General features: G+C 49.5%; 7 protein-coding genes, 1 long non-coding RNA gene and 1 pseudogene across 18 annotated transcripts; 5 read left to right on the top strand and 4 right to left on the bottom strand.

Moving 5' to 3' along the window:
* Nucleotides 1-53,183: 53,183 nt before the first annotated feature.
* Nucleotides 53,184-92,996, top strand: USP22 (ubiquitin specific peptidase 22). Its single transcript, XM_045778154.2, has 13 exons — nucleotides 53,184-53,587; nucleotides 68,442-68,574; nucleotides 73,963-74,076; nucleotides 75,693-75,794; nucleotides 76,074-76,243; nucleotides 77,162-77,309; nucleotides 79,027-79,132; nucleotides 80,864-81,022; nucleotides 86,104-86,230; nucleotides 87,095-87,186; nucleotides 87,823-87,885; nucleotides 88,510-88,659; nucleotides 89,863-92,996. Exons 1-13 carry the CDS (start codon nucleotides 53,417-53,419, stop codon nucleotides 89,903-89,905), a joined length of 1,578 nt encoding a protein of 525 aa, XP_045634110.1. The 5' UTR covers nucleotides 53,184-53,416; the 3' UTR covers nucleotides 89,906-92,996.
* An 11,970-nt stretch (nucleotides 92,997-104,966) lies between these two features.
* On the bottom strand, nucleotides 104,967-138,581 carry TNFRSF13B (TNF receptor superfamily member 13B). Its single transcript, XM_045778266.2, has 6 exons — nucleotides 138,491-138,581; nucleotides 119,608-119,745; nucleotides 117,060-117,305; nucleotides 106,102-106,278; nucleotides 105,323-105,589; nucleotides 104,967-105,065 (listed from the first exon to the last, which is right to left on the bottom strand). Exons 2-5 carry the CDS (start codon nucleotides 119,726-119,728, stop codon nucleotides 105,339-105,341), a joined length of 795 nt encoding a protein of 264 aa, XP_045634222.2. The 5' UTR covers nucleotides 119,729-119,745; nucleotides 138,491-138,581; the 3' UTR covers nucleotides 104,967-105,065; nucleotides 105,323-105,338.
* Nucleotides 138,582-213,538: 74,957 nt separating this feature from the next.
* MPRIP (myosin phosphatase Rho interacting protein) lies at nucleotides 213,539-362,425 on the top strand. 7 transcript variants are annotated; one of them, XM_045778158.2, is made up of 25 exons: nucleotides 213,540-213,799; nucleotides 242,344-242,421; nucleotides 244,423-244,488; nucleotides 293,433-293,584; nucleotides 298,739-298,823; nucleotides 304,596-304,806; nucleotides 305,945-306,458; nucleotides 318,917-319,058; nucleotides 319,931-320,044; nucleotides 321,607-321,663; nucleotides 322,921-322,989; nucleotides 325,322-325,411; nucleotides 329,359-329,468; nucleotides 332,545-333,109; nucleotides 334,923-335,039; nucleotides 337,616-341,473; nucleotides 344,952-345,099; nucleotides 345,856-345,973; nucleotides 346,615-346,774; nucleotides 347,829-347,948; nucleotides 348,714-348,800; nucleotides 349,632-349,794; nucleotides 351,077-351,162; nucleotides 351,694-351,755; nucleotides 355,578-362,425. In XM_045778158.2, the coding sequence occupies exons 1-24, from the start codon at nucleotides 213,677-213,679 to the stop codon at nucleotides 351,724-351,726; spliced, it is 7,266 nt and encodes a 2,421-aa protein (XP_045634114.2). In that variant the 5' UTR covers nucleotides 213,540-213,676; the 3' UTR covers nucleotides 351,727-351,755; nucleotides 355,578-362,425. The 7 variants fall into 7 exon arrangements, with proteins under 7 accessions (XP_087723831.1, XP_087723832.1, XP_045634114.2 ...); XM_045778157.2 differs by having other exon boundaries at nucleotides 351,694-351,759; XM_045778160.2 differs by lacking the exon at nucleotides 351,694-351,755 and having other exon boundaries at nucleotides 305,945-306,104.
* Nucleotides 244,495-280,117, top strand: LOC148109036 (uncharacterized). Its single transcript, XR_015726801.1, has 2 exons — nucleotides 244,495-264,346; nucleotides 266,775-280,117. It is a non-coding gene; the product is annotated as an uncharacterized LOC148109036 (long non-coding RNA).
* Nucleotides 362,426-364,565: 2,140 nt separating the features above from the next.
* Nucleotides 364,566-366,508, top strand: LOC123779743 (S-formylglutathione hydrolase pseudogene; annotated as a pseudogene).
* Nucleotides 366,509-367,583: 1,075 nt separating this feature from the next.
* Nucleotides 367,584-371,973, bottom strand: PLD6 (phospholipase D family member 6). The gene is made up of 2 exons (XM_045778268.2): nucleotides 371,522-371,973; nucleotides 367,584-369,244 (listed from the first exon to the last, which is right to left on the bottom strand). The coding sequence occupies exons 1-2, from the start codon at nucleotides 371,961-371,963 to the stop codon at nucleotides 368,997-368,999; spliced, it is 690 nt and encodes a 229-aa protein (XP_045634224.1). The 5' UTR covers nucleotides 371,964-371,973; the 3' UTR covers nucleotides 367,584-368,996.
* An 18,019-nt stretch (nucleotides 371,974-389,992) lies between these two features.
* Nucleotides 389,993-408,895, bottom strand: FLCN (folliculin). Of its 3 annotated transcripts, none has more exons than XM_045778173.2 (13): nucleotides 408,755-408,895; nucleotides 406,241-406,361; nucleotides 403,815-404,132; nucleotides 402,338-402,484; nucleotides 400,848-401,069; nucleotides 399,485-399,645; nucleotides 397,884-397,975; nucleotides 396,135-396,325; nucleotides 394,476-394,589; nucleotides 393,556-393,679; nucleotides 392,345-392,476; nucleotides 392,135-392,240; nucleotides 389,993-391,286 (listed from the first exon to the last, which is right to left on the bottom strand). In XM_045778173.2, the coding sequence occupies exons 3-13, from the start codon at nucleotides 404,106-404,108 to the stop codon at nucleotides 391,085-391,087; spliced, it is 1,785 nt and encodes a 594-aa protein (XP_045634129.1). In that variant the 5' UTR covers nucleotides 404,109-404,132; nucleotides 406,241-406,361; nucleotides 408,755-408,895; the 3' UTR covers nucleotides 389,993-391,084. The 3 variants fall into 3 exon arrangements, with proteins under 3 accessions (XP_045634129.1, XP_045634130.1, XP_087723830.1); XM_045778174.2 differs by having other exon boundaries at nucleotides 408,704-408,762; XM_087867704.1 differs by having other exon boundaries at nucleotides 403,860-404,132; nucleotides 408,704-408,762.
* Nucleotides 408,896-414,769: 5,874 nt separating this feature from the next.
* On the bottom strand, nucleotides 414,770-439,641 carry COPS3 (COP9 signalosome subunit 3). The gene is made up of 12 exons (XM_045778180.2): nucleotides 439,475-439,641; nucleotides 435,554-435,683; nucleotides 433,382-433,494; nucleotides 433,243-433,292; nucleotides 431,619-431,711; nucleotides 430,126-430,305; nucleotides 426,864-427,004; nucleotides 425,122-425,295; nucleotides 423,129-423,215; nucleotides 416,681-416,794; nucleotides 415,412-415,492; nucleotides 414,770-415,095 (listed from the first exon to the last, which is right to left on the bottom strand). The coding sequence occupies exons 1-12, from the start codon at nucleotides 439,527-439,529 to the stop codon at nucleotides 415,042-415,044; spliced, it is 1,272 nt and encodes a 423-aa protein (XP_045634136.1). The 5' UTR covers nucleotides 439,530-439,641; the 3' UTR covers nucleotides 414,770-415,041.
* Nucleotides 439,642-459,685: 20,044 nt separating this feature from the next.
* NT5M (5',3'-nucleotidase, mitochondrial) lies at nucleotides 459,686-496,240 on the top strand. Of its 3 annotated transcripts, none has more exons than XM_045778285.2 (5): nucleotides 459,686-460,123; nucleotides 463,578-463,678; nucleotides 474,897-474,957; nucleotides 493,903-494,035; nucleotides 495,416-496,240. In XM_045778285.2, exons 1-5 carry the CDS (start codon nucleotides 459,854-459,856, stop codon nucleotides 495,556-495,558), a joined length of 708 nt encoding a protein of 235 aa, XP_045634241.1. In that variant the 5' UTR covers nucleotides 459,686-459,853; the 3' UTR covers nucleotides 495,559-496,240. The 3 variants fall into 3 exon arrangements, with proteins under 3 accessions (XP_045634241.1, XP_087723829.1, XP_045634243.1); XM_087867703.1 differs by having other exon boundaries at nucleotides 459,719-460,123; nucleotides 493,903-494,017; XM_045778287.2 differs by having other exon boundaries at nucleotides 459,719-460,123; nucleotides 495,323-495,556.
* The last annotated feature ends 31,922 nt before the right edge of the window (nucleotides 496,241-528,162 follow it).

The following is a 528,162-nucleotide window of genomic DNA, read 5'->3' as shown; positions in this document are numbered from 1 at the left end:
TTTTCTCTCTCCCGTCAGCGTGTCTCTGTGACTCCGTGGCCTCACAGGGCAATAAAGTCAGAAGTCACAAGGACCTTGTTGAATGCGAAGCCCGGGGACAAATGCCCAGCCCACTGGCAGCCAGCGGGTATCCAGCCTCCCAGGCGGGGGGAAAGCAGTGCTCGCAGAAGGGTGTGTTCCGAACTCGTCCAGCAGGTGGCGACCGCGACCGGCGCGCGGGCGCCCGAGGAGACATCTTGAGGCCGCTCTTGCAGCTTCCATTTTCTCCCCTCACCTGGAGCCATCTGTGTTGGTATCCCCGGGAGGAGTGACTTGTGTGTGCCTTTCTTACCTTCTTGCCAGCTACACTACCTCTTAAGCTCCTCTTTGTGGAACTGTGTATAAATAACTGGTGAAGGGAGTGGGTGTCTTCCATTCCTTGTCTTCCCTTAGGGACAGGCTTCACAAAGCAATTCCACGTCCCCTTCACTCTTCACCGGGCACATTTCAGGCAGCAAAGAACAGGTAGCTTAGCTGGTCGGTTCCATAGTCCTCTATTACTCTAGCACAGAGATTTAGCCAAAACAAAGACCATGGGTTTCTGACTGTGTTTGCTTATTTGAGGTGGTCACGTCCCTCTTTGAGGCAGACACGTTAGCTTTGATCTCAAGGTGTCCCCCTCCCTCACCTGCAAGGGACTGAATCCTTGGGACCCAAAAGCTGCAGCATCTGCCATTTACCAACTTTGATACTTTCTGCCATCACGAAGGTATTTTTGATTTTTGAAAGCACATGCGATTCTCAAAAATTCTGTTTAAGGACCTATGAAAAGCTATTTGTATGCTTACTGCCCACATGCAGCCCTGTCAGCCATGAGATCACACCGTCTGTGACATTTCTGGGTTAACTTAAACCGTCTGATCTGGAAGATGAAATGGGAAGTGAGAGCTCCCACCATCGCCTACCCAGAATTGGGTGGAAAATCATACAACGAGAGCTCAGGAGTCTGTGGGTTCAGCTACTGGAGCCCAGGACTTCAGGCCTGGGCTTAATATATTGTAAGTGCTCAGAAGAGTACTGACAGGGCAGCCTCCTGGATCAGGGTATCTTTTGTGGAGAACCACACCTCATTTTCTTCCTATTTCCCATGTATTTGTTCAACAAATGCTTAAGGAGTACTTACTACACATAGGGTACTGTTGGGTACAAGGATACAGCAGGCTCGGCTCTAGCCCACAAGACACTCACGATCTGAGGGAGAGAGCAGACATGAACAATGAACACACTTAGCCGTAACAAGAGAAAACGGCATGCAGTATAGAGAGTTTCAGTCACACTGCTGTGGAAATTTAGGAGATGAGTAGGGATGGGCACCCAGGAAGGCTTCATGGAAGAGTGGATGTTTGTATGGGTCTGTGCAGGAGACAGAGGACTGGACATGTCCATTTCACCCTCAGTGACATTACCAAGGGCACGGGGATGGTTAGTTGTTGGGTTTGGCTACTGTGCAGGACAGGCGAAGGTGAGAATTTGGAGAGCAGACGGGGTGAGACTGGCCTGTGTTCAGCTGGAGTGGGGACACATGACTGGCTCTGTAGCAGGGAATTGAGTGGTTTTGTATCCTGTGTCAGGAATATCCCCACAGCTTCTCTCTGAAACATGACAGAAGACGGTTGAGAGTAGAGACAGATAGTCTGGTTAGGAAACAGGAGTAACACTGTTCACAGGTAAGCTCGTAACTTAATGCAAGTTCACGGAAAACACATTAAGGAATTATGGAAGGTTAATTCATCATTTAATAAATATTTCTTGCATACCTACCATGTGCCAGGTGGTTTAGGAATAACGAAGGGAACGAATTTCAAAACTAGGGTCCTGAGGGCAGAAATGGAGTTGAGAGAGGCTAGAATCCAGAGATGGGGCAAGTGTAGACTCAGTGTGACTTGGCAATGGGCTGGATGGAAGAGGAGGGAGCAGGAGAGGCAAACATGACTTGAGCAGGATCCAGGGTGATGTAGGTATAAGAGAAGAAGCAGGTTTGGCTGGGGGGGGGGGATGAAATGAACTCAACTTCAGATGGGTTGGGGTTGAGGTTCTGCCAAGGGAGCCCTCTAGAGCAGCCCTGCAAGCATAGGATTTGTCAGTTTGTCGGGCCGGGAGACAGAGCAGAGACCATGGGAGCCTGTGGGAAAAGGACTCCCTTTTAGGGAAGGGGAAAGGGCCCGAGCCCCAGGTCCCCACTGCAAGCTAAACAGAGACTACGGCTATGGTAGATTGAATTATTACTCACTCCCATGTGGTATCCCGCCCTGCAGAAGGATTAAACATCTCTGCTCTGTAGAACTCCGGAGTGGCCATTAGATTTCCATAACCAATGAAATGTGGGCGGAAGTGACATGTATGACTTCTGAGCAAAAACTGTAGAAATCAGTGTGTGGTTTATCGTGCCTCTTTTCTTTCTGCCTTAAGATCAGCAATGTCCCATACAGAGGCTTCTCCAGTAGCCTGGAATGAAGAAAGTGAGGGGTGGGACCTTAGAAGACTAGTGTAAATCTTGACAGTAGCTGGTCTTCTCTCTCTCTCTCTTTCTCTCTCCCAATACAAGTGCCTGACTTAATCCCGTCCAGTTTTAATTTGATGATTGATGTCATTGTTCTTGATAAACTCCTAAGTAGGGCAATTGAGCAATATCTTTCAAATTTCTTATTCCCTCCATCCCAGAAATTCCAAGATTTTTTTTTTAAGATTTTATTTTTATTTATTTGTCACAGAGGGAGAGAGAAAGAGAGCACAAGCGGGGAAAATGTCAGGCAGAGAGAGAAGCAGGCTCCCTGCTGAGCAAGGAGCCTGATGCGGGGCTCGATCCCAGGACCCTGGGATTATGACCTGAGCTGAAGGCAGACGCTTAACTGACTGAGCCGCCCAGGCGTCCCAGAAATTACAAGATTCTAAAGATACCTTTGCACATATGTAAAATGAGGTATGTACAAGACTATTCAGCACATCTTTGTGATAACGAAAGGTTACAACGTAGGCAGGCTGGGTCTGAGGACCCAGAGGGGGCCCCACAGGACCAGCCAGGAGGGTCCTCGGCTTTGCCCAGGATAGAAACCAAATGCAAAGCAGGAGGAAGTGAAAGCAGAGTTCGCTAAATGGCATTAAGAGTTAGGTTATAGCAGACTGAGTGTCTAGGGGACTCGGAAAGGAAAGGAGAGTGAGTCTCATCATCACTCAGGGTTAGGGCTTTATACGGTGAAGGGGTCAAGGGTTTGTATTCCTTCAGGACTCCGGGGTAGGGCTCGACCAAAGGTGAGTGACAGGTGAACAATAGGTGTTATTTCATCAATTGTTGAAGGCAGGGCGTATTGGCCACGGTTTGTTCAGAGCTACTGCAGAGAGCATGTTTGGGATCTGGTTTTTCTTAGGGATCATCAGGTGTATGGGAGCTGAGGATGAAACTCAGAGAATGATTCACTTTCTTGCTTCCCTCCCTTGGAGTGGGAACATAGCTTCCGTGGTTTATTCCGATGCAAGTAGAGATGGAGCCTTTCTGAAACAGAGTCCTTTCAGTGTCCCCATCTCGGGTGGACCAAGCCAAGCACTCATTAATGGAAGTTGCTTAAATATATGGGGGCCCAGCTCTCCACTGGAATATCATGAAACTCAAAGAAGCAAATCTGTGCTCCAATATGGGAAGTCACTATCTAGCTCAGTGACTTATATATAAAGGCAAAAAGGCAAAATGAAACTAGATTTTGCTGCAGTAATACCACCTAACAAATATGCCCCCCGCCTCCCAAATTCTAACTGGTTTACAACAACAATATTTTCTTTTCTTTTTTTTAAAAGATTTTATTTATTTATTTGACAGAGATAGAGACAGCCAGCGAGAGAGGGAACACAAGCAGGGGGAGTGGGAGAGGAAGAAGCAGGCTCCCAGCGGAGGAGCCTGATGTGGGGCTCGATCCCGGTACGCCGGGATCACGCCCTGAGCCGAAGGCAGACGCTTAACCGCTGTGCCACCCAGGCGCCCCAACAACAACAACATTTTCTTGCTCACAGATCTGAGGGTCTGACTGCTTCGGGCTGCCAGGCATGTTCAGGTGTGTTCCACGTGTCTCTCATTCTGGGGCCCACTCTGCACACGCAAGCTCTTGTCCTGGCAGATGGCAGGAATGCAAGAGTTCTGGAGGTGACTTGCCACATCTCCCAAAGCCTCAGCTTGGAGACGATGCACTGTCCCTTCTGCCCACCGCTGTTACCTAGAGGAATGTCAAGTCTGAGGTCAGCAGGAGAGAAGTAAATTCTACCTCAATGGAGGGAGGTGAGAAGAGTGACTACTAACTGAGCAAAAGTCCAATCAAAACACAGATGCATATGAAGCCAAGCTCGGAGGGAATCCAAGGAGGGGAATGCAGACACCAGGGCAGGCAGGGACAAGGATGACGCAACCATGTCAGTGAAATGACTTTTTATACTTTCTTTTTTTTTTTAAGATTTTATTTATTTATTTGACAGAGAGAGAGACAGCCAGCAAGAGAGGGAACACAGGCAGGGGGAGTGGGAGAGGAAGAAGCAGGCTCCCAGCGGAGGAGCCTGATGTGGGGCTCAATCCCAGGACTCTGGGATCACGCCCTGAGCTGAAGGCGGACACTTAACGACTGAGCCACCCAGGCGCCCTGTCTTTTTATACTTTCTATTTGTTGAGCCCTATTCATGTATTAAGTTCATGTTTTTGAGCCATGTGAATAAAATTTAAATAACTCAGAAAAAAAATCTACATTGTGCCATAGACCTTGATTGTGAATTCCTAGAGGGCAAGATCTATCTCCTCTTTGTTTCCGCAGCACTATGTGCTTTTCAGACATTGAATGAATGCATTAGATAAATGCTGATGATGTCATGATGTTTTCTTATTTGCCACCTCCCCCATAAAGCCTTCCCCAAGTTGCGTTGTCCCCAACGTGACAACTCTGCGTCCTTTCCCAGGTTGAAAAAAATTTTCCCATTCAAGAACCTTTTGGTATCCTCATAGCTCCAATCACATGGAGACTTGGGGAACAAACTGCCCATACAGTTGTGTTAATTATCCAAACTACCTTTGGACTTGCCTCTGCCTCAACCGGTAGATTCTCGAGGACAGGAATTGTATTTGTCTATCTCACCCTTTTTGGTATATATTAAGCATTAATAACCTTTTAAAAAGACCATTTTTCAAAGAGCAGTTTAGGTTTACAACAACATTGAGAGGAAGGTACAGAGATTTACCACATACCTCCTGTCCCCACACATACACATACTCCCCTATTATCAATATGACTCACCGGAATGATACTTTTTTTTTTAAAACCAAGAATGAATCTACATTGACACATCATAACCACCCAAGTCCACAGTTTACAATAAGGTTCACTCTTGGTGTTGTAAGTTCTATGGGGTTGGACAAAACTATAATGACATATATCTATCACTATAATACTATACAAAGTATTTTCACTGCCCTAAAATCCTCTGTGCTCTCTTATTTATCCCTCCTTCTCCCACCCCTATTAATCTTTTGTTGAGGGAAGTTTAAGATATGAAACTTTAAAGCATCTTACCTTTAATCGCATTTAAATTAAAAAAATAAATTATCTTACTTTAATTTGAGCTTATGAATACTTAATTTCCCCCTTGTAATTTAGGTACTGATGTTTGAAGTCATGGGGCACTTATCTATAAAGTGAAATTGGATAATACTTGGAATTATTTTGAGGTTGTAAAGTGCTATGGGGTCCAAATGGCACCTAGTGTATTATTGAACACGGACAGACAGATGGTGGCAAGCCTCTTCACTGAGGGATAAGAAAATGCTTGTTGCCTGGAATTCATTTAAATTCTTTCTCTTCTCTAAGTTTCTGGCTCTGTGTGAAATGAATACCGTCCTCCTGGAAATTGTTGGGGAATCACAGGTCACATTTTGATTCCGACGAGATACTCGCTTTTCTCCTCTTCGCCTTAAATTAAAAGAGGAGAGATGCAAATTCTGACCCCATCATGGGAGGCAGCTCCTGCCAGCCAGCTCGGTAGCTGGTCGGGTTATCAGCGACTCTAAAATGGCCTCGGAGAGCTTCAGGGAGCGTGTTGCGGGAGACAAATGCGTGGTTTTGATTTGGGTAGTGTTTTCCTCCCGGATCCACTCGCAAGGAATTGCCGTCTCCTTCCCTTTCCCGACCGTGTGCGGGTGAGTGAGCCAGTCCACCCACCTGTGAGCTGCCCACCAGGCTAGAGATCGTAGGACTTCCAATTAAGAGGTCTTCGTCAAAGACTGGGCTTGCGTCCCGTCTGGACCAATCAGGCTCTGTCTCTGGGGCTTTGGTGAGAAGCGACTTCAAGTCCGCAAAGTAAGAAAGGGTGGACCCAGATTGGCTGATACTTTCTGGCATCCCGTTCTGCGAAGCTGCCCTTTAATTTCTGTTCTCGGAACCCCTGCTCTTTCCTACCTATAAAATCCCTTTTTTGTGATTATAACGGGAATAAATATGGATCCCCTCGATCGATATTGGCATAAAAGTCTCCCTGATTTTTAGCAGGTGAACGCTGTCTTCGACAAAAGACTACATTTCCCAGCATGCTTTGCAGACCAGAGGGCCAATGAGACGTCAGTACGAGCCCCGCGTCTCCAGGAGGGGGCGCCGAGCGCTGCGTCCACCTCGCTCCTTCCCGAGGTGCTGATGCTGAGGGGTTCTCGCGTTCGGAAAGTAACCCATTGTGTCGGGGTGTTGGGCCAGGGATGGCTTGCGAGGAAGGCAGCCGAATTGAGTCGTGAAGGTGTAGCCCACCCTGTCGCCTAGTGATTCCACTGGGAGGTGTATTGGCAAGAGAAATGTACCAGAATGGGCACAGCTGCTTTATTCGTAATCACCAAAACGCTGAAACGACCCCAAACGTTCATCAACAAATTGTGATGTGATCATAAAATGCATTGTTAACAAATTAGCGGAAAAGAATTAGCTGCAGCTGGGGCAATACGGATGAATATCACAGACACGGTGATAAATGATCTTTCATAAAGACACAAATTTGAGTACCATTTCGTGACGTCTAGGAACAGGCGATGGAGGTGGCAGGAGCCAAAACCGTGGCTCCCTGGGGCGGGGGATTGTGACGGGGCAAAGGGTATGAGAAAGCCTTGCGGTACAGGAATTATTCTACATGTTGATTTGGGAATAATTGTACAGGTGTATGCATATGTAAAAATTCTTCAAGCTGTGCACTTAAGATTAGTGCACTTCATTATATATTTACCAACTGTGTGTATATTACACCGCAGAAAAGTGAAGGATGTCCAAAATAACAAAAATTCAACCGAGTAAATTTTAAAGACCTAATTGGCTTTATTATTGACTCATGAATCAGGCAGCATCCCATCTAGCAAGTAGAGGGGAACGCCAAAGGGCTACAGAAGAGAAAGGGTTTTCATAGGGAGAGAGGGAGCAGAAAACAGGAAATCATTAGCAGAGAATTCATTATGTTAGGCAAGGCCACCCTCCTAAAGGGAACGGAAGGTGTCTATCAGTAAACTTTCTAGTGCTGACCAGGAAACTCCCATGCTGAGTGGTTAAAGGTTACATTCCTGGGGGATCGAAACTGCATTTAGGTTAGGTATTAAGTCTTGGTTTACTGACTTGGGGCCTTAACCTAAGCAATGCCATTTGGGGCCTGTGCTTTTCTTCTTCACAGATGTACCATTTCATTCTTGTGTCGGTATTCCCATAGCATCCAAACTCAGCTCAGAAGGTTTTAATGGGAATTCTCTACATTTATTTTATTTTTTATTTTATTTTATTTTATTTTATTTTTTAAAGATTTTATTTATTTATTTAACAGAGACAGATAGCCAGCGAGAGAGGGAACACAAGCAGGAGGAGTGGGCGAGGAAGAAGCAGGCTTCCAGCGGAGGAGCCTGATGTGGGGCTCGATCCCGGAACGCCGGGATCCCGCCCTGAGCCGAAGGCAGACGCCCAACGACTGCGCCACCCAGGCGCCCCCAACATTCATTTTAATCAAATTTCATTTTCCAGTAAATCACTCCCTATCATCTTTGGGCTGAACTACAAACTCCTTTGATTAGTGACATAATAATTGTGGTTAAAGGAAGGGGTTTTGGGGCCCAGACTTCCTGGGCCTTAAATCATATCTCTGCCTCCCGCTAGCCCCGTGAACCTGAAGAAAGTGTTTAACCAGTTTTCCTCATTTGTAAAGTGAAGTAATCCTATTACCGACTTCACAGGATTGTTGAATAATTAAATGAGTTAATATATGAAAAGTGCCTAGAATACTAAGAACAAAAGAATGCAAGCATTTGTTATTGGTGCTCAAGACCATTCATCCTTTGTCCCCCAGCAACCTTCCAGCAAGATGTCTCCCCATTCACCTTCCAGTATCTTCTCACTCAAGTATACTTAATCATACTGTTTTACTTCTTCTTCTCTTCATACGCTGCTCCTTCTGCCTGGAACACCCTTCCACCAGGCTGGGGCACCTAACACACAGTTTGAGCACATGCATAGAGCACAGCAAAACGGGGACACCCCTCAAAAAACCCCCCTCCAAAAAAAAATCCCAAATGCACAGAAGTAGTTATTATGGGGAAGTCTGTAGTTTACTGAGCTGTGTTGCACCTTTTCATGGTCTAGTGTTCTTTGTGTATGAATTGCATCTGTGTGGTGGGAAGAGAGGTGACTTTGATGACCCTCCCATTGAGAGGTAGAACGTCTCTCCTTGAATCTGGGAGGGTTTGTAACAATGGAGACATGAGGCCACGCCCCTTTCAAGTCAAGGTGAGACCTGTTCCTTCTGGCTCCTTTGGGATGCCTGCCCTTGGAGTCCAGCTGAGGAAGCCGAGGCCAAATGAAGGCAACTTAGGGGGTTTCCACAGCCACACTGGAGCTCTAGTCAACAACCAGGGTCAACTCTCAGACATTGCACTGAGGAAGCTTCAAGACGAATCTAGCACCAGCCATCTCCCTGCAACTGTCTGAGATCCTGACACAGAACCATACCACTCAACTCCCATAACCATGAGAGAATGGAATGATTCTTGTTGTTTTAAGCCACCAAGTTTTGGAGTGATTCGTTATATAGCGATAGAGAACTAGAGCAGTTTTAATGGAACACTCCTTCCCTCCCTCTCTTTCCCCATCTGGATAATCCTTCCTCTTCTTCAAGACTTGGCTCCAATATTCCACCTCTGGGAAGTGTTCTCTGACCTCTAAGTCTGAGTGAGGTGCCCCACATCTGGAACCCCACAGACCTCTGGGCATCCCCCCGCCCAAGCTCTATAATCATTGTTTAATTGTCTGATGCCCCCATTTAAAACTTTAAACTCACGTGGGCAGTGACTGTGTTTTCCATCCTCTATATTCCCAGGGGCGAGGGCAGAGCTAGAAAAGAAGTAGTGGGTAGTAAATCATGTGAAATCAACAACTTTTTCAGCAAAGCAGGGACTCACGAGTCAAGTGATGGCCAGAACATGGCAGGAGAGTCAAAGCAGGCTTAGGGAACAGACTGCTGGGTTCCCCATCCTAGCTGGGTAACCAGGCAAGTTACCAAATTTTCTGTGTCCCAGTTTCTGTAATACGGGAATGGTAAAGAAGATATTGAAGATAAAGTCTCATAGCTTAGTTTTGAGCACTGAATGAACATTTTTTCTTTCCACGTAAAACATACGACGGAGTCTGGCTTTCAGAACAACTGGCTAGCAGATGAAAAGAGGTGGTGCTAATAGTAAAGATGATTATATGCAAATTGTCAGTCCTGATTGGATAATGTATTTCTGTTGATGAAAACTGGAAATTCCTGTCTTGTATTAATAAAAAAACCACGACGCAGTTTATCTAAAGATGACAAGCTATTGTCATTTGTACTTCGAGGCTTTCTGGAAACTCCTATATCCATGTCCTATCTCAGAACCCAAGGTTTTTAGAAATGTAAACCTTCTCTTATACTTTTTGAAGTATAAACATTTTCTGGGCTGAAGAAATGGATGCGTCTATGTGGGATAGAATTAGTCTCAGTAACTCCTTAATTGGACTTTTATGAGGACTAATTATACACAGTATATCACAGAACAGCGCTGGTACATAATAAGTATTCAATAACTATCAGTTGTTATTACTATTGATGTCACCACCATCATCAAAGCCTGGTAAAGCCAAGCTTCCCATCCTCTCTGCCACTAAAGCTGTGTGAGTTTGTGCCTCTGAGCCTCAGGTCTCTTGTGGGCAAAATGGAAATTACTGCTTACTTCGCACAGCTGTTGTGACAATTACACGAAAGTATAGATGAGAAAGTGGCTTTTTCAACAAGTGTAGATTATTAATATCTTGAATATTTTCTCATTGAAAGCTAATTCACTCGAGAGAAGAAAAATTCCATACACTCTTCATTTTCATTTCACCGTTATTAAGTAAAATCTGTTATCAATCTTTTCCCCATTTCTGACAGCAAAAAGGCAGTTTGCAGCCTGTTCTTTGTGTATGAGGCTGAATAGCATCATTTCAGAGCTTGGCCTTAAAAACGGCAAGGCTGAAGAATTAACAAAGGGAATCTCAGAGAGAACCAAAGATGTAACGGGTAGAGAAAATGTCCTGCATCTCAAACTATTAAAAATAATAGTTTAAACCATTTAAAACAATCGATTTCAAATAACCTATTGAAAATTTATTATTTAAAAATCTACCATAAACATAAACAATTTAAAATAATCTGATTTGATAAGATAGTAAGTTGAGAGTGGAGGCAAGTTATATGCTCTGTTGCAAAACCGAGAGTGATGTGAATATTTAGAACAGTGACCAAATTGTGTTTGCGATTAGAATAAATGTTTCATTACAAGTGTTATTTGAACAAAGAAGCTTTAGAAATTGTTGCCATGTTCTGCAAAAAAGGAACGAACCAAACCTGCAAAAAGGACATTATTCCTACATGGTTATTTTAGTTGATAGTTTGTTGCTGAGGGGAGATAGTCTTATAATTGATGTCTCTGTATTCCTAATAGATACTTTTAAGATTTATCTGTTAAATCTGAAGAAGATCATTGACCCCTTGTCTTTTCCCACATGCACAATGGAGAATGTCCAACTTTTCTGGATTTATTATGTAACAATGAGTTTGAGAGTTTAAATTAAGAGTTTGAATTATGCTAGGGGTGCCTGGGTGGCACAGCGGTTAAGCGTCTGCCTTCGGCTCAGGGCATGATCCCGGCGTTGTGGGATTGAGCCCCACGTCAGGCTCCTCCGCTAGGAGTCTGCTTCTTCCTCTCCCACTCCCCCTGCTTGTGTTCCCTCTCTCGCGGGCTGTCTCTATCTCTGTCTAATAAATAAATAAATTCTTTAAAAAAAAAAGAGTTTGAATTATGCTGACTAAGAAATTGTGATCATTCAATCTGCTCAGGGTAGAAGTTGACTTGTTTCATCTAGAAAACTTCTTAAAGACATCACATGTTTACTGCTTGAGTGTGGTAGGCATTACTAATTTCAAAATGATACAAAATATTGCATCTGGACTTACTTTGTTAGCACTTAATTCTGGTGGGAAAGTCGTAACAGGATTTGGTGAAATTTTCACATTTCAGGATTTTCTAAATTTAAGCAGAACTTTCCCCTATTGGAAGGACCAGTGGATCCTGCTGTGGGCTTTTCTAAGAGACAAAGAGAGGGAGAGAGAGAGAGGCAGGAGAGAGGAAAGAAGAATGAGGGGAAGGAGATAAGAAATATGAGATGTTTCATTGAGCATCATGAGTGCTTAAATTCATCAGGAAATTGGCTTAGCAGCTTTTAGTGAGTGTCTTTATTTAACTTTCCAACGAACAATAACAGCATCATGCATCCTTCAAGGAAGTTCTCATCCTCTTCCCTGAAAGAGGAGACAAGAATCCCACCAGTCATTGTGCAGAATTTTGTGCCGTGTTAATTTCTCTTCCGTTTCAGTCACAGCCCTAGACAGTCTAGTCTGTACCTAAAGGCTATGAGATTAATCACCACCACTTCCCTTATCGAAAATAGCTGGAGGAAAGCACAACAGAAAAACAGAAAGTGATTAATATACACAAATACAAGCAAAAACAGAAGTATGCATATTTCCTAGAGTGTTTAACTGGTCAGATGCCATATTGGTGTTTATAACTCCTTCCTTCACAGCATGATTCATGTTACCTCTACCCTCCACTGGCATCTCAGCTGATTAGGGCTCTGTACCTCCAGAAGGATCTGAGCCCTGAGTGTTGTCATTTATAGTATGTTGCTGTAATCTTCCATTAACTTTTGCTACTGGATCTGGAAGTCCTGGGTCCCCCCTGAAAGGGAGCCTCACCCCACTCTGAAATCCCCTAGGATCCGGATATGGCCTTCTCTGCCCACATTTTGCATCAACAACCCTATCTGGTAATCAGGATCAATCATCTAAGACAGCATAATAATTCCCTTAATTGCCTATTGGTTCAATGGAAGAGCTAAAAATAGCTAGAGACATCTCAACGTCCAGTTAAATGGAGTAATTGCTGTATCCCCTGTGGAAACTTTCTTCCATTAGAAACTAAGACCTCTACCCAGGTTGAGCCCAATGTAATGGCGATGAAAAATGAAAATGTTTGCATGTGAATCTATGTGTAAGAACAAAACGTCACCTCCCATCCATTAGGATGGCTACCATAAAAAAATAATAATGTTTGCAAAGATGTGGAGAAATTGGAACACTTGTACACTGTTGGTGGGAATGTAAAATGGCACAGCTACTATGGAAAATAATATGATGGTTCCTCAAAAAAATGAAAAATAGAATTACCGTATGATCCAGCAATTCCACTTATGGGCATACACTGAAAAGAATTGAAAGCAAGGTCTGAAAGACATATTTGTACCCCATGCTCATAGCCGCATTATTCACAAAAGCTAAAACATGGAAGCAACCCAAGTGTCCACAAATGAATGAACGAATAAACAAAAGGTGGTATATCCATACAGTGAAGTATTATTCTGCCTTTAAAAGGAGGACATTCTGACACATGCTACAATATGGATGAACCTTAAGGACATTATGCTAAGTTTATAAGCCAGTCATGAAAGGACAAATACTGTCTGGTTCTGCTTATAGGAGGTACCTATGGTAGTTGAAATCACAAAGATGGTTTGTAGAAGGGTGATTGCCAGGGATTTTGGGGGAGGGGGGATGGGAGTTATTGTTTAATGGGGGCAGAGTTTCAGTTTTACAAGATGAAAAGGGTTCTGGAGATGGATGGTTACACAACAATGTAAATACACTTAATGCCACTGGACTATACACTTAAAAATAATTAGGATGGTAAATTTTATGTTATGTGTATTTTACCTTAATAAAGGGAAGAGAGAATGAAAGGAGCCCCTTCCAATTCCACGTCTGATATCCAGCCCCAGGGTTCTGGCTATCAACAGCCCTACGTGTTGATCATTGGCTCTAAGTGTGTGCTGTGTCCTACTGGACAGCCTCCCAACCTTGCAGGCATTACGGCATTATCTCACAGCTGGCACAAAGAGTAAGTCTCCCATAGGCCCTGCCAACATTCTAAAAGCCCCATAGCTTTTCAGAGATGCTAAGGCTCCCACACCACGGTGTTTCTCAATTCCCAAGGCGCATTCTCTGCACACTCTCAGGGTACGGGGGTTTCAGGAGAATCACACGTGAGAAATTTCCTCCACCATGTCTACCTCGCTCAGCCTGGACTCTGTCCTTTATATCAGTGATTCTGCAAACACATGCCCAGACCATGAAGAAACTTGTTAGAAATGGAAATTGTTGGCTCCTGTCACAAACCTACTGCATTAGAAATTTCAAGAGTGAAGACCACCAGCTTGCTAAGCACATGCAAGTGTGAGGACAGCTGTTCAGTGCTGAACTAGGAATGCTCTGCCTCTCAGCTTCATTGAAGGTAGGCTGAGATGATTTCAGGTTGTAACCAGCCAATCAGACAATCCATTAAAGCCACTTCCAGCTACTCAAGCTACTCAAATCCTGAAGTCCTAGTAAGTATATCATATTCCTAAATTCTGTCTAATCAGACAAAGTATTCTCTTCTCCTTGATCTGGTGCCCTTAAAATCCATTTCCATGCATTTCCCCAGATTTTGGCAGATAAGTTAGTAAAATCTTATGATTCTTTTATCATCTTGTAGTTCTTTTGATGTGTAGACATCATAGTAGTTGTCTTCTTGGGGCAAGCTGGGATCTGACTCTAGTTAGGGTCTAAAGGCAATGAGGAGACATGAGTGGTGTGAGTCCCTGGAAAAAGTACACAAACTCCTTACAAAGCAACTGCCTCAAATGAGGTCTTTATGTTGTCTTCAAGCAAGGAAGGCTTGGGTTACATATGAGTTCAAAGTTCTCAGATATATCCAAATTCACCCAAACGTCCTCCCCAATTCCTTCCTAGTCATTGCAAGGGCTCAGTTAAAGTAGTTGAAAAGCCTGGAGGAGCAAAAGTGGGAAGAGGGTGTTACTGATGGATAAGCTACGCCAGCCCCTGTAATAGAGCCCATGAGCCTGCATTTAACACTGCTGTTGGTAAAGGAGTTGTTGGCAGCAGAAAATCTTCATCTTCCCTCACACCTGCAAATCTCACCTGCTGGCTTCCTGGTGGTGGAAACTAATTGGGCTGCATCTGACAAAGGAGCCTGGGAAATGTAGTTTTGGGGCTTCCATTTCTGAAAGCACAGAGAAGAAACAGCGCAGTAGGTGTGAGGCGGAGTGCCCCCAGACAAGAGCTGGCTGTATTTATATATTTAAAAATTATTTTTGAAGAGAGTAATACAGGCCCATGGTAAAAATTCAAACTCTGTAAAATAGGCACATATTAAGCCTCTGTCCTATCGCTCTTCCTCCTCAGAGGAAAAGATGGTTACCTGTTATTTATATCTTGCTCTAGAGATATCTAACATATATACAAGTTATATGTTTTTAGAGGGCTTAGGGGTGCACTGTGATGGTCTTTTTCTTTTTCTTTTTTCTTTTTTTTTTTTTTAAGATTTTATTTATTTATGTGACAGAGAGACAGCCAGAGAGAGAGGGAACACAGCAGGGGGAGTGGGAGAGGAAGAAGCAGGCTCACAGCAGAGGAGCCCGATGTGGGACTCGATCCCGGTACGCCAGGATCACGCCCTGAGCCGAAGGCAGACGCTTTAACGACTGCGCTACCCAGGCGCCCCTGGTCTTTTTCTTTTTCTTTTAAAAAATTTTATTTTTTTATTTTATTTTATTTTATTTTATTTTTTTAAGATTTTATTTATTTATTTAACAGAGAGAGAGACAGCCAGTGAGCGAGGGAACACAGGCAGGGGGAGTGGGAGAGGAAGAAGCAGACTCACAGCAGAGGAGCCCGATGTGGGGCTCGATCCCATGACTCTGGGATCACACCCTGAGCCAAAGGCAGACGCTTAACGACTGAGCCACCCAGGCACCCCATCTTTTAAAAAATTTTAAAAATATGTTCAAAGTTTCAATAGCAGCTAAAGAAATCAGGAATATGAGTTCAATAAAAAATACTTTTCTTGTGATGATCTTTTTCATGAGTCTACTTGGTTAGACTCAATTCCTAGATATTCAAACATCAGTCTTGATGTTGCCATGAAGGCATTTTGTAGATGTGATTAAACCTAGAATAATCTGGTAACAAATTAGAATAATCTTGGTGGACCTGATTCAATTCATTGAAAGGCCTTAAAACCAGGGCTGAGGGTTCCCTGAGAGAAGAAGCTTTAGCCTACACCCATGACTTCAGGTCTTCTCTTCCCAACAGCCTGCACCCCTGGACCTCAGGCTTGTCCAGCCAGTCCCCACGACAGTGTAAGCCAATTATTTGCAATACATCTCTTAGTATATATCTCTTATGTGTTATGCTTCTCTAGTTGAACTTTGAATGATGTATTTGTTTCATCACATATTTGTCATCTCTCTAGCCATTCAGTAAGCCAGTATATTTTGTTATGTATTTAAAAATAAATTTCAGCCATCATATACTTCCTTCTAAATACTTTACCATGCATATAACTAACTAGAATCCATTTTTTTTGCATTCAGAGGATTATTTTTATTTTTTAAATTGTTTTAATTTTTATTTAAATTCAATTAACTAACATATAATGTATTATTAGTTTCAGAGGTAGCGTTCAGTGATTCATCAGTCTTACAGAACACCCAGTGCTCATTACATCACATGCCCTCCTTAATGCGCATCACCCAGTTACCCCATCCCTCCACCCCACCCCCAGCAACCCTCAGTTTGTTTCCTATGATTAAGAGTCTCTTATGGTTTGTCTCCCTCTCTGATTTCATCTTGTTTTATTTTTCCCTCTCTTTCCCATGCTCCTGTTTTTTTTTCTCTTAAATTCCACATATCAGTGAGATCACATGATAATTGTCTTTCTCTGATTGACTTATTTCACTTAGCATAATACCCTCTAGTTCCATCCACATCGTTGCAGATGGCAAAATTTCATTTTTTTGATGGCTGAGTAATATTCCATTGCGTGTGTGTGTGTGTGTGTGTGTGTGTGTGTGTGTGTATACATCTTCTTTATCCATTCACTTGTCAATGAACATCTAGGCTCTTTCCATAGTTTGGCTATTGTGGGCATTGGTGCTATAAACATTGGGGTGCAGGTACCCTTTCGGATCACTACATTTGTATCTTTGGGGTAAATACCCAGTACCGCAATTGCTGAGTCATAGGGTAGCTCTAGTTTCAACTTTTTGAGGAACCTCCATACTGTTTTCCAGAGTGGCTGCACCAGCCTGCATTCCCACCAACAGTGTAAGAGAGTTTCCCTTTTCCCACATCCTCACCAACATCTGTCCTTTCTTGACTTGTTAATTGTAGCCATTCTGACTGGTGTGTGGTGGTATCTCATTGTGGTTTTAATTTGTTAAAATCCTTTTTTTTTTTTACATTTTTATTTTCATGTAGAATTTACACAAAGTCTTAGAAAATGGTGGATAGGAAGCTCCAGACCTTGGTACCTTCACTGAAATAACCATTAAGCTGGAAAAAATAATTAGAATCAATAATTTCAGAACTCTGGAATGGGATCAGACATTTACAGCAACCAGGGGAGTGGCTGATGAATGAAGTCTGCTCAGCATCAGCTGCAGTGGCTTCCCTGGTGGCATTTATTCGAAGATATAAAGAAAAATAACATTTATTTTATCTTATTTTCTTTTTTGATTCAGACATTTATGGAAATCTCCATCAGGTTACAAGCTGATCATAGAGATAATTGAACATAACCTTCAGTGACCACACACAATAAGGAATACAAAATTTGAAAAGTATTTTGGAAGTCACTTTGCAAAAGGACAAGTGCAGCCCTCCACAAGAAACAAAAACAATCTCTGAGGAGGGAAAAAAAATGTAATTCTAGGGATACCACATTATAATACTCAAATATACAATTATAAATAAAAACTTATGAAGCATAAAAGTAAAAGTTAACTATTGCTCATTCACAGAGGGGGAAAAAAGAATTTGACTGAACTTATCTCTGGGGAAGCCCAGACATTGGGATTACTACTTGAGGACATTCAATCAACTGTCTTTAACATGCTCAATGAGAAAAAAAAAAAAAGAACTATGGGCAAAGACTGAAGGAAATCAGGTGAATAATGTATGAACAAATAGGAAATGTAAATGAGAGAAAAATTATAAAAAGGAACTAAATCAAAACTCTAAAGTTCAAAAGTACAACTGAAGTGAAAATTCTCTAGAAGTGTTCAACAGCAAATTTGAGTAGTCGAAAGAAAGCATCAGCAAACTTGAAAATAAGGCAGTTGAAATTATTCAGTCTGAGGAGCAGAAAGAAAAAAGAATGAGCAAAAATGAACAGAATCTGAGGAGCCTACAGGACACCAGCAAAGGTAACAACATATGCATCAAGGGGGCCTGAGAAAGAGAGAAAGAGAAAAAAGGGCACCAAAAAAAATTTGAAGAAATAATGACCAAAAACCATTCCAAATTTGAAGAAACACATAAATCTACACATCCGAAAAGCACAATGAACTCTAATGAGATAAACTCAAAGAGTTCCCCACTGAGATATAGTATAATAAATCTTCAAAGCCAAAGATAAAGAATCTTGAAAACAGCCAGAAGCAACTCATCACTTCCAAGCGATCTTCAGTAAGATTAACAGCTATTTTTCATCAGAAACCATGGAGACCAGAAAGCAGTGTGATAGCATATCTAAAGTACTGAAGAATAAAAACCACCAACTAAGAATTGTACATCTGGCAAAACTATGCTTCAAAAATCAAGTGGAAATTCAAAAATCCCCAGATAAACAAAAGCTAAGGGAGTTTTTTCATTAGTAGGTCTGCCCTATGAGAATTGCTAAAGAGAGCCCTCCAGGCTGAGATGAAAGGTGACCTGGCAGTACCCCGAAGCTATACAAAGAAAGAAAAGAACAAGGTAACCACACAGGTAAATATACAGACTAGTAATATTGTACTTTTGGTTTGTAACTGTTTTGTTTCCCCATATAATTAAAAGACAAATGCATAGAGAAATGACTATAAATCTATGTAAATGGGCACACAATGTATAAAAATGTAACAAAAATATAAAGAGGGAGGAAGAGAGAAGTATGTGAGCAGAGAGTGTACTATTTAAACTATTTAAACTGAAGCGGGTATTATTCAGACTAGGTTGCTATAAGTTTAAGATGCTAATTGTAATTCAAATGACAACCACCAAGAAAAGAACTAGAAAACATACAGAAAAGGGTAGAAGAGAGGAACAAAAATAAGGTCACTACAATAAATTAACTAAATACAAAAAGAGTAGTATTGGAGGAACTGAGGGAAAAAACATATGTGAGACATACAGAAAACAAGTAGATAATTGGCAGAAGAAAATCCTTCTTCTGGAAACCACAAAACACTGCTGAAAGAAATTACAGAAGGCTAAATAAATGGGAAGACATTCTGTGTTCGTGGAACAGAAGACTTAATATTGTTAGTATTGTCAATGCTACCCAAAGCAATCTACAAGATCAATGAAATCCCTATTAAAATCCCAATGGCGTTTTTTGCAGGAATAGAAAACACAACCTAAAATTCATCTGCAATCTCAAGGGACCCCAAATAGCCAAAACACTCTTTGGGGGGGGGTAAAGATTTTATTTATTTATTTATTTATTTGAGAGATGGGGGGGAGGAGCAGAGGGAGAGGGACAAGCAGACTCCACAATGAGCGTGGAGCCCAACACAGGGCTTGATCCCACGACCCCGAGACCATGACCTGAGCCGAAATCAAGAGTCAGAGGCTTAATTGACTGAGCCACCCAAGTGCCCCCAAACCAATCTCAAAAAACAAAAAGCAATTGGAGGACTCACATTCCTCCATTTCAAAACTTACTACAAAGCTACAATAATTGAACAGTGGGGCACTGGCATTGGGATAAATAACAGACTAATGGAGTAGAATAGACAGCCTAGGCATTAACTGTATTATCTATGGCCGTGGATTTTCAACAAGGGTGCCAATACCAGTCAATGGAGAAATAATCCTCTATGACAAATAGTGCCGGCGAAGCTAGGTAGCCATGTGCAGAATGAAACTTTAACTTCACTCCCTGTGCAAAAGTTTACTCAAAATGGATCAAAGACTTAAATTTAAGGGCTAAAATGCTTTGGAGAAAACATAAGGAGAAATCTTTATGAACTTTCATTTGGTAGCAGGTTCTTAAATATGACAACAAAAGCCAAGGTAACAAAATAACAGATAGATAAATTGGACTTTTTCAAAACGTGAAACTTTTGCACATCAGAGGACACTATAAAATAAGTGAAAAGACAACTTGAAGAGTGGGAGAAAGTATTTGCAAATCATGTATCTCAGGAGGGTTTAACACCCAGAATATATAGAGAACTCCTACAACTTAGCATCAAAAAGACAACCCCATTTTATTTTATTTTTTTTAAAGATTTTATTTACTTATGTGACAGAGAGACAGCCAGAGAGAAAGGGAACACAGCAGGGGAGTGGGAGAGGAAGAAGCAGGCTCCCAGCGGAGGAGCCCGATGTGGGGCTCGATCCCAGAATGCCGGGATCACGCCCTGAGCTGAAGGCAGATGCTTAACGACTGCGCTACCCAGGCGCCCCGACAACCCCATTTTAAAAACGGGCAAAGGACCTAAGTAGACACGCAAATAACCAGTTAGCACACAAGATAATGCACAACATCGTTCGTCATTAGGGAAATGCAAATCAAAACCACAATGAGATACCATCTTACATCCATTAGGATGGCTGTAATTTTTTTAAAAAGGAAAATAACACGTTGGTAAGGATGTGGAGAAACTGGAACGCTCAACGCATTGCTGTGGGAATGTAAAATGGTTCGGCTGCTATGAAAAAGCTTGTCAGTTCCTCACAAAGTTAAACAGAATTTGCACATGACCCAGTAGTTCCACGGCTTGGTATATACTCGAAAGAATCGAAAACAACAAATCAAACAGATAATTCTACGCCGGTATTCACAGCAGCATTATTCACAATACCCAACAGGTAGAAACAACCACGTGTCCGTCCACAGAAGAATGGGTAACAAAATGTGTACACCTACGATGGAATACTGTGTAGCCACAGAAAGGAATGAAGCTTTGATCCATGCTACAGGGTGAATGAACCATGAAAACATTATGCTGAGTGAAAAAAGCCAGACACAAAGGACAGATGGTATAAGATGGCACTTACTTGAAACACCTAGGGAGGAGTCCAGCTCCTGCTTAGAAACCTTTGTGTGACTTTTCAGGCCTGACCACAGGCCATCACAAAGGCTTTCCCTGTCGGACCTCACGGGCGTGGGTGGGAGTGGGCTGGTGGGTCAAAGCTTCTCCCCCACACCGGGCTCAGGCTCAGGCTTGGCAGGTGCACATTAGTCTCCAAGGAGAGTTGCACTCAGGGACTCGGGCCCCTGGCTGGCCACTCTCCTTGCCTTGGTGCATTCCTGGCCCAGGCACCTTCATTGTCGCCTGGGGGAAGAGATCTGCAGGTGCTTTGCGAGGCCTCTATATGGGGGGGGGGGGGGTTGGGGGAACCTCCAGGGCACTTTCTGCACTCTGACTCAGTACTCAGCACTTTTCTACTTCGAGCCCTCTCCCTCGCCTTTCCTCTGACCTCAGTGTTCATAAACCTGCCTTTTTTTGGGATTCCCTCCACAGTACGAAGACCCCACACCTGTACGGCTCCACCTGACCCTGGGATTCCCTCCACAGTACGATGACCCCACACCTGTACTGCTCCACCTGACCCTGGGATTCCCTCCACAGTACAATGACCCCACACCTGTACGGCTACACCTGACCCTGGGATTCCCTCCACAGTACGATGACCCCACACCTGTACGGCCCACCTGACCCTCAGCAGGTGCACCGTTTCCCAGGGGAAATGGAACATGGGAAGTCAGTGCCTTCTCCAGTATTAGATTCTTGCTTGTATCATCTCAGTAAATGATTAAAGCTTAACTCTTTCATTCTGGGCTTGTTGCTTTAATCATCTGCTCCAACACCTGGCAGCTCAGTGCTCTCCACCCCCCCCCCCGCCCTAGCTGGGCTGAGCTCCTAACATCTAGAAGAGGCAAATTCACAGACATAGAGAAGATTAGAATTTAGCAGGAGGTGGGGGACAGGAGGTGGGGAGTTATAGGTTAATGGCTACAGAATTTCCATTTGGGGTGATGAAATTTTGGGGTATAGACAGTGGTGTGGCTGAACCTTGTGAATGTACCTAATGACATTGAATTGTACATTTAAAAATGGTTCAAATGGTAAAATTTGTTACATATCTTTTACTATGATAAAAATATTATAAAAAATGAAATGCACAAATATTAGGTTGCATCTTCTGTGTTTTGACAAAAACACGTATAAATAACTCAAAATACATCAAGATTTACCGTAAACCCATAAAGTGTCCTCATGCCCCTTTCTGTTTCATGTCCATCTACAATCGCCCAGAGGCACTCGCTATTCTGAGTTTTTTTCAACATAGATTTATTCTGCTTCTTTTAGAACTTCATATAAATGGAATCATATACTATGCTTCCTTTTTTGTAAGGCTTTTTTCACTTGGGAAAATGTTTTAGAGATTCATCTTTCTTGTGGGTAGATGTGATTCACCCCTTTTATTGATGAATAGTCTTCCAATGAATGAATGCACCATAGTTTAACCTTGATGGCTCCTAGCGCTGTTTCCAACCTGGGGCTATTACGAATAAAGTGGCTCCATTACTTTGCAAGTCTTTTCATGAAAATATATTTTCATTTCTCTTGGTACGTATCAGAGAGTGGAACTCTGCATCACAGGGTAAATACGTGTTTAGTTCTACAGGAAACTTCCAGACCTTTTTCCAAATTGGTCTTCACATTTCAAGTTCCCACCAATAGTGCGAGGGTTCCAGGAGCTCCACGTCATCACAAATATTTAATGTTGTTGCTCATTTTAAGTTTAGCCATTCTGACAAACGTGTAATGATATGGAATGGATGTATACCACGGTTTTCATTTACATTTCCCTGATGAATAACAATGTTCCCTGTTTCATGTGCTGATTGGCTATTCATACATCCCCTTTGGTGCAATACTTGTTCCAATCTTCTGTCTATTTTAAAATTTAGTTGTTGGTCTTTGCATTATTGATTGTAGGATTTGTAATAATATATTCTAGGTACTAGTTCTTTTTCAGATATATATTTTGTAAACATTTTCTCCTAGCGTGACTTGCCTATTTGTTTTCTTTTCTTTCTTTTTTTTTTAAGATTTTATTTATTTATTTGACAGAGAGAGAGACAGCCAGCGAGAGAGGGAACACAAGCAGGGGGAGTGGGAGAGGAAGAAGCAGGCTCATAGCGGAGGAGCCTGATGTGGGGCTCCATCCCAGAACGCTGGGATCATGCCCTGAGCTGAAGGCAGACGTTTAAGGACTGCGCCACCCAGGCGCCCCTGGGGGAACACTATTATAAATAGAAATGCTTTAAGATTTTATTTCCAATTCTTTGCTCTTAGTATATAAAATACAATTAAATTTTGTATGGTAATTTTGTCTCTTGTGGAATTGCTAAATTCACTTTCAGGTTCTAGTAGTTGTAAATTCCACAGCATTTTCTAGCTAAATGATCTTACCATCAGATCAGTTTTAATTCTTCCTTTCAGATTTTTGTGCCTTTTATTTCTTTTTTTCTTGCTTTATTGTAGTGGCTAGGACCTCTAGTACAATATTGAATAGAGCTGGTATTACTTTCTTCGCGATCTTATGGAACACCATTAAATAGGATATTAAGGGTAGGGCTTCTTTTTTATAGATATATTTTATCAGATTGACAGATTTCCTTATTATTCTTAGTTTACTGAGAATTTTTATGATGAATGAGTGTTGAGCATTTTGCCAAACACTTTTCCTGAATTTATTGAAATATGGTTGTCCTGGGGTGCCTGGGTGGCTCAGTCGTTAAGTGTTTGCCTTTGACTCAGGTCTCGATTCCAGGGTCCTGGGATTGAGCCGCGCATTGGGCTCCCTGCTCAGTGGGAAGCCTGTTTCTCCCTCTCCCACTCCCCCTACTTGTGTTCCCTCTCCCCCTGCCTCTCTCTCTGTCAAATAAATAAATAAAATCCTAAAAAAAAAAAAAAGGAAAAAGAAATATGGTTGTCCTTTATAATCCTAATATAGTGAATGACATTTGATTTTCTAATGCTAAACCCATTTTGCCTTACTGGGATAAATGTTACTTGGTCATGATGTATTGTCTTTTTTATCTACTGTTGGATTAAATTTTCTATTCTATTCTTTTCTTTTTTTTTTTTTAAGATTTTATTTATTTATTTGACAGAGATGGAGACAGACAGCGAGAGAGGGAACTCAAGCAGGGGGAGTGGGAGAGGAAGAAGCAGGCTCCCAGCGGAGGAGCCTGATGTGGGGCTCGATCCCAGAACGCCGGGATCACGCCCTGAGCCGAAGGCAGACGCTTAACCGCTGTGCCATAAGTTTTCTATTATTTTCTTACAAACTTTTCCATTCATGTTAATAGACTCTATTGGCCTATAACTTTTAAATGTATTTTTCATTAGAAAAAATGTATTTGGCATTAGAGTTCTACTGACTTCTTAAATTATTGGGAAAGTATTCCAGCCTCCTGGTTTTTTTTAAAGAATTTATATAAGATTGGTGTTATTTATCTCTTAAATATTTGGTAGAACTTACTAGTAAAATCAACTGGGCCTAGTTTCTTTGCGGAAGATTTTTAAAAAATGAATTCCATTTCTTTAATAGAAACAATTCTGTTTCTATTTTGTCATCTTGTGTCAGTTTTGGCGAATTGCATTTTTCAAGGAATATATTCCTTTCTTCTAAGTTCATGAATTTGTTGGCATGACATCGTTCATAATATTCTCTTACTATTTATTATAGTTGGATTCTGTTGCAAAGCCCCCCTTTCATCCCTAATATTGCTAACTGGCCTTATTTCTGTATTTTTTTAAATTCCTCTAGCTACAGCATATCAATTTTGTTGATCTTGCCAAAGAAGCACTGTTTGGCCTTGCTAGTTTAAAAATTATTTTCCATTTTGTTGATTTCTGGGCTTAATTTATAATTTCCTTTCTTCTACTTACTCTGAACCTCTAAACTTCTCCCTAAGCTCAGCTGTAGCCCAGAAATTTTGATTTTCATCATTATTCAATTCAAAATCTTATCTAATTGTTTTGCGATTAGTTCTTTGATTCATGAATTACTTGGCTCATTGGCCATCTGTATGTCTTCTTTGGCGAGGTGTCTATTTAGGTCTTTTGTCCATTTTTTTCCTCAGGGCAGTGTTAACACAGTCTCCTACTAGCCTGTGGGAAATTGCAGGGGTCAGCAATGGATGAGCCTTGCTCTAGGAAAACCACCTTTTTAACCATGGTATCTCCTCTGCCGGGTAAGGGCTGTTTGTGTGTGTGGGGGGGGGTGGTTGCCCGTTCTAAAATCTGAGTTGTTTGTTTTTTTTCTTGTTGAGTTCTCAGCTATTAATTCTCCAATTCATTCTCTCTCTCTCTGGTCCTTCTGGAACATGAACTGCGTTTATGTTTTCCCTTTTGATCATATCCCATTGGTCCCTGGGCTACTATTTGGTTTTTATTTTCCCTATTCTTAAAATTGAATGATTTCTATTGATCTGTCCTCAAATTCCCTTACTATTTCATTGTCATCCACATTCCACTGCTAAGCCCAATCCAGTGAATTTTTTTGTGATAGGCATCATGTTTTTCGGTTAGTTGTAGAGTTTCCCATTGGTCCTTCCTGTAGTTTCTATTTCTCTGCTGAGATTTCCTACCTTTTCATTCACTGTGACGATATTTTCCTTTATGTCAGGGGTCAGCAAGTGACAGTCCGTGGGCCTAATTTGGCTATTTTTGTTAACAAAATTTTACTGCCAAACAGCCTCTCCCTTTTACAGTACAATTGCAGAGCTGAACAGTTACAACAGCGATCCTACGTGGGCCACAAAACCAGAAAATACTTGCTCTCTGACCTTTTGCTGCAAAAGTTTGGTGACTTCTGCTTTACATCATTGAGCGTACGACTGATGTAAAATTCTCGTCTGCTCTACAGTATCTGAGTCATTTTAGGATTAGTCTTTAAAGATAGTCTCCTTTCCTGAGAATTGGTCACTCCTTCCTGGTTTTTCATAGTGCAGTAATTTTTTATTTTAACATAGATACTGTGAATGTCATGTCGTGGAGATTCTGAACTGTTCCGGTCCTCTGAAGAGTGTTTTGTTTTTTTTTTAATCGTCTTAACTTTAAATGCTGTCTTTTTGGATGGCAGCTCAAATCTCAGTTCAGTTCTTATTTTCTGCTGAGCTACTTTAGGGATAAGCCAGAGACTGGGATTGGTTACCATACAGAATTTGGGGCTCCTTTTCTCTGGCTCCTCTTTCTTCCAGAAATCCTCTGTCACTTGCTAGCAGCTATGGTTTGTCCGGACTCTGGATCTTCGGGTCGGAACCACTGTCGGTTTACTGTTGAAATTTTAGCCACCCCATGCAATATAGACGATTGCTTACCCTTAAGTTAAAAGATGTAGAAACAGGAAATTCATTGCAAGTTGGTCCTTCTTCCAGGTGTTGACTGCCCTCTAGAAACTACCTGCTTTTGTTTCTGTCTCTGATACCTTGTGGTCATTGCTTTGGCTTTGTTTTGTTTCTTTTGTTACTGTTGTGCAGAGTTCCTGGTTCTCTGCAAACAGGTCAGTTCCATTAGGAGCTTGTTCTGCAACACCAGAAACAGAGCCCATTTAAATCTCGTTTCGGTTATAAATCTCATTTCTGGTGGGCCTTCAGAAATGGAATGGTTTGTCCTGTGAATGTTCCCCCCATTGTATATTTTGCTATTGCATCACCATCGTGTAATTTTATTCTAAAAAAAAATTTCATCGTATTTCCTCAGGTTTCTCTTACTGTTTTTGAAGAAATAAAATGTTCCTGACACTGGCGTATTCTTTTGGTGAGATATTGCATTGAAAGGATGTTCCATAATGTATCCATCCAGGCTCCTGATGATTGTTTCAAACAATGTGGCAATTTATTGTCCTGGATCATCCTCGTTTGTGCTAACATGTAACCATATATGATGTAGTTTTGCTTAGTCAGATGGCACATCTACTTATATTTTTACAGATATTGCCCTCTAAAAGCTTATTCCAGTTTACCTTCCTAGAATACCTGCCTCCCCAAAGGTTTGTGTTATGTAATTACTTTTTAAAGTGTGTGCATTAGGGATGCTGGTGGCTCCGTTGGTTAAGCATCTGCCTTCAGCTTAGGTCATGATCCCGGGGTCCTGGGATCGAGCCCCACATTGGGCTCCCTGCTCAGCGGGGACCTGCTTCTCTCTCTACCTGCCTCTCCCCCTACTTGTCCTCTCTGTCTCTCTCTCTCTGATAAATAAATAAATAAATAAATAAATAAATAAATAAAGTATGTACATTAGTTTCCTAGGGTTATCATAACAAATTAACACAAACTGGGAGGTTTAATACAACGAAAATCCTTTCTCTCACACTTCTAGAGCTAGAAGTCTGAAATCAAGGTGTTGACAGGGTTGGTTCCTACTGGAGGCTCTCAGGGAGAAACTGTTTCATGCTTCTCTCGTAGCTTCTGGAAGTTGTCGGAAATCCTTGGCATTCCTTGGCTTGCACATGCTTCGATCCAATCTGTTTCTCCATCTTCACGGAGCTATCTCCCCCACGTCTGTGTGTCTCGACATCTTTGCTTTTCTGGCAGTCCCAGCCGGCAGTACTTCTGTGAAGATAAATTTTATCAGATCCACAACTCACACACGTAATCTCTCCAGCAAAGGACTGTCCAGGCATACCCTGGTATTCTCTCACACTTTCTCATCTGTTAGATACGTTGAGAATTCTCCAAATCTTTGAGTGCTGGGTCGTTTTTCTTGCTTAACAATTCCTTCTTCCATTTATCTCTTTCCTCCTGCATTTTCCTATTAGCAGGAAGAAGAAACCAGGCTGCACCTTCCGTATTTTGACGGACATTTCCTCACCCAAATAGCCAAGTTCATCCCTTGCAAGTTCTACTTTCCACTTGACAGCAGAACACAATTCAGCCAAATTTCTACCAGTTTGTAACAGGCATCATTTTTTCTCCAGTGTCAATGACCTGCTCATTTCCTTTGAAGCCTTAGCAGGAACGTTTAACATTCATACCCCAGGTTACCATGCCAATATTCTGCCCATGCTGACATGTGTATTCTCTAAGAATGGAAGCTTTCTCTCCAGCTGTCCTCACTTCTTCCAGGATCTTTCAGCAGAATTACCTTTCACATGTATATTTCTTTCAGCAGTCTCTTCATGGCAACTTAGCCTTTTTCTATCAAGGGTCTCAGAATTCTTCTAGCCTTTACCCATAACCCAATTCCAAAGCCCCTTCTATGTTTTTGAGTATTTGTTACAGCAAAACCCCACTTACAGGTACCAAAATCTGTATTACTTTCCTAGGGCTGCCATAACCAATTACCATTTAACAACAGAAATGTATTCTCCCACAGTCCTGGAGGCCAGAAGTCTGAAATTAAGGTGTTGGCAGGGCTGTGCTCTCTCTGAAGGTTCCAGGGGGAAATCCTTCCCTGCTTCTTCCTGCGTTCTGGTAGTTGCCAGCCACCCTTGGCATTCCTTGGCTTACAGCTACACCACTCCAGCCTTTGCTTCTGTTTGCATATGGTGTTCTTCCTGTGTGTCTGTGTGTCTCCAACCTCCCTCTGTCCTTATAGGGACACTGGCCATTAGATTTAGGGCTCACCTTAATTAATTAATTAATTAATTTATTTATTTATTTTTAAGACTTTATTTATTTATTTGAGAGAGAGAGAAACAGCCAGCAAGAGAGGAAACACAGGCAGGGGAAGTGGGAGAGGAAGAAGCAGGCTCCCAGCCGAGGAGCCCGATGCGGGGCTCAATCCCAGAACGCCAGGATCAGGCCCTGAGCCGAAGGCAGACGCTTAACGACTGAGCCACCCAGGTGCCCCTCATCTTAATTTAATATGACCTCATCTTAACTTGATCATATCTGTAAAGACCTTATTTCTAAATAAGGTCATACGCACAGGTCCTGGTGGTTAGGACTCTAAAACATCTTTGTGGTGGGGCGGGTGGAGGAAGAACATAAGTCAACACACAATAAACTCTTTAGATCTTTGACATGTTTTGTCTTTATCCTGCAGCTCATTTCTGATGGTGTGATTTCCTGATGCCAACAGGGGGCTGGACACAAACCTGGATATCACATTGCTTATTGGAAACTCTTTTCAGGACTCCAGGCTTTTCCTGCTAGCCTGGGCTCCCCTCTCCATCTGGTGCCAAATTAGCTATTTGTCCTGAACAGCATGCTGACTCTCCCCACCCCCTTTTTTTTTGTACCAGCAATTTTGGGAATCTTACTTCTCACTCAGTGCAACCTTATTGGGATTATATGTCAAGGTGCCCTGCACTTCCCTAGCCATGGGGGGTCAGGTGAGTCAAGTTAAGCCAATCAGAATCTTCCTGCTGGGCCTTTGACATCCCCCCGCCCCCCACCCCTGGAGATGGAAAAATGGATGGAATACAGTCAACTTTGTGTCAGGGGTCTCCCATACACTCTCAGGTTTGGTGATTCGTTAGAAGTACTCACAGAACTCAGAAAAGCTGTAATACTCGTGGTTATAGTTTATCATCACGAGAAGATACAGATTAAAGCTAACAAAGGAAAAGGTACAATAGGGCAGAGTCCAGGAGAAACCAGGGGTGAGCTTCCAGCAGTCCTCTCCCGGGGGAGTTCTATGGATTGTGCTTAATTCTCCCACCACGACGTGTGACAACCCACACAAAGTATTGTCAACCAGGAGAGCTCAGATGAATCGGGTTTTTTATTGGCTGTCAGTCACATAGGCATGGAGGGTCCACACACTGAACTTAGGTCCTCATACTCTAGCCCCAACTCATTCGGAGGTCAAACTGATATGTGTGGCCCAGGGCTTCCCGCAAATGAAAACAGGCATTTGCCATAAATCACATTGTCAACAGAAACTACGGGCATGGCCAAGCTTTTAGCTACACAATGACACTCTAATCAAGCAGGATATTTCAAGGACTCCGGAGCTCCTGGAGCTGTCTCCCCAGAGCTCTTAAGAGCCAGTCCTCCCTTTGGAATGTGCGGAATCTGAGTAACACAAGCCTGCTAAATTAATCCTTTATTTTGCCCACACTTGTTCCTTGACACTCAAGGTTTTCTGAAAAGAGGAAATTTCAGCTGTACTTCTGAGAAGGGACATTGGTGGAAAAGATACATACCTTTGTTAAAGGATTTTTTTTCTCAGTCAGTTCCCACGTTCTTGGTGAAGCCACTTCGAAGAAAGAAGAGGTAGACCAGACAGAGGGGTGGACAGCAAAGCAAGATGTATTGAGCGATAACAAAGTGATAGTACAAAGCTCCCAAGGAGGGAGGGGACCCTAGAAGGTTGCCACCAAAGTTTCTAAATCTAGGGATTTTTATGGGCTTGTCGGCGGGCTGTTTTATTCTGACTAACCCTCCCTGAGCCTGTCATCCAATCAGGTTTTTGTCACCTATCTATCATATGGGAAAGGGTGGAGGGCTCCTTTCAGGGTGGTGTAAAATCCTTTTGAGAGTGGTTTCCCCTTGGGCTGGGGGCCTCTCGTCCCTGCCTGCCTGACTTCCAACTATCCTTCATTACCTTAAGGGAGGTAGACCGTCTTGTCTGCTTGGTGAGTTTGAGAAACAAAATTCCTCTTATTCATACCCCTTGGATTCACTCTTGCAGCTCTGCTGCTTGCTCTTTGCCATGTTATCTCTCAAACACGCCAGACCTATTTCAGCTTGAGGGCCTCCGTCCTTGCTGTTTCTGTGCCAGAAATGCTCCTCTCCCACATATCTCCATGGCTTCCTCTCTTCCCTTCGTTTGGGCCTTTCTAAACTTGGCAGGGGCTACTGTACATTTCCATGATTATTCATAGCAGCCGTTGTTTGAGTTGGGATGAAGTTGAGAGGATAATTTGATGACCAAGTCTGGGATGTAGTCCCCAGCTGTTCATTTCTAAGAGAAAAACTGAGCTCAGCGACCTCACGGAAGGGCATTTAGAAGCCTTGAGTCAGAAGGAAAGCAATTTCTCCCCACAACCTGGCTTTCACAGGCTGTTTAGAGAGCCACTATTTCCCGGCCCAGTTGCAGCCTCTTCTGTTGGTTGTATCCCTAAAACTGATATGTATAAGTCTTAATCCCTGATATCTGTGAGTATGACCTTATGTGGAAATAGGGTCTTTGCAGATGTAATAAAGTTAAGATGAAGTTATACTGGGTTAGAGTGGGCCCTAATGCAGCGACTAGTGTCCTTATAAGAAAAGAAAACAAAGACACAGGTGCACAGAGGGGAGAAGGCCATCTGAAGATGGAGGGAGAGATTGGAGTTTTGCATCTATAAGCTGAGGGACACCAAGGATCATGGCAATCACCAGAGCTAGGAAGGACCATGGAAGAGATTCTCCTTCAGAGCCTTCACTGGGAATCAACACTACTGCCACCTTAATTTCAGACTTCTACCTGCAGAACTGAGAAAACGCGTTTGTGTTGTAATTTTGAGATGCATGGTAGAAAAAGGCTAGATTGCCCTGAAGAGATTGATGATAGAAATATGCACGTTAGAGATTCTAGTGAAAGCTCAAAGAAAGTGAGGAGAGCTGTAGAGAAAGTTTCCATCATCCTAGAGAATATATGTGTCATTGTGAACAGACCATTGGTACAGCAGCCTGGTGTGTGAATGTCAAAGTTGCATGTGGTTAAAGCCTTAGAAGGAAAGGATGAGCATGTTATTGGACATGGTGGGAAAGATGAGCCTGGAGAGAAGTGGCAGGAAGTTGATTGAATTGTGCTCTGCTGTTGGGTGGAACTTGGGTATTTAGGTGAAGAGATTTCCAAGCAAAGTGTGGAAGGTGCAGCCTGGTTTCTCTTTCCTGCTTATAGTAAAATGTGAGAGAGAGATAAATGGAGGAATGAATCATTAAGCAGAAAGGAACCAGAACTTGATGATTGGAGAGATTCTCAGTGTATCATATCACAAAAGTTGATAAAGCATGCTCTGGAGAGAATACCAAGGGTGTGGCTGGACAACCTGCTTGTCAGATTAAGCACGTGACTCATGGATCCCAGCAAGCATCTCAGCAGAACCAGAAGTAGAGATGGGATTATCCAGGAACAATCTATGGTGAATCCTCATGTTTAATAATGTGGATCCCCTTGACATACATGGGGACCCACAATAATTTTGAGACTAATAGAGCACCAAAACCACTGCCAGCTTTGAGTGAAGAGGACAGTGACAGGATGACCTGAAGGAAGGCTGTCAGACTTCTGGAATCCCATAGGTAGGGAACGGTCTGATAGAACTACTCAGCTGTAAATATTCCTTATCTTTCAAGAAAAGGGAAGAATAAGTCCAGTGGTGGCTCGGACCTTAGGGAGGCTGATAGGGCATCTGCCTCCGTGAGCCCAGAGGTGGGAGTCAGTGGGACTACTGCAGGTCCAGAGAGTGAAGCATCAGGCCCTGGAAGATTATTCTCAGGCCTTGAAAACGAATTGATTTTGCCCTGCTGGGTTTTGGCTTGCTTGGGACCCATGGTCCTTTATCCCTTCTAATTTGTCCCTTTGGGAGTGGGAATGTTGATCCTGTGCCTGTCCTACCTTTGTATTCTAGAAGCAGACGACCTATTTTCACAGACCTGTGGATGGAGAGGAATTTGCTCCAGGATGGACCATACCCAGAGATTTATCCATACCTGGTTTAGATGATTTAGAAGATGAGATTTTGGACTTTTTGTGTTGATGATATTTAAATGATATTTTGTAATTAGAGTTGATACTGGAATGTGTTAAGGCTTTGGGGGATGTTAGGATGGGGTAAATATACTTTGCAATGAGAAGGGCATGAATTTTGGGGAGTTAGAGGGCAGACTGTCATGGGTAGAAGTGTGTCCCCCACCCCCAAAAAGATATGTTGAAGTCCTGCTGCTTTAAGCCACCTAGTGTGTGGTAATTTGTTATGGCAGACCCAGGAAACCACTGCAGGTGTCAACGTGAGAAGGGTTGTCAGCAGGCCGGTCTCCAGATAGGACCCAGCACAAAGCATGGGACACTGGTCCCTTAGATGAGAACTACTAAGAGCAAGACGAAATTCTTAGTCCTAAAGAGGCTTGGTCCTGGGGTGCCAGAAGCATTACCCATTGGGCTACCTGCACCCAAGGATGAAAATGGACTGCGGAAATGGAGAGATTATGACTTGCCTCCAATAGCCATCCACCCCCACTTCTGTAGCAATAGAACCCTCCATCTTTAGCTTGGCACATGAGCACTCAGAGAACAGATTACATCCTAGTCTCTCTTATGAGTAGATGTTGCCATGTGACTAAGTTCTGGCAAGTGGGACTGGAGTACAGATAACATGTATTAGTGTCCTTTAAGGGGGAAGGCTATGCTTTTTCCTCCCCTCTGCCCCTTTCTTCTTCCCAATGGCTGTAGTGGAGATGGCAGTCTGCCATCTTGTACTGTGCAGAGCTGGGAACGCCCAAGGGATGATCAAACAACAGAATGGGAGGAACTTGGATTTCTGGCCGTTGGAGCAGTCATACCAACCTTACAGTTCTTATACCCAGACTATTTTGAAATTAACTTAATTTTGTTCAAGCTTCTATTGTTTCTGTTACATGAGCCAAAAGTACACCCTAACGAATATTATCTATATATCTAACATAGACCCACATTCGGGGGATGAAACAAAGGCCAGATAGCAGTGACAGGGGTGGGGAGAAGGGGGACAGCTCAGCCTGAAGCCGGAAGCAGGTAGGGGTGGAATTAGAGCACATGACTTCAGTCATAGGGAAGGACAGCTGCAGGAGCTGGGAAAGCTGGCAGGTCCTAGCTACAGACCTAAAAATATAAGTAACAGGCTAAAGTGTGCGAAATGCATTAAACAAGTGAAGCTGGGCTGGGTTTAGGCAGATTTATACGTCTCTCCAGCCACCCCATGTTATGTCCTAGAACTTCACGGGTCACGTGGTCCTGTGTTTTCAAACTGTGATGTCAGGACCAAATAATAGATAGGAAATGGATTTACAGGCAAATCTTTTTTTTTTTTTTAAAGATTTTATTTATTTATGTGACAGAGATAGAGACAGCCAGCGAGAGAGGGAACACAAGCAGGGGGAGTGGGAGAGGAAGAAGCAGGCTCATAGCGGAGGAGCCTGATGTGGGGCTCGATCCCAGAACGCCGGGATCACGCCCTGAGCCGAAGGCAGACGCTTAACTGCTGTGCCACCCAGGTGCCCCCACAGACAAATCTTAATAAAACAGGGGAGAATAGACCAAAGAGTAGGATGAAGTGCTGTTCTGTGAAATAGTTATTTTGGTTATTATATCCGTGTGTGTATGTGTGTTGTGCTGCCAAGAAAACATGTTCTTTACTGTCGATCTGATATGCAAATGCCTGACTTCCCCAGAAGTGGTGCAGCCCTTATGAAAGAGTCAATGCACTTACGTGTGTAAGAACATGTGTTCCTGTGTTCAGATCTCAACTCTGCACTTACTGGTTTTTGAATATCGGAACGCTCTGGGCCTCAATTTCCTCATCTGTGTTTTGGGATCATCAGAGTACCTGCTTCATAGTAACATTCACAGTAACATTAGTTACTGTGAGGATTAAATGAGAGAACATCTGTAAAGCGTCTAGCATAGTACTTGGCATATGGTAAGCTTATCTTCCACTTCCTCCTCATTATTGTCATTAGTCAAAGTGGTCATTAATTATTATTACTATCAATTGGACCTTAAACTGATAAGGAATAAGCATTTTCCTCCTAGAGATTGAGAATGTAAAATACATGTAATAGAAACCATAAACTTGGGTTTGGGATTGGAAGGCTTATATTACCTTTTGCTGCAAACTTTTGAGTCAGTGAGTGCTTGACCTAGAGCCTTGGGGAGCTCGCTGGCCAGTCCCCTCACCTTATAGGAGGCCTAGACAGGGGAAGAGATTTTCCCCACCCATGAGCTAAGGCTTACCACAATCGAGAATAGATTTGTGTCCTGAGGTCCTCCTCACCACTCTCCCGAGGGACCCCTCCCCATCTCAGCCCTAAGCAGTGTCTCCTGACCCTGATCAGCTACTGTCCATATCATCTGTATCCCTGGACATTTGCTGTCCTCGTGGCCCCACACAGCTGCCTTGCCACCTCCTGTCTCGGTCCTGGGACCAGGCCACGGGCTCTTTATGCCCTTAGGATGTATTCCAGGGCCCTGCCCAAAAACATGGTCCACTCATAGCCTCACAAATTGATCCAATGTGTTTCACCTGGTCACTTGCAGTTCAACATTTGTGAGAGAATACAAAGATGAAGAGCTTATCAGCAGCTATAGAGCCTCTTTTTTTTCTCTTATATTCAGTATGTGTTCCCCAGGATGCTCTGGCAGCTTACTTCTGGGGACAGTAGCACTCGACATCCCCATCAGTTGGCTGGTCTGGAAGGAGAGTATATGAGTTTTCTGTGGGCTGTAACAAAGTACACAGATTTAGTGACTTAAAACACAAAGTAATCCCCTAGAGAATATTTCTGGAGGCCAGAAGTCTGAAATGGGTTTCACTGGGCCAAAGTCGTGGTGTTGGCAGGGCTGGCTCCTTCTAGAGGCTCTAGGGGAGGATCTGTGTCCTTGTTTTTTGGCTTCTAGTGGCCAACTGCATCCCTTGTCCCGTGGCCCATTCTCAGCATCACAATTTCTTCCATTATACCATCTCCTACTACCAATGGACTCTCCCGCTTCCCCCTTATACAGACTCTTGTGATTACATTGGGCCCACCTGGATAACCCAGAATCCTCTGCCATCTCAAGGCCCTGCAGATTAGAATGTGAATATCTTTGGAGGTCATTATTCAGCTCACCACTTTGGTGCACATTGGAGTTCCAGGAACTAGCTTAGAATTCTTTTTTTTTTTTTTTTAAGATTTTATTTATTTACTTGACAGAGAGAGACAGCCAGTGAGAGAGGGAACACAAGCAGGGGGAGTGGGAGAGGAAGAAGCAGGCTCCCAGCGGAGGAGCCCGATGTGGGGCTCGATCCCAGAACGCTGGGATCACGCCCTGAGCCGAAGGCAGACGCTTAACGACTGTGCCACCCAGGCGCCCCGGAACTAGCTTAGAATTCTTGCCCTTTCCCTACTACCTCTGTTCTCTGAGCTCTTTCTTTGAAAGGGAAACAAATAATACCTACAATTTCATTAAGTAAAATTAAGTGAGATGATGTCTATAAACACCCAGTCCGGTGTCTGGCACGCATCAGGCCCTGACACATATCAGGGCTCCCTCATCTCCACACCCTTTTGTTGGCTTCCAACCTGACCACTTCGCCAAGCCTGCAGCCTGTTTCCCAGGTGGTTTGATGATGCCATTAGTTCTGGCCTCACCTGGCGATCCCTGGTGCCTTAGCAGGGATCTGCCCGCAGGAAGACACTATAATTGTTTGAGTCAAACTTCATGCAGAGAGGCTGGGGAGATGGCAGAGTAGGAGGACCCTAAGCTTGCCTCATCCCATGGACACAAGTAGATAACCCTCACTGCGTAAATAACCCAGAAAATGACCCGAAGACTGGCAGAACAAATTCTACAACTAAAGGTAGAAAAGAGACCTCATTGAAGAAGGTAGGAGGGGTGAAGATGTGCTTTGGGAGTTAAAGGGACCTTGGCTGTCCATGGTCAGGAGAGAGCAAGGGTCATGAAGAAAGGCAAGAAGCAGACTATCATATCACACCAGGGAGCCTGCAAAGGGAAAATGAATCCCCATAATATTTGGATTTGAAAGTAAGAGAGGCCAAATCTTGTGAGGGGGCTTAAAGCCTGGGATTTAAAAAATCAGCGGGCTTGGCTGTGGGAGAGCTCTGAGGGCGTTAGAAAACTGAGTCCCTCCCCTTAAAGGAACAGCACAACAAACAGCCTGTGGAGATACAGTGTGGAAGCAGCAGTTTGAAAAATGCCTGTAGCCCATGGGAGGGAAAATGATTTACTCATCTCAGAGTGTGGACTGGAGAGGCAGGAATCATGGGGAGAACTTCCAGGAACAAAGGAGCTGGCAGGCACCATTTCCCTCCCCAGCCACTCAGCATAAACACACAGCTACCTGCAGAAACCAGCAGTGCCAACACTTGCTACCTAACTCATTTATATCACCCCCCCCCCCCACGGATGGACAGATCTGCCCTTTCTACTCAAGTTTGCCTAAGGCCTGATGTTGCAGGATCCTCCCCCCCCCCCCCAAGAAGATCTGCAAACTCCACCAACAACTTGTCTCCTGATCCATGTCTTTTGTGGGGCCTCCCTTCTGGCAGTGATGGTGCCAGGTCTTATTTTGAAAGAGGACCAGTGCATATCTTGTTAAAATGCCCCCCACCTGGGCAGGGACCAAACACTGCCTACAACAGGCAAAGAGAGACCCTACAGACAACTGGATTGAAGGAAAAAGCAGCCAGGACTCAACAGCAGGGCACATACACACACATAGGAGACACTCCCAGAAGTGCCAGGTCCTGGGGAACAGGGGACACTGCACCGTATGGCCCTACAGGCCCTCTTCTTCATAACATCCTTACCTTCAACAGCAGATGTACCTGACTTTCCTAACACCGAGAAACAGACACAGAGAATTAGACAGAGGAATATGTTCCAAATGAAAGAACAGGACAAAACCACAGGAAAAGACCTAACTGAACTAAATTTAAGTAATATGCTGGATAGAGAATTTAAAGTAACGATCATACTCACTGGACTTGAGAAAAGAATGGAGGACATCAGTGAGAGCCTTAACAAAGAGATAAAGAAGAACCAATCAGAGATGAAGAACACAATAAATGAAATTAAAAATACACTTGATGGAATAAATATCAGGCTAGAGGAAGCAGAGGAATAAATTAGTGACCCGGAACACAGAGTAATGGAAAATAATTAAGCTGAGCAAATGAAAGAAAAAAGAATTATGCAAAATACAATAGACTTAGGGAATTCAACAACATCATCAAGCATAATAACATTTGTATTATAGAGAACCCAGAAGAAGAAAAAGAAAGAGAAAAGGGGGTAGATATTTCATTTGAAGAAATAAGAAGTGAAAATTTTCTTAATATGGGGAAGGAAACAGATATCCAGATCCAGGAGGCACAATTATCCTCCCAACAAAATTAACCAAAGGAGGTCCACACCAAGATACATGGTAATTAAAAGAACAAAAAATGATTTGAAAAAAAAATTTTTTTAAGCAGAGAGAGAAGGAGACAGTTACATATAAGAGAAACCCCATAAGGCTATCAGTGGATTTTTCAGCAGAAACTTTGCAGGCCAGAAATGGGTGGCACAATATATTCAAAGTGCTGAATGGGAAAAATCTACAGCCCAGAATACTCTATCCAGCAAGGCTATTATTCAGAATAGAAGAAGAGATAGAGAGTTTTCCAAACAAAAACTAAAGGAATTCACGACAACTAAACCAGCCTTGCAAGAAATGTTAAAGGAGACCCTTTGAGTGGAAAGGAAAGATCATAAGAGAGAGTATAAAAAGTTGGAAGCACAAAAGCAGTAAAAATAAGTATATCTGTAAAATTCAGCCAAGGGATTCATAAAATAAAAGGATGTAATGTAAAATATGACACCATATACCTAAAAAGTAGAGGGGAGGGGCGCCTGGGTGGCTCAGTCATTAAGCGTCTGCCTTCGGCTCAGGGCGTGATCCCAGGGATCTGGGATCGAGCCCCACATCAGGCCCCCTCTCAGCGGGAAGCCTGCTTCTTCCCCTCCCACTCCCCCTGCTTGTGTTCCCTATCTCGTTGGCTGTCTCTCTCTCTGTTAAATAAATAAATAAAATCTTTAAAAAAAAATAAAAGAAATAAAAAGTAGAGGGGAAAGGAATAAAGAATGGGTTCAAACCTAAGGAACCATCAACTTAATATATACTGCTATATGCAGAAGATGTTATATACAGATGTAATGGTAACCACAAATCAAAACCCAGTTATAGATATGCAAAGAATAAATAGAAAGGAATCCAAGTATAGAGAGGCTAACAAACCACGGAAGAGAACAAAAGAAGAAAGGATCAGAGAAAATCTATAGAAACTATCACAAAACAAGTAATACAATGGCAATAAATACACATCTATCAATACTTACTTTGAATATAAGTGGACTAAACAATCAAAAGACTTAGGTGACAGAGTGGATAAAAAAACAAGACCCATCTATATGCTGCCTATAAGAGACTCATCTCAGACCTAAAGACACTTGCAGATTGAAAGTGGGGGAATGGAGCCGCATTTATTATGCAAGTAGATGTCAAAAGAAAGCAGAGTAGCAACACTTACACCAGACAAAATAGACTTCAAAACAAAGACTGTTACAAAAGACAAGGAAGGACACTATATAATAGTAAAGGGGACAATCTAACAAGAAGATACAACAATCGTAAATATTTATGTACCTAACATGGGAGCACCCAATACCTAAAACAGTTAATAACAAACATAAAGGAACTAATCAGTAGTAGTACAATAATAGTAGGGGGCTTTAATACCCCAAATTACATCAATGGACAGATCGTTGGAACAGAAAGTCAATAAGGAAATAGGGGCTTTAGATGACACTCTGGACCAGATGGACTTAACAAGCACATTCAGAACATTCCATCCTAAAACAGCAGAAAGGACATTTTTTTCAACTGCACACGGAACATTCTTCAGAACAAATCACATATCGGCCATGAAACGAGTTTCAACAAATTAAAAAGATGCATCTTTTCTGACCACAATGCTATGAAATTAGAAATCAACCACAGGAAAAAGCCTGGAAAGAACACAAATACGTGGAGGTTAAATAACATGCTACCAATAATGAACGCATCAATGAAGAAATCAAAAATTACATGGAAACAAGTGAAATGAAAATATAACAATCCAAAATCTTTGGGATGCAGCAAAAGCAGTTCCAACAGGAAAGTTTATAGCAATAAATGGCTACCTCAAGAAGTAAGAAAAAAATATCAAGTAAGTAACCTAACCTTACACCTAAAGGAGCTAGGAAAGGGAGAACAAACAAAACCCAAAACCAGTAGAAGGAAGGAAATAATAAAGATTAGAGCAGAAATAAATGATATAGAAACTAAAAAAGCAATAGAACAGATCAATGAAATGAGGAGCTGGTTCTTTGAAAAGATCAACAAAATTGATAAACCTGTAGTCAGACTTATTAAAAAAAAAAGCAGAGAGGTCTCAAATACATAAAATCACAAATAAAAGAGGAGAAGTAACAGCCAACACCACAGAAACACAAAAAAATTGTAAGAGAATATAATGAAAAATTATATGCCAACAAATTAGACAACCTAGGAGGAATGGATAAGTTCCTAGAAACAGATAACCTCCCAAACTAAATCAGGAAGAAATAGAAAATTTGAACAGACTGATTATCAGTGATGAATAAGTTGAATCAGTCATCAAAAAACTCTTAACAAAAAGAAGTCCAGGACAAGACAGCTTCACAGGTGAATTCTAGCAAACATTTAAAAAAGAGGTAATACCTATTCTTCTTAAACCATTCCAAAGGTAGAAGAGGAAGGAAAACTTCCACATTCATTCTATGAGGCTAGCATTACCCTGATACCAAAACTAGATAAAGACACCACAAAAAAAAAGAGAACTACAGGCCAATATTTTGGTGAACACAGATGTAAAAATCCTCAACAAAATACTAACAAACTGAATCCAACAATACATTAAAGAAATCATTCACCATGATCAAGTGGGATTTATTCCTGGGATACAAGTTCAATATTTGCGAATCAATCAACATGATACATCACATCAATAAGAGAAAGGATAAAAAACCATATGATCATTTCAGCAGACGCAGAAAAAGCACTTGACAAAGTACAACATCCATGATAAAAACCCTCAACAATGTAGGTCTAGATGGAACATGCCTTGACATAATAAAAGCCTTATATGAAAAGCCCACAACCAACATCATACTCAGTGATGAAAAGCTTGAGAGCTTTTCCCCTAAGGTCAGGAACAAGACAAGGATGTCCATTCTCAACACTTTTATTCAACATGGTACTGGAAGTCCTAGCCACAGCAATCAGACAAGAAAAAGGAATAAAAGGGATCCAAATTGGTAAGGAAGAGGTAAAACCTTCACTATTTGCAGATGACATGATACTATATATAGAAAACCCTAAAGACTCCACCAAAAAACTACTGGAACTGATAAATGAATTCAGTAAAGTCTCAAGTTACAAAATCAAAGTACAGAAATCTGTTGCATTTCTATATACCAATAATGAAGCAGCAGAAAGAGAAATTAAGAAAACAATCCCATCTATAATTGCATCAGAAATAATAAGATACCTAGGAATAAACCAAAAATAATAAGATACCCAGGAATAAACCTAACCAAAGGGGCGAAAACCCATACTCTGAAAACTATAAAACACTGATGAAAGAAATTGAAGATGACACAAAGAAATGGAAAGACATTCCATGCTGGTGGACTGGAAGAACAACATTGCAAAAATGTCTATATCACCAAAAGCAATCTACACATTTAATGCAATCCCTATCAAAATACCAACAGCATTTTTCACAGAACTAGAACAGACAATCCTAAAATTCATATGGAACCACAAAAGACCCCGAATAGCCAAAGCAATCTTGAAAAAGAAAAACAAAACTGGATGCATCACAATTCTAGACTTCAAGTTATTTTAAAAAGCTGCAGTAATCAATATAGTATGTAGTACTGGCCCAAAAACAGACACATAGATCAATAGAACAGAATAGAAAACCCAGAAATAAGCCCACAATTATATGGTTAAACTTTGACAAAGGAGGAAAGACTATCCAAGGGGAAAAAGACAGTCTCTTCAACAAATGGTGTTGGAAAAACTAGACAGCAACATGCAGAAGAATGAAACTGAACCACTTTCCTATAGCATACACAAAAATAAACTCAAAATTTAAGGACCTAAATGTGAGACCTGAAACCATAAAAACGCTAGAAGAGAGCACAGGTAATAATTTCTCTGATATTGGCAGTAGTAACGTTTTTCTAGATACGTCTCCTAAGGCAAGGAAAATAAAAGCAAAAATAAACTATTGGGACTACATCAAAATAAAAAACTTCTGCACAGTGAAGGAAACAATCAACAAAACAAAAGATAACCTACTGAATGGAAGAAGATACTTGCAAAGGACGTACACAATAAGGGGCTGGCATCCAAAATATAGAAAGACTTATACAACTCAACACCAAAAACCCCCAAATAATCCAATTAAAATGGGCAGAAGACATGAACAGACATTTTTCCAAAGAAAACATCCAGACGGCCAACAGACACGTGAAAAGATGCTCAACATCACTCATCATCAGGGAAATGGAAATCCAAACGGCAATGAGATATCATCCCACACCTGTCAGAATGGCTAAAATAAACACAAGAAGTAACGGGAATTGGCGAGGATGTGGAGAAAAAGGAGCTCTCTTGCTTTGTTGGTGGGAATGCAAACTGGTGCAGCCACAGTGGAAAACAGTACAGATGTTCCTCAAAAAGTTGAAAATAGAACTACCTCATGATCCAGTAATCACACTACTGGGTATTTACCCAAAAAATGAAAAACACTAGGGATGCCTGAATGGCTCAGTCGGTTAAGCGTCTGCCTTCAGCTCAGGTCATGATCCCAGGGTTGTGGAATCAAGTCCTGCATCAGTCTCCTTGCTCAGCAGGGAGTCTTCTTCTCCCTCTGCCTGATGCTCCCCCTGCTTGTGCTCTCTCTCTCTCTCTGATGAAAAGAACCTTAAAAAAAAATAAAAAACACTAATTCAAAGGGATATATGCACCCCTACATTTATTACATTATTTACCATAGCCAAAATATGGAAGCAGCCCCAGATGAATGGATAAAGAAGATGTGGTGTGTATATATATATATATATATATATATATATATATATATATATATATTCAATGGAATATTATTCAGCCATAAAAAAGAATGAAATCTTGCCATTTGCAAAAACATGGATGGAGCTAGAGAGTAGAATCCTAAGTGAAATGTCAGAGAAAGACAAATACCATATGAGTTCACTCATATGTGGAATTTAAGAAACAAAACAAATGAGCAAAGGAAAAAAGAGAGAGAGAGAGAGAACCAAGAAACGGACTCTTAACTCTAGAGAACAAACAGATGGTGACCAGACAGGAGGCGCGTGGGGGGATGGGTGAAATAGGTGATGGGGATTAAGGGTACACTTAGCGTGGTGAGCACTGAGTAATGTATAGAATTGCTAAATCACTACATTGTACACATGAAACTCATATAATACGGTATGTTAACTATACCAGAAGTAAAATAAAAAACTTAATAAAAAAATAAACAGTGTACCTTCAAAAAAATAAAAATAATCAAAAAGTTTTCAAAAGTTTTAGAAAGAATGAAAAAAACTCATGCATTCATTCAACAAACATTATCCAATGACTGTGAAATAGCAGGAATAGATGCTTTTGAATGACCCACAGTGACACATTACAATGATTTGGGGAGCTTAAAAAGTATATTGATGCCTCTCTGTTGTTCCAGATTCGTTAAAAGGAGTTTGAAGGGCACGGGGTATGGACGTGAGTCTTTCATTCAAAAGTTCCCTGGTGATCTTGAAGAGCAGCGGGCCGGTCTGCATCAGGATCCCCACTCCGGCTCTCCTATCCCCATAGGAGGACACAGACCATGAGAGAAGATTTGGTGCTAGGAACGAAACGAAGCAGGGTGCCTGCTGGGTGCAGGGAGGCTTCCGAGGGAGGTCAAGGAGAGCCTGACTGCCGAGTGCACATCTGAGCAAAAGTAGAAATCAGGGGGAGAGAGGAGAGCTAGTGCCGCTCCCTTGAGGCAGGAGTGAGGCAGGCAGGGGTCGCCGAGGACCCCAAAGGGCATGGCGAGGAGTTTGGATTTTATTCCAAGGGCAACGGAAACTAATGAAGGGATGTCATCTGATCTGTACTTATCCAAGATCGCTCTGGGGTCATGGGACCAAGAAACGAGGCTGGGTCACTGGCAGGGAGGACTCAGGACTGGGTCATGGATATGGAAGGGAAGAAAGTAGATTTTCTTTGAGGGAAGAGTGAGAAGGGCTTAGTGATTGACAAAAAGGAAGAAGGCCCTGAAGGCACAGGGTGGGCGCCTCAGGCAGAAAGAAGAGCGGGGGGGGGGGGGGGGGGGGGCCGTGAGGGGGAGGGGCCACAGGACTGGGAAAGGGGTTGGAGAGGGGAGGGGTGGGCAGGCGGGCCGCTGGGCGAGTGTACTGATCCAGACACAAGTATTTACTGAGTGTTGGGCATGGGTTAGGTCCTGGGTACACATCAATTTAAAAGAAAAATCTTACCTGCAAGGAGCTTGTGTTCCAGTACAGGGAGTGAGAAAATCAACATGATAAAAAAATAATGTGATACGCAAAAATATAGAACAGACTAACAGGCATCTGAAATGCTGAGTGAGGAGATGTTCGTAATTTTAAGTAGAATGGTCAGGAACTGCTCACTGACCAAGAGTTGGTGACGGAGCAAGCCGTATCTGGGGAAGAGCTGTCCAGGCTTTAAACAGCAGGTGCAAAGGTCCTGAGGCAGAAGTATTCTTGTGTGTTAGAGGGCTGGAAGGAGTTGAGGGTGGCTGCAGTGGAAGAGCAAGAAGACAGCAGGAGGAAAGAGCTGTGGAGGAATGATGCATGGAAAAGACCCAACTTGTTTTCTTGCGTGTGTGGTACAATACACAAAACCTGACATCTATCACTTTAGCTACTTTTATTATTTTAACGTAATACTTGAAAAATATTTTTCTATTGAGATGAAATTCATGTAACATAAAATCAACCATGTGAAAGCGTACAATTCAGCAACATGAAGTGCATTCACACTGTCGTGCAACCACCATCTCTGTCTAGTTCCAGAACGTTCTCATGCCAAATGGAAGTCCCATTCCCCAAACCCCAGTACGCAGTCCCTCCCTGTTCTTCCCTCCTTATAGCCTGGCAGGGGCTGATCTACTTTCTATCCGTGTGGGTTTTCCTATTCTGGACATTTCACAGAAATGGAATCATACGATATGTGGTCTTTGCGTCTGGTCTTTCTCCCTTAGCATAAAAATTCAGACTTCGTGAATATCTTAGCATGGGTCAGAACTTCAGGACTTTTTATAGCTGAGCAATAAGCACTTGGATAGATGGACCACAATTTCTGGACCACAATTTTCTTCTGTTGATGGACTTCCAGTTGTTTCAAGGACTAAGCTTTGATTCTGAGGGAGGTGTTGGCCATTGCTCTGAGCGGAGCACCGGACCTGGTGCCTGTTCTGACAGGATTGCCCTGACTGCTGCAGGAGAGCAGATGGGGAGGGACACCTGTCGGCGTTTAGAGCACTCATCCAGGGAAGAGATGGTGGTAGTTTGGCCCAGAGTGCTAGCAGCGGAGGTGCTGGCCCTCCCTCAGCCTTCTGGAAGCCACCAATGGCAGGAGGATGGAGGGCAGGTGGGCACCCTGCAGACAAGCCCTCTCACACTTCTGGGAGTCCTCCTTCGGTGGCTGGCATTGCTCGCTGCCTTACCAGGTCTCTAACACGCCGCAATGCCGCCTGGGTGTGGAGGAGAGGTCTTCTTCAGTAGGAGCAGTAGGAGCAGCGGAGGACAAATGGAAAACAGAGCCCTTTATCATCCAGGCAAGAAAACTCTGTGAACCGAAAAGCACCTCTGGAGGATAGAAATAAGAGCCCTGGGCTCCTGCCCCCGCGCCAGGGCCAGCTGAATCACTGACCTGAGTGGGAAGGGGTGGCCATGGGGCGTCCCTCCTCCTCCCGGGCACTGCAAAGACTCAGCGGCTCCCCAGCTGCCACCTGGACTTAGATAATCCTGGAAGCATCCATCTCAAGCACCACAGGACTCGCATTTGCTGCCCATTCAGCTCAGCTCTCATCATCCTTGGGCCTCAGGCATCCTGAAGCCAGAAGAGCAGGTGCCCCATGTAGGGCTCCACCTTTACGGCTGCCAGCAGAAATGAGTAGAGAGCTGTCTTCCCATCTTGTTGGCACATCCTAGGTCACTGGTCCCTCGGAAAACCTTACGAGCCCAGCACACGAAGAAGTCACAGGATGACGGGGTCCTACTTCTTGCGGAGCACGATTTCTCTATGTCCCACTATCCAAGTGTCAAGGACACACTGAGAAGGACTGCAGGGTGGACCTGGAAGTTTCCAGGGGACTGATTTCCTGCTCAGTTGCCACTAATGGTGCTAGAGCCCAGGAAAGTGTGAGGTTTGCTGAATTTGGCCTTGATAGACACATCCTTCCTCTATTCTTAGCCCTCCCCACTCCTGGGTTGGGGAGGCAGCCACTCCTTCCTCCACCCCTGTCCTGCCAGAAGCTGATGGGGTTAGCTTGCTTAAGGCAATCTATATGTGTTTTATTGTGGGACAATAATAGAATTAACAGGAAGTATGAAAATCAGAGGGAAACTCAACTTCTGGTCCATTACAGGGACAGAGCGGCAGGGCACAATGGGAAGAATTTCGCCTTGGGGATGGCATGTGACCTTGGGCAGGGCATCCGACTTGTCTAGTCCCCGTCCCCTCATCTCTAAAGGGGGGTTAATAGCACCTCCCTGCAGGATGCTGGCTGTCACCGGACCGGCATGATGCCGGGCACACAGTAGAAACGTAATCCATGCGTTAGTAGTGATGATGTCGTTTACTTCTGCGTGATCCCATCCAGTCTGTGTCTCTACTTCCAAATCGTGCGCTATGTATACGGTTGAGGCAAACGTGTGACTGGAGTTTACCATGTGCTGGGCGTGGTCCTCAAGTCTTCACTCGGTGTAACCCATTTATTGAATCCTCACGACAGGCCTTTGAGGTGGACGCTATTGTCACCCACGTGCTACAAATGAGGAAACTGAGGCACGATTAATTTGCTGGAAGTCACACACCCATAAGTACTGGAGACAGGGTGAACCCAGGTGGTCCAGCCCCAGACCTACGCTCTTACCCTCTATGCTCCGCCGGCTCTGCTCAGGATAGAATGGGAAGTGGGGACAGAAAAAGGGTTAGGTGAAAGCCTGGAGGGTAGGCAGCAACGTGACAGGGACAGCAGAAGGAGACAAGGACTTTCTGGCTCAAGCATTCATATGCCCCCCCCCCATATCTCCTTTCTTGGAAGGGGGCAGGGGAGCCTGAGGCACTTAGGGAAGAAGACATGGCCAGCCCAGTGCTGAGCTGTCCCTTCCCTCCCTGACCGCAATGCTTCATCAGTTTTCAAAATGCCAGCTCTTCCCTGCGAGCCAGAGACAGGAAGGAGAGACTTGTGAAGGACCACAGAGATGACGTGGAGGCAGGGGTACAAAATAGAAGAGAGAGAGGCAGAGAGGAGAGAGAGAGAGAGAGGAGGGGTTGGTGGCCTTGTAAAGGAAGAGCCATTGTCCCTCTGCCATCCCTTGGCAATGGACAAGGACACTGTTGCTAGGCTACGTGGCGTCCAACCCAGCGTGCTGCGTGTTCGGACTGCTAAAGGGGTCACGGTCCTGGGCAGAGGCAGGTCATGACACAGCATGGGGTGGTCCCGTCCGTCACCAGAGCCTGGAGACCAGCCAGGGGCTACAATTTGCTTTTTGGAAACCTTAGCAGGCTGGTGAGTGACAGAACACAGTGGTCAAAAAGTACTTCTCACTAAGGAGATACCATTCATCAAGTTCTGAATAGGCTGTGGCAATGTCTGACACAGACTGTCATATTTTGCCCCTTTTAGAGATGTACAGCTATTTTTTAAAAAAGATTTTATTATTTATTTATTTGAGAGAGAGCACATGAGCAGGGGGGAGGGGCAGAAGGAGAAGCAGACTCCCTGCCGAGCAGAGAGCCCAATAGGGGGACAGGGGACTTGATCCTAGAACCCTGGGATCATGACCTGAGCCGAAGGCAGAGGCTTAACCAACTGAGCCACCCAGGCGCCCCTACTCCCAGCTGTTCTAGAAAAAAACTTTCTTCTGCCTTTTCTTCTATACAGAGGAGATTTTAATAGCCAAGGTATTTCAGGAAGTCCCAGTTTGCGGAGCAAATGAGCAAGATTTTCATTTTGTGAAACTGAATTAGCAACAAAACAACGAAAAAGACAAGGGGCAATGAGGCTGCAAGGCTGTGACCGGAGCCACATTCTCACTGACTTCAGGACTCCATTCAAATTTCATTCCATGCAAATGACACACTCCACATGCACTGTGACCTTGGGCAAGTGACTTCAGTTCCCTGAGGCTCAGGTTACTCAATTGTAAAAATGAGATAAAACCACTTTCCTCATAGGCTTATGACAAGGTCAAATGAGATAATATGTGTAAAAGCCCTTGGAACCTATAAAGGATAACACAGAAGGATGGTAATATTTGTCTTCTTTGGTTTTTTTCCTGTTACTAGAAACTGTATCCCAAGTAATACAGACCACTCTTGAATTTGGCAATTTGGATGACTCAACGCAAAATAAATGACCTAATGATACATTTGTGTAATCAGAAATATTCTTCAAAGCTTAGAAACAAAGTAAAAGGGGGCACCTGGGTGGCTCAGTTGGTTAAGTGTCCGGCTCTTGATTTCGGCTCAGGTCATGATCTCAGGGTTGTGACATTGAGCCCTGCCTAAGATTCTCTCTCTCCCTCTCCTTCTGTCCCTAAACACCCCTACCCTGGTCTCGAGTGCATACATGCACTCTCTTTCTCTCTCTCTGGAAAAAGAAAGAAAAAAGAAACAAAGTGAAAAATGACCACTTGACTTGTAATGCGCTAGACACCTGTTCTCTAAGGAAATGTAGCTATGCTTATCCTACTATTGATTCAATTAGGAACCAGACATTTTACAATTCTCTAAGCTTAAAGATTAATAATAGAGAGTAGTAAAGTATGATGGTTTTCTTTTATGACCAGCAGAAAAGACGACCCCAAAGCGTACAGTTGCATTTCCTTGGAGAACAGTGGTTCTCAAAGTGTGCCCCCCACCCCCCTCCGACCAGCAGCAGCATTATCTGGGAATGTGTGAGAAACAAAGTTTCTCAGACTTCACTCCGGACCTATGAAATCACAACCTCCAGGAGTGAAGCCAAGCATCCCAAGGTTCCTCTGTTGTAGGCTGCAGTTTGAGAATCACGGACCTAGGACATTAACGGAGTTTTAAAGTCATAAATAGAAAACCTTATCTCATCATGCCCTTTCTTCCCACTGACCAAAACAATCCCATTTTCCCATATGATATTTTGACTTGTGTATATCTTCCTATTGTCCCTTGTTAATAAAGTTAAATAAAACTTTGCTGTGTGCTATTTTGTTGTTGTTAAATTGAGATATAATTGGCATATAACATTAGTTTTCAGTGCACAATAAAATGATTTGACATAAGTATATGTTGCAGAGTGATTATTATCTGTGTTTCAGTAATATCTATCACCATACAAATTTGCCTATCCTTCTATCCCCGTCTCTGGTAACTACCAATCTAATCTCTGCATCTGTGAGTTTGTTTGTTGGTTGGTTGGTTTTCTGTTTTTTTTTTTTTTTAAATTCCACATATAATGTCTTTTCTGACTTATTTCACTTAGCATGATGCCCTCGGGGTCCATCCATGTTATGGAGAATGGCAGGATTTCCTTTTTAAGGGCCGAATAATATTCCATTGAACACGGTAGAGAAAATGTGGTGTAGCTATATAAATACACTGGAATATTATTCAGCCATAAAAAAGATATCCTGGGGCAGCTGGGTGGCTCAGTCAGTTAAGCATCTGACTCTTGGTTTCAGCTCAGGTCAAGATCTCATGGGTCGTGGGATTCAGCCCTAAATTGGGCTCTGCACTCAGCAGGGAGTCTGTTTGAGGGTCTCCCCCTCTGCCCCTCCCCCTACTTGGGCACATGCTCTCTCTCTAAAATAAATAAATAAATAAATCTTTTTTAAAAATTAGAAAAAGAAATCCCGACATTTGCAATACTTAAGTGTCTTTCAGTACTTTCAATGTTGTTCCACTGTCTTCTGGCTTCCAAGATTTCTGATTTTAAAAACCTATCATTGCTCTCCTGCATATAATGTCTTTTTTTTTCTCTAGCTGCTACCAAGATTTGCTCTTTACTATTTGTTTTTAATAAACTGTGTTGTGACTCAGCATGTTTTCTTCACATTTATTTATTTATTTTTATTTTATTACGATTTTATTTATTTATTTGAGAGAGAGAGAGAGACAGAGAGTGCAAGCACAAGTCGGGGGTGAGGGAGAAGCCGACTCCCCTCTGAGCAGGGAGCCTGATGCAGGGCTCGATCCCAGGACCCTGGAATCATGACCTGAGCTGAAGGCAGACGCTTCACTGACTGACCACCCAGGCGCCCCTTCACATTTATTTTCCTTGGGATTCAATGGCAGTTTTGAATCTAAACATTTTTATCCTTCACCAAACTGAGGGAAATTTCTACCATGATTTCTTCAAATATATTTTCAGTCTCATATTCTCCCACCTCTCCTTGAGATGGGGACTGGAATCACACTTACGTTAGGCCTTTCGGTATTGTCTCATGGGTCTGTGAGGCTCTGCTCAATTTTTCCATGTTTTTTCTTTGTTCCGATTGGATCATTTCAACTGACCTATTTTCAAGTTTACTTACTGTCCTATGTCATTTCTGTTCTGGTCTTAAGGTGACCTTTTTATTGGAGATACCGTGTACTTGAGTTCCAGTTCTTATATATAGTTCATGCTTCACTGCTATTTCCTATCTTTTCATTGATTTGAAGGATATTGTCCTTTACTTCACCAAGCGCAGTTAGCATAGCCACTTTGAAGTCCTCACGTGCTAATTTTAATACCTCATGCTTCTAGGGTTGTTCATTTCTGTCTTATCCCTTGAAAATGAATCCTAGCTGCAAATGTCAAGTAATTTTGGATTGTATCCTGAATGTTATAAATGTTATACTGTTTTCAGCATGGATTTTGTTGTATACCTCCAAAGAGAGTTGATATTTTTGTTTTTAAAAGGCACTAATTTAGAACTTAACTATTTCTTGGGCTGCAGCTTTAATCTCTGCTCACTTCTTTTTGTTCTACTTGGGCTCGGTGGACTTATCCATGAGTGGCTAAGTGGTCAGCTAGATACTTAGAACCAGTTTGTGCATAGACTCTGGGCTCCCCTTTCTTCTCTCCTCACTTTTCAGTGGTTTGTTCTGTACTCTTCTCCTGCTTCCTCAGTCCAGAAAGGGGTGGGGAGGGGACGGTCTTTGGTCAGAGTTTCAGCCTCCCTGTCTGGGTACCTCCAAGAGTAGCCTGTCCTCAATCTACAAGCCATAAAAAACAGGTGACTTCCTTGGGCAAGTCCCGTCTTCCAAGGGTCTGCTCCCTCCTGAATCTGCTTGCTTTGGTTCACTCTCCAATACTTTCAGGTGTTTGTTTTTGTATTCTGTCCAGAGATCACAGCTGTTATCTGGCCAAGGACTAGTGTAGGATATTACCTGACCATCTTGGAAGCACAATTCCATGAGTGTTTTAAGTTTCTCTAAATTGGAAAACAACAATTTAAAAAAATATCGAGAGAATAACATTTTAGACCATGTTAGTCTCATGGATGGTGGGAAATACTGTTTAAGGCAAATCTCTCACCATGTCACTTATTTTTAAAAACTGACCAACTCCTACTCATCCTTCTGTGCTTATGTAAAGCATACTAAACTTGTCTGGGTCCCCTCCACTATGACTGCAGGGCAGGGTTAGGGTAAAATGTTCTTGAAATGTTTTCACGTTACCTGCACTTTCCTTTATCTCTGCAATTTCTTATTACTGGAATTGCTTGCTAATGTCGCTATTTATCCCACTACATTGTGGGATTCTTTTTTTTTTTTTAATTCAAGTATAGTTGACACACATGTTATATTTGGTTCAGGTGTACCGCATAGCGATTCCCCAACTCTATACATTTTGCTTTGCTCACCGCCAATGTAGCTCCCATCTGTCGCTATACATTACCGTATACAGATTCTCAAAGTAGGACATGGTCTTAATCATTTCAATGCCCAGCAATGAATGTAGCTCCCATCTGTCCCTGTTACATTACCATTAACTAGTCCCTCTGCTGTACCTTTCATCCCCATGACTTACTCATTCCATAACTTCAAGTCTGTACCTCCCACTCCCTTTCACCCCTTTTTGCGCATCCCCTCCCATCTCCCACTCCCTTCTGGTGACCACCAGATTGTTCTCTGTATTTATGGGTCTGTTTCTGTTTTTTTTGTTGTTTATTTGGTTTTTCAGAGTCCACATAGAAGTGAAATCATACAGTATTTGTCTTTCTGTGTCTGACTCACTTCACCTAGCATAATACCTTCTCCGTCCGTCCATGCTGTCACAAATGGCATGCTCTTATTCTTTTTTATGGCCATAATATTTCATTGTGTATATACACCACATCTTTATCCATTCACATATTGATTGACACTGAGGTTGCTTCCATATCTTGTCTATTATAAATAATGCTACAATAAGCAGAGGGATGCATATATCCTGGAGTTACTGTTCTTTTCTTCGGGTCCCTAACCAGCAGTGGAATTACTGGCTCATGGGGTAGTTCTATTTTTAATGTTTGAGGACCCTCCCTACTGTTTTCCACAGTGGCTGCAACAATTGACATTCCAATCTGTGGTTTTTTTCTCATTGAAGTATAAATAACGTAAATGTTATATTAGTTTCACGTGTACAATATAATTACTCAACCATTCTATACATTTCTCAGTGCTCATCAATTTAAGTGTATTCTTAATCCCCTTTATTTCTTCCATGCCCCCACCCACCTTCCCTCGGGCAGCCACCAGTTCGTTCTGTTTTTTTAAGCATCCGGATAGTATTGTTTGTTTTTTTCCTTTGTTCGTTTTGCTTCCTCACTTCTGAGTGAGTGAAATCGTACGGCACCCATCCTGGGATTCTCAAAGTAGGTCATGGTCTTAATCATTTCAATGCCCAGCCACTACCAGACAGGCCACAAAGACGGGAGAGGCCTGCAGAGCCCCAGACGAGGGACTCCCGTCGCCAACAAAACTGACAGCGAACCAGGAAAGCACTGCCCGGGGTGGGCAAGCCCAGGCTGGGGCTCCGCACCTATCTGCGAGGCCCAGCCCGCTGCTCCGCCTCTTTGCGGCAGAGCTCAGGCCGGTGCAAACCGGTTCCGTGCCCCGACGGACGTCCCGCGTCACCCGCTCCTCGGCTGGCCCCCACCTCCGCAGTGCTCCGTGGGCGATCGGGAGCGGCAAGCGGCCGGCCCGCAGGGAGGGAGCTCGGAACCGCGCACCCTGCGCCGACAGCTAACGACCACGACCGCAGGCGTCAGCGCGGGGGCGGGCCCTGGTCGGCGCGGATCGCCCCGGAGCCTGCGAGCGCGGGGGGCGGCGGGGCGGGCCCGGGAGCGGCCGGAGCCTGCGCACTGCGGCGCCCGCGGCCGGCCGGGGATGACGTAACCTCCGCCTGCGGCCTCCGCGCCCCGCCCCGCGCCGCGCTCCGCGAACCCGGCGAGCGCAGCGCGGGCGGCGCCTGGCTGGCCGCCGCCTCCTCCTTGGCGTCCGCGCAGCCGGGTCTTTGTCCGCCGGCCCCGCGGCCGCCCGCGCTTTGTTCCCGGCGCCGTTCCCCGGCCGGCCGGGGCGCGCCGCCGAGCAGCTCCCCCGCGCCGCGCTGGCGTCGTCCTCGTCCCCCTCGCCGCCCCCCGCGCGCGGCCGGGCCCTGCCGCCCATGGTCTCCCGGCCCGAGCCGGAGAGCGAGGCCATGGACGCGGAGCTGGTGGTGACGCCGCCGGGCTGCTCGCACCTGAGCAGCTTCAAGGTGGACAACTGGAAGCAGAACCTGCGGGCCATCTACCAGTGCTTCGTGTGGAGCGGCACGGCGGAGGCCCGCAAGCGCAAGGTGCGACCCCTCTGGCCCGGAAAGCCGCGGGCTGGGCTGGCAGCCAGCGGAGACCCTCTGTTTGCGGCGTTGCTCAGCAAGGGGGCGGTGGGGGGCCTTGCTGGGGGCGAGGAGAGGGAAGGGAGGGCCTGTTAGCCTCCCGCGGGCCCCTCCCGGGTTGCGCTCGCCGGCGGGGCGGGGCGGGGCGGGGGGGCCGAGAGGGCTCTTCTCCTTTCTTATTCCCTGCCCCCTCCCCTCCCCCTGCTCCCTCTGCTCTCCCTCCCCTTTTTTCCTCCTCCCCTCACCCCTCCTTCCTCTCCCCTCCACCCTCCCCTCTCTCATCCTCCCTCCCCCTTCTCCTCCTCCCTCCTCCCGTTCTCCTCCGCCTCGGTCCTCCCGCGCCCTCTTCCCTTCCCCCATCGTCCTCCCCCCTCCGCTGCGGGGGTGGGGACGGAGCAGGGGCGGGGTTTGGGGCGTGTCCAGTTCCGGGGGGTGGGCGAGCGCAGTTCTGGGAAGGGGCGGTTTTCTTCTCCGGGCTGGCTGTGGGAGCCTGGTACGGAGGAGCCAGGGGTCCGAGGTGCCAGCGCTAGGCCTCACCAAGGAGCTCGCCAGGGCGGGGGAGGGTTTGGGGGCGGGGAGGGGGGCAATGAGAAAACCCGGGTCAGAAAACTGTAAAGGGACAGAGACTCCGGGGCCTCTTGGGTGGTGCGCTGTGGGTCAGTCCCCTGCCACCATACTGAGCACCCGTTAATGTGTGTGCATTAAGGCTTACCTGGCTAGGGAAACGGAACCGTGTGTCGCGGTCGGGAGTTGTTAGGGTGAAGCTACAACTGTGCGGTGCTCGGGCAGAAGGCCGCACCGGCTCCAGGGTCTGCAGGAACGAATGCAGGGAGATGGCACGCGCCGCCTCATTTCAGATTTGAGCGTGGGTGGAGGGGGTAAGCGCGAGTGAGCAGTCGGAAGTGGAGCGAGTCAGGCCACTGTGTACACCTGTATCTGGGAAAGCCATTTCGTTACCATCACGGTGTGTTTTGGAGAATCGCTTGTAGCTACGGAGGAGTGGATTTAAACGGAAAGATGGATTTGGTGGGAAGGTGGGACAGTGGCATGCCTTCTGCGTTAAGAGCCTGTAGTAAGAAACTGATCACCTCCCTGAGACGTTGAGGAAATTACATTTGGTGTTACATTTTTCAGATACGTCTCGTTAGGCTTATTAATGTGGAAATGAGAAAATAACGGTATTATCTGAGTAAATCTTGTTACGGTGTAACGCGATTTTGCAGTTTAGTGAGATCGGGAGGTCTGTGAGGCTCTTTCCACCTTGAGTAGCTTTTTTTCTTTTTCTTTTTTTTTTTGAAAACAAACATCCACTGAGATTGTAGGGAATGTCAAGTACCAGTTTTCTTTCTTTTTATTAGTGATGGTGTCGGGAAACATCACCTCTTAAAATGATCTAAAATCAGCGATGATTTCTATTAGGATCAGAATGAGATTCTTGCTAATGGAATTATGTGCTCCTAAAAACAATCCTGGTTGAAATTGATGATCTTCAGGTGATAATCTTGGACTGCTCCATGTCGTTGGTTCATTGGTTGAGATTTATGTGGTGTGTGTAAATGCCTCTCAACGCTGGATTCCTTACTTAAGGAATCCCCTTTTTTTCTTCTTTCTCTTCTCCCCTTCCCCTGTAAATTTTTAACAGAGCTGAAGGAGTCAAGTTTAACCCATCATTAACTTTGTCTCCTTTCCTAAAGGAAGGAATCACTTTTTCTTTTGCCATATATATATATATATATATATATATATATATATATATATATATATATATGTCGGATTAATCCTTTAATGTCAGTTACTGAGTTTGGAAGCTGTTGAAGTAACGTCTCTGTTATTCACTTGTAAGCACTTGAGCTATTGACAGACAGGAGGTGGTGATAAACACCTCAAACTTCAGATCTGTCAGTGTTGCAATACCTTTTGGTACTAAACCAGCCAGGAATCCTAATGTCCTTCATCTTTTCTGCTCCGGATTTTGTGGGGGGGAGGGTCATTGCTGTATCACTCGGGTCTTGTCTAACTGCACGTCTAGCACTCTCTAGTGGCCCAGCCAAGGAAGAGTTGATTTGACAAAGGGTTTAACCCTGATGGTTAACAATGAACAGTACATGTTTCGCAGTGTGGATTCTCAGATCTGTAGGCGTAGCATATTTTTGGTTTTAATAATATTAAGTTTCCTATAAAAATATTTCAATTTAAGTTACAATCTTAGTAAACAAAGATGCCTTTCGAGGTCGAGGTCTCCGCTGCAGTGTAACCGTAGAAAGCAAGCCCTGGATAAACAGGAGAGCTTTCTCTAAGTAGAAAAGGGTTATGGTTTTTGTATCCACCGTTGATTCTTCTTTTGGTAGGCACAGAGTAAGAGGAACGTGATCAGATTTGGTAACTTTCTGTCCAATTTAGGCTTGACTTGCAGTAAAACGTGTGTACTGCTGGATGTAAAAATGTTCCCGTGGTTTAGGACTCGGTGCGGCCACAGTGGACTCTGCTTTTCTGGCACGTGTTGAATATAGCAAGTATCTTACCGTTTTAGGGTTTGTGTGTGAAAAAGAAACCGACAGTGAAAACATCAAGATTTTGCAGCGCTGCCGGTTATTATGACATAAAGTCTACGTGGTATTTTGGATATATAGATTTTTGGGAGGACAGGGAATATTTTTTTAAATAATCACCTCTCTCTCTCGTAATGTTTCTGTGACTCTAAAATTTTGCAGCAGCTTGTCCTCAAAATACAGCCGTCTTTTTTTAAATTTTTATGTAATTTTTAATTTTTTAAAGAAGATTTTATTTATTTATTTGACAGAGAGAGACAGCCAGCGAGAGGGGGAACACAAGCAGGGGGAGTGGGAGAGGAAGAAGCAGGCTCCCAGCGGAGGAGCCTGATGTGGGGCTCGATCCCAGGACCCTGGGATCAGGCCCTGAGCCGAAGGCAGATGCTTAATGACTGAGCCACCCAGGCGCCCCTCAAAATACAGCCCTCTTGGGACACCTGGGTGGCTCAGTGGGTCGAGCGTCTGCCTTCGGCTCAGGTCCTGGGATGGAGCCCCACATGGGACTCCTCGCTCAGCGGGGAACCTGCTTTTCCCTCTGCCTCTGCTGTTCCCCGTGCTTGTGCGCGCATGCGTGCTCTCTCTGACAAATAAATAAATTTAACCCCCCCCCCCACAACACAGTCCTCTGTAGCTGTAGTACGCACTTTTACCAAATATACTTTGGTACAAGAGAAGAAGAGTTGTCAGACGTACTGTAATTTGGATTATTATGGATTCTGGTTTAGTTTGGCCAGTAATCTGGAGGACAGTAAACTGCTTTTGAGGTTTCTATCTGAGGCACAACATTTGGGGCCTGAAGCAAGCGTTTGGGTAGAAATCCTTAGGGCAGTATCTCATTTGAGGAAGGGGCTCGAGAGAAGGAATTACCTGGGAAATGATGGGTGAAAGGGGGGAGGGCTCTAAGATCGGCAGTCATACCTTCCTTTAATACTTCGTTCTGTCTGATGTTTGTGGTCTTTACACCACCATTGAAATGTGGAATGGGTACCCTTTGATGGAAAGTGGAACGAATCCCTGTTTTTTCAGAACTCTCATTCTCTCTTCCGTCCAGAGTCAACTCTGAACCCTGGGTTCTGTCTTGAGGAATTGAAATCCTAATTGTCAAAAGGCCGTTCATTGACTAGTAGGTGTCATGCAGCCAGCTAATGAGTATCTGCCTTAAAATTTAGAGTATTTGTAGATGCCCAATGGTGATTCTTACACGTAGGGTAATTAGAGCCTGAACATACATAAAGGAATGTATAAATAATTCTAGATGCTTAATCGTTGGTCAGTTTTACTGAGGAAGATTAAAATGCATGAATCTGTGTATTAAAAAAAACAATTATGGAATGACAATATGAACATAGTCTTAGTGTGTAAAAATAAAACACCTTATAGGCTTATAGACTGTATGTGGTGAGTGTTTTCTGGCCCCACACAACCACTGTCAAGATATGTTTGCTGTCTGGGCCTGCTAGATTTTAAAAAAATTATAGGGGTGCCCGGGTGGCTCAGTCGCTTAAGCGTCTGCCTTCGGTTCAGGTCATGATTCCAGGGTCCTGGGATCGAGCCCCCGCAGCGGGCTCCTTGCTCAGCGGGGAGCCTGCTTCTCCCTCTCTCTTTGCTTCCCACTCTGCTTGTGCGCAGGTACTCTCTCTCGGTCAAATAAATAAATAAATAAAATCTTTCAAAAATTACAACTACGTCTCCATATAAAACAGTTACGTGTTTTATTTATGTAAACACACATGCCGTGTATCTTGTTTCCATTCTCACTCATTGCCCACGCGTGTCGATCTGTTGAGCTGTGCGGTTAATATTCCACTGGATGCAAACTGCATTGTGTATTTCCCCCTTTTTTTCAAGCTTTCAATTTGGAGGATTTACTAAGAATTTGTAAACCTCAAGCCTGCTAATCAGTTTGCAGAAGGAATAATCTTAGGCAAGTCGTTTATATATGTGTTTTTGTTTACTGAGGGATTGAAGTGGGACTACTTGACATCAAACCTGAGATGCCTTGAAAAAGTACAGTTTTATTTATGGAAAAACATGGGGAGGGAGGTAGCCAAAAGGAGACAAATATAAAAACTAAATAAGAAACATAAAAGTTTAAGGTGGTATGATTTCATGGAGTATACGTGTCATGCCCTTTCATTTTGAATCTTTACAAAGCGACAAATACAGGTCGTTACTCTGTGCACCCTTGCCTCAGATGAGAGTAGCTCTGACACTCAGGGTTGTGGAAGTGTGGATTGTCATGGGGAAAGGGAAGTCATTGTGGAGGAAAATGGTCTTAATTCTCTTGAGTCAGTGGCACTTTGCCACGTCTTTTAGAAAAAGCTGTCTGGTCTAGGGCTATGCACTGGTCATCTTGTCATAGGTGCTGTTTGGTTCTGGAGTCTGAGATCTGTCCCTTGAGAGCTGAATGAATCTCTTTGATTCGTTTGAACTTTTTAGTAGACGTCATCATTGGGGGGGAAACCGTTCTGCCGTTCCTGGCTTAGACGGACTGCCTGCAGCCGCCGGACAGACTGATAGATGGTAAACGGAGAGCCATGAGTTGTCCGTGTGTTGCAGGCTTCACCGCTGAGACAGGCTAATCCTCATTGACTTAGCCCGGCACTTCCCCAGGACGTTGAGAACGCTGCTGAGCCCACTCTGTGTTTTGTGTTTTTAAGTTCAGTTCATTTTTTGGATATGTCTTTTTTTTTTTTAAAGTAAACTTTTTTCTTTTCAAACTTTATTCCCTTGAGGAATTAACTCTTGATTTATCAATGCCTTGAATCTCTCAAATCCTTAACAGCAAAACGTCATACAGCTTATACGAAGCAGGGGACAGGTTATTCCAAGTAAAAGGTCCAGAATGGAAAAAATTTTTCTTTTGAGATAATCATAGATTCACTTGCTGTTGTAAGAAACAATACATGGAGATCCCTGTACCCTCCACGCAGTTTCCCCCAATGGTAACATCTTGCAAACTGTGATAAAATACTAACAACCAGGATGTCAGCATTGATACAGTCCGTCTTTGATACAATCCACCCGTTTTATTCCGACCACCCCCCTCCAGTCTCCCTGATAGTTAACCTCTTACTGTTACCATGGTACCTTCTGTTACAACTAACGAGAGAGCCTGATACATTGTTACTAACTGAAAGTCATGCTTCATTCAGATCCCAGTAGTTTTTCCCTAATCTGTTTCATTCTCAGAATCCCATCTGGGATTCCACGTTACATTTAGTCGTCATGTCTCCGTAGGCTCCTCTGGATTGTGACATTTTCTCAGACTCTCCTTGTTTTTGATGACCACGGCAGTTTTGAGGCATAGGGCTCCGGTATTTTGTAGAACGGTCCTCAGTTTGGGCTAGTCTGTTGTTTTTCTCATGGTTCATAGCTGTGGTTATGGGTTTTGGGAAGACCAGAGAAGCGAAGCGCTCTTATCAGGTCCTGTCAAGGGTGATGCAGTCAACAGGACTTGCCACTGTTGGTGGTAAGCTTGACCCTGGTTCTCAGGCTGCCCTCCAGTAAAGTGAGTCTCTTTTCCCTCCTTTCCGAACTGTCCTCTTTGGAGTGGAGTCTCTCTGCACAGGTCACACTTAAGGAGTGGGCAGTTACGCTCTACCTCCTTGAGGCCAGAGCATCTGTAGAAATTATTTGGCATTTTTCTATAGGAAAAATTTGTCCTTTCTCACGCATTTAGTATTTATTCAGTCTTTGGTATCAGTATGGATTTGCAGATACTGTATACTGTAGGTTATAATCCCCTATTCTGCTTTGTTGATCAGACTTCCAGCTTCAGCGGGGGGGGGGGGGGGGGGGCTCTTCCAGTTGTCTTCCCTGTCACTTTGACATACCGTTACCAATTTTTGTTTGGTTTATTGTTGTTTTTGAGGATTTCCTTACTTCCTTATTTTCCAGTACTGTGTTTCTAGGCTTATATTGTATATTTTCTGCCCCGGTCTTAGAATCTGCCGTTTCTCCAAGGGGCCCTAGTTCCTTTTATTAGAGAATAGAGTTAGAAAATACGGATTGGCCAGTGGCTTGCTTGTTGATACCAGTGATGTGGCTTCTCAGCCCTCAGGGGACAGAGCTGGGAAACAGAAGTGTGTGTACACAAAGTCTGTGGTTGTTCATCTCCACCCTTATTACACTATCCCTGAGTTCACAGTGATGTCTCTAACTCGAATCCAACATTACATGGATCATTCTAGCCTTCGCCTCTTGCTTATCTGTAACTTCTCTGTCTAGCAGACAGAAACTTATCCACCATCCACGTACTTACCTGTTTAATTTCGGTTTACTTGTATAGTGCTATAGGGGCCAAGAGTAGTCTGCCCTTAAATGTGACCATTTGGCATATTGTCTTTTCTGAATTAAAAGTTCCTTAGAAACGGGCCATGCAAGAACAGTCTGATCCTCCTTTGTGTCCAGAAAGCAGGAAATAAATCTTCCATGTCAAATGTACCCTCCTTGTACCAGGAGGCAAAGAGACATCTTTATCATCAGAGATAGGGAATTTAGAACCGAGAAAGCTGTATAACCTCTGTTATTTTTTACCACTTTACAGCCCAGCCCAAAATCTGTGTAGAATTCCTTATTAATTGAAGCTCCTGAACATAAGCTTTTGTCTGGTCAGTTCCTCTCAGATTTATTGTCTCTTTGCCAGCTTTTGTCATTTCTTTGGGTCTTAACATCAGTATTGGTCTTCCTGTGCACATGATTAAACTTTGGTTTTTTTCTTTTGTTAATCTGTCTGATGTCAGTTTGAATCTTAGACCAGCTGGAAGAATCTTGAAGCGTGGAGGAAAATTTTTCCCTTCCAACAGCGGTTTCAGAATTGTTACTCTGCCTCTCCTTGGGAAGCAGCGGTATCACCTGGCTGACACATGGCTCCTTGTGCCTTTCGTTTTACACCCTCTACTCATTTCCGAGTTACTTAGGCATGTTGTCCCATACCCTCTACGTACGTGGGCCTTACCGTATTCATTTATTGTAATACAGTTCTGTGAGGGCCTGCGCTGCATCCTGACATCCTCTGACTGCCTAACCAATTATTTACAGATTTGCATATATTATGGTTTGCCCTTTGTGCTGTGAAAGTTAAGAAGATTAAGTAGGAAGTATGTAAACTCGTTTTGGGGGACTGAAATGACCTACCTTAACAGATATTTGAGGTTTGTTTCTTGTCTCCTCTTATGTTGACTGGTACCTGGAGCGGAGAGTGAAATTAAACCCGAACCAGTAGCTTTTATTACTACTTATTAGCCACTCTGGTAAAAGACTGGGGAATAAAGGGGAAAGGGCAGGTTAAAATGAGGGTTTAGGAGAATCTGATCCCTCCTATACACACTGACAACTGACAGTTGGGAGGCGATGTAGAATTTAAATTGAGAATAGCCCAAGGGGGAAAAAAAAAGTAGCCCAAGCTAGTCAGTACCCTGGGGATTTTGCCTGTGCTTCCGCCCAGAAGTGTGACCTGCGCAGGTCCCCATATCTCTCTCGAGTGTCATTCATTTCTCATTTATGATGATAGTACCTATGTTACATAGCATTTTATATCTTAGAAAGGACTTTTCATACTTAATTTCACTGGATTTTGGCACTCGGGCTACACGTTTTTGGTGGGCGTGGCAGGTAAGTCTCCTAACCTATCCAGGGACACTGATCCTGAACACCAGGTCTGGGCCTTGAAATTAGGTTCCTTTGAGTCTGAAGTCTGTGCTCCCCGTTAAAGTATTCTGGGATGTTTTACAACATCACGAGGTCACTCGCGAATCTCGGCAGGCAGCGACCATACGTGGTACAAATGAGACTCAATCGGGGCACTTCCTGGAAACAGTGTGAGATTGTAGAGGTTAAGGGTTCAGTCCCAGAGCACCGCTCCTCCTTTAGACACGAGTCACAAGTCCCGATTGGCACCTGTGTTTGCAACTGATTAGGACCCCTTCTTCAATAACATGTTCAAATGGTTCACAAAACTGAGGGAAGCATTTAGTTAAACATTTACCACTTTATTATAAGAGATACTGTAAAGCGTACAGATGAACAGCCAGGTGAAGAGCTACATAGGATGCGGTCTGGAAGGGCCCCGGGCACAGCAGCCTTGCCCCAGTGGGGTCGGGCTGCACCACGCCCCCAGTGCATGTGATGTATGAAAGATGTTAGCGTTTGAAGCCGACGGCCAACAAGGAATTCTTGAGATGTCTTTGTGCAGAAAGGTGATTTTATTGAAGGACAGGGACAGGCCCCGTGGGCAGAAAGAGCTGCACCTGGTCATGAGGAGTGGCCCATTATATACTTTCAAGGTGGGAGAGGGTTAAGGACAGCGTAAGTCTCTAAGGAGTTTTGGGAGCAAGGTTTCCAGGACCTTGAGGGTGCTGGCTGTTGTTGGGAAAGGTTATTTATTACTGTCTAACAAAGCCTTAGTCATGAGACCCTTCAGATGTATATCTGTGGGTCCTATGCTTGGGGATGATTGCCAATATATATTTTGGGGGGTAGAGATAAAGGAAGTTTCCGTAGGAATTTTTTTTTTTAAGATTTGTTTATTTATTTATTTATTAGAGAGAGCGCACATGTCCTCGCATGAGGGGAGGGAGAGGGAGAAGAAGCAGGCTCCCCGCTGAGCAGGGAGCACGGCAGGGGTTCGATCCCAGGACCCTGAAATGATGACCCGAGCTGAAGACATCTGCTTAACCAACGAGCCACGCAGGTGCCCCCAAAGGAGTTTTTATATGTTAAAGTAGAGTTACAGGAACCCCGGGGGTCGCGCGCTAAGATTGCCTTTTGCCCTTAGCCAGGTATTACTATCGCGGCACCTGAGTTCCTAGAGGAATGTCACTCTGTTTCAAGGACTTGTCAGGGCTGTAACTAGTAAGGAAATGTAGTAATTTTTCTTCTGCCTTTGTTTCCCACATTACATGGATGCATTAACCAACCCAGAAGCCATTACTTAGTTCTCATTGATTAAGCAGACGCTGATTAGACCATTACGTAGGCACGATTGATTAAATCATTGGCGATTGGTGGAGGTTGGGGTGGGGCTGGGAGTTCCAACCCCCTAATGACATGGTTGGTTCCCTGGCACCCAGACCCTATCCTGAGGCTCTCCAGAAGCTTTTCAAAAATCATCTCATTAACACAAATTTAGACGTGGTCGAAAGGGACTTGTTGAATAACAAAAGACACCTTTATCAATCAGGTCACTTAAATTCCAAGGGTTTTAAGAGCTTTGTGCTTGGAACTTTGAAGGAAGACCAAACTGAGTTTCTTCTGTCACAGTTATGTCACTGCCACTTTCGTACGTCGAGGGAGTTGGACGAAATAGGTCTAGTTGAGTTGAGATTCAAAAACCTGAGGTTGGGAAGTTTGAGAAGATTGTTTCATTTCAAAATCTTTGCCTTTTAGTGCCTCAGTTCATGTGGAAAATGGAGTGTTTATTCCTGTCCCTTCGCTTATACTGGAGTCCATGACGGGAGAAAAGTATTTTGAGCCCTTGAAAAAGTCATTGAAGAGAATGAAGAACAGTTAAACTTACCTTCTTGGAGTTGTCAGGTGTTACTAGACCAGTGGCGGTGGGAAGTCGCGCATTCCCTCTCAGGGCGCGGGCTCGCGGTTGTCGCTTTCTTTCAGCTGGACTGAGACGTCACCGTACAGCTGAGTCATCCCCGACTTCGTGTGCGCCTTCTATCCCCACCCCATCCTTCTTGGGTGGGGAGGAGGGTGTGAGAAATAAGATCAGAGAGATTAGGGTATTCAAGGAAATGCTGTTAGTAATGGGGCCTCGAGTGGATGGACTTTCTGTGCCTTCTTGTACCGTGTAAGCTCAGAGCTGTTTAAGTTTTTATTTAAATTCCAGTTAGTTAACATAGAGCACAGTACTGGTTCGAGGTGTATAATGGTAGTGAGGCCACACTTGCATACGACGCCTGTGCTCATCACAAGTGCCCTCCTTCACCCCCCCCATCTCTCTGCTGACCACCAGTGTGTTTCTCTGCACTTGCCAGTCTGTTTCTCGGTTTGCCTCTCTTAGCAGAATCCTCTCTAGCTTCATCCACGTGGATGCAAACAGAACTGTTAATTACTGACCCCTGTCTGCTCTTGCTGTCAATAAAAATCCTAGTTGTGTTTCAGGATTTACTTGCAGGCTGCTGAATTTACCTGAATTAATTTATGGGAGAAAGGGATTTAATACAGAAATCATTGCAAGGCGTCCAGGAGCAGTAGACTCTGGGTCGAGTTTCCTGGAGCCCCCGCCAGCCCCCAGAATTCCGCTGCCTCTGTCGATCCAGGGAGCTTGCTGGGGCTACTTCCCCGGCAGGATGAGCCCAGGGAGGAACGTTGCCCTCCCCGCCGCAGCCAGCCGCTCCAGAAAGCAGCCAGCCCTGGCCTCTGCTGGCCCACGCAGACCAGTGGTGTGTGGTGCAAGGGTGTCCGGACCTTTTCAGGGCCAGCAGGAGCGGTTAGAATAGTCGTAGCTAACGTGAGCTCTGTATTCTTTCCTGCGGCTCCTTTAACAAGTGACCACAAACTGGGGGGCTTAGAACGAGTTCTGGAGGCTAAAAGCCCAGTCTGGTGTTGGCAGGAGCACACCCTCCAGAGACTGGAAGGGAGGAACAATTCTGGCCTGTTCCAGCTCCAGCCCCACCCCCTCCAGTGCCTGCCTCCTTCACTGGCCTTCATTCCCAGGTCCAGGGTCTTTGTGACCCTCCCAAGGACGCTCAGGATGGCATTTAGGGCCCACCCAGATCATCAAGTGTAATCTCATCTCGATGGACACCCGTAACTTAATAACACAAGCAAAATTTTCCACCTAAGGTAACATTCAGCGTTCTGGAGATTTAGACAAGGTCCCTTTTGGGGAGCGGCACTGTCCCCAGTACATTAAAAAGCGTCCAATCATTTAATCCTTGTGGTAGCCTGTATGAGGTAGACACGTGTCCACATTTTTAAAAGTCAGGAAACGGAGGCAGAGAACGGTGTAAGTTGTTTGGACTCACAGTGAGAGTGGTGGGAACCGGGATGGGACCCCTCGGTGCCCTGTAACAGATGTTGGGTGGGTCCCGGGGTTAGCTGCAGCCGGAAGCACGATCTTGAAGAATTAACTGGAAGTCAGCGGCCGGCTTTGAATAGGAATTGACGTCTATCTGTTTTCACCAGTACTGGGCAGTACTCATCACTTGCTTTTGTCCTAACTTCCTGAGATTTGGTGTCAAACCTACAGATGTCGGTGTTACGTCTCCTTCTCAGGGCATCCAGGGTTATTCCGAGCTGCTCTAGTCTCTGGGCTTCGGCTTCAGGGGGCCACTGAACTCAGGACACAGATATCACGACGTCCTCGTGTAAGTCCGTCATGGCTCATTTTAGGATCTAGAACTGTGCTGTCCAGCACGGCAGTCAACAAGCCACGCGGGCTGTTACGATTACTGTGAAACAGAGTGAGAAACCCAGTTTCTCGGTTGCGTGAGTCACTTCTCGGTGAAGACTGCTGTAGTGCACAGGGCAGACCCGACACTTGGAGCGTCGTTGAACCTTCTGTGGGCCGGGGCTGATACAGATTACGGCAGACGGCATCAGAGACGGATCCCTGCTTTCTGTAGCTGCTGTCTCTGGCCTGTCGGCTGGCCGCTCGATGACTGTCGGGGGACTGGTCTCCTAGCTGTTGAATCCATCAACTCCGTCTCGGCCTTCAGGGCTGAGTGCTGCACCGCCTGCCGTTGCGTGGCCTCGCTGTTAACGCACGTGAACGAGGTCTCCCCAGGAGGAAGTCACGTAAGCAGCGTTTATTCTGTAGAATTCTGTAGAATTGGAGCAGAAATTGTATACAGACTTTTCCTGATTTCCCCAGTCCTCCTCAGTCAGATGTGCTGGTTCTCCTTTTAAATTTCTTAGCATTCGGTTTATGTCGCTCAGTGTAACCGCGTCTGTTATCGGTGTGTCTGTTATTTCGTATTACGGCTTTTAATCCCTCCTGTTAAAGCGCACTCCTTGATGAATTTTCGTAAAGTGAACCCGCTCCTGTCCTTGTGGACTGCACCCAGCCCTCCAGGTCATGTCCCCTGGGAGCCCTTTCCTGGTGCCCCCTCGTCCCTCAGGAGGGTCTGCCATCCGCCCTTCCGTCCAGCAGGGGACCTCTGGCTGCCTCAGTGCTTTGTGTGACGGTAGCAGGCAGTATGTACCTCTTCGTGGCCCGCGTCCTCTGTGAGATTTGCTTATAAGATTCATCCTACCGTGACTTCCTTTCCATTGCTCTGGTCATTCCATTCACCGTCTATTCTTTTTGCTTCTGACGAATATTTTTATTTTCAGGTTTGGGGTGTTACAGTGATGACATTCTTCTTTGCGTCTTCTGGTGCCCTTGATATATATGCGTTTCTGTCATGTGTAAGTTCCTGTTTCTGTTATATATAAACTTAGGAAGGGAATTGCCGAGTTACAGGGTATGTATTATTTAATAGTTTTCCTTTATTTTTAACAAGTACAAAATCTGGGGCGCCTGGGTAGCACAGCGGTTAAGTGTCTGCCTTCGGCTCAGGGCGTGATCCCAGTGCGCTGGGATCGAGCCCCACATCAGGCTCCTCCGCTGGGAGCCTGCTTCTTCCTCTCCCGCTCCCCCTGCTTGTGTTCCCTCTCTCGCTGGCTGTCTCTCTCTGTCAAATAAATAAATAAATAAAAGTAAAAAAAGAAAATGAAGATTCTGCATTTGTATTTTTGTCTTTCCTACTACATTGATTAGATGGAATTCTCCTGGGAAAAAGACTGTAATTTAAAAATATCCCCTGAATTCCTGAAAGCAGTTATGGTTACTTAATTTCTTTATCACTGGAAGAATAAATAGATGATGTAACTACTATTTATACTACTATGGCATTTTATTTACTTATTTTTTAATTTTTGTTTTGAAGATTTATTAGAGAGAGCACGAGAGTGCACAAGGGGAGTGGGCCAGGAGAGGAGCGTGTCTAATTTGTCTTCTGGCTTCGGACTTTGGCCCCAGGGCTCTGCCGTCTTTGAGGAGCACACGTCCGTGCACCCTCCCCGCCCAGCTCGCCTGCTCCAGTTCCGCCGCCTCTGGAGGCTGGAAGTTCTCAGCGTCCGCACACGGCTTCCCCACAGGCGCTCCCATTAGGTGCACGGGATGATTCGTGTTTTATGTAAATATGGTTTGAGCCCAGTCGCCAGAGCTTCTCCCTGCGTGCCCTTCGCTCTAGGGGAATGCACAGCCTGTGACCCCCCCGGGCTCGGTGCCGGACTTGATCTTGTGTGCGCAGAGTGGAGCTTGGGGGGCCGCCTCCAGGCCGAGGGGGCTCCTGGGGTCAGGCACGTGCTAGTCCACGTTCTCGCTGCGTCACACACACCCCCTCGCAGTGGTCAGCAGCATATCCACTGACTTTGTTCAGCTGTCAGCGAGCCCACAGCCTTCCCCAGCGGGTGCCTGTGAGCCTGGAGTGAGGCGCATCATCGGGAAGCCCGCGGCACCAGCGTCGGGGGCGCGTTCAGCCGGCGGTGTGTGATGTTTGTGTGGCAGCCCTTTCCGTTGTGACCTTCCCTTCCCCGTACCCTCCTGGCCTCCAGCTCCCTGCTTCCGGCCGGCCCATCGTGGCAGCAGAAAATCTGACACCTGGTGTCGTCTTGGAGGCCGGAAGTTCTGTTGGAGGATCCGTGGGGAGTTGATCGTTACCCTGACGGTGTAGAGGTCGTATTGTGCTGGGAAACAGTGGTGGTCTGGGGTGGTTTGGGTGTGTAAGAATTACCAGTGCTCCCAGTGGCTGAGATTAAAGTTTCAGGTTTCTGTGGTCAGAAACACTCTTGGCAACAAACTTTCTTTTTCTTGTTGTTCTGTATCACTTTGACTCATGTCCCTCTCTTCGGTTGACGGATGGCTTCTGAATTGGCTGTGGTCTTCGACCTGGAGTAGCAAACGTACAGTGATGTCCAGGAAAGGGTGGCTGGGCCGTGAGCGGCTGGTCTGAAATGGGGACAGGAGCTGAGACGGTGGCGGCACGCTGTCCGGACTCGGACAACACTGGTGGCTCCTGCAGCTTCACGTAACCGTCGGAGCCGTTTGTGAGATCGTGGGCGGAGCTTTGTTACCTGGAGCTAGTTCTGAGCTGCATGGGCGAGGGTACCTTTTGGAGCCATTGAAAGGATTCAGAAAGCCAGCTCTTGTCCAGCGGGACTGCGGAGACCCTGTGATTTCCGCTCTTGTCGGTGGTGGGTCAGTGGGCTTGACCACTCTTGTCTCCGACAACGCCCGGTTTCTAACACTGTGCTCTCGATTGCAGGCGAAGTCGTGCGTGTGCCACGTGTGTGGCATCCACCTGAACAGACTCCACTCCTGCCTGCACTGTGTCTTCTTTGGCTGCTTCACAAAGAAACATATCCACGAACATGCGAAGTCCAAGCGACACAACCTGGGTGAGCCCCCCGCCCCTGCCCTTCTGTTCCCCGAGCTGTGGCTCGCAGCCGCCCTCTTCCCGGGGATGGGCTGAAATCCTTGTGCAGTCAGGGGCCGTGAAACACACGAACTCCGAGGGATTGTGCACCCGGCTTGCCTTGAGGCACTGGAGTTGAAGTTAATATTTTCTGTAACTGGAAATGATGAATTGCGAAGGCTCACCGTTCCAGCTCTTTCTCAGCTTTCCCTCTGAAAAGCGTGGTTACTTATTCGATGAGGCAGAAATTCGCAAAGAAAGATCTTTGGTGCCGTGTTGGGTTATTGATGCGAGCACGGATGAGAGCCCCACTGGGTGGTTTTTATTGCTTTCTAAAGTGGATTTTCACTCTTCTCGGTCACACCGCGTCGTGAAAAGGCGAATGGCACTGTGGCATCAAGATAAATTTATGTTTCTTATACTTACCGGTTCAAACTGTCACACATTGTGGAAGTTACATGAAGCAGAGTTTTGTCCTTGGCTTTATTTCTGTGCTCCTTCACTGTTCTCTCCTTCAGAATGATGCTTTAGGTGACGGGGGGGGGGTTCTCAGGCTACCCTTAAGAAAATCACTTTCGAAAGGTCCAAGCCAAAGAAACTTTGTGGGGGCTCAGCGATTCCAGCTAAAGATCTTTTTAGGCCTTTTTAAGTAGTAGAAATGGAATGTCCTAACTGAGTCATCCGTCTCGGAGTGGCACACTTGTAACTAAGAACTCACAGCGAGCGCTGGTAAAAAGGCTGCTTGGCTCACGTCGTGACGATGAGTAAATTGGCCTTTTCGGAAAGAGAGCTAATGGTGCCAGTGGTGCTCTTGTGAATTCTGTCCCACGGAGGAGTGAGGTCGTCAGTGACCTCTTCACGTTGGCCAGCCAGACGGAAAAGACACCGCTTAGGACAGTGTGGATGGGATCAAACTGTGTAGTATTTACTTAATGTACGTATGTGCTTTACAATAGAAAAGAAAGTATTCCTGCCATGTCTGATTCTCAGACCAGACCCGTTAGGCCGCTCTGCTGTTACGCCTGGGCTGTGATTTCATGGGGTTAAAGGGTTACAGACAGTTGGAAATACAGTTGCATTACCCAGAGTCGTCTGTAAAAATCACTTCAGAAATTTATTCATTTCATCCAGCTGATTGATAAACTCTGCCTCTGCTTTTGCTAGAATGAATAAGCTTTAGAAAGTTTGCTCTCAGATACAAAACCTTGAGATGGGAGAAAGATCCAGGTCTTTGCTGCGTTCGAGTCCATGAAGTTCCTGAAGGTCGCACGTGTATGTGTTTGACCGTCCGGCTGGGGAGGAGGGCGGCGGGCACAGGAGAGGGACGCCGAAGCGTGAAAGTGATGTGGGGCAGCCTGACTCCCCGCTTGTCCTTTGGTCTCCGTCGTTCCCGACTTGCTGAGACTGTGCGTCTCCCTGCCGCCCCTCCTGTCATCTCCCAGCAGCTTCTAGGCTGTGGGCACGTTGGTTTTTACACAGGGTGATTTGCAGGATGTCCAAGGGCCAAGTAACAGAGCAGTGGTATGGGGACTGAGGAGCCTCGATTTCCTTGTGGTCAAGTTCTTCCACCTCCCAGGGGGTGTTCGGCAGTACAATGTTGGGACCGCAAGTGGATTATTAGGAAAATTGTCAGCAGGCACCCAGTGTTTAGTTGGAGTAGCGTAAGAGGCCCACACTGAGTCTTGCCTGAATGTCGTGGATGATGCACTTAAAAATAGGAGTGTCAGTAGCAGCAAGGTCATTGTCCAAGGTCTCGTGGAGGGACAGACAGGAAGGCATGGGACGAGGAGGGCCTGACGGCGGTCTGATGGGGGTTCTAGGTCTTATCCATCCTGCCCTATAAAGTTGTCTTCATGCGATGCGGTAAGTACACAGTTCGGGAAGAAGAGCGTCCTCTCGTTCGGGGAGTCCCTCCGATAGGCTGGCGTGTGTACTTCCGGCTGACTGTGGGGCCAGCTGCCGGGAGGGTAGGTGATGAACTTGCAGCTGTTGGATTTCATACCTGCTCGTTCCGTACAGGTTTTTTTTATGGTAAGTCACAAGGTACTTAGATTTTGCCACCATGAGCCACTAAGGTGTAAAAGTAATGGCTTTAGCTTTCCTGTGTGTCTTCGAAGAGGTACTTTAGGTGTCCCCGAAAGAGCCCGTGCTGGTGGGTGCGGGGTACCAGCTCACTGAGCACCCGGTAGTGTTCTCCCTCCATTCTCTAGGTCACCCTGTGACCGAAGGGAAAAGGACCTCGCGTGGTGTCTGCAGGCACAGGGCCTATGTCGGCTGTGGCTTCGGGAATCCCCAAGGAGGCCGGTGTACCCCCATCGTGACTGTGAAACAATTTTCCAAGGGATCCACCTTGATTGTTGGTGTTGCTTTGGGTTTTTACATTTTATATTGAGGTGAAATTCACATAACGTACAATTAAACAGTTTTAAGCGTACGATTCAATGGCATTCACTCCCCACATTGTGCACCCACCATCTCTCTACTTCAGAGCCTTTTCATCTTCTCAGGAGAACACCCCACCTCCAGGAACGAGTTCTCCCCCCACCCCCAGTCCCTGGCAGTCACTAATCTGCTTTTGTCTCTGGATTTGCCTATTCTGAATATTTATAAAGGGGGTGATACAGCAGATGACCCTATGTGTCTAGCTGCTTTCTGTAGCGTGTTTTCGGGGTTCATCCATGCCATAGCATGCATCAGGAGTCATTCCTTTGTATGTGTGAGGACTCTCGCCTGGTGTGGGTCTTCCATATTTTGTTCATCTTTTTGTCCATTAGCGGATATTTGGGTTGTTTCCACCTTTTGGCTCTTGTGAGTGATGCTGTGTAAACACTCATGTGTGAGTTCGTGTCCACATACGTTTTCGTTTCTTTCAGATCTGTGCTTAGGAGTGAGACAGCAGGGTCAGATGCTGAGTCTGTGTTGAATTTTTTGTGGGGCCACCAGACTTGCCCACAGTATCTGCACTGCTTTCTCTTCCCGCCAGCCGTGTGTGGGCATTCCAGTTTCTCCACATACTGGCCAGCACTTATTTTCTTTCTTTTTTAGTAACTCTGGCCATTAGGATGGGTGTGAAGTGGTATCTTATTGTGGCTTTGATTGCCATTTTTGCTCAGTGACCGTTGATGTTAAATGTTTTTTTCATGTGCTTCTTGGTCCTTTGTATTTTTTCTTTGGAGAAATGTCTGTTCGAGTCACCGGTTCATGTTTTTAATTACGTTGGGTTGTCTTTTTGTTGTACTTATGAGAATACATATTTATTTTGGAAATATAGATATATATTCACACACACGTGCACACACCTTTGATGTATCTGTCTGTCTCCTGGATACATGTTTTGCAGATGTTTTCTCCCATTCTCTGGGTTGTCTTTTCACTTTCTTAATAATGCCTTTTGAGGCACAAAGTCCAGTTTTGCTTTGTGCCCAGTTTACCAATTTTTTTCCTTTAGTTGCTCGGGTTTTTGGTGTCAGATCTGAGTCCATTGCCAAATCTGACGTCATGAAGACTTAACCCCCCTAGGTTTTCTTCTAATAGTTTATACTTTCAGCGCTTTATGGAGATTGCTGATCCATTCTGAGTTCAGTTTTATGTATGATGGGAGGGTGAGGATTGAGCTTCATTCTCTAGTTTGTGGATTTCTGGTCCCCCCACCACTGTTGGTTGAGAAGGGGGTTCTTCCCCCACTGCGTGGTCTTGGCACCACGGTTGGCATCATTAGTTTGACACCGCGAGTGAAGGGTCGGGTGTGGAAACGTGCCTTGAAGAAGAGCTTGATTAGAAGGACCTGAGTGCACATTGAAATAGTTATATGCCTTCCGCGGGCTGGTAGTTGTGCTGTTGGCTGTATGCTTGGTGTGTGTGTGTCTGTGTGTGTATATATATTAATTTTTTTTAGATTTATTTACTTATTTGAGAGAGAGAAGGGGGAGGGGCAGACAGAGAGGGAAGGAGAGAGAACCTCAAGCAGACTGCCCGCTGAGTGCTGGCTTCGGGCTAGGTACCTTGCTTGAACATAGTTTTTATTGAATGCCACTGCTTTCCTGAAAATGCCTGTCATCCTCACTGTAGTCTGTCTTGGGCTTTGGTATCCCCATGCGGGGAACTGACCCGCTCAAGGAATCCGCAGTGCCAAGGGGCAGCCAAGCTCTGCAACAGCTTCGATGGGGACTTTGAGAGGCTTTGTAGGAATTTTGTCCGTTTTGGGTAAGAGGCAGGGGTGGGTGTGGGATTCTTACATTGAGCTTTAATACATCTGCTTTAGAGGACTTGAAAGATCCACCACCATATACTGATCTGTGGCCTGGCGACTGAAGACACAGCATACGATAAAAGCTGTGCTTTATGAAGACATTACTGTGCACTGGGTGTAACTGTTAAGTTATAAAGTCACCACGCAGACCGATGAGGTGCTGGTGCTGCTACCATCACCATGACGCCCAAGGGGAAGCTGAGGCTCAGAGAAGTGGAGTAGTTTATCAGAGGTGCGTAACCAGTCCTCCGCGGAGCTAGGATTAATCCCAGTAATTCTCAGTCTGTGCTCTTCCTGCTCCATTGCCTCTCAGACACCTTCTGTTGCTTGGTGAATCTGAGCCAGAAGAAAGTTCTTTTGAATTGTTGAATTGAGACACCTTCCTTCCAGGTGCTTAAATCAAAAGACTTCTCTTTCTTTACAATGAAGTGACCAAGAGCCAGTTTCTATAGGTGATGCAGTTGAGAAAATGCATAAGACCCAATCACAGGTGGGCAGGAGTCAGCTCTGTGGGTCAAGAAGTGAAGATTATCTGGGTAGAGGGTATTTTACCGCTGTCCTTAAAGGAAGAGTAGGCGAATAGCTGTTACCTTCCCTTTTGTAATCATATCAGGAATTCTAGATGTAGTAAAAAGCAGTTCTGTGTGTCAGGTGGCTAAGAATCCTTAGGAGCTGATCATACTCAATGAAGGTTCCCCCCCTTTTTTTTATTTGAAAGAGAGGACGAGCACAAGTGGGGTGGGGGGTGAGCCCAAGGCAGACACTTAACTGGCTGAGCCATCCAGGCACCCCTTCCCTTGTTTTAAATACCAGTCTTTGAGAGGCTAGACAGAGGGTCCCGATACTCGAGGTCCTTTGTAAAATACGGATGTGACGCCTCTCATTCTCAGATTCCTCGGCCTCCGAAGTGCTGGGCTTCAGGGAAAACACACATCCCTCACCTGCTTAGAATAAGGGTCTGAAGTGGGAGGGATAAGTCCTTTTATAAAAAGAGGTTTCTGTGGTTTCAGAGTAGGGACATGGTGGAAACGGTAAAACGTCTAAAACAGATGTTTCGTTTGTGACCTTAAGCGTCAAGTTTCTCACTGAGTTTGATCCCTCGTCCCTCCTTTCTCTTTTCAGCCATAGAGCTTATGTACGGCGGCATCTACTGCTTTTTGTGTCAGGACTACATATATGACAAAGACATGGAAATCATTGCCAAAGAGGAGCAACGGAAAGCTTGGAAAATGCAAGGTTTGGTTTCGCCTTGATTTATGTGCCTGATGCGTCTCCTGGTGGTGCCTTCCCTCGAGGGCAGAGCTTATCAAGAGAAAGATTGGTATCTAGGGAGACAGGGTAGGGAGGATAGCCGCTGGGTGTTTGCCCGTTGGGTCTCGATATGGTGAGAAGAACCCCCCCCACACACCTGCTCGCTTCCTCCTGTGGGCGCCAGCTGGGGCTCCAGGAGCAGCAGGTGAGGTGACTGGCCAGACAGGTGCGCAGGCTCCCCCTGCAGGGGCGGGGGGAGGAGGGCTGGAAATGCCAAGCATCTCCTCTCATCAAGGCGCCCTCTCTCTGGCAGCCAGCCCCCTGCCGGGAGCCCGGCGGGAGTCCAGCGGGAGTCCAGATGCTCCTAGCGCTCTGATCACCTAGGAACTTGCAAGGGTTTGAGGAGCTCTGTGCCGGGAGCCAGGGGCGATGTTTCCTCCTAGCTCTGGGACCAGTGTGGGCTTCTCAGGTGCCGCGGCTCCCCTGTCCTTCCTCACACGTGCTTGCTTCACCCGATGCGTAGTGGGGATACACACAACAGTATGCACCGTTTTCCCTAGCGTGCATTTCTTTCTTTCCTGTTTCCTTGCATTTGTTAGTTTTCATTTCCAGCAGACGTTTATTCACCACACAACAGTGAGAGGTACAGTTCACCCCACTTGACGAGTGAGCATCTCTCGGTGAGCAGAACTGTCACTGTTTACAGAGAGAACATAGAAACCCAGTGTCTGCTTTACAGTTTTTGGCTGTAATTGCTCTGCTTTTGAAACAACCCCATTTTTTGAGAATGGAACAGTAGAAACAGGCGTTCTCAGTGATTAGAAGTGTTTGAATGTAACAGATCTTTTCTGCAGAACAGTCTGTTTCACCAGCTTCCTATTCTTTCCTCCCTCAAAAATTTAGTAACATTGCAATGAAGTCTGAATGTATGATTTCTTTGGGAAGAACATTTCACCCACGGGAGCTAAGAAATGCATGGCCCAGAATAAAATAGATCATCTAAAATCTTTCCACAATTCCATGTGTCCGTGAGATAGGTCTTTTAAAGTTCATTGAATTTTGCAGAAATTTTAGGTCACGTGGAACAAGTAGGTATTAAGATGAAGTGTGGCAGTCAGCATCCGCACCACTGTCCGTGGTAGGAATCTTTTTTGGGTACCGCTGTTCAACGCGATGTATTTTCAAACAGTGTTTCAGCGAGTGCGTTTTCTCCGTGTTGCTTTCACTCTTTCACGGGAGACCCCACATCTCAGTGCCAAGCGTAGCACTTCCCGCTGGGGCTGGTGCAGTCTCTGTGCTCAAGGATTAAAGGCTTTGCAGAAAACCCGCATCTTGGCATTAGCATTAAGGTAGCGTTAATTAGAGGCGTTGCCTTTCTCACGGGAAACTGCTTATTTGCCACACGTTTTCTAAAAGAAACTCCCTCTAAGTGTTCTTTTTAGCCCGTCGCCATGTAATACGTTTGTAGAGAGACCTCGTGTTGTGGCCGCCCCTCCCTGAAGTGCAAGCTGATCCGTATTCTAGCCCCATCGCGTTTGTTTGTAAACGCATTTGATGAAAATTGAGCTCATGGCACCTGCAACTGTCTTCCGTCTGCTTAGGCGTTGGGGAGAAGTTTTCAACTTGGGAACCCACCAAACGGGAGCTTGAACTGCTGAAACACAACCCGAAAAGGCGAAAGATCACCTCCAACTGCACCATCGGTAGGTGGGGGACCCCTTGGGGCAGCCGTGTGTTCTGACTGCGTTTAAAAGTAGATGTAAGCAGGTGGATTCCACAGCATAGTTCTCTTTAAGCCCCTGTAGACGTCGTTCATCTATTGCTGCCTGTCCCCCCCAACGATGTCTGGAATACCTGTTTTCACCGGGGGGGGGGGGGGCTGCGGTAGGCTTAGTGGGCCTCGTGGTGATGGACGGAAGCGGTCCCTGCCCCGGGGCCCTGACGGTCTGTCCTGTAGGAAGACTCAAGTTTATTCTGCCCAGGGCTGCGGGGGCTGATCAACCTGGGAAACACCTGCTTCATGAACTGCATCGTCCAGGCCCTCACCCACACGCCGCTTCTGCGAGACTTCTTCCTCTCCGACCGGCACAGGTGTGAGATGCAGAGCCCCAGCTCGTGTCTGGTCTGTGAGATGTCCTCGCTGTTTCAGGAGGTGAGCGCTGGTGACGTGGGCAGCGCACCATTTCTGGAACCGCTTGTACTTTTCCTTTAAAAAAAAAAAAAATCCGGTTGACATAGTAAAGGCATGTTCCTGAAACCGTGCACAGTGAATTTCTCATGGGACAGTTTTGCCAAAGATCGCTAGGGGCTGTCGGAGTCACTTAGAGGCACAGGGCTGACTTGGAGGGTGAGAAAGAGCCCTTCGGAAGGGGCACAAGCGGTGGAAGACATTAGTCTGTAAATGCTGTGGTCGCGTCACCCTCCTGCATTGTCTGCCGTCCTCTGTTCTCAAGGACAGTGGCCCTTCTCTTGCCAGGCCTGGGTGGGCTTCAGCAGAACACCTGTGTTTGTGGCCCTCAGCCCCGAGCATCAGGTTCTGTTCTGCGAGGACCCTCGCTGCTCTCGGGCCATGCCTGTCCTCGCCTCCCCGCCCCGCACTCACAGTGCGACAGAGCTCGGGCCTGGGCTCGGCGTCCCCAGGCGGGATCCCCCGCACCTAGTGACCCAGAGGCTGTCCCGGCTACCGAACCAGCGCCTGCCCCGTGGCTGCCGAGAGCACCCGGATGTGCTTCAGGGGCCCCGCGGAGGAGCTGGCAGATTCGGCCGCGTCTGCTTTCGTCGGTACCTCGGGTCGCAGCCTTTGCGCGCACTCAGCGGCCGCCCACCGTGTTCCGCACCGGGCGCTCCCGGTTCAGCATTTTGGCTTCTCTGTAGAAAACCGACAGTGGGAGGGGACAAAATGATAGATTCAGAAAGTCCAGTGAGTCCGCATAAAAATACGTTTTGAAAAAAAAGAAGGGGGAATAAAAGAGCCGCGAGAACTTCTAGGTTTAACGTATTCTTCACCGTGCGTGCTCTGTGTTCAGTGTAGTACTTACTCCTGACGCGTGTCCCTTTACTCTGTGAGCAGTTCTACTCGGGGCACCGCTCCCCGCACATCCCGTACAAGTTGCTGCACCTGGTGTGGACTCACGCGCGGCACCTGGCGGGGTACGAGCAGCAGGACGCGCACGAGTTCCTCATCGCCGCCCTGGACGTCCTGCACCGGCACTGCAAAGGTGCGGCGCGCTCCCGCCCTCCACCGTGGGGCTCTGCTTTGGCAGATTGTATTGTTTATCCCCATTCATACCCCGGAGAGGCTCTCACGGCTTAAGAGAGGAGGGAACGGTTTGGGGTGTTGTGCTCCGACCTTGCTGGGAGGGAGGGGAACAGCATGGCGGGTGGCCCTGTAAAACCCGTAACAGTGAACAGAGCTCTCGGTCCTTGACGGGCCTTTGCCTCGAGTCCTCTGCTGCCGCTTCCTCTCGGCCTGATGTGAGGGAGCCAGTCTGCAGTTCCTCTGGGATATCGTGGCCCCCGGCAGGCCAGAAACTTCCACATATGCTCCACAAACGCAGCTGAACTATCAACACTGGCTCCTTCCCCTCGTGGGGTCTCCAGAAGGACTGACCGTGGCTCTAAGAGAGCTGAGAATACGAAATTGGACCCACACACTCCCCAGTGCTTCCCCGACCCCAAGTCACGCTCATGTTGGGGTCCGGCCAAGGGCTTTTTAAAGTCTCTCTCAGGATCTCACGGGATCTTGGCTTCTGTCCCACAGCCCGGCCCCCAAAAGGGGGCAGTCTCCCCAGGGGTCTCAGACGTGGGTGGGTTTGGACAGTCTGGGGAAGGGGACAGGGGGCAGCAGCTTTTTGGGCTCGGGGCAGGAGATTAGGACTCAATAAGCCACCGCGGCTTCCTCGTCCTGCCCTCGCCGTGCCGGGCTCCCAGTCGGACGGCCCTCCGCCGAAGTGTGCTGACACAGCGATCAGCCGAGGGGGGATTCAGTGGGTTGTAGGTGATTCTGTTAGACCACAGCTCTGTTTTCCAGGCTTCCTCCTGTCCCCGCTCAGCCTCTCTCCAGTCACCGGGCTGCTCGCCCACATGCCCCGTGTTGTCTGACATTACAACTTAGAGGCGAGCGAAACTCCAGATAAGATACCTGGCTTGTTCTCATCAGCTGCCCTGGCTTTGGGTTCTGGCTTTTGTGTGTACTTAAATGTTTTTCTCCTGAAAAACACACATCCTTTCAGTGCTCACCCGCAGAACCCAATAAACAGTGCTTAATGGCTTAGGTGAGGTTGGTTTCTAGGACGAAGTGTAGCACACACAGAAAAGAGCCGCGGTGTAGGACTAATCAGTTATTATTCCAAGCACTTGAGGGTCATCAGGAGACTTCTGTAACCAGCCTTAGTCTGTCCTAAAAATGAGCGGCTTCAGATGCCTTGCTGTGAAAGCGTTCATCTGACGGAGGCATGATGTGGTGACGGTGCTCCACTTCTCTGACGTAGTTCCGTTTCACACGTCACAGGAAGCCTGTGGCTCTTCTCGTCAGAAGCAGGGTGTTCTAGTCCTCCTCCGGCTTTGCTGGTTCACGGCCCGCAGTCAGGCCCTCCGTGCCACTGCAGGACTGTTCAGTTGTGTGCGGGAAGGGGGACTCGCTAGCTCTCCCCAGTGACTGGGTGTTAGCTACGTCCTGGTACCTAGCTAGAAGCCAAGCCGATCTTAGGGATGAGAAAAAGAAGAAAATTGAAAATAAGCCAGCTGGGTTGTTTCCTCTTTCCCCGCCAATCTCCCTGTTTGAATAAGGGTTCTCCTGTGCTCTTAGGAAAGTACCGGCATTTCGGCTTCATCGGCCTCTGCAGGTGAATGGCCTCGTGCTCTGGGCCCATGGCTCTTGCAAACTTGCGGACTCGGGGCACAGGTGCCAGTCACACAGCTGCGATCTTTCCCCAGGTGACGATAACGGGAAGAAGGCCAACAACCCCAACCACTGCAACTGCATCATAGACCAGATCTTCACGGGCGGTCTGCAGTCGGACGTCACCTGCCAAGTCTGCCAGTAAGTGCGAGGCTCCCGTGCGACGCCCGGTGTTCTGGAACGCGAGAGGCCGCCTGGGCGGTGCTGGCCAGACCGTGATGGGGGACCCCCAGGGCCTGCCTGTGAGACCGACTTGATTCTAGGTGCTGCTTTTTGAACCTGGTGGGACATGTTCAGCTAATAAAACTGCTGTGTTCTGAGCAGGTTTTAAAAGTTGCACACTTAGAGCCAAAAGTTTAGTGGGCATCTCCGTGCCTGTGCCTCTTTGGCGATGTGTAGATAAGTAGGTGGTGATTGTGGGTAAACACGGGAGCCTCTGCAGCGGCAAGCAGACGTGAAGCAGGACAAGTGGAGGTCAGACAGCCGTGGTAGAGAAGTAGAGAAGACCCACAGGGGAGCCGGTCACCCTGGGCGCTGCAGGTTGTGCGGAGCGGGGTCCCCGGGGCTGTCTTTGTTCCCGTGCACACCGCGGGGTGTGCCCTGAACCTTCCCCCCACCTCTCCTGCTCTACCAGGAGCTACATAAGCGAGCCCTGCCTTCCAGAGGGACTGGCGCACCCCACGTGTGTTGCTTTTCACGTCACGGTTTCCTTCCCCGTGTTCTCCAGTGGTGTCCCTGACGGTTCACAGCCGTGGTCTTGGCTCAGCGTGCAGAGCTTTGATTTCCAGGAGGGGGACGCATTGATCGGCGAGGTTGCAAGAACCCTCCCTTTCGACTCCATGCACACTCCTGTTTTTTTCTTCCATTTCAGGGTTTTAAAAAACCCTGGTCACGGGGCGCCTGGGTGGCACAGCGGTTAAGCGTCTGCCTTCGGCTCAGGGCGTGATCCCGGCGTTCCGGGATCGAGCCCCACATCAGGCTCCTCCACTATGAGCCTGCTTCTTCCTCTCCCACTCCCCCTGCTTGTGTTCCCTCTCTCGCTGGCTGTCTCTATCTCTGTCGAATAAATAAATAAAATCTTTAAAAAAAACAAAACAAAACAAAAAAAAAACCCTGGTCACGATCCACTCAAGTGATTTCGGATCCTCTGCTGGACTCCCACGTGCAGCTGGTAGAGGGTAGAGCAGATAGCAGAACGGGAGCGGTGTTGCCTGGGTCGTGCACGCGGGTTTCTGTGACATAGACGCCATCGTGGGCACTGCCCCAATGTTTAGACTCTCGGTTTTACGGAACCTCCTTGTGGGCTCTGTGCTACTGAATTCCGCCAGCAGGAGGTTGTCTCGGGTTTATGTCCTGTTGCAATTTCTGGAGTGAAGTTCCAGCCCGTCCTTCACATCCGTCGCTAGGAGGGACCCGGCCGCGTTACGTAGAGCGTCCCGGGGCCCCGCTCAGCCTGCGGTGCCTGCTCGGCGTGTGCTGTCGACGGGCAGCGTGCTTGGGGCTCTGAGGTACCGCCTGCACTCACGGTCTGCAGCTGGAGGCTGGTGACGCAGACCCATCAATTCAGAACTGGACGTGGGGCCCACGGGTTTCTGTTTTCAAGAAACCCCAAAGTGATTGTGACGACCCTCTGGGTTCGGAAACCGTTGCTTTGGAGCAGCCTGTGCCTGGAGTGGTTTACCTGCTGTCCCTCCGTAGGGCCCGCTTGGGAGCCCAGGGCGCGTCGGCTGGGAGCTGCCCTGCGTTTCCTGACCTTCCCTGTCATTTGGGTGGAAGGACAGCTGTGAGAGGATGCGGTGCTGTCGGCCAGGGGCTACCTCAGGCGGCTGGCCATCCGTTCTCACCTGTGTGTGTGTCTCCTCTTGCTTCTAGTGGCGTCTCTACCACCATAGACCCCTTCTGGGACATCAGTTTGGATCTGCCTGGCTCTTCCACCCCATTCTGGCCCCTGAGCCCCGGGAGCGAGGGCAGCGTGGTGAACGGGGAAAGCCACGTAGCAGGAACCACGACGCTTACGGACTGCTTGCGAAGGTAAGAAAGCCGCCGGCACCTGTCTCTCCCGCCTTGAGGCTCTTTGGGGTAGTGGATAGTCGGAAATTCTGAAGAAATTCAGGGCCACCCACAGCCCCGGTAGAATTTTCTTTCATGTGTCCGGTGTAGATAACGAGACAAGACAGGACAGGCGGCAGGTGGCTGCGGTTGGTGCCCAGCAGCTTGTAGCATCTGTCACGTGTTTGCAAGATGACTGTCGTGTTCACCCAGCTTTGCGTGGAGCGTGTGTGGGTCACGGCCGCCTTCCACCCCACGCATGGGGTAAGGTACCCGAGAGCCGGAGACTGTCCCCTCTGGCTGATAACCTGCACCAGCGTCTGGCGGGGCCTTTCCTGCAGGCGAGTGGCATGTGTGCGTGGCGCACGTCCGTTCACCGCATTTCCACCTGAGACAAGCACTGGGGTTTAGGGGATACTCTTGTCAGTGTGTTCAGGTAGGTCTCACACATTGCGGCAGAGAGACTAGAGACCCCTTTCTTTTTTTTTTTTTTTTTTAAGATTTTATTTATTTATTTGACAGAGATAGAGACAGCCAGCGAGAGAGGGAACACAAGCAGGGGGAGTGGGAGAGGAAGAAGCAGGCTCATAGTGGAGGAGCCTGACGTGGGGCTCGATCCCAGAACGCCGGGATCACACCCTGAGCCGAAGGCAGACGCTTAACCGCTGTGCCACCCAGGTGCCCCTAGAGACCCCTTTCTAAACTATTCTCATTGACTTTACTGTTTTACACTCTTTTCTTTTTCTTTCCTTTCCTTTCCTTTCTTTCTTTTCTTTCTCCCTTCCTTTCCTTCCTTTCTCTTCTTTCCCTCTCTCTCTTTCTTTCTTTTTGAAGATTTTATTTATTTGTTTGATAGAGAGAGAGACAGCCAGTGAGAGAGGGAACACAGGCAGGGGGAGTGGGAGAGGAAGAAGCAGGGTCCCAGTGGAGGAGCCTGATGTGGGGCTCGATCCCAGAACGCCGGGATCACGCCCTGAGCCGAAGGCAGACACTTAACGACTGAGCCACCCAGGCGCCCCTACACTCTTTATTTTCTTTTGCTCACATTAAAGGTCACCGCAGGGGCGTCCTTGAGCAGAGGTGTTCTTGTGAAGAGGGACAGGCTTCTTGGTTTCTCTGTTGCCGTGTAGTCAGCAGGCTTAGTGGTGTATGTTGAGAATTTTTAAACACGTCAGCTCCTCACCCTGATAGGTCCAGATGTAAATGGGGCATCAGACTTGGAATTTGTAAACCGAGCAAAACATCCGAACTGAAAAGCCCACCATTTTTGAAGGGAGTGTTTACGACTCCGTTAAACGTAGTTGTACGTTTCAGTAAACCTTGGCCCAGCAAGCGGGCACGGAGGGGGCAGCCCCCCTGGCCCCACTGAGATGCACCCGGAGCTGTCGGTGGGGGGCCAGCGGGGCTGGGTCAGCGGCCGAGTGGCCGAGGAGGGACGGAGCACGTTCACGTCGAGTTCGTGTGAACAGCAGAGGGGCCCTTTCCAAGTTACGTTGAGAGCAGATTGCGAAGCCGGTGGGAGGAAGTTGAGGCAGATGGAGTCCCGCAGCTGCAGACCTTCCAAGTCCTCAAGTACTTCACGAGGGCAGGCGGTGCGGGGGCAGCTAGGTGGCCGTCGCGCCTCGGGGGCTGCCTGAGGGCATGCGCACCCCGTACTCCTCGCACCCTTCGGGGAGGCGGTAGACTCGGCGGGAGCACAGACGCGGCCCCGGTGATGGGGGAGCCCTCGGCACGGCGAGTTGCTTCCCTGGGTGTCCGTGCCCCTCCTGGGATGGCCTCAGGCTGTGCCCTTGGCTCTCGTCGCTATATTGCTGGCTCCGCTCTTGACTCTCGGCGCTGTGTTTCCTCAGTCCGGATTGACATGCAGCCAGTTCGGGGAGGAGACTGCCTCGTGCTGCCTTCCTGTCCCCGTGTCCCCGTCCCCCCTGCCTCACCTCACCTGGGGATGCTTTTCTGCCGGACGCATGCTGAGGGCGCACGTGCATCTGCCAGGTCGGAGTGCTTGCAGGCGGGCGGGCGGCAGAAGTGGGCTCTGCCGAGCTCAGGCGGGTGGAGGTACCGGGAAGGCTGAAGACCCAGCCGAGCAAGCAGGTGGTCACCGTGCGAGGCTTGGGGACCGGTCTCCGGAACCGGGCAGCCCGCTGCCGGCCCGCTGCTCTCACGTGCGGTGCAGCTGCTGCCTCTGGCGAGACCGGGCTTCCTACGGACGCTGCTTGAGAGTGACCTTTCCAGAGACAGCGGCCTCAGGACGGGGATTCGACTGGGCGAGCCTAGGTCGCGTACCCAAACTTTTGTGGTAGCACTCATGAAGGAAGATGGGCCGTGCCCCCCACGGCGGTTTGGAAATCCCCAAGCGCAGGTGGAGCGGGGGCGCGGAGAGATCAGTGGGAAGAGACGGGGGTTGAGCGCCGTGGTCCTCCATTCTTGACTCACGGTTATGTCAATTCAAGCCAGATCCTCTTCGTACGTGACGCTGTGGGACATTCTCCTAGTGTTGAAGCAGGTTTGGTTGACCTACCTGGTGTCAGAAAGGTAGCGTAGTTTGGCAGAGAGGACAAGGATTTGGGGGTACGTGGATTTCAGCTTTTAGGGGCATTGCATACGGAAGGAAAAATGACAAAATACCAGGACCTTCCAGAAGAGTAAAAAATGAGAAAAACCTCGAGCGAGGACTTCGGACTCAGCATTTTATGCTGCCCTGGCGTGCTGCAGTCTTTAACGTACACGCTCTCGGGACGCCGTGGCCTTATTGCTCCGTTGATTAATGGGTACCAGGTAGCAGAGTGGTGGTAACTGGCTGACGCACGAGTTTCCAGATTCCAGGGCAGGTGAAGTGTCCGCAGCCCCAGTCTGACTTGACAGGCTGCGGACCCGTCGCAGACGAGCGTTCCTGCAGCGCGAGCCTCAGGGGGCTTCCTTCCTTCACGAGGGAGGGGGCTGGGGGGGGAGGGCCGTCAAGGAGCTGTTCTTGCAGCCTGGCTGGGTAGGTTTGTTGCCTCGGGCACTTTGCTTTCCCCCTTGGGACACCGGCTTCCTGAATGCTCGCAGGACGGCACAGTCCCGTGCCTCATTTCTGCTGGGGGCTGACATGGGGCTTCCCGCTCTGCGGGTCCGCGCTTTTCCTCAGTGCGCCCGGTAGGGACACAGGGTCCGAGTGCTTGTCGCTGCCGTCGCCAGCGCGGACCGGAGAAGCTCGTCCAGACGGCAGGGTAGCGCTCGTGGCCCCCGGTGTGTTCCTGAGCAGTTCGGCTGGGCTGGGGCCAGGCAGGTTTGAGGTGGAAAACTGGGGTATGGGGTAGTGTGCAGCGAGTCATGCGTCTCTAGAGCCTTCGCTATAAACGTGGGCACGCGCTTCTCTCTTCCAGTCAGGTTCCCGCTGCTCAAGCTGCCCTGATTGTTTTTGTGATAAACTGTTCCGTACAATTTGTCCAACTCAGGATCCAGACGAGGTGTGCACGTTCCATTGGGTTGACTGGTTTCACAATCCCTTGCAAATCCATAGGCTTCAGCCCCCCTTTGGTTTCCTTGCTGTTTCTGTGTTGCAAAGACAAGATCGTTTTTCAAGAGTGACGCACACTGCGGCCTTTGCCGCGTGCATTTGTGGGCTAGTTCTTGCAGGTTGTGGCAGACACACTCAGACGCCTTGTCCCGTGTTCCTCCCTACGAGCTCTGACTGCTGTCCTCGGCTTCCCTCGGCTTCCCGCTTCTGGGGCACCTCCCGGGGCAGGCGGGGTCAGCTGTGGTCAGGAGGGGGCATCGACTTGCCCTGAGATGACGGAATTTCTGAAAGGAGAAACAAATATTTCGAGACATGGTTGGGAAAAGATGAACTTTGTTTTCAGCTTGCTTTTTTTTTTTTTTTTTTAAGATTTTTAAAATTTATTTATTTGACAGAGAGAGGCAGCCAGCGAGAGAGGGAACACGGGAACACAAGCAGGGGGAGTGGGAGAGGAAGAAGCAGGCTCCCAGTGGAGGACCCTGATGTGGGGCTCGATCCCATAACGCCGGGATCACGCCCTGAGCCGAAGGCAGATGCTTAACAACTGAGCCACCCAGGCACCCCACGTTTTCAGCTTTCAACTTAAAAAATTTGGCATAAATCATATTGAAACATCTGTTTTATGGGTTTCTGTCTTAGTAGCCACCACTGGTGCCGGAAATGCTTGCTGACTTCCTTCGCACAACCTTGCTATGTCATGGTCTGTCTTCATCATTCAATAATGATCATTTCCCCGTTTTTAGAATTTAACTTTTATTTTGAGATACAGATGCACGTGCATTTAAAAGGAATAACTGAGTACCCTCTACTGAGTTTCCCCCAGTGGTAACGTCTTGTAAAATTATAGTAAAAGGTCACGATTGGGATATTCACATCCATGCAGTCAAGATACAAGGCATTTCCATCCTTCCAGGTCCCTCCCGCCGCCACTGCCTCGTGACCCCCGGCGGCCGCGGATCTGTCCTCCATTTGTGTAAATTCAGCATTCCGAGAATGTTACGTAAATGGAATCATAGAACATGGAACCTCTTGGATCGCCTCCCCCGGGCTCCCCGCCATAAGTCTCTGGAGATTCATCCAGGTTGTGTGTCCGTAGTTTGTCCCCGTCTGTGGCCGACGAGTATTCCACGGGGGTCACGTCGCCGTTCTTTAACCTTCTGCACACTGGAGAGCTCCTGACTGCTGCCAGGTTCTTTTGGCCGTTAGAGACACAGCTGCTAAAAACATTTGCATTCAGTCGTTTGCATGAACACAAGTTCAAGTTTTCCTGAAATTCGAATTACTGGGTCTTACGGTCATTAGAAAATTACTATTTCACCAGACTTTTAAATTAAAAAAAAAAAAAAATTAAGATCGTGTTTAAAGTGATGAGGGGAACAGATGAAGGAAGAAATCGTTTGTTCTTTTTTCCATTGTGAAATTATAAACGCCCCTAACTGGATGTGTGTTTTTAGTCGGGAGATTAACCCACTGAAAGTGATTTAATAATTATTTTCGGCTTTTTTCCTCTCTTACCTCTCCCACCTTCTTTTCCCTAAAACTGTATCGTTGGAATGTCTTGCAGATTTACCAGGCCCGAGCACTTAGGAAGCGGTGCGAAGATCAAGTGCAGTGGCTGCCACAGCTACCAGGAGTCCACGAAGCAGCTCACCATGAAGAAGCTGCCCATCGTAGCCTGTTTCCACCTCAAAGTAAGCTTTCCAGAGAGCAGGCTGCAGTGGGACACCTACCGTGTGATCCCCAGTACATGCGCTTGGAGCCTGTGGGTTTGCTGCACAGAAGGACGTTTCGTAAGTGCAGTGACCGCATAAAGAGCGCGGAAGGCACGAGAAGGTAGTAAGTCGTGACTGCCCCCCGCCCCCCACGTCTTCTGCGCAGAGAGGTTTATGGTGAACCGGAGTAATTACTTCATAACGAAAGTAGGGTGTGAGTTATTCTCCCCGGGGGCGGGGGTTAAGAATTTACTCCTCCTCCTCCCGAGATTCCCCACCCTCCCCCCAACACCGAAGTTTTCTGGTTTTCTTTTACTTAAAAGCAAACAGGACCCTAAGCGTTGCGATCTAGTCTAGGGGTCAGTCAGCTTTTTCTGTAAAGGGTCAGATAATAAATGCTTTAGGCTTCGTGTTCTCATAGAATCTTCGTTTTATGGTCTGTGTTTTATTCTGTGAGCCTTTCAACACAAAACCCAAACTGTTCCTGGCTTGCTGGCCCCGGTCTAGTCAAAGGAATGTCTTTGCTGAAAGGAACAGTATGTCCGTTTTCGCTCCTGGAGCTTACGGACGTTCTGTTTCCTTCCACCGTGCGCTTTGCTGGCTTTGTTGTAAGATGACTTTTTTGCACACTTGGCGTCAATCACTTTCAACAACCCCATCCTTTCAACACTCCATTTGTGAACCCCATAAATTAGATTTGTATGGCTCAGTGCCGTGTTACTGAGTCTGTAAGCTGTAGATGTGGCCGGAAAACGAAAAGCCCGCTTTCGGGAGTGTCCAGAGAAGCCCCATTGGAGGAGACCCTACAGCTTCACCCTTGCCTTGTCTCCCCAATTCCTGTAGCGATTCGAACACTCGGCCAAACTGAGGCGGAAGATCACCACGTACGTGTCCTTTCCCCTGGAACTGGACATGACCCCCTTCATGGCGTCCAGGTATGAAAGGGTTGGGGACACGGTGTGACCGGGAGGGCCGTGGTTCCGTAGGGTCCGTGATCGGCACCGGTTCCCTGTGAGCCTGCGTGGAGGCTGATAGAAGCATATCTGCTAAAATGGAACCTTGACCCTGATCTTAACCCAGGTCACTGTTGAGTTTCCTCAGCTGTGTGCTTTGGCTTCGGGTTTTCGCCGGCAGTCCTTCGTGCGCTGTCAGACGAGCACGTGGGGGGGGCGGTCACGGAGGGCGGCGCTGCCGCTGACGGAACTGAGTTTGGATACAGCTTGATGGCGCAGTTGTCGATTCCGCTTCTCTTGTTTTCAAATCTCGACATCCCAGACCACATAAAATGTCCCCTGCAAATCACCGCGACGCTCGCTCGTGTGTCTCCTGTGGCCACTGTAGCAGATCACCACGAACTTGGCTGGAAGCCTGGCCTCCACTTCCCCACCTTCACACCGGGAAAGTCTTCCCCTAGAAAGCAGAGTTGCTGGAAGAATTAGAAAGCATGTCTAAAGTGCACTGAGTGCCCCGACTGGCAGAGGAGGCCCCCAGGGTAGTGGTACCGTCGTTCGAGCCACGCGTCTGCTGATTAATTATTTTACATGATACTGACGAACTGTTCTTTGTTCCAGCAAAGAGAGCAGGATGAATGGACAGTACCAGCAGCCAATGGACAGTCTCAACAATGACAATAAGTAAGTGGCACCTCGTGGGTTGGCGCTGGGCGTCTCCAGTGTGAGTGGGGAGTGTGGGACCACCGGTGGGCCGCACGGGCGGGGGGGGGGGGCCCTGATGGCACAGCCCTTCTTTCCTTTGGCCACGGGCCTGCTGCCCCTCCACGCCTGTTGAAAATGCTGCAGCCCTGTGGGGAAAGGACTTTCCACGCCTGCACCGTAAAGCTCCCCGATGTAGGAGCCTGACCCCTCGGTCCCAGCCCCTGTGTGGGAGCGCGGTCCCGCCGGCCACGGTGGTGCTAGCGAGAGCTTGGTGTCTGGATTCGGGGCTCCCTGGCCCCTGCGTCCGCTGGCGCTGCAGTGAGGCCTCTGTTCTGTCCTTCACCACCCGCTTACTGTTGCTGTGGGAGGAAGAAGGGCCAGTGTGCTTCCAGCATCCCCAGCGCGGCTTGCTGTCCCCACTTCCGCTAAATGTGGTTCCCGCAAAGCAGCTCGAGAGCTGCGTGGGCTGCGTGCCCGCCGGGCGATGGCGTGTTCCGTTTGGGGTCTGTGGGCAGCGCACCGTGCAGGCTTCTGACTGCTTCCGATGGTGAGAAGACTAACTTGACTGCTCCTTCTCTCCCCGCTCGCGCGCTCCCGTACCAGGTACTCCTTGTTTGCCGTAGTTAACCACCAAGGGACCCTGGAGAGTGGCCACTACACCAGCTTCATCCGGCAGCACAAGGACCAGTGGTTCAAGTGTGACGATGCCATCATCACCAAGGCCAGCATCGAGGACGTGCTGGACAGTGAGGGGTACGTCCGGGGTGGCAGCTGACTGTGTACATCCGTTCAGGACGTTCACCTCGAGTCCTGACGTCATGAGGCTTGTTCTGGACAGGATGCCCGCTTCGCTCGGTCGTTGGATGGGCCGGGTCGCTCTTGATGAGCACGTTATCGCCCCGAACGTGGGGTGGTCGTTCCTGTTCTCACGGCAGGAGCGGCCACGTCCGTTCTTGGGGAGCTCCTTTCTTGTTGACCCGCCTCATTCCTCCCTGGCCCGTCGTCGTCCACCCTTTGCTTTGTGAAGTCTTTATTGGTCTTGAGACTGTGCGTAGGATCCCCCCGCAGGGTGGGCCGGGCTGAGCCGTCGGGAACGGCCTTGCGGCGGCTGCACTTGGCGTTTTCTCCAAGCGGCGGGGCGCCCCTGGAGCGAGTCTGTGTAGAAGAATCCGTGTGTGAGAGGACAGTGTTGTGGGTAGCGAGGAGGCCAGAGGAGGCCCCCCAAAGGGGCGGATTTGGACTAGAAGCCGTTGCAGGAGTCTCCCCCAGAGGAGGCGCGGCCCCAAGGCAGTTGGGGTGGACGGCGGGAGAGGCGGACTTAGGGGCGGGGGGGGGCGGACAGGTGGGAGGACGGGCTGGGGGGGGCGGACAGGTGGGAGGACGGGCTGGGGGGGGCGGACAGGTGGGAGGACGGGCTGGGGGGGGGCGGGCGGACAGGTGGGAGGACGGGCTGGGGGGGGCGGACGGGTGGGAGGACGGGCTGGGGGGGGCGGACGGGTGGGAGGACGGGCTGGGGGGGAGGACGGGCTGGGGGGGGCGGACGGGTGGGAGGACGGGCTGGGGGGGCGGACGGGTGGGAGGACGGGCTGGGGGGGCGGACGGGTGGGAGGACGGGCTGGGGGGGGCGGACAGGTGGGAGGACGGGCTGGGGGGGGCGGACAGGTGGGAGGACGGGCTGGGGGGGGCGGACAGGTGGGAGGACGGGCTGGGGGGGGCGGGCGGACAGGTGGGAGGACGGGCTGGTGGGGGCGGACAGGTGGGAGGACGGGCGGTCGCCGTGGGCGCCGCTGCTGCCTAGCCAGGGCCCCTCCTCCTCGGGGACTACGAACCAAAGCGCAGCCAGGCAAGCAGTGGGCCGCCAGTGGGCGCCGGGACCCCCGCGAGCGTTCTGGGGGCGGCTTGCCTTGAGCGCCGTGACTCAGCACGTCAGCGCGCTCCCTGCCTCTGCGCCCGCAGGTACCTGCTCTTCTACCACAAGCAGTTCCTGGAATACGAGTAGCCTTCCCTGCGGCTGCTCCACCAGGACAAGGCGAGCAGCTGGCCAGCCCCCCAGAATCCTCCCCGCCCTCCCTGACGTCATGAAGCCGCCCCCCACACAGAAGTGCCCAGAGAGCATCGGATTGCATCGGATTCCTCCGCAGCCCGGCCGCAGCGGCTTCCGGGGCCGCGGCGTCCGCGTGGACGAGCGCTGCGCTCGGAACGAGGCCCCAGGAGCCGTGCGGCGGAAGCAGCGACGTGGCCGCTGGGCCCTGCGTGGGGAGGGGCGCCGCCGTGCGTCCGTCCGTGACGCGTCTCCTGAGCTGCTGGAGACCACGTGCGGGGGGGGGGGGGGGGGCGCAGGGCGGAGCGGTTTCTAAGGGCGCCCGCCTGGTGCCCCATCACGGTCCGCTGAGGCCGCGGAGCGCAGGAGCCAGAGACGGGCGAGGACGGGGACTTCGCAGGCCCCCTCCTCTCCGTGGGTTCCGTGTCGAGCGTAGGTCGCTGCAGCCCCGAGCGTCGGTCCGTCAGCCGCCAGCAGCAGCCCCCCCGCCCCCACGTGGAACCGAGCACACCCGCCGGGGTCGCCGAGCACGGCTGTTCGCGCGCCACGTGGCATCCGACTGCATGTGGACGCGTCCGCCCAGGTGTTCTCGCTTGGTTTTTCTAGAAATAGGCACTTTCTTAGTCCCCGCCCCTTCCCTCTCCTTTCTCACAATGGTGACCCGCATAAACGTGATGGTGGTAACGTGAACGAATTATTGGATCGATACAGACATGTAGATCGTTTCCTTCATTCCCGAGAGTGAAGCTGGCTTTTTCATTGGTGCTGGTTTTGTTGCCTCCCCTCCCCCTTCCCTCTGGAAGCGCCCGCGTCCTGGTCGAAGGCTGCGGGGGGCGGCGGACGAGGGTCGGGCTGAGGCTCGGAAGCCTCTGTGTCCTGTTAACGTTTGAGTGGATGAAGCGTTCCCGGTGGCTTCCTCGTTCCCTGCCTCCCATTCGCTGCCCGGCCGCCCGGCCCGCTCGCTGTCCGCGTGGCTGCGTGGCGGCCCGTGGGTCGGCTGGACGCCGGCGGGGCTTCCACGGAGCTGGCGTTCCGTGGCTGATGCCTCCGCTGTGCCCTTGGTGTCGTTCCCGCTGCAGCGGGGGGCGGATGGCTTTGCCGCTGAGCTGCCAGGGGCGGGAGGAGCCGCTGGAGCAGAGGGAACGGTGTGCACGGCTCCTTGTAAGATATCCTGCATGCGTCCGTCTGTGCAACCCCAACTTGGATTGTCCGTTTCTGAGAACTTAACAACCCAGACGTGGGGGAGGAACGGCTGCTTTCACGTCGTTCGTGGAACAAGCAGCGCTTGTCCTGGGCGCCGGTCTGCATCTGAGCTGTGGGAGGTTCGTTCCTGGACGAGAGAACCGTCTGTTTCAGGTTCAGTGCACGCACTTCTTTCTTCTTTTGTCAAGAGCCAGACGGTGAATATTTGAGGCTTTGTGGGCCGTGCGGTGCCTGCCGTGACTAGTACAGAAACAGACGAGCATGGCCGTGTTCCAGTGAAACCTCTTACGGACGCTGACATTTGACAGTTTTCATCTGTCGTGGGTTTTTTTTTCTGTCCCTATTTAACCATGTGCAGACTGTTCTGAGCTGCTAGGCCGTGCAGACGGTCGGTGGGCCAGAGCCGGCTCGCGAGCTCGTCGGGTTAGGAAGTGGGTCGGAACAGTTGACTAGGTACTGCTCAGTGTGGAATGTGCTGGAATACAGGAAACCACAGTTGTCTGCTGCAGTGGCCTCCACGACAATGTCCTTAGCGGTGCAGCTTGTAAAGCCCTTGCTCGGTTCATGCTCAGTGTATTTCTGCCTTTCGGGAATACGTGTTCTAAGAGAGCAGGCGTCCTCAGAAATACGGGCGGGTGCAGATTTTCAGAAACGGCCCCACGTGCTTGAGTTTGTATGTGTGTGTGTGTGTGTAAGACAGAGAGAGAGACCGACCATGCTTTGGAGATTTTTTTTGAGAGAGCCGTTGCCTTTTCATAAGGAGCAGATCAAACGAGGAGCTGGCCGACGCTGGCCTGCACAGTTCTGAGCCATGAGCTTTGCTGCCTTGTGACCCGGCTTTACTGGATTGTCCTGGGTTTTCTGGCAGGTTCCCTGTGGTCTGGCGAGCCCCGCTTCCCACGTCTGTGTCTGCTCATGTTCAGGGGAGCTCAGCTGGTCCAAGAGCATGAGGTCTGGGGATAGACGATGAGGCCACGTTTCTCTTCTGTAGACGTGACTTTAAATTTTTGTATCCAAATTAATTGTCGTGACTCCCTGTGGGCACTGGCGTTGCAAGTTGTCACCTGTGTCTGTGCCGCTGGGAAGCTCCTGTGACCGCAAACCGTGGGCAGTGTTGGCAACAGGACGTCCTGCCACCAGCGTGTTCAGTGGGATTCACCCTGTTACCCACAGAATACTCCATGCCCGGCCTGGGAATGTTTCTCTTCGCGCCCAAGCCAGCTGTTAAATTCAGGAAAGTGGCTTTCTTGTTTCCTTGTAACGACCCCTTGTCTATGTGTTCAGGTCATTACCAAGTGCGTCTGACACGAAAGGGATCATCAGGTGACCCCACCCGCCCCTGCACTCCCACCCGTGGTTTTAAAATAACCTGTATTTCTGAGACGTTGGCCGTCCTTTCAGCACGTCACAGGGAAACCGGGCTTTCCGTCTGCAGGCGTGTGAAGCGAGTTCCGAGCAGCGTCCGTGCTGGGCAGGGGTGGGTCCGGCGGGCAGCCCGCGTGGCCGGGCCTCCTCTCCAGGGCACAGGATCGATCGTCTGAGGCCTCCTTCCTGCGGCAGCGCCCCCGACCCCACAACATAGCCCCGTGCTCTTGTCCTTTGGCTTGGTGTGTACGCTTTCCCTGGGTAAATGGCCCTTCTTCTGACAATTCAAGTGACTGTTTCGTTTACTATAACCTTGAAAACAAAAATTGTAAGAAAAATATTCCAATGATTGTGCTGTGGATTTTATTACCAAGATGTTTACACCTCCCTTTTACCTGTCATTTTGAGAAACTGTCGACTCTTCTCCCTTAATGGCTTGTAGTCTTTCCTATGTCATAATAAAGCTACATTTTCTTCTGAACACTGGCCGGCTCTCCTCTTACTACTGACAGCAGCCGAGAGGGCGCAGCGGAGGGGAGGGGGCACTGCACGGCTGCCAGGGCTGGGGCTGCCAGGGCAGGGCTCGGCGCCACAAAAGCCCCGCTGAGCTCAGCGGCCGGAGCTCATACCTGGTTTGGGCCAGTCCAGTGCCGGCTCTGGGTGTCGGGACGTCCGTGCACCCCGCATTCTCCTCCTCTTCCCTCCTCTTGGCATCCGGGAGTCAGGACAACCATGCATTGTCAGTGTGTCACCGTCACAGTCCCCGGAGGAGCTTTTTAAATGCAGGGATCGTTGCCAGCATCTGATGACGAGACCCAGGGTGTGGTATGACGATACGTGTTTGTAGTAAGCTCCCCAGACGAGGAAAGAGCATATATGAATCCGTAAGGAGAAAATGTGCAATTAGTCCTGCCCTTGATCCTGTAATTGGTCACACCACTGTACTTGGCGTTTGTGACATCCTCCCGCCTCCCTCCACACTTCGTTGTCCTCAGAACCTCCCTTAACTGGTTTTTACTTGGTTGACCCAAAGCTTCATTGCTGAGCTGTCCCATTTTAGAAACTTCTGTTGCAAGTTCCTTTACTTCCCTCACATGGAAGCACCAAGAGACACCAGCGACTTCTGGGTCCCAGGCTTAGTCCTCTGTCCCCACGGAGTAGCAGTCAGTTCAGATCACCCAGAACCAGTGTTGTGTCCCTCAGGGGAAGACCATCAAGCCAACAAAGCCCAGATTTTCCAGGCCTGGAATAAAAAGACTCTGTGATTGGGTTATTAAGTATAATACCGGGAAGTGCCAACCCCACCCCCGCAGCTGGCTCCTCAGACCCATATGTCCTGGCTGGGGGCGGGGGGAGTCTGCCCCAGATAACGGTCTCTGGCTAAAGGCATACAAGTCATCCTGGAAGACAGAACCCCATTCCTTCACCATAGCTGAGTCCTCAGTATGCCCACCTGCGTCCCGGTGGGGGGTGATGCAGTGTGAACAGTTCTTCGGACACAAGCCCGTTGCTCATGAACGTCCGTTGCTATGATTTGGGTTCTGTGATCTGGGTTCTGTGATCAACAGCTATTTGCGGAGTGTGACCATGGATGGTGGTGCTGATGGGTGGGGTGGGCGTGTCCGTCATCAGAATATGAGTTTATTCCAAGAAGACCAACCTTCCATGATGCAAGAGGCCCAGTGTAGTCAACCTGCCGCCGGGTGGCCGGCCGGTCCTCTTAGGAAATGCCAGCCGAGGGACTCGGTGTTAGTGTTCGTAGTTCGCTGGTTAGGCACTCAGCGGTAGTTAGGTTGGTGAGCCTTGGGCAGGGCAGATCTAAGACCTTGAACCTAGTTCAGCCCCCACCCTGTCTTGATGGCCCCTTGGTTCATGGGTCCACCAAGCAAGCATGGTGTCTGGGGAAGGAAGCTCACTGTATCCACAGGCATGCCGTTTTGCCTCCCTGATCATAAGAGCGTCCCCTGTAGGGATTCTCCAGCAGGCACACATGGATACAGGTCTCTTCACGGTCTGTGCCCATTTTGAGACCTCTGTCCCCATCCAGACCTCGTCACTAATCCTGGAATCCTCTTCCAGATGTTTGACCGTCCAAGCAAGCTGTTAGCTCAGCACAGATCAACGTCGCCCCGTCCTGTCTCGTTCCAGACAAGTGGGTAACCAGACGTACAGCTCAAAGCTCCACTCAGGGTTTTCCTCCATCACTGTCCGTAGGCGACCTCAGTCATCTGGCCACAAAAAAGCACCCGATGCCATGCAGCAGGTGTCCGTTGAAAGTCCAAGCCACCTGTTCGTGCAGTTCACCTGGGCAGGCCTGCGCTCACTCTTCCACGTGCCGTTTCTGCTGCACGATCCGTGGCTGCTGCCCAGCCTTAAGGCCAGGCGGGTCAGACCACTCGTTCTGCTGTGGGATGCCCGGGCTGCACGGGCAGCTCATGACCCGTGAGTACACGTTTAGCGTGCGAAGTCCGAGAGACGAGCAGGAGCTGTTTCTAGAAAGGGTACGTATCTGCGGAAGACGTAGATTGGAGTTGCTCTGAAATCCTGGAGGTCTGTGCTGTTCCTCGCCTGCTGGCCCCCGCTAGCGTCTCCCTAAAGCGTCCTTATCTGCCCACTTGGAGTATCGCTGGATCTTCTGGATCCTACGATTTGAGTGTAGTGCGGCGTGTATGACAGCCTGAACTTAGGTCCTCCTCGCAGCTGGGAGCCGTGTGATGCCTCTGGAGGTGGGTCGGATTGACACGCTAGGATGTGTGTGCAACCTCGCAAACCCAGCAAGACCCGTCAGGCATTGTGGCTCTTTTTACATAGTAGGTGGTGCGACTTGCAGCCATTTGTCCTTCACCTTGAAGAGGATATCCTGACAGGCTTCAGACCCCTGAGCCCCCAGAAACTTCACGGAGTTGGGGGCTTGAGTTTCGGGGAGTTTATTCCTCATGCTTTGGCTCACTTGTCTCGTTAAAGCCTCTGTAGAATTTACTGCTCCGTGCTTCTCAGAGCCAGTCAGCATAATGCCAGCAGCAGAGTGGACCAGAGCCGTGAGTGATGGAGTATCAGGGCAGTCCGTGTGCATACAGACTTCCTATAGCAGAGTGACGTAGCCCCGAGTCTGTACCGGGAAGGTATGCTGCGGGCCCCGTCAAGTAGAAGCAAGGCCCCTCGGTGGGCCTTTCAAATTGGTATGGGAATAAAAATGCTTTAGTCAGGTCACCGGCTGCATACTTCATGCCAGGAGCCATGTTGACTTGCTCCAGTAACGGCGCTGCCTCTGACAGCAGCTGCGATCGGACGGCCCCTGATCAGGTTTCTAGAAGTCGGCCGTCATTCCCGCGATCTGCACACGGTGTACAGGTGAACTGCGAGGGCCTGTGATACGTAATATCACTGCTGTGCCTTTGGGGTGTTACTCTTTGAAATCCCCCCAGGAGGGGCACCTGGGTGGCTCAGTTGGTTGGGCGTCTGCCTTTGGCTCAGGTCATGATCCTGGGGCCCTGGGATCGAGTGCTGCGTTGGGCTCCCTGCTCAGCGGGGAGCCGGCTTCTCTCTCTCCCTCTGCCTTTCCTCCCTGCTCGTGCTCTTGTGCTCGCTGGCTCTCAAATAATAAAATCGTAAAGGAAAAGAGAGATAAGAAAGAGAAAAAGGAAAGAAAAGAGGGAGGAAGGAAGGGGGAGAGAGAAAAGAAAAGGAAAGAAAGAAGAAAGGAAGGAAGGAAGAAAGAGAAAGAAAGAAAGAGAAAGAGAAAGGAAGGAAGGAAGGAAGAAAGAAAGGAGAAAGAAAAAGAAAAAGAAAAATTCTACATAGTCCTTCCAACCACATCAGCCCTCACCTAGTGGGTAAAAAGTCACCGTAGGGATCCTGCCAATGCCAGGTATGCCCACTATACACTTAGGAACTGGGGGAATAACCACAGAATGGATAAAACATACTTCCATTTAAAAAAAAAAAAACACGTATATACACTTTCTGGGCAGACTCAGAGCCGGTGCATGTTGCCCCATGCTCGCTGTCCCCTCAGCCACGACTGGCCACGTTCAGTTAGTCTCCATTGGCCAGCATGTCCCAGGTAATGGGTCACGCGGAGGAGAACTTATAGGTGACCGGACACTCGTGTGAGCAAGAAATACATATTTTTTTAAAGAAACACTACTGTCTTGGGCTGCATTTAGGATGATACCTAAAACTGGGGATGGGCCAGGTCGAGTCTTCGCATATCCCCAGCACTTAACATAGCTCCCACTCCACAATATTCATTAATAAGTGACTCTCGTACTCAGCGTGTGACTTCAGTAAGAAAAGATCTCCAGTGGAATGTGATGGGGAGCAGAAAGGGGCCAGGTCCTGTCCCCAAGGAACATGCAGGAAGGGAAATAGTGTTGACATAGTATCTGAGAACCGTGGACAAACTCGGTACAGAGTTCTCTGGCAATCTTACAGGGCCGTTCGGGGACTGAGGAAGTGACATTTAGCAGGACGGGGACATCGGTGGTGTGGGTGAGGTGGCCCTGTTGATGAAAGGACAGTCCTCCTCCAGAGGGAGAACCGGGCACTTCAGTCCGGCGGTGCCTGGGGCGTGCACCACAGCATCCCCTGCACTCAGTGACATGTCTGCGTCCTGAAACTCTCACGTTCACGCATTAGTACCGGCTCTTGCAACGGACACGATGACCAGTGTCATTCAGAGCAAACCAGAAGCCCCAACCTGGACCGCACTCCCAGGCTTGCCCGGGTCCCCGGCTCCCTGTCTGCACACACAACTCCGCCAGTGAGGAGGGCATGCGCCACCTTTTTCATGGGAAGAAATGTAACCACCTGAAATCTTAACGCATTTTATCCCAACGTGGGAGCTCATGTACGTTTGAGGCAAACACTCTGCACGCCACAAATTCGTGAAGACTAATGGGCTAATCAGAGCTCCACGTGCCCCCTCCGTTCTGTCTCGGTCAGTGGATGGGCCTGCTCCGGCGAAAAGCAGTTTCATGGAGCAGGAAAGGCTCTTTCCCGGGAACTAGAGATGAGCATTCTAGTTGGGGCTCCGTGCTCCCTGGAGGTGCTCCTAGGGCTGGCTATTCTCTTGAGCCCCCTGGCCCCTTGGCTGTAAGATGAAAAGAGGCAGAGCTTAAAATGGGTGGTCGGGAAACTCCATTCCAACCCTGCTGTTTGATGAGTCTTAAGATTTTTTTCTGCTTGCCTCTCCTGATGGTGATACCAGTCTGTCGAGAATGGATGTCAATGCCAGTAGCTAGGAGAGGAAGGCGAAATGTAAATACATTGCATTTTTGTAGAATGTTCAAAGTAGAAAAGACTTTAACAAGGATTCCATTGGGCTCCTGAATCTATTCATTTCACAACTATTTTTTTAAAAGATTTTATTTATTTATTCGACAGAGAGAGAGACAGCCAGCGAGAGAGGGAACACAAGCAGGGGGAGTGGGAGAGGGAGAAGCAGGCTCCCAGCAGAGGAGCCTGATGTGGGGCTCGATCCCAGAACGCCGGGATCATGCCCTGAGCCGAAGGCAGACACTTAACGACTGTGCCACCCAGGCGCCCCTCATTTCACAACTATTTGACCCTCTGTATCGTGCAGGACTTGTACTGTTCTGGACACGCGGGAGCAAGAGACCACAGTCCTGTTCTCACGGAGCGGACGCGTCTATGTCAGAATGTGGTAAGCACTGTGTAGACGAGACAGGCTGGGGGCCAGAGCCCGACAGCAGGGACCGTGCTGTTTACACAGGTGGTCAAATGGCTCTCCAATAAGACAACCTCAGAGCAGGGACCTGAATGAAGTAAGAGACTGAGCACAGGCTATCAGAGAGAGAACATTCCAGGTAAAAGGAACAGCGTGTCCTTGAAGACGGGAAACTGAGGCTCAGAGGGTCACCTTAGCGAGCCCCCTTCGGTCTGCTCTCGGATCCAGCCCACGCTGGTTTTTTCCCATTGATTCTAAGAGCCGAGTCTCGAAGGATTGAAGGAGGGACATTGTGTGACCACTGTGTCTCTGACCTGTGAAGTGGCCTGGTTCTCCCGAGGAGCCAGTGGAAAAATTCCCCCTGGTCTCCAGCCAGGACTTTTCGTGCTTTCCGCGCCAGTGGGTTCATGTGGTGTCTCTGCCTTGTCGGGCATGTCACTGCATGCTGAATGGCTGTTCCAGCTTCTCTGACATTTTACATTGTAATTTTAACCTTCTCTGTGGTATAGTCCAGTGATTAAGAGACAGGGTAGGGAGCCAGATTGCCCGAGCGTGAACCCTGGTTCTGGGTAAGTTCCTTCAACTCTTCAAGCCTCATCTATAACGTGGGGACACTAATAGTATATCCTCGCATAGGATGATTGCATGGGGAAAAAAATTGAGTTAATATATGGAAAGTGCTTAGGAAAATGCTTGGCTTGGAGTAAGAATTATATAAATATTTTTTTAAAACCCCAAACCTGAGAGCCAAGCTTGGGGCTCTCTGGGTGTGTGGTGTGTCTTCTGACTCACAGGGGAACAGGCATACCAAGCCCATATGTGCATTTCTGAGGATACGTTTTGGGGTTTTCCTTTGATTAGTCTATAAATGAGAGTGTGTCAACAAAAGGTAGGAAGGCAAAACCAGGCGTTTAGCTAAGCAGATGGGGGACCTGTCCCTGTTCAGTTGGAACGAGACCGCATGTGTCTGCACCACAGTCCAGCCTGGGTGAAGATGCGGGAAAGAGCATTCCTGGTAGAGGGAACGGCAAAGGCAAAAGCCTCGGGAAAGGAGGATGCGGGTGCGAGGGGCTGCGGGGTGGTGGGTGCCCTGGAGTGTGATCTGAGCTGACTCTGAGAGGAGGCCAGGGGCCAGGGCACATGGGCTCAGAGGCCCTTGTAGGAGGTTGAGGTTTTATTCGGTGTTGAGAACCCGCTGGAGGGTTTTAAGCCGTGAAAAGACATGATGTAATCGATATTTTATAAGGTCACTCTGGCTTCCAGGGCCACCTGGGAAGGAAAAAGCCAGAGAGAGAAGCACTCCTTCCCAAGTGGTAATAAAGCCAGATAATCCACAAAGCCGTATCTTCCCTGAGCCCACCTGTGAGGCAAAGCCGCAGGGCAGCCAGGTAGCCTGGAGTCTAAGGGAGGCAGGTGCTCCCGAGGAGAGAGGGGACGAGAGCAGGGAAGAAGGCAGAGCCGCCTTGCAAATGGGCAAGAGGAGGTCCTCCAATGCTTTAAGGGATTGCTGAAGGCTGAGTGCGGGTTAGCACGAGAGCACAGAACTTTCAGGAACGTTGAACAAGGGGAGTTGACACGACTTGCAGGTTCTTCTCCATACACTTCCACTGGACCTTATAAAAAACATCAGGCACAGAGCGGAGACCACAGGAAGCATCCCTCAAAGGTGCAGGTGTGGGGCCTTGGCTGCTGGAAGTATTCACAGGCCCACCCACACTCTTCTTCCCTAACAAACCAAAGCTGGGAAAAGGGCAGCAAACTCAGGATACAGGTGCTAAACACACTGCAGGCAAGAGGAAGGAAAGTACCCTCTAGTCCATCTGGGGGCAGGACACTGTCCCGGGCCTGATCCGTGAGAGAGATTCCATTCCTAGGTGGAGGGGAGGACCACTGGATAAGGCTTATTCCCTCAGCTCCGGAACGTGGGCTGCCTGAGACTGAGTCGGAACAGGATGGGAGACCGCTCCCCCCGTCTGCCAGCCCCCAGGTTGGCAAGCACCAAATAACGTCGTCCGCCACGGACGGAGGGCAAAGAATGGAGAATGACCCCCTTCGGCAGAGGCATGCAGGGAAGGCATAGAGCTGAGGGCGTAGCAGGAATATCACAAACCCAGCCACCCCCTGCCACCAAGAACGTGGTAACACCAGGGGCATTTGAAGCCAGCAAGGCACAAAAGGTGAGCATACAGCAACAAAACCCAAACCCAGCTCAGCTCATAACTTGCTCGACTCAACCCCTCACACTGTGCAGGTGAGCAGGCGTGCCCGTTTCCCGCATACGCACTTCGTCCTTCTGCCTACCGTCCCGTGCAGATCTGGCGTTTGTTAGAAAGATCACAAGACACACAAGCGGGGGGCTTCAGCCTGAATAGAGGGGGGGCTTCAGCGGAGAGCTGGAAATGGTAAGAGTCAAATGGAAACTCTGGAAGGAAAACCCATGTAATTGAGACGAAGGCCCACCAGTCAGCTCAACACAGCTGAGGAATGAAGCAGTGAACTTGAAGGCCAGTAGAATTTACCCAGACTGAACCACAAAAAGGAAAAGGAATGGGGGGGAAAAACCAATAAAATAACAGGGCACCAGAGCTGTGGGATGATATCAAACAGTTGGAAGAGATAATGAATGGCCAATAAATATAGTTTTTAATAATGAAAGACATCAAGCTACAGATCAAAAAATCTCAGAGAACCCCAAGCAGGATAAACAAAAACCAAACCTAATCCAGGGCACTTGGGTGGCTCAGTTGGTTACGCATCTAACTCTCGTTTTTGGCTCACATCGTCATCTCAAGGTTGTGAGATCGAGCCCCGTGACGGGCTCTGAGCCGGGTGTGGAGCCTGCCTAGGATGCTGTCTCTCCCTCTCCTGTGCCCCTCCTCCCCCGCTCTCACATGCTCTCTCTCTCTTAAAAAAGAAACCCAACAAAACAAAAACAAAAAAACAAAAACCAAAAAGGACCTAACCCAAAACCTCCTAGACACAACATATTCCAACTGCTAAAAAGGTAAGAAGGGCGTCTGGGTGACTCAGTCGGTTAAGCGACTGCCTTCGGCTCAGGTCATGATCCCAGGGTCCTGGGATCAAGCCCCGCATTGGGCTCCCTGCTCAGCGGGGAGTCTGCTTCTCCCTCTGCCTCTGCCTGCCCCTCCCCCTTGCTGTGCTCTCTTTCTCTGTCAAATAAATAAATAAAATCTTTAAAAATAAAAAGGTAAGAGAAGGAGAAGAAATTGAGGGCACAGAGTACAAAGGAACAAAGAGAGGAATCAGAGGAGATGTCTTCTCAGAAACTATGCAAACCACAGATAACGGAGTAATGTCTTTAAAATTCTGAAAGGAAAGAACTGGCAACCCCAGTCTATACCCAGGCACAAAAACATCTTTCAAAAACCCAAGAGAAATAAAGACTTTTCCAAACAAACAAAAATGGAAAGAATTCACATCCTGCAGACTTGCAGGACAAGGAATAAAGGAAGTTCTTCAGACAGAAGGGACATGTTACCAGACACTTGGCTTTACACCAGTGAGGATCCAGAAATTAAGGTAAACATAAAAGGCATTGTTTTTCTTATTTTTAATTGCTCTGAAATACTGAACTTCTAAAGCAAAAATAGTAGTGATGTTTAAAGGGTTGATAGAGGGGCGCCTGGGTCGCACAGCGGTTAAGCGTCTGCCTTCGGCTCAGGGCGTGATCCCGGCGTTATGGGATTGAGCCCCACATCAGGCTCCTCCGCTATGAGTCTGCTTCTTCCTCTCCCACTCCCCCTGCTTGTGTTCCCTCTCTCGCTGGCTGTCTCTATCTCTGTCGAATGAATAAATAAATAAAACCTTTAAAAAAAATAAAATAAAAGGTTGATAGAACATGTAAGGAAAATGCGTGCGGGCGGCAACACAGAAGCTGGGGGGCGTTGGGAGGGTACTGCTGTAAGGTTCTTACGCTCTGTGTGCAGTGGTATATTATTATTTGAGGGTTGACTGTGATGAACGAAAGACATACCATCAAGACAAATTTAAGAGGCATAGGGCGCCTGGGTGGCTCAGTCGGTTGAGCGTCTGCCTTCAGCTCAGGTCATGATCCCAGGGTCCTGGGATCGAGTCCCGCGTGGGGCTCCCTGCACTTCTCCCTCTCCCTCTGCCCCTCCGCCCCTCCTCCCACTCATTCTCTCAATCTCTCTCTCTCTCTCTCAAATAAATAAATGTGATCTTTAAAAAAATTTCAGAAGCATAAATGAAAAGATCAGGGTTCAGAGAAACAGCAAGTAGAATGGTGGTTAGGGGGGTTGGGGTGGGGGTGGGGGTGAGATGCTGGTCAAAGGGCGCAAACTTCCTTTTACAAGATGAACAAGTTCGGAGGAGCTAATGTACCCCATGGAGGCCACGGCAATAATACTGTATCATCTCCTTGAAAGTGGCTAAGAGAGTAGATCTTAGGTGTTCTGACCACCGGAAAGGAACGGTAATTGTGTGATGGGATGGAACGGTTCCTTAATGCTACGGCGGTCATCGTCTTGCAATATGTAAATGTGTCAGATCGTCACATTTGACATCATAAATGTACACAACGTTACAGGTCAACTCTATCTTAATAAAGCTGAAAAGGAAAAAAAAGATCAGGGCTGCCATGAATGGGGAAAGGGCCGGGTTCCAAGGTCTGGCCCGCGGATCAAATCTGACCCGCCACCTGCTTCTAGAAGTCCCGTTAGGGAGCACAGCCTTCCCTGCTTGCCACTGTGGCTGGGGTCGCGTACCTGTCCGGCCACTGTCGCAGGAACCCAACAGGCTACAAAGCCCAGGATAGTCACTCTCTGACCCTTTCCAGCAAAGCTGGCTGTGTCCCAGGCTAGGGGACAGGGTGGTGACAGAGCGGCCAGGGGGCGCTGGTGCACTCCCGCGGGGAAGCTGTGGCAGGAGCCTGGCTCCGAGGCTGGGACAAGTGGCAGGAATCAAAATATATGTTGCAGATAGAACCAAGAGAACTTTATCCAGAGCGTGCGTAACACAGACAGTATTTAGTTTCCGATTTACTATCTATCACAGGGATCCCTGTCTTAAAACACACACACACACACACACACACACACACACACACACACACTTACAACAAAGAGCAACTGAAAACCTGAAAACCACTATTATTCTTGTCTGATGGGGGCCAGGGTCGGGCACTCAGCGCCTGGCGTTTTCTGCAGCCCTGACTTCCCCAGCACTACCAGAAACATCCCCCAGAGTCCCTGGGTTCGGACGCAGAGCTGGAATGCTGGAGAAGAAACAGAAACCCGCACACCTTCCAGGTGAGCCTTCCCGTCTCAGTGGTACCTGGATGTCTCCCAAACATGCCGTTACCTTGTCAGCGTGCGGGGACATCTACACCGGTTACAGGGCTTTAGTGTCAATCCCGTCATCGGATAAGCTGCTTGCATGGGCTTGGTGGCAGGAAACACCAGGGGGTCACTGTTTGCCATGTGGGGCTGACTGTGCGACGGGTCAGACACGTGTCTCGGGCAGAAACGCTTTAGAAGCCCCCGGTTCACATGTTAAGCCCTAACCCTCAGCTCCCTGGGATGTGACCTTATTTGAACATGGAGTCTTTACAGAGGTGATGGAGTTAAACGAGGCACCCGGGCGGGCCCCGAACCAGTACGACTGGCGTCCTTAATAAAGGACATGATTAAGCCCCAGACACAGAGGGCGAGACGACGCAGGCCAAGCCGAGTGGCCCGGAGCAGACCGGTCCCTTGCAGAAGGAGGCAGCTCCTTTAGCACCTCGAGAAGTAGGGGACAGTGACTTTCTGTCCCTTAAACCTCCCCGTGTGTACTAGTTTGTTCCAGAAGCCCCAGGAAGCCGAGACAGCCTGTTAGCCCGAGGAGGGTGGACAGGTGGCGCATCGGGCATCCCGTCTACACCACCCAACGTGTGTTACGTGAACGTCTGGTGCGTGTCGCTGTGCAAGGGAATCTTGGTGGCACAGGATGAATCATTTTCATTCCCATAATCATGGCTTTATCTTACGTGTAAGTGCTTCTAAGACTCATGCATGTTAAGTGTGACTAAAATGTCGATTTCAATGCCACTAAAAATAGAAATACAAAACACAGGTCACATCTACAATGTGTGACTGTTCAAATATCAGTGCTTAGTGTTATCACGCGTAGAATTTAGCGTGAGGCTCAAGTAGGGCTAGAAGAAAAGGGTGAATAGAAAGAAGAATCTGAAGCCGCTAACAGTACAGGCTGGTGGCTAGAAAGGGCCGAAGGTGTGTGCGAAGGAGAGCGCACCCCCGGGGGCCAGGCAAGGAGGCTTGGGCTTTCAGAGCGGCTGGGCGCCCTGGGCTCAGCCTGCCGCTTCCTGTCCACCCCATGCCGCACTACACAGACACACACACACTCACACACGTGCGCGTGCACACACACACACACACACACACACGTTGCACCGTGCTCGCCGCGCTGCCTACGGACGCAGGGTGGAGAACTTGGTTTGCAAAAGGAAAGCAGGTGAGCCCAGCCCTCCTGCAGGAGGCCCACCGGCTTCCCTCCATTCTTTGACTTTCCCTCTTACATGAAAGCGTGCCTCAGAGTCCCGGGGTGTACCCCCTGCTTCCCACCCTGCACAGGTCAGCAAGCTCCTGGTGGGGCGGTCCACTTGCAGGTCCTTGGAAACCAGGCGTCTGCGGGAGGAGCCTTGCGCACAGGGAGGCGGCGGGAGAGGTGGGGCGTCCAGAGGCATCCCAGGGAGACACGACCAAAACCAGGGAGAGGGCGGAGTGGGCAGCCGGGGAAGGTTTTATTTCTAAAGAAGGGTTCTTGGGGGCTGTGTCCAGCAGGCACGGATGGCTTCACTGCAGGTGTGTAGGTGACGGTGACCTGCGTTGGAGACGTGGGAGAAAGACGTGACCGGCCTCCTTCCCTGACACCTCTCTCCCCCCTCCCCATCTCTCTCCCTCTCCCCATCTCGCTCCATCTCCCCATCTCTTTTCCTCTCCCCATCTCCCTCCCTCTCCCCACCTCTCTCCCCCCTCCCCATCTCTCTCCCTCTCCCCATCTCCCTCCCTCTCCCCACCTCTCTCCCCGCTCCCCATCTCTCTCTCCGCCTCCTACTCCTACCCCTCTCCCCGTCTCACCCTTCCACGTCACTCGTCACTCGGCGGGGCCTCCCTCCTCCGCGGGGGCGCACAGGACCTCAAGGCCGCCGTCTGCGGCGCGCACGCAGGGCTGTGCGGTCGCGGTCCGGCCTAGGCGCCCCCACCTCCCCGAGGGCGCGGCGTCAGGGGTCCCGGGCGCGCCCGCGCTCTCCTGGGTGGGCTGCCTGCGCTCCGGGAAGCAGAAGCTGCACGTCTCCACCGGCTCTGGCAGCGTGCCCGGGGCGATTCCAGCTTCCAGACAGTGATCTGCGGGAAGGGGAGAGGGCGACGGCGTTGGCCTTGGCCCCATGCCTCCTCAACCGCCCTGCACCGAGGGGATCCTCGGCCAGGGTGTCAGGTTCCCGAAGAAGGTAAACTGCCCTGTCCGCCCGCGCCCCGGGCAGCGCCCCCTCTCGTCGCCAGCGCCCCCTTCCGCTGGGGAGCCTGCATAGGAGCAGGCCTTCACACCTTGGCTGACCTCACCCCCAAGCCCCCAGGGGGACCGCCTCCTCCAGGTTTCAGCCCTGCGCCCCTGCCAACCCAACCCCCTGGCCATCGCCCTACACCCACCCTTCCTCAGGTGCCCCATCTCTTGTCTTGATGTTGAACCTGATTTCACCAAGACAGAAAAAAGTCCTGCAGGTGCGTGGCCTGGGCCTTTCTCAGGAAGAGCTGGCAACATGCTGTCCCTTTGGAAGCAGGGCCAGTGCCGGGACAGAGGGATGGCCCGCGGCTTGTCCCACAGGCGGTGGGAGTATGCGGGCCCGTTTCTCGCTCACCCTGGGAGGACTTGGCCTGGGTCCGACATGGCGCCGCGGAGGGCTGGCAGGAGAATGGGTCCCCTCTCCTCTTGAGGAAGCAGGCCACGGCCAGGAGGAAGCAGCAGATGATGGCACAGAGGCAGAGGCCCAGCGTGCTGTAGACCAGAGCCAACTGGTCGGCGCTCAGCTTCAGCCCTGGGGGCACCCCAAAACAGATGTGAGGCCCTGAGATCTGGAGGGGCCCTTCACTGCCCAGGGCCCTTCTCTGGAGTGTCCCCTCCTCTTTCTTTTCCCTCATATGCCCCCCGGGAGGGCGGAGCCCCCAGCCCCAGAGTGTTGTCCGTCTGTCTGGCTCCTGGAGAGGCTCGTTCCCTTCCTCACCCTGAAGTTTGGCTGGTGGGGACCCTTCTCTGGACTTGGGAGGAAATCAGCCCCCTCTATCCCAGGCTGGTAGCAATGTCTTCTGAGAGCTCAGAGCAGCACTTCTAGAGCTGGCCCTTTCTGCCGTCCGCTCTTGCCATAGGACGTAGGTTGGGACAGTACCAGAAGCGGAGAGCTACATGGACAGACAATAATCCCGGGAATTGTCCTGACCTGGGCTTTCCTCCAAGAGGGGGCCTTCCTGGGGAAGCATACTTGGAGAGTGAGACAGGTCCAGGTGCTAATGAGTCTGGGATAGCAAGGCAAGAGGGCCCTGGGGACCTGGGGTGCTGGGCACTCCACTTCTCAGGGCCTTGATCCTCTGGTTTGGACACCAGAGGAAGATGACCCTGAACCAAAGCCCTCCCCTTGAAATTTTTCCTGCCCCTGGAATCGGGGCACGCCTAGGCCCCAGGTAGAAAGACAGAGGGGCCAGAGGTAATCCGTGTGCGTAATGAAGTGGGCCACCCAGGGAGCCCTTACACGTGCAGGCGCTCGGGGGAGGGTCTCCCATAATTCCCCTGCTCCCGTAAAGGTGGGTTGATTACCCTGCCTTTAGATCCTGAGATAGGGCCAATCTGGCAGCACAGTCCTCATCCTCGAGTGTGCAACTCAGTGGGTTTGAGTGTAGTCACAAGGTTGTGCGAGCATCACCGCCGTCTGATGGGAAGACATTTCCATCACCCGTGTCCTCACTCACTAGCCGTCACTCCACATGTCCCCTGTCCCAGCCCCTGGCACCACCGATCTCCCCTCTGTCTCTGTGGTTGTGTCTATTCTGGACCTTTCCTATGAAGGGAATTAATCGCACAATATGGGGCCTTTTGTGTCTGGCTTCTCTCACTGAGCCTGATTTCAAGGCTGCTGCGGACTGTCCTGTGTGTCAGGACTTCACTCCTGTGTGTGGCCGGATACTGTTCCGCTGTAGGGTCATAACCCTCTTTCTCCGTTCATCTGCCCGCGGACGCTTGGGCTGTTGCCTTGTTTTGCTGTTGTCAATAGGGCTGCTGTGAACATTTGCGTGCAAGTTTTCTTGTGGACGCATGTTTTCCGTTTTCTGCCGTAAACCCATGAGTGCAGGAATCTCTGGGTCAGATGGTAATTCTCTGTGTCTCTTTTTGAGGAAACTCCAGACTGTTTTCCACAGGGGCTGCACCAGTTGACGCTCCATTTTGCAGGTGACAAAACAGATTCAAAGTCACCCCGTTCCCAGTCGCCGCTGTCCCTGGGAGCAGGTGTGATGGACTCTGGGCCAGTGCTCAGGGCTGGCCACACGGACACGATGAAGAGGAAACCGCCCCCGACACGCTCCTCAGAGTCACGAGTTTTGTAAAGTCACAGAGCTGGCAGGTGCCACCCTGACATTTATGGAGGGAGACCGGGTGCTCTGGGCGGTGCTGTCCTTCGTGTCCCTTGCCCGGAGCTCAGGGAGGCCCAGGGGAGGGGGAAGCAAAGAGCCCCCAGTGGGCACCATACTTTGATATTACAGATCTGGAGACTGAGGCCCTCAGAGGGAAGAGGAGCCAGGGAAGGGTCACAGGGCATAGAGCAGAGAAGGGCAACGCTTCGCATTTCCCAGCTCCCAGGTCTTTCCATCCGCCTGCCTGCTCCTACTCGGCTGTGGAATAAAATGACATCCTATGGCTGGATCCACAGCGGAGAGGCCGGCGGCCTTCATTCACATCAGGGACGGATGCCCGGCCGCCAGACTGCTAAATACAAATGAACTGCCGTGTCGATTCAAGAGCAAGTCTGACCATCTGCGTATTTCAGACGTTCTCAGCGTGAATTCTACCACCCAGACCTGGCAGCAAGTGTTCACGGACGGTCCCCAAAGAACTGCCTGCCCACAGCCTGCCCTTCACGTCAGGACCGGGCCAGCCTCCCTGACACCAGTAGAAGGTGGCGGAGCCATCGGCGCCTCTGAAGGCCTGGCAGCCCTTGCTTCTGCTCCCCTGGGAGCCCCGAGCCACCGCGTGAGAAGGACCGTGGAAAGGCCACGCGGAGAGACAACTCAGAGAGGCCACGTGGAGAGGCCACACGGAGAGAGTACGCGGAAAGGCCACACAGAGAGGCCACGTGGAGAGGCCGTGCAGAGAGGTCACTTGGAGAGGGGTGGGCCCTGAGACTGAGGGAGGGGCGAGGCCCGGCCATCCCGGCATCAGAGCCAAGCTCCAGGTGACCCCATCCCCCCACGCCCCCAGCACCATCTGCCTGCGGCTGCACAGACACCCCAAGCAGACAGCAGGCCTGCCCAGCTGAGCCCGGTAACCCACAGAACCATGCGAGATAATAACGGGGTTATTTGTAGGCCACTAAGTTTTCGGTGGCTTTTGGAGCCTTCGGTAAACAAGCAGACTGTGCTCCTGAGGGGGTGAGGGGCTCGTCCCAGCTGCTCTCTGCCCCTCTGTCCAGACCAGCCGTCTGAGGTTTCCTGCGGGCCATGGGACTAGCTCCTGCTGGTGACCTGCCCCGAGTACCTGCTTTCAGAGCCCCCGAACCAGGAAGGGACATGCAGATTCAAAGTGCAGCTGTCCCTTCCCACCCGTCTCACAAGAGCACCTCGTTTGGGGGGCGGGAGAGCGGAGAGAAGTTTGGGGGGCACTTGGAACCAGCAACCAACAAAAACAGCACACTTTCCTGATCCCCGTGGATTCGGCGACTTCACTTCCAGCCCACGTCCCGCCCACACAGACACAGGCGTTCACCGGAGCCTTTCTGAAGCAGCTGGGTCACCTCAGACGGACCGAACCCCACGAAGTGTGCAGCGAAAGCGGGAGGCAGGCACTTTGGGTGCCAGCAGTGGTGTGAACCCCGCGAGGAGCTGTAGGTGTGCCTCAGATAAGGGAGAGTAGTTTCCGCGCCCAGCGTAGAGCTCAGTGTGGGGCTCGATCTCAGGACCTGATATCAAGACCTGAGCTGAAGTCAAGAGTCAAACGCTCAGCCGACGGAGCCACCCAGGCGCCCCTCTTCTTTTTCTTTTTTTAATCATTTGTGTGTGACATCTATTCAAAACAGAAGAACAGCTTGAAGCTGTTCTGGTTGCCCACGTGTCCAAAGAGCTGCATAAAAGGGCCACCAGAAGGACGGCGGTGGGGGGGTGCCGGTCAGAGTCCCAGCAGCTGGTGGACCCACGAAGGGGATGGCTGTCCCCCGCTGCTCTCTGTACCACCCGAATGGGCCCTGCCACTGGCTCTGGCAGCGGTGAGCACCAAGACCGTCCTGGAGGGTGTGGGTGCCCTTCTGTGCTCTCCTTTGGTCAATCACGAAGGTCTCTTGGGTCACGACATCAGAGGTCGCCTTCTGTTGGCCCTCGGTGACCTGGCCCCTGCAGGACAGAGAGGCCTTGCCCTGTCTTCTCTGTCTGCTGACCCCGGGAGCAGAGGGGCACAGTCAAAAGGTTTTGTGAGAAGAACACATGCATTCTCTGTCCTTGTCGGAAAATCAAGTCCAGGGCAGACAGCCTGTGCAGGTGCAGTTCCCAAGAACCACCACCAGAGGGCACACACGGCTGCAGGCTGCTGGGGAGCGAGGCTGGCCTCAGCCCAGGGACAGTTTATCTCCAGGCTGGTTTTTATTTTTGTTTTGTTTTGTTTTACTGTCTTCAAAGCAATCTCACATCTAAAAATAGAATTTCCCCAGACTGCTGCGGTCCCCGGCTCAGGCTAGGCTGGCCAGGTGGTCGGGGTTACGACCCGTCACTTAGGGGCCGGATAAAGGGGCCTCTGCGGGCCGGGAATCCAGATGGCCCCACTGAGCCGGACGCAGCCGAGGGCCCCGCAGCCACAACTGCTGGAGTTGAAGGTGGCTTTGGACACTGTACTCAGCTTGCTCAGCCCTCAGTTTCCTCATCTGTGAAATGGGGCACGAGATTCCGCTCAGCATTGTTTGGCATCCACGAGCTAGTGCGAGTCAATGGATATGAGGCTGCGAGGCCCTGGGGTGGGAGGGGGGACACGGGTGCCGCAAGTCCCCAAATGTCCCCACGCCTCCACGGCTCAGCCAGTGGGAGTCTGTCTGGAGGAAGGAGGGAGGCTGGGGTGGCAGCTGTAGGACACCAGACTCAGGAGGATTTCAGCCCCTCTTCCCTCTCGGAAGACTGGTGCTCGGCTGCTGGGCCGCGTCCACGGGGACCTGCGTTGTCCCGTCCTTCCCTCTGCACGTGCTGGCGACACTGGGCCCGATGTCCACCTTGCCGTGACTGTGAGCCTCACTCTCCGGTCGCTGGGGGGCCTTTCCGCAGACAGCCCCCCACGGGCTCCGTGTGAGCTTGTGTGTGCGACACGTGGCTGCCGTTCCGGGAGACGAGCTCGGGAAAGGATGCGGGGCATCCCCCACTCCACCTGCCACCCCCATCAGGGCCTGGGATCCCAGAGTCCCCGTGCTTTCTGGTACCACCTCCTCTGGGAGCGAACCCGCATCCTGCTGGGGGAAGGGCGGGGGGGGTGACTCCTTCACAGCCTCACCCCTGCCCCCTTTGGCCCCTCTCCTGGCCCCGGATCAGGCCCACTGGCCTTTCCCTTTGCTCAAGCCGCTCCAGTGAGTGAAGGAAGCCCCCTTCGGCCCCCGGGCCCACTCCAGCCACAGCCTGTTCCTCCCCTCCCTTCTCAGCCGGGTTTTTTAAGAGCAACCCCAGGCCACCCTGTCTGGCTTTGGGTCCCACACACGAGGAAACCTTGAGCAACTCCTGAGACAAAGGCGGTGTCCTCCCTGACCCCGAAGGGCTGACCGCTGGCTTTTACAGACGTGACCCCGGTGAGAAGACGCAGTTTCCCACCCTGCCCTCGTGACCCGCAGACAGACTCACATCGGCCGCTGTGTTTCTCTTCCTGAAATGCCTGTGGTGCTTTCTGTTTGCTGAGCCGGTGCCCCAGCTGTGATCTCCTTGTGCCTTTTTTCCCTGGGGTGCGTGCACCCCACAGCCCAGTGCTCCCCACCACGCTGGACGCTGCTGCCCGCCCGCTCCTCCACACCCTCCCCTCCTCTGGCTTCAGGCCCCCCCGCCTGCGATCTTCACGGGGGGCTCTGCGCCCCCGGCATGGCATCCCAAGCTGCTCCGGGAACACGGGGGCCCTGGAGGGCGGTCTGTGCGCGTTCCCATCTGGTGGAATTGGGTTAAACTGGACTAGGGGATGCTAACGGCCTGATAAGGACGAGGCTAAGCGTGAGAGGGAGAGGCCTGGCCTCTTGGCCTCGGGCACAGTGAGAGAGGGGCTCCCTGCCGTGCCCCCCGCCATTTCCTCAGGTCAGGACTGCCTCCACCACGGACACCTGAAAATGGCCCTTCAGGGGGTCCTCTGGCCTCTTTGTGGCCAGAACTGCTGGACATCTGCGACTTCCTCTGTGCTGTGACCTAATCCTTCCAGAACTTTCCTCCTCTGTGCCTTTATGGACATTAAGCCCTCTGGGTTCTGCTCTGACCTCCCTGACTCTCCTTTGCAGTGTGTCTAGGGGACCCTCTATGACCTCGCAGACTCCCTCCCCCCCCAGCACCCATAGAGTTTCCCTCTCAGTCCCTTTCTGTGCACACAAGGTCCCTGGGGTATCTTTTCCACTCTTGGAAACACAACTGGCACTCCGTAGGCCCACGAAATCCAAGGTCTCCAGTGAGATACTCCCCAGAGCTCTGGACCTTTGTGGGGGTCCTGGCTGCCCCCAGGGCTGGTATCACCCTCCCATGGGGAGACCCACCTCGGAGCTCTTGGTCCCGCTGGTTCCCTCCCCCCGACTGGGCTTCCTTCCCTCCCCCCAGAGAGATGCCCCTTCGTAACCTGCAACTGTGACCTTATTTGGAAACAAGAAACTTTGTGTAATTAAGGATCTCAAGTCGAGACCATCTAGATTAGGGAGACCCTAAATTCAGTGACAAGTGCCCTTAGAAGAGAAGAAGACGGACACACGGTGAAGCCACATGACGACAGGCGCAGAAACTGGAGGGAGGCGACACACGCTAAGGCCCCCCTGGGGCCACCAGAACCGGGGTGGGGCAAGGAAAGGGCCTCCCCTAGAGCCTTTGGAGGGAGCACCGCCCTGCCGACACCTGGATATCGGGCTTCCGGCCTCCAGAACGGCGAGAGAGGACATGCGTGTGGTTTGAAGCTCCCAGTCTGTGGCGTGGCCTAACAGCAGCCGCAGGAAGCGGACATGGCCCGCCTAGGGAAGGACCCACCTTCGGCTCTTCCCACGCAATGAGGCCCCCTGCCCCCAAATCCCAGAGCCCTTTAGGCCCAAGAGAGCCCTGTGAGGTCGGTGCTGTTATGACGGTTACAGGTGGGGACAGTTAGGCACAAGTGGTCCAGAAACTTCCCCGGGGCACCCAGGCAGGTGGGCTGGCATCCAGGTGCCAGCAGGCTGGTGGAGGGCCCTGTTCCGAACATATCCGGAGCACTTTACCTGCGACCCAGGGGGCCCGTGGATAAATCTGGGGGCTCCGTGGACTTGGATAAGAAAGGCACGTCTTTAACTTCCCTGATGGCCAACTGAGACTCCGCCTTTGCTCCTCTGTGCGCGGAGGCCTCAGCCCCGAGCGGTAGGAGCAGGCGTGTGGCTTTGTCCGTAGCGGAACCCGGGGACTCTCGGCACCCCGCGCTGTCGTCTGTGCTTCTCCGTAGTTCGAAACCCACTGTCCTCATCCAGCCCACCGCCCCATCTTGCTCTCTGATGCACTCATAGAAAAGCTCGAAGATTCATCCTGGGGTTGCCACGTGTGCAATGCTTTGGTACTCTTTTGATTTAATATTTACTTTGATTTACTATTTGGAGATACAGTTGTGACCAGCATCTCAACATCACTGGTTTCTCTGTGACCCTACGTGCCTTGTTGCATGTGTTTTAGAATTACTCGCAGAAGGGCCCCCGCGGTGCCGAGTCATCCCGGAGCCCGAGCGGCCCCGCTGTGCTCGACGCGTCCACAGCTGTCCAGAGCCGAGGGCCTCTGCTGCCCACCCACCCTGTGCACGGGCACCACCCCTCGAGGACCATCCAGGTCCTCGTCATCTGTGGCCTCTTTGTTGCCAGAATCAGGCTCTCCGGGTCCCTGCTGCCTTCTCCAATGGCCACCCTTCAGGGGCCCTGGGGGATCTCCCTGCAGCCCAGTCCCCTCCCTCTGGTCTGTGGCTGCCCGGGCCTCCAGGAGCACATCAGTCTCCCCATCCTCGCACAGAGGCTCTCTGTCATCGGCCTCTGATCCTCTCCCAGGGCCCTCGGTTGCTCCGCTGTTCCGTCCGCCCCCGACCCCGGCACCCACCTCCCCTTCCCCAGAAGCCGGGCAGCCCCTCACCGTGCAGTCTGTCCAGGGAGAGGCAGACGTTCCATCCACCTAGCCCACCCCTGGGCGTCTCCCTGGAGCCAACAGCCACACTCCGTAGGTTCATTCGGGCTCCCCACTCTGCCCCACGTCGTGGCAAGCTGACGGGAAAGACTAGGGGCCTGCGCTTCTGGTGCTAGTGGAAAACTCCAACCATGCGTGGCCCCTCGCGCAGGGGATCTCTCACCTGCCCACCCCCGTCCACAATGAGACCCCAGGCAGCCTCCTTCCCCGCCCTCTCGGGCCCTTTCCAGAGCAGCTGTCCTGCTGTCTCCCTTGAGAGCCTCACGGTGTCGGTCACAAGATTTCTGCACGCTCTTGGCCAGTGTGTGGTATCATCGTCGCAACCTCCAAAGCACCAGCACTTTCGGGTGGGGGTCCCTCCTGCCTCCGTGGAGTGGCCACCTCCCCCCCAGGCTGGGAGCCCCTGAGCAGAGACTCCGGGTCGTTCTCCTCCGATTTGCCCTCTAGTGTGAAGCCCCTGTCAGCCCTTCATGACACAGGAACTTTACTCCTCACAGCATCTGTACGTGCTGTTCCCTCTGCCTGGAATACTGTTCCTCCACCTTCTCTTACACATGGTTTCTTTTTAAATGAGCACTTACTGTATGCTTGGTGGGCACTCAGGTTTTAAAATCTTCACAACAACTCCATGCAGGTGTATTATCTCATTCTCACAGAACCAAGGCTCAGAGGGGTTGAGTAACTTGCTCAGGGTCACACAGTTAGTGAGGGATGGAACCAGGCTCTGTCTCCACAGCTTCCACTTTACTCCCATCTGCCTCAAAGGCCCCTCCTCCGAGAAGCCTGCCTTGCCCCCCGTCGCACCCCTGGCTGGGTTACGTTGCCACCACGCACTGAGATTAATTTATCATTTGCCCGAGTCTCGTGCATCGCCTGTCTCTCCCATTAGACTGTGCCTCCTCTGGGGTCAGGGACAGGAGTTGCCTGTCTTGTCACCTCGCCCATGCACAGCAAACCCTCACAGTTATGTGTCAGATGAAGGAATGACAATCTGGAAGGACCGCACGAGAGAGCTGGAGTAGGGTTGAGGTGGGGCCTGGCAGGGATGCGGACTTAGTAGGGGGGTGGCAGGATCTGGGGAGCCCACAAGGGGGACGGGAACACGTCAGCGCCACCAGTATCTCCAGTGAGATACTCCCCAGAGCTCTGGACCTATGTGGGGGCCCCCAGGGCTGTGGCCAGAGGCAGCCTGGTCCCGTGGCGTCCTGCAGTCCATGCCCCAAACAGGTCCACACCTGGTGCTCCCGCCGTGTGGTCCTGGTACTGCTGTTCATGATCCACACCAAGCCCAGCTCCCGCTCCAGTAGCACACGCAGGTGTCAGAGGAGAGAGCAGAACGGACCGAAACCCCAGCCTCTGGGAGACTCAGGCCATAGCAAGACAGTCATTAAGCCACCAAGTCCCTGGGAGGGCATGTGGTGTCCCCAGCTGCGCTGTGGTAGGAGAGCGACAGCTAATGCCGCAGGATCAGGCATGACCTGTCATGTAGACCCCACTGGCTCCCCACCGTGTCCTTACACACTCCCATCCACACGTCCTGGGGGATCTAGCCCTGGAGCCAACATGAGGCCCCCAGATTCCACCCGCTGCCCTGCAGGGGTGAGGCTTGGCTGAGAGTCACAAGCAGGAATAGCTCATCTTGCCCCCACGGGCAGCAGGTTACCCTCAGGGAGTGACAATCCATCCCAGGACTGCCGCTCTGGGATTTTTGCTCTTGCGGAGGGGATAAACTTCGGAACCCACAGACTTGGCCTGAATCCCAGCTCAGCATTGCTCATGCGCTCATTGCACAACTCTCAGCAAGTCACTCTAAATGTTGAGACTCAGTTTCTCGATCTGTAAAATGGGTAGGATGGATCTCAAGGGGACCCTATGGCATCAAAGGTGAGAAAGTGCTGGCTTTGGCTGGAAGAATCCAAATACATCGCCAACTGCGGGTTGGACATATGGGTCACTAGACACTGGAGGAACAGGTGTGCCCCGCCCATCCACCCTTCCTGTTCCACGCATCGCTCCCTCTGTGTCCATGCCCCCCTGCACGTGAATCTGCAGTTCTCATGAGAGAGAGGCTGTGCTGGATTAAAGTCCAGCTACGAATTCTTTGTCTCTCCTCCCGCATCTGTCTCCCCATCCTTGAATCTGACTGCCTTTTCAACTTGAGTAACAGAATGCAGCAGCGTGTCCCCAGCCTGGCAACACAAGCCTTGTGTATTTCTACCTCTTATGCTCCTGCCATCGTCATGAGAGGGACATGCCCGGCCAGCCTGGTGCTCCCGGGAAGAGGATAAGGGACACCTGGAGTGGAGCCACCTCTGGCTGAGCCAGCGGAACACAGCTGAGCCCAGTCCAAACCCAGATACACGAGAATAATAAGCCCCTGAGTTTTGGGACTGTTTGTTACACAGCAACAGCTCACTGACAAGGGAACAGAAAAGAGTAAATGCCAACAGTCTAACCAAGTAGAACTTGGGGCTGGGCAACCTCCATTCTCAGGGCACACAATACCTGCCCTTTGGTATCTTGGCCCTAGGGTCTGGTGCCATGGAAATGATGTCATTGTGAGGAGAGTCACAACAGAGGAAAGAAACCAGTCAGGCCACCGGGAGCTTCAGGCCTATTGTCTCTCCCGTGACAGACCAAGAGCAGTGTAACTAGCTCAAGTGTTTACGGACCCACATGGCATTCACCTCCCATCCTTTCTGACACCACAGAGCAGGGTAGGTAAGCCAAGAGGTGTTTTCTGGGAGAATACTTAGACACTTTCAATGCTTGGCCCTTAGTAGATGTTGAAGGGACCCTTCTCACCATGTCCCAGGTGGCCACACCCCCACCACAGTTGTTTTGTAATACTTTTTTCCTTCTCATTCTTTGGAAGTCACTATTGTCTCTAAATGGAATCAAAGATCTTGCTCACAAGGTTATCTCTGCTGGTTACCTACTGCCCTGTGTTTTAAAAACTCATTTAGCCTCCACTATAAGGCTCTCAATGGTCAGGTCTTCTTTTTTTTTTTCCCCTTCTTTTCCTCCTGTGTCCTTCTGGCCCACAGACTTCTAGATATTTTGCTTAATTTTTATTTCTATCCTGTGACGACCCTCCCCTGCCTTCTGGCCGTTTGCCTGGACTCTGGACTTCCTGCTTTGCAGACCCTCCTTATTTAGGCCTGGCAGCTGGCCTTCCTCCCACTGTGACCCTCAGATACCATCAGGCCAACCTCAGAGGGCTTACCTGGACCTGCCTCTGAGCCTCTGTGCTCTGTTCCCTGGTACCTTCCCAAGTCGTCTGACCTGGTTTCAGCTTCTCCAGCCCGCTGTCTCTTGAGCTCTGGTGGGAGGTTCATGTGGCTCCTGAGCTTGTTCTCGCAGAAGTATGTGCACTGCTTGGGGTGACGTCCGCAGATGGATGCACAGCTGATGCAATCCCTCAGGAGCTGGTCATAGTACCTGCCTTGCTCCTTGCGGCAACTGAGGGACTCTGGGAGACGGAAATGAGTGATGTTACTGGGTGACAGAGACGTGCAGGCCCTGAAGCTGGCCTTCAAGGGTATCACAGTTAAAAAAAAAATCACAATTCAATTCCCCAAAAGCAATTCCAGAGTAAAGCAAGTCCTTTCTCAATATGTAAATGGAAGGCTATACATTGTCCTCTAAGTACTGTTTTAGCTGCAGTATATACTTTGGTATGTAGTATTTTTCCTATATCTCCTTTACAATGTTTTTATGTTTCATTATTACTTCTTCCTTGGCCTATTGATTATTTGAAAGTGAATTTCTTAGTTTCTAAACATATAAGAATTTTCTAGTTATCTTTTAAAATTTAAATCTAGTTTATTACATTATCACATATGTTCTTTACTTGCATTTTTCAAACTTCATAAAGGAAAAACATACTTCATATTAACATAAGGATTGGAGGAGGAAGCTAACTAATAATGTTTCTTCTGTCTTAATGACTGAGAATTATAAGAGCTTAAACAGGCATCAGTGCCAAGGAGCAGAAGGCAAGCAAACTAAAGCCCACACTTGCTTTAAGAGAACAATTTTGAGTGCATAACAGAAATCTATACTTTCACAGGGCAAGACTCCCTTGTCTTTGAAATAAGATTCTATTTATATGAAAATGTGACACACAGAGGGGATTTTAAGGGCACATTTCAGAGGCAGGGCAAGATAGGGGGTAAGAACACAGACTTCAAGGCCAAACAGATTTGAGAGCATCCCTAGTCTTCCACTTGCAGGTTGTGGGGTCTTAACCTGTCCAGGCCTCAGTTCCCACATTTCCAAGACTAAGGTTAATGTCGACTTCTTAAACTTGCTATGGGGACTTGAAGTTCCTGGCACAGTGTCTGACACATAATAAATAAATGGTGGGTTAATGGAAGGTTTAAGTAGAATATTCATTTGTGTCTCTTTGCAACACAAACACACCAACTCTTATGTCCGTGAAAGAGTAAAGGAAAAGACCAGGAAGATGGTGGAACTGGGACCTCAGGGAAAACTCAGATGAGATCAGTGACCTCTTCTTGCCCTGGCTCTGCCCAGGGGCTCCACTAAGCCACATAGGGCCACTGTCACTGCCACTTATGAGATGGAGTTGACGAGATGACCATGGTGTTCCCAGGGTTTTATGTGCGACCTCCTCCCCTCCTCAGGCCCCCCGTGTTGTTGCTGCAGGTGGTGTCTGTGCTCCCCAGACCACCAATCCTCACTGCCCAACCTCATAGACTTCCCTTCCGATGATATTTCCTGTTGTGTTTTCCACCTCCGTGCCCTTGTCCACACTGGTCTTTCTTCCAGGAGTGTCCGTCCCCCCACATCTGACTGCCACACCTACAAGCTCTTAACAATATATCTCAGGTGGTATTTACTCCAGGAACACCCCCCTGCTCCCCAACCCATCAGCCAGGATGGTGTCTCCCAACTGTAGCATTTTATGGTACTTTATCTTTCACCCTTGAAATGTAGTTATTTCTTCCATTAAGTGATAACCCCCTTGAAGGATCACGTCAGTTTCCTATTTTCAAGGGGCTAGAGAGTTCCATGAATATTTGTGGAGTGATACAATGAATACTCTACTCCATTAATGGATAGTGCAGAGACTCTCAGTCAGCGAAGTGTCTGCCTTCGGCTCAGGTCATGATCCTGGGGTCCTGGGATCAAGTTCCTCATCAGGCTCTCTGCTCAGCTGGGAATCTGCTTCTCCCTCTCCTGCCCCCTCTGTACTCTCTCATCCTCTCTCAAAGAAATACAATCTTTAAAATAAAGTAAAATAAAATAAAATACACGAGCAAACAAAAAAAATGGCCGGGGAATAAAAAGGCAGAATTTTTAACACTAATGATGGGTTGATAGGGATTTATTATCCTATCGTCTCTGTGATAATTTCTATAATAAAAAGTTTCAAAAGAAAGTCAGAACACAGAACGACGAAGGAGGTCCTCATTTCTATTGGGCAGTCAGATAAGACCTTTGACATTTGGCCTCAGACCTGAAGGTCGAGTAGGAGAGAGCTGAGGGAAATATAACAGGGAAATACATTCCAAGCATAAGGTACAGCATGTGTAAAGACCCTAAGGCAGGAAAAAAGCAGCATGCTCAAGAAACTGCAAGGAGGCCAGTGTGGCCAGAGCAGAAAGACTGAGGGGAAAAGGGGTGCCACATTGTACATCTCCTTTCACCACCTCCTTCTCAGCCACCCAAGTGCAATGGGGCCTGATGGACCTCTGAGGGGAAAGAAGGGGTGATCCAGCCCACAGGGCTCGGGCCCCAGAACTCACTGCAGAATGCTGCACAGGTGCGTGGAATCTGATGGCTGCAAATGGGTTTGCAGGAGAGGCAGACGTTCAGCAGGGGGTCCCAGTACTGTTCTTCAGGGCAGGGCTCCATGGCCATCCCCATTCACAGGCCCTGTGGAGCTGAGAGGCAGGGAGCATGAGGGCAGCTGGCACCCTGCTGCAGGTCAGAACCCAGAAAGCCACTCCCACTCACATTCCTACTCTCTGTCTCAGAGAGCAGACGGGGAGCCAGACGCAGCTAGCTTCCAACCCAACTGCACCTGAGGGTGAGCTGGGGCAGCCATCTCACTTCCTTGAACCTCAGTTTCCCCATTTGTGAAATGGCTGTTCTGAGGCTCCCTCTCTCACAACATCTGAGCCCTTCTCTGAGCCCTGTTCTTTGCCCTCTTTAATGTGCCTCTTTCTACAACAGTACCTTTGCACAAAATGCTGTTCCCTTTGCATAAATGCTCTTCTTCCCCGCTCCTCTGCTGGTTATTTTCTCCTGGTCCCTTAGAGCACTGTTTCAATTTCATTTCCTCAGAAAATCCCGATTCTTTTCTCAGATTACGACATGCCCCTTTTTCTGAGCAGTGATGTGCCCTTTACTTGTCACTGTTTTCACTTCACTGTTGTGACTATTGGATACTGTCTCCCCCATTAACTGTGAGCACCATTCAGGCAAGAGCTCTAATTGTTTTTTTCACTCTGGGTCCTCAGAACCTAGATGGTGCCCAGGACAGAGCTGGTACTCAGTAAGTGAATCAAAAGAAAACCAGATCTAGCCAGTGCCTAGCATACAGCAGGCATTCAATAAATGTCTATTTCCTTCCCTTTTTCTTTTTCACTGAGGTATGAAACACACACAATGATGTGTGTAGAGTGCAAAGATCTGAAGCATACAGCTTGATGAATTTTTCCATATGTATATACCTGTGTCACTACAACCCACAGCAAGGTACGAGGTGTAGATATTTCTTGCACCCTGAAGACTCCCTTGGCTCTCCTCCCATATGATACTTACTTCCAGAGGGAACTTCTACTCTGATTTTTATCACCATAGGCTGTTAACATTGCCCATTCTTGAACTTGTGTGCCTGCTTTTGTTGGTTCCACAAGGTACCTGAGACACATCTCTGTTGAGGCTCCATCAGTCATTTGTTTTGTATTGCTGAGTCTTCCATTATATGAATGCATCACCTTTTCTACAATTTTCTGCCTGATTTCATGATATTAGCTTCACCAGAAACATCTCCTTTTAAACATTTTGTAAGGCCGTTTGTTTACTTTTTAATGAAAGTAAGCCGAGAAAAGACCAGTGGCTTCTGGTTCAGTGTGGCAGCTTAAACACACGGGCTTATCTTCCTTCCCTCTTAAAACCCTACTAAAAGGACAAGAAAAATATGCTTGTCCTCAAGGAGAAAGAGAATGTAAAAAAGTTACTGTAGCAGGGGACAGATGTGAGCAACATTTTGGGATAAGGAAGGCATGTGAACTGGGGCTGATTTCAGTTCAAGTTCTCTCTCCTCTGATGCCCTCAGGGAGAAGGAAACTGATTTGAGCCACAGAACCCTAGGAAGTCTCTGGAATTGGGCGCACCAGGTGTCTCTGACAGTGGGGGATGGGAAAGCAAAACGACGAAAAAAGACTGGTTGGAAATTTATATAAAGAGGGCTTGACCCCAGCCAAATCCCATCCGCAGATAGGTAACGGCTTCTTGACAACCCAAGCAAAAGACATAGCTGAAGGTAGCCATAAGGTCCACTCTCTCCAAAACACAACCTAAGGAGTGCTGTAGCCAGGTTATAAAAAATGTCTCCTTCCCCATCCTGCAACTGGCAGGAAATCAAGCAGACTCTGGGAAAACTGATTGAAAGGAAAGGACCCAAAAGCACTGACTGGGAGATTCTCTCAAGAAAATGACCAAAACAACCCCATTTGTTAACCCAGAACTTCCCATCAGCTGTTTCTGCCTCAATCTAAGCTGTGAACCAAGAACCATGGGTCACCTGATATTGGAGCACCCCTCTACATGAAAGAGAATTCAAGCAAAGCAAGCAGAAAGAACATGCTGGGAGCCAAGAGAGACAATGCAGAGAATAGACGAAAAGTAAAAGGTGACAAGAGCAACAATTGATATCTCAGAAAGATAGGAGAATTTTTACATTCATGAAAAGGAATGGTGTGCTGTCTTTAAAAAAGAATATGCATAGAATAAACAAGAATTATTAGAAATTAAAAATATAATAGCCAGAATAAAAACATCAGGAAGAGGGTTGCAAGATGTAATTGAAGATATTTCCCAGAAAATAAGGAAAACTATGGAATTATTTCCAGAGGTCCAAAGGTTGACTAATGGGAGTTCTAGAGAAAACAGATTTCCAGGATATAGCTTCCAGATTCAAAGAGCCAGTCAGTAGTCTGGCACAATAAATTCTCACGAGCCATGACGGTCATCATAAAATTTAGGGGGACCAGAGATTAACAGCAGATTCTACAATCTTCTTGAGAATGAGCAGGTTGCCCACAGAGTTTTGTAGGGAAATCAGTAGACATCTCAAATCAAACCTGGGATGTGAGAACAATGTCTGGGAAGATGGCAGAGTAGAAGCCCCTGTAATCTGCCTTTCCACCTAACAGCTGCTAGTGTTAGCAACCATCTGAAGTACCGGTTTTGGAACTCTGGACTTATCCAGGGGAAAGCTGGATGAAGAGACTGGTAAATTTTTGGAATTTTGGTGCATTTCAGCCAATTTCATGGTGGTGGCTACCATTCCTCAGTCTCCAGCCCCACGGATGCAGCAGTGGGAGCAGCTGCTTTTATTGCTGGTGCAACTTCCTGGAACCTAGATGGGCAATAAGGACCTTGTCCTCCAAATATTGGGATTGTAGGTTCTGACTGCTGTTTGCTGTTTTGGATCAATGAGATGCTAGCACATAGGTTGGTGACCATTGTTTCAACCTCCATCAGCTGAAGTGGCTTCCATGGGGATTTATTTATTTTTTAAAATATTATTTCTTTATTTATTTGAGAGAAAGAGAGAGAGGGAGGGCACGAGTGGGTGGAAGGGAGCAGAGGGAGAGGGAGAAGCAGACTCCCCGCTGAGCAGGGAACCTGATGCAGGCCTCGATCCCAGGACTCCAAGATCATGACCTGAACCAAGGGCAGACGTGTAACTGACTGAGCCACCCAGGCACCCCAAGCATTCCATGGAGATTTAAAGAGACAATACTCTCCCCCACTCTTGGGAGCCAGACTTTTAAGGAAATCTTTGTCAGGTCACTGGCTGACTGTGGAGATAAACGGACAGAAACTTCAGTGGCCACACACAATAAATATAAACTTTCAAAAACAGTCTGGAAAAGCCACAAATGGACTCCAGCCATCAACAAGCAAGGTACAGCAATCCCTGAGGAATGAGAGAGTTAGAATTACCACAACATAATACTCAAAATGCTCAGTTCTCAAAAAACTTACAAAACATACAAAGAAAGAGGAAAATATGACACATTCACAGAAAAAAAGAATTTGACAGAAATTATCCATGAAGCAGTTTAGACATTGGAGATATTAGTCGAAGATGTTAAATCAATTGTCTTAAATATGTTCAATGAGCTAAAGAAAACCATGGACAGAGAACTAAAGGAAATCAGAAAAACAATGCATGCATGACGTATGAGAATATGAATAAAGAGAAGTTGTAAAAGAAGGAACCAAAACTTGGAAGCAAGCAAGGTTTCCTTCAGTACGTGTGTGGGTAAATAAACTATGATCCGCCCAAACAATGGAGTTTATTCAACACTAGAACGAAATCTGTAATCAGCCATGAAAACACATGGAGGAATCTTAAATGCATATTAGTAACTGAAAGAGACCAAGCTGAAAAGGCTACTGTGTGATTCTAGCTGTATGACTTTCTAGAAAAGGTGGAACAGTAGAAAGATGAGTGGTTGTCAGGGTCTTGGGGAGGGAGAGATAAAGGTGGAGCCCAGGGGATTTTATGGGGCACTGAAACTATTCTGTTTGATACTATCATGGTGGGTACACGTCCTTATACATATTTGTGAAATCCCATAGAAGGTACGACACCAAAAGTGAATGTTAGTGTAAACGTATGGACTTTGGGTGATAATGATGTATTAATGTAGATTCATCAATTGTAACAAATGTACCGCTTTATTGCAGGATGCTGATAGTATAGGAGGCTGTGCATGTTTGGGTCCATGAGGTATAGGGGAACTCTCTCTACTTTCCACTCAATTTTTCTGTGAACCCAAAACTGCTCTAAAAATAATCTCTTAAACAATAGAAACAAACAGAAATTCTGGAATTGAAAAGACCAATAACTGAAATGAAAATAAACTCACTAAAGGGGTTCAACAACAGATTTGAAAAGGCAAAAGAAAGGATCAGTGAACCTGAAGATAAAACAATTAAATTGTTTAGTCTGAGAAGCAGACATTTTTAAAAATGAGGACACATGCACAAAATCTGAGGAACTTGTGGGCCTCATCAAACATACCACCATAAATTTATAGGAGTTCCAGAAGGAGAGAGAGAGAGGGACATAAACAATATTTGAAGAAATAATGGCTGAAAATTTCTCAAATCTTAAGAGAGACATGAATATACATTTTCAAAAATCTCAATGAACTCTTAATAAGATAAATTCAAAGCGCCCACACTGAGACACATTTAATCAAAGGTAGAAACCCAAAGACAAAGAGAAAACTGTAAAACCTGCAGCAGAGAAACAACTTGTCACATACAGGTGATCTTCAGGCCAGGAGTCAGTGGGATGATCTGTGTAAAGTCCTGAAAGGAAAACTTTGCCAACCAATAATTATATAGCCAGCAAAACTATCTTTCAAGAATGAAGGGGAAATTAAGACACTTCCAGATAAACAGAATCCAAGGGAGTTCATTACCAGTTCATTAGACCTGCCCTACAAGGAATGCTAAAGGGAGTCCTTTTTGCTGAAATGAAAGTATCCTAGACACAGACACAGTCATAGGAACAGATAAGGGACATTGGTAAAGGTAACTGCATAGGTAAATATAAAAGCCAGTATTATTGTACTTTTTGTGTGGTTTGTAACTCCTCTTTTTTTTTCTGTATGATTTAATGAACCAATGCATGAAACAATGACTATAAACCTTTATTAATGGGCATAAAACGTATAAAGAGGTAATCTGTGACAATAACAATATAAATGGGAAGGGATAGTGATATAGGAAGAGAATGTATATTATTGAAACTAAGTTAATCTTCAAATTAAGTTGTTATAAGTTTAAGATGTTAATCATAATCTCCAAGATAACCACTAAGAAAATAACTTTTAAAAATGCAAGAAAGGAAAGAAAAAGCTAATCAAATGTTACACGCAAGTAACCAACTAGGTACGTAAAAGGGTAGTAATGGAGGAATTGAGGAACAAAAAACATATAAGACATACAGATATGGTGACTAACATAATAAAAATTATTATAAAAAAAGACATGCAGAAAACAGATAAATGACAGAATTAAGTCCTTTTTTTTAATCAGTAATCACATCAAAGTACATGGGCTAAATTCCCCTATTAAAGGGCAGAAATTGGCAGATTGCATTAAAAAAGAAAACAGTATCCATCTATATGCATCTATACAAGAGACTTCCTTTAGATAAAAAGGACACAAAGAGATTGTAAGTAAAAACAATGAATAAATATATTTCATACAAATAATAGCCCAAGGAGAGCTGAGGTGGTTATATTATTGTCAGATAAAATATGCCTTTAAGCAAAAGAGGTTATAAGAGAAAAGAAGGACAAAATATATAGATAAAAAGTTTGATACAGTGAGAAGGTTATAAACATCCATGCACTTAACTACAAAGCCCCAAAATATATGAAACAGAAATTGACAGAATTGACGGGAGGAAAAGATAGTTCTACAATAATATTTGGGTATGTCAATATCCCACTTTCAGTAATGGATAGAAGAACCAGGCAAAAGATCAATAAGGAAATGGAGAACTTGAGCAAGACTGTAAACCAATTATAAATAACAACGCTATAAACCAATAATGTATAATGAACATACACAGGGCATTACACTCAACAGCAGCAGAGTGCACTTTCTCTTCAAGTGTACATGGGATATTCTCTATGATAGACCATATATTAAATCATAGAGGCACCTGGGTGGCTCAGTCAGTTGTGTCCAGCTCTTGATTTTGGCTCAGGTCATGATCTCGGGGTCGTGGGATCAAGCCCCACGTCGGGCTCCACACCAGGTGGGAGCCTGCGTAAGAGTCTCTCTCTGCCTCTGCCTCTTGCCCCCTCACTTTCTCTAAAACAAAACAAAAACAAACCCAGACCATATAATAGGTCACAGAACAAATTTTAACAGGTTTTAAAAAATTGAAATCATTCAAAATATCTTTTCTGATCAAAATGGAATGAAACTAAAAATCAGTAACAGAAGAAAAACTGGGAAGTTCACCGATATGTGGAAATTGAACAACCTGTTCTTAAACAACTGCTCTATCAAAGCAGAAATCACAAGGAAAATTAGAAAAATATTGAGATAAATGAAAGTGAAAAAACAACTTAAAGTTATGGGATACAGCAGAAGTAATGCTAAAAGGGACATTTTTAGCTATAAATGCATATGCTGAAAAAGAAGAAATTCTCAAATCATAACCTAACTGTACACCGTGAGGAACTAGAAAAAGAGGAGTGACCGAAACCCAAAGATGGTAGAGGGAAAGAAATAATAAAGATTAGAGTGGAGATAAATAAAGAGAACAGAAAAACTGTACTAGAGAAAATCAACAACCCAAAAGTTGATTCTTTGACTAGATTAACAAAATCGACAGACCTTTAGCCAGATTGACTAAGAAAAACAGAAGACTCAAATTACTAAAGTCAGAAATGAAAGTGGGACACGAAAAGACGCTCCGCATGACCCATCGTCGGGGAAATGCAAATCAAAACTACAACGAAGTATCACCTTACACCTGTCAGAATGGCTAAAATAAAAAAATACAAGAAACAGCAACTGTTGGTGAGGATGTGGGGGAAAGGAACCCTCTTGCATTGTTGGTGGGAAGGAATATTGGTGCAGCCACTGTGGAAAACAATATGGAGGTTCCTCAAAAAATTAAAAATAGAACTACCTAATGATCCAGGAATTGCACTACTGGGTATTTACTACTACTACTAATACAAAAACACTAATGCAAAGGGATACATGCACCCCTATGTTTGCTGCAGCATTATTTACAATAGCCAAACTATGAAAGCAGCCCAAGTCTCCATGAATAGACAAATGGATATGTGGTATATATCTACAATGCAATATGACTCAGATATAAAAAAGAATGAAATCTTGCCATTTGTGAAGACATGGATGGAGCTAGGGAGTATTATGCTAAGCAAAATAAGTCAGTCAAAGAAAGACAAATATGAGTTCGCTCATATGTGGAATTTAAGAAACAAAACAAATGAGCAAAGGGGCAAAATAAGAGAGAGAGGCAAACCAAGAAACAGACTTAACTATGGAGAACAACTGATGGTTACCAGAGGGGAAGTGGGTGGGGGGAAGGGTGAAATGGTGATGGGGATTAAAGAGTACATTTACCATGATGAAAATAAAGTGAAATGGAAGAGAAAGATTTAAAAAAATGGAAGTGGGGACATTACTACAGATTCTACAGATTATGAGAATGCTATGAACAATTACACATCAAACAAATCAGGTAACCTAGATATATAGACAAATTCCTAGAAATGTACCAATCTACAAAAACTGACCCATGAAGGAGGAATATCTGAACAAACCTACATATAACAAGTAAGGAGATTAAATCAGTAATCAGAAACCTCTCAGTGAAAAGCCCATGACCAGATGGTGTCACTGGTGAGTTCAACCAAACATTTAAAGAATTAACACTTCTCAGACTCTTCTAAAAAATTGAAGGGGAGCGAATACCTCCTAACTCATTCTATGAGATCAGCATTACACTGATACCAACGCCTAATAAAGACAACATAGGAAAAGAGAATTACAGACCAATATGCCTTATGAATATAGATGTAAAAATTCTCAACAAGATATAAGCAAATAAATTCCAAAGGGTTTATTAAAAGGATTTTACACCACAACAAAGTAGGATTTTTTTCCTGGAATGCAACAATGATTCATTACATGAAAATCAATCAGTGTAATACACCACATTAAAAGAATGAAAAGAAAAACTGTATGTTCATCTCAATGGATGCAGAAAAAGCATTTAACAAAATTCAACACCTTTCCATGATTAAAAAAATAAAACAGTAAAGTTGGAGTAGAAGAAAAATTCCTCAATATGATAAAACCCATATATGAAAAACTCACAGCTGACATTCTACTCAATGGTGAAAGACTGAAAGCTTCTCTCCTAAGATAAGCAACAAGACAAGAATACCCACTTTTACTGCATCGACTGAACATAGTACTGAAAGTTCTAACTAGAGCAATTAGACAAGAAAAAGAAATAAGACATACAAATTGGAAAGAAGAAAGTAAAATGATCTCTGTTCACAGATGACATGATCTTATATGTGAAGTCCTTTAAAATCACACACACACACACACACACACACACACACACACACACCTATTGGAGTGAATGTTAAGTTGTAGGATACAAAATCAAAACAAATATATGTATTTGTAACAAACAATTCTAAAAGGAAATTAAGAAAACATTTCCATTTACAAAGGCATAAATGAAGAATAAAATAGTTAGGACGAAATTTAACCAAGGTGGCAAAAAAGTATACCCTGAAAAACTATAAAACATTGCTGAAATTAAAGACCTAAATAAAGGAGATCCTATGTTCATGGACTGGAAGATTTAATATTAAGATGGCTATACTACCCAAAGTGATCTACAGATTCAATGTAATCCTTAACAAAATCCCAATAATTTTTTTACACAAATACAAAAATTCATCCTAAAATTTCATATGGAATTGTAAGGGCCCCTGAATAAGCCAAAACAACTTTGAAGAATAAGAACAGTTAGAGAATCAACACTTCCTGATTTCAAAACTTATTGCAAAGCTAAAGAAAACAGTTGTGCTATACTGGAATAAAGACAGACACACAGATCAGTGGAATGGTCCAGAAATGGACCAGAAATAAACTCTCACCTAGTGAACTGATTTTCAACAGGGGTCCAAAATATTTCAATGGAGAAAGGACAATCTTCAATCAACGGTGCTGAGAAAACTGGATACCCACATGTGAAAGAATGAAGTTGAACCCTTACCTTACAATATATACAAAAATTAACTTAAAATGCATCAAAGGCCTAAACTTAAGGCTAAAACTATAAAAATTTTATTTTATTTTATTTTTTTAAAAGATTATTTATTTATTTATTTGACAGAGAGAGACAGCCAGCGAGAGAGGGAACACAAGCAGGGGGAGTGGGAGAGGAAGAAACAGGCTCGTAGTGGAGAAGCCTGATGTGGGGCTCGATCCCAGAACACTGGGATCACGCCCTGAGCCGAAGGCAGATGCTTAACCACTGCACTACCCAGGCGCCCCTAAAACTATAAAAATTTTAGAAGAAAACAGGGGGAAGTCTTCATGCATTGAATCTGGCAATGACACCTTTGATACAACACCTAGATAAATTGGATTTCATCAAAATTTAAAACTGTGCATCAAGAGTGAAAAATGGGAGCTCATAGAGCTCTGCTTTCACAGAGTGGGAGCAAATATCTCTGATAAAGGACTAATATGCAGAACATATAAGGAACTACTGAGACTCAACAACCATTAATGGAACAAGTCAAGTCAAAACTGGACAAAAGACTTGAATTGACATTTCCTCCAAAGAAGACATCCAAATGGCCTATAAGCATATAAAAATAGTCAACATCATTAGTCATTAGAGAAATTCAAATCAAAACTACAATGAGATACCACCTCATGCTCATTAAAATGGCTACTTTTAGGGGAAAAATAACAAGTGTTGGCAAGAACGTGGAGAAACTGAAGCCCTCATGTATTGATCATGGGAATCCTAAAGGCTGCAACCACTATAGAAAACAATTTGGCAGCTCCTCAAAAAGTTAAATATAGAGCTACCATTTGGCCCAGCAATTCCACTCCTAGGAATATACCCAGAGGAACCGAAAGCAGCAGTTCAAACAGATAGTTGTACACAACGTTCACAGCAGCATTATTCACAATAGCCAAAAGGTGGAAAGTCCAAGTGTTCATCACTAGATGAAAGGAGAAATAAAAAGTGCCATTTACACTGGAATATTATCCAGTTATTAAAATGAGTGAAGTCCTAACACGTGCGGCAACATGGAAGAACTTCCTAGACCTTATGCTAAGTGAAATAAGCCAGTCACAAAAAGACAAACGTTGTACGATTCCATTTGCATGAGAATAGGCAAGTTCATAGAGGCAGAAAGCAGACTAGAGGTTACCAGGCACTAAGGGGAGGGGAAACTGGGAGGATGAAAAGTTTTGGGGTATAGATAGTGGTGATGGTTGCAAAACATTGTGCATGTATTTAATGCCGCTGAATTGTACACTTAAAAGTGACTAAAATGGTAAATTATATTCTGTGTATTTTACCATAAAAAAGCAAACCAGAGGGAAGAAGATAGTGGCACAATGCTCCAAATTTATGACAGGAGTGTTTTGAGTCTAGAACGCCACATGTTATTAAGCAAGTGTGGGGTCAAATAAAGATGTTACGAGACGTACAAAGTCTCAAAACTTTTTATCTTCCATCCACGCACCACTTTTAGTAAGCTACTGGGAGATACGCTCCATGAAACGTAGGGAGTAAACAAAACAATGGGAAGTGGGGGAGAAACACTGGGTCCATCTCAGCAAAGAGGTGAAGGTAGAATCCTCAGAATGATGATGAAAGAAGTCTCTGGGAACAGCTGCCTACAGGCCTAGAGGGAATCCTATCCCAGCTAAACGAAGAGAAAAGATGGAAGGAAGGTGTCCAGTGAAAACATTGAAACAATAAACAAGTGAATATGTTTGGCCAACTGACATGCTAAGTTTGTCACAGGCCTGAGGATAAATTACTGATACGTGCAGAGAAAATTGAGGCGCTATCAAGCCCAGGGAAATCATAGTACACGTACGGCTCAGCTGAGAACAAAACCCACGTCATCATAAACGTGAGCAACTGTCCATGAATAACTCAGAGACTTTGAATTATGTCTGCTATACAATAGTTTACTCATCTGTGTGAGTGGCGGCAGCCATTAGACCACTGTCAATGGACAAAGGCAATACCAGGACTTACAAGAGAGGACGAAGAAAGGGAAGAACAGAACTATGGAGGGTTTTCCATCTGGGGGCAAACTAATTAGCTGGCCGAAAAGAGGGCAGTCTATCCTTGAACACCTGGGTCGGTAAAGGGATCCAAAGGAATTTCTGTTGTTGACGGATTCTCTGGAAGCCCTGAGGGCATCAGAGAGGCCAGATGCGCCAGGCTGTGTGGGTACACTGCTGGTCCTGCCTCATCCACAATGGGGTCAGCCCCATTGTCTGCATCAGACTTGCTCACAGTCTCCCCGGGTCTAACTAAACACAGCGCTATGGGAGACTGGGTGGAGGGGAGGCTGTGTGTACGTGGAGGGTGACGTAAGAGTTGAGCTCTTGTCTTAGAAAGTAGGAAGTTAATACATAATGTATAAAATGGAAAAGTCAAGAACTAGCAGTGTATGCCTATTATACTCTGAGACTCTTTGAGAGTGAGCCCAGTGAAGCCATCAGGTAGCAATGTCTGGGAACCACTGGACTGTACATCCCGGGCCCAGCACTTCCTAGCTGTGTGACCTTGGGCAGAGCTTCGCCTCCTGGAAACCCAGTGTCCTCATCTGTAAAATAGGAACGTTAACGCTTACCTCATAAGGCCATTGTGAGCATTACATGCATGGCAAGTGCTTTGCCTGGCATGGTACTGTGCAATTAGTAAAAGGTTAACCCACTAAGCTATTGCCCTTATTAATACTGCCCTTCCTTGCAATATGGAGCACTGTGCTGGCCACTAGGTCAAGGGAAGAATAAAAAGGCCGATTCCTGCCACAAGGGCCTAAGCCAACTCCGTATCTCTCTCCAAGGTGGGCAGAGGGTCCCATCCCCATGAGAAAGGAGCAGGATGGGTGAAAATCTCAGCTCCTCCTTCTTACTCTTTACAATTTTGCCAATAAAATCTATCCATGGGACTTGAAAAGAAAGGACAATAAAAGCTTCAAGACAGGAAGCTTCTTGTCCAATCTTTGAGTAAATACAACGTGAACTGGGGGCTTTGAGCTAGGCTGTCAGTGGTGGGGTGGGGTCAGGAGGGGATTCCAACGTAAAGAGACAGGGTGTGTGTCCTGGAGGAGGTCACAGCCTGACACCTGGGGCACCCGCAAGAGAACTGGCAATGACCACTTACGACCTTGCTTTTACTCTCACGAAGAAGAAGGAGGAGGAGGTAGAGGGGTTGGGGTGGTGGGAGAAGTAAGAGGACAAGGGGAGGGGAGGAGACAAAGAAGGGAATGAGAAGGTGGCTCTTCATTTCAGTTATTTGTAGTGTGATTTCCTACCAGACTCTTCTGAAATATTGAACATATCTCGGAGACTGACCCTTGCCAGCCCCCACCTCTGCCCCAAACTACCTTTCAGAGATTCTCAGGGTGGTGAGCCCACCATCCCCATCCTGGATCTGAGTCAGAACTAAACTAGGTCCTGGGAGTTCTAGTCAAGTCACTTTCTCAGTTCTGGTTTATAAGAAGGGGACAACCATTTCTACCCATTGTAATTTTTGCCTTCTGTTAGCTCATTTTGAAAGTTGATTTGCCACAGTTCAGGGACAGAACAAGTGTGAGAGAACAAAAATGGCCTGTGTGGGGAAAGCGCAGCTCTGGGTTACCACTGAATCTCCTTGGGAAAGGGCACAAAACCTCGGCTTTCCTTATCTGCAAAATGGGGGGTATAGGCTTTCCTCTGCAGAGAAAGTTCTCTCAAGGACATGTATGGGACATGCATGTAACTGCCCCGAGGCACGGCTGCCAGGTGGTAGTTACTTGCCTGATAGAAGTGGTATAAAATATAATGGATTAATTATAGTCACAATTAGAATCATTTGATGATAATATAAAACCTATGGAATCATTTATAATGGTAGAGTATTATTATTAATAATAACGATAGTATCGTTGGATTAGCCCTCCAGGTCTGGGAACTGCTCCCACAATCTCAACTTGTGGCTTAAGCATCATAATTTTCTAAAAACACTTTTGCCCCCATAGCTGCCTTGTCCCCTTGCTTCTCCTCTGAGCTGTCGTACATGTGTCTTTCTGGATGACCATGCGGCCTGAGCATGTCTAGTGATGATATTTCTTGTTTTGTAATTTACATTTGAGGGTGTAGCCTTTCTGCCTCCTTACACTGTCTCATTCATCTCTGAATCTGATGCCTCCCATAATACCAGGACATAGCAGGTCCTTGATAAATGCTCATAAATGACCTTGCGCATCGTTGTCCTCAGTAAAGACTTGTGGAATGAAAAGCAATCTCCATTTTTGCACTGTGTTACAGACAGCCGGGCTGGGACAATATTTAAGTTTTACTCTGCCCCCTCTCCTGCCTGCATTTCCTGCGTTCAAGTAAGACTCAGGGCAGAGATGTCCTGGTGTGGAGAGAGGGGAAAGCAAAAATCTTGGCTTTTGATTTTAATACTTAGGGGAGAAGATTCTTGGCAAAGGGGAAGTAACTAGGCCAGAAACCAGCACAGGAAATAATTTCCCCTATATATATATATATATATTTTTAAACCCACAAAAAACAAAAAACAAAACAACAACAACAAAAATCCAGAAGTCCCATCAAAGATTTAAGTGTGAAAAAGAGTAAAATTACAAAAAGTTCTAGCGAAAAAAATGATCCGATATTTCTTTGTAACCGTGGAGTATGAAAGGCCTTTCTATGACCCCATATCCAAAATCTGTAAAAGGAAAGACTGATAAAATAGGCTACACAGAACAAGCAAACAAACATGACCAAAAACGCCTTTAAGAAAGTCTAAAGGCAAATGAAAAATGGGAACAAAACATGGAAATTCATGTCTATAAACAGAAGGGGAAAGGCCAGCTACCCAATAGAAAATTGGGCAAACACAGTGAACAGACAGTTCACACACAGGGAAAACATCATAAAGACGTCTGGTCTCATTCCTAAGAGATAGGTGAGTTCAAACTATGCTGATACTCTCTTCCCTCTAGTAGACTTAAAAATCCAGGAGCTTAATAACACCTTCTATTGGCAGAATCATGAGGAAATTGGCCCTCTTATTCACTACGGAAGGGGGGAAAATAGGGATAACCCTTGTGGAGGGCGATTTGGCAACATTTGTCAAAATTACTGATGCATTTACCAGTCACATAGTGATTAGACTCTGGGATTTATCCCAGAGTATGAAATAATAAAGTCATTGGAGCAATGTTTGTAATAGCAGAAGATTGGTAAAAACCCAAATGCCATCAATAGAGGACTGAATGAGTAAATTATAGTATGCTTATATACAGGACTATTGTGCTTTTCTGAAAAAAGAATTAGGAAGTTCTTTATATGTTGCTAGGGAAAGAACTCCAAGATATATTATGTGAAAAACAAAAATAAAAATAAACAGGGTAACAACAGCATAGCTCATAAAGCTCCTTTCTTCCTTCCTTCCTTCCTTCCTTCCTTCCTTCCTTCCTTCCTTCCTTCCTTTTTTCAAAAAGGAGGAAAGTTCAAATCTATAAGCATTGGCATATACACAAAAAGCACTATAAAGAAACTGTAAAAACAAAAAAAATGGTGTTTTAAGTAAAATTCTTGGGAATAAATTTAACAAAAAAGTACAAAACTTTTACATTGAAAACTACAAAGCTTGTTGACAGAAATCTTAAAAGACCTAAATAAATGGAGAGACATACCATGTTCAAGGATTGAAAGACTTAATATTGTTAAGATGGCAATATTCCCCCAAATTATTCTACAGATCCAATGCAATCCTAATAAAAAATCCAGCTGGCTCTTCTGCAGAATTTGACAAGCTGATCCTAAAATTGTATGGAAATACAAGACACCCAGGAGAGCAAAAACAATCTCAAAAAAGAAAAACAGTTGCAAGACACACTTTTCAGTTTCAAAACTTACTACAAAGCAGTAGTAAATAAGATAGTGTGGTACGGGCATAAAGATAAGCATAGACCAATGGAATAGAATTGAGAGTTCATAAATAAAGCCTGACATTTATGGTCAATTGATGTTCCATAAGGGTCCCAAGACAGCTCAATGGGAGAAAGGATAGTCTTTTCACCAAATAGTGCTAAGACAACAGGCTAGCCATGTAAAAGGACAAATTTGGACTCCTACCTCACACCGTACACAAAAATTAACTCACAGTGACCATAGATCTACAAGTAAAGCTAAAATGACAGATTTTGAAGAAAACGAGAGTGAATCTTCATGACTTGGGGTTAGGCAATGACCAAATGCACAAATGACTACAGAGATTGAGAGACTGGATTTCATCAAAATCACACACATTCATGTTTCTGTAGAATACCATCAAGAAAATAAAAGGACGATCCACAGACAGGGAGGAAATATTTGCAAACCATATATATGTTAAGGGATCCAGAATATATAAAGAATGCTTATAACTGAATAGTGAAAAATAACCCAATTTAAAAACAGATTGAAGAGTCAGACATTTTTCCAAAAAGATATGTGAATGGCTAATAAAGACAGGAAAAGGTGCTCAATATCATTTCTCATTAGGGAAATGCAACTCAAAACCATACTGACGTACCTACTAAGAGCTACAATGAAAAAGAGGGATAATGACAAGAGTCCATGAGGATGTGGAGAAATTGGAGCCCTCCTGCATGTAGCAAGATTATCAGATGGTACAGCTACTGCGGAAAACAGTTCGGTAGTTCCTTAAAATGTTAAGGGCAGAATTACCGTAAGATCCAGCAATTCCACTCCCAAGAGAAATGAAACCACGTGCACCCAAATACGTGAACACGAATGTTCGTGGCAAAATTACTCGTAATAGCCAAAAAGTAGAAACAATCCAAATGGCCATCAGCCGATGAAATGGAGAAATAAAATGCGGAATACCCATTAAATGGAATATTACTGGGCTATAAAAAGGAACAGGGTGCTGATACACACTACGACCCGAATGAGCCTTAAAAACACCGTGCCAAGAGGAAGAAGGCAGTTTGCCAAACACCACATTCGATTTTTATAAAATTGTCCAACACAGGCACCTAGGGGCACCTGGGTGGCTCAGTCGGTTGAGCGGCCAACTTTTGATTTTGGTTCCGGTGGTGATCTCAGGGTCTTGGGATCGAGCCCTGACTCTGTGCTTAGTGGGGAGTCTGCTTGAGATTCTCTCCCTCTCCCTCTGCCCCTTCCTCCTCAAATAAATAAATACATCTTAAAAAAAAAAAACAGGCAAATCTGTAGAGATAGAAAGCAAATTAGTTGTAAGCTAAGGCCGGGGATGGGGAGGAACGGAGAGTGTGGGGTGATGAAAATGTTCTAAAAATAGATTATTGTGATGATTGAGCCACTCCGCAAATACACTAAATAACATTGACTCGTGTAAACTTTATGACATGTAAATGGTATGTCAGTAAAGCTGTTTCTTCCAGGGGAGGCAGGAACTGGGCAGGTGAAGGACAGAGAGGGAAGGAAGACTTCATATTGTATATCTTTTTATACTTTCTGGGCTTCCAATGGGTGACCACTGTCTACTCAAAGAACAAATTGAAAATACAGAAGGATCAAACACAATTAGAGGGAACTCTGACCCTTCCATCATTTGGGGAGAGGACAGAGAGGGTGCTGCCACCCACCCCTGCCCACTGTGAAGTGATGGCTGGGGGGGCCAGTGGGTTAGATTGGACAGGGCAGCCCTAGAGAGCTTCCAAGACATATTCATGGTCTGGAGGCCACCAAGCTGTGGGACCTGACGGAGACATAGGACCCAGTGGGCCAGATGGCGGGCACCCCCCCAACTGACCAGAGGGCGCCGGGCCTGCTCCCCACTCCTCCACCACCACCTGGACCTACATAAAAACCCCGAACCATCATCCAGCCCCAAAGAGGGGCAGGGAAACCCCAAGCTTGACACCGGCCAGGCAGAATAGAAGCTTGAGAAAGTTCTATTGACATAGAGGGAAGAAAGGAAGAACTCCTCTTGCATGCCTGGTTTTGCAGACCAGGCTCACACCCCTGGCCTTCTGCACCCTGAGACCTGAGAGCAGCCAGAAGGAGTGATGGTTGGAGCCCTCTTCCTGTGATTCCTCGTGTGCTTGGCTTGAAAGTTTCCGTACCAAGAAAGACCTCTGTGGTCGAAGTGGTTTGAAAAATGCCAGATTAAAGAGAGCCAAAGCTTTTTTAACTATAGCCCTTCTCCGAGCCTCTACTTGGGACTCAAGAGGGGTTCTGGCAGGTTCAAAGCCCTTTGGAGGTTTTGAGGGACTTCTGGTGGGACAGAGGCTCTTCTTCATGGTACAGCTGAGGAAACAGAGCCTGGGGAGGTCACACAGCGAGTCCGTGAACACCGGGACCTGAAACCCCGGATTCTGCTGCACCCGGCACCCGTGCTCAGAGCTCCGTCACAGTTCTAACCAAGTCCCGGCCCGTGGTCCTGGGGGCCTGGGCACTTTCACCCTGAGTCAAGGTGGCCTCTGGTCCTTGCCTGGTCTGAGTCTCTCAGAAATTTTATACGTTTGAGCCCTCAGCTGGGGACATGTCTGGGGACACGGTCACTGGGTGAAAAAAGGAATCAGAGAAAAGGTATGCTTCCTGCCTGACGTGAGCGGGACAGAGAAGCAGCCAGCCGTGTGTGAACCCAGACCGGGCCACCGAGGGGCCCGACAGCCCCTCAAATCCAACCTTGGGGCCCCTCTGCACAGCACAGACTTGAATCGATCTGCTCCAGCAACCTATGCTTCCTGGTTTGTGCCTTCAAACAAACCTTTAAAACCCTGATAAAAATTCTGCAGGGTAAGCAATCTAGCGTCTTCAATAAATAAATTGCACGGGGAGAAAAGGAGACCAGATGGGAACTGTTCTGGATTAAAACATGTAATCAAAGGCACGGCGTGGGCCGTAGTCAGATCCTGATTTGAACAAATCAGTTGGAAAAGACATTGATAAGACAGTTGGAAAATCTCAACATTGACTGGCTGTTTGGTAATGCTAGCGGGGTCATTCTTTTTCAAACTGGTCAGGGCATGATGGTTAATTTTTTGGTTTTTGTTTTTTAAAGAGCCTTTTAGAGATCGATGCTGAGGTACCCACAAATCGAACAACACAAATGTTTGCTATTAGCTTCAAAATGAGCCGGTGGGGCTGGAGGGGGAACATGGCGGGCACAGAGGGTGTAACATTGGCCGTAGGTCGATAATTGTCGAGGCTGGGGGATGGATGCGGAAGCCGCATTAAACTCTCCTCTTCCCTTTGGCATAAACGTCACTTCAAAATAAAATACTTTTTAAACGTCCCGGCCAACCTGGCTCAGGTGCCCCGGCCAGCTTGGGGGTGGGGGTGTCTCAGCTGGTATTCCTGCCTACGTGCTGACCCTCCAGCCTCCCGGCTCCTCTCCAGGAATGCAAGGTGCAGACCCCCAAAGCCCCCAGACGTGAGGTCCTCCACGTGCAGGGGCATGGGGTGACCCCCAGACTGCCCGAGATTGCCGGTCTGCTGTGGGTGCTGTGCCCACCAAACCCCATCGAACCCATGCGGGGTGCCCCTGGCCAAGTCGTCCTCACCCCCACTACCCCCTACCCCGCCGCTTCCCCGGCTACTCACTCCACTCTTAGTGGCCCGCCCGGCTCCGGCCAACTCTCTTGCTCCGGCCCAAGCTGCTCATTACTCAGGACGTTTATTATTAGCCTTAGATTTGATTAGTGCCTGAGCTGCACTTCCTGGGTTTTCCCCCCAACCTGTAGGATGTAAATCAGCGGTACCCCCTCCCGCCCTGCACCTGCGTGTTAGGAGCTGAGGTGGGTGGCCTGGGATGACTCCGGAGTCCCCAGCAGTGCTGTCTGCGGAGCCCCCACTGCACACTGCCCACCAGCGCCCGCCGAGCAGGGGAGGACAGGATGGCCTGGCGTAGGGATGAGGTATAAACTGGTAGGACCCCAATCTGGCTCTGACCCACCGTGTGGACCTGGTTTCCTGCCCCATGGCACACATTCCCAGCTGCAGGCGGGGTGAGCCCTCTCTCCAGCCTCCAAACATTGCTCAGGCCCTTCCCTCTTCCTTGACACCCATTTCCTGTTCCATCGCTTGGTCATCTCTTCTTGTTCGGCCTTCAGGCTCAACTGAGGGGCCAATTCCTCCGGGAAGCCATCCCTGACTGTCCCAGGCTGGGCTACATGCCCATTCTCTGTGCTTCCTAAGCCCGATCAAAGCCCTCGAGAGGCTGAGGCTAGCGCAGGGCAGCCTGGGTTTGAATCTCGGCCACTTACCAGCAGGAAGACTTTGGGGCAATTTACGTAACTTCTCTGTGCCTCCATGTTCTCTTCCTGTGAGTGGGTATCACCGTACCCGGCTCACAGGTTGTTAGGAGAATGAAAGGAGTTGCCACAGTCTTAGAGCAAGTTCTTGGCACCTAGTAAGTGCTCAATAAACAATCTGGAGGGTTAGCGCCGTAGCCCCCATCACACTATTGTAAGTCGTTCTCTACACCTTCCCGACTCCCCTGAAACCCCCATGGGATTAAGACCGGATTGAGACAGATGTGGAAGCCCATGGCGTTTAGGAAGGAAACTTTGAGGGATGGGAAGGAATCGGGTAGGTGGAGGCGGAGCGGGACGGCATCAGGGGGCAGTTAGGGCAGGAGCGAGGGCAGAACAAAAGCCTGAGTTGGGTGATAGTACAGCAGGGAGGAAATTGGGTTGGTAACCCTAAAAACTGCTCCATCTCAGTGATCAGAGACACACCACGTCAGCAATGAAAAACGAGTTTTCATCCACCAGGGGGGCAGAATCTTGGAGTCTGATGCTCCAGAGGGCTGGAGGCGAGCCAGGCAAACGCGATCTCGCGTCCTGCTGGAGGGAAGGAGTTGGTCCCGCCAGTTTGGAGGGCACCCGGCCAGCGTCCATTAATCTGTACAACGTATGCCTCACTCACGACCGGCACATCCTTCTCCCCGGAGCATCTGGAAACAATGTACATGTCCATCCGAGGGAGGATGGCTGATGGAGGTACACAGGTCATAACCAGGAATGTTACACAAAGGTTACAAAGAAGGAGTTGGATGATTGTCAAGACCAATCATGATACCTACAGTAAGACACCTTGTAGTAAAAATCCCAGATGGCCTTCTCCGTGGCCCCATACACGTGAATGTGGGACGATGGTTGCCTCTGGGTAGGACGAGAGGGACCAGGTTTGGGGGTGATGGTCAAGGGAGACTTTAGCCCTATTGGTAACGTTTTAATTTTTACACAGAGAAGATACTTCTGTATTACTCATGCCACATATAGGCCGGTGGGGGTGTGTTTGGGAGCCAGGAGCTCCCTGCCTGCTGCATCGGGCCAAGCCCAGAGTCACTGTTGGATGCCCTCAGCACGTCTCCTCCTTACCTTCTACCCAGGGCTGGGGCTCTCAGCACCTCACAGAGCAGCTGGCTCCCAGGGGTTAGTTCTGACCGTTAGAAAGCTGTCTCTGTCTACTGAGCGGACTGTGCCTTCCAGAAACAGACCCACCGGACGGACCGCCGCTCTCTGAAGCCACACACGTCCTCTTGCTCAATGAGATCGCACTTTCGAGTTTTAAAGCCCGCACAGGTTAGACGTGAAACAAAAGTCAAACAAAATCCAATTTGACTTTTGGGGTGGCCGAGACTGGGATGGTAGGGTTTCCTCATGTCTCATTGCTGATCACAGCTTGTTAATGCTTTTGCTCAAACACCCTTTACAGATCGTGGATTTTATTCACTTTCTATTTTCTTCAATTACAAGTGTAATTTATATGCAGTGAAATGCGTGAATTTTAAGTGTGCAAATCAATGAATAGGTTACATATGTGCACGCCCAGGTAACGCTACCCAGATTCAAGACTTAGAACGTTTGGAGTCCCCCAGAAGTCTCCCTCCCTGCCCCTTCCAGGCAGCCTCACCACCACCCCAGAATCGCCACCCTTCTGACGTCTATACCCATAGATTTTCATTTTCCTGACTGTATAAACAGGAACCTTCTTTCTTCTGGTTTCTTTCGGTTGATATTAGATTTTATTAAACCAGACAGACCAAAGCACGTGTGACCCGCCCCCGCCAGGGCCACACGATTACAAGGAATTTTATTATTACCGTTACTGAACTCGAATTTCACGACCCATGCAAATAGAATCCCTTCCTCCCCGGCTCCCTCAGAACAGGTGCTGAAGGTTTCTGAACCTCATTCTGAAACCAGCCCTCTCTCAGAGCTGTCTCCCCGGGGGGATGAGGGATTCTAATTTTAAGCCCCACACTTAAAGGGGACAGAAGAGTCTGGAACCTAGAGTAAAGATACCTTATACACCTCCAGGCTTTGGAGCTGATGCCTTCAAATACACGTACCTAAACAGTTAAAACAAGCACATGGTAAAGAAAAATTCAAACAGTGTGAAAGGGAATATAGCAAAAAAGAAGTTTCCCTCCTGTCTAGATACTCTCGACAGCCCCTTTCCCTGCTCGAAGCCGGCAACTGTGACCAGATCTGGTTCACACAGGCTTCCAAGCAAAGCCCTGGCATTTACATGCCTCTGTACGCATCACAGATGATAGATTTTTGCCTCCATCCCCCCACCCCCACCCCATGCACGTTTTTTTTTTTTACACAATTGCTTGTTTATGCAGATTTAACACACTGTGAACATACAGCCTTTCTTCACTCAATATATCCTATCAGTCAAGCCTTATCTTTTTAAAGGAGCTCTTTAAATGCTCATTAGAGAGGCGCCTGGGTGGCACAGCGGTTAAGCGCCTGCCTTCGGCTCAGGGCGTGATCCCGGCGTTATGGGATCGAGCCCCACATCAGGCTCCTCCGCTATGAGCCTGCTTCTTCCTCTCCCACTCCCCCTGCTGTGCTCCCTCTCTTGCTGGCTGTCTCTCTCTGTCAAATTAATAAATAAAATTAAAAAAAATAAATGCTCATTAGAAATAGTAACAATAGTGAGCATTTATGCAGCATTTACCACGTTCCAGGCACTATTCTAAACCCCTTACATATGTTCATTTCATATATATTTTATCTCTGTGTCTCATCGAAGGCTTGAATTCCCTAAGTGGATTACTTGGTCAGAGGAAACATTGTCCCGTTGATCAATATTTTCCAATGAGACTGTTCCACTCTACACAGCGCAGTGGTGATATATCGGCCCTGAGAACCTCTAGCCAAGCTCGGTGTCGTGGTCTCTCTGAGGCCGTGGGCATTTGTCTCATCCACGCCCTGGCGTCTGCCAGCCCCCACCCACCCGGTCCCTTTGAGGCCGTGCTGTTGAACCTTCTCTGAGAGTCCTAGAGGTAAGCCAAAAGCAAGAGTATCCAAAAAAGGACATTTCTTAGAAATGCAGTGAAAGCCCTGATTTTCATGATTGCAATTTACATATGCGACTCAGATGTGAATTTCCTATGCTGCTAATGTACCCGGCCCCTCGATTTGTGTTAATTTTTCAGAAACACTAAATACTTTTAGCAGAACCAGCTTCAAAGAAGCAAACGGCAGTTTCTAGAACAAGAGCCGCCAACTTTTGTGGGAAAACCTAGTTTCTCTTTCCATTTAAAAATTTCTTTCCCGGGGCGCCTGGGTAGTGCAGTCGTTAAGCATCTGCCTTCGGCTCAGGGCGTGATCCCAGCGTTCTAGGATCGAGCCCCACATCAGGCTCCTCCGCTGGGAGCCTGCTTCTTCCTCTCCCACTCCCCCTGCTGTGTTCCCTTTCTCGTTGGCTGTCTCTCTGTCACATAAATAAATAAAATCTTTAAAAAAAAATGTCTTTCCCCTCAAACCTTTTTATTACGAAAAATTCAAAATTCAGTGAAAGGTTAAAAGTAGCATAGAATGAACACCCATGGACCCCCCAGCGAGGTTGAACGTGTGTTCACGTTGGTGTCTGTCTACCATCCACTCTTCCCGCTGAGACGCCTGAAAGGGTTGGCAGACAGTGTGACATTCACTCCTCAGCCCTGCAGCAGGCATCTCCTAAGACACGGATGTTCTCTTCCATAGATTTAGCATTTCCACACCTAAGAAAATCAATAATAATTCGAAACACCATCTACTAGCTAGTCCATATTTAGATTTCCCCAGCTGTCGTCTGAAGCTTTTCTTGGCTGCCTCTTCTGAATCAGAACCCAGCCAAGGGGGGCACCTGCATGGCTCAGTCAGTGAAGCGTCTGCCCTCGGGTCGTGATCCTGGGGTCCTGGGATCGAGCCCATGTTCAATGGGGAGCCTGCTTCTCCCCGTCCCTCTGCTGCTCCCCCTGCTTATGCTCTCTCACTCTCTCTGTCAAGTAAATAAATACCTTAAAAAAAAAAAAAAACAGAACCCAGCGGATGGTCACATGTGGCATGTGGTTGTTGTGTCTCTTTAGTCATTTTTTTGGGTCTAGAATTGTCCCCTCCCTTTCTCGCTCTTTTCTCTCTCTTTGTCTTAATTTAAATTCAGCTAGCCAGCATATAGTACATCATTAGTTTTTGATGTGGCGTTCATTGATTCATTAGTTGTGTATAACACCCAGTGCTCATCACATCACGTGCCCTCCTTAATGGTCGACACCCAGTTACCCCATCCCCCATCCCCCTCCCCTCCAGCAGCCCTCAGTTTGTTTCCCAGAGTCAAGAGTATCTCACGGTTTGTCTCCCCCTCTGATTTCTTCCCATTCAGCTTTCCCTCCCTTCCCCTATGGCCCTCCGTGCTATTTCTTATATTCCCCATATGAGTGAAACCATATGATAATTGTCTTTCTCTGATTGACTTATTTCACTTAGCATAATCCCCTCGAGTTCCATCCACGTCAATGCAAATGGTAGGTATTCATTTTTCTCTTTTCTTTTATCTTCTTTTCCTTTCTTTGGTTTGTCTGACGTGGACGCAGCCTCTGTCTTATAGAATTTCCCACACCCACACCTCTGAAGATTTCCTCCCCTGGCCTTCAGCCGGTCCTTCTATCCCCCGTGAGTTCCTGGAAGCGGAACGGTACGTCTGCACACTTGCTTGGAGTTGGGCTCCCCGTCTTGGGGGAGAAGACATCCCAGGTGATGGGACGTACTTCCTATTGATTCCCTTCAAGTGGTGCCTTTGTCAACTATCCCCCACGTGGTGCTGTCCAGTTGGACTGCCTGTTAAGGCAGTGACGCCAGATGTCTCCATGGAAAGGCGCCCTGCCCCCTCTGCGAGTGTCACCTGCGGGGGCCGCTTGGCGCCTTGCCTATCTTGCTCCCCAACCACTACTCGCTGGTGGTCCCTGTCTGACACAACTGTAACACTTGGAAAATGGTGACTTTCTAAACCTACCATTCCTTCTAACTTCTTAGCCAGTGTTTTCTCTTCTTATTTCCCTTGTTAAAAAAAATATACAGAATATAGCCGTGCACGAGATCACAAAACCCATATTTTCAGCACCTAGAGTCACCGGGGAACAGGATAGCATATTCACCTTCCAATTTTTCTTTTAGGAAAGAAAGCATTACAGCTCTGAAATCACCTCCCCCCCGCCGCCGCCCCTACGTCTCCCCTCCCCAGGAGGAACCACCAACATGAATACGGCTCCATTTTCCAGGCTTATCTTCATACCTTTGCAAGGATGCGTGTATCTATGAACAATGCAGTATCCATCACTATTTTGCGTGAGTGATTTAAAATTGTTTTCTTTTTTTTTTAGATTTTTTTAATTTATTTATTTGACATGACAGAGACAGCCAGCGAGAGAGAGAACAGAAGCAGGGGGAGTGGGAGAGAAGAAGCAGGCTCCCAGCGGAGAAGCCTGACATGGGGCTCAATCCCAGAACGCCGGGATCACGCCCTGAGCTGAAGGCTGACGCTTAACGACTGCGCCACCCAGGCGCCCCTAAAATTGTTTTCTAAACATGGTATTCTGTATCTATCGTTATGCATTTTCCCACTTTCACCCAACGTTGTGGAGATCGACTCCCATTAATTCGTACGTAGCTAGTTCAACCCTTTTAACAGCTGTCTGGTATTCTACACTCCGCTTCTGCCCCTCCTCTGCCGAGGAACGTTTAGGTCGTTTCTGACTCCTTGCTGTTAGGAGCAGTGCCCTCCGGGGCAGACCTGTGCATCCTTCTTTGTGTAAACATGAAAGTCTCTCTAGGGGGATGTTCTCAAGCAGGGCCCCTGAATTGTGGGGTGTGCCCTTTCCCCACTCTAGCAGCTATTGCCGAACTGGCCACACTAAGATTCGTTCCCACGGGCAGCGGATGGCTATGCCCAGGCCCCATCTCTTTATCCACACAGGGGAGTATCAGACTGTTTCATCCAGTATCAGATACTTTGGCAATGTAATAGGCGAGAGTTGGTGACTTGCTGCTTTCATTTGCATTTGCTGATTACTCATGGGGCTGTGCACAGATGCTCACTGGCCTCTGGGAGAAGGAGCTGCTATGTACCTGGAGGCTTGCAGTCACTCACTGGAAAGGAGGGAGCGTGACCACGAGAGGCGTGGGGGGCGGGGAGCACTGCTGTGAGCATCTGAGCTGCTAATGAGTACTCACTTCCTAGAGATGTCTTGCACCCCCGAAGCCCACCCTAAACCTGTATTAGCTAATAACCAGGTGGATATCATGGAAGGAATTAAGGCATGTATTATTATCCATTTATAATGTTCCTATATTTGTATTAATAATCCTTGTCACCAATTACTGGCATGTGTGAGGCACCTTACAGATTTTATTTAATCCTCTCAGAAATACATTTATTATTATTATTCCTATTGTACTGAAGATGAGACTGAGGGTCAGAGACGTGAGTGATTTGCCTAAGGTCATAGAGCTGGTAAGTGAATTGCTTGAAGGGTCCAAACCCTTCCCTCCCCATACTCCTCCCACATGCCCAGATAGTTCCCAGGCAGAATAAAAGATGACTTCTTATTGAAAGAAGAAAGGTTCTGGTTGTCCTGCCCCTCCCCTTGGCTACGAGCAGGGAAATTTTTTGTTAACCAAAGAGTGCAGCCTTGCAAATAGCTCCCAGCCCACTGACCCGGGTTCTGGATCAGGAGAGAGAGAAGGCAGTTTAAAGTACTTCTTTCCTCACTGCGGCTTAGGAAGGCGAGGTGAGCCGGAGATCTCTTCATCTTTTATAGTTTTTTGATCTGTTGGAGTCAGGGTGGGTGGGGAATGGAGCTGCGAGGCTCAACAATGGGGGAACTTTTATATCTTCAGTTTGGGAGCAGAAGGACTCTCTCCGTCTCTCTCTCCACGGCCTCTGTTGTACTTGTGGGCAGAGATATTTACAGACTTCTCCACTGTCATCCGGACTCCAGAAGAGAAGTCTCTCACAGACATCCGTTCCAGCTACCCATTTTATACATGGGAAAGCTGAGGCATAGAAATCTCTAGGCTCCGGTCTGCTTGAGTTCACCAAGGTATGTGACTTGTCCTCAGAGCCCAGCAAAGTGTTCGGCACACAATATACCTTCACAAATATTTGTTGAGTGAATACGTGAATGAACGAGAAGGTTGGAAATTGAAAACGAACAAGATTTTGGTTCCTTTGGGTTCTGCTGGGCGGTGACCAATTTAAGGAAGGAAAATCGGTGAACCAGGTCCTTCGTGAGAAGACGAGGCCGGGCCCCGCAGGGAGGCGGTGGTGACTCAGCTCACACTCACGTTCACAGCCCACTGATTCACAGACCTGGGGCTGAGGCCACCAGTACAAGGCCAGGAACAGAACCCGCACAAGGCCCCATGCTGCCTAGTTCCACTGCCTCCCTGCTCTGCTTTCCCACCTCTCTCCCCCGCTCCCTCCAAGAGCCCCGCCAGACCCATTCCCACCTCGGGGGACCTTTGCCCCTGCCGTTCTCCCTGCTGGAATGCTCAGCCGTGGCTCTTCGTGAGACAGTCTCTGCTCCTCGGAGAGGCACTCCTGACCCCCCGAGCCAGAGTTCTCAACCCCACCACTTGGACCTGGTTTATTTCCTTCTGAGCGCTGACCTCTGCTTAGAACGAGCTAGCTGGTTGGTGGGCTTGCTGGCAGCTCGTCTGCTCCCCTGCTAGAACGTAAGTGCCAGCAGGCCACAGCTCCATCTCCACATCAGCGTGTCCTTGGTCCCCAGAGCTGTGCCTGGCACGTGAAAGGCACCCAAGAGACAGGTGCTGCATGAATGAGAAAGAGAAGCTGCTGACTTCTGGGCGGAAGTCTCTGGCAACCTTACCTGTAAACAGTAGGAGACATGCTGGAAAAGGGGCTTGGGCCCCACAGTGAAGGTGATGGTGTGTGATGGGCGGGGGTTGGGGGTGGGGGTGGGGCATTAGGAGAATAATAAGTGACCGCACTTAGTTGAACTGCTACTGCTAAGTGCCCCACACAAGCTTTATATTAAATTGCTTCATTCTCAGAATAAGGCCGGTGCCACCAAGCCCCCCATTTTTGCAGGTAAGGGAGTTGTTGAGACTGAGAGAGAGCATTTTTCCTATAGCCAAGGATGTGGTAGAGCCAAGATTTTCTCCCACCGGTATCTGACCCTGGGGCCCACGATCTCCCCAGTGGGTGCTGGAACAGCGGGGGTTGTTACAAATTTTCATCAAGCTCCAAATAAGAGCTTGAGCTCCTGCCCGACCCTGACGTTCTTCTGCCCTGGGACCCCTGACCCTCTCAGGGAGGACACAAGGGATCAGAAGCAGAGTGGTTCACTCACTCAGTCCACAAGCATTAATAGAGCACCTACTGCGTGTAGGGGTGCTGCGGACAGGGCAGCGTGTAAGTCAAAGTTCCTGCAGTCATGGAGCTCGGGTGATGGAGGGGGAGGGATGCCAGCGTAAGGAGATGACAGGAAGTCAGACGCTGGTCTGTGCTGGGGTAAAGGCAAGTGACAGGATCTGGAGCGCCCAGGGTGTGTGCATGTCGGCAGAGGGAGGGGTGACAGGATGGGGCTGCCCACAAAAGTGGATAGGCAGCTTGCAAAGGTCTAGGTGAAGGGCAGTTCAGACAATTGGTAGTTATGAGTGAGTGAACTTGGCGTATGAGTGTAATAGAGAACAAGGCCTGTGTGGGGGAGGGTGTGAGAAGGAAGAGAGAGAGAGATTTACCTAACGAAGGAAAGATGGAAATAACGTGTTGAGCTCCCACAGAACCCGGCATGGGGAAGGTCCTCCAGAAATGTCTGAACTGAATTGAATTGAATTGAATTGAATTGAATTGAATCAGATCAATCCTTGGAAAAATCAAGAAACCACAGTTTCTGATGCCGCCTGCCACACAGGAAAATTCCCCCCGAAAAGAATGAGGGTGAGTGTTAACCTCCCAGTGGCTGGCAGACCAAAACGATACATGCTGATGGTAGACGGCAGATTAGCAAGCATCAGGTTGCCGACGCAGAATTGAAAAGTTTTGGGTAAAGGAAGGGAAAAAAAACTTAAGACCTTTTGTCTTGCAGGATTTGAGTTTAATCTCCTGCTACTATTGAAGGCTCCTCGATTTTTCTCCTTTTTCCTGCTAAGATGGCTCTGGTCCAGGTGGCTACACCAGCTCTGGGGGCCCTAAACCACATGGCTGGGCTGGCCTCGTTGTTGCAGCTCTGGGTCTGAAGTGGCTAAGGACACAGGGAGCCCAGGGTAAAAATGGTGAGATCCTGCTTCCATCCGCCTGCCCTGAACTGTCACCCTGACATTACCCACTAAACAGAACATATCCAAAGCATTCCCTCTGCCACTCTTGCCCATCCCAGTACGTGATACCACTGTGTACTGAATGACTCAAGCCAGAGACCAGGGATGGCCCTTGATCTTTTCCGTTCCTCACTCCCATGTCTTATCCATCACCAAGTGGCCTATTCCGTCTCCACAATACAGAACATCCTCAACGTGGCCATTTCCCTCCCCTCCGCACCACCACTCTCGTATCCACATCACCTTTCTGCTGAGCCACTAACTGATATCCTACCACCCGGTCACCTCCAGCAGTCGCAAACGCACTTTTCAAAACATAAATCAGGAGCACCTGGCTGGGTCAGTCAGTAGAGCACACAACTCTTGATCTCAGGGTTGTGAGTTCAAGCCCCACCTGGGGTGTAGAGTTTACTAAACAAACAAACAAAAATAAAAGCTTAAACCAGATATCATATTAGTCCCTCACTGAAAACTCTCTATTTTCTTTTCTTCTGTCTACTCCTAAGATTCTTCTTGTCTTAGATTCCTGGTAACATTATTGTGCTGTACTTAAGTGTGGTTTTCTTTGTATTTGTCCTCCAAAGGGTTCATTAGTCCTTTTCAAATCCATGGCTCAATGTCTTTTCATTCATCTAAAAATATTCTTATCATTTTCTCTTAAACTACTACCACTGTCCAGTACGTCACCTCTCCTTTATTTATTTATTTATTTACGATTGATTCATTTAGAGCACAAGCAGGGTGGAGGGGCAGAGGGAGAGGGAGAGAGAGATTCCCAAGCAGACTCCGTGCTGAGTATGGAGTCCAACACAGGGCTCGATCTCACAACCCTGAGATCATGACCTGAGACGAAATCAAGAGTCGGTTACTTAACCAACTGAGCCACCCGGGCACCCCTCTCTCCTCTTCCTCTGGAACCCCAATTACACATATGTTAGGTCTTTTATACCATGTCCCATATTTCTCTTAGGCTCTTTTGTCTCTTCAATCTGGATATTTTCCTGTGACCTACCTTCAGTTCCTTACATTTCTCTTCAGCTGTAGATGCGTTTAGATAATCAGCTATTAGACTTATCTTTTTTTTTTTTTATTTGACAGAGATAGAGACAGCCAGCGAGAGAGGGAACACAAGCAGGGGGAGTGGGAGAGGAAGAAGCAGGCTCCTAGCGGAGGAGCCTGATGTGGGGCTCGATCCCATAACGCCGGGATCACGCCCTGAGCCGAAGGCAGACGCTTAACTGCTGTGCCACCCAGGCGCCCCTAGACTTATCTTTTGAGTTCTTAATTTCAGTGACTGAATTTTTCAGGTCTGCAATTTCCCTTTGATTTCCTTCTCTTTCCTTCTTTCCTTCCTTCCTTCCTTCCTTCCTTCCTTCCTTCCTTCCTTCCTTCCCCTTTAGTTGATCTTCTTCCAGTCTTTTACAAATAATATTTCATGTTTTAGAGCCACATTTAGGTTCACAACAAAATTGAGCAGAGAGTACAGAAAGCTCACATATGCCCTTACTCCACACACACAGTCTTCCCCACCATCAAGATCCCACATTGAAATGGGACATTTGTTACAATCACGAACTTACATTGAAACATCATCATCACCCAAAGTCCATAGTTTACATTAGAGTTCACTCTTGATGATGTGTATTCTATGGGATTTGAAAAATGTATAATGGCATGTATCCTCTATAGTATCGTACAGAGTAGTTTCGGTGCCCTGAAAATCTTCTGTGCTCTGCCTATTCATACCTCTCCCCACCCAAACTTCTGGCAACCACTGATCTTTGTACTGTCTCCATGGTTTTGCCTTTCCCAGAACGTCATATAGTTATATCAGACAGTACATAGCCTTTTCAGATTGGCGTCCCCCAGTTATAAATATGCATTTAAGCTTCCTCCATATCTTTTCATGGCAAAATAACTCATTTCTTTTTACTGCAGAATAGTATTCCACTGTCTGGATGTACTATTTATGTACCCATTCACCTCTGAAGGTTGCTTCCACGTTTTGGCAATTATGAATAAAGTTGCCATAAACATCCATGCGGGGTTTTTTAATGTTCATATAGGTTTCCAGTTCATCTGTGTAAATACCAAGGATTGTGATGGCTGGATCATATGGTAAGAGTATGTTTCATTTTATGATCCCCTTTTATAGTGTCCCACTCATTGCCAAAATTCTTATCTTGTCTTGTAATTCACTGAATATTTAATCATAGTTATTTCAAAGTCCATGTTGTAACTCCAATATCTGGCTCTTCTTGGGTCTCTTTTTATTATTTGTGTGTGTGTGTGTGTGTGTGTGTGTGTGTGTGTTTTCCTCTATCTGGGGGCAAGGCTTATATTCTCGTAGGCCTGGACATTGAGTATGAAAAATTATAGAAATAATTTGATGTCATCTTCCTCCTTACTTTTGCTTTGGGCAGGAAGCTAAGCTGGGATCACCTTAGCTGGCCAGCCCCAGATCACCTTAGTCAAGAGAGAAATTGGTATGCCTTAAAGCTGGGATACAATTCCTGTGAGGACTTGTCTATTTTTTTTTTTCACCTTTATTCTCAACATGCAGCCCTTAAGGATACCAACCCAAAGCTTTGGGTGTTTCATAAATGCCGCCTCCTAGACAAGTTCTAAAGTCAAACTTCATGAGTCTGTAAAAAGCTCTGCTCAGCTTCTCAGCCTCTCAGATATTGCTTTCAAGTCAGTAATCCCCTTGAGAGGAAAAGTGGTAACCCCTGCCGGTCTCACTCTCTGGGCATCCATGCTGTCCCAGATCTTGGCCCCGTAATTCCCGTAATTTCTCACCACCTTGATAGTTATCTGGTACCTTCAAGTAGACGCGTTTTCCTTTTTAATTTTGTCCAGATTTTCTAGTATTCTCAGCATGGGGAATGGTCTGAAATAATCTGGTTTAACATTGATGGAAGCTCCCCCATTACCTTGGGAGAAAAGTAAAAACTTCTTGCTCTGCCCACCAGACAATATATGATTTAGATAGCCTAGACCTCCAATTTCCTGTCATACTACTCTCTCCCTTGATCATTACACTCTAGTGAGATGTTGGGCTTTTCCCTGTAACTCAGCTATGCCAAGCTCCTTGGTGCCGCAGGAACTTTGCACATGCTCTCCTCTGTCTAGAATGCTGTTTCCTTTACCCGATCCTCCAGGTCTCTGTTTAAATGTCCCTTCCTCTGAGAAGCCTGTCCTGACCTTGCATTCTAACACATTCAAGCTATACCTTCACACTCCTCACTACCTAACCTCTCATTTATACCCTGTTCTTCCCTCTACACCCCTTATCATAATTTCAATCATATATTGATTTGTTATTATTTTTTTATTCTCTATCTTCCCACTAGCTGGAAGTCCTGTGAGGGCCGGAGCTGTCTTAATTTGCACTCCTCATGAGCAGACCCTGAGAAGATGATTAAGTACAAGTTGTTCAGGAAGTTGTACAAGGAAGGAAAAGCAGCCAAGAAAGGATGTTATGATGCCAGCTGCCATGGTGGGTACCTGGAGCTCAATCCCACAAGGCAACTCTGAGAAAGGGTGTAAAACTTATGCCTGGGGTATGGGGGAGGGGGAAGGGTATTCAGACACCAGTTCCTACCAGTCTTATTGGTTGAAGGCTGCTCCTGGGGTATCTTAATTCCCTGGTGCCTCCAGGGAATTATTTGGCAACAAGCATAGCAGCCTCCTGGAATTAGAGCTATGGACCCTGGTGTGCAGTGAAACAGGGAGGCCCGAGGGGGGTTCACCGGGCCCCTGATAGGATCATGTTTGTTTGGGGCACCATCTTATTCCCAGCCCCTATCATGGGACCTGGCACATAGTAGGAAATCAATCAATGTGTATTTAATAAGTGAACGTTCAGAACTCGGTGCTAGGATTAGGACGTTGCTCTTTGAATGGGATCACTATGGTATTAAAGACAACTTTGGAGAGTCTGCAGTTGGCCAGGCCTCGTGGAGGGTGGGAAGGGGCTTTCCAGAACAGGAACAAAATCAGAGGAGGGCACCCAGCAGCCTGGAGCCTGTCCCTCGTGGGGAGCAAGACCGTGCATCCCGTGAAGACAAGACTCGGTGACAGTCCTCACACACCCTGCTGCCCTCCTGGGGGTCATCCCGTGTAGACTCCACGGGGTGAGAAGGACCTGGGAAGACAGCGCTCAGTGCGACTTTGAGGAGAGCTCCTTCCATTCAAAGGCTCCCTCAGCTGAGTAGTGAGCTCCCTGTTGCTGCTACTTTAGAGGAAATCGTGCTCTCTGTCCTCAAAGGGTCCAGTGTCTGCTGGAGAGGACAAGACATCACTCTGCATAGAGTTGTATAAAGGTTTAAGTACAACAACTCAAGGGCAAAGCACTAAACTCAGCTCCCGGTTGGGGGAGCTCACACTGGGGTGTCTGAGGCAGGAGGGGGTAATCCCATTTGATTTTTCTGTGTAATCAATCTTACAGTGCTGTGTTTCCGAGGGCTCTGCTTGGTCCAGTTCGGGGCCTTGTATGAGAGGCCCTTGTTGGGTTTCGGGGCACCTGAACCCCCTATTGAGATCCTGACAAGCCCGGGAAGAAACCAAAAGGAAGATGGGGCTGTTCCTAAGAATCATACCTGGATCTCCGACATCTCTGCCCCACCATCCCCTCACTGTGGTGGTTAATTTTATGTGTCAACTCAGCTGAGCCACAGTGCCTGGATATTTGGTGAAATACTAGATATCACTGTGAAGGTATTTCTTGCTGAGACTAACAGTGAAATCTGTGGACTTTGAGTAAAGCAGATGACCTGCCACAGTGTGGGTGGGCCTCATCCAATCAGTTGAAGGCCTCAAGAGCGAATGACTGAGTGTCCCTGAAGACGGAATTCTGCCTCCAGTCTGCCTTCAGAGTGGAAACTGCAGCATCTAGCTTCACTAGGTCTCCAGCCTGCAGATCCGAGACTTGCCAGTCCCCACAAGTGCATGAGCTAAGTCCTTAAAATAAATCTATGTATCTGTCTCCTGCGTCTTCTCTTCTCCTGGGGACCTCTGATGAATACACTTGGCCTGTGCTCGGTGTGTAGTAGTAGTGACAGTGCACAAATCCTCATCTGCATCCAGGCCTCCCCTCCGGACTCCAGACTCCGCTCCCTGTTGGCCTCCTCCCAGCTTCCGAAGAGGCATCTCAGACTCACGGCCGCCACAGCGAGCCCCGCCCTTACCTCTGTGGCCTGTCCCACCGTGTCCTCTCTGTCCTGGTAGCTGGTAGTTCCAACCTTCTTTCTCTTTCTCTGGATCCCACTCCCTCCAACAACCCAGCGGCAAACTCTGTTGGCTTTGCCTTCAAACTATCTCATCTCGCCAGCTCATGCCTGCCTCAAGCCACGCCTCGCTCCCCTAGATGGTGCCCATTGAATTCTTACCCAGGTCCTGGTTTCCCTGCTCGCTGCTCCCTACCCCCACCCCGTAGCGGCTCCCAGCCTCGAAGCTGGGAGGGAGGTGTCCTGGGAACACTGTCGGACGGCGTCCCTCTGCTACTGGAACCTCCGGGGAGGCCAGGGCAGCTCCGGGCCGAGGCTCACGGCTGGGTCAGCCTCCGAGGCCCCATAGCCCAAACAACTACCCCTGCTCTGGAGTTTTCGTTAGGTAAAAGTTTGAAAATCCAATACAGTATGATATAGACGTTGTAAGTGGGCAGCTCGAAAGGCTTTCACAGCCCCCCAGCATCCAGATCAAGGACCAGACCGCGCCCAGCCCCTCCCGGGCTCCGCCTTCCCCCAGGATAACCTGGGCTCTGACATCCAAACCTAGGGCCTGTCTGGGGCTTGACTGAACAGAAATGGAGAAAGAAGTGCCTTGGTTTCAGATGATTTTAGAAGTACAGAAAACTTGAAAACATGCCACGGGATTCCTGAATATTCTCCATCCAGCCTTCCCTAATATTAACACTTCACAGAACCCTGACCTCTGATCAGGACTAAGACATCAACCCTGGTGCGGTGCTATTGGCTAAATAATCCAGTTAGCTATTAACCGGTGTTATTCACAGAACAATAACGGTAATACAAACCGTCACCTGGATTCGATTTCTCCCGTGGATCCCTCCCGCCCTGTTTGTGTTCCAGGGTCCCGGCCGGCTCCCCACACTCCGGCACTGCCTCCTCCATCCCCTCCAGCCCATGACAGCTGCTGTCTTCCCTTATTTTTCACCACCCGCACAGCTTTGGGGAGCACCGTGGATGGTACGGACAGGAAAGGTCTCAGAGCCGGGGTGGGCACGCGCCGACAAAAGGTATGGCTCCACGGCCCCACACCTGGCCCCCGAGCTAGGTGACCCCCCCCACCAGCCTCCCAACACCTGCGGTGTCCCCGGAGACCTCTGTCCGGTCCCCATCACAGTGGAGGAGCCCAGAGAGCTGCTGGTTGTGGGCACACCTATAAACAGTGACGGTGTTGAAAATTGAAACTGAGAACTTAAAGACTATTGATTTATTTTATTTTTTAATTCTTTTTTTAATTTAAGTTTTAAATTCCAGTACACTGGGGCACCTGGGTGGCGCAGTCATTAAGCATCTGCCTTCGGCTCAGGGCGTGTTCCCGGCGTTGTGGGATCGAGCCCCACGTCAGGCTCCTCGGCTATGAGCCTGCTTCTTCCTCTCCCACTCCCCCTGCTTGTGTTCCCTCTCTCGCTGGCTGTCTCTCTCTCTGTCAAATAAATAAATAAAATCTTTAAAAATAAATAAATAAATCCCAGTACACTGTTCTCTTAGTTTCAGGTGTACGATATAGCGACTCGGCACTCCATACATCTCCGTGTCCTCCTCACAATACACGCCTTAATCCCCACCCCCACTTGTCCCATCCCCCAACCTCTCCCCTCTGGTCACCGTCAGATTGTTCTCTATGATTTACAGTCTGTTTCTTGGGTTGTCCCTCTCTCTCCCTGTTATTTTTTCCCCTTTGCTTTTTTTTTTTTTAAGATTTTATTTATTTATTTGACAGAGATAGAGACAGCCAGCGAGAGAGGGAACACAAGCAGGGGGAGTGGGAGAGGAAGAAGCAGACTCCCAGCAGAGGAGCCTGATGTGGGGCTCGATCCCATAACGCCATGATCACGCCCTGAGCTGAAGGCAGACGCTTAACCGCTGTGCCACCCAGGCGCCCCCCCCCTTTGCTTTTCTGTTTTGTTTCTTAGATTCTACATATGAGTGAAATCATATGGTGTTTGTCTTCGACTTATTTCGCTGAACATTATACTGTCTAGCTCCATCCGTGACCTGTTCAGATAAATGGCGTCGTGTTATGAGAAAGTCCCTACGTATTTCACGAAAATGAGTGACAGGAGCAGCACTGTTGTACATTTTCACAAATCTCTTCAAAGTCACGCCTGAGACAGTGCAGCTCGGCTCTGGCACCTGCCCGCAGCCGGTCTGTGGCTACGAGCTGCTTGACCCAAGAAGTGAAGGAAATCCGCCTCGGGCGTCTGTCACTGGCAAGGTGGGACCTGGCAGGTCTCCCGGAAAGGTCTCGGGGTCCCGCTGGGGTCCCGAGAGCACGAGTCCTGGTTTTCCCCTCTGTCAAATGGGATCCCTGCCAGCACCGACTCCGCGGGCTGCTGTGAAGGTCGCTGGGGGTGATGCTCAGGAAACACTCCACGGGCCCCTGGCTCACTGTGGGCTCCCGAAAGGGGCAGGGCTTCCTGGCGCCCTTCCCTCCAGGTCTGCGGGGTGTATGAACACGTCTGCGTAAGCAGCACCCCGAGGAAAGTGTGCAGATGCTGTCCCACGGACAGCCGGGCCTGCCCCCCCACGGGCTGACCCGTCACCAGCTTCCCCCCCCACGGGCTGACCCGTCACCGGTTTCCCCCCCCACGGGCTGACCCGTCACCGGCTGCCCCCCCCACGGGCTGACCCGTCACCGGCTGCCCCCCCCCACGGGCTGACCCGTCACCGGCTGCCCCCCCAAGGGCTGACCCGTCACTAGAGATCAGCTGTGCCTGCTCCTAGGCTTCGGATACACGGAGTCCCGCAGCGCCTGTCCTCGCGGGGCTGGCTCCGCGCAACGCTGTGTCGGAGAGTCATTCGTGTTGTGCGAGGCTGTAATTTACCCACTGCCATGGCCGTGTGGTATTGCATCCATTCTCTGTCTCTTCCCACAGTTCTTAGGAACTCGGGAAGTTTCTAGGTTGCCGTGATCACCGCCGGCACTGCTGTGAACTTTCTTTCACCCGTCTCTCGGTACCAGGACTGACCCGTTGGCCGACGGCATACCCCTGGGAGTGCGATGCCTGGGACGCCGACCTGTCACTTTAGCGAATTCTGCCAAGTTGTGTCGCTACTTTCTGACATGCTGGGCCCCCTTGGCCTCCCACCAGCTGTGCGTGAGAGTTCCAGCAGCAGATCAGGCTGTGTCACACGCCCGGGTCAAGTCCCACTCTGCCAGCCAGTAGCTGTGACACTGTGGGCAAAGCACACAGCTTCTCCAAGCCTCAGTATTCTCATCCATGAAATGGAATGATAGTGGGCCTTACCGCACAGGACTGTGGTGAGGATTGTGTGCGATGAAGCTTGTTAGGCTCTTCCCCCAGCGTGCATGACCTTGAGGGACACAATTCTCCCTCCTCAGAATTAACAGGAAGACGCCTTCCTGGCCCAACAGGAAGGCCTTGAGGGGGACATGAGGTGCCAGTTCTTATCTGTCCTGGAGGATAAGCCCCAGATCTTTGCTTCCAGAAACAACCCTCCTAGGGATCAGGATGGCTCTAAATTCCCCCGAGCTTAAGCTCCTCCCCCACCATGAGGGTTTCCCCAGAAGCAGCGACAACTGTGTCACCACCACCACCACACCTGTGTCACAATCGACTCCCAGACCTGTCTCACCACCACCTCCCACACCTATGTCACCACCACCACTCATACCTGTGTCACCACCAGCACCACACCTGTGTCACCACCACCTCCCACACCTGTGTCACAATCACCTCCCACACCTGTGTCACCACCACCACCACCACCACACAGGTGTTACAATCACCTCCCACACCTGTATCACCACCACTCACCTGTGTCACACTCCCACACTTGTGTCACCACCACCTCCCACACCTGTCACCACCACGTTCCACACCTGTGTCACCACCACGTCTCATACCTGTGTCACCACCACCTCCCACACCTGTGTCACCACCACGTCTCATACCTGTGTCACCACCACCTCCCACAAGTGTGTCACCACCACCACACCTGTGTCACACCCACCAGGCCCTCCCACCCAGGCAGCACCTCTCTGCCTACACACTCCTTTGGGTGCCTTCGTCCAATAGTAACAAACCCTCCCTTTCAGTTCCTCAGACATGCCACACCTTGTCCCTGCTCAGAGTCCTTGCACATGCTGTTCCTTCTGCTGGAGAGACACTTCCCTCCCACCCTCCACCTGCCTGATGCTCTCTCTGCCCTTAAGCCTCTGTTCTAACATCCCCCCTGGTGGAGGCCTCCCCGGGCCACCGTCAGGAAAGTGCACCGTGCTCACCCCCGTCTCCCAGGCCTTGCTCATCTTCCTCGCAGCTGACTGTGACTTCACGTGTCAGCCTCTAAGGTGCAGTAGTCCGTCTCCTCAGGCGAATGCAGCACGAGGGCAGGGACGCGGTCAGTTCACCGATGCGTCCCAGGTAGAGGGGAGTAGGAACTCAACAGATACCCGTCCAGTGGCTGCATGCACTTCGCAAAGAGGGCAGGTGCGAGATGAGGGGACACGCGGGTGAGGTCGCAGCACGTGGCGCCTCCTGGGACCGCCATTGTCAGAGCTGGTGCTTCCTGACTATGTCAGAGAGCCGGTGGCTGAGCGGACACCGACATGGGTGGTCTGGAGCCCGGGGGATGCAGATGGGGGGCGGAAATCAAGGTGGGAGGCCCGGCCAGGGCAGTCACACAGCCAGCTGCCGGCAGAGCCCACACCGAAGCCTGCTCAGCCTGGTCCCTGCACTGCCCAGCGTCATGGGCTTGGACTCCACGTTGCTGTCCACACCGCATTCCCATCCAGCCCGCCAGCTCGTCATGCAGGTGGCGCCCTCAGAATGATTCTTAGCCCACCAGTTGTCAGCGCCTCCCTGAGCCCTACCTAGTCTGAGCCACCCTAGTCACTCACCCGGACTGGGCAGGTAGCCTCTTCACTGGCCTCCCTCCTCCTGCCCACGCCCCTCCTCAGCGTGATCCCCATCCAGGCCCCGTGACACCTGTTAAGCCCAAGAGGAGCTTAGCTCTCCTGTCTCAGAGCCCTCTGCTGACTCCCAGCTTACTCTGAGTGACAGCGGAATCTTTACAGGAGACTCAGGGCACTGACCCTGGGCCTTTCTCGCTCTCTCTCTCTGAGCGGTCTGCCGCTCTCCCGCTACTACACCAACTCATACAGGAGACTCTCCTCTGGGCTTCAAGCATGCCAATTATGGTCCTGACTCAGGGCCTTTGCACTTGCTGGTCCCTCTGCCTGGAACACTCTTTGCCCCGATAGCTGCTCGGAGAACCCATCACTTCCTACTAATCTATGCTCAAATCTTGCCTGGTCAATGAGGACGGCCCTGACCATGTCAGGAATGGTATCCAGGACATAGTACTTCCTCAACAAGTACAGGAAAGGAGAGAAGGAGAGAGGGAGAGAGGGAAGCAGAGAAGGAAGGGAGGGAGAAAGAATGAGCGAAGGAATACGACACAGCCATTGTCATTCCCGTGAAACCGGGTTACGGCAAATGCAGAAGAGCAACCCAATGGTGCAGAAAGAAAGATGATAAAGGGCCAACATGAGTCATGAATGGGGGTAGGAGAGGGAGGGATGCAGCTTGGGAGACCCCGGGGCATAGACGATTCTCTCTGCCTTCTCTCCCCCACCTCTCAGCCTCGCCCAGCCACCCCGGACTCTGGACAATACTAGGAGGCCCAGGACCCCGGGAGGGGCTGGTGGGGGGCAAGGCGCTCTGTGGGCCTCAAATCTCATCTCATTTCTGCTCCAAATAGGCAATCTTGCCGCCTCTGGAGGAGGGAGTCCAGACACTGGGTTCTAGTCCTGCTGATGTCCCAAGCTCATTGGGTGACCTCAGACTCAGCACTCAACGTCCTGGGCCTCAGTTTCCCCTTCTGTCAAAAGCAGGGAGAGAGGACGCCATCCTCCACCAACAAGCCCCCTCTCTTCTGAGCTTCTATAAATAGCGCGGGCACAGTGCTTATCTGCTAGGAAACCCGTCACGCCAAAACCACGCCGAGCTCCCGGGGCAGGTTTTACTGGAGACTGTAACCGCCGCACCTGGGCCCACCGCACCGCAGACCAAGGGCAAGGTCACCTGGCACCCCCTCCTTCCTCCACTCTTTCCTCTCGGGAGGGACTGGGGTTTCACACAGAGCAGCCAAGGGCCATAAATAGCCGCTGGCCACTCACAGGCCAACCCTCCCAGGCCCCAAAAAGGAAGTGAGAGAAAGGCGGGCCCTTTTGTTCTTTGTGCAGAAGAGAACTGCCAGCCACTCCCCAGGGCCCAGAGCCGACCCGCCCCCCCGCCCCCGGATGCTCTCTGTGGGCTTGGCCAAGTGGGGCTCCAACGGATCCGCCACTGACCCTGACAGATGAAGAGACAAGCACAAAATCACAGCTGACGAGGAAGGGGCTGAGGCTGGACCGGGATTCCCTGCCCTACAGCTTTCTGTGAATGGCAGTTTGTTCAACAGGGACGTGCAGACAAAACCCTAGGGGACATCGCCGTGTAAAGAAAACCCACGGGCAGTCCTCTGGGGTGACTCCGGGAGGAGGCCACTCGAGGGGCAAATTCCTTTGTGGGGGGCACACACTCACAGATCGAAAGAGTCGGCCCCCACCTCCTTCCCTAACACTAGATTCCAGGGCGCCGAGTGGCTGAGAACAACCTGGCCCCGCCAGCCCCCTCTCAGGCCCGTAGGCACGAGGACGAAGTGGTTTGCTGTGGCGGCATTTGAAACAGCAGCTAGAGGAAAGATGGCGAAGGGTGTTGTTTTCCCTCGGCCTGCCAGATCTTTCTAAAGAGCCCCTTCACTGAGTTCCTTCTTGCTTTGAGCGCTTTGTCGGTTTCCTGCCCAGACCCTGCCTGAAACGTCAGCAGGGAAATGAGTGAATGAAACGCGACGTGTTGGGACAGTGGAGCCTGAGACAGCAGGAAGACAAAGGAAGCCAGGCCTATGTGTGTCTCCGCCAGGGGCCTCTCAGAAACACAGGGATGAGGGAGGAGACGCCGGGCTCCCTCTGCGTGGACCCTGCGAGCACGGGCCCCGATGAGCTCGAGGTATAGCTCACGGCCACTCACGTATGGACGTCAGATAGAAAAATGGCCTGCGAACCCACGCACCAAGCTCACAAGAATGCGTCCTTCTGGGGAGGGGACACCTCTGGCGGTCCAGGTCCAAGGGGCCTGTGACCACACGCGCAGTGCTTCGTATCTTAAAAAAGAGAAACGTGGGGGCGCCTGGGTGGCACAGCGGTTAAGCGTCTGCCTTTGGCTCAGGGCGTGATCCTGGCGTTATGGGATCGAGTCCCACATCAGGCTCCTCCGCTATGAGCCTGCTTCTTCCTCTCCCACTCTCCCTGCTTGTGTTCCCTCTCTCACTGGCTGTCTCTATCTCTGTCAAATAAATAAATAAAATCTTAAAAAAAAAAAAAAAGAGAAACGTGGAGTGGACCCAACCGGTTGTCCAGAAGGCGCACGTGGGTGCTGTTCGGTTATTCCTCGTGGTGTTCTGAGTGTTGAAATCTTGGATATACTTGTGTACCTGCCGGATTTCAACTCCGTCTGCTGAGCCTTCCTCTACGCCCACGCGGGTGATGAATACGGGTGATAAAACGGGTGAAATACCCTGCCTTTTGGGGGTTCGTGGCCACTTGGGAGACACACAATCCATGACGTAGGTAAGTAGAACGCATGGCCTGTCAGCTGCTGCCAAGGCCATCGGGGGAGGAAGCAGGGGAGGAGCTCTGGGCGCGGGGACTGCAAGGTGGAGTCAGGCCGTGGCCTACTTTCCTACGGCGGCCGTGGTCAAGAAAGTACCACTAACATGGTGACGTGAACAACACACATTTATTCATTCCCCCAACTATAATCTTGAAGCTCAGAAGTCCCAAGTCAGCCTCACGGGGCGAACGTCAAGGCGTGGGCAGGCTGACTCCTTCTGGAGCCTTCAGGGGAGAATCAGCTTCCAGAGCTGCGCCCCTCGCATCCCTCGGCTCGTGGCCCCTTCCTCTGTCTTCAAAGCAGGGAGCCCAGCACCGTGCTTTGGTCACATTCCTGCGGCTTCTCTGTCAGATCTCCCTCGGTCTCCCTCTCAGGGGACACTTGAGGTCACACTGAGGGCGCCCCCAGACAATCCAGGATCCTCTCCGCATCTCAGGATCCTTACCTCGGCCACAGCGGCCAAGTCCCTTTGTCAGACGAGGGAACATTCCCAGGGTCCAGGGAGGAGGCCCTGGGTGTCTTGGGGTCAGTGTTGAAGCTCTCACGGGTAGGAAAGGAGACCTCATAACAAAGTGGCCTGCGGGAGGAGGGAGCCAAGTTCTCTGTGGACGAGTGTTCCAGGCACAGGGAAGCGGCCTGGCAAGTCTGAGGAACAGCGGGGAAGCCAGCGCGGCTGGAGCTCAGTGAGGAACGGAGAGTGCGGGGGGCGGTGAGGCAGCCGAGCCAACGGCTTCGGGGCCCAGAGGGCCTGGCCAGTGGGCGGAAGTCGGTTTTCCCTGAGTGACAAGGAAGCCACGGGCCCTTCCCACAAGGGGCCTGATTGCTCCATCTCTAAAGCCCTGGCCCCCGGGTTCTAGAGGATGCAGCCTTCCGGGACACACGCGTTCCTTTTATTGCTGAGTCATACTCCCTTGTACGGCTACATCCACTCGCCAGGGATGGCCATTGCGTTGTTTCCAGTGCTTGGCAATTCGCGGACGAAGCCGGTAGAAAGCATAAACGTTCCGCAGACATGTTTGTATGAACACGTGTCATTTCCCTTGGGTCAACGTCTAGGGGTAGAACGGCAGGATCGTACCATAGGTATATGTTTAAAATGTCAAAAACCTACCAAATTACTATCAACAACGGTCCTACAGACTACATTCTGACCAGCGGGGCGTGAGGGACTCAGTAGCTCTCTACCCTCGTCAGCACTTGGTGTTGGTCAGTCTTTTTAATTTTAGCCATCCTAACAGGTGCACGGCAGGATCTTGTTATGGTTTTAATTTTTATTCCTCTAATGACTAATGAATGATGCTGAGTATCTTCTCATGGGCTTACTGGCCGTCCATATACCTTCCTCGATGACGCATCTGTTCAAATCTTTGGCCCATTTTTATTTCTTGTTTTTATTATTTATTTATTTATTTGAGAGAGAGAGAGAGAGTGCGAATGGGGGTGGGGGTGGGGGTGGGGAGAGAATCCCACCGCAGACACTGAGGCAGGGCCTGATCACATGACCCTGAGATCATGACCTGAGCTGAAATCAAGAGTCATATGTTTAACCAACTGAGCCACCCAGGTGCCCTGGCCCATTTTAAAAAATTGAGTTGTTTGTTTTCTTACTATTGGGTTTTTGGGAGTTCTTCGTATATTCCGATACTAGTCTGTAATCACTCCATGACTTACAAATATTTTCTCTCAGTCTGTGGCTTGTATTTCCATCCCCTTAACCAGCATCTATTGAAGAGCAGAAGAGTTTAATTTAAATGAAGTCAATTGATCCATTTGGTCTTGTATGGATTGTGCTTTTGGTTTTGTGTCCAAGAAATTGTTGCCTCACCCAGGTTTTCTTGTACGTTTTCTTCTAGAGGTTTTATACTTTTAGGTTTTACACTTAGGTCTATGATCCATTTTGGGTGAATTTTTATATATGGTGTATGAACTCTCTATCCTGTTCCACTGATCTCTGTTCCACTGTCAGCCAACCCATGTAGCTACGTATGGTATTAGCATACTATGCTCCCCAGGTTTACTGCACGACCAGCTAGTGTCAGCTCCCCGGCTTCGTTCTTCTTCAAAGTTACTCTGGATATTCTAGTTTCCTTGCATTTCTATATATTTCATATAGCTCTTCGGACTTCTCCAGAGAAACAGAAATATATATATATATATATATATATATATATATATATATATATATATATATATAATTTGTTTGTTTATTTATTTATTACAGGCATATATATGCCTGTAATTTTTTTTTAAAGATTTTATTTATTTATTTGACAGAGATAGAGACAGCCAGCGAGAGAGGGAACACAAGCAGGGGGAGTGGGAGAGGAAGAAGCAGGCTCATAGCAGAGGAGCCTGATGTGGGACTCGATCCCAGAACGCCGGGATCACGCCCTGAGCCGAAGGCAGACGCTTAACCGCTGTGCCACCCAGGCGCCCCATATATGCCTGTAATTGTTTCAGGCCAGAGCTAGCCAGGCTAGGAGAGGCTAACTGCTGAGACCAGCTGAAGGACTCAAGTGGAAGGACTCAAAATGAAAGGCAGAGTGAACTGTAAATATTGCATGCTGTATGGTAAACATGACATGGTATTACATAGAGTATATATAAATACAGATCTATTTTTTCTTTTATAGAAATATATATTATTCTGTTTCTCTGAAGTACTCTAATACGTCAAGTGCCTAGACCAATGCCTGGCCCACTCTAGGCAATAAATATTTGTTGAATGAATGAATAAGTCTATCTGTGTGTTCACTACCACATCCCCAGTGCCTGACACTCAGACACAGTGAATGACGAATGTGAGCATGAGTCTCTCCCAGGATGGACTCTTCCTGTTTATGGCTTAGCTTAACACCGTCTGATGAAATGCTCACCTGCTGGCGGTCCAGAGTCTTTACACTTTCATCCCCAAGGAGTGGGGGTGACTTCACAGGTCTTAGACATCCCTCTCCTCATTCGGGTTTTATCTAACCCAGTGGTTCTCAACTCAGGCAGTTCTGTCTCCCAGAGGACATGCAGCAATGTTTGCAGACGTTTCTGGTGGTCTCAATGGTGGCATGGGGCTCAGGGGAGGGCATCCACTGGCGTCCACAGAGTAGAGGCCAGAGATGTTGCCCGGCATCCTACAATGCACAGAAAAGCCCCCCAACAAAGAATTACCTGGTCCACAATGTCAGTGGGGCTGATATTGAAAAGCCCTGGTTTATACGGGTCACTGATCAAAAACGCTCCGTATCTACGGGGCGCCTGGGTGGCGCAGTCGTTAAGCGTCTGCCTTCGGCTCAGGGCGTGATCCTGGCGTTATGGGATCGAGCCCCACATCAGGCTCCTCCGCTAGGAGCCTGCTTCTTCCTCTCCCACTCCCCCTGCTTGTGTTCCCTCTCTCGCTGGCTGTCTCTATCTCTGTCAAATAAATAAATAAAATTTTTTAAAAATGCTCCATATCTGATCCCTTTCACGTACAGCTTCGCACCAGCCTTCCTTCAGAACGGCACGACTCCTACATGGGATGATTATGAAACTCCAAAACCACAAACAAAATGCATTCGTTTTACAAGGAACACACTGGAGACCACAACCGTTCTAAGAACTTTGCATACGGAAGGGTTTTGTTTTTGAAAACTGAAATTACAGAATAAGAACCCAAAGAGGAGAGAGGGAGAGAACTTCACTATTTGGGTTCAAATTAGCAACCTGAGTATTCTTGGCTCCTGGCAGGAAAGGTCCGTGCCAATGTCAGACCAGGCCACCTGCTGCGGCCATGGGGTTTTGTTTTGACCCGCTCCTTCCCGCTCCTGTTACAAGAGGAGCAGATGTTTGGGAGACCAGATGACGAACCAGACAGCCAAAGAACAAGGTTTATATGCAAACAGAAAACGATCTTTTGAGTAGAATGGAAAGATCTGCCGACTGCTAACTCAGAATGAGATGTGGTAATGAGCTGACCTTGACCAGTGTGGCTCAGACCACACAGCCGGGCGGACATGGGGAGGAGGTCAGCAAGGCAGGGCCTGCTTGCTTCAGCACCGGTGTGTTCTATTCCGTAAGGCAGTGGGGGCCGGGGGGGGGGGGACATCAGGTGGAATCCGTCTATGCCGTTCGTGTAAGCATCCAGAGTCTAGACCTATCACTCTTCAGCGTGGCGACTGCTAGTCTCTTGTGCAATTGAAATCTAAACATAAATTTCATTTAAAAATTCAGTCTTTCAGTCTCACTAGGCACCTTCCAATGCTCGATAGGCATGGTGGCTGGTGGCTACTGTACTGGACGGTGCAGACACAGACCATCTCCAGACATCACAGAAAGTTCTATCACAAGGGACTGATCCGCATCTCCTCTCCCTGATGCAGGCCTGCCAAGGACAGGGCAGGGCTTCAGGGAACGTCTGCGCTCACGGGGAAGGTGGGGGAGGCCATGCCTGTGCCTCGCCACACGCTGTCTTCCCTCCTCCTGGCTCATCCGCACTCTTTCTCCAATCTCTTGCTCCTCTCAGCCCCACCCAAACCAGAGGCAACGTTTCCTTCTTCCAAACTCCCGTAATCCCTTACGCGTACTTGTGAATTTATTATTTTGAATTGCATACGTATGACTCAGAACAAAAGCTACTCAAGGCCCCTACGTCATCTCTGCGCACATCTCCTACCTCCCTGCTTGCGTTCTCCGCAGCTCCCGCCCCCAGCTACTTGTGGTTCCGAGAACGCATCGGGCAGGTCCTGCTTTGGGGCCTCTTCAGCGGCTGTTCCCTCTGCTCAGAATGCGCTTCCACCCAATACCTACGTCGTCATTGCCTCTCTTCTTTCAGGTCTCTGCTCAAATGTCATTTTATCAGAAAGATCCTCCCGGACCATCCTATCCCGCATAGCGTGGGCACGAGCGCGCGCGCACGGAGGCAACAACTTCTCCACGCGTCTTCTCCTGTGGCCTTTCCCCAAGTTCTGGGCATGGCGCCCCCCTGTGGACAGCTTCCCGCAGCGCTCCAGAGGGTGGATTTCCAGCAAGGCCTGCAGGCGCCCCGTTCCTCCACATCCATGCGCTCCCCAACGAGGTCTGGGGCTCAGCCCTGGCTCTGGGAGGGACGCCGGGGCGGGGCTCTCCCTCGTGTGCTCCATCTCGGCCCTGGTGGGGCGGCTGCTCGTTCTTGGGCTGAGTTGTAACTTCTTCTTAGTGAATGCCTTGTTACACCATGGCTTTGTTAATAGTCCTTGCTGATAAACGTTCTCCATTCCAATGATGCTGTGGCTTCTGTCTCCCAATTGGACTCTGGTAAAGGCACCGCGACACTGTTCCAGCTCTTCCCCGCCCACAGAGCCTCGTATGTACTGCGCGTTTGATGCATGTTGGGTGAACACATGAATGAATGACAGTTCTCTTTTGGGTTCACCCCATATGCTGGTTACTGGCTGTTGTCCCTCCGTGGGGGAGGGGGGACAATGAGAAGATCTAAGTCATGGAAATGAGCAAAGCTATATTGGGCACCTACAGTGCAAAGCATTTCCTAGCCGCTGTGGAAGATACAAAGATACTTATTTGCAAAGAGAATAGAGAAGCTGTTCGCACTTATTCAAAGCACGAGCCCGGTGGTGGGTCCTACTCCACAGAGTGCTGGAGAAAGATGGCCCCGTGGTGAAGGTAACTGACATCAGCTCACAGAGGCCTGAGCAGTCCTGCGTCTCACCCGGCTGGGCGACTCGTCCCAGCTGAGAGCTTCAGACGGAACTACCATCGCCGCTAGCTAGTCCCAGAACATTTCCATCACCTCAAAAGGAAACCCTGTCCCCGTTCGCAGCCACTCCCCATTCCGCCCTCCACTCCCGCCCTGGCAACCACTCAACAGCTTTCTGTCTCTACCACTCTTCTGAATATGTCATTAAAATAGAATCATACAATACACGATCTTTTGTGTCTGGCTTTTTCCCTTAACAGAATGTTTTTCAGATTTATCCACGGGGGGGAATGTATCACCAGTCCGTTCCTTTTTAGGGCTGAATAATATTCCAGCGTCCGGCCGGACCACATTTTATGTGTCCCTTCGTCAGCTGATGGGCACATAGGTTGTTTCCACCTTTTGGCCATTGTGAATACTGCTGAAAATTTGTGCACAAGTGTTTGTTTTCAGTTCTTTTGGGGGTACACCTAAGAGTGGGAATGTGGGGTCATACGGTAATTTTATGTTTACCTTTTTGGGAAGCTGTCCAACTGTTTTCCGTGGCAGCTGCACCATCTCCGCTCCCGCCAGCAATGTAGGAGGGTTCAAATTTCTCCACGTCCACACCAATGGTTTCATTTCTTTTTTTCTTTTTTTTCGTCATTCCCCTAGTGGGTATGAAGGGGTATCTCATTGTGGTTTTGATTTACATTTTCCTAATGACATTACCCATCTTTTCCTGGCCTTGTTGGCCATTTGTATGTCTGCTTTGGACGACTGTCTATTCAAGTCCTTCACCCATTTAAAAATTGGATTGTTTGGGGCTCTTGGGTGGCTCAGTCGTTAAGCGTCTGCCTTCAGCTCAGGGCGTGATCCCAGCGTTCTGGGATCGAGCCCCACATCGGGTTCCTCTTCTGGGAGCCTGCTTCTCCTTCTTCCACTCCCCCTGCTTGTGTTCCCTCTCTCACTGGCTGTCTCTCTCTCTGCCAAATAAATAAAATCTTTAAAAAAAAATTGGATTGTTTGCCTTTTTGTGGTTGAGTTGTAAGAGTTCTTTATTTTTTCTGGATACTAGACCTGTATTAGCTAGATGCTTTTAAATATTTTCTCCCATTCTATCGTTAGCCTGTCTCTCAATAATGTTTTCTCCTGCCCATTTTTAATTTTAATCAAGTCCAAGTTGTCTATGTATTCTTTTGTTGCCTGTGCTTTGGTGTCATATCCAAGAAGTCTTTACCAAATCCAATGTATGACACTTTTCCCTTTGGTCTTCTTCAAAGAGCTTTACAATTTTTACTCTTACATTTAGGTCCTCGATCCATTTTAAATTGGTTATCATATATGGTGTGAGGTTGGGGTCCAACTTCACTTTTTTGTGTGAAAATTCAGTTGACCCAGCACTATCTATTGAAGGGACTATTTTTTCCACATTGAATGGTCATGCCACCCTTGTCAAAAAATCAACTGACCGTATATGTGTTAATCCATACAGCAGTACCATACTGTTTGGATTACTGTAGCTCTGTGGTAAGTTTTTTTTTAAGATTTTATTTATTTATTTGAAAGAGAGAGAGAGAGCATGAGCAGGTGGGGCAGAGGAAGAGGGAGAGAGAGAATCTCAAGCAGACTCTGTGCTGAGCACGGAGCCTTAAGTGGGGCTTGATCCCACGACCCTGAGATCACGACCTGAGCTGGAATCAAGAGTCGGACGCTTAACTGGCTGAGACACACAGGCGCCCCTGTAGTAAGTTGTAAAACCGGGAAGTGTGATTCTTCCGACTTTGTTTTTTTTCCCCTCGAGATCATTTAAGCTATTCAGGGTCCCTAAAATATGAATTTTAGGATCAGCTTTTCCATTTCTACCAAAAAAAAAAAAAGAGCCATTAGGATCTGGGTGGGGATTGCACCGAATCTGTAAATTGCTTTGGGCAGTATTGCTTCTCAGCAATGTTAAGTCTTCCGGTCCATAAACATGGGATTTCTTTCCATGCATTTAGATTTTCTTTAATTTCTTACAGCAATATTTTGTAATTTTCAGTATACGCATCTTTAACCTCTTTACTTAAATGTATTCCTAAGTATTTTATTCTTTCAGATGCCATTATAAGTGGATTTATTTTCCTAGCTTCCTTTTGGGATTGTTCATTGCTAGTGTAGAAACACAACTAATTTTTGTGTGTTGATCCTTTACCTGGCAACTTTGCCGGATTCGTTTATTAGCATTAATAGTTATTCAGTGGATTCCTTGAATTTTCTACATATAAGATCATGTCATCTGTGCATACAGATAGTTTTACTTCTTCCTTTCCAATTTGGATGTCTTTTGTTTCTTTTTCTTGCCTAATTGCTCTGGCTGGAATTTCAGCACTCTGTTGAATAGCAGTGGTGAAAGCAGAGTCTTTGTCCTGTTTCTGTCTCGGGGGAAAAGCTCTCATCTTTCACCACTGAGTATGATGTCAGCTGCGGGCTTTTCATAACATCCTTTATCACACTGAAGAAGTTTCCTCTATTCCCAGTTTGGCGTTTTATCATATGGGGTGTCGGCTTTTGTCAAATGCCTTCTCTGTATTAATTGGGATGTTTATGTGGCTTTTTTCCCTTTATTCTATTAATGTGGCATATTACGTTGATTGATTGGGCAGCTCTGATTTTCCAAGATTAGTGGAAATCTGAATTCTGGTGGGAAATAGTCTTACTTTTAAACACTGACATACCTTAAAAAAAATTTGCATGGGCCAAGTTCAACTCAGCTCAGAGCCAAGTTGGCTCTATGGCCAACAGTTGGAAATCTCTGATAAAGAAACTTAAAAATCATTCTTCCCTTCGTTGACTTAGGAATTCCACTTCCAGGGATCCATCCAGAAGAAATAATACACTTAATTATCATTTTTATTTTATTTTATTTTATTTAAAGATTTTATTTATTTATTCGACAGAGATAGAGACAGCCAGCGAGAGAGGGAACACAAGCAGGGGGAGTGGGAGAGGAAGAAGCAGGCTCATAGCGGAGGAGCCTGATGTGGGGCTCGATCCCAGAACGCCGGGATCACGCCCTGAGCTGAAGGCAGACGCTCAACCGCTGTGCCACGCAGGCTCCCTTTAATTATCATTTTTAAAGCCTAAAGCTGGGAAGCTCCTGCATATTGAATAAGAGAGGTTGGTTAAGGGCCATGTTCACCCCAGTGGAAAGAGTGTTTTACGGCCACTTACAATGGTCGTAATGAAAACTGTGGAATGCCATCAATGGATATAGGTGATATAATGATTGCCATTCAATATAATCATAATTGTTATCTACTATGAAGATATGTGTTTTTTTCCCCTTATGACAAGAAGCAGACAGGATCCCGAAGGCTGCCCTGCTGGCTGGGTTAGGTTGGCTCAACAACAGATCATTTGACCACCTCCCTCCCAATACCCCCCCCCACCCCTTTCTTCTAGTTTCCAGATTTGGCATAATGTGCTAATGTGATTTTCTTTTTCCTTTTTGGCATTCTCCACATTCGATTCACATTTTCAAGCATTTCAATCTCAAAGGCGCATTTCCACATACCAACTTCCCTTCTGCTGCTTCCATGGGCCACACTGGTTTGCCCCGACTGTCATACATAGGAACTGCTGCGGGCGGAAAGCCACTCCCTTACCCAAAGCATCCCTATTCTTTATAAGCCCTTGAATCAAAACAATCTTGAACATGGCTTTTGGCACTGCTGGCTGGCAGGGACCCACACCTCTTCCAGAATTAAGCACCATGGACAACAGTACTCACTGCACTGCTGCTTTAACCCACGCCAACTGGAGCCCTTCCACCAAGCAGCTCTGGTACAAGCAGGCTGTCTGAAGATTCATTTTACGAAGCAGATGCTGCTCCATGGAAATCTGAGAGCTCTTTCCATGGGTTCGTCTTATGAAAGCTGACTTCCATTTTGAGCACTCCGAGTCTAGACGTCAGTGATGATGACTGGAGGAGAGGAAAACAGGAATCCTGCTGCAGTTTGAGCACTGGCCTGGTGACTGTCCCACTCATACCACCTAAGCCCAGGACAGGGGAGCGGTTGGGGGCACAGACCGGGCTTCCCAGAGGAGGGGATGCCTTGGCTGGGTGCTGAGAGGCAGACGTAGGGAGAAACCGCTACAAAATCTACGTGTCCAGTGCAATGTGGTGCAGACCCTTTCCAGAGGCCCCACATGCTTGCTGGGGCTCAGGACAGGACGTGGTCCCGGAGGATGGGGAAGGGCTGCCTGGAGGAGGCAGCATTTGAGTCGGGCCTCTGTGGGAGGTCGATAGTGTGCCTCTGAGATTCATAACCACCTGGACCTGGGAATGGGACCATATTTGGAAAGAGGGTCTTTGCAGATGTGATCAAGTGAAGATAAGGTCATACTGGATTAGGGTGGGCCCTGATCCAATGACCCATGTCCTTAGAGGAAGCAGGAAATCTGGATGAGGATACCCAGGGAAGGAGGCCACCTCAAGACAAAGGCAAAGATTGGAGGGGGGCGTTTGCAGCGGAGGAATGACAAGACACGCTGGCCGCCACCAGAAGCTGGGGAAGAGGCAAGGAAGGACTCTCCCATAGACCTTTTGGAGGGCTAGTGGCCTGGCTGACACCTTGATTTCAGAGGCTGGACTCCAGAACTAGGAGAATACAGTTCTGTTGCTTTAGGCCTCCATTTGGGGTACTCGCTTACAGCAACCCCAGCAAGCCACTGCGCCTTGAGGGGGGGAAGCCTTGTCGGGAAAGCACCTCTGTCCCTTCCTTGTGGGTGGGCCCTCTCCGAAGGGTTCTCCCGATTGTCACCAGTAGGTGGCAGCCCTGGTTTAGGCTCCAGCACTTCTCCCTGGGCCTGGGTCTGACTAAGAGGAGCCCTGGTGGCCTGACTGGGCTTGCTGCCTCCTGGTGAGAGGTGGGGACAGCAGGTGGCTGAATGCCACTGCACCCAACGCATTGCCTTCCTGACAAGGCCTGAGGCCGGGGCTGGGCTGCCCTCGCTCTGCAAGGCACTGGTCCCCGGGGCCAGATGAGAAGCACGAGTTCTGTCTTCCTTTCCAAGGTCGTGTACGGGCTTCAAAGAGTTCATGCTGTTCCATGCAATGATATAACGGAGCTGGCAGTGGAGGACACTTCCCAGGGATGCGGGACTCTTGGCCAGGGCACAGGAGGGTAATGGGTCCCCCATGCTCCAGGTCAATGTCCTGCTTAGAAATCCCTGGTGTGTGTCAGAATGTGTGACCTTACAGAAAATGTCCACAGGAGCGTCGGGCGTCCTGAATAATCGGGATGGCCTGGCTGGAGCTGTTTGGAGGCTCAGCCTCAAGCCACCTGGAGCCAATCCTCTGTCTCTGAGGCCTGCTCCAGGGGCCCACCCCGTTCCCCCGGCCCCCATCCCCAACTCCACCTGATCCACGAACACTGAGAATGAGGGGGGGGGGGTTGCCCCCAGGGAGGTCAGGAGGGCAGATGCCCGGCAGGCAAAGGCAGCCACCCTCCTCTGACGGATTCACTGGGCTGTGGTCTTCCTCTTCCCCTTCCCTCTGGGCCGGCCCCGGAGAGGTGGGAATGCTGGCTCCCCAAAGGCCTCATCCCGTTCTCTGTGGAGGCAGTGGGTGGCCTGAGGAGGCAAGAAAGGCTAACGTCTTGCAGTAGAAAGAGCACAGAACCTGGAGTCAGAGCTGAAACCCGTCCCGGCTGTACCGTGCACCAGCCACGTGGTCACTTCGGTTTCTTGGGTGTAAAATGGGCCCAAAGTCGTGCACCTGTCTTTCACGGAGGTTGTGTCAACCCTTAGAGACATCACGCGGAAAGGCTCTGACCGCAGGGCGAAACTTGTAGCACAGAAACTTCTCCAGGTGTTTTGGAGATTTTCTGGTGGTGCTGGTGGTGGGTGCTCGTGGTGAAATACACATAAAATAAAGTTTACCATTGGAATGAAAAGAACTCTTTTCATCTTGTAAAACTGAACCGCTGTCCGCATTCAACGCTAATTGCCCACTCCCCTCCCCCCAGCCCCGGGCGACCGCCATCCTACTTTCTGTGTCTGTGAATCTGACGGCTCTAGAAACCTCGTATAAATGGGATTGTACAGCATTTGTCTTTTGGGGACTGGCTTATTTCACTTGGCACAGTGTCCTCAAGGCTCATCTCTGTCGTAGCCTGTGACAGGACTTCCTTGCTTTGAAAGGCGGAATAATATTTTATTCTGTGCACAGATCACATTCGGTTCATGCATTCACCTGTCGATGGATGCTTGGCCTGCTTCCCCCAAGCTGCGACGGGCAGGGGAGTACAAATATCTCTTAGAGAACCCGCTCTCAATTCTTTAGATCTATACCCAGAAGTGGGATTGCTGGATCATATGGTGATTCTATTTTTAATTTTTGAGGAACTGCCAACGGCTTTCCACAGCAGCTGCTCCATTTTACGTTCCCACCAGCCGTGCACAAGGCTTCCAATGTCTCCACGTCCTCGCCAACATTCACTGCTTTCTGGCTCGGTGATCGCGGCCGTGCCCCTGGGGGTGACATGGTACCTCCAGGTGTTTGGAGCACACCACGCCTGACACAGGGATGGGTGCTTCCGAAATCAATGAGAAGCCTGGGCCTCTGGGGGCGCCTCCCAGGTCCCTGCAGAACCCGCCTACCAGATAAGGGGGTGCTGCCCCCCTCCACCAAGGCCAGGTGGACAGTGGGGGGCATCACTCAAGCAATCTCCCCTGGGTGCAGGGAGCTGGGATCGGGGCCCTGTCCCACAGCTCAGCAGCCCAAGATCAGATGCTGGGTCAGCACAGCACCGCCAAAGCCGCAGGCAGATGGCCCCTCCTCCCTCTGCCTCCCTCACCTCCCTCCGCAGCCCTCGCTCACATCCAGAGCCTAGCCGCAAGGGAGCCTGGCAGATGCCGTCTTTTCGCTTTCCAGCCTCCACAGGCCAGGAAGGCACCTAAAGAGCGGGACAGACCCAGAGGGCCACATACCGTGCGGGTTCAGCAGGGGCTCGGGGCCCCGCCACTGTTGTGTTAGTGTCTCCTGCAAGTGTGAGTCCTGGAAGCGGCTTCCCGTCAGCCACACCTGCCTGCAGGACCCCTCCTGCCAAGAGCCTTTGCAAGGGCCATTCCCTCCTTCTCGACTGTTCCTACCCCCTACCTCCATATATTCAGGTTAACTTCTACTCCGCTGAAAATGCCACTTTCTCATAGCATCTTTATTCTTAGTAGGTGAAAATTGGAACAACCTGAATTTCCATCAACAGGGGAACAGATCAACTGATGGTGTCCTCGTGCAATGGGGTGTCTACCGCAATGAAAAAGCAGGGCGTGCTACCACGTGCCACGACGAGCCGGCGTCTCATGGTCGGGGGAAGAAGCCAGACACGGAAGAGCACATGCACACGCTTCCATTCATACAGAGCTCAAAAAGAAGCAGCATTTATCTATGGCCAAACAACCTTTGGGGAGTAGGTACCAGCTGGGAGGGGCTGCAGGGAGTCTTTGAGGGGCTGGAAGTGTTCTCTCACGGTCACCATGGTGTTTGCATGGTTGGCACACCCTGGTAACAGTTCACCAAGCTGTCTGATTGAAAATGCATCGTCTGTGCAATAACAAAAATAAAAATAAAACCAGTTCTTCTCTCTGGAAAGCTTTTGCTCCGACTAGAACAAACGTCCCCTCTGTGAACCGTCAGAGTCCTGGGCAGCCCTCCCCCGGGGCTCTGGCCACTGCTGGGACAGGTGATGCTGGCCGCCGGCTCCCCTGCTGGACCAGAAGCGCCCCATGGGAGGTCACTCTGTCTTGCCAGCGCCCGTTTCTTCAGGCCCCTCTCTGGGCGTGGGTAGCCATCCTCGTAACATAAGCCCACTCTCTGACATCAGGAATGTGGGCTTGTGGCTGCAACGTGAGATCTGCACCCAGAGCGGGGAGAGAATAATCAGATTTGCAACTGATTAATCCTGCAGCCGTCCAGCTGAGCCGAGAAGCCAGGGAAGGCAGGCTTCAGAAACAGAACCACCTACGCCTGTCACTCTTCTGAAAATGTCCCACGTTCAAAGATCGTTTCCAAAAAAAAAAAAAGAGAGAGAGAGAGAAGAGAGAGACAAAGAATCTTTTCACCTTGAAACCTCCGTACTTATGATCCTTAAGATCGTGCACAAGTAATATTTATGTAAGTGTATCCGTGTGACGGGTGAATACTTCACAGCTGCCTAGCGCATTCAGGGGCAGAGACTGTGTTCGTGTTGAGGAGGAGGAGGAAGTGAAGACTTGCCAGGCTGGGTCCGTGTGCAGCTCGGCGGTCCCAGAAGAGCCGAAGGGACTCGCCCTGCCCGGACCTCGGCTCCTCCATGCCAACAGGACGTTCGTTGCCATCTGGCAACGGCAGGCCAGTGGAGAGGCAGCCTCAGAAGAGAAACAAGCTCTGAAATGATTCGAGATAGGTGATGAGCCCCCTGTCCCTGAAGGTATGCAAATAGAAACTAAAAATCTCTCATCAGCGAGGAAGACTATGAGACAGGCAGAGGGTGAGGGGCTAGAAGGAAGGCCTCTCTGGGGATCTCGGAGGCTCAGGAATCTTGTATCTACATCCTCTCGAAACGTTTCATTCTCATTGAGGGAATACCACTCATCAGATTGCCTACAACTATATAAAGAGTCTCGGAAGGCAGGAGCCAGGAGGGACCTTCCAAAGTCTTGCTTCCTATCCCCAGACGACAGCACACAGGGAGCTCGAGCTTTTGCCAGGTGTCACGCTGCTCCTGGAGGCTCGGTGCACAGGGGAGGCTGGATGGGTCACACGCGCCCAACAGGCGGAATCACAGTTGTGCTGAAGAGTGTGGGTTGTGGAGCCCGACTGTGGGGCCCCCCCCTCCTGACCTGGGGGTGAGAGTCTCAGAGTCAGATCCTGGAACAAGGATTCAAGGGCAAGGACTTGACTTGGGAGGCGCTGTCAGGAGAGCGGACGCACGGGGCAGGGCAGGGAAGGAAGCACAAAGTGTGTGTTATCAGGGCTGTCACCGCCGGGTCCCTGGGGCTGAGGCCTGCTGTGGAGCCCTGGGAGAGAGTGCGCAGGATGTCCCCCAAGCAAAGGGCAGCAGCCGGTCTTGCTCTCCACCGCCCCCCCCGCCCCATCCAGCAGGGACCCTCATCACTGACTGCAGCACCAACCTGCCTCCTTGCCCTTCCCGAGGGCTTCCAGAAGGCCTTGAAGCACCCCCCTGTGGCATGAGTGTTGGGCTGGGCTCCCAGCAATGGCCCATGGGGCGCTGCTAGCTGTGGGCAGGAAGAGGAAGAGACCTGGGGGGGGGCTGAGAACCTGAGGAGCACCCCTCCCACGCAGTCCACCCCCACGCTCCGGAGTGCAGGCTACAGAGCCCTCGTGCCCCCGCCCCCCCAGGCCAGCCGGGCTGCTGTGAGTGTCCTCTCTGCTAGACGTGGCTCAGAACACTTGGAAGCGAACCCCCAAGAACAGCTTGTCACTGGGCGCAGAGAAGGCCGAGGACTCCTGCAGAACAGAGTGCTCCCTCGCGCGGTCCTTCATTCCTTCCTGCCTTTGCTCGGCCACCGCACGCAGCCCTTCCTGTGTGCTGGGCCCACGGCTTGGCATCGTGCCTCTCCCGTGCCCCCCACCAGCACACAGCCTGGGGCACGTAGGCAGGACAGACAGCAGGGCCCGAAAGCCCCCTGAGCCGCCGGCCCCGGGGGGTGAATGAGCAACGTGGGAGATGAGAAATCGGTAGAAAATGCTTCTCCGGCACGGCATCCGGGCCGTCCTCGGCACTGGGGGACTGTGAGCTACCAGAATGATCACCCTTAGTAACGCGCACACAGGCATCACCATCCACCCTGTGGAGCGTTTCCTAGGCGCCAGGCACCGCTTCAATAACTCAGGGTGCCCCCTCTTCCATGATGCCTTCTTGCATCTTACAGGAAGGAAGTGGAGGCCCAGAGAGGATCGTTACCTCGTGCGAGGTCGCCCAGGCAGCAAGCAGTACAACCCCAGGGAACCTGGCGTGCGTGTGGGCTCGCAGCCCCGGGGCCCGAGCACCCGCCAGCCGGCCCTGAGCGCCCACCTTGCCGGGACGGAACCCACGGCTCCCAGAGGCCTCTGCCAAAGGCTCCTTCTTGAGCTGCACGCCGTGTCAGTCGATGAGTCACCTACTTCGCTCCAAGGAGAAGCCGCTCCCGGCCTGGCGAACGCCGGGGTCAAACCACAGACCTCTTCCGCGCGTCTCTGCCTGGACCTCCCCGGGCGGAACCTCAACCATCCGCCTTGCGAGAGCCCACTCCTCAGGAGGCCCGCAGTTTACACACCAGCCACCTTGATTACATTGCAGATGACCTGTTTCCTGGTGACATCACAGAGGAAAATGACCAGAGGCTTAGCCTGGGAGATGTTGACACGCAGGAACACTGGAGGCAGGCAGCCTCTCACCCGGAGGCCCGAGGCCTAGGCCTTGCATACAGGAGGCATTCAGCCAATGCCTGTCGACTTGCTGAATAAGCAAGGGAGGAGTGTAAGTTTTCGCAGCAACCTGGGTCTTTGGTGGCACTCAGGTCTGGGTTAGAGCCCCAGCTCTGACCCTGGAACAGGTCACTTTCCTTCCTTGAGTCTCAGGTTCCCCATCTGACCTCTCAGGGGTGTTGTGAACGTAAATAAGGCAGACAGTGCAGCTGTGTCCCCCCCCCCAGCTTCCCTGCGGCCACCAACTTTTGCACCCTTCCCCGGAGGACACCCTGGGGCTCCAGGAGCCATTCCTCCCTACAGGCAGAGCTGGGCGTGCCTGGCAGCTAATGTCCTCCAGCCCTGCCCCAGTGACCCTCGCCTAACGACTGATTGGTGCACAAGTCTGAAAACCCAGCTGCCCCGCCTTGAGGGGACTTTCTCTCAGGCTGGGGCTTCTGAAGAAACCGCTTGCACACAAATATTTTTCTCTGGGCCTCACTTCCAGAATCAGCCTAAGATTCATGCAGAAATCTGCCCCCCCGTCCCACCCCACAGAGCGTGGGACCACCTGACCTTACCATGTAATAGAACCTTTCCTTATCTCAGCAAGCACCTGCAGTTAATAGGCTCTCATGTTCCTAAGGAAAGGCCTGTGCCCCCTTCCCAAGGGTACACTGCATCTCTATGATGAAGGAGGCGATCCAGAAACACTAGCAAACCCCTGTTTTTAAAGCATTTTGTTTCAGAAATCAAGCCTGACTTGCTTTTACCAATTGCAAACATCAGAGAGGTCCTTATGCCTCAGTAACCCAAATAAGGTAAAAGAAAACTAGGACTGGATGTTGAGCAAGAGCCTGCTCAAAGTGACCAGGTGAGCAGCCAAAAGACTTCATTACCCATTTCCAAGCAAGTAAAGGTGGCTGATGAGATAGAAGCAGAAATTACTGGGCAGGTCTTCCAGGAAAGCTCCCAAAAAGCCAGTGTGCGCCCTTTTTGTTTTCTTCCTCCTTCTTCCTGCCTGGAATATATATGCGATGGCTGGCACTCCAGTGGCCATTTTGTGAGCTTGAGGATGGAGTCAAACTCTATAATAGAACAGAAAGACAGAAGGATTGTGGATTCCTGATGAGGCTCTAGAACTACCCTACCTGTCAGGAAGTGCCTGACTTCCATGACCTGTGAAAATAAACCTATTTCATCGAAGCCACTATTTTTCGGGTCTCTGCTACTGGCAGCTGGGTACCATTTCTAACTGATATAGATGTAACCCACGTCTACAAGGTTTTGGTCCTAACGGATGCAACAGGATTTTCTCTTCTCAACCTCTCTCTCAACAGGACCATCTGGTCCTGCTCACAGGGATTTGACTGCCAAGGGCAGGTGACCCTTTCACATCACTGAGAAAACCACACTAGCTCTGGGGCCCAGATCTTCTTAGGACCAGAGTGGGGACAGGTAACACCTGGTTACTTCATGGTATTGCAGAGAATAAGGACTCTTGGATCAGAGGGAAAGCCATATATGACAATTCCATAACTTGGTAGATAATTGCCAAATTGCCCACCAAAAACATCGCACTAATTTATATCTCGCCCATAGGGCTCTTTCCCCACATCCGTGGTGATACTGGGTATTCACTCTTAAACAGGCATTTTGCTTCCTGCCTCTTTGACGGAGGATTAGGTGTTTGACATTATGTCGGATGGCTGTTGGCGCTTCCGCACGTGGCCTTTGTGTCCTTTCTTCTTGCTGATTTGTAAGGTCTTTTTGCATAATGGATTTTAACCCTTCGTCATGGTCGATAGGTTGCAAATATTTTCTCAGCTGATCATTTTACTTTTGGCCCTGTGGAGGGGGATTTGTGTGTTTGTTTTGTTTGGTGTTGGTATTTGGGAGGTTTTCGTGTTCGTGTAATCAGATCTGTCATTCTTTTTCCTTTGTCATTTCTGGTTTCTATGTTAGGAATTCCCTCTCTTAAGCTCCATTCCTTGGCCTCCCTCTTCAGACTGACCTGCCATTCTCTCTAGATTTGGCTCTCCTTCTGTCCTGGTCTCTCTGGTCCTTCGTGTAAACCCAGGTGGCTACTCTCATACCACTGACCCCATAAGAGCAAACCCGAAGTACCCCTTTGCCTTGCTCACGACCCTATCCAGGACCCCCAACTCCACGGTCCCTATCCACTTCCCTGACCTGCCTTGAGGTCCCCCCTCACTTTCCTCCTTTCTTAAACCTCAGGAATGTGGCCCGATTATACCTCTCTGATCTGACAGCAACACCTTTCTTTTCTTTTTTTTTTTTTAAAGATTTTATTTATTTATGTGACAGAGAGACAGCCAGCGAGAGAGGGAACACAGCAGGGGAGTGAGAGAGGAAGAAGCAGGCTCCCAGTGGAGGAGCCTGATGTGGGGCTCGATCCCGGAACGCCGGGAGCACGCCCTGAGCCGAAGGCAGACGCTTTAACGACTGCACTACCCAGGCGCCCCAGCAACACCTTTCTTAAGCACAATCAACACAGCTGCTTATCACCATCCTTGACAAGTGGAGCACACTCTCAGCTCAGCCCCCTGGGTCAGCATACAAGGTCATCATTTCTACCAGAAGGGAATCAGCCAGTCCTCCTGATGATTCTGGAATCATCCTGATGATTCTGGAATGATCTAGAATCATCTGTGGCTTCCCCCAGCTCTGCTCCTACTGGTGCCTCCTTCTTGCCTTCTCAGACCAAACGCCCTCATGTCTAACCCCGTGACCTGAAACACTTGCAGCCTCTCACTGGTCCATCCACTGCCCACCATCGAGCCTCACGCAGCATATCACCCACAGACCGTTTGTCACATGCTATCACAGCCCTCACAGACCAGGAGTCCAGAGAAGGACACCACGCAAGCTCCTACAGCAGACCGTGTGGTTCTGTTATAAACGAACGGGCCGTTAGGAGGCTGCTGTCCTTGCCTCCTGGCCAGCAGCAGGAAGAGTAGGGGACGTGAACAGCTTTGACAATATCTCCACAGATGGAGCTGCTGTAGGGGAAAAGAGTCACTGTCGACAAACTCCATTCAGCCCAGTGGGCTTCAAGGGGGCCACACTCTGTCCCGGGCCCACATCCTGGGTCTCCAGCCCTAACAGCCTTGCTATTCCTGGCTCCCAGGACAGGGACTCGCAGGATGTCCATGCCAGGGAGGCCTGTGTGGCCGGGAGCAGCTGTGTCCCTCTGTGCCCTCCATGGGCTCAGGAAGACCCCACCCTGCAGGTGGCAGGAAGGGGGCCCCTGCGGCTGGGGCAGGTCTGCTTCTAACTTTCCATTCTTGTTTTCATTGGCAAAGGGCTCCAGCTAATGTGATGGGGGAACTCCGATCTCAGGTGACCCGGCAGGCGGCTGGTTCCTAGCTGCTTTGCAGTCTGCTCAGGTCAACACACGTTTACTGAATGCCTACTGTATCTTCCTGGACGCCTGGGAGATTTCTCTCTGTGCCTCCTTTGTGTGAGGACTCTTCTGTGTGCTGGGGATGCAGCCTTGCACGAAGGTGTCAGTTCGGGTCCTCCGAGAAGCCAGCAGCAAGACAGAGTTAGAGATGCAAGAAACATGTTGGAGGAATGCCTGGAATAAGTGGAGAGGGAGTGTGCACAAGAATGGAGAGGCTCCAGCCTGCAAAGGAAGTGGGCGGGAGGATCAGCGGGGAGCCTTGGCCAGCCTGCCGGGCACTCCAGATCAAGGCCCACCGTGGAGGAGGTTCCTAAAAGTGCCCAGGCTGGAGGCCGCGAGCTGACCGCACTTTTTGTGGCCGCTTCTCTCTGGAGGGGTGATCGGAGCGGCACGCCCCGACGGCTGCCACAGCAAGGTGGGACGCTGCTGACACCCTGTCAGGGGACACAGGGGACAGCCGAGCCGCTGAGCAGCAATCGCACGCCCTTTCCCGGACAGAGACCCAGTGACAGTGTCTTAAAGGAAGGAACTGTGCCCCTTCTTCTCGGCTCTCTTCCCCCTGTGGCCAAGCAATTGGACATGGTGGTAAGCCATCTTGAGCCACAGGCAAGCGAGACGCCCCAGGGATGGGCAAAGAGGAGCCTGGGTTCCTGAATGACGGCACGGAGCAGAGCCACCACCACGCCAGCCCCACATAGCAGACTGTAAGTGGGAGGCACGGGCTCCCTTCTGCTCAAGTCACTGCTGCTACATGCAACTGAAATCATATCCTCAATGCCAGGTTCCATTCTTTCTGTCCACAATAGGGCTCTGCCAGACAAACAGTGCCTGGAAAAAGATTTAATCAGCCCGCAAGCCCCAGCCCTCTGCACAGAGCTTAGTTGGTGCGGAGTGGGGTGGGGAAACAAGGCAGAGGGAGGAATTCCTTTGGGGCATACAATGACTTTTCCACTGGTAACATATACACAGCACAAAATTTACCGTTTTAACCATTTTAAGTGTATAGCTCTGTGGTATTCAGTACGATAGCATTCTTGAGCAAGCGTCTCCACCATCCATACCCAGAAAATTTTCATCTTCCAAAATGGAAGCTCTGTATCTATTCAACCCTAACTGCCTCCCCCCGCCCCCCAGCTCCAGCCCAACTCTCTGCCTCTAGGAGTTCGATGACTCTGGTTACCTCAGGTAAGTGGAATCATGCAGTATTTGCTCTTCTGTGTCTGCCTTATTTCACTCGGCAGAATGTCCTCAAGGTTCACCCATGTTGTAACATGCATCACAATTTCCTTCCTCTTTTTAAAAAAAACTTTTATAGAGATTTTATTTTTAAGTAACCTCCACCCCCGACGTGGGGCTCAAACCTACAACCCTGAGATCAAGGGTCACAGGCTCCACAGACCGAGCCAGCCAGGAGCCCCAGAATTTCCTTCCTTTTTAAGGCTGAATATATTTCATTGCATGGACAGACCACATTTTGTCTATCCGTTCGTCTGTCTACGACACTCGGCGGCTTCTGTCTTTGGCTATGGTGAATAATGCTGCAATGAACTTGGGCGTACAGATATCTATTCAAGTCCCTGTTTTTAATTCTTTTCCGTATATGCACACCTGGAAGTGGAATTACTGGAGAGCAGGTTAATTGTACACGTGACTTCTTCACAATTTTTTGACATGACATCCCAGCATGATAGCTCTGAGAGTAAATTGAAAAGACGGGGTGCCTGGGTGGCTCAGTTGGTTGAACATCTGACCCTTGATCTCGGCTCAGGTCATGATCTCACAGTTGTGAGTTCGAGCCCTGCCTTAGGCTCTGCACTGGGTGTGAAGCCTACTTAATAATAATAATAATAATAATAATAATAATAATAATAATAAATTGAAAAGACAACAGTACTGGGGAAGCGCTGGGAGCAAGGCAGTTAGACCTGTAGAGAAGACGGTCAGGGGCAGCTCCTTTATCACGCACTCACCCTCATCTACCAACAGGGACAGACCCTCCCCCGATAGCCCCAGCAGCCCTGGGCCTTGGCCCACCTCCCCAACCCCCACAGGTTACAGGACAGCGCTGGGTCTTCTTCACCCAGTTTGTCAGCCAGCATGACCACTCGGTGCACGCGGCTGATGTCATCGGTGGCCCAAAAGGGAAACGACACGTGCTGCTACTGAGACCAGCTCCGCTCTGCCCTCCATGGGGCATTTACGGGGTTGTCACAGGTGAATGACCGTAGGTGACTTGCTTCACCCCCTGACTTTGGAACATAAACCCACGGTGGGGGTCCATTGGGGGGGGTGTTTTCCAGAAGAGTTGTGCCCTTCCTCCTATCTTCAATCTTTATCACTCAAAAAAAAAAAAAAAAAAGAACCCCAAGCAGAAGCTAAATGTCCCCTCCACCCAGCCTGCACCCCCAGGGAAGGGAACGCTGTGCTCCCACCGATTTCCCCCAGCTCCTGCTTGTGTAGCCTTTGCAGATCTTCTGTACCCTCCAAGGGCACCTCCCCCTGAGCGTGCGTGGAACCCTCCCAGCAGACCAGCTCTTCGCAGGAGCCTGTGGATGGGCAGACGGAAGGGTCCGAAATGCAAATTCCTGGGCCCCACCCCAGGCCTGCTGACGCAGGAATTCTGGGAGGGAACCAGCCATCTCTCGCCCTGGCCTCCATCGTCCTAGCTCTGAGCTCACCCGGCTACCGGAAGGCTGAGTGGGGTTGGCGCTCAAGGATGGGCCACGCTGGGCTCCAGCCGGTCCCACATTCTCTCTCTTCCTGTTGAAATTGAGGCATAACTTACAGCAAAGTGCACAAGCGTAGCTGGACCGCTCACTAGCCACACCCCCGATGGAGACACAGACTGTTTCCAGCCAAGAGCCAGGAAGGTTCCCTTGTGCCTCCTCCCAGTCAGCCCCCCTCCCCCCCAGGGAAACCACCGCCCTGATCCCTCGTGCTGATCAGTTTTGTCTGCCCTCGTGAACCCCATGTAAGGAGAACCATGCGGTTTGCGCTCGCTCTGGATTTTCTCTTCCCACTTTGCGAGATTTGCCTAAGTAGCTGCATGCAAGAGGGGTTCGGTCTTGTTCTTCGCGGCACACATCTCCCGTGGTATGAACCCAGCGCACTATCACACCGGCTGTCGGAGAACATTCCTTTCCAGTTTTTAGAGAACGCAATAGCTCCTTGGCTGGACGTAAGCACTTGTTTCTCCTGAGTGCCTGACCCCTTCCCGAGCTTTCTGACGCCAGCTAAGCTAAGGGCGAGGCGTTTTCGACTGTCCATCACTGGGACCTGCTGTGCAGCCCTTACCTGGAGCCCAAGTCCCAGCAGGGCTGGGGCCGGCCCAGCTGAGGGAGCTGTTCTTCCGGCTCAGGTGGGAGTCGGTTAGTCCTATGCAATGGGGCCAAGCCAGGCCAGAGCTCTGGGTGCTGTGACGCCAAAGGCTTCAGGCATGTGGTTTTACAGGGCTGAGGCTGATGGCATTCTGTGGTTGTCATCTCCTGGGGGCTGGGAGCCTTGTCATGGGGACCCCTGCTCTGCACATAGCAGTGTAAGAAATGCTCTCTCCCGTGACAGCGCGGGAGCCTCCCCAGCATGGATTTCAAACATGGGAAAAGTTTCTAGAACATTGCACAGCTGGCTGATTTTCAAGCGGGGGTAGGCAGAGGTTTGTTAGAAGCAGTGGGTGGAGTTGTCCTCATGCCAACAGGAGGTCGTCCTGGAGATCAGGTGATGGGGGACAGAGGCAGGGCCAGGATGCAACTTCAAGTTCCAGGCCACATTCCAGAGGCCAGGAGGTGAAAGACTCCGACCGGGCAGTCAGAGCGGGTGTGGCCTCTTCAAGCCACCCCAACTTGGATGTCTGCTTCTGGCTCATGTCCCAGCTCCTCCACACAGACCAGAGAGATCCCCAGGAATCCAGGAATGAGGGGCAGGTGGAGAAGACAGATTCGGTGGCACCAGGGCCCCGCCCCTATTGAGTCACAGGAAGGGAATGGAAACAGGGCGTGGGCTGAAGCTGACAGGGCCCAGTCTCGCCCTCTTCGGGCCTCACCTGGCTCTGAGGTGAGTCCCACCTACCAAACCCTGGGAGGGCTCTCTCTCTGGGGGTAAAAGTCCCTGCTGCCTCCACCCAAGGAGGGTGGAGAGGAGCTGGGAGAGCAGGAAGAAATTGAGTTAGCCATCAAGCAGGACTCTCCCGGCCCAAGGCCGGGATGCTGGGAGGCATCTCTCAAAGGAAGTTGCGAAATCTCCTTGGGACTAATTTGGGTTTTGGTTTGGGGCCAACCAGCCTATCTTTATGGCTCTGAGAATGTTTTCAAGTAGTAGACATTCCTTCCAAGACATTGCTCAGCGAACACTAAACTCCTCGGCCCCTCACCCCCCCTTCCCTCGGGGGAGACTGCTTAGCCACGCTGACAAGCTTTCAGATTTGAAAAGGAAGTGATTGGCAACAAAGAGGACAAAGGGCTGATTTCTTAGTATAATAAGGGTGGCATTTTTTGAGTGCTCAGTACACGAGGGAAAAGGTTCCGAGCCCTTGATGTGCACTAGCCCCTGCGATCCTCATGGTAACCCCTTTCACAGAGGATGAAACTGAGGCACGCTGAGGGTAAGTGGCCCAGCCGGCAAGCGTCGGCACCAGACCTGGACCCAGGCTGTGGGGTGGCGCCCTCGCCAGCACGGCGGAATGCTTTCTCCGTGCTCTTCCAGCTCCTCGCAGGCATCAACGCACGTTAATCCTCACAACCACCCAAGACGGACAAGAAAAAATTCCGTGACAGAGAAAGGACAAGGACAGACAGAGACAGGGCAAAGGCTGCAAACAGACGATGCAAAGAAGGAAAAAACCAAACACATATTATATTCACAACCAAAGAAATCAACGCTGTCCATTGGGGATGTCTTCAATTGGTAAAGGTTTTAATGATTTATAAGAATTCCGAGCTTGCCAGAACGCCGTTGGGCTGGTGCCCTGCTGCTGGTGGGCGTGTCCATTGGTACAACCTTTCTAGAATGCTGGAAGGCTGCTTGGCAGGACCTACCAAATGCCTTTAAAAGCCAGCAGTCCTCTCCTCTGTTCTCCCGCCTGTGACTCTTCCTAAAGACCGATCAGAGGCACAGCAGAGATGAACATATAAAGCTCTTCAGGGGCACCTGGCTGGCCAATCATGAGAGCATGCCACTCTTGATTTCCGGGTCCCGAGTTCGAGCCCCACGTGGGGTGTAGCGATGACTTAACTAAATTAAAACTTAGAGCTGTTCGGGGCAGTATTATTTACACCGGTGAAAAGGCAAACTCCAGCAAAGGAGAACAGCTAAAGAAATTAGGGACAGATTTACTAGGGAGCGATATTTTTAAAAAGTGACATTTGGGAGGGAATTTTTGTAACACAGGAAAATGCTCGTGATGTAATGTTACGCAAAAAGGGCAGGATCTGAAACTGTGTTTTGAGAGAGGGTGACACGTTTGCTGGTGAGCTGGTTAAGGAGTCTTGAACAACAGTAGATTTTATTATCCATTTGAGACAGAGAGGGAGAGCACGGAGGGAGAGGGAGAGAGAGAAGCAGACTCCCCACCGAGCAAACAGCCCAACATGGGGCTCGATCCCAGGACCCTGAGATCATGACCTGAAGGCAGATGCTTAACTGACTGAGCCACCCAGGTGCCCCCTTATAATTTTCTTAATAACGTTTTCTTTTCTCTGCCTTAGTTTAGTGTGAGAATATAATACATAATACATATAACATACACAATACGTGTTAATCACCTATTTGTAGTATCCGTAAGGCTCTGGTCGACAGAAGGCTATTAGCACTTAAGATTGGGAGGATTCAAAAGTTATACGTGGGTTTTCAACTGCCTAGGGGGTCAGCACCCCAAACCCCGGCGGGTTAGGGCCAAATGTAACAGGTAATTTCTGAGTGATATTTCTATGTGAGTATCCTGTTTCCCACCAAGGTTTTCCTCATACTGGGGCGTCTGTCCAATGCCTGAATCAATTACTATTATGATGGATACAAGTATGTATCCACTTTTATACTTTAAGGCAAACCTTACTTTTAGAAAATTCATGATTTTTCATTTAAAAAAAAAAAGGTTGTACCAATGTTGCTGAGGCTGGGTGATCGGTGCTCTGGGATAATCACACAATTCTCTCCGCTTTTGTACATTTGAAAATTTCCATAATATAACTTTTTTTTAAAGTGATTTCACTGTAATAATATTCATGCTGAAGGGCTTCGGGAGTGCACACTGTTGTCTTCAACTTAATTTGAAACGCATCACAAACTAAGATAAATGGCTGGATAGATAGAGGCTGCGTGAGGGATGGAGACGTGAGCCCAGGACCAGAGGAAACGCGAGCCACAGACTCGAGGTGGTCGTGTGCACGTGGGAGTTCCCTGCACGATTCCCACAGCCGTGCTGCATGTTTGTAACGGGCCATCGTAAAATGTTGGGGAAAGTGGTTATTTCTCAGTGGCGGGTTATTTTATCTTTCTGTTGTATGTGTCTGTGTCTTTAAAACCAAGAACCAAGATAAAGAACACAAGTTACTTTGTTTTTTGTGTTTATATTCAATGCTCAGGAATTCAGAGCTCTAAGAGGTGGCGGCCCTGGGGACCTGCCCCCAAGCAAAGGAGGAACAGTCTGTCCTCGCAGGAGGGCGCAGGGCTCGGGCAAGCTTAGGACTGGCCCCCGCAGGCAGAAGCACTGAGGGCTCCTTGGGAGAAGAGGGCAGGCACCCCTTTGAGGAGGAATGGCTCCTTCCTTTCTCCCTCAGTCCCTTCTCCAGATGCACGTGTCACTTCTCAGTAGCTGACACTCAACTTGCCAGGCACTGATCTGGGGTCTTCTGTGCTCCCCGTTCCTGCTTCTGCTCCCTGCCCTGCACTCCCAGGAAGGAGTCTGGTCAGGGAGAGTGGGACTTGTAGAGAACAAAAGAGCAGAAAGGGAGAAGAGGATCGTGTGAACTTTTCGGGGTAGGAGAGCGAGGGAGACGCAGCCCCTGGCCGGAGCTCTGGCCCTCTCTGCCGCAGGGTTCCCGAAGCTGGAACCAGGCCCCTCCCTCTTCCTGTCTACGTCAAGGCAGAACTGAGGCCCACAGGCCAGGCGGGGTCAAATCCCAGTCTCACCACTCCCTTGTGACCCTGGACATGCATTTTCTCCTTTCTGAGCCTTCATTGACCCATCTGGAAAATGGGGCTAGCTTGGGAAGTGAAGGAGATAATCCACAACAGGGGTGTGCCCGTGGCTTCCGCAGAGGCCTCAACAATCAATCACTGTCCTTCACTCATCCGAAGCCTCTTCTGTGGCAGCAAGTCTTCCAGGCAGAGAAACAGCGGGAAACAACACACCGTCCTCTCTTTCTCGGTCTGCGACCTGGTGACATTTATTATCGGTCAATGTGGTCAAAAGCCCTTGACTTGGGGCGCCTGGGTGGCACAGCGGTTAAGCGTCTGCCTTCGGCTCAGGGCGTGATCCTGGCGTTGTGGGATCGAGCCCCGCATCAGGCTCCTCCGCTATGAGCCTGCTTCTTCCTCTCCCACTCCCCCTGCTTCTGTTCCCTCTCTCGCTGGCTGTCTCTATCTCTGTCAAATAAATAAAAATAAAATCTTTAAAAAAAAAAAAGCCCTTGACTTACTCAGAGGGTCTGCGGTTGAATATGAGGCCCTGGATGTAGAAAAGCAGTGAAATCAGTGGAAAGTTCCAGGAGCATCTATTCAGATCAGGTGCAGGTGCCGGGGCCGCTCAGGGGAGCCCAGGTGCCTTATCACAGGGAGGCTCAGGACAAGAGAGACCCAGACTCCTTCCAGGAGCCACACAACAGAACTGCCAGGAGAATGAGAGGGTCAAGTGCAGGACAACTCTATCCCCTCCTCCCCTGAGGAGTTAGTGTCCCTTCAGGGCCCCCTGCCAAACACAGCTACATATTTCTGGATTTCTCAGCATCTCCCCGGGCCCTCGGCTTCCTCTGGGGTGGCCTTGGTTTTTCCGGCCCGGCAGAGAGAAGGGCATGGAGTGCTCATCCATCCAATGTGAAGGGTTCTCTTGGGCGGAGCTCTCAGGCCAGGGTGCCTATAGATCGCTGGTGGCCTCTGGCTGGTCGGTCATATGGTCCCCACCCCCGGCCTGGGTATGTGCTGCGTAAAACTTTGCACAAGGAAGATATTCAACCACAGTCTCCAGGCACTCTGTCTTCCCTTTCACTCCTCCCCTGGCACAGGGGGGTGTTAGAGCGGCCACAGGCATTTGAGAACTACGGACACTACAGGGAGGCAAGCTGGAGCTAGGTTTTCTTTGGGCTGCACGGGCTATACTGACACAGTTCACACGCGCTTCCTTGTGTAGGTAAGTTGTTTCTAGCCATCTCAGCACGCAATTGGCTTCCAGGAATCCTCCTTCCACCCAGGGCAGACTCACCTGTCTGGTGTCAGTACCAGGAGGCTCAGGACCGAGGATGGAATGCTGTGGTTCCAGGTGGCACGTGGGTCAGGGTTGAGAAAGCAGGGTTGAAATGCAAGAAGTCTCACTAGCAAAGTATGCAAATGTACCCATAGTCCGTCTGCCCTGTCCCACACCCTGCCCACGGTCCCTGGGAAATCAGCAGGCCAGAGCTCGCTGCAGTGGGGCTGGGGGCACCTGTCCCAGGGGCGGGCTCCCTTCCCACCTTTGCAAACATGGCTGATCCCAGAGGCTCGGCCCACCTTGAATGTTCTACTTCTAATCCTCAGATGCGCTCCTGAGGGTGGGATGTGTGTTTTTGAAGGAAACACTGCAAAGTAGGGAATCCTTTGGAAAAGCAAGTGATCTTTCCCTATTTGCCCACTTTGAAAATGCAGATTTTCCTTGCACATGCAACTTTCATACTCACCACATCATGCTATTTTCAATTTAAAAAGAGATGAGTTTGGCAGTGGAGACAGACTTCAAACCAAAGGCTTCAAAACCACTTGCACTTCCAATACAGAACCTGGGGACAGTTGCTGAGCTCTGGGAGCCTCAGTTCCCCCACCTGTAAAATGGGAATAATCCTAATACCTACGTCATAAGGGTTGTTGTGGGGATTAGACAGGGTAACACATACATGGTGTTCAAATCCAGGCCTGGTCCATAAACACTGCTCAATACTGTTAGCTGTTTTTGCTAATATTATTTTTTAGTAATTTTGTTACTCTTATTTCCAACACCACTGTAAGGAGAGAGCTAACACATTATAAGCCCTCGGTGCGTGAAGGAAGGCAGGGAAGAAGTAAGAGCAGGTGAAGAGAGGAGCTGTCTTTTTTTTTTTTTAAAGATTTTATTTATTTATTTGACAGAGAGAGAGACAGCCAGTGAGAGAGGGAACACAAGCAGGGGCAGTGGGAGAGGAAGAAGCAGGCTCACAGCGGAGGAGCCTGATGTGGGGCTCGATCCCACAACGCCAGGATCACGCCCTGAGCCGAAGGCAGACGCCTAACCGCTGTGCCACCCAGGCGCCCTGAGAGGAGCTGTCTTGATCACAGTTCCCAGAAGCAGATCCTGATTTATGTGGCAGCAATGAACAAAGGAGGCGCACACTGGTGAGACTGGGAAAGGAAAGGGGGAAGCAGACACAGGAGAAACCAGGTAAGGCTGTGAGTCAGGGCAGAGATCTCCCAAGGGCAGCTCCCCCTGACCCCGCAGGGGACTAAGCCACCCATCCCAGCATCTCCTCAACCTGAGCTAGGATCCTAGCCTTTCACGCTCCCCAACCTATTAGTCACCAGTGACGGGCCATCCTGGGGGGACATTTGCAGCTCTCTGAAAGAAGGGACAAATAGTGCCAGTAGTTTGAAAACAGGGCCTTCCGAAGAATTTCAGGCAGGGACAGTTAGAAGCCAAAGCACGCTCAGGCCAGGGAGAGATGCATGCAAATAGCCTTGGGATAGGACCTGCGAAGAGCCCAAAACCAGGAGCTGCTCCAGGACAAAAGTGTGCATCCGGGATTAAGAGAAGTAAACAGGCTTAAACAGACAGGTGTGCATACACAGTACTCTGTCCTTGAATCCTGCTCTTTTCACCGAATAGTTTGTCCAGGAGTTCATCCCAGAGTGTAGACCGCTGCCCTGTTCTCTTTTTAATAGCTGCAGTGTTCACTGAGTGCATCTATTATCATGGAGCTCATTGTCCTCTATTGACGGGTATTTAAGTTGTTTCCAGTCTCTTGCTACTACAAACAAAACAAAACAAAACACAAAAAAACTACAGTAAATATCCTTGTGCTAGTATCATCGGTACATATGCAAGTGTCCTTGCAGGATAAGTTCCTAGGAGGGAGTTTTCAGGGCCAAAGGCCTGTGCATTTTAAAATTTCTGATAGTGGCTGTGCCAGTTTACACTCCCACCAGTAATGTATGAGAGTACTCGTCTCCCACACCCACACCAACACCGTATTATTGAGGGTTTGGATCATTGCCAATCTGATATGTGAAAAATGGCATTGGGCTGTAGTTTCAATTTGCATTACTATTTTGAATAAGCCTAAACATCTTTTCATAAGTTTAAGAGTCATTTGTGTTTCCTGTTCTGTGGACTGTCTGTTCGTAGTCTTGCTCATTTTCCTATTGAAGTTTTCTCTGTCTTATTGACTTACCGGAACTCTTTACATATTCAGGAAATTTGAGTCTTGAGCAACACGACTCAAGAATGGAAGCAGAAGTACATTCATTCCAAAGGCTGCCCATGAATTCTGTTACCTAAATCTCATGGCCTTTCCAATGTCCTTTCCAATGTCCGGTTCTTCCTTACTCTTCTGCTTCTGTGAGGTAATTCCTATTCTCCCAATACACTCCTTGCTTGTTTTGTTTTGGCTTAACTTACCAGAGTGGATTTCCGTGGTTTAAGGGGCCTTGATGTATATGCCCTCGGTGACCCGATCAAGGGTCCAGGGTAAAGAGTGTGAGTTGGGGTCTCCCTCCTCCACCCAGGACTCTCTGTCTTCTATGCAGAATGTCTCACTTCCTGGTCCAAGGCTACGAGGGACCCTAGCAAGCGTTTGCAGGCTCCTTTGCCCTGTCCTTACGTCTAGGCCACGGGGCCTGCTCTCTTCACTTGGAAGATGATGACACTGAATGATCGAAAGAGAGTTGGCCTGTGCTGCCGGCTCTGGGACTATACACAGATCTCCCTTGACAATTACGTCTGGGGACTGTCACCTCCGTGGACAGAAACGTGGTGCAGAGCAGATGGTCGCCTGGCTGTGCTCTGAGTTAGGGGCACCCACAGGCCTGGAACTCCCGTTCTGTTGAGTGTTTGTTCATTCTCTGGGCAAACATTCCTGAACGGCTGGATACTGTAGCACGCAGACAGGGCCACTCAACGGGTGAACACCTAAGCCCATCTGAAACACAGGGGACGAGGAGGCCACGGGGAGACTGTGCCAGTGTAAAGGGGTGTTGGTCAGGAGACTGCTCCCTGAGCCGGAGCAGGGAAGAACAGAAACAACGGGGCAACGGAAACGGCCCGCAACAGGTCTTGAAGCTGCAGGGGGCCGCCGAGGTGCAGGGAACTGCGGGGAAGCAGCCTGGCTGGAACCGAGAGCGGGTGGGGAGTCAGGCTACAGATCCGAGTCTCCTCCGGCTCAGGCCAGGGCTGGCTGCGTGCACCGTGGAGACGAGCTTTTATTCTGAGCGTTCTTGGGGATAACTGGGTGACCCTTCAAAGTTTTACCTCCATGTGTTGTCATGACGAGGGTAGAGGGGAAGAGGTGGGAACTGTAGGAACTGCCATTCCTCAGATGGCCTCAGAAGGGGACTTGAAAATTGTAGCAGAAGCTGTCCTTGAACCCGTCCCTGGCTATACCCAGGAAATGCCTTCTCAGTGACACACTGCAGCCCCGGGGAGCCTCAGAATGAACCCTATCATCCCCATCCCCGGAGCAGCCACTGCCTGAGTGGGAGTGGGTGGGTCAGTGCCCCGGCTGGCTAGCTGTGCGACTGCGCTGACTCTGGGGGAGTTCTGCAGGGGAGGGAGCCCCAAGTGCCCACAGTGGAGGCCTGCCCACCAAGGCCGCCCATCTGGGCTTCTCCCCTTCCCTGTCTCACCTCACCATGCACCTATGGGGGTTTTCTGGATCGCCTCCACACAAGCCACCTGCACTCAGAATCTTGTCTTGGTGGGGCAGCGGGGGGACCTAAGTCAGAGCTCTTGCAAGAGACCTAATGCTCCCCTACTCCATTGGGTCTACTTTGGGATTCCTGCCTTGTAAATTCCACAAAAGCCTGGAGTCCCATCCTTGCCCCTCAACTCATTGCTGAACCCAAGCAGAGTGCCTACAAGTGACAGGCTCCTGCAGAGAAGGCCAGGGAGCCAGAGGGACTGAGGTCAGGAAGAGACTCGGCCAGCTGTCCTGGGCCCAGCGTCCAAAACCTTTTACCAGGTAACCGGGCCAAAGGTGTCAGCATGGGCTGGTTTGCAGGGCTCCATGCTGTCCGCAGCAATCCTGGCAAACTGGCTGGGGAACCTGTCTGGCTGGGTGCAAGGCCCCCGGGACCCTGGTCCACCCATTCATGGGCAGGTGGCTCAGACACGGCCATGGAGGCATTCTCGGTCCCAGGCCCCTCCCTGGACAGGGCCCACTCCGGATCTGCCCTAGTGCCACACCCTGGTTCAGTCCTTAGTTCTTCTAAAAACCTAGAAGGGACTCCAGAATCTGATTTTCATCAGTGAACACTTCCAGTGTTCCACGTCCAGCCAGACCAGAGCTGAGGATACAGCGACAGGCAGTGGGAATCTCCTGCCCGATCTGATGGGGCTTCTGGCCGAGTGGGGGAGCCAGGCATGGAGCAGGTGTTCCCATCCTCAAAGCCTTGAGTGCTGGGCAGGGAACAAGCAGACAGCTCCGAGGGCCAAGGGCAGAGAGGCACGTTTAGGGAGCAGATGGGGAAGGTGGCTCAGAGAAGGTGACCTGCCGACACTAGTTTGGGCAAGGGACAGCAAGTGCAAAGGCCCCGAGGCAGGAAAGAGCAGACATTTTGAAACTCCAAAGGTAGACTGGTGGGGGAGGGGCAGGTGAGGGAAGCAGGGTCAAGTCATAGGGCCAGGAAGCGATGGGGGCCCACCACGTGTCCTTTCGGGCGTGCGGCAAGGCCATCTGTGGAAGTGTTGAGCAGGGAGATGGCCGGAGCTGGACTTGTGTTTCTAACAGCCTTCTATGCAGGCAGGACTTGGGAGCCGAGCCAGAGGAAGGTAGACTGGTACCGGGCTGTACCCCTTTTCACCACCCACTGCTACCCTCTTCACACTTTACACTGGAGGGAAAGGGGTCTCAGAGAGGGGAAGGGGATGGCCCGAGGCTCCCCCAAACAGCGTGCTCCCCACCACCCCACATACCTCAAAGTGGCTTCTGGGGCACCCTTCTTGTCAGTGAGAATGTTTGGTCCCTCTGGGAAGGAAGATTGGGAGAGAAAGTGGGGGGACAATGGAAGGAAGGGAGAAGATGTACCCCAACCTGTCTGGCGGTCCCGCATTCGGGGCACAAGACCTGGGGCGCTGGCCTCACCCCCTGTGTTGTCATAGGTTTGGGTTTGCTTAACGTGCCCATCTCCTTGGCCAGGGAGCAAGGACGGGGAACCACGGACCAGAATTAAGAGTCAAGTGAAGGAGTAAAGTCGGATCTCGCCTCCTCTGCTTATCGGCTTCTCACGGTCCCATCTCCGCCCAGGAGGCCCAGCTGATCTGACCTTGGATCTGACACCCTCTGTGCAGACCTCACCTCCTCCTTCTTAACCCTCTGGTCTTCAGGCTCCTGAGCTGGAAGGAGAATTTCCTTAGAGAGCCTTCCAGCAAGTCTGGGTAAGCAGGGCCTAAAGCCCAGCCTGCTGGCTCCTCGCCCAGTCCTCTGTCGACTCCAGCTGGTGCTTCCCACTGAAACCCCATCACCACCGGCCTCCAAGGCTGTGACGGGGGCTTCTGAGGGGCCATGCTCCCCAACGTGGCCCCAAGTGGTGTTGTTCTCACTCTTCCCTAGGGAGAAGGCTGAGAAACCAAGGTCCCTTGTGCTAAAAAAATTGCTCATGACCTCAAGCAAGCCCCTGTCCCTTCTGGGCCTCAGTTTCCCCTTCAGTGAGGAGGGAGATGAGGGTCCTGTCTAGCTTTGAGAGCTGGCGATTTGGGAGGCAAAGACACATTCCCAGAATCCCCTGGAGTCCTGAGAACGCCCACGCCCCTTGTCCCAGCAATCCTGAGAAAGGCCAAGCTGATAAGGCTGTGGGTGGCCAGATGACAACATTCTTGGGACTCAGATGAAGTGGGAGGGGCCCACCCATTCAGCTGCGCATAATTCAGGGCAATGGGGGCAGCAGCCGTGCGGGCCACAGGCAGCCAGCGTGCCTGCCCTTCCCGGCATCCCGGCATTTCAGGGAGGCCACGGAACCCCAGGCCACAGTTGGGAGCCACACAGTCCTCTTGCAAGGTTTCGTGGAGGAAAGAATTCCAATCCTGTGGGAGGGGAGACTGGGTCTGCCCTCCCTCCCACCCCCATCTTGGCTCCCTCCGAGGCTCGTTCCTGAGAAACCCTCTTGTACCTTCTCCCAGGCGGCATCGGGGGGGGGGGTGGCGCAGTGCAGCCCTTTCTTTAGCCGGGGATGAGCAAGACTGCTCCCCTCCTCACCACCCCCAGCCCACAGGAGAATCGGAAACAGCCTCTCCTCTAGGCCCAGGGCTGCATTTCAGCCACCACACCCGAAATTCCACCATCCCGGCTCGGTTCTTGACAGTTAAGGCATCACCTTGGGCGGAAAATGTCAATTTCTCTGCTGTGAAATAAAAGCGAGAGGAAGCACAGACGGTTCGTTCAACACGTGGTCACAAATGCCCAGAAAAAGCTTCTATAAACGAGAGGAACTGGGAGATGGCCCTGCAGGCTGCCCCCCTGGATAAGGGGAGTGGGGACCCCACTGCCAGCTAAGGTGGGGAGTCCCGGGCTTCGGTCTGCTGCTGGTGCTGTGAGTTCACAAGGAGGGTACGGGGCATAGAATAAACCTGAGCACTGACCGTGCCCCTCACCAGCAGTGGGACCTTGGCCAGTGCTCTCCCCTCCGAGCACTGTTTTTCAGATAAGGGTGGTCATGGTCCTTCTCTCTGTTGGGAGGAAGGAATGAACGTAATGCCCAGAGCCAGCGCCTGGCATACAGTCAGTGCTCGATAAACAACAGTGATGCATCAAATCATACCAGGAGCCCCAAGCACATGCAGCCTTCAAGCCCTTTTACCTTAGGGCCCGCCACCAGACTCTCTCTCCAATGGGAGGAGATCCTGGGGTGCCCATTCCTGGTGGTTGGCCGTGGGGTGACCACCTCATGAGGGAGTGAGCTCCCCATCAGTGCGGATGGCAGGTTACCAAAGTCTGGCTGGAATGAGCCTTAGGGTGGAGAGAGAGGAAGGCTGTGGTGACTGGGGATCTAGGCAGACCACGGCAGCCCAGCCTGCCCTCCTCAGGGGGTAGTCCACACTTTCTCTGAGCACTGATCCTGGGCCGGACCCTGCCAGGAACACAGCAGACGTGGTCCCCATCCCTGGGACATCGGGGTCAGCAGGGAAGCGGGAATTTGGGCGAGAAGGCCCAGGTACACTTTTTCTTTTTCCTTAATATTCAATCCATCTTTTCCTTTCCAATGTCAGCAACTGTTATCTCCCTGCAGACTCATTCTCTGTTCTTTCCAGTATACGTTTTTAAACTATATTGATTAGCATTAAAAAATGATGAAACTTTTCAAATATTCAGAAAAGTATAAAGAAACATAACAGGGGGCACCTGGGTGGCTCAGCCAGTTAAGCGTCTACCTTCGGCTCAGGGCACGATCCCAGGGTCCTGGGCTTGAGCCCCGCGTCAGGCTCCCTGCTCAGCGGGGCGTCTGCTTCTCCCTCTTGCTCTGCCCCCACCCCCCCCCCCGCAGCTCGTGCTCTCTCTCTCTCCATCTCTCTGAAATAAATAAATAAAATCTTTAAAAAAAAAAAAAGAAACATAACAGATATTCATGTTTTCAGCACTCGGAGTTAACAATGTAAACATTTTGCCATGCTTCAAATCCTCTTTGTAAAATAAAATTAGGGGCACCTGCCTGGCTTGGTCGGTAACGCATGCAGCTCTTGATCTCGGGGCCCTGAGTTCAAGCCCAACGTTGGGTGTAGAGTTGACGTCAACAAATAAATTTTTAAAAATAAAATAAAATTGGACGACACGTGAACAGGTGAATGGGTAAATATAATGTGGTGTTCCCATACAATGAACATCATTCGACAGTACAAAGTAATAAACTAGTGATACAGGCCACAACGGGGATGAATGGGGGACGCACTGTGCTCAGTGAAGCAAGCCAGTCACAAAAGACCACATGGTGTAGGATTCCACGCGTACGAAATGTCCAGAAGAGGCAGAGAGTAGATTTAGGAGTTGTCAGGGCGGTGGGGGGCGGGTGCAGAAAGGATGAGCTGTGGCTGCTTCATGGGTACAGGGTGTCCTTTTGGGGTGAAGGAAATGCTCTAAATTGAGACCATGGTGAGAGAGACCATGGCACAAGTCTAGGTGACAGAATAAAATCACTGAATTGTACACTTTATTTTTTAAAAGATTTTATTTAATTATTTGAGAGAGAGAGAGAGAGCACGAGTGGGGAGTGGGGACAGAGGGAGAAGCAGGCTCCCCCTGAGCAGGGAGCCTGACACGGGGCTCGATCCCAGGAACCCAGGATCACGATCTGAGCCGAAAGTAGATGCCTAACCGACTGAGTCACCCAGGCGCCCCTGAGTTGTACAATTAAAACTGGTGAATTTGGGGATATGTGAATTATATCTTATTAAAGATGTATATTAGTTTGCGAGAGCTACTGTAAGAAAGCACTGGAGATGGGGCTTTAGTAGAAATTCACTGTGTCACTGTCCTGGAGGCCAAAAGTCCAGTGACAGTGTCACCAGGGCTGTGAGGGAAGGATCTGTCCCAGGCCTCTCTCCTGGGCTTGCAGGTGGCTCTCTGGTCCCTGTGTATGCCCGTCTCTGGGTCCACATTTCCCCTTGATGTACGCACTCCAGTGATGTTGGAGTTGGCTCGCCCAAATGACCTCATTTTGACTCGATCACCTCTGTGAAGACCCCATCTCCAAATAAGGAGACATTATTATTGTTCCCGTTGCCATGGCTATTGATGCAGAGTTCGGGAAGCTTCCCAGCAAGAAGGTTGGACTTGAGGATCCCTGACCCTGGAATGCAGGCCAGCAGCATCTCCCTGGCCCTCCACCCACACCACAGACACCTGACTGGAAACCACGCTGTGTCCTGTGGTCTCAACACCAACCTCTGGAAGGGCCTGTCCAGTCCTGCAAAGGTCACAAAGCCCTGGAGGCCACAGAAACAGAACACAGGTAGGAAGCATGGGGGCAGGGGAGGAAAATAAAAACCTAGCCTCAGAGACCAGCAGGGAAGGCCACTTGCCCTCAGAGCTTGGCAGCTGGCCGAGAGCAGGGGCCAGAGCTCTATGGGGCCAGAGCTGGGTATCTCAGGTGTTCGGGGCAGGGGAGGGCAGCAGGGGCCCCTAAGCCACCTTCTTCTCTAAGAGTCACTCTAGGTGGGTGGTCCTGATGAAAGCTAGCCCTGTCCCCTATGTGACTGAGGCCACCGACAAACTCCGGATTCGGGAGGGCAGCCAGGTCGTGGCCGAGGCTACAGCAAACCTTCCTGCTCTCTGTAGAACCTTCCTGAAGGAGGGGAGGCTTCACGGCTAGCTGTCCTGGAGGGAAGCTGGACCCAACCCTCCCAGCCAGGGGTCATCCTCGTTCCCTCTGGTTCTGCACCATGTGGCCAACGGCCAGCTCTCTCAGGTGGGGTTCCTGAAAAGCAGACTCTGAAACCAGGATTTGAGGACAAGTCGTTTTGTGGGGTGATGGTCCCAGAAAGTACCAGTAGGAGAGTGAGGAAGTAGACTGGGGAGGGAGAGAGGCCAATACCATGTGCGGTAGTGAGTAGGTTGCCGCTCATTCCCTTGGGTCCCTGAAGAGGTGGGGCGGACCTCAGTCCTCCCCTCGTGAGGTACGGAAGTTGGGGACGGACTCACTCACTCACATACCTCATTGCTATGAAGTCCCGGAACTTCCATCCGTCCTCTCATGGTGACAGGCACGCAGGGCCAGGGGCTGGGCAGGGACCTCTGGAACAGCCCGAGCTGCTGAACGTGTGTCCTGGCCGAAGCGTTTATCAGCTGCGCAAAGTTGAGCAAGTCACGATCCACGTGTGTTGACTGGGCGAAGGAACCGGAAGGTCAACTCATGACAGAAAGGGCTAAAGCTACTGTTCTCGGCTCTATCTGCCCAGCCCGGCCCAGTATCTGGCACGTGGAGCACTTGGTAAATATTTGTGGAATCAGTGTCTCAAGACTTGAGGTGTAAATCCCTCATTATTGATAATAGCCACCAATGATTGAAGACTTCCTCGGGGCCAGGCACGGCGTTCAGTGCTTTACGCCCCACTCTGCCCCCCGAGAACGCCGTTGTTACAGTAGTGGTGGTCTGCTCGTACTGAGTCATGATGGCCCAGCGAGGCAGGAAAGGGGCCTAACCCAGGCCACCCAGCTCAGAAGGAACAGCAAGATTTAAGCTGGGCTCCAAAGCCCATATTGCTTTTTTCAGTTTTTCATCTTTTAGAGCGATTATGTCCTATAACTTCCGTGCCACCAAGTGCGTAAGTCACAAGCGTACAGCTCAGTGAACACACGCGTGCCCTTGTGTGACCACAGTCTGCACCAACCCACGGAGCACGTCGAGCAGCCCGGGAGGCCCCCTGTCCGCGCAACGCCCTCGTCCACCCTAGGCAGCTGCTGGACCTCTCGTTTGTCCCTTCTGGAAATTCCTGCCGATGCATCCCTAGAGGATGTTCTCTTCTGTGTCCGGCTCCTTGCGCACAACATCGCCTCTGAGTTTCTCGTTACACTCATCAGTCGTTGATTTTTTTAACGTTGACTGTGGATAGGTGTGTGGATATGCTGTGGTGTGAATTACCCCATTCCCGTCTCCAGTTCTTGGCTATCAGAAATAAAGCCACGGTGAACACTTTGGTACGTCTCTCTTGGTGGACATAAGGGCCCATTTCTGTTGGGTTGATGGGCAGGAGTGGAATGACTCAGTCGCTGGGGGCACCTCTGCTTAGTTGTAAGTGGTTTTTCAAAGTGCTTGCACCAGTCGGAGCCTGCACTCCTAGCCAGCATGGGCCACTGTGTCCTGGGGTCATTCCAGACCAGGGCCTGCAGAAGGATAGGTGATGTTGATGTGGTCTCTTACGTGCAAGGAGCTTAGAATCAAGGAGAAGAGATGAGGGTCCCGCACTGATGACCACTATGCAAATTAGACTCTAAGGGCCAAAGGTGCTCTTCACTAGTACATAATACTTCATAGTTTGCTTCTAGAACTTCATTTCCCTCTCATAACAAACAGCCTGCTGGGGCTGGGGGGTAGGTATCACGACCCGCCTCCCTTTGCAGATGAAGAAATGAGACCTGCCCAAGGTCACAGGCAAGAGCGGACAATCTCAGGTTCTCTGAGCCCTACATGTGGTTCCAGAGTGAGATCTGGGGCCCCTCACAATTCTGACAGGTGTTTGGGGTCCTGCAGAAGAGCAAGGAGGGTCTCGGGGTGCCTGGGTGGTTCAGTCGGTGGGGCATCTGATTCTTGATTTCAGCTCAGGTCATGATCTCAGGGTGTAAGATGGAGCCTTGCGTCAGGCTCTGCACTCAGCATGGAGTCTGCTTGCATTCTCTCTCTCCCTCTGCCCCTCCCCCTGCTCATGCTCGCTCTCTCTCTCAATAAAATAAAATAAATGAAAAAATAAAAAAGAGCGAGGAGAGTCTGGGACCACACTGGGTGTGAGTCCTGGCTCCCCATGCACTCCCACATGCAAGTTACCCAGGCCTCAGTTTTCCCATCTGCAAAATGGGGGTGATGACAACTTGCTCCTCAGAGAGTCCAGTGAGGATTAAATGAGTTAGTGCTCCAACAACACTGGCATTGGGTGTTCTAGATGTTATTTTTATAACATGTATTGCTTTTTCACTCTCTCATAAAAGTCATGCTTGTGTGTGCAGTTGAAAAGTCAGATGGTGATGGGGACTCTGGTCCTCATTCCTGGAGCTGCTCAGGCGTCGCTGGGAGGAAGGATCCAGCTTTCTTTCAACACTTTCCCCAGCCTCCCTCTCATCCTGGACAGGAAGGAATCCTGGTGGATCGCTCACAGTCGGCCCCATGCTTCAGAGGGGCTGCCCAAATCCACCCAGCTGCCGTCAGCCCAGGGCACAGCCAAGTGCACGCAGCAGGCCAGTTCTGCCTGCCCTGTGACTGTGGAGCCAGGAGCATGCCCGGGGCCCGCGGCCCCTAGCCTTGGCTGTGTGACTCTGGCCTGCAGCACTGAGCACCACAGCAAGTGCCCTTGAGCAGTGGTCTTTGCCCAGGACTTGGGGCAGGTGGGGGAGCCCGGGTAGGGCTCGGCAGGAAGCGGAGGCCTGAGGATGAATGTGGACAAGGCAGTGTGCCTGCAGCCTCACCCAGCCTCGGCCCCTCCTGCGTCCTTACCGGGCCTCGGAGCACTGGACCGCTGACTGTGCAGGTGACGTTCCCTTTGCCAGCTTCGGTTTCTGGATCCCGGGACAGGAGCTCAGACTCCAGCCTCCCTCCAGCGGGCGCGGGGAGACCACGCGGTGAGGCGTGTGTCACCCAGCAAGCTCTGTATGACCGGTGGCCACTCTGTATAACCAGGTGATGGTCACTCAGGCCTCCCATTCATTCTGGAAGCCTTACAGGACCCTCCACCACGCGCTAGGCATGGTTTCCGACTCAGGCTCCAGAAGGAGACGAGACAAACGAGAGATCTGCCCTTGCGGAGTGGAAAATCTCGCACAGGAGACAGAACAACACCACTCCAAGGGACAATGCCCATTAGTGGAGACAGGGTCCTGGGGGAAGAACATTCCAGCAGAGAGAAGGACAAGTGCAAATTCCTGAGGAAGGATGAACTTCGGGCATTAGAGGAGCAGACCACTCTAGGGAGTGGGTTCCCCGGGTCATTCTTAGGGTCCTTGGGGGTCCCCTCCGCCAGTAATGCACAGCTATGCCATCAGCTTTTTGTAGAAAGGAAGTTCTTCCTAACATCAACCCAAAGTCCTACCCAGCACAGCGAAAGCCCAAGCTGTCTCTTTTAGGGCTCCCTGGAACCAGAGCAAGCTGGTTCCTCCTGCCTCCTCCTCAGCAGCTCCAAGATAACCATCACGGTGGGGAAAGGTAATGAAACACCAATGACCTAAAGCATCTTCCCACGAACCCAAGGCAACAGATGGGCCTATCTTATCAGCCCCAGGATGCAATGAGAGGGGCAAAATCCTGGAAAAGAGAGTGGGCCTGGGGCACTGAGTGAAGCCTGAGGAACCGGTCTGAGAGCTCCATATGGGGACCTGAGCCTGTGGGGGAGGGGAAACAGGTGGGTGGTACTAATGGAGGTGTTTAAAGCAGTGCCCTGTAACCAAACGGAGAGAACAAAAGGGGGCTTGGGAATCAAGCAAATCTTAGCTTCAGGTATGGCTTGGTCCAGCACTCTAAGTTTTGGGTAATGGCTGGTGGCTCTCCTCCTCTCCCCTTATCACTCAAATTGCAGTGACATGATGGCATTCTCCCTAGGTCTCCCTCTTTCCATTCTTGCCACCCCCACCCCCACCCCCATGAATCCATTTTTTTAAAAAAAATTTTATTTATTTATTTGACAGAGATAGAGACAGCCAGCGAGAGAGGGAACACAAGCAGGGGGTGCGGGAGAGGAAGAAGCAGGCTCATAGCGGAAGAGCCTGATGTGGGGCTCGATCCCATAATGCCGGGATCACGCCCTGAGCCGAAGGCAGGCGCTTAACCGCTGTGCCACCCAGGCGCCCCCCATGAATCCATTTTCTATACATTTTAAAAACCGTGTCACTCCTCTGCTTAAACCTGTCCCCCATGGCATCCGGACGCCCTTAAAATAAGACAGAGACCCCTTATCAAGACCCCAAAGGCCCCTGTTAACCTCCCAACCCCATCTCGCTGTCCTCTCTCCTCACTGTTCTTCTGTCCCTTGAACACACCGTGGTCATTCCTACGTCGCAGACTTTGCACCTGCTGTGCCCTCCTGGCACATTGTCGTGTGGCCGGCTCCTTCTCAACAGGACAGTTCGGATGTCCCTGTCCTCGCCCTCCAACCCTGCAGCCCCTCTATTCACTCTCTAGATCAGCACCGTCTGGTAGGGTTGTCGTCAATGATGAAAATGTCCTCTCTCTGTGGCCCAGCACTGTACCCTCCAACCCCACGTGTCTGATGAGCACGTGAAATTGATGAATTTTTGACTTCATTGAAACTTAAATGTGGCTGGTGGCTACTGTGCCAGACAGAGAGACTGTAATCACAAAGCATTCTTTTATTTCCTCTCCTTTAGCATGAGCTGACATTATCTTCTTTGTTTATTGTCTGCCTCTAGAGTATAAGCTCCGTAAGGGTAAGGACTATGTTTGTCTTGTCCACTGTTGTATCCCCAGGGCTCAGAACTGGGCCTGGCTATAGCAGGTGCTCAATATATACTTGCTGAATGAATGAATGAATGAATGAATGAATGAATGAATGAATGAAAGAATCCCATGGGCTGTGAATCTGCAACTACCCAGTTCTCTGAAGGTGATGCTTCCCAGTTCTGCCTGGGACTTGCTGTGTGACCTCAGGTCAGCCTCTTGCCTTCTCTGGGCTCAGTGTCTTCATCTATAAAACAGGAGATTGGACTAGAGGATCTCCAAGGGCCCCTCTGGACTTAAGGCTCTGAGGCTTCTGGCTTCTTTTATGCTGTCCAAGCTGCCTCCTTGGCTCCGCACCCCTCCCCCTAACCCCCCAAGCTACCTCATAGGAAGGAAGACCAGACAGACTTCCTGTACCAGGAGCCTATGTTTGGGGAGTGATCAAATCAGGCTGGGCTGCACTCATCTCCTACAAACAAATGGCCGTCAGGCAGCACCAGTGGGAGATGATGAAGTGGTAGCAGGCTGTGGGGGCTGCGCCCTGGATCAAAGACTCTGGCAGGCCAAGGGCAAGGGAGGAGCCAGGCCAAGGCAGGCTGGCGGCTGCCTTGTGTGTGCACACCAGGAGCAGACCCTGGGGTCCTGCACGCCTGGCCCCTGCGGCTGGTCCAGCCTTGCCCCTCTCACCCTGTGGTTGGGACTCAGGGGCTGGCAGGGGGTGCTTGGACCCCGTGTGCTTCTTACGGCAACTTTGAAGAACGAGGCACAGGGAACTGAGAAGCTGGTCCTGATTATGAGTGACTCACACCCTGACCCCCAGCCCCCAGCATCCCGTACACACACACACACACACACACACACGCATTTATATCCTCAGCCAAACACAATGCGCGGCTAGGGATGCTGAGATACGCTCACGCAGAGGCGTGGACACAACCGAGACTCCCGTGCGTACAGCACACATGCAAGCAAACCCGATTCAACTGAACAGAGCAGACACCCCCGCCCCCCGCTCTGGTAAACACACAGGCAATCCCACAGAAACACAGGCAGGTGGGCATCGGGGCCGGCCAGATAGTCCAGCTGCTCACAAACACACATGAACACAGGGCATCATCTCACACGCTCGTGACAGGTGCAAAGATGGGTGCACACGTGCAGTCATGGGCCTGCAGATGAGCGTGGCCATACCATGGCCATGCCTGTATACACCCCCAGAGATAGTCGGCCTCACTTCGGCATGCACGGACACGGACACCCGGGGAAGTGCTATATCCGTAACACATGTGTGCACACGCACGCCCACGGAGCGGCTGCCCGCGCGGTGACCTGGTGACCCCGAGGGTCAGAACCCAGGCATGCAGGCCCTGAGCAAAGCTCCACCCCTCGGCCTGGCCGCACGCAGGCCTGCAGGCCGGAAGAGCGGCAGCCTCTCCCGGCCCTGGCCGGCTGGCTGGCCTCCAGGCCCTGGTGCAGATGGTGAGGCCAAGGCGGGGGCAGGCCAGCCGGTAGCCTGTGTTGCCTGCCTCTTCTCCTTGGCCGTGTGACCCTGGAGGACTCTTTCCCACAGCTGAGTGGGCCCTGGACATTCGTGTAACAACCTGGTTTCTTTTGGAAAATGAGAGGATCCGTCAAGCCCGGTTCCAAATCCTGTAGGACGGCAACTGGCTGGGGCCATGAAACCACTGTCCAGTTTAGAAGGACCGTGAACATTCCGGCTCGCCCAGATCACTGTGGTCTTACTTGCCTGGCCCCTGGAGGCTGCAGCTTTGGAAGTGTATGCCTCCAGACTTTTGTTTTCCTGCCTGTGTGCATATCTGCTTGCAGAGCGACTCATGCATAGACAGGAGTCAGCAAAATTTTTTTTCAAAAATGGGCTCATTCGGCAGAAACTGAATGAGACCGTACACAGACTTCCCTTTAACATATCATAAAAACATTTCAACGCTAATAAGTATTTATGTCTTGGTTTTTTTGAGAAAATAATATTTTTTTAAAAGATTTTATTTATTTATTTGACAGAGAGAGACAGCCAGCGAGAGAGGGAACACAAGCAGGGGGAGTGGAGAGGAAGAAGCAGCCTCCCAGCGGAGGAGCCTGACGTGGGGCTCGATCCCAGAACACCGGGATCATGCTCTGAGCCGAAGACAGATGCTTAACGACTGCGCCACCCAGGCGCCCCTTGAGAAAATAATATTAAATATTTTAATGATTTTAGGTTTACAGCAAAGAGAGCAACAGAGTTCCCACATACCCTTCATCTAGCTTCCCCTCACGTTAACATCTTACTCATATATAATCACAGCCCATTTGCCCAAACGGAGAAATTAACACGAGTAAAATTTATCACCTACACTACAGACGTTGTTTGGATATTGCCAACTCTTCCACAAAGGTCCTTTTCCTGTTCCAGGACCCCATTCGGGTCCCAGATGACATTCGGTCTAAGTCACTTCCTTCAGCCCCTCTGGTCCGTGACAGTGAGTCTTGCCTTGTTTCTCATGACCTCGACAGTTTTGAAGAGCACTGGTTGGGTATTTTGTAGAATGCCCCTCGATTTGGGTTTGTCTGACGTTTTTCTTATGATGAGACCAGGGTTAGTTTTTGTGAGAGAAGAGCCCAGAGGTGAGGTGCCTTTGTATCAGACCGGGGAATACCTGATAGCCATGTAATTCATCACTGCTGATGTCAAGGAGCCGGATCGTTCCCGTGTAAAGCACTGTTCTCTCCCTTCTGCACTCCATTCCGCAGACGTCAATCGTGAACTTCTCGCCACACTCAGGGGGAGGGGGACAAAGTTCCACCCATTGAAGGGGGAGTAGCTACATTATTACAACCTGATTGTCAATGACAGAGCAACGTTTCATTTTATCATTTACCCGGCCGGTACACTAATGTCATATATTTCTATTGCTTTCGGTTTTTCCTTCCACCAGCAAAGCTGCAAAGGACACCACTGTAGCTGAACCTCTGATGCAACAAATATTTTTCAAGCAACCTCTCTGCACTGCACACTCGGGGGACCGGCATCTGGGCACCTCTTTCCTTTTGTTTTCTTGGAAGAAACTCATGGGTTGGCATTGCTGGGTCAAAAGATAAGCACATTTTTAAGGCTTTTGGTAAGTATCCTTAAACAAAGTTCCAGGAAAAGTTACCAGTCTACTGTCTGGATTGACATATTTTTCTTTTTCAAAGTTTTTTTTTTTCCTTCTTATTACAAAGAGAAGTTATGTTTTTCGGAGATAACTGGAAATTACTCACTGGACATTTGGTGATTAAAGAATTACTGGTTTAGGTTTGTTTGTTTGTTTGTTTTAGGTGTGATAATGGTAACGTGGCTAATTTTTAGAAATAGTCCTTATCTTTAGAGGCACGTGTTGAAGTGTTTATGGAAGAAATGACACGAGTTGGGGATTTGCTTCAGTATAACATGGGAGGCGAGGAGGGCACGGGGTTTACTGGAAATGGGACTTGTCTTAAGTTGATTGTTGCAGCTGTGTAATTGGCCGGCTGACCTTCAACATACGACCTCTCTATATTAGCAAAAAGCCAAAAGTTTGTTTAAAAAGTTTTTACAGACTATATAAAGTGATAGCTCAGGTGAGAGTCTCCATTCTTTTATCTCCTGTGGTAAATTTCAACAGTTTGGTGTGTGCACCTCTAGATTTTTTTTTTTAAGATTTTATTTATTTATTTGACAGAGAGAGACAGCCAGAGAAAGAGGGAACACAAGCAGGGGGGGTGGGACAGGAAGAAGCAGGCTCCCAGCAGAGCAGGGAGCCTGACGCGGGGCTTGATCCCAGGACCCTAAGATCACACCCTGAGCCGAAGGCAGATACTTAACAACTAAGCCCCCCAGGCGCCCCATGCCTCTAGATTTTTCTATGCCAATACTAACTATGTATATAGCACATACATATATCCTTCAAACAGGAATGAGCTACCACCGTACACACCATTTTCCCCCTAGCATTTAAACGTCACCATATTTTGCAGACGGTCGGCAACTTCAAAACTTTCTCATTCCTTAATAGCTTGGTGGCACTCCCCTGTATCAAAGAACCATAATTTATTTATCTGATCCTTTAATGGTGGAGAGCTGGCACACCTCCAGACTTCTGCTCTTAAGAACAATGATGCAGTGAACATCCTTGCACAGAATATATCTTTGTGTATCTACGTGAGTAATTCTGCAAGCTATCTTTCTAGAAGTGGAATCATTAGGTCAAAGGGTGTGCATATTTAAAATTTTAATAGAATGACTAAATTGCCCTTGTGGGGGACTTTGCAGGTCCCATGTCTGACAGTCTCTCCTTTTTTTTTTTTTAAAGATTTTATTTATTTATTCAACAGAGATAGAGACAGCCAGCGAGAGAGGGAACACAAGCAGGGGGAGTGGGAGAGGAAGAAGCAGGCTCATAGCGGAAGAGCCTGATGTGGGGCTCGATCCCACAACGCCAGGATCACGCCCTGAGCCGAAGGCAGACGCTCAACCGCTGTGCCACCCAGGCACCCCCTGACAGTCTCTCCTAGTACATATCTGAGGACTGTTGTCACTGGGTGCTGAAAAGCAGTAGAAAAGCAACATGGAGTCACAGCCGGAAGGGGTCTCCAAGATCTTCTGATCTTGCTTTCAAGGTCACCCCCTGAGCCTCCTCATCTGTGAACTAGGAGTCATACGAATGCCACGTGGCAATCAGGAAGATGGACGCTTCTGAAAGCCTGGCCAGGACAGGGATGCTCGAGCAACAGGACAGGAGGGAGCCAAGAGAGACGTGGCCACATCTGCTCTGCCGTCACGTATTGTACATACAGCTTTCTTGGAACAGAGCTATCCTCCTCCATTTAAGTTTTGTCTGCGAATGCCTCCATGTGACAATGGTAGAGTTGAGCAGTCCCAGTAGAGACCATGCAGCCTGCAAAGCCTAAAACTATCTGGCTCTTGACAGAAAAAATTCGCCAGCCCCAGATAGGGGTTATAGGTGTAATATTACATGCTGATCATTTTCAAGAACTTAGTGTGTCTCCATTCTGAACACGTCACGGATATTACTTTTCTCAGTCCTCATAGTAACCCTATGAAGTAGACACTATTTGTGGTAGCTAGTCTCAAGGATGGCCCCAGTGAACCACATCTCCTGGGATTCACGCCCTTGTGTGGTTTCCTCCCACAGGTCTGGGGCAGTCTTGTGCTGACTAATAGGACATGGACATGACCGTGTGCCGAGTCTTTAAGATGACTGGGAGCGTCTACTTCTTCCCTCTTGGATCCCTTTGGGGGACCCAGAGATGGCCCTGAAGAGATGGGAAGAAAGGCCATGGGGAAGAGAGGAGGCTCGGAGACGGGAAGAGTAGGGAGTGGCCCAGTTGGCCTTGGGGGTTACATTCAAGCCTCCAGAGGACCCAACCTGGTCACCATCTGACTGCACTTGCATGAAACATCCCCCAGGCAAGACCAGCAGAACTGCTCGCTGAGCCCACGGAGCCCACAGAACTGTGAGAGGCAATAAAAGAGTTAAGCCACCAGTTCTGTAGGGGTGGGGTGGTTTCATGCAGCAACGCGCACCTGAGACAGGACCTCTACTGCGCCTAGCCCAGGTGTGTCTGAGCTCAAAGCCTTTTCCTCTCTCCTGTGCCCCTGCATGGACACTGGGCTTCCCCCACAGAGCTCGTCCAGATGCCAACTAAATCAGAATATCTGGGAATGAAGGCTCAGAGTAGGTATTTTTTAAATCCTGCAGGATTTGAGAAACATGGTACCATCCACTGTTTCCAAAACTTGCCTAGAGACAAGAAAGGCCTGGCACACTTATTTAAAAAACAGAGTCCTGAGCTCCCACAGATACGCTGATTCAGAATTTCCACGGGAAGGCCCTGCTACGCTGCAGAGTTAACGTGTTCCCCCAGGTAAATCCTATTATCAACTTAAGGAGAAAAAGGGAGAAAGGAGAGCCAGCCCCCAGGTTGGAAGGACTGTTTGACAGATGCCTGCCGAGTTCAATGTGACACCAAAACAGCTATCCCCCCTTGGGTGTCCCCAGCAGAAATGAGTACTTACGTCTGCCAAAAGGCAAGCACGAGGATGTCCCTAAAAGCTTTCTTCATAATGTCTCAAACTGGAAACATCCCCAGTGGCCGTCCAGGGGAGCATGGCTAGATGGACCATAGCTGAGCGGCACAAGGGACTACGGGGTGGCGGCAAGAAAGCATGGAGTGCTGACAAACACCACAACACCATGACAGCGCAACAGGGGTGCGTCTTCCAGACGTCCTGCTGAGTGTGAGAAGCCAGCCAGACAGTGCGTATTCTACCTGCATTCAGGTCAGGGACAGAAGAGACTGACCTGTGCTGATAGGGATCCAATAGTGAGTACTTCTGCGTTTGTGTCTGTGTGTGGGAGGGAGGTTCTAGACCTTGATGGGGGAGAAGATGTGTGTGTGTGTGTGTGTTCTGCTCCCTCCTAGGATGCCACGCACACAGCAGGACTTACCTGCCTCTGGGGCCCACTTGAGAGGCCTCTGCTGGCTTGCTCCTTTAGTTATTGCTTATTTGAGATATCCATTATACGTTGAGATGCGTGCCATAAAGTGAGCAGATCTTAAGTGTACAGCCCAATGAACGTTCACACATTTACACTGAGTCTTTGGCCTTGTGCAAAGTGCTCTTCTAGGCTCCTGGAAATGGAAGCCAAGGCTATTTAAGACACAGATCCTGTTTGTGTGAGTTTTATAATCCGGGATGGGATATACGACAATATAAGACAGCAGAGTAAGTTTTCATTCATTCACTCAGCAAGTGCTTTCTGAGCACGACTACGTGCCAGGCACTGAAGTCAGCCCAGGAAATGCAGCAGAGACCAAGATCCCGCCTTGCCCTCATCGTGCTCAGAGTCTAGTCATCGAGTCTTGGAGCGCAGCACAAGGAACAGTTAAATGTACTTATTCCAACTCTTAAATATTTCCCAAATTCATTCTGATCTTCTCCCACAGAGCCTGGCCTAGTTCAGCCCCTACTGTCTCTACTCTCTAGGCTTATAGTAGTTTCCTGGCCTGCAGTGTTTCCAGTCTTCCATCTCTGACTCATTCTCCAGGCCAACAGCCCCTATTTAAGTGCTCAATCTAAAAAATTCAGTTAATGGTTCCCTGTGTTAATGGTGTCATCCTGTGTGGTCTTGAATCCTCATTGAGAGGGTCTATAGTGTGACCGCAGGCACATTCTTTAAATGCCCTGAGCCTCATGTGTGCTTTCTGTAAAATGGAGATAAAATAGTAATAACGATAAATAGAACACCACCACGCCGCCTATCTCCCTGAGGAGGTCAAGCTTTCATCTATCATAATAGGTATTCATAGAGCAGGTGCTAAACCTTCGCTCTCACTGCTTGCTACTCCTGCTTCGCTGCATGACCCACTAATGTCGAGGTGCTTCTATGCATGGACACACCCTTTGCTTTCAAGGCCCTGAGCTCATGGTGCTTCTTCTGTCTGGAATGCCTTCCCTCTACCTTCTCCTGGCTGGATCTTACTCAGCTCGGGACTCAGGCTAGGCATTGCCTCCTCCGAGTAGCCCTCCGGAAGCTGCATATGGAGCCGAGTGCCCTTGTCTGGATGATAAGCCCATGACAGCCCATGACACCCTGGATTGAATTTGTCTGTTTGCCTCCTGTTTCTATTTGTCTCCACTTGCTCAAGTGTGAGCTCCTTCCGGGCAGGCATGAATCAAAGGCTTCTTTATACCCCCAGCTGCGGACCCTTCCTGTTCAAGGCAGGTGCTAGATGCGTCCACTGACTTGAGCAGAACATGCCAAGCGTTTTCTTAAGGCTAGTGGCCTTTGAGTTGGCCTTGAGGCATGGATAGGACTTTAAAAACTTATGTTAAAACAAATTGTATGTGCACACAGTACCAAATCCAAGAGGAACAAAAAGGCTTACAGTGAAAATTAAAAGTAGGTCACCTCTCAACCACCCAGCACCCCTCCCCAGAGGCCGTCTTTGGTATCAGTTTCTGAGTATTCTGTGCAGGCAAGAATGGTCTGTCTCCTCCCCTACACACACACTTTTGTATTTTGCAAAAGTTTAAACCAATAGAAAAGTTACAAGAATAGTGTGATAAACACTCTCTGCCTAGATTCACCAATTAACATTTGGCTACATCATGCAAAATATTTCACAAGCATTATATCATGTAATGCTCACCACAACCATATAATCATGCCAATTGTGTAGATGAGGTAACTGAGGCAGCAGGCAGGTGAAGGGACTTGCCCAAGGCCACAGAGCTGGCAGGGGTGGGGCTGGGCTTCCCCCGTAGGCTGCCACAGGACTTTGACCCACCTTTCCTCAGCTTGCTTTGGAGGAAAGCATTTTCTCACACTAGGTTGAAATCCACCTCCCTGGGATATTCACCAGATGATCAGTGGAAAAGTACACAGCTCTGGAAGCATTTGCTCCTTCTCCTAAAACCTCCCCATTCCCTAAGCAACAGCTGCTGTCGCTGCTGTTAACACATGCTTCAATGTCACCTCCTCTGTGAGGGCTGAGTTAGCTCACTCCACTGTTTAAAAACTCCCGTGGTCTACTCCTGGCTGCCAGGAGAATGACATTTACGCTCCTGAGCTTGGAATCCAAGGCCCTGAGTGATCTGGCCTCATGAATCGCTTTAGCCTCAACCGTCATGCTCCTTCTTGCTCTAACCTCCACCTCCAGCCGCTCTCAACCTCTCACCATCTGCTTAAGTTTCCCCTCCTCCTTGAAGCTACCCCTAATTTCCCAAAAGAGTGCATTTCCTCCTTTTTGGGCTCCTGAATCTTCTGCCTGCATCTCCCTTACGGTTTTCTCCAGGCGGTTTTCTGGCCATGAGACTGGATGATGGAGGATTGCAGTGACAGTCCGGCCCCTCCTGAACAAATTACTTCAGGAGTCTGAACCTTAATTTCCTCAAACACATAATGGGGGAAAGAATGCCTAGCTCAGTACCTGGCGTAGAGTCAGTCTTCACTAATCTCCCGGAATAGAAGTGACAGCTCTTCAAGGCTGACATCTCTTAGTCATCCCTTGAAACTCTACCTCTTATTTCTTAACTTCTCTGAGCCTCAGTTTCCTCATATGTAAAATGGGGATGATGATGGAAAGGCTGTGAAACTTTAATGAGCTAATGAATATCAAGCACTCGGAACGGTATCTAGTCCCTATTAATAATGCCATGACCACTACCTCGCGGGGGGCGGGGGCGGGACTGGCACACAGTAGGTGCTAAATGAATCCGCTCAGGGCTGGGCTCGGGTGTCGGGAAAGGGCGCGGGAAGGCGAGGTTGGAAGTGAGTGGTTTGTAGAGCCAGCCGGGAGGTCGGCTCCGCCCCTTCCCCCACGGGCCCCCGCCCCAGCCCCTGCAGCTGTCAGGACGCAGCCAGCTTCGGCGCCAGTCCACCAAACCTGAACGTCCCATCCCGGCGCCCCCACCTTCCTTCGCCTACACAAGTTACCTTGCGCCCGGCTGCCCTTTGTCCCCGCCCCCGATTTCCATTGGTCAAAGGTTTTCTTTGTTAGCCTGAGCGCGCCCCTCCCATTGGTCGGCAGGGCTGCCGATCGTGTGGAGGGCGCGGCCCCGCCCCGCGCGCTGCCCCTATCGCTCCCTCCTCCCCCGCCCGCCCGCCCGCGCGCCCGCCCGCCCGCCCCGCCCCGGGAGTGCGCGAGGCGCTCCGCTACCATTTGCTGCGGCCGCTGGGCGCCGAGGGCAGCGGTGGCGGCGGGGACCGACTCCGGGGACCGGCAACGACCCGGCGCCTGAGAAGCGGGCCGGAGCGCGGGGAGGCAGCGGGCCCGGGAGGCCGCGTCCATGGGCCCGCGGCGGCCGGGCGTCGGCTGTGCGGGCGGGCGGCGGGGACCGCGCGCTCTGTGAGGGCCCGGGCGCCCGGCTCGGCGCCGAGGTGCCCCGGCGCGCCGTGCAGCGCCGCGCCGTCGCGCGAGGAGAGGCCCGGCCCGCATCCCGGCGCCCGCGAGGCCGCCCTGACCGCCGGGGGCGCGCTCCGGCCGCGGCCGGGCCTGCGTCCGCGGCCCGGCTGTGAGGCGGCCGGCCGGCGGGGGCATGCCGCGGCGCCCGCGCTGAGCCCGGCTTGAGTCCGCCCCGAGCCCGCCGTGCATGGTGCCGCCGCCCGCCAGCCGCCGTCCGCCGTCCGCCGCGGAGCGCGCGCCGGGCCGGGCCGCCGGGCCTGTGCCGCCGCCGCGCCGACCATGTCGGCGGCCAAGGAGAACCCGTGCAGGAAATTCCAGGCCAACATCTTCAACAAGAGCAAGTGTCAGAACTGCTTTAAGCCCCGCGAGTCGCATCTCCTCAACGACGAGGACCTGACGCAGGTGAGCGGGCGGGGGTCCCGGAGCCGACCCGGAGGTGGAGACCCGGGTCCCCCGCCGGGCGGCCCCCGACCCCCGGCGGCCCCCTCGGGCTGGAAGTTTCCCGGCGCGCAGCCGCCCCGCTAGGTGTTGCAAGCCGTCGTCGGAGGCCGGCGAGAATGCCTCGCCGGGGGCGCTGGCCGCCTCCCCCCAGTTCTGACGCCCGTGAGACCACCATCCTGCTGTGGACAGGAGACGGACGTTACCCAGTTCCCGAGGCGGGCGGGGGTGGGGGTGCCTCTGAAGGCTCCCGGGGAAAATAAAAACGGAGCAGAAAAAAATGTACGTTAGTCCTGGGGAGGGTAGTGAGGATGGAGATGGGGGGGGGAGGGAGGGAGCGGGAAGTGTATTGATAGAGCGGGGACAAAGGGAAAATCCTCAAGTATGCCGAAAAAATAACATCCTTTCCCGTTCCCATAGCCCTGCCGTGTGATTCATGCTTTTTGGGTGACTCAAAAATGCCTGGTTTTTCTTAGGAGGAACAAAGCGCTTGGGGATTGCTTGCCGCTTCGCAGTACCCCCCATAGAGTCCGTTTTAGGACCCGACTTAGACTTGTCCACCCGGAGTGGCCAAGGGAGTAGGGCTGTCTGGGTGGACTGTGGGCTTCCCTCTTGTCAGACCCAGTTTGCCCGTTTTCTAAATCATTGTCACTGTCAATGATGGGAGAGGGGTGGTGAAGGGTCCTGAAGTGGGGGGGGGGGTCTTGCTCTTGAACTTAAACTGGAGGGCTTTTCGTTGATGGGAGAGCTGGGGGCTCCTCTCCCCACCCTTTCTCCTATCTCTCTGGTCGCTTGGCAAGGAATAAAGAGACCTGCGGGCCTTCGGGAAAGTCCGTTCACTTCTCCTGGCCTTATCTGTCATTTGAGTGCTTTGGACTAGTTCGGTAGCTCCCCAACCGGCATCAGAGTCACAGTCTAAAAATACAGAGTCCTGGGGCCCCATTCCTGGAGTGATACAGGAGATGAAGGAATTTGTATTGTAACAGTTCCCTAAGAAGTTGGGCTGAAGTCCCCACTGCCCTTTGGGAACCCCTGTACTGGTTACTCTCTGAGCCCCCAGTGTTCCCGAGAATCCTCAGGATCCCGGGGATTCTCTGGAAACACTTGGAGGTCCTTGGGCTATGCAGATTCCTTGGATTTCCTGACCTAGCCTGTCTACAACCCCTTGGGATGTGTCTGTGGCCCCTCCTTGCCTCTCCCCCAGTCCCAGTGTTCTTCAGAGCTTTCTCTCGTTCCCCCCCTCCCCCAGTGAGGCCAGGGGAGCTCCCTTCACATTCCAGTCCAGTGTGACCTAGTTGTAGCCGCTCCTTTTGCAGAAGAACCCCTTAGATGGAAAACATTGCTTTGAAGTGTACAGCCTGGCTGTTTTTAATGCTACTTAAGTACTCACAGGGTTTGAATTGTTTACATGGCAGACCAGAGTAGGGTGGCAGGGCAGGGGTTATGGCCTAAGACATGGTGTCTTCCTCTGAGATCAGAATCCCAGCAGCCAGGAAAAGACTCCTTTCATCTAAAACCAAAAAAAGCTTAACCGAACACTCAGGGCTACAGTCATAGATTTTTGGGTTGGACGGCCAGGTCAGTTTGGGAAGAGTAGAACTTCGCTTCCTGGTAAGGTATTCTGGGTTGGGCTTTACAGGGACACACTCTCTTCTCAACCGAATGCCTTTTTGGGGGGAAGCAGTTATGTGGTGATGAGGGCCTTGGCCCAGGAGTCAGGAGACCTTTTTTCTGTCTTCACTGTCACTTTCAGCTGTGTGACCTTGAGTAAGTCCCTTTGCCTTTGTATAGTTTCTTTTCCTTTTCTATAAATTGGGAGTAGGGATCCCTAGCTTACCTCTCTCACCCTGTGAAAGCAAGGCATGGTAGCTTATTAAACTCTTTTCTCTTACAATTTAACAAACAAACAAAAATCACCCACAGAATAGTAAACTTGGATTTAGGAAGTTTATGGGCTTGGCAAGGGTTGTTTTGAGAGAGTTTCCTGGTTATCCCAGGCAACTGCCAAAATTGGTAGATTGGATCGTAAGGACTGTTTTCTTATTCTTAGGCTTAGATAAACTGGAATGGGCTCTGCCTATTTGAGTCGAATCTGTTAAATTTTCTTTAAAAAATCTGTTGATTATTAATTGGATCAAGAGAGAGTGTTGCAGATTTAAAGTACTGTACTCTTCAACTTTATTCACAGTCGAATGGTGGATTTTAAACAGGCTTGAGTCCTCCAGGGCACAACTGGGATGGTAGTTTCTGAAATAATGAGTGGGGTTATTTGTGCCGGTAGAGATTAGGCCAGCCTTCTACCTCCTGGGATCTTTCAGGAAGAAACTGCTCTTGAAAAGAGAAGGAGGGAGACTAAGGGCTGTTGCCAACAGCTTTAGCTGCTACTCTCTGCATCCGGCCTCCCCCAGCCTTACTCTCATCCTCTTGGCTCCATTAGAAAACCTCAGCCAATTGGTTCCCATCACTCTCCCCCAAGGCCCTGCTTCCTGCTGCCCCTCCCTGCCCTGAGCTTATTTTAGACCTTCAAGGCTGGAGGATAGATCAGCAATCTTTGAGGCGCCTCTTTAAGGCGTTTATCCTTCAGTCCTGTGCGTTTCTCTACATGCATATGGACTCGAATACACGGTTGAAACCCTTACTTAACCCAAACTATATATGTATTTGCTCTGCAACGTATTTTTTTTTTTTTTGTGCTTAGTACATGTCTTACAGCTCTCTTCATGGTCCGACATATAAATATCCCAAAATGGTTTTGCAGATTTTGCCAACAGGGAAGGATCATATTTTAACCATTCCCTTATTGATGGACAGCAAGGTTACTTCTGGATTTTGCTGTTACAAACGGTGAATGCTTTGGCGAACAGTTTTCTAAATGCTTTTGGGTGAGTGTGTGCGTGCACGAATGCAAGTATTTCTCTGGGGGCAGATAGCTAAAAATAGAATGGCTGGGTTGACATCAAGCACATTGAATTTTTTTTTTTTTTTTTTTTATAGATCACTAAGTTGTCTTCCAAAAAAGGCTGTGTCATAGCATTGCCAGAATTGGGTATTATCAGATGATTTAATTCTTTAATAATTTCCCTAATTACCAGTGAGGTTAAGCCTCTTTTTTACCATATTTATGGTGTATGTTTTGTTTCTTGTGTGGACTGCCCATTCATACTGTTTGCCTGATTTTCTGTTGGGTTGATCCCCTCCCCCCTCCCCCCACCACCACCCCAGTAGGTTTGTAGGAGCTTTCCATCTGTACTCTAGGTCAGGGGTCCACTGATTTTCTCTCTACAAGGCCAGATAGTAAATATTTTAGCCATGTGGGCCATATGATCTTTGTGGCAACTATATAACTTTGCCATTGTAGTGTAAAAGTCATAGTGCAAAGCCACTTTAGACAATACATAAACGTATGAGTATAGCTGTTTCTGATAAAACTGTATTTACAGAGTTACAGAGACAGGCAGCTGATAGGGTTTGGCCTGTAAGCTCTAGCTTGCTGACCCCTGCTCTAGATCTTAATCTGAACCTGTCCTGTATTGCACGTATTTTCTCCCACGGTGTCCGTTCTAATGTTATATATATAGTCGTTTCTCTTTTTCATATAGTAGTTTTAAATAAGTATGCAGTTAGATTTCCATTTTTTCTAGTTTATAGTTTTATTTTAGTGCTTATGACGGTCTTTTTTTTTTTCAAAATTATAAACTATTCTCATGTGTGTAGTTCCCTTATAGTTATTTTTATGCCTAACTTTCTAATCCATTGGAGTTTTGTCTTAGGAAAATAATTTCGGCATAAAAGTAGGAGCTCTAAAAGATTGTCTTGAATAGTCCAGATAAATTATAGTAAAGGTCTGTGTTGGCCAGGATGGAAGGAGTCATCAGACACTAGGGACAGAATATTGGTGGTTGATTGGAAGTGGGGATTGAGGAGACCTAAGTACCTTCAACAAAGACTGAGAATAACAGATAGGGAGTAGGTTTGTGGGGTGGGGAGGAGACAAAATTAATACAGTGAATTTGAGCCCATGGAGGTGGAGGTCTAGTTTGGTCCTTAGGTGGAGACACCCGCTCAGGCAAGCAGGTGGTTAGAGGTAGATGAGGGCTGTGGGACTGGTAGGAATTCTGAAATCGTGGGAGTGAGTGTAGTCAGTCACTCAGGAGGCCATGTAGAGTGAAACGAGGGGGAGCAGGTGGAGAGGTGAATCAGGGGTTTGCAGTCAGTGGGAGTAGAAGGTCTGGAGCCCAGGGTTCTTGGCTCCCAGGTCCTCGTCCCAGCCATAGTGTGCGTTTCTGGGGTTCGTCGTGGGTATTCATTTGCCGTGATGTTTCATCCTTCTGCCAACTTGTACGACTTCAGGCATGCCTTTTGTGGAAGGAGTCATTGCATCTGAACTTAAGTTCTAGTTCCTTCTACTACTGTTTTTGTTGTGGGATCTTGGCTGGGTTGTTTTCTCTCCTCAGGCCTCAGTTTTCCCATCTGGAGAATGAAGAGCTTGGTCTTGATCTCTGCCAGGGCTCTTCCAGTCCTCCTGCATCTCCTCTCAGACTTCTCCGTCTAATTGTGCCCTCGCTGTGTGGCATTCCAATGCCAGGGCTGCTTGGGGTCTTGGGGTGAGAGGCCTATACACAGAGGTGGGTGGGTTAGGACTTGAATCATTTCATTGACTTTCCCTTTATCCCTGTGACATTCTTAGAAATTCTAGGGCATGGAACTTCTTTATTTCACTGAACATTTATCTTGTAAGCAATGGGGAGATTTCATGCCCACCCTTTTGAGAACATTTATAATTTATGTGCACATTGGTAGATGGTTTGGCAGGGGCTATGTCAGAAATCCCAGACCTTACAAATGGCCAACAAGCACAGGAAAAGGTGGTCAGTATCATTAGTCATTAGGGAAATGCAGATCAAAACTATAGTGAAATATTACTTTACACCCACCAGGAGGGCTGTATTAAAAAAGGGAAGGTAGTAAGTGTTGGTGTGGAGAAATTAGAACCCTCATGCATTGCTCATGGGAATGGAAAATGGTGCAGCCACTGTGGAAAATAGTTTGACATTTCTTCAAAAGAATTACCATATGACCCAGTAATTCCACTCCTAATGTGTATCCAAAATAACAGGGAACAAGTATTCAAACAAATACATCCATGCATGTTTGTAATAGTACAGTTCATAATAGCCAAAAGGTAGCAGCAACCCCAGTAGCCGTCAGTGGATGAATGGGTAAACGTGGTGGTATATCCCTATCATGGACTCTTCAGTTATAAAAAGGGAATGAAGGACTGACCAGCCTGCAATGTGATGGACCTCAGACACGTGTTAACTGAAAGAATCAGGCACAAAGATGACATACTGCACGGTTCCATTTACATGAAATGTCCAGAATAGGTAGAGCCATGGAAATGGAAGGCAGATTAGTGGTTACCAGGGTTCTTGAGGAGAGAGGAGTGCCTGCTAATGGGGTCGGGGTTCTCTTTGAGGGAGTGACTAGATGTCTTAGAACATGGTAGAGAAGCTGGTTGCAAAGCATTGTGAATGTATGAAACGTCTCTGACTTGTTCACTTTAAAATGGTTAATTTTACAGTAGGGGACTTTTACCTCAATTTTTAAAAATGAGCACGCAAGAATTGCTCACACGCATGCATCGCAAACCTGTCCTCTGCTCCTGGTGTCATTGGAGTGAATATCTGATTGTTTTAGAGTCTAGACCAGGGGATTGACCAATTTTTTCTTAAAGGGCCGGATACTAAAAGATTTAGGGTTTGTAGGCCAAAATTGAAGAGTTTATGAAGGTACTTACATAATCACGTAGAAATGTAAAAGCTGTTCTTGGTTTTGGGACCTTAAAAGAAAAGAAAAAAAAAAAAAAAAACACCCCAGGGGCTAGATTTGACCTATGGGTTAGACTAGCCCTGTGCTGTAGGGCTGTTACGTGAGCCACATTTGTAATTAAAAATTTCCTACTTGCTACATTAGAAGAGTAAAAACAAGTAGATGAAATTAATTTTAATTATATCTTATTTAACCTCACATATCCAAAATACCATTTCAACATGTGAAGAAGTTATTATTTTACCTTTTCGGCACTTTTTGGTTCAGGCTGGCCACTTTCTGGGAGCTCAGGAACCACATGTGGCTGGTGCCCACCCTGGGGCCCTTGAGACCCTCAGGGGAAGTACTGAGTGGAAGGGCTGTGCTTGTGGGTTTTTCCTCTCTCTTGGGGGTGTCTTGCAGACAGCCTGTGTCAGGGGATTCCTGGAACGGTTCTCTCCTGCTGTTACTCCTGTTTGTGTCCTCTGCTTGGTGTCTCTTGCCAACTTTTGGGGCTGCTTTCTTTGAACGGCACATCTTCTTACGGACTCCTTTTAGCGGTGTTTGAGGGCTCTTTGGCTCTGATCCCCACTACCCCTCTGGAAGCAAGAGAAAGGAGGGTGCCGGTAGGGCCTGTCCTGGAGGGAGCTGGTGAGAGCCTGGGGGGCAGGCTGGCATGCCCCCTCCAGGCATGCTGCTGGCTGCGGTCACTGCATTCTGACACAGCCCTTTGTGTTTGGGAGTGTTTTGCAGCTGTATTCTAGCTGCTTTTTTCCCTGTGTTCTAGCCTGCTACTTGACCTTTCTCTCTGAGTTCTTTTTCCTTTGCCACACAGAAGGACTACAATCAAAGACCTATGTTCCATTCTTGGCACAGACATGCAGGGTGACCCAGGAAGGTCACTTAGGTTCTCGGAGTCTCGTTTTCCCACCTATAAAGCTGGTGCCCCCATTCTGTTTCCAGGGAGTGGTCTGCTAATGGAATGGATGGAAGGTGCTGGCCAGGCCTGTGGAGGTTGCTGAACCCCCTTTGTGGTAATTAATATTCCAGGAAGCACGCTGACAGCCTGTTGTGTGGGGAGTAGCTTTTGTTTGGGCTGTTTCCTGATTACTAGAACCCTGATGCTGTTTAGCTGAAATAAAGAAATTTGACTGGGAATGTTTATCTTTAAATTGTTCCCAAGCTGCCATTTAGTCTTGAAAGAGAAGAGACCTTGCAACCAGAGAAAAGAGACGAGAGAGGTTACATCCTCCGGCCAACATCCTAAACGGGGGGGGGGGGGGGGGGGGGGGCAGCACAAGAGACGGTGAAGAGCACTGGATGCTAATTGAGAAGCATTTAACCTGAGAAAACAGGCTTTTCCTTTAGGCTTGGCAACTCACTCTCCGAGTCTCCCTTTCCCATCTGAAATGACACAGTTGGACCAGGTCAGTAGTTTTCAGACTTGCACTAAATCACACGGCCTTCACTCAGAGGAATCTCCTATGGAAATGCCATGTGTGAAACAGAAAAAGTGACATGGTTCTGGGTGACATGAGGTTGGAGCCTGGAACTTGGCCGCTCAGCCACCTCTGCTTCCTGCCTGTGGGGCCCCCGGTCATCTCTGGAGGCTGGGCGGGGGGCAGGTTTGAAACCTGCCCCAGACTTTGTGGTTCCTCCAGTTTTAGCAGCTTAGGCTTCTGTGAGATGATCTGTAGACGATCTCACAGCTGCCCTGGCATGGAAACTCTGAATGCCCAGCCTCACCACTCCCTTTATATTATCACTTCCTTTGGGGGCAAGAGAGCTAGTGGGTTGATTTGCTGGCATTTTATCTCTGGAGACTGGAACTGGAATCTTCCAAACCACTTGCTGGTTTTCCATCAGGGTCATCCTAGTTCACATGAAACCACAGCCTGGTTTTTGCCTGGAGCCTGTAATCCTTCCAGCTCCCTTCTCCCCTCATGCTCAGCTTGGCGCCTGCACCCTTTGCTGGGTGGTGGCCTGCCTGGTCTTTGGGGGGAGCTTGCAGCGGGAGTGAGCAGATGGGCGCATCGAATCCTCCGGAGCCTTCATTGTGCTGCGTCACGTGCCATGTACTGTGATCGTCCCGTTCCACTCTCAGCAGCTGGGGAGGGCCGGTAGCAGCATGGGCGCCGTAGAGGGGGGACGTGGAGTCTCAGGGAGGTGGAACTGCCTGTCCGAGGTCACCGAGCTGCCTAGTGGTGGGGCTGGGACGTAGAACCTAGTTCCACACCGTTCCCGTGCCAGCCTTTGTGAGACTGGGAACCTGTCTTCCCTCCTCTTGGGAAAGCTGCTTGAACTTATTCCCCTGGTACTATTGCTGTAGGAGGCTGGGCTATTGCAAACAAAATCAAAGCTGCGCAATGGACTTCTACTTCCTAGCCCTGGGAGGAGGGGCCTGCAGGGGCCGGGCGATACCCACCCCCCATAATTAAGCAGGTGAGGGGTTGTCCCCAATTAACGGATGGGGCTGCTGAGACCCAGTTCAGTGACCTGCCTAGGTTACAGGAAGGCCAGTGTGGGTTTTTCCAAAGTTCTCTTTGACCTCCCTGTGTCTGATAAAAAGTGTTAACCTTTGCTATCAGAAACAGGGCCTTGCCCTGACATGGATTTCTTAGTAGCTGGGGTACATGTGGGGAGGGTAGTGGTACAGGACATTTCACAGGTCATCACGTAGGCCAAAATCTTCTCAGCCTTAGGGTAGCCCCATGTCCCCCAGCGGGCTGCCGGCCTGTGGCAGTGACCACACCTTTGGCACAGCCCTGAACAGGAAGCACTACTTTTCCCCTAAGGAATTCAGAATCAGGAAATATTGTGTCCTTGATCTCTGTAGGTCCTAAAGCACTGGTTTTATCAGACAGACCAGGGAGGCTGTGTGGCACCCTTCAGACACGGTGTCTTACCTCCAAATGGTCCTGGCCAGTAGCTAAAGGGGCCGGAGGAAGGGGGAGCAACTTCCAGGAGTCCCAGTTGAACCAGAGAAAGAGTCCACGTCTCCTGGGTCTCCAGGTGCCACAGCCAGAGCTTCTGGAGCTGGTGAGTGACCTGGGGTGTGGGGAGCCTCAGGGCTCAGTGGGATTGGGGCGTTCGTTTGTCTTCCGCTTGGAGACCTGCTCTGACCTAGAAATCTGACACAGTCCCACTTTTCATTTAATGTGCTCACGTAAGGGAACGGAAGGGTCGACATTAGGGGCTTTCAGCTCAGACTTGGGTTCACATCCTGGCTCTGTTTTTATACTGATGGAGCAGGTCACTCAGAGTTTCAGTGTCTCTGTCCTTCCTCTGAAAACTGGGGACTGTATAATGTCCTGGGTGCCTGTGATGGTGGCGAAGATGATGCAAGAAGTGGCAAGCGCCGGATTTGTAAATGCTCGGGTACCTGGGGGGCGCTCAGGAAGTGGGGTTCGTTTTCTCCAACACAGGCCCGGAGAGGGGACCTGCCTCCATGGTTTTGTGGGACAGCTGACCCTCTAGCTCCATTTCTTGTCTACCTCCACACCCACAGATCAAAAGCCCAAGCTGCCTCCTCTCCTGCTGAGCTGCTTGGCACACCCTAGCAACTTCCTCACAGTAGCCCCTCGGGATCAGAAAGGCCATAGTCAGTTTGCTTCTGTGGGTTTGATTTTCAGAACATGTTCAAGTATAAAGATTGAACTGTTTTTTTGTGTTTTTTTTTTTGTTTTTGTTTTTAATAAGATGGAGCTGGTTTTAAGAATTTGTAGAGGATAGGAAGTGAAGAGGCCAGGTGCCGTTAGCCTAAGACCTACCATTAGAGGGCATGGGCTGCTCCAGAGGGTAGTGGTCAGCACAACAGTCACCTCCGAGCCCCTGCCAAGCTCCGAGAAGTACATAGTGCAGGTCCCATGGATGGCGGTGGCGGATCCTGATTTCAGAAGTCACTTTGCACGAAGTGTCTGAGTTGTCATCAACAAGGTAGGAGAGGATTAAGAGAAGCCACTATACTGCTGGTGTCCTTGGGACAGTTGTCTGGGAATCAAAGTCCTTGTGCCCCTGGGCCTGGTGAAACAGCTGGAAGGTAGAGGGCAGCGCAGTTCTTGCCCCAAATTGATGGGCAGGTGGGTGGGAGATGTGGGCAGGGCATGTCCTGGCCCTTTGGTCCCCAGCATTGATTCACTCACCTCAGCCAGCAGGTCCGTCCTTCCTGTCTCTCTGCTGCTCCCCAGGCTTTACAAATCCCGCATGCTTCCAGGGAGGGGGTTCTCTAGGGTCTAAACAGGTAGAAGTGGTTCCTCGTGAGAGCCTGCGGACAACTCTTCTAACAGGCAGATGCCATCTCAGCAAGCAGCCTGCTGACTCCATTTCCACATCTCCCTTCCTGCTTTGAAACTCTGTGAGCTTAGGGGTCCTCTTTGGGGGAGTTGGACCAGCTAGGGTGGTCATGCAGCCGCCTGTGGTGTGGAGGTTTTCCTGTACTTCAATCGAAGGAGCAGTTCACGTGCTCTGGGATTATTTATTGTGGAGGTGGTGGCATTTGTAGCTAACAGTAATTGTTGTGTACCAGGCCACTGTTAACTCATTTATATTCACAGTGGCCTTATGAAGTAGAGAGATAAGAAACTTGAGCTGGAAAGAAGTCGTGTGACTTGCCCAAGGGCAATACTGTAAGTGGTAGAGCTGGGATGCAAACCCGGACAGTCTGACGCAGGGTCTCCTCCTTCTACTCTTTCCTGCACTGTCCTGAATGGGGTCAGGTGGGCCTTCTGGACATTAGATTTCTAGTCGTGTGTGGCCTTCCTGTCCAGGAGCCAGGGGCTGTCCTGCTGGCAGGGTGAGTACGTGTGCTAGGAAGGGGAGGATGGCGAGAGGATGAGGCCTAGGCTGAACTTATTTATGTTTCCTGTCTTTTTTCCTTCTCATGGCACTTTCCCGTCCTACCTGTTTCTTAATGGGAAGCACTGCTTTTTGAGGGAGAGGGTGAGACTCTTGACTGCAGAGCTTTCCTGCAAAGCCCCAGAAATGTGTCCCCACGCATTCTGTAGCATTCCTCCCTTTGCCACGAATGGCGTCATGTTCCAAAAATCCCAAGGCCATGGGCTCCTTGTCAAGACCGAACAGGGAAGAGGCTTTTTAAAATGTCACTTTCTCCCTCTTCCTCCAGCTGTTGCAGTCCAGGGAGGAGCCCTGAGCATGGGTTGGACTTGCAGGGCATGTGTGTGGGCAGAGGGGTGAGCGGGCAGCTGAGCTGGGAAGTGTGGGAGGGGATGACGGAGAGTGGGCCATCAGCTGTGTGCCCGCACCCTCTGTGTGTCTGGGATCTAGGGAGCTCCGTGTGTGGGTTTTGTTTGGGGTTTTTTGTTTTTTGTGTTTTGTGTGGTTTTTTTTTTTTTTTTGAGGTGAAATTCACATAATGTGAAATTAACCATTTTAGAGTGTGCAATTCCGTTGCATTCAACACATTCATAGTATTGTGCAAACACTACCAGTCTATAGTTTAAGCCGTCTCATCACCCCAAAAGAACACCCATAACTATTAGGCTGTTACTCCCCACTCCTGGTCCTCAGCAACCACCAGTCTCCTTTCTGTCCTTACAGCTTTACCTATGCTGGAAGTGTCATTAAAGTGGATATAGAATATGCAGCGTTTAGTCTGGCCTCTTGTACTTAGTATGTTTCAGAGTTCATCCATTGGTAGCATGAATCAGTACCTCGTTGGGTTTTTTAATGGCTGAATAATAGTCCAGTATATGGGCATAACACATTTAGATTACCTGTTCACCTACAGATGGATGCTTGGGCTGTTGCCACATTTTGGCTGTTGTGGTTAGTCCTGCTGTGAACATCTACTTTCAGTTCTTCTGGGTAGAGACCTAGGAGTGGAATATCCAGGTCCGGTGGTAATCTGTCAGTGAGCTGTGTTTCGAATCAGCACATCAAGCCAGATGACAGCATTGCAGACTGCCGGGTGGGAGGACAGAGCATATGGTGCTGCCCAGACCCCGGTGTTCCTCATTTGTAGGAGTCTAGGATGGAGAACTGGGGGTACGGGGCAGCCCTCAGGGTTACAAGCATGGTGTGCAGCATCGAGGAGGCCGTAGAGGTGCTGTGCCCATGCACCCGGGTGGCTGAGCTGCTTTGAGTGTCAGTCCATCCTTTCCTTTTTATCTAACCTGAAGATGAGTGGAGCTGCCAGGAAGGAGCTAAGTGGGGGCTTCAATATTGGTGGGAGGGAGCTGAGGGAGCATAGGAGTGGAAAGCCAGACAATGTAGGGAGCCGCTGGAGCGCTCTAGTGGTGAGATTCATGGGGAACTGCTGCTATTGGGCTTCCAAAAGATATTGGGGTCACTTAGAGGGAAGAGATGATCTGGCCTGTTCACTACTCTGTTATCAGTTTTCAAACTTTATGTCTTTAGGATTAGAGCACAGAGCCCCTTGAAACAACATGGAACTCACATATGTGAGGGACGGGAGGAGAGGACGATGCCACCTGTGAGCCCACCCCCACCCCGAGCCCCGCCCCACCCCACGCTCTGCAGTGGCTCCTGAAGCACCACCTCCCATTGTCTCCGCTGTTTGAAACTCACTGTTTTACCCTGACCCCCGCATTAATACTTTTTAATAGAGTGAAATATTCGATGCATACAAAAGAACGTAAGTCGCATCTACGTACAGTATACGTACAGGATTCCTAAGGAACACTCAAGATGCTTGGTTGTTCCAGTGTTTCAGCCTCCCTCAGTGGCTGGCCTCCAGCGGAGGGACCCATACTGGGTGTTGCCTGTGTGGATGGAGCCCAGTGCCCTCTCCAGGCCTCCCCTCCTCAGCAGAGCCTTGCCTCGCCCAGAGGAAGGGTTCCCTGTCTGGTGTGTGGGGGAGTCCCGTTTCATTTCCAGATGCACTATATGTAGTACAGCTGCCGTGGTCAGTCTGGTGGGAAATAAGCAGCCTTTTAAGGTAGTGCTGTGGAGGAGGAAGGAGTCGGAGTAGAAACTTAGAGATGGACCTGAAAGCTCATTTGTGTTGTGACAGCATGAGCAGAGTGCTGAGGGAAGCAGGGGTGTGGGGGCAGAACGGGCCAGCCACTGACCTGAGGATTTGCAGGGGTGGGGGTGGGATGATGGTCAAGGCCAGTGGTTCTCAAACTTTTTGTTTTGGGGACTCCTTTATGCTCTTGATTGTTGAGGCCCTCAATGGGCTTTTGTTTATGTGGGTTACATCTGTAGTATTTGTTGTGCTAGAAATTAAAACTGAGAAATGTTTAGAAATTTATTAATTTATTTAAAAATAAAATAAACCTGTTACATGTTCACATAAATAACGGGTATATTTTGAAAAATTACTTTTCCAAAACAACAAATAAATCTGCTAAGAAGAGCCACACCATTTTACCTTTTTTGCAAATCTCCATAACGTCTGTCATCATGAAAGACAGCTGGATTCTCCTGTCTTCTGCACTTCGTCTATTGTGATGTCATGTCACATAGCCTCTGGCAAACTCTGCTCTACACCGGGGAGAGAATGAAAGTGAGGAACGGAGATGAGGACTTCATAAAATAGTTTTGGCTCGTGGACCCCCCAAAGGGTCCTAAGGACTGTGGTACTTTGAAAATCACTAGTCTAGCTCAAGTAGGAGCATTTGCTGGAAGGCCATGATGGGAGTGGCAAGGAGGACTCCTGTCATGATGGAGCTGACGCAGGTGCAGAATCCGGGCGAGGGCCCAAGGCAGCCCCCTCAGAGTGATGTGTCACACGTGCAGAGGGCAGAAAGTGATAAGGGGGCCACTGGGGACAGTGCCCGCTCTCTCCAACGGCAGGCGCGCTCCAGGACTGGCTCACCCTTACTTCCTGCCGCCAAGGGCTGGCTCTCTGAAGAGTAAATGAAATGCAGGTACACGGCATGTGGTAGGGACTCAAGGTGAAGAGTATGGGGTAGGTTATATTCTCCTGAGTGCACAGACAGGCGTCTGAGGCTCAGAGAAGGAGGTTGCTTTGCGGTTACATTCCACCAGTGCACTCTGCAGCTCCTGGAGGGGAGGGGTCAGAGGTGCCTGGAATGTTTTAGGATGGAGATTAGACTAGTGACGGGGCTGGGTTCTGTTGTGGGGAGCGAGGGGCAGCCAAGGACTAACAGACGGGGGCAGGCAGCTCTCCTTGGGGCTCTGTCACTGATTAGCTTTGTGGCCAGAAGGCGAGATGACCCCGATCTTTTCATCTGTTCATTTAGCGGTGCTTGGTAATTTCTAGGACCCCAGCCCAGTTCCTGACCTGGAGCTCTGGACATGTGAGTTGGAAGGAAGCATGGCAGTGGCCAGGTGGCACTTCTCCTTTCCCTGGAGATGCAGGGTTGGGGCTTGGGTCAGAAGTCAGGGCTGCGAGGGAGATTCAGGTTCCTTGGTCTCAGAGTGATGGTTGGACCCTGAGCCCTCTAAGCATGTGCGTGGGAAGGGGATTCAAGGGTATCTTGGAGGCCGGAGAGGTCTGTGTGATACAGTTTGGGATTATTTATTTATTTATTTGAGAGACAGCATGAGCGGGGGAGGGGCAGAGGGAGAGGGAGAAGCAGACTCCCCACTGAGTGGGGAGCCCAATATGGGGCTCCATCCCAGGACCCAAAGGTAATGAATGACCTGGGCCAAAGTCAGATGCTAGCCAACTGAGCCATCCAGGCTCCCCTCCCCAAATTTTAGGAAGAAGTTTGGATCAACCCTCAGAATTTTCATCAGGAAAATTACCTCTTCTTTTTGAGACTACAGTGCTCCTCAACCAGGTCCTGCCCCTTGAATTCAGTGGCTGTACAGGAATTTCGATGTCTATAGTGTTAAGTAAGGGAGTTTTCCCCATGGACTCAGATCTTTCAGCTATACCGCAATCTTTGTTATGACTATATTTTTTATGGCCTCTGTTAAAGAAAATATTTTCTCTGCCCCTTTCTTCTCTCCATCAACGTGGAAAGGCTTTATGGAAAGGCCTATGTCTGTTTCCTTTGAGATGTTTTCAGCTTGAGATCTGGTCTGTGTGGCTAGTACCGCGTGCTGCAGAGTCTGCTTACGGGGAGCCTCTTGGGAACCCCCTTCCAGTATCTCCTTCAACCAGTTTTCCTTTTTTTTTTTTTTTTTGGCTCTTGAAGAGTTCATTTTCCACACTTTACATTGATAAGGGGTGTTTACCTCTTCGACCTTGAAAAGCCATCACCAAACTTATATATCAACGTTCACAGCCACCAAAAGGTGGAAATGACTCCAGCGTCCAGCAGCAGATGAATAGATAAACAAATTGTGGTATGTTCATAAACGGAATATTATTTGGCCATAAAAGGGAGTAAAACACACACACATACCACAGCGTGGATGAACCTTGAAAACATCATGCTATAAGAAAAGGGAACAGTCACAAAAGATCGCTCGTCATCTGATTGCATTCATACGCAAGGTCCAGAATAGGCAAATGTATACATACAGAAAGTAGATTAGTGGTTTAGGGTGTGGGGTGGGGGTGGGGAATCGAGGGTTTAGGGAATGACTGCTAAAGATTACAGGGTTTCGGGGCGCCTGGGTGGCACAGCGGTTAAGTGTCTGCCTTTGGCTCAGGGCGTGATCCCGGCGTTATGGGATCGAGCCCCACATCAGGCTCCTCCGCTATGAGCCTGCTTCTTCCTCTCCCACTCCCCCTGCTTGTGTTACCTTTCTCGCTGGCTGTCTCTATTTCTGTCGAGTAAATAAATAAAAAAATCTTTAAAAAAAAAATTACAGGGTTTCTTCTGGGGGTGGCAAGAGTTTGGGGTTCTAAAATTGTGCTGATAGATGTCCTGCAAACCATTGAATTGTACTCACTTTTAAATGGGGGAGTTGTATGGTATGTGTATCATACCTCAGTAAAGCTATTACGGAAATACCCCCAAACAGTTACTACCCCACCTCATTCTTGGTTTGTGCTCATAATTCACATCTTACCAAACCATTATCTGACGTCTTCATTTCCCATCTTCTTGTCGTTTTCTGCTTGACATTTGCTGTCCACACGTAGATAATAGCACAGGTTCCACCTCCATTCTACCCTGTCCTGGTTACCCCAGGTCCCACTGGGCACACTGTATGGACATGGTGTTGGCCTCACCCTCTCAGACTTGCGGTCTGGTCAAGTATGTGTCAGCAGCACGAAAGCACTCTCTGCGGAAACCAAGGGGCCATCCGATAACACTTTGTAGAGCTCAGGTCATTGTTTCACCAAATATTTATTTATTGTCTTTGCCTCCGCCCTGTGCTGCTTCTGATTTGCCGAAGGGTGGGACCGTCTGCAGATTGTCTAGAGGTTTGGGGCCTCCGAGCTAGCTCTGGAGGTGTGGGCCCTGATCATACTGAGCCTTGTGGAGTTCCTGGGATGTGCCCTCTCCTCGAACCGTGCTTCCATGACACTGCCAGGCAGGGTGACACTGTGTGTGAGGCCCTGTTGCCTCCTCTGGAGGGAAGCTGGAGCCTCTGCCCGTGCCAGCTGGCCTGACGCTGGCTCAGCTCTGCCTACTTTCCCCAAGCTCACGTCTCTGACTTCAGTTTCTGAAGTTGGTCCTTTGCTTGCCTCTCACAGGAAGTCTCTCCCGGGCCTCCCGTCTCTGCCCCTGGTGCCAAGTTCCTTTCCCTTCGTTCCACTTTTGTGCCTTTGTTTCATTGTGGGTATTTCCGGTGGCTTTCTTATCTTTGCATCGATGGGTTTGCGTCGTGGCCTTTGGCACCAAAGTCGATAAGCTGCATTTCTCCTGGGTTCCAGGGTCACATGTCTTGGTGTAATTAATAGGGTCCCAACTCTTTCCCCAAAGTATCCCTGTTTGAATGGTAAATTATAGGGTTACTCTACTTTCTCTGGGGTGGGGAGGAGTGGGAGCCTGTGCTCTCCCTTACTGTTTGCACAAGTACGAAAGACTCCTCCTTCCAGGGAAGAGCCCCACAATTTCCGTCAGCTCCTAGAACACCTCAACAATCCATGGTGCCCAGCCAAGCTGTGTGGGCGGCTCTGTGGACGGTGGTTTGTGGTTGGTTCATCCCACAGTGATGAACTCGTCATGGGTGCTGCGCACGCCCAGGCCCTGGACCTCGGCTGCAAGGGTGTCTGGGGAGATGCTGTGTGATGTGTGGGTCAGGACTAGACCCTCCGGGAGACCATGCTTCCTGTTCAGATGGCTCTAGCCTTTACTTTTGGAAGTGGCTCACTGACGTGGAGCAGTGCGGGGTGGTTACAGGCCAGCTAGGGGCCAGGTGGTGGCGGTTCAGAGCCTGCTTAGACAGGTCACTTCAGTGTCCTTGCATGTCAAATGGAGGTGCTGATGGCATATACCTCATAGGTTTGTTGTGAAGATCGGAGAGTACATGAAGGGTGTGCAGCAGTGACCAGCCTCGTACGCTTTGGCTGTTAGCTCTGAGGACAGTGGGAAGCAGGACAGGTGTGACGAAGGGAGGAAACCGATGGGCATTTTTACCTGACTCCCCAGTATGCTTACTTAGATGGAGTGTGTGTCCTCCAGGCCACGTACCGGCTGCTGTCCTGCCGGCCAGGGGACAGCAGCCTTTCTCACTCGGAAGGCCAGGCTTTCGCCCTGGTCACGGCCCTGGGTTCTGCTCACGTTGAATCACCTAGAGTGGCTGTAGTACGATTGTGAGTCTCTTGGTGATGGCCGGTTGTTCTCTGCTGAGGCAGACGACAGGCCCTGGAAGCTCATGCTGACATAGGGTGGCCGTAATGAGGAATGTAGTTTGGGTCCAGAACTGAATGTAAAGCAACATCACAGTATTCTCCAGGCCTTGAGACCCCTTGACCAAGTTTAGGAGTCCTAGCGCAGTGTAGTCCACATAGCCTTGTGGGGAACAAGTGTGTGTGTGGCCTCTCAGGGGGTCAACAGTGATGGCCAACACCCTCACTGATGATGACTGGCCCTGGCAGGCTTGTTCTGGAAGAGATGCCCCGCTTGCCTGAGGGCTTTGGCCCTGGTAGGCATGGTCAGAGTTGTGTGCTAACCCCCGGTGTGAGCTAGGCAGGTGCGCACCTAGGACACAGGAAGGTTAAGTCCTGAGACTGACTTTCACATGTGCTCCCTTCTTTTACTAACTTACTCTAAATGTCTCGGAGAAGACAGGTGACCCTGAATTCTTCCATGATTTACAAGCTTATAAAGATGGCCAGACAGCTGCTGCCCAGGCGTCATTTCTCCTTTTAGAACCAAAATACAAAAAATATTAACAGCCTGTTTGCTATGAACATTGGAAGTGTTGCCACAGAAACACTTTTGGGGAAAAAAACAAGGGCAAGGAAACAGCCTCAAAACTACAGGTGTAATAGCTGCAGTTTACACACATTTTGCCCATAGATCCTTTAATGAATCCTCTACCAAGGGCCGTTTGCCCCCCCCCCCCCCCAGCTCATGCTTGAATGCAGGTCCCTATACCCCACCTTTAGCCCAGAGGAATCTTTGCCCCAGGAATTTCCCCAAAGCTGGGATACTGGCCCCCACATGTATGGATCCTTCAGGACTGTGGGACTTTTCCTCTTGAAGAACTTTTATGGGGATGGTCACTGTGCTTGGAATTCAGGCCTTTAGCCTGGTATGAGGGAGCCTTTGTGGACTTTGCATGCTCTGCCCCTACGCTCAGAGTCGGGAGCCCTGAGGTCCTTCTGGACTGGCCTCAAATACTCTGCAGTCCTGCCCATCACACTCTTTGGGGACCTCCACTCATTACCTCCACTGTGGGGCTCACTCCCCTGAGCACTGCTGGTCCCCAAGTGCTACCCTAGTTTGGTCTGAGTACCGGCTGTGTGCACAGCCCCGTGTAGGTGCTGGGATGTATATCCCTGACTCTGGGCTGTTGATTATTCAGTGACCCAGTACGTGTTTGTGTCTGATGCAGTTTTGTAAAAAATGGTATGGAAAAGTTATGTGTTTTTCTATTATTGTAGATAAAGAAACTGAGATTCACAGAGGTAATGTCTTGCCCTGGGCCACACAGCAACTAAGTCATGGAACTGGGACTTGAACTTGGGCCTTCTGGTTCCCAGGCCACGGTCTTTAACTAATGACCCAGAGCTGTTAGGTCATGCCATTGGTGAAGAGTGGAGTACAGGGATTCCCTGACCTCATCTACTTCTTGTTCTTCCAGGAACAATCAAGCCCCTGCCTCCCACCCCCTGCCATCTTTTGGAAGATACTCTGTTAGCACTATATCAGAAGTCATGCATGCACAGTCAGGCAGACATCTTCCCTGCCCTTTAGAAAGTAGTGTCTGGTAAGTACTATACAATAGCATGACTTTACAAAAAATGGTAAAACCAAAAAAAAAACCCCCCAAGACTTGCTCATGATCCCAGCAGTCAATACAATAACTGTTTTCTTGTTGACTCCCAATCTTTCTCTGTCTCTGTCCTTATGATGCATTTTATAATAGGCCACATTTTTACATCCTACCTTGGATGCTTGTTCCCATGCCTGGTCTCCTTCACTAAACCAAGAGCCCCTTGGGGAGGGACTGTGTGCACGTCACGTTTTTATCTCCAGTCCCTAAATGGTTCCAGCTTCACAGCAGCAGCTGGGGAAATTCCACTGAACACCTCCAGAGGGTGCCGGTCACCCAGGAGACAGAGCGAATGGAGCCACCTGGCTCTGTGCAGGAAGCACTGGCTTGATGGAATCCTGTGGGCGCGTACTCCCAAGGGTTTCTTGAATTCCTCTTAGGTATTTATAAGTAATGGCTGTGTAGTATTTTCGTGAGTTGATAACCAGCATTCATTTAGCCATCTGCTTGTTGGACATTGAGTTCCTCTTCAATCATGAGGGGAGCTTTTTGCTTCTCAGTGTTATTTCTTTCAGCTTAATTTCTGGCTGTGGGGTTCCTGGGGCAGGAGCATGGAAATGCCATAGTTGTCGCCACATAGGGCCACATTGCGGCTTTTGGAGAGTGCCAGGTTTCCCACAGCACTTCTGCCTTGTGTCTTTGCCAGCGTGGCACACATGGCGTGACTGGGGGTCAGATTCAGAGAAAGGAGAAATACACTCGAAGTTCAGCCCGTCTGCCTGCTCCTCAGCCTTCTGGTTGTCCCATGGTGTTAGGTGCCGACCAGAACCCACTAGCAACCTGGGAGCTCCGTGTGGGGAGGCTGCAAGTGTGGTCTGGGCTCACCTCGGTCTCGGCTGGGAAGGCCTTCCCGGCCATACTCAGAGAATAGTTTGGAGCAGTCTCGGCTGCGTGGTGGTGACTAGTAGGTATGTCACCTGACTCACATGGATGTGTGTTTCAGTCACCACAGCCCGACTGGGTACAGGGCGCTGTGCTAGATGGAGGCAAGATTCCTGTCCGCAGTGAGCCGAGGTGTTGTAAGAGGAAAGGAACGTGGATGGCTTGGGATTGGGAGATATGGAACTTGGGAGGGTGAGCAGGATGGGGCAAAGAGCCCTCCACACAGAGAATTGCTTGTGCATTAGCCCAGAGGCCTGGACTATTTTTCTTTCCCCTGGGAGGTGTAAGTCTAACAGAGCGGTTCAGAGAAGGGGGAGGTGGCAGTGTCCTGGATTCATGGCGGCGGCAGCCACAGTAAGTTCTCAGTAAGCGGTTGGCTTTGGGTCAGTTCCTGTACTTGAAGGGGGTGCAGGATTTTGAGGGGGCCTGTGTAGGGGACAGTAAGGGGGCACCAGACCATAGAGGGCCTTTAGGATGACGGGATGTTATCAAGGGCTAGGAAGGGTGGGGCCCACATTTTGCATCAGTAATTTTGGGTACTCACTCTTCAGTGCCATAGCGTGCAACGTATCTGACTGCCTTTCTCCACACCACGTACAGTCAGGGTGGGTGAATCTGAGGACAGGAAAAGCGAGGTTAACCACCTGTTAGAAATCCGTCACTGACTTCCCTGCTCTTTGAGCCTCTGACAGGCCACATGTTGCTGAGAGCCGAGCATGTAATGTTCCAGATGCCTTGGAGCTGATGGTGATTGGGCGGCTGTGTCCAGAGGCTTGTATGTTTCTGGGAAGCATCAGTGTGGCAGTTTGACAATGCTGTGTAAAGCAGGCCAGGACGTTTGCATCTTCCCCTGCCTGTGGCCTGCCCACTTGGCCTGAGTTGAGGCAGTTGGACTCTCCCTGATGCAGCCCAGATCTGCCTGGAGGATGGCGAGAGGGAAAGGAGCAGAAGGACCTCGCCTTGGTCAAGTCGACAGGCCCAAGAGGGTGTACATGTGTGGGTGTGTGTGGTCTCCAGTAGAAGCTGTTGGAAAGGCCAGTAGAGCTCATTCAGCATAGCTGAGGGCCACGGAGGGCCAGCCTGGCCTGGGGAAGACCCTTGTGGACCACAAAGGTCTTCATGGCTGGAGCTTCTGTGGTCTGGGGCTATGGAGGGTCCCTTTCCAGTGCTAAATGCCTGTATGTGGGTGGAGGCAGTATTCAGCAAGTAATAGGTTTGGGTTTTTTTTTTTTATTAAATTTTTTATTTTGAGATAATTGTAGTTTTCTGTGCAGTTGTAAGAAAATACAGAGCTATCCTACGTACACTTTACCCAGTTTCCCCAGTGGTAACACCTTGTGAAATTATAGTGCAGTGTCAGAATCAGGACATTGACATTGATGCAGTCAAGGTGCAGCTCATTTCCATCCTTCCAGGTCCCCTCACGCCGCGCCTCCTGCCCTCCCACCACTACTGCCTCTTAACCCCTGGCAGCCACGAATCTGTTCTCCATTTCTATAAATTACACATTTCAAGAATTTTATGTAAATGGAATCATACAACATGTAGTCTTTCAGATTTGGCTTTTTCACTCATAATTCTCTGGAGATTCACCCAGATTATGTGTATCAAGTTTGTTTCTTTTTATTGCTGACTAGTATTCCATGGGGGGTCACGTACCAATTTCTTTAACCACTTACCCACTGAAGGACATCTGGGTTTCCTGTTTTTGGCTATTACAAATAAAGCTGCTATAACCATTCAGAAATGTACAGTTTTTGTGTGAATGCCAGCTTTTGTTTTTCTGGAATAAATACCCAGGTGTGCAGTTCCTGGATCGTATGGTAATTGCGTGCTTAGTTTCTAAAGAAACCGCTAAGCTTTTTTAGAGTGGCTGTACCATTTCATGTTCTCTCCAGCAATGTGTGAGTGATAGACTTCACATTCTTGCCAGCATTTGGTGTTGTCACCATTTTTAATTTTGGCCATTCTGATAGGTTTATATTGCTCATGGTTCTAAACAGATTGTTCTTTTTTTACTATTGCGTTTCCAGAGGGCTTAGTACACTCTACTGGATACTAGTCCTTTGTTGGGCATGTGGTTTGCAAATATTTTTATCCCACTCTGTCACTTATCTTTTCACCCTCCTGGTAGGGCCTTTGCACAACAAAAGGTTTTAATTTTATGAAGTTCGATTTGTCAGTTTGTGTTTCATCTTTAGTTAATTTTTGTTTAAGATGGAGCTGTACTTATTTTTTGCCTGTGGATGTCCAGTGGCTTCAGCAACGTCTGTCAAAAGGCTGTCTCTCCTCCACTGAATTGCTTTAGCAGCTTTCTCCAAAATTAAGTTGGACAGATTTGTGTGGGTCTGTTTCTCAGTTCTCTATTCTGGTTTTTTTTTTTTTTTTTTTTTTTTTTTAAGAGAGGGAGAGAGGTGGGGGAAAAGGGGCAGAGGAAGAGGGAGAGAAAGAATCTCAAGCAGGCCGCATGCCCAGCCCAGAGCCCAACGTGGGGCTCTATCTCACAACCCTGAGATCATGACCTGAGCTGAAATCAAGAGTCGGGCGCTTAACTGACTGAGCCACCCAGGATCCCTCCATTCTGTTCTGTTGATCTATGTATCTCACGTTCCACTAATATCACAGTCTTGGATACTGTGGGTATGTAATAAATCTTGTAATCCAGTAGATGAATTCCTCCCTCCTTATTCTTTTTTAATTTTTAAAAAATTATTCTAGTTCCTTTGACTTTCCATTTAGAGTAATCTTGTCTATATCTATAGGTCTTACTGAGCTTTTCATTATTAATTGCATTAATTTTGTATATTAATTTGGGGAGAATTGGCATCTTAGAATCTTCCAGTCTATGAACATAATATGTCTTTCCCTTTTTTTTTTTTTAGATTTTCTTTGTTTTATATCATCAGTGTAGTGTAGGTTTTTTTAGCGTGCAAGTCTTGTACATGCCTTGTTCAATTTACAACTAAATATTTCTTTTTTAAAAAAAGTTTTTATTTATTTGAGAGAGAGAGAGAGAGCAAGCATGAGCAGGAGAGGGGCAGAGGGAGAGGAAGAAGCAGACTCCCTGCTGAGCAAGGAGCCTGACTCAGGACTCCATCCCAGGACCTTGGGATCATGGACTGAGCCAAACACAGATACTCAACCAATTGAGCCACCCAGGTGCCCCGGTATTTCATTTTTTTAAGCGATGGTAAATGGTATTATATTTTTAATTTCGATGTCCACATATTCACTGCTAGCATATAGAAATACCGTTGATTTTTGTATACTGATCTTACATCCTGCATCCTTACTGAACTCACTAGTTCTAGGAGTTTTTAAAAATAGATTCTTTATTTTTCTACATAGAAAATTATGTCATCTGTAAACATTTTATTTTTTCTTTGTGATCTACACGCTTTTTATATCCTTTTCTGCCTTCCTGCACTGGCTAGAAATTCTAGCACTATAGTTGTGAGAGTAGACATCATTGTCTAGTTCCTGCTCTTAGAAGAAAAGCATTTCATCTTTCCTCGTTTCTTAAATTTCACATATGGGTGAGATCATGTGGTATTTGTGTTTCTCTGACTGACTTATTTCACTTAGCATTATACTCTTTAGCTCTCTCCATATTGTTACAAATGGCAAGATTTCATTCTTTTTTATGGCTGAGTAATATTCCATTGTACATATCTACATCTATAGATACAGATAACGTTTCTTGATCCATTTGTCTGTCAGTGGAAACTTGGGCTGCTTCCATAGTTTGGCTGTCGCAAATAAGGCTGCAGTAAACATAGGGGTTCATGTGTCCCTTTGAATTAGGGGTTTTCTAATTTTGGGGTGAAATTCCTAGATTGTTGGATAGTTCTGTTTTTAATTTTTTGAGGAACTCATCTGAGATTTCACTTAGTTTCTGAAGGGTATTTTCTCTGGGTATAGGATTCTGGATTGATGGTTTCTTTCAGTGCCTGAAAAGTATTGTACCACTTGCCTCTGGCCTCCAAGCTTCCTGATGAGAAGTCCACTGTTAACATGTCTGGTTTTCTCCTGTCCATAAGGTGTTACTTTTCTTTGGCTGCTTTCAAGAGTTTGTATTTGTCTTTAGTTTTCAGAAATTTAATTTTGATGTGTCTTGGTGTGGATTTCTTTGTATTTATCCTTTAGAGTTTACTCAGCTTCTTAAATTTATAGCTTTCCTTTCTTGCCAAATTTGGGAAGTTTTCAACCATTGTTTCTTTGAGTGCTTTTTTCACCTTACTCCCCTTTTCTCCTTCTGGGAGTCTGATGACACAGATGATAGATCTTTTTCATTGTTCCACAGGTCTTTAAGACTCTATTCTTCTCTTATTTCTTTTAGTCTGTTTTCTTTCTGTTGCCTGATTGGGTAATTTTTTTCTTCTTTTTATTTTAAGATTTTATTTATTTGACAGAGAGAGAGAGATTGAGCACATGAGCAGGGGGAGTGGGAGAGGGAGAAGCAGGCTCTCCACTGAGCAGGGAGCCCGATGCGGGGCTCGATCCCAGGACCCTGGGATCATGACCTGAGCTGAAGGCAGACGCTTCACTGGCTGAGCCCCCCGGGTGCCCTTGATTGGGTAATTTCTATTATTTTTCTTCCAGTTCACTGATTCTTCCCTTGGTTCTCATCATTCTACTGTTGGGCCCATCCATTCAGCTTTTTATTTCATTTATTGTATTTTTCAGTTTCAAAATTTCCATTTGGTTTTTATATTTCCTGGTTGTTTTTTTATTGTTGTTTGTTTTGTTTTGTTTTGTTTTTGCTGGGGTTTTCTGTGTTTCCATTTATTCCAAGCACGTTTATAATTTCTTGTTGAAACATTTCAGCGTGGCTGCTTTAAAACCTTCATCAGGTAATTCTGACGTGTCTGTCACTGTGGTGTTGGCATCTGTTGATTGTCTTTGTTTATTCAGTTTGCAACCTTTCTGGTTCTTACTATGCTGGTGATTTTTTTGATTCAAACTTGGATATATTTGTGTTATTTTAGGGAACTGTGGATTGTTCTAGTCGGCTTTTTCTGACACTACTCCAGTGGGGATAGGGGTTGGGGGGGCCACCATCTTTCACTTTGAGGTGGAAGTAGAAGTCCAGGCTGCCCACTAGATGTCCACTGACACCTGACGGGGGACATTCCTTGTTACTGCAGACCAACGGTGAGAGTTCAGCTCCCCACGTCTTCCTCTGACTCTATCCCAGCAGGGAGAGGAAGGGGGGCCTTGTTACTTCTGGGTGGGGGCAAAAATCCCACCTCCCTGCCTGGCCTCCCAACACCTTCCTGATAGGGGTGCTGGCATGCCTCTTAGCTGCCAAGGGCAGGTAGGAAGACTTTGCTGGCAGGGGTGGGGCTGGGGCTGAGTCTTCCCTGTCATGTCTGGCTGGAATAGAGCAGTTATCGTCTAAGAATATTCTGTCTTACCAGGTTGTTCCTTCCCTGGTTCTTCAGCTAGAGAGAGCAGTTTTTATTGGGGCTTTTATTTGTTTGTACCCGTTGGCACTTCCCGGTTGCTCATTCTTCCAGTACCTGGTCTGGGACAGTGAGACAAAAAGAGAAGCCAGGGTGCACATCTCCATATTGTTTTTGGGTCTCAGGGTCCCCAGCCCTCTTCTCTGCCATCTTCTTTCCACCTTGCAGAGCCTCCTTAGGTTTTTCTTATATACAGTGTCCAAGGTTTGATTTGTATTTAGTAGGAGGAATAGGGAAAATTACGTCTACCCGTCTTCCAGGAAGCAGAAGTTTCAAGTAAACATTTTTGGAAGGCCTTTGAATTGAGGAAGACACCCAGACCACCAGCAGCCTCTTCCCAGAGACCAGCCAGAAGTGCAGCCTCTGGTTTATTGGGCTTATGAGGGAAGGCTGAGGTGCTTGTTTAAAGATTTTATTTATTTATTTGACAGAGAGCGAGCAAACACAAGCAGGGGGATCTGCAGGCAGAGGGAGAGGGAGCCCAATGCGAGGCTCAATCCTAGGACCCTGGGATCAAGACCTGAGCTAAAGGCAGACACCTAACCGACTGAGCTGCCCAGGCGCCCCTAGAGCACTTGTTTCTTGCCCTGTGCCCTCCATTAGCCCAGCCTTCCCACTTTTCAGGACAACCTGCCCACCTGGAAGGGTCCCCTTTGGGGTGGTGTGTCCAAGAAGGACCTGGCAAAGTGAGGCGGATGCTGGCAGCCCCCCTGGTGTGCGGCACACAGGACCAGCACACACGAGGCCTGAGTAGATGTTGAGTCAGTAACAGTGCTGGTGATGGGTAGTGGTGAGACTGTGGCCAGGTCCTCTGTGTTAGTCCCTCACATCTCCAACTGCTCCTTTTGGGGAAAGGTCAGGTAGATGTAGCTGCTAATATGAAGTCTCCCCAAAGCCCTATGGTCAGAGACCAGGAGAGTAGCATACAGTCACGGTGAGGCAGAAATGGAGGAGACACGGCCTTGTTGTCCAGCCTCCTGATTTCACACCTCAGGGAACCGCAAGCTAAGAGGTGAAGTGGGGAAGTCACCTGGCCCAGGATCACCCCCTGGCCCTGACCTGTCCATCTTGTGTATGTGTGTCACTGCGTGGTGTGTGAGAGATGCTGAGTGAGTGTGCCTGCCTGCTTGGGGAATGGCTGGGCGCCGCTGGTCTGGTATTTGCTAAGAAAACAGACCTTACTCTCTTTACTTCTGTTTTCTGAGACAATTTCATTTTACATCCCGCATGGCTCTCCTGGGTCATGTCCCTCTAACCCTAAGTTCCGTGCCAGCACCCACTGCCCATGTTTCATCAAAACCAGTCCCTCACTTCCTTCCCTCAGCCCTCTCCATACCCCTTGCCCGAAGCTCCTACTACTCTCTTCACTTTCATGGGGAAAAGCCAGAACTTCCCCTGGGGGCCTAAAGGACCCTGCAGAAGCCAAGAAAAAGGAGTGTTCTTGGCCTACCCAGAATGCTGTGTGACCTCTGGCAAGTGACCTTCCCTCTCTGAGTCACAAATTCCACAGCTTTATAAAATGAGGTGGTGTGACAGGGCTCCAGTTTGGAAAGTGTTGAAAAAAAATATGTTAAGAGGACCCCTAAAGCTTTCCCAGAGATGAGTCATGTGTGTAAACAGCAGGCAGAGGGTTTGGGTTTTAATTTGTATTAGTGCCCTCCAAAGGGTAGTGGACAAATTGGTTTATTGTGCCTTTTCCAGCTGTTTGTCACCAGCCGGGTATGGCTGAAAAGGGAGGTGGAGGCTGAGTGTCTGTCTGGTGCCTCAACTCATGTTGAGCTCCTACTGTCAGGGTGTTGGGGGATGGGGGACTTTTCATTAAAAAAAAAATTAATAGCTTACATTTGTTATGCACTTAGAGACCAAACACTGTGCTTAATGTTTTTTCCTCTATAATTTTTTGAGATATAATTTACATACTATAAAATTCAGCCTTTTAAAGTGTACAATTTAGTGGCTTTTAGCATGTTCACAAGGTCGTTCAACCATCTCCACTTTCTAATTCCAGAACATTTCCATCATCCCACAAAGAAACCCCATACCTGTTAGCAGTCATTTCCCGTTTCCCATTCCCTCCACGTCCTGGCAACCACTATCTGCTTTCTGGTTCTGTGGATTTACCTATTATGGATTTTTTCGTGGAAGCCGAAGCAAACAGTATATGGTCTTTGGTGTCTGTGTTCTCTCACTCAGCGTAATGTCTTCAGGGTTCGTCCGTGTCACCGTGGCTGATAATATTCTGTTGTATGGGTGTGCCCCATTTTCTTACCCTCTCATCTGTTGGTGTACATGGGGATTGTTTCTGCCTTTTGGCAGTTGTGAGTGGTGCTGCTGTGAACATTCAGGTCCAGGTTTTTATTTGAGCCACCTGCTTTCAGTCTTCTCGGGTGTATATACCTAGGAGTAGAGTTCTGGGTTGAGTGGAATTCTGTTTAACTCTTTGAGGAAGTGCCAGACTTTCCCACAGCGGCTGCACTATTTTATATTCCTGTGCTGTGTTTTACTTGCATTACCTCATCAGTCCTCACCTAAGTCTCACAAGGTGTAGCTCCGATTACCGTCACCCCCACCTTTCAGATGGGACGGTTGAAACCCACACAGGAAGTTGACGATTCTTTGGCTCGTGCTAGCTGTGCTCACTAAAGCAGTGTCTCTTCTCCCAGGCCCTGTTTTATACGATCAGAATGAGGGCTTTCGACTGTGTTTGCGTGCAGCACACAGTGGTGGGTACTCACGTGGTGATTGCAAATGCCTTTGTTTCTTGGTCGGGAACTTGAAGGAGGCGTCTGTGTCGTAGGAGTTCCTGTACTTGGTGGTTTTTCAGGGTCCCGCTGGGTTCTGTGTCCCATTTTCCACACCAGATGCTGCAGACCGCTCAGGAGCCTCTTACTCCCAAACATTTTTCTTGGGAGACTCGGCCTGTGGCTGGGGAATGAGATGCCTGGTGTGTGCTAAGCAGAGGTGACTTCTGTTTCCAGGGAGCACTGATCTTTAACTTGACCATCGATCCTGTTCTCTCTCTGATCCAAGGCCACCGATGACCTGTTTTTTCTCCTCCAGGCAAAACCTATTTATGGTGGCTGGCTGCTCCTGGCTCCAGATGGGACTGACTTTGACAACCCAGTGCATCGGTCTCGGGTAAGGTCCTCAGAGTGCATTCTTGCGGTGGGAGGGACTGGAGAGGAGCCCATCTAAGGGCATGTCGACAGAGTGGAAGAGGGGGATGGGGAGTTGAACAATGGATCCTGGGATGGCAGGATCAGCAGGGAACCCCCATTTGGGAAACTTGTCGGTCCTACAGGAAAAGTCTCTGACGCTAGTTGTGCCAGGTCCGCTCTTCAAAAGAAGATGGTCTTACGTTGTGTCTCCTGTTCATGGGTCAGCTTGACGGCAGAAACAGTTAAATGTAAAAGGCAGAAGAGCAGTTCAGCAGACATTTGCGTTCTGCTAATTAGGCTTCCAGTTCCCTCATTCCATCCCTTCCTCATCCCATCTCTCTTCCCTCCAGTCCTCCCTGGCTAAGGGCTCAGCAAATGAGCACTTGTGAAGGGATGACAGACCGGAGAGCCAACTCTGTTTTTGCCCCATCTCTCCGGGGCGCCCCAGCCCAGGGTGGGTCCCTGTGGTGCACAGGTTGCTGGGAGCAGCCCAGTCTCAGCTGGAGCATCGAGATGATTAAACCGACATTGTCCCTAACCAGTGGTCTGTTCCTCTACCAGGGAGCCCCTTTGGATGACTCCAGTTAAAACACCCATCTTTTCTTTTCCACATGTTTTTTTCCAGGTGCTGCCGCCCATACCCTGTAAATTGCTCCAGCTCCTCTCCCCTCCCGTCCTCTGCTCCCTGAGAGCCTCCACTCTGCCTCTTGATCTCTTCTGCCCCTGGCCTGAATGCTGCAGTCTAGGGTGGGGGTCATGGTGCCCCACAGACCTTGTATTATGTCCGGGATCTTTAGGATTACTTCTGGTATGGGTTTTGACTTTGGAGATATTACTGTCTTTAAAGGAGCCTTGAAATGTTTCTCAGGAAGACTTCAGGTGGCCTCTGCCTGGACATCCAGTGTGGAACCAGCCATCTACAGGTCCTCTTTCCTTGGCTATCTGAGCGTCCTGTTCCTGCCATCCAGACAGGAGGACAGCAGGGGTGACGGTATTACAATGCCTGCAGTACCCAGGGAGCAGCCCGCTTTCCTGTTTTATATTTGGGTCATACAGAATTGCCATTTCCAGCTTCTGATGGTAAAAACATTATTCTGAATGATATAATTCTGGCCCAAAGCAAAGAGGTGTGATAGTTCTTGTGGCCTTATTCCCAGTGAAAGTATGAATTTTGTTGAGCTTTTTGAAATGTTGAAAACAGGTCATGGATCCTCCTGGTGATCTTTGGGATTCGGGGACCAAGAGTCTCTTGTTCTGGACATGTTTTCCACCACAAAAAGGAAAGTGCATACTCTCGTGGTCCTTCTGTTCTGTTTGTCAGTGCATGTGGGCCCCCGCTGGCCCACAGTGGCCTGTCCTTTGGGTGCAGAGTAGAGGGGCACCCTTTGCCAGTCGATCACTCCTGGGACATGAGAATTATTCCCACAGGTCTCCCTCCTTCTCACTTTTGATTTTTCTTAGCTTGTTCATTCTCAGTGAACACTGAAGCCTGACTGTCTTTTTCCCTATCTCCTATTGCCTGTGGGTCATGAGAACAGCCCTTTTTTAGCAGTTTCCTCAATTTCGTCAGAAACGGGGAATCCGTGCCTGCCATTCTCTGGTTATTCCATATTGTACCGTACAATTTATCAAATAAATATCAACACATGTTTGTGATCATCTCCGTGCTGGGTACATAGAGAATCCAAGAAGGTGACCAGGATGCCACCTCTGCTCTTCAGGAGCCTGCCAATTAAAATAAACCAGGCATCTCATGAAATCTCCTGTGGAAAAACACTGGGTGGTTCGGGTCTCTCCCCTGGCCCAGTGCCATCTAACAAATTACTGTTCTCTTGCCCTGGGTCGCTCTTTTCTTGCCATCTGCCCCAGAAATGGAAGCTGTGGAGCCCGCTTTCCTTTGACAGGTTGTGAGACCCGGGGACGCAGCAAGCGGAGGTCAGGGCCAGAGCCCTCTAACCACCCACTCTGTGCTCCATTGCAGAAATGGCAGCGGCGCTTCTTTATCCTCTACGAGCACGGCCTCTTGCGCTACGCCCTGGACGAGATGGTGAGTGTCCTGCTGCGCCCACTCTCTGACTCGAGCCTCCCGCAGGCCCCCTTCTTCTTGTCTACGTGTGTGTTGTCTGTGAGCACAGCGTGTGTGCTCTCGCTTGGGCTTCTTCTGGGAGCCGGAATTGAAGAACTTGTGGCGTCTGGTAGAGTTGGCCCTGAAAACCCAGACATTTGGTTTGAGGCATCGTTAGTGGTGACAGGTGAGAGTGAGTAGTGAGGAAGGAAGACACTTCCGTTCTGGGCTGACAGGCATCAGATTGGCCAGAGCACTGCTGGTTAGAGAAGCAGAACAGGCTGTGGGCCTGCAGCGGCAGGTGGGGTAGCCTCAGGACTGCGCTCCGTTCCATTGCTGCGGGTGCTCGCGCTCATCCCGTTGGACCTGTAGAGGTCTCCTGGTCACTAAGCCAGGGCATAGGGCTTCCTGCCCTGCCACCCACCTGGTTTGCTTTCTGCTTCCTGGGCTGGATGCATGTGTACTGTTCTTGGTCCAGAGGTGAAGCTGAAAACCAACCGGGGGGAATGTTCTGGCCTTTCTTTTTCTATCCATTTTGCCTCCTGAGTTTTTCTCTCAAGGAGATTGGTCTCTCCTAACTAATCTAAAGTATGACCAAATTCCAGGCTTTTGTAAGGATCACAAATGGAAGCTTTCAGCACCTTTTCCTGTTCCATTTGCGTTTGCGAGTGTATGTGCATTTATGTGGGCAGCCTTTTTAAGTGGGGCTGACATACCCTGTAAAATAGGTTGGCCCCTTCCCATCCAGAGTTCGTTGTTTTGCTGCAGGAGTGAGAGCAGGGTTCTGGAACTGTGTGCAGAGATAACTGTCCTCTCCGAGGACCCTGTAGACTCTTGGGACACTTGGATTTTAGGGCGATCATTACAGCTGTGTGAACAGGCCACAAGTGAGTCCGTTCTCACAAGGGAGTCCTAATCTTGGTGATGAGATGCTTCCTGTGTTTCGTTTCTCACGTGAATTAATGGATATGACATTTAGGTATGGCATTAATAGATGTGATACTTTCTTCTGTCTCAACTATCATCTCATTGGTTCCTTCTTAAAAATAATTTTCTACCTTCTCATTCTTCTTGGTAAGTATATTTATACAGTGTAGTAGGCCACAGAGGGTGTTTGCCCTGGAAGCATCTGTGGTTCAGAGTAGATTCAGGTGAGCACCAGTAGGCTGGTAGAATTCACTAGAAATAGGCGCAGGGGGCTGAGTCCCCAGGACACCCATTCCTTCAGGGAAAGGAAGCAGGCCTGGAGGCAGACCCAGCACTGCCCTCCATGTTCTCCCAACTTGGCCATCAGACGAGCAGTAGCCCTGTGTGGGAGTTGGGCTCCTCCAAGCCTTGAAGTTTACTTTGTCCTGTGCCTGCCTGATTTGTTCTTAAGTCCTGCAGAGACTAATGGTAGAGAAGGAGCCTCGGAGGTCCCTGGATTACATCCAGGCTGGGCTGGACCATGAACCTTCCCGAAAAATAGAGTTCCCTGGACTTTCCTTGGAGACCGATTGAATCTGGTCAGGAAATCTTTCTTTCCGTCTAACTGGAGTCTGGTATGGTCTTTTGCTCCCTTCAGCTCTGTTGCACAAGCACAAAGAGAGGGTGGTGACCACGGACGCCGTTGTGTCTGCACAAACGCACGGCACAGGCTGCATCCCGAGAGCTGCTCCTGAATAATTGAGGCTGTTGGGCCATGAGTACTGACACCTTGCAGTACATTTTGGTCTCCCAGCAACCTGAATGTTGGTTGGGTATTATTTCGTGGGGTGCTGGGGCAGAGGTGGGACTGTGCCAGCGATGTGGGAAAGGAAGCCCCAGGAAAAACTTGGACTGCAGAGAGGGCATTGTGGGGGACGACCAGAGTTGAGAGTTTTGGGCCATGGGCCGCTTTCTGGCGGATGACCTTGGAGCTGAAGAGACTGACCTGGTGTGCCAGTTAGCGTTGAAACGCCCAGACTGTGGGCGGTTCAGATACTCTGTACCTCCAGGGAAGGTACATTATTTCTGGGAGTGAAGAAAGACCGTGGCAGTTGCATTGAAATACCTTTAAAGCAACATTTCAGGCCTGTGAAAGTTTTCCCTGTTGTGTTAGGAAAGTCCTGTGGGGAAAGTTGCAAGGCAGCATCTGGGCTGCAGTTGAGAAGGGGCTGGGTGATGGGGGCCGTCCAATGCTACAAGCTGCCTGGGTCAGCGTTGGCAGCCACTGCCCTGGGCCTTGCAGGTAGTCTCTGGAGGGGCCGCTCCCACCCCAGGGGTCTGTATCGGGCCTTGTTCTTCCTCGCCACTCCCCAGATGAGCACAGTCCAGAATCCTGGAGCTCCAACTCAGAGGTCAGCTTTCCTGGTGCCTAGACTCCTGCCGCTCCCTGGCCAGCAGGGTCCTGAGACCTGGTGCGGGAGACCTTTTCAGGCAGGCTCGTGTGTGAACTGAATGCAGCCATGCTGAGAGTGTTCCCTGAGAAAACCCAGACGTAGAGCCACGGTCCTCGGCTGGGCACCACTGTGCTTCCCAGGGCCACCTGACAATATCTGGAGCCTTCTTTGACTCTCACAGCCATGCAGGGGTGACGAAGGTTGCTATGGACATGTACGGGTGGAGGCCAGGAGTGCCGTGATGCATAGGACAGCAGGCCTCACAACAGGGAATGCTCTGGCCCCAAGTGTCAGCAGTGCCGAGACTGAGAAAACCTTCATGATCCGTTCAGTGGCTTAATTTTTTTTCTAATTTTTAAAAATTAAAATATAAGTTTGACTTGCGTTCTTTTCACCCCAATTCTTAAGGTGTGGAAGGACTCAGCCGTCTGATTTCCTGGGCATGAGGGAGGTGAAGGGGCAGGGTTAGCCAGCCGGCTGGTGTGGTAAGTGCCAGGCGTGGAATAGAGGTGGGTTTGTTGCTGGTGTGGAGGGGTTTCTGTGGGGTGTCCCTGCATATCAGGTGAGCGCAGGGCTAGCAAAATTGCTTATGTGTGTGGCTCTTACCTAGGGAGCTCAGAGCGCCATGCTATGTAACGGCCCCGTCCTGGTGCTGGGCTCCAAGAGCAGCTGCTCTGGGCCGCCTGTAGCCACTGCTGACCCTCCCACTGCTGCGAGTGCCCAGGCCTTCTCCCCGCCCCTCCTGCCCGCAGGTGCTCCACGGCTCATCGACTGCATGTAATACATTATAGCATTTTATGGCTGGGCTGCTCCTTTAACACTTAGTCACAATCTGTTTCAAATTGTTACTTGACTTTTATACAATATTGCTATTTGTTTTCATTGGTTTAAATGTTATCTTACCAACAACTAAAATGTAACTTTTTTTTTTCATTGTTGAGCCCCCTGATAATTCTTGGTGTCTCCCTGCATTGTCTGGCCTGGGGCTTGGGTGGCACAGACCTAGTAATAGTAAGTATTTGTTGAGTTGAACTAACCAACTTCGTAAATGCGTTGCTGTAGAGTTTCTGCTCTCAGTGTGGGGAGAAGGTGAGACCTGGGGTGTTTCCTGGAGAGGGTTTAGGTATGTTGTGTGTTGTCCCCCTTACTGGTCCCTCCAGAAGGCTCCAGAGAGCAGATTGGGGAAGGTTGTCCCGGGCCCCCTTGGCTGGGACCAACATGGGCACGGCGGTTGTCAGGAGTTCCCGGGAGGAGGAGGGGGGCTGCAATCCCTGGGTCAGTGCCCGCCTTGAGGGCTACTTCGAGAGGCTTTTAGGCTGAGAGACTTCTGCTATTTCTGGAGCCTTCAGGCCTAGTCTGGCTCCAAGGGCTGACTATTGCCTTTCTCTTCCAGGCAGCTCTGAGATGGGGCTAACCTCTGGGAATCAGTTTTCCTTTTTTGGGAAATTTCTTTCTCGATACACCCACGTACCCTGTAACTGGTGGGTGTGGAGGAGAGGCAAATTTCCCAAAAAAGGAAAAGAAATTTCCCAAACACAGGCTGAGGTGAGGTGGGCTCAGGGCAGCCTCGCAAAGTGGGAGCCTGAGCAGTTTGGCCGGGCCCCTGGTTTTCAGGATTGGACGGAGTAAAGAATCTAGAAGCCCAAACAGCTCCCTCTCTCCTCTGCTGTTGTTTCTTCCTCTGTAATCTGCCCATTGTACCAAATTCTCTCTTTGAGCTTTTGGGGACCGATGTAAGGCTGAGGTACTGGTTTCATCAGAGCCCAAAGTCATTAGAAGGCTTTCTCAGAGAAGAGCAAGTCCAGAAGGGACACGGGGCCAAGTTGTAGGCGGAGCACGCTGGGCCCTGAGGCTTTGGGGCTCTGCGTTGGGACTGGACCTGGTGAGTTGTTCAGCCGTGTTCTCTTCCTTCCCTCCCAGAAGCCAGGCAAAAAGATGGTCTCAGGTTTTTGTGTTTTGTTTTTAAATTACAAGCTATATATAACACAGTGTACCGTTTCAGCCATTTGTAAGGGTGTGGCTCTGTGGCATCAAGCACATTGCCACTGCCGTGCAGCCATCACCCCCCTCGGTCTGCAGAGCTCCTCATCTCGCACAGCTGAAGCGGTGCCCGCTGAGCGCTGGCTCCCCAGCCTCACTCCCCCCCACCCTGTGGCTGGCGACCCCTTTCTACTTCCTGTCGCCACGATTCTGACGACTCTAGGTATCCAGATAAGTGGAGTCACGCAGTATTTGATCTCCGTGTCTGGCTTATTTCACTTAGCGTAATGTCTTTAAGGTTGATCCATGTTGGAGCACATGTCAGATCTCCTTTTTTTTTTTTTTTTTTTTTTTTTTTAATATGGTGGTCTAATGGTGCTGAACGCTGTCTGCTCTGAAACAAACTGACCCTGGGTTTCTCCTGCCTGGAAACCACGGAGGGATTGTACCTCTACTTCCATGGCAAGTGTGTGGTATTAAGGGTCACCTTTCCCCGTGTGGGGCTTCTCTCCATTCTTTGCCTTGAGTGTCAGGCCAGACCAGAGCTGTGTGACTCTGTAGGGACTGTGTTGCCAGGGACCCTTAGCTGAGTTCACATCCTCAGACATAATCGGGAAAACACTTCTAGTCCATGTGTGCAGGCCTTTTTCAGGGGCAGCCGTGGGTCTGTCCATCCCCCAGAATGCCAGGGTCCGGCCGGCACAGTTACTCTGGGGTATCTGTGCTCGGAGCATCTGTCTTTGTGCTGAGAGGTGAGCTTGGTGGGGACATTCTTCAGAGGGTGCCAAGTGCTGGCAGGTTAGGCTGTGGCTCCTTTGTAGGGTTTGCTTCCTGTAAGACAGAGTCCTGGACGTTGCTTTGGTCTCAGGACCTTCGCCCACTTCATTCTTGTCAAGTTTCAGCTACTTTGGGGCTGTGTCAAAGTCCTGCATAGTGCCCAAGGCCATAGGAGGGGTGGCACAGCTCGGCCCTACTCTCTTTAGGAACGGTCTCGAAGGTGCTTTTGCCGTGTCCCCCGTCCCATCTGTTTGCAGACATTCCCCTGTCTAAGAACCTCCTGAGGGCAACGTTTCCACAGTTTAAGTCACCACTCCTTGGGGTTTTTAGGCAGCACTAATGTTTGAGAACCTCTTCTGTAAGCTCTGGCTTTGCTGCTTCCTCACTGGGCGCTTTTCTAGGCAGAGGCAGACTGATGTGTCTGATTCGTTGGCAACCAGTGTGGCTGTTGTGTCCATAGCAAAGAGCTGCGGGGCAGAAACGCGGGGCCACAAGGAGGTGCCTCTCGTGGGGAAGCTCACAGTCCGTTGGGACCCACATGAACGAAACCGCAATGTGCGTACTGTTCAAGACAGTGGGTCATTTGGGGGGTCAGAGAAGCCTTCTGAAAGGAGAGAGGGAACATTGGCCACCTTCCTGCTTGTCACAGAGATTGTGGAGGGGCAGCGTGCTTGGCCCAGCGCTGTGTTGGCTCTTCAGGCACGATCTCTAAGGTGGTCCTCTTGATATTGTTGTATCCATTTCATAGATGAAAAAACTGAGGCCCAGAGATACGGTGGGGGTCACTCAACTTCTGAGCGACAGACTGCGCTTTGTAAACAGGCAAGACGCCTTCTGGGAGAAGGATAGTGTCTTTTCCCACGTGGTCCCGTCCTTCACTGTGTCTAGCACTGGCCCACTCCGCCAGCATCTGCTACCCACACGCGGGAAGGGCATGGTGCTGGCCAAGGGCCAGGTGGGGCTCTCGGCAGCCTGCCCACCCCTCGAGTTTGTCTGTAGCCATAGACTGGCCGCGAGAGTAGTTTCCCTTGTGTGTTCAAGCCGGCCAAACTAAACCGACTTCAGACCTGCAGTCCGGGTAGACAGACATGCACTGGACAGGTGTAGACTCAAACAGCCTTCCTCTGTCCCGAGAGGCAGAGACGCTTCCTCAGATGCGGGGAACCTTCCTGTGTGAACGGGAGGGGTGAGATGGCAAACCTGAGAAGATATTTTATGGATTAGTCTCATGTTTTTAGATTTATTTTTAAATCTGTCATGTGTTCAGCCTTGCTTTGGCCTTCATTCTTTTCCACACGGTCTCGGCTTCCAGGAAACAGAGGCAGGCCTGCTGTGTCAAGGTGCCAGGAGCCGGAAGGGTGTAGGGAGAGTGTTGGTTTGGGAGTACAGTAAATGTGGGTTTTGATCCACTTCCTCTGTTCTGGTGGGGTGGCCTTGAGCAGGGCCCTCCTCGCTGCCTGCTTTCCCGCCTTCCCCTCCTCTGCTCCGCTGCTCTTCACTAGTCTTGCGCTTGTTGTGGTAATACTGGTAGTTTCAAAAATGAACTCTGAACTTGGAAGTGTTTCCTTACCCAGCCTCTTGAGGAAGATAGGGAGCCCTCGGAGAGGGGAAGCCGGCCCTGAGGTGCTGCGGATGTACCGCCTTGCGCTGGGGTCTGTGGATGCTGTCACACAGGGTTGGGAGACCTCTGACTTTAAGTGGAGATCTGCACAGAACCTTCCTACAAGGTTTAAAATGGATCCAGTCTGGTGCTACTTGAGTTAAGGTAGTGAAATAATCCCAACCCCTCCTTCACCAGTCCCCCAGCTGTGCTGATGGATATGCCTTGACTGGAGGGACCTCCTTCTGTGGCAGAATTATCCAGGTGTCTGGAGGCCGAGGCCACGTGTCGGCACGGACAAGTGATCTCTTCTTGTGTCGACTGTGTAATTAACTTATTTTTCCAAAATAATGGACTACTTTTTTAAACATCTGCAGAAGTCGTGTTTTGCTAACGTGGGCTGATGTGTGGACAGTACTCCTCTTTCAGGGTTAACTTGGAGGCCCACGTAGGGGCTGGTGTTTGCAAGGGGAAGTGGCAAGCAGCAGGGAGGCAGGAAGTGGGCCACTGGCAACTCTGGGGTGTGTAGAAGGTGATTCCAGGGTGTTGAGGTGCTTTGCCCCCACCTGCCTTAACTTTCTGGACTTGGGGGCCTTTGATGAGTCTCTTATCCCATCTTTGCTTAATCACGACAACTAAGAATAGTTGTCATCTCTTTGGGAGTGACATTTGAACAATCCCTTGGCTGGAGGGTGAGGCACTAGTGCAGTCCTGGTGGAGTCTGTGTGGTTGTTCCTTGGCGGCAGGGAGTGGATGACACGATCAGGGACGGGCTTGGCCTCTGGGTGTCCTGCTAGCCATTTTGCCTTAGAGTACCTTTGGGCCAACCTTAAGTTATTTTGAAATGTTGACATGATTGAGCAGGGTATGGCATAGATGAACCCAGATGGCATTGGGAACTCTTCCCAGCTGACAGTGGAATCCTCTTGTCAAAAGGTCGGGGGTCAGTGGTGAAGTTTACAAGTGCTGCACACCGTTTTCCCCTAAGTTTGATTCACCGTGATGCACGAGACTTCACCCATTAGAAAGAAGAACGTAGACTCAGGGACATTTTCTTTGTGTCTCTCTGGGACCCTCAATACAGGCATTGTTCTCTGGAAGCAGGACCAGACTTTAAGATCCTCCCCTCCTCTCTTTTAAAGTAAATCAGGGGGGAGCTTAGATCTTGTTAAGACGTTTGAACCTGGCATTATTACAAAGCACAGCATCCTGCCTCTGGTAGCTTTTCCTTGTCATTTTTTGTCATTTACAACTCTGTATGCTGGCCCGGGTGACATATCTCACACATGAAACAGCTGCGGCGTGGAAGCCACCAGTGGTGAACCATGGGGCTGTTTGGATGAAAAACAGAGCAGACTCTGTTGTGGCAGAGGGGTTTCCAGAGATGACCCGGTCCAGACCTCTGTTTTATGGGTGGGGAAACCCAATGCAGGGGTCAGTGGTCTGACTGTGGGGGCTCAACCAGCAGGTGTGAGCTAAGCAGCCAGGTTCTCCAGTTGCCTGGTCCTGACCTGCAGCCTATGGGCTGCCCTGCAGGGAGTGGAGTAGGTGGGGAGGGAAGGGCTACTTTATATACAGGGGCCTGAGAGGGGTGTGGTTGTGAATGTTTTATGCTCCCAGAGTTAGAATCTGAGCGCCGTAGAGGAAAGAATTAGAGGACATGCAGGAATGGGTGGGTAGAGGGAGTAAGGTAGACAGGAACAAATAAATACTTGTCAAGTGCGGTAGGAAGTTTCTGCAGGTAACCCTGAGTCATTCACAAGAACCAAGAGAATTCACAGGTACCATTCCCACATGGGGCCAGGTCAGTTGGGGACCCCCCCCCCCCGTCCCTTCTCTCTAGGACACTTAGGCCATGTGGGTCTCCCTCTGTATGACAGTGAGCAGCTCAGGACGGGGCCTGGTATTTGCCTGCACACATGGGACATTAGGTAACATACCCAGGTGTGGGCAAAGCTGACTGGGTGGGGAGTGGGTCTACTGTCCCCTTGGCTCTGGTGCTTGACTCTCTGCTGTAAACATTTTAAGAAGTCCTCCCACTGAGAACCCACGTTCTTTGCCTTTCATTCAGCACGGAGGAATTGGCAACCTTGTGTTGCCCAGCAAGTGCCTTTCCGTCTTCACTGGGACCATCCGGTGTGCTTACCTTCCTTCCCAGTTACATAAGTGGTGAGTCAGGGACAGCAAAATAGTCGTTAGCTGCCTGCCTGTATCCAGTGTCTGTGAGCCATAATGAGGTACCCATGTTCTTCTCTCTGCCTCCCCCGGCGTGCCTGCAGGTATGAGTGGGGAAGCTTCTCGATGCCCATGATTAATTAACAGGGGAGGCTGAAGACGGTTTTATGGCCTCTTGTCCACTTGGGTATCATCTGCCCAGCCCTTTGCGTGTGCACGGCTCTGTAGTGACAGGAGGAGGTGATGGGGGCGGTTGGTGCAGCAGTTCTGTGGAGTTTTGGAGTGATCTGTGGCCCTCACTCTGTGCTGGGATCGCAGCCAAGGATGGGCTGTGATTGGCACCCTTGTTGGAGATCTTCAGGGCTGTGGGTGGACTTCTCTGCAGCTGCTGCGGCCGGCCTGCAGGGTGAGTCTGTGATAATGGGCGGGGTGGCTCCCTCCTGCAGAGACAGAAATGACTTCGGGTATTAGGAAAGTGAACAGCTTGGAATAATTGGTTAGGAAACTAATTAAGTAGCAGCAGGGAAAGAACTGTCGAAAAAGAGTCATTTTATGGGAGTTAGCAACAAAAAACATTTGGGGTTGAAAAAACAAAGCCAAGCAAGTGGTATTAGTATGTTTACATGTGCACATGCAATGTTCAAACACACACGCACAGGCGGGCCTGGGTAGCTCAGAGCCAGGCCCAGAATCCTCCAGGGGCACAGTCCCAGTACCCTTACCTCCTGGGCCCTCACGCACCCCCCCCCCCCACCACTGCTGCTATGCTCTCCCTGCCTGAGTCTTTTGCTTTGGACTTCCCTGGGAAATGGGCACTGCTAACCATCAGATAAGCCAAGCCACTGGGGGTATTTATTGTGGGTAGGCAGCTTATTATGTTCATGGCCTAATATCTCCTGCTCTCCCTTCTCTCCACAGAACACTTTTTCAGGAGCATCTTTTCTTCAGCAGGGAAGGCCAGGGCATGTTCTTTTCGGCGAGAGAGCTCTGAAACCAGGGAGTGGTTCCACTGGTGAAATGGCAGGAATGATAGTAGGCAGGTGGGGATTCTTAAGGAAGGGGAATCCTTCACAGGGGCTGGCTCAGCCCATGTGCATGTGTGTTGAAGAGTCACTCACTCACAAGCATCTCTTGGGTGCCTGGAGTATGTCAGAAGTGAAGTCCGAGGTGACTTCATTCTGGGGAGAGGGTACTGATAGTAATGCACAACATGGTAGGTGTTACTGGTTGCCTGTGGCTGCCCTAACCAGTCACCACTGCCTGGTGGCTGAAAACGACACAGATTTGTTCTCTGACTGTCCTGGAGGTCAGGAGTCCCGAATCAGTAAGTCCAGGCAGAACAGGTTCCTTCTGGAGGCTCCAGGAGGGAGCCCGTGTCCTTGCCCTTCCGCATTCCGGGGGCTGCCTGCACTCCTCAGCTTGTGGCCCCTTCCTCATGTGACTGCGTCCTCTTGCTTCTGTGTCACCTCTCCTGCCTCTTTGTCACCTCCCCATGCTTCGTTTTTTTTTTTTTTTTTAAAAGATTTTATTTATTTATTTTGACAGAGAGAGATAGCCAGCGAGAGAGGGAACACAAGTAGGGGGAATGGGAGAGGAAGAAGCAGGCTCCCAGCGGAGGAGCCCGATGTGGGACTCGATCCTGGAACGCCAGGATCACGCCCTGAGCCGAAGGCAGCCGCCTAACGACTGCGCTACCCAGGCGCCCCCCTCCCCATGCTTCTGTCTTCTGTGACACTTGTGATGCCCTGGGGCCCACCAGATAAGCGATTCCTCTCCCATCTCAAGATCCTTGCCTTCATCACACCTACAGAGTCCCTTTTGCCATCTAAGGTCACAGGCACAGGTTCCAGGGATTGGGACCTAAATATCTGTGGGGGCCATTATTTAGCCCACACAGAGGGTATAATAAAGGGAGCTGAGGCAAAGTGTTCTGGAAACAGAGGAGGTTGTGCTGACTCTGCCTGGAAGGTTTCAGGGGAGAAATGAGCTGGGCCAGGTCTGCACAGCAGAGTGGCATTGTCTAGCCTAGGTGGGGGGGAGGGGGCGGCTGCCTACCTTCCTGGCAGAAGTATGACTTCCGAGTTACCCGGGGTGTGGCTGCCTCCCCTTCACATTGTTTTCCCGCCCATTCTCTCCCCGGCTCCAGTGTGGGGCAGGCTGAGCAGTGCTCACAGGTGCCCCTGGCAGGCAGGTGTGACACAGAGGCCCAGGGAATGGAAGAGGAGAAAGGCGGGACATGGAGGAGGAAAGCAAAAGATGAGGCCACCAGAGATTGTCCCTGATGGCATGGACTCCACCTAATGTTGCATGTCTGTGTTTTCAGAGTGAGTCAGTCATGGAATGTCAGTGTAGGGAAGGGCCTGAAAGGACCAGCCCTTGTACAGAGGCTGATAGAGAAGTGATTTTGCCCAGGTCATGGCAGCATGGGGACTGGCATTGCCGAGCTCTGACGGCTGCTCTGACTCGAGTCAGCTCCTTGAGCTCCTCAGAGTGGAAGGTGCTGCAAAATGCACAGCCTGCTGTCCTTCTCATCGAGCCAGCCTGCAGGGAGGGGCGAGGGAGGGAGGAATCTCCACTCTGTCCTAGAGGAGTCTGTCTTCCTGTTGGCGAGCCTGGTTTTGTTTACGTCCAGTGAGCGCAGGGCTGCTTGCCAAGCCCGTAGGACACCACGGTGCGGGACGGTGCAGGTGGAAGAGGACTGAAACTCCCCAAAGGCCGTGGAGGCTTTGAAGGGCTTTGTACAGTCCCACTCGTGACCCTGACCCACTTCCAGCCACATGGGAGCCCCCTGGTCTTAGAGCAGAGGAGAAGGGTCTTGTGCCTTTGCCTGGATGGGAGGGGGGTGGATGGGCTGCCCTTCAAAGTCTAAAATGAATGATTCACTTTTCTTCCTCTGACCCCGCTGGTGGGGGTTGTACCTGTCTTCCCCTCAACCAGTGAGGTTATGGTGGGCTGACCGTGCTCTGCGGTGCCCAGACCCTGCTGGAAATTGGTGTATGACGGTGCTTATCAGTGGCGTCAGGCTGCCGATCCATGACCATGGCGGCTGTCACGGGGGCAGGAGCCTGAGGCTCACTTCCTTCAGGTAGCCATGTACATTTTTTTTTTTTTGAACCAGCTAGCCTCTGTGATACATGCAGAGGTGGAAGGTCACCTACCACAGTGCTAGCTGTTCTCACTGAGTTCACATTGAATCCTTAGCATGGTCCGTGAAGAGAGCAGTAAGTTGCCCCAGGGTAAGCTTTTCCCCCTGCAGAGCTGGGCTTCTTGTATCCAGTCATGGGTCGAAGGCCTGGTCGGGGGAGCTGCTCTGGCTCAGTTCCCATGGCTGAGCTGGGGCCCAGGCACCCTTACTGACTCCGGGATTCCAGAGCTTTGCCTGGTTAATGTTTGGAGAGTTCTGGTATGGCAGGATAAATGACAGCAGAAGTCTTTACACCTTTGTGATGTGACTGGTGCTAACGCTGTTGGATTGCCTGTTGACACACAGCGCTCACACGCACGCAGCTGGGGCAGAGAAGTCACAAGAGGCTGTAAAGGGCTAGGCCACCTCTTTTCCTCGTTCCCCTAAGGCAGCTAATGGCTGAAGAATCCACTGGGGTGGGGTGAGGTTTACTTATGCCTGGGTGTGGAGGGCGTGCCTGGCCCTGACTTCTATTCTAGTGTGTTCTCAGGAGACCTAACCGCATGGCCACATATTCTGGTCCCAGAGATGCAGAGGGCTGCCCTGGCTGCATCTGAAGGGACCAGGGGAACAGTGGGTGTAGTGTGGTGTTGGGAGGATCCTTGGAGAAGTCCTTGAGTTTAGCCCTCACCTTTGACAGATGAGGAAAATGGAAGCCAGAGGGGAGAAGGGGTCTGTACGGTCACCCCCCATAGGTTTCAGGGACACATCTCGGCCTCTGTGCAGTGATTCTCACGGCCTGGAGTTGGGACTGTGTGTCCTTAATGAGCTGTGAACTACTGAGAAACAGACACACTTCCTTATTCTCTATACCGGCAGAGCCTCGTATCGTAGGAAGCGCTCACTTTTTGTGGGAGGAATTGAAGTGCCTCTTCCAGGGTCACGCAGCTGGTTGGCACAGCACCGTGCTGAACCACCCACCCTCATCCAGGGCCCTCTTCACCGGGCCGTGGTGCTCACAGTTCTCCTCCCTGTGCCACCTGGCCTCGGAAGGTGGAAGCCACTGGGCCTTCCCGCTTTGAGAAGCTGAGGATATATATAAAGATGGGGAACCGAGAGGCTGGTGGTGTGATGGACCCGGGCTTTGGGTTAGAAGAATGGCAGCATGTGTGCGAGAATGTATCAGGTTTCTTATATTTTCGGGACCTTCGTTCTGAGACAGAGGAGAGAACACAATCCGTGTTCTAATGAGGCAAGGTTAGGAAAATAGCCCCAGCCCAAGTGTGACTGGGCCTGCTTTCTACATCAACATTGACACTGGGGAGAGCCAAGTTCAGTCACAGTATTGTAAATGGAATTTGACTGTCTTACGGTGCCGTAGGGCGGCCTGTGCTGGGAGACGGCAGTGCTGGGCTTCAGACCAGAGCTGTTCGCAAGAAATAACCCGAACATCTCACCTGGTCCTGCCTGACCTACACTTCCCTCTCAGTCTCTCTTGCTCTCCCTCCCTCGCTCTCTCACGCTCTCTCGGGTTGCCCATAGTAATACCTCATTGCCTCCTCCCAACACGTCCTCCGAGGTGTCCTCTGTCCCTCCTCTGAGGGTAGGCAGTGTTACAGCGCGAAGTGTGGCACACAGGCACAGACACCGCTCCCAGCCAAACCTACGTTGTTGTGTAGCCAGACTCGACTTCCTCTGCTTCATATGCTGAGACTTGTTATAATCGTGTGGAAAGCTCATGGTAGATGATCAGGAAAAGGCTAAGTGCTATGAATCCATGTCAGATACACACCAGTCGTCACATATTTGACACAAACAGCAGCCTGGCCTCAAGCACGGGGTTTGGAAAGGGGCACGTTTCTAACCCTGTTTTCTCTCTCTCCTTACCAGAGTGAGAGTTGGGGATGGAGAGGCCAGAACATGACTGGTGGGAATTCTTGAACATTCCCCTGATGTTCCCGTCTTTTTCTTCATTTGCTTGCCTTGGCCCACTGGATCAGATCACTGTACCCAGCTTCTTAGCTGCATTTCTGTTACAGAAATAAACACAAGTCTCGCCTTTCCAAAGTAGGAAAAGAGGAGTGAACTTTTCCTCATAGGGCCACTCAGCCATTTTTATCTTTCTTTCTTCATAGGCCCTGTAGGGAAAGATAAAAGCTCAAGTAGGTGTTGATGACCGTCAGGATGTCTTCTCTGGATGGGACCCCTCGTCCTACTGCTCTGGGCCTCTGCGAAGGCGAGGGGGAGCAGTGCCCACCAGGCCCGGGGGCTGGGGGGAGGGTATGGTGATGGCTGCTACCACTGCCCATAGGGAAGAGAAGGCCCAGTTATCTGTGGAAAGGAATGGACGTGGAAGCACGTATCTCTTGCATTTGTTCGCTCATCCATTCACTCACCATTGCAGAGGTCACAGGTGTTTGTTCGGAAGGGATGCTGTGAGGGGGCCGGTGCAGTGATCGACGGAAGAGGGGAGAGGTCTTCTGTGTTGAACTTCAGTTTTTTAGATTAACAGCATATGTGAACTTCTGATAGCTTGGTACCAATTTTGGCCATGCTGTTTCCCCCCATGTGTTGTTAGCCCTTTCCCATCTGGGAGAAAAGCATTAGCCTAGAACACATTCAGTTATTTGGCTTAAACTTTATATGAAACCCCCAAATCAAGTGTTGAAACTGTTAACAGCCTGAGAAATGACCTCTCCCTAACTCCTGTGGGCAACACATGAAGTCCGCTCCAGTGAATGCCCTGTTCGAGGTCTTCGACTTAGGAGGAACGGTCTTTTATTTCCAACGGCCTTGCCCAGTGAGAAAATAATATATGAACGGATCCTAAAGAGAAGGTGCATCCAGAGCAGACAGCGTGCGCAGAGGGCCCCGGGGGGTCAGTCTCCCAGACCCGTGGATGGTATCTTCTCGTCGGTGTGAGAACAAGGCAGCATTTCGGAAGATCCCGTACCCATTTCCTGGAGCTCGGTATTTACCTTGGGACCTTACTGTGCTCTCTGATACACCTGCAAGCTGGAAATGGGCCAGGTGGGAGTTCTGTAGGTATCATGGGAGCTTTAATTTTTTTTCTTTTTTTCAAAATAATGTAAGTATCTAGTTTAAAAAGCCAAATACGTAGCCAGAATACAGGAGCGCAGTGCTCTCTTCCATTCCTCCTTACCCCTGAGCCTGTTCGCAGAGGAGGCCAGTTCCAGTTCTTAGAGCTGGAGAATTCTAGTGCTTACCTCTGTGTTTGTGAATAACATATTTATACTGCTATTTCTTGAGTTCTTAAAGGTGTTATCTATTACTTGTGTATACCATAAGATAGGATTTAGTTCTCGCACCTGCATGGCTTTGCCACACGCACATGCCCACGCGTCTGCGTGTGTGCAGGCCCATGTACACTCTCCTGTCTTCTCTCATCCTTCCTCCATCCTACCATGTAGTTACATTAAATATTAGGATTAAATTAGTAGTGTATTAAATATTCTGGAGTGTAAAAAGTGTGCACATTCAAGCCATGTAGTAAACTATGATTAGATTTATTTTCTTAACATTTGCCTTCTCCCCTCTTCATTTCATTGTCTATATAACCTTAGTTGAACCCTAAACATTCTGACAAAACTATAAAACTCCTCTTGATGTGGGCAGGTACCTGGTGCAGTGATTTCTTTTCTTTTCTTTTCTTTTCTTTTCTTTTCTTTTCTTTTCTCTTCTCTTCTTTTCTTTTCTTTTCTTTTCTTTTCTTTTCTTTTCTTTTCTTTTCTTTTCTTTTCTTTTCTTTTCCTTTTCTCCCTGGTAACACCCCACATGGAGCTGGCTATACTCTTGTTCCAGTTTGGACTGGCTCTTCTCCAGGCCTACAACGTAGCTCTTGACCTGCGACTTGCCTTCCACCATCCTGAGAATTCCCTTCCTCCTCCTGAGTTTCTTAGTTCTTTCTCTTTTGTTTAATTCTGCTTGGTGAAGCCTTTTGAGTTTTGAGACCTTGCATGTCTGAAGATGCCTTTCCGACCCACACTGTTGATTGGTAGCTGGACGGGCTAGAGACTGACCGTTAGGCTGGATTTAATCTTCCCTTGGAATTGTGAAGGCACTGTTTTTTGTCTTTAACTTCCAGCATTGCTGTTGAGAAGCTCATGTACAAAGGATCTGGTTCCTGATCTTTTGTAAACAGAGGAATTTTCTCCCTGAAGACCTTGAGGAGTTTCTTGTTATCTCTGGAGTTCTAAAATTTCATGAAGATATACCTTGGTGTGGATCTGTTTTCTTTCATTGAGCTGGAAGCCTGTGTACCTTTCAACACGGAAAATTCTGTCTTTCTGGTCCAGAAAGTTGTTTTGTATTTTTTTCCTCTGGCGATTTCTTCTGCTTCATTTTCCTTGGTCTTGGCCTCTAGAACTCCTAATATGTGGCTGTCGGCGCTTTTGGACAGAGTCTCCAGTTTTGCTGTCTTCTTGGATTGATTCGTCATGCCTGAGATTCCATTGACCTTGCCTTACACTCTTTTAGTTTCCTATTCCAGCTATCCCATTTTCTTATTTTCATTCTGATTCGTAGGCAGCTATCATATTTTTGGTTTCTTAGGGCTCATTTTTTGTTCTTTGTCCCTTTTTATAGCACCTTATTCATGTTTCATGGATGCAGTGCCTTCTTTTATAACTTCAGTTATTTTGAAGTGCTATTCTGTATATGGTCTGACTCCCTTTCTTCTTAGTTCCCTTTCTGCCCCTGTTTTGGTCTTGGGCCCTCTCAAATGAGTAGTCACCCCTGGCTGTACAGTTGTATTTAAGAGTAACAGTGTGCATGTGTGGATGTATGTGGGGGTGACTCGCTGGCTTTGCCTTAGATGGACAGTCAGGCAGGAAACTGGCAACTTCAGGGGGACCCTCAAATGTCCGCAGATAGAAATTCTCTCATCTCAGTCGATGCCAGTTTTAGGAGGTCTTTCTCTTGGCCTTGTCAGTTTCCCCAGGTACAGTCCTCATCTCCAGTCTAGGGAGACATGTGGGCAGTGGGAGGACTTTGAGTTGGGGGATCCTGACTTTGCAGGAATCTTCCACCCCTCCTTCCCCCCAGTGGTGTCTGCTACCCCAGGTCCAGAACCCTTCCAGAGAGTACCCTCTGGTTACTGCTGATGGGACCCAGCCCTGGTCTGGCCGCCGGCCCAGGTCTGGCTGCTGCTTGCACAGGCGCTGACCAGTCCTGCTGTTAACCTCACCTCCTTGGTCACAGATGCCTGGGGCCTCCAGGCCCTGAGCTTGCTGGTGTTCGGGGCAGTGTTGGCCAGAAGCTTCCTCCACTCGACCTAGTCACTCCGTGTATGCAGCCACTTCCTGTGTTCCAACGCTTAATTAATATCCCACAGCTGCTGCTGTCTCTTCTCTAGTGTTTCGTCCTTGAGAGTTTATACCTTTTACAGATTCCTTTGTGGTCATTTTATTAGGGTTTTAGTAGGACCTTGAACACACTGCTGTGTTCAGTTGGCCATGTTTAACTGGAGGCCCCCCTCGTGCATTTCAGGAAGACCGAGGGCGTGTGCTGGTTTCCCCTGTTGGCAAGTCACTGCTGCTTTCCCCACCCCTCTGTTTCTGAGCTACTGTTCCCTGGTGTTCTCTGTCCTTGTTTTGTCCTGTGTGTGTCAGATTGTTGCTCTAGGTCTGTATGGCTCTTTCCATGTAGTTGGCGGGGGTGTGTGTGTGCGCTTGTGTTTGAGGGTGAATGCACACACGCCTGCCAGGGGGTGTACGTGCCTCTGCCTCTTGAATTGAATGTACTGTCTGTGATTTGCCTCAACACCTTCTATGACGAAGAAATACTTTCATAAATCGTTGAAATTCCAGATTCTTTTGGTTGGAAAGCCAAGGGTTAATGATGACTGCTCTTGCAGAGGGGTTGGAGGGAGACGTTTATCTAATCTCCCTCTCTGAATAAGGCCCTTTACTGATCAGGACCGGTCACCTACTTGCACCAACAATAAGACCCTTGTCACAGAGGAGGCAGGTTCTGCAACTGATACTCTGCCTGCCTTGAGAAATGCCATCAGGGAGACCTGGGGCTTGGGCCCGTCCTTATCCCAAGGCCACATAGCACCGTCGAATTTTCCTTTCCCTTAAACCAAATGTTTTCCCAGTGACTCTCTTCCTGGGACCTCTGAAACCAGGAGACAGGTTGAATTCATTCATTGACTCATTGCTTGTTTGTTGCACACCCTGGACAGGCTGGGAGTTGGAAAAATAAAGGTGAAGAAGAATCCCTGCCCTCCAGGATCCTATAGTCTGTAGTCAGGAAGAGGGAAGTGTCAGCCATCGTGATGGGGAGCGTCTGGGCTGAGAGAGACATGCACACCCTGGCCCGGCACAGGAGCCAGTCCGACAAGCTCTGGGACTCCTTGGAAAAGAACACTTTAGGAATAATCTGGAGGTGGAGGTGAGAAGGTGCCTCTAGGGAGAGGGAGTGATCGTTACAGAAAGCAGGATTGGTCAAAGCACACAGACAGCGATAGAAGATGGGGCTAAAAAACCCAGTGACATCCCCCCTGCCCCCCACTCCCTGCCAGAAATGAAATATGTTCATGGTGGAAAATGTCGGAAACAAAAAAAAGCATGCAAAAACCAAATTGCCCTTTAAATCTTATTACCCAGAGATAAAAATCTGTTGATATGACGGTTTGGGCATCTTCTTAGGGTGTGTAGTTGTATATGTGTATTTTGAAGCACAGTCTTTAATTCATACTGTTCCATCAGTTGGCTGTATTTGCTTCATTTATTCTATCCTGTCGGACATTCACGTTGTTTTCAGATCTTTTTCCTTTTCTTTGTTTAATACGGTGCTTCAGGAAACATTCCCAGAGGTCGACTTACCGGTACAGGCTGCATCACACTCCAGATACCTTGAATTTCCTCAGCACGTGGCCAGTCCTCGTTGCTTACCTTCTTCTTCATTTCTCTGTTCAACGTGTCTTACACCCAGATTTTGTGTGGCTGTTCCGGAGGTTGCAGGGTGATGCTTTCTGAGTAAGGCACCCCATAGACAGTTCAGACCGAATTTGTGGTCTTAAACAGAGTTAGCCTGACTCACTGGAAGCCTGCAGGTCATTGAAGAATCTTATCTCAGATCCCATTTTATTCTTCCACTGTCAGACCAGAACTAAGGGAGCTGGGGGGCTGACAGCTCAGCATGCTTCCCCTCACCCCCGCCCCATACTTCTGAGAGCTAGGGGGCTGGGAGCAGGCAGGTGAGGGGTGGCCCTGCTCGGCCTGGCACCGCCCCCCTTCCCCGCCCCAGTGCTGCCAGCACTGCTGTGAAGTGGCCACATTGGCCCAGCTGTTACAAATGCGGAAACCGGCTAGGCAGTAGCACAGAGAGTGAAGGGGCCTGCAGGGGTCTTAGCCCTCAGCTGATTTCTCCTTTTCCCTGGAGTCCAGTGTTGCCCCTGCCACGCTCTGCCTCCTCCGGGCCCCTTATTCTCCATCACCCATTTGCCTTTCAGAATTGGGATTGAAACAAAATTGTTTCCGGCCCCAGAAGGGGCTTGCTTAATTCCCATGTCTCTAAAAATATCTGTGAGACTCTCCCCGCCCACTCTCCTCCCTACAGAATCTGCTTCTCTCTCCCCACCCCTCAACTCGGGGAAAGAAATAAGATCTCCCTCTCATTGCTCTTTCCAGGCTCAGAATGGAATAAATAAGAAATGCTGAGTTTCCACAGTTAAAAGGGGAAAACTGTCTTTGTTCGGTCTGGAGAGCTGCCACCGTTCCTGGGTCCAGGTCCGCACTCAGAGGGTCCTGCCTCCTGCTCCGGGAAGGGAATCAAGGAGGAAGTGAGGAGGGGACACGAGTAAGGACCCCTCCCTCCCTTCTGTGTGTGGGGTGGCAGAAGGAAGCCAGGCCCTCCTGCGGTAGGCGGGCAGTTAAGAAGTGAGGCTTGGTGTGGGAATGAAGCCGGGCTCCCAGGCCCCGGGCCCCGCCTGGTCAGCGCAGGCCCAAAAGGAGTCTGTGGGAAGCCTCCAACCCCAGAGGCTGCCTGAGGCTCCCAGAGCTTTCTCAGGCATTCCTGGATTGGGACAGAGCCTCAGGCCCCTCCCCCGCCCCACCCCCCCCAAACCTTGGATGCCTGCCTAATTGAGGCTTTATTTATTTCCACATTTTCCCAGCTCTGTATAAAGAGACAAGCAAGTGGGTGAGGCCTACAGAAACTCTAAGAGCGTGGGGCAGGGGGTAAGAGGGTGGCTGGGGGCAGAGGAATACTCAAGGGTCTGCTTCCTTCATCCTGGAGGCGCTGTGGAGGGGGAAGGAGCAGGGAGGGGGAACTAGGGCAAAGGAGTTGCCAAGCGAGGCCGTTGTGGGAAGAATTTCTTTTTCCCCCCACTCAGAAACCCAAAAATAGCCATGTCAAAGGCACAAGCCTTGTAAACGGGGAGCCAGCTGAAAGCCATTTGCTTCTCAGTCCTCCTCCCTCTTCCTCTGCTCTTCCTTGCCAGGCCCCTTCGTTCTGAGCTCTTGCCCAGTCGTAGAAGAACGGGGCCACCCAGTCCTGCACCCTCACTCCCAGCAGGGAACTCCCAAGTGTAACCGAGTCACAGCTAGGTGCACTCACAGGTGACCATATCCTAATCTGAAAAGTCGTCCCCGCGTTTGCTTTTATAACTGAACTTTCCCATTCAGATTTCTTAAAGTGAAGCAGATCTATAGCTAAAATGTCGACAAAAAAAAAAATAAATACGTAAAGACTGGATTTGGATCTTGAAGCAGTGGGGATTGGTCAGATGTAAGAGAGCAAACGCCACAAAACCCATGTGCGGTCACAACTGGTTTTCCCAATTTCAAAATTAACATGTTGATTGTACAAAGTTTGTAAAAACAGGAAAGCACAAAGATGAAAAGATAAATCAACTGTCCAGAAAAATCATCTGCTGTGAACATTTTGGGGTTTAAATGATGAGAGGCCCTTTTGGTTTCCTCACTTAGAGTTATTCCCGAGGAGAAATCCTTCCAGGCATTACCTCGTGGATGTCGGCTTGTCACGCGGGGCAGTCAGCAGAGGGTGGTGGGGCCTGTCCTTCTGTAGGGGCGGCACCCCTCCTCAGGGGTGCTGGGTGGGGGTGGACGCTTGGAGGCTGCCCTAGTCTCTTTGGGCCGCTGTAACAAGTACTACAGACCGGAAGGCTCAGAAAACAATGCAGTTGACTTCTTACCGTTCCCGAGGCTGCCAGCATGAGCAGGTTCTGGCGAGGGCCTCTTTCAGACTGCAGATGGCTGACTTCTGGTTGTGTCCTCACATGGCAGAGAGCAGAGAGAGGACATGGGCTCTCGTGACTCTAGAAGCCATTAATCCCATTCCTAAGGGCTCCACCCTCATGACCTCATGTAATCCTAATCACTTCTGGAAGGCTCCACCTCCTAATACCATCCTACTGGGCAGTAGGATTTCAGGGGGGACAAACCTTCAGTCCAGCTCAGAAGCCCTTCAGTGACTCTGGCCAGGCTCTGCGTCTGCACTGTAGCCATCCTGGGCAGAGGGTCAGATGGACACAGGTTTAGGGTGGTGACAAGTTAACCTGAAACCTAGAGCTCTCCATCGCAAAGGGACTCTGACTGGAGATGCAGGTTATCTAGAGCGCCTCGCTGCCCCTCCCGAACGCCCTAGGAAAGTCTGGCCTGGGGGGAGCCCAGCGTGTACAACATACAGGGGAAGACAACACAGCCAACCCGCAAGGTCCAGGCTCACTGGTTGATTCAAGCACGGCTTTTCATCCCCTGTGGAACCCATCAAAACAAAACTAAATTGAACTAATTGAGCGGTTTGTCAGAAAATAATAGGGTTTGATGTGTGTGGGTTTAAATTCCAGCTCTCCCACCTGCTAGCTGACCGTGACCACTTTTTGTAACCTTGCTGAATCGAGATTTTCTCATCTGTGCAATGGGGAGAATAATAACAGCCTCTTGGGCTTGTGAACATTAAACGAGAACTCGGGGGAGCTGCATTTCCTTGTCTTCCCTGCCCTCCTCCTGTTTCGTGGGGAATTCATCTCAGGCGCTAAGGGGAGGAAAGGGGGACCGGCAGCCACGTCCTGTTCTACTCATCTCAGGCATGCTTCGCCCTGAACGCAGGCCCTTCCTGCGCTCAGACCCAGCAATGCCTGCCAGCTGCTTACGAAGCTGAGTTTAACGTTTTGGTAATATTATACCCAGGTTTTTAAATATATATTTTTTATTAAATATTAAATTTGAAATGTTAAATATGTATTTTTTCCATGTTCTCTTAGAAAAAGAACAAAAACTTCAGAAACATTTTGAGAAGAGCATTGACAACAGTGAGGACTTTATGCATATTATTTCCTATTTTTTGGAGTTATCTGGTGCCCTGGCGACAGTCCCCAACTTAGAGTGTTGAGGAGTCAACGAGATGAGTGTCGAGTGGCCAGTGTGCTGAGCGTGCACACGTCTGTGGCCCAGGCGGTGCCTGCTGCCGGCACCCCCGCCCTCCCAAGCTTCTCCACGGTTGTTTGGAGCCTGCTGGGCAGCAGAGAGGCAGACGTCCCGCACCCTTTGTTCTGGACTCACCTCTGGAAAAACAGTTGGCTGCTCTTCTTCCTGCCTTTATCCGACCAAACCCTGTGCCCTTCTATGGCTCGACCTCATTATTTATTCCTTTGGTAACCACTCTGTCTACCGTGTGCCCCTAGAATTGACAGTACGTTGGGAACTCACGCGCTTGAAGCAGCATGTGTCCATAACGTGTGCACAGATGCCCCCAGGTTGGAAAACCCTTGGGTGCCTGTCTGGGTGCAGCCTGTCCTGTCGAGTTCTTCCTGCAAGGCTCTCCCTCTCCTCTGTACTACCCACAGATGTGCATTCTGTTCCCTCTGCGCCCTGAGATCTTGTCTCCCTCAAGGCAGGGTGAGGTGGTAAAGCGAATGCTGGCCTGGGCGTCAGAAGGTGTGGCCACTCCACGCAGCCGCGGACTCACTCACTTCCTGGCTTGGGTCAGATACACTCTGGTCAAAGTCTAGAGTAAAGACATACTGGTGAAGTATAGAGCTACAGAGCCTTCGCTGGTCCATTCAGCTTCCACCACAGAGGAACCAGTCACCATCCCTTGCCTACCCTGTCCTCAGCCCCGCGGGCTCTGGAGCCCTGTGTTCACCATCCGCAGGGGGAAGCTCGGACTGTACGTGCATCTGACCCCGGGACGGCAGTGGCTTCCCTGGGATCCAGCCGCCTGGGCTGTTTTGGAAGCGGTGGCCTCTATTTTTAGTAAACTGCCTAATTGGCGGCCTTGTGGAGCTTAACCAGCTCACCTTGTGCTTTGATCTCTCTGTCTGGCTTCTCTCTTTACATGGAAAAAGTTGAAGTTCATGCCCCGACCAAAGCAAATCTGTTTTTGCTGGAGACAGAGGCTCTCGCTGTGGAAACCCTGCCCCTCCCACGGCCCCTGTTGTCTCTTAAGTAATTTCCAGTAGGCTGTCAGCACTGATGCGGGTTCCTTCCTGATAGGGTCCCTCGTGATGAACGAGTGTCTCCCTCTCTTATCTGTTGTATCAGGACATCACGGGAGTGAAAAGAGTAATGAAAAAGATGGTAGCATAATTCTCTGCAGGAAAACAGATTGGTTTCAAATATGCTCTCCGTACATCCTGCCTCAGACAATGGCCCTTTGCACATGATTTCCCTGACTTCTGATGCCCTCATTTTATTTTAAGCTGGAATAATCAAATCTTTGAGTAAAGCTGCTTTGTTCCTTTTTAGCAACAGGACATCTCCTAGAACATGAGGTAGGGTGTTTTCTTGGGAACAGTCATCATTTAACTTGTCCCCAAAGAGAAGGAACGTTTTATGACTTTAGCAGCTGCGGGGTTAGTGTGTGGAGTACATTCAAAACCTGAGGGAGGGGTCTCATCCTGCTACCCCCCGCGCCTTCTGCAGTTGAGGGCTGACATTTCAGAGACAATTGAGGTCATCTAGTGAATGACCCCGGCATCTCGGCTCAACTCAAATTTAGAAATCCTGGGACTAAAATTAACTCAAGACGTTTAATTAGCTTCACAGGAGAGGTGGGTGAAGCCTGTGTGGTGCTGAGGAGGGTTACTGGACCTGTGGGGTTGGGAGGACCGTTTAGGGCAAGGAGGACTTTACTGGCAGCGAGATGGCAGCCCTCTGGACACTCCTAGCCATGTGACCCGTCCTGATTGCTCACCAGACAGCCTTGTTGGCCAGCCGGTGCTGTGTGGGCGTGGAGTTCTCAAGCAAGACCAGGGCCCCACGCCTGGTTCGACTCTTTCCTAACTTGCACCGCTCTCTCAGCTTCTCGGGGGATGTGAACCGCCACCTCTTCACACTGATGCTGGGATCCTTCCTACCTTGTATGGTTTTTGTGAGGAGTAAATTCGAAAAGAATTCCGTGACCCAAGCCCAGCTTCCTTGCTGGGGCATGCTGCGGTGCCTGCTCCGTCATGGAGACAAGGACCTGCCACTTCTTGTGCCAGAGTGTTCTGGAAGGTTGAGGCAACAGAAATAAATGTCAGCTGATGCCTGTGGGCTAGTAGACCTAGCACCCTGAGTGGGGCGTCTTTGTTCTCTGACTCTGTTCTAAGGGGCACTTTCTAGAAAGTGACTCTCTCTGGCCATCCCATTTGGTACATTGCGTTTTGATGACTGCCCTGACCAGAGACCCATGAGCTGGACACTCAGGGCTTTAACTTTTCTGGCAGAAAGGAGGCACCTTGCTATTTCCTTGCTTGTTCATTCATTTGGTGATCTCTAAGCATCTACTGTGTTTCTGCTAGTGAGCTAGGAAATTGGAGGAGCTCTTCATCCTGATGAGGGAGCTCTAGGTCTTGCTGGGGGGCGGACACATGGACACCTAAGGAGGGGAATAGCGCGCCTGCACGCAGGTACCAGGAGAGGGGCAGGGCGGGAGGAGAACTGGAGGCAGCTGGTGGGATTCCCACCAGGGGCGGGGTGTGAATCAGACCTGGAGGGAGGTGTATGTGGGAGCATGACCGGTCCTCCAAAGACGTGGAAGCTCTCAGATCCATGGAGCACAGGGAACACACTGGCCTGCCGGGAGGAGCCTCGGGGTCACGCAGTCTGTGTGGGGGGAGGACAAGGTGGAAACTCCTTTCTGCCCCTGCTGTCCACATCCTGGACGTTCTGGGTTTAGCCAGCTGGGGAGTGTGTGAGCGTGTGTAAGTACATGGGCTTTTCACACCTTCTCTTCCCCGGACCACCTTGTCCTGGAAGAGAACCTGGTTATACTTCTGCAGAGAGGACCCTGTCCAAAGCCTCACATCTGGGGAGTGGTCTACTGAAACCCTCAGGAATAGGAATGAGGTTAGACACATGAATTGAGGTCAAGATGGCAGGTTTGGTTGTAAAATCTCTCTGTGGCAAACATAACATTTTTTTACTTTCTCTTTGGCACGGGCTGCGTGAGTTCTCATAAATTCTGATACTTGGAGATACGGGCGTAGCAGAGGCCAGCACGCCCAGACACCCAGGAATGAGGCCTATGAGAGGCCACAGAGGGATGGGTGAGCAGAGACTTTCGCCTCCAGGCCCTGACGCAGCAACCTGCTAATTGTGTAACTCAAGTAAAAACAGTTCCTTTTTGGTTAACTGTTTTATTGAGATAATAATTCACATGCCATATGATTCATGCATCGAAGGCAACCAGTTCAGTGGTGTTTAGTGTATGTGACAGAATTGTGCAGCCATCAACACAGCCAATTCTAGAACATTTTCATCATTCACAGAGAAACCCTGTACCCATAGCCATCATTCCCCACTTGCCTCCCACACCCCCGGCTCCGGGCAACTTTCGGCTCTACGGAGTTGCCTGCTGGACGTCTCCTATAAATGGAATCCTACAATATATGGCCCTTGGTGTCCGCTGCTTTCACTCAGCACGATGTTTTCAAGGTTAACCTACGTTGTACCAAGAGTCAGACTGTCGTTCCCTTTTACGGCTGAATAATATTCTGTCGTGGGTGTACCACAGTTTGTGTGTCCGTTCATCCGCTGGTGCACATCTGCGTTTCCGCTTTTTGGCCGTTATGAGTAATGCTGCTGTCAACACCCATGTGCAGTTTTAGTCGAGGGCACAGTTTTCTTGGGTTGTTGGGCCAGATGGCAACTCCACGTATAAGCTTTTGAGGAACCGCCAGACTGTTTTCCACAGTGGCTGCGCCGTTTCACATTCTGACCAGCAGCGTAGGAAGGGTCTAATTTCTCCACGCCTTCCCCACACATTGTCCATCTTTTCATTATACCCATCCCAGTAGGGGTGAAGTGGTATTTCGGGGTTTTGATTTGCATTTCCTTGATGGCTGAGCCAATTTTTTAACCTCTCTGAATGTGTTTTCTTGTGAGTAAATCTACGACGATGATGAAGAATGTATCTTTTATTTGTCAGATATTCTTACAAGCACCTACTGTGTGGAGCACGTTGTTCTTAAGGGCTCTGTACGTGTTGGCTCGTCTAACCCTTGTGACAGCCTTTATGAATTAGGCACTGTTTTTACCTCCGTGTTGTAGGTGAGAAGAACTAAGGTCTAGAGAGCTTGAGTCACCTGCCTGAGGTCGCACTACTGTGCACCCATGTGAAAACCGATGTCACCCATGCCCAGCATTTCTTGGCATGCTAGCAGTGGTTTCCTGGACGCACGTGATGGAATACGCCAGGTTGATCCTGCTGGGGCCTCACGTTGGCTGTACGAGCTAGTCGATGGTGAATTACCAGAACTTATTTTCCTTTCCTGATAGTTCTTTCTGTGTCCCCAGTAGAGGAGATGTACCATGAAGGATGGGCACAAGTTGTTCTCTGCCCATTGGGCGGCTGTGTCTTTCATCCTTCCTTCCTGCTGAACAGTCCAAGGCTGCAGTCAGGTCTGGGTGGGAAGCCACGAAGACAGAACTACTTCTCCATCCTTCCTTTGTCCCCGTCACCTTCCTCCCCTGGCTGCTGGCAGAGTATCACAGGGACAGAGGCCCAATTGTTTTCTTTCAGCTGTGTCTTCTCTGAGCCTCTCCCCCCCCGAGGTCACCCCCTAGGGCTCAGTGAGCAGGCCTTTGCAGGGCCAGGCAGCTTGCTCCAGGGAGCCGCCCCCTCCATTCAGAACAGAGGCCAGCCCGTCCAATCTTGCTTTCCATCTGTCCCCCAAAAGAGAACTTGATGCCCAGCGGCCTTGGCCACCAGCTCTGTTCTTAAGCCCCTATTTTGTTATTTCCCTGAGACAGTCTGTTCTAGGGCACTTAGTAAGGTTTTCTGTCTTGTTAGGAGCTTGCTCTCTTGGGGTTCGTACTGGTTTGGGGAGTGGTTGGCAGATGCTGGAGCCGAGAGGGGCCTTGTTGCTTTCAAGTCCATCTGTGGAACAGTCCCAAATTCCCACCGTGTGTGTTTTGTTTTTTCCTATATTTCCTCTTGTATCGTGGTTTCCCCACTTGAGGTTACATAAGCCTCACACAAGAGCCTAGAAATAGACTTCTGTTGTTCATCCTCAAGTGGACACTAATCTCATTCAGCGTAACCTGAGACGGGCCTCACTTTCCCTCAGTGTCAGGGAGCGCTGTCTTCCGCCCACGGTGCCGGTTTGCCTGCCCTCGTGGTCGGAGGGAGCAGAGCGAGGGCCGGATGGTGCTGTTAGACCGTTTCACCTGCAGGCTCTGCAGTGGCCTCTGCCACCATTCCCTGGCCAGCCATCTCCCAAGTCCCAGGGCTGCCTGTCAGTATCTGCGGCACATGTATTTTGGCAGGTTGCTCTAAAAACTGTGTGGGAACCCCCTCCCCAGTGCTGCTCTTACCGGGGCAGGATGAGAAAATACGCAACTCCAGGGCCAGATGGTAGATTTTGTCTCCAAGTCACATCCAGTGAGGCAGAGGGGGGAGGGCCGGTTACTTGGCGGGGGCAGTTCTCTTGGAGGCCCTGGCACAAAAGGCGCTGTCTCAGACCATCTGAAGTCCTGTAAGGAGGAGATGCTTTCAAGCCAGGCCTTGTTCCTCTGGAAACCACGCAGCTCTTCAGAAGGGGCAGTGCTCTGTGACCTGGGCAAGGCCTTTTAACACACTTCAGGTTTTCTGGTTTTGGTTTTGGTCTTGGTTTTTTTTACACTTTAATTTTTTAAATGGCAGTTCCTATACCGTATAGGACATAGGACATCTTCCACCCAAAGGGAGACTTTTAAAAAACCTCTTATTGGAGTAACCCGTACATACAGAAAAGCTTACACATCACAAGGTACAGCCGGATGAATTCTCGCAAACCAGGCATACCTGTGTCGCCAGCACCTAAATCAGGAAGTGCAGCATCTCCAGGTGGGTTGGGGGAGCTCCTCCAGGGTAAGTGTCTATGGGGTGCTGTCCTGGGCCATTGTGTCCCTTTAACCCTGAGGGTACAGCAGAGGTACTCAGTATTTATTAGTCCATCGAATGGTTGATGAGTGAAAGGAAATTTGATTCCCATGCTGTGGGTCCTTCCCAGCAAGCCTGCGGTCATTTCTGGACGTTTCTGCCTCTTGGCCCTTTGTGTTCAGCTTGCAGAAGTGCCTCTGCCCGGAGAACTTGAGGGTGGCAGGCAGCGATGAGAAGCACAGAGCCTGGTGTGGGAAAGCCTGTGGTCTCAAAAGACTTGATATGTGCCTGTTCCTGACAGAGGGGCTGTTTCTCCAAGAACACTTCTGGAGACCACTCTCCCAGATAACCCTCCCCCAGACAGGGCCCACCGTGGATTACTGTTGGTCTAGGATGCATCTTCCTGAGTTTCTCAGTGCCTCTGTCCAGTTGAAGGCTCTGGCCAGGCCAGTTGGACAGACTCAGGGTGGAGAGCTGGTTCATGGGGAGACACGTCAGACCCTGTCAATAAGCAAGACCTTTGTTTATCTCACAGGCTGGGTTTTCATTAGGGCTGATGAGCATTGTGAAAAAAGACCCCGTGCATGCATAAAAATTGCTGCTAAGCCTCTTTAACTGACCAATCTGTAAGTTTTCTCAGCCTTGGAAGAACAGGTTGGGAATGGCACATTTTCAAGATGGGTCTTAAAGCATTACTGTGTCAGTGCAGAGCCCCAGGAAATGGGGATTTCTGAGAATGGTTGGGAATTGCCAGTAGGAAAGAGACAGGAGAGCATCCAGGATAAGGACTTCTTTGTCAATGGGAGGCTTCGTATAGTGCTTGCAGAGGATCTCAGCTCCTCATAAATCCCTTCACTGGGGTGGTGCCATCTTTGAAAGCGGAGAATAAGCTGAAGAGAAACTCGACGTCGAGCCCCCTCCTCTCTGAAGGCTTTCCATCTTGCACACATCTACTTACTTCTTTGCTCCCACTTCTGCGATTTGGAAGTTTAACCAGAAGCCTGTCAGGTTTTGATATCCTCCAGGCTCCCTACCCCAGGAGGGAGAGTGTTGGTGCTTGTGGGTTTTTTCTGTGAATTGAGGAGAAGCATGTGGGTCTGGGAAGAAGAAGGTGCTTCTTCCAGGTGGCCCCACCTCCTCCCATTGACGGGGGATCCCGGACAGGACTGGGCCCTGTTCAGGTTGCTCCTGACTCCATGGCATTTGGGCACAGAGCCTGTCCTTAGAGGGATTTCTGGGCTCTCGGTGCCAGGCCGCTTTCCTTCTCCAGGTGTGTAGCAGGTGCACCCTGAGTCCCATGCTGCTGTTGCTGGTGGATGCTTGGGTCTGACCAAAGAGTAAGCTTCCTCTGCAATTTGTCCTGGGCACCCTGTGGGGGCAAGGAATCCGGTGTCCCTTGGGGGGGAAGGGAAGCGATGGAGGGCCGTGGCTCTGGCCTGACCTGTATTCTGGTGGACTTGATGCATAGGCCCCAGGCCCAGGTCATCCCTGAGGGTCTCCTGCCAGACCCCTCTTGTGAGCAACCCCCTTTCTCCCTGGTGTTCCCAAACCTGGACAGCTAGGGAAGCCCAGTGATTCCTGATATTTTGCAAGCTTGAGTTTCTCTGTCTCTAGCACATTTGGATTCTTGAAATAAATCTGGGAGTTTCTCCCCAAAGGAAAATTCAAAGTCCTTTGGGCTTCCAGTTGGTGTGGGTCTTGTTAAGCTGAGCCCTGTGGTATCCCCAGGCCTGTTTGCTGCTGAGGCTCGGCAGCATGGTTGTGTATGTGTGTGTGTACACGCCTTCTGTGTGCTCTGCGGTTCAGCACATCGCCGGTGTGGGCAGCGAGCTCTCCTGCCTGCACGCACTGTGCTCCAGCCGACACTTGCACTGAGCAGAGGCCAAGGAGCTGGGCCCAGAGCTCAGGGCAGGGGCTGTGGAGGCAGGAGTCTGCTTCCCGAATTGCTGGGTCTTCAGGGCACCTCCTCCCGGGGCTGGGGCTCTTCGGGGCTTTGCCCCCTGTCATCAGACAGAAATGCTGTGGCCTTGGTTGCTTCCGCCCTCCCCTCTCTCACATCCTCCCAGGTGGCATTGTCGCCTGGCATGGCCTCCATTTTCCCAGGGGACTTACTGGAGGGGAAACTGCCGTTCTCCCCACCCACCCTTTCCCCTCAGGATGCCTGAGGTTTGCATTTTCTTGCCTCATTGTGGCTGGCAGGTTTTTGGGTGCTGTCCCCAGCACACGGTGTTGGGCACCTTGTAAAATCACATCTCTGGTGGCATCTTCTCTCCCTCTGTACCCCGTCCGTCCCCACCTCCCCCCCTCTACCAGCAAGCTCTTCCCAGCTGTGTTTTGTCTCTGCTCTCCCTCCCTGTCTTTGCTTTCATCGGGTCCTCTTTGGCCCAGCCAAAAACTGTGAGTGACTTAATCCAGCTGGATGGCCGCCCTGGGCCAGCGAGCCAGCGGCAGAGTGAGCCTGCTGCGGCGTCACACAGAGATCAGGGTCTCCCCTTGAGGCCGTTGTTCCCAGCTCTGCGTGGACATTAGAAGCATTAGGGGACTTCTTAATAATTCTGATGCCCCAGCCCCACCCCAGAAAATTTAACTCTGAGTCTCTGGACATGGAACATCTATTTAAGATCTATTTAAGTGGAGAACCATTGCTTTAACCTCTAAAACCTTGCATTTTGACTGCTTGCCTTCTTTCTAGCCTTTCTGGTGAGGCTCTGGTCCCGTAGAGCCTCTTCTCCCTGCTCCAGACTGCGGTACAGAGGGTGAGTGGGAGGCTGCTGCGGACAGACTTTGGGGGATGCCACGGCTCCTGGCTCCCGACAGTTGAGTGGCTTTCAGGGTTGCCCGAGCGAACGGCAGCCTGTTTTCCCGGGATCTACCTGGCAGGCCTTTAGGTAGGAAAGCAGTTAAACTGCGTGGAACAGCAGCACCCCCTTCCTCCCAAGCCAAGGCACATTCGAAGGCTGGGAGCTGGGATGTGGGAATCTCCATATAAGGCCACCCGTTGCTCCAGCTTGCCTGCCTGCCTGCCTGTGTGCCAGGCTCCGCCTCCTTCCCAGAGCAGCTCCCTCCCACCTGCCCCGGGCTCCTGAGAGACAGCTCCCATAGGCCTGAAGGGCCACTTCTGCCTGGGGGTGCCTTGAGCCTCCCTCATTCTCTTTCGTCTTTAGTTTTCTCCTTTCCCTCCTAATCTGAAACGTCTTGGGAGAGAGGGCTCAAAAACTCATACAGCAGGCATAACATACTCACCTAGGCGCTGCGCTACTCACTGCTGAGCTCTCGGGTGTATGGGGAACTCCGACAGGCTCTCTTTCCCTGGCAGTTCACTGGGAGAGATTGCAGGCAGTGGTGTAAAACGGAGGTGTGCACCTCCGGAAATGAGCCGAGTGTGTAAGACGGAGGCAGAAGGGGCTGCACGTGAGCGCTGTGCTCTAGTGGGTAACGCTCTCTCCTGTGGGGGCCTGGTTAACAGCTTCCAGGCCAACAAGGGGAGAGGCTAGCACGGTCCGTGCGGTGCTGGGTTAGAGTCAGAGCTCTCAGTATGTTTAGTTTAATAGAGTTATATAAGGAGAGACAGAGAAAGAGAGAGTGTGGATGTAGGTGGGTGGATATAGACGGATTCTGTGCACCTCCGCTTCCATGCTGCCAGCTGAGAAGGCCTGGAGGCAGCTGCACCCCAGCACCGGCGAGCATGCCTAGCACCCGGGTCTTGGTCCTAAGTACGTTCTCTAAGCTCCTAAGCAAGGCTGCTTGGAGACGTGGCCGGCTCTAGGACCGGGGCAGGAAGTGCACAGGCTGGGCCTGGAGCACCTCGTAGTGCCAGACGTCAAGGGAGTACTTGGAGAATGTGCTTGTGCATGCACCGATGGGACCCGTCAGAGACGCAGGAGCCGACCAAGGAGGCCTACTCAGTGACCAAAGCTTCAACAGAAGACAGAGTTTGGGCACCAGAATACATAATGTAGGATTGAATTATAATCCAAAGTAGAAAATAAAGATCTGCAAGCCCGTATAAGTAAATGATCGAATGAAGAAATAAGTGAAGGAGAAAAAACACAATCTCCTTGCAGAAGAATTCCAAATAACTTGGGTGGCGACTGCCCCCTCGGGGAGGTGGAGCGAACTCCCCACTCCTTACGTGTGGGCGGCATGGAGCGACTTCTGTCCCAAGACAGGGGAAATAGTAACTTTAGAGTGCGGAAAACCAACCGACACAGCCTCAGCCCCGTGTTCACGGTCAATATCCACAGTGAGAAGTCCTGTGCCCTGGATATGACGGAAGAGAAGGGGTTTTACCCCTGTGGTCGCCTTCCCCCAAGCCCCGAACTCTAGTCGAACCATGAGAAGAATGCCAAATTCCAATGGAGAGATATTCTACAAAATATCTGACCAGTCAGCATCACCACGAGTAAGACAAGTGACAAATGGTCACAGCGCAGAGGAGCCTAAGGTGACGTGACGACTCCATGTAATGTGAGGTCCTGGAACAGAAAAAGTATGCTAGGAAGAGACTAAGGAAATCCGAATAAAGCAGGGACTTCAGTTAATAATCATAGATCACTATTGATTCATTAATTGTACTAAATGCACCACACTGGTGTGAGCTGTTAGTAATAGGGTAAAATGGGCGAAGGGTATGTGGGAATTCTCTGTCCTAGCTTCACAACTTTTCTGTAAATCTGTCTATCCTGAAATAAAAGTTTATTTAAAATTTTTTTTTGAAATGAAGTACCGTAGGGGGGCACCTGGGCGGCTCAGTTAATCTGACTCTTGATTCGTCTCAGGTCATGATTTTCAGGGTCATGACATCATGCTCCACATTAGGCTCCATGCTCAGCAGGGAGTCTGCTTGGGATTCTCTTTTCCTCTCCCTCTCTCAAATAAATAAATAAATAAATAAATAAATAAGTACCATAGAAACTTGGAGAAAGAGGAAGTCACTCTAGACTGGGGAGCCAGAAAAGGCTGTGAAAGGAGATGCCAGCAGAGCTGCCCTTGAAAGAAGGGAAGACCTGCCCCTTGGCCCGGAAGCCCAGGCAGGTGCACAGCACCGGACAAGTGGGGCTGGGATGGTGGGAGCAAAGGTGGGTGGGTTCGGGCCATGATTGCAGCATTACCAAGGGCCTCGGCTTCCCTCCATCTCCCTGTGGCCCTGGGTGCCTCACTGCTGTGACCTGTTTATCCAGGAGCCTCTGATTCCTGCCTCTACAGCAGGAGGCCTGGTGATGGTGGCGAAGGGTGACGCTGGGGAACAAGCCACCATGGAGGCCTAGCATCCTTCTCAGACTAGCTGTGCTTTCGTTATAAGACTCTTTTAGAATCTTCTGTCTGATTAAACCAAGGCAGCAGGACCAAAATGGGGGGGCCTGAGGATTGGCTCCTCTGTCAGCAGTTCCCTCGGCACGTGAAGGGAGAACTGGCAGCCTCCTAACCTTCCTGCTTCCCCATCGTGTCCTGGGCTTGCTGTGAGGTCAGACCTGTGCTCCAGTCCCCTGCTGTTGGGCTTACCCCCAACCCCTTCCCTGCACCTCACTCCCTTACTCCTGCTTACCTGCCTGGGGTGGGGGGGCCTTTCCCACCTGCCCTGCTCAGAATGGTCCCCCACCCCAAACTCCTCTGTGCCTGCTCCTGCCTCATTGTCTACTCTGGCCTTTAACCACTACCTGACGCTTTATTTCTGTTACTTGTCTGACTTTAGACTGCAAGGTCAGCCTCATGAGGTCAGAGATTCTGTGAGTTCTTTTCAGTGCTATGCTCCCCATGCCTAGAATGGGCGCCTGGCATGTAGTCGCTGCTCCATAGAGATCTGCTAAGCGGATCAATGCGGTGGTAGTAGCTGCTTTGTTTTTCATTTATCCACAGTGGAGATGGTGCCTCAGATTTACAGGGACAAAATGTTCGTGCACTGAAGGAGCCTTAGTAACTGCCCTTCCTCGTGTCCAGCCGAACTCCGTGTCAGCAGCTCCTGCCCCCTGAGCCTAGCTCTTCCCGCCATGAGCTTGCCGGACAGGTCTGACCCTGGTGCCACGAGAAGCCTTTAAGACCTTGGACTTCTTTGTTCCTGGCCTGTTCCTGGCCTCCTCGCGCCGTGCTTTCCCCAGGCTGTGTTCATGCCTTTATTTTGCACTGACCTCTGTGTGGTGGGTGCCATGTCTCCCTCATCCCTGTCCCCAGGGCCTGGTGTCCAGTGCATATTTGTTGAACTAATGATTTTTGGAGACCGTGGCCCGATCCTATATCCCCAGCCCCTCCTCAGTCATCCCTCATTCTCTAGGTTAAACAGCCCTGGCTCCTTCAGGCGGCTCCTGTAGGCCTGTATTTGGGACCCTTCTCTCCACTGCTTGTCAGTCCTGTGAACCAAGTTCTGTTTATTTCTGGCCTTTGTTAAGTCCTGACTTGTGTGAGCCCCGTCCTCAAGCCACTTTCTCTGTGCTCCTTCCTCTGGAGGAAGATGGCCTCCTTGGCCTGGGGCTGGGGCTGCCTAGAGAGGCCTCTCAGAGCAGGTGGGGGTTGAGGGGGAGCAAGGGAGGACTGAGCAGCCTGCTGGGGCTGTGTGTCAGCTGCCAAATCCTGCGCCGCCCCCACCCAGAAGGGAGGACCCGGGCATTTCCCTGTTGGTGGCACCAGCACCAGCTCCCTGGGCTCCAGGAGGCCGCCTGGTGGCCCTGGGCTTCACAGGGCTGAGGTCAGCTCTGCCCAGCTGCCTGTGTGCCCTTGGGCCGTCTGACCCCTCAGGGCCCTGCTTCGTCACCTGCTGGGTAAGTGATGTCTCAGGCCTTCCACTCTGATGGACATGATCTTTCCCAGAAGGAAGCTCTTTCTGTTGAGAAGTGACGTGACTGTTGACAGGGACTGTCACTGCTTCCGTCTCCATTGCATCTGAGAGAAGGAAAGCTGAGTTCAAGTCCTTTTCTTGACTGCCACCCTCTTCAGCTTCCCTCATTCCTCAGACTCTGCCCCACCGGTGCTCGTGCTCTGTCCTTCACCCCTGGACTCATCCTCTTCCCTTTCCTGTGACACCCCTGCTCCAGCCAGGCTGTCCTTTCAGCCAGCCCTTAGTGGTCTCCCAGAGACCTTTCCGGCTCCCCCACTCTAAACAGGCTGATGTCTCTCTGCCTCTACAGCTCCACTTGCCTTCTTGCCTGAGTGCCATTACTTGTGGCATTAGCCTAGGAGGGTCTGTTTCTGTGAAGCAAGGGAAACAGAACAAAGGTAGTTGGAATACAGGCCAAGCACAAAAAAAAAAAAAAAAAGGAAAAAGAAAAATATAGTTCTTTAGTACCTGTTCTAGCCCTGAGTCACTGAGGCCTAAATCCTAAGTGTCGTCCCTGGCTGCTCTTTTTTCTCAGCCTCATAGACCTTGAGTCGTTTTGGCTCTGTGTTTTCAACATATCCCAGAGTCACACACCATCAGCATTCCAGTGTGGGCCATCGTTTCCCCGGCCTGCCTCACTTGTCTAGGGTCAGAAGATTCTTGTGAGCTGCAGCCAGGCCGTCTGCCCTGGCTCACCTCCAGAGCAGATCACGTCCTCCAGGCCCAGCTGGCTGTGGCCACCTTGGACCCCCTTTGTTCCCGGCCCGCCAGCTGCCTCAGGCCAGCCCCAGCTCGTCCCTGCCTCGTGGCGTTAGCACTCACTTTCTCCTTCCCTCGGCCTTGCTTGGCCTCCCTGCGTGCCCAGCCCCCACATTCCCCAGCCCCCTACTTGCTTCCCCTTCCTTCCAGTCACTGATTTGACTACCCAAAATGGGGTCATTCTTTGTTTTTTTCTTATTTGTCTATATCACCACAAGAATAAAGTGAGCTTCTCTAAGGGTGGCCCTTTGTCCTGCTCTCACCTCCCCCCAGCACCAACCAAGCATGGTGCCTGGCATGAAATAGGTGCTCAGTAAATCCCTGTTGTCTATACCGAAACATTTGTCTAGCGAGTTCTAAGGTGATTACATGGACTTGTAGGCAGGGCCTTGAAGACTTCCTTCACTATCAGTAGATGGGATTATAAGTGTAAAGTAGAACTAGAGTCTGGGACCCGAGAACTTAGGCAGGGGCCGCAGGCGCACGAGCCCAGGCGTGAGTCGGACAGGAGCCTTCTAGGTCGGCTCCCAAAGACTATGTGAGCTACCAGGAGAAGAGGCTGAGACAAGGGACATTTGCAGAGGCAGGCAGGGAACTGGGACTTAGGTGCCAGGTGGAAACCGAGAGAAGCAAACTCTAAAAGCAGGGTTTAGTGGTCCTGTTGGTGGGGAAAGGAGATTGATTGACTTCCAGGGCCAGAGCTCAGGAAGTAAGCATGCTGGCTCTGGGGCAAACCAGGCTAACGTGCTAAACCACCCTAGTCCTGTCCAAGTCAGAAGGCTCATACCTGTAACGGATGCTCATTCATACATAGTTTGTACCTAAGGTCACCACACCTTCCAGGAAAATAGTTCTTATGTTGTCCAGGTCCAGCTGTGGTATGAAGTGTTGATACCCTATAGAAGAAGAGAGGCAGGATTCTGGGGGCCCTTACTTTGGGGGCACAGGTGCTGCTCCTGCCCTTGAGTTGAGGATTGGAAATGGGGAGAGGTAGGAATCGGAAACTGGAGGGCGGGAGGGTTGAGATCTGTGCCCACTGAGGCCTCTGTTCTGTACTGGGGAAGACCTGATGCAAGGCCACTGTACGCTGGGCTGGACTTGGCCAGGCTCCATCTCTAGAATGATCACTTCCGCACAGCAGCGTGTCAGCCTACATGAGACATTTCTTTCTGCCTGCCGCTCCGTTTCTACCGTGCGTGTTGCCATTCTCCCGATGTGGGAGTCCCGGTTGGCCTGGACGGTCGGTTCTTTGTGAGTGTGAACGTGTGTGTGTTCAGGTGCACAGCCAGCACACTGTCCTGTTGGTCTGCATCCAGTTCAGTGACACGAAGGACATTCACGTGCTTGTGCACCCATCACCACCACCCATCTCCAGAACTTTCTCTTCCTAAACTGAAACCCCATAGCGATTAAACACTCATGTTTGTCCTTTTGTGTCTGGTGTATTTCACTTAACTTAATGTTTTTAAATTCATCCACGTTATCCAGTGTATCCAGACTTCATTCCTTTTTATGGCTGAATAATAATACTGTCTTGTATGTGTATGCCACATTTTGTTTATCTGTTCATGCCTCAGTGGACACTTGGGTTGTTTCTGCCTTTTTGCTATTGTGAATAATGCTACAGTGAGCCTGGGTGTACAAACATCTGCGTGAATCCCCTGCTTTCACTTCTTCTGGGTATATATCTAGAAGTGGAATTGCTGGATGATGCGGTCGTCCTGTGCCAAACTGTCTTCCTCAGCGGCTACACCATTTTATCTTCCCAGGAGCAGTGCACAGTGTTTCAATTTCTCCTCATCCTTGTCAACATTTTTTTTTTAAGATTTTATTTATTTATTTGACAGAGAGACAGCCAGCGAGAGAGGGAACACAGGCAGGGGGAGTGGGAGAGGAAGAAGCAGGCTCCCAGCGGAGGAGACCGATGTGGGGCTCGATCCCAGGAGCCTGGGATCACGCCCTTAGCCGAAGGCAGACACCTAACGACTGAGCCACCCAGGTGCCCCTGTTGTTTTCTTTCTCTTTCTTTTTTTTTTTTTTTTAATTAAATCTGTCCTAGTAGGTGTGAAGTGGTATCTCTTTGTGGTTTTAGTTTGCATTTTCCCTAATAAATGTGTTGAACATTTCTTCATGTGCTCATTGGCCATTTGTTTATCTTGTTTGGAGAAATGTCTGTCCAAGTCTTTAGCCCATTTTTTGTTTTTTTGCCATTGAGTTTTAGGAGTTCTTTATATATTCTGCACATTAATTGTTTTTTTTTTTTAAAGATTTTATTTATTTATTTGACAGAGATAGAGACAGCCAGCGAGAGAGGGAACACAAGCAGGGGGAGTGGGAGAGGAAGAAGCAGGCTCCTAGCGGAGGAGCCTGATGTGGGGCTCGATCCCATAACGCCGGGATCACGCCCTGAGCCAAAGGCAGACGCTTAACCACTGTGCCACCCAGGCTCCCCCTGCACATTAATTCTTTATCAGATTATGATTTGCAGCTATTTTCTCCCATTCTGCTAGTTGCCTTTTCATTCTTGTGGTAGTGTCCTTCAACACACGTAAGTTGTGTGTTTTTTTAAGATTTTATTTATTTATTTATTTGACAGAGAGAGAGCATGAGTGGGGGGAGAGGGAGAAGCAGGCTCCTTGCTGAGCAGGGAACCGGACACAAGCTCAAACACAGGACCCCGGGGTCATGACCTGAGCTGAAGGCAGATGCCTAACCAACTGAGCCTCCCATGTGCCCCTCAACACACCAGAGTTTTGAATATTGATAAAGTCTAGCTTATTCTTTCTTTTGTTGCCTGTGCTTTTGGTGTCCTGTCCAAGAAAGCACTGTCAAATCCAATGTTACGAAGTTGTCGGCCTTGTCTTCTTCTAAGAGTTGTATATTTTTTGCTCTTACATTTGTATTTAGGTCTTACATTTACGTCTTTGATTCAGTTTAATTGTCATGTATGGTGTAGTGGGCACTTGGTTCTTGTGGAATCCTGGTGCCGTGCTGGTTGGGTGAGTGAGGAGGATAAGAGGTATTATTTCCTGTGTTCTCTTGCCCCCAGTCTTAGGAGCAAGGTGAGCCTTGGTCGAGTGGTGATGGCTTCCCAAGGAAAGCTGAGGGCCCTTGACTGTGTGGTGGGAGCCTGTGGGTCTTTGCTGTGCAGCCAGCAGCCCAAGCCAGCAGGCCAGTCTGGCACAGCAGGTATGAGAAGGGCCTTCCTGGCATTGTCAGCAAGTGAAAAAGGTCCTTGTTGTATTCTTTTCTCCCTTAAAAAAATAAGTTTAGCCAACCCTAACAAGGCCCCACAAAGGCAGGGAGGTTGGCTGGTTGACAGAGCCCCTAGTGGTTCATTTCCACAGCAGCCCTGCACGTACTGTGTTGGGCACAGCAGCCCCTCTCCTCTTCTGTAGCTCCCAGGCTACAGCCCCAGTGTGGCCATGGCACTGGGCACAGCTGCTCCTGGTGCTTCTTGGGATTAGCAGATGTTCCCCCACTTGTAAATGGGCCCCTTTCTGCTGAATCCGTAGAAGCCTTGAATGCCTCAGAAAGCCCACCCCACCCCCTGGGTGGGGCCAGAGCCGAATCTTGAAAAGGAGACCTCCCAGGGACCAGGGACGGGACCACCTGCTCATTGAGTATCACCGCTGGCAGGAGGTGATAAATGCTCAGCCATGCCCCCTGTGTGGATGCATGTCAAAGCTGGTAGATTGAATGTCAGCCCTTTGGGGTTGGTTGGCTCTAGTTGCTACAGTAGAGGTCGTGTGTTGAGGTAGCTTAGGAATTGGAAAGCTGGGCTCTAGTCCTTGTCCTGTCTGGGCTTGGCATCCACGTCTGAAACGCGGGACAGAGGGACGGGCCTCGAACACCTTCCAGGCCTGGGTTGGAGGCAGTACGCTGTGCGTGTTCTTTCTGCGGGAGCCTGAGTGGAGCTGTGTAGGTCTTTCAAAGGGCCTCCCCTGTCAGTCGCCACATCTTCATTATTTCTATACCTGTGCAATGTTTTGTTTTGTTTGTAAGTATACAAGTAATTGCCTTTTAGTGTAGTTAGTTACAGGATTGCACAGCCATCACCACAGTCTGATTTTAGAACGTTCCCCTTCCACCGCCCCAGCCAAAGGAACCTTGTACCCCTTACCTATCACCCCTAATCTTCCCCCAGCCCCCGGCAACCACCAGTCTACTCTCTGTCTCTATCCATTTACTTGTTCTGGTCATTTCCTATAAATAAAATTATGCAGTATGGCCGCACCCACCTCTTCCCTTTCAGCTTCATCATCTGCCGCTTGCAGCAGTCCTGGCTCCAGGGGTGGTACTTACAGACCATGGGCCCCTGGAGGTCACGTTCCCTTTCTGGGCCCTGCATCTCCTTCAGGCCAGCTCCTGCCCCTCATGCCCGTCAGACAGTGGAGGATTTGTTACTGTCTCACCTTTGCACGAGAAGCATCCTGCCGTCCACTTAACAAACATGGGATTTGGTAAGGTTGGGTATTCCTACTTTGTAACCGGAACATTTATAATATTATGTTATATATGTTATAAAATATTTATAAATAAAGCATACTATTTATACAATGAATCTGCAGTATAAACTTAGAGGGGTTGGTTGGTTTCGTATATCATTCAAGAGTATGTGCTAACGGCACCCGGGTGGCTCAGTCGGTTAAGTGTCTGCCTTCGGCTCAGGATCCCAGAGTCCCAGGATCGAGTCCCACATCGGGCTCCTTGCTCAGCAGGGAGTCTGCTTCTCCCTCTACCCTTCACCCTGCTTGTGCTCTCTCTCACTCGCTCCCTGTCTCTCAAATAAAATCTTAAAAAAATATATATATATATATATGTGCTAAAGGTCATTTTGAACAGCGCCAACATAGGCACATGGAGGAAAATCAAACTCGTTTTATCAAGGACCTCACCGTCTAGCATGGAGAACAGATGGGCAGGTTCATGAACAGTCCCATGAGTGGACTCAGGGCTACATGCAGGGCTCCTCCCTTCAGAGAGGACAGGGTGACCACCCAAGAGGTAAAGGATATGAGGCAGACATTTCTGGCACGAGATGGCTCTGAAGGAAGCCAGCCTGTGTATCGGTGGGTCACCTAGGCCTGTAAGGAAGTGGCTCTTGAGAGCCGCAGACACAGGGCAGAGAGCTTGGGCTTGACACCATGGGAGCAGCTAAGGCACGGCCATGTTTATGTTCACGAATGCTTCTGGGGCCGCTACCGGCAACCACAGGGAGGCCGGCCCAGCCCCGGCTTCTAACTGTTGAACGGCGCTGAGGAACTGAGTGCTGTGCCTGGGAGAAGAGAATCCACAGACCTTACTGCTGTATGCCAGATGCTCCTGCCATGCCTCCCACAGAACACATCCCAGGTTTGAGGCTCCCATCTCCCGACTTGATTTGGATCCGTGGGCCGTGCGATGACTGTGAGGTGGGCAGTAGGAAAGAAGTGGGTGCAGCACTCAGACGTGGGCCTGCCTGTGCCTGGAAGCTTATGGGGAGGAAGACTGGGCCACAGTGCAGGTGAAGGGTCTGGTGCTCCAAAGAAGGGCAGGCACCCCACCTCCTGCCTGGCCCCATTACAGTGTGGTGGGAAACCAGACTCTGATCTCCCCCAGGGCCTTGAGATAGGGACCGGGAGGCACAGGGAATAAATCTGAGCTGCTCTGCTGCCCTTGGATAAACCCCTCTGTTTGGCCCATCATTTTCAAGAGCCTACTGGTTGTCAACTCGGACTTGCCCAGTGTGGGCATGGAGGCTTAGCTTTTCCTCTGCTCTCAGGGAGAGGATGGCCCATGATGCCTAATGCTCCCTCCAGTCCAGCCAGGCCAGTTCTCCCTCTTCACCCTGCTGGCCTCTTCTCTGTCCCCAGGTAAGAGCCAGATGTGCCTAATGCCTTCCTCCCTTTTCCTTGTGGCAAGCATTCAGAGAAAATGTATTGAATAAATTGTCTTCTTACCACCACCCCCTTGCTCGGTGGGGAGTGCGTGTGTGTGTGCGCGCGTGCGCACTGAGAAAGAGCAGGGGAAGCAGCCTGGGTTGTGTGCCAACCCTGAGCCCTCACTTCATGAGAACAGTATCCTCTCTAGTCTCATGGCAACTCTGTGAGGTGAGGGATTTCTTTTATTGTGGTAAAATATACATGACAAAAACCTGTATTAACCGCTTTAATGTGTACAATTCAGTGGCATTCAGTATGTTGGTAACGTTGTGCAACCATCACCACTGCCTAGTTCCAGAACTTTCTCATCATTCCAAACAGAAATCTCATCCCCATGAAGCCGTCACTCCTCATTCTCCACTCCCCCACTCATCCCCTAGCAACCACTAATCTGCTTTCTGTTTCTGTGAATTTGCCTATTCTGGATATTTCATCAAAACGGAATCATACAATGTTTGTCCTTTTGTCTCTGGCTTCTTTCACTTAGCATAACATTTTCCTCTACGTTGAAAGCGGTGTCAGTGTTTCATTCTTCTTATGGCTGAATACCATTCTGTTGTATGGCTAGACCACATTTTGTTTATCCACGCATCTGTTTTTTAAAGATTTATTTATTTATTTTAGAGAGTGCAAGAGTGTGAGTGGGGGGCGGGGCAGAGGGAGAGGGAGAGAGAATCTCAAGCAGACTCCCCTCCGAGTGATGGAGCCCCATACCAGGCTCGAGCCCAGGACCCTGAGATCACGACCTGAGCCAAACCCACGAGTTGGGTGCTCAAGCAGCTGAGCCGCAGGGCTCCCCATCCATCACCCATTAATGGACACTTAGGCTGTTTCTACCTTTTGGCCATTGTGAATAGTGCTGCTGTGAACATTTGTGGACATGTTTTGTTCAAACACCTGTATTCAGTTCTTTGGGGTGTAAACCTAGGAGCAGAATTGCTGAGTCATATGGTAACTCCGTGTTGAGCTTTCTGAGGAACCTCCAGACTGTCGTCCACACCAGCGGCTCCATTTTACATTTGAAGTAAAGGATATTGTCACTCCCATTTTACACTTGTGGACGCTGAAGCTTAAACTTTGCAGCTTGCCCAAGGTGACTTACATGGTGATTGGCAGAGCTAGGATTCTGTTCTGAGGGTGGCGCTCTTCTTGGCTCCTGCGCTCTGGAAACGTCAAGTCCAGAGGCTCCATTAGATCTTTGAGCCTTTGTGGGGAAGAAGGGGCTGGTAGCACAATCGTCTTTGGCTCCCCCGTCCTAGGGTGATGGGTCCACAGGTGGCAGGTTCTCTGTGCTGTAGCCCGTAGCATGGCTGACCCAGCCTCCCCCTGCGGGCAGAGTTGCAGCAGTTAGGGTTCATGGTGGAGTCCTAAAGGGCAGAAAGGGGTGCAGAAGCACAGCTTTCTCCGGAGGAGACCCTGTGGTCACAGACACAGACCTGGCGTCGGAGGACTTGCCGCGAGGGTGCAGGTGCATCGCGGCCTCAGGGCTGCCCGTGCGGCAGCTGCGGTGTGGGGGATGGTTGTGAAACTGCCCTGTAAACCACAAGGACTGTAGGATCCAGGGGAGGCTGGCCACATGCCTGGGCAGGGGACTTTGCTTACTGCTAGCCATGCAAGGAGCGGGAGGAAAGAAGTTCTGCCTGGCGGGCACCTACGGCAGCTCCTCAACCATCCCTTCTGCCCTGAGGGGCCAGCAGGGGCTTTTGCTCCCGCCAGTTCTAGGTGGTTTCATGGGTATGTCTGAAGACTCCTTTTCCATGGGCCTTTCAGTTTTCTCTGAGAACTTGGACTTTGAGGATATCCGTCTAAAGAGAGCTGCTCGCTAGGGAGAACTGTGGCCTTGGAGGGTAGAGTATCAGGTAGCCAGTCCTACACCTGGATGGCATCTGGTGTCCACCTCTTCAGAGAGGGTCTCATGATTCATTAGACTTGGAACTGTGAGCAGTTTGGTGGTAGCAGGAAGAGCCAGAGACAGTCTCTGTCCTCGCGACCAGCACATGTTCCTCAGGGCATGGGCTCCCAGGGGTGCCTGAGATGGGGTGCAGTACTCAGCAAAGCTCCCCAAGGGCCACTTTCCTTCCATAGCAAATTCAGGTCTAACCTCCCTAATCCCCGAGAAAGGATGTCTGTGCTATCTCCCTGGGCCTGGCTCAGGTGGCCTAAGCAAGCGTCCAGCATGGCTGCCCAGCAGGCCTCTGTATGGGAGCTTATGGGGAGGGCAGGGGAGATCGTGTTCCTGCCTAAGCCCTGTCTGATCCTGCCCACCGACAGATTCTGCAGTAACCCTGGGCCACACTTGTCCTGGGTGACCCCAGTGGGTTCCAGGTCCCTTTACCACTGTGAGCCCCACTTGCAAGCCCGTCAGAGTGCCTTCCTCCTGAGGCTGCCGTGAGGGTGAACCTGTAAGTACTTATCCAGAGCCCTGCCCGACCCTAGAAGATAATGAGGATTATTCTTGCTGCAGTGGCTCCTACCGCAAGTGAGAGTCTTCTTGTCCTACCGGAGCATACTCACCCCTACTTCTGGCGGTGTGCAGAGGTGCTGGCTGGAGGCTGACACCAAGTAGCACTGCTTTTCCGACTCCTTGAGAGGGTCGTGGGGAGTGGGATGGAGCAATAATACAGAATACAGGACATGTGGTAAAAGCCTTGCTCCCTAATTTTTCATTCCGTGTGTGTGTGTGTGCCCATACACCTGTTCTTCCCAGCGTGGAAAGTGTGGTTCTCTGTCAGCTGTGCGCAGGTAGGTTTGAGATACACCGACTGTTGCAGGACCTGCAGTGCGCTGGGTTTGCCTTCACCTTGAAAGGCACTTTTTGACCTTGAGATTTTGTGAGCACTTCTTTGCCCTGAGGGAAAGCCTTTGTTTCTGTGGGTCTCTGTTTTCCCATCTGAATGGAGAAGTGGGGCATAAAATGGAGTATTTCCATTCTATCCAAATCTTGCCTGGCCTCTGGTTGTATAAGCACAGCTGCCTGGAGGAAAGGGCCCCCACCAGTAGCTCTACATGGCCCCTGTTTGTACTTCTGTCCTACTTTCCTCTTCTTTCTCTCTGGCTCTCAGAAGCTTACCTTCCCAAACTTGCAGGATCCAACAAGAAGTGGAAGCTACCTGTTTTCCCTAAAATGCACCTGCTTGGGCCAGGGATGGGGGTGGAGGGTCTCCAGGTGGTAAGGCCGTTGTGGGCAGAGGTTCCCTTGGCCTTTTGTGGGCCAGTGGGCAGATGACAGGAGGGCTGGGTTCTCAGCAGGATGTGGTCACATCCCTGGAGAGCGGCCCTTGTCTTAGTCCTCCTGCTTGGTCCCTTCATGCTTACACGGTCTTTGCCCTTGGGATTCGTCGACACTGATGCAGCTCTACCATCTTAGCTGCTGTAGTGTGGAGACCAGAAGAGGACTGGAAACCCCCGGATGGCTAGACGGCCATCTGGTGACATTGCTGGCTGAGGACTTAACCCGTAACTTGGCAGCATAGCAAAGTTGGATGGCCTGCAGACAGCCATCCCGTTTTTGGAATTGAGCAAAACTAGGTGCCGCTCAGCCTCGTAGGAGGCCTGGATTCCTAATCTCTGGAGGTGCAGAATGAGAGCAGGGAGCTTGTCAGATGGAGCTGGCCTCTCTGCTGACAGTATTGGGGTGAGGGGTTCCCTCCGGCTGGATTCCAATTGCAGCCTAGATATCTGCCCTTGCTCTCCAAGCACAGGGTCTGGCCTCGTCAGTAGATGGGTTGTCAAGGATCTCTTCTCTCCTCCCTGCTGAGAATGCAGATGGCTCTGGCCTGCTCCTGCCCTGAGCTGGAGAGGGCCACACCTGGCAGGGGCTCTCTGGAGGCCCTTGGTGGAATCTGCCCGAGCTCTGGGTGCAGGGGCTGTGGTTGAGTGCAGCCTAGTGAAGGGGCGGGTGGGGGTGGTGGTATAGGCAGCCTCAGGGGGGCGTGGGAGTAGTCAGTGCGAGGACCCAGCAGTGGGGGGCCCAGCGCTCCATACCCACCTGGGACAGTGAGCCTCTTGCAGGTGCAGGTGGCGCTGGTGCTGCTGGAGCCGCTCCACAGCAGGTGGCGCTATTGAGACTCAGGAGGAACTGTCGCGCTGCGCTTGCCAGGTGCGACCCTGGGTCAGTTTTCCGGTTCTCCCTGCTTTTCTGACCGCTGTCGACTCTGCTCTCTCTTCCTCATACGTAACGGGATTAGATCAGGCTCACCTCATGAGTAATGCTTCAGGAGGCATGAAAGAGGTTGTAATCATGAGATCCTGACACACAGGTAGTCAGTAAAGGTTCGTTTCCTGCAGCTGTAGCTTGTTATGTCTTTGCCTTTTATTGACACTTCTGAAAACTCTTCTGGAAGGAGGTAGAGACCTCATTTTGCACACATAAAAAACCGAGTCCCTGAGAGGTTGTCAGAAGTCTAGGGCATGGTTGGTGACTAGGTCCCATGACCGCGTTCACCGCGTTCAGCTGCAGGGCCAGCCGGGAAACCTCGTCAGTGGCTGGTGGCTGTGTGTCAGGCAAACACAGTTACTGTGCATGAGGGAATGGCGAGCAGGTTCATGACCCCGAGCCCTGGAACAGTAGTTTCTAAAGACGAGCACGTGCCTTCAGATGGCCCACTAGAGAGTATAGTGAGCAGAAAGTATTAGGATTTCTGTTCGTGCGTTTTGTTGTGCCAGTTTAGCTTACCTGTGTGTGTGTTCTGGTTTACAAGGTATTGGTACAGTGGCACAGGTGGATAACTCATTGTGTCCACGCATCTGTGTATCACAGGTGGGTGTACACGGGCACCTGTGACAATCATGAGTCCTAGCAGTGGGGGGGGGCAAGGACAAAGGAGGAAAAGGCCCCCTGGAAGAGCTCCTCCACTGTCCCCTCCCCTCTCGGCTCTGTGACCCTGCTCATGGCCCTAATCCTCACAGTGGTCCACAGCATCAGTGTCCTTGTTCCATGCACAAGACCCACCCCAGAGAATCCATGAGCCTTGTCGGTACCAACGAGGAGCATGTGCTTCTGTGTGGGGGAGACTGAGCTGAGAGAGCAGAGGTCACCACCCCTAGTTTGCCCAAAGATGTTTCAGATGGGGCAGTGGCATGATGCTGGAGAAGACCTGGTATTAGAAATTCTGAAGAGCGGAGGGGCTGGAACTGGAGCAAGGAGGTGGGGAAGCCTAGAAGGACCGTGCAGGCCCTGCCCTGGGTTGGAGGGGGGCACTCTTGAAGCTGTGGGAGCAGCGCTCATCTGGGGAGGGGGGCTCAGCCCCTACATGCTTGTGGGCCTCCCCAGCCAGAAGACCAGTGGGTGGGTCCCAGGCCTCCTCTCCTGCTCATTGCTCCTGAAGAACCCCCTTGGTTGGTTGCAGGATAACCCACCAAGCCCCCTTCCCCAGCTCAAGGACTCTCCGGGAGTGCCCAGGAGAGATACTACAAGGCTGCTTTCCTGAGGAAGAGCACTAGCTAGTCTTAGTATGCGTGTGGCCCCCTCTGAAGTGGGACTCTGGCCCCTCCTCTTCAGGTCCCCACCTGAAGTCAGAGGCCTCCCTGAGCACAAGGCTGGCTCTCCTGCCCTGCCACCTCCCTTCTGGGCTGAGCCCAGAGAGTCCATAAGGAAAGGCTTCTTGGATCTGGGAACCTTACTCGTTCCCCTCCCGTGGATCGGAAAGCCAGCAGCCACGCTGGGTGAGGGCTCTGGAACTCCGTGCTCCTCTGGTCTGGCTTCTGTAGTTGGGCACCAGGGGATGAGAAGGGAGGTGGCAGCGCCATCGGAAAGGCGGGTGGGTTGGCCTGGAAAGTACCAGGAAGCCCGTATGCGCTCGAGCTGGAGGGGGTCCGGGAGCTTCCTGCTTCCTTCTGTTTGACAGATGAACAAGGTTTCCAATAGTGGGTATGGTGGGTCTGAGCTCGGCATTCACACCGGACTCAGCATCCTGACCCTCAGAGCTTGAGGAGGGAGGAACCTGATAAAGCAACCCCCAGCTGGCTGCCATTGGCTTTTTCTCCCCCTGCTGCTTCATCAGGAACCCAGCCAAGGAAATGCCGAGTCCTTGGGGGGCGCTCAGTAGGGAAGCTGGCAGCTGCCCTGGAAGTGGGGGCAGCCTCCCCACCTCATGCCCCGCACCACCGGGGTCCTGGCCAAGGCTTCCCTCCTGGGAGAGCCACCAAAAAGGGGCATTAAGGTAGTGCCTTGCCTGACTGCAGGCCAGGAGCTCTTTGCCCTTGGTATGGTGACGGCCAGGGCGCCTCATTTCCCTCCCAAAAGCGCCTTCCTGTTTGGGGGAGGGGGAGGGGCCAGAGGATAGAGGGTAACAGATCATCTTTAGGTAGATCCTCCTTGCTGACCCTCACCCCAGTAGGAATCTCTTAATGCCTTCTTTGCTCATTCTTGGTGTTCTTTCCCTCAACTCAGTGTCTGACTGTCAGAAAAGGACAAAAGTTAATATTTGTTGTCCAGCGCCGGCCGGGCAGCCTCACAGCGACTCCTCAGGGGCAGTCCTGGAAGGCGGTGGGGGTCACCTGCCCCGAGCAGGCTTGGCCTACCTTTAAAGCATTTCTGATATGTGTGGCTCCAGCCTGCCAGCCCCACAGCCTGCCTTCCAGGATGTGGCTTCTCTCCAGCTCCCTCCTTGCCTCTAAAAATAACCTTGCTATTTTGGAACCACCTCTTCTGGAGCTTTTTCTCACTGCTCTCTTGGATCAGTAACCCCTGTGAGACCAGACTCTTGGCTGCCTCTGTCCTCCCAGCTGTCCTTACGGAGCTGTCCTCTTCCTGTCTCTCTCCCCTTCCCCCAGTACCAGCTGGGATCTTGTTCTCCAGCCAGGAAGGAATGTCCAGCTGCATGTCCTCTGAGAAGAGCAGGCTGTCACCTCTCCTCCCTGGGACGGGTAGGGAGGAAGTGGGCCGTGGGGGTGGGGGCGAGGCAAAGCACCACCCTGTGCCTCCATTGCAGTTGGGGATCCACACAGCTGCGAGGGGCTCAGGTGCCTGTTGAAGCGACAAGGGCTGGGAGGGCCTGGGGATATGGGGACACTCCATGCTGCCTTACTCTGACCCAGGAGTACTGGCCTCTGCGTGACTCCCTGCCCCATCTTCTTCTTGCAGCCCACAACCCTGCCTCAGGGCACCATCAACATGAACCAGTGCACAGACGTGGTGGATGGGGAGGGCCGGACAGGCCAGAAGTTCTCCCTGTGCATTCTGACCCCTGAGAAGGAGCATTTCATCCGGGCAGAGACCAAGGAGATCATCAGTGGGTGAGTCTGCCCCGGTAATTTTGGGTGGAGGCACCCCTGCCTACCAGCAGGTTCTTGGACCAGTTCGCTTTGGCACAAATTGGGCAGTGTCGCCATCACTTTCTTCCCCAAGCATGTCCCCTCTACTGAGTCCCCTCTCTCTCTTCACAGCGCCACCGTGTGCCCAGTCACCATGCCAGAAACTGGCCTCCCCCTCCACCTGTCTTTGCGTCATCCCCTTGTGCACATACTCTTCCTCATGTCCCACTTCCGCGGGGGCCTCGCTCCGCTGGGCTGCCCCACTTCCACGGATGCTTCGGCTTCCTTCAGCCTCTCATTGGTCTCCCCGCCTCCATTCTCACCCCTCCACCCGTGTATCACTCGACCACGAGGGTTTCAGTCCCCAGAGCACAGCTGACCTTGCCTCTCTTCTGCCTGAAACCCCATCACCTGGGAGTCAAGTCCAGGTTCCTTGGCTGGCCCAGGGGGCTCCTTCCCAGCCCGCCAGCCTCACCCCCACCATCCTGTGTCCCTCAGCACTGAGCTGCTTGTCACCACACATCCTTGTGCTGACCACCAGCTCTGTGCCTTCACTCTCACCCTGCCTTCGGTCTGGAATGACCCCTCCATCCTTCAGGCTGTTGGAGTCAGCCTGAGTGTCCACTCTTCCAGGAAACCTGCCCCCACGAGGCACGGGCACCATCAGCTGGCTCTTATAAAAGATGCAGATTGTCTGCATGCACATCTGGCCTCCTTCAGCCAGCAGTAGGTCCTTGAGGGTGGGGGGCTGGGTCTCAGTCACTGCAGCGCTGCCGTATGCACTGGCCTCTTTGTCCACCCGGAAAGAATAGACAGTCTCTGAGTCGCACCGCTGCCCTTGGCCATGCCCTGTGCAGAGGCTTAGGGGAAGCCCTGGGAGGTGGAAGGGGCCCGGGTTTTCAGGTAGCTGACGAGGCTGCCAGGCGAGCAGAGCTCCGTGCTCCTAAGCTCACGCAGTGTGTGCCTTCCGGGAGTCCCTGCTCCTGGGGCGTCTGTTACTAGCTCTGTGTGACCTAGCCACACGGTACATGCGGAGTGAGCATGCTCGGCAGGCCCGACCGGGAGCTCCGGCACTGGAGCTTGGAGAATCCCATTGGTCCTTTAAGGCTGAGAAAGCGTTGAGAGAAAGTGAATTGGGGCATGGCGGGGTGGAGGTGGTTAGGGATACTGGGCTGATTATTGTAGTGCAGAGTAGAGGGAGCTAGAAGGTGAAGCCTTTTGGTTTCAGCAAGTAGAAGGACTGAGCACTGGCTGAGCTTCAGGATCTCAGGCCAAGGCTGCAGTATGAGGAAGCGAGAACAGTGGTCAGAAGGACCCCAGGTTTTGCTGAGTTCAGAAGTTCAAATCCACACTGTACCGGGCTGGCGCCAAGGGCCAGAGCTGCACTGCAGAGTGACCAGAGGGCCCTCTGCTGGGGGTGCCAGCTCAGCCCCAGTCCTTCTCCCTTGGAGAGAGGCAGGTTTGCATTTCTGACTCCTAGGGGCGAATAGCAGGACCACCTTGCCTTTCCCTCTCCCTGGTCTTAATTCTAGAACCATGTGGTTCAGGAGTGTAGAGGACTCAGGGAGCCTGGCCGGCTCAGTCAGAGAAGCATAGGACTCTTGATTTCCGGGATGTGGGTTCAAGCCCCACATTGGGTGTAGAGATTACTAAAACAAAACCAAACAAAACCAAAAAAAAAAAAAAAAAACTTAAAAAAAAAATAGGGCTCTTACAGAGCCCTCATTCTACAGTTGGAAGATGGAAGCTCTGGAAATGTGAGGACCCCGACCAAGGGCACTCTGCAGGCACGAGGGACAGCGTAGAACCGTTTGCTCTTCCCAGTTTCCCGTATCTGGCAGACACACCTGCACAGAGGGGCCACTGCCCCACGGGACTTCTTGGGGGAGATCTAGCCCTCCCCCTCGGGAGCTAGGTCCCATGGAGGATCCTGAGTAGCACGAGGAATGGGAAGGGTTGTCCAAGGTCCCCAGGACAGGCTGGGGCATGTGTGAGCTGGGGGACCAGGTCAGTGATGGTGTGGTGTGCCACATGGCATGAGGAAAACAGCTGAAGGTGCCTTTGGCAGATGGCCCAAATCCTACCATCAGGCACCTGCCACAGGCCAGGGGACCTTCTGTCCTGATCCCCTCTCCTAAGGTCATTGCATGTACAGGGACAGGGGACTGCCATTCCCATGCAGCTTGAGTAGACAGGGTCATTGGTAGACCAAGATACCAGATGTGTGTGTTCTCTGGGTCCCACATGTAGGCTGGGTCATCGAAGTTTGTGCAGTGGCTTGGAGACATAGCCAGAGCTAGGATGGGATGTGTCACCTAGTGCTTTCCCCTATCCTCATCCTGGGGTTGGGCCTAGCTCATCCCTGCCCAGCAGCCATACCCATGCAGGGTTCAAACCATGGCGACCTGTCCCTGGGCCCCTGCAGCCCCTCCAGTGGCCCCCAACAGCAGCTTCTTTGTCTTTGCCACCCACTGGTATACTAGCCCTCCTTTAGGGAGTCAGGTGGGGTAGTGTGCCCTGGGTACAAACTTCTGCCTCCATCTCCTCTCCCTCCTCTGCCTTTCACCTTTGTGGACGGATGCCTCCCTTGGCATTCTCACTACCTGGCACAGCTCCTTTGCCAGATAATCTCATTTGTGGGCTCTTAGACCCTGAGATGGGGCTAAGTACTCAGCTCCATAATGAGGTACAGACTTCCTCTGGGCTGACTCAGAGCAGGGGTAGTTGGGGACAGTCCATCCAGACTTCTTTCTGGGGTCTTCTCTGAACAGAGGCCCCTGAGCTGCCTGAGGCGCCTCTCCCAGAGCTGGGTGGAGAGAGTTGGCAGTTCTCTTTCCCAGCTGTCTTGTGCCAGGACGGGCCTTCAGGATGTTGGGGCACAACTTAGCGCAGCTCTTTTAGAGGAGGTGGGATGTAAGCAGGAGTTTGCGGGGGTGGGGTGGGGTGGGGGGCTCTCCATCTGGGCTGGGCCCAAGTTTTCCCCCTTCTCTGTGCCCCGTCTCTCAGTTCTGCCCCCTCGGTCTCACTCATCCTGGCTCCACAGTCAGAGTTGGGGAACCCACTCTACCGTGTCTTGGCACTCACTTCCACTACCGAGCCGGTGGCCACATTCGCACCTTGCCTCTCTTGCCTGGGTGTATTTTACATGGTAACACATCTGAATGATTGTTACACACTTCCTGCTTGGGCTTCCGTGAGAAATCCGAGTGCAGGGGACATGTTCCATCATCTGTCCCAGGCCAGCCCCAGCCCACCCTGCCTGTGCTCAGCCTGAGTCTCCAGCCCTCTTCAGGCCAGCACAGGAGCTCGCTGAGCTCCGTTCAGTCAGCGCTGCAACCGTGGCGCAGATCTCTTCCCTCGAGGCCCTGTCCTGCGGGCTCGCCGATTTGCTTGCTTGTTCGTGTTGCCATGAACAGCAACTGGGCCAGCGTGCACGTGCCTGTCACACGCCCCATGCTCCTGGGGCCCTGGAGGACGAGGTGACCTTGTTAAGCAGTGTCTCCTTCTCTCCTAAGTAAAGCTCTCAGAAGGGTCTTCTGCAGACACAGCTTGCTGCAGTGCCCCAAACAAATGTCAGCCCCCTGCGGGCTGGAAGGCGGGTCTTTTAACCCCACAAGCATGTGAGTTCCTCAGCTTGCGTGAGTGAGGCCCTGAGCGTCTGCTCCTCTGCCGCTGGCCTTGCAGATGCAGCCATACCTCTTTTCTTGCCTTGGGGCCAGCCGACAGAGGAGTGACCCCCAGGACCTGCGCCTCAGGGCTCTATGGTGCCCGCAGTCGTTCGTGCTCTCAGCAAGTACAGAATGACCTGCTCGGAGCTGAACTGGGCTCGCCCCACATGCTGTGATCCCCCACACCCAAGCCCACTTTGCGGCTGCCAGCTCTCACCAGCACAACCAGCCTACCCTGCTGAGGCTGTCCTAGAAGGTCACTGACTGTGACTCACCTCTCTCCTGCCACCCCACATTAAAGCAGCACGTCTGAGTGCGGAGGACCTGAGCCCTTCTTCCTGACCCCGGCGTGAATGTCGGTGGTGGCCGCAGCCTCCAGCCAGGGTGCTGGCAGTGCCGGCTCTGCCTCACATTGCAGCCCAGCCGCCACCACTGGGCCCAGGGTGGCAGCAGGCCCAGCACAAACCCTCATGTTCTGGGAAGAAGGGGACCAGAGTCTGCTGCTGAACCCTCCCCTCTGGAGAGAGCACCCTTCAGCACCAGGCCCCTCCTGTCTTCCACTCCCCCTGCCCCCTCATCCAGCCCACCCAGATGTTCATGAAGCTCCAGTGAGGCAAGCAGGGAACATGTCATGGCCTCATCTACCCCCTGGTTTCAGAGATGAGGAGACTGAAGCCCAGAGGGGCAGGGAGCCACCCAAGGTCGTGGTTAGAGCGTAGCAGAGCCAGATCTGTACCAAGCCTCCTGCCTTCAGCCGCTGCTCTTCCCACGCTCCCCTGATACCTTGCCTGCTCCTGGTCCAGAGCGGACCTTCCAGCATGTGGGCCTTGGAGTGGGTCCCTGGGCAGCTCTGCTGGGCCTTCCCCAAAGCCAAGGTGCCCGTGCCCTCAGTGTGCCAGTGGGGCCCAGAGGTGAGGGAGTGGGTCTGGGAGGTCAGCTGCTCAGCCCCTGGAAGTGACCCGCCACAGAGAACTTTGGTGGCATAACTGCTGGTTTGCTGCCTCCAGAGCCCTAAATGGTACCCAGTAGCAGCCCATCTGTGCATTAGCCAAATCTACCATGGGAAGATGATTTTAAAGCCAACTGTAAGCCCCGAAGACAGGGTCAGTGATGGAAACCATGATGTGCTCTGTACTCTGCCTGCCACTCCACCAGGCTGAAGCACTCTTCATGCCCGGGCCGGCCACAGGGCCCTCTCCACCTGCGCTGTGGTCACTGTGGGGTCAGCATCTGGGCCTGGTCCCAGCACAGCCTGTGCTTGTCCTGGGCTGCACTGTTGGCACTTCCCCATCGGTGGGAGGCTCACATCTGGGTCATGATCCGCCCTGCTCAGCTGCCCCGAGGCCTGGCCACAGGGTGGGCACCCCCGAGTGGGAAGCATTGGGCCTGGTGCCTAGACCACCCAACAAGGTTCCTAGTCCCTGAGCTCAGGGGTCTGATCTGGTGCTCCCTCCTCTCCTCTCCCCAGGTGGCTAGAGATGCTCATGGTCTATCCCAGGACCAATAAACAGAACCAGAAGAAGAAGCGGAAGGTGGAGCCTCCCACACCACAGGTAGGCAAAGTGCTGCCCCGTCAGTGGGGCTAGGTGAAGTGAGAGCTCCCCAGGAGGTTAGAAGACCTCAGAACCCGGCCTAAAATTCGGGGTGAGAAGAAGAATCCAGATGAGGCCGAGGTGGTCATCAGCCCTGCATGCTCTCTCCTTCCCTCTGGTGGTCTGTGGGCTCTATGCTCCTCTCCACGCCACAGGGCAGGACCCTCCACAGGATAGGATGGCTTTGCTCATAGGCTCTGGGGCCGCGCAGGGAGGTCTTCAGTGAGTGAGCCAATGCCCAGCAGTGGTGTTATCGCACGTGTCCGCTCCCTGGTGGTCCTGCCCGCTGCTGAGAGCAAAGGGCTGCTTGCTGAACACGTGCATCCTCGTGCATTCACAGAGGGTCCCAGAGTGTCCTGGCTGAGTGAGGAGCTCTCGGGGGACCCTGTTCCCTCTCCAGGCTTTGGCCATAAATGGAAAAAACTAGCAAGACCTTGACTTTTGTGCCCCTGCCCTAACTTCCATTTGACCAGAGTGGCAGGTGGCTTGGATAGGTCCCACCAGGTCTAATCCTTCCCCAAAGGCCACTCTCCTCCTCGTCTGCAGGGACACAGGGCACCCAGAAGGGCTCTGCACCTCCCTCCCGTGCTCCTCACATTCCTGGGGCCCTGGTGGAGCGAATTAACCTTTCTCAGCCTCCATGAACAGCTTTACAGAATGGGCCTTTTGGGATCTAGTCACAGGATTATTGTGGGCGTGGAAGGAAGCACTGAGCCCTTGATGGGTGCTCAACGAATGCTCCTCTCTGCTCCAAACTTCAGGGTTACCAAGTGCTTTGCTTTGCCTGATCAAACCTCACAGCAACCCCAAGAGTGAACAGGATGGGGATCGGGGTCCCTTGGGCATCTTGCAAGACCCAGAGTCTGGCGGGGAGCCAGCCCATGACAGAACCTTAGCTACCCCTGGGGCTCAGCAGTTCTTCCTGGCTGCTGTCTGCTTCACCGAGTGGTAGAGGTCGGCCTGGGCAGGGCTGGGAGGTATGTGCTGGTACCGCCGCCGCCGCCACCACCACCAGCCCCTAGCCCCTGCCCCCCGCCATGCGCTGTCCCTGATGGAGTGCAGCCCTGGGCCTGCTCTCAGCTGATGGTCATTGTTTGCCCAAGGAGCGTCAGGCCAGCATCCCCTGGAAGGTAGTACGGCTGGCCAGAAGTCAGCAAAGTGCAATCAGAGACCTTCCTGGAGACTGAAAGTGGGGCTTCCTGCTGGGGAACAGCAGATACACACACAAGTCCCCTAACACTGCCAAGTCTGAGAGAAAAATCCCAGGCCGAATAACAGCGTTAGGCCAGCTCTGTGTTTCTTTAGTGATGCCTTGGAAGCAGTGCTGGAGCAGAGCTCCTGCCTCCAAATCAGGCAACTGCATGTGCAGTAGACACATTCGGCCCAGACCAGGGCATTAGGTTGTGTCCCTCCTGCCCGCCTGTCCCCACCCTCCAGATACTGCTGGCCGTGGCTGAGCTTCATTTCTTCAGTTGGTAGCGGGAGCCACGTGATCACAGGGTGGGGAGATCACCCACTTCTCTGAGGGTGTCCCTACCTGCTCTGCTTATTCCCTTTCTGAGCCCGGCAGAAGCCAGCCTGGCAGGACTCTCTTCCTTCTGCCCCTTGCTCCCAAGAACGTCACATTTGATTTCACTGCTTTCTGGAAGCTGTGAACTTTCATCTGGGGCCCATCTCGCTGCGACTCCCATCTCATGAAGTCACGTTGGGGATGTCTGGGCAGGCCTCCCCTCCACAGCCAGATGCTCGAGGTGTTTTGGTGCTCCAGATGGAGCAGGGAAGGAAGCCTAAAGCCTTCAGGGCCCCTGTACAGGCAGGAACCCAAGATCCCGTATCTGGCCTCTTTTCTCTGTGGCCTGAGAGAGTTTCAGATAAAAGCAGTAGGATTTGGGAAGTATTGCTGTGCAGTGCCCTGCCCTCTGGGAACTCAGGCAGGAGAGCCCACAGGGCCCCACTCGAACAAGAATGTCTCAAGCAGTCGGGAGTTCCGGCCATGGAGAGTACACTCATGGAGTGGTTTTCTGAGACCATCAGAGAGAGACCCAAGCCAGGCCCTGAGGGAGGTTGAGGACCAGGCTGCAGGGAGAGCAGATAGCCTCTAATTTGGGGGCAGGGGTCCCAGCAGAGCCCAGGCAGCAAGGAGACAGGCTGGCCTCTGAGGCCTGAGAGGTGTGGGTTCCAGAGCTGCTTCTTAGCCCCTGTTCACTCCAAGAGGAAAGACTTTCCTGATACTGAGATGCCTAGAGAGAAGGAGTAATAATCCACTCTGGGTATGACTAGGATAGGAAGGATGGAGATCTTGCTACCCTCTCCCCAAATCCCAGATCTGGGACTCTGGCAAGGCCGGGGGCCGCATGTCTCCCCTACCAGGTGCGTGGGTTGGGAGGCTTGGTTCATTAGGTGGAGCTCTGGAATGCTGGTTCCTCCCATCTCCCCAACCCCCAGGCTCTTGGCCCGTACTTGTCGGCCTTTCTTCAGAGACCTGTAAAACAACAGACCCCAGTGTGAGCAGAGGCCTGCCGGGAGGAATGTCCCTCCTGGTCCAGTACACTGGTTCCTCTCAGGCCCACACGTGTGTTGTGAGTTGCTACCTCTTCTTGAGCGTCGTGTTTTCTACTTGGGTTCCATTCTGCACACCCACACTCCAGGTCATATCCGTCCTCGTTGGGCCCCTCCTCAGTGTCTGTGCCCGGGAAATAGAAAGGAAGGCTTTCTGTGAAACCCCCTCTAGAGAGGGTGCTGGCTTAGCTGGCATACGGCAGCTACAGAGCCTGCTTGGCCTGGGCCTGCCTTCCTGCCCTGTGTCCTCTTTCCTCCCTGCTTTGAAAACCCTTCCTGAGCAGCCAGATAAACAGCACAGACCTCATCACAGCACGGAAGCATTGCTCTCCCTGAGCAGTGCAGGTATCTCGACCATGCAGGGACTAGCACGTAGGAGACCTGGCACTTCTTCCTTCCTCTTGCACGGGCACCCGTGGTCTGTGTTGTTTTGAACCCCAGCACCCTCCCCGCCACAGCGGTGACCCTGTGGAGAGCAGAGGCAGGGCCGCGTGGCCCCAATGTGGCCTATGCCAAGTCTTACTCACCACACGTCTGCTTTGGAGAAGAGAAGCAGCTTTACCCAGAGATCAGGCTTCCCTGTACCACCCCCCACCCCCTCTCCTGGAAGCCAGCGTGGCTTGGTTCCTGCTGCCAGACTGTCCCTCTGTCTCCACTCACGCGATAAGGCTTGGCATAGAGGCAGTAGAAGGCAGAGCCTCTGAAGGAGAGAAGGAGAACTGCCTGTGGACCTTGGCTGCCATTCAGGGCCCTCATTCTCTGGGACGAGTTCTCCAGAAGTGGGGAGCATGGAGACGGATCTGCGGATGCAGCCAGCCTGGCACGAGGTTGGGAGGCCCGGGGCCAGAAGGTGGGTCTGCAGCCATGTGGTGCTGAGAGATGTATTAGTTTCCCAAGCTCCCTGTCATGGCCCCTTGGATCTCAGGCCTAGAATTTCCTCTGCCTCTTGGGGATCCCTGCCAGCCCACCCACTCACTGTGGGAGTCACCCAAGCACCAGAGAGGGGTGTGCATATGCCGTGGGCACTTCACCAGCCACATGGGGCTGAGGGCTCTGGCAGCCAGGGCCGCTTCCCTCAGAAGCACAGCCACCTGCCTGTTCCTCTTGGGCCCTTTCTGGCAACCTCTACCTACCCTTGGTGCAGCCTGTCTTCCACAGAGGGGATGAATTCACCGAGGCCAGTCTTCACGTCACCCCACCCAGCTCTGTAGGAGGAATCCCAGCTCTGCCCTGAGCCCACCAGAACATGCCCAGCCTCTGGCTTCTGGTCTTTGAACAGAAGACTCAGTCGTTGGAAGGGGCCATGGCAGGGGGACCTGGAGTGACTTCTGCTTGAGGGAAGCATTGCTAGGACATGGATTGAGGGCAGTATGCTGACTGGGGGGGTGGGTGGCCCTGGGGCCGGCTATCCTTAGGTCATTAGAGCCTGGTTCTGTTGCAACCCTCATGAAACTCTGAAACCATTGCCATTTTATTCCAAGAAGTCCACTTCTTGCAAGGTGGGTCGAGCTGTAGGGAATCTCCAGCCTGGGAGCCAGGTGTGTCGACGACTCTGACCACATGGGCAGTCGGGTGTGTCCTGGGTCTGTGGGAAGAGCCTTCCTGTCTTTATCGTGTCTCATGAGGCCTGGAATCTTTGCAAAGCTAAGGAAAGCTTTGGACCTGCTAAAATGCCTGTCTTTTCCCATGGGGATACCTGGTGCCGTGGCTTCTCAGTGGGTCCTTTAGGCTGCCCATCCAAAGCAGTCCCCCAGCCCCCTGCAACTCCTGACGGTGTCTGGTGGTGGAAGAAGCTTGAAGCTCCACTGTGGCCCTTACTGTCCATGTGAGCCTGGGTGTGCCATCCTCTCGGCCCAGGCAGCCTCCCCTGCAAGATGTGTTGGGGAGGACAATGAGGAACCAGAGCCCAGCATGTAGTCCATGCTCAGTGGCTCTCAGACAGTCTGCTGGTTAATACTGGGTCTGTGTACATGCACGCAGGGACACATAACCCTAACCCGTGTCCTCTGTAAGCCTTGCCAATGGCCCCAACTTAGAATTGGGCTAAGGTGAGCTTTTAAAAATGAGGTTCGGCCACCAGGATGGGAGTGGAAGGTGGTCATTTGTATGCTATCCCCCATGTGTGGGAGAAGATAGTGAGAACATGTCTGTCTTTGGAGAGGCTCCAAAGCCATCTTGCTGGCAGTGCCCTCAGCAGCTGGCACCCAGGACTTTGAGCCAAGCAGGAGGGTTGGACCCAGGCTGTGAGCTCATGCTGGGGGGCAACTAGGGGTCCCAGCCCTGCCCTTGTCTGGGCTCTAGGTTTGAGCCGTTGAGTTAAGGTTCTTTGCATGCTCTGGAAATGGACTGCGTGTATCTGGCCAAGTACCTCCCACAGGAATGCTTCTCCCACAGAGCGGCACCAGTTCTGATCTGGGGAGAGATGGGACGGACACTGTTCCCATCTGGGCTACAAGCTCCCATCTAGTTTGTGTGGGTCGGCAGCTGGGAGGGCAGAAGTGTAGATGGGATGTTTGGGTTGTATCTGATGACTCTTCTTCACATAGTGTCCCAGGTGTCCCATTTTTACTTTCTAGGACCAAAAGGGGGAGGTTGGGGAGGCCAAGGCTGGCCCCGGCACGGGTGTTGTATGAATAGCACCACATGTATGAACACGTGCTTTGCACTTACCCAGCAGGCCACCTCAACGGTGTATTCTTTACTTACCCTGTCCCATCTTTCCTGACTCGTGTCCTAATTACCTACAACTCTAGGAATGACAAACTCTGAGCCAGCCACTTGTCATCTCACCTTTAATGCCTGGTCCACTGCTCTGGGCTCTGTGGTTTTGTTGGCAGGGAGAACTTGCCTGTGTTTAGTATTGGAACTCCAACCAGAAACCCTACGTTTTTGCTCCATGTATTTGCCAAACCCGGCCTGTGGCCGGTGGGACCAGCACTTTGCGAGAACTGACTGGGGCTGTAGAAGAGAAAAGGCCACAGTGCCAGCCAGATGGAGCTTTCACCCTGACCAAGATATCTCCGTTCTGAGCCTCCCCTTTCAGGGATTCCGGACCACTGACAAGTGTCATTGACCTCGGTGTCCCTTGTAGCCAGGCACCTAGGCAGCCAGGACCTGTGTACCAGCCCAGGCTGTGCGCTCCTGTGGCCGCACAGACACCGCTCTCTCCCCCAGGAACCAGGGCCGGCCAAGATGGCTGTCACCAGCAGCAGCAGCATTCCCAGTGCTGAGAAGGTCCCCACCACCAAGTCTACACTCTGGCAGGAAGAAATGAGGGCCAAGGACCAGCCCGATGGGAGCAACCTCAGTCCAGCTCAGAGTCCCAGCCAGAGCCAGCCATCTGCTACCAGCACCCTGAGGGAACCTGGGCTGGAGAGCAAAGATGGTAAGTGGGAGCTTGTGTGCCCGCCTGTTCTGGTGGTCAGCCTCATAGCACTGGAACAGGCCTCCATCACAACACAGCTGGCACTGAGAACTCAGGGACGCTGAGCCCCGGGTCTCAGGTTCCTTCACCTTCTGTGTCCATCAGCCCTTGGCAGGGCCTGGCCTGGGTGGGGCTGGGATTCCTGGACTCCGGCCTTGGCCTTGCCCCTCTGGCTCTTAAGTCCCATCTGTAAAGGAGGAAGACAGCACCTGCTCTGTCAGCCCCGGTTGGGTGCTGTGAGAATCAAAAGGCTCTAGAATGAGGTCTGTGTACCAGGAGGCCTTTAGTTCTTGCCACCGTGGCTGCACTGTGTTCATGGCCTAGTTAACCCTGGAAGCCCAGTGTGTCCTGAGAGCAGCAGTGGTTAGGGCAGCCTCGTCCTTCTCCTCGCCGTCCCATCCTGTCTGGCCCCTGGGTGCTCGGGAGGCTTTGCTGTGCTCTCTCCACTTAGCGCTTTGGAATTGCCTGAGCAGAAGCAGGGCAGCAGTCTCCGCCTCCCTGCTCTGGGCCCCGGAGGGCTCTGTATGACATAGGCTGGCTTTTCCCATTTGCATTTTGTCCAGCTCATTAAAGACAAGCGGACAGTTGGTACTGACCCAGTTCATTCAGGCCAAAATGCTTTTTGCAGCAGCTGGGGGTGAAGGTGCCTCAGTCCTTCGTGGCTAGTCCCCATGCACTCCTCTTATTCCCACAGAAGTCCTCTGCCTCTTCCCTCCCAAAATGCACTAACAGGCTGAACGGCCAGTTAGCCCTTGATTTCCTCCTTGATCTTTGGTAAGAAGTGGTTGTTGGTGGGACATCTGCCCTGGGCGGGGGATCCTGCTCTCCCAAACTGTCCCCCAGACTAGAAGCTCAGGGACCCCCTGACAGTGTAGCAGATGCAGCCAGCTTAGAGAGGGATGAGGCGCATGCGTGGGAAGGACATTTCATTGCTGTCCCACGATTCTGCCGTTGTGTGAGCCGTATACGGATGGCTTCAGAGATGGGAGGGAGAGAGATGGCCCCTGTTTAGATCTGCGTGGGCTCTTTAAAAAGTCCCCAGAAACCAAAGATGGCAACAGGCTAAGTGCGTCTCCTGCCTCCCCGCTCTCTCTTCCAGAGGAGAGCACCGTGAGCAGCGACCGCATGGACTGTGGCCGCAAAGTCCGGGTGGAGAGCGGCTACTTCTCCCTGGAGAAGACCAAGCAGGACTTGAAGGCCGAGGAGCAGCAGCTGCCCCCGCCGCTCTCCCCTCCCAGCCCCAGCACCCCCAACAACAGGTATAGTGGTCCCGGACCGCCCTCGCAGGAGCTTGCTCATCCCCTTCCTTCCCCAGGTTCTCGAACCCCCAGCCGAATGGTCTGCAGCAGCTCCCTTGGCTCCCTGGACGTGGCCAGCCGGCCCCCCGCCCACATGGACTCCGGCAGCGCTGGGGGGCGGGGAGCAGAGAGACCGGGGCGCACCTTTGCCTTTAAAGCCAGCAGGCAGTATGCCGCCCTGGCCGACGTCCCTAAGGCCGTCAGGATCAGCCACCGAGAAGCCTTCCAGGTGGAGAGAAGGCGGCTGGAGCGTAGGACTCGGGCCCGGAGCCCTGGCAGGGAAGAGGTGGCCCGTCTGTTTGGCAACGAGAGGAGGTAAGGAGGGGGTTATAGGGCCACACGTGCCACAGACACACTCCCCCACCTTTACACAGTCTCTTGCACACACTCATATTCTCCCTTACACGTACACACTCACACTCTCCTGTGTTCTTGTACTGCTTTTTACACTCTTCTCGCACACACACTTTGACATACGTATTTCCACGTTCCCTAAGCCTTCCTTGGGGGAGTGTACTTGTCCTCCCTTTCTGTTCAGAGCATGTGGGAAAGCTTTCTCTGTTGACCTTAGACTTTGATCACGGAACTCTCAGCCCCCAGTAGCCAGAAACAAAGCATCTCTGGGCATCCAGACACCTGGGCCAGAGGCCAGCTGCTTCCTGTGAGTGCCTCCTGGCACTGAGACCTTAAGGGCCCCCGGCGTGTTCTCGGCCACCTGGCCTTGTGTAGCTGGATCTTTTTCTTCCTGGCCCATCTCTGTCCTCTAAGATGACCATGGAGGCAGGAAGAGCCTGGAGAAGCAGATGGTGGCAGAAACTGCCCTTGCCCTTCTGGTCTTAGGCATGGGCAAAGGCATGGAAGGCGGTGGGGTGGGCAGCACAGGGAAGCTGAGGCAGCCTGTGATGTCCCCGGGCACCCTGGAGCATGACTGCATCCAGGCTTGGCCGAAATGTGAAATGGGGAGGCTGGCAGAACCACAGCTTCCTGGAGAGACACAGGATGTAGACATGGGAGCTAGGACGGGGACTGGGACAGAGGCATGGAACTCATCTGTGGTCAGAAGAGAGGAGGCTTCTGTGCTTCCCGGAGAGCTGGGGAGAGAGCTTGATTCTGTCTCTGAGGCCCTGGCCTGGACCAGAGCGCTCGAGTGCCCCCTTCCCATAGAAGCGTCCATCCCCGAGTCTGTAAATGGAGCCTTTGCTATGACAACAGGGTTCTCCCCCAGGTCCAGGGGTGAACTGCCAAAGGTCCACGAACCCTTCTAAATGATTCGAGAGCCCATGTGTACATCATTTTCATTGGGTTCCCAAAGAAGTTCACTTTTTGGAAAGAAAAGATTGAGACCTAAATTCCAAAAGCATTCCCAGAGTATCGTCTCCACCCTACCAAAGGCTGAGTAAAGCTCAGAGTTGGGGCATGCTGTGGGGACAGGGCAGGGTGGTGATGGGCTTCCCCCCTCGAGGGGCCAGCCACAAGCAGGGTGCCTCTTCTTAATACACCACTTCTCTCCCAAAGCCCCAGGTGGACAAGACCTGTGCACCTGTGGGTCCACCTCCAGAATAAGGAGGAGATGCCCAGAGTTGTTGGTCTTAAAAAGAGAAGGAAACAGATGTGCCTGATTCCTAGGCAGAGGGAGAGGGAAGCTGACCTATTTCCTGAGAGGTGACCTCCAAGCACTCAGCTGTCTTCTTGTTCAGTTAGTAACCCTGAGAGGTCCTGTGTCCCTTCCCAGTGTGTGGGTACAGAGATGGGGCCTCAGAAGCGGGGAGACTCGAGGCAACAGCCTGGTGCAGGCAGAGCCAGGACTCACCTCCCTGCAGGGCCTTTAGCTGGGAAGACCCCACTCCCATGACGTGACCCAGGAGGGGCCCAGGCTGTCCTTTAAGCAACTAAGTAAATAATATAAGTGGAGGGGCTTGCCGGAGACTTAGAAGGCTGTGGGCCAGGGCAGGGGAGGCTTCAAACTGGCTGACGGGCAGGCCATGGGTCCTGGAGGCTCCTGAGTGGGCAGCTGTGCCCTGGTGTCACGGCAGACCAAAGAATTAACATTCAGCACACCTGCTTAGCTTCGAACTTGTTCTTGTCTAGTAGCCTGGGGTAGATGGCATCTCCGGGGCTTTACTTTCTGCATGTTCCTCGCCACCATGGACGTGGGTTTTCACCCCGGGAGCCCACCAGCTCTGCACCCTAACATTGTAATGTCACTTTCTTACCCTAATGACATCTGACTGGCTGCTGTCACTTTGCGAGGCCTGCGCTCTGATCCCAAGTAGCCCACCCAGTGCTTGATTGGATTCCTGGGTCCTGGTTGAATAGAGGAGAACCCCATATTGGCAGGACGTCCGCCACAGCTATCCAGAGTGGCAGCTGAGCCAGGCGTGCCCAGGAGCCGGGCTGGGGGGACAGTGGGGACTGGTTTCCTGACAAGCCGTGGCCACCAAAGAAGTCTTTATGGGCCGGTCCACTCTGCCCTTCACGTTTGCTCCGGAGCTTTTAGAGTGTTTCTTGGATGGTGAGTCCCTGCTGAACCAGCCTGGGGAGGCCATGGCCCTCATTGAGTTCTTGGTGCCTGACACCAGGACCGGCTCTTGTGCAGTCCTTACATCCCCTCGGCTGGGCACCTGCGGAGGTGAGGCGGAGCGGAGGCTCAGGTGCCTCCTTTCTGGGCCGTCAGCCAGCCCGGGGAGATGTTGGCGGCCACCCCTGCGGTACCTCAAGGGGGCCAGTGTACAAACTGTTCACTCACTTTGCAAAATAAGCTATGGCTGACCTGCCCAGAAGCCCCCTCTGTGGAGAGGCTGCATTAAGTGCCACTTTTCCTTCCTCGTCTGGCTCCTCTCTTGGCAGCCCTGGCAGGCCTGCAGCATGCGAGTCTCGGGGGACGCGGTGGGGCGCTGTTCCACACGGCCTTCCTGCGGCTTTCTCGGCCCCAGGGTCAGTTGGAGGGGCTCTCATCCTGCAAGTAATGGTACCTAGGTCTGTGCGTGGGCCTGGCACCTTACCCACACCCCTCTAGGATGGTGGGGCACGCGGCATCATCCACCCGACCAGGCTGAGCGCTTACAAGAGCTTCCTGTGGTTCCCAGGAACTCCTGCTGCTGCCTGAGCTTCCAGGCTCACCGCGCACACGCCCTGCTGCTGCCCCCCCCCCCCCCCCCCCCGTCGCCGCAGGCACTTTGCGCTCTGGCCGGCTGGCTTGGGAACAAGCTCTCTTCCTGGAGGTTCCTCAGAAGCTTAGGGCACCAGAGCTCTGTGCAAGCACAGAGAGGAGCAGAGGGCCCAGGTGCCCCGAGAGTTCGACCCTTGGTCTTCAGCCTTCTTTGATGGTGAAGAAACCCTACGAGAGCCATTTTTACTGGTAACCCTTCCTAAGTAAAAGCTGGTCTCTTGGCAGGGTCTCAGGGTTTGAGGCCATTTCCTTTTTCTTCTTATAGAGTCAGATATTAGTCTTCAGTTAGGTTTTAATCTTTTGGGCTCAGAGGCCCTTCACTTGCTTCTCCTTGACTCTCTGCCACTAGCCCAGAATGCAAGCAATTACCTACCCTTCCTGTGAGGTGACCTTGGGCGCTTGCCTGGATGTCCCTGGGAGGACAGGCCTCTGGTTTGGTGACATGCTAATGTTATAAAAAAAAAAAAAAATCAACTGAGTGAATTCTAAAGACTTTATTGGCTTTATTCAACAATTCATGAATCAGGCGGCATCCCATCCATCAAACAGAAAGGAGCTCTGAAGAGCTGTACAGAACAAAGGACTTTTATAGGCAGGAGAGGGCAGGACAAGGAAGTTAACAGTAGCAAAGAGTGCATTGTTTCGGGCAAGGTCACCTTCCTTTGAGGGACAACAGAGGGTCTGTCAGGTAGATTACCCCACTGGTGCTAAGTAGGTAATTCCAAATTGACTAGTTTAAGATTCCACTCCTGGGAGAGGTGGAAACTGTGTTAGGTATTAACCACCATTTGGTGACTTGGAATTATTAGCACAGTTGACTCTGAATATTCCGGGCCTTTTGTCTTTTTTTTCTTTTTTTTTTTAAGCATTTCCCCCCACCCTACCCCCTTTTTTAAAGTTTATTTATTTATCTATTTATTTAAGTATGAGGCTCAAACTCATGAGCCCGAGATCAGGAGTGGCACGTTCCTCTGACTGAGCCAGTAGGCACCCCACAAATTCCCCCCCTTTTGTTCAGACTCTCAGCTTAACTGAGTGGTGTGATCAAAATTTAAGACCTTAACACCACTCCCAGCTACTGCTCAAATTCTTGTAGTTTTTTGCTCTGTGGTATTTATGGGTCATGACTTTTTTTGTTGCTGAATCTCTGTGGTACCCATAGGTCACAGCTTCAGGTTCCCATTGTTTTAAGTCACTTATTCTCTTCATTCCTTTCTTTGGTTGCAGTCTTAAGGAGATCATTTGCTTGGTGGTTACTGGCTGCAAACATGCGTTTCAGAGAATATAGTGCATGAGGGAGACTACTATGGTTATTTTAAGCAGGATAATTCCCAATGTCTGGAGTGCGTTTTGGATCCATGGTCCCCAAGACCCAAACCAATCAAAATCAAATAACTCAGAGAAAGACCTCCATTGAAGGAGTCACTTTTTTTAAGTGAAGTGGCTTTTTCAGTGATTTTTACATAGCTGAGTTTCAGCTTTCCCAGAAGTATTAATCTAGGTGCGGTAAGTGGCATTGACCACAGCACAGACATTTTCTTGTTCAGCTGCAGGGTAATCAGGGGATCTCCTATTATGAAGAACAACTTTGGCCTTGCAGAGATGGGGACTGCTGGTGAGATCTTTTTATAATTGGGGGCAGATTTGATTTAGGGAATCATGAGAACATGGGAATACAAATGTACTACGATTTGCTTAGGAATTTGTGTTCAGTTGGGCGAGTACAGTTATAATCGTAGAAAGGTGAAAACAAGGCACGGGATGTTCTGGCTGTAAAAGTCAGACTGTTTAAGCGACTCCTAAGTTCAGGGGGTCAATTGGGAATAGAAGAGAAATTGGTCACAGGGAGGACCAGGGGACCTCTAGTATCACGGACAGGTAAAGAGCTCTTTTTATGATAAATCCAGCAATCCGAAAGATTGTCCCAACCTCTTCCCTCCCTTAGTAATGGCCTGAGAGACACGCGTGATGGCTTTCTTTCCAGGCCAGTGCCAGAGTAAAGAAAAGAGATAAGGAAAGAATTTCATTTCATGTTTAAGGAATGAAGTCTTGATCCAGCATCTTGGGTGGAAGCTGTCCACTTTGGTGTCAGCTACTTCCTAGTCAATGTGATTTTGAAGTCTCTAGTTGCTATGTAGTTCCTAGAGTCTGAAGGGGCCCTTTTCAGTTGGGAGATGTGGACCCAAGGTTCAAGTCCCTGAAGTTTGGTTGCCATCTGGGGAGTGAGGAGGACCTAGAATAGCCCTTGAGGGCAGTCTTTGTTCTTAGTGATTCCAGATCAGAAGGATTGCAGAAGATAGGAAATGTTAGTTTGGTGAGTCATAGCCAGGTATTTGCAAAAACTAGAATTCAGGAGCCAGTCCAGGGTATTTATATACAGGTATGGAGCAAAACCTCAAAGACGGTTACAGCCTAGAATTTAATATCTACAAAGATGCAAACACAATTTTTCTCTCTACAGTTATTCCCTTTTTTTTTAAAAGATAGTCGCAGTAAAATTACTTTGTTTGCATTAAACTTAGCCTGATTTTATAAGTGCAGCAAGAATAGTGATTGACCACATAAGCCCTTTTTAAGACTGCTTTGATGGAACTTCGCATAAGGAATCTCAGATTGAATTCTTCTCTGAGGCCAGGAAGCCAAGCCAAGGACTCGGCATTAGATTTTACCTGTAGTATCTCTAGTTGGGGTGAATTTCTCGCTTCTCAAAGTTTCCCCCAAATATTCTGAGGTTCATAGGCCTGCCAGGAAGTGACCTTCCTTACTCACCTGGAAGGCTGCCAGGAACCCTGTAAGCAAGGTAGCAGCCCAATTTTTCTAAGCAGTTCCTCAAAGTTAGTTGGTCCTATCTGAGTCTATGTACATCTCTAAAATAGAGGACATTCCAGTCAAAGCCTTGGTAATACAGCCAGTGTTTCCAATTATGTTCTGTTATAAGGAGAACAGATTTTTATTAAACTTATACAAAAATAACCAAATATATTGCCATGAAAAGAATACTCAAGAGTTTACAAATTCTGGAGGGATCAGGTAGGAAGAAAAAGTAAATGTTTCATCTTTGTTTACAAAGGTATGCCCTACCAGATTGCTATAGGTCATAGGTCACTTAAGTGAAAATGTTTCCCTAAATCTACAAAAGCAAAACACTAAGGAGCTAGCACCGTTGCACACAAAAGGTCATGTAAAATTATAATCATCCTCAGTTCATTCAGTCCTATGTAATTAATACTTGTTCTGCTTGAATCCAATTTTTCCGTTAGTTCTAGATATTCTTCCCCAGTTCAGTTTTATGGTCTTGAAGTTATTAGAAATCGTTACTTGTTGATGCACCTGGGTGGTTCAGTTGGTTGAGTGTCCGACTCTTGATTTCGGCTCAGATCATGATATCAGGGTGGTAAGATCAAGCCCCGTGTCAGGCTCCATGCTGGATGTGGAGCCTGCTTAAGATTCTCTCTCTTCCTCTGCCCCTCCCCCCTTCTCTCTCTCCCTCTCTAAAAAAAAAGGAAAGGAAGAAATCTGTACTTGTCAAAGTCCTTTCCACGAACACTTCTGTAAAAGCATCAGAGTAAATACACTCTGTAAGTGACAGAAGGCTTTAAAATGCCCATAGTGAAAGATCAGCTGAGAGTTCACTGTAATGGACATTTGGTTATTTTTTTGATATTCAACATTTTAAGATAACAGCTAGAATTATGACTGATAATATTGCATCAGGACATATTAGAGCCTAAGAAGATTTAGTGCCGCTTATTTGATAATGCTGCCCGTGTAATGTAACATAACAAGCCTAATTAGTGAACACCTCTCTTTTATAAGGAGAGAGAACAAATCTTTTAGGATTTTCAAGGATCCTCTGAAAAATCCCAAAGTTACTTCTAGGTCAAGAAGACTTGATTTAGAATTACATTTTGGGGCAGCTTGTCAAAATATTGAAAGGTGTTAAAACCCTTGGTCACATAGGATCTTAGGTCACTACGAAACAATACTCAGTTATCATTTAGCCAGCATGACATTTATAGACTTTATAGGCATATACGGAAAGTTACATGATTGTAAAAAAAAAAACAAAAAAACCAAGTTCGTTTAATAGAGGAGACTCAGTTGCCTTCAGTAATCAAAGACCTGATAAAGACTACATGAAACACAGGAATAAGACACAAAATCTTTGTTTTCTCAGCAGGTTACTTAAAAAGTAAAGAAAACCTTTCACAGTCTCTTATCAATAGCAGACCAAGAAAATTTTGTCCTTTTAACAGAGAAAACCAAATAATAATACCATACCACCTTACTTTTGATGTTAAAATTCATCTTTTTTTTTTTTTTTTAACTCAGGTTTGTTTTAATATTAGCCTGACCAGGCATAAACTTCTTTTCCCAAGATTCTTTCTTCACAAACCTTCTCCAGTTTTCTTTTTTACATTCTGATTTTGTCCAGTTTTTTCTCTTTTCCATTCTGCAATAACTAGTCTCACCTTAGGGCAAAATTACTTTCTTTTCCCTCAACAAAAATGGATCTCCGTTCCTCCTATCTTCTCTTACCAAAAACATACATCCTACATATATTAGAATTTCTAACCCTTAAAAACCTTAATTTCTTGTGAAAATAAACAATTGCGAACTGTCTTATGTTAGCATTCTGTGGCTTGGCAAATTTATGAGTACATCTTGTATCTTCTGGAAACATGCTTTCTCATAATAGATTTTTCAGTGTAGCACAAAACGTGTTTACTAACAGACCCAAGTATCTTTAGCTTCTTTATATAATGAAAAGCAAAAAAGTAGGTAAACCTGTGTTCAGTAATTAATGTTTCAGTATTTTATTTGGAAATGATCTAGATATTCAGTGACTTTGTCGTTTAATTTGGTAAAACCCATAAGATATTTTTACCGAAAAGATTTGGGGAACCATTTAAGTAGACATACGAAAAATATAATTATTGATGAAAAGTTTACCTAAAAATGCATATCTCACTTATATATATCTAATTCATAGATCAATTGTGTTTTGACTACCCATGAAAGCTTCACGAAACATTTGGACAAAGTCAGCCATCATCCTACATTATTTTTCCTGTTGACAAAGTTTATAACAGACACACCATGAGCTGATTTGACTAGTAAAACCCAGCTAGAATAAAAGTTGTAGGTGTATACTATAGTTAGTGTGGGTAACTCTGCAGACATGCCTATTTTAACTAAACCATAACAGATCAGCATTAATACTGAATATTTTCCTAGATTACATGAACCTGAAAGCATTGGGTTACTTTCTATTATAATTTTTAGAATGTTATTGTATAAAGATGTGTGTATATATACATATAATTCATATAAGCACTTAATTTCCTTGAAGCCAATTAAATAGAGCTCTTTTACAAATTAATTTTGGCAATACCATCCATAGGTGGAAGATACGCGCACACACACACACACACACACACCTTACAGCTTCCATTCTAAAATTTTGGCCGTGCACAGATACAATAACACAAACCGTACTAGTTCTAAGTTGGGTCCATATTGTGTTTCCGGCAGATGACATAAGTTTACCTGGTCAGATGGCTAAAGCTTTTTAATGATATTTGTGGAGGAGACACTTAAGATTTTTCATTTACCCTTGTTCCAAATAACCTTTCCCTCTTTAGTTTTTCTGACGAAATTCCCTCCCTGAAGTTTGTATTTCAAAGAGATGGCCTAGATAAGAGGTCCCAGAGAAGACCAGGTAGACCGTTGACATCACAGAGGCACAGGGAAAGAATGTGAATGCTTCCAAGAAGGACTTTTGTTTCCTAAGGCCAAAATTTTCACAGTACTTAGAAGCATTTAGGGATCTTTAGGTGTGGTTTTGGTATCAGTAAACAAAGAGGCGGACTTCAGATTGTTTCTGCAGCCGAATTTCTGGTTTTGTGAAGATTTATAAGATGTAGACAGTTGCTTTAATTCCTCAAAGAATTGGGCTGCAACTTAAATGATATCATAACTTGATCCACCTTTCCAACTACATTATCCTCCGTTTGCTTCTTTATGTCAGAGAGGAGCTTTCCAACTGAGATGGAAATCAAAAGATTTCTGTGTTCCGGATCTGGAAATGTTTGTGGAATGTTGTAATAAATCCTTTCACAGAGACTTCAGATGCTCTTTCGTCTGGGTACATCATTTCATTGTAGCTTAGGGAAGAAGGCCTAAGAAAACTTCCTCTGATTATCAGCTTCCAATTTGGCCAACTTCTGACCACAGAGCTATTTAAAAACTCCTCTTAAATATCTTGTCCCTTGTCAGCCAGGACATAACAGTAAATGTTTCTGGCAGTATTGAACAGCCCCCCTTTCCATGTAAGAGGGGACCCCAAGAGGGGTCCAGAGTTACTCTCAAAGATAGCCAAAAGAAGGAACCAGCAACCTGCATGTCCCATTCAGACAGAATACCAAGCCAGATTCTTAGGACACAAGACAAGACAAGCAAGAAGGCAGTAGCTGTCCCTGACAGAGAAAGGATCAAGAACCAGTGTGTCTGGATTTGGAAAGAAAAGGATAGTGTGAAATTTTATTTTTGTCTTTCGACTGGGCATTAGAGATGGCTGTTCAGGAGAACTGACTCTGGTATGGTTTCTCACTTTTCTCTGGCTTCTACTAGTTTTCCCAGGATTCCCTCTGTAGCCTCTGGTATCTACCAGAATTTGGCAAGATTTTTTGTTAATTTTAATTTTAGTTTTCCTTGGCTGTTTAAGAGAATAACATAGCAGTTTACCAGAATATCCCTCAGTCCCACCAACTCTGGGAGGAGCCCACATGGGGGCCTCCTTCAAAGGCAGCTAGGGAGGGCATTCAAGTTGGTGTTGAAGGATTTATCCAAAACGTTTGAGGACAAACTTTTTTCTTACGGCCCAGTTGCTTACAAGCAATACTGCTGCTGTCTGGGCCAGTGTTTTGGTGTTATACTCCTAAGAGGCTGTAATGGGGGAGGCCTAGGCGTTGCTTTAGATATCTTTTGTGTCTTTAATTTTTCATTAGCCTTTGCAACAAAAAAAACTTTCAGTGAAACTGTTTTGGAATCTTGAAGCCTTTGGAAGCTTCTGCATACCAATTAAAACAGGTACCCCGTTCTGTTTGTTTGATTTAGGAACCCTTGCTTTTAATTGTAAGTGTACTTCCTAAATAAATGATCTTGTCTAACTGGAATATTCCCATATTGGCCATTGTAATTCTAAGTTATCTTTAGCAAGATTTTGCATTTTTGTAAATATTTTTGTAATAGTTTCTGGGACTGTAGCTCAAGTAAGTAGGTGTGTTGGAAGTTGGTGTACTCAACTCTGGAATTAATTAATTAATTTATGTACGGATGTATGTATGTATTTTGAGATTTTATTTCTTTGAGAGAGAGTGCATACCCAGGAACATGAGCTGGGCGGGGAGGGGCAGAGGGAGAGGGAGAAGCAGACTCCCTACTGAGCAGGGAGCCCGATGCGGGGCTCGATCCCAAGACCCTGAGATCGTGACCTGAGCCGAAGGCAGACGCTTAATCGATTGAGCCGTCCGGGTGCCCCTCAACTCTGGAATTTAAAGATCCCATTTCTTCTAGTGAAGCCCTTGAGTCTCCCAGAGTCAAATTAATCCCTAAAAGGGTAGGCTGCTGCGTTGGGAATTGTGTGGAGTTTTACAGCACACCTTGCTGCACGGAAATTTTTTTGAGGTTGGCAGGTAACCAGTGTCACTGTCGTGTCCATTCTGTGACCAGCTTACCCTAACACAGGAGTCTTAGAGTTAGCTGGCAAATGCTCTGATAGGTTTTTAAGTGCTCGGCCCGTGCCCATTGATTTTGTAGCTTTTGGCTTCTGAGATTCTCATCCGCCATAGCCTTTACCTCGTGCTCACCTTAACGTACCGGCAGTAACTGCGATGTTGCTAACCAGCACCCCCAGCAGTTCTCAGTGTGGGGCTGGGGATGTGGGGACCTACTGAACCAGCAGACCCCAAAGGACGGGAACTGTGGAGCGGGGTTCCCATCAAACGGGGACTTGCAGATTGAACAAGCCATAGTTCCCAGCATGGTCTAGTCAAGTGGGGGACCGTAGAAAGCCAATTAGATCAGGAACTCAGTGACAAGAGAGCAGAGCTCAGAACCAGGAGGAACTTCCCATGGCCCTCAGAAATGGCGAGGAAGACAGAGCACTCAGGGTTCCCAGGTGCCACAGCTAGCTGTTTGTCATTGTCCTTAAAGCTGTCTGAAGTTTCCTTCAGGTACCACCACTGCCACCAGATCTGTAAAACAAAAATTCAGCTGAGCAAAATGTAAAGATCTCATTGGCTTTATTCAGGATTCAGCATCCCGTCTAGCAGACAGAAAGGATCTCTGAGGAGCCGTACATAGTGAAGGACTTTTGGAGGCAGAAGGGGGTGGGACAAGGAAGTTCCTGGTGAAGAGTGCATTGTTTCAGGCAAGGTCACCTTCCTTTGGGGGACAGCAGGGGTCTGTCAGGCGGATTACCTCACCAGTGCTGACCAGGTACCTCCAGATTGACTGGGTTAAGATTCCACTCCTGGGAGAGGTTGAAACTGTAATTTAGACATCAAGTCTCAGTTTGGTGAGTGGGCTTAGCACGAGTGACTCGCATTTGGGCCGTGTGCCTTTTTTAAACAACGTCCACGTCTCAGGCCCCCCACGGTGGGCGGCCCCCGGGGGTGAGGACTTGGCCTCGGCCCATGTGCCCCACCTGACCTCCCTGCCTTTGGACACCATGGCGGCTCCTTGTGACCCAGGGACAAGGATGGCATCCCCTTCTCAGCGATCACCTCGGGTTTTTGTTTCTTTAATTCTTTGGATAATTTTGATTTACCATTATTTGATTTAAAAAGCCGTCCCTTTCAGTGTATTCATTTCCCAGCCTTCTTTTCTTTCAGGTCTTGCCCCTCTCCACCTTCTCCTGCTGTGTGGCTGTGTGACGTTACTCGCCCTTCCTTCGCCTGCTTCGCTCCCATCTCAGCTCCGTCTCCAGCCGTAGATGGCCTGATGATGCGCCGGCCTTTTCACACGAAATCAACTTGCTTTGTTTTTGTTTTAATTTGGTTTTTGATTCTTTTTACTGTTGGCACAAACGATGTTAATTCATGGGCCTTTTTCTTGCTCAATTTTGGATGCCCTGGGGTGGGGGCTGCATCATGATCTGCTGAGGAATGAACGCGAGGGGGATGGAGGCTGTCACCCTCCGAGGTGGTGGTTGCCTTCTGATCATGTCTGTGGCTCAGGAGAGGGTGCCAGGCAATGAGCTGTGTGATCGCCAAGTGTGTCATGCTGGGGCCTCCAGTGTCAAGGACAGGCCTGGGGAAGGGGGAGGCCCTGGCCCCTGAGCTGCTGCCAGCCCCTGCATGGCTTCCCCCTCCACGGTGGTGGGACAGGGAGCTTGGGGAGGGGTGTCAGGTGAACTGGCCAGGTGTGCCGTGTGCACAGCCTGCACACCCTGCGGGGGGGGAGGCCCAGGGAGGGCTGGGAAGGGCCAGGCATGGCAGTGTTGGCTGAAGGAGCACCTCTGCAACTCAAGGCCAAGCCCGCCTCAGGCTGTGGGGGGGACCCTGTCTCCCCCTCAGCAGCCTCGTGTCCTCTCTTGCAGGAGGTCCCAGGTCATTGAGAAATTTGAGGCCTTGGACATTGAGAAGGCGGAGCACATGGAGACTAATTCATCAGCGGGGCCCTCGCCATCGAGCGACACTCGCCAGGGCCGCAGTGAGAAGAGGGCATTTCCCAGGAAACGGGTGAGCGCCTGGGGTCCGGGGCCAGTGTTGAGGCCCAGGCAGTGCCATGTGCGGCCACGGGGGCACAGTCAGCATGTGGCCCCACACCTTCTCACAGACCCCCCCCAAACACACCTGGACACGCTGCTGCTGGGCTTCCCGCTCTCGTTTCCTAGTTGTTTGCTTGTGTCTCTCCTCTCCTCCAGTGAGTGACTTTCTTGCGAACAAGGCCTATCTTCTGCATCTTCCTGTCAGAACTTCATCCGTTTCTGCTGAAGGCTAGTCTGGCGAGCCTCAGATCCCAGGTCATAGCTAGAGCTGCTGTCTTCCTCTCTGAGGCAGCCCAGCCGTGAGGCTGAGCACCTTCCTTCCTCCTTCTTTCGAGTGGCGGCCATAGCCCTCGCTTCTCTACATAGTCCACGGGCAGATCCCTCTTCTGAACCCTCCTCCTCCTCCCGGGCAGCCCACCCGCCTCTTACGGCCCTGCTGTGTCCGATCTTCATCTTCCTCCCCAGCTTCTCTCTGGGCTCATGAGGTGCTCTGCTGCTGGCTGCCACAGAGTCCGCGGCTCTTCCTTCTGTGACCCTGAGAAGCCAGGGGACGGGGGTGGGACCAGGAGAGTGATGGTGACGAGTGCATCTGAAAGAAAAGGCCGCTCCAGCGACTAGCACGTCTTTGAGCCCGCTGTGTGAAGCGGGAGGCGCTGGACGAGGAGTCCCGGGACGCCGGCTCCGGTCCCCATGCTGGCCCGGACTTGCCACGGGGCCCAGACAAAGTGCTCTCGTCCTCGCCTGGGAACAGTCTTGACCCTCCCACAGCTCTGGCTGCTGGTCTCCCTGCTCCCCGCCTGAGTGTACTGGCTTGTACTGACTGGCGGCTGCTCTCTGCCACAGGACCTCCCCAACGAAGCCCCCACAGCTCCTCTCCCGGACACCTCGGCCTCCCCCCTGTCTCCACACCGAAGAGCCAAGTCACTGGACAGGAGGTCCACGGAGTCCTCCCTGACGGTGAGCCCAGGCGCCCGCGCACCGAGGCCTGGAGACGCTGCTCCTGCTGCTTCTGTCACTTGGGGTCACTGTCTGCTTATGTCCGTGCGTCCATGCTGGCTGTCCCCTCTGCACCGGCCTTTGTGTCTGTGCGTGGGAAGCAGATGCTGTGTTTCTTTCCCCTTTTTGGACTCCATGGGCATCCTGAGCTCTGAAGTCCCTGGTAGAAGAGGCCACTTGGCCAAGGCAGCAAAATCCTGACTTTGGGGAACCGGGGCCACAACAAGGAACCTCTCTGTTCTTGTTTTGGGTGTTTATTTCAGTGACACGTTGGAGGCAGGAGCCCCCTCTTGCTGGGGGCCCTTGCCTTGTCCGTGGTGTTTCACCGCAGAAGGAGGAAGGCCTCTGCCCTAGGTCCTTTGAGCTGCAGCAGTGGAGGTGCAGGTGGGGCGCGGTCATCCGGGACCATCGCTCCTTCGGGGAGCTGAGAGTGGCAGGCCAGAGGCCCTGAGAGTGCAGGACAGCTGCTCACAGGGTGACCTGGGGCTCCTCTCTGTGTTGTCCTCAGCCTTCTGAGAAGGCTGCGGTTGGTGCCACTTCTGCCCCTAGGCTGTGGAGCCTCCGCCCACACGTTCCCGTGAACCTGAACAAGGATAGGAGGGCTTCTTACCTGGACGAAGTTTGTTTTTCCCTTGAGTCTGAGTTTGGCTCAGAGGTTTGGAACCAGAGACTCGCAGAACACGTGTTGCTGGTGGTGGTCCTGCCACTGTACACCGTTCTCATAATTCCCGCCCAGTCCTTCACGTACAGGAAGACATCACAGCCTGATCTGGTCGGGACAGCTGTAGGAAGGCGGAGAGCGAGCCCATGGGGCGAGGGGAAGGATGAGTCACATCTCTTTAGGCACCGGCTTTACAGGTGTCCAGGCGTGAAACACAAGCAAGGCCCAGCTGGGCTGCAGGTGGTCCTCGGGCGCTTCCCCAGCTGCTCTGTAGGCCCGGGTGCAAGGCTGCGGGAGAGCCCGGCAGAGACCTCACCCCCTGCTTTCCCGCCAGCTGTCCGGGGTTTGCATCTCGCAGGGAAATGAGATAAAGCCCGTCCTGTTCGATAGGTGACCTCAGGGCCTCAGCAGGCTTGCTGCTGCGTCTCTGCTCAACACTGTACGTGGGCTCTGCTCTTCAGGCTTCCTCTCTCCATCTTCCTGTGGCTTCTGTGAGAACTTCTGATTTCTTCTTTTAAGGCTCACTGCAGATTTTCCCCTTCACGGGAAACACTAAACTAAACGGCTCTCCCTCTGGGCCGTTCTGTGCTGCCAGGCGGCTGCTGCCGACGTAGCCAGGGCTTCCCTCAGAGCGTCCGGGCAGCCCAGCTGCTGCTGCTCACAGGGCGCTGGGGCCGTGCCCGGCATCTCGTCCCTCGAAGACACACGAATCTGTGGAGTGTTTGCTGGCAGGTGGAGAAATGCCTTTTCCTGCCGACCACCTCATCTGCACAGAAATGCCTGCCCCTCGGTCACCCTTTTCCCACGACTGGGATATCAGTGTGCTTTCTTCTGAACTGTACTTTTTTTCTCCCTTTCTTAGCCCGACCTGCTGAATTTCAAGAAAGGCTGGCTGACCAAGCAGTACGAGGACGGCCAGGTGAGTATGCAGGGCTGCTGGGGCCTCTGAGGTATTGGGGAGCAGGTACGAGGTCTGCCTGGCCTTGTCCCCAGCAGGTGTGGGAACACTGGCTCAACCCCCCACCTCCAGCGTGGCCTCGTGTCTGGTGGGCCAGGACTGGTATAGCTGAGACCCCCGTCTCCTCAGGGAAGTGGAGGAGCACAGCCTCCCCCACCCTCAGTTCTGCAGGGCGGGGGGGGGGGGACCTCTGGAAAAGATTGCCCTCCTGCACCCCGAAGGGATCTCAGCCTCAGGCCAGGAGGTGTCCTACAGCACTAGCTCCCTACCCAGTAATCTTTCCTAAAAGTTCTCTGGGAGCCCAGGCTTCCCAGGAAGCCTCTGGTTGTGTGGTTGGCTTGTGGTTGCTTACAAGGCCGGCCAAGTGGACAGCAGCCGAGGGCTTCTAGACTCTACCAGAGACTCCAGCTCAGCTGCAGTCCTGGGAGGAGCCAGTGTCGTAGTCTTGCCATCAAACTCAAGCAGGAAGTGCCATTTGCAGCTGGACCTGCCAGCCCCACCTCGACCCTGCTTGGGGCTGGAAGGCCAGGCCTCTAAGAAGGTGTCAAGAGGAGCCTGCTAGTTCATTAACAAGAGAGGCCCTTGAAACCCCACCCTCCTGAGCTCCCCTTCGTGCTTCCCGAGCGACTGTGCCGAAACATCATCTTTTTCTCTCTCCTCCATATCAATCCCCTTGGCCTTGCTGAAGACTCAAGTCTCCCTCCTTGGTACTCACAGTGAAGACTTGGGAAGCTAGCTGGCTGGTTTGCTCCTGCTGGCTGCAGGTGGGCGCACCCCTCTGGTTAGCCAGCCAGTGGCTGTGGCTCACAGGCAGCCACCTAAGGGTGGAGATGCTGTTTCCACAGCCACCTTTCAGCTCTGAGGGGCCAGCCCCCTGTCTGCAGCCTCTGGAGTTGAGACTGAGGACTGCGAAGCACTTTTCACCAGCCACACCACTGTGGGTTACAGAGAGCCCATAGCCTGCGGCCCACCCCAGCTCTCCATGCTGCCTGGTCACGGGGGAGCCGCAGCTTAGCAAGTGCCCTGAGGTCATGTGCGCATGGCTGCCTGCGGCCTGAGCAGAGTCCTGTGTGTGTCTGCCACTCGTGGGAGGGGCCACCTGCCCTCTGCTTTTCCTGTGCTCTGGGAGGTTCCCCCAGGACTCTGGCTGTGGATCACCTTGGAGCAGTAAATGTGCCGCTCTGCCCTAGCTGAGTCTGCTTTTCCCTTCCCTTTTAGTGGAAGAAACACTGGTTTGTCCTTGCTGATCAAAGTCTGAGATACTACAGGGATTCGGCGGCTGAGGAGGTGAGTGTCTTGGTTTCCTTCCCAGTTGTGGAGACAGCCGAAGGGCTCCCAGCCACCGCTTCTCCAGGCTCAAGTCCCCTTCTGTCTGTCGACAGGTGTCTAAGTTGCCATCTTGGGTTTCCTGGTCTAGATTTGATGGGAAGGCTGAGCATAGTGTGACAAGCTTTTGATGTTCTCGTGACTGATTCTTCCTGAAACGTTGGGCTGTTCAGAGGCCCTGCTTTAGGTGTCTGGGTGGTGTGCTTCAGTGACTTCTCTTTTCTCTGTTCTTTGAAAAACACTGAAAGAGATCTTATTTTAAAACTCAGGATGAGCAGTTTTGTTTTTCCTACAAAAATTTCATGGAGAATTGAGTCTCTTGAAGAAATGGAACTAAATCTTGTCCCTTGTCTTTTGGACAAAGATGGGATGTGACAAATGAATTTGGTTGGCTCAGTTGACTGTCTTGATTCCATGATTGAAGACCAACCAGAAGGAGCTCTTTTTCCTTCACCTACAAAAATATCTCTTTTGAGCAATTTGGCAAGTCTGTGTGTTCCTACCTTTTCCCTTGCATCCCACTCCAGGAACCCTTCAGATATATTTCCACATATAGGAAAACATCTGTGCCCCAGGTTAGTCATTCCTACATTTCTGTAAGAGTAGCAGATGGGCAAGAATCTAAATATCTTCCATTAGGGGGCTGGTTATATGTATTTACGTATCACGAACCTCAGAAAAACTATTGTTATAAAATTAAGATGCCATTTAAAGTCTCAGTTCTTGAATACTCTTCTATATTCTGTGATTCAAAATCGACGGTGAGCGTAAGTTGCTTTTGCTGCATTCCGGAGTATGAGGGGTGCCTTGTGGGAAAGCACTTGCTGCCCACGCGCGCCGCCGGCCGACCTGGTGGCTTCTCCTCGCACAGTACTGTCCGTACTGGAAAGTGGCAGGAGCAACTGAGAGACATACTGCTCACTCACTTTGGGTGTTTGGCACTTCCTTAAAAATGAACCAAGTGAGTCTCTTCCGTTAAAGAAAACAATGGACAGTTTGGTGCCAGTGATACAATTTGAACTTTCAAGCGAAATTGGAACTTTGGAAAATGTGTTTTCCCCATCACAAACTTGGCAGCTTCCCTTTCCTTACAGACAGTCCTGATGACATAGGTGCTCATACTACCATGTTTTGAGCTTGGTAATGAAATACGTCTATTTGTGGAAGATACGCATACCTTGATGTCTTCCAAATGACCAATACATAAAGTTACAAAATCACTCACGGGTACAAGTCCATTCAGAGGGAAAAACCATGGATTTTGATATAACGGAATGTGAAGTCCCTTGATAGGATTTCAGATTCCACTTTGCAGTTAACCTTTAAGAAAGTACAGCTTTTCACGGTATATGTCAATCAGACCGTCATGCCGTGTACCTTCAGCTTACACAGTGGTGTATGCCAGTTATTCCTCGACCAAACTGGGGAAAAAGAAAGAAATGACCATTAAAATATGTGTCTCTTTTCCAGTCTCTCTCTGTAGGTTGGACTGTCTTTGTATACAGTTGACCCTTGAACACACACAGGGTTAGGAGTGCTGTCCCCTTCCGCAGTTGGGAACCCGCATGCAACTCTTGACACCCCCAAAACTGCACTAAGAGCCTGCGGTTGGTCACAAGCCTTCCCAACGGCACAAACAGTTGATTGACACAGATGTTGCACGTTATGTGTGTCGTACACTGTGTTCTTACAATAGAGTAAGCTAGAGAGAAGAAAAGGCCGCTAAGAAAATCATAAGGAAGAGAGAATACATTTACAGTACTATAGCAAAAAAAAATCCGTGTACAACTGGACCCACACGATTCAAACCCATATTGTTCAAGAGTCAGCTGTACTTCATTCAAAATGATATATTGAACAGGATGAATGCAGCAACAGATGTGAGAATCCAGCTGTCCTTGGAAGCCAAGCATTTAAACCAAGATTTACAAAAATCCCTGGCTGACTTTTTAAAATATTTTTTATGATAAAATAAAATGTTTCTTTGTGTTCTTAAATGAGCAAATACGTTTACTTTTTTTCTAGTTTGTTTCTAATATGCTAGTATCGTCAATAGAGAAAAGTCACATAAATGGGGACCTCAGTTTTTAAGAGTAGAAGAGACTTCCAGCATCAGGGTTGAGAAGCACTGGCATGGGGTATCTTTGGCAGGACGCACGGGGACATGGCGTGGATGCTTCCAGGTCGCATAGGATGGGCAGTATCCTCGCTTGTCAGTGTATATGCCCATTAAAAATAAAGCTAACATGGAAATTCACTTGTCTAGGTGTTGACTTTTACTTTCTCTCTGCAGGCGGCTGACTTGGACGGGGAAATTGACTTGTCTACGTGTTACGATGTCACAGAGTATCCAGTCCAGAGAAACTATGGCTTTCAGATACATGTGAGCCTGGGGTGGAGTTTGGAGACAGCCTTGGTGTGGAGGTGGGGGACACGGGCTTGAGCTGCTGGAACATTTCTCCAAGAACCCGATGTCCCGGTCCGGGGACGCCTGTGGGCAAGCCTGACCTCCCACGGGCTTAGTTGCACGCGTTCTTTGCCGTCTGTCCCTAGCACCTCATCCCAACCCCAGTTTGTGATCTGAACAAAAAAGTAGGCATTAGCATCTTTCTTCTCAATACTGTTTAGAAGCTTTGTGTTACTGAAGGGCCTTTCTTTTTCTTTTTTTTAAATGCTGGCATTTGGGAAGGACGTGGAATAGGGGAAATAAGAATAGAAGTGTTAGTTAAGCTTTGAATATTGGGTTTTCACTCATTTATTCTTTCATTTGGAAATTTACGGATCCACTTACAAGTCTTTTTTTTCCCCACGATCTTGTGAGGGACTCAGGCCAGCAAGGCATTGCCCCTCCCACCCCCGCCCTCAAAAAGAATCTGATTGGAGAAATGAAATGGTTCTCCTGGGCCGTTTATTAAAGCTGATGGCTCAAGGGCAGGGCGTAGTCCTCAGCTGTTGCATCTGCCCTCACTCTGACCCCAACTGCAAGATCAAGGGGTGCCCAAAACCGCCTCAGGCTCCAGAGTTGGCCGGAGAGACTCACAGAACACAGGAAAGCACTATACTTAACCTTTGTAGTTTCCTTGTAGCAGAAGGGTGCAAGTTAGAACAAGGCAGAGGAAGAGACAGGGAGAATTGTGCTGGGATGGCCCTGAACACAGACATTCCGAGTCCTTGGGGATGCCTTCCATCTTGGGTGATGTGTGGTAGTACCCGGAGCTTCCAGCCCAGGAGGCTCACCCGAGTCGGTGCAGAGCTTTCACTGAAGCTTGAGTTACTGTCCATGTAATCGAATGTAGTTTCCCGCCTTCTCCTCAGAGCTTGGCTGATTTCACGTGTCACAAATCCCAGCCCTCTCACTTCATGGCCGGTCTTTCTGGAGTGGCCAGGCCCCGCCCTGAATGACAAGGATTCACAGGTTACTTCCCAGGAACTGGGACAAAGGCCAGACCTCTCTTTGGGCAGAGCTAATTCTTCCCTCGCGAGAGCCCTGGGAATGTGTGCTAACGAGCAGCCGGACAGAGCTGCCACCTGGGACTCGGTTTCCCACTGGGAGCTAGAACTCCAGTTGGGTTGCCTTTAGCAGGGTGTTTCCTTCACGTCTGCGGGCCCACCAACTCAGTTGTAATTCTGGACTCCGAGTAGATCAGACACCTTGGGACTAACTTCTATTAACCAAACCCAGAGGAGACCAAGGTTCAGACCCAAAGGCCGGTGAGTTTATTACAAGGAAAAATCCAGGCGGCTGCCCACCGGGCTACTGGTCATGCCACTGCCTCCACGCAGGGCAACCGTGTGGACACCAAGGCCTAGTTGGAGGTTACACTGACGGCTTGGCTTCAGGGCCAGGGCATGAGCTGGTGGGTCTTGGTGGTCTGTGCTGCCCTGCTGTGACGCTCTTCTTCTTGTCCCTGCAGGAGGGATAGCCATGCTTGGTGAGCCAGCGTGTCAGCACTGGAGACAGTGGTGCATTCTGGCTTTCCGGGCCCATGCCGACCCCCCACCTTCACCCCTACCTCTCCATTTTAAAGAGCAGGTCTCTCTGGCTAGGGCATCCTGGGGGTAAGAAATGTCATTAAGTCAGCACTCATTACTGGGCTTGTCACAGCTTCACTGTTCTAGGGCTGCTTCTGTGTGATGAGGCCGTGGCCTGAACTGTCTAGGTGCCAGTCTGTCTCTCTGAGAACTCACCTGCTCTCCCTGTCACCGACGAGGTCATTTCTGAGTCACCTGTGTTCCCTGGCTGAGCTCAGCTGTCAGTCAGACCCCTCTTCACCTTACCCTGGGTGGGGCAGCATGACCTTAGCTCCAGTGCGGGTGCTTTTCCGTGAGTCCCATGGCCTCAGAGTTCTAAGCCAGGAGAGATTGCTTTTAGTGCGGGAGAGTGGGTCCCAGGAGGGGCTCGGCCTGGACCACTAAGGAGCTTTAGGGTCTTGCAAGGCAAGGCTGGAGGGCCGAGTTTGTCGTCTTCTTGCCTGGCCTCCAGACCCAGTGGCACCTTCAAGGTAGCTGAGTGCGGAAGCCAGGTGAGGGGGGCGCTGCAGGAGCCCTGCGTGCCAGGGCAGAAGTCGGTCTTGTGTGGAGGTCGGGGGAAGCCCTGGAATGTGTTAGAAGTCACAAGGCGGTTGTGCCTTAGGAAGACCCATCCGGCAAGACACACAGCTCACTTAGAATGGAGGGGAAGGTCAGGCAGCAGGCCAAGTGGTGAGAGGCAAAGCAAGTGGTGAGAAGCCGTGGTGGAAGGGCAGCTGGGTGTGGCCCTGGCCAGGTGACAGAGCAAGCGTGAGGTCTCCCACCCCAGAGCAGGGTGAGCCTTGTGCTGTAGCCAGTGACAGAGGTGGCTTCGCAGCAGGGGAGCCTCTGGAGTTCTGGCCTGTGTTTGAGGCGTCCCTGAGAACATTAGGCAGCCGCAAGCGTGGACCTGCTTGGGAAAGAGCTCTCTGCAGGTGAGAGATGAGCTCATGGGAGACAATGTACAGATTGCCGAGGTCAGACTACAGAAATACCTGCGCTGGAGGAGGGAGCAGAGGAGCCAGGGATGCGGGGGAGCTGGCCCCGGGGGCAGGGGAAGGGCCAGGGCATAAGGGACGGGTGCTTCCGAGAGCCCTGAGGCAGCAGCCCTGCCCTTGGCTTGCACGGAGAGGAAAGCGATGAAGGGGAGATGAGCTGGGTCGTGGGCCGGGGCCCTTCTCGATTAGGGGTGCCGGTGGGGGCCTGAGGTGGAGGATGAAGTCAGGTCCGAGCTGCGCTTTGCAGCGTGCTGGGCCAGCACATGCTCTCTTTATATTTTGGCCCCTGGCTGTGCCATTGTCCATCCCAAAACCATCTTGGGGATTTCATCTTCCCATCAGCTGAGTAGCTGACGTGTCTCACAGGCCCATTGGTCAGTAGCCTGAGCAGCCTAAAGAACAGTATCGATACCCTCGCTTCTGTGACACGGGAGCCCGTGGTGCAAAAGCAGGGTGATGGCCTCCAGGAGACCGCCACCTGCATTTCCTGCCCCTCCCCATCTTGGGTGCTGCCTGGCAGTATGGCTCAGCGACACAAAGGTTGTGTCCCAGAGGCCTCTCTGCTCGCTGGCCCTGCTGCCTGCTCTCAGCCCCTGTCTGGCTCCCCTCCCCTCCTGCCCACCTTCTGTCCCCACATAGTGCAGCTGCTCTCCCTCAGCCATGACCGGCGTACTCCTCCATCTTGACTCCTATCCCACCAGGTCACCCAGGTCGGGGGCGGGCAGTCCAGGGATTGTCCTAGAAGAGCCCCCTTGCACTCCCATATCCTGTCAGGAACTGCATACCATCTCCTTTACCTCCCCAGAACCTCCCTCTTCTCTGTCACCATGTGAACTCTAACTACGACTGCCCTGGCGGCGGCCCAGCAGGTCTCCCCGCCTCTTCTCAGCCCGACAGATGTGGCCCCCATCGGGCTCAGCCCGCCCGCCAAGTCCAATGCCTGCCACTCTCCTTCCCATCACCCTGTGCACCTGCTGTGCGTGGCTGCGTGCTGCTGGGGCTGGGACTGTGCTGTCCCCAGCCTGGGGGGCCCCTTCCCACTGCTTCCCACGTACCAGCTTTGTTGTCAGGTTGTGCTCTCTCCTTCCCCCGAGTCTGTGAGCCCCTGAAAGAGCAGGGCGAGCCATCCGGGGGCCAGGGACGTTGTAGGCAGAGTCAGCCATGAAAGCAGATTTGCTCTTCCCTTTGCTCTCAGGCTCTTCTTCGAGGGGGGCACACTCGCTGCTCCTAGGACAGCCCCCTACCTGGCTGCAGTTCTCCCTACAGGATGTCCTTTGGGGGTGGGGAGGTGACAGTCCCTGATGACAGCTTGTCTTCTGTGTAGACGAAGGAGGGCGAATTCACTCTCTCTGCTATGACATCTGGAATCCGGCGGAATTGGATCCAGACCATCATGAAGCACGTCCACCCGACCTCTGCCCCGGACGTGACGAGGTAAGACAGCCGGGGTGCCTGAGGGAGCCACCTTCCCTGCCGGCCAGTGCCTCACTTCTTTGTGGGTCTGTGCTTCCTGTGTCCCAGCACCGCCTTCTTCCTTCCCTCTTCTGTCCCACCTCGCCTGGCCCTGCTCAGTCTCCTTTCGGCTTCCTGGTTTTTCTGCCCCTGGCGACCTTTTCCTCCTGTAAGCCTGGCCAGCGGAGGAGTGTTTGTGCCCCTGTCGGAACTGAACTTAGTGGGAGGAGCCCCTCTGGCCCAGGCACTGCCTCTCTGGCGGCGGGGTAACGGCAGCCCTGGACGCCACCTTCACAGGCTGCCAGAACATTTCTTTTTCTTGCTCTTTTTGCTCCACGCCTCCGTCTGTTCGATTTCTGTGCAACCAGGAAAAACTTCTTTGAGACTCAGTGCTAGCACTGGGTTGGAAATCTTGTTCTTCCCTCGTGTTGAGCCTCTGTGGTTCGTATACCTCATGACGTCTTCTTCCTCCCGCCCTGAAGGTTAGAAACCTGCTCTTTCCAGTTTAAGAGAAGATTCTGATGCGTGGGGCTGGTTCCACGATGCCCAGAGCTCTGTCGTTCTCTGCTGAAGGCTTCAGAGTCTCTGCCTGTTCTGAGAACCTCCGTTTACACTTTTCAGATCATGTACTTGGCATGATTCTTCAAGCGATTGAGTTGTTGGTCACAGCTGGGGTGGCGCCCCAGGGCCCGCCGTGTGCCCCTCGGCGGCCTGGGGCAGCTGTGGCCGTGCCAACTCTTTGTCAAGGGCTTGCCTGCTTCCTCGTGCCGCTGCACGTCTTTGACCAAGAAGGTGGGAACAGAGTCTGCTCTGCTGTGTTTATTGGCATTGTTTGCTCATGCCTTCACTTAGTAGGTGAAGAGAGCGTTTGGTTGTTCCTGTCAGTAAGACCAGGCCTTGGTGGCCAGGACAGGTTCTCCAGTGTCCTGTTAGGAGAGCTTACCTGTTAGTGCAGTGCGTCCTGCCCGCGGAGATGAACAGGGCACTCCGTCCTCATGGGGTGGCCTCGGTGGCTGTCCTCCGGCTCTCTCCCAGCCGGGAGCAGAGACCAAAGCTTTGTGAGGCCAACACTCTAAGCACCTTGAGGGTGCCCCCCTAGCCGGGCGGGAAAGGCAGCTCGGGGTTCTCCGGCAAGGCTGCTGCCACAGTGGCGTGGGTGGTGGACATGAGAGGGCCTGAGGTCCCATCCTGGCCGCCAGCCTTGCCCTGCCTGCCGCGTCCCAGCCGGCCCCAGCTGTTCCAGGAGGGCCTGTCTCCGCGCAGGGATTGAGGGGCCCAGCTGGAGGAAGTCAGCTTTGGGATGGGGGTGTCGCAGGGCAGGCACATGGCGTCGGCCTCAGAACAGGTGTGGAGGACACACGTGAGCATATGCACATGCACATATGTCCCAGGCTGACATTGGCGGTTCCCTGCCACACTCAGACTTTGGGTCCGTATGGGGACATAGGCGCAAGGGACCAGGTCTTCCGTTTGTGTGGGAAGGTTGACTTAGTGATTGTTTTCCTGATTAGAATTTACTTCAGAATTAGTGTATCTCAAACTGAGGGGATCCTCACGCTCCCCGTTTGTCTTCTGCCTTTCTGCTTGTCTTATGTGGGCTTTTATAGTTTGAGGGAAAAGGTTTTTTTAGTGGTTACAGGACCAAGTCCCAAGAACGTATTAGAAACAAATACAAGGGCAGCTTTGGGTGATCACCGTAGTCCCCTTGCATCTGTGGTGGGGAGTTGCAGGGGCTTCCTGCCTGGGGGCCGGACAGGCTTCCTCTCGCGGAGCCGTGGAGGCTGCTGCCAGCTCTTCGTGTGGTCGCAACGCCCTACACGGCTGTCAGCCTGGGTCAGCTCTCAGTTCAGTGGCACTGGAAGGTCTCTTCTGGAGAACTTTTATTCAGATGCACGTGTGCTCTTAAATTGGCAACTTGCAGGTCCCACCGCCCTGAAGCCCTAGACAGATGGCCCGGAGCATGATGATGACCATGTTTTCTTTCCCTCGGGTGCCTCTTTCCCAGGCTCCCTTCTCTTTGACTCCCATTTAAAGACTGACGCTCCCCGGGGCTCCTGGGTGGCTCAGCTGGTTAAGCAACCGGCTCTTGATTCAGCTGAGGTCTTAATCTCAGGGTTGTGAGTTCAAGCCCCACGGTAGGCTCCATGCTAGGCATGGAGCCTATTTTTAAAAAAAATTTAAAAACAGGTGCCCCAGCCCACCCTCTCCCCACCCCACAGCATGGCCCTGGCTGGCCCTCGAGACCCTGGGTGGCTTCCAACTATGTTCTGCCGGCTTGGGCAGGACCAGAGGCCACTCTGCTTAGGCCAGGGGCCTCAAACCACCACAACTGATGCTCCCACCTCACCCTTGCTTGGGGGCATCCTCTTTAGCAATCTTTGCTTTGGGGCAAATTGGACAAAGGCATGGACTCCATACAGGGCAAGTGGAGATGCCCTTGAATCCACTCCCTACTCACCTGCACAGGGCGGGCCACTGTGTGGTGCGGGCACACGGGTGCCACCTGGGCCATCTCTCACACAGGGCACAGTGGTCTCAGGCCTTTCATTCTGTGATCCATCTGTCACACCAGCCACCAGAGTGGTTTTCTTGAAATGCAGACCTGATTGGGGTACTCACCATTGTTAAAAAACCCTCGAGCCTTTGGGGAAAAGTGACTGGTCTCATTCATTCTGTCAGCACGGCCCGGTGCACGCATGCCACAGGGTTGGCCCCCTCACGACCTCATTTATTTAGATGGTGGCCATGCCCAGTGCAGCGTGATGGAGACTCCATCGTGACTCTCTCAAACAGCATCTCCTCTGTCAGGGGTTCCTCTGAGGTCCGAGACTGGAAACTCTGAGCCATCTATGGCTCTTCCTTTCTCGTCCCCCCTCAGAACCGGTTTGGGTTCCCCCTACAGAAGGGACACAGGTAAAGGCAAAGTATCCTTTCCTCCCCTCTCCTGTGGGAACTGTAGCCGCATAGGAAGAGAATGTGGTGGAGCTGGCCGTCCCACCAGGGCAGGTGGCTGTCACCAGGAGCTGCACCTGATAGGCTCTCTGCCCCTTGCCCCCAGCTCACTGCCAGAGGAAAAGAACCGGAACAGCTCCTCCTTTGAGACCTGCCCGAGGCCGAGTGAGAAACCAGAGGCAGAGCGTGGAGAGCCAGACCCCGAGCAGAAGAGGAGCCGGGCTCGGGAGCGGCGGCGGGAGGGCCGCTCTAAGACCTTTGACTGGGCCGAGTTCCGCCCTATCCAGCAGGCCCTGGCTCAGGAGAGGGCCAGCGCCATGGGAGCTTCTGACAGCCACCCCGAGGCTGAGGCCGGCGAGCTGGAGCGGGAGCGTGCGCGGCGGCGGGAAGAGCGCCGTAAGCGCTTCGGGATGCTCGATGCCACAGACGGGCCGGCCGCTGACGACACGGCCCTGCGGATGGAGGTTGACCGTAGCCCGGGGCTGCCTGTGACCGCCGACCTCAAGACACAGAACGTCCATGTGGAGATCGAGCAGCGGTGGCATCAAGTGGAGACCACTCCTCTCCGGGAAGAAAAGCAGGTGCCCATTGCCCCCCTGCACCTGTCCTCCTCCGAGGATGGAAGTGACCGGCTCTCCACTCACGAGCTGACCTCTCTGCTGGAGAAGGAGGTAATGGGCGGACAGGTGGCAGGGTTCTGTGCAGCGGCCGTCCCCAGCACCCACTGTACCTGGTGGTGGCCTGAGTGGTTCAGCCACGTGAAACTGAGGGACGTGCGGTTCAGACCGCTCAGGGAGACAGACACACGGACAGACAGGTTCTTAGAGTATGGTGCAGGTACGAGAGGTACAGGAGGGCGCCACGTCATAGAGGGTCACAGGGAGGGGGTGCCAGGTTTTTCTAGAAGGAAAAGGTGTTTGCCATGCAGTGGGGACACTGCCATACAGAGCCAGGGATGGCCAGAGACTAGGCCGCTCGGATGTAGGACCCAGGTGGGGACTTTGCCCTACCCTGTTACAGGCACAAACTAGAGATTTGAGGCAGGAGAGGGGCACAAGCAGAGTTAGGTTTCCATATGTGGTGGGTGGCCCTGGGTCAAAGGGGCCAAAGCTTGGAGGCAGGGATAAGCCCCAAGGCTTTTAAAGCAGCCCAGTAATCATAGATGGGATGTGAGAGGGTTGCAGGTCAGGCAGCAAGAGGCAGAGGCTGGATTCTGGACATTGAGGAATATTCGAGATGTGAAACAGAGGCCCTGGGGTGGGGACGGGGGTGAGCCTGGCAGGCTGGGCAGACGATTGCCATCATCCCACCGGCCTGAAGGATACCCTGTAATTCACTGGGCACCGGAGCGTGCCCCTCTGGGATGCAGAGATAAGTGGCCAGTCCCTGTATTTGTGACATATCCAGAAATCAAATCTGGGAACCTTGGTAGTGGATTTGTAAATCTGAACAGTGAGCTTCCTGGACGAGGAGTACATCATTGTACTGGCCTTTTAGGAGCACTCAGCAGTGTGTTTCAGGTGTGTTCTTTTACAGAAGTAGCTAATGAAAGTGGAAGACTGGCCACATTGGCCTGCCCTCGCTTATCTTTTTCCTGTTAAATTTATGAGGCTGACATTTATCGTTAACACCAGCACACTAATTTTGTCCCATTTCTATGCATACTAATATAATAACAAAGGCCAGGTGCGATAAGAGTTTAAACTCACATCGCTCTCAACTGTCAGAATGGACCTGCTGGCCTGCAGGTCACACGTTGGACCATGACTCTGTCACAGACAGCAGAGTCTGAAAGCCAGGCATCTCGGTGCCCCGGCAGGAGAGCCTGGCTGTGCTCTCCCCGTGCAGCGGGGCGGGGCGGCCCCCCGCAGGCCAGCACCCAGTAGGCGCCTGAGGGAGGGGTCCGGGAAGGGTGGGTGGATGGGTGACTCATTCACAGCCACTGAGAGCGAGAAGAATGTGAAGAGCCAGCTCACGTTACACATCTCGTGGAACCCTTCCTGCAAACAGAGTTTGGATGGAATCCATTATACAAAAGTGGTCAAAAGGACCTGTGTCGGCGGAAGCTATGGCAGGGTCTGGGGCGAGGGCTGCCCCGGGGCGGCACTGGCCTGTTTGACCACACTGAGGAAACCGGAAGGACCCAGCAGGGTGGGCTTCCTCTGACACAGGCACAAAGCCCCCATTTCCTGGTGGGGTCTGCTCATCACATCCTTACGGGCACGTGGGAATTACACAGGTGCCCTGGGTAACAAGTGTGCTGCTGTCACGTACGGCTTGAGCTGGAACCTTCCGTTCCAGATGCTGCAGATAAAGTCCAGATCAGCACGTGCACTGAAAGGTGGCTGCGTGGAAGGCCAGCCCGGGAGTCCCTGTGTGCTCCAGCCCAGTGAGAGCCAGAAACGCACGGCGGGCCCGTGCCGTGCTGCTGCCTCTGTTGCTTGCCATCACTTTGCTTACAAATGTCTGTCTCTTTGCCCACAGTTGGAGCAGAGCCAGAAGGAGGCCTCGGACCTTCTGGAGCAGAACCGGCTCCTGCAGGACCAGCTGAGGGTGGCTCTGGGCCGGGAACAGAGCGCCCGGGAGGGCTACGTGCTGCAGGTAGGGCTGAGGGGCTGTGCAGCCCTCGCTCATTTGGGCTTCAGCGTGAGGACCCAGGCAGGCTAGGAATGTGCAAAACCTGGCTGAGCAGGGCAGCCTGTCCCACGTGCCGCCCCCCCGGGCTCCTCTGCTGCAGCGTCAGGGCTCGCGGGCTCGGGGGTCCTCTAGCTTCACCCTAGCAGGACGCTGTGGAGAATCTGCCTGAAACCTCTGTCTCTCAGGGTTTTTCTTTGTTTCTGAATGAAATCATCCTGCTCGTCTCTCCTCTTGGCTCTCAGAGTACCCAGTATATTTTTATTATAAATACCGCACATCTGCATGTTGTCCACGTGCTTTCACAAATGCCATATTAGGTCCATTTTACCGATTGAGGAAATTGAGTCACAGAGCCAAGTGCCTCCTTACCACCAAGGTAGTGGCAGAGCTAGAACTGGTTGCCCATCCTTGGCCTTGTGTGTACCACACCTACGGGGCAACCTGGGACCATTAGCGCTGGCCTAGTGGCCCCTCTTCTTCTTTTCTGCCTGGGCTGAACTGCCGGGGGAAGTGTGGCCGCCTGGCCATCAGCCGACTCTCCCAGCAGCCTAAGGGGGACCCTAATGAGAAGGGCAGCAGCCTGAGTCTTGAGCTGAGACCCAAACCCGTGCCCTCCACCAGAGAGTTCCATGCCCACATGCCAGCCAGCAAGCAGTGGGTGCTGTCCTGGTGTCTCGCCGGCGGGAGCCTATTGTCCCATAGCATTCCGGGCCCCATCTGAGTTCTGGGTACAAAACAACACACTCCTGCCCCATCCTGCTGACATGCTGCTGGGGAGAGGTGGTGATGGAGCAGTACTGGGGAGATGCAGAGCGGGTTGATGGAATGCGGAACGTGAGCTCTCGGCCAAGGCTGAGGACACAGCACTCCAGTCAGGTCCTGCCACTGACTGGTGCAAGCCGGTGCCGTCCCCTGCAACCTCAGCCTCCTTGCCTGTGTGGACTTATAACTTTGCCTCAAGGGGCCTTTCCAGCTCTCAGTGACCCAGGGTCCTTGTGATAAGTGTCTGTGTCGACATTTCCAGACCACAGCACCCCGGCCACCTTGGGCCAAGTCATCCCAGGCAGCACGTGAGCCTCTGGGCAGAGTTTACCTTCCCTCCTGTCTCCGTGCCGTTTTTTGTTGCGTGTTCCCTCTGCCTTCTCTTTCTCTCCCAGCTTTGACCGTTGCTCTGATCTTCCCCAGCCCCTTCAGCCACAGTAGGGCCACGCCCAGGTCCGATGCTCGGGCACCCGGGGCTGGGGATGGTGGGCATGTGCTTCCTGGGTGGTTTTGTGCCGACTTTCCCGGTTTGGGGAGCATCTTTTTAAACCTGCACGAATTCACTTCACATCAGGTGGTAAAGATACTAGCAGCAGATTTTGCACATTGCTAACCTAAGAACCTGCCTCTGTGTCTAAGCTGGATGATTGCATGAGCCTGCACCAAAGCCCCTGGCAGCACTGGGCAGAGCTAGTGTCGTAAAGCCTTCCCACTCGGTCTAACAACCTCCCTTTGTGCTTTGAAAATGCTTATAGCCAAGTCATTCCGAATGAGCAAGGGGCCTTTGGGGTTCAGGGTCAGGTGGAGCCAGCCGTTCGGGTGGGCGCTGCACTAACGGTGCTGGGAGGAGGAGCTTGCATGGTTTGGACGTGGAGCGTCGAGTGTAACTTTAACATAACTGAGTGTCACATCTGTGGCTTCCCTGCCAGCAGACCGGAGCTAGAGCGAGCCACAGGCAGGCCAAATTTCCTAGGCTGGGCTCTTCTCACTCTTGTCCATGTTGTTTTTGCCCCTGCATTAATTAGTTCTGTCTATTCTGCATGCCTTTTAGTTTGGGGAGTTTTGTTTCATCTGTGTTTTGTTTCTTGCATGCTTCACTCTCTTATTTTGAATTCCACGAAGGTTTGTTTGTTTTGTTGATTATCATGTTTTACTCCATGGTTTCCGTTTTCCCTTCGTTTTGTCTTCTTGCAGGTAGAGATTAGTTCTTCCTGTTACTGTAGAGGACGGGCTCCACTTCCCCAAGGAAAATGTTTCCGATGTCACCTCCCTGGCATCCCGAGCAGTTGCCTCCCTTCCTTCTGTCCCCGTCCTAGAAGGAAGTGGCATCACCACCCGCACCCCCGCGTCCCGGCTTTGTTAGGGTTTGTTGCCTAGAGCCGTCTACCTTTTGTTTTGCAAAACAAACAAACAGATCCCGAAGCTCTGCTCCTCCCCCTGTCCTCCTTCCCAGCGCTCTCCTGTCCTTCAGTCTCCGTTTGCTCATCAGTGTGCTCCATCATTCAGTTCTGTTGGGTTTAGTTCTCCTAGAAGCTGCTTGGCTAGAGCCATTTGATGTTACTGTCCATGTGTTCTGTTTACCTAGGAGCAGCTACTTGCCAAAAAAAAGTTAAGATGATTTGTTGGATTTGTTTTTTAATTGAAAAAAAAAAATTATGCCAAGGATAAAAGGCAAACCCACCAAGGAGCTTTTCTGTGGTTGACCCCGGCCAGAGGTGTGACACTCAGAACTGGGAGGCCCGAGTGGTACTAACCAGTATTTAATCGGTTTTTTTAAGACTGAAGTGGCCACCTCCCCATCCGGTGCCTGGCAGAGGCTCCATAGAGTCAACCAGGATCTGCAAAGCGAGCTGGAGGCCCAGTGCCAGCGCCAGGAGCTGGTCACGCAGCAGATCCAGTCCCTGAAGCGCAGCTACGGGGAGGCCAAGGATGCGATCCGGCACCACGAGGCCGAGATCCGGAGCCTCCAGGCGAGGCTCAGCAATGCCGCTGCCGAGCTCGCCATCAAGGAGCAGGCGCTGGCCAAGCTCAAGAGTGACCTGAAGCTGGAGAAGGACAAGGTCCGTGAGCAGCTGGAGGAGTGGCAGCACAGCGAGGCCGCGCTGAGCGGTCAGCTGCAGGCCAGCGAGCAGAAGCTCAAGAGCGCCGAGGCCCTGCTGCTGGAGAAGACGCAGGAGCTGCGGGACCTGGAGACGCAGCAGGCGCTCCAGCGGGACCGGCAGAAGGAGGTGCAGAGGCTGCAGGAGCGCATTGCCGACCTCAGCCAGCAGCTTGGCGCCAGCGAGCAGGCCCAGCGGCTGATGGAGGAGAAGCTGCAGCGGAACTACGAGCTGCTGCTGGAGAGCTGCGAGAAGGAGAAGCAGGTGCTGCTGCAGAACCTGAAGGAGGTGGAGGACAAGGCCAGCGCCTATGAGGACCAGCTGCAGGACCACGAGCAGCAGCTGGAGGTCCTCCAGAAGGAGAAGCTGAGCGCCAAGTTCGAGGGCAGCGAGGTCGTGCACCAGCTGGAGGAGCAGCTGGAAATGAGGGAGGCCAGCATCCAGAAGCTGGCCGAGCACGTCCAGAGCCTCAGAGACGAGCGGGACCTGATCAGGCAGCGGTTCCAGGAGCTGATGGATCGTGTCGCCCTGTCCGACGGGGATGTCGCTGAGCTTCAGGAGAAGCTGAGGGGAAGGGAGGCCGACTACCAGAGCCTGGAGCACTCCTACAGGAGGGTGGCCAGCCAGCTCCAGAGCATGCACACGCTGCTGAAGGAAAAGGAGGACGAGCTGAAGCACATCAAGGAGACGCACGAGAAAGTTCTGGAAAGGAAAGATCAGGACCTCAATGAGGCTTTGGTTAAAATGGTTGCCTTGGGGAGCAGCTTAGAGGAAACAGAAATGAAGCTCCAGGCGAAGGAAGAGATCTTAAGGAAATTTGTAAAGGAGTCTTCCGAGGACGCGGAGGTGACACGGAGCTGCCCAGAAGAGGTGGACGACGGCACCGTGCTGTCAGGCCCGCAGCTGCAGGCTCCCGGCACACCCCCGGCCTTCCCACATTCCAGGCTCGAGGATGAGGAGCCGGGGGCGGCCCTGGGGGAAGAGCATGGCGACAGCAGCCCCAAGAGAGAAGAGAGTGTGGGCGCTCTCAAGTCGGAGGTGCCAGACAGGGAGGGGCACCCTCAGAGCACCGCAAAACCTGACCAGGGAGTACCTGGTATCAAAAGGCAAAGAATCCGGTTCTCCACGATTCAGTGCCAAAAATACACGCACCCCGACGGGTCCGAGAAGACCTGGACCAGCAGCACATCCTCCGACACCAGCCAGGACAGGTCGCCCTCAGAGGAGAGCATGTCGTCAGAGGCCACCCCCAGCTCTCTCCCTGCAACCAGTGACTCCGACACCTATCTCTCCATCATACACTCCCTGGAGACGAAGCTCTACATCACGGAGGAGAAGCTCAAAGACGTGACGGTGAAGCTGGAGAGCCAGCAGGGCCAGAGCCAGGAGGCCCTGCTCGCGTTGCACCAGCAGTGGGCTGGCACCGAGGCGCGACTCCGAGAGCAGCTCCGTGCCAGCCTGCTCCAGGTGGGAGCGCTGGCCTCCCAGCTGGAGCAGGAAAGACAGGTGCGGGCGAAGATGGTCGAAAATCACGTCGGGGAGCTCGGCGACTTCCAGGTGAAAAATAGTCAGGCTCTGGCGTGCTTGGAAAACTGCCGAGAGCAGCTGCGATCCCTGCCGGCGGCCGGCCAGGAGGAGGCGCAGGACGCAGGAGCAGGCGCCCCGGCTAGCGTGGAGGGCGCACTAGTCAGCACCATCCAGGCCCTGCACCACTGGCCAGCTCCTGCCGACAGCGTGGCCCGGGCTCAGCCGGAGGAAGCACGTTTCCTGGAGCTCGGGAAGGCGATCCCACAGCCGCTGCACCAGCCCCAACTGACCGAGCAGGAGCAGCTGAAACTCCTTTCCGATCAGATAGCCCTGGAAGCCTCATTGATAAACCAAATAGCAGACTCTCTAAAAAACACAACATCGGACATCTCGCGCGTTCTCCATGAGATTGCTCAGTCGGGAAAGGTGCCCCTGGAACCTGAAAGTGCTGCTCTCTGCCCTGGGGCCCCAGCAGACACCTGGGCTAAGAAGGTGCTGGTGGATGGCGAGTTCTGGAGCCAGGTCGAGTCCCTGAGTAAGCACCTGGGAGCGCTGGGTGGAGAGGCAGCCGGCGCTTCGGGAGGCAGGCAGCAGAGCATCCCGCCAGCCCTGGTCCCTGCGCTGGCCGACGCCACGTGGGTCAGGGCAGAGCTCAGCTTCGCGCTGCAGTCGGTGAGGGAGTCGTTCCAGCGGAGGTTGCAGAGCATCCAGGAGACCCTCCGGGGGACCCAGGTGGCCCTGCGGCAGCACAAGCGCGTGCTGGGGGACATCCTGGGAGCCTACCGAACCCCCGACTTTGAGAGAGTGATGCAGCAGGTCTCAGAAGCCCTCAAGCTTCCCGCAGGCATTGAAGATGGCACACAGGCATCCTGGGACCTGAGCCCATTAGGAGAAGTACCGAGTCCTCAGGAAGCAGCCGACTCCCGAGAGCTCTTCTGCGCGTCCGACCAGAGCTCTGGGGCCCTTGTGGCTATTCAGGAAGAACTTGCCCTGCAGCTTAAAGATAAGGCCAGCCTCTTAGGGGAGATATCTGCCGCTTTAACCTCGCTTCCCCCTGTGGAGTCAGTAAGAGATTGTCAGAAGCTTCTCCAGGCATCCCAGAGTCTCTCCTATAACACTTACCTGGGAGGCCTCGGTCAGTATTCTTCATTATTAGTTCAGGATGCAATTATTCAGGCTCAGGTGTGTTACGCAGCCTGCAAAATCCGGCTGGAGTATGAAAAGGAGCTCCGAGGCTACAAGGAGTCCTGGCAGGGCGGGGGAGCCTCCTGTCAGGAGCACGAGCAAGCAGTTGGGGCCCTGAGGGAGGAGTACGAGGAGCTTCTCCGGAAGCAAAAGAACGAGTACTTGGAAGTGATTGCCATCGTTGAGAGGGAAAACGCCGAGCTCAAGGCCAAGGTCACCCAGCTGGACCGACAGCAGAGGTGTCTGGAGGAAGTGGAGAGCAAGCACAGTGAGAACATGTTCGCTCTGCAAGGGAGGTACGAGGAAGAGATCAGGTGCGTGGTGGAGCAGTTGAACAGGGCAGGGGACACGCTGCAGGCCGAGCACAGCAGGGTCCTGAGCCAGCTGGATGCGTCGGTCAGAGACCGGCAGGACATGGAGCGGCACCACGTGGAGCAGATGCAGAGCCTGGAGGACAAGTTCCAGCTCAAGATCAAAGAGCTGCGGACCATCCACGAGGAGGAGCTGCGGACGTTGCAGGAGCACTACTCACAGAGCCTGCGGCGCCTGCAGGAGGCCCTGCGCCACCACCAGCGGCAGCTCCCCGAAGCCCTGCCAGCCCCCGGCCCCCACCAGGCTCCCCCCTCCGGCTGGCCCGCCAGCCAGCCCCGGGCCGCCCTGCAGGCCGCCGAGGGAGAGGCCGACTCCATGACAGGGCTGAGAGAGCGCATCCAGGAGCTAGAGGCCCAGATGGACATCATGCGGGAGGAGCTGGAGCACAAGGACCTGGAGGGCAATGCGGCCACGCTGCGGGAGAAGTACCAGAAAGACTTTGAGAACCTTAAGGTTCTGAAGCATCGTTTAATTTGCAAGGCAGTGGGGGCGGCAGGCGTTACTCAGCTGGTGGGGAGCAGTGTCTGGTACACAGGGCTCTCAGGGTGGACCTGAGACCCGGTTCCTGGCTCTGAGTTACTGTACAAGCAGAGTCAGGTTGACACTCTGTCCCTCCCCCGACTCCTGGCTGGCGGCTGTGGTCTCGGCAGGGCCTGGGCGAGGGTATAGCCTCCTGTTCAACACTGGCGACAGGAGAACGGGAGCACCGTGAGAGAGGGAGCACAGTCCCCCTCATCACCTCTCTGCCTGGTCCCTCCGAGTGCCCTCAGCAGGGGAAGCCTTTGCTGTCCCCGTCCCAGCCTTGCACTCTCTTCCACCCCCACAGAACCCAGTCCAGGCCAGTACAGATGTAAACCTGAGGAGAAGAACCCAGGAGAGACGGGCCAGAGGCTCCCTTAGAGGCCTGTCTCCTGACTGCCCTAAGAGAGCAGAGTTGGGTTCCCAAAAGATGGGGGTATTTGCAAGACAGTGTCAAGGGTCACTCTCCTGTCCAGCTCCGTGTGGGGAACTGGCATTTAATAGGCACTCTGTGGAGGAAGGGCTCTTCTGCTGAACAGGCCTCTCAGTCACTGGTATTCCTTCTCTGGGGCCTGTGAGAAATGACCTGTCCCCCGTCCCCCGCACCCCCACCCCGTTTCGCACTCTGCCTCATTAGGCAGAATACCCAGGCCCTTTCGTGTCAAGGTCACATTCCCAGGCTCCTCGGGGCCTTGGGCTGTGTGGGCCGGCCCAGGTTCTCGCCCAGCCCCTTTATAGCTAGAGATGGCTGCCTGCATGCGAGCAGCATGGCTGCCCAGAACGTCCCCTAAGCTTCTCAACACGATCCCCCAGTACTTCGCACCACCCCTTGGAGCTGCGTGCAGTAACTGGCCGGGCTCCTCGAAAGCCCTCCATCCCCAATCGGGCCCCTGCTACGATGGCGCCTCGGCCAGCCCGTGCGGGGCTGGCTCCCGGGCACTAATGCTGCTCCAGCAGGAAGCCCACGGTGCAGTTGCGGGAGCTCTGAAAGCCAGAGAGGAATGTGCTGGGAGTCAGCAGCAGTGTGCTCTGTGCCTCTGGGGGACGGTGCAGCCCGCCGACCAAAGCCCAGCACGTGCGGTCGTCAGCAAGCTCTCAGACGGCCAAGAGGCCATTCTCACGGTTCTTTTTCCAAGTCAGTCAGAACCTTTTGAAAATTGTTATGAATCGTGACAAAGCTTCAAGGGCTCTTTCCCAGAAGTGCACAAATGATGCCCCCGGGGTGGTCCGTGCGTGTGAGCCCAGCACCGCAATGGGCCAGGTCCACCTTTAGAAGTAATTCAGCAGAGCACTCCGCTCCTCCCCGTGGCACCCCACGGGTGTGTGGCAGGGAGCTGGGCACGCACACACCCTGCGTTCACTGGGAGCCAAGTGCTCCCTGCCCACCAGCGAACCCCTGTGCAGTGAGGCATTCTCGGCCCCCATGGCAGTCAGCTGGGCATCGATAAGGCCCAGACTGGTGACATCGTATCATTAGTTAGCAAGAAATCAGGTTGCAGGCTTCTGGTGGCCTGTCTCTGGGGGCTGGGACGCTGCTCGTCCTGTGCACCCTCTGTCGTGTGCCTGTGAGCCTCCAGCCCATCCACGGTGTTCTCACTGACACTCTTGAGACGCAGGAGTTACGACTGAATAGCGCTCTTGAGGGCCTCCGACTCATAGCTGTTACTTTGTGCAGGGTTTTGCCCGGGTCAGGAGACCAGGGTCTTGGCCTGACAGCCCCTCTTCTGACTGCTGCGGACACCTTCCCTCACAGCTCTGCACAGTGGCCATCCAGGAACTGGGATTGACCCCAGGGATTACTGGCTTAAAAATTCAAATTTGTTCATAGGTGAATCATTTTTAGCACATATGCTGTCCAAGGAAGTAGCTGGTCTTTGAAGCTGATGCAGCGTTTCTATAGGAAGAATTTTCAGCCTCAACTTTAAGTATTCTAAAGCTGTCCAATCAAACTAAACCCTAAAAGACCTACTAGCTGTGTGCTCGCTATGAACCAAAGCACGCAGGAGGGAAGATGAGGGTCTCAGAGCGGGCCAAGGGCTGGGAGCCACAGCCCCAGGACTCCTCCAGCTGCCCTGTGGTGTGAGGGCAGTGAGAGGCCAGCGGCTCCCAGATGGGGGCTACCTGGGAGAAGGAATGCCCAGTTACTGGTGGAGCACAGTTAAGACCATTGGCCCAGTGCAGCCAGTCTGTTGCAGTAAGGTCCAGACTGTCGAAAATATAGAATGGAGTATCTCAGGCCGATCAGTTACTGTGGGGGCTCAGACACAGACACCCACGTGTGGTGATTTGGTTTCTTCTTAAACTCTCTTGAATTCGGGTGCAAGAAGATTGATCAAATAGTATAGGTCGGGAGGGAGGAGCCCCCCCCCGCCCCACTTCGCATTTGGAATGTAACATGGCCATACTCTTCTGGTTTTTAAAAAATCACTGAAAGGCCTGATGCCTACTCTGAAAGAGGTCGTACAAGGGATTTATACAGAAAGCGTACCTCCGTGCACAGAACGGCTGCACAGACAGCCCTCACAGCTGTGCGGCACGGTCACCTGCCCCTTTGGTAAGAGCACTCTGCTAAGTAAGCCAGGCCTGGGCTTCTGTGTGGATGTGTGGGATGGTTGGACCCCATCTTAGGGGGACCTGCGTCCAGGTAAAAAACCAGCCTGCGTTGTGGCAAGGCCCGGAAGAGTGCGGAGGACAGTTCTGTTGTGTGTCTCGTTTCAGTTAGTTAATTAGAGCCCTTCTTTGTACCTGAAAAAGGAAGAAGGAAGGTGCAGGCTGGAAGAGAAGAGATCCTATAGCCTAATCTGATTCCTTCAGTGGATACCAGGTGACAGTAGCCCGCCGGTTAGTGGCAGGGCCAGGCCTTCTGGCTCCGCGGACCCCCCACCCTGTCCTCACCGGGATACCCATCATTCACAGGATGGCCTCAGCTCCCTCCGAGAGCTGACAAAGACGTATCACTGTGACTATTGGTGAAGTGCCCTGTCTGGTGCTGAAAGTTTCTTGCTGTATAACTCAAACCAGACCCAGCCAGCCTCCGTACGTTTGCTCTCTTCTCCCTCCCTCTGGTCAGTCCTCCCTAACCGTGATTCTGTAAAGGTCTGGGGTCGGCTATTTTAAATCCCACCATAGCCGTTTCCCACCCACCGTACCAACTTTCCACAGAGAAGCAGGATTCAGATCACCCAGATAAGAGCATTTATGTACAGTCTCTTTCCCAAATGCTCCGATAGCGTAAAATGCCCAGGCGCGTCCGTGAACGTCTGCAGATAGCCGTCAGATGGCTCCACTGGCTCCATGCTCGGTGTCAGGAGCATGCTGTCTGGACCGGGGAGCCTTGAGGGGCCGGGCTAAACAGAACACCCAGTGCGGAAGTAAAGAAAAAAATCCATGGAGTCCCTTTTGTGTCTTACAGGCCACGTGCGAGCGAGGATTTGCAGCCATGGAAGAAACGCACCAGAAGAAGATTGAGGACCTGCAGAGGCAGCACCAGCGGGAGCTGGAGAAGCTGCGAGAGGAGAAGGATCGCCTCCTAGCCGAGGAGACGGCGGCCACGATCTCAGGTGGGAGCTGGGCCGGGCGGCCACTTCCACCCCAAGGGCAGGGCAGGCGGCGGGCTTCCTGAGCTGACTGCACGACTCTGCAGTGAGCAGCCTTCATGCTGCCTTTTAGCTGAGGTCCCGGCTTGGTTATCCAAGACAAGCCTTTGACCGTTCCTTCCAAGGAAGAGGCTGCTTTCAGGAGCCCTCTGAGAGCTTGTGAACCCAGGGCCAGCACCCCCAGCTACACCGGAGGGCCTGTCCCCAGCCTCGCCAATCCCATTGGCACTGCCCTTGGACCGTGTAAGGCCACCTCTGCCTGCAGTGCCCGAGCACAGCAGTGCCAAAGCCCCTGCCTGGTGACACACGTCACCACAGAGCCAACACGCTCTGCCCTGAGCAAGCCTTAGTGCCATCGGTTTTGTGTTACTCTCCCTCTGTGTGATTGTGCTTTACAGGGCTGGGGTATTTCAGGATGCCAGAAAAAACCTACCACCCTGAAAGCTTGCTTATTTTATAAACTTGTGCTTGATTTTAACGTTGACATTTATTTCATCAGTTTGGCTTTCTTCTAACATTTGAAAAAAAAAAAATGCCCCTGCATCCCTTTTGCTGTGGGAGTTCCCGGGAATCCCTGGGCTTGCGTCTGCTCAGAGAATCAGTTTGGGAGAGGCCAGCCTGACGGCTCATGGACTTCGCGTTAACAGCGGGCAGACACGCCATCCTGTCCATCCTGCCCCCCCCAGCCTCTCGTGCTAATGGCCACGTCCTTGCCTGCAGCCATTGAAGCCATGAAGAACGCCCACCGGGAGGAGATGGAGCGCGAGCTGGAGAAGAGCCAGAGGTCACAGATCAGCAGCATCAACTCGGACATCGAGGCCCTGCGACGACAGTACCTGTGAGTCAGCTTCCTGAAGCCCACGGGAGGCGGCCCTCGTGGGCCGGGCTGGGGGGAAGCCCTGCAGGTGGGCAGTGGCACCTTTCCTGTGTCTTGTGAAGAGCCTCAGAGACATGGGTCTCAAGGGTGGGCATTGGCAGAGGCCCAGGGGTTCTGAGGGCAGTTCAGAGCCGCCCTTCCTAGAGTCGTCCTTGATTCTGCTAGCGGAAGAAGCAGCCCTTTCCAGGGGTTCCAGGGTGACCGAGAACAGCATCACGAGGTTTTGATTTTCTGAGCGTTGATGGAGTCAGGTCCTGGCTGATCAGACACAGAGCACCTCAACAGTTAGTGTTGAAAACAAATCCCAAGCGTGACTTCTCTCCTGACGTCACGGGAGTTTTGTCTGTGGGACAGTTAAGCCCCTCAAAGGACGAGCAGGGGAGGGTGCAAGAGGGATTCTCTAAGCCCGCGGTACGTTGAAGTGGGCCCTTTTGTAGCTGGGTCCAAATTCGCCCAGGCCACAGAATGCCCAGGACCTGCCCTCTGCTCAGCTCTTTGCCTTGTGTCTCGTTGTTCCCCGAGTTTCACAAAGGGGACTCGCAGGGCCTTAGAGGCCTGGTGCAGGGGTGCGAGCAGAGGGGTGAGCCGTGCCCTCTCCACAGGGAGGAGCTGCAGTCGGTGCAGCGGGAGCTGGAGGTGCTCTCTGAGCAGTACTCGCAGAAGTGCCTGGAGAATGCCCACCTGGCCCAGGCGCTGGAGGCCGAGCGCCAGGCCCTGCGGCAGTGCCAGCGTGAGAACCAGGAGCTCAACGCCCACAATCAGGTGAGCCTGCCGCTGGGGGAGCCCAGGCTGGACTTGGGGGCCAGGCCGCACGTGAGCTGGCCTGGGTCCCTGAGCCACAGAGTGACCGTCCCATCCGCAGGCATCTCCCGATGTCTGACGTTCCCAGTACGGTGCCAGAGCTCACTGCAGATGGTGGAGCTGGGGCTGTCGACTGCATGACCCAGCTGTTTAAATTTTAACTTATTTGGGCTCTAGCCCTTTTGGGATCTCTGTGATGTCTCTGTTCCTCCTGAGCATCTCTGGATTTCTGCTTCTCGTTGCTGGGGAGGGTCACTGCACCTGGTCCAAGATTCCTGTCCCCAAGGCTGGGACCATGTTTAAATGTCCCCCAGTCAAGACCATACACTGTTCGTGTTTTGGTCAGAGTATTCTGTTAAAATTTGCCTGTTCTTCAGAAAATTGGGGTGCATTTAAAATCCTGGCTAGGGGAAGGCTCAAGGTAGGTTTAGTTTGATAAAAGCTTCTCTGACGTACCAAATTGGACCACCGTCTGCATGACCCACCGGCTCGTCCTCCCAGACGCTGAGTAGACAGACATTGGTCAGCTCCGGCTCGAGGTCTCTGGGCCCACACTCACCCCGTACGAGGGCGCTGTGGCAGGACTGGTTCCCGCGAGTCACTGCAGTGGCCTAAGATGACCACTTATCAGTTTGGAAGAAAGGTTCAGAAAGTGAGCGGGGAAGGTGGCAAGAGGGCCCAACCCTACAGAAACTCAAGTTGGACAAGCCACGAGACACATGGATACTAGTTACGGTGACAGGGTATTGAGAATTATGGAGCCCTGCGTACGCAGTTCCACCATCACAGCGCCCACATGAATGGCTGTTACAGGGCTGTACGTCACAGGCAGTGGCCACCTTGCACGTTAAGTCTAAAACGCCGCCATGTGCGTACGCCCTGCCCGTGGCCCCCCTCCGCTCACCCACGTCTGCCTCTTCTGGTGAGAAAACAGCCTCTCCTGCGTGTGTCGTGTGAGTGCTGCCCCCAGGCGGCTCTGTGAAGCCTCCCCCGTCACCGTGTCGCTGTCCCGCAGGAGCTGAACAACCGCCTGGCTGCGGAGATCGCAAGGTTACGGACGCTGCTGACCGGGGACGCGGGTGGAGAGGCCGCTGGCTCCCCGCTCACACAGGGCAAGGATGCCTATGAGTTAGAGGTACTGCTCGGGGCCCCCTCACCCCGCTCTGCACCACATAAGCCCCAAGCGGGGACCAAGAAGTGGCCCTTAGCGTATGGGATCATGGCAGGGATGAGAGCTGGGGACAGCAAGAAGAACGTGGAAGGATCGAAATCGCCCCAGACAGCAAAAGAGCACAGCTGCCAGGCAGTATGGGGTCCACAGCGGGAGTGGGGACCCCTCGTGAGGAGGCCATGGGGACCTTTAGCCCCATACCCACAGTTTCTGCCACAGCACAAACGCCACCCACCTGAAGTGTCCCATGTACTAGCCCTGTGAACACCACAGCTGCTGACAGCCCGAAGTGCCATATTACTCAGGGGCAGGGAGGTTTATTTTAAGTCAGATGATTGATTCTTACGTCTTTTTATAAAAGCACTTAGATTTCTTCCCATTCAGTTAACATTTCATCGTGAAAATCTGCTCAGTGATGTGGGAGAGGCTGAGTGAGTTCCAGCGGTTTCAGCAGGATGCTTTCATGGGCCCCGGCCCGGGCGCTCACCATGGCCACTCGGGCTGAGGAACAGGGTTCTCGGGTCCAGGAGGAATCGTAGCAGTTTCTTTCTGTTTCTGTAGGTGGTAGGCCAGCTGTTAGCAGTGGTCGAGGGTATTTGCCGGCATTTGTGGTTGCATGTCACTGACGAGGAGGAGGACGGGTTCCCTGCTTGGCTCTCATCTCTGCTTTCAAGACTCTGGAAGTCGCTTTGCTCCTCAGTGTGGGCCCTAATTCTTCTGTTATTCCAGGTCTTACTGCGGGTCAAGGAGTCAGAGATACAGTACCTGAAACAGGAGATCAGCTCTCTCAAGGATGAGCTACAGACGGCCTTGCGGGTAATGGCGCCTCTCCGTGGGAGACGGGGCTGAGGACAGGCTTGGGGCCGAGTGGGGACATCCTCCTCCAGAGCTCGCAGAGGCCCTCGTGCGCTCCCAACTGTAGGCTCTTCTAGACTAGATTTCATTCTTATGGGGAATGTGGTTTCAAAAGTGAGCTCTCTTAAGATGCCAGCCTGTCAGCAGGTACAGTAAAACTGAGGTCTCGCTGTGTCCCTGCCCTCCATGCCTCCACTGTGCTTCGGCAGGGACCGTGAGAGCAGAGACAAATGTCCTGGAAGGGGAGAGCTTGGTGAAGCCCACGCGTCTCCACCAGGGCACTCTTGGAGGCAGGGAGGAGATGATGGCCATTCAGTCACTTAGGAAATCCAAGGCAGGGGCGTCTGGGTGGCTCGATCGATTGTCTGCCTTCAGTCCTGGGATCGAGCCCCACATCTGGCTCCCTGCTCAGTGGGGAGTCTGCTTCTCCTTCTCCAACTGCCTCTCCCCCAGCTCTTGTTCTCTGTCTCTCTCTCAAATATGTAAATAAAGGGTTAAAAACAAAAACACCCCCTCCTAGATAAGGGGTTTCCAGGAGGTCTCCAGTGGGTCAGGGCCACACCTGGGCCTGCCAGAGCGCTCGGGGATGCTCGCCCCACGTCAGACAGAGACTCTCGGCTCTGCCTGTTTCACTTCGTACTGAGAGTCCGCCTCTGGAAGGCAGGGGTCCGCCTGCCTGTCCGACTTCGGATGGCACCCCCCAGTCATTGTGCAGAGCGTTCCAGCCCCGCGGAGACGGACTGCTTAGCCCGGCCCTAACCACCGCTTGCTTCTGCCCTTTTCATCCTGAAGGACAAGAAGTACGCTAGTGACAAGTACAAGGACATCTACACGGAGCTCAGCATTGTGAGGGCAAAGGCCGACTGTGACATCAGCAGGTTGAAAGAGCAGCTGAAAGCAGCGACGGAAGCACTGGGTGAAAAATCCCCCGAAAACACCCCTGTGTCAGGATACGGTGAGTTCCCCAGGCTCTGGGCTAGGACCCCACAGCTTGTGGTCAGAGAGTGTTACTGGCCCTGGAGTGAAGGCAGAGCCCAGTTCTGTATTTAGATGTGCATTCTGTTATCGAGAACAACCAGAGGGGCGCCGGGCCCGGGGTTGGTAGGCGGCCCGGTCCACGGGGGAGCCATCTTCCTCTCGGCGCGCTGCGAGGCCTTGAGGGGAAGTCACGCTGTCGGCGTGTATCTTCCTAAGAATCCCAGGTTGCATTTTTGCGTTTTTCTGTTCTGTTCTCCTTACTCAGTAGTTCAGTGGACAGCAGCTGTCAATAACTAGTTGCTTGATCCTGGGGCTTGACCATAAAATCCACAGAAAACGACCCTGTTTTCTCTCAGCCAGCCAAGCATCAGTGATCGTGGCAGCGCTGGTGGGTAGGTAGAGACAAGGTCACTTGCGCTGCCGCTGGAGGACGAGTCGGCTGTCTTTCTGCAATCAGTCAGGCAATACGCAGGCACCACTCAAAACGAACCTGTAGACTAACTCTGGAAGGGTCACAGAGTGACAGCAGGGGCTGCTCCTGAGGGGGAGCCCGGGGTGGCAGGGGCCGTGGAAAGAGGAAGGCGTAGCATTTGCTACGTGACCTGCCACTTGAACTTCTGGAAAACGAGTGCACAGAAATGTGCGAACAAGGAGGGTAGCACTTGGCGCAGATCGAGGCTGGTGGCTTCACAGCACGATGGAACACCGTGCCGTCTTAAGAGCATCCAGGCAGACGTTTCTGTTTTGACATGGAAGGAGTTCCATAAGTAGACTAAGTGTAACCGTCCGCCCCTGCAGGACACACGCATGTCCGGTGTACATGTGTGCAGTAGCCGTTTTTAAGACGTCTGAGGGACTGTACCCCAACTGAATGGTTGTCACCTCAACATGGCATGGGGTGGCTTACGACCCTTGCCCTTTTGCTTTATGACAGTGCTGGGTTGCCAGGAGGAAGGTGGGGGTAAATACGTAAGGCACAGTTGCTCTGTGCGGCGGCCCCAGACCGAAGCGTGCCAGGCCCCCCGTACAGAGCCGAGCACAGAGCCTCACGGACGTCCTCCGGCCGGGCCGGTGCTTTGAGTGGTTGCCAGAAGGAGCTGGTGTGTTTTATGGTCTTTGGCTTTGTTTTCTCTTGAAGTTGTTGAAGGAAAAGCCGCAGGGGTGTGGCGATAACAGTAAGCTTGGGAGGTTTGTAAACATTCAGTCTGGTTCCACAGGGTCTTAGAAAACAAAAGTAATGGGTCCCTTTGTTCCTTCAGATATAATGAAATCTAAAAGCAACCCTGACTTCTTAAAGAAAGACAGATCCTGTGTCAGCCGGCAACTCAGAAACATCAGGTCCAAGGTGAGTCTGGGGTGCGGCTCCAGGGTGTGTGGGGCTCGCGGACGTTAGAGAGAGGAGCGGAATCAGAGCCCACCACGGGCTGCAGCAGGGGTCCCCGGTCCCAGAACTCCTCTGGCTCCACGTGCCTACCTGCTGGGCCAGTTCTGGTGGCTTCGAGCGCCGTGTCTCCTTCGTGCTGAAGTGGCGCCAACTTCTGACAGTGACAGTTGAGGGGCCAGGCCTACAAGAAGCGGGGCTTGGAGGGAATTTGACCTTGGACCTCCAAGGCCACCTTTCCCCCCAGACCCCCTGGGCCAGCCCCGCTCTGTCTGCACTGTTCTTCGCATGGCCCTGATTTATTGCTGCTGCTTGCCTTCGAGAGGGGAAGCTGCCACACTTGTTCCCCCAGCCACAGAGTAGCACGCCCCAGCGTGTTCCCTGCCCGCTGCGCGCCTCTCCGCGGGAAGGACGGGCGGGGGTGGGAGCAATGAGCATGTTGCATTTAGGATTTATTGTGTGTGTGTCTTATTTTTTTGCTCTTTCCTCTGACAGTCCGTAATTGAGCAGGTCTCATGGGATAACTGAAACGAGCCCGCTTCCAGGTCCCCTGTCATGTAGGTAAAGCACCTCTCAGCACCCACCCACCTGCGGCCCTCGAGGGGCACCTGCATGCACTGCTCACACCTCCACAGCAAGCTCCCTGTTTGTGACTTCCCTGCTCCGGCAAGCACATACACCGTCCTGGTCAAGTTTCTTTAACCTGTTCCGGGGACTTAACCGGCCCTTTAACCTCTCACCAGAGGTGACCGTTTGCCGAGGGGAAGCGCCGCCCTCCAGCTCGGCAGGCGGTCCGGAGAGAGAGCATCTCGGGCGGGCGTGGGCCTGTGAGCGGCCCCCGGCACTGGTCCGCGTGCATGTCCATTGATCTGTGCATTCCACGTTCTCTGGGGAAACCCGTCTTGCCCTGTGTCAGGAGAGGCCCTGACAGAGACCCGGCAGCCGCTGACAAGCAGTCTCCCACCGCCAGGAACCCCCCACCGAGTTAGTTCACAGGCCGAGGCAGGGCGGAGCCGGTACCTTGTGGGCATAGCCGGGCAAACGGCTCAGCAGAGTGAGAGGACGAGGAGGGGTTGGGGCTGAAGGTTACTGGCACTTTTTTTGTTTTGGTTTTAACAAAACAAAATGCCGCTGGAGGCAGAGGTGTAAAGAAAGGAGGTGGGGGCACCGCCATGCTGGCTGAGAAACCTCACCGTGTTTGCAGACACACAGGAGGACAGTGGCCGTGCCCGGAGATCCCGGTCTCCGCACCAGGCTGCACACCCCAGAGTGCGCTTCCCGCTGCGCGGCCTTGATCGCGTGAACTCTCTGAGAGGTTAAGAACAGCAGGAAGAGCCCCAGGGCTGGGCCACGCTCCTGGCAGAGGGGACCCTAACGTGGGCCCAGGGCCACACAGCACTGGCTCCTTTTGTGTACGTGCCCACGGCTCGCTCTCAGGCGGGGTCCGCAGTCCAGCATCCTCTGGCTAAGGGTTTGCTCTAGGAAGACTTTTAAGAAATTCCCAAATATTATAAACCCAGTCAGTTTGGTTTTATTTATTCTCCTACGGCCCCAAATCCCTTATAACCAGATACGGTTTAGGCTTGATTGTGAACTTAGCTTGGGCTTTTTCTGTAAACATGAGAAACATTCTGTTTAGCAAAAGTAGAACTTGTTCTTTGGTTTATGGTTTTCTTATTAAAGATTCTCTTTTCTGTTTGAGGTTGAACTGTAGCTGTTTTAAGTTCGCTGTTAATGATTTAGGCCTTGTGCCCGTGCCTGTAAATGACAGTGAGTGAAAAACATCTGCTCGCTCCCTTCCGGAAAGCCTTGGTGCAGTGTGGCCACCCCGTCAGGACAGGTTACGTGTCCCGGTCCCTGCAGGGGAATAAAAAATACAAAGGATTCTGGGCAAAAGGGCAGAAAATCAGTGAAAAGACCTTTATCAATAAGGGCCTTTGCAGGGGGTGTGCTGGGAAGACCTTTTATGCCGGCCAGGAAAGAGCCGATGCAAAGGTAGGAAGTGAGAAGACTGTCAGGCATGCGCACGAAGGTCTGGGCCTCCAGGGCAGCTCAGCCTCCCAGAGGTGCCAGGCCCCAGACGGCAGTGGTAAGAAGCCCAGGAATGGGGTTTTCCCAGGTGTCTTTGAGTCCACGTTTGGCCTGGCCGGTTTCCAGTGTGTCGCTGGACCGGCACAGTCCCACTGGTACGTATAGAAAGGCAGGGACCTTGCAGAGTCTTTAGGGACATGTGTTGTGATGCCAAGCAAGGCTGGACCTGTTCACGATGTCAGCAGGCACTCACACTCACATGTGTGCTGTCCTTTTCCTGACCGTATGTGGAGGTCACCCCACCGCCACCACCGCCACGGGAATACCAGGGAGTGAAATTGCCCAGAAACAAAACTTATCATTGGTGCACTTTGATATGGGGTCTGATGTGTACCGTTTTCTGTCCTTGATCGATGTTCTGTTCTGTATCCTGCCTCGCTCAAAAGGATAGAAAGTCTCGGCACCCAGAAAGTCAAGGCAAGCGCATTGCTTAAGAGCATGATGGCTTTTCTGGTGTTGAGACCAGAGCGAACCTTTCCCACAGGGTTCCCATGGAGGCCCCTGTCTGGTAGTCTGAGTATGGGGTCACAGAGGCGCTTGGAGAGACTGGCCGCGGGCCATGTGGGAGGAATGAGCCCCAGCAGAGCCACGGTGCACCCCAAGGACCCTTCTCTGGGTGCGCAGGGTCAGTGTGGTTCCGTTCTTCCTACCCTTAAAGCTCTAGTGTACAGACGTATGTGACACTGGGCACACAGCCTTGGCTCCCCTTGTCGCCCTGCTCCCCAGCTACAGTCCTGAGCGCAGCAGGGACTCCCACAGTGCACGGGAGGGAGCACACCCCCGGGCAGGACCTTCACTGTCCCTTGAAAGTCCCCAGCTAGAAAAAAGTGGTGCGGCACGTGACAGGCCTGCCTGTGGGCTGGCACTTAGGGGCGGAACCTCCCGCATCGTAGCCATGCGTGCCCAGCACCCGCCCGAGACTGGCTGCTGTGCACATGGCAGCTCCTTGGCCTGGGGCACTTGGGAGAAGGCCCAAGGGCATCTGAGGCGATTAAGTGCATTAAGGGAATTTCAGGTTCAGAACGGGACATGGGTTTGCCCCCGTCCTCCAGCCGACCGGGTGGCAAGCTTCAACAGTGACCCTACCCGACTGCTTACGTTGAGGTCCATCTAGAACAGAGCGTTTCAGAAAGGTTAGCCATAGAACCCTTTATTTAAAAAAACCAGGTACTTTATTCATTTACACGCATACAGCTGCACAGCATAGAAGGGAAGCAGAGCTGTCCTGCGTGACTGGGGGGACCGTGGCCCACCCATCTTGCCGCAAACCTTGCGGGCAGCCGGGTCCCACAGGCCCCACTCCCGAGCTCGTGCTTTTAAGCAGCAGGGCCCATAGGACCAGCGCGGTGCTCTGACTGGGGGCTAAAACTGGTGTGGTCGTCTGGAGCCCGTACCCAGGCAGCCTTGAGTTTCACACGGCGCAGTGGAGCCTGCACCTTTGTCAGCTCTGGCACGTGCCGGCCAGCCCCGGGAACTGGCAGTCTGAGGCGGGTGTCGGGACGTGCCGCAGGATCCCAGGGCTGCTAAGCAAGCAGACCCGTGCAAACAGTGCTACCCTCAGCCGCGCTCTGGAGTGAAATGAGATCTTTGGGAAGAGCCTCCAAGAGTAAAGTGGGACGTGTTTTGTCCCCATGTTAGGAAGGCGTCATTTATCTTGGAACACACATTTCAACTCTGCCAGGGTCACACGTGAAGAGAATATTGGTTTCACATTCTGAAAATTTAGTAAATATGTTGACATGTTCCCAGGTCCCCAATCACAGCAGGTCCCCCCCCCCGGCTGCTGCTCAGGGTTGGTGCCAGGAGCGGGCCTGAGGGGAGCAGGCGCGGCCAGGGTGCAGCCCAGGGAGCAGGGGTCCCCGGCCATGCCCCGGGAGCTCTGCAGCCCTGCTCACGACGCTCACGTCACGGTCACAGAGGAACTAGAGGTGGACGGACACCCCCCTCCCCGGGAGAAGGACGTGGCCGGGCGGATTTCTAGTTCTCGGCACAGCTTTTTCCCCTGGCTGAATCGATCTGATCGCTGCTTGTCTGAAGAGCCCTAAGCTCAGAGTTCAGCTGCTTACACACATGGTCTGTTTCTCTGGTTTTTTCCTTTTTCATCCAGATAACACCATTTCACAGGGGACGTCTCTCTCCTTAGCATGCCCCACTAATCTCTCGAGGAGCCCTTCCTGCCCCGCCCTGCACCCCGGCACCCGCACCCTGCCTGACCGCAGCCGCGCCCACGGCGCCGGGCCGGTGGTTAACGGTGTCTTTCTTTCTCTCCTGCTCTCGTCTCCACCCAGAGTCTGAAGGAAGGCCTGACGGTGCAAGAACGCTTGAAGCTCTTTGAATCCAGGGACTTGAAGAAAGACTAGCCGTGTCCCGTTCCACGTGAACACACACCCCTCCCAGCCTGCGGCAGCACTGCCCGAACGCTGCTTTCTGTCTGTACATTTATTTTTTATTATTATTATTGTTGTGGTTCCTGTTGTCATCACTAACTGTGGGTACGGATGCATGAGAGACTGGTTTAGGGGTTGTTCACACGGTTCCCTGCTGTGTTGATTCCAGCTCCCTATGTCTTTGTCAAAGCTTTTTTTCCATGGTATCCTCAAATTAGCCAAGCAGCGGGGGCCACGAGGGCTGTCCGCTCCTGGCCGGGGTCTGCACAGAGCCCCCGCCCGCCGCAGTCCACCGCACTCACTGTCAGTATTAAGGCCCGGCAGCCTGTCCATAAGCTAGCTCGTCCCGCCGAGTGCCCTGTGCTGCGTGTGGGCCCCGCGGGGAGAGAACAGGGCGTCCGGGGGCCGCACTGACAACTCGCTAGCCTGCGGGAGGAGCTGGAGGAGCAGGTTGGGGTCGTGGTCCGTAACCTCCGTTCACCACCTCTGGCTTGGGAGCAGGTCAGCATTTTGTACTTGTCCCACTGCTTCAGCTTAGAGCCACACCCCGATCAGCGTGGGGAACCTTTCACAACCTGGAAAATGTCGAAAGCAGCCATTCCTATTTTTGTTTGTTTTTTATTAAATCTTGCACAAAACCCCGGCCCCTCTCATTCCTTCCTACGCTCGTTCCTTTCTTGGTCACTAGTAGCTCTGGTCTTCTCGTAGACTTAAGAGTGTTGACCTGCGGCCCGGGGCTTCAGACTGTGCTTGCAAATCCTGATGGATTCGCTTGGGTAGTCCTTCGAGGGGAAAGCCTGTGCGTGTCGTGAACCTTTCTGAAAGAGACCGCCGCGTTGCTTCTGAGAAGGCCGAGTGAAGACCCCTAGGTTAAGTCAAGAAGAAAGTACAGAGGATGTCGGAATCAGATGAAAATTGCCATTGTTATGTTTCTCACTCTAGCCTGAGCTCCGAAAAGTTCTCTTGCAGCGTTCGGAGAGCTCAGAGTAAACCTACGCTAACAAAGTTGCTTTTTCTACCAGTCAGAGTAAGACCTTTTAACTGTCAGGAAGCACGGTGGTAGTTCTCGAGAGTCTCCTGCCCTGGGGTTTCCGTCGCGGCCCCGGGAAGGCTCAGTCGTGCTCAGACGAGCAGCCCCGGCGAGCGGCAGCTGCGGTGGCCTTCAGAGCCGGCGGGAGGCGTTGCCAGGGGGGCTCAGAGGAGCCTGTCCCGGGCTCGCGGCCTCCGTCGCCCGTCGGTTTGACTGCCGAGAGCGTGCTGCGCCATGCCAGCGCTTCTGTTAGGTCGGCAGGCCCTCGGTACGCGGCTGCTTGGGGGTAAAGATGGGCAAGGCACCGTGCTCGGGCTGTGGATTCGGTTGAGACCGGGGTCATCCGGGGAGAGCCCTGGAAGGGCCTGGGGCGTGCCGCCTTCTCACTGGCACAAACTCTGAGTCCTCCACTGGCATCGAGCCTTCCTTCACCAGCTTCCAGACTCTTAACCCACACCTGTCACTCCTTTGTGGCTATTCTTCCATGTTTTCAAAAGCAAGAGAACGTTAGGTCTGGTTTTTTAATTCTACTTGTCAGACACCGCTCCCCGCACCACCCCCCTGTAGATCGGTAGTGTTTTTGGAAAGGACCATGATTTTGTGTGTGTGCTGCTGAGAACGGGCGCGTAGAGAAGGGATGCTCGGGCCCCGGGGCGCCTTCTGTAGGACACTGTTTAGTGTGTGTTCTCCACGGCGGAGAGTGATGTGCTGTCCAGCAGGATCTGATGGGACAGGGGCCTCGTCACCTGGCCTCTGCTCAGGGTGTCTCAGCACCGTGCCATCACGTCGCCCCGTGGAGAACTCGCCTCGTCGAGTGCAGTTTCCTCTGTGATGGCGCCTGCTGCCTCCGGGGACGCTGGCCCTCCTCCAGCAGCCCCCTCCGTGCCTCCCGCCCTCCCGCCTTCCTGCCAGGGTCCCTGCGTGGAGTCAGACTGGCAAGGCTGTGAGACCTGCAGCGCGTTGAATGGTACTTGCTTCATTTCCGCCTGAGGTTAGACCTCCAGAATTCTGGGAGCGGGAGTGAGTGCAGCCTGTGGAGGTCAAAGGCAGAGACAGGGAAACACCTCCCGTCACTGCGGCCTCTGAAGCCTCCTCCTACTCGCCCCAGAGACAACTCATGGTCCCGGGGCTCCTTCCGTCTGGGGATTACCAGGAAGCGGGCTAGAAACGGGGGCCCCCCGGCTCCTCTCCAGCCAAAGGCTGCTCCCGCGGCAGCTCGGGCTGGTCTTGCCGAGCGTCGCAGTGGTGGCTGCTGAGGAGCCCGTCCTCTGGCTGGAGGGAGCAGGCAGGACAGAACAAAGAGGGGCTTCACTGAGCACCTGTGGTCGCACCCCAGTCCCCGCTGCGCCCTGCAGACCCCCGAGCCCCCAGGAAGGAATGTAGTCACCAGGTTCCAGAGAGAAGAGAGTAAAACTGTGGAGGTGGAGTTGGTTTCTGTGCTGGTAGAGAAGGGTCCTTCCGGGGCTGCGATGGGCATGGAGGTGATTGTCAACTCGGGGTGCTCCCACTGCCCCCGCTGCCAGCAACGCGGCACGAGCGTCCCCACTGCTGGGGGGACATGAGAACACGGATCGAGCCTTCACGGTCGTGTTTGCCAGTCACTAGCTCGTGTGTAACCCGCCAAACAGCGAAGGGGGAAGCACCGCTGGACGGGCCTGGTGAACGCAGGCCAGCGCAGCGTGCACACGGCCGCTCTCCACTGCTCAGGCGCCTTTGGTGCGCGCGGTGCCAACGTGAGCGTGGGTTAGAAAGCTAGCGTCCAGGGACAGAGGCTGTCGCAGCCTCCCCGTCGGCGCTGGGGCAGCAGGCGCGTGAGGTGGCAGACGGAACACCCTGCCATTAGAAATGCAAGCTTGTGCCATCACGCGTCAGAATAGGGGCCATCCTGGGGCAGCAGGGGGAGGCCGTGGTGGGGATGGGTGGGTCCGCCGTCGGGAGCCAAGACCAGAGGCCCCTCGCTGGGAGTCCAGCAAGTGGAGAGGCAGAGGACGAGGGAAGGGCCGGGCTCTGGCTAGTTAAGTGCAGTCTGTCACTCGCTCGCCGGCTAACAGCCAGCTGTCGGGGGCCTCGCGAGGGCCGGACTGGGAAAAACCTTAATTGTGACACTTGGAGTCTGCCTGAAGGGGATTCTGACAGATAAGGCCAGGAGACAAAATCGATGGCATTAAAAAAACCTCTTTAGAGATGGAGTTAATATTCTGGAACAGTAAGTGCTGGCCTGAGGAACATGACCCTCTCTGTCACTGCTGCCTGGTGCTCCCCTTGGCGTGCCTGCCCCACCCCTGCTCAGCCTGGGGCCACTTCTCTGTGGCTATAAAATGACAGCTGTACCGGGGTCCCCCCCAGCCCGCTGGCTCACCGCCCAGGTCTGTTCCGCACTCCGGTGAGCCAGCAGCCAGTGACTTTCTCCTTTAAAAAGTTCCTTCCTCCCCACACTTCCGAGGACCTGCCCCGGCTCCGGACAGCCCCTTCGGCTGACTCGGCCTGCAGGCCTGACCTCGGGGTGGGGAGAGCTCCCCTCTCTCTCCTCCTCGGTGCCTTCGTGCTGTCTTCGTGGCTAAGCACACGCGGTTTCTTCCCCGCCACTCAGGCCCTAAGTTCCGAGGCAGTTCTTCTCCGGGGGCTCCAAGCTGTTTTCAGTTAGAGTCGGAAGAATGTAACCCCTCAGCCTGTTCTCTTGAATGTAGGAGTATTCCTGAAAGGAAGTTTCCTCACCACTGTTCCAAAGAAGCTTGGAACTTTTAACACTTTCCATTCTAGACACAATTTCAGAAGGCCAGAAAACGAAAACAGTGACCCCCTTCCGTCACCAAGAAAGCCTGGATTGGTGTTGGGGGGGAGGATATTTTCAAAGGTTTACAAAGGGCAGGGAAGGACGTAGTATTCCACTTGAAAGGAATTAGATACTAAAAGGAAAACAGTTTGGCATGCTAATTGGAAGCTTCGCTTCTCCAGAAACTTCGGTCATTTGGAATCCCTCCCACCGTGAACATCCTGAAATTGAGCTATGGCCATATTTTCAGTGAGACAGGCATCTGCTGTGTAGACAGATCTGCATCGCCGCCCTGATGTGTCCCCACTCGGCTGAGTGGGGCCAGCCGGTCTCCGTGCCCGGCGCCACGGCCCCAACCCCTCACGCGGGCTTGGGAAGCGGCCGCTGCTAAAGCTGCTGGAAGTTCCGGTGCTGGCCTCCTCCGTCTCGGGCCCTCTGCCTCGGGTCATTGCGGAGAGAGGAAGCCCGAGGCGCTCAGCGAGAGCACCGTCCTGTCGATTGGCGAGCGCGAAGGCGCCCCAGCGGGTTTCCCGCACGCTTCCCACGGGGGTTATCCGGCTCTTCCCTGCCAGCGGGTACCTAGAAGGCGTGAGCTCAGGCGCCGCACGTCTAATCCTAGGGAAGGTCTTTTTACCCACCTGAGATGGGGTCCGAAGCTGAAGTCCTTGGCTGTTCTCAGCACCGAGTAGGACGCTGTGGGCACGTCCCTTCCTCCACAGCCGGCCACCTCCGCCCGGTCCTCCGAGTGCTCTTAGGAGATGGGGCGCGTTGTACTGGGGGCCGGTGCTGTGCGGTCACGTGTCTGGACACACACTTTGAGCAAGCTCGTGCTTCCCACGGTTGAAGATTTAAGGCAGCCTGCGGTGAGTCTAGTAAAAACCCTGGCTTGCTAGGAAGCCACGGCATAGCCGCAGCATGGAGAGAACGCTGTCACCTTGTCCGAGGGCTGTCTGCTGGACAAGACCCAGCCCCGTTCTCGCGCCCTCTTGAGAACAGGTTTCAAGTGTTCTTGTTTCTTTATAAGGGGAGGAGGGCTCCTTCTCGGAGTGTTGCAGCAGAAGATGCTCTGCAAAGTAGGAGGAATGTGCCAGCACCCCAGCGCCGCTGTAGGAGCCGGGGCCGCGTGCTCAGACGCAGCCTGGGCCCTTGTCCTCTCGCCATCCACACGGGCTTCGGGGAGGGAAGCCGCCACGCGCTCCGTGTGGCTGCCAGCCTCTCTCTCTTGAAAAGCAGCCGTGTATATTTTTCTTCAAAATAACCCGTATGTCATTCAGAGTAAGCAGTGTGACGACTACTTGGAAGTGACTGCAGGGATTTTTTTTGTGACAAAATTTGTGTGTGGGTTAAAAAACAGAAAATCCTACGCAGACCTCCCCTGGTAAGCTAGGGCAGACAGCTTTGGGTGCAACCCTGAACTCCACCCAGCATTACAAGGCAAGGTTTTTCATGGCCGATGGATCTTCTTAAAAGCTGTGGCCCCTTCATGGGGGGTTGTAGAGAGTGTAGGACAGTGTCCGAGATGACAGTAGGCCTGCACCCGTGCCCTCTGGCAGGGCAGGCATGCAGGGACACTTGCCGCCGCCGCCCTCTGAGCCTTCCAGGGAGAGCGGGATGGACAAGAACGCGGTGGGGCCGTCTTCCCCACACCCTCGCCGGGCTCATGGGAGACTTGGAGGGAGCCGTCGTCTCAAGCACGGTTGTGGCAGGAGTGGCCGGAACGGGAGACCTGTGAGCAGTCGCGGGGCCTCAGCTCCCGGTTTGTATCGTGCAACAGTGTCAAGGCGCCAACCTGGCCACGCTGTCACTTTTCCGCGGGCGTCCGTGGCCACGGGGCACAGAAACATGCGGTCACACCATCTCAGGACTGCATCGTCTGGTACTCAGGCTGAGCCAGGAGGGCGTGCAGGGGGAGGCACGGTCCGTGGGTGCCAGTCGGGGGGCCTTCGCAGGACGCGGTTTGAACACCACGAAGGGGCGGCGTTCTGGAACGGCGGTGGTCGCCGGACGCAGTGCGCCTGCTGCCTGCCGCCTGTCCCAGGCCTCCGTTCTTTGCCCTTCGCAAGTAGTCGCACACATTTCAGTTTTGTTTTATAGGAAGCTAGGAATAGATTATATAAAGAACACTAAAGTCATTATTGTGTCACATTTCTATCACAAAACCAATTAAAGTGGATTTTAGGATTTACCTTTAGTATTAACGTCTTATCTACTGATTTATTGTTAGGACGTAAAACCAGTTCAGTGATAAGAATTCATGTGGTTTTCCTAAGTAATATTTATAGAATGTAAAGTTTCTAAGTGACTGCTCAACAACCCTAATTCTTAGTAACCTTTCTCACTAGTAGACTCTTCTCCCAGAGCGACTGTCTCAGGTCGGCTACTAGGGACACTGGCCGCGCCGCGGGCGCAGCTGACACACCAACAGACTGGGGCGTGTACATAGCGTTCTCTGCTGTGACAAGTTGGCCGATAATCACGGCCGTGACTTACGCCCCGGCGACTCCTTCCCGCTGTCGGGTCATGTTCAGACTACAAGCTTGTATGATTCTAACTGGTGTTTAATTTCTGTACTAACGCTAATAACGATAATGTTCACCGAACCCAAGTACTGGGCGGAGGCGAGCAGGGGCCTGGGGGGCGCGGGCGAGTCCTGCGCGCCCGCCCGCAGGTGCAGTGGAGCCCCGGGGACGTCCGTCCCCTCAGCTGCACCGCTGGCCCTCTGTGATAATTCAAGATTGTGATGGTGTCATTGTGGCTGTTTTTATTATTATTATTAACGAAGTTTCTGAATGACTGTTCACTACAATTTGAAGTGTTACTTTGTCAGAATATTTATTCCCTTGTGTGACAATGCTAGATTCCCATGGATGTAGCTTGATCGTTTCTACTTTGTAAATATGACCTAACTTTACATAAACTATATCATAATAAACTATTTTTGCATCACCCTTTGCATGCTGTGAATGAGCTTTTGTGTAATGGAGAGACGTGCAAAACGTGCATTTAGGTCAACACTGTCAGCATTCAGAAACTGGCCGGTAGCCTAGAGACCTACTGCAGCTTTTGCTTGTTTTTACTTTTTATAATCTGCCTATTTTTAAATACTGTTCTCAGAATTTGGGATTAGTTGTCAGCATTTTAAAATCGGGAGATTTCCCATAAAAATCTCTTGCACATGTTCACGCACAACACGGTGCCTGTTGTACTTCGTGAACCTACGGCAGGGACGCTGGCTCCGTCACAGAAACCTCCAGGGGAGGCCGAACACAGGACGAAGTACCGAGGACAAGAGGGCGCTATGTCACTGGCAGTCAAGGAGCTAGAATTCTCTCAGCTCTGCCCCTTCGGTATTAGATTTATCTAAAGTGTTACTTGTTTAAAAAAGAAAATATATTGTACCTCATGACCAAATACACCCCCCCAAGCACAACCCAACATTTCACAAAACAACGCACCCTTACCTAGAATATGCTATGTCTACGTTCTGTTTACTTTTTTAAAATTCTGGCTGTGACCTACTGAATAAACTTAAAATATGAAACTGGAGTTTTCCAGTATTGCCACGACCTTTGGAATGAATTATGTGAAAATGTGTGGAAATCCAAACTTTTCTTCAAATAAACACACACGAAAGTTAAAATCGGACTCTACCTATTGGAAATCAACTTACGGAATTCAGAAAAGTTAGAAAAAAGTGGAGTACAGACATATAAAGGACACATACTTCCAGTGTGTTATTCCTTACTTAAGGATGTTTCAGTAATTTTTTGTCTGTTAAAAAAATTGTAGACACTGGTCTGACGTGATGGTATTCTAATAGCTTTAGCAGCCCTTTTTTTTTTTTCTTTTTAAGATACATAAGTGCAGTTTCGAACATCAGTCGGCATTTGGAAAATCCAGTACCGTTCATGGTGAAAACACTCAGCAAACTAGGAACAGAAAGGAGCTTATTCAATATGATAAAGAACATCCATAAAAAAAAATAACTAACTTCATACTTAATGGTAGAAAACTGGAAACCTTTCCCCTAAGGTCAGCAACAAAACAAGGATATCTGTTCTCACCACGTCTCTTCAACACTGTTCTGGAGATTCTAGACATGCAAGAAAAAGGAAAAGCATCTATATTGGAAAGGAAGAAGTAAAATCATATTTGTAGATGCCATGATCTTGGATATGGGAAATCCTAAGGAATCCACCCCCAAAAATCTATTAAAACTGACAGGAGTTCTGCAATTTCACAGGATACAAGATTCATATACAAAAATGAATTGCATTTGCTAACAATCTGAAACACAAGAAAACAATTCCATTTGCAATAATATCAAAAAGAATAAAATACTTGGGAATCAGTGTTTTAAAGGAAGTGCAAGACTTCTGCTGCAACTATGAAGATTATTTAAAGAAGAGGAACACTACGACCACGGATTGGAAAATGCGATATTGTTAGGGTGGTGATACTCCCCGACCCTGACCTACAGAGTCAACGCAGTCCTTATCAGGACCCCAGCTGCTCTTGCAAATGTTGATAGGCTGATTCTAAGATTCATGTAGAAATGTAACAGGACCCGGAATAGGCAAAACAATGTTGGAAAGAAGAACAAAGTTAAAGGACTTGCTTAATGGGTTTCAAAACTTGCCACAAATGCTAAGCAGTCAAGACGGTGTAGTACTGGCACAGGGACTGACCACAGATCAATGAGCCATAATTAAGAATCCAGAAATAACTCATTATATTTATGTAACCAGTTGATTTTTGACAAGGGTGCCAAAACCATTCAATGGGGAAAGGAGAGTCTTTTCAACAAATGGTGCTGCAACAACTAGCTATTCATATGCAAAAGAATGCCGATGAACCCCTTCCTCACGCCGTACACAAAAATTAACTCAAAATGGTTCACAGACCTGACCCGAAAGTGGGCGGGTCCGGTGGCAGTTAGGGATGAGAATGAGTGACAGGAGGACATGGCACGGACAGCCACATGGGGGCCTCACCTTTCCACTCCGACTGCTGCGCTTCCCGCCACCACTGACCCCCAAGGATCATCTACGCTTTGGTGCAGATAAAAAAGCAAGTGGCAACTGCCCGGGGAAGAATGGCATTGAAACATTTCCAGCAACAAGTGCTTTGGAGGATTTCAGGAGGTTTTTGAACATGACAGCGTTGAACTGAACTGCAAAATGAAATTTGCTAAATGCCCTAGTTTAACCCGAACAGAACCCGATGTTATATGAAAGTCTGGGTACCATCAAGCTGCTTCCGAACGTGGCCTTGCCGTCACTGTCCCGGACAGCAGCCCTCGTGGCTGCAATAGTAAAGCAGACGCTGAGCGCTGGGACTCGCACCGCGCTGGGCTTTATGTGGATGCCTCTGAGGAGCCGCGGAAAACTGGCTACAGAACGTACTCTTCTGTGCCTGGGGAGCTCCGCAGCTCATCCGTGCTCGTCTAACCATGGGCCCCCCAACTGTGGCGGTTTTTGGCTACTCCGTCGGAGGCCACGGAGCCCTGATGTGTGCTTGGAGGAAGCCTGGAAAACATAAATCTCAGTCAGCATTTGCTCCGGTTTGCAACACAGTGCTCTGTGCTTGGAGCAAAAAAGCCTTTGGTGGATACTGGGGAACAGAGCAAAGTAACTGGAAGGCTTATGATGCGACCCATCTGGTGAAGTCCTATCCAGGTTCCCAGCTGGACACACGAACTGGCCAGGGGAAAAGACCGGCTCCTTTCGGATGGGCGGTCACTACCTGATAGCTCCGCGGCTGTCTGTACAGCTTTAATGACGGGAGGGTCATGATCGTAGGTAGCGCATTGCACATCGGACATCCCGCAACATGACGCGAGTGCGTGAAAAACTTCAGTAAGAGAATTTCTTCGGGATTATAAAATTGGTACGAACAGAATTGCAGGGGAAAGTGTTGGAAAACACTGGATTGTGGAGCGCTAAAACTGCAGTTGAATCATAATTGGATCACTTTCTGAATAAATCTATAAAACCTGAAAAAAATGGTTGATAGGCTGACACATAAGAGCTAAGAGTATAAGACTCAGAAGAAAACACAGAAGCAAATCTTTGTGACCTCGGGTTGGGCGATGGTTTCTTAGACATGACGCCCCATATACAAGCAGCTGAAGACAAAACAGGCAAACTAAGCTATATCAAAATTACTAACACATAGCTGCACACAATACCCAAGAAAGGGGAGAGACTGCCTGGAGAACGGGAGCAAATCTTTGCAAATCATATTTCTGATAAGGGACTCGAGTCTAAAATATAAAAAGAACTCTTGGAATTCTTATAATTCATATTAAGTTATAAGTCGTAAGTTAAAACTTCTAATTCAATGATGAAAAGGCAACCCAATTTTTAAAAATGGGCAAAGGACTTGAATAGACATTTCTCGGAAGACAATATAAAAATGACGAGTACGTGAAGAGACGCTCTCCATCCGTAGTCATCAGGAAGACGCAAGGCAGAACCACGAGACGCCGCCTCACACTCAACAGTTCGGCTGCCATTGAAAGAGTAACTTTTTGTTGGCAAGGACGCGGAGGAGGAGGAGCCCTCACACTCTGCTGGTTGGGATGTAAAATGGCACAGTCACCTCGGGAAAGTCTGGCAGTTTCTCAGTAGAGTTCTAGGACCCAAAAACTCTACTCCGGGTATAGACTCGAGAGAAATGAAACGCGTGTCCACGTGAACACTCACGTGTGTTTACAGCGCCATCATTTGTAATGGTGGAAACAACCGGAGGGTCCATCAGTTGATGAATGGGTTCAAAACACGTGGTCTGTCCACACGACAATACTGTTCGGCTACGGACCGTGAATACTGACACATGCGACAACACGGGCAGCCCTCAGAAACATTACGCTAGGGGTGCTGGGTGGCTCGTCGGTGAAGCGTCTGCCTTGGCTCAGGTCACGATCCCAGGACCTGGGATCGAGGCTCCCTGCTGAGCTTGCCACTCCCCCCACTTGTGCTCTCTCACTCTGTCAAATAAAATCTTAAAAAAAAAAAAAAAAAGAAACCATGACGCTAAATGAAAGAAGGCAGCTACAAGGAGACAGGAAGTAAGTCCGTGGTTGCCAGGGGCTGGGAATGGGAGAGTGGGGGTACTGCTTGGGACATGGTTTCTTTCTGGGGTGATGAAAATGCTCTCAGATCCGAGAGTGGTGCACACTTTCAAAGTGTCAATCTTAAGATCTATGGATCCCAATGAAGTCTTTTTAAAAAAGTAATGTTTGTTGTTTTTTTTTAAAAAAAACAATTCAAAAGAACCAATACATGCTTTAAACTACAGTACGGGTGCACTGGTTCATTCGAGCGCTCTCGGGGGACTCGCCAGCTGCAGGCAGCCGGTCACAGCCACACGCTACTCCCGCAACACGGGATTTAATCACAAGGGTCCAAGAGGAAGTTCCATCTTACCGCGATTCTTCTCCAGCCCACTAACTATTATCTGAAACTTGTGAGATGTAATCTCCCGCTGCTAACATAATGAAGATAACAATATAAATAAACCATTAAATAAAAAATGTTACGAGAAGAGATCCTTTCGGAATTCTGGAGGCGTTCATCCAGGTGGCTCGGCTGGGTCACCTTCTCCGCACCGTTACTAACGCGACGGCCTGCTCGGGCAGAAAGGGCTGCAGTCACAGCGAAGACGCAGACACGGCAGGGACAGCAGGCCGCACGTGTGCCAACCTTCACAGGGTGGGAGGAAAATGCTGGAAATCCCGCCACGAGCAGCAGGGCCACGGTGGAAAACACTTTTTGGGGTTTTGATCAGGGGAAAGCGTGCCCACCGTCCCCCACTACCAGAAACCATGCGGCCGCGTTTCCCACCCTGGGGAAACCGCAGGGGTGAGTGCACCCGGAGTGCAATGGGTCAGCCCCGCCCTGGCAAAACCCCCTTCATTATCCTTGGAAAACACTGCATACGGTCCCCCCAGGAACACGTGCAGGTCTTGCTCCTGTTGGCGGCTCCCATCTTGACCAGCGGCTTCCGAAGAGCTCTACGTCGTCCACGCCCCCGAAAGTGTTATTTCATAGGCAGCAGTCACTACCGGAATGAGCAAAGGCAAAGCAACACAGTACTACCATTCGAGAACAGAACGTATTTATTGAAACATGGCAGCAGTCCAGCACAGCCCGGCTTCGCCGTTCAGGAACGTTCTACAACTTGTGCCGTCTCTTCAGAACAGCCGCTGCGGCACAGGCAGGCGAACACCCACGTTCAGCGTAAAAGCATCGCTGATGCCCCATCTCTGTATTATACTTTACAGCTTCAACTAAATCCGAAAAATTAACTTGTGGTTTACTTGCCTAACACAGGAAGTCCAAGGTAACTTTAAACGGGAGAACAGGCAACACTGAACGCTCTCTGCACGCGGCTCGGCTCCGAGGCTGTGATGGCGAAAGCGAACACGCCCGACGTCAGGACGAGTCACACAGCGCGTGACATACGACAAGATGGCAAACTCATCAGAGGTCATTTCAGCCACCTCTATACAAGGATCGTGTCTGAGAGACAATCTCTAACATCTCACAAATGTACCGGTGAGAGCAAACCCCAGAGCTGACAGCGGAAAGACATGCCCAAAACTGGCCTCTCTCCCAGTCCCCTCCTCCAGCTGGTCGGGTACCTCAGCATGGATGACGCTGAGCCCACGCTGCCTGTGAGCCAAGTTCAGGGGGAGTACAGTGAAGGTCACTTCTAAGTGCACGAAATCGTCTGGAACGTGAGAATGTTAGCAAACGCATGACGTCCGGAAACAGAAGCAGCTCCTGGCCACGGACACACCTTGCGCTTGAGCGCAGCGAACACGGAGGGCAAGCGGCCGAGGAGCATGCTCACGTGCATCTGTCATAAAGGGTCAGCGTGTGGGGAGGCCCAGGTAAGAGCATCGCCTGCCCGCTGCGGGGGCCAGCGGTGCTCACGAGGGGGCCTGGAAGGCAGCTCCCCGCTCCCGCTGTGCCCGCTTGCCTCCCCGACTTCTCCCCTTTCCCTCTGCAGACTCAGACTCGCCAAGAAGCCGCCGAGGAGCTGGTGAGAGCAGACCCGAGGAGCCAGCGGTGCTGATGGGAGCAGCGGAAAGCGTTCGGGAGCCACGGGTGGGGGGACTACGGAGTCGGCCAAAGCAGCCCACTCTAGATCAGGCTGGGGGCAGCCTGTGTGCCAGAGCTGGGCGAGCCCGCGGCGGGAAGCCGTGGCCGCGCGGACCTGTGGCGGGAAAGGACTGATGGGCATCGCAGGGGTGTCCCTGTGCTCCGTAACCCCAGCGCTCTTTAGTTCGCGTTAGTGCCGAGCCCAGCGAGCACGGAGTGTGCGCCTGTGTGCGGAGCGTTCCCTCGCGGTCCACGCGGCCGCGCAGCCACCCCGGCCGCAGCTCTGCACCAGTCTGCAGCCCTTCTCTTTGTAGCTGTGGTCTGCTTTCGAGTCCGGGCACCAAAAGTTCTGTGACAGTCAACAGCACTCTGGCTCCAAGTCCGCGGACAGAGGAGAGAGCACACCTTCAGTGGCTTTGCTTCTTTTGGGGGAAGAAGGTATACTTTGTCGGGTTAAACTCCTCCCAGATGCGCTCAAACTCTTCCAGGAAAAGCCTCACGTACTCCTCATCCTCCATAATCAAAACGTTTTCTCTGTTGTTCTGAATGGCTTGCGTGGTCCAGTTGAGGGAGCCGGTGATCAGCACCTTCTTGTCCACGATGGCGAACTTGTGATGCATGTAGCCGAGGTCCTGGTCGTGCCGCACCTGGATGCCTGCGGGAAGGGCGAGTCAGCCTTCAGCCCCAGCGCCCGCCACACCGCCCTGCCCCGCCGCGCTTGCCGGCAGCTACGACTCTGCCTGTTTGTTTCTGCTTTGGCAGGACACGTGACGCCATCCCCTTGGGCAGGTGGCGGGGACAGCGCCAGATGGGGACCAGCCACCACCAGCGCACAGGAGGGAGTGCGGGGGAGGGGGGGCACAGACACACAGATACTGATCTCTCACAACCCTCCCCGCACCCAGCTCTGCAGTCTGGGGGAGGCCTGCCCACCTGCACTTCCCGACTACAACGCAAGCAGCACAGTCCCGTTAGTGCTTCGTGAGGAGCCGGCCATGAATCCGGCCAGGGCCGGCCACAGCAACAGGCGGCTGGGGTCTGCTTCCCTCCAGCTCTCGCTGCGGCCTCCCCGGGGCTGGGACAGCCCTGGAAACACCATGCACACCAGCACCGCACCCCACTGCGTGTGTGGAGCGGATGACCCTGGAACAGGACAAGCCACGCCCTGGGCGCTGCGGGTGAGGGGGGTTCAGCGTCACCGGAAGTCCGCCTGGGGCCTACTGCTGAAGCAGAAAGAGCCCTACCTGCCACAAAACCAGATTCTCCCTGGCTTTGCCGCCTAGGCTCACCAAAGAGCCTGCAACGGTTGCCTTTTCTTTTCCTGTTTGTCTTTCTCCTATTGTTTCCAAACTCCCCTAGGGCAGGACCGCTCTGTCCATCCCCACTGCCTGACCCTGGAGTCACGTCGACCTCACCGATGGGCAATCTGCTCTGTGAACAAGACTGTTAGAAATGGGACTTAGAAGAGTTTCGAATAGGCTGCTTTGCAACAGGGTCACCAGACTTCACAAACAAAAATACAGGACGTCCAAAGTAGGATGAGATTTCAGATAAATAAATAATTTTTGAAAATAACTATGTCCCGTGCAATATTTGGTTCATACACTGAAAATTATTCGTGACTTATCTGAACTTCAAATTTACGTGCGTATTTTGCCCAGCAACCCTGCCTTGAAACCCTCCTACCCCAGGGCACCTGGACACCACTTCTCACACCCTCTAACCAACCTACCAGCAAATCCTATCAGCTCTACCTTCAAAACAGATCTTAATCTGACCATTTTGGGGGCGCCTGCGGGGCTCACTCCATTAAGTGTCTGACTCCACTTCAGCTCAGGTCATGTTCTCAGGGTCGTGGGACTGAGCCTGCAGCAGGCTCCAGACTGGGAATGGAGCCTGCTTAACATTCCCCCCGCCCCTCCCCCCTAAAAAGTCTGACCATTTCTGCCCCCCTCCGACATTACCACAGGCTCTCCCACCCAACAGGACACCTAGAACACACTGTTACACTGAGATTGAGGAGGAAATACAGACCTCAGGGGTAAGCCCAGGATCTGAATTTAGACCCGCTTCAAAATCATTCCTACTTCCCCCTTCATCTGCCTCCACCCCAGAGGGAGAGAAAGGCCAGCCAGAGAGATCTGTGTTCCCTGCTTTTTCAGCTAGCGGAACTAAACATTTTAGCTCCACTTTTTTTTAGTATATTATTTTTATTCACTTCAAAAGTTGCAGAATGAAATTCACTAGTGCAGTGAAGGTGAAATGCCTTTTTCCTCCTTTAGCCCCTCAGTGCATTCGCCCAGCCTTTGCCATCCTGGGGCACCTGGTCATATGCACGCAGCCACTCAGAGTCTGCTAGCGAAGTGGGCTGGCGGACTTGTTTCTCGAATTCACCCTTCATCTCCTCAGTGATGGAGCCAGGCCACTGTCATTTCGGTCTGCAATAGTCAAACACTCAGCTGTCCCGGCTACATCCCCCGCGCCAGCTGCCACAGGCTTTCCCCACAGGGTCCCAAGGCCAACAGGGGTCGTGAGAATGTGGGGAACCACAGGAGCTCGGTCGCTTGCCCGATGTTGTCACCAGGCAGGCCCCCAGCTCTGGGAATCCCCCAGATCTTCCTCCACTAGCTGGGAACACACAGCCGGCTCACTCCCCGGCGCTCCCACGGAGATACCAGCATAAGACCCCGCTGCACAGAAGCGCACCCCCCAGGGAGGACAGGTGCTCTCTACAGATGGCCAGGGAGTCTCTCCAGGGTAAAACTACCCTGACCTCACAAGGCCACCGTGGGACATAAATGGGGTCTCACCTATCCTCAGACCCCGCAGTACCCGCCTCTGACATCCCCCCCCCCGGGTCAGATCCCGCGCCAGGTTAGGGGCATCAGGGGGCTGCTCGGGCCCGAGCTCCACGCCCGGACTCCCGGCCTACCTGCCTTTCGCAGCAGGCCGATCTGCGAGCCGTTGAGAGCCATGTAGTCGCAGTCGGTGATGACCCGGATGCGCACCCCGCGCTTGTGCAGCAGCTGCACCGCGCGGCCCAACTGCGGGCTGGAGAAGGCAAAGAGGCAGAGCTCGAGGCTGACGCGGGCGGCCAACAGGGCACTCAGCAGGCGGCTGAGCGAGCTCTCGCCGTGGGGGAGGCTGCACGGGCAGCCCGCTGGGGGCCCCGACAGCCCCTCACCCGGGGCCTGCAGCAGGGCCTCGGTGCAGGTCACCTGCGACGGGAAGAAGAGCACCTCACGCCGCGGCGGCCTCCGCCGCTGCTGCCGGCGCCCGACCCGCAGCCAGTGCAGCACGGAGGGCAGCGCCTCCAGGACCAGCGCGAGACCCAAGGTCGCCACAGCCGCCACCTGCCAACGTATCCGCCTCATGCCGACTAGGCCGGCCGACGACGCGCGGCCCCGCTGCCCACCGCACCTGCGCTCCCGCCGCCACCAACCGCTGCCCGACACGCCTGCGCCCCTGCCGGCCACGTGCGTCCGCCCACGGCCAGCCCCCTCCGACACGCACGCACCGCCCGGCACGCATGCGCACCCCCAGCCTGTACAGCCGCCCCCTGCCCACCGCGCCTGCGCACCAGCCAGCCACGTGCGCGCGACCGCGTTCGGCCCCCTCCACCACCCACCCAGCTCAGCACGCATGCGCACCCCCAGCCCTGTACAGCCATCCCCTGACACACACACACACACACACACACACACACACACACACACACACACACGCCCCGCCACCACGCATGCGCACCCCCGGCCCTGTATAGCTGACCCTGCCCACTGCGCCTGCGCACCCGCCAGCCACGTGCGCCCCACCGCCTTTGGCCCCTTCCAACACGCACACACACACACACCCCGCCCACCAGGCATGCGTTCGGCCCCCTCCGAGACACACACCGCCCAGCACGCATGCACACCCCCAGCCCTGTACAGCCCCCCCCGACACACACACAAACACACACCCCGCCCAGCACGCATGCGCACCCCCAGCCCTGTACAGCCGCCCCTGTCCGCCGCACCTGCGCTCTCGCCAGCCACATGCGCCCAACCTACCCCCATCCCCCTCCACATACACCACCCACCGCACCTGCGCGCACCTCCCAGTTGCTCACCGCCGCTCTGGGCATACACACCCAATGAGCAGCATCCCACCGAGTCTGCGTGCCCGCTGGCCACGTGCACCAGGCCGTGCCGTCCTAGCCGAGCCGAGATCCGTGCACCCCACCCCCACCCCCACCGCCCCGATACCTCCCGCCACCCGCGGGGCCTGCGACAGCTCAGGCTCTCCTCCCTTTGAGGGTTGGTAGAGCTATGCTCACCTCTCAGTTCACGCCTTCCCTTTTGCTTTGGGCACAGCCAGGCAGGGCTGGGAGAAAGGCCTGGAAACACACTGAGAATGTCAAATAAAGAACTCTTAGCCGGTGGCAGGGTCTGAACCCAAAGTGTCCTAGACCGTGTGTGACAAGGACGGCCCCAAGTCCACCAGGCCCATTGTATTTCTACTGCCTCTGCCAGTATCAACTTGTTATTTGAAGATGCCTATTCTGCTTTAAGCATAAACACAGTGAAAACTAGGAAGTCCTTGGTCCTGTCTTAGCAAGTACCAGACCCACCGTGTATCACTTGAGAGGGGCTATTCCTTTTTACAGGGAGAGAAAGGAGACAGGAAAGCCTAAGAATTTTTTTCCTATTTTTTCTTTCCTGAATCTTGGTCAGGAATTTCCATGGTTCATTTTAAGACTATCTGTGGTCTTTGAAAGGAAATGATAACTCCTCTACAATCTCGTCCTTGTAACCTGTCTCCATGACTTCCCTCTGTTAAATACAGACCCCCACACGGAGGGAAAAGAAGGAGCTGATCTGAGTAACGCTGGAAAATCATGTTTTGACTGGAAACTATAAGGCTAAACACAAAAGGAAATGCTCGTAAACTCTGTGCTGTACTTGGTACATTCCTTTCCCAAGGGGGGAACTGCTTGAAGGGATCAGTAAATGGTTGGCCGATAGTAGGAGCCGAGGTTCTCCCTGTTGGATGGGGTAAGAGTAAGAGCCCTGTGGTACTGGAGTCAGCGATACCACAGTGAAGTCATGTTTAGCTTAGGATATATATATTATTATACATCGTATGTCAGTTTTGACATACACATATCACCTACGTCAGTCCCCCGAACAGCCCAGATGCAATGAGACCCCAGGAGCAATGAGCACACCTAGCTTCCAGATCTCAGCTTTTAAACACCATTCTCCAATAAAAGGAACCAGGACTCCTTGAAGAAATAGCTAATTCTAGGGCTGGGCAGGGAAATCGTAAGATGTGTTTTAAACATCTTGTATTACCAGAAAGTCAGGACGTGGACATGGCAGCATGACCAAAGGACACAGGAGTAAACCTGAAAGAACCCTCAGTGGCTGAAAGTGGAGCAGTTTGAGAAACAAAGTCAATACTGCCGTACTGGATTATAACCCAAGTACAAGATAAAAATGCATGACTCCAAACTGAAATGAAGAAATGACTGAATAAAGAAACAAGAGAGAAGACACAAATCTTCTTCGCAAAAGAATTCCAAATACTCTATGCAGATATTCCCTGCCACAGGAGGGAGGACTAAGTCTCCCTGCCCCTTTGAAGGTGGGCTAGACTTAGTGACCACAGTAAGGAAAGGAGAAAAATAAAGTTTACATGGAGAGACCTGGTAAACACCACCATAACCAGGTGATGGTTAACATCACCAGAGATGTGCAAATGTTACGTACCCCTGATATGATATTTTTTAAAGATTTATTTATTTGATTTTTTTAAAGGGAGAGAGAGAGCAGGGGTGAACGGCAGAGGGAGAGGAGAACCTCAAGCAGACTCCTTGCTGAGTGCAGAGCCTGATGCAGGGATCATGACCTGAGTCAAAATCAAGAGTCAGTTGCTCAACCGACTGAGCCACCCAGGCGTCCCCCTCCCCTGATACGATTGATGAGAGGACACTTTACCTCTGTGGTGGTCCTTCCTGAAGCTCATAAACCCAGTTCAATCATGAGGAAAAAACATCAGAAATCCAGGTTGAAGGACATACTATCACATGCCACAGGCTATCTGGCCAAGGACATGAAAAAAAGCAACAACTTAGAAAATGTAATAGACCAGCAGAGGCTGGGTGCCCCAGACTGGATCCTAAAACAGAAAGTTAAGGTTACGGGCAGAAGTGGTGAAATCCGAATAAAGTCTGGAGTTTAATTAATAGTAACACACCACTGTCTGTTTCTTCGCTTTGACAAATGGCTGATAGCGATGTAAGACTAACAGTGAGGGAAACTGGATGGGGAGTATATGGGAATTCTCTGTGCTGCCTTTGAAACTTTTCAGTAAATCTAAAATTATTCCAAATTAAGTTTATTAAAAATATCAAACTTACAGCTCCCATCTAATCCAGCGATCCCACGTCTAAATACCACCCAAGAGAAATGAAAGCCTATGTCTATGAATCTACACAAAGACTTGTACGTAGCTGTTCCCAGCAGGGCTGTGTGTAGTAACCCAAACCCAGACACAACACCAATGTCCATCGCCAGATAAATAACCAAGCCTTCGCCTATCTAATCAATGGAATACTATTTAGCAATAAAAAGAAATCAACTACGGATACAAACTACAACATGGATGAATTTCAATCAGGCTGAGTGAAAAACGACAAAACAAAGCATGTACTGTATGGTTCCACTGACATGCAATTCTAGGAAACGCCAACTAGCGTGAAGGTAAGTCAGCGGCTGCCTAGAGATGGTGGGAAGGGAAGAGGGATTGCAAAGAAACATCCAGTGATAAGTTCGTTATCTTGGTGGGGATGTGCTCTGCATACGTCAACACCTGTAGAATTGTACGGTTTCAAGGAGTATAAATTATTGTATGTCAATCATACATCAATAAAGCCGTTTTTTTAAATAGAGCCCCTGAGTTTAATTCTGGCTCCCTACTTCTAGCTGTAGGACCAGGGGCAAATGACTTTGTCTCTTTTAGCCTCACTTTCTTCATGTGAAATGATAAGAAAGAACGAGAAGAGGGAGTTCCAGTTATGACAGCAGAAAGAGGTAGTCAATTTCTCTGTGCAAAACAGAAACAAAAAAATCCCACTACACACACACGCACACACGACCTCTTCGGGGCACTAGAAATCCACTAAACACAGACAACAAAGGAGAAGCATCGTTTTTTAAAAACTGCTACGGCTGAGGATAGGAGCAGCAGGACGCTGTGGCCTTGTTGCCTGAAGCAGCTCCCATCCCTTCACCCTCCCAGCTTGCCTGGCAAAAATGGTAGTCTTATCAATGTGGGACTCGTTCCGAAAACCCTCCAGGTTTTTAGTTTTGCTGGCTAACATGGTAGCTCAGTGGGGAATGAATGAGGAAAACCTGCAGCCTTACCAGCCCGACCTTCCAGTCCAAGGTGGGATAAGCAGCAGACCAGCCAGAAATGTGACAGCAAGATCCCAAAAGGGAGAAAACTGGAGAAAAGCTGACCTACACGCTCCACACATCCCTGGCTAACTGGGGAGCTAGGCAGGCATGGGGAGGGCAGGGAAAAGTGAAAGCCAAGGGAGGCTTGAGAGGATTCCCAACCCACACACAGACTGAACAGCAGAGGTTGGGAGTCTTACAGGCTTACGGTATTTGGGTTCCACCTCTGCGTAAATTACTGGCTGACTCCTACATTAGGAAGACCCAGGGGTGACCCCTAGGAATGAATAAAAATAAGGAAAAAAACAAACTAAACTAAACTAAGCAGACACACCAGTGCCACACCACAGAGGAAGAGCCTCTGTGCATTAAGTCCAGGCAAGTTTCCAAAGAAAACCCTTAGAAAAATACAATAGATTCCAGAATTGCTATACTATATTATCTAAAATGTCCAGTTTTCAACCCAAACTTAATAGACGTACAAAGAAACAGGAAAGTGTGACCAACATGCAGGGCACACAGCAGCCAATGCACACTGACTTTGAGAGGACCCAGATGTTGGAAATAGTAGGAAAACACTTCGAAGCAAGTCTTATAAATATGATCAGAGAATTAAAGGAAAATGTCATGGTAATGAATCAACAGATACTCATTAGAGAAATAGAAATTATTTTTTAAAGTGTATGCAAACTGTCAATTAGTTTCATCAATTGTAACCGACCACTCTGGTGGGAAATGTTAATAATGGGGAGGCTGGGGCACCTGGTTAAGCATCCTATTCTTGGTTTGGGCTCAGGTCGTGATCTCAGGGTCATGGGATCGAACCCAACATCAGGTTCCACAATGGGCATGGAGTCTGCTTAAGATTCTCTCTCTTCCTCTCCCTCTGCCCCTCCACTCATGCATGCGTGCTCTCTCTCTCTCTTTCCCTCTCTTCTCTCTCTTAAAAAAAAAGAGCAAGAAGAGAGAGAAATAATGGAGGAGGCTATGCATGTGTGGGGACAGAGGGTATATGGGAAATCTGTACCTTCCCCTCAATTTTGCAGCAAACCTAAGACTGTCCTTAAGAAATTAAGTCTAGGGGCGCCTGGGTGGCTCAGTCGGTTAAGCATCTGCCTTCGGCTCAGGTCACGATCCCAGGGTCCTGGGATCGAGTCCTGTGTCAGGCTCCCTGCTCAGTGGGGAGCCTGCCTCTCCCTCTCCTGCTCTCCCTGCTTGTGCTCTCTCTCTCTCTGTCAAATAAATAAATTTTTAAAAAATAAATTAAAAAAGGCAGAAATAGGCCCATAAATACGGAGAGGAAGAGGGTGGGGGAATGGGCAAATGAGTGATGGAAGTGAGAAATAAAGGCTTCTGGTTTGGGTGAGTAAGTCATGGGGGATGAAAGGCACAGCTTAGACAACATAACAATATAGTCAATGGCATTGCGATAGGGTCGTACAGTGACAGGGTAGCTACAATTGTGGAGACCAGCATAATGGATAGACTGGCCAAATCACTCTGCTGTACACCTGAAACTAACAGAAGACTGAGTGTCAACTACGCTTCAATAAAATACTTTTATTTTTTTAATTTTTTAAAAGATTTTTATTTATTTATTTGAGAGAAAATGAGAGCAAGAGAGATCACAGAGGCAGAGGGAGAAGCAGACTCGCCACTGAGCAGGGAGCCCGATGCGGGGCTCGATCCCACAACCCTGAGATCATGACCTGAGCTGAAGACAGATGCTCAACCAACTGAGCCACCTGGATGCCCCAACAAAATAATTTTAAAAATTAAGTCTTTTTAGAAAGTCTATGCAAACCATGTATCAGATAAGAGGTTAGTTTCCAAAAGATACAAGGAACCCCTAGAACTCAATAGCAGAAGAAAAATAACTCATTTTAAAAATGAACTAAAGACTTGAACAGACGCCTCTCCAAAGGAAACATACAATTGGCCAATGGGCACATGAAAAGATGTTTAATGTCACTAATCATCAAGGAAATGCAAATCAAGACCACAATGAGATATCACGTCACATGTGTGAGGATGGCTAGTATCAAAGTAACACAAAAGGCGTTGACAAGGATGTAGAGAAATTGGAAACTTTGTACACTGCTGGTGGGAGTCCAAATAGTTCAGCTGCTGCGGAAAACAATATGGAGGTTCCTCTGAAAATTAAAAGAGAACTACCATATAATCCAGCAATCTCACTTCTGAGTATCCCAAACAAACCTGAAATCAGGACCTCGAGGAGATACCAGCATCCAACATTCAGGGCATCACTATTCACGGTAGCCACAAACGTGGCTGGAAACAGCCTAGATATCCATTGATAGATGAATGGGTAGAGAAAATGTGCGGGTGTAGACATACAATGGAATATTGTTCAGCTTTAAAAAAGAAGGAAATCCTGCCAAATGCAATGACGTGAGTGAAACCTGAGGATACTGTGCTTAGTGAAACAAGCCAGTTATCGAAGGACAAATACTGAAGGATTCCACTTACGCGAGGTGTCTAAAAAAGTCAAACTCATAGAATCGAAGTGAACCATGGTGCTTGCCAGGGGGCTGGGGAGAGGAGAAATGGCATTGCTAATCAATGAGCATAAAGTCTCAGTTGTGCAAGACGAAGGAGTTCTGGAGCTCTGTTTTACAACACTGTCCCGATAATGGACGCTACCGTATCACATACTTAAACATGTGTTAACAGGGTCAATCTTATGCTGTGTTATTACACCATAAAGAAAATTCAAAAAAGAAGTCTAAATGGAAATTATGGAGTAAAAAAGAACGATTACAGAAGTTAATTTACTAGAGGGACTGTACAGCAGTTTTGAGATGGCAGAAGAAAGAATCACTGCCCTTAGAGATAGGTTGCTAGAAATCATCCAATCTGAAGAATAGAGGGAAAATAAACAGATCGGAGGGCTGTGGGACCCTGTCAAGTGTCTCAACATACAAGCAATGGGAGCCCCAGAAAAAGAGAGAAATAAGCAGAAAAAAAAACCAAACCCTGAATCAATGATGATTGAAAAAATCCCAGGGGCGCCTCAGTCAGTTAAGCATCTGCCTTCGGCTCAGGTCATGATCTCAGGGTCGTGAGATCAAGCCCCACGTCGGGCTCCCTGCTGGCTGTGGAGCCTGCTTAGGATTCTCTCTCTCCCTCTGTCCCCCACCCCGCTCTGTAAAAAAATAAAAATAAAAAATAATAAAAATAATTAAAAATAAAAAATAAAAGCACAAGAGAAAAGCACCTCCGGTACAAGGAACGAACAGGAAGAGAGCCAGTACAGCCATCGCCATTCGACTAGTTATCAGAAACCACGGAGGACAGAATCCAGTGGATGACACGTTCAAAGCGCTGAAAGGAAAAAAAATGTCAACCAAGAATTCTAAACCAGTGAAAACAGTCTTCAAAAATGAAAGCGAGGTAAAAACACTCCCAGGTGACAACTGAGAGAATTTGCTCACAGCAGGCCCGCCCTAGCTAAACCAGCAGAGCAGCTCCTTCGGGCTACGGGAAAGGGCACCTGCTGGGCGCCGAGATCCACAGGAAGACGCAGGGGCCTGGAAATGGTAAAGGGAAGTAACTGTGATTTGCGTGTTATCTTTTCTTCTCTTAATTTCTTTTTAGCACACAAAATAATTTAAACAATAATTATAGCACTGTATTGTTTGGTTAATGTATATAGATGTAATATACGTGATCATAATAGCCCAAAGCAGGGAGGAAGAAATGGAGCCCTATTGCAGTAAAGTTGTTACATTTTCCAGAAATAAATCAGCATTAACCTGAAGTAGATTGTGATAGAAATTTTGTTTAAAGATTGTATTTATTTATTTGTCTGAGACAGAGAGACAGAGAGACAGCACAAGCAGGAGCAGCGGCAGACAGAGGGAGCAGCAGACTCCCCGCCGAGCAGGGAGCCCGATGCAGGACTTGATCCCAGGACCCTGGGATCACGACCTGAGCGGAAGGCAGACGCTTAACCCACTGAGCCAGCCAGGCGTCCGTAGATTGTGATAAATTAAAGACACATATTGTAATCCCCGCAGCAACTTAAATAAATAGATAAATAGATAAATAAAAAATGAAAATAAAGCTTAAAAATAGGTTTAAAATCAGAAATTAAAATTATGTACTAAAAATATTCATTATTCATTCAACAAAAAAAAGACATTAAAAACGGGAACAAAAAGACATGAGACACATTATAAATATAATTATGCCACTGATTTGTACTCTTGGAAACCGTTTACGTAGCAAGTTTCAGGCTATATATGTTACCGCAGTAAAAACATTCTAAGTCTTAAATATTTTCTGTGTGTCATATAGAAACATACGGGCCTATAGGAAATGGACATAAAAGAGACAGAAAACAGCAAAAGGGCAGCTGAACATCCAACCCCATCGATGATTACGTTAAATGAGGGAGACCCAGAGCTCCAAATCGAAGAGCAGAGACTGTCAGACACGCGGAAGAGGCAAGATCACGAGTACGGTGTCTGCAAGAGACACGCTGTAGATTCAAAGACACAAACAGGTTGAAAGTAAGAGGACGGGAAAAGACAGGCCACGCAGACAGCAGCCGTGAGAGAGGCGGACTCGCTATACGGAGAGCGGGTAAGACAGACCGCAAGACACAACATTCAAAGTAAAAAGTTAAGGTATTCACTTTAGCAGGAGTCAAAAAGAGGTGTTAAATACCACTAGTATTTAACGGGACATTCTTAAGAATTATAAATGGAGGAATTTAACAAAGATGCTTAAGTAATTGCCCAATAATCTGAACCAGGACTCCGGACGGTCTCTTCTTGGAGAAGTGTAAGCATCGAAACCCTTGTGCGCCTTCAAACCCGAAGGGAAGGCTCAAGACCCGGGATGTTTCTTCTCTCCCAGTCACCGCAAAAAAGCAGACTCGGTCAGGAGAGACTCGGGGGCCTGGCGCGCCTTCCGCACCCTCACCTCCAGCAGAAATCAGTCTTGAAGAGCTGCACTACTCTCAGGTGCAAAAGCCCACAACTGTCCATAAACACTCAGCAATGTGTGGCCCTACCTGCCCACTCTTAGGGAAAAAAAAAAAAGTTCCATTATACATTCGAAATTTATTTATCTTTTAAAGATTTTATTAATTAATTAATTAATTTAAGAGAGAGAGCGCATGAGCTGGGGGAGGGGCATGAGCAGGGAGCCCGATGCGGGGCTCGATCCCAGGACCCTGGGATCACGACCTGAGCCAGAGGCGGACGCTTAACCAATGGAGCCACCCAGGCGCCCGTGTCGGGAATTTAGATCACACGTTCGTAGGGAATGAATGCTAACACCTACGTTGGATTCTACCCACCGAGGGGAGTCACTCAGTAGTCTGGCCGACAACTGACAAAATTCTCTTTTGAACATGAGAGCAGTTTTCCCAGGGAACGGCATTCCCCACAAAAACATCTATACCCAAAGACGGGGGCACAGTCATCTTTTCTCTGCGTTTACCCTTGACCTGTGTGAGAACATGACCAAAACAGAGAGCTGGCAGTTTAAGGGTCCCACCGTCAGCTGGGTATGCTTCCAGCCATCTTCCTCTCAAACGGATTTACCTTTAAATACCGTTAATGGATGACCTATTCCCAAAAGTTGAACAAAATGCCAAGCACACACCTGTAGACACTCAATAGATGTCTGGGGAATAAATGAGTGTTACTGTGTCTCCGTCATCGACTTCAGACACTAACTTTGAGAAGAGCTTCCAAACTCACGGAAGCAGCTTAAACTTTCACACCACACAGAACTGACCACTCCTGGGTGTCATTATTTTTTTAGATTGTGTTAAAATACAAGTAAAATAGGGGCTCCTGGCTGGCTCAGTCGGTAATGCATGCAACGCTTGATCTCGGGGTTGTGAGTCCCAGCCCCACGGTGTAGAGTTTACTTAAAAACACAATCTTAACTACTATACATAAAATTCACCATCACAGCTACTTTTAAGGGTGCAGTTCAGTGGTATTAAAGATATTCACATTGGGGCACCTGGGTGGTTCAGTCGGTTAAGCGTCTGCCTTCGGCTCAGGTCATGATCCCAGAGTCCTGGGATTGAGCCCCGCGTCGGGCTCCCTGCTCAGCGGGGAGCCTGCTTCTCCCTCTCTTTTGCTGCTCTCTCTCTCCGTCAAATAAATTTTTAAAATATCTTTAAAAAAAAAAAGATATTCACAATGTTGTGCAGGCATCACCAGCCTCCATCCCCATAACTCTTTTCATCTTGGAAAACTGAAATTCCATGCCTGTTACACACTAATTCCCCAGTCTCCCGTTCCCCCCGCCAGCCCCTGGCAACCACCATCGTACTTTCTGTCTCTACGATTTTGACTACTCTAACTACGTCGTATAATTGGAATCATACAGTATTTGTCATTTTGTGATTGATTTCTTTCAGCGAGCATAATGTCCTCAAATTCACCCATGTTGTAACATATTCCAGAATTTCCTTCCTTTTTAAGGCGAATACTATTCCTTCATATGGATATGACACATTTCGCTTACCCACTCATCAGTCGATGGGCGGTTGGGCTGCTTCCATGTTTCAGCCGTCACAAGAATGCTGCTACGAAGACGGGGGTACAAACATCTCTCTGACACCCTGCTTTCCAATCCTTTGGGTATATACCCATTCGTGGAATTGCTGGGTCATATGGTAGTTCTATTTTTAATTTTTTGAGGAAACTCCATACTGTTTTCCACAGTGGCTGCACCATTTTACATTCCTACCCACAGTGCATAAGGGCTCCAATTTCCCACACCCTTCCTGACCCGTATCTCCTGTTTTCTTCATAGCAGCCATGCTGATGGGTGTGGGACGATATTTCATTGTACTGTTGATTTGCATTTCCCTAACGATGAATACTGTTGGTATCTCTTCATGTGCTTGTCGGTGATTCTTATGTCTTCTCTGTAAGGACGTCTATCCAAATCCTTTGCCCATTTTTGATTTGAGTTGTTTCATTGTTGTTGAGCTTTATGAGTTCTCTATATGTTCTAGGTATTAATCCCTCATCAGATGAATGATTTGCAAATATTTTTCCCCCTTCTGTGGCTTGCGTTTTTACTCTGCGGACAGAGTCCTTGGATGTAAAAAAATTTAAACATTTTCATGAAGTCCAATTTGTCAAATTTTTCTTCCATTACCTGCGGCTTTGGTGTCCTAGCCAAGAAATCATCACCAAATTCAAAATCAAGAGGCTTTGCCCTGTGTTTTCTTCTAAGAGTTTCACTGCCTTAGCTCTTCCATTAGGTCCTTGATTTGTTTTGAGTTAATTTTTTTAGTTAACTTGTGTATGTGGTGTTAGGTGTTCTTTTGCAGGTGGCTATCCCGCTTCCCCAGAACCATTTGTTGAAAAGACCGTGCTTTCCCCCACTGAATGGTCTTGGCACCCTTGTCAAAAATTGACTATAGTCGTGAGGATTTTTTTCTGGGCTTTCTATTCTATTCCATTTGTCTATATGTCTGTCTTCATGCCAATACCATAGTTTTGATTATGTATATTTGCAGTAAGTTTTGAAATCGGGAGGGTGAGTCCTCCCGTTGTGCTCTTTTTCGGGATGGTTTTTGCTATTTGGAATCCCTTGAGATTCCATATGAATTTTGATGGGTTTTCCTATTTCTGCAAAAAACAAACAAACAAACAAAACCACACACACAAAAAAAACACATTTTTGGGATTTTGATATGGATTGCATTGGATACGTAGATTGCTTTGGGTAATATTGACATTTTAACAATATTAAATCTTCCAATCCATGAACATAAAATGTGTTTCCATGTATTTATGTCTTCTTTAATTTCTTTCAGCAATGTTTTGTAGTTTTCATTATACAGGTTGTCACCTCCTTATTAAGAATATTAAAATATTCTTTTTTTTTTAAATTTATTATTTATTCAACAGAGATAGAGACAGCCAGCAAGAGAGGGAACACAAGCAGGGGGAGTGGGAGAGGAAGAAGCAGGCTCATAGCGGAGGAGCCTGATGCGGGGCTCGATCCCATAACGCCGGGATCACGCCCTGAGCCAAAGGCAGATGCTTAACCGCTGTGCCACCCAGGTGCCCCAAGAATATTAAAATATTCTTAGATATTTTATTCTTTTTGATGTTATTATAAGTGGCATTGTTTTTGTAATTCCATTTGCAGATTGTTCATTGTGTATAGAAATGCGACTGTGTTTGTGTGTTGATTTTGTCTCCTACGGCTTTGCTGAATTCCCTTATTAGACCTAACAGCTTTTTAGTGGCGTCTTTAGGGTTTTCTATATATGAGCATTTCATCTGCAAACAGAAATATTTGTACTACTTCCTTTCCAATCTGGATGCCTTTTCTTTTTCTTGCTTAATTGCTCTGGCTAAACCTTCCAGTACTGTGTTGAATAGAAGTGGTGAAAGTGGGCATCCTTGCCTTGTTCCTAATCTTAGAGGAAAAGCTTTCAATCTTTCACAACTGAGTACTATGTTTGCTGCAGGTTTTTCATATATAGGTTTTATTATACACATTATTTATAATAATTATATGTTATACATAATTTTATATTTATTACATAATTATGTTTATTTTGTTGAGTTTTTTTAAATCATGAAAGTGTGTTAAATTTTGTCAAATGCTTTTTCTGCATCAATTGAGATGACCATGGCATATTACACTGATTGTCTTATGTCGAACCACCCTTGCATCCCAGGAATAAATCCCACTTGGCCATGATGTATAGTTCTTTTAATCTGCTATTTGTTGGTATTTTGTTGAGGATTTTTGCATCAGTGTGTATAAAGGATACTGGTCTGTAGTTTTCTTGTAGTGTCTGTTCTGGCTTTGGCATCAGGGTTATGCTGGCTCATATAAAGCGTTAGGAAGTATTCTTTCCTCTTCAAGTTTTTGGGAAGTTTGAAAACATGTGGTATTAGTTCTTTCAATGTTTGGTAGAAGTCACCGGTAAAACCATCAGCTCCAGGAGGTTTCTTTCTTGGGAGATTTTTCTTTTATTATTACTGATTCAATCTCCTTACTAGTTATAGGTCTATTCAGATTTTCTTTTCTTCATGATTTCTTGGTAGGTTTGTGTTTCTAGGAACTTGTCCATTTCATCTAGGTTATCCAATTTGCTGGCACACAATTGTTCATAATACTCTCTTATAATCCTTTTTATTTTATTATTTATTATTTGTAGAAATATAGTATATATTACATATTATTTGTTACAATAGGGAGTAATGTCACTTAGTTATTATATATTATTATTTATTAGGACAGGGAGTAATGTCACTTTCATTTCTGATTTTAGTAATTTGAGTCTTCTCTCTTCTTTATAGTCCATCTAGCTAAAGGTTGATTTTTTTTTAAGATTTTATTTATTTATTTGACAGAGAGAGAGACAAACAGTAAGAGAGGGAACAGAAGCAGGGGGAGTGGGAGAGGAAGAAGCAGGCTTCCAGCGGAGCAGGGAGCCCGATGCGGGGCTTGACCCCAGGACCCTGGGTCATGACCTGAGCCAAAGGCACACGCTTAACGACTGAGCCACCCAGGTGCCCCTGGTTGGTCGATTTTGTTAATCTTTTTGAAGAAACGATTTTTGGTTTCATTGATTTTCTCTATTGTCTTTCTATACTCTATTTCATTGATCTCTGCTTCTTTTTTTTTTTTAATCCATGGGCTAGAGTGAAGGAAAAAGACACAAAAAGGAAGAAACAGCTTGATCTTTCTTGTTGAGGTTCTGGCTTCCCCGTGAAGTAAGCGGCCTTTCTGCACCCTCCAATCGACTGTTGCATTGTTCTCTCTCACTACTCTCTCTTGTTCTAATCATAGTGAACATTCTCACTTGTCTAAGTTGTTCATTGTTCAACTTTCTCCTGAGATAATAAGTTTCAAAAGAGCAAGGAGCTGTACATCTGGTCCCCAGAATAATGTGTGGTATATCATAGGCACTCAAAAACATTGTTGAATGAAGGAGTTCAATCAACAAGAAAAAAGAAAGGAAAAGAAGGAGGAAGTAAATAGTGGCCCATATAAAAAAGGACAGGGATAGAAAACAATCAACCGCTCATTTAGATGTAACTCAAGGTACCAAACCCTCAGCTGCCCCAGAAATTGTTCCCTACCAACAAGTTTAAAAAGAACGGTTTGAAAGAACTATGCTTACTATGTATTCGGTTTGAGGGGCGCCTGGGTAGCGCAGTTGTTAAAGCGTCTGCCTTCGGCTCAGGGCGTGATCCCGGCATTCCAGGATCAAGTCCCACGTCGGGCTCCTCCGCTATGAGCCTGCTTCTTCCTCTGCCACTCCCCTGCTGTGTTCCCTCTCTCGCTGGCTGTCTCTCTGTCACATAAATAAATTAAAAAAAAAAAAAAAGAACGGTTTGAAAGAACTATGCTCTACTATGTATTCTCCATATTGCAAAAGCTTGTTAGATTGAGAGTCAGAATATCAGTTGCATTTTACACATATTGCTATTTCAACTGAAAAGGGGAAAAAAACATATTTGTTTGTTTTTAGATCTTCGTGGGTTTTTTTTTTTAACGTAAGCGTTTTTATCTACAAATTTCCCCAGTACTGCTTTTGCTGCATCCATTTTCATTCACCTCTAAGTATTCACGTCTAATTTCCCTTGTGATTCCTTCTTTGATCCACTGGTTGTTTAAAAGCATGCTGTTTAGGGGCGCCTGGGTGGCTCAGTCAGATAAGCATGTGACTCTTGATCTTAGCTCAGATCTTGACTTCAGGGTTGTAAGTTCAAGGCCCACGTCATGTTCCGTGCTCAGTGGGGAGTCTGCTTGAAGCTCCTCTCCCTCTACCCCTCCCCCCACTTGTGTGCTCTCTAAAATAAATAAAGCTTTAAAAAATGAAATCACGTGTTTAACTTCCACAATCTTGTGAATTTTCCAGTTTTATGTTATTGGTTTCTAACTTCATCCCATGTGGTCAGACAAGATACTTTTTTTTTTTTTTAAGATTTTATTTATTTATTCGACAGAGATAGAGACAGCCAGCGAGAGAGGGAACACAAGCAGGGGGAGTGGGAGAGGAAGAAGCAGGCTCACAGCGGAGGAGCCTGATGTGGGGCTCGATCCCACAACGCTGGGATCACGCCCTGAGCCGAAGGCAGACGCTTAACTGCTGTGCCACCCGGGCGCCCCCAGACACGATACTTTGTACATCTTTTAAAATCTACTGAGATTTAATCTGTGGCTTCACATATGGTTTATCCTGGCAAACAACCTAAGTGCCCTTGAGAAGAGCGTCATGTTGTTGGGCAGAGTGCTCTGTGCACCTCTGTACAGTCTGGCTGGTTTATCGTGTTTGTCTATGTCCTGATCTTCTGTCTGGTTCTATTCATTACTGAGTAGGGTATTGAAATCTATTATAGAATGCTCTGTTCATCCCTTCAGTTGCATTTTTCTGCTTCATATATTTTGATGGTCTGTCATTAGGTGTGTAAATGTTTGTCATTGTCATATCTTCTTGCCATATTGAGCCTTTTATTAATATATACCATCCTTCTTTGTCTCTTGCAGCCTTTTGTGATTCAAAATTCTATTTTACTTGATATTAGTATAACCACTCCTGCTCTCTTTTGGTTATTTGCGTGGAGTATCTTTCTTTCAACTGTGTTTTGGGGTCACAAATGAATCTCCTGTAGAGGGCACTTAATTGGATCACGTATTTTTGTCCATTCTGCTGACCTCTGTCTTTTGATTGGAGGGTTGAATCCATTTACCTTGATTACTAAGAAGGAGGGGCTAACTTCTGTCATTGTGCTGTTTTCTATACACCCTATAGCTTTTTTGCTCATTTCCTACACTCCTGTTTTCTTTCAGTGTTGATTTTTTGTAGTGAAATGTTTAAATTCCTTTTTAATTTCCATCTGTGTATAGGCTATAGCTATTTTCTCTGTGGTTACCCTGGGGGCTACATTAGAACATTAGAATGTTCTAATCTGAATTTATAGCAGATTAATTTCAGTAACGTACAAAAACTTGACTCCTTTCCCAATCGTTTTGGTTGTTGTCACAAAATTACATCTTTATACACTGTGTACCCCAAAACATAAACTAATAATTCTTCTAAATGCGTTAGTCTCCTAAATTAGGTGGAGAACAAGATCTGCAGTTACAAACTAAAGTTAAAATAACATGAACTTCTACATTACTAATTATTTTTTTCTGTAAATGTCCTTCCTAAATCATGTGGAAAACAAAGAGTACAGTTACAAACAATTACGATTCTAGCTTTCGTAAGTGCCCAGGATGTGTTTATTGAGATCGTTATTTCTCCACATGGCTTTGAGGGTGTCCTGCCATTTCACCTTGCAGGATTCCTGTGAGTCTTTCCTGCAGGGGAGGTCTAGTGGCCACAAACTGCCCCCTCTTTTATCTGGGAATGTCTTGATTTCTCCCCCACTTTTGAACAGTTTTGCTGGATACAGGATTCTTGGTTGACAGGGTTTGTCATGTTTTTGTTTCATTTTGGGGTTTTTGTTTGTTTGTTTTTGCTTTAGCGTTTTACATATATTGGCATGCTGTGCTCTGGCCTCCGACATTTCTGAGGAGAAATCTGTATGTATTCTGACTGAAGATCTCCTGTGAGTGATGATTTGCTTCTCTCTTGTTGCTTCCAAGATTTGCTCTTTGTCTTTTGGAAGCTTGATTAGAATGTTTTCAGTGTGGCTCTTTCTGAGTTCGTTTTACTTGGGAGTTTTTGAGCTTCTTGTGTATTTATGTTCCTATCTTTCATCAAATTTGGTTCGTTTTCAGCCCTTCTTTCTTCCTATGTTCTCTGCCCCTTTCTCCTGGGACTCCCACGATGTGTATGTTGATCCTTTTGATGGTGTCCCATAGTTCTCTTAGGTTTTGCGTACTTTTTTTTCCATTTTTCTCTCTGTTAGACCTCAATGTCCACTGTTTTATCTTCAAGTTCATTGATTCTTTCTCCTACCTGCTCAAATTGGCCTTTGAGTCACTCTCACGAATTCTTCATTTCGGTTGTGGTTTTCAGCTATGGAATTTTATTTTTTTGGGGTTTTCTTTTTACTTCCATTTTGTTCACACATTTTCTTGGCTTTCTTCACATCTTCCTTTAGTTCTGTGAGCATCTTTAAGACAGTTGTTTTAAAGACCTTGTTCGGTATATCTGCCAATAAGTCGTTTTCACGGACAGATTCTGTTGATTTTTTTTTTCCTTTGAATGGGACATACTTTCCTTTTTCTTGTATGCCTTGTGATTTTTTGTTGAACACTGGGCATTTAAACCTAATAATGTGATCACTGAAAATTAGATACTTCCCCTTTCCCAAGGTTCCCTGTTTTTTGTCTTTTATTTTTATGGTTGTAGGCTTTGCCAGGGATCAGACTGAGGTATAAACCTACATTTTTCTCAGGTCTTTTCCAACACTTTCCTTGGGCATGCACAGTCAGTTTCTAATTCCCCCTGCATAAGCACTTCTTTTGGAATGTCCTTGCTTTTGCCCTGAATTTCCTGAAAGAGGAAATACACACACACACACACATGCAACTGAAGGAGCGGTAAGGGCACTGGACAATTAAGTCTCCTGGCAGCTAGAGGGGGAGGGGCTGGCAACAATGACTGCCAGGCTCTTTGCACCACTGTGATCGGAAGCAGCAGCCAGTGATCAGAGCACAGATTCCCCCATAGTTGTAGTCTAGGGTCCTCGTCATCCACCTTAGCTCCACATGGTATGTGCAGCCTGCCCCAGGAACACCTGCACACCTGCTGTGTGGCTGGGGGTGGGGGATGGGTAGTGCTACTGTGCTCTGAGCTAAAATTGATCAAAAGTAGCCACAAAGTACAGTCCACGTCTTCTCCTAGAATTTGCAAGCCTTTAACAGACCCCAGAATTCCAAAATAGTTCTATCACAGGTGTTATTTTAGCCATATTTTCTGACTGATTCCACGAAAATTCTAGGTTATCAAACCAACAAAACCATGTAGTCAACAGTTTATAAAAATACATCTTTATTGTGTTTCAATGTACTTGCATGATAGATACCTAGTCATATAAACTTAGTTTCCGTGTTAAATATAAATTAAGCAAACACAAAAAAAACTATAAACAAATCAGCCAAACTGCTGGAAAAATCCCTCCAAGCCATGAATCCTTATTAAAAGTGCACGCTGGGATGATGAAACTATCTTAAATCACCATACTCTGAAAATTGTTACCTGTCACCAAATCTCAATGTTTAAAGAAGCAATAAAGGGCAAAGTGTCACGGAATAAAACTATGGTGGGTTTCTCAACTCCACATCTAGTGAGTTAGGCAGATCAAATGGCTCCATCTGACATTTCAGCAAAGTATCATCTTTGTGTAAAAAACATCAGGGGCCGTCCTGAAGCTACAGGGAATATCGAAGCAATCACAGGAGAGCACGGCCAGAAGACTGTGTAGTCACATGGTTCCAGAACACGAATCCCGAAGGGCCCAGAGATGAGGAAATGTCCATTCCCCCCAAAGGCCATTCCAAGAGCTCAAAACCAGATTACTACGATGACTAAGGATCGGCACATGTCCTGAAAATTCACAACTGTAGCAAACATACACGCATTCACATATAGAACCTGGAAGTCTTGAATTTCAGAACAGAGACGTTCAAACATTAACTTTGAGAGAGGTTTGTTACTGTGGCCAAAATACCCAAGTTGGGGCTGGCCTGACATGTTTTTCCTATAAATTTTGAGATTGAAATCCTTGAGAGGCCTAAGACGCATGTTCTCCTTAGTCTTCTCTCCCAGGGGTGCACAAACACAGGGGACCTACTGTCCCAAGTCTCCCCCTGCCCTCTTCGGGGCTAGAGCAGTTCAAACAGCCAGTGGAATGGTGTCGGAAACTACACCAGGTCCAAATCCCACACAGAGGCAAAGTTCAGCCCCAACAGTTTCCACTCCTTGCTAGGAAACAGCTCCATGCCGGCAGTTCAGAAACAAGAGCAGGCTGTGACTGCCGTCAGAGGCCCGGCTCTGAGTTCCGCAGCGACGACGGCCGCCACCACTTCTCAGGAGGTGAGCACGGGGTCCGATGCCCACAGTGGGGTCAATTACGAGGCTCTGAGGCTGTGGGGCTGCGGACTGTGGACATGAGATGCGACTTGTAGGTTTTGCTCAGGCCCGTCATCCAGAACTTGAGCAGCTTGACGTTGTCCTCCTCAGACGCCCCAAGAATACTCAAGAGCTTCTGCGTGTCCTCTTTGGGGCGACTGTCCACCTTGGTGAATTTGAAAAGGACCTTCACTTTGCTGAAGGAAACCAAAAACACAACACTCAGACACCACAGCAAAATCACAGCACAGTTCAAGTCCCGAGGCCTGAGGCTCCAAGACCGGCACACAGAGCGGCAGCTCATGGCTTCACGCCCCAGGGCCTCCCACAGGCCCGGCAGCTCTAACCCCGGCTGAGAAGGCTGCTGCCTCAAAATGGGGGAAAAAGCCCGTTTTCTTTAAATTCATTACAGGACAACGTCTAATTGAATCTGACAAAAAAAAATTACTGAGGGAAACTTATTCAGGAAATAAAGTAATTAGTTAGCTTTAATAGAAAAGAAACCTCTGTGATCTGGCCTCCAGATTTTTTTTTTAAAGATTTTATTTGAGAGCGAGAGAGAGAACACGCGTGTGCATGAGTTGGGGGGAGAAGGGACAGAGGCAGAGGGAGAAGCAGACTCCCCGCTGAGCGGGGGCCCGATGTGGGGCTCGATGCCAGGACCCTGAGATCATGACCTGAGCCGAAGGCAGACGCTTAACTGACTGAGCCACACAGGCGCCCCTGGCTTTCAGATTTTTTAAGTTAATTAAACAGTAAAAATAACTGCTTCTCTTGGAGACAGGTGTACCCCCATCTCACAGAGGAGCAGAGGGAGGACTAGGGGTGCTGACCTTCCTCAAGGTCACCCAGCTAAGACACTAACTGGCAAAGATGCTATTTGAACCCACGCTCTTAACCTCTATTCTACTCCATCTCTTGGGGGTGGTCACGACTTCTTTTTCTGAAAACAGCTCCTGGTTCTCGCCAGCAGAACGGAAGGGCTACTGGCTGCCCGGCACCCCCGTGAGAAAGCAGCCTCAGGGGCTAACGCGGGTGTGCTTACTTCATCCACTCTTCCTTGAGGCAGACGAGGCACTGGTCCACCACACCCACGGACAGGTTCTGGTTGGTCAATGCCGCTTCCATCTTATTCAGGATGGTGGGGCCAACTGGGAACAAGGGTGGGTCGTCAGCATAGGGGAGCGAGAGGCAGCCTCGGCGTTCCCGACCCCACTCACCGCGGTGAAAGGAAGGCCGGCCTGGCAGCACCCACCTCGGTCTGCGGCGACAGGACTTCCGCTGGTCACAACAAACTCGTACTTGCTGAGGGACTGGTCATCCTCGCACCCGGCTGGGTGAAGGCTGGAGCGAGGCGCTGTATGGGCCTCCACGACAACAGCGAATTCTGCAGCAACACGAAACGCACGGCTCCGGGAGGCGTGCCTCCGCCCCTAGGGAGCCCGCGTCCCACAGCTCGCTCTCAAGTCCTCCCCGATCAAATGGGCGACACCCGCCTCCCTGACGAATGCTTGGCCGCTGCGGACCTTTTGCAGTGTATTTGTTAGTAGTGCTAACGGTTAGCTCTTGCCTCAGTTAATGTATTCTACTCCAGGAACTACTAATTATGTACCTCAGTTCACCTAATGCCAAACAGCCCTGTGACGGTGGCCCAGTGTGAGTCCCATTTCATGACAGGGAAAGAGATTCAAAGAAGCTAAGTGGTTTGGCTCAAGGTCATACTGCTAATAGCGGTTAAGAAGTTCAAGCCCATCTTTGAAACTAGGAGCCTGTGTTCCAAAAAAGGTGCTGCCTCTCAGGGACGCGGGACCCAGTGGGGGGACTCGGGACGCAGCCTGGGATGCAGAAGGGAGCAGCAGCTCAGGACTGCTGAGCGCCAAACGCTCCGCCGAACCACCTTCCACCACCTCTCGGAGGCGTGCTCGGCGAAGCCAGCGGCTTGCCCTAGAAGGCCGGGATTTACACCCAGGCTGACCCCCCGAGTCCCCAAACCAGGCTGACCCCCGGAATCCCCAAACCAAAAGACAAGGATGCTGGTTAGATTCCCGGCTCTCAGCCCGGAGGTGTGCGGCTGTCTGTGCTGGGGGCAGAGCCGGGCCCCGCTGAACTAGGGAACGTCAAGGCTGGAGTTAAGGCACATGCAAGAAAAGAGTGGCCTCCCCGAATCCTGTTGGCATCACCAACTCAGCATAATGGCACGACAAACAGACACCCATCTGCGCTATTCCCACTCCCACGACTGCAACCTGCCCTCCACCGAGAAGCACCCCCAGCAAGCCACCCTCACTCGGAGGCTGGCCTGTCCAGCCGTCACCCATTCTGAAGACAGAAAACGGAGGCCCAAAGGCACGGGGAAAGCTGCTCCTGCTGCCCGAGCAGGCAGCACGCTCAGATGCGCAGCTGAGACAGTTCCACTTCGGAGCCCTGACGTCAGGGCCTCGGGTCGGACACGAGAGCTACACGTACCTGAGGACAGCACGTGGGAGGGGATCTGCACGTGCGGGCTGAGCCCCAGGAAGTTGCACCGGTAGGCCTCCTCATACTGGTTGCTGTAGGGGATGATTCGGACACAGCCCACCGGCAGCATCGTCTGGAGAGGACACAGTGACTCAGATCCAACACCAGCTGCAACATCCCCCACCCGTCTCCACCGCCCGCACCACGTGCCCCCGCGGCTCGGGCCAAAGCCGCTCTCCTCCCAGAAGGCACTCCTGGTCACCCGGCCCCGCCGGGGTGTCTCCCGCATGGCCCCAACTCCTACCCCAGCCAGCAGTCACACGGGACTTGTGCTGCCTCTTGCTCTGTGGTGCTAATCTTTGTTGTTCCTTGACTTCTCGGATGTTTGTCCCTTCTCTCATCCCACAAAGAGGTTATAAGCTTCTTGAGAGATTGTGTCACATGCATGTTGTGCCCTCACAGGCCTAGGCAGACGTTAGGCATGAACAAGGCTTCTGAGCACTTGAACATCATCAGCCAGACCTGGGCCCTGGCACCCACTACACCTCCAAGGTGCAGACAGCACGGCAGAGCCGCATGGCCCCGGACTCATCGGGAATGTTCTGTGCACAGGGACGTGTGACGACCTGCTCCTAAGGCAGCTGTGAACCACGCCAATGGCTTCTTAGAGGGATCCGGGTGTTGGGGGTCGGGTAGTTAGTTATCACTCTATCAAGATAGCAGACTCCTTCCACTGGAAATAACCACCACCGCTGACTGCCATTTTCAACAGCGGAGAGAGAGCACAGATCTCGGATTCCAGCATGAACCTCCAGACCGACCCATCCCTGCATCCTAACATTCACAGCTACCGTCAGGATTTAAAAAAAAAAAAGACCCAACTAGGCAAACCCCGTCCTGCTACAAAACACAAGAAAAGCTACTCTTACCCGAAGAACTTCAAAAGCTGAGTGGACGAGGTCTGCGTCTCTACTTTTCCAGATCACTTGATTCCCCATGAGAACATGCCAGGCCAACATGCGGAAAGACGGGGCACCCAGGACCTGAAAAATACAGTTCGGTGCTTTCTGCCTTGAATTTTCTTTTGTGCAACCGAAGTGATTTGTGTGATTTCCGTATGAAGAACGATGGGTCGAGAGAGGGAAGGGCTGGCTGACTGTCTGAGGTCAGGAGGAGGCAGATGGAGGTCTCTGGATGAGCATGTGGAAGCCCGATCCCCAAGCCCTGGCACGCTCTGAGATCTCTTCTCCGATTTTATTTTTAAAAACTTGAAGCAGAAAACGTGTTACTTTTTGCAACATTTTCTCTCTCTCTCTACACTATTTTCCTGAATCATTTCAAAGTATGGGACAGGCAGCATGATGCTTCAGGACCCGGGAAGGACAAGGGCTCTCCTACACGGCCCCGGTACACCCACCCCCAGAAACACGGCATGATGCGCCACCAGCCCAGTGTCTGTGGCCCCGAATCTCCAACGCTGTCCTTCGTAGCTGTTTCCTGTTAACCCAGGAGTCACTTAAGGGTCACGACTGTTTCATTTATTCTGCTGTCTACCCTGTTTTACGCTACAATAGTCCCTCTCTCCGCCTGACTTTTTGTAACTTCCCGGACACTGGAGTTTTTGGAGAGCTCAGCCTGTTATCCTGACTTATAACATGGCTTTAAAAAAGGGAGGGGGGAGCCTAGAAATATTACATTTTACAAAACCCCAACAGCTTCAAAATACTCCCACCTCCCGTGGGATTGAAGATTTCTTAACTTTAATCCACATAAGCAATTGACAAGGATGGTTTTAGGCAAATCCACGGTTTGGGTGGGTGAATGTTCCTCATTCAGAAGCCCCACAGAGCATGTGCCGCTAATCAGTCTCTACTCCAGTTTTCAAAACAGAAATAACGATCTTCTGCTAAAACTCACGCTCACTGTAAAAGTGATCCAGAAAAATATAAAAAGGGCTGCCCTTGTAACCTTGTCATCTCTTCTTCCTGTCTGACCGAATATAACCACGGTCAACACTGTAGCGTGAGACTTCTGTCTCTGGCACACGCACATATAAACACACACACCACCTTGTACGATATACTGGACATTTCCTCTCGTATTTAAGGACATTCCACTGTTTGGGTGCAATTCCTATGGCTGGACATCCAGATTCTGTCCAGTGTTCCGGAGGAAGGGCCACTGTTTCCACTTTGCAAAGCACCTAAGGTTGCCCGCAAGCCCGCAGTGCTGTGAGCAGCCCTTCCTTTACGAGGCTCCAGCATGACAGCATCAGAGGACCACGAGAAGCCAGCCATGCAGGGCTTTCATAGACACCTACGTCATCTTTTTACACTTTCCATGTTTTACAGTTTTACTTTTTACATTTCTTAGACACCTAAAGGGGAGCCCTGCTCCTGTGGCCAAGATGCCCCAGACGGCCCCAGCTGTCTTCGGCCAGCCACCAAGGCTTTTTGGTTACTCCTAAGCAACCAATTCCCACTGGGTCTCAACACCGTGGGCCTAAAGGACAAAGTGTGCTGGATGAGAAGGGGGGGACCAGCTCTTCTCCAGAGCTTCTGAACGGGGGTCTACCGTCTGCCGCCTACCTGCCTCATGTGGCGAAGGGACTTAAAGACAGACAACTTGCGGGGCTGCCAGTTTGCGCAGTCTGAGAGCAAGGAAGACTCTGTTGGGCACTTGGCCAGCTCCCGCCCTCCTGCCCCCTCTGGCAAGACAGGGGCTTTCTCCTCCTCTTCAGCCTCGGAGTTGTCCCAGCTTTCAGATTCCTCTTCCAAGTCTGCAAGACAAACAAAGCCATTTATGAAACACGTGGTCCCTGGACGCGACCGTGTTGTGATTCCACTTTAGCCCAGGGAGGGCACTCCTGATGTCTGCTCTGGGCCAGATATCTACACCACTTGTCTTCGGACCCTGGGGCAGCAGGGAGGGCTCGGTCTGTTTACTTACTTACTCAGCTCAAAGCCTCACGCTGCTTTACGAAGCAGGCACCCGTGAGACTAGAGCTGCTCACGGTCACGGGTAATTCAAAGCAACGACGAGCATGAGGACGGCTCGTTCGCCGCACACACCCTCCCTCAGGCACTACCGTAAAGGCTTCTGCACGGCACTTCACGTCACCCTTTCAACTGTCCTGACGTCAGTACTATTCTCCCCGTTTTACACATAAAGAAATATTTATTTCCATTCATCTCTGTGACAACCATCGCAAGAAAGGCCGTCATCACTCCACGATCCAAGTGAGATCTGCAGGGAAGAGGCCCCGTCTGGTCACACAGAACGTACGAGAGCAGCAGAGGCAGGACCTGAAGGCAGGTCTGTCCGAATCCAAAGTGTGTGCTCCGAACTAAAACACCGTCTGACCCATGAGAGAGCGCCCTGCGTGCCTGCATGGCTATCTTTCCTACAAGCTGTCGTACTTGGCTCCCTGCGTACATACCCTCGCCACAGCCCACCCCTGCCGCCTTCCCTAGCCTAGGAATTTGAAAGCACAGTACCATATGGTTCCAGGGCCCGCTGACCCGCGAGGGCGTGAAGGTGGATCGCAGAGGTTCTGTCTTCCGGAGCACGTTCTGCCCTCGCTGAAACTCTACTCCCTTTCTCCACTCAGGAAAGCAGGCCGGAAGCCAAGTGCGTGCAAAGTCCCCTGACTACAGACATAACCTTGAAACAGCTCCAATTTACTAAGAAGGCCAATTATTTCCAAGCTGAAGCATGTCAAGTGTTATTAGTAACACACTCCACACGACCTACATCGCAACTGGGGTTTACCCAACCCCAAAGCTGAGGCTGCTGACCTAGGTCACCAAGAATCAGATCCTCTCCGAAGGAGCAGCACAGCCGGGACCGAGACCAGAGGTTCCCGGGCTGGTGCGTGCCGCAGCAGAATCCCCTGGGAGGAAGTCACTCAAAACACACAGGATCCGGAGCCCTAGACGTGGAGCTCTGACCAAAAACCTGGGGAGGACTACCCAGACACCGGTGAAGCTTGGGAACCACCCTTGATGGAAACCCTGGGTCCACTGAAGCATGACATTTTATTGCTTAGGTGTCCAGAGAGGGCAAGCACCCGGGGATCATAGAACAGGGACAAGAAAACCTTCTCCACAGCCTAAGTGCTCTAAATAGCAGACTTTCCCAGCTGCCCAGGGTGGTAGAGTCCCTCATGTGACTGTCAAGAAAAAGGAGACAGGAAACCACAGTAAACACACTGAGACTAAAGGCCGAGCTCTTGCAGATGCTCTCCTGGGCTATCAATCCTAGGGTCCCTTCGTCGGGACGGAGGGCCAGGCGGCCACCGCAGGCAGAGGCTTCCAGCACAAGCACCCCCAGCTCACCTGCAAGCTTCTCCATCTGGACCAAGGTGTCCTCGGTGGGCGCGCCCTCCAGGAGCTTCTCCGTCAGCCGGCTGCCACACGCCTTCAGGAGCCTGGAGAACAAGGCATCACCTGTGAGGTCTTTTTGCCAGAAGAAAAACGGAACCTGAAGCCTATCAAGCCCTCTGATCTCACTACTAGTTCACAGAAAATATGGGTATGAAAGATCACACTGCACACACCAAAGTCACAATCAGCCAACTCTACGAGGAGAATTCTACTGGACAGATGACTCAGGTCCTCTGACAAAAGGCAGGGGAGAATCCGTGGCAGGGGTGTCAGAGAAACTGCTCTAGCCTAGGAGACAGAACAGGTGCGCCCTGTGCAGTGGTGATCCGATCCCATTTCAAAAATCAATCCTGAGGCGAAACAGGGAAACAACACGGATCGGGCTGGATGACACTAAGGAATTTCTCAATTTTGTTGGATATGCTTTTTTTTTTTTTTAAAGATTTTATTTATTTATTCGACAGAGACAGAGACAGCCAGCGAGAGAGGGAACACAAGCAGGGGGAGTGGGAGAGGAAGAAGCAGGCTCATAGCGGAGGAGCCTGATGTGGGGCTCAATCCCACAACGCTGGGATCACGCCCTGAGCCGAAGGCAGACGCTTAACCGCTGTGCCACCCAGGCACCCCTGTTGGATATGCTTTTATATTTGAAATGATACAACTAAGATTCACTTTAAAAAAATATTCCAGAAGAAAGAGCGGGGACAGAAGCAGCAGCAACATGTCGACGACTACTACAGCTGGCTATGAGGGTATGCAGCTCAGTGCACTGTTGACTCTATTTTGGGTCTGTCTGAAAATCTGTCTAAATGGTTTTATGTTGGGCACGGGAGACAGAGACTTTCTCTGTAGTTCGCAGGTCCTCAGGAGCTACCCTCAAAGACCTCTGTTCGCACCTGGACCTGATTCAGACGACGAGGCCCCAGACTCGGAGCGACGGCTGCACAGGGATGAGGATTTGAGGGCGTCTTTGGGAGAGGGGCACCTTGCGATGGAAGCAACAGAAACAATCTGAGGCCAGAGCACAGATGCGGTGATTTTCAGAAGACGGAAGCCATCGTTTCCTCCTGAGCAGGCAGGTCTGAGCGCCACGGCACGCCCCTAACACACGGCCTGCGCTGGACGGGCCCCCAGCAGCCTGCACCCAGCTGCCAGCTGACTGCAAACCCCGGACCACTGCAGTCCCGACTGCTGACCTTCTGAGGACCTCAACCAGAACCACCCAGGCCAGCCACTCCCCAGTTCCTGACCCGCACAGCCGTGTGGGATAAGGTTTGTCGTAGACAAAAAAGGGAGATCCCTGCTCCTGGTGCGGGAGCATCCTCTTAAGCACATGGGGCAGCGAGTGCCTCCTAAATCCGTGTTCCACATGCCTGCGGGGAGGCGCCCGAGGAAGAGGAGGACGCAGGTCAGCACCTGCCAGCAAGTACACAGCACAGAGGCGGCTGGGGGACTCACCCAACCGCTGTTTCCCCAGATTCACGCACAATCCAACCAACACACCGTGACTGCTCTCATCCCAACAGTCGCTAGAAGACCGCAATTCTCGTTACCAAGCAAAGGAGGTGTGAAGGCACGCCCACAGGTTGTCGTCACTCGTCAAGGACGTCAGCGAGCGAGCCGCGTTGCCGTTGCGCTGGTGCAGGAAGGGCGTGAAGGCCGTGTTCATCCTCTGGGCGCGCTGTGGGCAGCCAAACTGCTCGGCCTCAAACACCTGAAACGCGAAGGGAAGGGGCGGCCTTTGAACGAAACCAACCCAGCCGAGCAGCACGGAGCCCGCTCATTCACGGCCAACCTCCCGGACCTGACTGCTGAAGACGCTCCCCACTCTGCTGTCCTGCCGCTGGGCACAGACATGCCACCAGTCCCCTCAAGCCAAACAGAATGGTTTTTGCCTCACAGCTTGATTCGAAGCTACCTGAGAAGAGGACTCGTTAAGAATTTCTCCTGTGCCCTCTCCCACAACCAACTCATTAGGCACCTGACGGGCACTCGGGTGGCGTACATGCTGTGTGGTCATGACCGTTGTTCTTCACGTACTTCCGGTGCCCCCGCCCCGTCCCAGCCCGTGGAGGCTTTCACTGAGAGACGGTGTGCGGGTGGGACATGTGCCCCGTTCCGGCGCTGAGGTGAGAGGGAAACGCGGCCCTCCAGCACCATCTGTGCCCCCTCGCAGGGAAATCAGCAACATTCCCGTTTGGCTGCTGCTCTGCCTGCTGGGCTGACTACAGTGAGCAAATGCTCCCACCTCCCCACAACGGACACAGACACGAACAACAACGAAACACCGTGGGGGCACCAGGTGGCTCGGTCCGACGAGCATCGGCTCTTGATTTTGGCTCAGGTCATGATCTCAGGGTCACGGGATCGAGCCCTCCACGCTGGGGTTGGAGGCTGCTTGGGATTCTCTCTCTCCCTCTCCCTCTGCTCCCACCCTGCTCACTCTCAAAACAAAAAACAAAACATAAAAAAACAAACAAAAAGCCCAAATGAAACAAAACAACCCCCCCAAACTGTGTGGTTTTAAGCCACTGAGGTCTGAGGGCTGCATGTCACTGCAGCATAACCTGGCCTACTCTGAGAGACGCGTGCCATGACTAGAGGTCTGCGCTGGTGATGGGTCTACAACACGATTCACGGACTGGCTTCCACATGAAGGCCAGAGGAAGCAAAGACACCAGGGAGAAACCAGGGCTTGTGAGCGCAGTAAAGAAGCCAGAGCTGAATGAGAACCGGGACAACACTGGCCTCGAGAGAGCCCAGGGAAGCAAGCAGGACTGACCGCCACAGCCCCGCCTCTGGAGTCGGAACCACGATTCAGACAGAGCTACAGATGATAAAACCGCCCGCGCTCTGACCCCCATCAGTGCCCAGCTCCTCCCCCACTGCACCCACTCGCCCTTCCCGTGGGGTCACCTTGAGAGCCTTGCCCTGCAGTTCATCAATGATCCCTCGGATCTTGCCAAGCAGGAAGGGCCAGGAGTTGATGAGGTAAATCCGGTCCATCATGATGGCGATGATGCTGTACCAGCGCTGAAAGCCCCGGGCCAGGCTGTCTTTGATGAAGAACGTGTGGCTGAACACGAAGCCGTGCTGCTCGTCCCCAAAGAAGATGGGGCCTTCCCGGCCAGGGCACACCTGCGAAAACCAGCCGCCATTGCAGGACACAGTCCTGAGCTTGCTTTAGTGACAGTCAAATCTCCTTCTCCAACTTGTCTTTCTGTACTAATTACCTAGCACTGATTATGGGAAGAGTGGGGAAGGCGGGGACAAGAGAGGAAAACTGCTTTCATCTGCTCCTGGGATCAAACTTTCTAAAGATAACATTTATCAGCATGGACTGCAAGGGCCTGTCGAGTAGGTTCACGACGTTTTTCTACCCTCCAGACTCAAATCTGCCAACATCACTCATTTGGAATGGAGTGGTCACTGGAGAAGGTCAAAGCCATCACTGTAGAGTCCATACGGTAACATTCGCACACTCTATTTACAGGACAGAAGTCAGGTCTCCCTCATGACTCACTCACTCTTACTTTACACACGATTCTATCAGCCACAATCGTCGGCCTCTAGCAGGTCAGCAGCAGGAAATCAAACAGGGGAACCGCGGAAGGTGAAGGCAGGCTCACTGCAACCCTACGTTAAAACTGAGAGGGGGCTCAGTGTGTCTCATCAGGTGGGTACAGAGAAGGGACGTTTTATAACCGTACTACCAATTCTTTGTGACAGATAAGGACATAGGAGCTAAGGGGGCGCCTGGGTGGCACAGCTGGCTGAGCGTCCGACTCTTGGTTTCAGATCAGGTCATGATTTCCGGGCTGTAAGATCAAGCCCCGCACTGGGTTCAGCACAAAGTCTGCTTGAGATCCCCTCTCCCACTCTCCTCTCACTCATGTGTGCACACACGTGCGCTTTCCCTAAAATAAATAAATCTTAAAAAAAAAAACAGAAAACCAAAAAACATAAGCACTAAGACTTGAACTAAGCACAACAGGAGCCAGGTGGTTTAGGAACACACTGATTCACCCTTCAGGAGCTGAGAGCATATGGTGACCCGCTAAGGCTTATAAGGGTGGTTGGGACAATAAAATAGGTGATGTATGACCCAGTGAACCAAGTAACCTAGAAATGGTTGGTGTCTTAGAAATATGTTCACCAAGAAAGAATAACAAAAAGTTTGGTGCTTCAAATGATAAGCTAGAAACCACTCAGAACACTGGAGTCCAACTCAACTTATTCTGGAGTTCGAGAGAACTGGGGCTGCTCCGTGCTCCCTGCTCCCCTGTCCTCTTCATGGATGGACTGACCTCTGTCTTCCTTTCCGTAACCTGTACTGAACTTGTTCAGGGCGTCCCGGAGTGTGTGTGATATTCCCACAGAGTTCCCTCCAGGGTCTCGGTGCTCACCTCACAGCTCAGGCTCCGCACACAGGCCTGGCGGACAATGCTGAAGAGCTGGGGGTGGTTGGGGTGCTGGTGACTGACGTACTTGATCGAGGTCTCTTTATCATGGCTGATATACCCAGGATGCCCTGCAGCAAGGGACCGGCAGCCCTGGCCCCGAGAAAGAGAAGAAACCAATTAATCAGGAAGCAGGCAACAAACTTTTTATGCACATCGGAATGAGAAAACTCGATCTATTTTCATATAAAAATAACTGGCTCCTAGAGTTATACTTCTCTGAAGATTTCAACGTTTCCTGAATAGAAAACCCAGGACACAGAGCTCACAAAGATCATGACAGAATATGAATGAGACCTAATCTCCTGAGCACTTACGCAGCAGGTATTATGAAGAGCTCTGCAGACACTGTCTCATTTAATCCATGGTGCAACCCTACGAGGTAAGGACAGTGACAGTGCTCACTTTACAGAAGGCAAAGCTGAGGCCTGGGGTTGCCAAGCGGCTCACACAGTGAGTGTGCTAGCCTCTGTCCTTGGTCCTGACACGACCACTTCGCAGGGGCCTCAGCAGGCTGCCCCACCTCCCTGCCGGCGCGGCACCCTGAGAACACAAGCTCAGAGCCTGCGCTAGGGAGTGAACGGGACTGGTGGCCGTGGCTGCTGTCCCTCGGTAGCCGCCACCACACTGGTGCCGAGGCCACACGTCCCAGCGGCCATCCCCACCCAGAGACCGCACAAGAGGGTACTGAGGCAAGCCCACCCCTGTGAGATGCGGGGACCCTTCCCGTGGCAATGCCAGCTCAAGGACTCTCTCTGTCCAGCACTCTTTCCTCCCTTCCTCTCCTGCACAGCTGTCAGACTTGCTCACAGCAGCAAGGCACTCCCCACCTTCTGCTTCCTCACAGGTGTTTCCAGCAATAGAGAGAGCAATCTTGTGCACGCTGCCTGCTTCTCAGTGCAACCACACTACTGCGCCTGGATTCCTGTTCCCCCTGCAGTGGCAGGTCTAATGCCACTCCCGATACCAGGTCCCGACCCAGGTGTGTCACATGGAACAGCAGCCTGTTGAAGGAACTTAAACTTCACTCCCTAGAGCTCACACACAACGACACCAAGAGTAACAGCCAGGCCCCCACGAGGAGGAAACTTCCCAAGACACTGGACTGAGGGAAGTGGAGCCGAGGACGGGCCAGTGTGCAGACACGAGCATGCGGGGGGGAGGGGGGTGAAAAGCAAATGTCAACTGTCAACTGGTGTCAACTGTGTGTTGGCACAGGGTTGGTAGAAAAGCTAAAGCTGGGATCAAGGGAAAGAACTAAAGGGACATAGAAAGAAGTGACCACATTCCACAGGGCCCACAAAGAACGGTCTGCACACATCACAGGAAGCTCACACCTTCCTGTGAGGTCGTGTCCACCTCTTAGTCCCACAGAGTCTCCGCCCGCCCTCCAGGAGGTCAAATACGCAGCATCAGCACGAACCCCGGTTAAGAAAGAAACGTCTCCAACACCCTGAGAGTCGCTTGCCTCGCACATGTCCGACTTCTTAGGCCCCGGGCTGCTGGACTCCGCGCTGGCCCCTTCCGCCGGGCTGTGGGCGCGGATCCGACTGCTCATCTGAATGCCACCTTCCTCCTCCTCCGCCTGCTCGCCTTGGCCGGGGCTGTCTCCATTCCCAGCCCCCTGAGGAAGCGGGGCATGCAGAACTTCTGTGCAAAAGAGAGTGCGGGGGCCGTGGAGCTCACAGAAGTGACAGAGAGCGACGATGGCATTCATGGTGTCCTGGAGACAGCAGGAGGCCTGTGTGTGGGGAGGAGAGGCAACTCCATCAGCTGGCCAGCCTCGGCTCACACTGCAGAACCCGCCCGCAGCTCTAGGGCACAGGGACTGGGCAGGTGTCATCGGTAGGCTTCCTGGCCAGCAAGGCAGGTCACCCAGCCACCCAGCCAGCCAGCCGGCCCTGCATCAAGTGCAGAGAAAACTCAGCAGACAAGACACGGTCCCTGCCGACCAGGAGTTACAATGGAGGAGGGAGACTGCAATTCAAGGATCACACAGAAAACCCTTCAGTGAGAGCTGACAGGGCTAGGAGGTGGACAGCACAGAGAAGAACACAAGTGCAAGGGACAATGCGGCAAATGTGACACAGGTCAATGCCACGGGGTCTGGAGGAGAGACTCATTTATTCTAGCAACAGCTGCTCTGCTGGGTGATATGCTGCTGTCCTCATGGAGCTTACCTTCTAGGAGGGGAGGGACGCATGACAAACTGCTTGCTCTCCTGTGGACAGCCTCGGGAAGAAAAGTACAGCAGGTCTGGGGCAGAAACTCAGTGGAGGAGGTGGGATGCGGGTTTGGACACAGGGGCTCCCTGAGTGGGAGCTGAAGGGAGGAAGGGAGCCATGGGGCCGAGGAGGGGGCATGACGAGGGGTCTGTCTACAGAGTTGGGGGACGAGGGCAGAAGACGAGAAGGAGGTGGATTTTAGGGACCCTTCCAGGCCATAGTGAAGGCTCATTTTCTTCAGACTGAAGAGTCTGATAGGTTCTGATGAAAAATATGGTAAATCTGAGTAGTGGACAGTGGCCAAGATTCAACCCTTACCTTTTGGGGACGCCCTCCACCATTATGGACCCAAAGAAGGTAAGCTATCCTCTGTCCTCATCCCCCCACAGGGGTGTGACCAAGGCTTGACCAGTCAGAGGCACCTGCCCAGGAAGCCAAACCCAGTGGAAACACGTGTGGGGGCTACGGAGTGAGTCCCGGGTGACGGCATCCTCAAAACCCCCATGGTCTGTCCGTCACTGCGTCCTCCCAGCAGCCTCCTTTCTCCAGCCTGCTAACTCTGTCACCCACCCGGCATCTTGCAGACGACGTCTCGGCTGGCACGACTACCACTGCTCCTGTCCTTATACCTGAGGCAGGGGTTGGAGCTCGAGTGACAGCGGGAATGGCAGAGGCCAACACTGAATAGACAACTCAAGACAAAGTCAGTTGGGCTGATGTGAGTCAGGCATGGGGATCAGATGGGGACTTGTGGCTGCCTGGCTGTAGGGAGAGCTGGGGCACAAGATGTTCCTAGAGGGAGGTGGGCAGCAGGAGAGGAGACAGAGTTTAAGAGACAGCAGCACATGTAGCTGGAAAACTCTTGAGAGTTCCATGGAGATTCTGGACTGCAGAAGCAGAGAGGGCTAGGTGGAGGATGAAGGTCTGGGACACTCCGCGGCCCTCTGCCCGACTCACCATCCTCACCAGTCACTTTTTCCTTGCATGTCCCTGCTGACCGGCCTCCCCAACCCGCCCCCCAGAGCGGCTGCTCACTTCTACCGCATCACTCTCTCCCCCCTCCGCTTTAGTTTAGTTCTCCTGGACACTGCAGTGTTTGCGTTTCCCCTGTATGAATGTTCCCGAAGGTGGGGGTGGGGGTCACAGCTACAACAGTGCCTGGCACACACAGGAGGCACCACATTAAAGTTCTGGATAGATGAGTGGATTCAGGAGCTGCCCACGGAGAGAGGACAGTTGCTGCCACAGAAAGCAGAGAGCTCACCAAGGCTATCTATGGGCAGGAGAGGTTCTAGAGCACAACCGTGGGGAACACCGGAGTCTGAGGGCCTAGTGTCCTGAGACCCAAATTTAAATAGAGGTTCCACCAGGCTCACTCTGGTAAGATCAAGGAAAATGATGGCTTAAGCATCCGTTGTGGAAGAGTGGGTGACCAACAATGGAGTAAGAATCCCAGAGGAAGAAGCATTGAGACCCAAAGCAGAGGAATTAACCCTGGAGAAAGAGGGCACATCCTCCTTTGAGAGGCATAAAAGAGAAATAAAGTTCCTTCCAGCAAAACATCCTCATGGAAGCAGCACTTGGCTAAGGTTCACCCCATTTACTGTTGAGCACCCACACGCACCTTTATACTCGGCAAAATCACGCGTGCACCATCCCACCTAGACAAGAGCACGCAAGGCCATTTCCAAATGAGTCGGGCAGGGCAGCGGCGGCCATGCTGCAGCTCTAAGGCCTGACGTTTTCTAGATAAGGAAAAAAAAATCACAGTGGATTCTTAGAGTGAAGCACTTGGGGACACACATACAACCATCAAGCAGCTTCCTGCCAACTTAAAATGAGAACATCACAAAAAAGGTTTGGGGATTCCCGCGGCTCTGAACAGCTTAGCAGGCCTCTTGCCTTTTCAGCAGTAGCTGACAGCAAGCTGGCAGTGCAGCCAAACCTTGAGCTGAACTTTTGCACCCCTACAGTGTTATTTCATAAAGGACTTCCTTAAGTATATTTACATCTTTTAAAAATACAAAATATTTACAAATGTAAGGTCATCATCCTTCCGACTCTTGGTTACAAGGGGACTGCCAGGGCAGCACCCACAGCACGCCAATTTAACCCTTCAGACCTTAGGCCTACATGTCTCTCTCCTCCTCGAATGGGAAGGACAGACGAGAGGTGACGCTGTTCAGCTACTTCCTAGCATCCATGGTCAACGTGGGAGACTTAATAATAGTTCGTTTTGTTTTGTTTTTTAAGAAAAGCAGTCCTGATCAGGAGTACCATAGCCCCAGGCAGCTAGTGGAAGACAGGGAGGTACCAACTCCAAAGTCACACAGAAAAAGCCTGTCTCCAGCCTTTACCTGCCAGTCCATGTCCAACATCTTACTTATCCCGAGAACTACCCTACAGCTGAGACGCAGAAGCCAACCAGCACCTCTCAGGTTAACCACAACGTGCGGAATCAGAATTCTCAGCAGCAGGAGGTCAGTTCTCTGTTCACTCTCACTTCCAATCTGTACCAGCTGTTTACTGAACAAAATAAACTGGCTTGAATACGCCTAACAGTTCTTCCCTTCCTTCCAACGAGCTTTCCAGAATGCAAGGACGAAGCAGAAATCTGCCCCCTATCCCTTCAACTTTATACTCAGAGCAAGATCCAAATACCTCCAAGGCGTAAGGCCCTTTCCATGGCCCTGGGTCTATTTCATTCTCACTTCCTGTGTGGTCTTCTCATAGGACCACAGAGGCTCAAAGAGCACTTTGCAAAAACAGTATCATAATGGCTCTTAACCAGTCATGAGCAGAATCCCCTGCAGCTTCTTTACCTAGTCTTCCTCATGGGAGTCTCATTAGGTCAGCAGCTGGATTCCAGCAAGTCCAAGGTGAAATGTTCCACAGAGGATTACTTTCAGCTCAAACCCTGCACACCGTGGTGCCTCTATTATTCCTACCAACTTCACCGGGATTTCTGTTTACAAAGGTCCCTGACAACGCTAGAAGGGCAAACACAGCCACGGGCCACTATTTCTCAATCTCCTCGTAACAACGTTGATAATCCAACGCTTCCAGCACTTCCTCTGCTGTGACAGGGAGCCCCTACTGCCCCCCTGGCTGGACACCGTGGGTGGTGCCAGGTGTCCAAGGGCTGGAGAAGCAACACCTCCTTTCGGCAAAGTCCTTCCTCCTCGTCCTCCGCCTCCAGTGGCTGCTCAATCCACAATGCGCCCATCTTTGGGTTACTATTTTTTTCCAGGTGATAAGGTTGCGTCCAACAACACCCAGCAAACTGGAGAGAAATAGGGTCTTCTACCCGCCCTGGAGAGCACTGATCTGGGCCTATCACTTCATCAGAGCGCCTGCCTCGGAATGCCAGTCTGGGAGAAAAGGAATCAAGACACACACCCTCTTCCGTAAACCAGCGAAGGTAAACCCTGGGTGGGAGGGAGGGCAGGCCAAGTCTGCAGTGTCCTGGCAACATTAAAGGAGAGCGAATCACCGACGGTGACGGGGTCTGAACCCAGGTCACGGTCCTCATGCCTTTACCGTCCGTGGATCTGCCCTCCACCCCACATCTCAGCTTTTCAGCCACCCCTTCCACTCTGGCACCTAAGCCCCCCGATCACCAACACCGCACACCAACTCGAAGCGCAGTGGTGCCGCACTGCTTCCCCGAGGACTGTCAGGCTGCTCCGAGGCCCTCAGGCCCCTACCCATTCCCCCTCTCGCCCCCCAGACGCGCCTCCAGCGGCTCCCGTCCGCAGCCACCACCCGTCCCTTCCTAAGACCTCCTCCCGGAAGCCAGGCTCCCCTCAGCCTGCACGGAGCAGCCCGACAACCCGGGTCCGAACGACCTGGACGAGCCAGGCGGCCGCTCCAGGACTCGCTCCCGCACGGGCATCGACCCCGGGGGCGCGGCAGAGCCCATTTCCCACGGGCGGGGAGAGCTCCGAGCCGGGCTCCGGCGCTCGGGCCGCGGCGCACCTGACGGCGTCTTCCTCAAAGGACCCGCCCCGCGCCCCTCCCCGAGCCCGTCGGCCCCCCGGCGCCCAGCCCCGCCGGGACGCCCGCCTGGCCTCGCGAGCCCCCGCACCTCCCGTCCGGCGGGGGGAGCCTCAGCTCGGGTCCCGGCCGCCTCACTCACCGGGGGCCGCGGTCGCGGCGGCGCTGAGCCCGAGGCGCGTGACTCGGCCGGGCCGTACCATCAGTCCACCCCGCGGGGGGGCGCGCGGGCTGGCCGAGCGCGCCTCCGCACCGCGAAGCGAGCGGGACCTCGTCCACCCGCACACCCCAGAAGATCGCGCGAGCCCCGCAACTCCGCACTCTGGAAGGGAACCTGAAGCGGCTGCCCGACACCTGCCCCGTCCGCCGTCCGACTTCCGCGCCTCCCCCCACTGAGAAGCACGGAATGGTTCCAGCCGCACCGGCCGGGTTAGTGGACGAAACCATTTCAAGGCGGGGGGAGTACTTAAAATTAAAAAACATTTAAGAAGGAGATTTGAGGAAAAATATAGCCAAGCTAGTACTCCCGGTCCACACCGAGGAGAGAAAGAAACAGAACGTCTCGACGTTATAAACAGCGGGGCAGTGGCTTATGGTTTCCCCGTTGGGTTTGATTAAATTGCCGATCGAACCCGTCCTCTGTGGGACGTGCTGGCAGGTGGCCGGGAGGGGCCCGTCACGTGACGTGGGGCAACCGCGGGACCCGGTTGCGAGGCTAGGTCTGTAAGTGGAGGTGGGGTGCGGCGGAGTGCGCATGTGCGGACACACTCGCCTACCCGGACAATGATACACCCAAGGTGTTTAAAAATATGAGTCAATTATTACGTAATATATATGTTTAACACCTGGGCGCCTGCTACTCAGTCTGTCTACTAAAAGATTAACTGTAAAGCCCTCAGCGCATGACGTGACGTGGGACCTTAGAAGAGCTAGAGGGACTTGAATCCCACCCTGATCGCAGGAAATTCGTTTGAGCTGCGAGACGGTGCTGCCACCTTGTGTCCGGTCGGATCACAGACGGCGGACCTCGCTGGGGCCGGTTCACGGCGGAGTCCTGGTCCCTGTGGCTGCGACAGAGGGTGTCCAGAAGGGGGTTGTCGTCCAGTGTCGAGGGAAAAGCCTCAATCGTTAGGAAGCAGAAAGAGGTGGTTGTTTTTGTTTTTGTTTTTGTCTTTTAAGTCACCGCGATCACTCTTTGAATTTCCGCGTTAGGCTGAAATTGCAATTTGTTTTCCGTCTTCTTTTAGTGGTGGTAAGAGATTAAGGAGTGTGGGAGTTAGGAGGTTAGGCATTGCCTTTATATGTCTAGTCTTACCAACCCAATTCCTCACGATATTGGACAGCACACCCTTTATATATTGGCGCGTAAGTCACAAGATAAGTTTTGAAGCAAACAACAGAAAACCCACGAGGTCATACTGATTTGGAATTCTACTTTTTATTTTTGCCGTCAACAATTCAGATACTTGAATTTTACTGAGTTTGCAAAATTCTTTGAAAGCTTTAGTGGAAAGGCGCAAGAAATGTTTGCAGCCTCCTCGTGTGGCTGTGCCTTCCCAAGGAAAAGAAAACATCATTTCAACATCTGCCAAAGTGAACAGGATTCACCCTGAAAATGACCAGGGCAGCAATGCTAAATACAAATCTGCTTGACTGACTTCCACACTAAAAAGTAATTTACAAAACTTCCCCCGAAATTCAATAACCCTATTTTCATTTAACAAGGAGATGAATATATATTTAAAAAAATCTGCTCACATATTCTATTGTTTTAATGAAAAAGCCAGGAGGATGTTTTTGGTTTTGTTTTTCCTTTTTCTTTTTTCCCATTTTTTGCGGTAATCTTTTTTTCTCATTTTTCTCTTAGTGGTAGCTGTTCTTGAAACTAACATTGGTTAGACACCTTTTAAGCCCAGAAAAAAAAATTGCTCCTGTTTTGTAACTGATTTGAGGAATTAACTTCCTCGGTTTGTTCGTGGAGGACATGAACTTATTTGCATGATGATAGGCTAATGCAAGTCCCAAGGGGGAGGATGATTTATTCAACCACTGCCATTTTCAATACAATTCAACGTGCATTTGACTACAGCTGGACTCCATCTATGTCATTAAATACCCTTTCCAGCAGTATAAACCTTCAAGGACATTCAATGACAGGTATGTTAGAAGTCAGAAAATGTATCATCATCAGTGAGGAAGCAACACTGGCCACAATGCCCAGCAATGCTCAACCAAATGAAATATCACGCTAAATTCAAAGCTTGTATCCCGTAATAAGAATGTTATGGAAAGTTACCAAAAGCATTCTACGTACCACACTGCCTGGCATTTACAGTGCAGAACATGTTTTTTCCACCAGTGCAATGGGCCCAGTCAGAATTAAAGATTGCGTGGTGCTTTTCTGCCTTCCTATGACTAACCAAGAGGCGTGATTGACTAGGTAGTGACACCTCATCATTCAGATGGACAGAGTGCTTCACGGACACTAGTTGCCAAGACCATGGAGCCAAGTCAGGTCAAGTCCTTCTGGAAAATTCCTCAGAGAGGCTTTTGGGTGTATCTTGACCAGCTGAGGAATACAGATGGGGCCTGATGTGGGGCTCGATCCCATAACGCCGGGATCACGCCCTGAGCCGAAGGCAGACGCTTAACCGCTGTGCCACCCAGGCGCCCCGGATCTAATATATTTAACCGCATCTCATTATTTTACGGGTACTACGGTAGATTCCCGGTTATAAAAATAATTCATAATCTAAGCTTTCCTTTCTTCCAGCACCCAAAATAACACTGTGTTTTCAGATGTGTTTAAGTGTGGGGGTCTGTCCGGCCACTGACAGGTAGCAAACAGTGGGCCCGGAAGGTGGATCTCATGCACAACCCCTAAGTGGGTTTGGAGTTTTAGGCTATTAGACATATAAGGTGTCCAGCTAGTTGCAGGAACTAGATTAGTAGTTTAATATTTTCTCTTAAAGAAAAGCCACTCACCGGTGGGGTGCCTGGCTAGCTCAGTTGGTAAAGCACGTGACTCTTGATCTCGGGGTCATGAATTCGAGCCCCGTGTTGGGTGTGGAGCCTACTTAAAAAAAAAAATAAGAAAAGCTTCGCGTGTTAATTTATTTTATTACTATTATTATTATTATTTTTTTTTTACCATAGCACGTTCAGAAAGCTTTTAAAAATTAGCTCTCTCTCCCCAGTTAGAATTCAACTAATAGGCTTTTTGTGTTTTAATAATAGCTGCTTGTTAAATATTAAATACCAAGTGCTTTCTTTACATCTAATAATAAACTTTACCACGTCATTGTGGATCCAGGCTTGTTAAATGCCCAATTAGCAGTTCTCTGGTCTCAACTTTTGATTTTAGGAAAGGATGCAGATAGGATTTTGTCTTTGTTTACCATCATTAATTCAACTGCTCAAGAAGGGCTTTTCCTATTCACAATAATCTGATTGACCCATGTATTTTCTCTGGGCCTTTGGCAACTGCTCAGACTTATGTGCAAATCATGTTTTCTTCTACAAATTGGTTACCATTTCAAGTTGCACCCCCAGAAACTTAGAAACCCCAAACTGCATCTTTGAAAAGCAAGCAGAGGGGAGAGAATTAGAATACAACTGACCGTTCGCATAACTTGAGGAGGGAAGTTGAACAAGGTGGGTCAACCAATGAACACGAACAGTTCAGCACCTAAAAACCCAAGACTTAGGTTTCCCCTCTGCCGAATTGTTTGGTAGAAAATTATTTGTCCATGATTAGATTACAAGGCATTACTCTGTTAGTAAGGCATCTTTTACAGTGCTGTTCTATCGCCCAGCCTTGTTTAGGGTTTTAATTTACTAAACAAAGGACATGCCATCCATACAAGGCAGAAGAATCTCACTGCTTTATTGCCCATTGGTACCATTCTTGGGCTTGGAAAACATCTCCTACCATTTCAAAAACATGCAACCAGGGGTTTCTTTAAATAATACTTTATACTAGTATATCCCAAATTGGAGATCACGTGGATCAAGCATACGCATTTAAGAAAGTCTATATTAAAAGTTAAACATTGTCCCTTTGGGTGGTTTACTTGGTACCAATACAAATAGAAACATAAATACATAGAGCAAGTACTGACATCTGAGGGCAAGGGTTCTCATTAATCCAGAGTATTTGTTAACGTTTGATATTACCATGAAAAGACGGACTTGAAAAGTCCTCAGAAAACTGGTAGGTCCGCTCATGAACACCAACCCAAGGCTATATCCCTAGACCTCAGACACTGCCTTAACTCCCTGGGCTCAGAACTCACCGTCTTCTGGTGCTGTCAAAACTCAACAGGTGTTCCTAAGTAAACTGGTTCACAAAGTAATTTGCTCCTGAGAATAAACTCAAAGGAACAGCTAAGGGTATCTTAACTATTCATGCAAACAGATTCTGAGAACTATTCAAAAACAAGACACAGGCATAGCCAGGCAACCTGTTTTCAGAGGCAGCATGCGTGGTCTTCTATTGTCTTAGTAACAAGTGAGGCCACTCATCTCCTTGATCCAAGATTTTCAGAACTAACTCCTGTCAAGAGAGAGAAACCACTCACCAGTTTAACAGAAATAATTTAATAGATGCATTAACCAGGTGTGGGAGAAGGGGGAGACGTGTGTCACGAACGTAGTCACTGCAGGAAGTAGACACCCCCCTTAGGGCTTGGGGGACAAGGGGAAGAGGTTAGCATTAACAGAATTTAGAAGGTTGGAGGTACCCAGTAGAACTGGGTCGCCAGGTGACATGGCAGGTGAGGGAGGCCCGCCTTCTAAGGTCGGAATCTCTCCGCAGATCCAGGACGCTAATTCTAGCACAGGAAACACCACCGGGGCCTCACTGCTGCGCTGAACCATCCTTGTTAGGGCAAAGAGCTGTTGGGGGGTTTCACTCTTCCACGGGAAGCAGACAGTGGGGCGCCCGTCCTTTATTCCTCCCTCGCCTTCCAGCTTGCCTCTTGCTGGCAGAAGAAATGTGGTGTGCAGAGTTCTAGCCCCAGAATCGGAAAATACATTAAGGTGGGGGTGAAGCCGAGAGACAGCGCTGAGACCAGAGGGGCAAGGACGTGTGGTTTGCAAATAGTGGAGGGGTAATAAATTCCTTTTAGGAGAAAATGAATCGCGACGTCATTAGATGCCCACAGAGAACTGTTCTTAGAGTCGCCGTGACTGGCAGCTACTAGGTTCTCAAACACACTTCAGGTGAGTTTAATTTAGATCCAGGTAAATCAGAAAGTTGTCCAATTTTTTTTTTTAAGTAATTCACTATGCTGATAAAAGAAAAATTTCCATGAAATATTTTTTCTTTCCGAAGCATAGGTCCACGTAAATGTAAGTGGGAATGACGCAGTCCACCAGCAGCACTAATTTGAGCAGAGAATTAGAGGGTTTTGATGACGGGTCAAATGAAGCCCTCCACCTACTTTTGTATCAGTCCTATCGGAACTCATCATCTGTGACTGCTTTCCTGCAGCAAACCCAGACCACATGACCCCCAAAGCCTCTCCGTTAGGGACGACTTTTTACACGACTCATGATGGGTCAGTTTCCTTCTGTAAATAATGAAAATGTGACTGACTATACAAGTTGACACATTTTAAAAAGTCAGTGTTGCTAGCAAGCGAGAGACATTTTTAAGGACTAAGTTCTAATTTAATTTTATCACACTTTACAAAGACCCCACACCTTTCCCCGGCTGAATCCGTGAGCCCTCGTCAGACACATTTCAGACAAGAGACCCTGAACATAATGGTCAAAATGCGGTCATGTAGCTGAACTGAAAATGCTTCTGGAAGAAGATGCAGGGAAGTCCGGCACGGTCTCCTAAAAACAGCCATTCCCAAGACGACAAGAGCGTAGCACACGCCACAGGTTAGAAAGAGCACAACAGCATCTCCTGAACTCACAGTTCGTACTGTCCCTAAAATGCATGTTAATTCTAGTCATAAAAAATTAGCTTCTGCATTATGAACTCTCCCAGACATTTTTTTTCTTTAAAGGCAACCAATATCAAAACTTTAGATTCAGATCTTCCAAAAATTCCTGAAGTTTAACTCCTTCTGTTCACAATGAATGTATCCTTTAAAAACTTTTGAGAGGGGGAAAAAGCGATACAGAAGACACATCAATGTTCAAGTAATTTAAAACAAAAAGGTAGATTTAATGCAATAACAACATTAATCTGAGGATAAATAAATCCATTACAGACTTTTTAAAGTTTGAATTTCTTTTCCTTTCTTGGCAGAGAGAACGGTTTTCTTAAAGCACATAGGACTGAAGATGGCAAAACACAATGTAATCTCTTAAGGTCCAGGTCAAACAGGCTTGGTCCTCCCTGCTGCCCTCCTAGCACTTGCCACTGGCCAAGGTGATAAATTTCTCTCATCTAACTCAGGATGGATGTTAGTTTCAAGAGTAACTAGATGGTTTGTTTCCAGAATCGTCTTCTTGTGATCCCATGCTCTGTAAAGAAGAAAGGGAGACCATCTATTTATGTTTGCTCTTGTCAAAGGTTTCCCACCAGCCCCAAACAAGCACACCCCATCCCTTCCCAAGGCCAGACAGTCACCCTGTGTACAAATGGAGAAGCTGTAGCTTGCATACTTCCCGACTATGGTGTGAAAATGCTCAGTGAATCTCTGTGAACTCAGTGACAAAGATTTTCAAGAACTTCAGGCAACTAAACATTTAATCTCAAATCGAGTTCACGTTCCTGATGAGGAAATACCTCTCCTTTTCTATCCAGGCCACTCCGGCTAATGAAGGGAACCCTACTCACCTTCTGTACGAACTGGGGGTTCACTGTGATCTCCTGGTCCATGGCCTTCAGTCGCTCATCCAGCTCTATGCACTTCAGCATCTGGTGACAGACACGTTTGAAGGTGGTGAGTGAGTTTAGTTCAGCTTACCTCCGTTTTAACGCAGAGTACTGACATGGGGCTACGGGTTCACAGTGCCACGATCTGGAACGCCTGGCGCTACGCAGGTTTTGGAACCAGAGATTTGAATGCAGGAAGCTGACAGAGTACAAGTGCCGTGTAGCGCCCCGGCGGGACCTGGGGCAGCACCCCATCATCAAACACATTCAGATCTGTTGCCGCGAAACCGAAAATACGCACACTACGAGGGATAAAGACTATACATCATTTCGGGTGGAATTCGCCACCACGTTGAGTTACCAAACACCTCCAGTTTTCACGGGTTTTTGGATTTTAACCTGCCAAAGAGGGAGTGTGGAAGTATACTGTGTTACTCTGCATTGCTTTTCGGCTTCTGAGATTTAATGTCTGAGGTAAGGAACAGACGGTCCACACAATCCCAACTCATGTCCTCGAACCCAGACGGGCACTCAGAGCAGCGTGACCTCAGGAGCTGCAAAGGCGACCCGCTCCGGCCCCTGGCTGCTGCCCGACAGGGAACCGCGGGACGGCCTTCTTGCCCCGACTGGCCCGCTCAGTCTCACTCAGACCAGGAACTCTCCATGCACTTTCCCACAGAAATGAGGCTCTACGTTATAAATGGTGGCGGGGTGTGAATAAAATTGTACCGATTGTTAAGACCCTGAAGTGTTTCAGTAGCTACACTAGGCTCTGGTGAGCTGATGGGAGATCCAACCCACCATTTACTTATAACCGTACAATCTGGAAGAGGCTGAAGCAACGCCTATTTTCAAAATAACTTTCTAGGAACTAAGATGTTCCTAGAAACTGGGGCGCCTGGGTGGCACAGCGGTTAAGCGTCTGCTTTCGGCTCAGGGCGTGATCCCGGCGTTCTGGGATCGAGCCCCACATCAGGCTCCTCCCGCTATGAGCCTGCTTCTTCCTCTCCCACTCCCCCTGCTTGTGTTCCCTCTCTCGCTGGCTGTCTCTATCTCTGTCAAATAAATACATAAAATCTTTAAAAAAAAAAAAAGGTGTTCCTAGAAGCTAGTTGGGAACTACCTGTATTTAAAACTAGAATTGTCCTGGAGCATCGAGGCCATATTTCAAAGACAGCATCTCAAACATCAATCAAAACAAACAAATCAAAAGCCGGCATTCATATCTACCTCCTGGTCGATGTTATGAAGCATGGCTGGATTATTATACTTTTCAGGGTTATCGTGGAAACTGACCATACCATCCTTCTGATTAATACTTGCAAAAATTTCGCCATCCTCTATCTGTTAAAAAAGAAATCAGGAAAGTAGTTTAGACCTGGTCACTATGTAGATCTGTAGTGTTTCAATGTAATCAGGCAAAGGACAAAAAGCAATAAATGTGTACGCGTATTTTTAAGCACCATCTGTTCAATCAACAAGTAGTCATTGAACGCCTACTATGTGCTAGGCACCATTATAGATGCTAAGGGGTGCGACACACACACACATACACACACACCTGCCCTGGCAATTTTTTAGTGAGGTAAGTTCCACATAATGTAAATTAACCATTTTAAAGTGAACAGTTCAGGGGCCCCTGGGTGGCTCAGTCAGTGAAGCATCTGCCTTCAGCTCAGGTCATGAACCTGGAGTCCTGGGATCGAGTCTGGCGTTGGGCTCCCCGCTCAGGGGGGAGTCTGCTTCTCCCCCTCTCTCTGCCCCCCCCACCTGCTTGTGCTCTCTTTCAAATACATAAAATCTTTTTTAAAAAATCACAAAGTGAACGATACGGTGTAATTTATAACATGTAAGCACCACTTCTATCTAGTTCCAAAGCGTGTTCATCACCCAAAAGGAACCCCTGTACCTGCTGGAGCAGTGACTCCTTTTCACAACTCTTGGCTCCCGGCACCCACCAATCTACTTCCTGCTCCCCGGATCTGCCTGTTCTGGATATTTCGTCTCGACTGAATTGTATATGCTTCTGTTTCCTGCATCGGCCAGCAGAATGCTGTGGAAGTGCTCTGAATCTTAAACTGTGAAACTCTAACACGTTTTTGTTTCACCCCAGTACAAACTCTCTTGTGATCCTTCAGGAAGACTTTTCTGCTAATGCTGACTCCAAGGTAGTTTCAAGGTCTATGTTCTTTCTTTGCCTCAATGACTGGGGATTTACCTGACCGGCCCTTACAGCCAAATCCGTCCAGGAAGTTAGAAAGGGAGAAGCCAGTAAGTCTCACGCACGTATTGTTATTCCTAACACACTGCTCCGCGTGCCAGCTTTGGAAGGGATCGATGCTACTTACTGAAACGGCAACCATTCCAACACATATTAAACAGAATACGTCATTCTCTACGTGATCATGGACAGCTGCCTCTTTAAAATGTGGGGACAATATACCCAAATGAAATGCAAACCTAGGTTTACCATAGCAGCTCTTTTTGTAGTAACCAGAACTACAAACAACCCAAATGTCCACCTCATTAATGGGAAAATGTACCCACATAGTGAAATACTGTAGCCCTGAAAATGAAGGAAACTACATACATTTTGCTCATAATTTTGAGCAAAAAAGCCAGATCCAAAAAAGTATATACTGTACGTGTCCTTTTGGATAAAGTTCAAAAAACAAATACAAAATAGGATGTGAGAAGTCAGAGTAATACCTTTCTAGCCAGAAGTAGGGCTGGAAGCTGGTGTGAGAAACGTTTCTGGAGTGCTGGTAATACTCTGATTTTTGATCTAGGTATTGGTTTCACAGCTGTCCTCTCTTTGTGAAAACGTGTTTAGCTCTACACTTCAGTGCACTTTTCTCTGGGCAGGTTATATTTCAGTAAAATGTTTCCTAAAAAAATCCCTAACATACAATCTGAATAGGGCAATATCTATTAAAAAATTGAATCAATAATGAATAACCTTCTAAAACAAAGAGCACCAGGCCCAGAAGGATTCACTGGTGAATTCTACCAAACAATTAAGGAAGAAATTATACCAATCTCTACAATCTCTTTCAGAGGACAGAAGCAGAAGGAATACTTCCTAACTCATTCTAGAAGGCCAGCATTACCCTAATATTAAAACCAGACAAAAACATTACAAGAAAAGTGAACTACAGACCAATATCTCCCATGAACATTCATGCAAAAATCCTCAACAAAATATAAGCAAATTCAACAACACATAAAAAGAATTATACACCATGGGGGCGCCTGGCTGGCTCAGTCAGTTGAGCATCTGACTCTTGATTTTGGCTCAGATCATGATCTCAGGGTCATGAGATCGAGCCCTACATCAGGCTCCACACTCAGCAGAGTCGGCTTGAGATTCCCTCTCTCCCTCTGCTCCTACCCCTGCTCATGCTCTCTCTCACTCTCTAAAGTAAATAAATAAATCTTAAAAAAAAAAAAAAAAGAATTATACACTACAACCAAGCAGGATTTACCCCAGGTATGCCAGGCTGGATGAACGTTCAAGAATCAATGAATATAATTCATCACACGAGCAGACTACAGACATCATCATCATATCAACAGATGCAGAAAAAAATGTTTCATAAAATCCATTAACCATTCATGATAAAAACTCTCAATAAACTAAGAAGAGAGGGGGAACTTCTTCAACTTCATAAAGAATATCTACAAAAACCCTACGGCTAACATCACACTTAATGGTGAGAAACTCAAAGCTTCCCCACAAAGATCAGGAACCAGGCAAGGATGTCCCCTCATACCACTCCTTTTCAACATCATACTGGAAGTTTCTTAAGACGAGAAAGGGAAATTAAAAAGTTGGGAAAGAAGAAATAAAACTGTCTTTGTTTATAGATGATAAGGTTGTCTATGTAGAAAGTCTGAAAGTATCAACAAAAAAACCCTCCTAGTCCATTATAGCGAGGTTGCAGGACACAAGGTTAGCACAGAAAGGTCACTTACTTTCCCGTATACCAGCAACAAATGAGTGGAACTTCAAATCAAAAACAATACAATTTACGTTAGCATACTCCCCACCCCAAATGAAGCACTTAAGAATAAATCTAACAAAATATGTACAAGATCTATGAGGACAATCAAAGGATAAGAAGGAAATACAAAAGGCCTAAATAAACGGAGAGGTATTCCATGTCCATACACAGACTCCCTATTATCAAGATATCAGTTCCTCCCAAGTTGATTTATAGATTTGACACAATCCCAGTCAAAATCCTGGCAGATTCTTTTATGGATATCAACAAACTGATTCTAAGTTTACGTGAAGAGACCCAGAATAGCCAACATAATATTAAAGGAGAAGAGCAAAGTTGGAGGAGTGGTACTACCTGACCTTAAAACTGAACTATAAAGCTACAGTAATCAAGGCAATGTGGTATGGCTGAAAGAACAGACAAATGTATCAGGGGAACAGAACAGACAGCCCAGAAACAGGCCTCCGTAAATAGTCAACAGATCTCTGACCAAGAGCAAAGGCAATACAATGGAGCAAAGATCTTCTCAACAAATGGTACTGGAACAACTGGACATCGACATGCAAAAAAATGAACCTGGACACAGACCTTACACCCTTAACAAAAACTAATTCAAATGGATCACAGATCTAAACGTAAGACGCAAAACTATACAACTCCCAGAAGATAACTAGGAGAAAGCCTAGATGATCTTGGGTGTGATGATGACTTTTTAGATATAACACTAATGACACAATCTGTGAAAGAAATAATTGATAAGCTGGGCTCCATTAAAATTAAAAGCTTCTCTCTGCAAAACGCAATGTCAAGATGAGAAGACAGGCCACAGACTGGGAGAAAATATTTGCAAAAGACACATCTGACAAAGAATTGTTATCCAAGATATACAAAGAACTGGCCTAGCCAGCTCCGTTGGTGGAGCACGTGACTCCTGGTTCAAGCCCCATGTTGGGCACAGAGATTAGTTAAAAAAAAAAAAAGAAAGAAAGAAAGGAAGGAAGGAAGGAAGGAAGGAAGGAAGGGAGAAAAGAAAGAGAAAGAGAAATATATACAAACAGTTCTTAAAACTCAACAAGAAAACAAACATTAAAAAATGGGCCAAATACCTGGATACCTCACCCTTTAAAGAAGACATACAGAAGGCAAATAAGCATATGAAAAGATGCTTCACATCGTCTGTCATCAGAGGTGTGCAAATGAAGCTGGGATACTGCTCTACGCCTACCAGAGCTGCCAAAATCTGAAACACGGACAGCCAGTGCTGCTGAGGCTGTGGGCCAGTCGGACGTCTCTTTCACTGCTGGTGGGAATGGGTGCTGCCGCTTTGGAAGACAGTTTGGCAGCTTCTTACGAAACTAAACACAGTCTTACCATAGGATCCAGCCATCACACTCCCTGGCATTTACCCAAGGGAGCTGAAAACATATACCCACACAAAAACCTGACAGGGATGTTTATAGTCGCTTTACTCATAATCGCCAAACTTTGAGAGCAACCAAGATGTCCTTCAGGAGGTGAATGGATAAACTGTGCCACATCCAGGCAACGGAATATTACTCAGCACGGAAAGGAAATGAGCTACCGAGCCATGAAAAGACACTGAGGAACCTTAAATTCTGATTAGTAAATGAAATAAGCCAATGTGGAAAGGCTCCATATGGTAGGATTCCAACTAGATGACATTCTGGAACAAGCAAAACTATGGAGACAATAAAAAAGATGAGTGGTTGCCAGGGGTGGGATGAAAAGGCAGAGCACAGAGGCTTTTAGGGCAGTAAAAAGAACTCTGTATGACACATAATGATGGCTACACGTCCTTAGACATCTGTCCAAACCTACAGAGTACACCACCAAGAGCGAACCGTCATGTAAACTAGAGACTCCGAATGACCATGTATCAGGGGAGGTCCGGCAACTTAACACACGTGCCACTCCGGCGAGGGCTGCTGCTAATGGGCAAAGTGGATGTGCAGGGGCAGGGGGCGACAGGAAATCTCTGTACCTTCCCCTCCATTTTGCTATGAACCTCAAACTGCTCTAAAAAAAAAGATGTCTTACTTAAAAAAAAAAAAAAAAAAAATCCCCCCTCCCCCATAGACCTTATAGTCTAGGGCGAGTCTTGAGCTCACACCCACACGTGGCAGTGTGGCTCTCCCGGGCCGATCGCTGTCTGCTGTGGGAGCCGTCCTGTGCATTGTAGGACATATAGTAGCATCTCTGGCCTCTACCCACTAGACGTTAGGACCCCCAGCTGTGGCAACCAAAATTATCCTCAGACATTGCCAAACATCCCCCAGTAGACAAAACACCCCTGGCTGATCCAGAGCCTGTGAGGGTCTGTCTGGGTTGGTCACACAGGGTTCAAAACCCATCCCCCTCCTTTGATCCCTCAAAGCACTTCCCGAGCTCGTGTGTCTTTGCAGGTGTCAGAGACACTCATGCATTTCTTCTCCCCCACCAAATAGTGAGTTTCCTGGGGGTACTGTGTAGCTTCCTCAGTCTGTATAACCCCTGTGGGGTTTAGCAAGGTGCTCTTGACAGGCACTCCATGGTTGGTCAAGTCAGACAGATTTTGTTTGGGAGGGGTGTGTGTTTTGAGAATTAGGTGGAAGGAAAGAACTTCCAAACGTTTGTAAATTGCACTATGGAAACAAAGTACTCCATTATCACAATGGAAAAGAGTTCTATTACTCCTAATCCTGATGTGGCAGTGCTCCTGAAATCAGAGGGGAGATGAGCAGAAAAATGTTAAATGCTGACTTGCTACACCCAAGATTTGCCTGACTTGGGCTGAGGGCATAAGTTTGGTTTGATGGATCAGATCAGAGCCATGTATTTATAAAACTGAATCGGTAGGTAGGTTACAATGTATCAACTTGGTGGATTACCTTGTACTCATTTATTTGTTTATTTTTAAAGATTTTATTTATTTGAGAGACAAAGAGAACATGAGCAGGGGTGGGGGGGGAGGGAGTGGTAGAAGCAGACTCCCCACGGAGCAGGGAGCCTGACCTGGGGCTCAAACCCAGAACGCCAAGATCATGACCTGAGCTGAAGGCAGACGCTTAACCAGCTGAGTCACCCAGGCGCCTACCATGTACTTATGTAAACTATGGTTACCCAAATGTGGGGAGTGCAGCGGTGCAACTGGGGCGTTACCAGCAGGGACACTGTGATATCTGATTCTGAACGCAGGTACTGAGATGGTGCCTGCTTTTGCCCCCCTTTATTGTCGATATTGCTTTAAGTGTGGTCATGAACTGACAACAGCCCACGAGGAGGTAAGGGGTTCAAGTCAGATCCCAGTCAACGACTTCACTCTCTAGTTGGACAGGACATCCTTGGTGTGGGCAGCAATGTCCTGACCTACATATGGGCACAAGGTCAAGACGTCATCATGGACCAGCACATTGAGTAGCTCTGCTTTGTGACTCTTGGTACATCTGAACTATCTCACAGGTGTTTTAAAAATTAACAGGACACACCATGTATATCATACAAGTACATAAGACTGGAAACGCCATAGATTTTAAGGAAGTAAACCAAAATGTCCAGAGGTTGACTTTGGCTGTCCCTCTCTTTCTCTTTTTTAATATTTTCTATAATGAACACCTATGACTTCTACAAGGACAAAAGTCCACTATTTAACTTCTTAAAAGTGCAAACACACTTACCATGTGTAGGACATATTTCTCTGCCTCCTGAGGTCCAGATAACTGCACACGACTTGCCATATCTTGTAATGATAATGTTAAAAAGGTCTGAAATTCAGAAGTAGAATTAATCACAGGTAGAAACAACTGAGGACATACATTTTATTAAATGTGGAAAGAGCTCTACTGAATCACTGAAAATCTGCTTTCCATTCCTGTGCAAAATAATTTTTTGTTGTGAAGATGACTTGAAGTTGCTGAAACCTGCGGCTTTAGTCATCACTTTCTCCTAGAGGAGTGATGACTTCTAGAAGTGCTGCTGCACACCGCTTCCTGCGTGTCTGAGAGACGTACGCACCAGCTTACTCACCGCAGCACCGTCTGCGAGAGCAAAGGAGCAGAACCACTTCAATGCCCAGCAGGAGAGGGCAGCTTAGCGCGGCCTGGTACAACCGCAGCAACACACTCCTGTGCAGTTGTTAAATAATAAATAAATAGCAAGGATACTGCTCAGGGACTGAAAGCTGAGATGATAACGTGTACCCTTAAATATAAAAAAGGAGAGTGAATGGTGTGCACGCTGTGTAAACGAACAGAAAGAGAGTGTGTATCTGCGAGAGAGAGAGGGTGTGCGTGCCCGTGTGATGTGCGAGACGAGCTCTAGGGGGCCACCCGAGAGACCGGTAACGCCGGGCTGCCTCTGAAGAAAGAAAAGGGGTGGCTAGGGTATAGGAACCGGATGATTTTTGTATGTTTTGAATGTTGCATTGTAAATGTATTACCTATTAAATATAATTGACAATATCATATTCATTCTTCAAAATTCAAAGCTAAAATGTATAAACCGTATGGGGGCTTAGAAATCAGTGTTTCCCACTGCTCTGCTGTGGACTGGGAAATGTCCCCTTTCAGGAACACATTAAAAGAGCTCTTTTTTAAGGAAAGCTGGCAATATTTACAGCAATGGCCTTTTCAGAGCAGGGCGTGTTAAAACCCTGAGGTTGAGAATTCGTAATAAGCCAATGACCATATACTTTACTTCGGAGAGTAGCAACCAAGAAAATGAAATTATTGTTAATTTTTAAAGAAGTACATAAGCAGTTTCACACAAGTGAAGACTTCAATTTCCTGTACCTGTACCTTGCTCGGCCTACTTGTCTCCACGACTGTCCCCTCCTCACCCCTGTCTGGCTTCTCCAGGTCCTCCCACTGTCCGATCCTCCACGCACAGCCCAGCGCCACCCCCCCCCCCCACCACCACCGCTAGATCACCTAGCAACGGACATCCCCATTCTGGCTCCTCTGCTCTTCACCCCGCCCCGCTGCTGCGTCCGACTAGACTCCTTCTCTGGAGGTAAAAGCAACCCTGTAGCTTTAAGCTGCTCTCCGCTTCCTGTTCCCTGCAGCACGTGCCTTTGGAGGTCACCTGAGATTTCATGTTTCTTCTATACTTTTTTGTACTGTTTGAACACTTGATAATCAGCATGTTTCCTGTCATCCAAAACCACCAGCACACTTTCATTTTGAAAATAAAACTCATGTAACTGGCTTACCTCCTACAGCTGACCTGCACACAGCCGGGACTCTGGCCTAAGTGCCAGCGTCGGGGTAGTGCCGTGTTCAAGTAAGCAGTTCGAACAGACATCAGCACGGCCCAAGAGGTTCCACGCTGGTCACCGGGGACTCACGTGCATCGTTAGCACCACCCCGTCTGCCCACGGCACTGTTTACCTCTCTCAGGCTACCTCTCTCTGCCTCCCCATGGAGCCGTTATCTCCTACCTGTCTTCCTCTTCACCTGTTCCTCTTCTCAAATACCCTGCTCTAGCCCTGAAAAGACCAAAAGGTAGAAATCAAACTCTTTCTGGTCATCAGTTGTGAGAGCTGTTGCTTAGTAGAGACATCCTGCCACGCTTTATCCCTGTCTCTGCTTCCTCAGTACTGAGAAGGAGGAGAGAAGAGGGGGAGGCCCCGGGGGAATCAGGAATGCTATCTGAGGGCGTCACTGGCCTCACCTTGGTTAGCCTTTGAATATTCTTCTTATAAAGAGAAGACAGGCATTGCTTCACCAGCCCCATGTTGTTATCACGAGTGAAAGTCTCGCTGTGCTTGTTCACCAGGTTGCGGAGTTCTGAGGGATTATTGGTTGAATAGACTTGTGCTAACTCGTGGTACGCATTGCTAAGAGGCTAGAGGTTTAAAGTGGGAAACAAATTCAGATTAAAGCAGTAGAGGTATACACTTCCTATGGGAAGCAAAAGAAGACATGCTACTATGTTTTGAACAAGGACATTCAATATCCTTTACTGTTACCGAACAACTTAGAATTTGCCCAAAGTGAATGCCTAGTTTTTAGGACCAAAGATAGAAATGCACTAGGGAGTGATTTATTGTCAAAAAAAACTTCGTATTTCAGAGCAAATAACTGCACCGCAGGCGATCATATGCTACATTTAATAAAAGCATGCATGTCTTTTTTCTCTTTTCCTGTTGACCAATTACACCGGGAAACAGCAGGCACAATCTCCATCACTCTCACTCTCTTGCACACTTTCCCACACACATACAGACACCTCACCGGATGCAACAGGATCATCTGCTCTTTTCTGATAAGTAAAGAGAAGACAGAACAAGAGAACTAACAGTGGCTGAGGGCCTACTAAGAGCCTGAGCTGCTTTGGGGGATTTTATATACATTATCCTCTATTTTAAATATCAAGAAATTGGGGCAGAGGCCTGAGAGAATGTGGGGTGGTCATGAGGGGCACAGGTGGAAACGGGGTTCAAACTTCTATCTCTACTCTGAAGTCCATGTTCTCTACCATGGACGATATCCTCATAAACTACTAATGCTTGTGAATGACACCCTGCAGTCACGAAGACATCACTTTATAAAAACACTCTTGCTAAAACAGGCCAGCTCAAGGGCCACCTGAAGGGACCATGCAGTTCTCCAAAATGATCTGAGAACGGCTACTCTGCCTATCACTCTTCCATGGGATTCGAGGGACCTCTCTTACTCCCCCCCACAATCTGTGACTGGGTAACCTGGAGCTCTAAGAACCACAATAAGGGTCTTTGGCAAAGAACACTTGGCTATCTTCAACAAGACAGCACAAAAATCTTCTCGTTGGGAAGATTTTCAAATTGATATCCTGAAATTGTGAATTCTATACAAAGAACAGGGTTAAAATTGTTACCCAATGACTGACCTCATAGCCTTTTGAACTGCCCAATTTTATTCTAAACCCTGAGCATCTATTTCAAACAATTTAAAAAAAATATTTAATTTATTTTTTAACGTGAGCCCAAAGCGCGGTCCTCAGTGAAAACAAAAGTTCAGTGAGCAGAACCTGTGGTTTTCACTGGGGGCTCTAGTAAGATTTCCCACACCTGGGCAGACTGAGTTCAATAAAATCAGCCCTGCCCGTTCAGTGTTTCTGCTAAATTGTAATGAAGAACAACAACGACCACAACAACAAAACAACCTTGATAGAAGCCTAACCATCTACGGCAATAATTACTCAGAGCAAAAGTCTGAAAACAAATTTCTTAACAACATTCTACCCCAGTCAGGTGACCAGAGGGTGTATGGCTCCCAGACCATCAGTGTCTGCAGTTAAATTTATTAAATGTCTGCTAACCTGGAGCTGTTGGAGAGCTGAGTCGTTACAGAAGAAAATTACAGAACTAGCTACGATTACGATTTCCTTAGGGACTTAACTTGTCACCTAAGACATTAGTTTAAAAAACTCACCTTAATGAATCTACCCACAATTTGAGATGTATATTTCGGTAGCTGTTGTACTTTTCCAAGTAATATCAAAGAAACTAGAATATACTTTTTATAGGACTCCAACATGATGTGACTGACGGCCATGGCAGGAGTAGTTATAGCCTGCGTGAGAGGAGAGAGCACAGCACAGCAGAAAGGGCAATCAGCCACACGTATCACTTTAATAAAATAACCATTCTTATATTTCATGTCCTATTAGTAATTTATTAGCATCTTTATTGAGATATGATTCTCATGCTATAAAATGACCCTTTTCAAGTATACTATTCAGTGGCTCTCAGTATATTCACCGTGCTGTCCAACTGTTTTATGACCATTACCTAATTTCAGAACACTTCCAACCCCCCAAAAGGAAACCCCACACCCCTTAGCAGTCATTCCCCATTCTCTCCTCCCTCCAGCCCCAGGCAACCATCATTCTGCTTTCTCTCTGGATTTGCCTATTCTGCACATTTCATAGAATGGCGTCATAATAAACATGTGGGCTTTTGTGACTGGACTGGCTTCTTCCACTTGTTTTCAAGGCTCATCCGTGTTGTAGCAGTTACTGGTGCCTCATTCCACCTTATGGCTGAATAATATCTCGCTGTATGGCTAGGCCACATTTTGTGTATCCTCCTGGCCACTATGAATAAAGCGGCTTTGAACATCAGTGTACGTATTCTGGAGACATTTGTCTTCATTTCCTAAGAGTGGAACTGCTGGGTCACAGTGGTAACTCTAAGTTTAACATTTCGAGGAACTCCAGACTTTTCCCCAGTGGCTACACCATTTTACACTCCCATGGGCAGTTAGGAGGATCCCAAATTCTCCACCTGCTCGTCAATGCTGGTTATTGTTTGCTGTCTCTTTCTAATCCTAGCCATCCTACTGGGGGTGAATTGGTATCACATTGTGGATTTGATTTGTATTTCCGTGACCACTAGTGATGATGAGTATCTTTTCGTGTATTTATTGGCCATCTGTGTATCTTCTTTGGAGAAATGTCTATTCAAATCCATTGACCATTTTTAAAATTTTAGGGTTTTTTATTGTTGGGTTGTAAGAGCTCTTTGTACATTCTGGCTGCCAAGTGTCTTATCAGAAATGGGATCTGCAAATATCTTCTCCCATTCGGTGGCTACCTTTCCTCTTTCTTTCACCCGGATTTAAGAAGGTCAGGGAGAAGTGAAAACTATCACACCCAAGTCAGTTCAAATATTCCAAGTCAAAACTCAAACCACTGAGCCTGTGAGGTAGTTCAGATCTACGGAAACGCGTAGGTGCGTGTGGCTACACATACGATGATCCCTACCACATCACTGCTCTAAGAGTGAGACAGCACAACCAACGTACACTCCCACCAATCAAGGGCTAGTGACTCAAGCAGGTCAACATGTGATGGGATATGAGAAGAGGAGCTGCTTTCACTTGTTGCTTACATAATGCTGTATGATCTGATTTTTTTCCAGTAAGTACATCTTTCTTTCGGAATGTTTTTAAGGAGTAAAAAAATCTGTATCGCCTTCCGAAGTGAAGGTACTAGTGCCGTCTACAGCTGCCTGTGTATCATTCAAACACAGCTGCATGAAGCAGACGAACACGAGACAATGTTGGCCGTTAGGGCAAAATCTGGGGATAAACACACTTTCGGCGAAAAGGCTCGTATCTGTATCAAAATATTTTTTTTTTAAGATTTTGTTTATTTATTTAACAGAGATAGAGACAGCCAGCTAGAGAGGGAACACAAGCAGGGGGAGTGGGAGAGGAAGAAGCAGGCTCATAGCGGAGGAGCCTGATGTGGGGCTCGATCCCAGAACGCCGGGATCATGCCCTGAGCCAAAGGCAGACGCTTAACCGCTGTGCCACCCAGGCGCCCCAAAATATTTTGTTTTTAACTACTTGTGATAGAAATACTTTTTTAAAGTGCATTACATACTTTCCTGCCTTTTGAATGCCCTCGTCATCTTGATATTTCTGGCTCCTCAGTATCTTATCAGCTATCACATTGGTCTATGAAATGATCACTCAGTGGCTGTGAAGTGTCTTTATCATTTTGTAAAGAACTCAAACTTTTGACTATGTGCTCTGAAACTCTTAAAGAGAAGTCACCTTGAAGATTTTACTTGACTAGAGACATCATTTTTTTTGAGTAAGCTCTACACCCAACATGAAGCTTGAACTCGAGACGCCGAGATTAAGAGCTGCGAGTTCTACTGACTGAGCCAGCCGGGTGCCCCTGACTAGACGCATCCTTTCATGACACCATCTCTGCCCAACAGCACCTTCCGGTGACTCTTCCCTCGGTCCCCTTACAGTGTTTATCAACCCCCGCTCATTGAGGCAATGCCCCGGCAGAGAGGCGTGCCATGCACGTCTATTTCTGTGTTAACATTTCCACTACATCGTGAGCTCCTTCAAGGCTTAGAATATCCTTTATTACCTTAATATGTGCTATGAATGTAAGAAATATAAACATCTGACAAATTTCTTAAAATACTAGTATAGCCAATATTGTACCTCTTTCTCAGACTCTTAAAAACTTCTACCAAACTGTGTAATAAATCTCCTTACACAGGCCGGTGGCCGTTACACAGACACAAAGCAGGGAGGGGTCTTCCACATAGGAATGTTCTACTAAAATTTAACAGAACACCACGTGTGGTTTTAGAACAAAGACACTTCAGGGGCGCCTGGGTGGCACAGCGGTTAGGCGTCTGCCTTCGGCTCAGGGCATGATCCCCGCGTTATGGGATCGAGCCCCGCATCAGGCTCCTCTGCTGGGAGCCTGCTTCTTCCTCTCCCACTCCCCCTGCTTGTGTTCCCTCTCTCGCTGGCTGCCTCTATCTCTGTCGAATAAATAAATAAAATCTTAAAAAAAAAAAAAAGAATCTTTAAAAAAAAAAAAAAAGAACAAAGACACTTCAAAGATCATTCTGTTCACTCTCTTCCCTTTCTGCAAAGGAAGCTTTAAAGGTCAGGTGACGTAGGGAACTTAACCCGAATCTGACAGGGCGTGAATGGCAAAGCCCCGCTCAGACCCCACATGGTAAAGCTCCTCCCTCCACTGCCACTGCCCTTCGACTTGAGGAACAGTTTACCACCATTTACGTGATGACAGAGAAAGTGTTTGAATGGACCTCCCCCCGAAACTCAGAGGCCCGAGATCGATCTACTCCAGCTGTGTGCGTCTTTGATCACACGAGTTCAAGGCAACCTGAGGGGCATCTAGGTTGACGATTACCTGTTCATAAAAGTACAATGCTCTTTCGAAGTTCTTCAGTCCGGTATAGATCATCCCTCCGTAATAATAGTAACATAAAAAGTGCTTTGCGTCATAGGCTCCATTCTCTTTGCAGATATCCATCATGTCCACATCAAGGTACGGAAGGGCAGGCTTAAAGCACTTTGCCAGCAAACAAAGCTGTGACAAATGTTACAGTACACCATCATTTTAATTGTACTTGGCAGGCTTTAGCAGAAGGAGCACATTCATAGATTCCAGAAAGGTCAAGAAAATATTTTAAACCATCTTATTGATTAAAAATGTTCTAAATGTTGACACAGTACCCCGTTTTCCTAAGCATTCAGAATACAATAGCATTTCTTTAGAGAAAGACTAAGCAGCCATGAGATAAAGTACTCCACAGAGGAATGAAAGCTCAGCTATAATCAGCCCCCCTTCACCCATTCCGTTTACAGATGCCAAGACAGGTGAGTCCTTTTTCTCTTTGCAGAGAAGAGACAGACCAGGATGGCATGATAAAAATGGAAGTTTCTCTTCAATTATTTCTTTGCAATTGCTGAATCCTGTATGTGAGTGTAGGGAATTGCTCAACTCAGACTCCAGAAGGCAAGCACATGGCAACGTTCTGTAACCGCACGATGCCGGCACGGGGGCAGCTCCAGGTACAAACTCAGAGCTGTGCATTTAAGACCAGTGCACGTTACTGTATGTATGTTATACGTCAATCACCAAAGGTTTTTAAAAGATAAAAAGTAAAGAAAAAAGAACGCACCGTGATGTGAGACTAGAACGTGACTGGGATAATCCCGGTACCATGTTATTAAAGATGCAATCTACTCCCCATGGGGCTGGCTGAACCCCCCCCCCAGTGTTATGGAATACTCTGTAGCTATTAAGCACTGATGTGGAGTCCTCTCCAAGACACACTGAGTAGAAAAAACCAAGGTACACAAGAGTTCATACAGATCATTACTATTTGTGTAAAAAAGAGAGAGAAAATGCATGCATTTGCTTATATGTGCACGAAATATCTTTTGTGCAAAAAACTAACATGGATTTCCTCCGGAGAGTAGAGATGGGTGGCTAATGAGCAGGGTGGTAGGAAGATTTCATTACACATGTTCCCTTTTGCCTTCGGGGTTTGGAACCGCGTAAAATAAAATAAATGAGTAACACTTCAAGGTGTAAGAAGTTGCCTGTATTTATTCTCAGTCTCCATAATTCCTTACAAAGAAAATGACTTGGGACATTTTTAACATCACACGCATTCATTACTCAGTTCCCTCAGATCACAAACCCACTGGCTGGGCCCCGTTGTACAGTTTGCGTCCAGTAGTGGCCAGCTGAAAAGTCCTTCACTGATAATGCATCTACATATTTCGACTTCTAGAACCTACCACGGTCTCCCCCAGATTGCTATCCTTTATTGAGCAAACCCACGACCCACCTTCCACGCTGACCCGGTGTGACCCGTGCCGCTTGCGGCTTACCTGGCAGAGATCGGCGTGTACTGAGGTCAGCTGGTTTGTATTCATCTGCATCTTGTCTATGGCTTGCTTAAGGATGCCGATTCCTCGCAGGGGCTGTCAGAAATGACATCTCTTTCAGATAAGTTCTCAAAGATGGCAGCACATTGGATCTTATGTTGTCACTTACAAATAAAAAATAACACTAATTGATAGGTTCCTTTAAATAACAATAGGAGGTTTCCATACTCTTTCAGGAAATTTCTGTTCCTATTCAATCAGAAAGCATTTTCTTAAGCCGTTTCTCATGCTATTTTAGAGTAATTCAGCACCATTTTTTAAATCATAAAGCTTTTTCTTTTTTTTTTTTACTGAAGATCAATAAGCAAAAGCAGTATTACCAAAAAAAAAAAAAAACAAAAAAGCAGTATTACTTTCTCAACAGTTCATTATATTTACATTGAAACAAACAAAAACTTTCCAAATGATTTACAGTAAAGAGCCTATGCTCAGTCAACATAGCTGTGAGAAAGATGTTGGCATCTGTCCACAGGGCAGTCTAGGGATCAGCCATAAATTCTCCCCAACACCACCATCCCTTACCTGATAATAAATTCCTATTGAAACTGATACCATAACTCATAAACAGACCATTTCCTGCCTTGATTATAAATAACAAGACCAAGGTTCAAGTGAGCTAGTCAGTTTCTGAATAGGAGATGTGACTCTAAAATCGCTAAATAACTTCTTTGGGTTTTTCAATAAAGATTTTTTTTTTAACCATTTTTTTCAAACCACAGTTTGTTTAATATTCCGACAAAATACCAAATGGTTCTTTCTGTCTTGTCTCCTTCCAAGCACTCTCTTAAAGTTCAATTTCAAATAATAATTAAAAAAAAAAACCCAAATCATAACTTGTGCCAGCATCACAAAAGTTAAGAAAGACCAAAGAACTCTTTCAGATTAAAGGAGATGAAGAGACATGAAAACCCAATGCAATTCAGGATCTGAGATCTTCTTTTGTTGTAAAGGACATTAGGGAAACCAGCGGCAAAATCTGTGAAGAAGGTCAGTAGATTTGTTTAAAGGACTCTGATATTGATCATTGTACTGTGGTATGTAAGAGAATGTCCTAATTTTTAGGAAACACTCACTGAAGTATTAGGGTAAGTGGCAACGTATCTGCAATTTTCTTCCCAATGGCTCAGACAAAAAAAAAAGAGAGAGAAAGAGAAAAGGTAAGTGTGGTAAAAATATGTTAACATTTGGAGAACGTGGGTGAAAGGTACATATGGGGATTCTTCGTATTGTTCTTGCCACTTTTAGTAAAGCTAAAATGTTATAACCAAAAGTTAAAACTTCTAGCAAACAAAAAAAAAACCCAGTAAATGATAACATACCGGGCGCTAGAATGGTAGTTCCAGAAACATCCACCAGCAGTAGCAGACTGCCCTGAGGCACTACTTCTCCCTGCGTCTCAGAGGCCTCACCCTGTGCAGGAGTGAGCTGTCCCTACAGCCAATGCTTGCCCACCACATACATCCATCAGGATGCTCAGTACTAACCTGGAACCTTAACCAATCAGTTCATTGTGTCAGTTAAATATTTCTTAAAATGTAACCATAAATACTTGAATAACATTGCTTACCTGTTTCCTTTCCACAAGTGCGTTTGTCAGTTGATGGCAAAGCCCAGCAACTAGAGACAGCAATGACAGAATGTTGACAACATCAATGACTACACAGGCAAAATGCATTCGGTGGGAAATAAAGTATTATTTAGCTTACAAGTGTCTGTTGCGTATCGGATGTGCTCCCCGTTACAAGTGCTGATGAAAAGCTGAACCTGTGAGAATAATGTTTCGAAGTCAGGAACACTAGGCATGGAAAACTTCACAAATCTGGAATAAAGAGAAAAGAATCAATTCATCCTGATATTTCATGGGGGAAAACAAAGAAGCAACTGAGGCCAGAAGGTCAGCCTATCTCCAGTGCTCTATCAACGTAAATGAGTCAGGATATTTTTAAAAACTAAGAAACAGACTGACCTGATTCTTGGCACAATCAAGACACAGAACATAGACACAAATAAAGGCTGAGAAAAATAGGCTTAAAAAAGAACTTTGAAAAAAGAAAACACCCTTAAATGAGGCCAAATATCATGTTGTCTAATATTCCTGAAGGAACTGAATATCAACTTCTAACCAAAAGTTTTCAAAACCGTTTTCCTTCAGAGCTCCAATGTGCTTAGGGCTATTTACTCATCTGAAAAGCGGTGGTTTTTCCTGCTCTGAGGACAGCCCACTGAAGGCGGACAAGGACTGAGAGCTCCAGACTGGCTGGAGGCTATGGCTGCAGGTCACGGGGTGCTGTGGTCCATCTGGGAGAAAGAGCCCGCTGATGGGCAGGCCGGGGCGGGGGGGGGGGCGGGAGGGAGGACACGGATGATCCACCCTGAGTCACTTGGCAGATGGGGCAGATGAGAGGGGGCCAGAGATAGGCTTGGGGAGGCAATCAGATACACTACCTACCACTCGGGCACTGCTTATGAGTAAACTACAAGCTCTTCTTTTTCACACATAAATGAACTGCTCAAATGAACTTCAAGGAAAACGAAATGGATATGACGGCCTGAACACAAATGCTTCTAAATCTTTGCATTTGTTCTTCTGTCTATATATATATATATTATTCGATCTAATAGTGTCACCTCACATCTGTAATTGAACATCTCCGCAAAATGTATCTCAAACGATCTCATTTGGCTTTCACAATAGGTCAGTAGGGCCCTGTGATTTCCATTTTATGAAGCTCAGGGCCCGACGCCTTGTAACTGGAAGAACATAATTCGAATCCAGGGTGCTCAGAAACAAGTTCAGGGTTCGCTCCAGGTTTTCTTTTTCAGATATACCTTCGAGCTTCGAAATGCTTTCGTGTACTTGACCTCACCTGATACACATCTACAGGTAAGTTTGTGTGTGCATAAAACACTCACGCTATCCAGTTTTTGTAACCAGCAAACACACACAGTAGAAATCTTTACCTGCCAGCACCATCCCAGAAGAACCTTCTGCAATGGTAGAAATGTTCTTTATCTGTGCTGTCCAACGTAGCAGCTATATGTGGCTACTGAGTACTGACAAGTGGCTAGCGCACCTGAGGAACTAAAGCGGTCACGTTCATGAATTTACATTTCAGTAGCCACATGCGGCTAACGGCTACCATATTGTAGCCCACAGCTCCAGACTCTTTCATTGTGACAAAGTTTCTTCTCTAAACTCTATTCCTGGCACATCTTTGTCTCAGGAATCTCTGGGCCAGTGAAGCCAGACCCTCGCTTGAAGTCCATTTCCTCTGGGTTTATTTACATTGTTTCAACTTTCACGACAAGCATAACATCCCAATTTGTAATACTAAAACATCAAGAGAAAAAGAATTCTGTCAAGCGCACAGAGTTACAAGGAACCCCGACGGAAATAAGATCTAATTAATTTGGTCTTGAACAGCTTGAACTTGTTTGAAGGGAACTGGAACCAACGTTGCTTTGGATCATTGGTAATTTCACTCAACACATCCCACCGTGCCCTGTGCCATCTCTCTTCCCTATTTGCTTTCCGGGGTAGAAAATGTGGACAATCTGATGGGTTACATGAAGAAAAGTATTCAGATACATGCGAACCATAGTGCCCACAACTGAGATGGCCATTTGATTTTTAAAAATAAATTTCAAAATGTATAGAAACATAAACAACAGCTAAAAATGATAAAACTGAAACTACAACATGCCACGATTAGCTGGGATGAGGAAAATGTAACTTCTGTGACTTAAATTTATAATTGTGCTAAAGAGCTCAATGTTGTTTACATGGTTTACTTTTCCAACCAAAGAAAAGTACAGCCAGAAAGTGCAGAGCGTTCAGGCTTAGCAAGCACAAAACCATAAGAGAAGATGCCCCTTACAAAACAGCAAGGACGCCTAAGGAGTGCTCTTGTACATCCAGAGCCCCGAGCACAGTGTCCAGATGGGATAAGTTCTTTGCAAGGAGTTCCCCACTCTTGTTGATCAGTTCGCAAAGCTGAGTCATTTGCCCTGGAAAACAGGAATAACACTATCATTCAGTTACGGCACTAACCAAACTAAAGAAACTCTAACCACAGACTTCATACCTCCGTAAGAAATGACCAAGATGACTTCTTGTATCTCCTTCATTTCAGATAAGGACTCAGAAGGGCCAGAGAAGTGAAATGGCCTTGACTATGACCTCAAAACTAGACCACCCATTTCCCTCTGGCCCCTTAAAGTTTGTACATTTCTTCTGTTCTTCCATCCCGCACGCCAGAAATGCACACATTACGATCACCACACTCTCACCTTCCTCTCTGTATCCAAAATGTCACCAAATACGATTTTATTTTATTTTTTTTTAAGATTTTGTTTATTTATTTGACAGAGAGAGAGACAGGAAGCAAGTGAGCACAAGCAGGGGGAGCGGCAGAGGGAGAGTGAGAAGCAGGCTCCCCGTTGAGCAGGGAGCCCAATGCAGGGCTTGATCCCAGGACCCTGAGATCATGACCTGAGCTGAAGGCGGACACTTAACCGGCTGAGCCACCCAGGTGCCCCCGATTTTACTTTTAATTTTACTTTCTAAGTCTCTCAGCTCCATTCCTTCCTCTCTCCCCTGCCTTAATTTGGACCTTTATCATTTCTTGCCTGGACTACATCATAAATCTTTGGAACAGTCCCCCTAGTTCACTCTTCTCTCCTCCAACCCATCCTCCATAACCCTACCTGTGGGATCTTTCCAAAATGTAAAATTCAATCAAATTATTCCAATGGTTTTAAGAAGTCTAATGCCTCAGTCAGGTAACAGGACCCTGAGCCACCTGCTGCTGCCCTCCCCTCTCCAACACACACACCTACTCTGGTCACACCAAGCTCAGAAAATTCAAGCAACATGCCATGTTCTCTCACCTTTATGCCTCTATACATCCTGTTCTCCATGCTTGCTGTTCCCTCCTTCACGCTGTTCCCCTGGGTCTCCCTCTACCAACTCATACACTTCATTCAGCAATCAGCCTGGGCCTTCTTCAGACCCTCATCTCACCTCCCTTCCCCTGGCTAACTTGAAAATGTGTTCTCTCTGTGCCCTCTCTGCATCACCTGGGGTGGTGGTGGTTAGGTAATTCAACATAAACTCTGGTGGACAGGCCGTGTCATTTCTCCAGTTACAGAATACAGTGCTTACTTACCAGCCAATCAAATCAACAGCCTGTTAATTAATCTCCGAATTGATCCACTGATTTTTTTCACATCCCACAATGTTATGTTTTAACAACTAAGGTACAGAATCTAATTAGGCCCAAGTTGGTACTCCGCACTACTGATGTTGATGGTTGATGGGTTATACTGATAACAGACACCATGGCCACACTCTGCTGCTAGCTGTCTTTTGCGGGGGGGGGGGGGGGTGTATGGGGTTTATGTAAGTCCATGGGCAACAACCTCTTGTTGTCTCCTCCTTTGTAGTTCTATTTTGCATTTTGAACTTCAAGTTATACATATCAGCTATTTTTATTTAGTAGCGGAGGGATTTTTTTTTCCTTATCGAAAAAACAAATAGTATAATACTTAAAATCCAAGTGACTGTAGCTAGGAACGTTGGTAATTTTGTTTCTGGGGCTTCTATACTACACCTTTAAATTTTTACCAAAAACAAAGAAATATACTATTATCACATAGACGGTAAAATAAGAATAAAAAAAATCTGTGATCTGATTAAGCATCATCTTTCAAGATAACACAAGTTGAATGGAGAAATACCATCATTTTATTACAAATGTCACTGGTGGGGCGCCTGGGTGGCACAGCGGTTAAGCATCTGCCTTCGGCTCAGGGCGTGATCCCGGAGTTCTGGGATCGAGCCCCACATCAGGCTCCTCCGCTATGGGCCTGCTTCTTCCTCTCCCACTCCCCCTGCTTGTGTTCCCTCTCTCGCTGGCTGTCTCTATCTCTGTCAAATAAATAAATAAAATCTTTAAAAAACAAACAAACAAATGTCACTGGTAAATGTGACATAAACAGCTTCCTCTAGTTAAATAATTTGCCTCCCTTTTTTTACTCACTGCTCTAAATACATTTACAATGATAGGAAACACACAAAAATAAGCATTTCAGTCCATTATTTTCCCCCAATTAAATAACCAATGCAGAGTTGAGACTTAAAATAAAAGATGAATCACTATGAAATCATAAGATAGTTAACTATTGTGGGCCAAGGGGAGAGTCAACAGTAAGTTCAGTGCCACTGGGTGCATCTGACATGAGCCCAGAGATGTGGCCAATGAAATTTCCTTTAATCAAAGAAAGCTGGAAATTATGAAATTCCCTTCACTTAAGGTCCATATCAGAAAATTCCAAGTAAGAGCAGAAAAAACAGAAACCTCATAAACATTTACTATGCAGGGCGCATGAGGCACAGAAGCCACAGGCAGTGAAAGTATCACGTTTATCTCTGCCTGGCAGACTGTTCCTAAAGCAGTGACTTGCACAGCAAGCATACAAAGCTTTCAGATAAATCTCACTTGATGCTCAATAGTCCCTGTTCCATTTTGTAAGGGAGAAAACTGGCCCAGAGAAATTAAGTGGCCCACACGTGAAGTGACTGACAAGATTCCAGCCCAAATCTAAATACCCATACTACATCCCAGGAAGTAGAAAACAAATAGTTTGCGGCATAAATGAATGAATGAATGGTTTCTTCATTCATAGAGACTGCAAGTCTGTGCCTTCCCTGTGAACCTCGTTTCTATCCATAATAAGGGAAAGGAGAAGTATTTCACTGAGCATAGCTTCATACCCGATCTGTTAACTTACAATAACAGTGAAGTAAATAGCGCTCCTCCATTTTTACAAATGGAAATAGAGACTCGAGAGATTAAAGGTGACTTGTCCAAGGTCACGCAGCTCCTACAGCTTTACAACTAATAGCTGCTAGCAATAATTTGTAACTGCATCTATTGCACCTCATACAAGAGGTACTGTTTCAAGCGCTTTTACATGCTTCCTCTCATTCAACCCCAACACCTCTCTGAAGTAGGGACTAATTTTTATTTTAGAGATGAAGAAACAGGGTGGTTAAAGGGACCTTCACTGCTCGCAGCTGATTACTTTAATTCTGAGTCCAGCATTCTATATTCAGGTGATGAGATGAATGAACCAAGGAGCATGAATATTTAAGTAATAATGGTCACCATTCCGCCCCGGGAAATGGAGCCCTACAAGCGAGAGCTCCCTCGGCACTCCGCCGGACTAAAATAGGCGCGGAGGCTTCCCGAGGGCGCGCCGGCCGGCAGCTGAGCAGCCGGCCAAGGCAAGCCTCCGAGCCAAGGCACCCAGAAAGGATTCGTCTCGCGCCCGCTGCCCGCGGCCTAGTCCAGAGGCTGCCAAGCGCCACCGTGACAGGCGAGGCTGTGCACCAATCACCGCAGGCAAGGGAGGCCGAAGGGACCAACCGGCGCTCGGGAAGGCGTCCAGCGGAAGCCACCGCCCCCAAAACTGTCAAGCGAAGCGCCCGGGTGGAAGGGGCCCGGGCCGGGGGAGGAGGGTCCAGCCGGCCCCAGGGATGGGAGGTGGCCAGGTCGCCGAGCGCACGGGCCGGCAGACGAGTGCCACTGAGACCGAGAGCGCGACGGGGCTGCTCGACCTCCGCCGCGCCCGAACCCTCCGTGGTCTGAGCGCCGCAACCCCGAGCCCGGCCCCGGAGACGAGGCTCGGGACTAACAGGGAGGTCCCAGCCGTCCGCGCTGGCGGCTGGGGTTGCAAGCCCGTTCCCGCGGCCCGGAGGGCCCTCCCAGGCCCAGCCCGGCGGCCCAGGGCCTCACCTTGAGCCGAGAGCTGTCGGACACTGTTCACGAATTGCTCCAGGGCAGACGCCATGTTTCCCCCCGGCGGCCCGAGCAGCAGAGGTAGCTCACGCGGGAAAAGGCGGCTGCTCTGGGAGGAGGGGCCGCGGCGATCCTCCACAGGGCCTCAACAGCGGCCCGACGTCACTTCCGCCGGCTCAAGCACCGCGAGATTTCACCTACCTGGGAACCAGTTACTGTTCCCATGGAAACAGTTCCGCTACTCACCGTAGCCGGAAGTTCACTTTCTTTTGCTTTTCTCTTTATCCGGTGCATTTGTGAAAGTCCTCCTGTTATTTAATGGGGCTGTGGGCAAAGGAAGAAACTAAACTTGTTTTCCCGAATTTTGCTTGGAATGGCCGTCCCGTCCTCCACCTGGCCAAATCCTTCAAGCATGGCTTAACTGCCACCTCTTCCGTGAGGCTTTACCTGTCTTGAAGACTGGAGCCAGGCAGGTAGCCTGGATTCAAATCCCTTTCCTACTACTTACTAGCTGTGTGACTTTGGACAAGTTACTTGGCTGACCTCTGCCTGTTTTCTCCATCTGTAGGATTCTTACAATGACCTCGGCCACGTAAAACGCTTGGAACAGTGCATAGCACATAGTGAAACTGCATTTTCATTCAAGGTGTATGTTGAATGAATTGATTTCCCCATATGAAATTGATCTGCTGTTCTTCCAATAGACTCCCAAAGCACTTTGCTCTTCTCTTAGAGACACTTCCACTCTGTTGCAGAAAATTGTCTCCAAAGTCCATACCATATCCATTGCTCTTAACTGGCGTGGAGTTCCTTAAATTCAAGCATCTGTCTTCCTCATCTCTGTATCCTCTAAGGGCCTACCATAGGATTTGGTGCATAGTAGGGACTGAGCAGATAAGCATACATTTTAAATTTCATCCTGTGCTAGGCACTACAGGTATACCGGTGAGTAAATCCTTCTTCCCTGAAGATAATGAACAAACAAAGACCCTGAAAAAGGGGGTAGTGCTCTGAAGGAATGGAACAAAGTTCTGTAGGATCATGCAGCAGAAGAAACTGACCTAGCCTGGAAACAATAGGAAAGGCTTTCTTCAAGAAATGATGCAAGCTGAGCTCTGAAGAAAGACTAGGAGTTAGTAAGGTAAGGGAGATGGAATTTTCCTGAGAGAACAGCATGTGATCAGACCTTGTGGTGGGAGGGAGTTTGCTATCTGACATTGAGGAACTGAAGGGAGCTCATGATGGTTGAAGGAGAGGGCTATGAGATGGGGCTACAGGGTAGACAGTGACCACAGCAAGTCAGCTGTCTTAAAGGTACTGAACTTTTCCTTGAGAAGATTGGGAAACTAGTAAGAGTTTTATATAAGTGAGTAGCCTCACTGGATTTGCATTTAGAAAAGGTTGTCTGGCTTCACATGGATGACTTTAGAGAGCCATTTAGAAAGATATTGTAGGAGTTGACATGAAATATAATAATAATAATAATAATAATAATAATAGTAATTGTATATTGGAAAGTAGGATTGAAATAAATTGGTGAATTTGGGACATATTTAGATGAATGACTTTAACACTTGTGCTTTAAGATGGAAATGCCCCTGAATGTTCTATGGCAGCATTTGGTCCTGAATCTTCAATCTTTTGCAACACACAAGACAGATATTTTGACATAGAACACACTTCTGTGGATATACATAGATTTTAGTGAAAGCCAAAAAATGTTGCGGAGGAGTAAAGCAGTACAGTAATTCAAAATAGCCACAGATACTAATCCTGCTTTAAAATGTGTTGCCTATTTAGATTGTGGCAGCTGTTCCCCCAAGTAGCTCTGCAACCAGTAGCATCAGCACTATCTGGGAACTTCTTAGAAATGCAAATTCTTGAACCCCCATTCTAGACTTATTGCATCAGGAACTCTGAGGTGGTGCTCTGTAATCTGAGATAAATAAGCGGGTAATTCTGATGCACACTAAATTGGCACAGAGGAGCCACGAGACAAATTACCCTCATTTCAAAACGGCTGAGACTCATTCTACCCTTTTCTCTTTCTCTCCAAAATGAAGTGACTGAAAGAGATGTGCTTATAAGGATAACCTGGAATATATTCTAATTTGTGTCTTTTTTTTTTAAGCTGGTCATTTGTAAAATCTGGCAATTACTGGAGACATACCTTACAACAAACAGAGGCCCAGCAGTTGGTGGAGATGTTACATTTAATCATTTGTTTCTTCTTTCCTTGAACACACATCTACTTTGTGGCTAATATGTGTCAAGTCCTGGGCTAGATGCTGGGGATGTGTCTGTGAACAAGACAGAAAGCTCCTGCCTACCCAAAGTTCTGGTTTGAGGAGTAAGACAATAAGCAAGCAAATGAACAAAATAATTTCAGATAGTTAATAAATGCTATGAAGAAAGTCACATGGTGATTGGGTACAGGAAGTTCAGGAAATATTTCTGAGGTCTGAAGGATGAGAGGAGCCAGTTAAAAGAGATCCAGGAGAATAGAATTCAAGAGAAAGAGAAGCGAACATGGTATAAAAAATCTTAAGATCCAAACAAGCTTGGTGTGTTTCTGGGAAAGAGGGGGAAAAAATGCCACTGAGGCTAAATATGGTGAATGAAGACGATCCTAGTGTGCCTCAGTTGAGTACTGCTTGTCTATAACAAGAGTAATAATCTCTTAGATTTGTCCAGCTTTTTCCATTTGCAAAGCATTTTCAGATCCAGTAGATATTTGCAAATTCATCACTGAAATACTTTTTTAAATAAAGATTTTATTTTATTTTTTTTTACAATAATCTCTACACCCAGCATGGGTCTTAAACCCACGACCCCAAGATCAAGAGTCACATACTCCACCAACTGAACCAGTCACATGTCCCTCACTGAAATAGCTTTACCAAGTGAAGTGACTTAAAAGAAGGGAATATTAAAAAAAAAGAAAGAAAGGAATAATAGATAATACTGAGAAAAAAAACAGTGTCAGGCACTTGTGTAAGCACTATCCACACAATCCACTTCTACTTGGAGATCCATGTGGTTCTGGGGAAACCGACGTGGAGATCTGAGCAAGTGACCCAGGGAAACCATCATCACATTCCATCACCATTCCCTTTAAGGCACCTCGGGCATATGACTTAGGCTGATCCAGTCAGTGGAAAGCTGAGGACTTCTGTGACAACTCTTCCCTGCTGGAATGAGCAGGGAAGCTTATAGCTTCTGGCAACCACTATCAAGAGCTGAGGGGAGCAAGGTTTAGGATGAAGCTAATATCTCAAAATATGGAGAAGAGAGGCAAAGAAATCAGTCATCTGCATCTTTGAGTAACTTGATACAGCCTTACCTGCAGAAATCCTGCCTCTAGACATTTTGCCAAAAAGTATGAGCCAAAAAATTCCTTTGGTTGTTTAAACATTTATTGTTTAAGTTCCCATGGTGTTTTCTCTTATGTGTAGCTGCAGGTATCCTGATACAGCACTTTAATGGTCCCCACAAAAATCCTTCAAGGCAGATTTTATTGTGGGAGGTATAGGGGCTGTTCACAAATATTGCATTTATTTTCCTTCTACCCTCCTTTGAAGTTAGGTGTGACTATGTGACTTCGTTGGCCAATGAAACACAAGTAGAAGTGGCATGTGTCACTCTTGGGGTGGGAGTTTTAAGGGTCAGTGTGCAATTCCTCTGTCAGAGTGATCATGGAAGAGGGGGTTGAGATGGAGCCTCCATCAGCATGGGTCCCTGACTAGAGTAGGTCAAGCACTCCTTCTCAGACCACTTTGGACATGTAGCTATGTAACAAATGACCTCAAATTGAGGTCATTAGAGGACTGACATGTAGTGTTTCAGAAACATTTATTATCTCACAATTTCTGTGGATCAGGAATTTTGTCACAGCTTAGCTGGGTACCTCTACCTCAAGTCTCTCACAAGACTGCAGTCAAGGTGTTATCCAGGGCTTCGGTCTCATCTGAAGGCTTGATGGGGAAACAGTTGGCTTCCAAGCTCATTCACGTGGTTATTGGAAAGATCCAGTTACTCACAGGCTTCAGGACCTCAGCTGCTTGCTGATTGTTGGTTGGAGATCTCCCTCAGTTCCTTGCCATTTGGGCCTCTCCATAAGGCCACTCATACCATAGCAAGTGGATTGAGAAAGAGAGAAGAAGAAGAAGAAGAAGAGGAGGAGGAGGTGGAGGAGGAGGAGGAGGAGGAGGAGGAGGAGGAGGAGGAGGAGGAGGAGGAGGAGGAGGAGGAAGAATCAATACTGAAGCCCTAGTTTTTTGTAACCTAGGTCCAGCCCATACCCATGAACGGGGATTTTTCAAAAGTATGGCTCCCAGGAGGCAGGGCTTGCTGGGAGCCATTTTAGAGGCTGCCTACCTAAAACAATGAGTGAGAAATAAAGTTTCATTAGGCCACTGAGATTTGGGGGTTGATTACTGCTGCCGCTTAACCTACCCTATCGTCAGTTAATACAACTTTTATTCTCCATTGTTTAGAAGAGGAAACTGATGCTTAGAGAGATGTAGGGGCTTGGCCAAAGATACACAGCTAGTTATTGGCAGAACTAGGATTTAAATCTATCCCCGTCTCACTCCAGAGCCTAACTGCCATTCACTGTGTACACTGGGCAAGTAGGAAATACGGGGATAGGAAAAGGCCTTCAATTTCCATTACTGGGACAGTAGCAACCCTCCATAGCAGCTGGAATATATTGAGCATGTGGGGTGAGAGGGTGAAAAGAAAGAACCCAGAGAAAAACATGCCCTAATACCTTGTAATCTGCTTTCCACCAGTTCTTCATTTCCTATGATCTAGTGATCTAAGTTACTGGCTCCAACACACCTTATAATCCCAATTCACCGTCCTTCCTCCATCACTTTGCAGGCCCATGTTTCTACCCACTGCTGCCTTGCAGAATTGGGTTGTTTGGTTGTTTCTTTGGAAGATGGACAGAATTGAAGATGATTTGTCTGAGACCATTTCATCAACCCATTCCTATTACTGATTGGTCAATGAAGTCCAGAGAGGAGCTGTAACTTGCCCAAGGTCACAGAGCACACTAGTGGCAGAGATGACCTCCATTGCCAGAATCCCAGTCCAGTCTCCTTTTCATGACGGTACATGCCAACATCATAGAGATCCTACAAAGCAGGATGGCCTTTATATGTTAACAGTACAAGCTCATCCAACCAAGCTGTGCACTGTATAGAGCTAGAAGTTCAATCAAGAGCTTTCCTAGCTATCTTCTGGAAGATCTACTCTCCTTTCCTTCCACTTTTATTTTTAAAGTTCCAAAAGGTAATTGATACCTCTAATTCCTTGCACCCATACTCTATTTTCATTCTAGGCTGCATCCCAGTCTTTTTTTTCTCTTTAATTTCAGTTAGTTAACATGCAGTGTCATATTAGTTTCAGGTGTACAATATAGTAATTCAACAGTTCCATCCATCACCCTGTGCTCATCATGAGAGGTGAACTCCTTAATCCCCATCACCTATTTAACCTTCCCCCACCCTCCCCTCTGGTAGCTATTAGATTGTTCTCTATTATTAAATCTGTTTCTTGCTTTGCCTCTTTCTCTTTCTCTCTCTCTATCACTCACTTTCCCCCCCATTGCTTGTCTGTTTTGTTTCTTAAATTCCACACATAAGTGAAATCATGTGGTATCTGTCTTTCTCTGCTGACTTATTTTGCTTAGTATTATACTCTCTAGCTCTACCCAGGTCATTGCAAATGGCAAGATTTCGCTCTTTTTATGGTTGAATAGTATTCACCGTTTATCTTCTTTATCCATTCATCAATCAATGGACACTCGGGCTGCTTCCATATCTTGGCTATCATAAATAATGCTGCTATAAATATTGGGGTGCCTGTATCCCTTTGAATTAGTGTTCTTGTATTCTTTGGTAATTGCTGGATTGTAAGTTAGTTCTATTTTGAACTTTTCAAGGAACCACCATACTGTTTTCCACAGTGGTTGCACCAGTTTGCATTTCATCCAACAGGACACGAGGGTTCCTTTTCTCTGCATCCTCACTAACACCTGTTGTTTCTTGTGTTGTTGATTGCAGCCATTCTGACATGTGTGATGATATCTCATTGGAATTTTGATTTGCATGTCCCTGATGATATTGAGCATCTTTTCATGCGTCTGTTGGCCATCTGGATGTCTTCTTGGGAGAAATGTCTGTTAGTGTCCTCTGCCCATTTTTAAATTAGATTATTTGTTTGGGTGTTGAGTTATATCAGTTGTTTTTTTTTTTTTCAAGATTTATTTATTTGAGAGCGAGAGAGAACATGGGGAGGGGCAGAGAGAGAGGGAGAGGGAGAGAGTGATAGAGCAGACTACTTCCTGAGCTCAGAGCCCGTCTCGGGCCCGATCCCACCACCCAAGATCATGACCTGAGCAGAAACCAAGAGCCAGATGCCGAACTGACTGCGCCATTTGAATTTCTCCTTGAAGCTTTATATATAATAAAAGGCTGTTTTCTTTTATTTTTACAGTCATTTAAACAAATATATAATTCATTTAATGAAATTCACCATTTTAGTGTATTTAGTGTATTCAGTGGGCTTTTCTATATTCACTGTGTTATGCAACCATTACCACTATTTAATTCCAGAGTGTTTCTATCACCCCCCCAAAAGAAACCCCATATGTATTAGTCCTAATTCTACCCTCCCTACAATCCCTGACAACCAGTAATCTACATTCTATCTCTATAGGTTTGCTTATTTTCTGGACATTTCATGTAATGGAATCCTATACTGAGTGACTTTTTGAGATTGGCTTATTTCACCCAGCATAATGTCTTCAAGGTTCATCCATGTTGTAGCAGGTGTCAGAATGTCCTTCTTTTAAAGGCTGAATAATACTCCATTGTATGGATATACCACCTTTTGTTTATTCATTCATTTGTTAATGGACCCTTGGATTGCCTCCACCTTTGGGCTATTATTAGTAATGCTGCTATAAACATGGGTGTACAAATATTTATTCAAGTCTTTGCCTTCAATTCTTTTGGATATATGCCCAGAAGTGGAATTGCTGGATTATATAGTAATTCCATTTTTAATTTTTTTAGGTATTCCCATACCATTTCCCACTAGCAGTGCACAGAATTTTGATTTCTTCATATCCTCACCAACATCTGTTATTTTCTATTTTAAAAATAAATTTTATGATAACCATCCTAATGGATGTCACATGGTATCTCATTGTGGTTTTGATTTGCATTTATCTAACGATTACTGATATTGAGCATCTTTTCATATTCTTATTGGCTATCAATACATATTCTTTGGAGAAATGTCAATTCAAGTCATTTTCCCATTTTTAAATGTCACTTGCATTGTTTCTGACACAAAGTCTGCTATCATACTTATCTTTGTTCCTCTGTAGATAATGTGTCTTTATTTTTCTGGAGGCTTTTAAGATTTTCTCTTTATTTCTTATTTTGGGCAATTTGGTTATGATGTGTCTTTGTTTCCCCAACCATAGGAACTCCAATCATGCATAACATAGAGGCAATAATAGAATTTACAGCATAGGGTTGGGGTCCTTGTGGTTGGGAAGCAAAAAAATTTTGAAGAAATAGGGCTGAAAACCTTCTAAATTTGATGAAAACTATAATTCTACAGATTCAAGAAGCTCAAAAAACCCCAAACTATGAAGCAAACTATGCTGGGGCATATTCCCCTGAGACTGGAAGGTATTAAGGAAATCATACACACTGAAAAAGTGATCCCATAAAGCTGTGTATGAATTCATGATCTCACCTCCAAGTAATGCATGTGTGAATGGACCCTAAACTGTACACCAAAGTCTTTGGAAACTGAACTATGGGGTAGACCACTTCCCAGTCTGAGACTGACAACTAGGTGGTGCATACAGGACACAGATCTGAATAGCTCTGCAACAGTTTTGAAAACTGAACTAATGAAGTTGTAGTGCACAGAAGGTTGGTAGAAAATGGTAAATTAGAGCTAACATGGTCAATGGCTTCCTAAAATAAAGCCAAACAAAACAAAAAAAAAATCAACATGTTCCACAGGATTTAAATAAGATCCAGGGTCTCATAACACAATATTCAAAGTGCTCAGGATACAATCCAAAATTGCTTGACATATTAAGAACCATGAAAATGTCAAATTCTTTTTTAAAAGAGATTTTATTTATTTATTTGAAAGAGAGAGAGAACATGAGTGGGAGGAGGGGTAGAGCAAGAGGAAGAAGCAGGCTCCCCACTGAGCAGGGAGCCTGAGGCAGGACTCGACCCCAGGACCTAGAGATCATGACCTGGGCTAAAGGCAGAAGCTTAACTGACTGAGCCACCCAGACACCCTGAAAATGTCAAATTCTAATGAGAGAAGAGACAGTCATCATGTCAACTCAGAGATGACACAGACATTGGGATTATCAGACAGACTTTAAGTTCATTATAACCATGCTCCAAGAAAAAGGATGAGTACACTTGAAATGAAAAGAAAGATAGGCAGTTTTGGCAGAGAAATAGAAGATTTGAAAAAGAACCAAAAAGAAATTGTAGAACGGAAGGACACAACTGAAAGGGAAAAAATGCTGGATGGGATGAATAATAGAATGGAGATGAGAGGGGAAAGGGCTGGTGAACATGAAGATAGTTTAAGCTGAACAACAGAGAGAAAATAAACAAACAAAAAACAAAAAACAGAGCCACAAGGACCTATAGAACGATACCCAGAAGGTCTAACATTTATGTCATTAGAACTCCAGAAAGAGAGTAGGAAGAGCACAATGTGGAAAAATATTTGAAGAAATAAAGTTCTAAAACTTTCCAAATTTGACAACAGATTTAAATTTACAGATTGAAGAAACTCATCAAAATCCATACAGGATGAACTCAAATAGATCCATCCCCAAACACATCACAATTAAACAACTGAAAATAAAAGACAAAAATAAATATTCTAAGCAGCCGAAGAGTAACAAAGCACTACATATAAGGAAAGAATGATTAGAATGATTTCAGATTTCTCATTAGAAAACATGGAGGTCAGAAGACAGTAGGACAACATTTTTCAAGTGCTGAAAGAACCTCCAATACCTAATTCTACATCCCACAAAAATACCCTTCAAGAATGAAGGCAGAATAAAGACATTCTCAGAAGAAAGAAAATGAAGAACTTATCACATGTAGACCTGATTTAAAAGAAATCCAAAGAGAGTTCTTCAGATTGAAGGGAAGGGATACGAGAGGGAAACCTGGAACTTTAGGAATGAAGGAAGAGTAACAGAAATGGTGACTATCTAGGTAAAGCCAATTTTGGAGCTTTTTTTTTTTTCTTCTTAAATTCTTAAATTTTTTTCTTCTTAAATTCTTTAAAATATATATAATGCTTGAAAGTCAGATTTATGATATGGTCTGTGATAGCCAAAGCAATCTTGAAAAAGGAAAACAAAACTGGAGGCATCACAATTCCAGACTTCAAGTTATTTACAAAGCAGTAGAATTAAAACGGTATGGTATTGGCATAAAAATAAACACATATATCAATGGGATAGAATGGAAAACCCAGAAATAAATGCACAACTATATGGTCAATTAATCTTTGACAAAGGGGAAATGAATATACAATGGGAAAAAGTCTCTTCAAAAAAATTGTGTTGGGAAAACTGGACAGCTACATGCAAAAGAATGAAACTGGACCACTTTCTTCCACCATACACAAAAATAAATTCAAAATGGATTAAAGACCTGACTGTGAGACCTGAAACCATAAAAATCCCAGAAAAGAGCACAGGCAGTAATTTCTCTTACATCAGCCGTAGCAACGTTTTTCTAGATATGTCTCCTGAGGCAAGAGAAATAAAAGCAAAAATAAACTATTGGTATACTACCTCAAAATAAAAAGCTCTGCACAACAAAGGAAACAATCAACCAGACTAAAAGACAACTTACTGAATGGGAGAAGACATTTTCAAATGACATATCTGATAAAGGGCTAGTATCCAAAGTATATAAAGAACTGGTACAACTCAACACCCAAAAAACAAATACTCCAATTTAGAAATGGACAGAAGTCATGAATAGACATTTCTCCAAAGAAGACAACTAAATGGCCAACAGACACATGAAAAGATGCTCAACATCGACTCAGTATCAGGGAAATGCAAATCAAAACTCCAATGAGATATCACTGCACATCTGTCAGAATGGCTAAAATCAACAACACAAGAAATAACAAGTGTTGGCAAGGATGTAGAGGAAAAGAAAACCTCTTGCACAGTTGGTTGGAATGCAAACTGGTGCAGCCACTGTGGAAAACATTATAGGTGCTCCTCAAAAAAATAAAAATTAAACTAACCTATGATCCAGTAATCTCACTATTGGGTTTTTACCCCTAAATGCAGAAACCCTAATTCAAAGGGTTACGTGCACACCTATGCTTATTGAAGCATTATTTACAATAGCCAAACTATGGAAGCAGCCCAGGTATCCACTGATAGATGAATGGATAAAGAAGTTGTGGTATATTTATACAATGGCATATTAGCCATAAAAAGAATGAAATATTGCGATTTGCAACAACATGAACAGAGCTAGAGAGTATAATGTTAAGCTGCATAAGTCAGTAAGAGAAAGACAAATACCATATAATCTCAATCATATGTAGAATTTAAGAAACAAATGAGCAGAGGAAAAAGGGAGAAAGAGAAACCAAGAAATAGACTCTTAACTGAGGGTAGGTAGGTGGAGGGTGGGGGAAATAGGTGATGGGGACTAAATAGTGTGCTTATCATGATGAAAAAAATGTATAATAAGGTCTGATGGGGTTTCCAGTGTTTGTAGATGTAAAATGTGACAACTACAACAGAAAAGGGGGGGGGGTAAATGGACCTAGTAGTGGTAAGGTTTGTATATTCTACTTGAAGTGGTAAAATATTTATTCCTAATAGTATATGAAAAGTTAAATAGGTATTGTAATCCTTAAGTATATATTGTAGTCACTAAAAAGTTAGTAAAAAAAAAAACTCAATAGAAACATGAAAAATACTAAAAAATGTCAAATAATCCTAAAGAAGGCAGGAAATAAAAAACAGAGGATTGAAAACAGAGGAAACAAACAGAAAACAAATAATGAAATGGTAGGCCTAAATCCAATCACATGCACAATTACATTAAATATAAATGGTTTAAACACACCAATTACAGAATTGAGATTGTCAGAATGGATCAAAAAGTTGATCCAAGTATATTTTATCTACAAAAAACTCACCTAAAAGTTAATGCAAAGATAAAAAGTAAAAGGATGGGAAAAAATATGCCTTGAAACACTAGTCAAAAGGAAGTTGGAGGTGGCTGTATTAATATCAAACATACTAAAATTATGTACAGAGAGGTATTCACAGCTTTCTCTTATTATCCTTACAGTATTTGTAGATTCTGTGGTGATATATCCTACAAGGAAAATTAACAGAGATAAAGATAATGCTGAAAGAGTCAATTCATCAAGAGGACATAACAATCTCAAATGCAAATAAACTTAATCTCAAAATATATGAACCAAAGTTGATTAAAAAAACTGAAATGGGGGGCACCTGGGTGGCGCAGTCGTTAAGCATCTGCCTTCGACTCAGGGCGTGATCCCGGCATTCTGGAATCAAGCCCCACATCAGGCTCCTCCGCTAGGAGCCTGCTTTTTCCTCTCCCACTCCCCCTGCCTGTGTTCCCTCTTTCGCTGGCTGTCTCTCTCTCTGTCAAATAAATAAATAAAATCTTTAAAAAAAAAACTGAAATGGCAAATCCAAAATTAAAGTTGGAGATTTTAACATTGGTCTGTAAGTAATTGATAGAACAAGGAGACAGAAAATAAGCAAGGAAATAGAAAAACTGAACAACACCATCAACCAATTGTATCTAATTGATATTTACTACGAGGCTTCATCTGATAACAGCACCATACACATACTTTTCAAATGCACATGTAACATTCCCCAAGCTATACCATAGAGTGGGTCATAATACAGGTCTTAACAAATTTAAAAGAATTGGAATCATACGAAGCATGTTCTCTAATTAATGGAATTAAAGAAGAAATGAAGAACAAAAAGGTAACTGGAAACTTTCTAAATACCTGGGCATAGAAGAACACTAAAATATAATAGATCGAAATTTGTGAGATGCCGCTAAAGCTGTGCTTAGAGGAAAGAGTATAGCATTACACATGATATTATAAAAGAAGTTCTTAAATCAACAATTTAACCTTTGCAAGAAAACTACAGACTAATATCCTTCACGAACATAGGCACATAAAACTGCAAGAGAGTATTAGCAAATTGAATTCAGCAATAGATAAAAAAGTCACACCATGACTAAACAGGATTTATCTCAGGAATGCATGAGTTGTTCATTGTTTGAAAATCAATGTAATCCATCATAGTAACAGCATGAAGAAGAGAAACTATATGATCATATAAACCGATGCATGCAAAGAAAGCATTTGTCAATATTCAACACGCATGCGTGATTTTTAAAAAACTCAGAAGACTAGGCATAGAAAGAAACTGCTTAACTGGATTAAAAAAATGTCTATGGGGGCGCCTGGGTGGCGCAGTCGTTAAGCGTCTGCCTTCGGCTCAGGGCGTGATCCCGGCGTTGTGGGATTGAGCCCCACATCAGGCTCCTCCGCTATGAGCCTGCTTCTTCCTTTCCCACTCCCCCTGCTTGTGTTCCCTCTCTCGCTGGCTGTCTCTCTCTCTGTCGAATAAATAAATAAATAAATCTTTTAAAAAAATGTCTATGAAGAGCTCACAGCTAACATGATTCTTAATGGAGAAAAAATGAATTCTTTCCCCCAAGATGAAGAAAAAGACAAATAATTTTTAAAATCCTAAAAAAAAAAAAAGCTAAAACAAAACAGCTAATCAACACTCAAATATCCTAGTATTTAAAATCTTTGAGCCTTTTATCTTTTTTTAAGATTTTTAAAATTTATTTGACACAGAGGGAGACAGCGACACAGGGAACACAAGCAGGGGGAGTGGGAGAGGGTGAAGCAGGCTTCCTGCTGAGCAGGGAGCCCAATGGACGGCTCGATCCCAGGACTCTGGGATCATGACCTGAGCTGAAGGCAGATGCTTAACGACTGAGCCACCCAGGGGCCCTGAGCCTTTAATTTTTATGTAAGAACCAACTGGACTATAAATGTCATGGTGTCTTCTTTTTATTTCATATCTAAGGAAACCATGGAACATGCATCCTCAGGGCATAGTATATTTTTTTTCTCAGTTTTTGACATATAACTCATATGCCATAATCTTTCACCCTTTTACAATTTAGTTGTATAATTCAGCTATTTTTGTATATTACAAGGTTGTGCAACCAACACCACTACACTTCGTTCACACTAAAAAGAAATTGCATTCCCATTAGCAGTCAGTCCCCATTCCCTCCTACCTCCTCCTATCCCCCGGCAACCATTAATTTACTTTCTATCTCTATGGATTTGCCTAATCTGGACATTGCATATAAATGAAATTATGCAATATGTGACCTTTTACGTCTGCCTTCTTTTACTTAGTACGTCTTCATGGTTCGTCCATGTTGCAGCATGTGTCACAATTTCCTTCCTCTTCAAGGCTGAATCCTAGTCCATTGCATGGATATTCCACATTTTGTTTATCTGTTCATCAGTTGGTAGGCGTTTGGCTTGTCAGCACCTTTAGGTTATTGCGAATAATGCTCTTATGAATATTCGTGTGTAAGTTTTGGTGTGGATATAGTTTTTCAATGTTCTTAGATTTATACCAAGGAGTTGAAGTTCTGGGTCATATGGTAACTAAGTTTAACTTTTTGAGGAATTGTCAAACTATTTCCACAGCTGTTGTACAATTAAAATAAAGATTTTATTTATTTATTTGAGAGAGAGAGCACGAGCAGGGAGGAGGGGTAGAGAGAGAGGGAGAAGCAGTCTCCCTGCTGAGCAGGGAGCCCAATGTGGGCCTCGAACCCACGACCCTGGGATCATGACCTGAGCTGAAGGCAGAAGCATAACCGACTGAGCCACCCAGACGCGCTGTTGTACCATTTTATAAGCCTACCAGGAATGTGTTGAGATATCTTGTTGTCGTATGTTCTTGCTGCATTCAGAATTTTCAGTCTTTTCGATTTTAGCTCTTCTCGTAGGTGTGTGGTGGCATCTCACTGTGGTTTGGATTTTGGCATTTCCTTAACGAGCAATGATGTGAAATGTCTTTTTTTGTGCTTCATGGCCTTTTGTGCTTCTTGGCCGTACCTTCTTTGAAAAAATGTCTATTCATGCATGTTGCTCATTTTATGATTGAATTATTTGTCTTTTTACTGTGAAGTTGTCAGAGTTCTTCATGTATTCTGAGTCAAAGTCCTATTCCAGATATATGACTTGCAAATATTTTCTCTCATTCTGTGGGTTATCTTTTTACTTTCTTGGTAGACCTCTTTGAAGCACAAAAGTCATAAATTTTGATGAAGTCCTCTATTTTTTCTTGGGCAGAGCATATGTGAAATACACCCTGACATACCTCCCCTTATCTGTCAACTGGCTTTCCCCCTCTTTACCTCTTTGGTTATATAAACTTAAGCCATAGGGTTTATTGCAGCCCAGAAAGTGAAGGGCAGACAGCAGAAGTTAGAACAGAAAGGTCATTTGACTCAAAGTCAGCTTTTTCATTAAGATTTCTAAATTCTAAAAATTCTCTCTCTATATCAAATGAAAAGCATGGTGTTCTATGCCTTGGAGAGAACTCAATACAAAGGGAGTTTCTAGATACCTAGGGAGATATGGGAAATTCTTCTGGAACCAGGAGTTTGAGAGGAAAATTAGATAGGGAAGCAGTCAGATGTTGGCCCTGGCTTCTCACCCTGAGTCAGAAGTCTCAAGGGGCAGGTCTGTTAGAAGCCACAGCATTCCCAGAGCTCCCCTGGCATCAACAGGGAAGAGGTTAAGCTCTCTCTGAGACAGATCATGTTAACTCAGTGCCCGGTCAGTGCAGTCCCTCACCGGCAGGCCTGCAATATCTGAGGGATGTGTCTAGAATTAAGTGGACCTGAAGTCGTGTCCTACACAGGCTATGCTGTGACTCACGCATACCCAGGGCTGCAAGCAGAGTGGTCAGAACATGGAGGCTGCAGTGTGGGGACTTTGTGAAGAGGCAAAAGGCCAGGACCCCAGTCTTCAACAGTTGGGGCAAGCAGGCCACCACAAAAGGCTAAGGGAGTCACATGCACCTCAGTGTAGACCAGCCTAGGGGTCGGGACAAGTACAAGCAGTTATACCCTGGAGAGCAGAACAGTGAGCAGATCCAAGCTTCTGCCCCCGCCACCACCACCATGGAGATGTTAAGCTTTCTTCTTGCGGGCACCATGGTGGCAGGGAGGGATCCCCAGTAAACACTATCCTAGACAGTGGAAGAAGAACAGGCTCAAGTGTAGGGGTGCCAGTCAGGAGATCCTTATCTATTTTATTCAAAGACAACGTTTTCGGCAGGTGAGGTCCTCAACCAATAGGGCAAAATAATCCTTTTTATCATAAAAATCAACTTTTGTACATTCTGGGCTATTTTTAATTCAACAAGAACTTTTTGTGTCAAGCATAGGAAGGAACCTGGCAAAGTATGTGTGAATCGCTGCTTTGGCCTGTGAGTGAATGAGAGAACATACGGAAAGCCTTTGGCACAGTGCCTGGCACACAGCAAGCCCTCAATAAATGTGAGTTCTTTTTTTTTTTTCTTTGAAAGATGTATTTGTTGGGGCGCCTGGGTGGCACAGCAGTTAGGTGTCTGCCTTCGGCTCAGGGCATGATCCCGGCGTTATGGGATCGAGCCCCACATCAGGCTCCTCCGCTATGAGCCTGCTTCTTCCTCTCGCACTCTCCCTGCTTGTGTTCCCTCTCTGGCTGGCTGTCTCTATCCTGTCGAATAAATAAATAAAATCTTTAAAAAAAAAACAAACAAACTTCCCCTATTAAAAAAAAAGATGTATTTGTTTATTTTCGAGAGAAGGGAGAGGGGCTGAGGGAGAGTGAGAGAGAGAATCTCAAGCAGACTCCCCACTGAGCATGGAGCCCCATGTTGGGTTCGATCTTATGACTCTGAGATCATGACCTGAGCTGAAATTAAGAGTCAGGCACTTAACTGACTGAGCCATCCAGCTGCCCTTGGCAATTCTGTTTCACCCTACCCAGTTAGCAGAAAATCTAGGTTAATGCAGAGATTGGAAGATCATATGATGGGAAGAATTGGTTTGAAGTCATTCGGGCTTGATTCACAGGCCAGCTGTGTTAGTTACTAGCTGCGCGACCTGGGAAAAGTTACTTCACCTCTCTGAGGCTATGTCTACCCTGTGAAATGGTGATGCCTACCTCATAGGGTCGTTGTGAAGATACAGCAAGATAAAGTGCTTGCAGGCTGTATGTAGGTCATTGTGTTTGATAGAAAACAACTACCAGGTAACACAGTATCAACAACTCTCAAGGTAATACAACCGATATACACTGAGTGTCTGCCATGTGTAGGACTCAGTTCTGATACTCCAAGCGTAGAAAGTCATGTGACTCCACAAGAGCCCCCCCCCCCCCCCGGAGGCAGGTGCTACTATGACTCCTGTTTTGCAAATGAGGAAATCTAATCTAAGTGATATGTAAAGACCTGTCAAAATGCCATAACTGATAAGTGCCAGAGTCAGGATTAAAGCCCAGGTGGTTGAACTCCAGAGTCTGCAGCCCCAGTCACCGCACTGCTGTGCAAAATCAGGCACCAGGCTCCAATCGAAGCCACTGATTCAGGCAGACCATTTCACAGAGCCTGGGGCGTGAGAGCCACTCATTTAAGGATAGATGTCGTTAGGTACATTGTGTTAAATGCAGTCTGACTAGACTGAATGAATCCCAGTTCTAACGCTCACTGGTGACCCAGTGTATTTGTGAGCTATTGTGTAAAAATTACCCCTGGACTTAGAGGCTTGAAGCAGCAAACATTTACTATCTCACAATTTCTGAGTTACAAATCTGAGGGGGCGCCTGGGTGGCTGAGTCGGTTAAGCATCTGCCTTCAGCTCAGGTCGTGATCCCGGGGTCCTGGAATCAAGTCCCGCATCGGGCTCCCTGCTCAGCAGGGAGTCTGCTTCTTCCTCTACCCTTCCATCTGCTCATGTGTGCTTTCACTCTCTCTCTTAAATAAATAAATAAATAAATAAATAAATAAATAAATAAATAAATAATATCTTTAAAAACAAAAACAAATCTGAGAGCAACTGTGGTGGGAGGTCTTGAGTCAGGGTCTCTCAGGAGGTCATAGTCAAGATATCAGCTGAAGCTGCGTCATCTGAAAGCTTGAGTGAGGCGGGAGGGTCTGTTTCTAAGGCGGCTCACTCACATGACTACCGTTGGGAGAGCCTCCGTTCCTCTCTGGATATTGGCAGGAGGCCTGAGCTCCTTAACGTGGGGACCTCTCCATGGGGCTGCTTGAGTGTCCACAGACATGGCAGGGAGAGAAATGAGAGAGAGAGAGAGAAACCACAATGCCTTTTATGACCTATCCTTGGGAGTCACAAACCGTCATTTCTGCCCTAGTATGGATCAGAAGTGCAGAAGTCAATCCAGCCCACATCCAAGGGCACAGGAAGTCAGCTCCATCTCTTGAAGGGGGAAATATCAAAATCATTTGTTTCAAATAACCACACCAAAGGGCAAGTTTTTAATCTTTCAGTGATTCAGTGGGTTTGTCCTTCAAAATGGGTTAATGTTAGTATTCTTCACTGCAACTTTGTGGCGTTTAGTGAGACAATTCACACAAAGAGCTTAGATGGTGCCTGACACAGAGTAGGTAGGCATCCATATATGTAAGCTTTGATTACCATGTATTATCAGCTATGTTGAACATGACTGTGCCTCTTGTCCCTTAGTCCCAGTCTTCTCACCTGTCAAATGGGATTAGCAATATCTGCTATGTTCAAGGCACACAAAAACTAGTTGTTGAATATAAGCACAAATGAATTTATTGAACACATATTATATGCCAGCCCGTTCTTTTTTTTTTTTTTTAAAGATTTTATTTATTTATTTAACAGAGACAGAGACAGCCAGGGAGAGAGGGAACACAAGCAGGGGGAGTGGGAGAGGAAGAAGCAGGCTCATAGCGGAGGAGCCTGATGTGGGGCTTGATCCCATAATGCCAGGATCACGCCCTGAGCCAAAGGCAGACGCCTAACCGCTGTGCCACCCAGTCGCCCCATGCCAGCCCCTGTTCTAAGCACTAGGGACATATAACTAAACACACCAGACAAGGTTTTACCCCTATGCAACATACATTCCAAAGGGGGAAGACAAAAATAAAAACCCACAAGTAAACAATAAAGCAAATCATTTTATTTTTTTTAAAGATTTTATTTATTCATTTGAGATAGATAGATAGACAGAGCGAGCATGAGCAGCGAGAGAGGGAGAAGCAGACTCCCCGCTGATCTGGGGAGCCCAACATGGGGCTCAATCCCAGGACTCTGGGATCATAACCTGAGCCGAAGGCAGACCCTTAACTGACTGAGCCCCCAGGCATCCCTAAATTATTTAAAGTTAAGTAAAATGGAAAATCTGGTCCCACAGGTGCAGTAGGCACATTTTAATTACTCAACAGCTACATGTGGCCAGTGGCTACTGTATCTGGATAGCATTGTTCCATATCTTCCCAGGGATGCATCCCTAGGGATGAGTCGTCACAAGTCACGGGATGGTGAGGTTACGGTTTGTGTATTTCATTTGTAAAATTTACGTTTAAATACATTGAACTCACTTAAAGCTACGGAGGCTGGTGTGTTTATGGGTGAAGTATACTGCTGTCTACAGCTTACTTTGAAATGCTTCCAAGAATAAGATGGATGAGGGAGGGGCGGGCAGACGCACTGACGTATGGCAAAGCAAATATAGCAAAGTGTTAACTGCAGAATCCAGGTGGGGGGCGTATGTATCTTCCTCAGACAAGTCTTTCCACTTTTCTGAGTGAAAACTTTCGTAATAAAATTAGGAAGAAAAGCAAGGTGACATAATTAAAGAATAAATATCAAGGCGGAGAAACACAGTGGGGAGTCTTAGCTAGGGGGTCAGAGAATAACCAGAAAAAGTTCCTGCAGGGATCTCATTCATTCATTCATTCAGGACGCAGGGATGAATGAGACCTGGTCTCTTCTCTTGAATCCAGGAGGTGCCATGAGAGTAACCAGTTGTGCGAGGGTGCTGGGGACCTACTGTGTGCCGAGGCTGGAGCATGGGTCCATGGGACACCACAGCCCAAATACTTTTTGAACTGTGCCTCACTGCTTCGTTGTGGTCCTGACTATCTCTCTGCCTGAGAGTGGACTACCCTACCCTTCCTTCACCATAATTTCAGGCAGATCCAAAAAATGTCTGTTCCGTGAGGGTGGGGACTTTGTTCACCACTTGATATCCACCACCGAGCACGTAGGAGATGTTCAGCAAGTCTGTGCCAAAGAAATGTAAGAATGAAAATCGTGGTTTCGTTGGCCTCTCCACTCTCCGAGGCCTTTGGGCTTGCTGCTCGTGCATCCCCTCCCGCAAGAGACCTTTCCTGATCCCCTGCCAGTCTCCCCACTCCTGCAACATCAGGTCATCCTGCTTTTTGTTTTTTTTCTTTTCTGTTAAAAAAAAAAAAGCTATCAATACCAGGGTACAAAACAATATGTGTTTATAGATTTATTTGAAAATCACCAGTTTTATTAAGGCTTTGTGATGTTTGCAAGGTATTTATTTGTCCTACTAATATCAGCTTCTCCCCAGATGTTCCCTATAAAGCAGGGAGGCTGTCCGAGGGCATCTCATCCTGTTTTGGTTCCTTCATACTATTTTCACCCTCTTTAAATTTTTGCCCGTTTTGTACGCTTGTTTGCTTTTCGCCTGTGTCGTCTTCTAAAAGGTAGATTCCAGGATGGCAGGAACCCTGTCAGTTTTGTCCCCAGCCCCATACAGTAAGTGCTCAGCGACACGGACACAGCCTTGCTCCATCAGCGTGCATGGCTCCTGCAGCCTCGCTGCTGCAGTGGGAGGAGAGAGCCCAGGCCCGCGGTCCTGGGAGAAGATGCCAGCTGAGAGCCTGGGACTGTGGACTGTCCCCAAAGCCACGCCCCCCGAGCCCCGCCTCCGCCGGGGCGCGTGCCGCAGCCTCGCTCTGGGGCCAGAGCCTGCGCGCTCGCGCCCCGAGCGCCCAGCGCCCCGCGCTCCTCGCGCGCCCCGGACGGCAGGGGTTTCTTCTCCGCCCCCGCCCCGCCCGGCTGTCATGTCTCAGGGCCCGGCCCCGCGGGGTGGCGTGACCCAGGCCCCGGCTCCCGCGGCGAGCGACCGCCAGGGGCCATGATCCGGCTGGGCGGCTGGTGTGCGCGGCGGCCCCGCGGCGCGGCGTTCCCGGCGGGGCGGCGCTGGGGACCAGGCTGGCGAGCGGGCCGGGCGGACAGCCGCGCCCTGCGGGTGCTGGTGGACATGGACGGCGTGCTGGCCGACTTCGAGGGCGGCTTCCTCAGGAAGTTCCGCGCGCGCTTCCCCGACCAGCCCTTCATCGCGCTGGAGGACCGGCGCGGCTTCTGGTTGTCCGAGCAGTACGGCCTCCTGCAGCCCGGCCTGAGCGTGAGCATCCCCCGCCCCGGCCCCGCTCGTCGCCGCCGCCGGGCCGCCGTTCCCGCTCCGGGGCCCCGAGCCCACCCGAGCCCGGCGGGACTGCGGCCCTCCTTCCCAGCGCTGGGCCGGGAGCCCGCGTGACCTTGGGTGGGTCACCTCCCCGAGCCTCGGGGTGGTCCTCTCGTAAAACAGGGGGACCTGGGGAGGACCCAGGGCGCCGCGCGCGCAGCCCGGCGCGCACAGAACTGTTGGCTGTCACCGAGGGCGTCTCAGAAGTCAGGAGAATATGGAGCGTAAAATACGAACTCTATCTTTAGCTGACTTTTTAATTTTTGGTGCATTTGGCCGCAAGTCTTTAAATTGTTTAAATGAAATAAACGTTACAAGTCAAGTCCCCTTGACCCCTGCCACAGTCAAATGCCCATTTCCTCATCCTCACGAATTTGATGCGTGTCCTTACCGTTCTTTTTTGTCCTTTTCCATGAATCATAACTCCCAGTGGTATTTGAGGAGTTGAGTGACTTTGTGGACGTCACACGAAGAGTCAGTGGTCAAGATGGGGTGGGCTCAACTCTTTGGTTTCTCCCCCTGCTTTGGCGGCCCTGCTGAACGTGAGCCCACCGCATCCCCCTGACTCCGGCTGTGCTTTGCCTTCTGAGTCCAGGATGGATGGAGGGGAAATATCCAGGCATGTTTATAGACAGATGGCTTAGTTTGTGAATTTAAACTATTTCGGGGAAGGAACGGGATTTTGCCTTGCACGAACTTAAAGAGGCTGGCTGTTTTCTGGCATCCCTTGATTGGTCACCCAAGGTCACCACCAGAACTCTGATGATGATGACATTAGAGCCTATTTTGTATCCCCAGGTTGACTGCATTGTCTCCCATGTGAGGTAGATGTTATTGTCTTCGTTATGCAGATGAGGAAACTTGTCCCAAGTCCTATAGTTAGTAAGGCGCTCGGCTAGGATTCCAACCCAAGTCTGTCTGCCTCCCAAGCACATTCAGCTTTCCCCACCCCAAAATCCTCTTCTCCGTCCTACTCTAACAAGTGACATTTCTTTTGACTTAAAAAAGGTAACTTGACAATAATTGGCTTGTCGAGAGGCAGGTGTTAAAAAGAAAACCAAGCACCACGTCTCTTCATTAATACCGTGCACTTCAGACGTGACTTTCCCAGAGTTCTGTGTGCTTACTTCTCCCAGCTCTAATACCTGATTACCAACTTCAAGCTGGAGAGAATACCCTAGTGATTTTTGCGGCCTCAGTAACAGACTCTTCTGCTCTATGTGGGTGTTCACTTGCAGACAGTGCACAGTATTGGCAGTCTGGGCCCCTTACTTCCTCGCAGGAGTGTATTGGGGTGAGCAAATGAAGCCCACCCCCAACTCTGAAAAGGACAGTGGCTTTTGCAGTCCTTTGTACAGATGTGCAGATTCCAGCTCTAAGGAGATGATTTGACCATTTTCTAAGGACGAGGCAAAGGAACGGAGGTCCCGGGACAGTAAAGAGGCAGTGTTCCGGGCGTGATCTGCTGAGTTCTGCTTCTGGGAACATTGCAGAAAACAGGATTTTAACAGATGAACACATGCCCTGTGTCCCCAGCATAGCTCACCGCAGGACATCCCTGAGTCTCCCCTTGGCTGAGCTGGCCCAGCATCCACAGTTAAAAACAACCAATGAACCAATCCACCTTAATTATGTAGGCATTTCTGCTTTACAAAATTCCACTCTACTGGTATCCCCTTTGATCTCCACAGGGCTCAGAGAGGTAATCAGGGCAGAGGTGGAAGGCAAAGCTCATTTTAACTGACTTAGAATCCTACACTGTCAGGACAGTTGAAGAACTCAGCCCAGAGAGAGGAAGTCCCTGGCCCAGGGTTTCAGAGCCAAGTTAGTGATGGAGGGAGGGAGGGGATGTTGGGATGTTGATTCCTGAGCTAAGATGGTGAGTCCAAGGTCACGCAGCCAAGGCCAGGACCTCTTACTCCTCCATCAAGTATGCTTTCCACCAGTCCATGCTGCCTCTGTGTGAGTCAGAAGCCCTGAGTCAAGTTCTGACAGCATCACCCATAAGTAGCCTTGAAAACAATCCTCTAAGCCTGTTTCCTTATCAGTAAACTGGGGATAGCGATTCTTGCCCCTCGTGGGAGGTGAGGGCCAAACAAGAGAGACCATATTTTAGCAATCTGTACTCATTTGCTTCAGCCCATGTAGTTCACGAGAACAATGCTAGCGTGATCTCAGGGCACTCTGCCTCTAAGTGTGACACGGTGGTGGCACTTGTCCCGGACTGTGTGGCGTCTGACCTGGCAGAGACACCTCCTGCTGTACATGTGGGAATTAGGTTCCTGATTCTCGGAGGTCGGCGTCCGTCTCCCCTCCCCTTGTCCTGAGCCTGGGAAAGTGTGGCATTCTGCAAACTTGATTTCAGTCCAGTGACATAAGGTCGAACCTTGTAGCCTCGGAGTTGGGAGATGGTGCTCAGCTCTCAGCAATGCCCCTGTTTTGCTGTGTCGTATTGAGTAAATCCCTTCCACCCTCAGAGCCTGGATTTTCTCATAGGAACAATGAGGGCCTGGATGTTTGGCTTTCAGACTTGAAAAGCAGCAGGATACTTTTTTTTTTTTTAATATTTTATTTATTTATTTATTTATTTATTTATTTATTTATTTGACACATAGAGAGAGAGACAGCCAGCAAGAGAGGGAACACAAGCAGGGGGAGTGGGAGAGGAAGAAGCAGGCTTCCCAGCCGAGCAGGGAGCCCGATGCTGGAGCTTGATCCCAGGACCCTGGGATCACGCCCTGAGCCGAAGGCAGACGCCTAACGGCTGAGCCACCCAGGCACCCCGCAGAATACTTTTTAAACAAAGTACTTAATGACACGCCAATGCGTAGCATAGATTCCAGCGGGTACGGATGGGGAACCTGGAGTTCTGCTCGACTGGCCTTCTACCTGCCCCCTTGGCCACCCAGACCCCACATGGCACAGCAGTGCTCTGAAGAGTCTCTGAGTTCCTCCAGCTCTCGAATTGAAGTACTGTAGTGCCATGGCAAGACCCGGTCCTCCCCCAGAGCCTCTGCGATGCCTCTGGCCATTAGAATCAAGCAAGTGCGTGATTCACGATGACTCGCCTTTGGTCCCAGATGGCTCTAGCCGTGCCTCAAACAGAGCAGGCTTCGGAATCCATAGCTCGTGACCCTTAGCTGATCTCTGCTGGATCCTTGCAGAAGTCAGATCCCCTGGAGAGGGGCTGGAACACACATGTACGTGTTCCGTGTGATCCCCCGGTCCCCCAGGATATGTCCCTGGGTGTGTGTGTGGTGCGGGGTGGGGGGGGGGAGGAACTTGGAAGGCTCACACTCTTGTCAACTGCCCTTCCTAGCTGCACCGTCGTCCCTGCGGTGAGGCAATGTGCTGAGTACCCTGAAGTCACCGATCCTCTCTCTCGTCCTCTTAGGAGAAGGCCATTAGCATATGGGAATCAGAAAATTTCTTTCTTGACCTGGAGCCTCTACCAGGGGCTGTGGAAGCTGTGAAGCAGATGGCCAACCTAGAAAAGTAAGTTTGTCTTCCCGCCTGAGCATTTGTGCCTTCCTCCCGCCAGCACCTCCCCTACTCTCCCTCTGCCTCCCTCGCTTCTCTCTCCTCACCCCTGCACAGGCCCATGCTTCTTTCTTTGGCACTCAACCTGGTAACGCCCTGAGTGAAACAGACTCAGCTCGACAGCTAGTGAGGTGTTTTGATCTGGTAACAGGAGAAAATATTGAGTCTAATTGGATCTGGTTGACTGGGCGCTGGGCATGCATGTATTCAGCAAATAACTGAGAACGGACTGTTGGACGTTGCCAGACACCAGTGATACAGAGATGAACAAACACGGTCCTGCCCTCATGGAGCTCACAGCCCAGCCAGAGAGGAGACGTCACACAAAAGAATCTCACGAGCAGAGATAATCGCAGATTGGGATAAGAGCTGAAAAGCAAGAGGAAGGAGTACACAGAGGTCTAACGGGCGACCTAACAAGGAGACATGGCGACGAAGCAGCAGGAGTGCGTGAGAGATTCCCGTGTTGTTCTAGTGGCGTGGCTGCTTCCGGGAGCTGAAGCCCCAGCGCCTTAACCTTTCACTAAGATCCACTAGCAGTTACAGATGATGGGCTTCCCTGAGGACTTAAAAAACAGTAACAGCGTATTGAGATATAATTCACAAAGTGTACAATTCAGTGGTTTTTAGTATGTCCGCAGAGTTGTGCGTTCAGGACCGGAGTCGATTTCCGAACACTGTCATCAGCCCAAAAAGAAACCCTACGCCCATTAGCAGTCCCTACCCCTTCTCTCTCCTTTCCCTGCAGCCTTAGGCAGCCACTGTCTACTTCAGGGCTCTGTAGATTAGCGGGGGCTGGACAGTCCATGTGTATTTCATGTACATTTCACGGAGCGCACTGTGTGGCCCTTTGTGATTGGTTCTTTTATGCAGCCTTTGTGTGTTCATGGTCATCTCCCTGGTGGCACAAATCAGCACTCCATTCCCTTTCATGGCTGAGCAATATTCCGGTGTATGGATATTGACATTTTGTTTCTCTCTTCATCAGTTGATAGACACTTGGGTTGTTTCTGCTTCTCAGGTATTGAGAATAATACTGGCGAACACTCACGGACGGGTTTTTTTGTGGTTGCATGTTTTCATATACAGGTTGTATATACCTAGGAGCAGAATCCCTGGGTCATGTGGTGAATCCATGTTTAACATTTTGGGGACTGCCAAGCTGTCTTCCAAAGCGACAGTACCATCTGACGGTCTCCTTAGCAATGTATGAGGGTTCCAACTTCACAGCCTTGCCAACACTTGTGGTCTTTCTTATTCTAGCCGTCCTCGTGGGTGTGAAGGGGTAACTCATCATGGTTTTGATTTGCATTTCTCGGTGGCTAATGATTTGAGCATCTTCTTGTGTGTTTTTAGCCATTTGTTTGTGGTTTTGGGAGAATTATCTTTTTTTGCTATTTTTTCTTCAATTGGGTTATTTATGTCTTTATTGATAGTTTTTAAGAATTCTTTATATATTTTATCTTTTTAAAAAGATTTTGTTTATTTGAGAGAGGGAGAGAGAGAGAATGAGTGGGTGAGGGGCAGAGGGAGAAGCAGGCTCCCCACCAAGCAAGGAGCCCAATGTGGCACTTGACCCAGGACCCTGGGATCATGACCTGAGCCAAAGGCAGCCGCTTAACAGACTGAGCCACCGGGGCATGCAAAGAGTTCTTTTTATATTTTAGATGGTAAGTCCCTTACCAGATATATGATTTGCAAATATATTCCCTCATTCTGTGGGTTTATTTTAGTCTCTTTGTGGTGTCCTTTGAAACTCACAGTTTTTATGTGGGTATAGTTCAATTTATCTGTTTCTTTTCTTTTTTTTTAAGATTTTATTTATTTATTTGAGAAAGGGAGAGCGCACAAGCAGGGGCAGAGGCAGAGGGAGAGGGAGAAGCAGACTCCCCACTGAGCAGGGAGCCTGACACGGGGCTCCATCCCAGGACCCCGGGATCATGACCTCAGCTGAAGGCAGACCCTTAACTAACTGAGGCACCCAGGTCCCCTATCTGTTTTTTTCCTTTGGTCATCTGTGGTTTTGGTGTCATATCTAAGGGTCGTTTGCTTAATCCACAGTCACAAGACTTGCTCCTATGTTTTCTTCTATGAGTTTTAGAGTTTTAGCTTTTACATTCAGGTCTTTGATCCATTTTGAGTCAATTTTTGAATATGGTGTGAGGAAGGGGTCCCACCTCATCCTTTTGTGTGTGGAAACCCACTTCTCAGTACCATTTGTTGAAAAGACTCTTCCCCTTCCCCCTCATTGAATTGTCTTGGCTTCCTTGGCAAACATCAGCTGACCATGAATGTTAGGATTTATTTCTAGGCCTGTAAATACTTTCATTGGTCATAGTTTTGCTCGAATTTACCAACCGGAAAGACCAGTCAAACAGAAGGTCTGGTTCGGTCTTTATCGTGCCGTATAAATGCCTCCAAAAACCTTCAGTGTTCAAAGTGCCTTGATAAATAGGCATCAGAGGAACACGAGATGCTTTCAGTTCGAGTTGAATCGTAAACCAGTTTGGTTGATCATTTATTTTTAGCCCAGAGTCAGGTCATGCCGAGTGGTATATTTCTTGCTGGTTACGATTGGAGCCTGATTTATAGTGGAATACTGTCGGATAACTTTCTCACCTCCGCCAGAAGAGCCTAGAGAGCCAAAGCACATGTGTGTTTGCACCACAGTTTTCCAAACTCTGCTTGCGTCTGGATCAGCGTTTCCTGCACCACATTCAGCCAGCTGTATTCTGGGGCGCTGGACGGCATAGTGGTTAAGGTTATGCCCTCACTGGAGTGAGACTGCCCAGGCTCAAGCCCAGGCTTTTCTAGAATCGAATCTTGGACGTTGGGCAAGTTATGAAGCTCTCTGGGTCTCATTTCCTTCAACTGTAAAACGAGGGGAATGAGAAAGGCCTCATTATAGTGCCTGGCACATCGTAGACACTCAGTAGCCGTTAGCCGCAGTTACCGTTCTGCAAGATTTAGTACGTATGGAGCAACAACAACAAAAGCGGTCTTCAGCCAAAACGGTGTGGGGGACATTGGATTAAGAAGGTTTCTTTGCCATAGGCCTTCGAAGGGCTTCAGGTTTGCTAATATGGATCGTGACTCATCACCCGGGTAACAGAGGATGCAGCCTTTCTTCATATGCGTTCTAGTCCGGGACACTCTTTCCCACGGCTTCCCTGTGAACGCTTTTGTGAAAATGCAAGTCTAGACCATCTCACAGGTCTGTTACCTCCATTTTGGCTCTTAACGGGGTAGATTCCCAAGGTCAGTGCCCCAAGTGTGGACAGAGACCGGGGTCTAGTCTGTAACTAAGTGGATAGCTTTGTGTCTGGTACCGAAGTAGACCGAGGCCAAGATTTAAAATGGTACTGAAGGAATATTTGCCAGGCACCTGCTACGGGCGTGGCCCTGTACCAGATGCTGCCCGTACCGCGGTAGATAAGAGACGGTTCTGGCCTCCGAGGAGTTCGCTGGGAAACAAAGGACTAGAGCATAGTTCTGAAAGTGACGTGGTAGACGTGCGGATGGGGACAGGCAGCTACTCCCCGGGGGAGGCAGTGACACTGGAGCTGTTGTCCTGAGAAATGAAAAGCAATCTGCCTGGTGGAGAAGGCAAAGGGGTTCCTGGCAGGAGGGGAACACGGAGCAAACACCTTATCTGCTCGCTGTCCTAAGACCGCCTCGCTGGCATGCTATGTCCTGGCTCCCGTAGCACTGAGGGGGAGGCTGTGCCTTCCTGGGCATCCCGTCCCATCCCAAAGAGCTTCCCTGGAGTATCTTCAGGGGCGACTGCCCTTTATTCAGTAATACATGAGCATATTCTTACAAAGCACTCAAATAGTGGGAACATTCGTGAACAAAATTGTCCCTCTCTCCCCGTGTACATCTCCCTCAACCCCGCTCTTCCTATCCTAGTGAGCAACTGGGGACGCGTGCTTCCAGACCTTCTCAAACGCATTTACATACAGGTTGTGTACAGGTCTGCAGACTTACCTGTGGCACCGGCAGCCAGAATGGTATTTCCAAACCAGAGTTCTGTTGGTGCAGGTCCCCTCTTAAAACTCTCTCTCGGCTTCTTTTTGCCCTCAAATGAAACGCGAACTCAGCCAGGCTTGTGAGGTGGTCTGTGACCGGGCCGTGCCACCCTCCGACCTCTTTTCACCTGTTCCAGACACAGTGGCTTTGTTTCTGTCCTGTGGACGCGCCAAGCTTGTTTCTGATCTCACGGCCTTTGTTCCCGACATACCCTCTTGGAATGTTTCTCCACGAGCACTTGGCGCGGCCAGATTGTTGTTGTTGTTGTTGTTTTTAAAGATTTTATTTATTTACTCATTCGACAGACATAAAGACAGCCAGCGAGAGAGGGAACACAGGCAGGGGGAGCAGGAGAGGAAGAAGCAGGCTCCTAGCGGAGGAGCCTGATGTGGGGCTCGATCCCATAACGCCGGGATCACGCCCTGAGCCGAAGGCAGACGCTTAACCGCTGTGCCACCCAGGCGCCCCGGCCAGATTGTTTTTAATCCTTCAACTCTGAGCACCTTGCGTGTCGTCTTCTCAGAGAGGCCATCCTGCTGAAGCTGAGGAGGCCAGTGTCCCCGGCTAGGCATTCTGCCGCCTTCCTGGCTAAGCTGAAGTTGTGTGCCTGTGTTTGTCCCTTCCTCTGTCAAATGCCAGCTCCCTGAGGTCAGGGATTGCCTCGGTTGTGGCTCTATCCTCAGTCTCTAGAGTGCTGCCTGGCTCATGGTACAGACTCAGGCCCCTGCTGGAGAAACATCCACATCATAGTTGTTGCTGATACAATAGGACTGTAGTCATCTATGTTATGCTACTGCTTTCTCTTTTTTACTTAGCAATATAATATGTGTTCACTATCTTTCCGTAACAACACTATCGAACTCTCTTTTCACTACCAAGTAGTGTCCTATTGTGAACCAGATACCATCACGTAGGTAACGATTTCCACGAGACATTTAAGTCGGTTCTCATGTCTTCCTGTATACCCGGGCCACAGTGAGTGTGCACATACGTGTGCAAGTATTTCTGTACCATAGTGGGCTAGCTGAATTAAAGTCATGTGCATTTAAAAATAATTTTTATTGAGGTGTAATTAACATAGGTGTTACGTTAGTTTCAGATGGGCTGTGTAATGATTCAAGGATTGTATATATTACTCAGGCTCATTAGGATAAGTGTACACTTTTTTTTTAAAGATTTATTTATTTATTTGCGAGAGAGAGTGCATGCACATGAGTGGGGGAAGGGACAGAGGGAGAGAATCCCCAAGCAGACTCCCCGCTGAGCGGAGCCTGGTGCAGGGGGCTCAATCTCACAGCCCTGAGATCATGACCTGAGCGGAAACCAATCGTGGGATGCCTAACTGTCTGAGCCAGCCAGGTGCCCACAATAGCTGTACTCTTAATCCCCTTTGTCTATTTCACCCACCCCCCACCCACTTCTCCTCTGGCAACCCCCAGTCTGTTCTTTGTATTTAAACTTGATAGATACTTAGTGATAGATACTTAGATACAATCTTTTTTGCAAATGTTCCCCCACATCAACTAGCATAGTGTATTTCATATAAAATGCCCCCAGTCAACCTGTCTTATCCTTGAAAGGGGCATTTGATGTAAAAATAACCAAAACTGATTTGGAGTGAATGCCAACAAATAAATGAGTCCTATCCGAATTTCCTTAGTGCTTAGAATATGACGGATTTTAATATATGTTGAATAAAAGGAACTCATGATGTCTAAAGCAATGAGTACTTTCTGACGGGACTGTAATTGGCTTCAGAGGTCAGTCCCTAAGAGAAGACAGAAAAATGTTTGCTTTAAAAAAATAGAGCTTATGGTTAATTTTGGGAAATTATGACATACATTAAAAAGTCATTTATGATCTCATCATTTGAAACCACCAGTTTCTTACATTTTGGTATTTTTGCTTGAGTTTTCTTTCCTATAGATCTTTTCCCCATAGTTGTTATATTACGTATGGCTCTTAAACATGTATTAAGAGGTAGCGGTATTTGCCAAAACAAGTATTTGACATCCTAGGGGGATGACTTAACACCACTCATTTAGAAAGATAAGTTTAGATGTGCTTACACCTGTGTTTAATAAGCATGACTTTCAATACCTATTGTTAGAAGGGGAAGGGGGGACAGTACAGCATCCTCCAACCTGAGAAGGTACTTTTTCTTTTAAATGGTTGTATTTATTTATTTGAGAGAGATTGAGAGAACCAGTGGGAGGAGGGGCAGAGGGAGAAGCAGACTCCCCGCTTAGCAGGGAGCCCGATGTGGGGCTTGATCCCAAGAGCCTAGGATCTTGACCTGAGCCGAAGGCAGACGCTTCACTGACTAGCCACCCAGGCGCCCTGAAAAAGTACTTTGAGAGCGGGGACTCCATATAGTTTACCCAGTTTTATTCGGGTAACACTGACAGGGGGGGTCAGGCCGGCGAGGATCCAGACTGCCCAGCTGTTCTCTGCAAAATCCAATCTTAAGCCATAGGTTTTATAGGGCAAGGGGATGTACGGAGGGCACTATGGTGAGGTCAAAGGGTCGAACACTTAACAGATCTCATGGTGCCATCTGTATGTCCGAAGAGGAGGGAAGAAACTATGTTATCTCTACTAGTTATCTAAACAACTTTAGGGGAGATCAGAACGAGCCTTCCCGCATTCCGGTCAGGGCACACGTTAATCTCCCAGGGGCCAGGAACAGGTACCCCCAAGGGAGGTCATTGGACGGACATGAACAAGACGGAGGGCCAAAGGTGGAGTCAGGGTTGTCAGCACGCCTATGGTTGAGGAGCCTGGCATAGGAGGCGATGGACTCATTCACTCACCAGACAGATTTTGTGTTACTTAATATGTGCCTGGCACTCTGCTAGCACTGGGGATATGTTCCTAAGTAAGACACCTAACCTAAGGGCTCGGGTCTTGAGGAGTTTTCGTTACGGTGGGAGGATGACACGTAAGAAGAAAAACAATTTGGGGCGCCTGGGTGGCACAGCGGTTAAGCGTCTGCCTTCGGCTCAGGGCGTGATCCCGGCGTTATGGGATCGAGCCCCACATCAGGCTCCTCCGCTAAGAGCCTGCTTCTTCCTCTCCCACTCCCCCTGCTGTGTTCCCTCTCTCGCTGGCTGTCTCTATCTCTGTCAAATAAATAAATAAAATCTTAAAAAAAAAAAAAGGTAAATATGGAGTGACCATATGACCCAGCAATCGCACTCCGGGAGTGTACTTGAGAGAACTGAAAACACGCTTCCACACAAAAACCTGAATGAGTGTTCCTAGCAGCATTGTTCATAACAGCCAAAAGGTGAAAACAGCCCCCATGTCCATCAGCTGGTGTGTGCATGAACAAAGGAGGTCCATCTGTCCACGTCCAATGGAATATTACTCAGCAATTAAAAGGTGTGAAGCCCGGGTACATTCTACCATGTGGGCGACTCTCGGAAACGTTCTCCTAAATGAAGGGGGCCAGCAGCAAAAGTCCATGTATTATAGGATCCCGTTTATGTGAAATATCCAGAACACGCAAATCCATAGCGATAGGAAGTAGGTTGGTGGTTTCCTAAGACCAAGGGCAGAATGCAGAGTCATTGCTAATGGACACAAGCTTCCTTTGGGGGGCATGAAACTGCTCTGGTGATTGTTGTCAAAGTCTGTAAGTGTAGTAACATTCATTGGATTACAAACTGAAAACGGGCAGCTGTTATGGTTTAGGAATTATAGCTCCATGAAGATGTGTTTTTTCTTTTTAATCAGCCCGCTCAAAAACAAAACAAAAACAACCAACTATGGATACATTTAATAACATGAGTGAGTCCTCCCAGAAATAACTTCACCGGATGGGAGAAGCCAGACAAAAAATAGTACATACTGTGTGTTTCCATTTGTATGAAATTCTAGAAAATACAGTCTGATCTGCGGTGACAGAAAGCAGAGTGGTGGTTGCCTGGGCCCCGGGGTGTGGTAGGGACAAGGAGGGGCAGGTGGAGAGATGAAAGGAGGGTACAGGAAACTTTGGGGGGCATTTATTATCTTGATTGTGGTGACCTGTGTTTCGCATGTAACTTATCATATTATACCGGTGTTGTTCATTGCATGTCAATCATCCCTCAATGAAGCTGTTTGAAAATAATCAGTCCCGGGGCACCGGGTGGCTCAGTCAGTTCAGCGCCCGACTCTTGGTTTCGGCTCAGGTCACGATCTCAGGGTTGTGAGATCGAGCCCCGTGTTGGGCTCTGCGCTCAGTGCCGAGTCTGCTTCTCCCTCTCCCTCTGCCCCTCTCCCCGCTTGCACAGTCTCTCTCTCTCAAATAAATAAAAATAAAATCTTAAAAAAATAATCAGTGTGGATACGGGGTGGAGAAAGGCTTCACGGGGGCAGAATTGGAAGTTGAGGAACAGTCAGAGGTGCAGTGGTTGAGACTGGGGTGGCGACCACGGAGGGAAGTTGATGGAATGATAACACATGTTGGAGGAAGAACCCATAGGTCTGGGGCTGGATCTTGGGGGTTGGAGGGAGGATAGGAAAAGGGGTGATGTTTAGGGTTTTTTGCTGGAGCAACCAGATCTATGTAACAGTGCCATCAACTGGCGAAGGAACAGGTTTGGCGAGTGGGGAGAACCACGTGTGCTGTTTTGGAAAATCCGAGTGTTGGTGAGATGTCCACGTGGAGATATTCAGTAAGCTGTTAAGGACTCGGGGGACAGGGCTGGATGGCGAAGGTAAAGTTGGGGGCATATGCTGGGGTGGCCGAGGACGGGCAGGCGTGCCAGGACAGGAGCTCTCACAGAGGAGGGCAGGTCTGCTTGGGTGCTGGTGAGCCAGAGAAGGAGAGGGGGTGTGCATTGGCTATGGTGACATGAGGGTCCTTGGTGACAACAGGCACTTTCTGGGAAGTGGAGGGGATGAGCTCCCGGTTGGGGTGGATTGATGCACACACAGGAGGTGAGGAAGTGGGGTCCACAGGTGCAGGCCACTTGGTAGATGTTTTGGGAGCAGAGAGACGGGAGGTCAGGGGAGCAGATGTGAGGTCAAGGTCATGGGTATGTGCGCGTGTGTGCGTGTGCATTTCGTTTTAAGATGAGAGGGAGCAGAACATGTTTGAATGAGTCGTAGGGAAGAGCAGTCCCGGGGAAGGGAAGGTGGCAGGGAGTTCCTCCTTGCGAAGATTAGGGGATGGAATCCAGGGCACGAATGAAGGCCTTGCCTTGAGAGGAGGGAGGGAGGCCTGTTCCTCCCATGCAGGGGAAAGGGAGAAGGAAGTTCAGACACAGGTGTGTTTCTAGATTCCACGATGAGAAGCCAGGGAGTCTCAGAGCCGAGAAGTCTGAGGACCCGGGGGTGGTGTGTGGCGGCTGCCGCGTCGGGGAACGTGAGCACACGCCGGGGTCCCGGGGACAGGCTGCCTGGCAAGCGCACCACTGCCTTGCGGTTGTGCTTCTGAATTTAAGATGAAAAGAGCCAAACCGATTATGCGAGTTTTTTGTTGTTTTTGTTGTTTTTTTGTTCTTCTCCAGCAACACTCGGTTGCTTGGGTATGGGTCGAAGAAGCTGGGGAGTCGGGTTCTTTGCAGGCCCCGATGGAGGGAGAGGAAGACCAGCAGGGAGATGGCAGTGGGGCCGGAGGGGCCCCAGGGAGGCTGAAGGTGCACTGAGCCTCAGCGGGTTGCCTGTCTTGCTGAGGCCGAAGGATGCAGCGAGGTTGTCAGAATGCATTTGCGGGTAGGACCGCCGGTGGCGGGGAGGTGACAGAGGCCAGGAAGGGCAACAGGTGGGTTGTTGTGGGGCACGGGCTTCTCCGAGTCAGGGATTTTGAAGAGTCGCCGGTGGACTGGGGAGACCTTGGCCCCTGAGGCCCCCACCTCGCCCGTCCAAACGATGTCACCGGAGGCTCTTGGTCTCCCCTGGAGAAGGACTTCAAGGACACTATGGCGACGGGGCTTGAAGAAGGAATGATGCTATGTCAGCCGTCTTTGGCTTGTCAGGTTGCATCTGGTTTCCCGTGGTTTTGCTTTTGGGTGCTGCCCGGACAGGCCTCTGGGTTTCCTCCTAGTTGACCGTGACTTCCTCTCTGTCGGCCTCCAGACATCCCGTGAGGACCTCACTAACCGCCCACTCTAACAGGAGGAATGGTCTGGAAGAGACAAGGGAGGTCGAGGGAGAGCCTTCTTGCCTTGTCTCTGCAGCCAGTGGGCGTGAGGAAAGCAGAGCTCTCAGCCCGAGGCGCGCAGGGGAGGCGTATTCCTCGCGTGAGGCCAGCTTTCAGTGAGCGAACACGGAGGAGAGGCTGAGGACCCAGGGGACCGGCCCTGCACGGGGGAGGGGACGGCGAGGTGAGAGCCGAGCCTCGGGGTAACTAGACCCCGGTAACCAGAAGACACATGCTGTCTGCGGAGGGACCTGGCAGCCTGACGTAGGCAGGACTCTCGGGGGACTAATTTGCCAAAGAGCAAAGGAGCCCGGAAAATCTCGTGTCCCACAGGCTCAGCACGAGGAGCCCTAGATGGTGGCTCTCTGCGGACGTTCGGGACCAGATGGCTCTATCGGTGAGGGTCTGGGGCCCCTGGGCTGTGGGGACAAGGCCCTTCCAGTCAGCCCCCCCACTGTCACCAGCGCAGAAGAACCAGACTGTGCGCGGGGGCACAGCAGAGCCCTTGCCCGTTTTGAGGGCGCTTAGCCTCGCTGAGAGGAGGGGACTCCTCCTCCCTCTACCCTAACCCTCACGGGGTTCTTTGCTTTGCATCGCATGAGGCCCTGATTTTCCCTCAAGTACCTCGCTCTGCACCCCTCTAATGCGTCTCTCATTGCTAATGCTTCTCTCTCTCAGTATTTCCCTGTTCAGATTCCAGAGAGGGCAAGTGCTTGGCCTAGCTAAGCTCTGGGCTCCGGCCATGCAGAATTGCCGTCCATGGACGCCCGTCCCTGACCTGGTCGCTGGGCCAGAGAGGTCACACGTGGCTGCTCAGGACTGGGGGACGGGATGTGTCTGGCTGGGAGAGCAGTGTGGGGTGGTGGGGTTTCCCGTTCCAGGTGAGGGGTGCAGACCCGGGACGGCCTGACGCCCGCAGAGGAAAGGGGTGGGGGTAGGGGGGCAGGTGCGCAGGGGTGATGAAGACCAAGAAATGTCGGGGCTCAGGCTGACTCTCCTTGCCCTTTCTCACAGCACGGACGTCTTCATCTGCACGAGCCCCACAAAGATGTACAAGTACTGTCCCTACGAGAAGGTAAGCTGTGCTTGCAGCCTCCTCTCACCTTCACCCCACGTGTCTCGGGTAAGGGGTGCCGGCACTCCGCACACCCCGGGGTAGGGTGCGGACCCTCACAGCGAGGCCTTCGGCAGCTGGGGTGGCCTTGCTGCTGCCTCTTCTCCCATCCGTCCCTCCTGTCTGTGCCTGGTCTCCTTTCCCAAAGACCTTCGCTGGCACCAGTGTGACATTCCAGCACGTTCCTTGCAGGGAGCCTGGCCAGGACGCCGGGTTCTCTGGAAGGTGACCACCCCCGTGGTAGTGAAGCATCATTTGTGAAGGGTGAGGTAAGGAGAGGAAATGTGTCGGGAGAGGTGCTGGAGGCAACCCAAACTCAAACATTGGGGGGCGTGAATTTATTTATGCAAAAGTCTTACAAAGGTGAACCGGTTACATTGCGTTTTGCTACGCACTCGTATCCTCATGCGCGTTGAAAAGAAATAGAATTACAGAAAACTGAGGCTTTTCTGGAAATTGGCAGCCTGTGGTTGCCAACCCTATAGGAAAGGTGTGTTGCCCAGGAGGTGGGCGTTCGCACCGCAGGTGGGTTCGGGGGAAGTGGGAGCAGCCTCCCAAGTCCAGGAAGGTGGGATTCGGGCCCCAGAACCCCCTGCTCCAGGGGGGAGGGCCTGGGCTAGCCCCTGCTCCAGGGGGGAGGGCCTGGGCTAGCTGGGCACAGACCTTCAGGCACGAGCTCTCTCAAGTGTGTTCACATGATCTCCAGCTCCACGTTAGAAACAAAATGTGCACAGTCCACCGACGTGTGTGAAATGGAACGGGAACTCACCCGTACCGAGCAGTTAGCATGAGGCGCTTGGCGGCCCCTGAGTCATCGCATGCTCCCGCGCCCCATTCCCTGGTCATGCCCGTGACTTTCCACAGGAGTTTAGCTAAACTCGGGGGGAGTTAATGGCTTACCATCAGTAAGAGCGGAGTGGGGACTGAAGGCTTGGTCTGCTGTTCCTACTAGAGCAGTGATCTGAAGTCAGGTCCCTGGGCACTTGATAGAAGTGGACATTCTCCAGCCCTCCCGGGGACCTTCTGAGTCGGAAACCCCAGGAGCTGCCCAGTGTGTTTTAACAAGTCCCCCAGGTACACCCGTAAGTGGGAGTAACTATCGAGCCAGAGCGCCTGATTCAACCGTGGTTGTAGTGGGCCGTCAGGGTGCTCATCCAGCACTTGTCGGGGGAAGAGGGATACGATGGCTGTCATCCATGCATTCCTGCCGCTCCAGGTTCCATCTTTATGCGCACCATCCCCCCTGTGTGGCTTCAGCCCGGGACTGCCCTCGGAGCTCCGGACAACTCAAACCTCGTGTGTTTGTCCCTGGGCTACTGGCGTCCCCGTCCCATGTCCGTCCCTCCCCTCTCAGTACACTGAGAGTACATGGCATCGTCCACCAGCCTCTGAGGCTGAAAGCCAGGGAGCCATCCTGGTGATGCCCTTCTTACCCCCACACCCAGGGCATGAGCAAGTCGTGTGTCCCGTTCAGGGCAGCTGGTGTCCGCCTCCTTTTCTCTCCATCACACCACCTTAGCGTTTCTTCCCAGAACCACTGAGAGAGACTTCTACACCCCCTGTTCATTTCATTTCCACCCAGAGCCAGTGGCGGCCTTTCATAAAGTAGATCAGGTCAGCCCCCTACTTGAAACCTCATAACAGTTTCCCACCGCACTTCAAATAGAATTTTAAAAATATATGCATATACACACACGAACTCCTCGCCAAAACCTGCCAAGCGCCTCCCAGCCCCCTCTCCCATCATCCTAAGTTCCTGCTTCTCCATTCACGATTCCTGTTTCTGGGACATGCTTCGTGCCCCTACACATGTGCGGCCCTCTGCGTTCCTCGTTCCTCCTCGTCCCTTAGGCCTCACTCAGCGGCCCCACCCCCATTTCCTGACCGCCTCTTAAAGCTTATTCTTTCTCTGCCTTGCTATTCCGTTCCTCAGCCCTTGTTTCCTGTATAAACACTTGAAACGGGTTTACATCTTTGCCTGTGTCCTGTTGCCTGTCTGTCTCCCCGGCGGACCACAAGCCCCATGAGGACAGCGACTGTGTCTGTCTTGTTGACTGTGGGTCCCCGTGCCTGGCGTGCCGGAAGCACTCAGGATTTGTTGTTGGATGAATAGATGCATTTGCTGGGAAGAGACTTATCAAACATATCTTAGTAATAATGTTCGCCATTTATCGGATGCCTCTGATGCGCCAGGCCCTGTATCTTATTATCAGTACGGCAGCTCCCTGTGAAACGGGGTACTCCTCTGGTCTGACAGACGAAGAAGGAGGCTGAGAGGGTGAGGCAGCTTGTCTCCTGGGTCTAGCGATCGTAGAGGCAGTGGGGTTTGGTCCGGAGCCATGCGTCCCAGAGCCCGTGCCCCAAGCGGCTCCCACGAGCGGTGCATGCTCACTGCCGAGGGTTCAGAGTCCAGTGAACACGTGGGAAGAGGATATCCCTTGGGATTCCTCGGTTGCAGCAATGTGAGCGGCGTCCGGTTAACTGGAACAAAAGTAGAGTTTATTAGGACGCAGCTGGTTTGCTCAGAGAATCACAGGAGAATCGGAAGGAGCAGCCCCTTGACAGGCAGGTTGGGAGCCAGAGCCGATGGGACGGTCTCCCCGAGCATGTGGGTTCGCAGGAGACCACAGCCCCGTTCGTTCTCCATCTGTGGGTGTCTCTGCCCAGGATTCACATTCCCAGGAGGGAGGCTTACCACCTGAACTCAGGTCACGAGTGTAGGCATCCTGACTGACGTCCCATTAAGGACAGGGGTCTTTGTGGAGAAAAATTGAGGTGCCGATATCAGAGGAAGGGGCGCCGTGATAGTGGGTGGTGGATGCCCTGACCAAACAAAGGGGAAAAAAAGCAAGAAAACCCCAACTACAAACCTACCACCTACTGATAGAAACACTGTTGGTGTTTTGAGGTGTTTCTTTCTAGTTTTTCTTTGATGCATATTAAACATAATAAGTACTTTTTAACAAAACTTGAATCTTATGTGGTTTAGTGTCCTTTTCTTCCTTAATGGAGTTTTCGCCTTTTTTCTGTCACCAAATAGTCTTCAAAAACATGATTACGAAGAGCTAAAGTCATCTTCATGTGATTATGTCCATAGGCTAGATTCCGGGAGCTAGAATTCCTGGCCCCCACAAGGAGGGCACATTGTGACACGCACCGCAGGGAGGGGCATAGTGTTGCTGCTGTGCTGGCGGCCGGCAGAGCCCCCTCCCCACCCAGGGGCCAGGCCGGGCCACGTACGGTCGGTCAGTGGAGGAAGTGGGACGCTGAACAGAGACACGAAGACAGCAAAATGCGGAGTATGTTTGAGGAACTTTGGGTGAATTGTGTTGGCTGATGGCCCTAGAGCCTGTGGGGTTGGGATCAGGCTGGGGTGCAAGCTCATCTCCCAGCCATGTTGTCACCCCCCCAACACACACACACACACACACACACACACACACACACACCTGAAACTAAGTCAGTGGGGAAGGCAGACAGTCGCTATCTTGTGAAGGGATTAAAATAGCCCCAGCCACCTTGTCTCCCACTATCCATGCACCCCCCCATCCCTGGTAGACAGGCCTTGTATTCTTGGCTAGTCGAGGCTGGGGGCAGACGGGTGCTGTCGATTTTTCTGCCTGGTGCCTCTGGTTGGGGGGTGCTGGGGCTGGTTCTCAGGACGTCAATGGAGGATGGATGTTTTGCTCTCATGGGGGTTCCAGTGGGGGCTCAAGACCCAGATCTGTCACAGAGTTCTTCCCTCTGCTCCTGCCCCCCCCCCCAGCCATGGGCAGCCAAAGTGGGAGTTTCTCTCCTTAGCTGATTCCTCTCGAGACCCAGTCAAAGGAGGGAAGCCTAATTGCTAAGAGGTCACCTTCTTTATCATACCTAAAGAGTCAGACTTAGGTGCCATTCCGTTTATCAGAACCTTCTTTCTGCCTGGGGCTTGCTGATATTTTAAACTCAAACCTGCTCAGTAAGCTAACTCATGCGTTGGTAGGATATGCAGGCAAGGACTTCACCTGTAATGATCCATTAGCCTTCATAACAGCCCTTTGAAGTAGGTACTGTTATTATCCCCATTCTACAGATTGAGGGAACTGAGGCACAGAGAGGTTAAGTCTCTTGCCCAAGGTTGGCAGCAGGACATGGTAAGTCAGGGTTGGGCAGCCTGGCTCCAGACCCTGTGTTCTGTACGTCCGTGCTATGCTGACCCCCTTCTCTAATTCCACCTGACTCAGAACTTAGCATGATATTACTAGTTTTTTTTTCCCCCAAAGAGATGGAAAAAATCCGTGTTAAATTCCTCATGCTCGAGCATGACTTTTTACTGTTACTTTTCCTCATTCAACGAGGTGAGTGATCCCAAGTAGGATTAAGTGAGATGCTTGGATGTAACAGTGTGGGACATGTCCTTTTCATTTGAAGTCTGGTCTCCAGATGATATGTCTTCCAGATGCCGTGTTTGATTTTAAGAATAAATGTTAAACATTTCCACCCCATCCCTGAGCCTCTTCATCACTCAAACTCAAATAAAAAAATGTAGATAATTTAATTTCTTTGCACATTTGACACCAAATTGTCCAACTGCTCCCAGAACTTGAACCTCTGATCAGACTTACACTAAAATGTGCATCACTTTCTCTTGCCACCAGCAGAAACCACAGGTTCTTTTAAGAGCAATGAGAGCCACACTCCAGCATTTCAGGAACTTTCTCTGGGGGTACCTTCCACTTTGTGTGCTACCCAGAGGTCGAAAACCAGGGCTCATGGTATGTTTTGGCCCAAACTACTATTTATAAAATAATTGGCTGTTCATGGTAATTGGCATAGGGTTTTTTGGAAGGATGATGGAAACTTTTGGGAATTAGATAGGCAATAGTTGTACAACATAGGGGATTACTTAAAAAAACCACTGAAATGTACACTCTAAATTGCTGAACTTTATGGTATGTAAATTATATATAAAAGTGATGATAAAGTGAAATAAAAGGAAACAGCTTTCTATAGGATAGAAAAATGATACACCAAGAAAAAAGGAGAGGTCTCAAATAAAACCAGAAACGAAAGAGTTGGTACAACTGTGATACCACAGAAGTACAAAGGATCATGAAAGACTGCTAAGAATAATTATATGCCAACACATTGGACAATGTAGAAGAAATGGATAAGTTCCTAGAAACACGACCTTCCAGGATTGAATCATGGTGAAATAGAAGATCTGAACAGACCAGTTACTACCAAGGAGATGGAGTCAGTAATCAAAACCTTCCCAACGAAAAAAAGTCCTTGACGAGACGACGTCACTGGTGAATGTTGCCAAACATTCAAAGAAGAGTTAATCCCAGTGCTTCTCAAACTCTTCCAAAAAGTAGAAGGGGGCTGGAGGGACTCTTCCAAACACATTTACGAGGCCAGCATTACCCTGATACCCAAACCAGATAAGAATGCCGCAAAAAAGAAAACTCGAGGCCAAGATCCCTGATGAACATAGATGAAAAATTCCTGAACAAAATATTAGCAAACGGAATTCAACAATACATTAAAAGGATCAAACACCATGATCAAGTGGGATTCATTTCAGGAATGCAAGGATGGTTCAACATCTGCAAATCAATTAATAGGATACACTACATTAACAAAACAGATAAAAATTATATGATCATTTCAATAGATGCAGAAAAAGCACTTGACAAAATTCAACATCCATTTTATTATTTATTTATTTATTTATTTATTTATTTATTTATTTATTTAAAAAGATTTTATTTATTTTGAGAGAGAGAGCACGAGCGGGGGGAGAGGCAAAGGGAGAGGGAGAGAGAACTTCAGTCAGGCTCCAGATTGAGCACAGATTTCAACATGGGGGTCAATGCCACAACCCTGAGATCATGACCTGAGATGAAACCAAGGGTCGGTTGCTCAACTGACTGAGCCACTCAGGTGCCCCTGAACATCCACATTAATAAAAAACTCTCAACAAAGCAGATATAGAGGGAATGTACCTCTACATAATAAAGGTCATATATGATAAATGCACAAGTAATGTTATATTTAACGGTGAACAGATGAAAGCTTTTCCTCTAAGATCAGGAACAAGGCAAGGATGTTCACTCTTGCCACTTTTATTCAATATAATATTGTATGTCCTAGCCACAGCAGGCAAGAAAAAAATAAAAAGCATCCAAATTGCAAAGGAAGAAGTAAAACTACCACTATTTGTAGATGATCTGATATTATATATAGTAAAACCTAATGACCCCATCAAAAAACTGGTAGAACTAATAAATTCCACAAAGTTACAGGATACAAAATCATACCCAGAAATCTGTAGCATTGCTTTACACTAATAATGAACTACGAGAGAAATTAAGAAAACAGTTCCATTCACAATTGCATCAAAAAGAATAAAATATTGAGGAATAAATTTACCTAAGGAGGTGAAGGACCTGTATATTAAAAACTGTAAGACATTAATGAAAGAAATTGAAGAAGACAGAAATAAATGTAAAGATATTCTGTACTCATGGATTGAAAGAATTCATATTATTAAAATATTCATACTATCCAAAAACAATCCACGGACTCAGAGCAATCGCTATAAAAATTCCAATAGCAACTTTCAAAGAACTAGAACGAACAAACCTAAAATTTGGAACCACAAAAGACCCCAATAGCCAAAGCAATTTTGAGAAAGAAGAACAAAGCTGAAGGTGTCACACTCCCTGATTTATAACTATATTACAAAGCTGTAGTAATCAAAACAGGATAGTATTGGCATAAAACAGACATATAGATCAATGGAACATAATAGAGAGCCCAGAAATAAACCTATGCATATATGGTCAATTTATGATAAAGGAGCCGAGAATATACAATGGAGAAAGGACAGTCTCTTCAAGAAATGGTGGGAAAATTGGACAGCCACATGCAAAAGGATGAAACTGGACCTCTATCTTATACCATGCACAGAAATTAACTCGAAATGGATTAAAGACTTGAATGTAAGACCTGAAACCATAAAACTCCTAGAAGAAGCATAGATGGTAAGCTCCTTGACATAGATCTTGTCAATGGTTTGAATTTGACACCGAAACATGAGCAACAAAAGCAAAAAAAAACACAAGCAGGACTACATCAAACTAAAAATCTTCTGCACAGCAAAGGAAACCATCAACAAAATGAAAAGGCAACCTCCTCAATGAGAGAAAACAATTACTTATCATACATCTGATAAGGGACTAATATCCAAAATACATAAAGAACTCATACAACTCAGTAGCAAAAGCCAAAAAAAAAAAACCCAAAATGAAACAATTGGAGTAAAACCTGGGCAAAGGATCAGAATAGACCTTTTCCAAAGAAGATATACAGATGGCCAACAGGTACGTGAAAAGAAGCACAACATCACTAATTATCAGGGGAATGCAAATCAAAACCGCAATGAAATGTCAGCTCACACCTGTTAGACTGGCTGTTATCAAAAAGGCAAGCAATAACAGGAGAGGATAAGGAGAAAAAGGAACTATTGTGCACTGTTGGTGGGAATGTAAATTGATGCAGCTGCTGTGGGAAACAGAATGAAGTGTCGTCAAATGATTAAAAATAAAACTACCATATGATCCTGCAATTTTACTTCTGGGTATTTATTCGAAGAAAACAAAAACACTAATTTGAAAAAAAACATATGCACCTCTATGTGTACTGTAGAATTATTTACAATAGCCAGGATATGGAAACAACTTAAGTGTCCATTGATGGATGAATGGATAAAGAAATTTTGTTATTATATACAACGGAATATGATTTCAGCCATAAAAGAGAATGGAATCTTGCCATTTGTGACAACACGGATGGACCGCAAGGGTATCATGCTGAATGAAATGTCAGACGGAGAGAGACAAATATTGTATGCTATGTCTTATATGTGGAGTCTAAAAACAAACAAACAGGGGCGCCTGGGTGGCTCAAATGGTTAAGTGTCTGCCTTCAGCTCAGCTCGTGATCTCCAGGTCCTGGGATCAAGCCCCATATTGTGCTCCCAGCTCAGCGGGGAGTCTGCTTCTCCCACTCTCTCTGCCTCTCCCCCTGCTTGTGCTCTCTCTGTCTCTCTCTCAAAGGAATAAATAAAATCTTTTAAAAAATTTAAAAAATAACAAACAAACAGAACCAAAAACAAACAAACAAACAAACCCAAGCTTATAAATGCAGAGAACAGATCGGCGGTTTTAAGAGGTAAGGGGGTGGGAGAAATGGGTGAACAGTTTGTTTTCGTTTAAATAAATAAAAAAATTAAAAAAAAACTAATGGAATTGCAAGGGGAAATAGACAAATTCACAATTCTTATCAGCGGCTTTAATATCCCTGTTTTAATAGCTGATAGAGTAAGTAGACCCCTCCCCCAAATCAGTCAGGGTGTAGAAGCCTTGACCAATCATTGGCAGCCAGCTTGACCAAGTTGGCATTTATATAACACCTCACACAACAACAGTAGATATGTTTTCTAGTCCAGTGCACATGGAACGTTTAGCAAGGTAGGCCATGTTTTGGTATAGCGGATAAACTAAAAGCCACTGAATTGTATACTTTAAATTGGTAGATTTTATGGTATGTGAATTGTATCCAAAAAATCTGGCTGTTCAGATGGCTGATAGTTCCAAAACCAACCCTGTTCTTATGCTTAGATGTGGTTGTTTTACCATCTTAATTGGGTTTATGGACAGAAGTGCATGATACCTGTACAGGGTTCTGGGTCCAGGCACTTTCTCTAGAAATCCTGGGCTTTATGGCACCGTTTTTCACCTCTGTCACTAAATGAAGTAGGCCAGTAATGATGACACCTGTCATTGGGTAATGGCAAGTCCCCACCATCTCCCAGGACTTACATCCCCTCCGTGATTTGAGGCTTGTCCTGGAATCTGCTCATCTGAGCAGAGAAGGACTTAAGGGGGGATCCCACCCAACATTTGAAGAGCAAGGATCACGTCTAACTCACAGATCTTCGTTTCTGAGCCGTGTCTTTGCTTGTGGACCCACATGGCTCTGAGAGGGCTGTGAGGAGGTGTCAGGGAGCTGCCCAGGGTGTTCTGCCCCCTGTCCTTTCTCAGCACCATCCTCATCAGCACCCACCTCCCCCCGTTCATCATCTTCACACTGAACTCCTCACTCCTACAGTGACTGGTCTTATGAGCTTGCTCATAAGACTAGGTCTTGAGAGATCACCTCCGTTGAAAGTCCTTCTGGTGATTCTCCTGCTAACATGTAGTTTGGATTCAGTTTCAGTCATTGGATTCTGGTTTAAGAATGACAACACTTGGATAGCTCTACATTCATCTGGGCTGAACTATTTTATCCCCAGGTATTTTTAGGAACTGAAATTGTAATCCGGTGAATAATGAGCAATGTCTCTCTTCCAAAACAGCAGCTAATAAACGTAATGAATGATGCTTGTCCAAGCCCTGACTTCTCCTTAGAGGTGTCCCTCAGACACCTGACCCTGCTGGGCCCTGGCTGAACCTGAGAGTCACACTTTCACCTTTGGATCTGTGGCCCCACCTGTGAGCTTCTTGACTCACCTTTTTGGGACTTGGCTTCCTTGTCAGTAATACCTTCCATGGGCATTATTAAAGAAAATTGATTGGCAATCATGTTGCATTATATAAATGTATCAAGTCAATGCATTATACACCTTAAACTTATACAATGTTACATGTCAATTATATCCCAATAAATGTAAATTAAAAAAATAAAGTTGAGGAAGAAATTTACATAAACCACCTAGCACTATGCTTGCTAGCAGTAAGTGTCATCCTCTTGTTTCTATCTGTCCCCAAACTCTCCTGCCCAGCAATAAAGAATGAACTTCAACACACATTTCTCAAACCAGAAAGCCTGGACAATTCTATGGTTGATCAGTTTTTCTGCATTCTTGGATCCCAGAAAAATAAGGGTTTTTTGTTTGTTTGTTTTAGATTTTATTCATTTACTTGAGAGAGAATGAGTGGTGGGGAGGGGCAGACAGGGAGAGAGAAAGCGATAGAGAAAAGCAGACTCCCTGTTGAGCAGGAAGCCCAAAGCAGGGCTCTATCCAAGGACCTGGAGATCATGACCAGAGCCCAAGGCAGATGCTTAACCAGCTGAGCCACCCAGGTACCCCCAAAAATAAGTTTTGTATATAGTTGCCTATACAGTTGATTAGAACTATGTTTTAAAAATAATAAATAATAAAAGGGAAGGAAATATAGTCAACTATAGCTGTTTTTTTCTCTAACTTTCCTTGATTTTCCAAATTTTCTTTGATAAGCCACTACTTTTGCAATAAAAATGTGAATGCTTTTTGGGTTGGCATTCATTTCAACAAACATTTACTGAGCAGTCTGCTACAGTGCTTACAAAATGCTCCATCTCTGCTTTAGGAAGATAGGTGGTTATCACTCTGCATCACAGTCTCTGTGGTCACCCACGAGGAGGAGGCCAGGGTGAGCTTCTTGGGGAAAGTAAGAATTGAGTTGAGTCATGGCAATGAGAAGACAAAGAAGGGGGAGAGCGAGTTCTGAGTGGTGGGAAGAGCGTGTACAAAGGCGAAGAGGAATTCCAGGGATCTTGGTGGGGGTGTGGGGTGTGGGGGGTAAGGACAGAGAGGCGTGGGGGGGGAGATGGTGCTGAGGGGAGGTTGTGGGGAGAGGGGAGGGGCTAGAAATGAGACTGAATAGGCAGGCAGGGCCTTTGGTAATCAGGAGTTTCTACTTAGAGGCTTTCGAAGGATATTTAAGCAAAGCTGTCATAAATCCCATCGGTGTTTTTGGACCCTCGCTGCAGCAGTACAGGGGGTTCATCAGTGGAGGCCACACAGAGCCTGCCACGGGGATTCAGATGGGCTATAAGGAGGACCCACACTAAGACAGTGACAAAGACCCAAGTGGACTTAACTGTTGTCATGGGGATGACTCTTACACCCATGGGAAACAGTGAACACCCCAGAAATAAACAGGCAATGGAGTGAATAGAAAGCTCCCTGAAGGCAAAAACCTACAGTGAACGAATGCACAGAGCACTTAACTTTATTCGTAAAGAAATTACGCTTGAAGTGATTTTTTTTTTCCTATTAGGGATAATTGTTTAAAAATTATATTAACTAGTATTAGGTAAATGTTTGCATTTTCAGATAATGGCTGATGGAAAAAAACATAAAACCTTTCTGGGTGGCAATTTAGCAGAAATCTCAAATGCCTTAAAATTTGCCCTTATTGCTATAAATTTTTTTGCATTGTTTATTAAGATGTAATTGAAACTCAACAAATTAACCTCCTTAAAGGATAGAGATACACTTTCAGCACACTGAAATGCTTCCTCTCAGGCCCCAGTCATAGGGGACCCAGCACACTGTTGTGAGTTTTTAGGAGTTCTCACAGTAAAGCTCAGGGGAAAAAAATTCCCTTGTGCTCTGGTAGGGGAAGGAAAAAGTAACTCTTTTGAACTATGCCAGAATATTCTATTCTTCTTAACAAGGCCTATTCTCAACAAAAACTGTTTTATGAAAGCCTAAATTGCTGGAGTTTTATCAGAATTTACTGGACCTTACCTCCAGCCCATTCAGCAATCCTATCCTACTTAAGAGGGAAGCACCGTGAAACACCAGTGAGGCTCACAGTCCAGGGGCATGGGCTCATCAACAGACTGAGGCCTCATCACAGGACTAGAAAATGCTGCCCCTTCCCCCGCACCTCACTACCACATTGCTACAGGTCTGTTTACTGCGGTTCCTTCTATCCAGTGCATCATGTATAGCTTTCAGCAAAAAGTTACAAGCCATACTAAAAGGCAACACAGTTTGAAGAGAGAGCAAACAATTTGAAGAAAGAGTAAAAAATAAATGCTGGAGATCAAAACACTGTAACAGAAATGAAGAATGCCTTTGATGGGCTTGTTAAGTAGACTGGACATAGCTGAAGAAAGAATCTCTGAACTGGAGGATAGCTCAGTAGAAACTTTGAAACTGAAAAGCAAAGGGGGAAAGGAGTGTAAAAAACCAAAAACTAAAACTCCAGGGTATCCAAGAACCATGGGACAACTGGAGAAGGTATAACATCCATGTAATAGGAATACCAGAAAGTAGGGAGAAGGAGAAGAAAGAGAGACAGGAACAGAATACTTGAAGCCATCATGACTGAGAATTTTTCACCAATGAATATCAGACCCCAAACCACAGATCCAGGGAATTTAGAGAACACCTAGCAGGACAAATAGGAAAAACAAAAACAAAACAACCCATACCTAGGCATATCATATTCAAACTACAGAAAATCAAAGATGAGGACAAAACCTTGAAAGAAGCCAGAGGAATAAAAGACCTTAGCTGTAGAGGAACAAATATAAGAATTATAACAAATATAAGAATTATATCTGACATATCATATTCAAACTATATCAAAGAAAATCAAAGATGAGGACAAAACCTTGAAAGAAGCCAGAGGAATAAAATATCTTAGTTGCAGAGGAACAAATATAAGAATTATATCTGACTTCTCCTCCAAAATCATGCAAACAAGAAGAGAGTAGAGTGAAATGATTAAAGTATTGAGGGAAAAAACCCCCACCAACCTACAGCTCTTTCTCCAGCAAAATTTTCTTTCAAAAGTGAAGGAGAAATACAGATGTTCTTGGACGTACAAAAATGGAAGGTATTTGTGGCCCTCGGACCTGCCTTGCACAAAATGTTAAAAGAAATTCTTCGGAGAGAAGGGAAATGATATGTCAGAAACTCAAATCTACATCAAGGAGGAAAGAGCATTAGAGAATAAATGAAGGTAAAATAAAAACTTTCAGTTTCAATTCATCCAACAGTTTTTTTCAGAATAGCATTAGCAACAGTGTGTTTGATGATTATAACTTCTGTGCAAGTGAAATGAATTACAGCAATGATATGTACATGGGATGGGAGGGAGAAATTAGGAATATGTTGTTGTTGTTGTTATAATGTACTTTCACTATCTGTGAACCAGCACAATGTGTTTTTGAAAGTGAACTTGGGTTAGTTGCAAATGTATATTACAAACTGTGGGCCAACCACTTGGAAAAGAAAAAAAAAGTACATGCTTCTTGATATGCTGAGAAAGGGTAGAAAGTGGAATCATAGAAAATGCTCATTTAAATCAATTAAAATTAAAAGGAAAGAGTAGAAAACAGAACAGAAATAGAACAGAGAATAAAAGCAGAGTCCAAAATGGTAACAAATACAGCAGATATTAATCCAACCATATCAACGATCATTTTAAACATCAATGGTCTAAATGGTCTAAATTAAAAGACAGATTATTATAGTGGATCAAAAAAAAAAACAAGACCCACATTTATGCTGTCTACAAGGAACACAGTTTAAATATAAAGGCATTGATCGAAACTAAAGAGCGAGAGAAAGATATATCATGCTAACACTGTCAAAGGAAAGTGAGAGTAGCTATAATAACTTGAGACAAAGCAGACTTGAGGCCAAAGAAAATTATCGTGGATAAATAAGGGCATTATATAATGATAAAGGGGTTATTTCTCCAAGAAGACATGCTAATCCTTAAAGTGTATGCATCTAACAACAGTGTCAAAATATGTGAGGCGAAAACTGATAGAACTTCGAAGAGAATTCGGTGATCCACTAGTACAGTTGTAGACTTCAACATCCCTTTCTCAAAAATGGACAGATTCGGCTGGCAGAAAATCAGTAAAGATATGGTTGCATTCAACAATGCCAGTAATCAACTAGATATAATATCCATTTATAGACTACTTAATCCGACAACAGCAGAATACGTATTTTTCTCAACCTCACACGGAACACTCATCAAGGCTGACCACATTCTGAGCCACAAAACACACCTGACAAATTTAAAATAATAGAAAGCATGCTATATATGTTCTCAAACTAGACAGCAGTAATAGAAAGATAGCTGGAAAATCCAAAAATTCCTGGAGAGTAAACAACACACTTCTAAATAACACATGGTTCAAAGGAGTTCAATAGAAAATTTAAAAAATATATCTAGAAGTGAGGGGTGCCTGGGTGGCTCAGTCGTTAGGCGTCTGCCTTCGGCTCAGGTCGTGATCCTGGGGTCCTGGGATTGAGCCCCGCATCAGGCTCTCTGCTCAGTGGAAAGCCTGCTTCTCTCTCTCCCACTACCCCTGCTTGTGTTCCCTCTCTCGCTGTCTCTCTTTCTGTCAAACAAATAAATTAAAAAATCTAAAAAAAATCTAGAAGTGAAATTGAAAGCACAACTTATCAAAATTTGTGGGATGCAGTGAAAGCAGTGCTTAGTGGACAATTTATAGCAAGGTCTAGATGACCTTGGACATGATGATGACTTTTTACATACACCACCAAAGGAACAATTCACAAAAGAAATAACTGATAAGCTGACCTCATTAAAATGAAAAACTGCTTTGCAAAATATGATGTCAAGAGAATGAGAAGACAGACCACAGAGTGGGGGAAAATATTTACAAAAGACAACTGTTACGGGACTGTTATCTAAGATATACAAATCATTCTGAAAACTCAACAATAAGACAATGGACAGCCTGGTGATAAAATGGTCTTAAGACCTAAACAGTCACCTTATTAAGGAGGATTTACAGATGGCAAATAAGCACATAAAAGGGTGTTCAATAGCCCATGTCATTAGGATATCGCACATTAAAACAACAGTGAGATGCTACTTGCACCTATTAGAATGGCCAAAATCCAGGACGCTGACAACACCAAATGCTGGAGAAGATGCGGAAAAACAGGAACTCTCGTTCATTGCTGGTGGGAATACAAAATGGTGCAGCCAGTTGGGAAGATAGTTTGGCACATCCTTATAAAACTAAACCTATTCTTAACTGTATGATCTTCCAATCACACTCCTTGGTATTTATCCAAATGAGTTGAAAATGTATGTCCACTCAAAACCCTGTACACAGATGTCTACAGAAGTTTTAATCCATGATAGCCAAGACTTGGAAGCAACCAGGATATCCCACATGAATGAAGAAACTGTGGTGCACCCAGGTAGTGAAATATTCTTAGCACTAAAACAACAGCAACAACAAAAAACCCCATCAAGCCATTAAAAGACATGGAGGAACCTAAATGTATGTTACTAAGTGAAAGAAGCCCATCGGAAGCAGCTACAATACTGCATGGTCCCAGTTATGTGACATTCTGGAAAAGGCAAAACTATGGAGGCAGCAGAAAGATCAGTGGTTGCCGGAGATTAGTGGGGAGGGAGGGATGAATAAATGCAGAGCAGAGGACTTTCAAGTCAGGGAAATTATTCATGGTGGATGCATGTCCTTCCACCTCTGTCCCAACCCATGGAATGTACGACACCAAGAGTGAACCCGCGTGTACGTCATGGACTTCGGGTGATAACGATGTGTCCTTGTAGGTTCCTTGAGTGTAACAAAGACCCCAGCCCGTTGTTGGATGTCAGTAATAGGGGAAGTTGTGCATATTCAGGGACAGGAATTCTATGGGAACTCTCTGTACTTGGTGATCAACTTTGCTGTGAACCTAAAACTGCTCTTAAAAAATAAAGTGAATTTTAAGGAAGAGTGGGCCTTTGTGTCCTTCCAGTCAGCCCTGTTCCCTGTGCCTTCCCTCTCTGGGTATCGTTGGTATGAGTGAACTGCTGACGTGCTCTCCATTGCTACAGTTTTGCCTTTTACACAACGTCGTCTACTGTGGACTCATACAGTTTGTGTCTGGCGTTCATTCAAAGGCATAAAGCTTTTGAGATTCATCCACGTTGCTGCATGTATCAATAGTGTATTGCTTTCTATTGCTGAATGTCATTCTACTGTATGACTGTACCATCATTTGTTTACCCATTGCCAGTTGGTGGACATTTGGGGTGTTCCCAGCTTTTGGCTTTTGCAAATAAAGGTCCTGAAAATTCTCTCCCTCTCCCTCTGCTCCTCCCCCTGCTCACACTTTTTCTCTTTAAAATAAATAAGTAAAATCTTTAAGAAAAATAAATAAATGTTTGACAATTGTGGTAAAGTGCACATAACATAGAATTTACCATCTGAACTATTTCTGAGTGTGTAGTCAACCTATTTCATATTTTTGGTGCTATTGTAAAAGGTATTATTTCTTTTATTTCAATATCCAAATGTATAGAAGTACAAGTGATTTTTGTGTATTGACCTCGTATCCTGTTATTTTGCTAAACTTACTTGTTCTAGTAGCTTTTTTATATATGATTTGGGGCTCTTAAAGTTTAACTGTAATGACATTTATCAAGTAAGTACTGTGTGTCAGGCATTACTCTGAGTCCTACATAGATTTAATGTAATCACATCAACAACACTGTGAAGACACTGAGTTTTAGAAGGCTGAGTGGTTCGTTTGAGGTCCCATAGCTCAGACACATCAGAACCACGGGAGAGGAGAGGTAAGACCAGCAGCCTCATACTGAGTGTATTCTGTGTGCCAGGCACTGTGCTAATAAGACTTTTATGTACATTTCCCCATTGAATCCCCAAAGGAGTCCCGTGAAGCAATGCTGTTACTATCCCCATTTTACCGTGGATGGCCTGGACAACTTGCTGGGGACTCCATGACCAGCACGACCTGGTTAGGAGAAGTGGCAGGTCACTTTGGAGAGCCCACGGTAGTGGGCACCGGGTGCGGGCTCTGGGGGTCCAAACCCAGTGTTGATGGGGCTCTGCCACTCGCTGAAACTCTCTGAGCCTCAGTTTGTCTGTACGGCATTGATTCACCACCATGACCCTTTGAAAATGTACATCTAGAGTCATTTTCCCAAATGAAACCCGTGTTTGGAGCTGGAGAAACACAGAACTTGGATGTGAGTGGAAACTTTCATGACCATTTGACATGGATGCGGCATCCAACCACGTGATTGGATTTCATATCTTTAAGAAAAAATGTTTTATTTAAATTCAATTAATTAACATATAGTATATTATTTGTTTCAGAGGTAGAGTTTAGTGATTCACTGGTTACATATAACACCCAGTGCTCATCACATCAAGTGCCCTCCTTACTATCCATCACCCAGTTACCCCATCCCCCCACTTAAATCCCCTCCGGCAACCCTCAGTTTGTTTTCTAGAGTTAAGAGTCTCTTATGATTTGCCTCCATCTCTGTTTTGTCTTATTTTATTTTTCCTTCCCTTCCCCTATGTTCATCTGTTTTGTTTCTTTAATTCCGCATATGAGTGAAATCATCTGGTATTTGTCTTTCTCTGACTGACTTATTTCGCTTAGCATAATATCCTTTAGTTCCATCCACGTCGATGCAATTGGCAAGGTTTTATTCTTTTTGATGGCTGAGTAATATTCCATTGTATTTATATGCGCCACATCTTCTTTATCCATTCGTCTGTTGATGGACATCTGGGCTCTTTCCATAGTTTGGCTATTGTGGACACTGCTGCTATGAACATTGGGGTGCAGGTGCCCCTTTGAATCACTGTGTTTGTATCCTTTGGATAAATATCTAGTCGTGCAATTGCTGGGTCGTAGGGTAGCTCTATTTTTAACTTTTTGAGGGACTTCCATACTGTTTTCCAGAGTGGCGGCACCAGCTTGCATTCCCACCCACAGTGTAAGAGGGTTCCCCTTTCTCTGCATCCTCGCCAACATCTGTCCTTTCCTGACTTGTCAATTGTAGCCATTCTGACTGGTGTGAGGTGGTATCTCATTATGGTTTGATTTGCATTTCCCTGATGCCAAGTGATGTTAAGCATTTTTTCATGTGTCTGTTGGCCATTCGTATGTCTCCTTTAAAGAAAAGAACTTATCAAACGACACCCAAAGCCCAAAAAATCCAGCCAAGAAATGGGCAGAAGACATGGATTTCATATCTTAGAGACAAAGGGGTCCACAATAAATTGGGAATTAACAAAACAACCAGCCCTTCGCCATAGACAGTTCGTGAAACTGAGCTGTAATGGATGCCCGGCTGACTTAGAACAAGGAGTATCTCCCCACCATAGCCTGTGAGGCCCCACGGGACCTGCCCCCTCCCCCTCTCTCTTTCCTCCTGCTCCCCTCTTCTCTGTACTCCAGCCCCTCAGATAAACACCCGAGTGTGTTCCTGCCCTACACCATTTGCACGCATTGTTCTCTCTGTGTGGAACCTTCTAGACCTTTAATACCCATGCTCTGCCATGTCATGCCCAGCCAGTTGCAGATGTCGCTTCTCAGAGAGGCCTTCTCTCCCCATCCTGTCAGAGCTCCTTGCTGTATTACTTGGGAGCCCTTGTTCCACCCGGACTTGCTTGTCTGTTTGTGTGCTGCATTTAGAATGGGGGCTGCATGAGAGCCTCTCTCCTACATGCTGGGGGCTCCCAGTTCCTCACGGATGCTCAGTAGACACTGGGTGCATAAGGGACTGAATGAAGAGCATGCTGCCTGCTGCATCAGCTGTTTGAGGCTGAGATAAGATGATGGGTGCCGAGTGTTTGTGGAGTAGGTATGCTGGAAACATTAGCCCCGGGCCATTCCTGCCTATGCACTGCCCTGCACCGCACACATGTCAGGGCCCTGCAGATTGCTGCTCGGCGGCAGTTTCCCCTCATGTCATCTAATGAATTGCTTCAACGTGTCTTTGAGCTCTGTCCCCCCTCGCCTGTCCCTAGAGGCCAACAGAGTGCACACACATGGGGAACAGAGGAGGCTTTCGGGGCATGAGTGTTGGATTGCGTAGACCAGGCACGGGCAGGTGGTGCTGTGCAGGATTGGAGCTGTAGGGACATGGACAAGCCACACCATCTCTGGACTGTCAGTTTTGTCTGCCGCCAGTGGTATCATCACATCTCCTTGATGGTGGCCCTTCTTCCTGGAGAAAACCCGACTGGGCCCCAGCTCTGTCTGTGCCCAGGTCTGACGACATTCTCTTCTCCCCCTCCCTGTTTGTGTTCCAGTATGCCTGGGTGGAGAAGCACTTTGGCCCTGACTTTCTGGATCACATTGTGCTGGCCACAGACAAGACGGTGGTCTCTGCCGACCTTCTCATAGATGACCGGCCAGACATCACAGGCAAGTGGCCTGCGGCAGGTGAGGAGCAAGTGTGGAGCTGAGAGCCACGGAGACAAACAGCATGCAGGGCTGGCCTCATGACCCCTGTCCTGAGTGGTTCCTACGTGATCACCAGCGGCGTATTAGTCCTCCAGACTCCAGCCCAGTGCTGAGCCCCTTCCATACGGGGAAGACAAGGTTATTGTCAGCATCCAGCCTTGGAAGGGGTGCCGCTGGGTGTCAGGAGAAGCAGGTCCTAGATCCTGGGGTAACTCATTGGGTGGCCTGGATGAGTCCCTTTACACCTTGAAGCCTTGCCTTTCTTATGTAAAATGAGGGCCAGACTGGCTTTCAAATATTTTTGTTTTAGCAGCAAAGCCATTTTTTCCCCAAGAGCAATTTGAAGTGAACCTACTATGTAAAACAGAAAAGCAAAGCATCGTTTCTTTAGTTGAAGGTGGTTTGGGAACTGTATTTATCCCTTTTGCTTATAGGTGTCTCCCTCTCAACAAACAAGCAAGCAAGCAAGCAAACCTTTAACTGGCTTAGAAAGGAGACAGGAAATTTATCAGTGCATCTACCTGAAAAGGTGGGGTAGGAAGGCTTCAGGCACGGTGAATCTAGGACCTGGAACAACATCAGCCCAAATTCAGTTTCCTGGTCTCCTGGCTCTGCTCTGGTTTGTCTTTGTACACAGGCAAGCTCTCTCCTGTTGGTAGCCATCCGCAGTTTCGGGTTAAATCCTATTCTTTTGGACATCTCAGTGGGAGAATACAGAACATTGCTTCCCTAATGGCTTTTGGAGCTGCCTCGGGAAGCATGTCCATCTCTGCACTAGTCACAGTGGTCCGGAAGGTAGAATTCATGGGTGTGCCCACCCCTGACCTCCCAAACCACGTGGTTTCACAAGGAGAGTCAGGACACATGGGGGGCCCAGTGCCCCTGCTCCGCTTCTATGTCCAGCCACAGGGAGCAGGGAAGAGGCCTGTGCAGGGGGAGCCAGTGAGTCGGGCCATAACCTGAGGGGCAGGAACAGCACCGGTGTGCCAGTGTGCATAGGTGGACATGAGGGGTGGAGACTTAGGGGAGCCCGTGCGGCCCACAGCCAAGAGCCGGTAAGCCGTGGAGCTGGCCCCGGTGAGAGGGGGAGGGCCGGGCATCAGCAGGGCTCAGCCTCGGATGGTCCACGGTGATGGCAAGCACAGAAGTCCCCGAGCGCTGTGCATCTGCCGCCCCCCCCCCCCCGTGCTTCCCGTGGGCCGTCTCACGGAATCCCGGTCACCTCCCATGAGACAGGTGCAAGTGCAGCCACTGCTTTACCGACAGGGAAGCCGCGTCTCCGAGAGGCAAGCAAGCTGCTGCCTGAGGACGCTCTGGGGACTCCAGCACCGGACTGAAGCGCTGCTTTCCCGCCCACAGGGGCCGAGCCAAACCCCAGCTGGGAGCACATCCTCTTCACAGCCTGCCACAACCGGCACGTGCAGCTGCAGCCCCCCAGCCGCAGGCTGCACTCGTGGGCGGACGACTGGAAGGCCATTCTGGACAGCAAGCGGCCCCGCTGAGCTGGACTGTGCTCTGGGCTTCTCCCCGGGGCCCCTGACCTCAGGGCTCCCAGCTCAGGGCCTGGGGGGCGGGCGGGCTAGTGCTCTGGCCCTGGGGGGCTCCCTCTCACGTGGCCCCGGGAACACTGCATGTCTCCCTGCCCTCCCCAGCCCTGCCAGGCCTTAAACTGATCTCGGGGCAGGGCTGGCCCAGGGGCCCTGGACAAGACACGTCCAGCCAGGTGGTGCCGGCCGACCTCAGGCTACAGCCAGGCTGCCCAGGACTAGGCGCTCCAGACTGGAAGGAGCCGAGGGCCAGCATTCCTGCCCCCATCCCTCAGGGAAGTCCCTTCATTGGGTCTGTGGCCCCTCGGCCAGGGTGCGGGCAGTGAGGTGCTTCCGGGGTGAGAGGGCTGCGAGCAGGAGCAGGTGGGACGAGCCCTCACGTTCCGGGCTGCAGCCCCTTCCTCCCCTGCCCTCCCACCTCGTCCCCGCTCCCCCCGGGGACCCACCGTGGATTCAGCAACCACTCCCCGAGTTCCAGGGCACGCCAGGCTCTGTGCTGGGGGCACCGCACGCCGCCCTGCCTTGGACTGGCTCAGAGGTTTCCCATACCCCTGTCCCTGGGGCCCTGCTCAGGGCCCAGCAGTCAGCAGCCTTGAACATTTGTTGGAGGCCTGAAAAATAAATGTGGTTCACGTGTCGCCCGAGGATGGCGCCCCCTCTAGCCCCTGCCCCGAGATCCTCTGGCGTCTGGCCCCTGGGCACCCAGCTGCACATCTTGTAAGTACTTGGGTGGCCCCCTGCACTGCTGAGGGCGCTGAGGAAGACCTCACCACCCACTTCACCACGGGCGCTGCGTGGGACCAAGGAGGAATGGGCTGAGGGAGGAGCTGGTGACCATGGTGGTCCCCTGGGTAGGCCCCCCAGCACACTGACTGGTAACCCCCTCACGTGCCTCCTTCCCATGCATGCCTCCCGGCTTCCAGCCCCTCCTGCCCCACACAGTTCAGAGCAGGGACCCCCACTCTCTGCTCCTCTTCCATACCAAGTTCCTAATGAGATCCCAGGAGTCGTGTGGGGAGGGGGCCGGGTGATGTCATTCTCTTCCTTTTGTTCTTTTCGGTTTCTGTCCTCTTCAGCCCACTGGGAAGTGGCCACTTGAACCAATCATCACCTCCCCAGGCTTTCTTGAAGGCCTTCCCCCTTCCACTTGTGGCTGCTCCCCTGCTGTCCTCCCCATCACTGCCCTGCCAAGAACGCTTAATTGTCCCATCTCTGCGGGCCTCCTGGGAGGCCCCTGTGGCAGGCACCCTTGGGCTGCCCCAAGGGGTGGGGTCAAGTGGGAGAAAGGGTAAGGGGAAAGTGTCTGAAGCTCGGGCTGGCTGAGCTTGGCTTTGCAGCTCTCAGGCCAGCTTGCTCATTCTGATGAGGAAGGAAGGACTGTCTGCTTGGTCAAAGGCAGTTTTCCACAGCGCTGCCCCACCTCGGTGGCTGTAGCCCTGGGGCTGGGGGGGCTCTGCGGGTCCTGTTCTAAGAGGAGTGAATTTGGGATGCATCACGTGACCAAGCAGGGCAGTGTCCGGGGGGGGGGGGTCTCAGCCATCCCAGCCTGTGGCTCTGGGAGGAAGTTAGACCCTGGAGGGTTGGCTCCCCAGCTGCTCCCCGGGGACCCTCTGTTGCTGCCCACTTGAGGACAAGGCCACTGTGTAAGGGCCAGGAGACCGTGTCACCTGCATGACGTACTTTCTTCCTGGGCCTGTGTCTTGTGGCCTCCATGCCCCAGCCACCAGCAGAGGCCTGCCCACCTAGCCTTCACGCCCTCCCCTAAGAGGTCATGCGGGGATCCCCTGGGATTCCAAAGCTCGGGACTGGCAGGGTATTGCAGCCTCTGGCTTGGTGAGAACCACACTCTCCCTGGACTTGACCTTCTGGCTGGGAGGAGGACCACGGAGCACCTGCTGCTCGTGGGGTTGATGCTAGCTCGAGGCCACAGCAGTGAACCAGACCCACCTAGCCTGGTGTCCTCAAAACAAAAAACTTAATCCCATCAGGTTTTTCTCAGCCACATCTGGTTCCTCCCCAGGGAGTGTCCCACACATGGGGCGGGAGGCATGTTGGGATGTATGGTCGGGATGTGGGGTGTATGGACGTGTAGTGATGGCAGGGGTGAAGGGAATCCCCTTTTCATCTTCGTGCTGGTGTCACCGGACCCATGAGTGCTGGTGCTGCTGGCATAGCCTGTTCCCCCCGAGGTCAGCTTTAGGGCCCTACGTCTGGTGGACAGGCCACCTCAGCCACAGGGAGACACTTGCTCCCGACTGTGCCCTGCTGGGGGCAGTGAGACCCCTCTGCCTGCTCACCTGCAGCCTTTTCCTCCCCCTGCTCCTGGGCCCTGGTGACCTGCAGGGAGCTCTAGGGCCATGGGCCTGAGGAGGGGTGGGGTGGGAAGCCAGAGCACAGAGCCCCCTCTCGGAGACTCCTTCCCTCGCATGGGCCAGCCCTTGCTGTCATCTCCCAGCCTGTGGTGGGGCCTGGTTCTGGGTCTTCTCACAGAGCTGTGGCAAAGATGCGGTGCTCCGGGTCTTCCGAAACCTTTCCTTTTCAATGGATCGCCAGCAGGAGCTTTAAAGGCCAGTTTAAAAACTCCAGACCTACAAATCACTGATTTCATTCTTTGCTCACCGAGGATCACTCACCCTGGGGTAGCACTCACCACCTCAGCTGCCTAGTTTAAAGGAGAAAAAATAATTGTGGGGCCAAGATGCTTTAGTCAGTGCTTGGGAAGGTGGCCCCACCAGACAAGCCATCCAGAACTCACTGTAATTGTAACCAGCGCTCCAGGAGCGGTCTGGGGGCCGCATGGAGGAAAGTGGAGTGGGGCCCTGGCCTGCCTGAGGTCCCAGAGAGGCCCCTTCCAGCAGGGGGCATTGCCTGAGGTGTGGGTAGAAGAGGGGAGAGCCCTCTTCACTGAGGGAAGGTGGTGCAGAGGCCCTGGGGCTGGAGGGTGTTCCTAGGAGCAGGAACGGGTGTGGGAGGGAGAAAGCTGCAGAACTGGAAACTGGAGAAGAGAAAGGGGAGGTGGGAGCTGGATCCTGGGCAGGTAACCAGCGTGGACGGCTGCCTGCCCCGTGGCCCTCACTCTGTCGTGGGGCCCGTCATCACCCTCATTGTGCCAGGAGGGAGGGACACCTGCAACAGCCGATGACAGAGGCCAGGACTATGAGGCTTCATAATTTTGTTCTTATTGTCGAATGGGATACACACAATTGGGATGAAGGTGACTTTCTTCAAAACCTGAGAAGCATATGTTCTGCTTTAGAACCATCGAGCGGACTGCAGGGAAGGAAGTCCTCCCTCCCGGGAGGAAAGCCAGCTTGTCCTGCCCTGAGATGAGGTGGCCCTGGTCAGTAGTGGAGATTTACCCCTTTGAAAAGATTGGAAATGTTCTGGGTCCTAGGATCAGAGCCCCCTGGAAAGAACGACGGCCTCCAGGTCAGCCAGGGGTTTTAGGCAGACTCAGTGTACTTTCTTCACTCTTCTGGGTCACGGTGTCCCCACTGGGACCCACTCCAATAACATAACCTTAGTAACGATCATTTCCTTAGCACTTACCATGTTCCAGAGGCCAACGAGCACATTCTATGGCCTCATAACTGCCCTCTTTGGAGTCACTCCCACTTAACTGATGGGGGGCTGTGGTCTCAGCAGAGTCAGGGGTCCTGAGCGAGGCCATGCCGGGTCAGTGGTGCCACCAGGATTGTAGCCCAGGCGACTGTGCTCTGGGGCTTGTGACCTCTACACAACACTGTCCTCCGATCCAGAATTCCCTAAGGGCTCAGGTGTCCGTGGTGAAAGCCTAGTCAGTGCTCGAGGGATGGGCCTCCATCTGAAGGTGAGTATTCAGGCACTCAGCCTGCAGCAGACCCAAGGGCAGGTGGGAAAGGTTCAGGCCAGAACTGTGCACTGCCTAGAAGTCAGAAGAGTTGGCTGAGTTGGCCCTCAGTCACAAGCCCGAGGAATGGGGTATGGGGAGGGGGGGAGAGAAAGAAGAGGAAGAGAAGGAGGAGGAGGAGGGGGCAAGGTTGGGGGGAAGCTCACTGATTGCCCTGCAGGCCAGGCAGAAAGACGAATGTGACAGAGCCTGCACAACACTTGGTACACAACCTGTTGCCCCCAATTTGCCAGTGGTCCTCCCCTGCACTCCTGCCATTCCGGCCAAGCTAGGAGTCCCACTGCCCCAGGGAAAGGCAGGCACGTGTTGTCTAGACCAGGAAGCCCATGGGGTGAGCAAGAAGGAGGAGATGGCCTGGGTCAGTCCCCACTAGAGAGAAAGTGGCCTGCTGGTCCTGGGATGAGTGACCACACCTAGAGCGAGGATGGGCAGGGTTCCTGGGAAGGGACCCCCCTCCACCCTCTCACAAGTGTGTGTGTCAGGGGTGTGAGAGAGATGTTAGAAATTCCAGCAGCTAACCCAGCTGGTTGAGGAGGCTAGTTTCACAAGGAGGGGAGCCACTGAGCAGGTGAGACCGAGGTGGCCCCCAAGATCCCGGCTCTCCCTCTGGCACAGAAAGGGAATGAATTCAGGGTCCCTGCATGCCTCTGCAGGGGGTGCAGAAGATGGAGGAGGACCTGGCTGGGAACTCATTAGGTGGCCACCAAGGAGGGGCCAAGTGGCCCTGGGGCCAAGGGCAGACCCTCATCATCCCTGAAGCAGGGACTCGGTAGGGCAAGCAGGTGAGGCTGACGGCCTGAAAGCAGGAGACAAGAGACCTGACTTGCGCCCCCAGCAGAAGCCAGCTCCTGGATCCAGACGTCCTCTTGGCCAGGATGGAAATGAGGGAGACCCTCTGAAGAGCAAGAGGGGTATATCAGTCCCTCCAGGGAGTGAGGACTTAGAGTTAAATACTTGAGACCAAAGAAGACCACTTGAGGAGGAAAGAGGCTGCGTTAGTTTTAGTTGGCAATTAAAAAAATAGTTATCAGTTATAGTTAACAACAAACACGTATCTGCTTATCTATGGAGTTTTGGCTTACGTGTATTTGGTTTTTCCTGCAACCTGCCCAGGAAGCAGGGCTCAGAGAGGATAGTGGACGAGCCCCGGGCCACCCAGTGGGCAGAGATGGGCTCTGAACTCAGCTCCCAGAGCCTGCTGGCAAGACCCAGAGGGCAGCCTGGCAGTGGGAGGGCCTGGGAGCAGGGAATCTGGAGGGTGGCTTTGCCACCAGCTTGCTGTGGGGACCTTTGCAAAGACACTTCTCTCTCAGCCTTTTCCGGAGTTGGTCAGCTTCCGTGATTGCATGAGAAAGGGTTGCAGGGAATAGGGACATTTGTTTCACGATGCCGCTGCTCCCTGGAGGAAACGGACTTGCTCTGTCAAACAAGATGGTGAAATCGGTGGTCGGGAGCGCCCCCTGGGGTCGGAGGGGGTGAGCTCGGGCGGCTCTGATGGGAACCAGGGCGCCTATCCTGGCTCGGCCACCAGGTGGCAGCACAGCCCACTCTTGAAATTATGTGTGTGGTGGGGGTGGGGCGGGGAAGGGGACGAGAGTGGTGAGTACACAGGCAATTGCAGGGAAAGGAGAAGGAAAGGCCAAAGTCCCTGAGCTCCCTGCTGGCCCTTCTGGACCAGCTCTTCTTGACCCTAACGCCTGGGCTCTTGTGGACAAGGTGGGGGCCCTGAGGGTCAGGCCAAGGCCCCCTGTCCAGCCTGCCTCGTGGGCAGGATACCCTGTCTCTGGCCGCAAACGTCACACACCAGCCACCGTCAAGAACTTCAGGGGGCTTGAAGAGAGACGTCGTCCTGCTTCCGAGTCAGGAGTTTGTGCAGGTCCCGGGCCAGCCTGGGCTCCCTGAGGGTAAGGAAGGTGGAGACCCGTCCGCACTCAAGGAAGACCCTTCCTGACCTGCCCCTGCCTGCATCTCTCAGATACCCTGGACCTCGGCGGCTCCTACAAGGCACCTTACCTGTGTCCTCCCCTGCGCTGTTTGCTGCCCTTGGCCAGAGGTTTCTGTGCCAACCCTGACCTCTGACTTCCTGGTGGGGAGGCAGCCTGCTGTCTCTCCTGGCGCCCCACCATCTGCTGGAATGAAGGGCTGGTTCGAGTTAGGGGGTGCAGTTGCAGGGATGTGGGGGGGGAAGAGAGAGGAGTGCGGGGGGGCAGAAGGAGAGAGAGTTTTATTTATTTATTTTAAAGATTTTATTTATTTGACAGACAGACAGAGAAGGAACACAGGCAGGGGGAGTGGGAGAAGGAGAAGCAGCCTCCCCGCTGAGCAGGGAGCCCCACGCAGAGCTCAATGCCAGGACCCTGGGATCATGACCTGAGCTGAAGGCAGACGCTTAACGACTGAGCCACCCAGGCACCGAGAGAGAGAGAATTTTAAGCAGGCTCCACGCTCATTGCAGAGCCCAAAGCGGGGCTCAGTCTCATGACCCTGAGATCATGACCTGAGCTGAAATCAAGAGTTGGACACTTAACTGACTGAGCCGCCCAGGCGCCCCCACATTTGCAGGTTTTTATCCAGAGCTGCCCAGGCCTGGGGGCCGGGCCTCGGAGACAATCATGTCAGCCCAAGTGCCAGAGTTGCAGCCCTCTAAACGTGAGATTGGGGCTGTGACAAAATGACTCTTAAGGATAGAAATTCATAGAAATAAGAACCAAATCACCTGTCCAGTGAACACCTCAGCCCTGTTGGCAACTTGGACAAAATTTTTAAAATCCTGGGTTTGATTCCACGAAGCTGGTGCAGAAGCATAGGCTGGGGCCTAACAGAGGACAGAAATCATCAGGGTGCTTAATGTTTAGAGGCCAGGAGAGAAGTGGGGCTGAGGAGACACAGCCTGTGATGCAAACCGTGTTCTACCAGATTCTGCAGCATCCCTGGCTGGGATCCTCTTGTCCTTGTGCAAGGACAGGTGGTAAAAGGTGATGGGAGGCTGGAGCGCGGGAGCTGCAGTTCACACAGGTGGCCACGGGATGGGGCCAGAGGACCAGCTCTGGCTGCTCAGTGCCTCCCTGGGGTCCCCAGAGCGTAGTTGGCTTCCCGGACCAGACCTGCCCCATATTCTGGTCCCATACTAGTGTTCCCAACCACCAGCCTCCCCCTGTGTGCTCTGCAAACGCCTCTGGGCTGAGCCTGGGCTGTGCGCAGAGGGGACCTCAGCTACTGATGCCTGAGTAGGTGGATGAATGACATCAGCTCTAACCCTCACCTAAGAGAGCGGAGTCCTGCGGGAGTGGTTCAGGCTCCAGGGAGAGAGCAGGAGGGACACTGCAGTCCTGGGCGGGCCTGGCTAGGGGAGAATGCAGGTGCCGAGAGACCTTACGAGCCCCTGTTCTATGGAGACAGCAATGTTGCGGGGTCCCGTCCAAGCTTGCTGCCTTCCCTCCTTCACAAGGCACCCTACACAAACCGGAGGCACAAGCTGGAGTCCTGAGCTGCGTGTTATTGGCTAACAGTCTTTTTTTCGGGGAAACTTTTACACCCTCCCACTCAAGTGCCCCGAGTCTGGCCGGGAACAGCTGGTGGCTGTCGTGGTGGGGCGTGCTGAGTGGAGCTTTTGAATGAATGTGCTCACTCCTGTGTGCGCTGGAGGGTTTGTCTCCACCCCCTCCGTGACCCAGGCCTGTCCGCATGTGTGAACTATCCCCTGGCCCCTGGTGGCAGTTGAGCCCCTCGCCTCTGACTCGAAACAAGGCTTACCATTGTTTGCTCAACATTCCCACTCTTGACCCTGTCCTGGTCTCCCATCCCACGCCACCCCCACAGCCTGCAACCCCCCCTTTTCCTCTCCACTCAGTTCACCCCTGCTTGCCTCTGCCACCCCCCGAAAGTTCTCGCAGACTGCCCTAGCCCCCCTGGGACATCTCCCTCTTCTGACCTCCTCCGCACTAACTGCCTGAACCACTAGCTTCAAAACTTGAGCTCTAGGGAGGCGTTTCCTGTCTAGTGGATGAAAGAGTTGGGAGGAAGGGGGAAAGGATCCAACATTATTGAGTGCCCTCTAGACGCTTTATCACGTCATTAATCTTCCCACATGACTATGAAGTCAGACCAGGATAATCTGGTTTTAATTTTGTGAAAATTGAAGCTGAGAAAGTGGAGCCTGGGTTCCATCCAACTCCGAAGGCCATGCCATTCCTGCCTTCCAGAGCTGCTGCTCTGAGTAGAAAGGAAAACACCCACAGGCACACACAGTGGAGGGGTCAAGTGGCGGCTGACTCACACTGAAGCTGCCCCTCATGGTCCCAGATCCCAACTACATGAGAAACAGGAATGGTGCCACTGGTGAATCAGAAACCGCCTAACACCTTAAATGTGGAAGGCAGCTGGGCCTGATGGAAGCAGGGAGCCATGGGAGAGGGGTGGCCAGGGGCCTTGGAGGGGGGATCTGTGGACTCAAGAGGGCCCTGGGCTTCTGGCAGAATAACTGTTTAATTGTTTAGGGTACCTCAGTGGGAGCCACCAAGTGAGTTGAACCTTCTTTCCTATCACCCACATGCATGTCACACACACACACACACACACACACACACACACACACAGCCTGGGCCAAGCAGAGAACCCCAGTATCTGGGTTTGGGGGAAGTGGGGAGGAGAGAGTGTGGGTGCTATAGCTGAGGAAATAGGCAGTGACACCCAGGGAGAACGGAGACCCCCAAGCACAGAACACTAGGGATTGCATAGTGGTACATTCTGTTCCCCCCAAATGAAGGAAGGCAGGCTGTGGGAAGTCGATTTGGTGCCTGCAGCTAGAGTGAAACTCAGATCCAAGGATGAGCCCATGAATGATGGCATCAAACTCCTAAACAAGAGAACTGATGCCCAAGAAAAGGGACTTATGCAGCCAGAACAACAATTTAGAACAGGTGTGGTCAATAACCTTAGATAGAGTAGTAGAATACTGGACCCTCAAAAAGATCAACTAAAGAATTTGGAAGACTAAAATCTAGTCATGGGGGAAAAAAAGCCTTAATAAATAGGCTGAATAGCAGATAGTGAGAAGATTAAGTTGAGGACTCTTAGACTGCAACACTAAAAGGACAGGAGATAGAAGGTACAAAATAAAAGGAGATACAAAGAACAAAATTTTGTTTCTTAGTCCAAAAGGAGACAAGAATATGGGGGAGAAATTGTCCAGGGTTGAGTTTGACAGTGTCCCAGAACTCTGATTAAAATAGGTCACCAGTGCCAGCCAGGATGAATGAAAAGAGATTCACTACCGGACAGAGTATTGAAATTTTAGAACACTGGGGATAACAAATTCTAAATATTTCCAGACAAAAACCAGGCTACTTGCAAACAACACAGTGCTAGAAACAAGAGGAAAATGAAGTGATTATCTTCAAAATCTAAGGGAAATTAATTTCAAACTCAGAATTCTATACCCAGCTAAATGTAAGAAGAAAACCACATCCTGAAGACATGCAATTTCTTGGAATGTTTAGCATTGAAAAAAACTCCCTTTTAAAATAGTACTAATTGATGTGAAATAGCAAGAAGAAAATTTAATCCAAGATGAAGTACAAGAAACAATAATTAGCAAAGAACCAATAAAATTTATTAAATTTAAGTATTGATTGTGTGAGAATTAATTACAATCTGGAACTAAAATCACAGATAATATCAACAGAGGAAAAAAAAAAACAAAATATAAGAAATAGAAAACATAAGTAATATCAGGAATAAGTTCAAACATTTCAATAATTGCATAATAAATGTGAATGGGTTAAAATTTGGAGAAAAATCTCCACAGATAAAAAATACAATCCTGCCTTCAAGAGACCCATATATATGGTAACGACTCAGGAAGGTTCTAGGTAGGAGAATAGAAAGAGACATACTACACGAGTCCTAACAAAGGGTTATTGGTGAGTGTACATCAGTATCAGATGAGACAAAATTCAAAGAAGAACATTAAAAGGGGACAAAGTTGGATTCATGTTGCTAAAAGACACAATCTACCAGCAAAATAAAAGTTATGAAATTGTATGCCTCTAACAAAATCGCTTCAAAATGTTTACAACAAAGACTGATAGAACTATAAAGAGACATGGGCAATTTCACAATTAGAGCAGGAAATTTGAATATATTTTTCTCAAACTGACAGATCAAAGAGGCAAAAAAAAGGAATGTATAATATATATGTGTATAAATATGTATATTATGCATGTATTTATATACACAGTTCAAAAAAGAAATTAAACTATTTTCAAATACACATGGATTGACTGGGCATGAATTGAAGTCTTGAAAAATAAGATATAAAGCAAATTATTTTGTAGACAATATGATCATCTCCTTAGAAAAAGGAGAAAGCCAATGCCAGAGTTGTTGGATTGTAAGACCATGGGCAAGATCCATTGCTTCCCTGGCAGTGGGAATGGGAAAGAGCAGGACAATTATGAGAGATGACATTTGGAAGGCAGGGCAAGGGGGCTGGGAGAGTGAGGACAAGATGACAAAGGGAGGCCTCTTCTGGCTGAGGAGGTGAGAGCTGGGAGGGATTCTCGCAAGTGCAGGGAAGGTGCAGAGCAGATGAGTCTGGGCTTGCCAGTAGTGAGTGCCAAGCATCTCCCAAGTGGTATATATGAATTATCTAATCCTTGAGGTGGGTGCTATGAATACACCCATTTTGCAGATGGAAAACCCAGGACGTACACAGGGATAGTGAATCATAGCAGGGTTGAGGTTTGGACTTGGGTCCATCTGATGCCAACACTGCTCTCAATCTCTAAACCATATGAGGAATGTAAATCACCATAAACAGGTGCTCTTAACCCTGCTCTGGGTACCCTTCTAGGGAGAGAGTCTGTCAGTTTTATCCAACTCTCAGTGAAGTCTATGATCTAGGAAATATTAAGAAACCCTGACTCCTGTGTTGGGCTACTTTCCAGAATTGGAAAGAAGGGACTCTGAGAGCCTGGTGGGGGGGAAGGTGCTGGCTTCACAGCCCCTGGGGCCACCGGAAGCATGGGCAAGAGGCCCTGGGATAGACTGTGCTGGCCATTCTGATGTTCCCAGAAGTCAGGACAGGACATGTGGTTCCTTCTAGGCTCTCAGAGAAAGGAGAGACAGACTCTCTGAGAACACCTCTCAGTTCAACCTTGCCGTCACAGATAGGGCCTCTGAAGCCCAGAGAGGTTGCCCCAGTCACTCATGGTCCTACAGCTGGTTGGTGGCTGATGGTCGCAGCCAGGGAGTGGTCCACACCCTCCCATCTCACTGCCCTGGCCTCAATGGTCCAGCCTCTCCTCCCACAGCATGACGTCCAGGGCTGAAGGAAGAGCCTGGTTCTACAGGAAACCTGAGGGGCAGCAAAGGGACCAGAAGAAGGTGTTATCCTGTGGCCAAACAGGTTGGTTTTTTAAAAACAGTGTTAAAATACGTATAACATAAAATTTACCATTTTAACCATTTAAAAATGTGCACTTCAGTAACATTAAGTACGTTTGCCATGCTGTGTGGTCAGCACCACCATCTAGTTCCAGAACTTTCTCATCACCCCAAACCCATTTGCCATCACTTTTCATGGTCCCCTCCCTCAGCCCCTGGACACCACCAATCTACTTTCCATCCGTGCATTTGCCTATTCTGGAGATTTTGTGTGAATAGAATCCACCAGTGGCCTTCCGTGTCTGGCTTCTTTCACTTAGCGTATTTCCAAGTTTCCTCCGTGCTGTAGCATGCGTCAGGACTTCATTCTGTTTTATGACCTAATAATCTTCCATTGTGTGGATAGATTACATTTTAATGTTTACCATTCTGTTGAAGGACACCTGGGTTGTTTCGTCTTTTGGCGATTGTGACTAGTGCTGCTATGACACTGATGTACAAGTTTTTGTTTGAACACCTGCTCTCAGTTCTTTTGGGCGTATACCTGGGAGTGAAATTGCTGAGTCATATGGTAATTTAATGCTTAACTTGTTGAGGAACCCCCAAACTGTAGTCCACAACAGACGGGATATTTCCTCGCCTTTCCTCTCTACGTTCAGCACCTCGTTCCTGGACAGCTCACCCCACCCCACCCCACCCCCGCCCCCACACCTGCTCTCCTGGGTTCCAGACCCACTGCCCAGGGCCTACATGACCCCTCGGACCTCCCAATGCACTGTCTTTCTCAAGTCTGCTCCAGCTGTGCTTGCCTCTTTTCTCCGACACTCAGTGTCCCTGCAGCATGGGTCCCAGCAGGTGACAAGCCCCCGCCTCAGGCTCCACCTGGGCCACAGGTCATGAGGGTAAGGATGGTACACCTACTGGGTGCTGCTGGTCTAACTATGCATATTGTCCCACTTCATCCTCACAGCAAGATCTGAGGCAGGTACTAATATTGTCCCCATCTGTGGATGTGGAAACCAAGGAACCTCAGAGAGGTTCAGCTACTTGCCCAAGACCACACAGCTAATAAGGGTGGCATGTGAGCTTGAAATAGGCAGTCTGTCTCCTCGGGGATTAAGACAGATCGCTGGACTCCTGCGAACAACAGAAAACCCCTCTGACCTTCAGAAAAGAAGGTCAGAGTTTTGGGCCTGGGCTCAAGAACAGACAGATGTAGGAGAGATGGTGGCTCTTGAGAGAAGGGCCTCTCTCAGGGGATGAGGTCAGATGAAGATCCTCTCAGGGCGGGCTGTCATCAGATCCCACATTTCCTGGCTACTGTGGCCCTCAAGGGCCTGCTGAGCCCGGGGGGGAGGGCGCTGACAGATAGCTGAGATTATGATTTTGTTCCAGTGCGACTGAAACACAAAATGCAATTTCTTGGCGAGATGGTTTGTATCCCCACTGGCAGGCTGTGAGTGAAGGGGTACACCTGAACAGTGAGTATAATCCTCAGCCCCATCAAGGACCGGGCGGCACTCTCATGTGTGAACACAACACCAACACCCAGCCGGTGGCCTTTCCACAAGCCCTTCCCCCAGGTGAAGAACCAGCCTCCAGGAGCAGTGACTGGCCTCTTGGTGGGCCTCCTCCTCCTCCTCCTTGGCAGGAAGGCTGGGCGTTCGTCTGCGGCTGCATTAGACTTGAGCCAGGCCTCATGCTGTCTTCTCACCGGGGCTCTGGCTCAGGTTCCAGCTGATCCCCAAGGGCAGAAGGCAAAAAGGAGGTCTTCAGTGTGCCAAGCCCTGTCCTAGGTGCAGGATCGTGCTGGGGAAGGCAGATCCCATCCCTGCCTTCCTGAGCTTAGGCCACACAAGCAAAAGACAAGGTGGTGGTGGGCCATGAGGAGCCCCACTCTCCCCCCTGTATGGATTCCGAGTAGGGGTGGGCAGCAAGGATGCCCAGGAGGCCCTGGGAGCTCCAGGGCATATATGCCAGCACCAGATGGACACCAGGACCTTGCACCTGAGCAATCCACCTGGCTGGGGGACCTCGGCTCTCCTGTGGATACGGTGGTCTCCCGGGTTTCAGCCCCGGGAACCTCCGCCCCACTGCAGCTTCTGGAACATGGTTTCTGGATCCAGGAAGCTAAAGATCAGGTCCCTAATAGTGGAGACCTTGATGAGTACCCACTGCTTTGTGGATTCCATGAGAGGGAGTGTGGGCAGAAGGGAGGGAGGGAGGGACAGACATACAAACTGGAACAAGAAGGAGGAGCAGGAGTTAGCTAGGCAGAGGAGGTCACAGGGGTGATGAGAAAGGGATAATGTGTGAAGACCCCAGGCCAGGAGGGACATGGCCTTGGTGGGGGGGGACACTGAAACAAGGCCATATGGCGGCTAGTGTAGACGGGGACAGAAAGCAGGTGGGGGAAGAGGCAGAAGTAGGCAGAGCCTTTACCCTGTCCCTACCTGGTGGCCTTAGCTTGTTATGCCATCTTAGCTATCAGCCAGCCTGTTACAGTGAACTGCCCACACCCTATCCCCCCGGGTGACTATAAGTGTCTTCCAAGTCAGACTGTCCTTAGCCTCATCTGTACCCGACACAGGGACTGGTTGGCACCTGGTGAGTGTCCACAGGACCCATAAATAAATAGATGTTCAAATTAACCATCCAGTCTCACAGAGAGATAAAAACCAGGGTTAGGTGAGGTTGGGAGACCTTGTCCCTGCTATAACCCTGAATTCCTGGGATGGATAGGGTAGTCCCCTGGGTGGGGCTTCCAAACACCAAAGAGTATGTTTAAAGGAACCAGACAGGGAGAAAGGGAAATCAGCTCTCCACAGCTCTCCTGGGAGGTGAAGCACCTTCTTGAAAGCTTGGAAGTCTCCCTGGAAGAGGGGATCCCAAGGTAGCTGGCTCCTCCCCCCCACTGGGTTTCTCTGACCCACTCTCTCTTAAACCCAGAGACCCAGCCCATTCCCTTTCTGGCAAGGGCTCCTCTCCTCTGGTTTGCAGGCCTGGGATGGAGCAACAGGAAGTAGGAACAAGGCAGCCGCCTTGCTCAGGGACACTGGTTGATTCATCCGGCTTTGCTGCTTTCTGAAGCGCTGCACCCCTCAGTTGAATATTCAGGCTGGCTCCTGGCTTAGCCCTGCCTGCGTCTGTGCAGCTCTATTTTTACAGCTCTGGGGATGGCTGACGAAAATATTTAAAAAGACACAAAAATTTAAAAATTTAAAAGTCTGGTTGCCAGCTGTTCTGTTTGGAAAGCAAGATGACATCTGTGTTCCGTCTCACGGAAATGCATGCTATCCCCGTCCCCAACCCCAGGGGCTTCAGAAACCTGTCTCAAGCCAAGCCTCCACTTTTCCACTCACCCTCTGTGTGACCTTAGCCAAGCACCTTCCTGTCCTGTGCCTCAGTTTCCACTATCTGATAAAAAGAAGTTTGAAGTTGATTCTTGTTTAAATTTGGGTGATTCAAGAGATTTTTCCCTGAAGGAGACAAGCATGATGGGGAGGCAGCTTCCTTTCTCCATTTCAACATTCCCTCCTTCTCCATCCCTTTGACTAATTCCCCTAAAAAAGCTCCACTTTTTAACCCGAAGGATGGGTCCTGCCAGGACCCTTGCAGTGAGTTGGAAGGCTGTGGGGAACAGGGATCGGCATCCCTGAGTCCTAGTCTTGACCTTGCAACCTTTTGGGTCTGTTTCCGTATATATCAAAAGGCGGGGGGTAACAATGCCTACCCTTCTCTCCTTAACACAGCAGTGGTGGGACTTTAATGTCACAAAAAATATATGTAGTTGATGAGACTCAGGGTCCCTTCAATGCCACCAAGTTTCACGAACTCTAGTCCAGATATTAACTGAGCACTTCAGGTACCGGAAAATTCATGAGAGCTGACATGTGGGGTGGAGGCAGCTACCTGGGCAAGGTGATTTCTGAGGTAGTCCTGGTGAGGAGCAATGGTGCCTCTCAGGTCCCCTCGTGGGGGTGGTGTCGCCAGGATGTGGAGAGGGTTCACCCCCATGACCTCTCCCTTTGCAGGATGTGGTGGCCGCACCAATGTCTTTCTCCCACACATTCTCTGCAACATGATCTCACCTTTCCCCTTGAATCTGGGTGAATGCGAAGTCACTTAGGAGCAATAGAATGTGCGAAGCAACCTGAAGCTTAGCACAGAAAAGGCAATGAGGTTTCCACTTCCTTGGTGGCTTTGACATAGGGTAGCTGTGGACCCTTTGCTGAGCTGGCTTCTCTGGGGCTCTGGGAGCCTCTTCTGCCGAGTGAGTGATGGCGAGATGACAGCTTCACTAGCACTCGCCAGAACTTCATGCCACTCCCCCAAACACAAGACGCCAAGGACCTCTTACTCTGTATTCCTGAAGGTCTGTGACGAGAGAGACCCTTCCCATTAAGCCCAACCTTTGTGGTGTGAAGCCATTGACATTTGGGGGAGGGGGGGTTGTTCCTGCAGCATGAAGTAACTATCTTGACTGACGCAACGATAAAAACCAATAATAGTATCAAAGATTTCTCATTTTATTGTTGAGAGTCTGGGTCATTGTGGGCATTCAATTAAATGCTAGCTCTTACTGCAGTACCAGTTCCCCATCTTAGGTGCATTTCCCCAAAGCACATGCTGAGACAAAGATCTGAATGCAAGGAGTGTAACTGGAAAGTGACTCCAAGGAGCATGGATAGGGGAATGGAAATGAGATGGGTAAGAAAAGGGGGTCCAGTTATAGTGTAGGGACCAGCCAGTTTCTGCTGTGCTCAGTTGGGGCTCAGTTCTTCACCTCTGGGAGACCACACAACAGGCGTCAGGTTGTTCCAACCTGGAAGGGCAGGGAGCTGGGAATTTTCCCCTCAGCGCCCATCGGTCATTAGCTGAGGGCGGCTCCTGAGGGCGTAGGGCCCAGGGGCTAGTGTGGAGGAGCAGGACACAGGTGCAAGGGAGCCATCTGCTTCTGCAGTCAGGAGGTGGGGCTCCGCGGGTGGGTGCGCGCAGACCCGAGCTCGACCCCCGTCCCCTGACTTCCCGGCTGGCCTGGATCGCCCACGCTCTGGGTGGAAGAAGTGCACACTGGCATGGGCCCTGGGGGCCCAACACCGAGCGCCGGGCGGGAAGGACTGTCTGGCATGCACCTGCCGGAGTGCCTGTGACCATGTGGACTTCAAGTGAGCTGCGTGCACCACCCCGGCCCCAACCGCCAAGCCTCGCTCCTGCCCTCTCCCGCACCCACAGCACCTTCATCTCACTGCCCCTGTGCTGCCTGCCACCCGCAGCACCCGAGAACAGGGCGCCTCTGAGAGACCGCTACACCTGCATGGCTGGCAGAAGGGCTGGTTCCCACGTCAGCCCCACACTTTAAGGTCCCCTTTAGGCTCCTCAACGAATGGGAGAAGAGACTGACACTGCTCATCCTGGACTTTGGAGGAGCGTGGGTGCCCAGAAAGGGCTTTGAATTAGGCATTGGGCAACTTCTAACCCTGGCTCTGCCTTCCTAAGCTGTGTGACCTTGGGCGGGACACTTGACCACTCTGGTTTACGTCTCAAGTTCTCTTCTCTAAAGGAGAGGAGAGGGTTGGGCAGCACGGAGGTAAGGGAGTATTGCATTAGGGGCTGGTGTAGGAGTCAGCCAGATCTGGGTTCAAATGCTGCTGCTGCTGCTTGCTGACCGCCTGATCTTAGGCAGGAGACATTCTCTCTACAAGCCCAGTTTCCTTTTCTGTTGTGAAGAGAGATCATGCGTGCTCAAGGACCCAGTGTGGGGCCAGCTACTTGGCATCACCCAGTATTCTCAGTGTCAGGGATGACTGGGAAGGTCTTGGCTCTTCCACCCTTGCTGTATGACCCTGAGAAACACAGGGGACATCTCCGGTTATATCTGACCCTGCTTTGCCTAGATATTTGCACAGACAGATGAGGTGCTGGGTATGATGTGAGGCATTAGGGCCAATGAGGAAAGATCAGGGATCAGCCGTTAGCATTACAATCCATAGAGAGAACCTGAGATGGACAGTAGAGACCCCATCCCAGTGTGCGGGGCACACTTTTTTGTTTATCCTCCATCCCTGGAGGCACTTACTCTCCACCACTCCTACCCTCATCTCTGATTTAAAAAAAAAAAATCAACTCCGGGCATCCATCATTTAATCATCCATCCTCTGGATACACTTATTTAGTAACTTACAGGCTTCTGGGGGAAGAGGATTCAAGACAAAGGTACATATAATTGAGCTGGAGTGAAAAATATATAAACAAATAACTCAAGACTCAGGTTTATTTAAATTTTGGAGTGTAGTGTCATACTGAGGAAGTGCTCCCTCACTGTGTGATGTTGTGAAAGCCTCCCAAGGGAGAGAGGGCAGGTCCCCTGTCCAGGAGGACCCCTGCCTCACCTGGGATGAGAGTCTGTACCCTTCTGACTCCCAGGTGCGGGAAAAGATTTTTGGATTCCAGGGCTGGAAAAGCACGGTAAGGCTGCTAAGCACTTGGAGACATCACCAAAAGTTTGAGAAGGAGCAGGAATGGAGGGCTGGGGTCTCCAAGACTGAATCAGACCAGGCCATTGGGCACTTGGAAACTGGGAGAACTGGAGGCCGCCAGATAATCAGTGTGGCCTGAGCAAGGGGTGATGCCAGCTAGGAATCCCTTCACCTGAGAGTCAGGGTCTGCCCATGTAGTCTTGGAGCAGCCAAGTTCTCATCTGTTCTGGGGGTCTGGGAGGGAAGAGATCCCAACATTAATTGGTTCTGACTTCTCCTCATCTATGGGCAAGTGGCTGCTCAAATGGGATTTAAAATGACTTTACAGAGGTATGAATGTAAACAAAACCACAACGGACCAAATATGGGATGCAGCAAAAACAGTGCTAACTGGGAAGTTTATAGCTGTAAATGACTACATTAAAAAAGAAGGATGATCTCAAATCATCAACCAAAGTTTACAACTTAAGGAACTAGAAAAAGAAGAATAAACTAAGCCCAAAACTAGCAAAAAGAAGAAAATAAGATTGGAGCAGAGATAAATAAAATAGAAAATGGGAAACAAGGGAGAAAATCAATGAAACCAAATCTGGTTCTTCAAAACATAAGAAAATTTTAAAAATTCACAAGCCATTAGCTTGAGGGACTGAGAGAGACTGGACAGAGGGGACTCAAGTTATTAAAATCAGAAATGAAAATGAGGACATTAGGACTGATTCTAGGGAAATAGAACTGATTATAAGAGAGTACTGTGACCATAAACAACTTTACACCAACAAATTGGATAACCCAGATGAAATGGACAAATTTCTAGAAACACACAACCTATCACTGAATCACAAAGAGATAGAAAACCTGAATAGATGATTGAATCAGTAACCAAAAACCTTCTGACAAAGAAAGGCCCTGAACCTGACGGCCTTACTGGTGAATTCTACCAAACCTTTACAGAAGAACGAACACCTATCTTCCTCAAACGTTTCCAAAAAATTGAAGAGACAGGAACACTTTCTAACTCTTTCTATGAGGCCAGCATTACCCTGAAACCAAAGCCAAAGAAACTGCAAGAAAGCTACAGACCCAATATCCTTTATAAATATTGATGCAAGAATCCTCAGAAAAATACTATCAAACTGAATCCAGCCGCATTTTGAAAGGATTATACACCATGACCAAATAGGATTTATCCCAGGAATGCAAGGATGGTTCAATATACAAAAATCTATTAATATAATATACCACATTCACAGAACAAAGGGAAAAACCCCACAAGAACTGCATGCAGGTGCTCAGACAGGTTTTTGTACACCCATGTTCACAGAGGCATTATTCACACTACCCAAAAGGTGGGAAGCATGCAAGTGTCCATTGATGGAGAAATGGATAAACAAAATATGGTCTATACATCCAAAAGAATATTATTCAGTCTTATAAAGAGAAAGAATTCTGACACCTGCTACGACATGGCTGAACCTTGAAGACATTATGCCAAGTGAAAAAAAGCCAAATACTGTGTGATTCCACTTCCATGAGACACCTGCAGTAGTCAAATTCATAGAGAATTTGACAAAAAGTAAAATGTGCTTGCCAGGGGCTGGAGGAAAGGGGATGAAGAGTTAATTTTTAATGGAGGCAGAGTTTCAGTTTGGGAAGATAAAAAGAAATTGTGTAGATGGATGATAAAGATGGTTGCACAAAGATGTGAATATGCTTAATTCTACCAAACCATATACTTAAAAATGGTTAAGCCAGGCATGGTGTTGCACACCTGTAGTCCCAGCAATCTGGGAGGCTGCGGCAGGAGGATTGCTTGAGCTCAGAAGCAAGAGGTTGTGCAAGAACTGAACCTGCCCAGGTCAGAAATGGAGCAGGTAACAATGGTTAAAATAGTAAAATTTTTGTTATGTGTATTTTACCATAGTAAAAATGTATATGTAAAATTCACAAAACAAAAATAACAAGGTGACATATGAGCCCATGGTGTTGTGGAAACACTTATACCTGTGACAAGTTTATAATATAAAGTCTTGATGAATGTGGTCTTAGGAAAGGTTGAACAAAATGCCATGGGAAGCCAGAGTGGAGAGTAAATACTTGCGCAAGAGAGACCGAAAGCTTCTTTTAAGCTGGACCTCCCAGGAAGGCAGGGCGGAGAGGGGTTTACAGGCAGTGTCACTGCATAGGCAAAGCCTAGAGGAGAATGAGGGCTGCCCTGGGGTGATCTGCTGTGACTGGTAGCAGCACCCAGGACGGGGGCAATTCAGGGGAAGGCAGGCCTCACCTGCTCCGGTCAATCTTCAGGCTTCCCTGCTCACTTGTGGAGCTTTGGGGCCCTGGTGACCCTCCCTGAGCAGCTTGCTGGAGGAGAAGGATTAAATAACAGCCTTCTTATTTCACATGGGAAGAAATGGGAGTCTGGAATGGGTTTGAAGTGCTAGGAGAAAATTCAATAAGAAAACATAACTGCTGAAATTCTAATGTGACTATAGCTAGGTATTTTATCCATGTCAAAGAGGTTGGTGGAGCTTCTGTGTCTGGTACATTACTTTCAAGTAGCAAGAAAGGGAATTCATTGGCTCAAGTACCTGAAGAGAAAATCCCAAACAGTGTTGTTTCAGGCAGGGCTTGCTCCGAGCTCAGTGAGGTAGGTCTCTGCGATCCTGCTCTCTGTCTCTCTGCCTTTCCTTTTGCAGTGGAATGGAGGAGGAGGAGCTCCTCCTGGCACTGTGATGGGTGCTGGCAGTTCCCGGGGATACGTGCCCCATGCTCAAGTTCAGAAGGAGTGTTCCCAGGATGGAGTGACTCCAAGTGGACTAATGTGACACTGGTCAGGGATGGAATGTTCTAATTAGCATAGACTGAGTCCTGTAATTAGTTTTGCTCTAGGATCCAGGTGTGGAACCAGAACCATATGGATCCCAATTGGAATCAAGGATTATTGGGGAGGAAGGGGAGGGAAATGTATGTTGAGATCAATTCTGAATGCTGAATTTTAAGAGATATCACAACAAATGAAAAAGAATGATATAGATGTTTGAGATGCTTTCGGCTGCAAGTAACAGAAAATGCAACCAACGGTGAATAAAACAAATAGAAGCCTGGGGTCCCCCAGTGGCTGGCACGATTGAACCGTTCAGCAACGTTGCCCCAAGGATCCAGGCTCCATCTGCACTCTTGCTTCTCCACTCTTGGTGTGCTCACTTATATTCTTTCGTTGCTTGATGAATGCCATTGCCTCAGGAATAATACCCACGTTCAAGGCAGGGAGGTGGGGACAAATCAAACCTTCAGGCTCCCTTCCCACATCGTCCCTCTTTTTGGGATGCAGGAGCCTTTCCAGATGCTTCTGAAGGGACTTTCATTTAGGTCTTGGTCCAGAACTGGGTCATATGGGCACTCGTACTTGTAGGTAGGTTGACCAACCATCTTGGTTTGCCTGGGTCTGAGGGAAATCCAGGGACTTTTGGTGCTAAGACTGGACAAGTCCTGGGCAAACCAGATAAGATGGTCACACTAAGTGGAAGGAAGACTGGGGAAGTGAATTTGGGGCTTCCCAGGCTCTATTGTAGGAAGTTGCAAAGAAAGAGGGGCTGCTGGTGGATTTTCGCATAACCATCAGCAGCAGTCTACACAGTCAGGTTGGTGAAGGGATTCAAAATCAAGACATATCCAGAATACACAAAGGGACTTAAAAATTAGCCTAAAAAATTAGGGGATGTTATATATTCTGGATATGTGCTGCAGTATATTCTCCCAGTCTGTGGGGTGTCATTTAACTCTCAGAATAGTGCCTTTGATGAACAAGCATTCTTAACTTAGCATAGTTCAATTTATCACTTTTCTCTTTATGGTTAGCACTTTTAGTGTCCTAAGAAACCACTACCTTCTCCAAGATCATGAAAATACTCTCCTTTTTAAATTTTTTTATTTTTATTTTTAAAAAAGATTTTATTTATTCAAAAAAAGGGTGGGGAGAGCACAGAGGGAGAGTGTGAGGGAGAAGTAGACTCCCAGTTGAGCAAGGAGCCCAAAGTGGGACTCTATCCCAGGACTCTGAGATCATGACCTGAGCTGAAGGCAGACGCTTAAGCAACTGAGCCACCCAGACACCCCTAAAAAAGATGGCTTTATTGAGAAATAATTCACATACCATACAATCTGTCCATCTAAAGTGTCCAGTTCAGTGGCTTGTAAGATATTCACAGAGTTGTGCAACTATCACCACAGTCAATTTAAGATTTGCATCACCTCGAGAACATTTGCATCATCTAAAATAGAAATCCTATACCCTTTAGCTATCACACCCATATCCTCCTCCCTCCCTCACTCTCAGGCCTAAGCGACCATTCTACTTTCTGTCTCAATAGATTTTCCTATTTTGCATGTTTCATATAAATGGAAGCCTACAATATGTGGGCTTTTGTATCTGGCTTCTTTCACTTTGTATAATGTTTTCAAGGTTCATCCATGTGGTAGCGTGAGTCAGAGTTTCATTCATTTTCATTGCCAAGGAACATTTCATTGCATGGCTATGCCACATTTTGTTTATCTATTCATCCTTTGATGGACACTTGAGTTGCTCCCACCTTTTGTCTACTATAAATAGTGTTGCTATGAACATTGATGTAAAAGTTTCTGCATGGACATATGCTTCCCATGGTTTCTTTTTAAAGCTTTAATGTTTTACTTTCTGTCTGTATCTGTAGTCCATCTGGAAGCTAGCTGTCTTTTGGATCTGGTATGAGGTCAGAGTCAAGACAGTATCTTATCCAATTGACTTATCACCATTTACTGAAAAGACCACATTTTCCCATTGCACTTTATCATAACTTAGGTGACCTATATGTGTGCTTGTTTCTGGTTCAATTCTTTTTTGTTTGTTTTGGTTTTTGTTTTTGTTTGACTCAATTCTCTTCTTTCAGTCTCTTTGGCCATCCTTGTGCCAACCCCACACCATTTCACTGGATAGAAATTTACAGCAAGTCTTTTTTAAAATTTTTAATTTAAATTCAGTTAATTAACATATACTGCATTACTAGTTTCAGAGATAGAGGTCAGTGATTCATCAGTCTTATAGAACACCCAGTGCTCATTACATCATGTGCCCTCCTTAATGCCCATTACTCGGTTACCCCCTCACCCTACCCCTCTCCCTTCCAGCAACCTTCAGTTTGTTTCCTATGATGAAGAGTCTCTAATGATTTGTCTCCCTCTCTGCTTTTGTCTTGTTTTATTTTTTCCTCTCTTCCCTTATGATCCTCTGTTTTGTTTCTTAAATTCCACAGATGAATAAGATCATACGATAATTGTCTTTCTCTGATTGACTTATTTCACTTAGCATAATATCCTCTAGTTCCATCCATGTCCTTGCAAGTGGTAAGATTTCTTTTCTTTTCTTTTCTTTTCTTTTTTTGATGGCTGAGTAGTATTCCATTGTGTAATTATACCACATCTTCTTTATCCATTCATCTGTTCATGGACATCTGGGCTCTTTCCACAGTTTGGCTATTGTGGACATTGCTGCTATAAACACTGGGGGGCAGGTGCCTCTTTGGATCACTACATTTGTATCTTTGGGGTAGATACCTAGTAGTGCAATTGCTGGATTGTAGGGTAGCTATATTTTCAACTTTTTGAGGAACCTCCGTACTGTTTTCCAGAGTGGCCGCACCAGCTTTCATTCCCACCAACAGTGTAAGAAAGTTACCCTTTCTCCACATCCTTGCCAACATCTCGTTTCCTGATGTTAATTTTAGCCATTCTGACTGGTGTGAGGTGCTATCTCATTGTGGTTTTGATTTGCGTTTCCCTGATAACTGAGTGATGTTGAGCATTTTTTCATGTGTCTCCTGGTCATTTGTATGTCTTCTTTGGAGAAATGTCTGTTCATGTCTTCTGCCCATTTCTTGATTGGATTATTTGTTCTTTGGATGTTGAGTTTGATAACTTCTTTATAGATTTGGATACTAGCCCTTTATATGATTTGTCATTTGCAAAAATCTTCTCCCATTCTGTCAGTTGTCCTTTTTTTTAAACAAAGTTTTATTTATTTATTTGTCAGAGAAAGAGAGAGCACAAGCAGGGGAGCAGCAGGCAGAGGCAGAGGGAGAAGCAGGCTTCCTGCTGAGCAAGGAGCCCAGCGCAGGACTTGATCCCAGGACCCTGGGATCACAACCTGACCCGAAGGCAGACGCTTAACCAACTGAGCCACCCAGGGAGAGGCTTTCAGCTTTTCCACATTGAGAATGATATTCACCGTAGACTTTTCATAGATGGTTTTTATGAAATTGAGGAATGTACCCTCTATCCCTACACTCCGAAGGGTTTTAATCAGAAAAGGATGCTGTATTTTGTCAAATGCTTCTTCTGCATCAATTGAGAGGATCGTATGGTTCTTGACTCTTTTCTTGTTGATATGATCTATCGTGCTGATCAATTTGCAAATGTTGACCCACCCTTGCATCCCAGGGATGAAACCCACTTGGTCATGATGGATAATCCTTTTAATGTACTGTTGGATCCTATTGGCTAGTATCTTGGTGAGAATTTTTGCATCCACATTCATCAGGGATATTGGTCTATAGTTCTCCTTTTTGGTGGGGTCTTTGTCTGGTTTTGGGATCAAGATAATGCTGGCCTCATAGAAAGAGTTTGGAAGTTTTCCTTCCATTTCTATTTTTTGAAACAGTTTCAGAAGAACAGGTATTAATGCTTTTGGGGAAGCCACCTGGCCCTGGATTCTTATTTGTTAGGAGACTTCTCATTACTGCTTCAATTTCCTTGCTGGTTATGGGACTGTTCAGGTTTTCCATTTCTTCCTGTTTCAGTTTTGGTAGTTTATATATCTCTAGGAATGCAACCATTTCTTTCAGATTGCCTAATTTGTTGGCATATAGTTGCTCATAATATGTTCCTGTAATTGCTTGTATTTCTTCAGTGTTGGTGGTGATCTCTCCTCTTTCATTCATGATTTTATTTGGGTCCTTTCTCTTTTCTTTTTGATAAGTCTGACCAGGGGTTTATCAATATTATTAATTCAAAGAACAAGATCCTAGTTTTGTTGATCTGTTCTACTGTTCTTTTGGTTTCTAGTTCATTGATTTCTGCTCTAATCTTTATTAATTCTCGTCTCCTGCTGGTTTTAGGCCTTATTTGTTGTTCTTTCTCCAGCTCCTTTAGGTGTAAATTTAGATTGTGTATTTGAGACCTTTCTTGTTTCTTGAGAAAGTCTTGTGTTGCTATATACTTCCCTCTTAGGACCGCCTTTGCTGCAACACAAAGGTTTTGAACAGTTGTGTTTTCATTTTCATTTGTTTCCATGAATTTTTAAAATTCTTCTTTAATTTCCTGGTTGACCTATTCATTCTTTAGTAGGATTCTCTTTAGCCTCCACGTATTTGAGTTCTTTCCAAATATCCTCTTGTGCTTGAGTTCAAGTTTCAAAGCATTGTCGTCTGAAAATATGCAGGGAATGAGCCCAGTCTTTTGGTACTGGTTGAGATCTGATTTGTGACCCAGTATGTGATCTATTCTGGAGAATGTTCTATGTGCACTCAAGAAGAATGTGTTTTCTGCTGCTTTGGGATGGAATGTTCTGAATATATCTGTGAAGTCCATCTGGTCCAGTGTGTCATTCAAAGCCCTTCTTTCCTTGTTGATCTTCTGTTTAGATGATCTGTCCATTGCAGTGACTTGGGGTGTTAAAGTCCCCTACTATTATTGTATTATTATCAATGTGTTTCTTTAACTTTGTTATTAATTGGTTTATATAATTGGTTGCTCCCATGTTAGGGGCATAAATATATACAATTGTTAAGGTCTTCTTGTTGGATAGACCCTTTAATTATGATATAGTGTCCTTCCTCATCTCTTATTACAGTGTTTGGTTTGAAATCTAATTTGTCTGGGGGTGCCTGGGTGGCTCAGTCATTAAGCATCTGCCTTCGGCTCAGGGCATGATCCCAGAGTCCTGGGATCAAGCCCCACATCAGGTTCCTCCACTGGGAGCCTGCTTCTTCCTCTCCCACTCCCCCTGCCTGTGTTCCCTCTCTCACTGGCTGTCTCTCTCTGTCAAATGAATAAATAAAATCTTTTAAAAAATAATAAATAAATAAATAAAATATAATTTGTTGATAAAAGGATTGCCACCCCAACTTTCTTTTGACATCCATTAGCGTGATAAATGATTTTCTACCCCCTCACTTTCAGTCTGGAGGTGTCTTTGGGTCTAAAATGAGTCTCTTACAGACAACATATTGATGGGTCTTGCTTTTTTATCCAATCTGATACCCTGTGTCCCTTGCTTGGGGCATTTAGCCCACTTACGTTCAGAGTAACCATTGAAAGATATTAATTTAGTGCCATCGTATTACCTGTAGCATCACTGTTTCTGTATATTGTCTCTGTTCCTTCCTGGTCTATGTTACTTTTGGGCTCTCTCTTTGCTTAAAGGATTCCTTTTAATATTTCTTGCAGGATTGGTTTAGTGATCACAAATTCTTTTAGTTTTTGTTTGTCCTGGAATCTTTTTATCTCTCCTTCCATTTTGAATGACATCTTAGCTGGATAAAGTATTCTTGGCCACATATTTTTCTCATTTAGCACCCTGACTATATCATGCCAGTCCTTTCTGGCCTGCCAGGTCTCTGTGGATAGGTCTGCTACCAGTCTAATGTTTCTATCCTTGTAGGTTACAGACGTCTTGTCCTGAGCTGCTTTCAGGATTTTCTTTGTCTCTGAGATTTGCAACTTTCACTATTATATGTTGGGGTGTTGACCTATTTTTATTGATCTTGAAGGGGGTTCTGTGTGTCTCCTGGACCTGAATGCCTGTTTCATTCCCCAGGTTAGGGACGTTCTCTGCTATAGTTTGCTGCAAGATACCTTCTGCCCCCTCTCTCTTACCTCTTCTTCTGAGATCCCAATTATTCTACTATTGTTTAACTTTATGGAATCACTTATCTCTTGAATTCTCCCCTCATGATCCAGTAGTTGTTTATCTCTCTTTTTTTCAGCTTCTTTATTCTCCATCATTTTGTCTTCTATATCATTAATTGTCTCTTTTGACTCATTTATCCTGGCAGTTAGAACCTCCATTTTTTATTGCATCTCATTAATTGTCTTTTTTATTTCTACTTGGTTAGATTTTAGTTCTTTTATTTCTCTAGAAAGGGATTCTTTAGGGTCTTCTGTGCTTTTTTCAAGCCCAGCTAGTATCTTTATAATCATTATTCTGTACTCTAGTTCTGACATCTTACTTATGTCCATACTGATTAAGTCCCTGGCAGTCAGTACTGCCTCTTGTTCTCTTTTTTGAGGTGAGTTTTTCCATTTTGTCATTCTTGCAGAAAGTGGTCGTTTTTCCATTTGTAGAGTTGCAGATATTCTTTTCTTAGCTCTCTGGTTGAATTCGTTGGTGTTCAGAATGATTTGAGAGCTATCTAGCTGAATTCCTGGGACCAGATGAAACTAAGGTCTCCTACTCCTCCACCATCTTGAACTCAGCCTCTACAGCAAGTCTTGATTGATATCAAAGTCTTCCCATTCTGTTCTTCTTCTTTATTGTTGCCTTGATTTTTCTTGGCTTTTTGTATTTTTATAAAAATTAAAATTGCCTTTCTGTTTCTAAAAAAAAACAAAAAAAACCTGTTGAGGTTTTGATTGGGTTTATGTTGATTTTACAGATCAATTTGGGTAGATCTGACATCTTTACAACATTGAATCATCCATTCCAAGAACATAATGTATTTCTCTATTAATTAAAAAAAATCTCTCCATAATATTTCATAATTTTTAGTGTAGAGGTCTTACATGTCTTTCATTAGATTTATTCATATGGATTTTTTTATGCTATTATAAATGACATGGTTAAAATTTTTTCATCTGGATACTTGTCTTCAAATACCTGAAGGGTTTTTATGTGGAGCAGAGGGCTGGTCACTGATTTTTGCCTGGTATGTGCAGGTAGGCCCTGAGCCAAGTACTGTCTGTATTTTCTCATTTACTCCTTAGCAGCCCTCAGACACAGGACTTTTACCCCTATTTTACGCTGAATCTCAGAGGTGGAGCCAGGTCTGAGGCAGGGGCTGACTGAGGACTGAGCTGTGCACCCTTTTGCATTGATCCAGACTTGATGTGGGCAAACCTGTGCCTTTCGGTGCAACCCTCTGAGGTTCTCTCCAGATGAGAAATTCTATCACTCCCAAATTCAAATTCAAGATTCAGATTTGTCCTGCTCAACCTAAATGCAAATATTAGTGAATCTTGACATGTTTTTTAAATAAACAAGTCGATATATCAATTAGGCCACAACTGAAAATGCAGTTTCTTAAATCCATAGAACCTGAGTATCAACAATATTTTTTAACCATAATCTGAGTGAGGGTTAAAATTCATCACACAATTTGTAAACAACGCTTCAAGTTTGCTTAAAATCTCTGAGGGGAAAGTGGTTTAAGTGACATGGCCCAGACCTCACCATGAGTTCCAGCCAGTATTTGTGCCCAAATGCATGTCTCCACTGCATGTCTCACATGACCCAAACAGAACTTGGATCTGCCTGTGTCTAGTCAACACTGGTCATAATTTTTGGCTGACTAGCACCTTTGACATCTTTCCTAGGTTGGGGGAATTTCCCATGTGGTAAGAGAGAAATGTGCTTCCCAGAGTGCCTTGCAAACAGGCATCTACACACGATCTGGGTTTGGCCAGTCACACAACACTGTGTGAGGTGCTGCAGAAGCTCCAGGAGCCACTCTGGTGAGGCTGGCCACTAGGAAGCCCAGGGTCTAGTTGTATCAGCCGTAATGCCCAGGGCAAGCTGCAGTGTCTCGCCCTGGGCACCGTGCTGTGTTCTTCTGGGCCACGATCTGGACAGAGCTTCTGGCCCTTCCTGAAGAGCGTGCAAACTGGCTTTACACTTTAATAAATCTATCCCTTTATAATCTTTAATGAATTGCCTGGCTTGGATTTTATTGTTTGCAACTAAGAACCTTGCCTGGTATGCACCCCTCCTCAAGCTTCCTTCCTGCCCCCCTCTTTTCAATAGAAGGCAACAAATTCTCTCCACTTGTCCATGCCTTGAATCCAGCAGCCACCCTGGTCTCTTCCTTCTTCCTCCATCCCAGGGCCTGTGTCTTACTGATAATTCCACTTCTTGCACAGCTTGAGTCTGTCCTGTTCACCACTTCCCAGGCCATCAGCCTCCTCACCTGTAGACTATTTCTTAAGTTCCCACCCTCACCCTGGAGGGATCTTCCTGGAATGCAGACTAGTTCAGGTCGCCCCTCACTGAAGCTCTCCAGTGCCTGTCCCCCTTGTTGATCAATTTTGTTGGGGAAGCCTTTTCTGTGTGGCCTCCCTGAGCTCTCCCAACCCCCGTGCTGGCCCCGCCCCCTCCATCTCCTACCCCAGGGTTCTTGGACATGCACTTCTTCTACCTGTAGCTTGATTCCACCCTATTCTTCCCCCACCCCTACTTTGCCTTTAGCTCTCAGCTCCTGGGGAAGTCATTTTTGACCTTTCCCCTCAGGGAGAGCCATCTCTTTCTTGGACCTTTATAGCCCCCTATGTTTCTGGGAGCTCTGCATGGTGCTTCCCTGTTTGGTCTTTGCCACTTATGAGCTGTGTGGCCCCAGGCAAGTTACTGAATCTATCTGGGCCTTAGTTTCTCTGTTTCTTCATCTGCAAAATAAAGTTAATGATGTTTACTGCTCCAGGTTCAGCTTCTACCCTTCTCTGCTCTGTCTGTGGTCCTGGACGCTCACGCTTCAGGCTGTATCTCTGTGTCCTCTGGCTTCAGTGGGAGGTGCTATCAGAGATCAGAGGGAGGGGGTGGTCAGGGACTTGCTTCCTGGCTCCTTCCCCTTCCTTGACTTGGGCCATGTGTATCACAGAGGGGCAGTTCTAGAGGTGGAAACAGCTTCTCACTGTGGCTGTCCTTTGGAGGCCTCTTGATTTTCCCTTAACTCTGTCTAAGGCACCGCAGTCACTTTGCTAATATGTCTCCTTGGAGCCATGGGTGAATTCTGTTTCTACAGCCCAGAGCTGTTGAGAGGATTAAATGAGAGCACTCATGATAATGCCCTTAGCACAGTGCCTGGCTGGCCTCATTTTAACTCAGTACTTTCCCCAAGCATTGCACCATCACTTTGTTTAGCAAGGCATGATTTTTTCGTCTGCTTCTGTCAACAGACTGGATCTGAAATGCAAAGACATTTCTCAGCTGTATCCCCAGAGCTTAGCACAGAGCTCAGCACATTTGATGAGGATTTGATGAGTTAATGATCCCATTTGCCTGTGTGCAGCACTGTCCTGGTGCCAGCAGGAGAAGAGGTAGGGGTACCCACAGGTTCCCTTGTGCAGTTGTTTAGGCTGTGCACAGCAAAAGTTGCCTGGCTCAGGAAACAAGGCTGAGATCAGCCTGTGCTCTTTCCACCATGCTTGCTCCAGCAGAGAGAGGTGTTTTTCCTAATTTGCTCAAAGGGACTGCATGAATTAGTGGTTCCTTGGGTCTCTACCCCTAAACTTAGTTTTTGTTCATTGACACAGGAGACTCCATGCTCCTGCTTATGTCCTGCCTCCAGCCCCCTGAGTACCTACCTCCCTTTTCATTAGTTCCTCTCTGCCTTCCAGGAAGCCAGCACCTCCCCAAGGAAGTCCCCTAGCTTAAGAGAGGCCTGCAGAAACGGGCGGGGACAGGGCTTCCAAGAAAGTTTCCGGTAAGCCTGAGCACCAGAGCCACTGATCTTCCTGATAGATGGGGGCAGACAACAGCAAGTGAGTGGCCAGGCCCAGGAGAAGCCAGTCGTGGGCGGCTGCAGAAATAATGACCCTGGACTGCAAGTGGACTAATAGGCAATTAGCTCCAGAGGGCCCCCATCCAGCCCCCAGCCCATTAAGCACAGGACCACTTTAACCAAATCCTGCCTCACAGAGCTCCATTTAGAGGCAGCTTAATATAAATTGTTCCATACAGAGGGGGAAAAAAATATCCCACTGACCCAGGCAAGAGAACAGTTCTTAGTGGGAGTTTCTAATAAGTGGGTTGGAGAGGCAGCCAGACCGTTGAAAATCTCTGCAGGTGGAGGAGCGGAGGCCGTCAGTTTCAGTCCAGCCTGTTCTGGGTCCTTCCGTGCCAGCGTCTCTGCCCGGCCCCCGGTCTCTTTCATATTCAGAACCGGAAAGGCTGCACCAGGCGCTGAGCCGCATCTCTGCTCTGTGCACAGGGAGTTGGACCTGGTTGTCCCTCATCACCAGAAGCAGGCCGCCCAGGGCCCACGCCTGGTTGGAGCATAAGTGTGAGACACTGGCCACACCCCTGTGCCGTGCGTCCCTAACCCTATGCTCCCCCTCCCCAGTGAGGAGACAGTACTGATAGTAAGCCCTCCCCTCTAGGCAACACCGGAGCAGCTCACCTCTCGGGAATCACCAGGGTAGTTTTCCAAATGCTGATGCCCAGGCCGTACCTTGAGATTCTGCTCAGGTTTTCTGGAGTGGCGCCCTAGCGTGGGTACTGTAAGCCTTCCCAGGTGCTTCCACATGCAGACAGGGTTGAGACCCACTGGTCCCTAAGGCCTGTCCTATACCCGCTCTCTTGCGTGGTTAGCCATCCATATGGGGCTGGGAGACACGCGGGTACACCCTCCTAAACCCCAGAGCCATGGCTCCTAAACCCAGAGTGGGTTCCCTGACCCAGCAGCCTCGGCATCACTTGGCGATGCATTAGAAATTCATATTCTCAGGCCCAGCCCTAGAGCTCTGGAATCAGAAACTCTTGGTGGGGTCCAGCAATACATGTTTTAACAAGCCCCCCGGGGGATTCTGATGTGCTCTCAAATTTGAGAAGCCCTGCCCTAGAATAATGATAGAATTATCCTTGCAGTTCACTGCTCTTCAAACTTCACCGTGCACGGGACTCAAATTACAATGTGAATTCTGATGCCGCCGGGGGAGGGCCAAGGTTCTGCCTTTCGGACGTGGTCCTAGGTGCTGCCCCGGTCCGCAGACCACACCCAGCAGCTAAGTTGTAGATATGCTGACTGAGAGCTTACTGTGTGCCAGGCACTGTGCTATGCCCCATGTTTGCATCATCTTATTTCATCTTCCCGGAAGCACTAAGAGGTAGACATTAATTATTTTTTTCTGAACAGCTTCATTGAGAGATAATTCACATTCCATACAATTCATCCGCTGGAAGTATACAAAGGCTTTTCGTATACTCAGAGTTGCTCCCCCGTCACTGTGGTCAATTTTAGGACATTCTCATCCTTCTCAAAGGAGACACGGTTCCTCTTAGCTGTCACTCGCCCTGCCCTAGGCAACCTACTTTCTCTGTAGATTTACCTTTTCTGGACATTTCATTTAATTTCTTTTGAAAATTTTTTTTATGAAATTGAATTAATTAACATATAGTGTATTATTAGTTTCAGAGGTAGAGGTCAGTGATTCATCAGTCTTACAGAACACCCAGTGCTCATTATAGCACGTGCCCTCCTTAATGCCCATCCCCCAGTTACCCCGTCTCCCCCACCCCCTCCCCTCCAGCAACCCTCAGTTTGTTTCCTATGATTAAGAGTCTCTTGTGGTTTGTCTTCCTCTCTGGTTTCATCTTGTTTTATTTTTTCTTCTCCTCCCTTTTACTCCTCTCTTTTGTTCCTTAAATTCCACATATCAACGAGATCATACGATAATTGTCTTTCTCTGATTGACTTATTTCGCTTAGCATAATGCCCTCTGGTTCCATCCACGTCATTGCAAATGCTAAGATTTCTTTTTTTGATGGCTGCGTAGTATTCCATGATAGAT

The sequence above is a fragment of the Ursus americanus genome, chromosome 14, assembly GCF_024610735.1.
Source record: "Ursus americanus isolate L20-20 chromosome 14, mUrsAme1.1.p, whole genome shotgun sequence".
NCBI classification, from domain to species: domain Eukaryota; kingdom Metazoa; phylum Chordata; class Mammalia; order Carnivora; family Ursidae; genus Ursus; species Ursus americanus.
This window is presented reverse-complemented; position numbering and strand designations above follow the sequence as displayed.

Excerpts from the sequence above, each read along its gene's own strand:
- FLCN (XM_045778173.2), bottom strand. The coding sequence starts at position 404,108 with ATGAATGCCATCGTCGCTCTCTGTCACTTCTGTGAGCTCCACGGCCCC. Across the intron at positions 394,590-396,134 it reads CCCTTCGCCACATGAGGCAG|GTCCTGGGTGCCCCGTCTTT; the intron begins GTAGGCGGCAGA and ends TGTATTTTTCAG. Across the intron at positions 393,680-394,475 it reads CAGCTTTTGAAGTTCTTCGG|ACGATGCTGCCGGTGGGCTG; the intron begins GTAAGAGTAGCT and ends TGTCCTCTCCAG.
- USP22 (XM_045778154.2), top strand. The coding sequence starts at position 53,417 with ATGGTCTCCCGGCCCGAGCCGGAGAGCGAGGCCATGGACGCGGAGCTG. Across the intron at positions 53,588-68,441 it reads CGGAGGCCCGCAAGCGCAAG|GCGAAGTCGTGCGTGTGCCA; the intron begins GTGCGACCCCTC and ends TCTCGATTGCAG. Across the intron at positions 77,310-79,026 it reads CCTGCACCGGCACTGCAAAG|GTGACGATAACGGGAAGAAG; the intron begins GTGCGGCGCGCT and ends ATCTTTCCCCAG.
- TNFRSF13B (XM_045778266.2), bottom strand. The coding sequence starts at position 119,728 with ATGGGGATGGCCATGGAGCCCTGCCCTGAAGAACAGTACTGGGACCCC. Across the intron at positions 117,306-119,607 it reads CACCTGTGCAGCATTCTGCA|AGTCCCTCAGTTGCCGCAAG; the intron begins GTGAGTTCTGGG and ends TCCGTCTCCCAG. Across the intron at positions 105,590-106,101 it reads CCAGGCCAAGTCCTCCCAGG|ATCACTGTCTGGAAGCTGGA; the intron begins GTGAGCGAGAAA and ends CCCTTCCCGCAG.
- MPRIP (XM_045778155.2), top strand. The coding sequence starts at position 213,677 with ATGTCGGCGGCCAAGGAGAACCCGTGCAGGAAATTCCAGGCCAACATC. Across the intron at positions 213,800-242,343 it reads ACGACGAGGACCTGACGCAG|GCAAAACCTATTTATGGTGG; the intron begins GTGAGCGGGCGG and ends TTTCTCCTCCAG. Across the intron at positions 341,474-344,951 it reads AAGACTTTGAGAACCTTAAG|GCCACGTGCGAGCGAGGATT; the intron begins GTTCTGAAGCAT and ends TGTGTCTTACAG.
- COPS3 (XM_045778180.2), bottom strand. The coding sequence starts at position 439,529 with ATGGCGTCTGCCCTGGAGCAATTCGTGAACAGTGTCCGACAGCTCTCG. Across the intron at positions 425,296-426,863 it reads TTGTGGGTAGATTCATTAAG|CCTCTTAGCAATGCGTACCA; the intron begins GTGAGTTTTTTA and ends TTAAACCTCTAG. Across the intron at positions 415,096-415,411 it reads ACCCCCAGTTCGTACAGAAG|AGCATGGGATCACAAGAAGA; the intron begins GTGAGTAGGGTT and ends TCTTCTTTACAG.
- NT5M (XM_045778285.2), top strand. The coding sequence starts at position 459,854 with ATGATCCGGCTGGGCGGCTGGTGTGCGCGGCGGCCCCGCGGCGCGGCG. Across the intron at positions 474,958-493,902 it reads AGTACTGTCCCTACGAGAAG|TATGCCTGGGTGGAGAAGCA; the intron begins GTAAGCTGTGCT and ends TTTGTGTTCCAG. Across the intron at positions 494,036-495,415 it reads AGGCAAGTGGCCTGCGGCAG|GGGCCGAGCCAAACCCCAGC; the intron begins GTGAGGAGCAAG and ends TCCCGCCCACAG.
- PLD6 (XM_045778268.2), bottom strand. The coding sequence starts at position 371,963 with ATGAGGCGGATACGTTGGCAGGTGGCGGCTGTGGCGACCTTGGGTCTC. Across the intron at positions 369,245-371,521 it reads CGGCCTGCTGCGAAAGGCAG|GCATCCAGGTGCGGCACGAC; the intron begins GTAGGCCGGGAG and ends CCCTTCCCGCAG.